This window comes from Rhipicephalus microplus, chromosome 5, assembly GCF_043290135.1.
Source record: "Rhipicephalus microplus isolate Deutch F79 chromosome 5, USDA_Rmic, whole genome shotgun sequence".
NCBI classification, from domain to species: domain Eukaryota; kingdom Metazoa; phylum Arthropoda; class Arachnida; order Ixodida; family Ixodidae; genus Rhipicephalus; species Rhipicephalus microplus.
The window spans coordinates 197,467,673-198,005,702 of NC_134704.1; the positions used below are offsets into that span (position 1 = coordinate 197,467,673).

At 45.8% G+C, this 538,030-nt stretch overlaps 4 protein-coding genes across 12 annotated transcripts; 2 read left to right on the forward strand and 2 right to left on the reverse strand.

The window, feature by feature from the left end:
- The first annotated feature begins 32,121 nt into the window (after positions 1 to 32,121).
- On the forward strand, positions 32,122 to 88,227 carry LOC119173582 (uncharacterized). Of its 7 annotated transcripts, none has more exons than XM_075896338.1 (5): positions 32,122 to 32,299; positions 54,374 to 54,472; positions 60,549 to 60,709; positions 69,174 to 69,325; positions 85,303 to 87,752. In XM_075896338.1, the coding sequence occupies exons 3-5, from the start codon at positions 60,640 to 60,642 to the stop codon at positions 85,420 to 85,422; spliced, it is 342 nt and encodes a 113-aa protein (XP_075752453.1). In that variant the 5' UTR covers positions 32,122 to 32,299; positions 54,374 to 54,472; positions 60,549 to 60,639; the 3' UTR covers positions 85,423 to 87,752. The 7 variants fall into 6 exon arrangements, 5 of the variants coding, with proteins under 5 accessions (XP_075752453.1, XP_075752457.1, XP_075752456.1 ...); XR_012895550.1 differs by having other exon boundaries at positions 69,214 to 69,325; XM_075896342.1 differs by lacking the exon at positions 69,174 to 69,325 and adding an exon at positions 80,833 to 80,946.
- On the reverse strand, positions 48,085 to 388,203 carry PolE2 (DNA polymerase epsilon subunit 2). Of its 3 annotated transcripts, XR_012895549.1 has the most exons (12): positions 387,986 to 388,203; positions 380,822 to 381,052; positions 306,485 to 306,746; positions 299,196 to 299,252; positions 254,689 to 254,810; positions 248,525 to 248,654; positions 235,317 to 235,440; positions 199,735 to 199,849; positions 139,495 to 139,714; positions 88,650 to 88,826; positions 86,861 to 86,947; positions 48,085 to 48,374 (listed from the first exon to the last, which is right to left on the reverse strand). XR_012895549.1 is itself a non-coding variant. In XM_037424387.2 (11 exons), exons 1-11 carry the CDS (start codon positions 388,048 to 388,050, stop codon positions 48,288 to 48,290), a joined length of 1,590 nt encoding a protein of 529 aa, XP_037280284.1. In that variant the 5' UTR covers positions 388,051 to 388,201; the 3' UTR covers positions 48,085 to 48,287. The 3 variants fall into 3 exon arrangements, 2 of the variants coding, with proteins under 2 accessions (XP_037280284.1, XP_037280285.1); XM_037424387.2 differs by lacking the exon at positions 86,861 to 86,947 and having other exon boundaries at positions 387,986 to 388,201; XM_037424388.2 differs by lacking the exons at positions 86,861 to 86,947; positions 88,650 to 88,826.
- Positions 199,871 to 209,031, reverse strand: LOC142818083 (uncharacterized). Its single transcript, XM_075896337.1, has one exon. The coding sequence runs from the start codon at positions 207,187 to 207,189 to the stop codon at positions 206,251 to 206,253; it is 939 nt and encodes a 312-aa protein (XP_075752452.1). The 5' UTR covers positions 207,190 to 209,031; the 3' UTR covers positions 199,871 to 206,250.
- Positions 388,204 to 415,587: 27,384 nt separating the features above from the next.
- Positions 415,588 to 417,423, forward strand: LOC142817622 (zinc finger MYM-type protein 1-like). The gene has a single exon (XM_075894677.1). The coding sequence runs from the start codon at positions 415,588 to 415,590 to the stop codon at positions 417,421 to 417,423; it is 1,836 nt and encodes a 611-aa protein (XP_075750792.1).
- Positions 417,424 to 538,030: the final 120,607 nt, after the last annotated feature.

A 538,030-nucleotide genomic window follows, 5' to 3' on the forward strand; every position in this document is an offset into this window, starting at 1 on the left:
TTTACAGAGAACTCTAAAAAAGGAACTTCCCTTACATTCAGTGGGTATCAGGTTTTTAAAAGTAGAAAAAGAGGAGGGGCTGCCTTTTGATCTTATAATGCTGCTTGGCCTCCATTGTCTATGGCGGGCAAGAATGGCCGGTTACTACTGTGACCCTGACAGGCGTCCGGCCCGTATGCTTTTCCGTGAAAGCATTGCTCAGTACATTGATACACTCAAACAACAAGATTTTGTTCCGGAACGGCTCTCCAGGGTCGAACCCCTGGTGAACATGAAGGAATTTTAGCACTGTAATCACTAATAGTTCCGCGACTGTTTTGTCATCACTTCTGTTTGGATGTTACTGTTTACAGTGACTTATATTGATGTTTGTACCCTGTGCGAAACCGGTAATGAAGAAAAAAAAGCTGCGGTAGCTCAGTGGTTAGAGCATCGAACGCGTTATTCGAAGGTTGTAGGTTCGATTCCTGCTTACGGCTGGTTATTTTTTCATCCACTTTTATTTCTTCTTATTTACATTCCATTGGTTCTAATAACTTCCCCTGTACATTCCTTGGCATTACTGTCTGTTAGATTTCATTAATATTGTGTTAAAACATGGAAAAACGAGCCCTTAGGTATACACTTCTTTCCCTTATTTCATTAAACGAGGGTCTCGTACTGGCAGACTTGGTGTCATTAGGTTGTATACGAGGGACTATTAATCAGCTGCTCGCTCATAATAAGTTCACGTGCTACGTGGCGCCAAACATGCGCATAAAAGAGTGTTTTCACACTCGTCGCTTGGCTTATAGATGGCACTGACTGTCACTTATACTTCTAAATTCACATATAAACCCAAAAAAGTGGATGGAGGGAAGGCCGCTGTGGTAGCTCAGCGGTTAGAGCATCGAACGCGTTATTCGAAGGTCGTAGGTTCGATTCCTGCTCACGGCTGGTTATTTCTTCATACACTTTTCTTTCTTCTTATCTACTACATTCCATTGGTTCTAATAACTTCCCCTGTACATTCGCTGGCATTACTGTCTGTTAGATCTCATTAATATTGTTTTAAAACACGGAAAAACGAGCTCTTAGGTATACACTTCTTTCCCTTATTTCATATATATATATATAAATATATATATATATATATATATATATATATATATTGAATTGAATTGAATTTTATTGGTCACACTTTTTAGGAAAAATTTTCATACACTGCGTGGACCCATAGCCATAGACTAGTTTGGGTCCAAAAAAGAAAGATTTTATAAAGGCACTCCAGAAAAGTGTAACTAAGAAAGTTATCCAATATCAATAAAGAATTAACTAAAGTTTTTACAATCTAATGTAATAAAGAATCAGCAAAGAAATATTACAGTGCATGAAATAACCGCACTAAACCGTTACAATGCACGAGAGAACGAAAACGGAATAAACACCTACTTACATATTGAAATCAAGACAGTCATCAGACTATTTATGACAGGACATTAATAAATTAGTACATTCTTCTAAATAGTGTTTTTCTAGTGCCTTAGTGAAATTGGTACACATTTTTATTTCAAAAGAAATAACATTCCAGATTTTAATACCAACAAACTGTAAAAGCCATTCACCACATACGTTGTTAGTTCGTGGAATATTCCATTTACCAAAGGTTAGTTGTCTAGTAGAACGAGAAGGGGCGGAAAACATTGACACATGAAAAAGGTGGTTGTAAATAATAACTGTGTGTACGCATCTGGCTAGTTTTAACTTCCATAGCTTGTCGAAGGGCAACATAAGTAATCTAGAAAATAAAGGTTTGCTGCGGTCGTTATACTTAGAATGAGTAATGATTCTTACAGCCCGTTTTTGAAGTCGTCTAACCGGGTCCAGGTAAGTTGTGTATGTGCTGCCCCAACACTCAATGCAATATGAGATATGACAATGGATGAAAGCATAATAAAGCATTCGTAGAGTAGCGGTATTAAAATATTGACGAGCCTGCTGAGTAAGTGCATGACACCTTGACGCTAATTTGGAACACATATTTTGAATCTGCATCTGCCAATGTAAGTTGTTATTTATAGTGACACCCAGATATTTAATTGTGGTTACTTGCTCGTCAAGAATCGTCAATTTTTATGTGTATGTCATAAGCATTAATGAATCTTAACGGAGAGCAAAACATGATGCATTTAGTCTTATCAGTATTTATAGATAGCTTATTATTCGATAACCAATGAGCGACCTTTTCCTGTTCCATATTGGGCTTCAATTCAAGATCAGTTAGATTTTTACCTGTTACTATGACACAAGTATCGTCAGCATACATCAGTATTTTAGAAGGCTGTAATATCTGCGGAAGGTCATTAATATACTAGGAGAAGAGCAATGGTCCCAGCACCGAGCCCTGGAGAACACCAGTACTCAAGTGGCTCATAGAAGACATGAAACCATTAACTACTACAGCCTGTTGACGATCTTTCAGGTAATCTGAAAGAAGTTGAAATATGGTCCCACGGAAACCATAATGTGGTAATTTACTTAGCAGTATTCTGTGATCTACGGTGGCAAAGGCTTTTTTTAGGTCCAGAAAGATAACTGTTACTAATTTATTTTCATTCAATGTAGTGTTTATTGCTTGAGTAACTGTCATAACAGCGGTGGAGGTAGAATAATTTGGTCTAAATCCGTGTTGCTGATGGGAGAGCAAGTTATATTTCGCAATGAATTTATAGAAACGATTGGCAAGAAATTTTTCGAAGATATTGTTAATTATGCTCAAAACTGAGAATGGTCAGTAGTTTGACGGTTGAGAGTGATCGCCACTTTGATGTATCGGAATAACTTTTGCAATTTTTAAACAAGAAGGGTACATGGCTGCTCTCACAAAATGGTTAAATAGTCGACATAAAACCGATCCGAGGACGTCTAAATTTTCTTTGAGAAGCCTTACAGTTATCCCATCTAGGCCTGCCAATTTATTCATTGGCATTCCCGACACAATTGATATGATTTCCTCAATGTCGATGTCATACATGACAAATGAATTGGGATTGGAATCTGCGAGACTATGTTCTTGGTTGGGTTCCTTAAATTTTTTAGCTAGTGTTGGACCAGTGGAGGCAAAATAAGTGTTAAACGATTCAATCGTATTGGAGTCTATGACATCAGGAAGCACCTTAGTAGCGGGAGGGTTTCCGACAACGTCATTTTTAATTTGCCAAAGTTTTACCGAATTACCATTAGCCTGCTCTATTTGTCGTGCATAATAATCCTTTTTACTCATTCTCATCAATCCAACTGATTTATTACGCATTGTTTTAAACTGGCACAAATAAAGCTCGTTATGCTTGCGCCGTTTACGTTTGTCATGCCAGTAATCTTTGCTTCTTATGACTCCCAAGATTTCTTTATTCATCCAGGGACATATTGGCGCTTCCCGTGAATGAACCGAAACTTTTCTGCTGCTTCCTTTGATCGCATTATTAAGAAGAGTAATCAAGTTCAAAAATTCGATATTAACTTCATCATGGTATATTTGATTAACGCTAGATCCAAGAAGAATATTTCTTAAATCCAAGTAGTCTATTTTTGTTACAAACCTCGGCCCGTCACGTTTTTTTATTCTTTAGGCAATCAACAGAGACAAACATTGGGAAATGATCTGTGATAGGCTTGTCATACACTCCGGCACAAATATATTTCTCGGAATTTGTCAGTGCATGATCGATCAATGTAGCAGACGTTGCTGTTATTCGAGTTGGTGAAGTGATGAGGTTGCGAAAGTGATACGATTTTAGCAAGTAGTTGTAATCATCGTTCACTGGACTACAGGTATCAATGTTCATATCACCAACAATAACAGCAGATTGTTTGACATTATTTGTTAGTTGACTCAGGATCATTTCAAGCGTTTCAAGAAAGGAGAGAAAACACGCACTGGGGGGACTATAAACTGCGCCCACTGTAACTGAAGATTCCAACCTGATGAATAGTGATTCAATGGCACGTGTGCTGCACGATAGTGAGGGAAGAATTGTATATGAATGCTCATTTTTTACAAAGAGAGCAACACCGCCTCCTCGAGAACGAGAGTCACGTGGCTGTGATAGCATTGTGTAATCAGGAATAACAATGTTTTCATTCATTTTTAGCCAAGTTTCAGTGACAGCGATTACGTCAGGGCGTTGTGGCTGCTGGGCAATAAATGCGAGAAGCTGATTAAGATTTTTTCTTATGCTGTGAATGTTGCTGTGAAATATCGACATGCATCTGTGAGTGCAATTGTCTTGTTGATTTAGGCGAGACATTTTGTTTGAACTGGGTACGTGTACTGGGTATAGGCACAAGAGAACCACTTATGCCACACTGCCAATCGTCTTCGCATGTCACTTGAAACACGCGCGAATTTTCAGTTTTACGCATCAGGATCCTGCCGTCAACCACCCACACATGCTTCCAGCTTTTTCTCGCTTTAGCTGTGTTGCCTTCCCAAGCAGAACCTTGTACTCGGGGCACAGATGTTCGTTTTCGAACACCGGCTCATTTCCCTCAAAACCAAGGGTCGATCTGTTCAGTCTGTGTTTTTTGGCTGCCTTCAAGATCCTGTCTCGTGTCGACATAGACAAAAACTTCATCACCACGTTTGGAAGGCCACTACCACGCGTTGAAACACGATGAACAGCATCAAGTGCATTCTCATCAAGCCTTACACCTAGCGACAACGCAATTTTGTTGTTAGTCAGAGATAGGTCCTCATTAGATACCTGTGGAATTCCCTTCAGTTCAATATTTTGCTTTAGACTGTACTGTTTAAGCTCAATTAGTTGCTTCTTAGTTTCCTACAATTCCTTATTTAGCATTGAAATTTCCTTTTGACACTCTATGCTGCGCGTCCTTGCCTCCGAAAGTTCCGAGCGCATGCTTTTCATTTCGTTTCTAAAGTCTTCAAAGCACTCATTTATGTGCCCCATTGACTTAGTGACAGCTATCAATTCGGCCTTCATAGCATTGATGGATGGGTCCTGATTCTTAATTTGTAGCAGTAAGGTCAGACATAGCCTTAACAAACTGCGCAGTCATTTCCATCAAAACCTTTGTGGCTTCTTTGATGCTGCCAGGGGGTTTGTCGGCTAGGGACTTTGCAAAGTCAGACAAATCAGCTGTTGCACACGACATGATTGCACAACAAAGACAGTGAACAAATGTGTTTTTAGAGCGGTCCTGCAGCTACGAAATTTCAGAAATTAATAATTAGGGTAAATGCGTACTTGCCTACCTGAAATGACGCAAATCAACGGTTTAGCAGACGTGAAGCACGGCTGGCAGGACCGCTCTGAAGTGCACAGTCCAGCTGCGTGGTTTCTTATATTGGCGACAGAGATGCTGCCCCTCGATGAATGCCGGAACGGTGGTGTATTCTTGCTTGTTCGTTAAGTACGGTGTCTGCCAGGATGCGCATGCGTCCGATGAAGGCCTGCTGGCTCGTGCCAACCCACGAAGTAATATTCGCTTCACCGAGTAGCATCCAGGCAGAGACGGACACTCGTTCAACTAGGGCTCATCCAAAGTTGCCTGAAATGGCGCAAATCAACGGTTTAGCAGACGTGAAGTACGGCTACCAGGACCGCTCTGTGTGTGTGTGTATGTGTGTGTATGTGTGTGTGTTTGTTTACTGTGTATGTATACAAGTTAAATTAAATTTCTCAGAACAAAATGCACCACTGACTGCCTACACTTTTGACACCTAATAAAAGAACTATACTTATTTGCTAGCTTGCAATGGTGTTACGCCCATAAAAATATTTGGAAAGCAGTTGAATTTAAGCTGGCGATACAAAATGAGGACTGGTTACAGTGAATTTACACAGATTAACAGACGAGTATATATACAACTGGCTTTTTAACATATGTTTGAGATAACCCCTTTCGAGTCCATGAGTTCATGACTCCGAAATACACGCATTCCTTCAGTTCGGCTCCCTGGCCCGGCCTCCTGCTATTATAAGCACTTGGAGCTTGGATAAAAGTGCAAAAGCACACGATTAAAACAAGATAAGCCTTTCAGAAAGGAACAGTTATTATCTTCCGCAAAACTGGCATGATAAAACTGAGTCGTCACCGATATAAGTGTTGTAACAACGTTACTTATACTTGGGCTCTTGAAACAATTGAGCGCATGTGGACTCACATAAGGAACACTGTGCTCTGGATATCGTAGAGACTGCCGACAGAATGGGCGTACAAATTAATCGCAGTTTTCATACTTCCCTCTTTGTAGTTCACCAGTAGCCACTTATGATGTAACACAGGTCAAAGCGCTGCTTGAGTGAGAAGCTATAGGCAGATCCGTGGAAATCGCGATTGACATCTTTGTGTGTGTGTGGGGGGAGAGGGGTTGGCAGGCTCTTGAAAGTGTGAATGTATCGATGCAATTTCAGCATGCCTGTATATTCACTCGTGCACCATGGCATGTAGCAGGTGCGTCCACTGATAAAGGCTCACAAACACATTAAACGCGCTAAAATGAGCAAATACACGCTTTCGCAGGCTACGGCACACGCTCTTCCAATGCAGACGCTCCTGAGCGTAGCCTCCTAGATTTCCCTTGCTTACCGGATTATCCGCGGTCACTTGGAAAGTGGCCGTCGTCGGAACTATGGTGGTGGCGCCACCTAAGTACTTAGGAGTGTCTTCAATTAGGTTTTTACGTTTTTGGAGCTTATATGCAACAAAAATAATGTAAAAACGTTTTAAAAAGGCATAAACGTAATTATAATTAATCCTACGTAAGTGACGCCATCATTCAGCAAGCAACTCTTTCAATACAACGCATAACCTCTGAAATTAGTAGCAAACGCCAAAATTGCCAATCTCAAAGGCCAAGTACAAAGACCCTTACCCTTACGTACGTAGCGCCGCCATAGATGACGGGCGGTTCGCGCTCATTCAGCTTGATCTATACCTTACGCTCTAAAGGACAGGGTGACGCAAGAGCTGGACACGCTGGTAGCCATCGGTGTACTTTCGACAGTCCAACATTCTGATTGGGCCACACCCATCGTGCCAGTACTTAAGAAATACGGCACTGTTATAATTTGTGATGACTTCAAAGCCACCCTAAATTCAGCTTGTACAGTTGAGCAGTACCCTTTCCCAGTGATTGAAGACATGTTTGCATCTCTAAACGGCGGGGAGAATTTTAGCATTCTTTATTTGTGAGATGCCTATAATCAAGTTTCTTTGGATGAAGCTGCAAGGAAGCTCTGCGTCATTAACACGCCCAGAGGCTAGTTTTCGTATAATAGGCTTTCCTTCGGTATATCCTCTGCTTCGGCTATTTTTCAAAGAAAAATTGGTTCAATACTGTCAGGTTTACCAGGGGTTGAGGGTTACCTTGATGATGTACTGGTTTCGAAGGTTCGTCGCTATGAGAGTGAACGCCTGAAGAGTGTGTTGCAACGGTTCCGTGAACACGGAGTTAAGCTAAGGTCTGATAAGTGCAGCTTTAGACAGCCTTCTGTCCTATATCTCGGCCATCAGATAAACAGAGAGGGTCTTCATCCCACAGAGAAAAATTTGGGAGCGATCGCTCAGGCACCTGGCCCACAGAACGTGGCGGAGCTGCGTTCCTTTTTAGGAATGCTGACGTTTTATGCCAAATTTCTTCCAAATATGTCCACTCTACTTTCTCCGCTCAACAAACTTTTGGAGAAGGGCACAGTATGGCAGTGGGGGCGGCAACAAGAAGCTGCCTTTGAGAAAGCAAAAGACAGCCTAATGCAAGCTCAGGTTCTTGTTCATTTTGACCCGTTGAAAGAGTTCAAGCTCGAATGTGATGCTTCCCCTTACGGTGTGGACGCGGCGCTTTTCGACAGGAGTAGCGGCATGCCAAAACCCATTGGGTTCCGGTCCTATACTCTGACAGCCGCCGAGAAAAATTACTCTCAGCTAGAAAGAGAGGCCCTCACTTTAATGTTTGGTGTCACTAAGTTTCGTGATTACCTTCTAGGTCGCCAATTCACTCTCGCGACGGACCACCAGCCCCTCTTGAGCTTGTTGCAATCCGACCGCCTGACGCCACCCCTGGCTGCAACACGTATCCAGCTCTGGGCACTGTACTTGGGTGGCTACCGCTATAAGCTGCAATACACGCCGGGAAAACAGTTGCTCAACGCGGATGCCCTGAGCAGGCGGCCACTGCGGTCTACGGAGGCTGATGACGTGGGTGAGCCACCGGAATATGTCCTCGCTCTGGATAATTTTGATGATGGCGTTATTACAACACGGGAGCTACAGCAGCTATCCACCGCAGACTCTGCAGTAACAGCGGTGAAGTATTGTATATTACATGGCTGGCCCAAAAGTGCAAAACAGCTGGAGGAAACGATGTGGCCGTTTTTCGACCGTAAACTAAAACTGTCCGTAGCTTATAGTCTAGTGTATTGGGGGCATCGCGTAATGATACCGGAAAAAGCGCGGGACCGACTTTTGAAACTGTTGCACGAGACCCACCAAGGCTTGTCAGGAATGAAAGCAGTGGCAAGGTCAAAATTTTGGTGGCCCCGACCAGACCGCGAGATTGAAGCGCTTTCAGCTGGCTGCACGAACTGTGCCCAAAACATGCCAATGCCGGCAGCGGCACCACCAGTAAACTGGCCGAAAACAAATGAAAAATGGTCGCGGCTACATGTTGATTTTGCCGGACCCATAGCAGGCAAGATAATTCTAGTTGCAGTAAATGCCCATTTACTAACAGAGTAAAGAAAACATTAGAATTCAATCAACCAAAGGAACAAGCAGGATTTCGAACAGGCTACTCAACAATTGACCACATTCATACTATCAATCAGGTAATAGAGAAATGGTCAGAGTATAACCAACCACTATACATAGCCTTCATAGATTACGAGAAGGCGTTTGATTCAGTAGAAATATCAGCCGTCATGCAAACACTGCGGAATCAGGGCGTAGATGAAGTATATATAAACATTCTGGAAGAAATCTACAGGGGATCAACTGCTACCATAGTGCTTCATAAAGAAAGCAACAGAATACCAATCAAGAAGGGTGTAAGGCAGGGGGACACAATTTCCCCAATGCTATTTACCGCGTGCTTACACGAGGTTTTCAGAAGCCTAGAATGGGAGCAGTTAGGGATAAGAGTCAATGGAGAATACCTTAGTAACCTGCGCTTCGCCGATGACATTGCATTGCTGAGTAACTCGGGGGACGAATTGCAACTCATGATTACGGAGTTAGACAAGGAGAGCAGAAAGGTGGGTCTTAAAATTAATCTGCAGAAAACGAAAGTAATGTACAACAACCTCGGCAAGGAGCAGCGCTTCGAGATAGGTAATAGTGAACTTGAAGTTGTAAAAGACTATGTCTACTTAGGGCAGGTAATAACCGCAGAGCCGAACCACAAGATTGAAGTAACTAGAAGAATAAGAATGGGGTGGAGCACATTCGGCAAGCACTCTCAAATTATGACAGGTAGATTGCCACTATCCCTCAAGAGGAAGGTATATAACAGCTGTATCTTGCCGGTACTTAGCTATGGAGCAGAAACCTGGAGACTTACAAAGAGGGTTCAGCTTAAATTGAGGACGACGCAGCGAGCAATGGAAAGAAAAATGGTAGGTGTAACCTTAAGAGACAAGAAGAGAGCAGAGTGGATTAGGGAACAAACGGGGGTTAAGGATATCATAGCTGAAATCAAGATGAAGAAATGGACATGGGCAGGGCATGTAGCGCGTAGACAGGATAACCGCTGGTCATTAAGGGTAACTGACTGGATTCCCAGAGAAGGGAAGCGGGTTAGGGGGAGACAGAAGGTTAGGTGGGCAGATGAGATTAAGAAGTTTGCGGGTATAAATTGGCAGCAGCAAGCACAGGACCGGGTTAACTGGCGGAACATGGGAGAGGCCTTTGTCCTGCAGTGGACGTAGTCAGGCTGATGATGATGAAATGCCCATATCAAGTGGCTAGAAGCCATGCCAGTAAAGCATGCCACAACAACAAGCACAATCACCTGTCCGCGCGCCATGTTCAATCGATTCGACGTCCCGGGAACCATTGTTTGGGATAATGGGACACAGTTTTCTAGCCAGGATTTTGCTTCGTTCGTGGCAAAGAACAACATAATTCATCTAAAAAGAGCGCCCTTTCATCCACAGTCTAATGGAGCGGCAGAACGAGCAGTGCGTACAATAAAGGACGGACTTCGGAAGATGAGGGAGGGTAACTTGGAGGACAACCTTGTGCGACTCTTGTTCAACTACAAGAGAACACCACAGAAGACTGGAAAATCTCCAGAAGAATTGCTGCTAGGGTTCCAGTTACGTTCACGATTGGATGCGTGTTTTCCCTCAATTGTTGCAGACTCGCCACCGGCATAAGATGACTGGGTGGTCCCCATCGAAAGCAACGTGTACGTGCGGAACTACGGTGTCGGAGAAAAGTGGACACCAGGGCGTGTGCAGTCCACTTCAGGATCCCGAATGGTGACCCTACAAACTCCTCATTCTGTAGTCAGACGCCACGTTGAGCAAGTGCACCCTCGACAAGCATTGCTGTCCCCAAAATCGCCGGGCTCTGCATCCTTATCAGAGTCTAATATGTCCATGCTGCCGAAATGGTTGCCGGGACCCTCAACTACAAGCACGGCATCCCCAAACGCAGAACCAGCGCTTCGGCGTTCTACCAGCCAACGCAAGCCAGTACAACGGTTCCATTTTTAAGAAGAGAGAAGTGTTGCGAACTGAACTCTCCCACTTCTACCTCTCTCCCTTTCCTCCTTCGTGTTTCTGTCGATGGCTGAAGCGATAGCTGTTCCCGCCCCCCCTTTTCTCCTCTCCCTGCTTCGAAAAGAAGCTAGCGCGAGACAATAAACGTTCATTCTCGTTGCCTTAGTCTGCGATTTTCAGCGTATGCTTGCCGTGGCTGAGCGGCTAGCTATGTAACAAGCAGGCAAGAAAAATCTAGGAGGCTATGTCTTGAGGTATCAGTACCATGTGACTACAGCGCTGTAGCTACTGTCACCCGCCGTAGATTCAGCCGAGATGCGGCGCGGCCGCCTCGCTCGTTCATTCCACTGCCCCTTCTAGTATACACTGTAGTTGAGTTCTGCCTGGCGGAAGTGACGAACTGTTGTGCCACCGCAGCGTCTGCTTGTCTGCTATGGATGGTGTGGGTTTGTATGGCGCTTTGTTGGTTGAGCGTGCAATTTCCTTTTTTGTGTTTGTGGGCGTGCCATAGGTGCCGAGTGGTGTTGCTTTGTGAGCCACACACGATTTGCCATATATTCACCATAACGGCATACGCACATTACCCGATCGCCACGGACGGCGTGGACAGGTAGGCATCTGGCAGGCATTATGCACGATCAGGCAGGTTCCAGACAGCGGCAGGCAAATCTTTACGTCACACATAGAGGCGCACTTGGTTAGGTTTGGGTATTATGGTTTATTGGTAATTAAAAGTATTTTCAAATTTGTTGAGAATGTCAGCTATCGGGAGCGTGAGAAGAGTGTCTAAGGAACGTAAAAGCACAATTATCCTGACATGGTAAGAAAATCGCCGGAGTTGGCGTTCAACCATTGTTCACGGACTGTGCCACCATGTATGAAAATACGCGAACATTGTTCAGTCAGCTTATGAAGGCCCTAACTGCATCTGTGTCCCGTCAATTATGCAGAGCGAAAGGCAAGGTGTTTATCCGGAAAATGCTAGTCTGCGGGTGAACTTATTGTGTAATCATGTTGACTTTAATGTATATTTCAGTGTATTCATGGTGTCAGTACCTAGCTCACTGAAATAAAATTTAGTTGATAGTCCACGTCGTCTTTTACGTCCTGTTGTTCTAGCTCTATGGCGTCATTTATAACAAATAACTTGATAGACCGGGGAATAAGACCGGGACTACATGCTCTAGCTGCAAAAAGGTAGAAGACGTCTGGCCTTGGAAACGATCTGGGAACTGCAACTGGTCTTGCAAATGCAATCATTTCAGTTCGCGAACACCATGTTTTGACCAAACGCTTCCATGGTGTTTCCACTCAAGGTTTGTATCTCTTGCTTTCTTATAATACAGAATGCGATATAAAAATAACTGAAGGTGTTGCCGTTGATTTCTGAGGTAATGAATTCGGATTCGCCCTATGCTCATCTGGAGCGATTGCATCTTTTGACCAGGTTTACATCCCACGTGGTTCATGTTTTCGTAATGCCTTCCATGTTGATTTGCACTGCAGCGAGAAAATAATGGAGCGCTAGGGGTTCGAGCCCACGGAGTGTTCCAGACAGACAGTTAGCATACCTAAATCAACTAGGGCCAGACTAAAAATTACACCACTGCCAAAAAAAAGCATGCATCCGGTGTTGCATGAAGGCAGACGCAAAGCAAGAACTGTAGCCCTGCAGGCGAGACTCAAAGGTCGATCCGGTGTTCATTACACGGACACTGCAGAATATAAAGGAAGGAGAGTATACACAGCGGTAGTGGTTCGCGAGAGTGGGGACCTGGTCTCGTGCTGCACCCCAAAGAACACAATCGCCATGGAGGCAGAAGGACTTGCGATTGCTTTGGCAATAACACAAAAAAAGGCACATGAGTGATTATTAGCTAAGTCATCCATTAAAAACTATGATATGGGCATGATCTCTGTCTGCTACAGCAGCTGAAGTTCTAAAACAAGCACCAGTGCCCACAGAGCAAATCTCAATGATATGGTCCCCGGCCCATCAAGGTTCGAAGGGGAATCGGAAGGCGCACGTGATCGCCCGAGGGCTCTCTTTCCGGTCGATCGCCGCTGACTCACCGCCTCCGCTTGAGCAACCCCTCTCCACGAAAGACGAACTACGAACGTTTGAGGAAATCACCTCACATTTTTTATTTCCGCCATAAGATTTATCCAGAGGCACCTAAACAGCTGAACAAAAAGGAGGAAATCATATGGCGAAAATTGCAAACCGGGGTGGTCCAAACCCTCACCTGTACAATAAATAGCACCCAGAAGTGTTTAACCCCAGATGTGCACACTTGCAAGTTTAGCGAACATGCTCTGGACCTGCCCTTTCTACAATGATCCAAGTAGAAACGTAGAATCCTGGGAGGCCTTATTACAAAGCCATGACGCTGAAGAACAGCGTCAAGCCACCGGTCTCGCTCTGACCGCTGCCGAGTCCCAAGGGATTCCGGCCGCTATGGGGATGATCGGGAGCAGAGGCCGAAGCCACCTCCCCACACATTCCCAACGGGTGCAAATAAACATTCTCTCTCTTTCTGCAGTAAGTATAGTATCTACTGTGCCACACTTACGGTATAAAAACACGTGCATGATAGTTTTCTTCTGTCATCTTTATACAGTCCACTCGTACGCATTCGAGTTGTGCAACTCTCTCTCTGTGTTACCTCCTAATCACACGTAATGATTAGTGATGACTCACCAAAATGAATTATTATGCAATCGGTATTTTAAGTAATCAATGAACATCAATTTCGCAGCACTTTAGCGTGGTAGAACCACATAAAAAGTCACAACTTTGCTGTAAAGGCAAAGCAATAAACGCAAAAGCATCAAATTGGAAGGTCACGGGCAGAATGGAAAGCGAATTGAAACATCATTTAACCATATGGCGTAGTAGCGCAAATTCACGGGGACGAAGAGGACAAGAAAACACGACACTCGCTACACTGCAACTAATTTTTATTTCAGAAGTAGCACTTCATATATAACCCATAACCCTAGCGACACAGAAAAGAACTACACAGAAATAAAAATTAGTTGCGAGTGTAGCGAGTGTCGTGTTTTCTTGTCCTCTTCGTCCCCGTGAATTTGCGCTACTACACCATATGGTTAAATGATGTCTCACCAACTAGCCCAGCTCTCAACCCTACTGAATTGAAACATGCTCCAGGTTTCTTATGCACAAATGACACACGAAATGTACTCACAAATACAGGGGGTAAGCGCCTCAGTTGTTATTTCACTGCGTCTGAAAATCTGTTCGCTAATGGAGAATGTGCAACGATTGCAGTGACCTTCGAACGCCCGCTGACGAAAGCAGAATCGTTCCCCTAAAAGCTGAAGGCCAGCCAAGACGTATATTGTTCTCCCCATCTCGAGATAAGGTCGTGTGAGTGAGCGTCCACCCCCTCCTCTCTGGGGGGCAAAGTACGCGTGGGAGATTAGAGTGCACGACACCACGTCGTGACGATGTAGTGACATGCGCTCATTGCGCCATTTTGCTGGTAATGCTGAAAACATGATAGGTATCCCCGAGAGGCCTGTTACCAGCGATAAGAGGTAGGTATAAAGAGCTTTCCATCTAAACATTTGAGAAGGTGCTCCTTCGAGGCTCAGTGGTTAACATCGCGCACTTACGTCTCAGAGGTCCCACGTTCGATTTCGCGCGCAGGAATCTTTTCCTGGGTTATCTTTTTTTCTTGCGTGTTCATATAGATATATACGTATACCGTGAATGATGGCGACGCCCAAGCCGATGCCGGCTTCAAAATCCAGCCTATCTACGTATTTGCTATTGCTATATTAGTAATAATAATTTGGGGGTTTTAACTCCCCAAAGCCGCCATATGATTATGAGAGACGGCTCCAGAATTTTCGACCACCTCTGGGATTACCACCAGGATCTGACCCTGCGACCTGAAGGTCAGCGGCCTAGTGCCTTAGCCACTATAGATCACCGTGACGGGTTGATAGAAGCACACATGTCTACATTGGCGTGCGTTGATTCTACTGCCATGTCTTTTCATATATGTAGCACTGTAATTTACTGATATTTCATTTCGCAGGTGTAATATATGTTGAACTGTGGATACTCGACGTTCAAGCAGTTTTCAAACATTTCCCTTCAACTACTACATGCATGTAAATTATTGGCCACTCCTTTTTAGAATGATTCGTTTGTCATAGGAAAAGTGGAACTTGTCTGCGTCGAAGTAGTTACAGCTATGTTAGACATTGAGAAATCTCATTCGCTGTGTGTCTTATTTATGGGCCAGCATGATGACAGCCTTCACATGGATTCAACCAGGTTGACACGCACAGCCATGCCTCGTCAAAGATACCCAGCTGTTCGGCTGAGCTCAGCGGAACGTTTGGGTATCTTTGACGAGCCAGAATGTTTCGACGCCCTGAGACTCCAGATTATGGGAGGGACAATTTGTACGCATGAGAAATTAGTAACTTGAATGTTATACAAAGAGATGCCGGCATGTACCTTTTTCGAACCCGATCTGTGCAAAATGCTGGTTTAGGAAAATAGGGCCGCTCCAGCGACTACAGTTGGGAGCGCAGCACGTATACCCTGTTTTACAAGCTGTTGACAGTGCTCTCAAAGCTAGAGCTCTCTCATTTAATCAGGGCTGTGCGAGCACAGCAAATGGTCCATCAACAATTTTAGCTGTCCAGAACTATTTTGCATACTTTGCATATTTTGCAAAGCGGGCTACATCTATACATATAGTATCCAAGGGACAATATTGTGCTGTGACGGCAGCTCCCTCGTACTCATTGTCTGGTTGCGTGCTGAGTTTTAGGCTAATGCCTGTACTGGCTGACCTGCTCTCATTGATAAGTACGTGCTGCGACGATACCACACTGCCAAAATCTGCAGTAAAACAAAAGCATAGTAAGTGGTGGCTGTGTCATTTTTAAAGACGATAGTCTTTCTTGGGGGCCTTCGATGCAATAGTTTTGGTCTATCTCTCTGTACAGTTATCTGTTTGTCCACCCCTTAACGGTACTGGGTACCCTAAACGGCACCAGACAATATCCCAAACGGCCGACTCCATCTGCAGCACCCACCAATACTGCTCAAAATTTTGCGTTCATACTTGTGCGATTGTCAATTAAAAATCAATTCTTGTGCATATCCGATGCACCAAAACAACGCGCATATATTCTGTATGTGAGTCTTTTACTAGGAAAGGCATACACACGTAATTCTAAGGACCGTAGCGTTTATCACGCTGTGCTGACCATGCAACGCTTGGACGAAATAAAAAAGTGGCAGCATATCTACGGAGTGAATGATAGAGAGTGGGGCGAAGCATTCGTCCGTCCATTCGTTCTTGCTTCCGTCCGTCCATGCGTGCGTCTGTGTGCCTGCCCGTGCGTCTCTTCATGCATCCGCACGCCCATCTGTGCGTTCGTCCCTGCGTTTGTCCATGCATCCACTCCTGCGTCCGTCCATGCGTCCTTCCGTCCGTGCAGCCATCCGTGCGTCCGTCCATGCATCTGTCCGTTTGTCCGTTCCTCCACCTTTTCAACACTACAAGTACCACCATCTCGCATCTTTTCATCATATATTCCTCATATAGAAGCACCGCCACCCAGTGGACATTTCAAGGACTGAACAAAAGGAGGCACACGTACACTTTCTTACCGCTTGCGCTTCGTGTCTACTTCCTACCTTTAACCACCTCGAGTTTATGGTATATACTAGTTCACTGTATTCATGGCACTGCGGCCCAACGCTCGCTAAACCTTTCTAAAACCAAGGAAGTTACGCCCAGCGAGTATAACATAGCAACCCTTTCTTGTCAGATAGTGCTCAATGTACATGCCAATGGCTGCTAAGGGGGAATGAGAGACAGGGGAATTCGGCTTTTAGTTAACGCGCACGCTGCGAAATTTTTATTGTTCAAGAACGCACAGAAGAAATCTCCCACGGGCACCACCTTGGAGGTCAAAATGCAAGACTGGTTACACACTACTACTACGACTACAAGGGACAAAGCGTGCCGCTATAAGGAGCTTCGCCCCTAAAAGCAAGCATTTCCAACGCTTTGCTAAGGTGACACGGTGGTGGTATCTATCCGTCGCCCTGCGTTCCACACCTTATCACCTCTGAGACGGCACGCGCGCTCTTCTCAGAGCCATACGATTCGTTTTCCAAGATAATCGCCAGATGGTGCTCATGTCTCACGTGTGACGTCACTTGATCCGCTCGTTTGCCTCCGCTGCACGCTCGAGGCACTCTAACGCAGCGCCTCTAGAATACCATTCATCAATTTTCTTGCTCAGAACATCAAATAAACGTTTTGTTCACTCTCTCCAGACGCAAGACTATCGTCTTTCGACGACATTTGTTGTGTAACATGCAGATACAGGGCCTTTTTTTTTTCTAGCATCGTTTGTACGCCCTGCCCGCGGTACGTATGCACGGGGCGTTGATCAAGGAAACCACCGTGGCAACATAGCACGTGTGGTGTCGCGCTGCTATTCCTGAGGGCACGGGATTAGCGGCCACACTTCGATGGGGTGAAGTATAAAAAGAACACCCGTGAACCAAGATATATGTGAGCATTAGAGAACCGCAAGTGGTAACAATCTTGATACGGACACTACGGCATACCTTGTCTTGTTTGGCACATGAATGTCTCGCAATTATCTAGGTTGAACAGACACCTTCATTTTAGGCCAACACAGGCAAGCGCAAAAACTTGAAATTGTGTAAATATCGAAAACATTTGATACTTCTCTAGCAAGGCATAAATTCTGATGTTACTTAGCCACGGCAGCCAGTGAGAAAAACGCTGACCGCATCGGCTGACTTCAGAAAACTAGGCTTCAATTGTTTGTAACAAGAACCCTGTCTTTTGCACAAATTAAGTCAAACAGAGGCATCTCGGAATCGAGTGTTCACCGCGAGAGTATCCTTTATGACAGCTCAGAGGCGCAGGTGAACGTGGCCCCGCACAAGTCTTGTGGACAAGGTAGCTTTCCTTCACATGCAACTGTTTACAAAAAAAAAGGACTACCTGTCCATTGTATAATTCTCTTCACGCGGTGGTATCAGATGGAGTTTGGCGGTAATGGTCAGATGGATAGACGCATGGAAATTTTGTTAGTCCTGAAATGCACGACTCAGCGGGCCAGATAAAAAAAAAAGTTTACATATGCCGTATGTTGCATAATACGCTCGTTTTATTTCCAGCAAAATGTCGTTTAAACTTGACTGTTTGGTCCTGGTTTCCACTGGTGGCCATCTTCACTATCGAATAAATATAGCAGACACGCGCCATTCGGTTTAGAAACGAGCCCGACAGCACTAGACAGGAGAGCGAGAGCAGAACTTTGATCGCCTGACCGCTTGGATGCAACGTCGCCTCCTCTTTATACTTTCTTCCTTTCCTCTATACGTCCTCCCGCTTTTTATATATTGTTGCACTAGAATATGCAGCTATATAACGCAGCAGCACCACCAGCACCCTTTGGTTTTGTTACAGTGATACGCGCATGCAGCGCCTCTACCAGCCGCCACTCTCGTCTGCGGGAATAAAGTTAATATCATGGAGCAAGGAAAGATAGGAGAGGGCATGCCCAGCCGGTGCGCTACGTGAAAAGTGTGGAGGAAACGACATCATGGCAGCCATATTCACTGGGCACAATGATGGCGTCGCTATGGTTACAGTGGCTAAAACTATAGTTACGTGTTGCGTAGCATGAAGGAAAGAAAATTATGTTGCGCAGCGTAGCTGTTTTAGCGAGCAGCTGGCGGCGGCATGTGTGCCTTCGCAGGTCTTGTGTTGAGCCGTGGCGTGGCCGTGGTGGACAATATCTGTGCTCTGCGCCGCGTTATTAGTTACGCAGTGTTCTCCTGGTAGTTACTGCAACCCCAGTATTCACAAACGCTCCTCGACTCGACTTTCACCCTTCACTTGACAGAGTTGCGCACTGCGCCGCTGCTCAGCTGAAAATGACGCTGCGCTACTCAAGAATAGCAGCACATTATCACTGATATGCAGTGACTTTCTCTGCCTAGAGATGGCGCTCCCATCGGCTTTCTCAAGTGGAAGTGGAGCGTTGAATGAAGGGGCGTTCTAGAATACGGGGGGAACACTCGCTTGCTGGATTCCGTGCCGACCGGTTGTGCCCTCGCGATCTCCGACAACAGTGCAGCTCTGGCCGACTGGGCTGCTCCTACGCCACCTCCTGATGCCAACAAGAGCTCTCGTTGAAGGGTGCCCCGTCCTCGGACTTCTGCGACCGTGTTCATTTTTCCTATCATCTCTTTACTTCCGTCGCTCTCTGTCCCTGAGCCTCGCTCTCTCCTTCCTCTCTTTTTATATATACACCTTCTAATCTCTCCTTATCCCCATTCCTTCTGAGCTACTGTTGAGGCGTCGCACCTGATGCATACAGTTACGGGGCTCACTTATCTTTTCTTTTCCCACAGAACCACATAAAAAGCTACTGTACTCTCAGAAACGTTTACAAAACCGGCAAGATTCTGTTTGGTGTTGCATAAGTTGTTGCCAGACTGCCGCCAAATTTGGCAGAATTTTTTTTCCTGTAGTAGTGGCTTCTCGGTGGGGATTTGGTGACGTCCCCGGTGCATTTCACGAGTGCATGAGCAACGCTGGCCCTTTTAACTAACGGAATGAACCGCGCCTTACAGACGTTGGGGTGCGTTCTCTTGCTGTGTGCTGCTGTGCAACTAAGAGGCCATTTTAATTAACAGAATGAACCGTGCCTTACAGACGTTGGGGCACATTTTCCTGCTGTGTGCGCTTCTGTGCAATTAAGAGATCGTGTCTTAGAGTTTGGGAATCAACAACGTGTTGTCCGCCGTGCATTTCACGAGTGTTATGAACTTGTTCGAGATTGTGTGTGCGACGTAATTACCGCAATCAACCGCGCGTTACAGAAGTTGGGGCGCGTTATTTTGCTGTGTGCGCAGCTGTGCAATTAAGAGATCGCGTCTCAGTATTAGGGACGACGGGAAAACTGAATATAAATGCAGCAGGCAATGCGCTGCCCCCCCTTCTTCTTTTCTATGCTGTATTCGTGTTTTTTGTTGGTTTCTTTTTATGTAGATCGGTAAAGGTCATCCCTATTATCGTCATGTGGGCATAGCAACCACCCTTCCTCATTTTCCCTTATTTCACCATCGTGAACACACACAAAATGTCTTCATCAACGCGTGACGTCAACGAGAAATGTGTTCCGATTATAAGTCGGCAAACTCACTGATGAGTCCATCAGAGGAATTGAAAGGCTCAGATTGAGGCGTGTGTCGGAGTCTGAGTGAGTCAGAATGAAATGGTGACATAAAATGCACCACTAGATGAGATATCAACATTAATATGCTAACATGACTAATAAGTTAAGGTGTACATCCTACTTCCAAGGTGCACAACTATTTGTAAATTCATTTGCGGTGTATTTGGTCATGGAGCTAATGCCGTTCGCGCCGGCGTGATTTTACAAATTGAAGTTAGAATTTCCAACAAGACGTTAGGAGCTGCTCCTAAAAACCCCGATTTTTTTGGTGATGTAATATTGATTTTGTGCATCGCACTGGCTTAAACTTTAACGCTAATAGGTTATGCGTTTATACATTGTAGAATACACCGTTCACAGGCTATGACAAAGTATAATGAGCAATTTACGCTCATGCTTGCCACAAAACTCGTATGATCTTTTCTCAGAGCAGAACGCATATCGGATTGCGATGATGACGAGAGGAAAAACTGAATAATTATATGTAACTTCATTATTGTGCATCTAGTGTAATTCACAACTGTTTGAAATAAATGAACACGGCTTTAAGAGGACATGGAAGTGAGTTGTACAGCATGTTGTGGCACATGTGCAACTCCCGGGAATTTCATTACGTAACATCGTTATTTACATTGAATTTAATCTGCATTTATGTCATAAATCAGCGGAGAATGAGCACTGTATTCCACCTTCATATCATATATTATGCGGCTTCCAAGGCGACATATGTCACAAACGAGCGCTCAAAAAAAGGGCGCGCCGCCGAATTCTCGCGACCAAGCGCTAGAGAGACGCCTCAAGGTCAACGATACAGAAGAAAACAAGCATCCAAAGACTGCCTGGGCGCACCCTCTCTCCTCATCTTGGAAGCGTAGTTCACCGACCAACCTCCTCACATTGGCGGCCGAGCAAGCCCAGGAAGGTTCTCGAAGGAAAGGGGCGTGGTTATGGAGAGATGCGTCATGTGTCGCGGACGGCCCTCGAAACGTCTCGCGTTTTCCACAGCCTTCGCTGCGCATCACGCCGACGGAAACGATGAGAATTTTCTGGAATCTACCGCGAAGAGTATTTAACCGAGCAGCAGAGATAGAGATCAGGAGAAGAAGAAAGTTTGCGCCCGTGTGCATTGGCAGAAGATGAAAAGTTTTGCGCAAGGGTGCGTAGGGTCATTCCGCCAAACCGTATCGGCGAAGGTTTTGCCCTTAGCGACAAAGCTGGTAATGAAGATGATTTCTACATGAGGGGTGAAGACTCGTGCTACAAGCAGAAGAGTGTGTCTACTGCCAGAGAGCGAATACGCGTCCTGCAATCGCAACGCGTAGGGAGCCGATGTGTTACCGGCGAAGTTTGGTGCTTAGAGAGCGGCCAATTGAAGACGCGAGGTTTTCTTGAAGAGAATCTTTGGGGGCAGCGGAACAACAACAGCGCTGGACTTTCAGTGAGTGATTCTTAGAAGAGTATCATTCAGACTTTGTTCCAAGGACTTTGGACTGAATAAGGTTTCGAACTCTTTAGCCTTTAAGTGTCTTGGTTGTTCGATGCGTGTGATTGCATTGTAGCCCGTATTGTTGTTTGTGTCCGTTGTTTCGTGTAGCTGATTGTACTGTGTAGTGTGTTGTTTCATTGGTGACATATCGTATTCAACTATTGTCAGAGTGCATATTTTAGTATGGATTTGATCCGCCATAATTGAGATTAAAATTTTGTTTTGTTTATCAACTCTCGGCTCTGACTTGTTCTTTAGGCCACAGCCGGCGTACGCTGGCACGCCAAATAGGACCACTTCTACATTGTCCATGTTTTCGTGGTGCAGTTCGGGGGGCCGATATTTCGGTCCTTGGAATTAGCCCGGCGATCCCCTCCCTAATTAACGGGACCCGTGACAACAGAGCAGCGCGATTCGCGAGCGTGGAGTGCCCCTATGCTCTCTCTTGCAATGAACTGTTTGTCCTCAGACGCCGCTTCCTTTTTTGCATGAATCAATGCGGCGACTGGAAAATTACAGAGCGCAAAACAAAATATTCACGAGAACGAGAGAGACGGGACGGGCGCTTGTGAATACCGTTTCAATGTATTTTTGCGCTAAAAAGTTCCCACTAGCAAAACACCATCTCGGCGAATTTCAAGTTTTGTAAATGTACTGACAACCAGGACCTCCTCTAGAGGAGGTCGTGGTGACAGCACATGCTATCAGCTTTTATATGGTTTCCAGCAAAGTGATACGTTGAAAGCTTTCCGAGTGGATTCCAAGGAGGAAGGGGGCAGGAATTAACACACCGCTCCTGCCGTGCGCGACGCTTAGTCACCAGCAAAAACAAATTCCTTCAAACTGTATGAGGTCCAACTTTTTTGTGACCCCCTGAGAGCTTAAGGAACTTCTAAACATTTCGCCAGCACACCTGCAGTTCAGAACTCCATACCAAGACAGCACATAAGCGTCCTTTTTTTTTGTAGTTCTCTTATTTTTTAATTCAAACTCCTTCCTATTCATAGGTTTGCTCATCTGTCATTGTGTTCGCCCAGTCCATTCTGCGAAAAGCTTGACGACACAGGCTTTTCCCAGGCTCAAGTTACTCATACCTGAGCTTTTGCGTTTTTTGTACACCCCAAGGAATGCAGACAGGCTACAAAACGCAGCAACGAGCTCTACTCTCCGGGTTTATGGCGTGAAGCACAGATATCTGTATTATTTCAGAGGTGAGCATTCGGCAGAAGTCTGCTTGATTGGGAGAACAGAAAAATGAAAAAAAAAAACTGTTGGAAGCCCTGGAAGTAGATGGAGGGCAGTGTCCCGAGTGGTACGGTTGTTGTCTCCCACTGTCTGCTGTCTGTGCCAGGATTTAAAGAGGAGCCGCTGTTGGGCTCGAACTTCGTGCGTTCCCCGAATACCTTATGTTACCCACCCAGCGGCCGGCGACCCCTCGCCAACAAGGAAGCAGGGCCACCGGAATGCGGGACGATGACTGTCTGCTGGCCACAAAGGACGCGACAACTCCCGTGCCGCTGTCCGGCTCAATTATGGCGCCTTACAGGAGACCAAGCCAGGCTGCAGGTGGCCGGTACACGTGGCCAGTACACGTGGAAGGTACACGTGGAAGGTACACGTACGCGTCCGCCGGACAATCAGCGGAGGCGACGGCATTGGCGGAGGGGCCAATTGTATTGATGGCCTGTCAACCCGGCATCGCGGGAATTTACTCGGAGGCGCTTTTCCACGACCTGGCAACACCCGTCATCGACCATTCCGGGAACCGGTGTGAAAGAAACCCGAGCGACGGCGGAGAACCGATGAGTGGGCAAGAGGCGGTGGGTCTTCGAGGTTGTGGCGAGGAGAGACAGATCTGTGCGTTTTGATTGGACTATAAGAGTGGTGCGTTTTGATTGGACTGTAAGAGTGGTTGAATGGGAGGACAGGGGATAAAACCAGGGGTGCAGGGACAGTGAGGGGGGGAAGAGAAACGAATAAACGTCTCTATATCCAGATGATGTCGGAGCGGTCATTTCCTCAAGGTGCCAGCAGATGAAAAGTTCTCGTCTTCGGCTTCCTTGGCGGCAGCAGCAAATATCGCGGAACAAGCGAGAGGCGAGTGGAAAGAACCAAACGGAACGTAACTAGCCGCCATCGAAGGTTTCTTTCTGTATAGAAGATCACCGCCCCGTAGGGACTGGTATGGTGGTCAACCCGCTAACAATGTTCTGCCTCTGCGCTTCATTCACTGTTAATTTGACGAAAGTCATTCCTGTGCTGCCACATTTTTTTCATGGAAGTTCTTGATTTAGCCGGCGCACGCAATCCTGCACACGGCGCCCTGCACTCTTCTTGTAGGTGCAAGGTCTTTGGACCAGCGGATGAAACTGCCCATGGTGGTGGAAGGCAACGTCGACTTTTGCCTTTTTAACTCCTCGGGCGCCCAGGATGTAGAGAATGGACACATGCCGCTGTTGCGGCGCGGTTGGTGTCGCATTTCCCCTTCTTTTCTCTTACGGAGGGCTCTGCGAATAAACGCCTTTGTAAACCTGCCGTTCGGTATGCTGTCGCAAGAAGTTTGTCCAAGACATGAAAATTGGCGTCGAAAAGATTGAACGAAGAACAGCGTGCATGATACGAAGTTTGCGTTCAAGGCCGGGAGATCAACGACAAAAACCCGCCAAGCTTATGCAAGACAATGCACTGGCAGCAAAATGAAAGCTCACGTGATAAGTAATAAAAGCTTTCAAATTTGCGTTTCCCGACAGGAAACTTTTCAGCGCAGTTGATAAAGAAGGTATCGCAAGTGCCACGCTTAGCCGCTATAGCAGCCAGCAGCAAGCGACCGGAGCCACAGAACACCTATACCTATAACACCTAATGCCTATATAGCCATGCTAGCGACGCCAGTACACTAGCCACGTCGGTGACGGTGCCCAGGGTTTTCTGTCCCCCGGTGGCATGGGCATAGCATGGGCGTTTTGAGTAGAGGAGTGCGCCGAGGTGGTTTCAATCGGCGGCAGCGTGGAGGTCGTTCCGAGTCGGCGGCGGCGGGGGCGGCGGCGCACGCCGGGCAAAATGATCGGCGGCGGTGCACGGCCACTTTTCGGCGCCGGCGGCGTGAAAACCGAAAGTACAACTAAAAAAAAAACTACTGTGTTTTCTGTGCTTATTTAGCTGAAATTCGGTACTTTTCACATTAATGCCTGAGACAACAGCACGGAGATGTAAGAGGACTGGCAAACGTTCCGTAAATAATTTGTTTTCTAGTATACATATGAATGTAAGTTCTTTCAGCGTGCCCCGTTTGTTCGCATAGCTACACTGTATCACATGAAATTTGACTTCTTTTTACTCTCACAACGGTGCTGTTATATCTGCAGTGCTAGGTTTCTTCTAAGTAACTGTTAATCCTTTATTTATTATCAAATGTATCGCTTGCTCCGGTAATGCCTTCTGGCCTTGAGGCTACTATTAAATGAATGAATAATGTAGGAGCCTCTTTTCAACAGGTAAGTAGGGCCAAGAGGAGCTTGCAGTCTCTGTACGTAATGTACAGCTTTTTTTTTCTGAGTAACAGACAGGTGGGGAATTTATGTAGGTCACAATGGCACATAGTTATTCATGAAACACACGAGAAAGGCGCTAATTCGTCTCCCATGAGGGGACACTGCTCAGCGACTTATGATGCAAGTGCTACAATGCAACGAATACAAAAACAACGAAATGAATATAGGACCACATGCACTTTTTTCTTTGTTTCCATTTTCAAAAATTCTATTCTTGTAAGACGCAAGGAGGTGCGGGTGGAAGGTGGGATGGAGCGCAGTGCTTGAGTCCCATTTGTTTGTGAGAGCCGTTTTTATCTACATACCAACCCATACTCCCTCCCCCTTTCGTTCCCTTAAATGGAGTATTAAAACATTTTGAAAGCGAGATAACCTGTCAAACAGATTAGTGTAGATATGCACATCATCTACAAAATGTAAACAAATATTGTGGCCCAGAACGTAGTCAAAATTAATTTTGAATCAAGTGTCGCCCCACGGCATACTAATTATATGTCTTCGTCATTTAAGTAAACCAACAACCACCCCCCGCGTCACGAGATTTCTGTAGGCTGCTCCTGGCGATTCATTTCAACAGAAAGAGGGGCAGACTTGTACGAGAATACAAAGGCTGGTGTTCGAGCTTCAGCGGCGTTTTTGAAGAAGTCACGCATATTTACAACACCGAAGAGGAGATCACTGGAGCGCCCACAAAGCCTTCGTTGAAAAGACTTGTCGACATGATGATTCACGTGCACGCAGTTTTGTGCTTCCACCTAGCCAGCTTTGCACGAAAACCCAGAATTCCTTTCCTCCATGTGCAAACCCCTCTGGGTCCCACCTCACACGGCAGTCTGTGGAACCAAGACTTGAACAATTGACATCGCGTGCTTGAGTAAATGAGCTTTCCGGCTGTGAGTTGCAAAAAAAAAAAAGCGCCATTTTTTGCATAAGTGCTCCTTTGCTCAGTCCAAAAAATAGGGACTAATCGTGAGGCGTGCCAGTCTTATCCCCTATCACAGTGTGTCGGGGATGGGTTAGCTAGGACGTAATGTGTTACTGGAAGTGGGGATGGTTGTAAATCACATGGCTGCCGCAAAGGCTTTAGCATTGCTTCATTGCACAAAGGACCCCTTTTTTTCATCTTGCTGTGCTATCTCCATGCCTTCCCATGACCCCCCGCACAGCTTTATTTTGTGCTTGCCAGCTATAGTTGAGGGGAGTCTTAGCTAATCCCACCAGCCTGACAGATCAGTTACTGCAGGCTTCCCCTGAAAAGCAATCATACACGTACATTCCTATGAGCAAAAATGTCTCAAATCACTTTTCTCGGGCAAGAATAAAGACATCTGAGCAAACGTGAAAACTACAATAAAATAACCAATAATCCAATCACCATTCGTCACCGTAGTGGTAGAAGAGAGAAAGTAATCTGTGACCTCGGCACCAATAGACATCCGGCAATGCAGTTTGCTTGTACACGTCGCGCCCCCTTGCAGCGGTTACGGGGCGGCCCTTTGCACCATTTCACCTCTGTGCGCATTGAGAACAGGCAAAACAACATAGCAATGAGCGCGTCATTTTCAAATGACTGTACTACAGCCTGTTGACAACTCCGCAAGGTTCTGTTTGGTTAGGGTGGCTAGAATGGGGATGTGTGAAAAGCAACCGCCGAAACTGGCCCCAAAGCGCGCCGATGCGACTTGGGGCGCTGCATGCACCGGCGCGGGTAACCTGGTGGAGGAGACAAACGAGACAGCACGCGCCGCTCTCCACAAAAATTGCTCCCACGCTGTGTGGTGGTGACCCGTTTTCGGTAAAATTATTTTGATCGAGCAAGTCTAGGGCAGTACATAGCACCTAAGCTCTTTAAAATCTCATCTCTGAAAACCATTCTTGAAAAAGCTTTGATATGTTTAGTTTAACGTAAATCCGAATGTTTGTATCACTAGGCACGAAAAATTAAATGTGGATTTTACCTATTCCTAGAAGCGTTTAGGATGAACATTGTCCTACAGGCTACCTTACCTTTTAACCACCTTAAACCACGAAGACATTGACACTTTGTCCTTCCTATTGCCATTGAGAACTTCCTATGAATCCATTTAAATATTGCAAGAACGATTGGCTGTCTTGCGCATTTTTTTAATAATTTTTATTACTGTATTTTTTCTTTTACTGTGATGTTTCTGGGTATCAGTGATTAGTTTTGATCCTGATGATTTCTTACACTTCATTATAATATTATATGTAATAAATTTTTTACAATTAATTCCCAACTATAACGCTGTAGATATATGTAATTTTAAATAATCAAGATTACCACATTAGATGCTTCGCGCAGCTAATTCACCTTCTCGAATAGTAGATCTCCCATAATTTTGGTCACACTACTTATTGATTTTTGCTTTTCATGTTCATGCCAAGTCATGATACATATGTACTCCCTCGTTCTCTATTTGCGGAGCTTTGTTTCATAACTTTTGCATTCTTACTTGGTGTCATTTTATACTTGTAAAGCTTATTTTTTATTTTACATGTATGAATGTCTGTCGTGGGTTGCTGCTTTGCCAACTTGTGAGTGGGTCGGTACTTTGTTAATCCCTCGAGCATTTAGTCCCGTGCTCCTCAAAATACTGAAAGAAAAGAAATGAAGTCTCTGACCAAAACAACTATAGCTAATTTAGGTGAATTGAACTAGCGAATTTTGCACAATATGCCGGACGTAGCACACAGTGGCCTAATGTGCACTGGAGAGTTTTCATGTGATGGCTTATAACAACGCGGGCGCATGTTAAATCCATTTCTCATTGTCACAGAAAGCCAAAACATTATTTCACCGTGAACCCTCTCCGGAAAGATATGATCACAGACCTGAAAAAAATTACAATAATTCTGGCAGCTTGCATCTGCTAGCAAACCATAATCGCAATTCGCAGTATAAAATATTTGCAGCGTAAATAATTTCTCCTCCTTTAACCTACACAGGGCCCGCTAGAATTGCAACTGTTTATGGAAACGTGAGCCTTGCTTTTCCAGCTACTCCAAACTTAATGCTTCGCAACCTGTACTATCAGCAGAAGCAAATTTTATTTTGGAAACATAACTTAAATAGCGCTACCGCGTTGCAGGAACGACTTGCTGACAACTTCAACTCGCACAATTTAAGCAGCAGCTCCATGTCTACATGTATAACAAGTGCATCAAATACTAATCGCCGAAGTAACGTGCTATACTAGCAACGGTGTTACTTATAACGCGTAACCACCTACATTGCGAAAACAAGGCGGGCGTTCTTGCACTGATCACAATTATTATGAAATACCAGATTTCTCACAGTGTAGCTTGCCACATAATATACAGGGCGACCATCCGCCGCTCAGCGGTGTACGATTCATCAGCGACAGACACTGCTAGTGCATCAGATGGAAGTCTTTTGTAGTCTTTCTCGTTTTATTCCATCTCCTGCACCATCTTTTTTTTTTACAGACAGAGCGATTCCTCCACTAAGTGATCTACATTGCCAACCTTGAGACTCTTCAAGAGGCTGAACTGAAGCATTAAGTTTTACGGACAAGCATAATGCAGCGACGCTGGATCTACTTTTCTTTTTTTGTCATTGACACCTTCAGGCATTTCAGGGTAACCCAGCGCAATCACTAATTGACGAAGTACATGTAAAGCAGCTACCGCCTCTGAAAAAAAAAAGCAGCGCACCCGAGAAAAACTGCTAAGTGCGCCGCTCACTACCCGCACTGCTGCCATCATCGCCCCTAGCAGCATCGGCGCGCCGAAGGGCCTTCTCCAGCAACCAAAAAGCCCCGTGCTCAACACACCTCCCCATTCTAGCCACCCTAGCACAGTACTGCATAAGTTGTTGCCGTACTTTGGGGTCAGTGTGGCCACACTGCCGCCAGATTTGGCAGAGAAATTTGCCCCTGTAGTTGTGGCTTCTAGGTGAGGGTTTGGTCCCAACGTGAAAGAATCTTTCCCTCGGTTAATGGAGGTCATCGCTCACCGATACCCTGTTAAAAGATTCCTGTCATATCGTGATGAGTGTGTAGTGAGAAACGTTTTGCGATTTTACTCTTATTTACCCGATTTTTTCGTACTGTGCTCTTGAACTGAGAGACAATAAACATTCATTATTTGAAATTTGGTCGCTTGTGCTTATTGAGGGTGGGGGCCTGCAAGCGACGGCGGCTCGTCGGCGGGGTCCTATTTACAGTCAAACTCAGGTATATCGAACTTGCCAAAAAACATTTATTAGTTCGATATATGGCATAATTGGATATAGGCCCGGTATAAGTTCTGACACAAAGGCACATAACAAACTACAAGAAAAGTACTTTATTAATATGGTGGCTTACTTGCGTGCCCTACTGTGGAACAAAATAGTCCCGGATTTTTTTTCTGTGTCAACGACTTCGCTGCCTGCGATAGCACGCACGCCTCCACGTTGTCCAACGAGTCGGAGCAGCTGAAGCCACAACCTTCCACATTCAAGCAATAGCGCCGGACCAACGCAAGTGCACTAATCATTTCGGAGCATGTAGGCAATGGGCCGTTGTCGATTTCCATATTGCTGTCGCTTTGGCTCGTGGTCGGCACAACGTCTGCAATGTAATCCTCATCCTGTAATTGGCCCATGATAGGGACATCATCGTCCGCACTGATGAACTCCTCGAATATCGATCCGTGGATAGCACCCGGCAACTCTGCCAGCTCGTTCCAAACTTCGGCGGAAACACCTGCAGTGTCTTCAGTGCTGTCAGAATTTGGGGTGTCATCACCAGGCATGCGGAAGCCGGCATGCCTAAAGCAGTTCTGGATCGTCTCCTTCTTGACATCTGCCCACGATCTACTCAACATAGAAATAGCTCCGAGCAAGTCGATCTTAAGCTCCCTGTCCGCACGAAGATTCTGCAGCAGCCTCTCCACCAGGCGCTTCCGATAGCCGGCTTTCATTGCGCGTATAACGTCTTGATCCAGTGGTTGCAGTACAGACGTAGTGTTCGGGGGCAAAAAACGCAGCTCGATGTTGTTGAAGGTCGTACTGCAGTGGTGCGATGAACAATTGTCCACGAGCAGGCACACCTTGCGATTTTCGCCTACCAAATCATCATTCTACGATGATAGCCATCTGCTGAAAAGCTCCCCGATCATCCACGCTTTTGAGTTTACTCGGTAGGTAACTGGAAGCGACAGCATTTCGAAAACACCGTGGTGCTGTGCTTTTCTCGATAACCAGAGGCCGAAGCTTTTTCGATCCGTCTAAATTAGCTGACAACAGCACGGACACACGAGCTTTGTTCACCTTGCCGCCGCTTGTCTTGTCGCCACGACACGCAAGTGTCTTGTTTGGCAACATTTGCCAAAATAGAGCGGTTTCATCCGCATTGAAGATATCTTGGGCTCTATATTTTGCTGTGATATCTCGCCAGTTTTCCTTGAGCCATTTTTCTACGCTGTGCAGGTCCGCCACTCTGCTTTCACCTGTAATAGCTTTGCCAATAACGTCGTGCCATTCTTTGAACCGCTGAAGCCAGCCTGAACCACTTTGGAAATCATTCCTGCCAAGCAGAAAAGCAAGGTCCTTGGCTTTCCGCTCGATCATAGGGCCGGACACCGGGATGTTTCGCGACCGAACGTCCACAATTAAACCACTTGTAAACGGCCGCTTCAACATCTTCGTACACAGCAGCGCGCGCATGTCGGGCGCCACGGGCACCAGGCCTTTTGTCCGACTTGGCCCTGATGTCTGCCTTGCTCTTCAGGATAGTACTCAAGGTGCTCTTTGGAATTTTGTACGCGGAGGCGACGTCGCACTTCTTTTCACCGCGCTCAACGCGATTTGTGATTTCGAGTTTCGCGGCGAACGGCAAATTTCGCCTCTTTGCGCAAGCCATGATGACAGCGCGCCAATACAGTTCACAGAGCACCAACAGGCAACACCACAGACCACGCTGAATCGGCAGCAGCAGGCACACAAGCATAAGGAAAGAAAAAATGGCGCTCACTTCTACCGCCTTCGCGCCTCGGAGAAAGCACGACGGCCTCTCATTGGCTGTAAGCGCTGCGAGCGGGCCAGGATCATTTCTTAGAGGGGGGTGTTCGCCCGCGCACAACCGGGTCTAACGAACTTTTTCTAGGGTGGTGCCATCAGTTTTCCCTGCCACCGCGAGGGAAAGCCAACTTGCTGGGGCACTTTTGAGGCACATGGAGTTTGATATATCAGTTGTCGTTGCTAATTTTGTTCGATAAAACAGTAACTTTTGCTATATATTCTCAAGTTAAGCTTAACGTGTTTAGGAATTTTTTAATATACGGGATAATTTGATATAAACGGGTTCGATATAGTCGGGCTTGACTGTACAGGTACGTGCGAGTCGCGCTTAACCTGCTCCAACTGCGCCGATAAAGCAGCCTTCCAGCTAGGCTTATAAAGCTGTAGCATATCTGACGTACCACGATTAGCCAGCCTTGGGATGTTTATTCGTCATATGTATACGAGTCCGAACGATATGTGTTGTCCTCACACAGCTAGGGGAAGCGTAGCGTCTTTGTTGTGGCGCGCGGTCGACGCGGCACGATCAGCTGTGAAAAAAAAAATAATAATAAAAGGGGGGGCAGCACACCACCTTCTGCGACTCTATTTAGTTTTTTCCGTCGTCCCTGATACTGAGACGCGATCTCTTAATTGCACAGATGCACCCACAGCAAGAGAACGCACCCCGACTTCTGCAAAGTGCAGTTCATTTGTCAATTAAAACGGCAAGCGCCGCTCATGCACTCGCGAACAAGTTCATTGCACACGCACTCGCGAAATGCACGGCGGACGACGCGTCATTGCTTCCCTAACTCAGAGACATGATCTCTTAATTGCACAGCGGCACACACAGCAAGAAAACGCGTCCTAACGTCTGCAAGGCACAGTTAATTTAGTTAATTAAAATGGCCAGTGTCGCTCATGCACTCGTGAAATACACTGCGGAAGACACCAAACTTTTACGAAGAAGCCACAACCACAGGGGCAAATTTCTCTGCCAAGTTTGGCGGCAGTCTGGCAACTGATTCATAGAACGCCAAACAAAACTTTGCCGACAACTTCAAACAAAAAAACTCCGACAAAAAAACCAAAAAAACTCAGATACTGCTGCTTTAAGGATTGCCACAACAAAGAAGGGGATGTCGGCGATAATGTATCGCCTCCCATCGAGACCGAGGGAAGCAACTCGGCAGCAGAAGTGTATCGCCGCTGTTTGGCGCTTCAAGTAAGTGTCGCACTTGCAAATTGTTAAATGACATCAGAGCTTAAACAATAACGGGAAGCATTGGTGCAACGCACGACAACGTTACAACTGCTCACAAGCGTGTGTTAAAACACACACAGTGGTTGTCGATCGTGAAACATAACATCGTAAGAGCTGAACGCATGGCGCATTTTTCCACGCATTAATTTGTCAATGTGCCTTGCCGTTCCTTTGTGCACCAGGACAATGGCTAGACTGCTGGAACGGGCTCATTATAGCTGAAGCTTTCACGTGCTTAGTACGACAAAAATAAGACTGGAGTGCACCGCGTAACACGTGGAGTATTGGCAAATTACCGCTTCTCTCGCACACATGTCTTATTTTCCTGTTATTGTCAGTTGATTGCTTCATCACTCGTCGTGTATTCGGATATTTGCATATCGCTCGCGCACACTTTCACACGCTTTGTTTTCGCGTTATTGAGTGTCAGCTGATTGCTCGCAATTCAATGTTTTAGCACCGATGACCTCTCATCTTGGAAACCTAGTGAGAATACCAGGATATTCTCGAGGCATTTCATCAACAGCGAAAAAGCACCATTGAGCATCATCCTGGTTACCTTCCGACAATATTTCCTCCTGTATATAAGAGGTGGTCGCAGCTCCTGCTCAACAGCTTTCGAGGTTTTTGAGTAATAAACCTACAAGTGATAGCTGATCAAGAAACGTATACGGTCGTATTTGTGTGCCTAAGTGGAATTCAACGTCGTAAGCATGGTTGCTTTCCTGTGAAAAGCACTTCGCTGCGATGTCTGTGTTCACTTTTTTAACACCATGTACATGGTTGTTGTCGTACAGTGCGCATCCCTTTTTAAGGGTCTGTGGTCGAAAATGGGCATCGATGTTTTCAATCGCCTTAAAACCGCAATACAAAATTGCCGACATGCCTTAAACAGCACGACAAACTCACGCCATGCATGGCAGGAATGGCTCGTTGGCTCCCTCAACGCTTCGTGGAATCGACGCCGTGGCGCTGACGGCTGGGCCGATCGCTGCCCTGCCTAACCATTGTCAGTCGCGTGCTACTTAGGTTCCGCGATTCGATACGAAATCAACAAAACTGTTTACGGTGTAACACTCAAATGGTGGTACAAGATTTGATTGAGAAGTCTTGAAATCGGATGCGCACCCATGAAATCGAAAGATTGGCGTCTTTCAGCTTGAGAAACTTTGGACGTGATTCGACATAGTTTCTATGTAATGCGCATAATCGAGACAGTCTGAGATATAATCTACACATTTTCGCGATTTTTTTAAACCCCTTTCTCCTTTCACATTCATTTCCTTGGCAAGACGGTTCTTCGGTCGCTGATATATATATTTTTTAACATTCGGAAACTTGAATGGTTGTAAGCACTATGCATCGCTTGCTTCAATTTTTAGACACACAATGCTGCATGCTCAGCACATTTTGCACAAGTGCGGCCATTAAATAAGGTTGCTTTGGTTATAGTGCAGTACAACCTATAGTGATATTTGCGATGGGTGGGCTTGGTGGCTGCTCCGGTTTGTTACGAACTAACCCGCCACTGCTTGCAATGCAAGTGCTATCAGCCATCGTCGCACATCTGTTTCTTGTTGCCGGTGTGTCCACTTCTGCAAACACATCGCCGGAATGCGGATTGTGGCGCTTCGACATTGCTCTGGCCGGCGACCAAACGAACAGAAAATGGGACTTGATCTCGTCTCTACCTGCCAGCGTGTTGCCACAATCACGAAGCCCCATCTTTACCCAAGCAACAATTTGCCCTCGGCAAGAAGTCTGTGACTGACCGCGAAGTGGACTTTTTGCAGTCCTTGTTGCAGTGCTCCCTAATGGGAACAAAAGCAATAATTGTCGCTGTTGCAATAAAAGCAAACGAAAAAAAAACATGAAAGGCGTATATTAACCCGTAAACGATCAACAACGACTGATACAGCAGCCGTTCACCTGAACCACTCTCATCAGTCAGCTAGAAGAGACTACCCGATTGACACATCAGTTGCGCAGATTAAAGTGAATTTTTCTAAGGGACAAAACTAGAAATGCGTCAGGAAGCATTGTCACTAACGAGTACGCATGAAATCTTCGGCGGTGGGACGCGGCTGCTTCTAGGAACATGGCAAAGGAAATGCTGCTCAATGCATGTACGACTTTGCATGGTAGCACTTCAGCAACTCGTCGGCCCTCCGAGTGTTGTCTCCTTCCTAAAACAAAACCTAAAGAAAAAGTAGTGAAAGAAACCAAAAGGCCCAACGCAGGCTTCGCCCCCATTGGTGCACAACCGCATTCCTTTCCTCCCTTCAGGTTTTCTTTCTCTGATGTGATGTGTGGTGTATGTGTTCTCTCCCCAAACAGAACCACAGGACCCCAACTCTTTATTTTGTTATTTCTTTCGAAGGAACACACGTGTTGCTCTGTGAGGTGAGAAAAAACAAATACCTTCAAAAATAGGGGTGGTTTCGTCCTCCCACCGGGAGCTTATGGGGCTACAAAAGTACAAGCGGTCGGGCCAGTAGAACTATGCAGTAGTAAATGTTTTTTTTACATGTGTTTTTTCCTTTCTGTGTTTCTTTACTAGCACGCGATTTCCGAGTTGAGCTTGGCTCGCAGGTGTTGCGTTGTGCTCCCAACCTAGCTGGAGAAATTTGTTTGTTTGTTTGCTTCCTTGAATGAATGGCACGTACCCTCTTCACGGATTGGTTAGGCGCCTTCTTCTTCCAACCAATACCGCGACCACCTTGCCTTGTCTGCACTTTTCCTGCGCTTTTAGCTTATAAATGGCATAAATGCATTGTTTGAGTCAAATTTGCTTACGTTAGCGATCTAATATTTACGTAATCAAATATTTGAGGCAGAAATGCACCGTTTCTTCAGTCACTTTTCTTATAAATAAGAAAGACAAAAGCGTAGCTGAAAATCCACACATAGATGCACACACACACACACAAACATATATATATATATATATATATATATATATATATATATATATATATATATATATATGTATATATATATATATCTTGCTACGATATCAGCTGCGCTGTGGTATATGTGCGGTGATGTGAAAGAGGAAGACGACGGTGTCTGCTGCAGTCAGAGGACTCTATCTTTACTTCTGATTGCCCCATCTCATCCTCAATCCGTACCCTGCAAATAAACCCAGTCATTTTTTCTTCAACCGTAACAATATATTTCTTGCCCTTTTGGCGAATGATGGTGCCGCGAAATTTCTCAACGTGGATATGCTCACCTGGCAAAACGATGTACGAATTAAATTACTAATATTTTTGTTATTTGGTCAATAATGTAATCAGATTGTCGCACAAGTACTCTCTGCCAATTAAAGTGATTGAGCTTAAGGCCACAGGTATGTTGTACCCCACTGTCTCCCAGGTAATGTTTTTTAAATGTTAAAGAAAACACACTGGTGTTTATATTGTTACGTGAAAATAACACTAATTCAGTCGAAAACCAAAGTGCAGCTCATGCCCAAACGTCAACTTCAACTACCTTCTCGAGGACTTTTTAGATCTGTCCCAGTATACACTGAGAATGTTATTTAAAATCACTCAACAATATATTTTACACCAGCCTAAATAAATGCACAATGTTTTACTATGTGCTCACTCGGCAACCAAGGCCGGCCCGATGTGTTGCCGACTGGTCACCCAGACAAGTGTTTGGCAGGATCGGCGTTAACTCGGCCGCCGACGTAGGCCTGAACCATGCCGTCGATCAAGTGCCGACGTAACTGGCAGCGCACCTCGCGCCAACCTTTTTTTAATGTCTGGGGGCCAGTGAAGTCGGCTGCCGACTACGTACCAGCCATCCGCCAATGGTTGGCAGTCGGCCAAGGTTGCTTGGGTAACGGTGGATGGACACTCCCATCACCAGCAACGTCATCTACCCCATCGGCTATAGACCTTTTTACTGAAAGCTACCTGGGCGCCACCATAAGCCTCTCTGCACTGTTGTTAACATGCATGAGCCCCCAAAAATTCAGGGCCAAAGCTGTGACGTCAGCTTTTATACTCCCGTGCAACAGCCCAGAAAGAAAGGGATCATCCTCTCCAGTAAAAACGTCTATAAGTGTGCCCCATCGGCAGCGCTTCATGGGATTGCTGGCTGCTCCGTTTCGTCACCAACTAACTCGCTGCTGTTCGCTATGCAGGTTAGTGTTCCGTAATCACTCTTCACAAAGAAGAGCAGTAATTACTTCTTGCTGCAGCTTCCAAGCCCACATTGCTGCTGTACGACTGTTGTTGAATGTGTCAGTGCCGTGAAATTGTTATTGCTACTTGAATCAGGAGACATAGAGCCTAATCCGGACCCTAATGCTATACTCCTTGAACTGCAAAAGCTTTCGGCAGGCCTTTCAGCAATCTTGAAGAAAGTGCAGGGACTGAAAAGTCAGTTACTAACTTCAAAACACGCTCTGTCCGACCTAACAATGCAAATCACTGATATGAAAGAACATTACCAAGCTCTGCCACCACTGAAAACAGAACTTGAACAAATAAAAGCAACACTGTTCATGCAGCGCGCAATACAAATGAACTTGAGGCACATTTGGATGATGCAGAGAACAGGTCATGGCATAACAATTTAATTTTTATGGCTTACCAGATGCTAATGCTAAATCCAAGTTACTAATCATACTTCATTGTTATCACTACTTAGGCAAAGATGTTAACCCTAAAGAAATTGATCAAGTGCGTCGCTAGGGCTGTCACTCAGTCGACAGATGTAGACCAATAATTGTGAAGTTCGCTTTTCACAAGACAAAACACAAAATTGTTTCAAACGAACATAAGCTCTTAGGAACCACATACAGCATTGAAGAGGATTTCTCGTGTCATGTTCAAAATGTCAGAAGCCAGTTGGTCAAGTTTGCAGAGCAGATGTCCTGTCCATTCTCTCTGTGCTATAAAACGCTACACATAGGCTTGAAATGCTACTCGTTCAATGAAACCCCAAAACAGTGCAAGAAATTAAATAGCAATCATGTCGACGTCAAACTAAAACCAACAATTTTTACCCTAAATTAAAAGCTAACCTTTCTTTTCCAGCAATTTTTACGAACGCCCACAATTTCATGCCTAAACGCGATCGCCTATCACATCTTGTCAAGTCATCAGATAGCAGCTTACGGAAACGTGGCCAACAAGTTGCAATCGTTAATCACTTACCATGTTCTTTTATTATGATCGACCCAGATTAAGAAATTTTGTGAGATTCGATTCAAGCATTGCCGCAATCTGTATTTTTAGGTGTTGGCTATAGGCCTCCACATAACAATGCTAACTTTTCTCGTGCACTTGGTTAAATTTTAAACCAGCTTACATCGAAGTATTCTAAAGCTGATATCATTCTTTTCAGCGACTTATATTTTTCTGGTAAGATGACACTTTTATCCCTAACTCAGCAGAAGCTATATATTTTTCAGCAATGTTCTTGATTACAACCTAATTCAGTTAGTAACTCAGCCAACCGTGTGTCACGTGCGATTCCTCTAACATTTTAAATCTAATACTAGCAACTCATCCTGATAGCCTGTCTTCGATTCACTATCCGTGAGATCAGTGACCACAAAGTAATGCATGCAAATTATAGTTCCAGCCCTGTTACTCCACACATACAAAAAAAGTTATAACCTTATATGATAAGGTTAACGATGATGTCATAAATAATGAACTTGCAGTACTTTTTTCAACGTTTCAGTCTAAATTTTACCACTGCTCTATTCAGGACAACTGGCAAATTTTCAAGCATAAGCTGACCGAGCTAATAACCAACTTCATCCCTAAAACCACTATCTGTGTTAACAGTCAGAATCCATGGTTTAATAAATGTTTGCAATGACTAGACAACAAGAAAAAAATGTAGATTTCGGACTGCCGAACTAAAAGAGGGCTCCCACAACTGGAATAAGGACATAGTGGTATTTAGAGCACGTATACAAGAGACGAAAGATAGAGGTAGACAGACAAGGTACGTGGATCCTCATCTTTGTTGATGCTCTCAATTTCTGTCACAACGTAGTGGACGTGTTGAAGGTCTTTAGGGAAGAGGGTTTAGAACCTCGTGCTAGGTGGCTCACACGTGTGCTGGAAATACTTGCCCCGCTCTTCAAAAGCCCTGCTAGATAACCCCTCCGTGCATTCCAAGCTGGTAAAAAATGGAATTTCCTTTAACTGCATTCGTTTATCGGTCCTAAAATCATGCCACCATTTGATGCACGAATGTGCAACAGGCCAAGTAAAGAAACCGCGCGAGGCTGGCTACCCTGAAAGCAGCATCGCCACAGCGAGCCAAAAGTGCCTGAAGCTCATCACGGCAAAACCGAATGATGAAGAAACTGTTGTTCCAGTGGAGAAGGGAAGAAAACACGCCGTCATTCCATATGTTCACAATCTTTCTCATCGACTGAGAAAGGTGGCCTCGTAATACAATGTAGACGTCATTTTTAATGCAAAGCATAAAAAATAGGTTCTATTTGTCCGGCTCTTCACAAGCGCCTACAAAACAAAGGATTGCCGAAACAGTCCACATGCAACGTTAACCATAGAATGAATCTTGTTTCCCGTGTTGCTAACGTTGATTACACTACTCCTTTCACATGCAGCCTATGCTACTTAAGTCAGGCTGGCTGCTGCCTGACTATCAAGCTAAGGGAGTACCATAGTTCCCTAAAAGGCACGCCTTATTCATGCCTCACGTAGTAACGTTGCTTCGCACGGCACTGTCAAGAATGTGGGTGCACTCCAGAGTTCAGCAAAACCTCTGTTCTTTTTTGGCACAAGATCAGGACAAGAGAAATAATGGAGGCCTTCTATATTCACAAAAATGCATCCACGTGCACCAGCCAGCCATTTATTAATCTACTAACCAGTGGCTTACTTAGATAAGTTTTCAACACTGAGAGCAGGTCAGCAATAGCCACTTTCTTGCTTGCCATGACATTTGTGGTCTTTCACTTCAGTTGTTTGTTCATGTATGATGTCTTCATGTGTAGAAGACACTTGGTTTTTTGTGTTTTTTTATCTCTGAGGCGATAGCTGTCTTCCGGTTTTTTTAAATTGTTGTTTCACGCATGCGTTTCCATGTTGGGTGTAGGATAAAACCTGGCCTTTTCTGTGAATAAACTTTAGTTTGAAGGGAGCACTCGTCTGTCTACCTCTGCCTTTCATTTCTTGTCTATTTACGCGCTCTAAATACCACTATGTTCAAGTACGAACTCCCCCAAATTTCAGTGCTTTTAAACTGGGATAAGTACATACTACGAGGCTGAAAAAACATAACTGATGGCTATTCGTGACACAAAGTTCAAATTTTTAAACAATTTGCCCAATATGCTAACAATCTGTACAAGTTTCAGGAGGTAATTAACCCTAAAGATATTGTTGGAACATGTTTTACCAACGAACCTGTGGAGGTTCTTTAGAAACTGAATTCGCTAATGCCTTCAATAACGCCTCCTCATCTCTATTTACTAAAAAATCACACGCACCCTTACCTGTGTTTTCATCTCATATCACACCTGCCATGCCTGAAATCAGTTTTGCTGCTGACACTATCTCATCCCCCATGGAATAGTTGAAGCTAACATCAGCATCTGGACTAGATGGTATTATTGCCAAATAGTTAAAAATATTCATCACATAGCGTCGGAGTATTTTGTATTGTTATTTTTGCAATCTCTTTCAGCAGGCATCATTCCAAATGACTGGAACAGTAGTTTCTATCTTCAAATCTGGTAACGGGAACACTCCACTGAACTACCAACTAATCTCTTTGACAAGTGTACCTTGCAAACTCATGAAACACAACAATTACTCTTACGTGATGAGCTTTCTTTACTCCCATAACTTCTTTCAACATTCTCAACATGGGTTTCGTGGGGAACACTCTTGCGAGACCCAACTTGTCATCTTTGTTCATGACGTTCATGCCAGCCTCAACATTAACAAACAAACGGATTCCATATTCCTTGATTTTGTGAAAGCCTTCGATAAAGTAACCCATAAACACCTAATTAAAAAACTGTCTTCCTTAAACTTACACCCGTATGTACCCGGATAAAAGATTTCCTGACTAACTGCACACAATCAGTGTTTACAAATGATAGTTTGTTTGGACCTCTCCCGGTGACATCGGGTGTACCACAGGCCTCTGTCCTTGGTCCTCTTTTATTTCTAATTTACACTAACGACCTACCTTTGGACATATCATTGAATTGCCGCATGTTTGCTGACGACTGTGTCATTTATCGAACCGTTACTAACCCTTTTGAACAAATGGTATTACAACAAGACCTTAACCATACAATGGCGTAATGACTGGTTTATAATCGTAAACCCTATTAACTGCAAACTAATCCCATTCACTCGTAGTCAAAACCCTCTTCGCTTCTCTTATAACATAGCTAATGTCTCTGTCGAATCAGTAACCGCTTACTCACCGTATCCTACAATTTTTCGTGGAACACTCACATTACTAAAATTGCATCAACATAATCATCAACTACTTAGTCATCTTATCCTACAATTTGTCGTGGAACACTCACATTACTATAATCGCATTGACATCAAACAGAACCCTGAGCTTCTTAAAACGGGATTTACACAGTGCTACGACACATGTAAAATTATTCGCAACTCGCTTAAAACTATATCATTAGCCAGGTCAAAGTTAGAATACGCATCTCCCATCTGGAACTCACCTGAAATTGGTCTTACTAATTCTCTTGAAACCATTCAAAATCATGCAGCTAGATTCATTCATGCTTCATACTGATACGACATCAGTGCTTCATCCTTCAAAGCTGAGTGCACCTTATCAACTTTATCTTGTCATCGACACATTGCAACCCTCTCATTATATCACAAGTTTCCTCACTAACCACTTAATCTCTGTCCTTACATTATCCCTGCAGCTCACATATTTCACCATACCGGCAATGCGCTTCCAAGTATTCTGGCCACATGCCCGCACTGAAACATTTCCTGCTTATTTTTTTCCCCCTAGGGCAGCTAACGACTGGAACAGCCTTTCTCACGATATTGCCACAATCTCCTGCCCATAAGCTTCATGCATAGTATATTAAATGTAACTTACATCGATCAATGTGATAACACTATCGATTGTACATTTACCCACCCTTTATGTCATACCTCCTTGGGGGTCTATAAGAAATAAAAATGATTGAATGAATAAATAAATGAAAGAATTAATGAAGGACTCCGGTGACTTGCGTTACAAGCAGTCTATACATACACACATTCTCACCTAAATGCTTTTTGCATTTAGTTGTAAATAAAAATGTCAAAGTGATTTTCACTTATGCATGGTAACTATGAGTTACTTTTTACTGCCTTTGGCCTAAGTTGGCTACATTTTGGCTACCTTTCCCAATTTTTGGGCTTTATTTTGCCTTTTAAACCAGCCACATTCGTCATGTAGAGGCGGCTCGAAGCATCAGTGGAAGTTCTATACGTGGTGCAAAACATAAGACCAAGTACACCGCATGCCGATTTATTCAGTTTCCAAAAGTTTGAACACTTGGAATAGAACTATTCTAGTGTGCATTGAAAAGACTAGCAAACACTATCAGAAAAATATTCAAAAGGTGAAATATTTGCACATCCCTATTTTCTCACCTTTCTAGGCAAAATGGCTTATTTTGCTTTTTAAGACATAGAAAAAGAAACAGTTAACAATTAGTTCTCATTTCTCTGACACACACAAACATATGTCCATGACTTCTTTTGCAGTAAAGCATCATCATTGTATTGCGAAACCCTGGTCTTATCATTCAATGTACAGTGCAAATGTGCTATAGTCATTCAGGGTCCTTAATAGCAGGCACAGCAGATTTCATTTTCTCACCTTTCCTGGCTGTTACCACTTATAAAACGATGGTTTTCATCAGGCAGTCTCTTGATAAAGGCACTGTGTGATACAACGCAATACGGACATGCAGAGCTAAGGAGCATGTACAGTGCGATGAAGAAAAATGTATTGCGCACAAGTGGCCTTACGTGTGGGACCAATGAATGTTTCACTGCTTTGACATGAGCACACCATGACTGCTTACCACTCTCCATGTTTGCTAGCAGAAGCTTCTGTGCTCACATCCTTGACTAAAATAGATGAGCAGCAAAACAGAATACGTCTCTGTCAAGAGAAGGAGCCATGTCAAGAGAAGGAGCCAGAGAAGGAACCCAGGCATCGTGCAGGATGTGGAAGTGGTTGGCAAGGTACGATGCAGTGACCATAGAACGGTACAGTCTCGAATTTGCGTAGACTTGAGGAAGGAACGACAGAAACTGATACGCAAGAAGCCAATAAATGAACAAGCACTGAGAGGGAAAGTACAGGAATTCAGAGTCTCGCTTCAGAACAGGTACTCGGCTCTTAGTGAGGAAACCAACCTTAGCATAGATACAATGAATGATAATCTGACGAGTATCATTACGGAGTGTGCAGTGAAAGTCGGAGGCAGGGTAGTTATATAGGACACTGGCAAGCTTTCCCAGGAAACGAAGAATCTCATTAAGAAGCGTGAAATCATGAAAGCCTCAAGTACAACAGACAAAATAGAACTGGCAGAGCTTTCGAAGTTGATTAATAGGCGTAAGGTGTTCGATGTAAGAAGATATAACATGGAGAGAATTGAACAAGCTCTGAAAAACGGAAGAAGCGTCAAAGCAGTGAAGAGGAAACTTGGGATAGGCAAAAATCGGATGTATGCACGAAGGGACAAAGAAGGCAAAATAACTATCAATATGGATAGGATAGTTAAAATAGCGGAGGAGTGTCACAGAGATCTGTACAGTAGCCGGGACAACCACGACTTTAATACTATAGGAACTAGCAGTAACCCAGATGACATCCCACCAGTAATGATAGAAGTCAGAAAAGCTTTGGAGAGCATGCAAAGAAGCAAAGCTGCTGGTGAAAATCAGGTAACATCACATCTGCTGAAAGATGGAGGACAGATTGTGTTGGAAAAACTAGCCACCCTGTTTACGAGGTGCCTCCTGACAGAAAGAGCACCAGAGTCTTGGAAGAATGCTAACATCACCTTAATACAAAAGAAAGGAAATGACAAGGACTTGAAGAATTACAGGCCGATTAGCTTGCTCTCTGTAGTGTACAAGCTATTTACAAAGGTAATTGCTAACAGAGTAACGAAAACATTAGAATTCAATCAACCAAAGGAACAAGCAGGATTTCGAACAGGCTACTCAACAATCGACCACATTTATACTATCGATCAGGTAATAGAGAAATGCTCAGAATATATTCACGAGAAGGCGTTTGATTCAGTAGAAATATCAGCCGTCATGCAGATACTGCGGAATCAGGGCGTCGATGAAGTATATATAAACATCCTCGAAGAAATCTACAGGGGATTAACTGCTACCATAGTGCTTCATAAAGAAAGCAGCAGAATACCAATCAAGATGGTTGTAAGGCAGGGGGGACACAATCTCCCCAATGCTATTTAACGCGTGCTTACAGGAGGTTTTCAGAAGCCTAGAATGGGAACAGTTAGGGATAAAAGTCAATGGAGAGTACCTTAGTAACCTGCGCTTCGCCGATGACATTGCATTGCTGAGTAACTCAGGAGACGAATTGCAACTCATGATTACAGAGTTAGACAAGGAGAGCAAAAAGGTGGGTCTTAAAATGAATCTGCAGAAAACGAAAGTAATGTACAACAACCTCGGAAAAGAGCAGCTGAAGTAACTAGAAGAATAAGAATGGGGTGGAGCACATTCGGCAAGCACTCTCAAATTATGACGGGTAGATTGCCACCATCCCTCAAGAGGAAGGTATATAACAGCTGTATCTTGCCGGTACTTAGCTACGGAGCAGAAACCTGGAGATTTACAAAGAGGGTTCAGCTTAAATTGAGGATGACGCAGCGAGCAATGAAAAGAAAAATGGTAGGTGTAACCTTAAGAGACAAGAAGAGAGCAGAGTGGATTAGGGAACAAACGGGGGTTAAAGATATCATAGCTGATATCAAGAAGAAGAAATGGACATGGGCCGGGCATGTAGCGCGTAGACAGGATAACCGCTGGTCATTAAGGGTAACTAACTAGATTCCCAGAGAAGGCAAGCGGGCTAGGGGGAGACAGAAGGTTAGGTGGGCAGATGAGATTAAGAAGTTTGCGGGTATAAATTGGCAGCAGCAAGCACAGGACCGGGTTAACTGGCGGAACATTGGAGAGGCCTTTGTCCTGCAGTGGACGTAGTCAGGCTGATGATGATGATGACCAAGGGACAGGAGAGGTCACAGATGTGTGCATACAAGTGAGCAACGAGCATGGCCAGGGATGTGCGAGACAGCAATGGTCACACCAAGATTGATTTACTTGTGTGCAGCAGACTTTTGCCTGGACTTGCTTCGCTTTTATACCCTTTACAGTGATGTGATTGACCAAAGCGACTTTTGCACAGCATCTGCAGCAACTAAGATCTAACTTTGTAGCAGCCTCACAATCATTTGGAACAGTTACTAGCCAGACATTTTCGGCTGTAAACATTTGTCTCTAAGCCGGAGCTGTTGCACAGCATGTCAATGGAAATCCATTTTGGCATGCATGCATTTTCATTCGTAGTATTTCTAAACGTGAACTTAGGTCACTGCTCATCGCTTTTTTGCACATATCCCCAAGACAGTTTAACCTGACACTTCCCAAGAATATGTTATGTTAAATAAATCCAGCTTTCCCTGATGCTTGCGTTAACTACTGGAAACACAATCTGTATAAACTGTTCATGCTTACTATATACTCTAAAAAATACAAGTCTGATTACATTTGTATATTTTGTAGAACTTTGCCCTTCATTGCGTGAACAAGTGTGTGCTATTGTGCTTTACATACAGAATTCCAAGGTTTCTGGCTAATGAGCGGTTAATAAGAAAGATGGGTTAGTAACTGGTCCTTTGTTCCAGCTATTTCATGTGTGCTCGACAAAATTTACAATGATGGGAGAGGGGGAGCATGTATTTTTTTTGACAAGGTGCATAGTTGCCGAGGTTGAGAAGTCCAGACGAGATACGACACCATGCCTTCTCAGCGAAGTATAACAGTCACTCCAACATATGTAACAGCGCATAAAACTAGAAAAGATGACATGAACTGTATAGCCTGTGCTACTGTTGGTAAATTCTGCCAACTGTACAACCTTAAAACATAGGCACTTTGTGTGAAACATTTTAGAAATAAACTAGAACAAATAGCCCTATCAATAATAATAGAAAAACAAGTTAAATGAACAGTCGATTCTACACACACCAACTAAATTAGTGTAATCTACACAGTCAGTCAAGCGAGGCTGTGCTACAAGAACAACTAGGTCATTATTACTTTTTTAACTGTATCCAGAACAGTTAAAAGCTATTTTATTGAACTAAATAATGTTATATGACAGTATGGGCCAGTAGGAATATAAAACAAATGCAGTAGGTTTTGCCGTATGGGTGAGTTGAAATCTAACAGTAAGTTTTGCAATATGGGCGAGTTAAAACTGTTTGGAAAGCTAGCACCTAGCAACTACCAGGGGTGCAACAGCCGAAATACAATTCGGAGCAATTTTTGGAGCAGCGAAATGTTAATTTCGGAGCACTAAATTCCAAATATGTAGCAGGTTACGGGGAAAAAGATGCATTTTTCATCATAAAATACCAAATCTGGAGGAGTATAAAAAAAGAAGCTTGCATTAAAAAAAAAAAAATGTGTTTTAACCATTCAACATCACCTAAATCGTGCGGCGTGAACATGAGTACTGCTAACTTCAATGAAAGTAGTACTTCGAACCACCCTGCTGAGCAAACGATGATAAAGTACATAGTAGAATTTGCTGCACCTGTCAAATCATTTGACCGACTCTGCGAATTTCAATATCAGTCTGCGAAGCTCACGGCCTTGAAATTTGAGATTCGTAAACCTGAGGAGTAGGGGTGGCAAAAACAAAATAAAAAAAGAACTGGCACACAATACAGTTTTTTTAGGGGAGCAGAAATGTCATACACTGCTTCAAATGATTGCAAGTAGCTTATTTAAAAGTCAGTAGTTATACTGGTACTCAAAAAATGTGTGGTGTACAAACGCATGAATAACTGAGCAAAATGTGCAGTGCCCCATAACGCTAACAGCCCCTTCTAAATCTCAATACGCTTTTCTGCACGACATCAATGTACTGCAGCGAAGCCAAGCGTAGCAAAGTGAGTGAGTGAAACAATTTTATTGTCAATCCGGCATGAAGAGGGAAGCGGTAGGGGAATTAAAGCAAGACTAGCGTGGTCGGACGTCCCTGAGCAGCAATCTGCGTCAAACACGTGGGGGTGCCGCTTTCGGCCGCTGGCGTTCCAGGATGCCAAGCGCGTGCTAAGAAATTTTCAAACCACTACCAGGGTCGTTGGATAAAAGAGCGCACCGTGCGCTTTGTCATCCAGCGGCCGTGCCACTACACCACTACCTCACTCCCCCCCCCCCCCCCCTCACCTTTTTTTTCACCGTCAGGTTAGGTGCTGCTTCGGCTCCCTTTCAACCCTCGTTCGACCAGGTAAAGTAACAACGCGCGCCTGTCAGCCCAGCGACGGTATATCCATTGCGAAGCGTTGTGGCAGGGACGATGCAACTTCAAGACAAAAATTAACGGTTTACATTCCATTGTTAAGGCAATCGACGTGGTCGCTAACAACGGCAGTGTTCGCAGCACATCGAGCTTGTTCGTGTGAGAAAAACGTGGCTTACGCTTCCAGCTTTAATGCTTAACAAGCCATAGCCACGTTTTCAAGCTAGAAAATTGACATTTCCCGCAGAGCCTTGGTGGCTACAGCAACGCATTTTTGTCTTAAGTTCCGTCGTCCCACTGACAGGTATTATCTGCAGTCAGCGGGCCGATGGGCGCGCAGCGTTGTTCTTTATTTGGTCGATCGCATCTCGTGAGTGTAGGGCGGGTGCCTTGAATATTTCAAGTACATTCTAGTAGTTTGGGTCGGCGCTCTTCGACTGATGGCGCAAGCTGCAGGTGGCCGACGTGGCCTGCATTTCTCGTCGAAATTAGCGCACCTGAAAAAAATTGAGGCTGGCTGGGCATATTGGCACATTTTCAGCGAACTTCAGGGTTTTGGTGCAGCTCGAAACAATAATCGGAAATGGTACCAAATTGGCACAGTTGGCACAGCTGATGCACCACTGAGCTACTTAAACACTCTCCTGTTTACTGTGATGACCACTTGAAGTTACAGTGGTAAACTATGGATTTCAAGTGCCTGCCGCTGTGTTTCCCGACCGAAAGGTAGCAAAAACGACATCTTGGCTCGTGTATGCTCCAAATACGGAAAATTTTGCCAATATGGAGCAGGATGTAGCAGGTTTCACCTCTTGGCCCAGTTTCACGCACAGCTATCACATCACTGCCTGCAGAGCCTGATAATGGTGTCATGTATTATATTAGCTTTACTGTGCAACTGTGTAGCAGGTGTTTACTTCTTGCTCTACACCCTAGATGGCACACGCTGTGCCATGTCATCGTCGTTTGTCACTGCTCACAGTAGTTTTCTGTGAACATGTCCAAGTGATGCTAGCTACACAGCAGCTTCACGGCCCCACCTCTTCCCAATACTCCCACCATATTATTTCCCAACATAAGGTTGAGAAACATCACGAGTCCATATAACTTTCACCAAATGTCCCAGGACTAAACGGGTGCTGTTACGAAATCAACGATCACCAAACTGTCTGTATACTTTTTTTATTACATTTTAACTTTTAATATTTTTCAGTAATAACTCTCTTTCTTTGTCTTTCAGTCCCCTACCCTTTTCCCCATTCAGAGTCAGCTATCTACACACGCCGGCTAAATTCTTTGCCTCTCAATAAAAAGGTCTCTCTCTCAACCAGAACCAGTCTCTGCAGGTGGGTCTTGTCCGTAAGGTTGGTCAGTCATTCCCAATCTGGCTGTCTTCAACCTTCTTGAAGGCAGGGTAGTACACCTTGAACACATAGTCCGCTTTTGGAAATGAACCCTGCATTAAAAGAAACAGGCGAGACTTTTTCCATCAGTACCACCATTATATATCCAAAAGTGCTTCTGCAAATTCAGGGCTTTGTATGCATTCATAAACGACTAACGAACATGCAGAACTCTTTACTTCTTTTAACGTTCTGCCAGGAGGACCTCCCTTCATTGGGCAATACCAGTTATTCCAGGGAATAGGTCAGGCATTCTCTGACGAAGGCAGGCCCTCCTACCGAAATGTTGAAACAAGTAAACATATTAACACGTTTGTTTGTCATTTCTCAACATGTATATAATATATAGATATGTATATGTACAGTACACTCTCGTTCATTGGAATCTGAAGACACGAAAAATATATGTTCCACTTATTATGCATTTCATTTACTGAGAGGTAACTGCCATGTGGTGCTGTATATCATCATCAGCCTCTACTGCAGGGCGAAAGCTTCTCCCATGTTCCACTAATGTTGACCCAATCCTGCACTGTCTGCTGCAATGTTTTAATCTTATTAGCTCACCTAACTTTCTGTTTCCTTCTCACACGTTTGCCTTCTCTGGGAATCCAGTCATTTACCCTAAATGACCAGCGGTTATCCTGCCTACGCACTACATGCCCGACCCACATACACTTCTTGATTTCAATGTGATATCCTTAACCCCAATTTGTTCTCTGACCCACTCTGCTCTCTTCTTGTCTCCTAAGGATAAACTAAAAAATGATTACTCTTCTGCTTTTCATGACCAGTTCTGTGATCATGAGCTGTAATTCATCCCCTGAGTTACTCATCAAGGCAACGTCACCAGCGAACCGCAGGTTACTAAGATACTCTCCATAAACTCTTATTCCTAACTATTCCAAATCTAGGGACCTGAAAACTTTTTGTAAACAAGCAGTGAATAGCGTTGGAAAGATTGTGTCTCCCTGCCTTACAACCTTTTTTATTGGAATTCTGTCCATTTCTTTATAGAGAACTATGGTGGCTGTGGATCCTATGTAGATTTCTTCCAGTATGTTTATGTAGGGTTCCTCGATGCCCTGATTCTGTAGTGCCTGCATTACTGCTGGTGTCTCGACTGAGTCAAACGCCTTCTCCTAATCCATGAAGGCTATGTGTTGGGGGTAGTCGTATTTCACGCATTTCTCTATTACCTGATTGATAGTACGAATATAGTGTATTGCTGAACAGCCTGTACGAAATCCTGCTTGGTTTCTTGGCTTAGTGAAGTCTATTGTCATCCTAACCCTAATATTGGCTATTATTTTTATAAATAGCTTATAGACACCAGACAGTAGGCTGTAGTTTTTAAGCCCCTTTTTATCAATTAATGATGATGTTGGCAATCTTCCAAGATTCTGGTAACCTTGCCATGTAGATACAAGGAGGCCAGTTTTTTCAACACAATCACTCTACCATCTTAGCCAGTGCTAACGTCGGTTACCTTGCTTAGTGCCTCGAATCTACTCTGAAGTGAAACTGAATTCCTGTACTCTCGCTCTCATCGCTAGTCAATTAATTGGATTCTTGTGTATCAGTTTCTGCCGTTGTTTTTATTAGTCTAGGGGAATTTGAGATCTTACCATTCTATGGGCACTGCACCAGATCCTGCCAACTACTTCTACATCTTTTCATCAATGGTATAGTATTCCTCTGTTGCCAGCTATATTTTTGTGGATAAGGAACTCCACCCCTAGTTCTCTTCAGTCAACTAATCCACGATAGAATAGGACATGCCCATTTTTCAGCAGTGTATAAACGTCACTTGTCTCCCTAACTTCACTGAGTCCTATTACATCACATTTAACATACTCTCATTCCTTGAATAGCACAGCTCACTAGATAGCATTATGGTGTTAAATGTAGCCAAGTTCAGATTCTGATGGAGGCTTGTCTGGATCCAGAGATTCTTAGCTGTGTCACAGGTCTGACCGTTGCCATGGCCAGTTGTTTCGCAGCCGCTGGGGAGCGAGGGCCAAGGGTTGATTGGTGCATTTTTGTGGGAGGTAGTTGCCAAGTGCTGTGGCATGGTGGCCAATCCTGCTCTGGTGAGGGAGCGCATTACTACCTGTGGTCGTCAGTGAGATTACACCCTGGACCCCCCTGCCCTTTACAAATATATCTGGTTGAGAATTGTCCGGCATCCGCATTTGAACCATGGACTTCTTGCATGCTAGGATGATGCACTCACTATATCTAAGTAAGGGTTCTGGCGCATTTTCTTAGCACCGCTGAATACTAGTACTGGGTACCTGCCTATCAGTTCAAGTTCCAGGTGATTTTGTCTTTTGCCGCTCTCGACAACTACAAATAATTTTTGTCCTTACTTTTCTATGTCATTAGGCTAGCCATAGCAGTACTTATTAGTACGCAGATCTGACTGACACCATATTAATGACCGCTGTTGACTAGTATATTTCAGGAGTAAAAGTGCTGCGCCATTTATGCCCTTTTGCGCCAATTGGACCTGCTGTGCCTCAATGGCCATTTGCGAGTGCAACACCAAATTTAGTTGAGTCTTATCATCAACTGAGCAACACGCGTGTGCTACACTAAGAACGCAACCGCGTCCATATCAATTTAGTTTAGTCACATCTATTGGTTCTGTTTCACTAGTCTCACCGTACTTCGGTTCATGCATGAATCTTGTTAAGGTGGAGTTTGCGTGCACACCTCATTATGCGACTCTATATATGTTTGAACAGCAAAGCTGTTAGCCGAATCATATAAACTGAAGAAAAAAAAACCAACTAAAAATCAGTTTCAACGGCGAAGCAATGACTGCAATAGCAAGAATTTGTAATGTTGTAATGCTAATGCCGCATGCGCTCCGTTCTATTTTGCTATCACACCATTACGCATGTACCGCTCTCTTACGCAAACCACGCCTGAATTACAGTCAAACCTCAACATATCGAACATGGATATATCCAATTATTGCCTATATCGAACGGTTCCTATATCACGCGGGAAATCGCATGCATTATTGATTTTTTTATTTCGAACAAAGTTTGACATATAATGGATATATCAAACTCAGCCACCCCAAACCGCCCGTGCTCTATTGTCAGGCGGCGAGCTTTCCCGCAACTCTCGAAAGTAGCGGTAGAGCGGCGGGCGTTTGCGAATGCTGCACACATCGATGGCGCCGACAGCGCCACTTTAACGTAGCGGCCTACGCGCGCCGCAGCCTTGCGGTAGAGCTTCTTGAATGAGGAAAGTGAAAAGCGCGGAGCTGTTATTTTCTTTCAATATGAAGGCACTGACACGGCTTCGCGTGGGGGAAGGGGGAGTGGAAGGTAAAGATTGTGGAGGAAAGTATAGGAGGGAAAGGACGCAGACCACTGTCTCAGACGCGGCCCGCGCTGCCGCCGGAAAAGGGAAAGCCATGTAGGGGAAAGCAGTCAGGCGAGCCGGCATGGGCGCGCCATGTGCGCGCTTTACACCCGGACTCACGCCGCAGCCTTGCAGCTTGCAGTCCTTGCAGTCTTTATGGTGTCAACGGCACACTGCGCACTTGTTGCAAGCTCCTCCCCCGTAGCATCGGCAGGCATCGGTCGTTGTGCTCGCAGTGTACGTGCGTTCAGAGTTAGGCCTGTCGTGCGCGACAGGCCTAACTACGAACGGCGAAGCTCACAACGGCGGAGCTCACGGATGTGGAGATTGTTGCCGAAGCTACTGCTGAGCAGCCAAATGAAGACTCTGCCGAGGTGGATCCCGCAAGCGCTGATGGTGCCCCGCTCCCGACATCAGCTGAGGTCGTAGCTGCCTTGGCCCTTGTGCGCCGCCACTGCGGCGCGATTGAAGGCACCCGCCTATCACTTATGGATCGCCTGGACTATATTGAGGACACAGTCGTCAAACACGCCATGGCCAACAAAAAGCAGGCTACTCTTTTTCAATATTTTAAACCAACACAATAAATACTATGTTTGAATCTTCAAGTGAGTACTTACTGCACCACGCTTTAACGGTTCGTTGGTTGTTTTCAGCAAGCTGTTGACGCATCTTTTTGTAATTTTTTTATATCGAATTCGGGATATATCGAACTATTTCGCGATCTCCGCGCCGTTCATCGAGGTTCGACTGTACTGAGAACAATCTAGATAATCTTAGAACCTTCCGATGAAATTACGCGCACAACGCGCACATTAGAGTTCTGAAACGACGGCCGACGCTCTGGTTCGCTGTTATCAGTCTACAGCGCGTATTGCTTGTAAAGTGACATTTCTTTTTCCGGGCACAGGTTTGCCCGAATGAAAAGTTCACTCGTGAAAAGAGCGACTGCTGCCTTCGTCAACATCATGCCCGCATGACAATAGGCGTGCTAAAAGCTAATTATTTTGGATCCGACATCACGACACTCTACAAAACACTGGAGTAAGAGAATAAGGACGACTGCTCCAGGGTGAAATGCTCTTATCGCACAATTTCTTCCCGTTGTGAGAGCTCACCACGTAGAAGGTTTTACAAGCCACATGCTGATGCTCTCTGATAACGCCCGCCCCAGCATATCGCAACCACGACTTAGAATCAAAGCTGAGTTCTTGGTTTTATAAGATTTCTTGGTTTCACAAAAAGCGAAAATTCTAATTAGAAGTGATGTGTGACCCGAGAAATCTGCTGCAAAAATAAATTTTGATGCTCAAAAATACATCTTTTTGTGCTCCATAGCTACTTCAAAACTCCCCTTTTACTGCTGTAAATCTACTCCAAAACCATAATATTCCCGTTCTCAAAGTTGCCCCTAAAGACTGAAGCCTGCTTCCACCCCTGATATTTGTTTGCCAGAGTTTTATTTACTACTCTAAAACCACAACCAAATATGACGCAGCCTTAAGTCTGCACCAGTCTATTCTTCAGCAGTTATGAATTTTTCGCGCTTACTTCACGTATAAAATGAACCCGCTCATGACGAACACTCAACATTCGAATCACGTGAACGTAGCCGATAGTTCGCGATACAGGGGTGCTCAACTCGCAAGTAGGCAGGAAACGTCAGGTTAGGAGTGCTACCAATAAAAAATCATTCAAACATCATTAAACAGGCTTAATTTCTTACTTTCTTCCGTTATTGCTACACTAACATGCACAAACACTGTTACTCGCCACAATCTACATCGCATATCACGGCTGCGTTCACTAAACAAAAAAGCTTCCAGGAACCATGAACAACTATCTATAAAACAAATTATTCCTTGCTTACACTTTTAACTACACCATTTTGATAACATCTTAATTTTTTTCTTTTGTATATACCAAACAGGCTATAGATTAAAAAACATGTCTCTTTATGAACACATACTCACTACTGGGAATTCCAGCAACCTTACAATGCAGTTTGCCATGTTTTGTCAGCTGCGACATCCACTACTCACCATTATTGATTCCCCTCCGAACACATTCAGCAAATGCTCAGATGCTCTCGGCACGATCCCCCACATTCCTTACACTGCCCATCCTGCGGCCGTGGTCTAGTGGCTAAGGTACTTGGCTGCTGACCCGCCGGTCGTGGGAGCGAATCCCGGCTGCGGCAGCTGCATTTTCGATAGAGGCGAAAATGCTGTGGGCCCACGTGCTCAGATTTGGGTGCACGTGAAAGAACCCCAGGTGGTCGGAATTTCTGGAGCCCTCCACTACGGCATCTCTCATAATCATATGGTGCTTTTGGGACGTCAAACCCCACATATCAATCAATCCTCGAAGGACCAAGTTTTGTTAAACCAGTCATTTAACAAGGTTGTTTTCTGGTGCAAGGCTTGGCAAATGTCAATATATTAAAAAAAAACTGTGTAAATGCCCATTACTCATAAAAAAATTAATTAAATTTTTGGTACCTTACATACAATGCTATTCTTTCCGAGGTTAGTCGAAATTTCCAAAGCCCTCCACTACGGCATCTCTCATAACCATATGGTGGTTTTGGGACGTTGAACCTCACGTATCAAATCAAATCAAATCCTTACACCAACCCTCTACACCCCCAACCTTTCCTTTTCATTAACAGGTCTGAGCAACCCTCTTTCTTCCCCTTGTTAAGGAAGGGTCATGCACCAGGGGTGGAAGCAGGCTTCAGTCTTTTGGAGCAGCTCTGGAGCAACAAAAGGTGTGTTTTGGAGCATCGAAATTTAGTTTAAGAGTAGATCTCAGGCTACACATCACTGTTTTTTTTTTTTTCATTTTTGCTTTCTGTTGAACACAAACATTTCAGTGGTTCTCGCTAAGCATGAAATGCTAATCAAGCCACCATACTTATACAAAATTCATATACATAAAACCTGACAACTTCAAAGGTAAAAGTGCAGCAATTCAAAGAAAAAACATAGGCGGCGTACTGGACAGCCACAAGACCTTAAACAAATGAAAAAAATTAATGTTAAATTGTCAAGATTTTCAAAATGTGATTAAAACACTGCATCCAACATAAACAGCAACTCAAGACTGGAGATCTCCAGTTATTATCCATATTGAACCCATAAGTCTCCATAAAAATAAATGCAAAAAACTTATATTCCGGTCATTGAAGTGCCACAGTCGACATGAAAACCAGGAGGAAATTTAGATGCGCTCACCAGCCAATGCTAGGCAAATAAGTGAAAATGATTTTTTTATTACAATGAGAATTATATAGACGCTCTACGAGTTTTCTCTGTCACCGCCATGTTCCGTGTACACTACAATTTGGTATACCATTCTCTGCGCATTGTACGTTCGACTCACGCAAAAAATTGCACAAGCTGGGGTGATAAGCGCTGCTCAAGCAGATATTAAACAAGACGGCCGATCTCAGTCGCTCGAAGGGCGCACGCGTTAGCAACCCACTGCGCGTTAGAACTGGCGTAAAATGCTCAAGCAGAGAAGAGACATGCCGCCCGTCTTGAACTAGCATGAAAAGACGCAGGAGAAGGCGGAGTAGTTCGAGCTGCGGCCATGAACTTTGATTCTCATCAAGGGGGTGCTTGCGATGATTGGCGCGCGCAATATCGGCAAGCATCGGGGCACGGCTCATAAACTGTTCTACGCAATGCACTCTCCACGGGAAGAGATTGTGCGATAAGAGCATTTCTCCCTGGAGAGGACACTTATTTTCTTACACCAGCGTTTTGTAGTTGTGAGTGTCGCGATGTCGGATCTAAAAAGGTTGGCTGTCAGCCTTCATAGTGTCGCGGGGTCGTGAAGTCGATGAAGGTAGCAGTCGCTGTTTTCATGAGTGAACTTGTTGCGGCTGACCGCCCGGAAAATGAATGTTACTCGACGAGCAATACACGCCGTAGACTGATAGCAGCGAACATAGAGCATCAGACGTCGATAATGCCATGCAGCTAAGTGCGGCGGCATTTACACATGTGCCATCGAAGATTCCAGCGTTATCGCTAGCGGCAGCGTAAGTTTCAAAACAAACTGTAACGTACACGTTGTGCGCGTTTTCTTATCGGAGGGTTCTAAGATTACCTAGATAGCCTCCAGTAATTTGGGAGCGGTTTGCACAAGGCAGTGTTACACGCGTAATGGCGCGGTAACAAAAATAGAAAAAAAAAGGAGCGCGTGCGGCATGTAATCACTCCAACATTACAAATTGTTCCTATTGCAGTCATCGCTATGCTAGTAACACTGATTTTTACTTTTTTTCTTTTTTTTCTGTTTTTATGGCAAAAAGTTCACCGCTGCGTTACCGAAAAACCGCCGAGCACAGCACGTGCTTGGCGGTTGCTCGTTGTGATGAGCTCGAGTTTTTCGAAATAGCACTGCGGTCTTTATAGTTGGCTTAACATAAAACATACATAGTCTCATAATGAGGTTATCACGTGGTGCAAGATTCATGCATGATCTGAAATGCGACGTTTTATACGGATGCGGTTGCGTCCTTTGTGTAGCCCATGCATGTTGCTTGGTCGATGATAAAACTCTCAACTAAATTTGGGGTTGCACGTTAAAATTACTGTTTAGGTGCGGCTTGGCACAGCATGGCGCAATGGACGCAGCATTGCCACTCCTGTGCACCCACCATCCCTATACCAGCTTCCACAAATTCATTATTAGTGCTCGGGGCTGGCGTGTGTTTAGACATTTAAACCACCGTGTTATGGAGAGTCGTTTGTGAGACAGCATGCAAAGCCACCGAGTGCTCATCAGTCAAAGTTGCCACCATGCAGTGGGTGCTCCAAACCGGTTATCTCCTTCAACAAAGTTCCAAGTGATTTTTTTTTTTTTCTGCTCTCCAGAACTATAAAATATTTTGTCTTTACTTCATTACTATTTTACATCGTTAGGCTAGCCATAGCAACAATTATTAGTGCATATATCTGACACCCAATTGATGACCACTATTTACTACTAGATTTCGTTGCCAAGGTTTCATTTACTACAGTTGAACTCTGCTACAACGAATGCTACTTCAACAAAGTTTCTACTACAATTAGAAATTCTCGTTTCTTCATCAGCAGTAGTCAATGCATAAATACTCTCACAACAATGAACACTTTTTCTTCTGCAGTTTGGCTTCAACGAAATTCGATGATGAAATTACAGGATCATATATTTAATGCCATGCAGTAAAAAAAATCTTGAACATTTTGATGCATTTTTCAGAACATGGAAACATGTCGACGAAGTCTAAAACACTCGTTGGCACCCCCCAAACCCAAGCTTTGCTTGATAGCACTGGCAAAGGGACTGTGCCCTGCTTTTGACACTGGCTGGCTTCTGAGCCGCAGCAGATCCGAAGCTGAAGCACAGTCACTCAGTTCATGGTTGCCTTCATGCAGCTGCTGGGTGCAATCGCAGAACGATGACTTTTCCTATGCGAATGCTTCTGGTTCTGTTTGCACTTGACCAGTGTGGTAAACAATTAGAGTGGCTATTCATCTGCGTTATCAACAAAATCAGCCAGCCGCAAGTGTTAGATAATAAGAATAGCATAGAATAAGGCATACCAATAAAATAATGAGGAATTTAGATGAGAGGTCATTAGACAAGCGATAAACAGTCTGCTATCACTGTTACGTCATCTGAATTGCAAGCGGCAGTCGCCCATGCGTCATGTACTCTTTCTACTGTTTCTCCTCCCCCATTCCCATATGTATATGACAGATATAGTCGATTCCTATTTATGATTTCATTTTCCCAACGAACAATTTCTTTACTGTGAACACGACGCAGCTCTCTATTAAAAAAGGCCAGCTTGTTTCGAGGTTTTTGTATATATTTTTTGATTGGAAGAACAATTACATGAACACTCGCTACAGGCATTAATCATCGCCGTCATGTTCTGCGTAGAGTCCAAATCAATAACTTCTGTACGCATACTGAATGCTGTTCACGCGGATGAAAGCTCGAGAGTGTTAACCAGGAACACTGCTAAAGCATAGATGAACAAGCTGCCTATTTCAATTGCACGGAGAGGGCATGCAATAACATCAGTCCATGTGCGATGCCTGCTGTCGATTGCTTCTCAACCAGAAAGATAGCCATGTCTGTCTGTTGCTGGACGAAGGAGTATGAAAAGATACTCATGTAGGAGACTGCGTGACTCGATCTGCAACTGTGAACTTCGATTATAAGGGAGCAGTCGCGAGTTCTAGCGCATGCGCTATTTCAGCAAGCATCATCGAACGGCTCAAGTACCTGTCTATGCGCTATGAAATCACTGCACAAACACTGCTTTTTTCCAGAGGCTGCCGTATTCCTATGCACTAGCGTTTTGCAGTTTTGCGAGACCAGATGAAAAAAACTTGCTGTAGTCCGAGTTCTTTATGGGGCTGCGAGCTCCTATAGAGCGGTGTAAACTGTGGTCATTGAAGGGTTTCCTGACCATAAGACTGTTCAAGTCACCTCAAACTTATTTTCTCCTAAAAAACCTGAGATCACAACTGTTTTGAACTTTCTTAAATTTGATGATACGAGACACTTAAGCCTAATATTTTGAGTAATTTGAATGTGGTAGTGCATTTTTCTAACTAAATATGTTCTTTCTGAAGTCTTGTGACATTGTGTGTGAATGTCTATCAAAACGCGTACCTCAAAATACAAAGATGCAACCCAACACACTGATGGTACCAAAAAGATATAATTCATCTCACTCGTCGCATAAAACGCTTACGTAAGAATCATTACAAGTGTATTAAATATTCTTCATTTAATTGATTGATATGTGGGGTTTGTATATTTGTACTACTTTCTTATTTTCATAGTTCTTTTTTTTTCTGTATTTAGTAAAATGTTCTTCACCCCTAATGTAATGTCCCTATGGGGCCCTTAAGGGCCACATAAATGATGATGTTTAACATCCCAAAACCACATAATTATGAGAAACACTGCAGTGGAGGGCTCCAGAAATTTCGACCAGCTGAGGTTCTTTAACGTGCAGGTAAATCTAAACACATAGGCCTACAGCATTTTCGCCTCCATCGAAAATGCAGCCGCCGCATTTTCACAGGTCGCGGGATTTGATCCCGCGACCTGTGAGATTAAATAGTTTATTCTTGACGACCACTCCTTAAATCCTGAAGCTATAGCAAATGCCTTTAATAATGACTTCAAATCTGTTTTTCTACCTATTACGGCATCACTTCTGCACTTTCCACATGCAGCCAACTGCCTGCTCTTTCTAATTTTGAATCAAGCTCCTCTGCAATACATAATTTTATGCTCAATCTTCATGTTACGAAGCGCTCTGGACGAGATGGTGTTTCATGTTGTTTCGGGAGAGGTGTTTAGAATAGTGTACTAACTGTCTAATTGTAATACTTAAAAAACCAATAATCTCTGCAACAGTGCTCCAGCTGTGGAATTAGCAATGGTCGTGGCAGTATTGAAGTCCCGAAACAAGCAAATGATACCAAAGTATAGGTCAATATTTTTTTATTTCATCCAGCTTTAAAATTTTGGAGAATATCATTAACAAATACATTGTAGAATACCTACATGTACACAACGTACTTTCACGATCACGGCACGGCTTTCATGCCGGCATTGAAACAGCTGTTACACAGTTGCTTCAATTTACGCAAGACATTGCTTTTCTCTTAACGACCAAAACAAGTTGATAATATATTTATTGACTATTGAAATGTTTTTGACATGGTTTGAGGTCCTAAACTTTTCAGCTCTTTCAGAATTTCTTTGGCGACAACAGGCTAGTTGATTGGATAGCATATAACTTGCTGTCATGCTCAAAATTTGTTACGTTTAACCACACGGAGTCTTTTGACGTACATATCACCTCAGGAAGGAGCCTCAAAGCTCAGTGCTTTGCTTGCTTTTGTTTATTATTTATATAAATGATGGAGAAAAAATTATCGATGACACTCAAATTAAAATTAGAATGTATGCAGACGACAGCGTTGTCTGTAGAAGCATCTATGTTACTCAAGATCAGGATGCGCTGAATAGTTTGTTTTTTTTTTTGCCGTTTTGTGACGGGAGTGAAACATGGCAAACATCAACAAGACTGTAGTCACGATTTTTTCAAATGAGAAACAGCCTCTTTATTTTACTTATACTAGTTATGGTGTAAGTCTAGTAAGAGTTATGTAGTTTAAATACATTGGTGTAACTCTCAGCACAAATTTAAAATGACGCACGCATGCCAAAACAATCTGCAACAAGCTCTTCAAAAACTTTGGTGTCTCTGATGCACGTTAAACAACTCGACAAAAGAATTCTGACTTACAGCGCATAAAGCTGGTCAGAGTGAAATCCGTGTTGGTTGTTTGGCCGCTTCATGACAACACGACACAACTATTTTATAATTCGTTAAAGAAAGGGGGGGGGGGGCAGATCCCACGTACTTTGGGTAACAAAATTATGCGAAGCACGCAGATAGTAGGACGTTACACGCACTGCACGCACTTCCAGCATGAACTAGGCTAAAATGTTTCATTAGCACGTGATAGTGGTTACGTGCACACACTGCGGATCGTACATCTGTGATGTATCTGTGCATCTATATGTTGATGGGTCATGAACACACACCTCCCGAACTTGGGCGAAATCTCTGTGAAATGTCAGTACCATCAGCAGAAGTATAGTTCCTATTGAAGTAACAGACGGCGAAACAAAAATGAACACACGTTTATTGACTTAGCAATTAACTAGGCAACTTCAATGTGACGTCATGTCACTGACATTCACGCATGCGCTCTCGGTGTCAGCTGACATCACAACAATTCCTCTCCCTTCAGGAGACATCCAGAAACGACCTGGTGCCTTGCGACGCCAGGTTGATCTGCAAAGTGGATTGTCCAGGAGTTCATTATTTTCAGTACACGTGTCATGCTCTTCCGGGACTGCAGTGGTAGCAGGTCCTGTCTCATGCTCTTCGACCTGCAAAGGAGCAGGGCTGGTAAGTGGAAAGCTTGCTCGCGGACCCGCATTTACGCTGGTCAATGCCGAAACTTCCCCTTCCCCGTCCGACGTCTTTGGTGGCTGCCCCTCAAAGTGGTATCTTAGCTGATCTTCATGACGCTCACGTAGCTCCCTATCCTCCGTTTTGACCACGCTTAGGCGGGCATATCACGGTGAGTCTCCAGCTGGCGCCTGCCCTAGAGTTCTTCGGCCGAATGTCTTCGGGGAAGTGAGCCTGCGATAGAAAAAGGTCGTGACACAATATTGTGCAACAATGAACGTGAATCAAATCCAAGAAGCATGAAGCCTGGTGTCTTTCCATTTTGGAGTGGGCTGCATCGATAACGCAGTAACCAGCGGGCCAGGCGCCTTTCTAGAGTACCGTGCACGTTTTTTCATAACCCTTCTTTTACCATTCGCACCGCCCTCTTTGCCAGCTCGTTGGATTGCGGGTGATATGGAGGGGACCGTAGGTGTGCGTCGCCATTGTCTTTCATGAATTCGTGGAACTGTCTGCTTGCAAACAGGGGCCCGTTGTTGTAAACGACTGTTCGTGGCAGCCCAAACCCGCTGAAAATATTCCACAAGGCTTCGACAGTGTTATTTGCGTGCACTGTTTATTTTCATTGAAACAACCTTCATCCATTTTGTATGAGAATCCACTACAATCAACAACATTCGCCCTTCTACTGGCCCAGCAAGGTCAACGTAGTCCAGCAAAGTCAACGTGAATTCTCGACCATCACTCGAAAAAGCCCGGCCATGGAACCGACTCTTCTGCGCGTGGCATGCTACTGTTTTTCTGGCACAATGCACATGCGCGCACAATGCTAGCGATATCTTTGTCAAGTCCCAGGAACCAGAAAAGTGCCCGAGCCAGATTTTTCATCAATGTCATGCTTTAATGCGTATCGTGCAGCAGCTGTAACATCGATTTCTGAGCTGCGGCGGGTATCACGGCCTGATGGCCCCAATAAACAAGACCATGGCTGCACATCAGCTTATCTTTTTTCTGGAACAATGTCTGCAATGCTTCTTGTGTTGACGGCAATTTCCTAGGCCAGCCTTCGCGAATGTAGTGCATAACCGGCTTGAGCATAACATAATGTAGTGTTAATTCGTCCAGTTTACGGGACGATACCAGTCCAGTGTCTAGATGGTTTACAAAGAGCACATAATCTGGTTCGTCTTTGAACATTGACTTCACTGTCTTGACATCGTGTGGCATTTGCGTGGACTAAAGCCTCAACACGTCGGCCACAATCACATCCTTTCCAGGTTTGTACTGAACAGAGTACTTGTAACCACAGAGTAAAAGAGCCCAACGCTGTATTCGTGCTGCTGCCAAAGGCAGTATTTCCTTTTTAGGATTAAAAAGGCGCATCAGCGGCTTAAGATCCATTAGCAATGTAAATTTGTTTCCTAGCAAATAGTGGCAGAACTTCGTCATGCCGAACATCACCGCTAAAGCTTTGCGCTCAATCTGGGCATAATTTCGCTCCACTGAAGAGAGGGTGCGAAATTGAAATCTGATTGGTTGGTTTACACCATTTACTCTATGATACAAGACCGCCCTGATGCCCGATGAGGACACATCCGTGTCCAAGATAAGTGCTTTGCTTGGGTCATAGTGCGTCAAAAGCTGCATCTCTTTTATCAACCGCTTCACTGCCTCAAAGGCATCCTCTTGCTTGGCTTCCCATTGCTACGGCGTGTTCTTTCTTAGCAACTCGTACAGCGGTAGAACTACGGTAGCCACGTAGCCTGAAAATGGTCAACCAACAACTTTTTTGTTGCGTCATCTATTGGTAGCTGGTTCCATGCATCCTTCAAATCTATTTTACTGAATACTTCTCCTCTGAGCTTCGCAAATATATCCCTTATCTTTGGCAAGAGATATTGCTCAGTGTGGCATGCTGTGTTCACGGTCGATCTAAAATCTCCACACAGGCGGATGGATCCGCCTTTCTTGAACAAGAACAAGAGGCACCGCCCACTTGGCGCTGGCGACCTGCCTCAAAATTTTCGTGTCAACTAACCTTGCGATTATTCATTTACAAACTCTCGTAGCGCGTATGGTACAGAACAAGCCTTACAGAATCGCGATACGACTCCCTAGCGCAACTGTAAATGGACCGAACAACCCTTGATTAATTTTAGCCCTGGCGCAAACAGATCGGCATATTATTCTTTCAGCACAACAGCAATGAAAATTTCGTCAACTTTGGTAGCTTACAGTCATTGACCTCCACGCTGAGCACTAGGCCTCCGGTCAGCTGGAATGCTTGAACTATGTCCTGCCAACACAGGTTTGGACCAGATCAGCCGAAGACCACTAGGGTCGTGTTGACGGTTTTCCCAGCGTAGGTGACCGAAGCTTGCAGCTGTCTTTTCACAGGCAGTTTTCATAGGAAGCAAGTCAATTGGAACGACAACTTGCCAAGTTTGGGACAACGGTGACTGTGCTGGATATACGTTGGCCATGTTACTATTGACGCTGGTGATCTCGTGTCTACTTGCATCATCACCGGTATGCCTTTCCACAGTAACGTTGGCCATATCGACCCGACCAGTGCTGTCGATGACTCACAGAGGTGTAGTGGAAACTGCCCGTAGTCCTCGTTGTCCGAGCATGGTTCCTAACAGTGAGCTAGGTTTTCTTGGTGTGGGTAGGATTTGCACATAAAAGCACGGTGCCCCCGCCTCCGACAATGGAAACACTCAGCACAGCGGAACCTGCACTTGGTGGTCTTGTGGTGGTTGCTGTCGCAGCAAAGGCAGTTGTTCTGGTTTTTGTCGTTGGACTGTGCCATCCGCCTCGGCTGCGGTCTCTTAAAAAACTGCCCCTCTTGCTTTTTCCGCAGTGTGTTCACATCGCCGCTCATTTGTCCACCTCCCATCTCTTGTACGTTGCGAGATCGAAATCCGTACCAGCAGATTACGACGAACTCTAGCATCCCGCAGGCCGCAAACAAGTCTGATACACAGCATTCTATCAAGTGCCTGGCCAAAATTGAACCACTGAGCCATCTTTCGTAACTCGACAATGAAATAACTTGTTGATTCGTCAGCTTGCTAATTTCTTGTAAAAAACCAATGCGACTCCGCTATGTCGTTGCCTTTCGGCGCAGTGTACTCGGCCAATTTTTTAAACTGCTGCTTCGTACGCCAGATCCTGAATCTTTTCAGGTGCACAACGGCCTGCCAGAAGGACTACAGTCTTACTACTCAGGGCACTAACCAGCAGGACTCGACGCTTCTTCGGATCGTCAATTTTATGGGCTTTGAAGAAAGCTTTGATACGCACCTGATATGCTTCCCACTTGTCGTCCCCTTCGTCAAAAATGGGTGGCACAGCATGCGTTGCCATGCCGTTCCCTGGCCATGGGGGTTAATCGCCTTGTCACCACTGAAGTAACAGACAGCGAAACAAGAATGCACACAGGTTTATCGAGTTAGTCATTCAAGTAGGCAACTCCGGTGTGACGTCATGTCGCTCATATTCACGCATGCGCTCTTGGCGTCAGCTGACATCACAACACCTATAATCCTCTGTGAATGCGGCAATGAAGGGCCTATGTACACTGAAGTACAGTCAAACCCGGGTATATCGAACTCGCCAAAAAACGTTTATTAGTTCGATATATGGCATGATTCGATATAGGCCCGGTATAGGTTTTGACACAAAGGCACATAACAAACTAGAAGAAAAGTACTTTATTAATATGGTGGCTTACTTGCGTGCCCTACTGTGGAACAAAATAGTCCCGGAATTTTTTTCTGTGTCAACGACTTTGCTGCCTGCGACAGCGCGCACGCCTCCACGTTGTCCAACGAGTCGGAGCAGCTGAGGTCACAACCTTCCACATTCAAGCAATAGCGCCGGACCAACGCAAGCGCACTGATCACTTCAGAGGATGTAGGCAATGGGCCGTCGTAGATTTCCATATTGCTATCGCTTTGGCTCGTGGTCGGCACGATGTCTGCAATGTAATCCTCATCCTGTAAGTGGCCCATGATGGGGATATCATCGTCTGCACTGACGAACTCGACGAATATTGATCCGTGGATAGCACCCGGCAACTCTGCCAGCTCGTTCCGAACTTCGGCGGAAACACCTGCGGTGTCTTCAGTGCTGTCAGAATTTGGGGTGTCATCACCAGGCATGCGGAAGCCGGCATGCCTAAAGCAGTTCTGGATCGTCTCCTTCTTGACATTTGCCCACCATCTACTCAACATAGAAATAGCTCCGAGCAAGTCGATCTTAAGCTCCCTGTCCGCACGAAGATTCTGCAGCAGCCTCTCCACCAGGCGCTTCCGATAGCCGGCTTTCATTGCGCGTATAACGTCTTGATCCAGTGGTTGCAGTACAGACGTAGTGTTCGGGGACAAAAAACGCAGCTTGATGTTGCTGAAGGTCGTACTGCAGTGGTGCGATGAACAATTATCCACGAGCAGGCACACCTTGCGATTTTCGCCAACAAAATCATCATTCCACGACGATAGCCAACTGCTGAAAAGCTCCCCAATCATCCACGCTTTTGAGTTTACTCGGTAAGTAATTGGAAGCGACAGCATTTCGAAAACACTGCGGTGCCGTGCTTTTCCCGATAACCAGAGGTCGAAGCTTTTTCGATCCGTCTAAATTAGCTGCCAACAGCACGGACACACGAGCTTTGTTCGCCTTGCCGCCGCTTGTCTTGTTGCCACGACACGCAAGTGTCTTGTTTGGCAACATTTACCAAAATAGAGCGGTTTCATCCGCATTGAAGATATCTGGGGCTCTATATTTTGCTGCGATATCTCGCCAGTTTTCCTTGAGCCATTTTTCTACGCTGTCTAGGTCCGCCACTCTGCTTTCACCTGTAATAGCTTTGCCAACGATGTCGTGCCCTTCTTTGAACCGCTGAAGCCAGCCTGAACCGCCTTGGAAATCATTCCTGCCAAGCAGAAAAGCGGGGTCCTTGGCTTTCTGCTCCATCATAGGGCCAGACACCGGGATGTTTCGCTAATGAACGTCCACAAACCACTTGTAAACGGCCACTTCAACATCTTCGTATACAGAAGCGCGCACACGTCGTGCGCCACGGGCACCTGGTCTTTTGTCCGACTTGGCCCTGATGTCTGCCTTGTTCTTCAGTATAGTACTCAAGGTGTTCCTTTTAATTCTGTACGCGGCGGCGACGTCGGACTTCTTTTCACCGCGCTCAACCCGATTGATGATTTTGAATTTCGCGGCGAACGGCAAATTTCGCATCATTGCGCAAGCCATGATGACAGCGCACCAATACAGATTACAGAGCACCAACAGGCAACACCACAGACCACGCTGAATCCGCAGCAGCAGGCACACAAGCATAAAGAAAGAAAAATGGCGTTCACTTCTACTGCCTCCGCGCCTCGGAGAAAGCACGACGGCCTCTGATTGGCTGGAAGCGCTGGGAGCGGGCCAGGATCTTGGAGGGGGGGGGGGGGGGGTGTTCGCTTGCGCACAACCGGGTCTAACCAACTTTTTCTAGGGTGGCACCAGCAGTTTTCCCTGCCACCGCAAGGGAAAGCCAACTTGCTGGGGCACTTTTGAGACACATGTTTGATATATCAGTTGTCGTTGCTGTTTTCGTTCGATAAGACAGTAACTTTTGCTATGTATTCTCAATGTAAACTTACCGTGTTTAAGAATTGTTCGATATATGGCATAATTTGATATAAACGGCTTCAATATAGTCGGGCTCGACTGTATGACGTATACAGTTGAACCCCTTTACAAGAAACACTGATGTAATGGACAAATGGGTATAAGATACACCAGTGTGCCTTCATTGAAACAAGGTTTGATAAGAAAATGCATATGTGGTGCCACGCTTATAAAAGACACCTCTTATAAGAAGCAAGAAGTACTGCCCAGTGCATGTCTCTTATACAAGGGTTCAACTGTAGTTTAGTTGCTTGAAATTGTTGATATCTGTTATGAAGAAGTGGTCATTGTCACCTCAGTTCCTCGTCTTAGGCCCGAGATCTTGGGGGGCTCTGTATACATAGAAAATGTCTTTCATGCACTGTGTGAAGCAACCAGGTCTGGTTTTGTTATGAAACACCCACATTAAAGCCGCCAGCAAGTGAGGATGGTGGCCCTGGACACTGCTAGACAAATCAGCTTCAGTGGATGGCGTTTCACTACAATTGGCATTATCTCAAGGTGATGGTTGTATGATAGAAAAAAGTATGTACTGTGTATAAGAATAGATAGCCAGTCCTGCAACTACAATTGACATTTCACGAACATTACAGTCTACTTGAAAATCAGTTATGAGACCTAACGTGGCTCAGTGGTAGAATACTTCATTGCTACATAGAATGTAGGATTTGATTCCTGCTCCGACCAAGATAGTTTATGCGTTCGCTGGGTCAACGCTGCCGATGCCAGCTTTTAGGGGCGAAGCTCTTTAGGGCCGACCAATGTAGTTGACACCCATCACGCCCCACGAAACACAAATTGAAACTGAACACATGCACAACAAAAAATGAAAACATATTTGTAAACGACCAACCTTCTATTGTAATCAACTACGCGACAGCACAATACATGACCACCCACATCGTGCGTCCGTCCACGCATCTGTCTGTCTCCCTATCTCTCCGTCCACCCATCTGAGCATCTGTCAACTTGTATATTCGTCTGTCCACGCATCTATCTATCTTTCTGTTTGTCCTTTATACTAGTTGGAGACTTCGACATAGATGTTATGGGCCTTAGGTCCTGTACGTACAACGTGGAGATGCACCGATTTTTGTTAATGCTCTCGAAATAAAATTACTAATGTCTGGTCCCACCCTTTCTTGGTTTATTTGAACTCTCAATCACTTTCAGTGCATTGAGCTTAATTATTCTTGATCTTAATCTGACGTTTCGCAAACTAATCGGCTACTTCTATATCATTGTTACGTTGAACTTATACGTCGCGGGCGATTGGAGTGCATGAAAATTAAACGTGAAAAGTTTCATTTGATATGTGAGGTATGTCCCAAAACCACCATATGATTATGAGAGACGCCGCAGTAGAGGGCTCCAGAAATTTCAACCACCTGGGGTCCTTTAACGTGCACCCAAATCTAAGCACACCGGCCTACAGTATTTTCGTCTCCACCGAAAATGCAGCCGCTGCAGCCAACGCGAAAAGCTTCTAACTGCTAAAAAAATCGACAGGTGCTGCCTTTAAGGCTGTATTCTATTTTGTTGGTGTTTTGGAGTAGTAATTAAAACTCTGGTAAATAGATATAGAAGTAGCCAGTGGCCCTCAGTCCAGAGTCCGATATATGTACATACTAGTAATTACATCTACGGTTAGCCTAATAATGTTAAACAGTGGATGAAAAGGTATTGAGCTAATTATTTCTAGTTCTAGAAAGCGGCAAAAGGCAAAAAACTTCGTACGCAAGTAATGACTTGTTTGCATCACTCACCGAAAAGCATTGACTCAGACCTGGATGACTCTCAGCACTACACTCACACACAACGATAAGTCCACGCGACACGTTCAGGTCGAAAGTGCTTCTAGGTATTGTCCTACGTTTGGGGAATGCAACTGATGCTGGTGGGTGCCTACGCTTTAGGATAAATATTTTACATTTGCCTGTTCACTTAGACGGTGTACATTTATAATAGGTGCTGGATGTAACGTAGCGTAGGACTTTTAGGCAAATGTTAATAAAAAAAAAAATGTTATGTCTACTAAGAGTAATACCACCTTGTTAAAGAGGTGCATGGCAAAAAGTTAACATTGCACAAAAGAATCGTTGCATCTTCAAGTGTCTGTAAACTTACATAGTAAATACCCAAGAAAGTAATAGCTCCTGTTACTAAATCTATGCCTGTGGTTACAAGCTTTCTACTATTTTTTTTTTAGATTGCTTACTTGAGGTACAGTGATTTGGCCGTAAATAGGCACGGGTTTGTTTGAATGCAGTTTGAGTTTAACGAACACCTTAAAATGCAAGAGTGTGGGCCGCATCAGTCAACCTATGTTGTTGGTGAATTAAAACGCCAGCTCAAATATTACGCAGTGGGCTGCATGAAAACCATTTCGTAAATTCAAACTTTGTGGGCGTTACATAAGACAAAGCAACATATTGCAGCACGCAACAGCTCGAGTATCACGACAGGTGCGCGAAACTCGTCAGTTGACCAGAAACGCCAAAGTAGCAGTGCAACCCCTCGATATCAGCAAAGTAGTAGCCTCCGACATTGCGGACACTTTGAAACCAACAATGTCAAATTTGAGCGAGACAAGAAGATGTAAAGAGAGAATAAACGCGTGAAACGATGTTCGTTCAGGGCACTAAGCCGGCCTAAGATAGCAAGGTCAGAAGTTCGATACCGCGTGACGTTTTTTTAGATCCGAACCAGCTCTTTGACTAGCCTGTGTAACGCTGTCCCTTCATCCACACCACTTCCCCCACCGCAGCTGTTGCAGCGGTGCCAAGTAGCTCCCGCCCTTCTCGCAGTGCATCTGACGTCTCTCTCTCTCGCCTGGTGCCCCCTCCCCTGCCGTGCGGCCTCACTGGTGACCACCTGCCAGTAATGCACTTCTTCACCAGAGCAGGATTCGCCACCCTGGTATAGTACTTGGCCGCTACCTCCCATGACTGCAGCAATACACCCTTGGCCCTCATTAATGCCCCAGCGGCTGCGAAACAACTGTCCAAGGCGGTGGTCAGACCTGCGATGCGGAGGGTGCCAAGAATCTCTGGATCGAGAGAGGCCGCCATTGAAATCTGAACTTGCTGACCTTCAACGCTAGAACGCTATATAGTGAGGCTAGTCTAGGTGTCCTATTCGAGGAATTAGAGGGCATTCAATGAGATATAACAGGGCTCAGCAAAGTTAGAAAAACACGTGAGGCTTATACAGTGCTGAAGAACGGACACGTCCCATGCTTCTGTGAATTAATTGACAGGCAAGAACTAGGGGTTGGGCTTCTTATACACAAGAATATCGCAGGCAACATAGAGGAATACTATAGCATCAGTGAGAGGGTGGCAACTATCGTAATAAGATTAGCAAAAGGACAAGATGAAGGTGGTACAGGCCTACATGCCTACATGCTTCTATGAAGACGTAGAATTCGCCATTAATAAAGTAAAGTCACAGTATACTATTCTGATGGGTGACTTTAATGTCAAAGTAGGCAAGAAACAAGCCTGAGACCATGCAGTGGGTGAATATCAGCTCTAGAAATGCCAGAGGGGAGTTAATGGTAAAGTTCGCAGAACAAAATAATTTAGTGATTTAGAACACCTTCAGAAAATGAGCTAACTGTAAGTGGATGTAGCAAAGTCCTAATGGCGAAACTAAAAATGAAATAGACTTCATTTTGTGTGTACACCCAGGCATTGTAAAGAATAAAGAAGTAGTTGGCAAGATTCGATGCAGCGACCATAAAATGGTAAGAGCTCGTATTCACCTACATTAAAAAAAGCAAAGACAAAAAGTGATACGCAAGAAGCCAATTAATTAACTAGCGGTGAGAGTAAAAGTACAGGAATTCAGAGTTTGGTTTCAGAATAGATTTGAGGCACTAAACGAGTTAACCACCGACGTTGGTGTTGACACAATGAACGATAATCTTACTTGTATGATCAAAGAGTGTGCAATGGAAGTCGGAGGTACAGTCACTAGTGGCAAACTATCTCAGGAGACGAAAGATCTTATTAAGAGACAACAAACGATGAAAGCCTCAAATGCAACTGACAAAAGAGAGCTAGCGGAGCGTCCGAAGTTAATCAATAAGCGTAGAGTAGCCGACATCAGAAGGTATAACATGGAGTGAATTGAGCAGGCTGTAAATAGCGGCAGAAGCCTAAAAGCTGTGAAGGCAAACTTGTGCATAGGCAAAAATCGGATGTATGCATTAAAGAACAAGGAGGGCAATGTCATAACCAATATGGATAGGATAGTCAAGGCGGCGAAGGAGCTCTACAGAAATCTGTACAGAAGCCAAAACAGCCAGGATAATATCGTGAGAAACAATAATAGTCCAGAGGAATTCGTCATCCTACCAGTAACGACAGGGGAAGTAAGAAAAGCCCTGAAAGGAATGCAAAGAGGCAAAGCCGCTGGTGAGAATAAGGTAACAACGAACCTCCTGAAGGATGGCGGAGAAATTGTGTTAGAAAAACTGGCCACCTTTATATAGGAAGTGTCTCTTGACGGGAAGGATACCAGAATCTTGTAAGAATGCCGACATCATCTTAATCTATCAGAAAGAAGACGTGAAGCACTTCAAAACTACAGGTCCATCAGCTTGCAGTGATGTGATTGACTTGAGCTGTTTTGGAGCAGATTTTTGGAGCAGAAAAAAGTGCATTTTGAAGCAGAAAAAGATGATTTTAGAGCAGCCAAAAATGCATTTTGGAGTGGGAAAAATGACTTTTGAAGAAACCAAAAATGCATTTTTGAGCAGGTTAACTCTTTTGTTATCACGCCTATTCAAATCGATCACCAGTGATTGATGTTTTTGGATCATCAATTTTGGCATGTTAACTTTATTTCTCGTGCATCCAGCACTTTCTAGCGGTTAGTCCAGCCACTCAACTTTAAGAATCATTTGAATTTGGCGGTTTTGGCAACATAGCGCCTTTTGACAGACCTTTGCGTGAACCAATGTGCGTGGATTGTTAGAAAAGTACACCAGGCTGGCAAACTTGACAGAACTGACAAACTTGACAACACCGCATGCCACACGAAGCTTAACTCTTTGTTAACCTTTCAGGTTAGTTACCTCGACTGTTCGAAACAGTATCGTTCTAGCGATCGTTTTCTCGTGTTGGTGTTGTGCCCCGGCAACACTCAACACGTCGTCAACTTTCATTTGTGCTGCGACATGCTCACCTGTCTTTTGCTTTCTGATTTGATATTACTGCTTTCCGGCGACATAGAACTTAACCCCGGACCCCCAAATGCTGTTGACCTCCTATATGTCTTGAGCACTTTTAGGCAACTAGAGAACGAACAGGCAGCATTGCGCACTGAACTAAACCAGCTTAAAGAAGCATGCAATCAACAATCCATTCTTCTGACATCTTTTGACCAACGCGTTACAGCACTAGAAACAAAACAACCCTTTTCACCCACGCCTTTAATTAATGCTGAAACAGGCCAGCTAAAGCAAGAAATTGCCACGCTTAGAGCTGCTAACATCGACGTAAGCAATCGCATGCGTCGGAATAATCTTCTTTTTTTTTTTTTTTGTCTTGATGACGACCCCAAGGAAACATGGCAGCAATCGGAAGATAAAGTTAAAGCGTTTTGTTCGATGCAGCTTTCCTTGCCGCTGCTTTCAAGCAACATTGAGAGAGCTCACCGTATCGGCACCTTTACAGCCAGCAAAAAACGTCCTGTTATTGTTAAATTTTCCAGCTTCAAGGCTAAAGACGGGATTCTATTTTGTGAACCCAAGCTGAAAAACACCAATTATGCGATTAGAGAAGATTTCGCTGCCGCCACTCGCTTGGCCCGCTCCAAGCTTCTTAAGTATATACGTCCTGCCAAATGCGCTTTTAAACTGAAACTTGATAAACTTCTTGTAGGTAAACGTGTTTACTATTACGACTGTGTCAGTGACACCATTGTAGAATGCACCCAAAATGTCTCTGCTGAGCCTTCACATACTGAATCATCTACAAATGCAAGAATTATCACTGATTGATATCATGTGAAGGCGTCCATGACCTTGCCACGCTATCGGCCCTTAACATCCATCTTTTTATCATCGCTTTCACGAATTGTCGCAGCGTAATCCCAAACGTGACCACCTACATAGCCTAATCGAAGACGTTGATGCAGACATCATACTCTTAACAGAAACGTGGCTACATCCTGACATTAGTGATAATGAAATACTCCCATCTAATCTGAACTTCAGCATATATCGTCGTGACCGGCTGGACCGAAGAGGGGGTGGTGTTCTCATTGCTGTCCGCAATACCTTGTGTTCCACTTTTTTATTCCACGACGACACCCTCGAACTAACATGGATCTGTGTGCGAAACCGCACAGTTACAGCTGTATTTGGTATCTGCTACAGGCCTTTGGACAGTCCGAATTCTTTCTGTTCATTACTCGAGCGTGCCTTAACTAAAGTCAAAGAAAAACTTCCCGATGCCTCTATCTTTTTTTTCGGCGACTTTAACTACCCTTCAATCAGCTGGCCCCTCCTCTCCACTCCAAACGCCTCCCCAACAAACGAAGCTAATCAGTTCATCCACCTTACTCTAGACTTTAACTTGCACCAAGTCATATCATACCCCACTAGAGGGAACAGCACACTAGATATTTTACTAACCACGAACCCTGATGATGTAATAGTGTAACGGTGTTACCTGGTATCAGTGATCATAGCGTTTTGCACATTTGCTTATCCTTGCCTCTCATAAAGAAGTCACCCGAAACTAAAACGATCACAGATTACAAAAGAGGAAACTATGACGCCATAAATATGGGACTAGCACAATTCCACGAAACCTTCCGGCATTCCTACCAAAATCGTACCGTCAATGCTAACTGGGAACTGTTCAAAAACAAGCTCATAAGTCTCAAAAATAAATTCCTCCCTACTATTCTTATCAAAATCGACTCACTCAACCAGTGGTTCACTAAACGCCTAAAATCCTTACTCAACAGAAAAAAACGCCTATACCGATCAGTGAAACTACGCAACAATACCGACGCCTGGGAAAAATATCACCTGTGCGCCGATCAGTACATGAAAGAGGTAGCTGAAGCAAAAGCTAAATACTTCTCAGTGGATCTGCTATCTATCCTAAAATCGTATTCTAATAAGTTTTGGCGTTTGCTTTCACCAAAGTCAAGTAGCAACCAAATCGAACTTGTTGATTCAGGCGGTCAACCGATAAACAGTGAGGATTGCGCATCCGTCCTTAATGACTACTTTGCATCAACATTTAACCCCGCCAATAGCACTGCCGTCTCGCCCTCTCCCTTCAGTTTCCCTCGAGAACTCTCCCCATTCGACATAAATCCTGATGGAATTTCTAACTTAATTCGTAATCTTAAACCTTCATCGGCTGGCTGCGACTGTATCACCACCAAGCTTTTGAAAAACACTGTCCATTCCAGACGAGTGGAAAAAAGCCCAGATTATACCAATATTTAAGTCAGGCAACCGGTCAATCCCAGCTAATTACCGTCCAATTTCTTTAACGTGCATTTGTTCTAAACTATTTGAGCACATTATAGCATCTAGTCTCATGAGCCACCTTGAATCAATTTCTTCCATCCACTTCAACACGGCTTTCGCAAACATTTTTCCTGTGATACCCAGCTCGCCGAATTTACGCACGACTTACTTAATTCCATGGATAATAACCTTCAGACAGACGCCATTTTTCTGGATCTTGCAAAAGCCTTCGACCGCGTACCTCACAATCACCTGATTCGCAAGCTAACTTCTCTTGGTATTCCTCCGAATTTATTAAGCTGGATTAAGCACTTTTTGACGGGACGCATGCAGTTCACGTCAGCTAATAACTGTCAATCAGCATTTGCTAAGGTAACATCCGGCGTGCCGCAAGGTGCCGGTTTATCGCCCCTTCTGTTCCTCATCTACATTAATGACTTGCCGGCTAACATTAAATCTAATATCCGACTTTTCGCTGACGATTGCGTCATCTACACCGTCATCAATAGCCCTGCCGATGCTAATAAGCTACAACGCGACCTCGACTCAATTGCTTCATGGTGCAATAAATGGCTCATGCCCCTAAACATAGATAAGTGCAAATCATTATCATTTACCCGTAAGCACGCCGTACTTGCCAACCTATATTCTATTTACGCCGTGCCCATAGCTTCCGTATCATGCTACAAATATCTTGGCGTCCACTTGACTTAATCGCTATTCTAGATCACCCACATCGATTCCATCTGCTCTACAGCATCCCGTACACTCGGCTACCTTCGACGCAACCTGAAGTGCGCATCCTCCGATGTAAAAAAACTAGCTTTCATCACCTTTGTACGACCTAAACTTGAATATGCTTCAGCAATCTGGCATCCTTCACAAGCCTACCTAACAACTAAATTGGAGTCCATCCAAAATCGCGCAGCTCGCTTCATATCTTCGCAATACTCACACAAAACCAGCGTTACCGAGCTAAAACACCCTCTTTCCCTTCCAACTCTTGAATCCCGCCGCTTGATCACCCGTCTATGCCTTCTGCACCGCTCCTACTATCATCCACGCTCAAGACATCAGTTGCTCTAATCTGCTCACAGAACTTCATCGCGCATAAATCACAGCAGGCCCATTGCACGCATAAATGGTCGGACAACAGCATTTATCACCTCATTTTCTCTTAATGCAATAGCCCTCTGGAATGCCTTACCGGATGACTCCGCTTCATGCGCCGACAGAGAAACGTTCCGCACAAAACTGAACGAACATTTTTTCAAGCCTCTCTCCTGATAATCTCAACTACTTCGTGTTTATTGCCAATCGTTTTAGAACTGTACTTAGTTTTGCTCTGCAATTGTTTAACATATGTAAAGCATTCTGTATTCTTTTTTATCTTGTTCTAGTTCGTTCATGTGATTTCTGATTCCTGTCTCCTGTGTAAACTTATTTGCTTTTATTCATTTATTTATTTATTTACTTATCCTGTTGAACATTGTACCCTATCTTGTTACTTGTCCCCCCTTATGTAATGCCTTCGGGCCTTTAAGGGCGAAATAAATGAAATAAAATGAAAAGTGCGTTCGCCTCGTGGTTACGCTAAAGTAACATCGAAGTTCTGTAATCAAAAAAACCTTCGCAAGCCTAATATCGAATTAAAGTGTCAGCTTCGCAATTTGACTATGTTGAGCAGTAACCATCTCCATAAATTTATGCCAGATATTCAAAAGAGAGCTATTCTTAGGAGTAGGGAAAAATTGTTCTACAGAGAATATTCACGAAGGTCCGCCACGTGTTTAAGCTGTTGAGCTGGCCTTCTCTGACAGTTTGCAGCAGCTTTGGTTTTCCTTGAATTGTTATATTAGACACAGGATCGCATTTACATACCTGCCAAGTTGAAGGATTCTGAATCCGGGAGATTTCCGAAGGAGGGGGGCATTAAAAACAAGAAGAACCGAACAAACAAAAAACATCACGAAAAACAAAAGGGGGTGGGAGGGGGTTCTCAATTGCAAGTGCCAACATCAGCGTTGCGGTCTCATAGCGGCTAGGAGTGACCGAACACACGAGGGTAGAGTTTTAGGGGCGAAGCTCCTTAAAGTGGCACCTGTTCATCCCTCGTCGTGGTACGTAACATGTCTTACGCATTGACGTGCAAGGTGGTGCAGGTAGTAGATTTCTCCTGTGCGTTGTTAAACAATAAAAAATTCGCAGCGTGCACGTTGACTAAAAGCCGAATTCTCCTGTCTCTCATTCCCCATTAGTAGCCATTGGCATGTACATTGAGCACTATCTGACAAAAAAGGGTTGCTACGTCATACTCGCTGGGCGTAACCTTCTCGGTTTTAGAAAGGTTTAGCGAGTGTTGGGCTACAGTGCCATGAATACAGTGAACTAGTATATACAGTCCAATCTCATTAATTCGAACTTCCGGTTAATTCGAACTCACAATGAGGTCTTGTCAAAGCTATTTGCCTTTGTTTGGGAGAAAAACACACGGTAATTCAAACGCCAAAGCACTTCTAACGGTTAATTCGAACATACCGCGCTCCATAAATGCTCGCAGCACCCTGCCCTATCCCGAGGTGGCACCTGCGACACCTCAACGCTGCGCACGAAGGAAATGAAAACGAAGAAAAAGGCTGCGGTGGAATGTTCTCTGTTTCAAATGCCGATCTGCGACGCGCCTGTGTTACGCTTCTCCCGTTTCTGTCCCTGCCACGTAAAGACCCTTCTCCTTCAAATGCCGTGCCCGAAGAGAGAGAGGAAAGAAAGGCACTATTTTCTGCAGCCCTTTCGCCTTGTGGGAGCACGGCTCGGCGCCTTGAAAGGGGGGGGGGGTCCTCTCAAGGCGTCGATGCAACACTTCCTCCTTTCGCGTCCCTGCCACGTAACCTTGCTCCTTTCAACGACAGGCATGAAGAGAGAGAGAAAAAAAAAGCTGCCGTGAAGTGTTGGTTTTCTCTCAAATGCCGATCTGCTTCTCTCCGCGTGAAGAAGCTCCTTCTTTCTCGTCACGTGCTGGCCATGCTGCGGCTGCGTAGCGGAGAGTGGGAGGCTCCGGTACACAGTCATTGTTGTCATCGTCTTTAGAAAATGACGGCGGTGGACATTTCCGCGCGCAACTTCTTTTGCCAGGAGAATGCTGAACCGAAGTAGAAATGCTATGCAAGCTGCGTGCGAAATTGATTGATTCGCTGCAAGGCAAACGTGTGCAGCCGCGCATCACCGATCAAGGCAAACGTGTGCAGCCGCGCATCACCGATTACTTCAATTATTAACAGATGTCCTGTGATTTGTGAATAAGTGTAAGTGTTCTGAACCTTCCCCCTCGTGTGTTAGCGCAAATGCACATCCGCCACTGCATGAAAAGCCCTCCGTTTATTTAGCTTTCATTAACTCATTCGAACTTCTTTTAATTCGAAGAAATTTTCGGGCCCCTTCCAGTTCGAATTATCGATATTCGACTGTGCCATGAACTCAAGGTGGTTGAAGGTGGGAAGTAGACACGAAGCGCAAGCCATGAAAAAGTGTGCGCGTGCCACCTCTCCTTTAGTCCTTGGAATGTCCACTGGATGACGATGCTTCTATATGCGGAATATATGATGAAAAGATGCGAGACAATGATACTTGGCGTGTTGACTAGATGGACGAACGGACACACAGACTGATGCATGGATGGACGCACGGATGGCTGCACGGACGGATGGACGCATGGACGGACACAGGGGTGGATGCATGGACGAACGCAGGGACGGACGCACGAATGGACGTGCAGATGCACGAACAGACGCACGCTCAGATGGGCAAACGGACACACGGACAGTCACACAGACAGATGCATGGACGGACGGAAGCAAGAACGAATGGACGGACGGATGCTTCGCCCCACTCTCCATCAATCACCCCGTGAATATGCTGCCATTTTTTTCACTAAGGTGAGAGTCTTAAAAGATCAACACAACTAGCAAAATCTATTTCAGTCAAAACAACTCGCGTGTGTCTTCCTGGGACACACGTGAAAGAACGAGACGGCGCAGTGCCGCAAAAGCACGGGTCAACGCTTTGTTCACTGCTAGATTCTTTTGACAGGAATGCCAAAATGCGTCTGGCCCCTTTTTAGTGCGATTGCAATTATATGGACAGCCCAGGCTGTTTTTTGCCGTGACCACCGCCGCTGTCCTTCACCATAAATGTATACGTATCTGTATATATGAACACTCAAAAAATAAAAAAGCCACCCGCGCTCAGCGTCAAGCTCGTCACGATGCGCCGACGCGTGCTTATCTCTCACGTGTACTTTGCCCCATGGATGGATGTCTGTGCGCCCAAGCTTATCCTTTGGTGGGGGAATCGTGTGCCTTCGGCTTTCACTGAAACCAAACCGTTAGTTGCAGGACCCACAAAGGTCACTTCGGTCTTTGCACAGGCCCCTTTTGCGAAAACAGCGCGCTTTTCATACACAGCGAGGTAAAACAACTGGGACACTTGTTAGTTTGTACTCATCTGAACCTTTGATTACGTATCGTGCATCGTTCTTGTTTAAACAACGCGTTACGTGTAGAGCGGTAAACGCTGTTCACTCCCGTCCTGCGAGTATCGTTCTCGTGCGTCAATCTGCTTGCCGTTCTTAGCGTTACATTCCAAGTTGTTGCTGTCGCATTAATTGCTTCGCCCTTGCAGCGTAACTGTAAATTTTAAAAATTTTTTACGTATTTACTGCCTTTAACCTACTGCTGCGTGCCTTCCTAGCTCGTAGATCGCTATCGCGTCGCCGCGACCGCGGTTTTGAGCGTGGCGGTTGTGGCAAACGGTAGTTAATTTTACAATCCCCATGCGCTTAGCTGTGCACGCGCCTTCAAAACTAAGTCCTTTATGCCATCTACGATAGCATCTGCCGCAGGTTTGTCTGCATAGTTTGCAAAAAGCAGCGTTGCTTTGACTGGTTGAGCGCACACTTTCGGGGTTCTCTCATTTACGTCGTCGCCATACATGATCGTGTCAAGAGCGATCGCGGCTTCATCCTCAGCGGTTGTGGCAACAAAAATAACACGCACTGTAGTGCGCCGGTCGCAAGCATACTTTCGATGTTTCAAGTACGCTACTCTCGGCCTTCGTTCGATGGTTTCCGTACTAAAGTTTGTATCACCCACCGCGATCAGGAAACGTGCTTGGAACATTCAAACTGAGGCCCAATGAACATAGTAAAATTTGGCTGGGGAATTTAGGAATTTGTATCTGCTGCAGTTTCGCATCACTGAGATTATAATGTCCATTTACATGAATGCCTCTTTTATTTATACTAATTTATAATAAAATAGGGTAAGTTGGAAAAGACTGGAGCGGATTTAGCTGCTTTTTTGTCAATGCGGTGAGATCAGGCAAAAAAAGTTTGATTTCCGGGAGATTTTCATCACAACAGTACAACCGGAAAAGGCGGTCAAAATCGGGGAGTCTCCCAAGCAATCCGGGAGACTTGGCAGGTATGCATCTAGTGCCACTAGTCGCTCCTATGACACTGTCATCACGCGCATGGGTGCGCACCAGCGCGGCAAAGCAAATGCGCTGCTCGAAACTGTCTTCTAACCCCACCTGAATTGAGTGAGGACAAACTTAATTCGAGGATGACAGCACCTCAGGTTCAAGTTTTATGGTGATGATGTTTTGCGTCAACATGAGGGAGGTATCCGCAGTTGTCCATGGGATTGTTTTGTTTACATCCTCAAGTTGTCTCTTCTGCCAAGAGTGCATATAGCTTCTGACCTTAGTGCACAATCCTAAGGCTACTCTGGTTACGTGCATGTCGTCCACACTTTGCTGGAGCGCGGTGTGCTGGCACTGGCTGCGGAGCCTCTCCTAATGGCAAGACGGCCCCTGGAACACATGTTGGCCCTGACTACGGAGCAGTGCGATACGTTTCAGAACTGCATGCGATATTGTCCTTTTTTTATTACGATATGTGCAAAAATGCAAAGAAATATGCTTGGATGCATATATTGAAACGCCAACCTATACAGAGTGAGCTGGCTCATGGAAAGAGTTTACTCTAGATGAAATAGCGATGTCATCTCATTTATAGAGGAATTATTCACACCATGGGTATCCATCTGTATTAGAACATCTGGAGACTCTTATCGCAAGACAACAAAAATTCACTGAAAAAAGTGTACTGAAAGAAGTGTACGAGTACATTTGTGTCTCATAAAAAAGCATGCAATGCTTCACCGCATGACATGAGAAACGAAGCAGCACCTCAGTTCCAATTTTCTTTTGCTATGAACAAAGAAATCCTTAGTACAACATGCATTATTTTTGGTACTGTTCCTGGGCCATATATACACAAAATGTATATTCCGAATTTTCTTTGAGTATTTTTGTATATAGTACGTGTTTTATTTTATTGTTTACCAGCTGGCAACCAAAAATTACACACTTTTCACAATCTTCTTCATTCTAAAAATTTTTGTTGCTTTACAACATATATTTTTTGGGGAAGAGCATTTCATTGTGCAAAGTTTGGTATGCTGCAATGTGTGCTGGAGTACTTTTCAAACTGGCAAAAATGACATTCTTGAGACAAAAGAAGAACAACCATTTTCGCGTGGTAACGAAAGAGTTAAGGCTCACTGCCAAGTGGGACACTGGCCATGTGAAGTAAAGCAGTGAACTAAAGAGGAATGCTTTTGAATTAGGAAGCTCTGTGCAATAATGGATGTTTGGAGGTGTTTGTATAACATCACTGAATATTAACCCAACCTAATTCTGAACTTCCAGTGAATTTTTTAATACATGATGCAACCAACTACGAAATGGTGCTGCATTCTGGCCACCAAAATAATGTAGAAGAGCAGTTCCTATTGAAGAACAAATAAATCGCTACGGAATTTTTTTCAAGACTAGCAACACTGTTTGACTTCTTTTTTAATTGCAGGAGAGCTGTTGTCTGGTTGGTTGTCTTTTTGCCTGACATCTGGTCAAGGGCTGCAGAGAGTCGTGTTTTTCCTTCAACAAGACTGGCAGTACAGATGCGCTCGAGTCTCATCCAGTACGTGGTGTGAGCGAAACGGTCCACCGAAAAGCTTCAGTTCTTATGGGTCGCGAAAACGCTTATCTACGGGGCTTTCGTTGTCTCAGAACATTCATAGACGCTCGTGGCGAAAACAGGCACGGCACCAAGCACGTCTAAATCGCATCACAAAAGCTTATTGACAGCACTCCATATGACCATGAAGTTCGCGGCTGCGTGGACTGTGCAGACGAAGCGTGATGCACTTGGCGGCGGGGTTCCGTGACAATGCGCGAAATGTGTAGCTACGACGACAAAACAAAACAGAGCGCACTGTGCTTGGTATCGCATTTTCGAGTGCCGACGCGTGAAACTGCTGACCGCTGTTCCGAGCAATCTTGACAGTAGAGGGGTGGGGAGAGGGTGACGAGCTTGACTATGGTTTACTGCCGAATCGTAAAATTCCCGTCCACGGTTCCGACGAGCTAGTGCGTGATGTGCTTTGTTACCTGAAAAGAAGCATGTTTCCACGAGTATGCTAGCATGTCATTCTCGCCCTCAAGGTTCATGCAACGCCTCTTCTAGAAAGATGCCTGAGGAATGGCTCGCGCTCCCAGCGGAGTTGGCCTGCCTTCAGTTTTAAACAAGCTCCGCGCGGTGGCACTCGCGACCGACACTATCATCACGGCGACGGGCGGTACCAGCTAAGCGTTTTTCATCTGCGGCCCATAGGGGCGCGTCAGTCGAGAGTTGTTCGAGACCTGCAACTGTGCACCACTGTTTCGGAGGCTATGCAAAGTGTTGCGTTGTTGCACCGTCCGCCACAGGTGACGCTAGCGACCGAGAACATTTTCAAAATGAAGGAGGGAAAGGGTGTGGCACCTGTTTTTTTTTCTCATGCGGCAGGCACCTTCTTAGAGGAGGCCTTGGTTCATGTCACCGTCAGCAGAGTTAAGCCTAAAAACGACTCCTGTGACGCACCGCTCTTGTAGACTGCGCGCCCGCTCATGGTAATCTCAGCAAGCATCAGCTTACAATTCCTAACTAAAGCGAAATTATATTCTAAGTGATCGTCGAGCCTTGAACACGTCACAAAGTAGCCATTTTCGACAGCCATGCCCTCGTGATGCAAAAATAGTAGACTACGATTTCCCAGAGCGAGAATCAGGCCAATGGCGAGGTGAGCTGGGGCAACATGGCGGCCACAACCAATCAGGGACCTCGAACTGACCTTCAAACATTTGCTTTTTGTGAGCTCGTTTCTAAAGGGAGGAGCCAGCTAAGGTGGGAAATTCGAACACGGAGAAATACTCTTTCCTATGAGCCCAAGAAGCCTGCTCCCGTCCGCGCCATTGCGAAGCTATAAGTTACTGAAAATCGCTTTTTTTTCGCGATTTACAGAAATATTTTTGCTACCTAGGAGGCTGAAATCAATATTCGAAGCACTTCTGCACAATTTTCAGGATAGATAATTTGGAATCTGATAGAAAAAGAGCTCCAGAAACAGAAAACTTCATTTTCAAAAAATTGAATTTTTTGCCATTTCTCGATACGAAAGCCGCGTCCGCCCTTAATATTTGTACTAGGTAAGTCTGAGTTGACCTTTGACAATGAGTTACAAAGAAGTTTTAAACTGGTTCGCTAGCTCACGGCCCTTTTAGCTTTCAGCCGTTTCTCCCTGCTGTCTTTTATCTATCGGCCAAACAGGATTAGCTCGGAGTCTCCGACACCGGCTTGCAGTAAGCCGTTCCGTCCAAGGTGCATTTTGGATTATTGATATGTGAGGTTTAACGTCCCAAAACCATCATATGATTAAGAGAGGCACTATAGTGGAGGGCTTCGGAAATTTCGACCACCTGGGGTTCTTTAACGTGCACCCAAATCTGAGCACACGGGCCTACAGCATTTCCGCCTCCATCGGAAATGCAGCCGCCGCAGCGGGGATTCAATCCCGCGACTTGCATCGCAGCACCCGAGTACTTGAGACACTAGACCACCGCAGCGGGGCCAAGATGCATTTTCGACGGGTCACGCTAATTCACAACAGTCTGGGGACTATTGTCTGCGCCTACCCATAAATCAGAGTCTAACTGTATCCCCCCCTCCCCCCCTTCCCTGCCGGACATTGATTTTCCTCCCACGTGTCAACATTGGAAGGTCACAGGCCACCCCTAACCATGCACAGAAAGAAGGAAATGTAGCAGGATGTAGCAGCTTTCCCGACTTGGCGCAGTTTGGCGCAACTATCGCATTATTGATGCCACCGAGGTCTTCCGATTTGGAGTAATTTTTGGAGCACCAAAATTTTTATTTTGGGGCATGTTAGAGCAGCAAAATTTTTCATTTGGAGCCCTTTGAAGTAGTGAAACTTTCTATTTTGGAGCAATCTGTAGATGCTAAATTCAATCTTGGAAGAGAAGCAAGTTGCATGTACATTCAAGCATGTGAAAAACCATTACGAGGCTCTTGTGGAGGGCTAGAAATATTTAGATTCATTGCAAATTTCATTGAGACAATCATCTTAGAAGCACTCCCTATTTCAGTTGGTGATACAAAAATAATGACGTCATGGTGTTGAGCATTTTGGAAAAACTTGTTCAGTGACTATTTCTGCAGCAAATAAACAAATACTGGTTGAATAAAATTGTACTTCATGAAATAACAATATAAATACACCTAGGTGGCTATCAGCAAATATGGTAGATAAACGCTGTGACGTACAACACTAGAGACTCACACAGTCCCAAATACATTTTCCTAATATGACTTCAAAAATAAAAAAAAAAAAGGTTCTTTTCATTCACAACTGATTAGACTGCTAGACGTAAAATGACGGCATTCAGCTAGTCTCAGAAAGCAACCTCCTCAAGGCACTCATCTCTGTGCTGAAACTACACAACTTAACAAGCTTCATTTTCTTTTTGCAGCAATACTTTATGTGGCTAGGGCATTCTGTCTAGACTAAAAAAAACCCCATACCGTGTCCTCGGAAAAGCAGCGCATAAAAAAATCTCATAGGGTGCCTTATCCATTCGACTAAGACAACTCAAAGGCAAGATTCCTTTTCTTTTTAATGGGATAGCAATTATATAGACATTTTAGACTGGTTTTTTCTCATTTCCAGAGGTGTAACCAAAAATTTAAAAATTTCTGGCGGGGGAAAGGGAGTGCACCTACCTTGATCTGAAGGGGGGGGGGGGGGGGGGTTATTTTATTATATTTTACACGTGGGTAAAAGCGCGCAAGCGGAGGCGACGAACGTGGCTAAAGCAGAGATATGAGCTGACCTATCTCCTTTCTACTGAGGGCAGATGCGATACACCCTGCGTGCAGAGCCTCCCATCGATTGTTACTCAAGCAGAGAGGAACGCATCGCTCATGTCAGAGGAACAGGAGAGAGCTAGAAATGTGAGGGGGATCGGGGAAAAGAGGGGGGGGGGGGGGGGCGATGTTATTAACTTTGACTTTAAGGATGTGATCGCTGGCACACACGCTATTTACGGCTTGTATACCCTTGTACCTTGTACTCTCAACGCAAACAGACGGTGTGAAAAGTGCTTCGCTTTCTAGAGCAGCACTGAGCCTTGATCTCAAGGTGGCCACACCATTGTCTTGCCATTTCGGAGGTCCATTCGTACGTGCTGATCGTGCAGAACAGATAGAATCACACTGGTCTAGACCAGCGGAGCGGGTGCCTGTCAACATTGTTTTTGGTCGCAGCTTTCTATCTCACGTTAGCTACAAGCTAGGTTTACTTTCTGTCTCACGTTAGCTACAAGCTGGTTGGTGGCATTACGGCATCTCTCTTTACATAATATTGAAGAAAATGCTAGCTGGAGCGGCCAGCTGGGCGCTCTAGACAAGTCTGATCTATTTCTACGTGCATCGACGTGCAAGAGCTATTTCGGGGGTCTCTAGTCAACCAAGTCGCGGATATCGAACACCGCGCGTGCAGCAAGTTTTTGCGAGTGTGCGGACCTTGGAAATTGCAACCCTGCCTCTGGTGCTTTTCACGGGTGACGTCAAGCTTTATTATTTGGTATAACAATGCAATTTATTATTTATTAGTATCACTTTCATTGCTAAGAGCGTCAGTAAAACTAACAAATTATAGCCTTTAGATCTGATATTGCCGATTTCGCGTAACTAAAAAAAAACGCTGGCTAAAGGAAAAATGATCACTCTAGTTGATGAAACTTTCATGCTGTCAGTTATCTAAATGCGAAGCAGAGGTTAGTAGCACAGAAAGTTCACGAGCAGTTTCAATATGCCTCAAGATAGTACGCCCCAGCTACTTCAAGCAACGCAGTGATGTCCCCTCCACCCCTCTCTCCAAAACGAAGCAATAAATGCAATGCCCTAATGCTCCTTTTTTTTTTCTTTTTTTACCGCCAGCTCTGGAACACAAGACTCTGGAACACGAGACTCTGGAACACAAGAAGCGGATGTTTAACAAGGCATAGCCGCTTCACAGGCCTTCCGACACCAGAGCCACCAGTGATGGCCTCACTATAGCTGCGCGTATAAAAACCGTATTGCGGCTGCTCCAACAAGGAAGCATGCTTTTATAAATGAAATGATATTTAAAAAGAAAGCGCGCAAGAGTTTTCGATTCGAACCTTAGCAACCTCGAGTTCGAAAGGGCAGGGTTTTCTAGGTGCTTTTACAGCCACAGCGATAATAAATGCGGATGTATGTGCTGGTGGAAGGAATTACAAAACAGCTCTTCTGTATAATGATCCATGGATAAAGTATATTAGAGGAAAAGTGTCAATGCATTCCTACTATTTACGTGTTCTACTGCGAACGCAAAGCACGGAAAATCAGATCCTGATGTCCAGACATAGACATGACAGAAATTCTGGCGGCACGCGTGTAGTTATTATAGAAAATTACTTTGTGACATGCCGTGCAACTCTTCAAACGAGCTATCAGCAGCATTACTAGAACAGACAACGTCCGACGATGAATCGCCGCCAGTTTCACGCTACTGATTGAATTGGACGTCAGGAGCCCTTGCGGAGAGCGTGTTTTGCCGTTAACCGGACTTGCATAACACTGAGTGGCGTCGGCACCTAACATAGCATTGTGAATTTTAGGACGCACGCGCGACCGCTGCTTATTCAGCGTAATAAAATAAGTACATGATTGCTATTTTGGTGGCCCCGAGAACAAGGTGCACATGTACTGAAGCACCGGCGTGGCTATTGCCAGTGATAGACTACCCCAAATCCGACTTGAGCGCAGTTTAGCGCAATTTCCGTAAACAAATTCTAAACAAGTTTAGAGATGAATGCATAGAACTAGAACTCACATGCGAGATACTTTGCTCTAATAATTTGCAGTCTCTTATACAATGATTAAGTGTCTCTGCGGAGCATGTTTGCTGGCAGTATATTCTGCATTGAGTGAGACCACTATTGAATTTCACACTGGTGCATTCAAATATTGTTCAATGAGGACCAATGATCATGTACTTAGGCTTGGAAAAGAAGAAAAAGGGGAGGGGGGGGGGGCACATTATACCTGAGCAATAGTTTCCAGCTGCAAAAAGGCCCGGTGCCCTGCTTATATCATATTGCATCGGTTCATCCGCACCACAAACAAAGATTAATTACGACGACCTTCATCCGCGAAAGAACTAGGAATATTGCGGTTATTACATGCATACATTCTGCACAGTCTAAAAGGAAATAGGCAAGCGATATGAGGTGAGAGTTGTGTTTTCCGCACCACAAGCTTAGTAACATTTCTTCCCTAGAGGGCAAAAGGTCGCAAGGGTCTGCAGTGGCTATAAAAAGTACTATGAGACGCATGCCAACTGTTCTTTCAATTGTTGTGCAAGAGTTGCTTACTATATTCCTCATGTATTCACATATATACATTTAGTTTATGTATCAACACACGCCTCAGAGAGTATCAAAATTAATTGAATGAAGCCATCCCATCGCACGTCGCATCTTCAGTCATGCAAATGCAATTTCATCTTTGAAGGCCTGGCAATCTTGCACAGTCACTCGAACCAGACCATGCGAGAAATCCGGGAGACATATCACAAAGAACACCACACTTTGTTTAAGTCAATTAACCTTCTCTATCATTACAACACAAGAAGCTTAACCTTATTAATCAACTGCAAACACGTGCCTGGGTTGTTTGCCTTTTTATGCCTTTTTGTGATAAACGTGATGCACGCCCATTTTTTTTACATGTTTTTTAACACGTGCGATAACCTTTCAGTGGTGAGTGAGTGTTTCCTGTGAGCATATTTTTTTCCTGGTCCTATACTTTTTTCTTTTCACATTGAAGTTTTATTCAAACCCATAGTTACAATGCCAAGAAAATTTGGTATGTGCATATCATGCAAGCAACGTGCACATGATCTAGTGAATGTATTTTATTTTACAGAAAACCGGTTATTTGTAAAGCACTCTTTAAATATACCAGAACCCTATAATTTACTTGTAAACAGCATGAAAGGACATAGATTTCAGCATCAGGCCATCTCCCTTTCCGTAGGAAGCGCCCACATGAATATCACGCCGCTAACATAATAAATATAGCATTAAAAGCATAAGTAAATGAACTCATGCTTCCAATTCATCTGCACTTCTTTGAGCCATCGCTCATTCCTGATAAAATTGCATCTATTATTGACCATCAAGCATTTCTTAAATGGTTGCATAAATATTATTCGAAATAGCATCATATCGTCACCATTTATTGTTTTTTTCTGCAAAGTGGTACTACATCTTTAATATAAATTTATTACTTTTTTGCTAGCGTGTGCCAGGTGTGTCATTTTGTTTTTGTTTTTTAATAAAAATTCTATTGCTCTCTTACTATATATACCTACATGTTTTCGTTTCTTCTTTAGTTTTTCTACATTTCTTGCTGGTTATAACTTTTTCTCTAACTTATTTTACACATTCTTCATTTATTTGTTTCCGTGTATTTATTGATGTATTTTTCTATATTTTGTATTTGCCCCTTACTGAATGCCTTTTGGTCTCTGGAAGGTATAAATTAATAAATAGATAAATGAAAAACAAGAGCGACTTCATCATACTGACTAGTGAGTATAATTCTGATATCATGAACGACAACCGGCTTGTGTAGCATATGATGTAATGATTTCAGAGTTGCACTTCATATGACTATAAACGTATAGACTTCACCTTTGCGAACTTCAGTCTACATCCTATCCAAGAACCCTTAGCTCTTCATTTCACTGATTAAAAGGCAGTCTTAATGCTTGGAAAACGAAGTCCACACCTTAATACTATCTATGACCAATAAAACAATGCTGTATACACTGTACGCACGCGTTGTCACTAATTTGCACGTTCGAGTGGGCAACATACAGGAGATTCAAAGTTACCCGAATGATCCTTCAGAGGTTTGCTTACTGATCATCATTCACATCATGAATATGCTGCAATTTTTTGCCACGACTGAGCATTAGCGGTTTACAATGCTACGTCAACACACCCAAGTTTTCAATATGTTTATCTGCATAGACCTGTCTCTTGTTTAATTTTATGCATTGTTCAAGAGAATCATGCATGCGATTGCAATAATGTTGGCAGCTCCAGGCCAAGAATACGAAGAACATTTTAATGTTAATTATAAATTTTTGCAACTGTTTTCCAAGCTCTCCTAAATATGATGCTATTATGTGCCTGAGCTTATAAAGACCCAAAAATATGTACCGGCACTATTTCCTTGAACCAGCTACTCACGGGGTTAAAGAAGACACATCCTGCATGTTCGACGGTAAAGGCATCGCAGGCGTCGAAGCAGACCACTGCGTCTGGCAATGGATGCAGCCAAAGAGCGAAGTCCCACTCCCAGTAGACAGGTGTCACTCCAGGCGACACTGGGCTCAGGTGCGCATTGGCTGCCAGGCTCCGCGTGTACTGCACATGTGAGGCACCTTTCATGCGTGATCCAACTGGATGCTATTCCATGTTCAGAATCGTCTTGTGATGATTAGATATGTTTGATGAAGTTTGCCACTTACAGTGATATCATAAAAGAAGATAAAAATAGTTTGTAGCGAGAAAATGCCATTTTGAAGCAGGCATGCATGTGTCAAAAAGCGTAACAATTTGGGCTGTGTAAGCAGCAAAATTTAGAATGCAAAGCGAATTTGGATATTGAAGTGTGAGTGCAAATCAAATCGAATATTTTTTTTACTATTCCTCAAACATTTACAGAATATTCTAATAGCATCAAGTAAAATTGCTGGAAAAAATTATGGACCATCTCCCCGAAGGGAACTATGATGAAATGCGAAGCAAGAGCAGTGCGCATGCTGTTGACCTGGCTGAAACAGGCGTCGACACGGGCACTGGAAAAACGGTATGAAGGACACAGGAGGCGGGTTGGGTTTCGTGTAAGTTTCATCGCAGGTAAATGAGCCATAAGAGTGTTTCCACTCGACATGTGGTCAAGCGTTGCGGGCAGTGGAGAGGGTGAAGCGAGAGAGAAATGAGTTGCGAGCGGGCGGAGGAACAGCACTACTTAGGTGTGTTGGGAGGAGAACAACTGGGGGGGAGGGGGCAGTGCAGTGCCTGGGCACGGAGATGCAGACGGACAGAGTTAAACAGGCAAGTCACAGAGCTGCTTTGCATCCAAAAAAAGCTGGAGAGGATTTGTAACCATATTCCTATGATATATCAACATGAAAGTGTTCTTTTTGCTAGGTTGATAAAGCGCTAGCAGGGTGGTATTTCATAGTTTTATCAAGAATGAGGAAATGTCGAGACTTTTGTATTTATGTGCATGTCGATAACACTTTATGCACGAAAAGCAGAGATGCTGTTCCCTCAGCCTCTTCTCCTGTTTCAACTTTCAAGTCCAGCAGACCATCTGGCATTACAACAGGATCTCGACCAAATAACATTCTGGTGCTCAACATTGTAGGTGGCGGTAAACACTGCAAAATGTAAACTAATGACATTCAGCCGAAAGCAGTCAAACTCGACTTACACATATTCCCTCAACAATAAACCTATATTGGCAACAGACCACTATAGGTACCTTGGCATTAATTTCACTTCGAATCTATCCTGGTCAATGCACATTGAAAAATTTCTGCCGCGCACACACGGATACCTGAAACGTAATTTTCATATGGCGCCATCCATAACACCTAAACTAGCATATCAAACATTTGTTCGTCCGCAACTCGAATACACATCAACCATCTGGTCACCTCACCAAGTCTATCTCATCGACTGACTAGAATCTGTGCAAAACCGCACTGCATGTTTCATTGCGTGTAACTACAATCGCTATTCCAGTGTGACTAACCCGAAGGCTTCGTTATCACTACCATCCCTGGAATTGCGCAGGAAGATAGCTACTCTATGTTTATTCCATAAAGTCATCTACAGCACGCACGTAAATACATTGCCACTAACAAAGCCCCATCACACATCTCGCAGGCTTCATAATTAGCATAGTTTTGCTCGTCATTTTGGCCGCGCCCAAGCATCTAACGCATCCGCGCTAGCACGTGCCATAGTTCAGTGAAATAACGTTCCTGATGATGTGGTATGCATCCGTGATGACGTGGCGTTTAGGAATAAAATACTAACTATATATGACTGTGTTTCCTAAGCAAGTATATTATATTTGTGTTCAATCATTGTACATTAACATATAGAACCGTTCAAAATGTATAACGAATGATAGTGTCATATTACTACAGTGCATGTTACCGAACATTTTAGCAATTGTATAATACGTGGCTTTTGAACTCTTTTAGTTTGTTTTGTGTTCTTTTGAAATAACTATTGTATAGTCCCCCTCACATAATGCTCCTACCTGGAGCCTGTGAGGTATTCGCAAATAAAACTTCTCTGGAAGTGCAACTGATAAGGCAGACAAGGTTTTTCTCTCTTCGAGATAGGAGTTCCAAATATGCCCTGTAGATGTACACAACATTTACAATTTCGGATGCTAAAAATCTTTTGGACTTCCTGCCACTATTGCAGGTCCAAAACAGCAATAATTGAGCTCCTACTTCTTCCAAATCTATCATCTCCATCTTGCAACCAGCGTTTGCTTGAATCAATACATTTGCGACCAGAACGAAGCATGAGAGGCAGCTTTGTTGCAATACAGGAGTATGACGAGGCGAGCCATTTGAAAATCTGAAGGGGCTACTTTCAATAAGACGACTGTATTAGCAAAAAGTTCGGCTGTGGCAAAGCCTGAAAGGCAGCTTTGCCAGTATACAAGAATGTAATGAGGCGAACCACATTAAAAATTTGAAAGAGTCATTGTTAGTCTGATGTTGACTGCATTTATCTTTATATTTGGGAAGTCTGAATAGTTCAAATAGTAAAAATTTCAGTGTTAATCGAAAAGCAAACTCTATTAGAAAAATATTTGAAATTTTGAATATTCACACACCCCTAGTATCAAATAATTCCTACAATTTTCCCAGCCACTAAAAATATTCATTCGAGAACTTCAAAACTAAAACTCTAAGGAGGAGGAGGAGCATTGAAAGAGGAAGGAAAAGGGAATAGCCAGTTTTCAGACCGGCTGGCTACCCTGTACTGGGGAAGGGGGTAAGGGGGGGTAAAGGATTAGAGAAAAGAGACGTTGAAAAAAAAAAGGTCATCAGACGATCCACGACGCTGCTTACAGTCTGTCTCTAAGACCACTTGCCCACAAAATGCGCAACAACGCTCTCAATGCCTTGCGTGCAGAGGACGGTCGCGGCCAGCGTCCTAATACCCTTTCCTTCAACGATTGGCAATTGTCTAGTCTATCTAAAACCTTCGATAGTTCTTTTTAGGCGCATTGAAGCGAGGACACTCGCAGAGAAGATGGGAGAAAGTCTCTGCGCAGTCACAGTTGTCACATGTCGGGCTGCTGGCAATTCCGATTTGAAACGAATAAGCATTCGTAAAGGCCACCCCAATGCACAGACGGCACAAAAGTGTGTCCTAAGTTCTGGTTATTCCTGATGGAAGACGGAGCTGTAGGTGTGGGTCCAAATTATGAAGGCGGACGTTGGTGAATGCCGGTGAATTCCACTGAGCGAGTGTCAGTTCTCGTGCAAGTGATCGAAGCCTTGCAGCGGCGTCCATTCTTGATAATCATGAGCAGATCGGGCTGCTTTATCTGCGCGGTCATTTACATCAATGCTGCAGTGGCCTGGTATCCATTGATACCCTATGTCGTGTTGTTTCTCTATAGCCCGGTGATGAAGCAGTCGTATTTCAGCAATTAGCTGTTCGTTTGGTCCATGACGATATGGCGAGGCAATGCCCTCGTGGGCTGCTTTAGAGTCGGAAAAGATTGACCATGTCTGCTGCCGTTCTTGAACTAGGAACTCCAGAGCGACACGAATGGCGAGGAGTTCTGTCGCCGTGGATGATGTCAGATGCGAAGTCCTGAACTTTATCGTGATGAATTTCTCCGGAATTACCACTGCGTCTGTTGAACTTGTTGAAGTGACCGACCCATCCGTGTAAATGTGAATGTGTCCACTGTGTTTCTCATGCAGAAACAGTAATGTTTGTTTTAGGGCCAAATTTGACAATTTTTTCTTCTTTTGCATTCCGGGGATGGTTATCAGGGCTTCCAGTGAATGTAGACACCACAATGGTAACGACGGTCTTGCTGCATGCGTGAAGTTCGTGGGAATCACTGTGCGATGTGGGGCAATATTAGAGCAGAACGCAGATCATGGCCTGGAAGTTGGAAGGGAGGCGAGGTGATGCGATTGAATCCGGGTGGCATGTCTTATGAACGTTCTTAAAGCATCGACACGAATGTAGATTGTGATAGGGTGTACATGAGCGATTGTGACAGTCGCTGCTGAGGATGCGCATCTCGGAAGCCCGAGGCATATTCTCAGAGCTTGAGCTTGTAATGACTGGAGGATGCGTACGTTTGTTATGCAGGCCTTGCCAAGCACAGTAGGCTGTAGCGTATGAAGCCAAGAAAAAGTGCAGCGTAAAGTTGAAGCATGGCTTGTACCGATGCACCCCATGATTTTCCCGCAAGAAACCTTAGGACGTGGGTGATCATGGTCAGTTTCTTGTTCATGTGAGCGATATGAGGGCTCCAAGACAAGTCACGATCTATTATTACTCCCAGGAAACGGTGGATCTTTTGATAGCTGATCGTGTGTCCATTAATTCTGATGCGGTACGGCGTCATTGTCTTGCGCGCAAACGCAACCAGTGAGCATTTATCAGGAGACAGCTCCAGTCCTCGTCCTTGAAGGTAGTTTGGCATCAGTGTAGCCGCTGTCAGAAGCCTGGCTCGTACGTGTAGATGCGTGACTTCTGATGCCCAGATGCAGATGTTGTCCGCGTATATCGACAGATGTACGGAGTATAATCACAATTATTTCCACAGTGCAGGTGAAACTCAATGAACTACAAAAAACAACTAGATACACTGAAAACAAGACTGCCTTAGTCAATAACAAAATGAGAGCGGTACAACAGCATAAATATAATTTCAAGCAATTTTCGGAGTAGCAGAATTTTTAATTTGAAGCACTAAAATGCAAATTTGTAGCAGCTTACAGGAAAGAAGATATCTATTTTATATCATGACAGACCAAATTTGAAGCAAAGAAGACTTACATTTAGAAAAACAAATTATGTGCAAGCCATTCAGCACAACCTTAATTTAAATTATTCAGAGTAAACATGAGCACTGCTGTTTCAATTAAACTAGTATAATTGGATTTACCACACTGATCAAATAACGATGAAGTCAACATTATCACTTGTCGTGTTTGCTATATTTTTTGACAGAATCCATGAATTAAAATGTAGATCTGCCAACCTGGCGACTTTAAAATTCAAGGAATTCATAAAACTGAGAAGTAGGGGTGGCAAAAAAAACTTGCACAGTTCTTTTTTTTTTAGGGCGGCACAAGTGTCATACACTGCTCCGAATTATTGCCAGTAACTATTTCAGACGTCAGCGATCATACTAGTGCTCACAATTATGCGGTAGTATACACGAATGGGTGATTCAACAAAATTCGTTATGCCGTGAGTAATGCTAACAGCCCCTTTCAAATCATAATACGCTTTTTCGCAGGGTAATGATGTATTGCGGCAAAGGTTAGGTTTAGAGCACAACATCTCAGCTTGCTTGCAAGGCACGTTCTACCAAATAAAGTAACAGCGGTGCACGCTCGTTGGTTCGGCGGCAGCACTGGAGATCTATCGCTGGGACAACGCAACTAAAGCAACTTCAAGGCAGAAAAAATGTCTTATGTGGCAGGTAAGAATTTGTGGTTAAAAATGTCGCTTTTCGCCCACTTTGTCAACACCGGAAAACAACCAACTTCAGCTCCTGCTGGCCTATTACAACTTATCTCATGTCCCGAAACATTTTTTGCCATTGTCGGAATAGGCTTTGTCCGACCACTTTCCGTAACGCCAGCAGGCCACCACTGGATCTTCACAGTCGTCAACCATCTTACATGATACGTGGAGACTGCTTCTCTATACACTAGTTCTGATTCAGACGTGGCCGCCTTCTATTTAAATCCACTGTCTTGCATCATGGTGCACCTCGCGTGCACTTGTAGTGACCGAGGCACGGCCTTTTTGTTCACAATTTTTCAAGAAATTCTAAAAACTTGTGGCACACTTCATGAGACGACATCAGCCTACCAGCCACAAACAAATGGCCTGACAGAGCGATTCAACCTGACTCTAACCAACATGATATCCATGTACATTGGACCAAACCATGATAACTGGGACAAAATCTTGCCATTCGTGACGCTTGCACACAACACTGCTGTTCAACAATCAGCCAGATATTCACTTTTCTTCCTCGTCTACGGTCGTGCGCAGACATTCATTATCGACACTTCTTTCTCCAATGTAACCATGAAAACCTCTACAAATATGCCAGAACATTTCGTCTCCAGGCTCGATGACACTTGACACTGTGCTCGACTCAACACGGAGGCCAGTCAACAAGACTGTAAGCAACGCTATAACAGCTTTCGTCAAGGCGTCACTTTCTGTCCTGGAGATGAAGTACTACTTTAGACGCCTGTTCGTACTCCCAGATTGTGCAAGAAGTTTCAATCACGCGTTCTCAGACCTTACGCTGTTTGTGATTGAAAATCTTTTGTCAATTACCTTGTCACTCATGTGGAGGGTACCTCGGACCGTGGTTACCGTCCCTCTGAGATAGTTCACGTTTCTTGTCTGAAACCCATAGATAACTGTACCTTTCCCACCTAAGTCTCCGCCAGGCTCAAATGCGCAGGGAAAGTAGGTGTAAGCATTACGCTCCATCTTCTCATCTGTACATACTCATCATCACCACTCCAGTTTGGGTTGTGGGAATATAATTAAGACATTAAAGAAGAGTCTTGAGGATATTCGACATTGTCTTACAATATACAGCTTCGGCAATGCTTAACATTCTTGTAACTCATGCGTAGTCATATCTTTAAGCCCGGAGATCGTGCACTTTTTTTTCTGCACATAGCGCAAATGCTGAGATAAAAAGAGAAAGAAGTAACAGCGCTGGAACATAACGAAGATGAGAAGACACAGTGCCGACTAACAACCATGTTTTATTGTGTTTACACATCAATATATGCAGGCAAATAGAATCAGTGAAAGTATCAAGGAACAAGTTATCGCTGAAGCATGCTGAATCACATTTTCAAGAAATTCTTCATTTCATTTCTTCGAAGCGATAGTGAAGCCACGCTGACACAACACTTTCCGCTTTCCTGGATGCAAAAAACCTCAAAAATTTCCCTTTGGTATTGTTCTGCATAAGTGTATAGAATCTCACAATCTTCTAAGATTCCTTAACAATCACATTTTTTGCAACGGTCTGCAAGGTGGCTACTCACTGACCCTTTTAGCGAGTAGGAATGTTGTCGTAACCATGCATCGGCCTGTATAGCCAATATAACATCTTCCGCAAGTAAAGGAAATCAAACAATGTTCCCTTGGCATTTAAGGAAAAGTAGCACGTGCTTCTTTCTACATCGAGTTTCTGCCTGATCATCATTAGTTTTCTTGCAGAGACTTATGACGTGCGCTGAAAACGACTTTGAAACCAGGTTTCTGGGACACTTTCTTTAGACTGTGCGACACTTTATGAACATATAGGACGACCACGATGCTTTTCTGAGGGCTTTCTTCTTTCTTTTCGTTTTTGGTGATTTTATAGCTGCCATAATTTGCTCAGCAACACAACAAAGCAAGGTAAAAAAAAACCTGCTTTCCATAGCCTCTGCAATTGATCTTTAAAACTTTCATGTACTTTGTGGTGGCAAGATAGGTCCTAATTCACGCTTACACAAGCATAATCACAACTGCAAGCACATTAGTCACTCTGGTAACTTAGCTACCCATTGCATAAAGTGCCATTGTAAGCCAGATTTCGAAAACGCCGTTGTTTTATTGAGATCCGAAGATGCAAAGGAAAGAGAAATCATTGAAGCTTTCATGAGGCGAAAGCTTGGCGAAGACGTGTGTTAATGCGCCATATATTCATTTGTCCAACGATGAATATGCTGTTTTACGTGGAGATATTAGATGGTTGTCAAGGCCAGATTTGATGTCGTGCAGATGGTTGCCTTTTTGTGGTGGGCAGTGTGCAGGTTTACATTCTCTTTCTTTTCTTTACCCTTTCACCCTATATATTTCTGTCGTGTTCCAATCGAATAAACAGTTGTTAGTTTACGCCCGAATGTGTCCCACCTGTGCCTCAGTGTGTTTTTTAGAATTCAATTCTAGCGTGTCACCAGTGTCATCCTTCCTTTGTTAGTTTGTACCAACCAAGCCATTTCGAGATGCGAATGCCGAGATTTACACACTTGCAAGTGATTGCGTCCAATGCATGCTTACCTTGATTAAAATGCCAAGTTGTGAAGTTCCGTTGACAACCTGTTACTGCCACCAGCCTACAACAAGTGCCAATGTTTTCGCAAATAAGACGCATTGTTACTCACACAGCCCACACCACACACAATATTCTGTTTTACCATCCGTAATTCGCACTGTTCATGGCATATAGGTGGCGCGCAAGGTAAACCAACATAGCGTTCCGGAGGAGGTAGCGAGCGAGTAGGAGGGAAAAGAAGCATGTTGTTTAACTTGTTTTGACAGATGTAATCACGCAAGGCCGCTTTCATGAGGCGGAATCGAGTTCCACATGGGAATAGATTTCAATTACATGTAAAATGAAGAGTAAATGAGTAGAAATTCGCAAACCAACCATTCATATGGTGGCAAAGATGAAAACTCGGCACAATTTGCGAGCATCGATTACCGCTTCATTCTTTGCTGCACTGACCCGCTTGTGTCCACAGATGTTGTGTTGGCTTCCCATAAATAAGTTACGGCCATGCACACCCTTTGTGGCTACCATATGCCACTCTCTACCAATTGAACAGCGGCTGCATTTTTTACGCGGTGTGGCCCAGCTGGCGCACTTGGTGTCTTGAAAGGCCTCATGGGCAGTTTACAAAAATTAAAGGGATAGAAATGCACCATCTATGTCATATTCGACGCTTTGTCGTTCGCGAAAACAAACTGCTTCAAGGTGTATTGTTGTGAACGAGTACGGTTATCTCTCAATAATTGAAAGCGCTTTGAAACTTGAATCATTTTCACCTCGAGAATACAAAGTTAAGATTTATTTTATTTATTTATTTATTTATTTATTTACATATACTGCCAATCCTAATTAAGGATTATTGCAGGATTATTATTTGATTTTATTATCAGCATTAGGCTCGTGAAACACTGGTGTCATCAATTTTGTAAGGAAGTTTCTGCAGTCTTATTAACAAAGACATGTTTATTGGGTGAATGGTTGGGCGGTTGGCTTAGATTAGAAAGCGCTCAGGAGACACTAACATTTATAAGCTTATCTTAACATTATTACTTTGATCCACATTACAGCTTCGAGCAGGATGACTTCGTAACATCCTGCAGCTGATGTCTAAATGGTGCTCAGAACAGAAAAATTGCGCTGAAATATATATAAACATAGTGTGGGCATGCGTGAGTTTTTAATTAGCACAAGCCCAGTTCATGCTTTTCTTTTTTTTTTCACCTCTCCTTCGAACAGCATACAATCAAGGGTATTGAGAGAGAGAGATAGAGAAACAACTTCAATGATGGCACTATGAGGTCATTAACATCATCTTAACAGTGTTTTGAAGTGTGGGGGCCAGAAGCTTGCCACGGCTGTTTCGGCCCAGATAATCACTTCTGCCTGAACGTGGTAGTCAGTTATGATAGGAGTGACTCCTGCGTCTCGAGAGAGGAAGCTGGCAGTATTGTTTTGGAAGCATGCTTGAAGGCTACCCAATATCACATTTTGGGAATGCGAGGGGAACCCACCACCAAAGTGTATTGAAGCGGTGCACACTTGCGTACAGATCACCACACATTCAATCACCACGCATTGTACATTGGTATATTTCACTAGAAAGGATGTGACAATATTCCCGCTGCGAATCTGGCTTGCACTCCGCAAAACAGCGCTCGTATGTTGGATATTGCCATTCATTGGTGAAAAACGCTAACGAAAGCTCTCTGCCTGCATGGAAGGTGTTGGCATGGCCTGCAGTAGACACGTGAAAGCGCTGTATCCTCGGTTGATCCTCCTCGGGGCGTTTTTCTCTCTATCCGCTGTGCGGCGCGCAAGTCTATGGACAGTGTGAATATGATCTAATATTTTTGATTCCTTTCAACACACACTACATGCCACGACAAACACTGCACATGTTCAAAGACGATGCTGCTGTTCCTTGCGCAGGCCACCATGTGTGTTTGCTTGTCCAAGATAAACAGCCAGCCAACGTGCAAATATTTCGTCACGAAGTATACTACACACCTAGATGTACTTTCACACATACCACAGCTAATCTTGCTTCTGAAAATGAAATTTAAACTTTAAAGACAAAGAAAAAACTTGCCCCAAGCACCGAATGACTGTACCACGCAGAGACAACACCGACGGTGTTTTGCCAAGCACCACCTAGCATGTCTGCCAGCAACATTCTGCTTTGACATACCCCAGTAGAGGTCTATTGAACACTGTGAGAATATGGTACAGATGACTGAGGCGCAAAAAACATTTCATGAAACGGGAGCACAGAAGAGAAGCAAGAGGGGCGCCGTCTCTTTCTTCTTCTTCCCGTTTCCCGAAATGTTTTACAGGGAAAGCTGTTATGAGATAAAAACTTGGGTCACGCGCGGCCGAATAGTTGTCCGCTGCCGTCACCGGTGTCCGTAACCATGTAACCACTGTCGCACAAAATAAGAAAAAAAAAACCTAGTACCAGGGACACAGTAGGGCTCAAACCCGGGTCTGCATGCCAGCCCAGTATTCTACCACTGAGCCAAGCCGGTGCTTGTGACTTGTTCGCAAACTTGCGGTAGGCAGGCTTGATGTCGGGAAAGGAATCGCGTTAATATGAGTAATAAAGAATTTTGGAATAGCAAAAAAACAACCAGGAATCACACAACGCGAATAGCATAACAAGTGGGTCGTCCAATGCTCCAATTACAAAAGCTTGTTTTTGTGCAGCTATTAACTGTGGCACATACCCACTTGAGGCACAATTCTTCATTGTCGTCAGCCACTGCATGAACAATTGGCACAAATTTTCTCGCAATAGTTTAGCGCAGTGGTTCTCAAAGGGGGGTCCGCGAAGTCATCCGTATGATCCGCGAAACCGTTACCAACATTTTTCTTTAACCGTGACTGTTCCATGTATTGATGAGTTGTCCAAAATGAAGTGATGTGGCACGTTTGTTTGATGTTTTCGGTAGCAATAAAAGGCACCTGTTTCACGCTCCGGTTGTGTTTTAATTTACCTGTGTACCCCCGCTCTCTTCCCTCCGCTGCAAGGGGTCCCCCATCACTTCCACCAGTCCACAAGGGGTCCCTGACACATCCATGGCTGAGAACGAATGGTTTAGCGGATACCACACTTTTTAGAAGAATGACAAAGGATAGCACAGTGAATGCCAGCCTACTGCCCAGAAATTATTATTATTAATGCTGTAGTGGGTACCCAGCAAGTGTGCTGGTAGCAGTTACCCAATAAGTGTTTAGAAAAGGCTCTGAAAGGCCGCTCTTCTAGCTTTCAGTGTGACTGTGTTACGCTTTCCGTGCAGGCCTGGCATTTTTTGCAACTCAGTCATGTGCACCAAGTAAGCACCAACTTGCCCAAAAAGAAGTCCTTTTGGGCCATAAGAATAGCTCCCCTTCTTCAGCGTTGCTTTCAGACTTTGCGTAGAGGATCGCTTGCTGCTTGAAAGAAGCACTGTACTTTTGCTGGCGTAGCAACGGCATCTTGGCGTCTGTTGAGCAGTTTCGCAAATCGCGCACACTGTTCACAAGCGAGGTGAAATGCAGAAATGGTGAACAAGTGTGAGCGCAAAATGACGTGGAGACGCTCGTGAGCACATGCAACTGGTGATGTGGTTTAGTTCCCTGCGAAGAGCTGCCAGCCCACACGGCATTACCATCTTTTCCATGGAACTTCCATGATGCTTCGCGAGAAATCTGAATTTTGGAATTGCCTAGCCAGCCACCGCTGTTAGAACACGCTGTCCAGTAAAGCAAGAAGCGCATCTCCCATCTTTCACGAATGATAAACGTCACGTTTTTTGCGAGTGAGAGATGCATGTCGAGTTTCTCGCGACAGGTAAAGGTATGCCGCACTGGTAGATTGCCAGTATCCCTCAAGAAAAAGGTATATATCAGCTGCATCTTGCCGGTACTTACCTATGAAGCAGAAACCTGGTGGCTCACAAAGAGGGTACAGCTTAAATTGAGGATGATGCAGCGAGCAATGTGAAAGAAAATGATAGGTGTAACCTTAACAGACAAGAAGAGAGCAGAGTGCATCAGGGAGCAAACCAGGGTTGAGGATATCATAGCTGAAATCAAGAAGAAAAAACGGACATGGGCCGTGCATGTAGCGCATAGGCAGAATAACCCCTGGTCGATAGATAACTGACTGGACTCCCAGAGAAGGCAAGCGGGGTAGGGGGAGACACAAAGTTAGGTGGGCAGATGACATTAGGAAGTTTGCGGGTATAAAGTGGCAGCAGCAAGCACAGGACTGAGTTGACTGGCGGAACATGGGAGAGGCCTTTCTCCTGCAGTGGACGTAGTCAGGCTGATGGTGATGAAGATGATAAAGAAATTTATGCTGCATTGTTAGCAAGCGATGAATGCATGTTGCGCTTATTCGCGACTCAAATTTACTGTCACGCCCATATGGTGCGAGTTATGGTGTTGTTGCCGAACTCGTCCGACAGATGCGTCGATGTGTTGGCACTACTATTAAAACTATGAGGCCATCGTGGCGACGAGTCATGAAAAAGTGCTGTATATCACATGCGCCCTTGCTGACAACTCTTTTAGACACTTTAGCTCTACTGTAGTTTCACGTCACGGCAGATCGTTAGAAATTTCCAGCTCCAGCAGCAGCCCATGCGTTGGAAGATAACAGTTCTGGCAACTCTGTTGCCTCTGCAGCTGATGTTATCGATGCGTTTAATTGCAGTGAATACGAGGACGACAACTGTTCATTGGATCTCTCAGAAAAGTCAACTTTATGATACCAAGTGGACTTTACCACTCTGCGTATAGGTCGACTCTGATTATAGGTCAACCCCTGAAATTTGAAAGGCCATTTTATGAAGACTTATAACTGGCAATATACATTAATAAAAGAATTCACTAGCATATTTTGCACTTCTCAACCAGCCCGAGTCAGCTCGCTGGCATGTGCACAAAGCCACTTTGGATCTTTTGATGCATTGTATGGACGCGTTCCTTACCAAGCTTTATACCTGAACTTTCATCGAGCAGGTGAGTGCAGTCATAGATAAAACAAACTTTGAGTGCAAAATCCCTTCTTTTGAACACTTCTCCTGAACTACAGTCCTTAGAATACCGTATGTGAACTACGGTGGCTAAGAGCGTTTGCCCCCTTTATATCTGCCCATCTCGACCATGGTGAGAATGCATGCTCGTGACATGGCAGATACTCTTTTCGCATCGAAAGTATGGGAGAGGCTGTCATGCCAGCTGTTCCCCCAGTTTCGTCATCTGCTCGTCCCGTTTTAAGCATTTTTTTCTATGGGCTACAAAATAGCGAACTTTATATTAGAGAGCTTTAAAATAGCTTTAGCATTCAGCACCACTACGCATGCATTGTACGCTAACTGCTTGTGGGCTTCTGTAAAGTGATGGAAATTTATATATATAGCGGAACTTAAGCTCGAGTTAAAGTTTGCCACAGAAAATGTGAACCATGGCCACAGAAAATGTGAACCATGCTACTGTGAAGTACTTCAGTGTGACATTCTTCAACGCGTGATGTTCAGTATGAAAGAAGGCAGACGAGGGCACTGTTGCGAATTCAAGTTTTCTGCCATTGAAGAATACCTTCTCAATAATGTGCGAAAGCTTAGGCCCTCCGGTATCACTAAAGGACCTTTATTCTCGTTTTTTTTAATGTATATAATGTGTCGCACTGCACATTTCGTATGCGTTCCTGAGATCTCCGCATCCTAAAAAGCAAGAAAAAAAGTGCGCAAATTATGCGAGTAAATATGGCAATCTAAAACGTTCTGACACCCAATATGAGTTTTTCTGGTGCCTCCTAGGTGATAATGGCATCTTCAATATGCTCTCCAACTTTCACTTTTGCTTTCCACATTGCAAATAAACGAGGCTGCACAGAGAGCTTATCCTTTCCAGTTTTATGTGCCTCCATTTTCAGCAAACGTCCACAAAGCTTGTACACAAGTGTGACCTATTCATCAAAAAGACAGTGTACTAACGACACTGTCTTTTTGAAACAACAGCAAAATGTCAGTGAAAAGACTGAAAGCATTTCTCAGGAAAAGCAGTTTAACATAAAATATTTTGTTTGAAAATGCTTCTGCCAATATGCATGCATTTTCCCTCCCATGCGACATGCAGAGTCTGACAAAATAATATTTTTCACAGCGAGAAACTTTTCTATAAGGTGGCTCACAGTTGGACCAAGAGTGAGTAATCTTGAGTTTAAATGGCAAAAGAAGATATTCTTTGCCAAACCGATCATTTTCTGGTTGGCCTTCAGTGAAGCACCTCTGAGGGCAGAAGGCTAAAAGTAGTATACATGAACAAAGGCAGCTTCCATGTCTGATCGAAAGGCATCTGGACCCAGTTCAATGGAATTGTGGACCTCGTGGAGCGAGAAGTGTCTGGCATCCATAGTATATGGGCTTACTTCTTCCATCTTAGTTTTCTATGTCTTCATGACATTAGGCCCGTCACTGAAAAAACAGACAACATTGTTGTGTGGTTGATTCTGGATTGTCTTTTTCACTTTTTCAAAAAGCACATCTGCTGTGGCAGGTCCAAACCGACATGATCTCGATGGACTGAGGTTTGCAGCCACTGTCCGGAGAGATCAGCGCTGGCAGTCGGTTTGGTGACGACCGTCTTTGATGAAGTAGAGGGCAACACCTGCTTCATTGACGGCTCAACAGACATCACATACGCACATGAAAACACAACTACTCAGCCGGTGAGCGCCGGACAATTCCGCCAAACTCCACCAGGCAATTTCCCCCTTTAACTGATATTAAAGGAAATACACAATTTATTCAAAATGTTACTCACACTTTAAGGTGACACAAAACAACAACACTGGAAGCACACCGAACCCGAAACCCTGGATAGCCGTGTCTTCAACGTTTCCAAACAAGTACACCTAAAAGAGTAAAAAAACAATCACTAGCTCTTGTCTAGGTCAGGAAAAAAAATGCCAGAGTTCTCGAGACATCCTCTCGCGTCAGGGGCATCGACTTAAGCCATCAGCGTTGCCATGGAGTACACCCTTTTTGTAGCGTATTTCAAACGTATATTGTTGCAAAACGAGGCTCCAACGCAGCAGGCGGCCGTTATTAGAGGACATGGTCTGTAGCCAGGTGAGAGGACAGTGGTCCACTTCTACAATGAACTTGCTTCCGGCAATATAACAAGCCAGTTTCTGGACTGCCCAAACCAAGCACGCACATTCCTTTTCGCTAGCGCTGTAAACCTGCTCGCGAAGGGTGAGTTTCCGGCTAATATAGAGGACGGGATGCTCTTCATCCCCCTCATCCCTTTGACTAAGAACTGCCCCCATGCCTCTATCACTAGCGTCGCATTGGACTATGAAAGGCCTCGAGTAGTCCGGTGAACTAAGCAAAGGTTGGCTCGACAAGGCCGCTTTCAAAACGCGGAAAGCCTTTTCTTTCTCCTCATCCCAGTCGACCATTTGGGGCTCGGTCTTGCGCAACGCGTCAGTAAGAGTGCTGGCAATGTCGGAATATCTAGGGATGTACTTACGATAGTAACCAGCTATTCCAAGAAAAGCCCGAATATCGGTTTTCGTTCGGGGCTGGGGAAAGTCTCGGATAGCTGCCACTTTCATTTCAGAGGGACGGCGATGCCCTCGACCGATAACATGCCCGAGATAGAGTACCTCTGCTTGTGCTAGCTGACACTTGGGCGCCTTTACCGTTAAACCTGCTTCGCGTAGGCGTGTCAGTACTGCTCTCAAATGCGTCAAGTGTTCTGGCCAGGACGAGGAAAACACGGCGACGTCGTCCAAGTAAGGCAATGCGAAGTCCTCTTGACCCCGCAAAACCTTATCCATTAAGTTTGAAAAACAGTAAGGCGCGTTCTTTAGGCCGAAACTCAACACTTTAGGGCGGAATGTCCCCAACGGTGAAATTAACGCAGCATACCGGCTCGCCCTCTCGGTGAGCGGCACCTGCCAGTAACCTCTCACTAGGTCTAGCGTTGAGATAAATTGCGCGCTGCTTACCCTCTCGACGCGTTCCTCAATGTGGGGAATTGGGTATGTCTGATCCTTGGTGATGAGGTTTAACTTACGATAGTCTACTCAAGGACGCGGATCTTTGCCGGGTACCTCCACAAGAATTAACGGGGAAGTGTAATCACTTTCACACGGTTCAATCACGCCCAATTCCAGCATCCTGTTAACCTCTGCTTTTATTAGCTCAAGCCGGCGAGGTGACACCCGATACGTCTTAGATCTTACCGGTTCCGACGAGGTAAGCTCTATGTCATGAGTGAGGACGGATGTCCGGCCTGGCTCGCTTACAAATCTGTCCTGAAACACGGTCAAAAGACCACGCAATTCCTGCTTCTGCTTCGTTGTTAGTTGTGACTTTGATACTAAATCCTCAACTCTTTTCTCGATCGGGACTTCGTCCGATTCGGGAGCTAATTCAGGGATTTCTGCCGGAACCTCTTCCGGAACATTTAAAGTCATGTTCACAATGGCTTCCCTCTCTTTATAGGGTTTATTTATTTATTTATTTATTAGAATACCCTCAGGGCCCGTAGGGCATTACAGAGGGGGTGGGTACAACATATATAACACACAAGAAAAAAAGACAAAATAAAGTAACAAGTATCAGATGCGCAAATCAGTTTGAGTAAGTTGCTATGATACACCTGGTGTACCTTACGACTTCCTGGTAATTTTACCACATAGTTGGTGTCAGACAATTTTCGAGTAATCTCGGCCGGGCCGACCCATTGCACTTCAAGCTTATTCTTTTGGGAGGGCCTCAACAACATGACCCTCTCTCCTACAGCAAAGTGTCGCGCTTTAGCTGTCCGATCGTAGTAAAGCTTAGCCTTCTGCTGTGCTTTGGTCATCGCCCTCTCGGTCAGTTCTTGGGCTTTTATTAGACGATCCAATAAGGTGAGGACATATTCCACTACTACAGGATCATCACCCTGACCTTCCCACGACTCTCTCAGCATACGAAGAGGAGATCGCAGTCTGCGGCCGTAAACAAGTTCCGCTGGCGTAAACCCTGTTGTCTCATGTGGTGCAGTTCTTAGTGCAAACATCGTTGCAGGTAAGCACATTTCCCAGTCAGTTTTTCGTTCAAAACATAAGGCTCTTAACACTCGCTTCATCACGGAGTGAAGCTTTTCTATCGAGTTCGACTGCGGATGGTAGACTGAACTATGCAATAATTTCACGCCACACCGCTCTAGAAAGGTTGTCGTTAAGGCACTCGTGAAAATGGTGCCCTGGTCTGATTGTATCTCGGCAGGAAAGCCTACCCGGGCAAACACGGACAGAAGTGCGTTCACTACTTCCACGGAACTTAGCTCTTTTAGCGGGACCGCCTCTGGAAATTTAGTAGCTGGGCAGATTAAGGTCAGGATGTGACGGTAGCCTGAAGTTGTCTTGGGCAAAGGACCTACTGTGTCAATTACCAACCGACGAAAGGGCTCAGTGATTACGGGTACCAGCTTCATTGGAAATTTCGCCTTATCTCCCGGCTTACCCGCTCGCTGACACACATCGCAAGATTTTACAAACCTCTCTACATCTTTAAAGCATCCAGGCCAGTAGTATTCTTGTAAAAGACGATTTTTCGTCTTCTTTACGCCTAAGTGGCCTGACCATGATTCTCCATGCACCAAACTAAGCAAATCCTGACGATACGCCTGAGGTACGACTACCTGGTCAAATTCTACTCCTCGCCTATCTAGATATTTTCGATAGAGTATGCCGCTCCTCTCTTGGAATCTTACATTTCGTTTGGCGATTCCCTCTTTCGAACTGTCCTGGAATTGCTTAAGCGTCGGGTCCCCCTTTTGTTCGGTTATTAATGAAGCGGGACTCACCTGCAGCAGCCGACTGAAATTATCCGAAGTTGGCATGACACACAACTCTTTTGTATTTCCTAGTACCTGGAATGTGTCACCCTCTGTGCTATCCCCTGTACTACCAGGAATCGGCTTGGGAGCAACGGCATTTTCTATTTGCTCGGTCGACGAGGCGTAATTGACCCCTTCCAATTCGGGAGGAGGTTCAACGTCGCCTTTAGGAATGGTTGCTTCCGCGACTACGGCTTCTGCAGCCTGTTCTCGCACAAGTCGATTTGTTACCGTGGTGTCCAACTCGCAACCAGGCCCGTTGTCGATTTGAAGCTTGTTTGCCTCAGTGAATGTTGCTCTCGCAGCCAGCGCACGTGTCTTTGATCTAGTCAGTGCCTGCACTATGCCTTCTCCCAACGTTAGACCTTTCTCCTTCAGCATTTGATCTGACTTATTTGAAAATAAGTAAGGATACTGAGGGGGTAGATATGGCGATACCGCGGCTTCTGTTTCCAATGTTCCAAATGCGCCTTTAAGGACAACTTTAGCTACGGGAAGGCACTGACTGTTTGCTTCTACGGCTTGTCTAATCCAGGCACAGTCTCCTGAATACTGTCCGGACTGAACAAAAGACGGATGAACTACGTCCATAGTGGCTGCGGAGTCTCTAAGAACCCGACACTGCTTGCCGTTCACGGTAAGGTCGTACATATAGGGCTCTAACAACTTCATGTTCTCGTCGGCTTCATTTATAGATAAAAAAGCCACCTTTTCTTTCGGGCAGTCTTTCGCGAAGTGCCCTGTTTCGTGGCAATTGAAACAAGACGCCGGTTTTCTCGCCTCAAATTTCCTTTTGCTTGCCTCTGCCGACGCCCCATGGTTAGATGAATTGTTTTCCTCACCCTTTTGTGCGAGACTTGTCGGTTTTCTAAACGACGCCTTATTCGGTAGTAGGAATTTTTCCCTTTTAGGCTCGCTGTTTGCCCCGAGGGCGCGGCGCGTAACGAATTCGTCAGCGAGCTCTGCGGCTTTCGTTACGGTGTTCACGTCCGGTCTATCCTGCACCCAGAACCTCACCTTTTCTGGTAACCTTTGATAGAATTGTTCCAGACCGATACACTCGAGCACCTTGTCATGATTCCCATACGCCTTTGCCTCTTTGAGCCACTCCCCCATGTTGGCCATTAACTTGTAAGCAAACTCCGGGTATGAATCATTGTTCTCTTTTACGGCATTGCGAAATTTTTGTCTGAAACCTTCCGCTGACAACCTGTATTTCTTGAGAAGGCTCGACTTTACCTCACTGTACTCGTCAGCCTCCTGTTTCGTGAGACGCGCGATTACTTCTGAGGCCTCCCCCGGAAGTAGGGACAACAAGCGTTGAGGCCACGTATCCTGGCTGAAACCTTGCCTTTCACAAGTTCTCTCAAAGTTGACGAGAAACAGCCCAATGTCCTCCCCTAGCTTGTACGATCTCATTAGGTCCGTCATTTTGAACCTGACCCGCTCTGCAGTACCGGATGCCTCGCTGCCTCCTATTCTACTATTATGGCTAATCACTAGATCGAGGCGCTTCATTTCAAGCTCGTGCTTTCGCATCTTATCTGCCTCGGCTTCTGCCGCTTTCCTTTCGGCCTCGGCCGCCTTTCTTTCGGCCTCTGCCGCTTGCCTCTCCTGAATCTCCTCGACACATTCTGACAGCTCGTCATCCTCCGCCCCCAATGCGAAATCGCCTCTATCAGCTCTGGCTTTCTTTGAGAGTCCGACACCTCCAGATTCAACTCCCTTGCAAGTAGCAACAACATGGACTTTCGCAGGGATTTCAGATTCATGGCTGCTTCCAGTACCGCTGTCTCTGTTCCACAAAGATTCCTGTTCTGCAACTAATTAACCTTGACGGCAACGACAGCTCTAGATACCTGCCTTGCCTCAAGTTTTCCGTTAACTTAGTCTACAAATAAAGCTTCAAAAGCTCTTACACGGAATCCTGCCCTGTCACTGTTAACCTTGACGCCACTGACAGAAAGAGCTTAACCAAGCTATCACACAATTTCTGCCTGACGCAAGTTACCTGTTAACCTAATGACCAAGACAGCCCCTCTCTACCAGCTTTTACTTAACACATAGAGTAAATGCCTGGTAAAATTTAACAGAGAAAGCCGGCACTCACCCAGTTCGCGGTCATGTCTCAGGCGTCGTGCCTCTCAGAAGTGCCGTTCGATTCCCTCTGGAAGTCGATGAGCTCGTGTCATCCTTCTCCTGTCGTCCCGTTGTTGGACTTCGGGCTCACTCCGTCCAGTGGTCGCTTTCGGGGTTATCGGCATCCCGCCGCTGCCATCCAGTTATTGGGACTCCGGGTCCTGCCGGTCTCGTTTTCGGTAGCTGGCCCCGTCGCAGGATCTATCGTCCAACAATTCAGCGAGAAAGAAGCGCCCGAACAAACGACAGAGATTTATTGACATGTGGAGAAGTGATCAACTGATCCAAAGAGAGAGAGATACAAAACCTCTTCGGCATTTTATAGCGCCGCGTTGCCGACACTGGGCGCACTGTCCGCATCGTCAGCCAATACGGGGTCTCCGGAACCTCGGCCACGAGAGAGGGGGAAACACACCTCACAACACATGGAGTGGCCCAACCTAACACGAGGTCCATATATGGTCACGGCGCCCTAAAATGTTACCAAACATGGTCACGAACGCACAGCAGACCCCGGAGCTCTCCCGGCGAGGAGGAACCCGAATGGGGAGGTGGGGGTGGCCGCCACCGTCGGTCAAGAACCGGTTCTCCCCCAAACTCTTCCTGCTTGGCTCCCCAGGGCCGGTCGTAACAATGCTAAATGCTCCACAGCAACTTTTGTTACAGGTGAAAATTAATGTCCCACAACATCAAGCTGTTAAAACCGCTGGTCAGCTATGGGTGTTTCATGAACAGCAATACTGGAGAAGTTATTTGGCTTGTTCAACTCGTCAACAAAAAGCTACTAGAGGTGAGGGCTGAGGCCATCTGAAACAATACTCGAAGCCTTTGGTCTCTTGCAAGAAAGATTCTTAGGAAGTTCAGAGTCTAGAAACATTTTAGGATAGAGTGACTTGCCAAGAGTACGGAAGCCCGTCAGAGTGATTTCGAGACCGGAGCCCTCCACTACAGCGTCTCTCATAATCATATGGTGGTTTTGGGACGTTACACCCCACATATCAATCAGAGCGATTTCGAGAGCAAAGAGTCTCTGCTTGAGTTGCACGGTGACTTGGCAATGTCACCTTTTAGCTGAGAAGTGCGAACTTAACAGCATAGCTGTTGGTTTTTTTAGAAGCCTAGAACTGCCTCAACGTTGTTCAGTACATTCAATAAAGCACTTGACTGTTGCATGTTTTTTAAGAGCTGTGACCCTGTGCTGCTTGCAGTTGATGCTTTGGTTGCACAATATCACGGTGTAAGAAAAATAATTTAGGTGTGGCAGTTCTCGTGGAGGGCACTGCAACATGGAGGCTTAAGAAACTTAGCACGGTGAGACGAACGGGCGTTTTTCTTTTTTATGTTATAGATGGTTTGTTTTTTAACAGTGCACGCTAGAAATTAGAGCTAGAAACGCATACCACATTTCTAGCAACCAAAAAACACCACGTAAGACAAATGGCGCTATTGGCTGCACGGTGTAAGAATGAAAATTATACTTTGAGGGAGAGCTTTATTCGAGACGAGCTGGCACACACTGATGATGGTATCTACAGATGAAGAATTATACAAATGATGATGACATGTCCGATGGATAAAGAAGAGTCGGTGACTACGCTCACACCAGTTCCCCGTCACGCTGGAAGCGGCCTCCTGGCCACGCGAAAGACAATATTAAGAATTGCGTCGGGTATACAGCTTCAGTTGAGAAAGGTGCACAATTGCTGTCCCACGACAACGATGGTCGGAGGGAGGGTTAAGTGGTGAGATACGATAATTAACGGGAGACGTTTGTTCAATCACCATTAAGGTCCTATAAAACGACTGAGGAATTTTTCACATAAGCCGGGCACACGCATGGGAGTCCAGAGAAGAACTTTTTCTCCTAGAAAAAAGGTGACAGGACGGTGAGTTGAGTCGTAGCAAGACTTGCGAGCTTCCTGAAAGATGCCGGTGTCGATTTGGGCCAGACGACGGCAGTGCTCGAGGCGAGACAAAAATTGTGTGGATAAAGGGACTGCTGAGGTAGCAGGAGCCGAAAGGAAGGAGACGTCCAGAGTTACACTTGGAGAGCGGCCATGGACCAGAAAATAGGGAGAAAAGCCAGTGGTGCGTTGCCTAGCTGTATTGTAGGCGAATGTTAGGAATGGCAAAATGGCGTCCCAGTTCGTGTGGTCAGGGTTGACGTACATGGCAATCATGTTCGAGAGGGCACGATGAAAGCGTTCCATCAAGCCATTTGTTTGTGGATTATAAGTAGAAGTTGTCTTGTGGATGGTGTTGGCGGCGTGTAAAACCTTAGCAACAATAGAGGAAAAAAAGACCTTGGTGCGATCGCTGAGCAGAACACGTGGAGCTCCCAGGCGCAAAAATATGTTACGCAGAAAAAAATCGGCTACTTCAGTGGCTGTACCAGTGTGCAGCGAGGCTGTTTCCGCATAACGAGTGAGGTGCTCAACAGCCGTCACAATCGAATGATTTCCATCGAAGGTCACGGGAAGGGGTTCGTACAAGTCTATCCCAACGACTTCGAATGGCAAAGCGGGACAAGGAAGAAATTGGAAAAAGCCAGAAGAAGCAGTAGTGGGTCGTTTCCGCCGTTGACATAAGGCACACGAAGAAACATATTTGGCAATGGTGGATGAGAGGCCAGGCCAAGTGAACTGACTGCGTATTTTGTCGTACGTTTTGTGATAGCCGAGATGCCCAGCAGCAGGATCATCATGGAATGTCTCCAGAACCTGACGTTGTAGACGACGCGGTATAACTGGAACCCATTTGTTTCCTTCAACATGGTAAATATAGTGATGTAAAACACCATCCTGAAGCTTGAATTGTTTCAGTTGTCAACAAAGTCGGGCGTTCGGAGGAGCGGATGTGCCTTCTAAGCGTGCTATTATGGAGCGGCAGTAAGGGTCAACGCGTTGATGCGACACAAGGGTCTATGGGCGGCCGCATCTTAGCCAACTGAGACCCGCGATGAGTAATGCAGCGGTGGAAATTGGTGACGGTGAGCTATCACGCTTGTGTATAGGGCAGCGAGAGAGAGCATCAGCATCTTGGTGCTTCTTACCGGACCTGTAGACGACATCAAAGTTGTGCTCTTGTAAAGGAAGCACCCAGCGGCAAAGACAGCCAAATAAGTTCTTTAGCGACGAAATCCAGCACAATGCGTTGTGGTCGATGACGACTGTGAAGCGGCGGCCGTGGAGGTATGGACGGAATTTTTGTACCGCCCATACAACAGCGAGGCACTCTTGTTCGGTTATTGTGTAATTTTTCTCGGCAGCAGTCAAAGCACGACTGGCGTAAGCGATGACACGTTTGCGTGCGGTGTTGTCACGCTGCAGTAGAACGGCACCGAGACCATGACCACTGGCGTCAGTGTGAAGAATGGTGGGTGCACCTGGATCGAAGTGACAGTACCGGGTTGGATGTCAGGGCTTGCTTCAACACGAGGAAAGCCTTTTCACAGTCTTCGGACCAGACGAATGCCGTTTTACTTGCGAGCAGTTGATGGAGCAGAGATGCAAGTCTTGCGAAATTGTGTATGAAGCGCAGAAAGTAGGATGCCAAGCCGAGAAAACTGCGCAGGTCTTTTTGACGCAACGGACGGGGAAACTCGAGGACGACGGCAAGCTTTTCAGGGTCCGGTCGAATGCCGTCTGTGCTGATAAAGTGCCCTAGAACCTTGATCGTCTTGCTTGCGAATGTGCATTTTTTCGTAATCAGCTGTAAACCAGCTTTTGCAAGGCAACGTAGGACTTCTTCGAGACATTGCAGATATTGCGAAAAGGTAGACAAAAACACTATGATGTCGTCGAGGTAGCATAAACAGGTTTTCCACTTCAGGCCACGCAGTACGCTATCGATCATACGTTCGAAGGTAGCGAGCGCGTTACAAAGTCTGAAAGGCATTACGTTAAATCCATATAGCCCATCTGTGGTGGTAAAAGCCGTCTTCTCTTTGTCAGATTCTGACACTGGTATTTGCCAGTAGCCCGATCGCAGATCAAGGCTGGAAAAATACTCTGCGCCATGCAACGAATCTAGTGCGTCGTCGATTCGTGGGACAGGGTAAACATCTTTGCGCGTTATTTTGTTCAGTGCCCGGTAATCAATGCAAAAACGTACTGTTCGTCTTTCTTTTGCACTCAAACAACTGGCGAAGACCATGGACTCGAGAAAGGACGTATGATATTCCGTCGAAGCATGTCTGAGACGTTTTCCTCGATTATCTTCCTTTCTGTAAGAGACACCCGGTATGGGCGCCGGTAAATAATTCGGGAGCCATCAGTCTGAATTCGGTGAGTCGCCGAAGTTGTCATACCGAGGACAGCAGAATGAACGTCAAACAAAGAGCGGTGTCTGTTCAATAAATTCAGCAATTCTTGACCCTGGGCTGCTGTCAAGTCAGGGCTTATCGTCACCGATAGAGGAGTGGGAGAGTTGAGTGGCGGCGCGATTTGCTCTGGTAGGTCTTCTTGACTTGGAAGGACAACAATTGCAATGGGATGCGGGTCAATAGCGCATGTCACTGTTGATCCACAGGGCAACAATAAGGGTTCGTGGTTCTGATTTAACGTAGTAATAAAAGCAGACCTTTCGGAAAAACGAACAAGGCCTGGAATGATCAGAATGCCACGATGTACCGTGTGGCCATAAGGTAGTAGAAGCACATCGCCATCCACAATGTTGATGCAATTAACGCTAATTACTTCTTCTCGGGATGGCTAAGGAACATAATCCGAAGTGGTAACGAGACGAATGCGCTTTTCGTGTTCCGATACAGAAGAGTCGGTGGGATTGAGGTGGAAGAGGCGCTGACGACAAGATATAGAAGTGCATGCAGATGACAGGAAATCCCACCCCAAAATGAGTTCGTGGGTGCACTCACGGAGAACTGCAATGGCAATATGATGACGAATACCGTCTATGAAAACACGAACTGTACACTGGCCGAGTGGGCGAGTAATGGTTTTCGTCACAGCACGGAGAGACGGGCCCAAGTAAGGTGTTGTGACTTTGCGGAGATGAGAGCAAAGGTCAGAGCGAATAATCGAAATAGCAGCGCCAGTATCCACTAGAGCTTCGACGCGCATACCTTCTACTAACACTGTTAACAAGTTCGGTGGTCTGTCTGGAGGAATTGCTGACTGTCCAGTCGATGCAGTTTCCCCTCCTAAAACTGTATTGGGAAGTTTTCCGAGTGGGCATTCAGGACATAGGAGGCAGGTCGCAGAGGCGACACGGAACGGCGATTGGGAGATGGTGAGCGGCGGCGAGACTCACGGGAGTTCACAGGCAGACCAATACTGTAAGGTGGAGAGGGAGAACGCCAAAAGGAAAACCGGTAAGTCGTGCGCAGGTAGTTCACGAGTGGACTAAAGCGTCCGCGTTCCTCTGTAGCGTAGCGACATTGTTCGTCCCGTTGGTGCCTTCGGCAAAGGCGAGATATGTGACCCCTAAAGCCACAATAATAACAGATTGGGCGAGGAGGAGGCGGCATGGTGTAATACGGCTGTGGGCGCATCGGTGGTGACACTGACGCCACAGGTACATGGCCACCTGGTGTAGCCGCTGGGATAGTGGTGGGTGCTGAGAGCGCCGCAACTTCTTTGTACTTTAGTAATGGTAGATGTGACGCAGATGCAATCTCTTGCCTAATGATGCCCGGCAAGTTGGTTGGAGCTGAGGCTAAAGTAGATGGTAGAGTGCATGAAGAGCAGCACCCATGAAGCCCCTCACGAACGATTTCGCGGACCAGGGCACGGATGTCGAGGGCCGCAGGAAGACAAGTGTCCGAGGCATCATGGCAGAAACGAAGAGACCGAAGTTCTTCTAGTCTCTGGCAAATGGTGATGAGATCTTGTTTCGTGGTAGGATTTCGCGACTCAAGGGCGTTGTATGCGACGGTATTTACGCCTTTGATAATATGGCGTATTTGGTCGCTTTGAGGCATAGATGAATTTACACGCTTGCACAAGGCAAGAACATCTTCAATGTACGAGGTGTATGATTCACCCGCCAGTTGAATGCGTTCAGCAAGCTTCTTCGTTGCTGCTTCAGCGCGAACACTGGGGGAACCAAAAATGTGACGAATCTGCCGTGCAAACGTGTCCCAGTCGGGAAGATCGTGGAGGTGGTTCCAAAACCAGGTTTTGGCAACATCAGTCAGGTAGAAAGGGACCGTATGTAATTTGTGTAGAGTATCCCACCTGTTTAACTCGCTTACGAGGTCGTAGGTGTGTAGCCATTCTTCAACGTCATCCCCTTTGAGACCCGAGAACACTGGCGGACCACGCTGGTGGCTGTGGATGGCCAGGGTCGACGGCGGAGGCTGCACTGGGCCGGTGTGTTGGATGAACCAGGATTGTCTTGCACTGCCATAGCAGGTAGTAGTAGGCGACGACCCGAGCGGAGCTCCAGTGGTAGCGTGCGAGAAGACTTAGAGATCGAGAAGCACCGTCCACCACTTAGGAGGAAGAGCTTTATTCGAGACGAGCTCGAGCTGGCACACACTGATGATGGTATCTACAGATGGGGAATTATACAAATGATGATGACACGTCCAATTGATAAAGAAGAGTCGGTGACAACGCTCACAATACTTATAACTTGAGTTTGCACGTGCGCAACGTCGTTACAGACGCTACTCAAGCAGCTCGTCTTCTAGTACATGCGCCGGCCGCAGTTGAGTGGGGGTGCTGCGACATGGGGGCCGAGAGAAGGAAAGAGCTGAACATTATTTGGATGCGCCGTTGAACAGAGTGTCCACACCTGAATTACTTTTTTACACCTGAATTACTTTGTCCACACCTGAATTACTGTGCACAAGATGCAAAAGCCAGCGTCTGCTGGCATTTGATGACAACACACAGAGATGCTGTTGCCATTTCCATCCGTGTTATTCAGAACGTTATTGTTGAATTTAATTAATGCACCAGCCTGCAGAGTACATGTTTAATAACATAAGGGCGACACATGACCATGTCTTTTACATTTTAATAAACTACAAATTAAAAGCACTCAGTGATGTAGCTAGGGGTTGGCACACGGGGCATGTGCTTTCCATCCGGCCCGAATTTTACACGAGCAGCTTTTCTTAGTCTAACCTTGTCCTGTATCAGGCGTAACCGGCAGTATCAGACAAACAGATGAACAAACAAGGCAGACAGAAAGACGGACGGAAGAATGGATGCACGGACAGACAGACAGACACACAGATATACTGACTGACAGACAGACAATGAATGTATGCTTCGCCCCACTCATCACCATTCACTTATTGGATATACAGCTTTTTTTTTTTTTCACCATGGCATACCAAACACAAGATGACACTCTACCACGTTCCTTTCTCAGCCCTTTCTTCAGGCACCCCCCCTCCATCCAATGAAAAACGTTTCTGCCTATGCCCTGCATGTACATTTCTGCGTCCTGCATGTAGCCTAAGTCGCTGAAATCACTGTCCAGAGTCACTGGAGACAATGCACTTATCATTGCTTATGTGTATCATAAGCAGATGGCAGACCTGCCACTAATTGCTATTTCCCCATTACATCACACTGCCATGACACACCACGAAGAAGCTGCCCCCTCGTTATCAAAACCGAAAATGTTTCTTAAAAGTTACAATAACTAAAATGCATGTGACGTATTTCCAGGCACCACAGCACTCTTTCTGGGGTTCCTAAAACCGGTGTTCTTATTCAGAGCAACAGTTACCAAATATTTAAAATTCGTGTCAGTACTTCTTTAAAAGGCTAATGGACTTGGCAGCACCCCAACAAAGCGATACATTGATGCACGATGCCTTTTCACCTTACAGGTGATAGTGCTCTGCAGCTTCCTGGTTTCGTCCTGCAGTTCTCCGAGTACCACAGGAAATGCTAAAGGCGTACACGCTGCGGGACATGTTGGCCTTCCGAAAGCTTTTGCCTATTCTAGATTGCCGCATTGCTTACCTGGAAATGAAGCTCCTAGTCATGGATTCCTACCAACTAAATGCGGTGGCTGACCGCTCGTTCACACACGCTGTGAAGGCGTGCCGCCTTTTGGGTATGCTAGCCCTAGAACCTCTTGAACTCCAGCATCACAACGCCCCAGGACGAGAACAATAACGAGCCTATCCCGGCCGTCGCTACCCAAATATCCTGTACCGGGCACATCAACACTGACATCATCTATAACGCATAAAGCTTATCCCTCCCTCGCTCTCTACATTGGGCTTTACGGCATCCCGACAATGTGGTTAATTGACACACGACGCTTTTCAGCCTTACAGGTAACGAATCATTATGCTATTCATGCATGCCATACTAGTTATGCCACATTGTTGGTGCTGCCAAGCCCAGGTTGCTGTCATGACATACCTTGTGACTGTACTTGCATAGTTCTGCAATTTCTCGCGCTTTCTGGAAACATAGAAACTTATTTTGGCCCCAACACCTGCTCCCATTCATTCAAAGCTCTTCCAGTGATATTATGGCAGCACTGGAAGAGATAAAGTCAGCTCAGGGGCTCCTCTAAACGAAATGAAGTTTATTTAAAACCAAATGGTAAGGCATTTGATGACATGAAGCGCATGGCCAAATTGAAGACGATCTTCCTCTGTGACTGCCTTAAAAAACAAAATCAATGACATGGCTTCTGCCGTAGACAAAACTATGAAAGCAATACCTGACTTGTCATCAACATTACAAATACATGTGAAGCACATCCCAAGCACAGGAAAAGTTCCATCATCGGCAGCTTGCATGAGCAGCACTGTGGGCAGTGTTACAACCTTCCTAAGGTGGCAGTGAAGCTAAGAGTTAATCACCAGTATGTCGGGCCCTGTGTCTACAAGGGCAACAACAAATGCATAGTCAACTTTAACATCAATGAGTTTGCGTTGTGTCGGCTGTGGTCAGGGGATTTCGCTGGTAAGTCGTCAATGCAGCATCACCTCTGGAAGCTGCATCGTCTAGTTTTCCCAAGCCAAGTGACCAGTCGGCGAAGGAGGATGGCGAAATTAGTGTGAGCACGACGATGGGCGACAAGACAGCACTGAGCGGGACTGGTGGCCGGGAGGGTATAGTGACCGACAATACGGCATGCACGAATTGTCTCCATCGGTCCGCTGAGGCGATTCGAGGTGAGTTTCAAAGTGGCCATCATCTGCCTCTGTGCGACGGTTGCAGCCATAAGAATTCTAACGCCAATAGCATCTGCTATTACAATAGCGGGCCACGTGACCAATACGGCGGCAGTTGAAGCAAATGGGCCAGTCATCAGCAGTGCTTCACTTGGCAGGATTGTGAGAGCGCAATGAGAGTCTCTGGCCTTGGGCGCAGGAAAATGGCAAATGACGGTCAGTCGGTCGGGAGGGAGCAGTGGCGCACACAGATTCCAAGCCAACAATGCTCTTGGTGAACAATGGCATGCACACTGAAGGCACCGTTTGGGAGCTGGACTCGCAGCAACGAGAGTAAGTTCAAGCAGGAGACATAACTTCGAATTCTCGTAGGATGATCTTCATGACGTGCTCTGCAGTCAGCAGTGTCTGTGGTGTAGACATGTCTTCGCACGACCTGCTGCGGTGTAGGGAAGTCGAGCAAACTGATGTGCTCGTCAGCTTTTGGCGACCTCAAAACGCTGGCACTCCCGGATGATGGCATCTACTGTGTCACAGTCTTTGCAAATTAGCCGACTGAATGCATCATCAGCAATGCCCTTTAATACATGCGCTACCTTCTCAGACTCCTCGATGCCGTCATCTGCTTTGCGGTAAAGGGCAAGTATGTTCTGTATGCAAGACAGGTACCACTCTGATGACGTGTGACATGAGATGCCAGCTCCTTCTTGGCCGCTGTCTTCCTGCTATTCGATTTGCAGAACACTGCATGCATCTCTACACAGTTCTTAGCTGCCGATTTCTGCATCGTGATTCTCAAACCACACTAGAACACGATGTTTGCCAACATGATTGTTTCGTCCCAGCGACAGTTCCTGCTTGTTCGCTCGTAGCTTGGCTACGATTATTTCATGTCGACATTGTCGGTCTCGCAGAATGTGCCAGGGTCTTTGATCTGGGACAGGTCAACTGTCGTAGTTGCAGCTGCCGCTGCGGGATCCGGACGCTCTTGTGCCATTGAAGAAAAAACCAAATATTGGCCGCTGCATAGCCCCGTTATACCGCCTTGGTATCCAGCACCTCCACGAAAATGTCATAGGGTGAGAGTAGACAAAGTTAGAAAGAAGTATATTTACTGATTGTACAAGGAGTACACAGAGTCCATCAGCCATGATGGCAGAGCGGCAATAACACAAGCTCTTTTTCAATCGTCGTCTTCGCAGCCTTGATGGACCATTCCATGATGTTTATCATGGCTTGTACCGCCTTGGTATCCAGCACCTCCACGAAAATGTGATGGGGTGAGAGTAGACAAAAGTTAGAAAGAAATATATTTACTGATTGTACAAGCAGTACACAGAGTCCATCAGCCATGATGGCAGAGCGGCAATAACACGAGCTCTTTTTCAATCGTCGTCTTCGCAGCCTTGATGGACCATTCCATGATGTTTATCATGGCTTGTATCAAGATAGGGCTTGCCGCTTGAATCTTGTAATTTTTTGGTATTTATGACTGCGAGCGCGAAACATGGCAACAATCAGAAGATAAAATCATTGAGCTTTGCACTATTAGGCTGACCATTAGAATAAGTTTCAGAGATATTGAACAGGCTCACAGAATTGGCAGGTACCATGTTTCTAGAAACAGACCCGTTATTGTTAAACTGTCTTATTTCAAGATGAACCAGCAGATTTTTTCAAGTACAGAGCAACTCAAAGGCTCGAATCTAAGCATTTCAGAGAATGACTCACCTAACACCCGGCTACCATGCAAACCGTTAATCGCGTTTGGAAAGTCCCAGCAAAAGCCGTTTCAACTACACAATGACAAGCTCATCTTGACAACAAGAATTACAAGTAGGATAATGAAACACACAGCGTAGTATTGTCTTCATAACTACCTGCTATGGCATCTGCCAAAGCCACCCTATGCTCTTTATCCTTTCTCTACACTAACGTAAGAAGCATGACGAGCTTCATAATCTGCTCGCAAGCACTGACTGCAAACTTGTTGTATAGACTAAAACATGGCTCAATTCAAATGTCGAAGACACAAAGCTCAGTTCGATCTTTTGAGATTTCAACATTTACCCTCACGTGACCATGGAAGGTAAACAAGCTGGTGGCATTCTGATGGCGTTCAATCAAAGCCTGTCCTCCAAGATCATTAACATTCCTTCACCCTTCAAAATTCTGTTTGTGATATGTAAAGATCTATATCCTCAAACCGTTATCGGTGTATGCTATAGGTCACCTGATGCAGATGCCTTTTTCTCTGTTCTTTTCGCGAAGCTTCGTAAAAAACCACATCATTCTGTCATGCACTGTTGCTTCTCTTTGGCATACCTGCCAAGTTCAGGCATTCTAAATTCGGGAGATCCTGGCAAGTGAGAAGGGGGGTCCCCCTGATTTATTGCCCACCTTTTTTTTTTGCATCAAAGAAAAACAAAGTGAAGCATGCCAAGCAAAGAAAGTCATATAAAAGGTATTACAATGGCTTGGAGTCACCAAACACCCAAAGGTAGCGTTTCCTAACTAAGGTGTCATCATCAATCATCATCATCATCATCATTTATTTTCCCTTAAAGGCCCCTGACTGGGTATTACATAAGGAGAGGGGGGGGGGGTCGAACAAGGATACACAAAGGCAATTCCAGACTGAGAACATAAAGTAGCTTAAAATTAAAGAATTGGAATTACAGGGCAATAATAAAAATAGAACTCCTCATACAACTAATACAATGATTTAAAGAATGAGAGAAAGGCAACTGTCTACACAGAAATTACGATGGTGCGGTTGTAAAATGAGTTTCTAGTAAGGTTTTAAACTTCACAGTTTTTCGTTCGTTGGCTATTGCATTTGAACGCCGATTCCAATCCTCAATTGTTAACGGGAGGAAAGATTTGTTAAAAGCACCTTTTAAATTATGGACACTCAAAGAATTGAAGAGACGGCGTGAAGTTCGAATTGGTGGGAGAAGCTTGGAGCCATGTAAATAATAATAATTGAAATACAGTTTGTGAAATAAACAAAGGCGTGCTATTTTTCGTGTAAGATCCAGAGGTGAGAGACAGTGATGGTTTTATAGTAGTAACACTTGTGCGGAAATTGTATACGGAGGTTATAAAACGAGCCGCGTGATTTTGAATGGCTTCAAAGGCGTCTATTAAATCAGATTGGCGAGGATTTCAAATTAGAGAGGCATACTCGAGTTTACTACGGACATACGTTTCGTAGGCGAGTTTACGAACTGAGGCTGGTGAACAGGACAGGGATCTTCTGATGAAACCTAATGTTTTGGATGCATCGGCAGTAAGCTGTGCGATATGGTCAGTCCATGTTAGTTTGCTGTTGATGAGAACACCTAGGTATCGATATGATTCTGCTAGAGCGCGATGGTTAGACTGCAGGGAATAAGTAAAATTTAGGTTTGAACGCTTACGGGAAACTTGCATAGATTTACATTTAGAAATATTAAGTTGCATCATCCATAAAGAACACCAATTTTCAATTACATTTAAATCATTTTGGAGGGCAAGTTGATCAGAGCCATCACATACACGGCGGTAAACGACACAATCGTCGGCAAAGAGACGTATCAAAGATGTAACACTTGAGGGAAGGACATTAATAAAAATTAGAAAGAGGAGAGAGCCAAGGACGGAACCTTGAGGTACGCCAGATATTACATTTGTAGTCGAGAAATGGTGACCTTTGATGACTGTGTATAGGGATCGATTAGTGAGGAAGCCTTGTATCCATGACAGTATGAGCGGGTCTAGATTAAGGGAGGAAAGTTTAAGCATAAGTCTTTGATGAGGAACGCGATCGAACGCCTTAGAAAAGTCGAGGAAGATGACATCTGTTTGAAATGAAGAGTCGAGGTATAAGTGAAGGTCCGTTGTAAACTCAAAAAGTTGTGTTTCACAGGAAAGACCTGAGCGAAGCCATGCTGATTTTTAAAAAAGAAGGAGTTGTTTTCAAGATGGGTTACCACGCTAGAGTATATTATGTGCTCTAGCAACTTACAAGGTATAGAAGTTAAAGAAATCGGACGATAATTTGAAGGAACGGACCGATCACCCATTTTAAATATTGGAGATATGCTGCTTAGCTTCCAGTCATGCGGAAGCATACTGTCTTTTATCGTTTGCGTGAATATTATTTCTAATATTTTTCTGAAACACATTAGCGTACCTTTGTTTATTTTAGCTGTGATTTTATCTGGTCCCGGGGCACAAGATATTTTTTGTTTTTCTATTAGTTTAGGGATGCCCGAGGCATAATGCTAATCGGAACGCCCCGCCGCGGTGGTCTAGTGGCTAAGGTACTCGGCTGCTGACTCGCAGGTCGCGGGTTCGAATCCCGGCTGCGGCGGCTGCATTTCCGATGGAGGCGGAAATGTTGTAGGCCCGTGTGCTCATATTTGGGTGCACGTTAAAGAACCCCAGGTGGTCGAAATTTCCGGAGCCCTCCACTACGGCGTCTCTCATAATCATATGGTGGTTTTGGGACGTTAAACCCCACATATCAATCAATCAAGCTAATCGGAAGCGTTTGGGAGAAATGTTGGAAGGGTAAATCGGGGCTATCAAAGTTATTTTCTTGGGTGAAAACGGAGAGAAAAAAATGTATTCATGACGTCAGACCGTTGGTCCTGCGGTACTTCCGAACCGTTGGCATTTCTCAAAGAAATTGTATGTGTGTGGTTGTGTCATTCCCAAAGTGTGCCATAATACTAGTATCTCCCGAAATTTCGTGTCATCAAAACAACTAGCAAAATCTATTTCTGTCAAAAGAACTCACCTATTTTTTCCCGGGACACACGATAAATGACAGGACGGCGCAGCCGGTTGCCGGGAAAACGTGTCTTGAAGCTTCACTTGAGGCCAATCGAAAACTAAAGGCCAAAGTATAGCCAAAGTATGCAGATCGACAAGAACAATGTTACTAGAGCATTTAGAGAGCAACACCAAAATGGTTCTAGCCTTTATTACGTCTTTATTGCCTTTGATCTACCGCTGCTTTGCCGTGTGCCGTCGGCTAGTAATTGTATTCCCACAACCGAAGTTTCGCACGCAGCAGTTGTGGATAATGGCAGTTTTGTTTTCAACTCACTTGCACTGGCTGCACTGGCTGTGCACGTGCCTTCAAAACCAAATTGTTTTTTGCTATCTATGATCTCATCTGTTGCAGTTGTGTCCGCAGCATTTAAGGAAAGCAGCGTCTTTGTGACTGGTCAAGCGTTGGACATATGTGCACTTTCGAAGCTCTGCCAGTTACACCGTAGCCATACATGATCATGTTAAAAGCGACCGCAGTTTCATCCACAGCGGTTGTGGCAAATGATTAACACAGTTCTGTGCTGGTTGCATGAGTTTTTCCAAAGCATTGAGCACGCTGCTCTAGGCCTTCGTTCGATGGTTTCGGTACTGAAGTTGATGCAACCCGCCACGATGAGGAAAAGTGTTCGGAAAATCCAAACTTCGTTCGAATAGACATAGTGAAATTCGGCTGGGGAATTTTACGAATTCATATCTGCTGGTTTCGCATCATTGACATTCTACTGTACTTTTAGATGAACGCCTCCTAAGTTCGTTTGAAATAAAATGCGATATGTTCATATCGGGCTGCATTTGTGCCAATGTGGCCAGATCATGCACAAAAATTTCGAGGAGATTTTCCTAACAACTGTACAAACATAAGAACTGGTAACAACCACAGAAACTTGGCAGGTACGCTTTGGGGGCTTCAACTAACCTGACATAACTTAGTCCGAACTCGCCCTGACAGTAGCAAAGAGCAAACCTAAAGTACATTTTTTTAATAGGTGTCTTACTTCCTAACTAACTCAACTTGTATCGAATCCAACACACCAAAATAGAGAATGTTCGAACATGACCACATTTTATCATCTCATCTTGACAGAGTATCTCCTGTAACACATCTGAACGTACAGTAAAATCTCAATGATGCGAAACCAGCAGATATGAACTCACTTCTCACGTACCAATGAGTAAAAAAGTTAAAAAGAAAATAACACTATATGGTAAAGGTGGTTATGACAGCATCAATTCCGCACTGATATTTCTACAGCCAGTATATGACTAAATTTTCGAGGCACCATAGAATTAAATTGGACGCTTTTTAAAAACAAAATAAAAGAACTCGCAGTAGCATTTATATCAACCATTATTATGACTACCATGCTATGAAATACCCCAAAACAATTTTGGAAATATACTAACCCAAAGCCACAGAAAGCATTTTAATCAATGACCATAAAAAGGTAGCAACGTAGCCCATGTACTCAACACTGTTTTCTATAGCGTATTCACTTCTGAGCCCTGCACTCCCCTTCCTGAATGTCCTTACCTAGACCCTCCACCAATGTCCGATATAGTAAAATTCAAGTTCTTTTCGCTGTTGAGGAAACTAACTCTCACTACTCGGCGCCAGAGTCGCACCAACCGAGTTGGTATAGCAAGGTGGGAGAAGAAACGTACAGCTGCTATGCAAATAGCGACGATTGACTTGCTGGTCGCTTGAAGATGAAGCAGAAATGCTGGAGAAGTTTTAGTAGGCTGAGAAAAACTTATATTTACACACTGTACAGATTTAACAAGAGTACGGACATCAAAGTTACAAGAAAGAAAGAAAACACTTTGGAAGTCACTTGGAAACACTTTGGAAAACACTTTGTAGGGCGACCCTTTGGGATTTGGCAGAGCCGATAGCGCTTAACACCTTAAGCTCGGTTTAGAACGCTTGGAGAAACTTCGGGGCATCTTCTTATTTTCCCAATGCTCCCCCCTTACCCAACTCTCGGCGAATCATCGCCTGTTTGTCCTCTGATAAGACAGTACACTTGGTCGATCAGAAACTTTGTCACACCTTCGTGCACGTGGGGGCTCATGCCCTCTCCCCAGATAACACAACCGAAATGTGAATAACACAAAACTAGAAAAAGTCATTGAGGTATGGGCAAGCTCGGTGGTGCACAATTATCTAGACTTGAAGCTACACGTACTGGGCTTCTGCGGCCATAGAACGGCTTATCCATAACACGTCAACTTCTTGTCGACAGGGCAATAGTTCGCCTGTGCCCTGTGCGCTGTAAGAGAAACCGCTCGCTGACCACACAGGGTTCTACTTACGAACTCATTTGCAGCAAGGATAAACGCGGAAGCAGTCGAAGACATGCTTATGCAACAATACGCATCAAAGGTGGCACCTGCACTTGTGACAAGCCCGCCTCCTTCTGAGAGCTACCCCACCGGACCCGCACGAAAGGTTCACGGCGATCCTCGGGGTTTCGTCACGTACTTCGCCAGACGCGGCGACACCTTGTAAGCGCGCGAACAGCATGCAGCTGGGCCGCAGCTAAACCGATCTGAGGAATCACCACGCTGCGCTACTCCGCCTACTTCGGCAACATTACACGAAATCAGCGATACGTCGCGTCATGTATATATTCTGATAATAATCCTATGTACATTGGTCACATTTCGGCTTTTCCACCTCTCCGAGAGTTCAGTTTCGGTCAGGTCCAGTAAGTCTGTGTCATATACCTCGAGTTGTGTTCATTGATGTGCGTAGTGTTACAGTGATCGGTAAGTCACCAAAAGTTGAGAGACTGTCTAGCCTTTCAAACTGCTTTTTGTATCGAACTTCGAGGAGGAAGTTTGCACAAGCCATTTTGGTTACCTTATATCCAGCTCTCTGAGAGTTTCGGTAAGACACCTGGCAACTACGAAGGGGGATACGGTCCTGGCTAGCTTTCCAGTTTTCCCACAGTGAATGACATGAATGTGAGGAAATGTTTCTATTGGCATGTTGAAAACGTTTATGCCGTCGGTGCGTACTCGGTTTAAGCCGGTATGATCACAAAGTAAGGGAAATGCTCTATGCACGCCATATTTTTGTTTTGCGGTGTAGGCAATTACCCACCATATAGCCCAACGAGGGGTCGCTACAAGTTTGCAGATACTAAAGCTTGCAGACGCCAGTCGTACAACGCTACCATAACTCAATTCACCTAGACCAAGGTAGGCTATTTGCATAGGGTTAACCCTCGCCGCCTTAGAAGTAAAAAGAAACAAGAAAACAGGAAAGGTAAAAAATAATAGAAAAAAACAAGATGTAGAGAGAGAGAGAGACAGAGAGAGACAGAGATAGGAAAAGGCGACTGCCGATTTCTCCTGGGTAGGTCAGCCCAGAAGTGCCGTCTACGCGAAGCCGAGGCCAAAGGGGTGTGTGGGCTCCCAAGGTCCAATCACCCCGCATCGGCTCAACCCCCCAGATCCCCTTTTCTCCGGACACGGCTCAGCCATGCACCACTAGGCGTGAGAGGGAGTCGAAACCATCCCGTTAGCTCGGGCCCATGGTGTCGCTACAAACCAAACGCCTACTTGCGCAGACACCCCTGCAGGAAAATATGTGAACATTTAGTGAATGGCGGGAGCAACCAGGATGATTTTATAAGAAGCCCAGAGGAATTCGACATCCTACCAAAAACGACAGGGGAAGTAAGTAAAGCCCTAGAAGGAATGCAAAGAGGCAAAGCCACTGGTGAAGATAAGGTAACAATGGACCTGCTTAACTAGGACAGAAAAATTGTGTCAGAAAAACTGGCCACCTTATATATGAAGTGCCTCTTCACGGGAAGGGTACCAGAATCTTGGAAGAATGCCAACATCATCTTAATCCATACGAAAGGAGACCTCAAGGGCTTAAAAAATTACAGGCCGATCAGCTTACTGTTCGTTCTCTAGAAACTATTTACAAAAGCAGTACAGTCGAACACGGATATAACGAACTCAAAGGGGATCATGAATTAGCTCGATACATCGAAAATTAAATATATACAAAAATACAGGCCCTGAGAGCTTACCTGTAGCAGACCATCACCTACAATAGACGCATTCAGGAATGGCAACTAATTCCGCATACACACCGCAATGAAATGTTTTATTTTGGTGAAAAAAAAAATCGCTTTTTTTGGCCTGCTGCTTTGTTTTCTAAATGAAGTTGAAGACACTTGTCTCGATCTTATCAAGGCTGTCCAGTTGCGACAGCCCGGTTCACTCCACGTCACTGATACAACGACGAAAGGACGCCGAACGCTGCCACCACTTCTGCGGTGGAGTACGCGCGTGTAGCCAGCGCCTCATCCAAACAATCCTGCTCGTCACTTGAGCTCTCGGCTGGGCAACCTGGGTTCCTGCGACCGCAGCTACTATGTCTTCGTCAGCAAGGCTCGCAACGGACTGAACATTGCAGTCCGCTTCGACGAAATCGTCTGCCGACAGTTCGTGTGGCACAGCTGTCAGAAAAAAGGACAACAAATCGAGAAACACATTTCCAAAGTGCTTGTCGTTATCTTCACCAGTTTCCGCAATTTTCGCCATCACACAACACACACAACAGGCTCCCAACATATGCTGCTCTGGCACCTTTGCCTTGCTATCTGCCTTGTTCTTCAACAACGTACCAGGAGCGCTACGTGGTATCTCGAAGTCGTCTGCGGCAGTCAAACATTTCTCGCCCGTCTCAACACGCCGAGTAGCCTTCAACGTCGTCGCAAAGTCAAGGGTCTTGCGCTTCTTGACGCTGAACATAGCTAGACAAGAAATCAACAATTCTAGGAGCGAGCAGCAGCTTTGCACACCACGCACGCAAAAGAAGAATGCTGCACATGCGGTGGTACGTAGACGACGTGACAACGAAAGGGGACTCCGCCAACAAACATTCGTGAGGCGATGGTTACGGGTGAGGGCCACAGAAAAAAGTGCGAGCTGTGGTTGGCTGATCAAAACTCGCAAAACAGCAACAAAAAATAAAAGAAAATGCAAAAAGAGGAGGCTGTTGGCTTCTTCGTTTCTGCCCTCCGAACCGATGGGTACGCGGAGAAACCATGAGAAAAAGAGAAACGGAAAAAAAAAAAGCCATTCCGCAAGTTGGAGATCGTGCAGTCCGAGCCCTCTTGCCCTTATCTTTTTTCGAGCGTTTGGGGCTAAGACGGAGGCGTAGGGTCGTGCGGAGGTCGCAGGGAAATGCGAGTGCCAAAGTGCACTTCCAACTCGAGTGCAGAACCGTGCTGCAGCGGAAATCACGGGGCACGGCGTGTGCCGAAACGCACCTTGCAGCTGTGCAATGTTCGATATATCCAAAGCCGGGTAAAGACATGGTTCGGTATAAACGTGCAACTTTCTATACTTTAACAAAGGAATTTCAAGGGGATAACCTGTGAGTTCAATATACCCAAAAATTTTATATATGTGGGTTCCATATATCCGTGCTCAACTGTAGTAGCTAATGGAATTAAGGTGACATTAGAGTTCAATCAACTAAAGAACCAAGAAGGATTTCGTACGGGCTACTCCACAATAGACCATATACTATCAACCAGGTGACATAGAAATGTACAGAATATAACCAACCCCTATACAAAGCCTTCGTAGATAACGAGAAGCTGTTTGACTCAGTCGAGACATCATCAGTGATGCAGATTTTACGGAATGAGGACATCGACGAAGCCTACATAAACATACTCAAAAAGGTCTACAGCGGATCCACAGCCACCATAGTCCTCCATAAAGAAGGCGACAAAATCCCAATAATGAGTGTAAGGCAGGGAGACCCCATCTTTCCAATGCTATTCATGTGTTTACAGGAAGTTTCTCAGGGCCTTTGATTGGGGAGAGTTAGAGATAAGAGTTAATGGAGAGTATCTCAATAACCTGTGGTTGGTTCACTGATAACATTGTCTTGATGAGCAACTCAGGGGATGAATTACAGCTCATGATTACTGAATTGGACACGAACGCAGTAGAATAAGTCTGAAAATTAATATGCACGTAACTAAAGTGCAACAGACTTGGCAACAGACTTGGCAGAAAATAGAGCTTTGCGATATGTTGAGAGACGCTGGAAGTTGTAAAAGAATATGTCTACTTAGAAATAACTTGAAGAATGAGGATGAGTGGATTACATTTGGCAAGCATTCTCAAATAATGTATGGTAATCTACCACTAACTCTAAAGAGGAAGGTATATAACAGCTGCATTTCGCCGGTACTTTTTTACAAAGTAGAAACCGGGAGGCTTACAAAGAGTGTTCATCTTAAATTGAGGACAATGCAGAGTGAGATCGAAAGGAAAATGATATTTGTAACCTTAAGAGACAGGAAGATAGAGTGGGTCAGGGAACAAACAGGGGTCAAGGATATCATAGTTGAAATCAAGAAGAAATAGACATAGGCCGGCAACGTAGCACGTAGGCAGGATAATCAAACTGATTGGATTCCCAAAGAAAGCAAATGCACAAAGGGGAGACAGAAAGTTAGGTGGGCTGACGAGATTAAAAAGTTGTCAAGTATAAGGTGGCAGCAGAAAGCACAAGACTGGGTTGATTGGCGGATTATGGGAGAGCCTTTGCCCTGCAGGGAGCGCAGTCAGGCTGATGGTACTAAATGGCTATTTCATGATATGAAGGATGTGAAGCTGCATTTGCAAACTTCATATCCTTTCCTTTATTTCGTGCATGATTCGTTTTACATGGGTACCTACCGAGCTTTGCTGTTTCAAGCCTTTTCATGCGAAGCGATAAGCGTCGATGTCACAGCATTACTAAAGGTTAAAACTAACTCTCGTAACGATGTGGATCGCTCAAAACCATTTTCTTCTTGCCGTGCAGGTGAGAAATTATTATGGCAAATGTTTTCGTTCAAGCGATTCCTTCTTGTTGATGCTACCGTGCCCACGGCCAAGTTACCGTAATTACTCGAATCTAACGCGCCTTTTTTCCGGTTAAGCGAGTTCATAAATCGCATGCGCGTTAGAATCGAGTACGAAAAAAATTAATACGGTCATTCTATTGCCATCGGCATTTCCAAAATGGCCGCCTCCTACGTGCGTAGGCATGGCGCGTCGGCCATTTCTGCTTGTGTGTTTCCCATGTGCGGCACTTCGTACGTGTGCCGAGGAGTTCGTCATCTTGTAGTGCATTAGCGTCGACGGTATGGAAGGACCGACTCCAAAAACTCGAGTGCACTATGATGCCGCTTTTAAAAGGAAAGTCATCGCGTGTGCAGAAACGGACGGAAATCGGGCCGCGTCGCGGTCGTTCGGAGTCCCCGAAACGTGCGCGCGGCACTGGCGGAAGCAAAAGCAGAAGATTGTCGACAACAAAGCTTCACGCAAATGCTTCAGTTGACCACAGCCGGGTCGGTTTCCGCAAATTGAAAAGCTGCTCGGCGAGTATGTGCTTGAGCAGCGAGCGGCACTGCGGCCCATGACGACAAAACTGCTCCAAGTGCGGGGTATACAATTAGCCTTAGAAAAAGGTCTAATGCGGAGCCAGTTTAAACCGAGCAGCAGGTGCTGGCTAACTAACTTTATGAAGAGGAAAGGCTTTTCCCTCCGAAAGCGAACGGGCATATGCGAAAAGTTTTGCGGAGGAGTACGATGAAAAGCTTCACAGTTTTCAGAGGTTCGTCCAAAAAAACTTGCGGCACAACAACGGCTACTTGCTTAGGCAAATCGGGAATGCCGATCAGACGCCTCTTTACTTCGACATGCCTGGCGCCACAACCATCGAGAAGAAGGGGGCGAAGCAAGTTCGTGTGCTGACATCGATCCACGATAAAACTACAGTGACGGCAATGCTCTGTTACACGTCAGATGGGCACAAGCTTCCCCCGTACCTCATATTTAAATGGAAGACGCTCTCGAAAGGAGTAGTTTTTTCGAGTGGTGTGATCGTGCGGGCCAGCGAGAAAAATGGGTGCGCGTTGCAATCAATGTCTTACTTTTTTTTTTTCGTCGTGAAAATCGGGTGCGCGTTACAATCGAGGGCGCGGTAGAATCGAGTAAATACGGCATTTACTGTACTTCTGGGAGGAGACATTCAATCAAACCCTGGTCCTGACCTTACTCAGATTTCAAAGCAGCTGAAGAAAATAGCGAGTGACATTAAGGATATTAAAGAGAAGCATCTAGTTGAAATCTAAAAGATAGTAGACGCTCTTTCGAACCTGGACGACAAGGTAAACTCTTCTCAGAAAGAAATGCACGGCATAAGCAGTGTGGTACAGTTAATTGAAAAAAAAGTAGATGAATTAGAAAATCACAGCCGGTGATCCAACCTAATAATTTACGGACTAGCTGAGACAAAAGGTGAAAATTCTGCAATTTCGGAAATGACTGGGAACAAAGACATTTTTCAGAGTATTCTTGAATTGTAGAACATACCTATAGAACAAATTCATAGATTAGGCAAACCAAACACGAACAAAAACCGCCCAGTTACCATAAAGCTTTTGAACTCGAGAGACAAGTGCATTATTGTAAAAAAGGGGTATAAACTGAAGAACACTAATAGTTCAATCGATGAACACTTTTCTCGAAACATTAGGGACATTAGACAAAAACAGTGGGCAAGTGCGAAGACAAACTGGGAGAAACATGAGAAAATTACCTTATCAATTGACTAGTTGTACATTGACGGAGTGGCCTATGTCTGGGATAAAAAAAGAAATGATACATGATAGAGTATTGTTCAGTAGGTAAGGTCAAATACGCACACCTGACGCACGAATTTAGCCGTCGGTACTGAGGACGGGCAGTAAGACATTCACAGACATGAAAAATGCGGATGGATGATGCCCGATGGCAATTAGGCTTGTACCATGCAATATTGCTGCAATATTACATGCTATACTGAGAAGCCCATCTACAGGATGCATGTGTTATTTTCACCGTAATTTCAAGTATACATATGGCTTTGGCGTAGAACACATGCTTACCACTTAAACGATGCCGCTGGTTCTATCTTCACTTAGAACCTTAAATTCTTATTATTTATTTACATCTTTTTCTGTTTTTTCGAGACGAAGACAATTTCTGACTCACAACTAATGATATCAATGCCGGAAGTTGCCGGATATCAATGCCGGATATCAATGCTGCAAAAGTAGTGCTATCGCGTTATCAATTACCACATACTTTGCTAAAGAAGTAGGAGGTGTGCGAATATTCAAACTTTCGAATAGTTTTCGAATATTGTTTGCTATTCAATTAGCACCAGAATTTGACTCCTAAAATTTTCTGAAGACAATTACATTTAACGTCTGATTGACAATGGCCCCATCAAGTTTTTTTATGTTGTTCATCCCAAGACATTGGCACTGCAGCGAAGCTGCATATCATACTCCGCTATGGTTGCAAATGTATTGACTCAAGAAAACCCTGGTTCTAACGTGGAGATACACTGCACATACAATGATGCCTTCACATCTTTATTATGCTTAACCTCATCACACTCTGGTACTGTGGCAAAGCTGTCTTTATAGCTCCACCACAGCCTTAAAGGGGCCCTGGAAAATTTTTTGAGCATGGTCGAATTGTCGAAGCTACGCAAATAGGAAAGCTGTTCTAACCCAATATATCCATGATAAGAACAAGCCAGATATTATTATTCTACAGGAGTCGCATGGTTTGGTCAAATTAGTAGGGTACCACACAATTGGCTGTGCCACTGGAGATACTACCACCCTTACAACCCTAGTGCACAGAGACCATACTGTTATACAACGCGATACTAAAGTTAGGCACATCGATAACATTCTAATTGAACTCATACAACACCGCAAAACACACGCTAGCCTCTACGTACTTAACATACACAGTAACCCTAAACACAAAAAAAACACAGGTTTGGCACCCTCTTTAAGAGCGCTCTCAACATCGCTGGTTCCAATTCCATTATAATAGGAGGCGATTTTAATGCTCCATATACAGCTTGGGGATATTCTTATGCTCACCCAAAAGGTCGCGACCTCTGGCTCAACACCTAAACGAAGGCTTAACTCTCATCACGGATCGAAGCGGGCCTACCCGTGCCGGCACCAGTTTTAGCAAGGACACTACACCAGATCTCACATTTGTCAAACATGCACCCACAACAACATGGCATAACACACTAGAGGCTTTAGGTAGTGACCACTACATCATCGATATCCACATCACAGGAGGCCCTCTCAAATTGGCAGGAAAACAACATAAGCTAGTCGACTGGGCCAAGTTCCGCAAGTCACAAGAAAACAATGTCTCACCCATCGATGATATTGAACATTAGACCAAAACTTTAAGACAGGACATTGATCACGCTACATAAACAGTGCCCCCAGAGGCGCACCTTGAAAAGATTGACAGCCGACTTCTACATATATTGGAAGCGAGACAATCACTCCAAAAAAGGTAAAAACGCAGAAATTAAACAGGAACCTTTAGAAACGTATAGCGCTCCTCAACAGAGAGATCGAAACATATGCTAAAGAATTAAGCCAGCAACAGTGGCATGACATCGCAACTCAATGGACAAGCAAATAGGTTTTGGAAAAACATGGCACCTTCTCCGTCATCTATTAGACCCTGAGAACAACAAAGCAGTCCACCGTCAACATATCAATAAGCTCATCCATGATTACACAGGTACAGAGGTGGTACTCTTGCAAGAGATAGCGAACACACATATCTCCCAAGCACCTCCTCAACTACACCCAGATTATACCGGTCAGACAAATGCAACTCTTGACGAGAAATTTTCGGAAGCAGAGATTCGCGATGTACTACACCACCTTAATAACAAATCCACTCTTGGTTTTGACTCCCTTACGAACAAGACACTACGTAACCTAGACAATGAATTTATTAGTCACCATACGGACTACATTATTGCATGCTGGACCACAGGACGTTTACCCCACAATGGAAGGCTGCCAAGGTTATTCTTATCCCCAAACCGAGGAAACCACTGAACATTCACAACCTTAGGCCAATCTCTCTAACTTCCTGCGCAGGGAAACTCATGGAGCACGCCTTCTTAGCTCGACTAACAGATTACCTTGAAGCCAATGACATTCTCCCGTGCACTATGTTAGGTTTCCGAAGGCACCTTTCATGTCAGGACACTATGCTTCAATTGAAGCACCAAATCATAGACACCACGACCCGCTCAACCAAAGCTATACTAGGTTTAGATCTTAAGAAAGCATTTGATAACGTAACACACAGTACAATACTCCAACAGGTTAACGCCTTGAGTCTCGGAACTCAAACGTATAACTATATTCGCGACTTCCTTACAAACCAACAAGCTGTAGTCAAAGTGGGCGCACTCACATCATCTGATATACCCATAGAAAATGCAGGAACTCCACAGGGCTCCGTGATATCTCCTATGTTATTCAACTTGGCTCTCCTCGGTTTGCCCTCAAAACTGTTCATGATTCCCGGGCTTCATCACAGCATGTATGCTTACGATATTACCCTCTGGATGTGTGATGGTAGCGATGCTCTATAGAAGAACGGCTACAAGAAGCGGTAAACGCAGTGGAACAATACCTATGCGGAACAGGGCTTTCGTGTTCGGCGGAGAAGTCCGGACTCCTTTTATACCGCCCCAAACTAAGAGGCAGACCATCCAAACATTATAGTCCAACAAGCTCATACACAGACATTACCCTGAAGACAGCTGATGGACGCGTCATACCGGCAGTCGATAAAATACGGGTTTTATGACTTTTGGTTGAAAGCAAAGGCATAAATGATGAGACAATCCATAAATTAGAAGCCACAGTTGTGCAAAGGATGCGGCTCATTAAAAGAATAAGTAATAAACATCAGGGCATGAAGGAATGTAGTATTCTCTGGCTTATCCACTTCTTCGTGCTCAGCCACATTACTAATGTCGCTGCTTACCATCGATGGTTCGCGGCGAAAAGAGCTAAACTCAACGCACTCATCAGACGAGTTCACAAACAGGCGCTAGGGCTTCGGCACAGTACCAGCACCGAACTTCTTCTTAAACTAGGCCTTCATAACACGGTTAAAGAAATAATTGAAGCTCAACAGATCTTGCAGTACGAGCGCTTGAGCAATACAAAAGCAGGTCGCCAAATTCTCGACAGTCTCGGCATTTCTTACCACGCACAGCATGGTATGAAATGCGACATACCACGCGAAATCTGCGCTAAACTCATGATACCACCATTGCCAAAGAACATGCACCCTGATCATAACAAAGGTAGAAAAATCAGTAGAGCCAAAATTATGCTCTGAACTTATGGAAGCAATAAGGAGGCGGTCTTCGTTGATGCAGCGCGCTATCGAAACTATTACCGTTTTGTTTCTGCGGTTGTAGACCATACGCACAAATGCATAACCAGCGCTTCAATCAATACAAATCACAAGGATACAGCAGAGGAGGTCACTATCGCAGTCGCCATAGCTCACACCGATGCCCAGTATACAGTTGAGCCCACATATAACGGCCCCACTTAAATTGAACTTGCGCTTAGAACGAACAATATCCGCGTGACCGTGAAAATATACATTGGTTCAATGACACAAGATCGCATTTACAATGAACGTCTCCGAGCGCCGCTGATTGGTTACAGCGAACGGCCTACTTCCTGGGAAACCACTTTCGACTACCGATCAGGCATCGGCGAGGTGCTCATACATTCTTGTTGTTAAACGCCAGACCCTGCCTCCGCGACCCTCTAGTTGCCGCTCTCCCCGACCCATGGAGGAAGGAAAGCTGTTTCCTTCCTCCATGTCCCGTCCGCTTTTTGTTACGCCTCCCTCCGTGCTTTGTCCCCTTCCCCCCCCGCTACTACTCTGAGCACACCGCATCGCCAGACGGGACCCGTGTTTTCACACTGCCACCGATCTTTCCAAGATGGGTCGGCCATCTCCCCTGTTTTCGATCGATGGTACTGTCGTTGGCGTCGCCGGCCTGGAGTGACCAGACCATTTGCCTACATCGTCGGCCACCGACTGTATTGGATAGTCTGCGTCTAGTGCACGTGCGTACGCTACCCCACCAACTATGATAATTCGCAATTCGTTTCGTGTTTAGGACTTGTTCTCGCTCACTTCATACTCAGCTCAGCAGCCTTCCGCGTGAGTGCAGAAGCGCGAAAACGGCTTTTAATTCGCGCGGAATGAAGTGCGGAATGAAGCGCGAAATATCGAAGTTCGTGAGGCCACGCAAACCCGCCGGCGCAACAAGACGATTTTTTGACTGCAATCGCCGATTCTTCAAACACCGGCGCGCGCACCGAACCAGGCGGCCGTGCTTTAACTTCTGCGCGCGTAGGCACTCTTTCCAAGTCTTTTTACGGGGATGAGTTTCGCGGACCTCTCAAGCAAGCTACCCAACCTGCCTCCTTCCCGTGTGTTTTGGTTTTCAAGGTCGCCCTCCCGCCGCATCCTCCCCTCTCTTTATCGCAACTCCTTGCCCTTTTTTCGCAAATCTGCTCTCCTCTCTTGACAACCCCTTCGCCCAAGGAGGAAGGAAATGCCTTCGCCCGTCTCCACCGCACCGCGACGCCCGCCACGCTGGCTCGAATTAGTTTCGTTTTCTGGTTAAAAATGGGCCCAGAGCTGTTCGACGCATTCTGGCATGTGTGTCGCGTGCGTGCATCTTGCTCGCTCTTGGTGTGCGTGTGTGGTCATGATGGCCGACGGGAGGACTAGCACGCTTTTTCCTGCAACTCAACAAAATGTCGAAAGTGTGACTGCTTGGCTTGAGCGTAATCCGCGCGTTAGGTGCCGCGTTGCGGAGCGCTTGCTCATAGCTGTTGACCACCTGGCAGCCAATTTGCCGCTTCGGGCGTCCCGGTATTCGGCTGTAAAGATAGTGAATATTTCGTGGGGGACGGGGACGGCTACATGCGTGCGAAACTGTTTTCGCGAGGCCGACTTTGTCGACGTCGAACCCGATGCCGAGCCTGAGGCTTCCGAACAGGACCACTGCGGCGGCGATGTGTGGCAGCGCGTCATCAACTCCGACCTGGGAGAGCGGGTGGGACATCTGTTGCGATGGTTTAATTACAGCCGATGATGATGCCGACACTGCGGAACCGTGCACGGATTGGGGCATTGTGAATGAAATACGTGGCGAGAGTGATTTGAAGGAATGGGATTGCGAGAACGACGAAACTTCGGAGCCAGTGCCTCATGCAGCTTATGCCATGGGCCTCGGTGAACGAGCACCTTGCCGTTTTAAATGAACTCTAGACCGCCCTTATCGCTTCTGCTCTTCAAAACACGTGCATCACGGACTTTTTGGGGCAAGAAAAGTTTGTGTTATCACTCGCAATTTTTTTTAAAAGCTGTGTTTCATTTACTACGAACTTCGGGATACAGCGAACGGATGCCGCGTCACGCTCAGGTTCGATATAAGCGGGCTTGACTGTATTATCAGTGATTCACAAACAGCAGTCCGAAATTTCGCAAATGGTAGGATTTCTCCAGTGGCGCTGAAAGTCCTTACAAAAGGCGAAACCCGCTCTGACGACTAAATTGCATGCATTCTCTGGTTTCCCGCCCACACACCCGTCGACCACACGGAGGTCAATCTTAACGAGGTGGCGCACGACGTGACTCGAGGTCTCACGTTCCGGGCAACATCAGTGGTTGGCACCACCCGTACAGACTCTCTTGTGGAGGAGTGGGAGTGGGGGGATAGACTTACCAAATTCAATGACATTATCTAACAATGTAGACTTCAACGATGGGAATACTCCCCGCCTCATCCCAAGCTCAACCGGGCCCAGTCCGTTCAATGGCGGCAATTACAAACAGGCACCTACACTAATCCCGTAATTATGAAACACATTTACCTCGACTTGTACGTGACCAATTCGTGCAAGTATTGTAGTAATAGGGCCACATTAGTCCATATTCTCTGGGAGTGTACAGCACTAATTGGCAAAACGAGAGACTCGGCCTCCAATGAGAACCTACGGGAGCGTTGGCGGACCGCGCTGCTCAGCTCAGGACTAGATAATCAACTGTGGGCGATCCAGTAGGCCAAAGAAGCTGCTGAGAGACATGGTCTCTCAACCAGCTGCTAGGTGGGAACCTAGCCCGGTAACCTGCAGGAAGTGAATAAAGTTCACTCATGGTCAGAGAACGCTGCCGATCGGTAGTAGAGGCTCCCGACAACAAGTGAGCCAAATATTATAGCATGGCATGCGGCCTGGAATTACCAATAAATTATCAAGGTCAGCTGAAAATTGCTTTCTCTTCTTTCGACGAATCACAGAATATGCCGAAAAATCACACGTGAACTACCTATCTATCAGCCATTCGCTGATTTGAACATGGGGCGCTTGCTCGTTACAGAGATTGCCGCGAGAGGCTGCTACTTGTGCACAGGTGCGCGCCTGATCACACTGAAAAAGCGGTGCATTCGAAAAAAAAAAAAGAAGAAAAAAAAAAAGTGCTCATGGTCCCGAGGCTCGTGTGACGTTTTTCTGTGGCCCTGCCATCCGTCGCTGCTTAGCTTCCAGCGCTTTCGTCGGGGCAAGAGAAGAGAGAATGCAATTGCAACGATCGACAAACCTTTGTAACTCCACTCGCACTGGACGGATTTTTAAAATTTTTGCGCCGTTGAATTCATGAGCCAATATTCTCTTACAATGAATTAGTTCCATGGTTACTTGAAAAAGCGTTTCAGGGCCCCTTTAAATGAATGGACTTGCGAAAACGCTGCCTCAAGCCTACACGTCAGAGGTGGCAGCTTTTTTTAGTGCCATTTAGGACCAGAAAGGCTGAAAAAAATCGAAAAAATATTTTCCACATTCGACATTTCAGATCTTTTTATACATTGTTTAGCAACTTAGCAAATTAGCAACTCCAAATTCGAAGGAAGCACAATGTTGTCTGCCAAATCAGATGGGCCTAGAAAGAAGTCGAAGAGGTGGAGGAAGTAGTGTCATTTCCTTTCAAGTGTAAAGTGCTGTCGACACCACACTGAGTGCACCAAATCATGTAAATAAATACAGTTCGGTCTCGGCATCGCCTCATCCTTGTTAAACAATTAGGGAACACCATCCCTCTGGCACTCCACCAACCAAGCCAAAAGAAACACTTTCAGATTCCTACCTTATAAGAATGTTCTTAGAGATCCTCTGCTACCTTTGTTCTGTAATTTCACTTGGAACTATTGGGAAAATGTTGAATAAAAAATATTGGACAACTATTAAAAAATATTCAATTTTCACTCAAACTTTATTATTCGAATTCGCTTTGCACCAAGAATATTGCCATTTCCACAACTCTACAAAACAGCTAATGCTTCATTGAAATATTTTTTTGAATAATCAGCACACATGGCAAAACCTATTAGCAGCATGTATAACTCCTCAATATCTTCATATTATAGTTTAAGTTTACTTTATTCAAAACAGTGCAAGATACCACAGGACCTTTCGTATCTGTGCAAGCATGAGCGAGCCTCTTTGAGTGGATCAAGCTGAGTAAAAAGCAACAATGTATTGATTAAGTGAACGTGAATGAGTTGACCTATGACGCATGTTTTTTTATAAATTATTTTGAAACCTGAAGCCAATGAGTGACTGTTGCAATTGTGTTGCTTCGACTATACGAGTTGCCTTAATTTTCAGTCCTTACATTTTTATTTTTATTTTCGTTCGAACAGTATTTTTTTCTGTGAATACAATTAAGCTGGTTCTTAAGAGACAGTACGTGTGGCTCGAGTGCAGCCACCTCACCGCTTGAGCAAGGTCGAGGCCTGTCTTGTCCCAAGGTCGATGCACGGCATTGCGGCAGGCCTTGGCGAGGCCGTCCTGTCGCCACAGCACCACCTGGCGGCCACAGTAGAGCAGCCTGCAGGGGTTGCTTACCCAGTGGCACCGCTCGGCAAGTGTGCTTTCAGCTTCGTTGCCCCCACAAGAGCGCAGAGGCTCAGTCACCTGGTAGGGCAGGCCCGGCCTGCAATGCACAGCCCAATTTATGGTCAATGCTTCCGTTTCAAGAGAAGCTGCTTGAATGCTAAGGATTCTGCTGGCATTTTGCAGTAAATATACACTGCTATAGGCTGGATCATGCCTAAATAACGACGATAATATATTACCAATAATAATTGCTAGGATATACCATCTCAAAACCACAGTATGATTATAAGAGAAGCGGTAAAGGAGGACTGGAAATGCGAAGAGGTTTATTAGTAGTGAACGACAACGGCAAGACAGCGTGATGGACTGTCCAGCCATCACGCTGTCTGTGACATGCACGCACTAAGTTTGCAAGAAGCACGTTCAAAGCAGTGATCATTGTCATAGTGTATGACTGAACAAAATACCTGACGTTTCAAAAAACTGCCTACCCTCGAGCGCAAGATCAGCTCCAGGTGAATAGCATATTCCACCGCACAAGTGAAGAGTGTGATGTAGGATTTCTGGGTTGGCTCACTCTTCAAGTACACTGATGGTTCCATGAAATCTGATCCAATAATGTCAAATGGTTTTGACACATTCACACGATCAGCAGGTAGCGCCGCCATAGGAGCCCTTGCAAGCTTCATCCTTGATTGCGCGCACCAAGCACACTGCCCGATAACTTTTTTTTACACACTTTTCCCCTTCGTCACTCAAAAGCACCCTCGAGTTCTGTGATGGTTGTTGCGACTCCCGAGTGAAGTGGCCTCCGATGCAAGCCCGTTACGATGAGTTCAGTTGCGATGTGGCCACCGAAAAGCAGGATCGGGTGTGTAATGCCTTCGTAGTGCATGACATTCTGAAGTCCTGTTTGAATTCACAGCAAGCCATCATCCTCGGCAAGAAGGGGGTCCAAAAGACTGGCTACTTGGGCTGGCTAGTATTACATTTTCAAAGAAATATACTTTCTCAGTGCACAGGAAACATTTCAGAAAGAAGACAGACAAAATAGGTGCTCTATTCTATCTGTCTTCTTTCTGAAACGTTCCTTGAGCAATAAGATAGTATATTTCTTTCAAAAAAGAAAGGGGCGAAAATCCCGAATCGTCAAAGTGTTGGGCTGATTTCGTCCTGCCTGGAGGACTGTCAATTCAAGGCCGAATCGTTGCTTTTAGGTAATGGTGTCTACTTCTGAATTCTCTTTCGCATTGTCTTCCACATCACTTCGGTTGATAGTCAAGTGCTTGAGCCATTCTTCATCTCTTGCCAACCAAGGTGGTCTTCGGCACCAATTTTCCCTGTCAGAAAGAGACTTTGTTGACGTGCCTTGGAAAACTATGTCCGTAGGGTTCTCCTTCCAAGTGTAGCAAAGTCACTTGACCACTTTTCCCTTTGTATCTTTGATCACAGAACTCATTAGTTTCATTGAAAGCACTGGAAACCTTTTCGCCGTGAGAGGATGGTTCATCTGCATTCGTGGTCCCCAAGCTTTCTAGCTGCCAAAACTTCCTCAGTTCGGGGCCTGCACGTTCCTGCATCTGATCCTCGTTCATGCAGCAATTTGTTTGACGTACACAAACACTTGCGTTTGTGTGTGGATAAATTGCTTCACCGTTTAGGGGCCCTTGGAATGTCGAACCAAGTGCAGTTTCAATGAAAAGAAGACGTTTGTAACCATCAGGCGAAGTGACATCTCTCTCAAGGATCTTACACAATTGGTCTGATCCAATTAATACGCTGATGTCTTCTTTTTGTGCTATGTGAGAAAAGCAAAGTGCATTAACCACTCGTTGACCGCTATTCTAAAATCCTTTGTTGAATTTACGACCTTTGGGTACCTGAACAATGGCTTCACAGATGTGCTCTATTTCAATGGCTTCAATGACATGCTGAACATCATCGTACTGGCTTCACAAGGTTACTTGAACTATTCTTCAACGCGTACGTTGACCACCATGTTTGGTCTCAAACACGTTGACGGTTATGACGATTTCTCCCAGCACCTGTAGGTTAATTTTTTTGGAAACGTCTTTTTTTTTTTATAAAAGAGATTTGGCTACCGTTTATCCAGAATGCTTCTTATATAGCAGGAACTCTTTGCGCTATTTATCCATCCTCTTAATGTTTGCAATAATATTGTATTGAAGTTCCTATTGCTATCTGACACAGCGTACGCTGCGTGTTGTTCGAGCAGCTTTAGCAGCCTTTCTAAAACACATCGAAAAAGCATGTCTTCCTTGACAATGCTTCTTCTGAAATGCAATGGCTGCCGTTTCTTCATTGTCCTTTTAATATTTCTCTTGCTCTTGTGAAACGACCTTGATGTTCTTCAATCAGGTGCTTGTTTGTACAGACATGAGGACAGCATGACTACTGAATCTGGTGTCTTTGGCGTGAAATATTTCTCAAAATCTGGCGAGTTTTCTTTTAGAATTCCAAAGGCTTACCATCTTTTTATCCTGGAAGTACCTTCCAGAAGGTACACTTGAGTTGATAGAGCTGTATTTTCAATAGCTTCACAAGCTCTGAATGTTGAATCAGCTTCCGAATGCCTGATGGATTCTTACCAAGTTGACATAGTTCTTCGGTGTTGTTCTTTCGAATGGTCGCATTTGTGTTGGCAATGTTAGTTTGTTGAGTATGCTCCTCCATTTGTGTTGAGATAGACTCCTCTGGTTTCCATTCAACAAGATCACCGTTGAATATGTAATGCTTATACTGTGGTGACATAGGCAAAGAGAGCATTTCCTTCTGTACTTCCGTTCTCATCCGTTATCTTATGGAATCCAAGTGAGCCTGCCAAACCTTTAATTCGTCTTCAATGCTATACACTGCTTTCACTCTTGCTAGAATAACCCGGCATTCATAAACGTCAGCTTCTTCCACCTCCGCTTCCAAATTATCGATGTCAACAGTGTTTTCAATCTTCTTATCGATTTCTTTGAGAAGCTCATACTGTTCGGTGAAAATGCGGTGAATATCACACAACTCACATATTCGTGGGCGATCCAATTGCTGAAAACATTCGATGTCTGTGATGACCTGCGTGACGGCCTTGCACACTTGACTCCGCCTTTCGAACAGGGCCTCCATGATCCGGTCCAACGTACAAACATTAGAAATCACTGGCCGGCCGCGTCACGAGGCGAAGTCGAAGACAACATGCACAACGTCAATGAAGATCTGGGCATCGTGAAGATGTCATGCCCCACGATCTGGGTCATTGGTATGGTTAGGCCTTGCACATCAGCCTTACCCACCGTGGCTTCCCAAAAGTCCTTGAGGCTAGGGATCCGGTCGAAAATAGTGAAGTTCACTCAGTCTCACCTCTGAAGGTCTTTTCTCTCGGGTTTCGTGGCACCAAAACATTGAGGAAAGGACGAGTCGCCATTCCCATGGCGAAGCGCACTGTCGACCTCTTCATCTTCCAGCACGCGCTATGTTCACTGTTTTTAACACAGCGCTCATCGAATTCGCGGCGGTGGCATAACAAAAGGGGTGGTTGACTTAAAATTCAATTGTCCCGTAAAATTCAACAATAAAGATTGTTCACGCAAAAGGGCGAAATAGTGAATGCAAAAGCAATGTGTCATAATGTTATAACGAACTAAGGCCAGCAGGTAACTCTTTTTCATGCAATCTCGTGGAGCTGTAAAACGACGGTGTAAGGGACGGCCACCTGCGGCTTGTCGTATCATGGGTGACAGAGCACAGAGTGGTGAGATTACTATGTAGCACGTAGAAGGGTATACAAGCCGCTTTCTGATGCCTGCTGAGATACAATCGAACCCATTACTAACAAACTCAAACAAACTCAAAAATGCCACGATGAATAGTCATTACATCAGTAGTTCTTTGTACATGGACATCCCCATAAGACCTTCCACTTATGGTGAAACCGCTTTTTTTTTTTCCTTCCTTGGTACCTTTATTCAAAAGTGTGAACAACCCCTCCGCAGACAAGTTAGGCCCTTTTGCATGTCAGACGACGTCCGCTTGCTCTTGAGTGAATTCAACCACGTTTGCAATGAACTCACGCCGTTCCACTGAAGTACGGTACCGTCACAGCGAACCAATTATCCCTGGCTAGTTGCGTGCAGCACTCGGCTTACTCGGCTTACGTCGCTTACTCGGCTTTCGCCTTCGCATGCCAGTTCGCTTGCAGTCCAATGTATGCGCGCGTTTGTGCTTTCTTCGCACTTGCTTCACTTGGGATTCTGCTCGGATGTGGCGAGTAGCCTGTTTGTTTGAGGTAGGTCACCACCTTCAAAAGCGCATTCTCTGTTTTAGGAGAATATTTTTAACACACATGATTTTTTCCAATACACATGTCCTAGACGTGAAGCTTATCTTTGAAAAATATGTGTGTTTGAAATATTCTCCTAGAACAGAGAAGCCTTTGTTGCAGTACGCTTCCGCCCATTCAGGGATAGTAAAACATGGGATAGCAATGGGGTGCTTCAACTCAGCTCCATCAAAAACATGCAAGCACAAGTTAAAGGATTCTTACCTAGAGCAGAAGAAAAAACTGGAAAAAGCTGGATACCCTAACTCGTCTCTTTTAACTGCATGTGAAAGGTTATTAAAGAAAATGAAATCCAGGGAGCCAGAGGAAAGAAGCCAAGATGCAAAGAAGCCAAGATGCAAAGAAAGTTTCGGTAATTCCCTACATGCATGGTGTCAACTAATATTCTCGGCAAAGGACAGAATAACGGGAGTGTGTCCGGCTGTATATAATCTGTACGAAAAAAGGACATAGGATACCGGTAGCACATGTCTCAAGCGTGCAGATCATCAGGTTGTCCAGTTCAAAAGAAATGTAGTGTATAAGACTCCTTACAGTTTAATCATATGGTGGTTTTGGGACGTTAAACCCCACATATCAATCAATCAAGACTCCTTACAGTTGTGGGCACTGTTACGTCGGTCAAACTGGCAGATGCTTGAACGTGAGGTTGAAAGAGCACTTGAATAACTTGAAGGGAAGGCCGGAGACGCATCTAGCATTGCATTGTGAGTGTTGCTCTTTTAGTACATGTAAACCCTTGTTTAATCAAACTGAAGTTCTGTATGTTAACCACAATCAGACAACAAGAAAAATTGTAGAGGCGTAACACATCTCTCGCCCTAAAGAAACATGTGTTAGCCATATTTCCGTATCACTGAATGAAAAAGAAATTGAACTGATGAATAACGTGTGATATTGCAATGCATCTGTTAAAGTATTTATTAGTTTTTTTTTTGCACGACGCCATTTTTGCTCGTGCGCAGTGATCATGAGGAACTGAAAAAGAGTACATAATCTTTTTTTTTTGTTATTGCGACAAAGACTTGCCTTTAAGGCATAATATTTTTGTTAAATGTATGCTGTTAGGCTGGTGTTGTGTATGTAGTGAAGCAGTGTCTTTTGGAATCTATTTTCATGTATCCAGCGGTTGTAACTGGCTGCGTTGTAGCGAAGGCCGGCTTGAGCGAGGTGACGGGAGTGTTCTGGCTGCAACCCTTTACATGTCTATATAAGGTGGTATGTACCTGTTTGCATCGCAGGAATGGGACAACACTGTTACACACAATCCAGATGGTGTAAGAATAACTGTTTATAGAGGTTAACTTGTGCCCAAAAAGTAAAGGAAAATGTAGCAGCGTTTCTAACAGGCGATCAGCAAAAGGAGTCCTCCAAGAAGGCCTCGAGCGGTGCACCACTTCTTTTTCGTCAGAATATCGTGCTGAGGAGGCGGGCGCCATCCCGTCCCTTTCTTGTCTGATCATCGGGCCGCTGGTCTCTTGGGGGGCGCACGAAGTAGCGCGCGTAGTTTGAATACTGCGTCTGTCTTGCGTCATTATCTCTCCTCCAAGAACGCATCGTCCCAATGCGTAAAAGCAGTGTTGCTGAGATGGTCTGAATGCGTGGTTTCCATTGGAGAAATTGGTATTCCTTATGATCGGGTGTGTATAGTTCGATGTTCATTGCCTGTCATATTATGGCTTCATTCTGATTACATGCACAATTTCTGTGCTCCTTCGGCATCTTGATGAGCTGACTTGTCCTTTCGGTGACACCTCGTAGTTCAAGAAGTTGACCCGAAGAAGGACTCGGTAAGGGCCGAAATAGTGGTGCAGAAGCTTTTCGGAGGGGCCAGGGGTCCGCACGGGAGTCCAAATCCAAACTAGGTCGCCTGGTGCGTAGTAGACTCCTCTCCGCCGAAGGTTGTACCAGTTTGCATCAATGCGTTGTTGTTTTATGTGATGTCGCACCAACTGCCGTGCTTCTTTGGCTCGCTGAATGAACTAGCTTATGTCAGGCTTGTGCTCTGTATTGTCGCTTACAGGCAGCATTGCATCTAATGGTGTGGTAACTATTCGACCGTAGACTAGCTGAAATGGCGTCACTTTACTAGTCTCCTGCACAGCAGTATTATAAGCGAAAGTGGCGTACCGCAGTATCTTGTCCCACGTACGGTGCTCCAAGTCAATGTAAATGAACAACATATCGGTCAGAGATCTGTTGAGTCGCTCGATTAGTGCATTCGTTTGGGGGTGGTAAGCCGTTGTCTTTCTATGACATGTGTGGATAAATTTCATAATGGACTGCGTCAGATCGGCGGTGACTGCAGTTCCTCGATTCGTGATAACCACCTTTGGGGCACCATGCCGTCCGTAATACAATGTTGGTGACGAAAAATTCAGCGCCTTCTATAGCCGTGCCCCTGGTGAGAGAGGCTGTCTCAGCATAACAGGTTAAGTAGGCTGTCACCACTACTATACATTGGTTGCCCATTGATGACGTAGGAAATGGACCAAGTAGATCCATTCCTACTTGTTCAAACGGAGATTTAGGGGGATCTATTGATTGGAGAAATCCTGCAGGTTTCAATGTAGGCGTTTTGAGTCTCTGGCAATCTCTACATGTCCTCCCATAATGCTGTACAACATCCAGTAACTTTGGCCAGTAGTACTTGGTGCGGATGCGAGCCAATGTTCTACTCACTCCGAGGTGTCCTGCTGCTGGGTCATCGTGGCAAGCTTACAGGATTTCAGGTCGCAAGGCCGAAGGAATGACGAGTAGGAATTTCTCCCTGCTGTGCTTGAAGTTTTTCTTGTATTAAACATTGTTTCACATCAGGTACAATGACAATCCCCGGACGAAAACTCGAGGAACATGCACCGGTTGCCCTTCCAGATGCTTGATCAGTTGAAGCAACTCCGCGTCAGATCGTTGATATTCAGTCATGTCTGCGGTGCTGACGGCTCCAAGAAACGGAAAGTTGTCTCCATCTTCCACAGGTGCAGATTCCAATGGTGCGCGTGACAGGCAATCAGTATCACTGTGCTTGCGACCCGACTTGTATACGACTGTTATGTCATATTCTTGCAACCTGAGGCTCCATCTAGCAAGTCCCCCAGAAGGGTCCTTTAGGCCTGTGAGCCAGCACAGCGAGTGATGTTTGCTCACTGCTCGAAATGGTCTAATATATAACTACGGTCGGAATTTCTGTATGGCCCATATTACCGCCAGAAATTCTTGTTCCGTTGCCGAATAATTCATTTCAGCTCTCGAAAGAGTGCGACTAGCATAAGTGACCACTCGTTCCTCTCCGTTTTGCAGCTGCTCGAGGATGGCGCCTAGTCCCAAATTGCTTACGTCCGTGTGAATCTCTGTTTCGGCTTCTTCGTGGAAATGTGCAAGGACGGCATGGTTTAGGAGTCGCTGTCGTGGCTCACTGAACGCGTCTTCATGCTCGCTTGTCCAGGTAAAAGACGTGTCTTCTTTCGTCAGTCGCGTTCGTGGTTCCGCAATCTTCGAAATATCTTTGATGAATCTTCTGTAATAGGCACAAAGTACTAAGAATCGTCTCACAGCCCTTTTATCCGTCGGTCTAGGAAACTTTTCTACAGCTGCTGTCTTTTCGGATTCAGGTCAAATGCCTTAAGAGCTAGCCACATGACCGAGAAAAAGTAGTTCATGAAAACCAAAATGGCACTTTTGGGGTTTTATAGTCCGTCCCGCTGAACTAATCGCTTCAAGTACAGTTCGTAGTCATTCCACATGCTGATCGAAGGTGGCCGAAAAGATCACGATGTCATCGAGATAAAAAAGGCAGAGCTGCCATTTTAACCTGGACAGCACAGTGTCCATCATGCGCTGAAATGTGGCGGGTGCAGAACACAGGCCAAATGGAAGTACCTTGAACTCGTATAAGCCATCTGGGGTGATGAAAGCATTTTTATCGCGATCTCGTTTGTCCACCTCTATCTGCCAGTATCTGCTCTTGAGGTCTAGAGAGGAAAAGAACTTCACGTCTCGCAGTCTGGTCTGTCAAGGGTGTCATCGATTCTTGGAAGGGGGATAGATCTCCCGCCTCGTGACAACATTCAATTTTTGGTATTCAACGCAGACCGCAAGGTCTGGTGCTTTTTCTTTACCAGCACTACAGGTGAGGCTCATAGGCTGGCCAATGGCTGAATTACGTCATCTCTAAGCATTTCTTCAACTTGGCCTCTGATGACTTCTCTCTCTTTTGGTGACACTCAGTACGGGTGCTGGCAAATAGGTGTAACAGATTGATCGATTATGATGCGGTGTTTGGTGATGGATGTTCTTTGCACTTTCGATGACGTGGGAAAGCACGAGGCGTACTCCAGTACAAGGCTCTCAATTTTTTTGTTTTTGGTTCGGTGATAGGGCTGCTTCGATGTGGATAGATGCGAGTATGGAATCTATATCGTCAGGGTGTAGTGATGCAGTCTCAGAAAAATTCAAATCTATAATCGGAACGTAACCGTGCAAGTGACCAACAACAGTTTCCTTCACAAGATGTTGCACCTTATTTCGCGAATTTGTCGAGAAAACACTCGTACACCCATCACGCAGTCGTAGAATACCTCTTGCTGCACAGATCCCTTTCTCGGGTAATAGCCCAGTATTGCTTTCTGCCATTCCTTAATAGTCGTTGTATACATTGCTTTTTACGGTGACAACGACGATGGATCTTGGAGGTACTGTTACATCATCACCTGCAATCTGGAGCGCATCGAATCAATTTTCACTCTCGAATGTCGCGATGGCGTGTTTCGTCGAGAACGAGACACACGTTTCCTGCAAGTTTATCACTGCGCCATTGGCCTGGAAAAAGTCCATTTCGATAATTGCATCTCTTGAACACTCCTACAGGACAATGAAGCTGGCGACGTAGGTGAAGCCGCGTATTCCGACTCTAGAGGTACACATGGCTGCCGAATCGATAAGGTGTCTCCCGGCGGTTCGCCCTTGCGGTCCTGTCCAAAGAGTCAGTACTTTTTTCAGCGTTCTGGCAAGTCCCCTGCTCAAGATGGAATAGTCTGCGCCTGTGTCTACCAAAGCATTCGTTTCGTAGCCATCTATAATTACTGACAAATAAGAAGCAGCGTTACCGTTTCCGCACGTGGTTTCGTGTCCATTGTCACATTTTGAAATCGGCACTGGAGGTTGTTTTTTTGCGTCAGCAGCGGCCTTACCTCTCAAGGTCGCCGATTCTAGTTTTCCCGAAGCGGGCTTTGGGGAAGTCGCCTCGGAGAGTTTGAAGATGGGCGCGGACTTGGTGACCGATACCTCAGTGGCGCTGTTGACCGAGACTGATGCTGCTGGGAAGAGCGAGTACCTTGAAGTGTTGACAAGTACTCCTCGATTTCAAAAGGTCATTCCCCATTTCTTGAACCAGCAGCGTTTACGGGAAAACCCCAAAGTCTAGCTCGGCGACATTCACACATTCGGTAAAGATGGCCAGCTTCGCCGCAATGATAACAAAGCGGAATTCGATCAGTAGTGCACCATATATCAGCTTTTTCGAGCCTTGTCTCGGCTGGGGACGACGTGAATCGAGGTTTCGGCAGATGCGTGGTTGCTGCGGCGAAATAAGTTCCAGGGGCGACAAAAGGAAGTACAGGGGCGTCTCTCAGCACCTTGGCGTACGAGAGTGCGGGCTGCACCAGAACCGACGTTTGAAACAGCTGTGCTTGTGGCTGCTGGTCACGGACTGCCTGTCTCACTTCACTCCTGAACAACTTTCGCTAATGACGAGACCGTTGAGGGGTTGAGGTTTAGCCTCTGGAGCTCTTCTTGAACCACCGATCGAATGAGCTCTCGTAATATGTTGAAGCCATTCCCGAAGACTGTTGACACCGCGTCTACAGATGCGACGTTCACATCTCGATTGTAGTGCCTCGCTCGGTGTTGCAGAGTATTTTCAACCGCTGTCGCCTCGGTGCGAAATTCCGCCACGTTCCGCGGGGGGCATCGGAGCAAAACAGAAAAAATCGCCTGCTTCACCCCACGCATCAAGTGCCAAAGTTTGTTGTCCTCGCTCATATTTCGATCAGACCGGCGAAATAACCGGCACATATCTTCCACATGCATTGCGATGCTTTCATTGTTCCACTGGTTTCTTGCTTGCAAGGCAGCTTCAGCTCTTTCCTTGCAGTCTGTGCTCGGGTATATGGCCAGTAGCTCCCGTCAAAAGTCGTCCCACGACTGAATGGCACCATCATGGTTTTTCGAACCACGTTCGTGCGCTGTCCTGCAATGTGAAATAAACGCAGCGGAGCTTCCGTTCTTTGGTCCATCTGTTGCAGCTGGCGACGCGCTCAAAACCCTCCAGCCAATCCTCAGCGTCTTCATGAGGATCGCCACGAAAATGGTCCGGCATCCGTGGCTCATCGACAACGACGTGCGTGGCAGCGACTGGAGACGAAACGACGTGTGCGGTGGTAGTTGGAGACAACATTTCGGTACTCTCACCGGAGACAGCTGGAGACACTCTAGGCTCTGGTGGCAGGGGAAATTCTGGCGGCTTACCACGCAGATGACGACTGGAGCGCTGATTGACCGGCGTGAGCTCGGTTAGTTCGACTGGTCGTGGTTCCGGGCTGCTTCCTCGAAGTCCAGCTGGGTTTGGGATCATTACCCAGCTCCTCCACCAGAATTGGTACGCACAATCCAGATGGTGCAAGAATAACTGTCTATTGGGGCTAACTTGTGCCCGAAAAGTAAAGGAAAATTTATCAGCGTTTCTAACAGGCAATCAGCAAATGGAATCAATCTCTGAGAAGCCTTCGAGCGATGCACCACTTTTTTTTTTCATCAAAATCCGTGATGAGGAGGCGCGCTCTGTCACGGCCTTTTCTTGTCTCATCATCGGGCCGCTGGTCTCTTGGGGGGCGCACGAACTAGCGTGCGTAGTTTGAATACTGCGTCTGCCTTGCGTCAATACAAATACGTATCACCAACTCGTAAATGTGACCAGTTCCGGTGACGATATAATGGACGATATAAGGGTCACCCCTGCACGAAGTCTCCTAGGCACAACTTCCTCCGCCCTAGTAAGGTGACGCGGGAGAGAGCAGAGACACGGCGGAATGAGAGCACGTGTATTTTACCGGAGAACATTTTTACGGGTATGGAGTAAGTTTAGGGGCTGAGGTGGAAGGGGAATGGCTGGAAGGTCAATGTCTGGAGGGCAGTGCGCCTGCTGGTCAGCAGCATTGTTGTGTGGGTTCGCAGCATGGCCTTGAATCCAATGTACTTTTACACAAGTAGCTGTATTAATGTTCAGCTTATGAATCGCCTCGTAGATCTCCATCACCCTGTGTACTTTCTTCAGCTCCTTTATAGCTCCTAAGGAATCAGTGTATACGTCAATCTGCTTAATGGTGAACAGCTTAGAGGTAGCATCCTGGATTGTGTCGTGGATGGCTTCAAGTTCCATCACAAGAGGAGTAGCTTCCGTAGATAGATAATGCTGGTGGCCACTGACAAAAGTATGCGTAGTACTCAGGAATGATGTCCTTCTGCCGTCTTGTAGGATAGCAGCATCAGTATATAGTTTGCAGGTATTAGCGCATGGAGCCTCGATGATGGAGCGTTCGTCAATTGTAGATGATGTATGAGAGCGCCGTAACTTTGTTGTTTTATTAGATGTGATGGTGGTGAATTCCCAGGGAGGCATAGACTCTGACTGGTTGTAAATGCGAGAGCTACGTTGAAAGTGAGCATGCAATGGAGCAACAACCGATACAAGTTGCCTTTTGATTTCACTAGCTTTTTCTCTTTGCGTAACCAGCTATGCAATGGTGTTAAGCTGGGCGTGCTCCTGTAAAGTTGGTATGGGAGTGATGCGAGGTAAACGCTGTTATTGTGCGCATAGCATCACGGGTAATAGTCTTCAACTGTGCCAACTGGGCCAAAGTAAACCATTGAAATCGCGCCTGGTATAAAATTCTTGGCTGCAGAGCTGTGCGGACAAGCTGTCGTACTACATGTGTACGAGCTCCAGCTGCTTTCGATTCAATGCGGCGAATCAGATGAAGTGTTTTTGTGGAACGCTGTCTGACTTTTCGAAGCCAGTGCGCTCCACTGCCGGACTGGTAAATATCAAGACCTAGTATGTGGACCTCCGAAGCCCTCAGGAGTGGTCACTGCACCTAGTGTAATTGTAAAGGGTAACTGCTTGATTTTTCTGCATCCTGCCTTGTTAGCTACCTGAACATAGCTTGATTTTTGGGCGGAAATGTCTAACCCTGCATTCTGAGTGTAGCTCTGAAGAACATCAAGGGCTTTCTGAAGCTGTTGTGCTTGTCTTGAGACGTCTTTATGCACAGAACATAAAGTCACATCATCAGCGTATGTCGAAAATCTCACGTCTGGAATTCGGTGTAGTTGCCATGCTAGAGGTATTAGAGCAATGTTGAACAGGAGAGGAGCCATAGCGGATCCTTGCGGGAGACCTTTGTTAGACATGCAGCAACCTTCAGGCTTTCCATCTACTCTTATCACAAATGTGCGGTTGTGAAGAAAAGAAGAAATAAATCTTACTACCCGCAATGGAAATCCCAGCTCGATGAGGTTAGATAAAGTGACGTCATGGTTTATGTTGTCGTAAGCTTTCCTTGTGTCCGTTGTTATTACAGTGTGTAATGCGTGGCTGTGTGGAGATTCTTGGAAAATGTCATCCGACAAGATATAAAGACAGTCTTCAGTCCCCAAATGAGAACGGAACTCGATTTGAGCCGGACGGTACTTCTTCTGTCGTTCAAGCCACCAGGAAACACGTGTCGCCAGCATCTTTTCAGCAAGCTTGCAGACAGTAGCAGTCAATGAAATTGGGCGTAAGGATTGCAGGCTATTTGTAGACTTTCCGGGTTTTGGAATTGGGACGACAACTGAGTGTTTCCAATCAGATGGGAGGTCCCCAGTTTCCCATACTTTATTAATAGCCTGCAGAAGTGCATCGAGGGCTTCACCTTCCATGTTCTTGAAAACTTCGCATGGAATATCGTCATGACCAGGTGTAGTTCCTTAGTGAGAAGTTTCAATCGCCACTATTAGTTCGGCCGTGCCGAAAGGACTGGATATATCGGATTTGGCACTTGGCTCAATCTCGTCGATTTCAGGGCAGGTTATAGAAGATGCGCTATCATACTTCGGGAAAAATGCTCTTGCAGCCTGCTCTGCGAATTCTTGTGGAGTACTTTGCATCGATAACCTAACGCTCGCTGCAGGGTCAGGTTGCTTGTAACCGCGTTCCATCAACCGGAACCTACATTAAAGGGCTCTGTTTCCCATGCCACATTCAAGTTTTTCACAGCACTCATGCCACCGCTGTCGAGAAAGCTGCTTTTCGTGCCGATGCGCCTTTGCTGCTCTGTGATTGGCATGTGCACGACTACCTGGTGCATCTGGATTCCTGGACGCATACAGCTCCGCCTGACGTCGCTTCGCCCAGAATCTCAAAAGAGCGAGGTCCAGTTGAGGTTGTTCTTCGTCAATGGTGGACACGACTGTGTTACTGCGGAGCAGCTCTTGCAAAGCGGGAAGAATTTCTGTGGGCTTTGTGGGAACTTCATCAATTGATTTTGTGGTGTTTAACGTCCCAAAACCACCATATTGCCACGTTCCATTTCCCAAGTTTTTGTTATCGTCCCAAAACACCACACGATTCTCAGCGCAAACCGCGCCTGCAGTTTTCGAGAAGGTTCCGGACTGTAGTAGATCATTTCGATGAGATCACGCTCACTGTGCGAACGGTACAGATTGTTCTGGAACCTACGCCACCGCCAGCGATAACACTAGAACATTCGACGGCAATAGTATAAATGCCGACGCGCTTCGCCGCTTGTCAGTTTTTGATCGAAGGTCGACGCTCCGTTCGCCGCTATCAGTCCGAGACTGCTATCTGTGCGAGACTGCTGCTGTAATTGGACTTTCCGTTTACCGTGCGCAGGTTCGCCTAAATAAACAGTTGAATCCCAACACGAAGTCTCCTGTCTTCGGCCACGTCACGACACCGTGACATCTGGTGGAGGTGCGGGGAAAACACTCCGACGCCGACTGTCTCTCTCGTGCGCCTGCCGACCAACCGCTACCCGACGACCCGGATGACGACTTTTTCTTAGGAACGATAACTACCGACGACTTCGCTGAACGACAGAGGGCCCACCCGGAACTTAAGGCCCTAATAGAATACCTCGAAGGCAGGACCGCCGAAGTCCCGAAGGTATTCAAGCGCGCACTTGCGTCGTTCTTTCTAGGAAACGGTCTTCTACAAAAGAAAAACTTTTCACCGCTTCTAGCTAAGTACCTCCTTGTGGTGCCTTCAGCTCTGCGACCAGAACTCCTGCAGGCCCTGCACGACAATTCGACGGCAGGGCACCTCGGTGTGTCTCGCACGCTCGCGAGGATACAAGAAAAGTACTACTGGCCACATCTTACCACCGACGTCACTCGTTATGTGAGAACATGCCGAGACTGTCAGCGACGCAAGACACCGCCGACAAGGCCAGCGGAACTTTTGCAGCCAATTGATCCACCTTACCGACCTTTCCAGCAGATTGGTATTGATCTACTGGGGCCGTTCCCGACGTCGGCTTTCGGGAACAAGTGGATCGTGGTAGCTACCGATTACCTCACCCGCTACGCCGAGACAAAAGCCCTGCCAAAAGGCAGTGCATCCGAGGTAGCTAAGTTCTTCGTCGAAAATATCGTCCTACGTCACGGCGCCCCGGAGGTCCTTATCACCGACAGAGGAACGGCATTCACTGCCGACTTAACTCAAGCGATCTTGGCATACAGCCAAACAAACCACCGCCGGACGACAGCGTACCACCCACAGACCAACGGCCTCACCGAGCGGCTTAACAAGACGATCGCCGACATGCTGTCAATGTACGTCGATGTCGAACACAAGACGTGGGACGCCATTCTTCCGTATGTGACCTTCGCATACAACACCGCGGTGCAGGAGACGACACAGATATCTCAATACAAATTGGTCTAAGGAAGGAGCCCGGCAACGACGCTCGATGCCATGTTAGCCAACGTCACCGACGAAGAAAACCTCAATGTGAGCGAGTACCTTCAACGCGCCGAAGAAGCCCAACAACTTGCGCGTCTCCGTATCAAGAATCAACAGACGACCGACAGCCACCGTTACAGCCTTCGACGACGCTTCGTGGAATACCAGCCCGGTGAACGTGTTTGGGAGTGGACGCCGATACGCCGACGTGGACTAAGTGAAAAGCTTCTGCGACGGTACTTCAGACCGTACAGGGCGGTTCGACGTCTCGGCCCACTTGATTACGAGGTTGTCCCCGACGGCATCACGAACTCTCAACGACGCCGATCGCGACCTGAAGTCGTCCATGCCGCGCGCCTCAAGCCATTTCATGCGCGTTAACAAACTGAACCAGTGTTTTTTGTTATATTGTTATATCGTAATTTATTCATTGTACTTTTTTGCATTATTATTGTACTTTCATCTTTAGTTAAAGCATCGGGACGGTGCCTTTTTTCAGAGGGGGGCAATGCCACGTTCCATTTCCCAAGTTTTTGTTACCGTCCCAAAACACCACACGATTCTCAGCGCAAACCGCGCCTGCAGTTTTCGAGAAGGTTCCGGACTGTAGTAGATCATTTCGATGAGATCACGCCCACTGTGGCAACGGTACAGATTGTTCTGGAACCTACGCCACCGCCAGCGATAACGCTAGAACATTCGACGGCAAAAGTATAAATGCCGACGCGCTTCGCCGCTTGTCAGTTTTTGATCGAAGGCCGACGCTCCGTTCGCCGCTATCAGTCCGAGACTGCTATCTGTGCGAGACTGCTGCTGTAATTGGACTTTCCGTTTACCGGGCACAGGTTCGCCTAAATAAACAGTTAAATCCCAACGCGAAGTCTCCTGTCTTCGGCCACGGCACGACACCGTGACAATATGATTATGAGAGACGCGAACTTCATCAATTAACCCCAAAATTATCCCACTGCGAAATTATCCCAATGCCTGATCGTTACACGTCGTCGAATTTTCCTTATGCACCTTCTTTCTAAACCAATAATGATTGGCATTGATCACTACCCCAGGTATCCAGCTCCACTCCGCATTGCGGCGTCCCAGGACACAACCACCATGTGAGATCTGGAGCGTGCGTTTCCGATGTACGTACAGAGCAGGTGGACATGGCCTGATGGTTCAACAGAGTAAATGTGGCATCAGTCATGATGTTTTTAACCTGGCATCCTCGTTGGGAGTTGTGCTTGTATCTCCAATCTGTATGTGGTGCACTGAAATCTCCTCTTATGAGGATGGGAATCTCCGGATACGTAGAACGCAGATGTGCTTTCCAACCTAAGTTAAGACGTGTACACTGTGGTCTGGTATAAAAAGACAATAGTAAGACAGGAGTCCTCAATGATCGTGTCAGAACAGCAACAACTTCTTGATTGCCACTGCACCATGGTGGCATAGTAATCATTGTATGAGGAATACGCGATGACACATACGCTGAGGCTTTTCTTGGAGTTGAACCCATGGTCGTAGCACGCCTATCTGTAATGGACGGCTTATGATACCATTAAAATATATTCTGCTTCCTTCTCGAATAAAAATCAGTTGTTATTCTGCGTTGGTCCCTGTGTCTCTACCGTATTGGTCCTTGTGTGTGTGTGCACTAAAGATTCAGTACCCAACAAAATCAACTAGCCCGTCTTTCCTAACTACAACAATGATAGCTCTGCTTTTAACCAATAGTTTCACATAAAATTTTGCTTGCTGTTTCTTTATAGGTGGTGCTGTGTATTCAAGCAGAGATATTGATCACAAGTGGTAATTTTTTTGTAATATGGCCAACTGCGTGCAAAACGAACTTGCTAAGTATAAACGTTTACACTCTTCTTATGATAATGCACCTAGGCTTCAAAATATGATGATCATGGAGGTTATATGCACAGGGTGTTGTCCACCCTACATAGCTGCTAAGTCACATTTAGGTCCCACCAAAAGTCTTTTAGTTATCACTCTTGGCCCAACATGGATATTTTGGCACTTATTGATTTTTATAAACTTATTTTTAACATTTTTAGCTATTTCATCATCTTAATTTTAACGACTTCCAAAGCCCTACAAGCCAATACCATAACTGTTACTTTTGGACTAAACCTGTGAAATTTTTTTCTCAAAGGTGTTGATGTACCTTAGCACAGCGAAAAATTTTGCGAGTAATGCGCGCAAAAGACCTAGCACGACGCAACAGCGGTGAACTTGAGAACGGCAGCATGACGCGCTTGTACCGCCATCAATCCACCGAACAGCTATCTGCCGATGACTGTGATAAAGTTGCCAACGATGAGCCAAAATGGCACGTTCATTACCACAGGGCACATCGCCACTGCTTTTTTTCTTATGCTTCCCATTCCGGTAGCACCCGCTCCGCATTTTAGTCATTGTTTGCTCATTGGTCGCTTACTGTGCTCAACGTATTGATGTGAATTGTATTGCATTAGAAAGCTTACGTTCTCAACTTTCTAGTGACAGCTAGTATTGTCGCCTGGGCTAAAGTGGTATCGCATAGCAATGAAAACTGTGATCCAAAATCAGCGCTTTTGCTGTACAAGCCTTTGTTGTACTGGCAGTGCGGCAAAACTGCTCAACATAACCAAATAAAATTTGCTTAGCCTCTTAATGAAGCGCTATGCAAGGTTTCTATGAGGAGGTATTGCCAGTAAATCAATTAAAAAGTGGTGCAGGCTCTAATTGAAATGGGCAATACAATGTACCTTAATGAGTAAATAAATTTTTGTCCTTTTTGTGTAGAACAACAATACTGAATGGGTTTCCAGACTTCAATGTACTTAATGTCTAGGCAAAGTTGTTTTGCATTTTGACAAAATATTCCAGAAGCGGAAGAGCTGCAGTCTACCCAGGAACTGCAGTGACAGGTTGTGGGAAGTCTGGCCAGCCTTACTCAAGTCTTCCGAGATAGACGGCCACTTCCCGGGCCCCTCATGCCGACATAATTTAGAACCGGGCAGTTACCGCTTTTGTTTCTGTAGCGACGCTGATATTCCTGATCTTCGTAATTCGAAGCCCCAATGCACAGTGACAGCTTATTCTTCGAGATATTCTATTATGGCTGGGGTCGCATACAACGAGCCTTCTAGTCCAATCTCGTATGTGAATGCGGTGCGTATGTTCACCAATAGGGTCTCGCGCATGGGCACTGCATTGCAGCACCTGGCATGTGCCTCGTGCCCTCTTACTCATGACATCCTCATGCATTGTATGTTCTATACCCACGGGTAAAAGCATGCGAGCGGGGGCAATGAGTTGAGATTGAGCTAGCCGGTTCATCTCCATCACTCGAAGGATGCATGCGATAACCTGCCATGAGCTGGACCTGCCATCGAATGTCCAAGCAGAGAAAAAACAGGATGCAAGCCTTAATGAGCATAAAAGCATGTGGCAGAGAAGGGGCTAAATTTGGCACTGTGCACGAAAATTGCCGTTTCGGCGCAAATGGTTATAATGGCGCAGCACTTCCACCTCCGAACATACCATCCACACTTGCGTCCTTTGTTCACGATACACTTCATTTCTTCCGAATAATCGATAACATTTAAGAAACACAAACACTTTCAGATGAGACCATTCCGGTAACATTAGATGCATGCCCTTTGTATGCAAACATACCTATTACTGAAGGAATTGAAGCGGTGTCAAAGTCATTCATAGAAAGCGAGCGACCACATAATGCTGAAGTTAATCTCGCATTACTTGAATTAGTCCTGACACTTAATTATCTTGAATTTGATTCGTCTGTTTGATTCGTCTTCATTTTCTACACTTTGTTCTGGTGCCGAAACCTACCCAGTCGTCTGGCCCTCAACTTTCTCCAATGGACCAACTCAGAATACAGCACTATTTCTACCGTATCGCCATGACCAAGGCAATCTCGATGCTGGACGGCCTACTGGCCGACCCGACGACCCCGGCTCACAGGCTCCAATAGGTCCTCGGCATCACTGTGGCCAAAAACGCCAACCTCATCACCTTCGACAGGTAGGGTCAAGCTGCGCTATTGAATGAGAAACTGGAGGCAGACATGACCACCGCCAATGAATACAAATATCAGGTCATCTGCGCTCAAGCAAGGGTTCGCCGCGTAACTGTGTTGCGGCCGCCTACACCACCCGCATCCATCGCCGTCACAGCCACTCCACGCAGTCACCCTCTCATATGCACATCGCCGCTGGCCGCGACCATGCTTTCGCCCGGCCTTCGGACTCTAACGACGCAGTCTCGAATCGAACTGGCCAAGCCACACATTCCGAGTTTCTCCGGAGAACGACACAACTAGCAAGAATTTTCGGACCAGTTCTAGGCCAGCATCCGCAACGACGACTGGATCACGAAAATTGGTAAGTTCAAATACTCGTTAACAAATCTGACTGGGGCACAAAGGCAGCCATTCAAGGTATTCGCCTGGCCGAAGTAATCTACGACACCGCCATTTAGATCCTGTCGGACTGCTTCTGCCGTCACGACATGCTAGACGACGATCATCTAGGTGTTTGCTGTCAGTCACACCAGTTCAAAGTTCTGCCCATGTGACCCAGTAAAGAAATCTCTATGATGAAGCCACATTCCGCATCAATGCCCTAGAAGGTTTCGAAGTGTCTCCAGGAGAGTACTGTGTGGTGCTGTGGTGTGTCCTCTTGAAAACATTACCTTCAGACTTCAGCATCCTGTATCGGCAAAGGCAGAAGGAAGCCATGCTAGCCGAGAACGCCATGGCATCATAGAAACAAGTGTAAAAAACGAAGAACGAGACGCGGACTCGAACTTCTGGCTACATTGAAGAAAACAGAACTGAGCGAGCCGGTGCCCGTGGCTCTTGGTCGTGCCTGTGCCCCTTGTTTCTCCTTTATTTTCTACAGCAACTGCATAACGCACTGGGGTCAATAGCACACTCGAACCTGCCAGACAAAACACCGCTCACTAGTGTGCCAAGCGAGGGTGTCGCATTGGCACTGGGAGTGATGCCTGCTGTAGTCAGCCGCTTGTTGCGCTGCGCTACAAGACCACTTTTTTCCTTTAGAGCCTGGTAGCATACATGTCAACGCCCCGTTATAGAGGGGACGCTCATAGCATGGATCCATCTATCCATGCCCGACAATGAGGAGACTTCAACAAGGCATGAAGCGCGTCTTTTCTTCTGCCCGGTTGCGGCTGGTATCACGCCCGGCACGAACCAGTCACTACCCATAATAATAAAACATCCAACGAATCTTCCACGCAGGAGCCCAGTACTAAAAATAAACCCATGATGCGCCATCAATTCAGCATGCGCCGGTTTCGTGGCACCCACTCTGAGTGATCGCAGCACCGCCTACGCATGCATAACGTTGCGGACATAGCCTATAGCTTGAGTTGGTGAGAAAATGGCAGACTAGCGATATTTAGGGAATTAGCCCAACTAAGCGATGTGCCTTCGATTGGATCAATTTACAATCGGTATTAATTGTCAGACGCCGTCACAGCGGGGCAATTCAAAACCGGATGTCCCCGACACCTTTTAATGAACATAGGTTGTTTTCGTGGCCATTCGTAAGTGATAAGGCCGTTGAAATGAGCGTGACTCACAGAGATAATTAATTTCATCTTGCACAACAAATCCTACGACCTTTTCAAGGATCAGAAGGAGTACACGAAAAATCAAGTAGTGTCAAGCGTCCTTGAACTTATGTTGTCAATATCAAGAGCATTCCAGGATTTTCTAGGGGCTGTGTGAACCCTGACGACATATTTGTAATATGGGAACATAGCTTAAGCGCACTAAATGCATGTATTGATCACTGTAACAAGTTTCACTCTAGTATTAAATTTACCATGTGTCATTCTCCCGATGAATTCAACTTCCTGGACAAAACAATATCTATCGAAGCAAGAAAATTCTAGATGACACTTCACAAAAGACCAACAGGCAGCCAACAATACATAGATTACATAAATGTGCCCCCCCCCGCCCCCCGCAACACTGAAAACAAGATATTGTATTGTACAATTGTCACGGGATCGTGACGTGGACGAAGGGAGCAGACTGTAGATCGAAGATGAAAACTATTTATTTGGGCCAAACTTGTGGCTGACAAACAAACGAAAACTAAGATTACAGCGATACACACTAGCCCCGATAACGAGGAACAAAGCATCAGCCGTCAATCAACTGACAAAGTGATGAAGCGCGTTGCCGTTTATATACATGTGCTGTCAAGTATTCTAGTGTTATCGCTAATGGCCGCATAGGTTCCAAAATAATCTCTAATGTTTGCGAAGCGGACATAATCTTAACAAAATGATCTACTACTGTCCCAAAGCATCTCGAACACTGCAGGCACGGCTTGCGCTGAGAATTACGTTCAGTGTAATGGGGCGATAACAAAACTTGAGGAAAGAACGTGACATTGCCCCCTCTGAAAAAGGCATCGTCCCGATGCGTTAACAAAAGTTGAAAACACAAAAATAATGCAAAAAAGTACAAGCAATTACGATACAGCAATAATAACTACAAAATGAACTTTTTCAGTTCCTTAACGCGCATCAAACGGCTTGAGGCGCATGAGATGAACGACTTCAGATCGTGATCGGCGTTGTCGAGAGTTTGTGATGCCGTCAGGTCATCATCATCATTATCATCATCATCACCAGCCCGACTACCTCCACTGCAGGAAAAAGGCCTCTTTCATGTTCCGCCAGTCAACTCGGTCCTGTGCTTGGTGCTGCCAATTTATACCTGCAAACTTCTTAATCTCATCTGCCCACCTAACCTTCTGTCTCCCCCTAACCCGCTTGCCTTCTCTAGGAATCCAGTTAGTTACTTTTAATGACCAGCGGTTATCCTGTCTACGTGCTACATGCCCGGCCCATGTCCATTTCCTCTTCTTGATTTCAACTATGATATCCTTAACTCCCGTTTGTTCCTTAATCCACTCTGCTCTCTTCTTGTCCCTTAAGGTTACACCTACCATTTTTCTTTCCATTGCTCGCTGCGTCGTCCTCAATTTAGGCTGAACCCTCTTTGTAAGTCTCTAGGTTTCTGCTCCGTAACCGGCAAGATGCAGCTGTTAAATACCTTCCTCTTGAGGGATAGTGACAATCTACCTGTCATGATTTGAGAGTGCTTGCCAAATGTGCTCCACCACATTCTTATTCTTCTAGTTACTTCAGTCTCGTGGTTCGGCTCCGTGGTTATTAGCTGTCCTAAGTAGACATAGTCTTTTGCAACTTCAGGTGGACTATTACCCATCTTGAAGCACTAATCTCTTCTGAGGTTGTTGTACATTACTTTCGTTTTCTGCAGATAAATTTTAGGACCTACTTTTCTGCTCTCCCTGTCTAACTCCGTAATCATGAGTCGCAATTCGTCCCGTGAGTGATTCAGCAATGCAATGTCATCAGCGAAGCGCGGGTTACTAAGGTACTCTCCATTAACTCTTATGCCTAACTGTTCCCATTCTAGGCCTCTAAAAACCTCTTGTAAGCACGCGGTAAATAGCATTGGGGAGATTGTATCCCCCTGCCTTGCACCCTTCTTGATATTCTGTTTCTTTCTTTATGTAGTACTATGATAGCAGTTGATCCCCTGTAGATATCTTCCAGGATGTTTACATATGCTTCGTCGACGCCCTGATTTCGCAGTGTCTGCATGACTGCTGATATTTCTACTGAATCAAACACCTTCTTGTAATCTATGAAGGCTATGTATATTGGTTGGCTATATTCGTCGCGTACAACCTCATAATTGAGTTGGCCAAGACGTAGAACTGCCCTGTTTGGTTCGAAGTACCATTGCAGAAGTTTTTCATTGAATCCGTATCGGCAACTATACTCAAACATGTTCACCAGGAGGCTGGTAGTCCACGAAGGGTCATCGAAGACTGTAACGGCGGCTGTCAGTCTGTTGGTTATTGATGCGGAAATGGGCGAGTTGTTGAGCTTCTTTGGCACGCTGAAGGTACTCACTCACAACGAGGTTTCATTCGTCAGAGACGCAGGGTAACATGGCGTCGAGCGTCATTGCTGGAGTACCTCAAGCATCTGAGATGCTCTTTGTATGGCGGCGTTATATGTGAAGGTCACGTACGAAAGAACGACATCCCACACCTTGTGTTTGACATTAACGTACATGGCCATCATGTCGGTGGTTGTCTTGTTAGGCGCTCGGTGAGGCCGTTGGTCTGTGGGTGGTACACTGTCGTATGGCGGTGGCTTGTCTGACTGTATGCCAAGATCACTTGGGTTAGCTTAGCAGTAAATGCCATACCTTTGTCGGTGATGAGAATCTCCAGGGCACGGTGACACAGGACGAGGTTTCCGATAAAGACTTTGGCTACCTCAGATGCGCTACCTTTGGACAGGGCTTTTGTCTCGGCGTAGCAGGCAAGGCACCATATATACCGTATTTACTCGCATAATCGGCGCACTCGCATAATAGGCGCACCCCTAGTTTGGTCGCGGAAAATTCGATTTTTTTTAATTCCGCGCATAATAGGCGCACCCCAAACTTGGCCGTGATCAGAAACGATTCTACCCCCCCAGCGGTACAGTTGGAACGCGGTCCCCGTACCCTGAAGAAAAAAAGAAGGCAAATCGACGAGCAAATAAAAAAATTCGAAGTGCAACGACCTAACCAATGTGTTTGTCGAAATAAAACTTGAAAAAAAGGCGGACCACCTTGTGCCAGCGCTTGCCCGCAGCATATGAGGATAAAGTGGTGGACTTCCACAGTTTTGTTATAAAGCTCTGACAGCAGAAAGACTTCATTTTGTCCCAGATCGGCAACGCTGATCAGACCCCCCTTTGCTTTGATATGCCGTGGAACACGACAGTGGAGGAGAAAGGTGCACGGAGCGTCATCGTCAGAACGCCTGGCGCTGATAAACAGCGATGCACCGTAATGCTGGCGGTGACAGCGGATGGGCGTAAGCTACCGCCTTACGTTATTTTTAAATGTAAGATGCTCCCAAAGGCAAAATTCCCTCAAGGCATCTACGTCAGAGTCCAGAAAAAGGCTGGATGAGCGCGGAACTCATGGTAGATTGGGTGAAAACAGTCTGGGATCGGCGGCCGGGTGGTCTGTTGTTGCCGTCCATGCTTGTCCTGGACAGTTTTCGTGGGCACCTAGTAGACCGCGTACGAGATGAGCTAAAGAAGCTGCGCACAGATCTGGCAGTGATTCCGGGCGGCCTCACATCGATACTGCAGCCTTTGGACGTGTCCTTGAGTAAACCTTTCAAGGACAATGTTCGAAGGCTGTACACCACCTGGATGGCTGGAGGACAACATCAGCTGACTACAGGTGGTAAGATTAAGAGGCCGCCTGTGGAAATGCTGTGCGCTTGGATCGTGGAAGCACTCTCGTAATGCACAACACTGAATAATGCACTTAGGATGAAGTCCACAGCGCCAGTCAGTTCGCATTAGCTTGGCACAGGGCACACGCACCGTGGATAGTCTGGCGGCATATTGTCTTTTAAACTAACAACACCACACGGTCATTGTCCCAACACGGGAGACCCACTCCATGCGCCCTCCAGGCCCCGCATGACACACTCAAAGAGAGCGTCGGACCTAACGGTATAGGTATACCTAAGTCTTAACGGATCGCACCAAGAAAAAAAATTGATAATGAACTTACTTCCCAAGCGCTACCCTATTTTATCTATAAAATTATTCGTACAGAACACATAAACTACACCTAAAAGCAGTTCTACCACTTAGATGCAAGCTTGCATCTCAAAAACAACACAACAAAAAAATGTCTGGTACAACAAACAAAACATTTTCACATCACACCGGAAGCACTAGTGTGTTCGACCCACTAACATCACGCATACCATCTAAACGTGTGACGCAAACTACTGTACAGTAATTCTATTCACAGGAACTACTTCAGTAGCTACATATTGTCACGCGCTAAGAGCTCGAAGGAACGTATAAAGGGACGCGACTGTCAAAAATCTCTGAGACAAAGAAGGACGTCTCCGCTGGCACGGGTTGCTCGTCTTCGTCTTCTTCGTTCACCGGCACAGAACTGACCCACTGCTCACTGACACAGAACACCAGGTGGCATTACTCCTCCTCCTCCCAAGAGAGCATCGACCCGATGCTCAAACAAAAGTGTGCACAGCAGTGGGTCGAAGTAGATAACACAAAAAAATATTAAACAAATTAGTGCACAAGAGAAAATGCGTCCTGGGCCCGGCAATTGGAAATAAACGGCATTCACTGTTCACATGAAGCGTTCACTGGGACAAGAAGACAATTCGTATCACCGCGTAATGTATGGTTTAAGGCGGACTACGTGTACAGTCTCTGGGCGTGGTAACCTGTGCTGGGATGATGGTGAGCCTCCGTCTGGAACCACTTCGCAGTTCACGTCGCTCACACGTCTGAGTACTTTGTAAGGTCCAAAGTACTTTCTCAAGAGTTTCTCACTGAGACCTCGCTGCCTAATGGGTGTCCAAACCCAAACTTGGTCACCAGGTTCATAATTAACTTCTCGATGGTGGATGTTGTACCGCCGTGCATCTGCGCACTGTTGAGTTCGGATGTGCACACGGGCCAGTTGACGTGCTTCCTCAGCGCGCTGAATGTACTCATTGATGTCGGGGGGTAATTGGTCGAGCTTGTCGATGTCCTCATATACAGTGCAGTCCACTTATAACGATATCGAGAAAACCTAAAGATATGATCGTTATAACCGGTGATCGTTATATCTGGACTGCCGCCTAAAAATCGTCGCCGGACGTACCTTTTGTAGCTCCAGGCTTCATTTCGCTATTTTCACCAATTAATAAATATTGTAGATAGTAGGATGTCAAAATTAAGACTTTATTTCTTACTCCGAAGAACGCATCACGGGTTCGCTGAGGAAGAGAGACTGACCGACGGCGGGGTGGGAGCAGTGGGAGGAAGAAATCACAGCCAGAGGTACACAGCCGGAATGCCAACGAGGCCCCGCCCCGATGCCGCCGCGCCGCTTTGCTTTTCGCTTTTTTTATTTTCTTTCTCTTTCCCGCTTTCGTTCGGCAAGCTACGAGTAGCTTGCCGGCTTGCCGTTGTAGAAGGCGGGGAGCCGCGGAGCGCGGCGCTTTGCTTTTCGCATTTTTTTTTAAATTCTCTCAGCCTCTCCGCGGTCGACGCGCGGCGAGGCGCAAAACGTGGCACAGCTGGCGCCATCTGTAGACGTCGCGCCAACTCGCGATGCTCTCCTCGGCTTTTTGAACGGCCGGGACGCGCTGCCGGCGCTGTGCTGCAGTGGCGGCAGATACGTACTCGCCTACGCTAACTTTTCGTCTTGTCTCGGCATAGTTCGTTTCAGAGGAACTTATCAATCTAAATGTTACGATTAATCTGAATGAAACATGCCGTCCACGGCAAACTTTTCATCGTTGTATCCGATATGCGGTGGATAACATATCGTTATATATGGTTTTTTCCCCCATAGCCCCAATGCATAAAATGAGACTGTTAAGTCGACCCATCGTTATAACCGATATATCGTTATATGTGGTATCGTTATAAGTGGACTGCACTGTAAAATCATGGCGTCCAGCATAGTTCTAACATCTCGACCATAAACGAGTCGAAATGGCATGAAGCGTGTAGTTTCCTGCGTTGCAGTGTTATACACAAATGTTATGTACGGCAGGATGTCGTCCCACCTTTGGTGCTGCACATACACGTACATAGAGATCATGTCCGCTAGCGTTTTGTTAAGCCTTTCTGTTAAACCATTACTCTGAGGGTGATACGCAGTGGTCTTTCGATGGGTTGTGTAACTCAACCTGAAGATATCATCCAAGAGTTTCGCTGTGAATGATGTCCCTCGATCAGTGATGACATATGACGGGGCGCCATGCCGTAGCACAATTTGATGCATAAAAAAACTGGCAACTTGAGATGCGGTCCCTCGTGGCAACGCGAGGGACCGCATCTCAGCGTAACGTCTCAGCGTTCGTCTCAGCGTAACGCGTCAAATAATCGGTTGCGACAATAATCCATTTGTTGCCAGAAGAACACAAAGGAAACGGGCCTAGGATGTCCATCCCCACTTGTTTAAACGGTGCACGTGGTGGATCGATCGGTTGTAGATGACCTGCAGGCTTTAAATGTGGTGTCTTGCGACGCTGGCATTCACGGCATCCCTTCACGTAGCGTTTGACACAGGCAGACATTTTAGGCCAGTAGTAGAGTTGCCACACCCGATCCATAGTTCTCGAGTAGCCCAGATGGCCAGATGTGGGCTCGTCGTGGCAAGCTAATAAGACGTCATCGCGAAGGGCTTTAGGCACGACGAGAAGATGAGATCTGTCACCAGCACCGGCGTTCCTTTTGTATAACACGCCATTTCGTAGGCAAAATGATGGCAACGTTCGCGACATTGGACGAGGAATGGGCGCGATGCCACCTTCTAAATGATCTATGACCATTCTTAGATCAGCGTCATTTTGTTGATGAGACATCAGATCCGGTCTGCTGACAGTTGCCACCAAGGCGCCGCCCTCTTCTACGCTATTACTGGCGGATTGAAGAGGTGCTCGTGATAGCGTGTCGGCGTCTTCGTGCTTTTTGCCTGACTTGCACACGATGGTGACATCAAATTCCTGTAGGCACAGACTCCATCGTGCTAATCGTCCTGAAGGGTCTTGTAGATTGGTCAACCAGCACAAAGCATGATGGTCAGTCACCACTTTAAATGGTCTTCCATAGAGATATGGCCTAAACTTTGTAATTGCCCAAATGACCGCGAGACATTCTTTTTCTGATGTGGAATAGTTAGATTCTGCGCGAGACAGTGTGCGACTTGCGTAGACTATTACCCTTTCAATGCCATCTTGTCTTTGTACCAAAATAGCTCCAAGACCAATATTGCTGGCATCAGTGCGTACTTCAGTGTTAGCATCTTCATCGAAGTGGCCGAGCACGGGAGGGGAAGAGAGCCGGTGCTGTAGTTCCGCAAAGGCAGTCTGCTGGTCATCAGCCCAGACAAATGGTGTGTGATCACGCGTGAGGCGTAATAGAGGCTCCGCAATGTTAGAGTAATTTTCAATAAAGCGCCGGTAATACGCGCACAGACCCAGAAACCGTCGAAGACTTTTCTTGTCAGTTGCAGGTGGAAAAGCGGTGACGGCAGCAGTTTTGTCAGGATCAGGCCGAACACCAACGGTGCTCACGATGTGACCAAGAAACTTTAATTCTTCGTAGCCGAAATGACATTTCTCAGGCTTGAGTGTGAGATCGGCCGATCTAATGGCTTCGAGCACATTCCGAAGGCGACGAAGATGCTCGTCAAACGTTTCTGAAAACACAACGACATCATCGAGGTAGACGAGACAGCTTTTCCACTTGAGGTCTGCCAGGACAGTGTCCATCATTCGCTGGAATGTGGCTGGAGCGGAACAGAGGCCGAAAGGGAGCACTTTGAATTCATAAAGTCCATCCGGCATTACAAAAGCGGTCTTTTCCCGGTCACGTTCATCGACCTCTCTTGCCAATATCCGCTCTTCAAGTCGACGGACGAAAAATACTTCGCGCGTCGCAGCTTGTCCAGAGAATCATCGACTCTGGGCAACGGGTACACGTCTTTCTTTGTGACATTGTTCAACTTCCTGTAGTCCACACAAAAGCGAAGCGTGCCATCTTTCTTTTTCACAAGAACGACTGGTGATGACCAAGGGCTGCTTGAAGGCTGTATCACACCAGCCTGAAGCATTTCCTTGACCTGCGTTTGAATCGCGTGCCGTTCGGTTGGCGAAACACGATAAGGCTGCTACCGTATGGGATGCGCGTCGTCGTAGGTGATAATACGGTGTTTCGTTATCGGTGTTTGACGTATCTTCGAAGAACGTGGAAAGCATGTGTGGAACTCCAGCAACAGCTCGCTAAAATGCTGCTTGTTCACTTCAGAAAGCGTTGGATTTATGTCGACGCTGCGAAAAGGCGTTTCAGCAGTGCCGATGGCCTCGGAAGCAAAACACTCGGTGACATTGGCGACTGGTTCGGCGTAGGCGATGACAGTTCCAGGAAAAAGGTGCCGGTGCTCGCAGCTGAAGTTTGTGACAAAAACGTTGCAGTGATTATCACGAATGTCAACAAGGCTTCTCGCTACGCAGACACCCTGAGACAGCAAAAGCAAGTGATTGCTTTCTACGACTGCTTCACTGTGCATCGCTTCGTCCCATGCCACCTGAACGACAACAGTTGCACGGGGTGGTAACATGACAGCGTCGTCAACGACGCGAAGAGACACTCGAGAGTGGCTGGGATCGGCATAAGCTGTCGTGGCGTTTGTGGTCGCGAAAGTGACTAGACGTCGTCGAATGTCAATTATAGCACCATGCTCCCTGAGAAAATCCATGCCAATGATCAGGTCTCGAGAACACTGCCGGAGAACGCTCAAACTAGCAACAAATGTACAACCGCGGACTTCCAGTCTTGCCGTGTACATACCGAGTGGCGTGACGATATGCCCGCCAGCTGTACGAATTGGCGTTCGGTTCCAAGGCGGCGTGTTACTGAGAAGGGCGGCCAGCTTTTCGCTAATTATGGAATAGTCCGCACCAGTGTCCACTAATGCGCTGACTTCGCGACCATCTAGCAGAACAGGAATATCTAAGGAAAATCTTCCGCAATCAGCCGGTGGTGTCGTTGTTGATGTATCGTCGGTATCTTCAGTCCGCGTCGATAGGGGGCCTTGAGCATGACCAGTCTGAGCGGCCTTGCCCCTGAAGGTCGCTGAGGCTAGTTTTCCCGACGCGGGCTAGGTGACCGGCCCTGCGCCACGCCCGCATAGGTGCGATAATTCGGCGAGAACCGCCGCAGTGATGGAGAGCGTGAATGGTGCCGAGATGTCGATCCGCGCCGCTGAGTAACGTAGACAGCGATTTCCGGAGGCCGCTGGCCGAACCTAGGAGGTGGGGAGTTGGCCGAAAAACCACGAAGTCACAGCTGTCGATAAGTGCACTGTCAGTAGATACGCCCAGGTTCACCACAGTGATAGCAAAGGGAACGTCGATCGGGGGCCCGCCACACGTCTGATTTTCGCGGAATCGGTCAGCGGTCACTGAGGTACGGGCCCGCTTGGACTGCCTGAAGCATGGCTGGGGCTGTGGTATGAGGCGGAGTGAAATGTGGTGCAGGTTGGCGCAGAGTTTGGTCTGCCGGAAGCATGGCAGGGGCCGCGGTGGGAAGCGGAGCCAAAGGTGGTGCTGGCTGGAGCAGAGTTTGCGCATACGACATGCGAGGGAAGTCATTTAGGGGCCGCGGCTCTGTCTGACAGGATGGTTCTCGTAGTGCCTGCTGAACTTCATCTCGGACGATGCCGGACAAAGAACTGACAGTGGGCGCTGAGGGTACAGATAACTTCTGCAGTTCTTCGCGAATTACAGAGCGTATGAGCTCTCGGAAGAAGTCGACGTGGGCCCCAAGACCATCCATGTAGTCCGTAGCAGAAGCAAAGTTCACTTGCCGCTCGTACGTCTGGGTCCGTTGCCGAAGCGTGCTTTCAATCAGGACGGCTTCAGCAAGAAACTCTGACGTAGTCTTGGGGGAGCTGCGTACAAGACCACCGAACAACTGCTCCTTCACTCCACGCATCAGGTATCGCACCTTCTTCTCTTCCGGCATGTGAGGGTCGGCTCGTCGAAAAAGACGCGTCATGTCCTCAACATACATTGCTACGCCTTCATTTGGCATTTGCATACTGCACTGGAGTTCACGTTCAGCTCGCTCTCGGCGATCAGGACTTGCATACGTTTCAAGAAGCCGGCGTTTGAAGTCCACCCATGACGTGAACACACCTGCCCGGTTTTCGTACCAAACACGTGCCCCGTCATTCAAACTGAAGTAGACATGTCGGAGCTTGTCTGTGTCATCCCACATGTTATGAGCGGCAATGAAGTCATAGTGGACTAGCCAATCTTCAACATCCTCATGGACAGCACCATTAAAGGGATTTGGCGTTTTTGGTTTGAACAGTGTATATTGCAATGGCGTTGCGCCTTCCATACCGGCTGAGTTGGAGCCGCTTGGGACGGCGCTGCCTGGAATAGTTGGGGCGGCCATCTCCTGTGAGAGAAGTCCGAACTCAGGGTCCAGTCCACGTATCCTGCGGCTAGCACGGTGAACAGGCGTAACCACCGGTATGGGGCTAGAGCTTCTTGTACTAGGAGAGGTTCGGTGCATAAGGTACCCCGCACCTCCACCAATTGCCACGCGCTAAGAGCTCGAAGGAACATATAATAGGACGCAACTGTCAAAAATTTAAGAGACAAAGAAGGACGTCTCCGCTGGCACGGGTTGCTCGTCTTCGTCTTCCTTGTTCACCGGCACAGAACTGACCCACTGCTCACTGGCACAGAACACCAGGTGGCAACATCGTCAATAACAACAAAAACTCAACCATATGAAATAGACAAAACATCCTATTGCCACTAAACAGTCACAATTACTGATTTCAATGATCATCCGAGACGCGAAAGATCATCAGCAGCCTCGCTCAGAGCGCCCTAATTACGAACAATTTTTGTTTCACATTCGCCTCTCATTCAATTGTGGAGACCTCCCATTGCAAACAGCACAGCCTTTTACTGTATGATGTGACTGATCGTTCGCATTCACCTATCGTTTGGGAGAGGCAACCTCTAATTGCCGTTTCCAATGCGTTCGTAGCCAAACAAAAAGCTTCTCTGGGGTTGGTTGCCGTCAACTCAGAAACCAACGCGAAGGCCTCTAACTCAATCAACCGCTACCTGTGTCTCTACGTTGCAAGGCAGCGGGTTCAACACTCTTGAACCGCCATAACTGACAAATAGCCGACTTTTTACTAAACGCCTTTCACCATGTCACCACTCTTCGGTAACACGCCATACCTAAACACTAAAAAAAAGAAAGCGCAAAACTAGTTACTGAAATAACTTCTCTCCGCGGCAATTGCATAAAAAAATTGTTTCAAAACTAAAGAAAGACAACGCAGAACAAAAATACCTTTAAAAAATCCGGTAGTTATATCCTTCCAAGAACTTACGGCTCCACTTCACTCTTGTGTCGCACACGTGACGGTCCCATCCTGACAATCTTTCCTTTTGAACAGGGAATACGCCAGACATAGAACCCCCTCGTTCTACCGCCGAAACCCAATGCTAGCCCCTTTTTAACGCGCTTTCTCGTTTTCTTTTCTGGGCAGTTACCACCGCAAGAGTTGTCAATTGCTGACACTTCGTCTCGGCTCGACTCTGACACCACAGACTGGCTGGGCTGTTTTCCGGGTAATTTCTCCCTGTGATGCAGTAACCGTCCATCGTTTCCTTTGACATGCGATACCTTTTTCCCCTGACGCCGAGCATCGGCAAGTGACTCATCGCGTTCCTCTTCCCCATCGCGATAATTTCCACAAAATGAACCCAGCCGCTTGCTGTCCACATTACATTCTGCAGTGGCATTGCAACTTTTCAACTGCACCTGCTCTACAAGTGATGCGAACTTAGTCGTTTGCGGCTCCCTTGCTCGGCTGTCCAGTCTCTCCACTGCACACTGCACCGCGTTAGCGCTAGGGCTAAAACCTCGAGACAAACGCTTTGGCTTCCTCATTAATGAATACTGCTGTGGTCTAACTTCCCCTCTTACACGGCTGATCTCCCTCTCATTACCCACCTTTAGATCATTCATTGGCTCTTGCCAGTGACGACGAAGGCATTTGTAGTCTGCGGGAGTAAACAGGACGGAAACACTGGTATTCAACTGATCAGTCACTGCGCATCGCAATTTCACCGGCTGAACAGTGCTCCCTGACGAGGTTGGGAGACTGAGAGGCACATGCAGCAGGCGTGCGGTAACACCATGCCCAAAAGCGTCTGTTAGCCTTATTGTGCCACTACTCTGATCCATAATTTCTGTGGACACTTCCTTAGCCCGTACCACAGTGATATCCGCACCTGAGTCAACGCGTGCGAAACAGGGCTTGTGTTCCACGAGAATTTCAATCTGCGGATCCCACATCAGAGAGTTTTTCACGACCGCAGACTGCCACGACGGTTTGGCTCGGCTCTCAAATGATCGCTTCCTCTGGGAAGCCACGCATAAAACTTCGGCTAAATTAGCAGCAGTACCACAGGAAAACTCGCAATCCTTTTGAAAGTGGCCCCGCTTTCCACAGCGAAAGCACGCTCCTGAATTAGGGCTGAAATTAGCACTAGCAAATAGTTTGGCTTGCGGCCCATAATTCGAATTCCCAGGCTCTGCATTGCAATAGCTGCCCTGCCTGCATCTGCCGAGGCTTTCTTCGAAATTGGCGGCTACTTCGGCAATATCCCTGGGCCTCAACCAGCCCTTCACTTCCTGCTGAAGCACGAGTGAGCGGAGCTCACTTGGCATTAACTGCTTGAGTCTATCAGCGATAAGTAACTCCCTAAGATCTTCAAACGACTCCACCTCTCTACTTTTCAAGTAGTATGTGAACATAATCTGCAGGCGCGCCATCACTTGGCTCCAAGACTCGCCTGCTTCTCTTTTGATATCCACAAACGTACGGCGGTACTCACTCGGAGTCATACGCAGCTCCGTCAGCACTCTTAATTTTACATCTGCGTACGGCAATACCCCAGCTTCAGCCTGATTGGCGACGAACGTGCGCATCTTGTCACTTAAAAATGGCAACAGAAGCGTGCACTGAATTTCCTCAGGTATGCCCAATGCCGCAAAGAGAGTGTCCACATGTTTGAACCAAGCGGGAATCATAGGCTCATTAGTGGGCATAGGTGCCAAGACTGCCCTCAGCTCTTTCGCGTACCGTGCGATACTAGAATGCTGGTTCCGGTTTTCCGACTCCTCTGACAAGGCACGCGATGACTTCACTTTCTCAATCTCAAGCTTGAGCTTTAACACTTCTATCTCGAGCTGCAACTCGCGGGTGCGATCCGATTCATTCACACTGTCACCTTCCATGACATCTCGCTCCGAATCCGCCATCTCCCAGAGTGTGTCTAAACGCAAGTGCATTGAGTTAAAAAAAAAATTGGGGCCCCGAGAGTGCACAAAGCCGGCCTCATCTTGCAGTGATGCGTCGTCCGATTCACTTGACAGTTGGAACTGCGTCCGCCTCGTGGCAAACACTAGCTGCGACGACCAATTACAATGCAGCAGGTCTCCGCCCGATCACCTCTGTCGCTGACTCAGTCTGTCACATCGACTGCCCTGCTGCTCTGCTCCTAAAGCAGCACCCTGCAGCGCCTCCCCGGTAGGTCTGTCGCTCAACGACGACCTTTGGCTCTGCTCTCGTTCAGTGATGCGCAGTGCTCTTGCGCTGCCGAACTCCAGGCTCCAATCTTGACCGGCAGGCTCATACCGAATATCAATGCTGCTTCTCGCAGCGTAACAGTAGGTCCCGAAGCGGTGAGCGTCTTCTCAGCTTCCCGGACTTCAGCGCCTTCCTCGCTGCGGGCTCTCCACTCCACGTCGACTGCGCCAGTAAATTTCCTCCTCCTCGACTAGCTTCAACACTAGCTAAGGAGAAAAGATGTTTGAGGTTCGGAATCGGTCCCCTCGATGACTCGAGTGCACGGTGGCAGCGCGAAGGAAGAGCCGTAGTCCGGTGAAGAGACGCTTTATTACAGCCTCAGGCGACTGCCCGAGTCCAAGTCCGAACCTCCGCTTGTGAACCGTGAGAACGAAGAAGTCTCCTTTCTTTCCCGCGCTCGGGTCTTCCGTGTTCGCCTTCGCGGAACCGATCAGCTTCCTTAGTTGATGGGTCGGGAACTGGCTACGCGCTCTACATCAGCCGCATTAATTGCGCTGCACCCCACATGCTGGTAATTGGTGCGTCATACTAACTATCGCTTCAGCCGTCCCGTCGACATCTTCTCATGATGGCCCCCAGCCCTCCATTCCGAATAGCAGCGGCGAAACTACGCTTAGGACAAACTGTTAATGCACACGTCAAGCGGCTGCAACACACTCGTCAGTCCTCCAGAAATAGGGAGCTTTAGAATAGCGCACCGCAAGCCGTTGCGGTGCGGTCGCTGCCACTGCATATGTGTCGTAACGCAAGTCTGCATTCTCGTTCGTGGACCACACGCAGTAAATCTCAAATTGCGTGCGGCGATCGTGGCCCGCATTATCGTCCCGTGTTGCTCACATCTATCTGCTGCAAAATATTAGAACATGTGATTGTCAAGCATATCATCACATTCCTGGAAAATGTAAATTACTTTTATCCTTATCAGCATGGCTTAAGAGTAAAGTCTCGACTAAAACACAGCCTATTGAAACTATTCATGACTTTGCGACAGCTTTAGATATGAATGAACAAACTGAAGTGATTTGCACAGACTTTGCTAAGGCCTTGGTAAGGTACCTCACGACAGATTACTGTATAAGCTTCACTGTGCTGGACTCAGTCAACTTTTACTCAATTGGATTAAAGCTTACCTAAATGTCAGGAAGCAATTTATGAAAATTCAGAACTCTATATCTAGCTAACTAGAAGTGTTTTCTAGGGTTCCACAAGGCTCGGTTCATGGGCCCGAATGACTGAATGCCGAATGTCTAAAGGAATTACACTCATGGTGTAAAGCTTCGGGAATGGAAAGCAATTATTTGAAATCTACCGTCACCCACATTTCAAAGAAAAAAACGATCAATTCCATTTGAATACCGTATTGGGAATCGCACCTTGTTGACAGTTAATGCGTTTAAGTACCTAGGTCTCACAATAACACATAACCTAAAGTGGCACACACATATTGATAATGTTTGCTCAAGGGCTTCACAAAAGTTACACAGTCGAATCTCAATAATTAGAACTCGAAGTGGCCCGAAAATTTTTTTGAATTAAAAGAAGTTAAAATTAATGAAAGCTAAATAAACGGAACGGAGGGCTCTCCATGCAGTGACGCATGTGCATTGAGCTCGCGTGCTACGAGAGAGAAAATTAAGAAGACGTATATTTATTCACAAATCACAGGACATCACAGGTTTTTTGTTTGAACTGCAGAGTTTTTATGGATTTGTAAGTATGTATACCTATATATTTATCTTTGAGAGATGTATAGTTAAATCCCCAATTGGTTTGTACAGTACGTCGTACCTTTCCTGTAATGACCCTCATTAGAGGGTTGACAGTATTTCTAAATAAATAAATAAAAATAACTAGAGGGGAATCTGGCGCTAGTGTCTACACCGGCTCCTTTAACGGCACTTGCACTCACATCGGAATTACAGGAAGTACAGGCTTCATATCCACTTCGAAGCGATTACGTTCTTGAGATTTGTGACGCTTCTTTTCTGAGTGTAAAACAAAGTGATATGAACTTATCTTAATTTAAAACTTGCTTCATTTATTTGTAAGCAAATTTTATCGCAAAAAGTTTTCGTGACAACGCGACAAAAGTGAAACCTGGACATATTTACCTGCCAGGGTATGAATTGCTCTGCCATTTCGTTCCAGATTCGTCATAAAGATTTAATGAATTATTTTTCTACGATATTGGAAAACAAGCATGCTTGTTTTTTCTTGAAAGTACACATTATCTATTTATGAAAATAACAGTAGAGTATTACGTAAAAAACACTTAACGTTTCATCTTCCACGATGCTAGGTGCATCTGTCCAAGTGGTCTGGCCCCAACGCACCTCTGGTTTGTTGTGAAGGCGAGCCAGCGGAGCGTGACAGTGCATCTACTTAGCTTTTGCATCGTTTTGCAGAGAATTTAAAATGATTTTAGGCAAGACGCGCTCGTGAAAAAGCATGATCTCGATGAAATATCCTGCACTGGCATGAGACGTTACATCTATGTGCAGTGATGAGTGTACAACGCTTCATTTAAACTGTCAAATACAACTCATAAACTTTCAACCTCGCAGCAAATTTCAGACCTAGTGGTCTTAAGCCTATTTGAACAACACTGGCACTGCTTCAGTGCTTTTCACCGCACTCCACTACCCGGCCTACTCTACTGTGACCTGCCCAGAGAGCCCCTCTCCAGCGCCCACGTTTTAGATGATACCTTCTGCCGCTAGGGCCATAACCTACGAGCGGCGTGGGGCTAGTCAGCACCTGTTCACTGATGTCACCTTCAGCATTTGTGGTCATATTTTGGCCAACAGATTTTTAATTTGTGCGTCATTATTATGCACAAATTAAAAAACAATTCAAAAATGAATATACTAAAAGTCATTCAGAATTTTTTTTTGTATTCAAATGAATGCAACCACATAGGCTGTCTACATTGCCTACGGGTTCCCACCAGTGTGAAATAAATTACTTGCTTGACCAGCCATCTAAGTGAAGAAATAGGCATATATAAACTGGCAGTTCACCACAGAATGCAAACATTCTTACTCCAGCGCCGTCAAAACAACCGTGAAGTAGCAGACGAACAGATTATAGGTAGCGCCACCAATGGTGAGCCGTTGAACGGGAGAGGAACACGGGCTCTCTTAGGAACCTCACTATCTGGGCAGGTCAAGAGTACAGTAGGTCGCGCCCCACTACTCGCACTGCACGAAGAACGAAACTGAAACTGTAGAAAAAAGGTCTGTAGATAGTTGCCCAGCTAACCCTATCTATTCCGAAGCCTGTACTTTCCATTATTCCCATGGAGGTACAAGATCGCAGCGCCAGATTCCTCTCTAGGTATTATTGTATGAAACTCTATGGCATGACAGTACACCCCTGACGTTCAGCACCGGTTGTGCGCACAGTCACACTTTTCGCGCCTTTCAAGTACACTGAGGTGCACTCTGGTGCGTCGAACCAGGAGTCTGATCCGCATTCCCAATTTGGAAGAAGTCTTATTCGTGCTCCTTCCGAAGACCATTCACAAAGTGATGGCATTTTCTGACCTGACTGTGTACTCACTTGGAAGCCTTTAACAAATTGTCGTTCGGTGGTGGATAGAAAGCTGGTTGTGGTTCATAAACCACGTAGCCCTTCTCCGACTTGCTTTGAATTGTGCCTGAAAAATTTCCGTGTGGCGAGCGATGTTTAGAGCTTTCACGCAAATATCAGTCGATATGACGTAGCCGTCCCTTCGAGTATCGATGACATATTTGAGAAGTTCGCCTTCGAGTACTGTAAACTTGCACTTCTTCCCGTGAAAAAGCTTTTCGGCTCTGGTTGTTAGCAGCGAGGGCATCTTTCTGCTTCATCTAATAACGCACGCACTTCTCATCTACAGCGTACTTGCATCCAGCTTTGTGCTTGCCAGGCTCCTTGGCATATTCAATCACTTGCACTTTAAATCCTGCAGTGAATGCCCTCTAATGCCAGCCCATTGACCCTCACCTGCACTGGCTCAAAGACACCGGTTTGACGAAAAGGTATTGACTACATGGGAATGATCCACCACACAAAGTAAAACTGGCACCGCCCCGTCCGTCACCCAAAGGTCCATCACCGACACAACAGTGGAAGCTGAAAAACTGACAGCTCCATCTGTCCACAATCAAAATAACTGCACTTTTATGGCGGGACTTTTTAAAAATTTTTTTTTTCAATTTTTTTTTGAAATTTCCTTTTCAAAGTAAGGGTGTACATACGGTATATACGAGGATATACACTAGTATATACAGTAGTCAATAGCTATGATAATCCATTTGTTTCCGACGGCCGACGTTGGGGACGGCCCGAACCGATTTACAGGGCGTGGTGGTCGCTCACAACTTGGAAGGCCTGCCATAGAAATAAGGGTGAAATTTCAAACGCTGTCCAGATGACGGCAAGGCACTCCTTTTTTATTGTGGAATAGTTGGCCTCAGCCATGGATAGGGACCGGCTTTAATAACTGATTACCCTTCCTAGGCCATTCGTACTTTCCAGCAACTGTAGGTGGCGCGGAGAGCGTTTCAATATGGCGGCTTGAGAGGTGATGGACGCTTCCCGAAAGCATGCGGGTCTCGAGAATAAGCAGCTTTCGGGCCCCTGGTATCTCTAAGCGCTAAACACAGAGATGTGTTGCCAAAGGAAAGCCAGCGTTTATCGCTGGCCACGTTTTGCAAACTCTGAACGTTAAGCGAGAATTTAGAGCGAACAGCAGTAGCACTGGTGTAAACAAAGCGCCACATGTGTGTTTATGGCGAGATATATGGTTTCCCGCCCCGGCTTTGCTGCAAAACAATTGTTCAAAATAGTTGTGTGATACGGATGCAGTGAAACAGGGGTGGTTTAAGAGATAGGAACGCTACACATGCAATTGCTCTTAGCTCGTAGCCCGTTTTTCGCCATATCGCAGCACGACTACGATGCGACCGCACCAACCTACCATCACCGTCTTCCGAAAAATTCCGCGCGGTGAGCTAGCTGATCTGGAAAGTGCAAACCGGTTTTTCACACAAGCACGGCGCCGGCTCCTATACTGCTTGGGCGGTGTGTACTTCTGCTTCAGCATACAATGAAACCCACTTATAATGATCTCAGAGGTGCTACTGACTAATTGCAATTTGAAGCAATTTTCGGAGCACAAATATTTAGGTTTTGGATCACTTTAGCAGCAGTCAAATACCAGTTTCGGAGCACTTTGAAGCAATAAATAATGAATTGTATAGAGACATATGGAGGGTTTTTGGGGAAGGAAATCGCAAGTAACGATGCGTTGCATTGAGAATGAAATGCTGCCTTAAGAAAGCTATTAAATGTCTAAAATTGCGACACTGAACACAGTCAGAAGATGATCACAACTTGTTTATTTCACATGAAACTGATGACCCCACTTCACCACATTCTAGAGCTGCTGCAATTCTTCATTTACAGCTGCCAGCTTGGCCATATTCTCGGCAAGGCTGGAATGAGCCCCAGAAAGTAGCACTTGGCCACATTAAACATCATCCATGTTCTTTCTAGTCGCACCAGACTTGATGAGCCCCTGGGCCCTGTCAAGCATTGCCTTTTCAGGGTCCAGTCCTTTTTCAAGCCTTTCTTTCTTGTCACTTTGTCTCAACAGTGGAGTGATTAGGAGGAGACGGTTTTCTTTTTTGTGCCTCCCGGTCATCTGCTTCTCGTTTTAGGCGCTCCACGTAGGCTTTGTGTGAATTTCTGATTCACTTGACCGGCTCTCTTGCCAGTGGCACATGGGAAGGGCTCGCTCTCGTAGTGCTTCAAATAGCTCTTCACTTGGCGGATCCCATTGATGGTTTTGATAGCCAGGCTTGACCAGTTATCCAAAATGTGCTTATTCTCACTGAATCGCCTTTCACAATCGGCATTGCCGTGTGAAGCGATAGCATAGCACGCACAAGCACCGACAGGAGAGGGTATATTGCGGAGTTGATGGCCAGCAGTGAAGCCCAGTAGCTGCCAACACTGGCACTGTGGATTGATGCCCCATTCACTACAGGCAGGCAATGAAGCGAATGCCATTCGTCAATCAAGCAAGTCTCCTGCTCGGTTTTGACAATGTGCGGAACACAAGCTGCAACATACTTCAATGACTGTACTCTTTCTTCCATGGTCAGGCGGCTAGATGGATCCAGAAAGTGCAAGTGAACAAGCAACTTGCCAGTTCAAGCCAGCCAGGACTTTATCTATGACTGGTTGGAAAATCGCAGGTGCCAAGCAAAGACCAAAGGGCATGACATTGAACTCGAAAGGCTGTCTGGTGTAATGAAGACAGTCTTTTCTCAGTCTTGCTCGTCTACTTCAATTTGCCAGTAGCATGTCTTGAGGTCCACGGATGAAAAGTATGTCGCGTGGTGGAGTCGATCAAGGGCATCATCGTTTCGGCGGAGAGGATATATTGCAGCGGCTATGAGCCGAGAAAAGAGAAGAGGAGGAAGACGTGAACTGGTGCAGCCTACCGACGCCATTATTACCCGACCATCAGCCTCACCCTGTTAATAAACATCCTTGGACCTTAACCATAACAATTTTGTGGTGTAGGTGCTGGGTAATCGTCCAAGTTGATGCAGCCACTGCCGGTAGGTCTTCGCCGAAGCCGGCACCTCGCACGACTGCCTCTAACACTACCGGAGCTCACGGTGTCGAACAACGCTTACCAACAGTCATCTTCAGATCCTCCGGCAAAGACACACGTCACCTGGATGCGTCAGCTGGAGCCGGACCCTTTCTCGGGGAAACCCGGCGAGGATGTGGAGGAATGGATCACACACTACAAGCAAGTGCAACGACTGGAATGCCACAGCTCAGCTAGAGTATGTCACGCTCTTCCCGACAGACACTACTCTGGTGTGATTTGAGAACTACGAAGAGTTGCTAACAACCTAGGATCACTTCGCTACCCAAATCACAGAGTGCTTCGGGGATCCCACTGCGAAAAGAAAGCGAGTCAAGCAGATATTACTTCAGCGCGCTCAAGTGCCAGGTGAGACTTGTACTTTGTACATAGAGGCGATCATGAAGTTGTGTAAGACGGCGAATCCTCGTATGTTTGAAAAAGACAAGGTAGGGCATTTCCTAAAAGTTATTGCCGAGGAAGTTCACAACTACTTGATTGGCAAGGAAAATCTCAATTTGGTAGTTGATGTGATCAAACATTGCCGCACGTTTGAGACTTTGAAGCTATACCGTATCAAGCCAAAGTTCGGCAGGTTAGCAAATGTTGCAACAGTTTCAAGGATTGAGGACAGCTACTTTGTCTATTTGAACCTTGTGACCACTGTGAGGCAAATTGTTCATGAAGAAATTGAGCGACACAACAAACAGTGAACGCCGTGAATGGCGAACAGTTCAGTTGCGTTTTTAATTAACCTCACGAACATGCACCAGTTCCCGTCTTCCTCCACTTCCCCTTTCATGGCTCATACCCGTTGCATGCCAATCACTCTTTCAACAAAGCTGAAAGCAAATATACCGTGACAAAACATCAATGCTTGGCAGCTGTTTTTGAGGTACACAAATTTCGGCCTTATATATATGGGCGCCCGTTCACTACTGTTAGCAACCACCACGCTTTATGCCGGCTGGTGAATCTTCATGACACGAGTAGTCAACTGGTGCGTTGAGCACTTCGACTCCAGGTGTACAACTTCGTCATCTCTTTTGAGTCTGGACGACGCCGCGCACATGCCAACTGTCTCTCCCGCATTCCTCTGAAGAGAACTGAGTGTGACGAAGACGGTTTTGATGACTGTCTTGCCTCCATTTCTTCAACATTCTCAGACTTAATTACTTTCAAGAGAAAACAAGAGGCTGATATTAGCTTGGAGCCATTACTCGTGGCGGCATTGCGTTCTCAAGCCACTGGCCGCTTTTGTGTCCATCACGGCCTTCTTTACAGTATGAATTATTCGTGTAAAGGTGCACGCTTCCTTCTGGTCGTACCACAGAGTCTACAATTTGACATACTGAAAGCCATGCACGACGATGCGACAGCTTGTCATCTAGGGTTCATCAGATTTTTTAATAGAACACAATAGCACTTTTACTGGCCCAGAATGTAGGACACAGTCAAGCGCTATGTCGCAGTTGCGAACAATGTCAACACTACAACTGCCCTTAGACTAATCTGCCAAGTCTTCTCCATCCATTGCCACCTCCTCATCTACCATTTCATCAAGTTGTTTTCGACCTTTTGGGCCCATTTCCACGCTCGTCTAACAACAATCGAGTGATGGTATGCATCGACGATCTGAATCGTTATGCAGAAACTGCGATCATACCATCATCGACCGCGGTGTGCGTGGCCATGTTTTTGCTTAGATTCATCATTCTTTGTCATGGCCCTTCCTGAGTGATCATTAGTGATCATGATCGTCAGTTTATTGCAGATGCCGTCAAAGACCTAATTCGTCAGTGCTATTCGCAGTTCCGCCATTCATTCCCTTATAACCCTCAGACAAATAGGCTGGTAGAACATATGAACAGAACTTTGACTAACATGTTGGCCATGTACGTATCATCTGACCACGAGGACTAGGATGACATTCTCCCCTTCATTACCTATGCAAAACATGCGACAACCGAGTACAGTCTTTTACTTTACGCACATTCACCATTAAGCTGCATCGATACTATTTTACCATTTCGCTTCCATGGCCACTACTCTGTCCCCAAGACACTCTGCCTAGCTGAAGAAGCCCGGCGTATTGCTCGTCTTTGTACTGTGGCTTCACAACACGGATCGAAAGAACGCTATGACAGCCGCCATAATTATGTCTGTCGCATACTGCAAAGGAGACTTTTCGTGGTTGTGGGCGCAACAACATAAACGGGGCCTATGCGAGAAGTTTTTATCCCAGTACAGAGGGCCCACTTGTCATTGTTGATCACTTGACATACGTGGTAGCAGGGCTGACATCAGCTGACCGTCGGTCAAACCAGACCCAGCTGGTACATGTCGCTCGTCTTAAACGGTTTCATCCTAAACATTCGAAACAATTAATACTCGCCTAGCGGCTTCTTCTGGGAGCCAGGAAATGCAACAGGTATGAGCCGAGAAAGGGGAAGAGGAAAAGACGTGAAATGGTGCAGTCTACCGATGCCATTATTAGATTTGTGGGGTTTAACGTCCCAAAACTCCGGAAATTTCTGGAGGGCTCCGGAAATTTCGACCACCTGGGGTTCTTTAACGTGCACCCAAATCTGAGAACACGGGCCTACAACATTTCCGCCTCCATCGAAAATGCAGCCGCCGCAGCCGGGATTTGAACCCGCGACCTGCGGGTCAGCAGCCGAGTACCTTGGCCACTAGACCACGGCGGCGGGGCACCGATGCCATTATTACTCAACCATCAACCTCGCTTTGCTAATAAACATCGTTCGACCTTAACCGTAATAATATGTCCATCTTAGTGATCTTCCTGAGGTCCAGATAGTCAACGCAGAAGCGTTGTGTTCCATCCTCTTTCTTCACTAACACCACCGGTGACGCCCATGAACTCTTTGAAGGCTGCAAAATGTCGTTATAGCAACAGCTTTGTGGGGTTTAACGTCCCAAAACCACCATATGATTATGAGAGACGCCGTAGTGGAGGGCTCCGGAAATTTCGACCACCTGGGGTTCTTTAACGTGCACCCAAATCTGAGCACACGGGCCTACAACATTTCCGCCTCCATCAGGAATGCAGCCGCCGCAGCCGGGATTCGAACCCGCGACCTGCGGGTCAGCAGCCGAGTACCTTAGCCACTTGACCACCCCGGCGGAGCGTCGTTATAGCAACAGGGACGTCTGCTTTGCATTATTTGACTACATAATTTCAACAAAGCGATTGCCATGTTAGTGCACAATTTTTTTTACTTATATCATTCGTATTGGACCCATCACTACCTCTGTTTCAAACCACATCTGATAGCCTGCATCCTTGCTCAAATATACTTCTTTTTCAGTTATTGGCTTTCCTTCTATATATATATATATATATATATATATATATATATATATATATATATATATATATATATATGTTGTTACGGTCGAATTAAAGGATAGGTGGATTTATTTACAGGGTGAGGATGAAGTTCGGGAGTCGTGGTAAAGATGGAGTCCTCAGGCCGCACTAGACAACGTCGTCTTCCTCTTCTACTTACCCGGCACATACTACAACCCGGCTCATACTGTAGCAATCCCGGTTCACAGACGAAGCCCGCTGGGCGAGTTTATGTCACTGGAGGGATGAAACTTCTTGAGGCCAGCTACATGAACCAACTGCGTTCGATTTGACCGACGAGAAGGTGTCGTCAAGCGTGCCACAATGTACGTCAAGTCAGTCAAGCGATCCACAATGACGTAGGGGCCTGTGTACTGCGGTAAAAACTTCTCACATAAACCAGGTTTTCGTTGGGGGGTCCACAACCACACGAATTCACCTTTGCGGAATGAAATGGCAGCACGGCGTTGATCGTATCGTTGCTTGGAGCGATCTTGTGATGCCAGTGTGCGCAAGCGAGCAATTCAGCGGGCTTCTTCGGCCCGGCACAATGTTTCGGCCACGGACTCATTGGAATGGAGCTTAAATGGGAGGATTGTATCAAGGGAGCTGCGTGGTGATCGAGCGTAGAGCAGGTAGAAAGGCGTGAAGTCCGTGGTCTCGTGCTTCGCTGTATTGTATGCATAAGTAATAAATGGTAAGATCTCATCCAAGTTTTTGTGATTGGACGCGACGTACATTCTGAGCATGTTAGTAAGAGTTCGATTGGTACGTTCTACAAGACCATTCGTCTGGGGATGGTATGGTGTTGAATGTCTGAACTGTGAAGTGCAGAGGCAAAGCAATTCTTCCACAGAGTCCGCAATGAATTGGCGACCACGGTCACTGATGATTACTTGAGGTGGACCATGGCGAAGAACAACGGAGCGTAACAAAAAGGCAGCGACGCCATCAGCTGTAGAAGATGGTACCGCAGCGGTTTCGGCGTATCTGGTAAGGTGGTCGACGCACACTATTATCCAGCGTTTGTTGTTCGAAGATCGCGGAAACGGGCCTAATAGGTCGATGCCCACTAGCTCGAAAGGCGTAGTAGGCGATTCTAGGGGATGAAGAAGGCCGTGCGGTACACTGGTAGGTCGTTTGTGGCGCTGGCGATTCTCGCAGCTCGAAACGTATTGTTTCGTAAAATCTCGCATTCGGGGCCAGTAAAAACGCTGCTGCACTCGATGCAGGGTGCGAATGAACCCAAAGTGTCCTGAAGTTGGATCATCGTGCATAGTACGGAGAACGTCGCATCGAAGACTTTGAGGTACAACCATTAAATAATGTGCGCCGGTTGCCGAGTAATTTGTTTTACACAACAGTCCATCACAAATGCGAAAACGACCACTGCCTTTGAGATTCTGAGCGTCAACAAACAAAGGGTTTAAAGATAAATCATTGAGTTGTTCTCGTTTGAAGATATTGGCGTCAGGAAACGTGTGAGAGACCACAGCAAAACAGATGTCAAGGGTATCTGCACTGTCCTCCGTCGTGGTCATAAATAGGCGAGAAAGGCAATCAGCGTCCGAATGACGTCGTCCACTTCTGTATGAAATGCTGAAGTCAAATTTTTGAAGGCGTAAAGCCCATCGAGCAAGGCGGCCAGAAGTGTCTCGAAGGGTAACAAGCCAACATAATGAATGATGGTCTGTCACAATCGTGAATGGACGACCGTAGAGGTAAGATCGAAACTTCTGAATGGCGAATACAGCCGCTAAAAATTCTTGCTCTGTCACCGTATAATTCATTTCAGCCTTGCTCAGAGATCGACTCGTATAAGCAACAACATGCTCTGCATTATCATGGCGCTGAACAAGCACACCTCCGATGCCAATTCCACTTGCGTCACTGTGCACTTCTGTAGGAACAGAAGGATCGAAATGACGAAGAATAGGCTCAGATGTTAGTAGAAATTTCAGTTCAGAAAATGCGGCATCACAATCAGGTGTTCATTCAAATGGGCTGTCTTTTCGCAACAAGCTCGTCAGTGGGTGTACTACGTCCGCGAATCGGGGCACAAAGCGGCGAAAGTAGGAACATAGGCCCAAAGGCCCAAGAAGCTGCGAAGTTCCTTCAGTGTCTGGGGTGGTTTGAATGTGCCGACTGCTTCGATTTTGCAGGGATCCGGCCTGACACCATCTTTGTCAACTAGGTGACCGAGGACTAAAGCTTTTCGTTCACCAAACTGGCACTTCTTAGAGTTCAAAATCAAGCCAGCCTTTCCGACACAGTTTAAAACAAGGCTTAAACGGACGTTGTGCTCTTCGAAGGTACGTCCAAAAATGACGTCATCCAGGTAGCATAAGCACATCTCCCATTTAAGACCACGAAGGACAGAGTCCATAAGCTTTTCAAAAGTGGCAGGGGCGTTGCAAAGCCCAAACGGCATCACATTGAATTGGTACAGTCCATCAGGCGTCACGAATGCGGTCTTCTCCTTGTCTGAAGGGTGCATAGGTATCTGCCAATATCCTGATTGTAGGTCTATTGAAGAAAAGTACGAAGTCGAGTGTAAGCAGTCAATAACATCGTCAATCCTAGGCAGCGGATATACATCTTTTTTGGTCACGGCGTTGAGTCTTCTGTAATTAATGCAGAACCGCCAGGCACCATCTTTCTTCTTAACCAAGATGACCGGTGCTGTCGACGGGCTACAGGACTCTTCAATAACACCCTTCTTGAGCATTTCCTGAACCTGGTCGGCAATAAATTTTCGTTCTGATGACGACACTCGGTAAGGCTTTTGTCGGATCGGATGGGCACTGCTGGTGTCAATCCTATAGTGAGCGCGAGAACATGGTAAAGGTAGTGCCTTCTCCTATAGGCAAAAGTAAAACGCAGAAGCATGTCGCCTCAACAGATGGCGTAACATCTGCTGCTCGTGTGACCGCAAAGTGGCGCTAATCATGCCTAGGATCTGCGACTCGTAAGAGCAACTGCACTTGCCAGAGACTGTACCTTTCTCACTTTCATCGTTAATGACCGCTACAGAACCTTCAGTGGAATCATCGAAGACGCCAAGCTTCATTCCTCGAGGGAGCACAACCGGCATTGGCGAACAGTTCAGTGTCCACAGAAAGGTTGCTCCTTCATCAACAGATACCAAACAACGAGGAACGAGTATGCCTTTCTAAGCACATTGAACGATGGCAGGTTCAACGATAGCGTCAAAAGATGTGGCAGATTCTGGGGCGAACACCGCAACTGACCTAATTGACCATGGCAGCCTGTCAGCTCATCGAAAACAATCAGAGCGTCCTTCGCGGCCTGCGGCGCCTCATCGACGAGGGCAGGAACAATGTCACCGCTGACCGAAAGTTCACCGCTCTTACGGTCTACGAAAGCGCCACATCCTTGGAGAAAGTCAAGACCGAGAATCACATCGTGGGTACAACGTTGCAGCACGAGAAACTCTGTTGGGAACACCTTTCCTGCCAATAAGACATTGACGGCACAAACTCTGACAGGATGAAGTACCTCCCCACCAACACCACGAAACCTTGTCGATTCGCCCCAAGAAAACATAACTTTGCGGCCAATGCGACTTTTGAAAGAAAGACTCATAACTGATATCGTAGCACCAGTGTCCACCAAAGCACTTGTACAAAAGTCATCTATTCCACGCGTATCTTGTTTTTGGACATTATAACTGGCGGAGGCATCTGAGGCAAATCCTGTTGTGCGACCTCACCTGCATCGGTCGCGCTGGCTAGTTTCCCGGCGGCGGTAATGATAGGCGTCGTCCCAGCGAAGGGGAACGATGCAGTCGGCCAGATGGAGGCGTCAAACTACGGTCAGAAGCGGGAGAACTGCCACGGTGATGTCCCCGCCGTGAGGTACTCCTGGAATAGGCAGGCCAATGACCGTTGTTGTGACCAGTGCCTGCTGGCGGAAAAACTGATGGGAAACGATATAGGGATGTCGGCTCTTTCTGTCGACGACAGAACCGAGCTATATGCCCGGGGATACTGCAAAGATAGCACACAGGGGCCTGGCAGTTTGCATTGTACTCCTGGAAGACATTGCGCCGATGTGGTGGTGGTACAGGTACATCTTCGTTCGGGTCGTAATAGGTGTTGGCTGGCTGATGGAGGTAACTGAAGCGGTCTTCGTACCTCGGCAGCGGGTAGTTATTGCGCTGTGACCTTGGTGGTGAGGGTCTTAGCTACGGAGTCTCCGAAGCACGCTCTTATTTCGGAAATGAAGCGATCCCATGACGTGAGGGCATCTTCGTGGTTCTGGTACCACACGAGTGCTGTGTCCGTTACGAAAAATACAGTAAAAGCTCGTTAATTTGACACCCGTTAATTCGGAAAATTCGGACGGCTCTATTGGTCCCAGCCAAAGTGCATGTTAATCTATGGCCAAAGTGCATGTTAAACCTTCGTTATTTCGTCAGAATTCGGCTCCGCACCGCTTAATTCGGACAAATGCTGACGGCTGCTGCTACACAAAAGTGTGATAAAGCAGCGCTGGCACCACTGGAGTGAAACCGAAACCTGAGTGGCATCGCCATCATCATCAACTAGTGGGGGCGATCGCAGCGCCACCGAACGTCGGCGTCTTCTTTCTTCTCCACTCAGCGCCTCCGACGCCATTTTCCCTTGTGTTGTCGTGTCGGAACCATCTCTTCTTGCGGAGTTTTCTGTTTCTTCCATTGTGACCGTATTTGCATGCCACCACCATCGTGCACTACAGTGATGGCAACGCCGAAAAAGCGGCAGAACTACGACGCGAAGAACTTGGCGACTAAGGTGGAAATTTTGGAAGCACTGAAGAACGGGGAATCGCGACAGCAGGTTATGACCAAGTACAACGTGAAGCGGAGCACGTTGAGAACGTACGTGAAAAATGAACAACAGATTCGACAAGCCTTCGAAAGCGAGAAATTCCATGTATCTAGAAAGCGGTTGCGAACCGCAGCTCATCCCCAGCTCGAAGAAGCTTTGCTCTGGTGGATTACTGACTGTCACAACGCGCATCTGCCTTTGAGCGGACCTCTCATCATGGCGCAAGGTGAGAAGTACACTGCAATGACGAACATTGAATCGTTCAAAGCGTCAGAAGGGTGGTTTGCGAGGTTTCGAGCGAGACACGAACTTGTCTTCAGGAGTGTGTGCGGCGAAAAGGCCAGTGTTGAGGAAAGCGTGACCACCGAGCGGAGAAATGTGAAGCTGCTGGAGCACATCGCCGCATATGAACCACGTGACGTGTTCAATGCAGATGAAACTACTCTATTTTTCAGAGCTCTGCCCGACAAGACGGTGACTTTCAAAGGGGACGCGTGCATTGGTGGCAAGAAGTGCAAGCAAAGGATAAGTGCGCTCTTTGCCGCCAATATGACTGGCACGGAGCGCTTGCCACTACTTGTCGTCGGGAAGGCGCTTAAGCCATGTTGTTTAAAAAACGTCAAAAGCCTTCTTGTCGAGTACACAGCGAACAGGAAGGCATGAATGACATCGGACATTTTTCGCGGCTGGCTGCAGCAGTTGGACCGGCACTTCACGTCGAAGGACCGCAAGATAATTATGGTTGTTGACAACTGCAGTGCCCATAACTGTACAGTCGAACTGAAGAGCATCAAAGTAGTTTTTTTGCCGCCCAACATTACGTCTGCTCTTCAGCCGATGGACCAGAGTATCATTCACTACGTGAAGTCGAAGTACCGCAAGCACCTGCTAGAGCGAATGATCCTATGCTAAGAAGCTGGAAAGTTGTATCAAGTGGACTTACTCGGCGCAATGCACATCATCGCCCACGTGTGGAAAAACACTCTGCCGCAAGTCATCGCCAACTGTTTTTGGCACAGCGGTTTTGTGAGGCCCGAGCATGCAGCAGTAGCTGACGATGGCATCGAGGAGGTGTTAGCCGAGTCCACCGACAATGACTGCCCGACTTTCGATGCTGTCCTTCCCGCAGATGTGACCTTTCAGGACTACATTGCAATTGATCATGGTGTCGCCACGAGTGGTCTCCTGACCGATCAAGAGATTATTAATGATGTCACAGGCGCCCATGAAGACCATGATTCTGACGAAGAATAATGCGAGGAGATACAGCCGCGACCTCATCGCACCTCACGGGAAGTCTCGGAGGCGCTGTTAATATTAGAGGACGCTTGCTTGAACACTCCTGACAGCTTGCGTGCTGTTGGCCATTTGGAACAGTTAAGAAAAATTGTGATGTCAGTTGGAATCTGCGCGAAAACGCAGACGACAATTACAAAATACTTCAACAAATAAAGGTATGCTTTTGCAGCTCTATTTTAAATGTTGTTTTCCCTGTTTATTTGTTAATTCGGCATTCGATTAATTCGGACAGCTTTTCCGGTCCCATGAAATCCGAATTAATGAGCTTTTACTGTACTACATTGGTCAGCTGGGTTGCCGCGTCCTACTGGCAGTATTTGCTCAACCGTTTGTAGTGTGTGAGCCTGGCATCCACGTCCTTGCCAGATTCGCCACCGAATGTGCGAGGCACTATCAGATCCTGACGCAACCAGGGACTAGCCACACGCGAACCTGGTACTAGCGGTGCTGCTGGGACTGGTGAAAGGTCTGCAGCTGCGGGGATCCGGTTTCCTTCTTCGCCGTGAGACATCTCAGCTGCCAGTGGTAACGGGGGCAGTCCAGCAAAGTGGCGGCTTCGTCGTAGATCAGGCGCTTGAAGCGTCATGTTGCTTGGTTGATTACCCAGCACCTCCACCACAAAACTGTTACGGTTGAATTAAACGATAGGTGGATTTATTTACAGGGTGAGGATGAAGTTCGGCAGTCGCGGTAAAGATGAAGTCCTCAGGCCGCACCAGACAAGGTCGTCTTCCTCTTCTACCTACCCGGCACATACTACAACCCGGCTCATACCATAGCAATATATATATATATATATATATATATATATAGTCAAATCTCATTAGTTCAAACACGCTTAATTCGAACTTTCGGTTAATTCGAACTCACAATGAGGTCCCGTCAAAGCTATGTGTATTTCAATGGGCGAAAACGCCCGGTAATTCGAATGGCCAAGCACTTGCGAGGGTTAATTCGAACATACCGCGCTCCGAAAATGCTCTCAGCACTCTACCCAATCCCGCGGCGGCACCTGCGACACCTCAACGCTGCACGTAAAAGAAATGAAAAGGAAAGAAAAGGCTGCGGTGGAACGTTTGCACTCTCTCAAATGCCGATCTGCGACGCTCCTGTGTCACGCTTCTCCCTTTTCCGTCCCTGCCACGTAAAGACCCTCCTCCTGCCACCACCGCGCGCGAAGAGAGAGAGGAAAAAAAAAAAGAAAGCTGTTGCTGGGTTGAATGAATGTGTGGTTGAAGGAAAAGAAAAAAGACACTATCTTCAGCAGCCCTTGCGGGAGCACCGCTCTGCGCCTGGAGGGGGGGGGGGGTGTCTCTCAAGTGTCGGTGCCACGCTTCTCCCTTTTCCGTTTCCGTCCTTGCCACGTAACCCTTCTCCTTTCAAGCGCGCAAAGAGAGAGAGAAAGAAAAAAAAGCTGCCATAGAGTGCTGGTTTTCTCTAAAATGCCGATCTGCTTCTCTCTGCGTAGAGACGCTTCTCCTTTCTCGTCACGTGCTGGCCATACTGCGGCTGCGTAGCGGAGAGCGGGGGGCCTTGCTACGCAGTCGTTGTTGTCGTCGTCTTTCGAAAGTGTCGGCGCTGGACATTTCTGCGCGCAAGTTCTCTTGCCAGGAGAATGCTGAAACCAAAGCAGAAATGCTTTGCAAGCTGCGTGCGGAATCGATTGACTCGCTGCAAGGCAAACGTGTGCAGACGCGCATCATTGATTACTTCAATTAATCACCGATGTCCTGTGATTTGTGAATAAATGTAAGACTTCTGAAACTTCCGCCTCGTGTGTTAGCTCAATGCACATGCACCACTGCATGGAGAGCCCTCCGTTTATTTAGCTTTCATTGATTCAAAATTCTTATAATTCGAACAAATTTTCGGGCCTTTTCGAGTTCAAATTATCGAGATTCGACTGTGTATGTGTGTATGTATGTATGTATATATATATATATATATATATATATATATATATATATATATATATATATATATATATATATATATATATATATATATATATATATATATATATATACTGGTGTATATATATACTGGTGATGATCCTTGTAATACTGGTGTGCACCAGTATTACAAGGATCATCATCGTCATCATCATCAATGTTGTCACGTAGCATTTCGTTTACTTATTTATTTATGGCCTCACATTCTCGCGTGGGAACTCTGTACGGGCTTTGACAGAGTGGCCTGGCACTTTCTTCTGTTACTATTCCATGTTTCACGACGGGGGTCTGTCAAATTCTTGAGGATACTGAAAAGCAGTTCCTGTATTTCAGAAGCAGGTTTCTGAGCTGTTCTTGTTAATGCGTAGGAAGGCTTGGATTAATGTCGAAAGTTAGTTGAAGCGTTTTAGTCGTCGGAGTGCATTTCGCAGAATCAATCACAGCAAAACGGTTGCTGGCTTCCAGTATTTCTTCGATATAGGCAACCGACGTACCTTTTGCTCACATGTTTGTACTCATTGCTGAAGTTCGTGAGCAGCACTCTTCCGTTCAGTCCTTGCGACTCGGCTATTCCTTTTGCGACGCAAATTTCTCAGTTGATCAACAGGTGCTAGTCGGCTTCAACGACGCCTTGCATGTCTATTGATTCTTGAGTGCCGACGAAAATGCTGACGCTGTAGCGAGGAGGAACGGTGACTTGGCCTTCGAGCACATTCAAAGCGTGCCTTCCAGACGGCCTGTGCGACGGCAGTGCTTTTTGTGTGTACAGGGTTATTGCATCAGACCTTAGGTCGATGACACCGCTGTGCTGATTTAATTTAAAGAAGTGTCTCCCAAGTACTACATCCCTGGAGCAGTGCTGTAGAATTAGAAAGCTGGTGGGATAAGTCTGGTTATTAAGGGTGACTCTTGGTGAGCAAACACCAGCCGGCATTACTACAGCGCCCCCAGTGGTGCGAATTTCAGGGTCATGCCAAGCAGTCTTCATTTTCTTCATTTTCGTCGCGAAAGTCCCACTGACAATGAAATGGTCGGCCCAAGTGTCGACGAGAGGGGTGATGTTGTGGCCGTTGAATATTACGTCAAGGTCACTAGTTCTTCATCGTGCATTGCGGTTTGGTTGTGGCATCAGATCATAGCTATGTCCGTTTTGCTCCACTGCTTCCAAGCGCTGTCTTTAGGTCTCCTTCTGGTCCCGAAGTTTCTACTTCAAGGCTCTGTCAGACTTGAAGCATGGTAATGTTTCGCTACATCAGCGGTGGCGGCGTTGGAGAGTCTTCGGTAGTTCGTCGTACAGTAACCACACCTCCATCGGTTTCAGCCCTTAGTTTTCCGAACATGGATCCCGGAACGGCCCTTGTTCTTGTTGAGGCTGCTGTACTGGTCTCGTTGCTGAGAGGACCTGTAAGGTTTAGGTGATGGTGAACGCAAAAGTGTCAAGGTGCCCATTCTGTGGTTGTCAGGAAGTCAGCGATGTCGCATTGTCGCTCGCCATGCTGTGGGGGCGGTGAGCTGGCAGCGAAGCGCGTAGGCCCATTTGGCGGTACTGGCAGCAGCAGTTTGTGTGGCCAGCTTGTTCACAGTAGCAGCAAAGTGGGCGGTTGTCAGGAGCGTGCCAAACGCTGGTCTTCTTCGGTACATAGCGCTAAGAGAAGGGTGGGTGGTATGTCGTCGGCGATGTCTGGCAATGAAAATACCATGGCGCGGCCTCTTGACCTGGACATGAGGGATGAAACGTAACGTCGGGCAGCAGCAGCGTAGTGCATGACTTGGGGTTGTGGCTGTGCCGACTCAGAAATGCCCAGCAATTGCTGAATTTCTTCTACGATGATGTCTGCCATTGACGAAACTTGAGGCTGGCACAACGGGAACATTTGGTGAACTTCTTCGCGCACTACGGCTTTTATGGTTTCACCCAGATTGTCGGAGTATAGTGGCTGGATTTCTGCACAGCCTGGCATCGAGAGGCAGTTGCATTGTCTTGTGTGCATTCCAAGGGTCTTTTGGATAGTCGTTGCTTCTAAGACAAATTCTTGGACGCTTTTCAGAGGGTTCCGCATCAGTCCCACAAAAAGCTCCTGTTTAACTCCTCACATGAGGAGGCAGACTTTTTTGTCCTCAGGCATTTCAGGGTCAGCATGATGGAAAAGTTTGGTCATCTCTTCTGTGAGGACGCCACGTTTTTCGTTTGGCAGCTGCATGCGAGTTTCTAAGAGGGCTTCAGATTTCCCCTTCCAGACCACACTTGCAAAAGTGGCAAGAAACGTGGCCCAATAAATGTCCCACGTTGTGAGGCTTCGCTCTTGATTCTTGAATCAAGTATGAGCAGCATTTTCTAAAGCGAAAGAGACATGTCGAAGCTTGTCATCGTCGGTCCAGTCGTTGAAGACGGCGATGCGGTCGAACCTTTCAAGCCAGCTTTCCGGGTCTTCGAAAGGCGAAACACAAAAAGTTGGCGGCTCTATGGGTTGTCAGGGCAGGAGTGGTGCAGGTGGCACAGGTGTTGTCATTGTTACCGTGGTCAACGTCAATTTCTTGGTCTTTGGAGTCGTGCAGGTACAAGCCTGCACTCCGGTGGCAGGCCTTGTTGCCTGCGGCTAACTCACTGCTCATGGCTGGCGTTGGGGTCTTCAGTGTACTAGCAATGCCATTTTTTGCTTTGGGCCTTGCTTTGTCAGTATGCTGTGTTCTTTTTTGTATTTCCTTCAGAAATGAGTGGTGGTTGATGACAGTTTACGGTAGGCTTTAAGAAAAAGTTGTCGAATATGCCAAAGTGCACGGCAACGTGGTGGCACAACGGGAATTCAGTGCATAGAAAAAAGCATCCGATACTGGAGGAGCCAAAAGCAGCACATCACATCTTGCAGCAACCAATAAAAAAAAGCTTGGTTTCGTGGACGGACTGCAGTGCACCTCGAACTGGAAACGCTACTCGCCAAATTAGTCGTAGAGCTGTGTGCAAGGTCGCTACCCGTGACAGCGGAGTGCACCAACACGAAATCTATCAAGATAGCGCGCAACTCAGGGCTCATGAGGACGCCATTCAAGGGCTTGCCATCATGGTTGTGCTGATTTATGAAGCGGAAGGGCTCTGCGCTAAGGCGGTGTACTTCCGTGTGCCAATAACTGCAGGAAAATTTTTATAGCAAGCTAGTAGAGTATTAGGGCTTCGTCAACAGCATTGCTACATGATGATGCACATGGGCAACACTGCCGAAACTTTGATCTGGTATGATATACCTTTGAACCGGACTGCGACTGCAAAAGGATCCAAATGATATATTTCAGGAGCAACGTATCCTATCAGTCTCGGCACTTCATCATTATAAAGTTGCCCTTTCTGTTTACCAAATCATAGGCACCAGCTTTCCCCTCTCCTCCAATCTATTCATCATACCATCGCCAAACCCTAAACATGCATCCAACGACAATTTCAGTTTACCTCCTAAGTATAAGTTATATGAGAAATATTTATTGGAATATTACAGAACGAAGCTTCGGAACAAAATACTAAAGAAGTTAAGGTAGCGCGCAACTTTAAGCTCAATGTAAAAATATTTTGTTTGCTAGATCAATGCTTGTGAACAGTTTCTTTCTCTGTCTTCTTATCATGTTCAGTGGTGTATTGAACATTTCATAGTTATATAAGATGTAAGGATGTGATTATGTACCAAACTTATTACATGTTGTTTGGTTTATGATTTGCTTTCTTTTTTAGTTGTGTAAATACGTATATGACATCGTGTGTATATATTTTTATATGCATATGTGTATATGCATGTACATATATTCATATATAAGAATAGATGTGTGTGCATGTAAACATACATGCTCTATTAATCTGTTACGTACTCTGATACAAACCAACCACTAGGCAATGTAGGCTAATGGTCCAGCTAGTTTGTAATAATTACTCATGTTTTGCCATTAAAATAGAGACTGATTGATTAATTGATTGAAGCAAGTGAAGCTTTTGACAACGGTCAACGAACATGCAATTTACAGTGATGTTCATATGCACAGCCTATGGAAAGACGTCGCCCCTTTGCGTCATTTTCAAGAAAAAAGGGCTACTAAAAGAAGACATTCCCCGGAATGTTATAGTGAGAGCGGCCAAAACAGGGTTCATGAGTAAGTCTCTCGTGCTTGAGTGAATCTTGCTCGTGTAGAATTGGCAAACTTGTGCGCTTTTTCAGCGACCGAACATGTTGGTGCTTGACTCATTTTGAGGCCACCTCACAGCCGATGTAAAGGGAGCTCTGTTCGATGGCAAGACAGACGTCGTGATCTCTGGGGGACTAAACATCAATCCTTCGGCCACTGGATGTAGTGCTCAATAAACCTTTCGAAGATCACGTCCGCGGCAACATGCCGGGCGACAATACCAAGGCCCCCGCAGCCACCTACAACGTCCACCGCTTGTGACCATTTGTGGCCGGCTGTCGTCAGCTTGGAAGTCTCTTTCAGAAGAGATGGTGCGCAACTCTTTCCACAAGTGCTGCATCAGCAATGCATACCTGCCAAGTTCAAGGATTCTGAATCCGGGAAATTTCTGCAGCAGGAGGGGGGGGGGGGGTTGAATTATTTGCTCCTATTTTTTTTTTTTTGCACCAAAAAAAAACCCAAGGACAAACAAACAAAAAAACATCGCAAAAAACAAGAAGGGGTGGAGAGTCTCAGTCGCAAGTGCAAACATCAGCGTTGCGGTCGGCATGGAGTGGCCGAACACACGAAGGTAGGGTTTCCCACTAAGGTGAGAGTCTCAAAGGATCAACACAACTAGCAGAATTTATTTTCTTCAAAATAGCTCGTGTATCTGTAACCAAGTGAACGAACAGAACAGGACATCGCAGCTGGCTGCCGCAAAAGCGCGCATCAAAGCTTTGCTCCCTACTAGATTCTTTTGACAGGAAAGCCAAAACGCGTCTGGCCCCTTTGGTATTGACAGTCTAGGCTGGTGTTTTGCCGTCTCCGCCACCGCCGTCATTCACCGTATATGTATACTTATCTATATATGTTAACACTCTAGAAAAGAAAAAAAAGCCGCCCGCGCTCGGTGCCCAGCTCGTCGCAATGCGCAGACGCCCGCTTATCTCTGGCACGTACTTTGCCCCGCGGATGGGGTTGATGCTTGTGCGTGCGCGCTTATCTTTCGGTGGGGAGAATCGTGTGCCTTTGGCTTTCACTGGAACAATTGTGTTAGTTGCCAGGCCCACAAAGATATCTTCAGTCTATGCACAGGCCCCGTTTGCGAGAAGAGCGCGCTTTTCATACACAGCAAGGTATAACAGGGACACTTGTTAGTTTGTACTCATCCGTACCTTTGGTTATGTACCGAGCATTGCTTTTTTTTTTTTGTTCAAGCAGCACGTTACGTGTCGAGTTGTAAACGTTGTTAGTTCGCCCTCGTCTTGTGTGAATTGTTTTCGTGCGTCATTTGTGCGTGAGCAATGCACTGCGTGTTTCGATCTGTTTGCCGTTCTCAGTGTGACATTCCAAGTTGTTGCTGTCGCATTCATTGCTTCGCCCTTGCGGGGAAACTGACTTTTTTTTTAAACGCATTTATCGTCTTTAGTCTACTCATGCGTGCCCTCGGAGCTTGTAGATCGCTATTGCACCGCCGCGACCACGATGTTGCGCACGGTGGTTGCAGCAAATGGTAGCTCCATTTTCAATCCCCGTGCGCTTGACTGCGCACGCGCCTTCAAAACAAAGTCGTTTTATGCCGTATACGATCTGCCGCGGTTTTGTCCGCAGGGGTTGCAGAAAGCAGCATAGCTTTGACTGGTTGAGTGTTGGATGGACGCACACTTTCGAGACTCTGTCAGTTATACATGATCGCATGAAAAGTGACCACGGTTTCATCGACAGCGGTTGTGGCAACGACAATCACGCACACTGTAGAAAGCAGTGTGTCGCACACGTTCTTCTGAAGCTTCGAGTACGCTGCTCTCGACCTTCGTTCGACAATTTCCGTACTAAAGTTCGTATCGCTTGCCGCAATTAGGAATGTGTTTGGAACATTCAAATTAATGCCCAATAGACATAGTGGAATTGCACTGAGGAATTTTACAAATTCGCATCTGCCGCGGTTTTGCATCACTGAGATTCTACTGTACGTTTAGACAAACGCCTCTTAATCTCATTCATAATAAAATGGGGTAGGTTCGAAAAGCCTGGAGCTGATCGAGCTGCTTTTTTGTCAAGGCGGCTGGATCACGCACCAAAATATCGATTTCCGGGAGATTTTCATAACAACCGTACAAACGGAAGAAACGGTCAAAATCCGAGAGTCTCCCGGCGTATCTGGGAGACTTGGCAGGTATGGCAATGCATTGGATATACGGAGGACGATGGACTCGAGGATGTAACTAGTGGGAAACAGACATTGTCCGACTCAAGTTCGGACGAGTCTGAGTAACAGCACTTTGTGGCCTTCTGGCATTTCACTACATAAGATTAGTGGCAAAATAAAATAAAATGTCAACCATAAAACAGCTGGTTGTGTCGCATATTTATCAAGGTACGGGTGTGCTATGATAATTAATGATTTTTAAAAATTTCTTTTTGAGAAATTCAAGGTCGGGGGGTTGACCTATATTCCAGTCCGACCTATATTTCGGCTTTTACAGTAGTTTTACCTGCACTAATGAAAACGTTACTTTGGCAAAACAAGACAGCCAGCCTGTTAATGTTAGATTAAACGGTCATTGCGCGGACACGACAAAGAAATTACCAAAAGCAGTGGCACAGCTTTTTGATGTAACAGGACACAACTTTGACAATTTCAAGCTTTACATACTTCAGTCAAACTTATCGTCTGCAAGAGACAGAGAGCATACAGATTCGTACCTTATTTACAAGTCCAATTCACTCCAGCCAGTAGGTATAAATGTTTCTAAAGAGGCTCTTGAATCCATTCGGTATGAAACATACACAAAGAAAACCGATGCAAGTTAAGCCCTCCCTCTAGGAGTATCAAAACTGTTATTGTTAACATCTGCCAACTGTGATTCAGCGACACGTATAAATCCTCATCTCCCTTTTCACCTCACCACACTTGTCGAAACGTCAGCTCGACACAATTCCTATTTACGGATTTTCGCATCCTATCACAACATGAACAATTCACAGCACACCTTTGTGCAGCTGCTTCTCAGACAAACACTTCTCCACTTAGAATGTTGGCATCAGTCTTTGCTCTTCTTCCAAACACTAGCTACAACAAGTGGTCAGCATAAGTGTGGGATGATGTAAGAAATCCACCAACACTACTGCCACTGAGCTTTGCCGGCTGTGACTGACCTGGGCAGCACATTGGAGAGGCCTGGGTCCCTAGGTCCTGGGACAAAGATGAACCGGGAGTGCTTGATCAGTAGTGGAAACTCGTGGAGCATTTCAGCCAGGGCCTTGAATCCTTCTGTGACAACAGAGCATGTGGCAACCACAGGCTGATATTAAAGGGCATAGGGAACCTTGTCAATATGAATGAAAAAGAGTAGTTTGATTGAACGAGAGCCACTTACAAAGCAGTGTAAAAAATTTTGGCGTTTTATGTCCCACAACCATGATAGGATTATGAGAGATGCCATAACGTGCCTCAAGAACTTCTGCCGTCATCAAAAATGCGGTTGCTACTGCCGATGGGATAGCATAGGAGTGTAGTGGCTAGCTATAGCTCATTTTTCATTTTATGCAGTGCACAGCAAAGCAAAGAAGCACAAGAGATACCTTGTCCGACTCACCTGGCAAAGGTGGTCGCCTTTGTGTAAAGTTTTGGAACTGCCATTGAACAAGAGGGAATGTGATGAGTATTTTGTTTGAAAGGCAATTAATCGTGCAGCTTGAGTTATAACATGAAACACTGCATTTGATTGGGAATGTAGATTCTCCACATACATTACATGCAAGGTTGTTATTACAACCTTGCATGTAATCGCCTTTGTATTACAACCTTGCATGGTCGCCTTTGTGTAAAGTTTTGGAACTGCCATTGAACAAGAGGGAATGTGATGAGTATTTTGTTTGAAAGGCAATTAATCGTGCAGCTCGAGTTATAACATGAAACACTGCATTTGATTGGGAATGTAGATTCTCCACATACATTACATGCAAGGTTGTTATTACAACCTGGCATGTCTAACTTATGAGCATCTGGATTACCACCAGTTATTAACTGTAGGGCAGCACATTTCAACGACTGCACATATGCTCATTTTTTAATGTATCAAGTACATGGTATCTGGGAATTCATGGGATTAAGCTTGACATGTGTTGGTATTACAGCGAAACCTCAGTGATAACATCACAGCTCGCACAAATTTCAAAGTGTTAACAACCTTTCCAATGTCCTGACCAAGACCCACAGGGTATTGGAGCGTGCAGTCTATTGGAGTACAGTTGCTGGGAAATGATTTTCACCATGCAAAATTTCATACGAACATATGCCAGCTCACAGGTACAAACAGGTGCTGCTCGTGCTTTCACAGGAGACACGGTAATCACGCACGGACATGCATGAGGTGCTACCATCAGCACTACGTCCACACCTCATAGATCGTGTGTGAAATCTTGGAGGCCTTTTGTGTTATGTGTAGAAGCCATTAATTTAGGCACTAAAAAAAGCTTTTTAGATGCCAAAAACATGCAGATAAAACACCACTTAAGGCCTCCAAAATCATAATTAGAAGCGCAATAAATTTCAGTGTAAGTTCAAATAATTTCAAAAAGATGAGCGCAGCTTGTATCTATGACAGGAAGCAAAAAATTGATTGTAATAGTACGAAGGCGGCAATGGTTGAGCATAGGCAAGCATTTCCCAAATGGTTTGCAGAATACGGTCTTTTGTTTTATTGTTCAGCATGATGAGTCATCAAGTGTCCACAGTCAACAGAACAATCTTGGGTGCCTTTCATTTCATCATGGCCGGGAAGGGCAGTGCAGGTAGCCAGACCCTTTAAAAACAAGGAGGGAAGAACGCTGGATCTAATCTCTAATGTCGGTGAACACCTTAAAGGGCTGCTGCCCAGGTTTGAGCATTTTCAGCTGACAAGTGTAATGCACGCACTGGGTGCTCACGATCACGTCTGCTAAGATTCACACAGCTTCAGGTTGCAGAATGACGTTGAAATTTCCATCTGAATGCGACTTCCCTTTTTCCTCAGATATGTGCATCCCAAGATGGAGGGGGTGACGCACAACTAGAAATGGTCCTGTTCTTATGTCACTCTTTTATGTAAGCATTGGCCCACTGATGTCGCTCACCATACATTCTTACTCAGCTTTAAACCAGATGAAATACGTCCCATTTCCTGGCCATAGCACGTGACCACGGTGTAAATACACGTGAGACTGCGAGAATTATTCGAGGCGACATGAGTAATCTGTGTAATCTAATATTGAGAATGATGAATGAAAACTGAAAGAAATAATAAAAAACAACCAATGTGAGTGTGTTCTTATTTTATTTCAAATCGGGCTCTATTTTGCATACAATCATTTTCTCACCGTTGCCGCACTGTGCTATCGCCAGCCCTGACAACGCTTGGCGTGTTTTTGGTGCATCGTCTCTGACGGCAGTTCCAGCAGTGCAACGCGGTGCATTGAGGTAAGGACACATGATTCGTGCCAGCCTCCCCAAAAGTACTGAGCGGTCCATCCCACAAAAATGGGTAATACACTACCGAGAACGTTGAAACAACACAATTGATGGCATACATGCACGAGAGTGGCCTTGATGTGTGCATGACGCGTTGATGCATATGCATCATGCAATCTTCTGGCTCCGCAGAGGGCAAGGAAGGGCTCTCGATGGATACACAAGGTGAGTGGAAACCATTTCATGCTTGCCTCCTCACATGACAGTTTCTTGGCAAAATTATCATGGTACAACACTCTTCATTGGACATGCAACTTCCAGTGTAGGAGTACAATTTTTTGACAAGGGTTCTTTGAGAAGTAAATTCTGAACAAAAGAGAAGCCGCATGCATGAATCATTATTTTTTTTTTCCAAATTACATTTTCTTTTCTTTATTTCCTTTATTCAATGGTTACCCCACCTAGCGTGAAGACGCTTCAGGAGAGGGTTGAAATGCCAAAAAAAAAAGGAAACACATCTTCATTGACAGAGAGAGCACTTACTCTCTTGATAAGTCATTCTATTCGCTCATGGTAGGAAAAAAAAACAACTTAGCACACATTAGATCTGCTATGGTATTCTAAAATCTTAGCCTTTTTAGAACATTGATAATTGTGCAAAGAGACATAATGAGGACTGCTTAGGTACATTTCTTTTTAAATTTGAGTTTTACCATGATGTAATTGACATCGGAGCTTGAAGTGCACTTTGCTTAAAAAGATGAGTATTTTCCATCCTAGTCAATTTTTCATATAGGGACAACTGTCATTTCTAGAGCATTGGCATGCGACAAACCTTGCAGCTCTGTTCTGTATTTTGTTCAAGTTGCCACTTAAAATAATTTTTCAAGGGTTCTACATAGGGCAAGTGTATGTTAAATAAGCCATTGATTTTAAACCTGCCCGTGCATTCCTCAGGTTTCACTGTATACCATTTAATGACTTGGCGGCCTCCGAAACCTTTGAGCAAGTATGAGCATTCAATGAGTGGCTCTCCGCGGTTTCGCATTCATTCTCCACCTACCCACGGCTACCCAGAGGGAACTGTTGCTCCATTCTCAGCTCTACACCTACATTTTCGGGACGGTTCTTCAATTCCTACAGGACACAGAACTGTCTGTAGAAGACACTCGCCGCGTACTCGACCACAAACGCCACTCTAATTTTCTTCTCCCTTCTTTACTTCTCTCTTCCAGTTCTCCTGCAGACATGCTTCCATTTAGAGCTGCCGAAATAGAATCTTTTTTCCTCAGCCTCTCTTCCTCCTCCAACAACTCTGACCATGTCAGTGCTGTGGCGTATGATGACCGCCACATCCCATTTCAATGCTGTTAGCAGTTGTTTTAGGGGCGAAGTGCCTTAAGGTGTTACCCGATCGTCCTCTGTAGTAACCACCTCTCTCGGGTATGCGCCAAGAGGAGTCCGCTAGATGGCCGTACTTGCATATAATCAATATATGATGAAAAGATGCTTCTTGGAATGTCTGATAGATGGCGGCATTTGTATATATTCAATATTTGATAAAAAGAAGCTCCTTAAGGCGTCACCCAATACGATCGCAGGGGAGTTTAGTTGTTGGAATGTCCACTAGATGGTGGTAATTGTATATAGTCAATATGTGATGAAAAGATGTGAAGTGGTGGTACTTGGAGTTTTGACTAGACCGACAGACATACAGACGGACAGATGCACGGAAGTACAGACCAACCCACGGTTGGACGGACGGACGGATGCACGAACGGACGGACGGACACTTCGCCACTGTCATCATATTTCAGTCTGTGGATATTCTGCGATTTTTTTTGGAAGTAAATTGAACAAAAAAACTTGTTTGAACCTCATAGAGTTTGTAAAGGACAATGTTGTCCTTTGACATAAATGATCGTCTCAAACCGCTATAGAAAACTAAATTTCTACCAAATGGTGCTCATAAAATACCGATTTATAAAATGGGCATTTATAGGCACTTCCAGGCACTTAGACACGGACACCGAAAATAGGCATATATAGGCACTGTAAAAAACACCATAAAAGTCTTTGTTAATCTCTACTTCGTGCTCATATGTCATGTGGCACGATTGGAACACAAGGAACAAAATAGGCATTTGCCTACTCATTTAGATTACAGATGTGGTCGCACTTTTTTTTTTTGAACGCATTGACCTGTGCTGCTCATGGCAACAACGTCACTAAAGGAAACCGAAGCTCAAGTTTGCGGAGCGACGACAACGCCGCACCTGGCCCTGGCAGCGAGCTCCAGAAAACTTGAAGGTAGGCACAGGGGAGGGCACAGGCGAGTCAATGTGTTTTGCCGAAACCAGAACACGTGCAACACGCGCGGAACACGTTCTGCAGTCGGTGCGGGCCACTTAGACGCCGTGCCGTCAGCTGGGCGAGTCTAAACAGGACGCTCACTCTACGAACTTGCCTTTCCACAATGGTAGAAGCGGCCCCACGGAAGCGTCAGCGAGGTCCGAAGTAATGTGTTGTGGGCTGCCACAAAAATGCAGGCAACACCAAGGAACGACGCTCTTCACGCATAAAAAGCTGTATGAGTTTTCAGCAAGTCACAGCAGGCGAACACAGTCGCATTCACGAAAGATAGAGCAAGCATGACACGAGAGCCGAAAAAAAAAAAAAAAAAAAAGAACGAGGCGAGCACTTGAACTTGACCAGGGTGTCTAGCAAATTGCAGAATTCAATTTGCCTGACTTTTCCAGGTTTTCACTGACCATTTTAGCTAAAATTCCCTGACCTATACAACAGACACCATTTTGTGGAAATGGTCCGTGAAGCATATTAAAAGGGTACAGAAAACGCATTTCATTGTAGAGTAAAACATTTATTGCGACTGCCCTCATTCTCGAAATGCACTTCAATTAGGGTTTGAGAGAGTTTATTTCATTTTGAAGAATAGAAGCTTCAAGTTGCGCTTCACTAAGCAGCCTTTGCTTTTATTTTTCTTGTAGCTCTTTAATCAGAGCTGCTGCTTTTTTTCTTCTTCTCTAATTCAGTTGTTTCATTTCGCTCTCTCTTCTTTGTTAGCAGCTGCTCCCTGTAGACGCTGTAGGCACTGCGAACTGTCTTCACCGTGCTGTCGGTAATGTATACTGGAGCGCTGCCACCTGCTGCCAAGACCGCATCATGCAGTACTCTCTGTGCCACTAGAGAATCTTCTTTCAAATTTTTAACAAGGCATTCCTTGTTGACAGAAAAGCCTCTCTCTGCCGCAGCATTGCCGTGAGACAAGCACGAGAAAAGTTTCACAAAAAACTGCAGCTCCTTGTGATCCTGGGAACCTATGATTGTCCACAGAGTGTCCAGCCTCTGTTTCTTCCTGTCAAAATTTGCCAGCTGTGCCCGTGTACTGCTTTCTGAGCACACCTTCAGGTAGGAGCGATGGGCTCGCTCTGCTTGCAAGCCGGTCATCCAGTGGTGCTCGGAAAGTACTTCAAGTGCCAGCGTAAGCCGCCTGGGACCAGCCTCCAAAGACAATGCACAGACAGGGTCCAAACAGCCTGCACCCACGGTCAACTTGTACTTAAGCGGCGATCTCTCCACCACTTTCTGTGCACAAGCCTTGACAAACAATATGCAGCCTTTTTAAATATTCATTATTGCAAGCTGAGACAACTTCTTGTTCTTGCGGAGCTAGTTTTTTGCCGAAAACCCAACGTGTCGAATGCGGCTACATTTACTGCATTTTCTGGTATGCTTAGGTCTATCTTCATCAACTTGGCGATCGTGTCGGCAGCATTGAGAACTTCCCGTTTTACAATTCTCGACAGCAGTGAACGCAGAATGCTCTCTAGTGCTGCTGACAGGAATGGAACCATCGGTTTATCCGTTTGAAATTCACGTAGAAAGGATTCCAATTCCTCAGCAACCGAAAGAGCAAAAGCTAGCTTTGCTGACAAGACCTGATTAGACACAGCTTCTTCAACCACTTTGTAGCTTGAGCATGTTGGCCTCTTGTGTGCTTTTTCTTAACACTGCTGCACAAATAGAATGAGGTGTGGTAGAATCTCCAGTGCCCTACAGATTACAGTACTGTTTTCCAGCCACCTCACTGCACAGAACTTCTTGGGGAATTTTGAGCACCCCGTGAGGCTGACGAAGTCAGCAAGACGTGCAGGAACGCAATTGAACAGGTTGTAGGCGCTTCGAAGAAATGATACCAAATCCTAGCCAGATGCAACGTGGCCAGCTTTATATGCACCATTGATTGCATGAAGGCCACAGCTTCCTATGTCGAGGATATGGCTCTCATCTGACTCGCGAAGCTCTTCCTTCAGAGACCGCAAAAACTTAAAATGAACATTTGGCCCGTCCATGGACACTTGCAGGATTTTGGATCCTTTGATTTCCTCCACCGCTTGATGAAACGCCGACGCCAAATCTTCAGCGCACGTATGACCCATGAAACAAGACGTCAGGTAGCGAGTCTTCATGCTGTCGTCAGCAGCATCCCAGTATCTAAAGAGAACATCCATTTGCTGTTTCTGGGTGACCTTGTTGAGCGCCTCGTCGAAACAGACTACCAGGTAAGGCACATTGACGAGACTCGACAGCAACATATTGCGAAAGTACGGCGCAATGCCATGGCAAATGGTGTAGCCTACCTTGTCTTTACCTAGCTGAACTTTTGCAGCCACCTCAGAAGTGGGAAACATCAGTGGAAAAAGTGCCAGAGACGCTGCCACAGAACGAAAGGATCCATGTGTCATTATCGTATTGAATATTTCTGCTTTAGTCACGTTGTTCTTAAACAAAAAACCACCCACTGACACTTGCACAGGAGCTGTAGTCACTGCAACTTCGGTAGCAGCAGGCGTAGATCCAGCGCTACTGCTAGGTGAGGCGTCCGTCGGGCTTTTAAAAAATGACAATATCTTTGGCTGGGAAGCACTTTTGAAAAAATTCAATGCAGCAATGTGCTTCTTGCTAGAGGCATGACTTGAAACAGCTCTGTGACCCATGTTGCTCAGCAAAAACGTTCTTTGGCAAAGTGTACACATGGCTTTGTGCGGATCATTTTCCAAAGGCCTAATCCAACTTGCATAGTCGGAGACACTTGGGTTCGCCCAGTCCGCATTAAAGGAACACTTCTTGCCTCCTGACATCTTCAATGAAAAAATATTTTGAAGCACGCGACACCGAAACGCAGCACTGATAAGCAGTGCGCGACGCTGATGATCGCGTCTGAAATGCTCCAGATCCGATGGATTTCTTCTCTCCGGAATATGCCTTCACAGAAATATACAAATATGTTCACTTCAAATCACAGAGACACTTAGTCGAGGACAACGTCGCACACCACAATTCGCGCTACGCAGGAACTCCGGGAAAATGTCCGCGAGAACGCAAAGCTCACAATTCACACATTTTCAGTCGCAGTAGAGCCTAGCCACACTCTACAACAAAGGGACCTCGCCATGCTGGATTTATTGCGTGCAGATTGTCGTGGCTTGGCCAGGCCCCGGAAACTTTCAAGTTCAAGTGCTCACCTGTAGGGGGCGAAAGAATCAATTATGACTAGAGGTGTGCGCCGAGATGACTTCGACCGGCGGCGGCGTGGGGGTCGTTCAGAGTCGGCGGCGGCGGCGTTGTCGGCGCACGCCGGTTAATTTATCGGCGGCGGCGCGCGGCCAATTTTCATCGGCGGCGGCGCGGAAACCGAAAGTAAAAATTCAAAAGGTTCTTCTGCCAGAGGTTACTGAATTAGTTGAAATTCAGGAATTTTCACCCAATAGCACTAATGACACTACACAATGTGTCGACATCACGATGAATGCAAAGCGTTTTGTAAAATAGTTTTTATTTCGCTTTCATAATAAAAAACGCGTATTTCAACCTAAGTCCATGTTCTAGCACGAATGTGCAGCACTTTGCTTGTTTTTTTTTTTTAATTTAAGATGCAGCAGTTTGTTTCTTCATGAAACCTACTACCTGTTTCTTCCTGAAACCTACCTACGTCATACTTCATGAAACCTACTTTCATTGAACATTGAGCAAGCACCGACGCACGTCACTCAGTTCGCTTTTTCCGAATTGGATGTCACTTTAACATTGTACGCTGCACGAAAAAAGAAGCACCTCTGCTACGAGTTTTCTTATTGTGATTGCAAGAAGCCGCTTTTTTGAGTATCTGTCATGCCTTGAATGTTACTTTCCTTCAAACGAATCGAACTACCTACTTTTCACAATATGAGAATGTTTTATGTAGCGGTATAAGATGCGGAAGAAAACCAATCTGCGCATTTAGTCAACTAGACCTCACCGTTGCAAAAGGGGCACTTGACCCCTTCAAGCCGCACCAGCACTTGCTACCCACTCTAGCGACAGCAACACGACCCCCTCCCTCAGCCATGATGCAAGTTGAAAGAAGGGTTTCCTTACCCCTAAGACAATAACCTGTCGATGGCCATATGTGCAGATGAGAGCAAATGCAATATTTGCTCAGATACACAGTCCAAACTGGTTATGACCTGGACGCCCGTTGACCACGCCTGCAGAGAACGTTGACTCCCCGACCCCTTTGTGCTCGGTCAGGGGAGGGGAACATCCCTTGCAAGTGGGCCCCATCAAAATTTCTCTTAAAAATGTCACAAATAAGAATGCTTGATAAGTATGTATAAAACATTCAACTTTTTAATGCTTTTTTTTTTTGTAGCATGTACACGTGCTCAATACCCATCAGGTGTGTGAGACAATTCAAATCGCAACTGCCACTCTCGAATGGTTCCGGAAAAGACTCAATAGAAGAATACAATTACGAGTGCTGGGAACCTACGTTCGTTTGTCAATTTGATTTCTAGGCATGATTTTAATTCTTATATGAACAAAAATAAAACCTGCAAAATATTAAAACAAAATGGCTGCTATTGCAAGATGTGTGTGCCCCTTCGTGATTTTTCTAGACTTACACGTATGCAAGCCACATCTGGTGTCACAAACTTGCAAGTGTCCCCCCTCCTACCCACGATATCTCCCAATACCCCCCTCTCCCATAAAAAGGCACCGATGTAGGCCTTCGTAGGCCTCCATGATTGCCTACTGGCGCGCGGCGGACCATTTCGGTTGCTAGGACCAACAGTACCGATTTCGACATGCTTTATTGAAGGTGCTGAAGGATCAAGAAAAGGCCGATTGTTGTAAATTTCTTGAGAGTTCAATGATAGCTTCTTTGTGAATACCGTAGATTATCGAACCTCACTTTGTGTATAATGATCTAATGAAAAAAAAAAAATGGTTTCACCCTGGGTCACTGCAGTCAGAAGCCATCACATGGGCAGGCGTCATTAAGCCTTTATAAAACACTGCTAAGATTCAGCACATTTGTACAAATAATTCTCGGTAAATGAACATTAAGTATAATCCTTGCTTGGGTTAGTATGTGTGAAACATAAATTTGAAATTTAAAAATTCTCATTGTGGGTTTCTGTAGCAAAGACACATTGATTAAAACTGGTGATTCCGGAGCTACGGCAGAGGTAACATTCGTTATGTTTTTTTTCGGTTACGGTAATGGTAATGCATTACCTTTTTTCATGTATATATAGAACGTGGAGCCGTGAAACGTTCCCTTTTTTATTATAGTAACGAGTAACGTATTTAGTTACTTTTTACTGTAACAGATACAACCCTAAATATATAGGGTTACAGGAGTGATGTCGGCCCACACCGTCAGTTGCGGTCTATAGGCTGGCTGTAAACATTACATAGATATATTCCTTTCATCCAGCACGTGATAGTGACGGTTCGCTCGACCATTGATGTTCTCGACCTTTGAGGAATACACAACAGCTTCTTAATAATATGCATATCATCCAACCGAAGCGTTCACTTCGTTTCGCTAAAATTTACAGTCAACCTGAGTGCTGTCGTCACGCCGTATGTTATAGGTAGAAACTTAGCCTACTCGAAATACCCAAAGACGTCGATCCACCTAGCAACGCGTGGCTACCCGCTGACGGTTCTGTATGAAAATAGCATCCACAGTGGAGCCTGTCGCATCTGCTGAAATTTGATCGCAACATTATTATACTGCCACTCCGCTTGTATTTTTATGTCACTGTCTTGCGCAAAGACACCGCCATTGTGCTTCAGTAGCTAAGGTAGTCGGCTGCTGACCCGCAAGTCGCGCGATCGAATCACACCTGTGGCGGCTGCATTTTCGATAGAGACGAAAATGCTGTAGGCCCATGTGTTCAGATTTGGGTGCATGTTAAAGAACCCCAAGTTGTAATAATTTCTGGAGTCCTCCACTTCGGCATCTCTCATAATCATATGGTGGTTTTGAAACATTGAACACCTCATATTAATCAACTGCCTTGCGCAAAGCACGCTTGGCAGTCTGCGAAAATTCTAGATTATTTTAGAATCTCCTGATAAGCTTGAGACACCTACAATATGGATGATGTTCGATGCCACGGGTGTATATGGCGACGTACCTTGGCGCAAACCATATTACCGACGACCAATGCTGTGATCACCGCTATCTGCGTAAAGCGTGAATTTCTAGCACTTTGTACTTTTCTAGGCACATGTTCACGAAATAAAAAGTGTCGTCTTGACCAACCCAAGTACCATATTCTTTGCCGTCGCAACCACGTGGCAATAAGCTAAGTAAGATGAGAACGGTGAAATGATTGATACAAAACAGTGAGATGGGGCGTAAGTGCACGGCCAAGTTTCATTTAAGATGCTTATACCACAAGCTATTTTCTTCTATGGAACCAATATAATGTGGATTTTTTAAATTACTGTGAAATTGAATGTCAAGAAAGGAAGAACGCGAACGTAGAAAGAGACAGTGGAGACGAAAAGTGATAGGTATGGACGTAAAGTTTGATCGGTCATTCCACGCCAAACGTCCAAGGTGTTTTGGCGGCTACCTCAGGTGTATTAAAAAATGTCGGGATGATTGACTCCATTGAAAGCAGTCTATTGCGAAAATGTTTTGCAGAGAAAAATATTTTTGGTCACCTATATGTAACCAAAATACCAGCCATAGTCTGGGCCCTATATTCAGTCCTAAGATAAAAGCACATTTACTGAGCGAGTCTATGTAGGCTCCATTTATTTTGCCGACCCATAGTTCCTAATATTTAAAGCCTCCTACTATGGCGTCCCTCATTGTCGTATTGACGTTCCGGTTTGTAAACCCGAAAACTTTATTTTTCAAATGATAAAACTGTTCATATCTCTCCCTCCCCGGAACTCATTCTAGGTCCTTTGATAAACACCAGTCATATATATTTAAAAAATACTTGGATATCAACTACTCATAACTCTTATTTAAGGATGTGGAAATTAAATGACCGTCACTAAATGACCGATGAGGTGAAATATTAACATTAAAAAGCATAGTAAACATGACTAAACAGCTAATTCTACGCTAAAACAATGTAACCTAAATCAATGATGTTCCCACACATCTAAAACCTCATGCAATGTCTATTGCATACCTGGAAGGTGCAGTTATTTAAGCGCTTTTTGCAGTGAAATTCGTCCATAGAGTCAATCCCGTTCATGGTGGTGCTATTTTTGAATTTGACGTTTGAATATATAACGAAGCATTAGGAAATTCTTTCCGTGAAACCCGTATTTTTTTTTTTTTGGCGATGTAATTGAGGATTGTATGCATTGTGCTGGCACGAATTTTAATGTAGGTGATGTGTTTGTAGAGTGCACCGATCGCTGACTGTGGTGAAATACTTTATGTTCATTCATCACGTGATCTGCTCCCAGAGAACAGAATACATAACGAAGTGCATTGCTAATGAACAGAGGAATTAAATATTTCTCGGTCTTTTGAGGTTGTTTCTGTAATCCAATCTAAACACGTTTGTATTAAACGAGCATGACGGTGCAAAGGGATGGAATTGAGTTCTGCAGCTCGTTGTGGCACATGTACCACTCCAGGACACGTTTATTACGTGACATCGGAATCTACACTGAGCTTGATCTATGATTATGTACCTAATTAACGAAGAAGAAGTGCTAAGCTCCAGATTCATTATTAATGTGGCTTCAAAGACGAGAAAGCAGCATGATTCGTGAGCAATCGAGCACCCGTTCTCTCTCTCAATTGCGTTGAACTGCTTGTGCCCTCAGATGCCACTTCAGTTTTTTTTTTTGAATAAATGTGGCAATTGGGATAGTTGTGAGCGCTAAACAGGACGTTGCATGAGTGGGTATATTTGAGGAAAGTATTAGTGGATCCGGCTGACAAAAACATCGGTGAGTCTGAGTGTGAGTGAGTTTAAATAGAGAGAAACTTCGTTAGTCTCAGTCCGAGTGGGTCCAAAGCAAAATATTTTTATATATGGTTTCGTAACACCGACCGTACAGACAACAGCATAGAGGCTTTCACTTGCCGTCTTCGCGCTCGCGATGATCAAGAGTTGCAATTTGGAACATCTGTGCACCGGGCCCCAGTGCATAAACCGGGTCTTCTGCAGAACACCAAAGCCTAGATGGTGATGGTCTACAAGTCCTTCAATTAGCAGAAGTGGTCTCTTACAATGTGCTTTACTTTTCCAAGTGCGTCAGGCGTATAGTCTTCTATGCAGCCCCCTAGCATAGGTTTAATTGAAGGACTCATTGAAGAAGCGATCCAAACTAGTTTTCTTTTTGTACCAGCACCAAATAGCACATCGGCACTACTGCCACATGCTCCACATAGCACAAGTCAGTTAATAGACAAACGCCATGATGAAAAATAGCAATGGGCAAAGTGCATGGTTTAACCCAACACCCTCAAGACTGGAGGGTTTCATTCCACCGGCCGTAGAGACAACAGCATAGAGGCTGGCTTTCACTTGCCGTCTTCGCGCTCGCAATGATCAAGAGTTGCAATTTGGAACATCTGTGCACGAGGCCCCAGTGCATAAACCGGGTTTTCAGCAAAAATATGTCACTTCTTTCATTCAAAATATGCCGGAGGGAAAATTCCTGGTGATCGAATGCTTGGTAGTCTGTAGGAAATCCTGTCACCGCGTTGATATGGCTTATCGTACACCATTCTATAGAAGCAGCAGCGGGGCTTAACAGTCATGAACCATGGAAAAGCGCAGACAGAGAACAAGTACTCCCACGTGCGAACTTAGTTTTAAAAATATTGGAGCGATTTCCTTTTTTTTTTTTTGAGAAAATCATTTCCAGAAGTCATGCGTGGCGAATAAATATTTGTAGTACTTTAACTCAAATATATGCGAGTAACAACCGCCTCATACCTCGGCTATATAATGAAAATATACTAGAATTACAAGACTTTCAAAAAAAGCTATCACATACACTGCACGCCTTTTTATAGTAGATGCACGTTAGGTACGTCATTGCGACCACTACCAATTCCCTCTCAGAGTGAAACTGTGCGTGGTTATGTGCATGTGTCTGTAGAAGATGTTAAGATCGGCCTCCCTAGCTGGGCACCGCTTGGACGCGGGGGACGATTGCAGCTAAGCCTAACCTGATTTGTTCCGGATCAACGCTCTCGAGGTGCGCCAAAAGAGGCGACAACACGAAAGTCATACTTCGAATTCTTTAGAGCTGTTGGCTCCCCTCGTCAAAAACACTTTGGACACGCCTGACTGACTGACGGCCTAGGAAGAGCTGTTTGAAATCGAGGGTGCTTGATTTGTTCGACGTGCCAAGAGACACGCTGAACAATAAGCCGAAAGCTTGGGATCCCTCGTCAGGTATGTTTCCCACACACTGTGGTGCTTGCAAGTCTTCCATTCTCACAAGCCCTAGCCTGCCTAGCGCTGCAGACCCTATTCTGCACATGCGATGCAATGTTATTGCACTGTGATGTGTTGTGCGTATTATTGCACTGTGACCTACGTTATGTTTCTCTCTTGCCGTGTGACAAACTCAACGTGCACCTTCTCTCTTTCCTTGGTTGAAAAGAAGGCAGTGTTTGACTTTCTCTGTCTTTCTCCCTCTCTCGTTTTTTTAATCCTTATTCGCTGCTCCCTGCTGGGCTGCAGAAATTTATTTGGCACCTTTTTATAACCACTACCCCCCCCCCCCCCATTTGGCGGATGGAGATGAAGGCGCCAATTTGTTCGGAGTGCCCTGAACTGAATTGACATGCAGTCTGTCAGTTTACAGTGATCTGCAAGGCGGCTTTCCTGTAAGGTTTGTTTTTCAACCAAACTCTCTCGTTCACAGAATGCTTTTATTTCTCATTTTGAGCACGCGAGTACAACAAAATGTCACCTCTCCAAATTCCAGCGAAGGCACGCGAGCACAAGATCTCAAAAAAAAAAAAAAAAAGGAATGGCAAAAACGAAATGAGCGAGAAAATCTGCCTGTGAACGAGAGTTCTTGGTTGAAAAACTAACCTTACAGAAAAGCTGCCTAGCAGATTATTGCAAACTGTCCACTGTTTTCTCCTGCAGATAATTTTAGGAAGGCCAGGGCGTAAAGCGTGAGCACCGAGACGCTCTGAACCATCCCTGAAAAGATCCCATCACGCTTCCATGATGCTACCATCAACATATAGCTACCTTTAGTGTGTAAATAGTGTATATAAACGTTCCTCTTATCAGCCCCGGCTACTCTGCTCGACTTCTACCCGAGACTTGGCTAGCTCCTTCGAATACATCACGAGCAAGCAAAAGGGCACGGAGTTGTACAGGCGAATATGTGCGACATGACATCGCTTTTATTACGTGACATATTCCTTCTCCGCTGCATTCGTCCGCTCGTGTCCGCAGATAACGTTCCAGTTTTATAGCGGCGACACACCGTTGATTGCAGTAACGTCATTGAATATCAATTAAACAGAGGTTGCATTATTTATTTGCAAATTACTTCAACTTAAAGTATGGTGAAGTAATTTATTACTTAGCCACCTGAGGAGCTTTCTAACTTGACTAACTTTCTTATCAAGACCTGAATATAAAGTTAAGATTTATTTGGTTAATTCTGAGCATTACCTTCGCAACAGAAGTACATCACCACTGTCCACAATAATTATTATTCATCTTTCACAGTGCCAGTAGGTCCGTTCAAGTTACGTGATGAAGACATCTTTGCTGGACTACGTCATATATGGCATGTCGCTCAAGTGTCTGCCTCCGCATTATTGACGAATCCAGCCATCTTTTGTAAACTTTTTGCTGGCAAGTTTTTTTAAATTTTATTTTGTTCTTTTTAAAACTGGTGGCCTCAGACAAGCTTATTAGGCCTCTGCTCACCACTTATATAGCGCCGTTACACGCGGCGCCTGGGCCAACGGGGAAGAGCGGCGTTCTTTGTTCGTCAAACAAGTCACCGAAGGGCTGCCAGCCGTGTTTTGTCCATCTTAGCCGGGAAGTGAGGTGGCATTCCGACACCATAAGGCGTTTGACGTGACGACCACAGTGGTTTCTTGGTGTCACAGGTGCAGCGTGGTGGCCTTGCCCGAATCAAAGACATTGACGTGAGCGAGTGTGAGCGGCACCGTCAGAAATGGTGTGTGTGTCCCGTGATTCAACAGCGCATTCCGGACCCATTCCCTGATTTAGTCAAAACGCACACTTTATGATGAGCCACCCAGCTCATTCGCAAGAGATCTCTTGCCCTGTCTGTACAGAATGTAATAAATCCTCTGTTAAGTTTGCCATCCTACTCCTGAGTGCACATGCGTTCTCTTTTCTGTCTCTCTACACCCCCTTTCTTGCCCCTATTTCTCCACCCCCAGTGCTGGGCAGCAAACCGGATGCCAAGATCTGGTTAATCCCCCAGCGCTCTTTTCTCTCTCTTGCAATCTTACTGCCTTGGCATCTTCATCCCGGATATTTGATGCCTGAATTAAAAGGCATCAAATATTTTCTGCAGCATGTTGAGACGCTGCATATGAGTGGTCATCCTCGAAAATCATCAACATTAACACCATGGACAGGTGATGATATACCCTGAGTAGATTCGAGCATGTATTATGCCTCGACGCTTCTAATCTCCATTAAACTTCTCCCTTTCGATTTCATCCTTCGGGACTTTGTGTAGTTCTTCACCTAACGCGCTGCATTCGTGCTGCACTGCAACCATTTCATTTCTTCTGTGTATACGCCCCTGTTTCGGGCACGATCATAGGCTGCCATCTTGGAGTGATTATGATGCCGTTTAGCATCCATATGAATATTCGAGTAGTGCTATGGTGAACTCGCACGCATCAACACGCTGAACCAGTACATTCAACGTTGTATGACCAAAATCATTGCTAATTACGACATAGAAAACGAGCAAAAATTAATTTTAAGCCTCAGATGGCAGCGTCTATGCATTACGGTAACTGTTACATTTATTTTTTGTCAATTTGTCCAATATGTCATTTCATGCAGCGGCCGCTGAACTTGTGCCGCTGTTCATAGTGGTACTCTCGTTCTCTAAAGCTGGATGAAGATAACTAAGAAGCCCGTTTTTTACTGGCTACATAAATGTGAAACGAAGCTATAAACCACTATGAAAAAGAAAAAGACAAATCTGTGAAAATTCGGACTGGTGCATAAATGGCGCGCCGATTGCGCCGATGAAAAACGTCGGCGGCGGCGCGGCGACCAGTCGGCGCACACCTCTAACCGCGGCGCGTTTCTGCTTCAAACACCCAGAGTGGATCTACTAACCTCTCTCGCCACTCGCGCTATTGCACTTTCTTGTATAGGCGCCTTCGTTCGGGCTAAGTTTTATTTTAAAATTATCAAATACTACATGTTTGCGAACTGCTACACATAAAAAACATTTTGTTCTTTTAAGGGGAGATGCTACTCGAAAAACGATTTTCTTTAATAAGAGTCTGAATTTAACACAAATTAGCATGCTAACAGAATTTTTTCTCCTCTTTTCAAATATGTCATTTATTTTCATGTATATTGCTTGGTTTTCTTTCTGCAGGTCAGATACTGCAAAATTATGGCCATTGTTATGCAACAATTCTGACCTATAAAAATTTGAGATAAAGCATGCAGATATAGCTGACTATGATCCTTTGGAACTGTAGAGTGCAAAAAACTATATAAATTTTGTGTGTAAAAAGGTGAAATACAATAATAAAATAGAAAAATTTACTATGGCTCTAGTTGCCAAGGGCTTTCAATGTTATGTAATTTTTGAAAAACATAATCAAGCAGCACTGTCAATCTGAATAGATACTTGCACTCTATGGGCCTTCATCATGCTATGTGCGAAATTTCATAGAGGTATGACAATTCTAAGTATACGAACTAGCGTGTATAAGAAGCACAGATCACACAAAACTGCAAAAGGAGAATAACGCATTTGAAAGTTTGAAACCTTTTTTTTTTATCACAGAGTTGTTAGAAATGCATAATCTTTGGCCATAATGTTCAACAGAACTTTGAAAAGCACTGCAAGTTACTAGAACTGTCCTGCAGCATAGGTTGTGCCCTCACGGTCCTTGCGAGCACTCTCTTCTAGCCGTGCCCTTTTCACTCCACGACGACGGTGGGCCCTTGCTTCTGCTGTCAGACGCTCGGACATTCTCTTAATGCGCCTCGCATCGCGGCAATCACTGAAAGTAACTAGATCTCTAGATGGCAGTATGTTGAGCTCTTCCAGGATGTGCTCGAAAGTAGCATCACCCTTGTTGAACCACAGGATTGCCATAGCTACGGCAGTCTCGACAACCGTTCGGGAGACAAAGTTAGTCTTGGGGCAAAGTAGCCAAATTTTGCTGTTCAGGGATTCCGATGCGTTCTGGGTTTTCCCTTTGATGCATCGAGCAAGGAGCTTCTCATCCGTTAGCCGCTTATAAATGGGCAAAACAGCCAATCCCTGTGCTTTTGTCAGGAGAAATGTGTGGCGTGGTGCAGGTTCACCAAGTGGTTCCGCGCGTTGATGTTTGCACCACGACTCTGTTCCTGCAGGGCAAAACTTGTGGCTGCCAGCATTGTCAGTAGAGCATGAGTGGAAGTACGAAGCCCATACTGCAGTGTACATATCCCGTACACTCCCCCTGTTGCTTGTTATGGCAATCCGATAGTATGTTTTGTTTGGAGCTTCTGAATGGCTGGCTCTTTCATTTTCTGCCCTCGTGGTAATGGCACATGCAGCTTCCGTAGCGCGGTGCCAAGTCTCTTGGCCACATTATTAGTGCAGTCTTCTTTTTCTATATTAACAGCACCATAGACTTTTGACTCTGCAACTGCACTATATGCTTTGCTGTCACCGTCACTCAAGAATGTCATGAAATGCAGTGGGGTGTCGTAAGTCAATGTTCTCTGTCAAATGCGCATTGCAGCCTCCGTTTTCATGGCATGGAAGGAACAGTCTGCATTTTTTTCACAGACTGGGCCATGGAATGCCTGCCACAGTTTCTCGTCTGGGCCCATATCCTTGTGCCTACTGCATGTCAGGCAGTAATTTGATATGACCTCGATGTCTAAGCAGAGGCCAGTATCTAAGGAGATAACTGCGCCAATCCCGTTGTGGCTTTTGTGGCCCCTCTTCTGCCAAGTGCCGTCAAACATAACAGCCACATCAGTTTCGCCTGCTACTTCTTTCGTCAACTCTCTGGATCGGCGCAAGTTTTCACTCACAGCTGCCATGGCAGCGGTGTGCACCTTCTTTGCTATCGAAAAAAATCCTCGGTGGTGCATTGGCTTTGGGAGTCCAATAATGGAGCAAAATCTCGACAATTGCTCATGCCCAATGGAGACAGCGGGTGCAGCCACCACCGCCTTCACATTTACAGCAAAACTATCTCGGGAGCTCCCACTGTCGTACCGTTGGCTCACTCGGCTGCTGCCGTCCGCCGTAACACGCAGTGACGTATAGGAGCACGAAAGAACAGTCGCTGAGCATTCGCTGTTTTCGCAATGAAGTTCGAGGAGCGACGAAAGTCCCTTGCGCTTTTCTGCCGGCTCCCGAACGGCAAGTTTTTGAATACCGCAAGCAGGGCATGCCGCACCTGCCACAAGTGCCGTCAGCAAGAGGGTGTCGCACAAAACTGTCGTTGCACAAACCTCATCGCGCTGTCTTTTGTCTTTTTTGAAGAAGCCGAGTTTCTTTTCCGAAGCACTGACGAAAGAAAGCGCAGCGTCAATCCCTTCATCGCAGCCACTGTCGCTCGCGCACTCGTCGATGCCGCCGTCAGGCCTAGCACACGTAAGCGCGTTCTCGTTCGTCACCGTCGTTTGGGGCGCTTTACGCCGCCTTCCCTTGAACTTGTGCTTCTTTCGAAACTTCTGCGGTCTCACGTTGCACTTTTTCGGGCTTGTCATCGCGGAAATATGCGTAGACGCGCAGAAAAGCAGACGGACCAAATGCCGATGGCCGCCACCAACACAGCTGACAATGACTCGGTAGCCAATGGCGATGCAGCTTAGGGTGCCGCGCGTTTCAAACCGCTCAAACCACGTGATAAAAAGGCCTCGTTTTTTATTTTTTTTTGCCCACGTACGAAACTGGCGGTCGTCAGAGCTGCAAGAAGAAGGCCGGACGCAACTTTCCCAACTGATCGGGATGGCGGGCGGCACTGCGACGGGGAGCAGCGCGCAGTCAAAGATGGCCAATATCGGCGCAAATTCACGAAATTTTGAGCCACCGCGATGCCTTCATACACATTTTTTTGCATTTTCCTGTTCGAATTTAGTTTTGAAATTTTCACAGATGAAAGAAGAAGGTTTGAAGATTACAATGCAATAAAAATCAGAAATACGAGAAATTTCGCTAAAAACGCGATTTTTCGACTCGCATCTCCCCTTAACAAGTAGTTTTTCCTAAACATGTGCTGCGTCATGAACTCTTTGTAATAATTTTTGATCCAGCTGACTCGATGTCAGTAGCAGCCTATCGACATCATTATCCTCATTTCAAAGTTTGCGACGGCCAACGGTTGCGACGGCAGGTAACGGCTCGCGGTATGTTCGGAGGTGTGTCGGACTGTTTTGTGTCCCTGTAAATATTTCGAGCCTCTGCCGACCGACACATTCTTTCTCATTCTGTTTATTTCGACTCGTTCAAATGCTTCCACGAAGGGAATTCGAGTGACTTTCGGGGAATGAAGCAACCGTTGAAGCTTTCATCGGATGAACACCCGTTGCAAGCCCGGGCTGGTGAGTGGAAACCACTTCAGTTTTTTAAGGATGGTTGCTTGCTGTGCAACAGCTGTGCAATTTGCGCAGCTGTTGCACCCCTGCCTGACCATATTTAATAGACAAAGCCAATTAGAACATTTAAAACCATAGCCTTTCATTATAACATGACTGAAGATCAGTTGACTGCCCATTTTCCAGAAACCAGATTTTTCAAACACGCTTGAAAATTCAGATGATTTCCCGATAGAATCACAAGCCCTGTCGACGTCTATGGATAAAAAACTGTGAAATTTTCGGCGCTGAAACTCTTCTATGTCTGATTTTTCGGGCTTCCAGCCGACATTGCAAGTAAGAAACAGTGTTACTTAAAATTTCTACCTTTGATAGGTCTATGGCCTCGTAGGCTTAAACAAAAGCATTCAAAAATCTGAAAGTTGTCTGAAAATGTCTGAAATCTGAAAGTTATTTCAAAAATGTCTGAAAGTTGGCTTTGCCACAATGCAAAGTGCTACGAGGTGAAGGAGATAAATTCAAAGGGACTGGTATCACTGGGGAGTGAGGTGATGTCTAACGGATAAGCACCGGAAATACTCCGAGGTGTGATGGTGGTCATGCGGCAAACACGCCACTAAGACTTAATCGCTTTATAATAAGCATCTTCAGCTAACTGCTTCAGCTGACCAACATACATCTCATCACGACGGGACCATCCTTTGAAAGTGTGTGAATATATGTGCCGAACATCAACGTATGCAAATACTTTTTTTCCTAAAACTATTCAGGAACGGAACGGTCTTCCAAAAAACATTGTGACCGCCCCTTCCACAGCGTTTTCTTCCCTTTTAAAGGAGTATGTGGTCGCATAACGATATTGTATGCTGTGATTTAGGTGTTTTTGATTTGTCTTTATTTTTTGAGTGCCGTGCAGTTCAACTTGTCCTCACTGATTTAAATGTACTTTGAATTTGTAAACCCCCTTCAACAATGCCCCCAGAGGGCGCTGTAGGTATATGTATAAATAAATAAATAAATAAATAAATAAATAAATAAATAAATTACTGCATGTGGCTCAGTTCTCGACGTACTGCACAGTTTTAATCACTCACGTACGCTGCCTTTCTATGCTTCATCAAGGCACGCAGTGCCTTGATGAAGGAAAACAGCTCGCCATCGTCGCGCCCATGTGTGATAAAGTACAGAGTGGGCATCAAAAACACTCTTTTATGACAAACATGTGTGTACGAAAGCGCCCCAGTAGAAACGGGGTCAGCTTTGTAGGTTATCTGCTGCACACAACTAGGAACGATCGGCCTCGAGTGGAAGCAAGTGCTACGTGTCGCTCACAGGAGATTTTCATACAGTGGCACATCTTCTAAGTGCACACATGCATCGCGGAAGTCCAAGCAAGTATTCCTCTATTCCGTCGCATTCTTTATGTTTTTATGTTTTATGTCATCATTTCCACACGCTCCATGCGATCTGACACTTACTCCGCGCTTTGCTGGTATCAGCGGCGCTCATCACGCGATATGTATTTGCAAATGAACATTGGTAGGCCCTGATTGTATTTATAAAGCCTGAGCCTGCACCGAAATGCCTGATCAGCGTACTCTAGGAGGAATTGAGGCTATTTCAGATGGGGCTGTGGCTATTTGATTACTTGAGCGGGATAAAAAGCCATGAACCTTTTTTGAGACGATTTCCCAGTCTCTGGAATGTTCGAAAAATCGGGCATTCATTGCGTCCCAACGATCCATGGTCCCAACAGTGACATTTGGCCCAGTTCGGCTCGGCTTGGCTCAGGCACAGCCGGACTACAGTGGCGGCACGCGCCCACTTCCTTACGGCCTGCCCACCCAAGGAGGGAATAATAGGGCAAATTCTTCATAGCTCGTAGCAGCGGTTGCCGAGTGGGGGCACTACCGAACCAACACTCTACTCTCCCAACCCCTTCTCTTTCTCAGTCGACGCCTCACCTCTGGCGGAGTGAACCGACCACGCTTGCCGCACATTTTTCGGACCTGCCGTGGAATATCACCGATATGAATGAATACATTCGCTGCTATATTTCACCAAGTAAGTATACTTGTTGTGTGCTTCAGTTGCATAATTTTCTCAATCGGTTTCTGATTGCGTCGTTATAATATTTTCAGGGTGCATCGGGTTAAACTGGTACACGTGGACTGGCCGGCATCGAAATGGTGTACTGCTGCGTGCCCTTTTGCCGCTCACACCCTGGAAAAAGCCCAGGTGTTTCATTTCAACAATTTCCGAGTGACGGAAATTTGTGCGCCAAATGGCAAAGGAACATTGCTAGGAAGGATTTAACTATCAACGATAAGTCGCCGTCAACGGTCGTGTGTAGCCAGCACTTCCTTTCGACTGACTACGCTTCCGGGTGCCGCATAAAGAAACTTTTGCGTGGCGCTGTGCCCACAGTTTTCAAAGGCTATCCAGCGTACATGATGCCTCCTGCAAAAAGGCCTCGCAAGGAACCTGCTCCTCGGGCTGTTGAACCTCCTTTCAAAGCAAATCAAGCGAAAAGCCCGGCCGCTTGAATCGCTGCCTGTGGAAGACAATGTGTCTATCGAATGCCACGAACACACCAAAAGCATGAGCACGCAAACCACAAACAACGATCACCAACGTGCAAGCCGGTACCTCTCCACTATCTCTTTTACTAGAAAAACTCGTCAAGGTAGAGCAGCGCAGTGCATTCCATCGCAAAAGCAAACATCTTGCTTCGGTCAAAAAAATCAAGGCGGACTCGCAGAATGGATACAAAAAGGCAGTGTTCCTGATTCACCAAATTGAACCATATGGGAAGCAGCATCTGACGTACCCTGAAGAAGTAATTCGAGAATGTGTGATATGGAGATTTCTCTCGCCGAAAGGATACGACCATGCTCGAACATCAGGGCTCCTAAACTTACCAGCAAAATGCACCCTCTAAAAATACATGGGCTCCAGCCCAACCTCATCTGGAATGAGTGCTGCAATGCGAATAAGACTGGTTCAAGAAGTGTCACTTCTGAGCAGCAGGCAGCATATGGCATCATTAATTGTTGATGAAGCAAGCACTAAGCCAAAATGCACCTATGACAGAAAAGAAGATGCCGTATTTGGTTTTAAGGACAGACCCGATAGCAGCGCGTTGAACATGCAGGGTATTTTGGCAAACAGGGTTTTTTTTTGTGCTTTGTTCTGTGTGGCACAAACAGTGAATATAAGATACCTTGCTGATATTATTTCACCAAGCAGCCGAGTGGAAAAGACCTTTTCAAATGGACAAAATAAGTGATCCCCACAGTCGAGTGGTGTGGTTTCAACATCGTTCGTATTGTAACTGACAAATACTCGGCTAACACCAGGATGTTCAAACACATAGGCAATGGCTCCTTGCGCATGGTTATAACGCACCCACATGACCCTGACCGGGTAATCTTCCTTAGCTTTGACCTGTGCCATGTGATAAAAAATATCCGAAGCCAGTTCCTCAAAAGGCAGCTCACAGATGGCTGCTACGTTATAAGCGGTACATACGTACAGAAATTGCACGGGTATCACAAGTCAATGACTGTGAAACTTGCTCGCAACGTAACACGGAACTGCGTGCTGTCCAAGTGTTTTCGCCACAAGTGTGTGCGGCGGTACAACATCTGCAGGAGAATTACTGCGGAGACAGGGACCTGCATGATTTCAAAGACGCGGATGCTACCATTCTTCTCATGAAACCGTAAAGTAATGGTTTGATATTCATGATACTTCCTGTGCTGGAAGTGGTTACAAGGCGTCGATTTGCAGTCCGCACGATCATCGTTTGCTGTGGCTTGAAAACAAGTTCACTGTGTACATAAAGAATGTACAGTTGTGTTCACTCGCCTCAGGCAATGGCGCTCTCAGAGAAGAGACCTTTCAAGCGTTGCTATTCACCACGCAATCCGCTGTGGAAACTACACGCTTCTTGCTTCAAGAAGGCGTCAGTTACGTGCTGACAAAGAAACTAAATAGCGATCCAATTGAGGCACTGTTTGGGCGAATTCGACAAATGTGTGGTGGCAATTACCAATTGGACGCCAGAGCCGTTACGGCTGCCCTTGATAGGATTGTGAAGGCTAAGTCATTATGCCCAAAAGAAGCTGAAACGTCCAATGTTGATGCTGAGCAAGTGGCACCCACACTGTCTGAAAAGTTTCACGACAGGCTGGAAGACCTAACGGAATGTCATGCCCCTATACCAAGGTCGGTGACTTACTCGGGTTTGTCATATTGTTACACAAATTAAGGTAACTTAACGGGGGGGTTTTAATGGGCCCTGAGTCCACGATCACAGTCTATTGATGATGATCACCGCCGTTGCTCGTACCCACTCAGGGGGATCGCAGCGGAGGCAACGTCGTCTTCCTTCTCTGCCCACGCCTGCCTTGTTTTTCCTGTAGTGATACTTTGTATCATTCCTCCTCTCTCAGACGAAGCCCTCTGGGCGAGTCATTCTTGCATCCTTTGTGTAAACGGCTTCAGGCGGGCAACATGCGTCACCTCCGTCTTGCATGAACGTCGGCCACTAGTGGTGACACGTGCAATTTCATAGTTGACCTCGCTGACACGACGGAGTATCACAAAAGGACCGGCATAGTGTGCCAGTAGCTTTTGGCTCAAGCCACGTCTGCGTATTGGGGTCCACACCCACACTAGATCACCGGGGGCATAGGTTACATGCCTGTGTTGACTGTCGTAGCGAGTTTTGGATGACTCTTGCGCTGCCAGTGTACGTAAGCAGGCAAGTCGACGGGTCTCTTCCGCACGACACAAGGTTTCCACAATTGTTAAATCGTCATGGATGACAAAAGGAAAGATAGTGTCCAGCGTATGTCGAGGTGAGCGAGCGTAGAGCAGATAGAAAGGGCTATAGCCTGTCGTTTCGTGTTTCGACGTGTTGAAGGCGTACGTGACAAATGGTAATACTTCATCCCAGTTTTTGTGGTCAGAGGCGACGTACACTGACAACATGTTGATCAACGTTCGGTTTGTGCGCTCGGTGAGACCGTTAGTTTGCGGATGATACGCAGTTGAGTGTCGGAACTTGGAGGCACAGAAACGAAGTAATGATTCGACAATATCAGCGGTGAATTGTCGTCCACGGTCACTTATTATCACGCGAGGAGGTCCTTGTCGGAGGATGACTGAATGCAACAGGAACTCCGAAACCTGGACTGCCGTGGCGGAGCATAAGGCAGCCGTCTCGCAGTACCGCGTCAGGTAGTCGGCGCATACAATTATCCACCGGTTACCTTTTGAAGAGCGTGGAAATGGTCCCATCAGATCAATGCCAACCTTTTCAAAAGGGGAACCGGGAGGCTTTACCGGTTGCAGGTGACCAACTAGACCCGAGGAGGGCCGCTTGCGGCTCTGGCACTGCGTACAGCTGGCCACGTAGTTCTGAATTGTTTTGCTCATTTTCGGCCAATAGAACCGCTCTTTCGTGCGACTAAGTGTTCGTGCGGTGCCTAGATGGCCAGAGGTGGGGCCATCATGCGTGAGACGCAGAACAGACGTTTGGAGGGACGCAAGAACAACCAGCAGAAAGCGGGCGCCCGTCGTGGACAAGTTTCTCTGGTAAAGAAGACCATTTCGGACGCTGAATCGGCCTTCGCTTAATGAATTTCTCGCTCCAGGGAAGAGAGCTTTTAAGCTTGGGTCATTACGTTGCTCAGCGGCGAAAGTCACGGCATCAGGAAAGCCAGAGGACAGAGAAGCGATAAGGTGGTCAAAGTTATCGGCTTCACAATCTGTCGATGGTAGCGGCATTCTGGAGAGGCAATCCGCATCAGCGTGTAGACGGCCAGTCTTGTATGAGATGGGGAAGACATGTTCTTGCAAACGAATGGCCCATCGTGCGAGGCGGCCGGATGGGTCACGAAGGTTGATCAGCCAACACAGGGAATGGTGATCTGTGACGATAGTGAACGGGCGACCATAGATGTATGAGCGAAACCGTTGCACGGCAAAGACTACCGCTAGGCATTCTTGTTCGGTCACTGTGTAGTTGCGTTCAGGCTTGCTTAAAGAACGACTTGCGTACGCCACAACGTGTTCATTCTTGCCAGAACGCTGAACGAGAACGGCACCGATACCGATGCCACTTGCATCTGTGTGAATTTCCGTTGGCGACGAAGGATTGAAGTGCCGAAGTATTGGCTGCGAAGTTTACAAACACTTCAGCTTGTGAAAAGCGGCATCACACTCGGAGGTCCACTGAAACAGGCTGTTCTTGCGTAGAAGGCTCGTCAGGGGGTGAACCACATCCCCAAACTTGGGTACGAACCGGCGGAAATACGAGCAGAGCCCGATGAAGCTACGCAGTTGTTTCACAGATTTAGGACGCTCGAACGATTCAACGGCCGCGGTCTTTTGTGGGTCAGGTCTAATGCCATCTTTGTCGACGAGATGTCCTAACACCAATGTCTGTCGCTCGCCAAAGTGGCACTTTTTCGAATTCAATACAAGGCCAGCTTTTTCAATGCAGCTTAGCACGAGGTCTAGGCGAGTGTTGTGCTCCTCAAACGTACGTCCAAAAATTACGACATCATCAAGGTAACACATGCATATATGCCATTTTAAACCACGCAATATAGAGTCCATAAATCTTTCGAATGTCGCAGGAGCATTGCATAATCCCAATGGCATAACGTTGAACTCGTAAAGTCCGTCGGTCGTAACGAATGCCGTCTTTTCTTTGTCAGCTGCGTGCATCGGAATTTGCCAGTAACCTGATCTCAGGTCGACAGATGAAAAGTAGGACGCGGAATGCAGGCATTCTAGAGCGTCATCGATGCGCGGCAGTGGATAAACGTCTTTCTTGGTAACAGAATTGAGTCGGCGGTAGTCAACGCAAAATCTCCACGTACCATCCTTTTTCCTCACTAGAATGACAGGAGCAGCCCACGGACTTGCCGATTCCTGTATTATTCCCTTTTCCAGCATTTCTTGGACTTGCTCGTTGATGATCTTGCGCTCCGATGGTGCCACTCGATAAGGTTTCTGCCTAATGGGATGCGCCGACTCGGTGTGGATCTGATGACGTGTTCGGGACGCTGGGATTAAGGGCCTTTGGCTATTTTTAGAAAAATCGAACACTTTCGAGTGCTTGGATAGAACGTCGAGCAGTGTACGACGTTCGCTTTAGTCAAGTGACTTGCTGACCATTTGTAGCAATTGGGCATCTTCTGAACCTTCTAAGCCTAGATGTTCTTTTTGGCTCGTAGCATCAAGAAGCGCAACCAGCGTCGTACATGATTCGGGTCTAAATACTGCAAGTTTCATGCCGCCTGGCAGAATTGCAGGCTCCATGGAACTGTTCATTGTCCACACACCTGTCCGTCCATCAACGACTGGCACTATGCAATGGGGAATGAGAATGCTCTTTTTCAGGCATGCCAAGAGAATCGGTTCGAGCGTGGCGTCAAACGTGCCACAGTTGTTGCTAGAACATGTCACGGGAACACACACAGCAGAAAATGCAGGAACGACTGTGTCCACGGAGACGAAAAAGATGCATTCCTCCGGACGGGAATTTTCCAAGAGCGCCGTTGGGAAAGTACCGTGTATAAAAAGATTACCACTTCTGCAGTCTACAGTTGCCCCACACTCACACAAGAAGTCAATACCCAAGATAACGTCATGTGTACACCGCGGAATAACCGCAAACTCTGTGCAAAACACCTTGCCACACAGCGAGACGTCCACAGTACAATATCCCACCGGACACAACACGTCACCACTTACACCACGAAATGTCACCCCACGGTTCAGGCAAAACATCACTTTTGGTCCCAGCAGGTTTTTAAAATTTACACTCATCACCGAGACTGTCGCACCTGTATCCACAAGTGCCATAGTAGCCACTCCATCGACAACTACATGAACTTTGTTCTTCAACATAAACGCTGACGGGGGTATACCTGTAGATAGCACCTGTGATCTCGCGGCCTCACCCCCACTGGCCGCACCGACTAGTTTTCCGGCGGCAGTGTACGTGCGCGTCGCCGTGGCGATGGCGATCGTGGAGCACGGAGAGCTGGTGGTGGTGTCAAACTTCGATCAGAGGCCGGCGAGGGGTAGTGTGATCCGGTAGGTGCGCGTGGTTTCCGTGACGTGGAGAGCGGATGGTCAAAAGGTTGGTGAGACATGTGCCAAGACTGTCGCTGATATGGGCGGTGGTCACAAAAACGTGCGATGTGACCCGGGACACCACAGTTGTAGCATACCCGACTTGGTCGAGGGGCACGTTGTTGCTCAGAGTAACGACTCCTCTCGGAAGGCATGGGATAGTGGTACCGTCCTTCGGGGGCCCTGTAGGGAGGCGATGTTGGGTAAACAGGTGGGCGAAAACTTCGTTCGTAGTTGGGAGGTGGTTGACGGGGGAATCCAGCCTGCCGTGTGCCTTGATATTCATAAGCGTCTGTTGCGTTGATCGATGGTTGCCATGGTGGATGAGAAACAAGAGTCCGCACATGTTCTGGTTCGCTTACGTACCCATCCTGAAAATCGCTGGGGCGATGATAGCTCTGCTGACATCGAAGCAGCTCTTCTCTAACAATCTGCCGTATGGTCAAAGCAAGGTCGTTAGGCGGCACTGTTTCAACACTAGCCACAGTGGGGACGTTGGACAGGCGGCCGAATTTCGGAGAAATTCGTCGCATCTTGAGGGATTCAAAGGTACGACAGTGCTTCATCACGTCGGACACGGAGTTCAAGCAGTCTTTCCCAATTAAGAAATTGTACACGTCTTCGGCTATACCCTTGAGAACGTGTCCAACCTTGTCTTCTTCAGACATCCTCCCATTCACGATCTTGCACAGCTTCAATATTTCTTCGATGTATGTCGTACATGTTTCTGCTGGAAGCTGTGCCCTCTGAGACAATGTCTGCTCCGCGCGTTTCTTCTTTGCGTCCGAATCACCGAAGCACTTCTGCACCTCTTCAACAAAACGTTCCCAAGTCGTGAACATGTCCTCGTGGTTCTCGTACCACATAAGGGCGGTGTCAGTTAACGAGAATACGACATGATTGAGCTGTTCGTTCGAGTCCCAGCCATTGCTTCTGCTCACCCGCTTGTAGTTCTTGAGCCACACGTCGACGTCTTCTCCTGAGGTCCCGCCGAAGTTTGGTGGCACTCTGTAGTACGGCACGGAACCGATCGGAGTTGGCCTCGAAGCGTTGGATGGCTGCTCTTGGGCCATTACGATCGGCGAAGGTGGAAGTCCGGCGAGGCGGCGGCTGCGACGAAGTCCTGGTAGTGAAGCTCTCTTCTTTGGGTTCGTCCTACCCAGCACCTCCACCAAATTGTTACACAAATTAAGGTAACTTAACGGGGGGGTTTTAATGGGCCCTGAGTCCGCGATCACAGTCTATTGATGATGATCACCGCCGTGGCTCGTACCCACTCAGGGGGATCGCAGTCGAGGCAACGTCGTCTTCCTTCTCTGCCCACGCCTGCCTTGTTTTTCCTGTAGTGATACTTTGTATCAATATGTTGGCGGCTACGTTTCCAAGTTAATAACAGATTTTGGTTGCGGATCCTGTGAAATCCTAGTCACAACATGCAACAACGACAATCCTTTGTACGTACTGTTGCAAGGCCAAGACCAGAGCAGGCTATGCTATCCAAGGCCAGAGTTTCTTGCTCTTTTGAACAATTTAATTATATGTTTGACCGCGTGGCAACATCTGCCAAGAACAAATACGCTGGAAGTTCTTTAGCTACTCGTCGAGTGTGGGCTTGAACGCGCGCCAGTACTAAACTGTCCAGAGTGTGTTGACGACAGCCACGCAAAACGGTCCGCAGCTCTAATTGCCGAAAAATTCACGAGAATACTTTTCATCAACCACACGAAGAAAATCACCGACTCACAAGAGAAGCCCTCCAATTATGCACACAGACCACCCAGAAAATTAATCAGATTGTGACCAAATGAACTTTCCTTTCTAGACGAGAAAGCAAAAATGAAAAAAAGTCTTGAGAGTTGCTTGTTTACCTAGTAATGCCTATTGTGTTTTTATTTTTTTACCCTCGTACTGAAATTTGCTAAAGTGAATGTTTGAAGAGCAGCATGTATTATTCAATAAAAGCTATTTGAAACAATAAATTCGCATATCTTTTCTTCGTGTGCCTCGCGTTAAAATGTTTTTTTTTTTTCAAATGTTTATGATTCGGCGCTTCACGAATATAACGTTAAGCTGCTGGACCCTATTAGGCAGGAAATTCAGCAGTGGGAAGGAACCTCCTATGTTTGAAGACGCCCATGTAAATTAGCACAGAGAAGTATCACGTGTAGCCAGGGCAGGGTTATAAGAGCGGCAAGTGAGCGCGCGCCTTTCCTTTACCCTGGCCAAGCTGTGGCTCAACCGTAGAGGGTTGGGCCGCAGCGCCACAACTAGCGGCGGTGAAAGGTGGGAACTAGACCCGAAGAGCAGGCCGTAAGGCAGTGTGCGCCCCTCGCCCCTTTAGTCCGGTCGTGGCTCAAGTTGCGTCTTAACGCAGGTGCACCGCGACGTCATTTTTAACGGGAAAACCTCAAGTAGTTTCGTTTCCAAAAGTCAGAGCACGCCTTTTGGAGCAGGTTGGGCACAGACTCGCCAAAATTTTGAAGATATGTAGCAGCGTGTAGCAGCCAGGGCAATTCGGCACAGTTCGATGCCATTGGCCCAGCGGTAGCATCACTGCAGTAGTTTGTCCAAAGCAGTTCACTCACAACGACTTGATTCTCCCCTATGAGTACATCATTATACATTCTCATGAATATTCTGGCTTCTCTAAGCTCAGAGTGTAGTTTCGTTCACATAAGTAAGTGCTTTAGGAAACTTGTTGCGTTATGTGTATGACCGCATTTTTCACATATGCTTGTTTTCTGTGCAAGTCGTAGCGTTTCCCATTCTTAAATTAAGCTCCTGTAATTCTTCACTCCTAACAAAGTTTATTTCGAGTGTGTGTATACACACGCACACAAACATGCGCGCCACGGTCACAGGTGCGTGTATCTATGTTTGTTCGTATGTATACAGTAGAGCCTCGTTGAAACGTTTTCTAATAAGCGCTGCAAATAAACATACGATCCACGAAAATGATGATCTGAATTCAGCAAAAAATGAACCCGACAAGTCCACATAGAGGTGTAAGAGCAAAAAACATTTATTTCTCAAAACACATTATGATTATTTGCTGTTGTCTTTGAACGAGAAAAGCTCCTTCTGCACACACTGCAGATCAATGTCCACATTTTCATTGTCTTTTCTGCAAAAGAAGCTTTGTAAAGCTTCCAGCTCAGCCAGAGCTTCAGCATAGTTAGCCGGTCAGCACATGCTTTCATTCTCGATCCTGTCTTTTAATGCCTCGTCCCCAACATCCTTCGTTGTGTTGCCCCACACCACCTCCGCGACAATCTTGGCGACACTTCACGGCTCGCAAGTTGGGAGGTTGTTGTGTATTGAGACGAACTTGGCAGAGTGCGTCGACGCCAGTGGAAGAGAACTACTAATCGATGTCGTCATCGATCAGACGTGCAGGCCACACAATCATCTTTGATGGGCTCCGTCGCTGAAAACCACACTTTCTGAGCTGCCGCTGAAAACCGCACTTCCTAAAACGGCTGCTCCTTAAGAACACAGTCGTATTTATTCGAATCTATCTAGGCCAACAAATTTTTTCGAATTTCTTTGCATCAAACTCTAAGCTCGGCTGAGATTCAAGGATTTTGAAAAACGCACCATTTTTCATCAAGAAAAGTGGTGCACAACTAGCACCACCTAGACAACATTATAGCCGTTAGTAGCCAAGTCAACACCAGGCCACCATTTTGAGCTTTGTGGCGAATGTTGAGGCACGCCGTTTGTTCTTACGAGTCTCGCTTCGAGTGGTCTGTGTGGCGTAGCTCTATCGCGCCATACAGGCGGGGCCGCTTATAAAAGGAAAGTTATCCTAGCCATGGAGTCATTGTCCAATATTCAAGCCGGGTGGGAGTTTGGAATGGATAAAAAAATGTGTGCCACTGGAGAGGCTACAGCGTGGGACAACCCTGAAATATTGATTGCATGCTCTTTTAAGAAGTGCGGCATATTCAATGTGCTTGATGGCACCGAGGATTGCACACTATTTGAAGACAGCGACAAAGAAGTCAGCAACGAGAGAAGCAGCGACGACGACTAGGATAGAGTGCGGCATCGGACTAGACGCAGCGCAAAAACAACAACAAAAAAATGATGTCAAGGAAACACACAACAAGACTAGAAACTGCATGTTTTTCGAGTTATTTGCATAAGGAAGCAACTGCTTTCTTTCATCTTCATGTTTAATAAATGTTTTCTTTTTGACAGTGATGGAATCGATATTTTGCTTTTTGGAGCAGATTCTGGAGCAGATTCTGGAGCAGAAAAAAATGGTGTTTTGGAGCAGGCTCAAGTGTCTTCGGAGCAGAAAAAATGCTATAGTTTAGGGTTGCTGTTGGTGTTTCCGGAGCAGATGCATGTTTCTAACGACTCCTGAAGTCTAAAACATCACTTAAGCATCTAATAAATATTTATATTTATTATTAAACACGCCGTATGCTAGTATGCAGCTAGTATACAAGCAGTATAGTTGGCGTTAATCATGGGCAGGGGGTAGGTCAAGAGAGTCTGGAGTTTTCTGGTGTTCAAGCTGTGGAGGACACCCCTTGCAAGTGTCCCATTGGAGATTTAGCTTTAAGACGTGATTTAATTGAGTTAACAGTTAAGTATAGCTCAATCAACTTCTTAAAAGGCTTTTAATCTTTTACTGCGTACCTGCGGTAAATGTCCCTCGGCTGTGTAGACTATGGAAATCGAATAAAGGTGAAAAAAAAAAAGAGACTGAATAGAACAATGCAATTGGTCGAGCTCGGACCCCATGCTCTTTTTTTTTTTTTGAAAGCATGATTTAATTTCTATATAATGAAATTCAACCCTTATTAAAAATATGAATTGGAAACCGTGGCCTGATATGTGTCCCTCCTTGAGATTTTTCTGTATTTACACCACTGAGTAGCAGACTAGGATGATAGTGCATACAGCTTGCTTTTGGTTTCGCTTAAACTTACTGGTTGGTCCCATGGTTCAACTTCATTCTTTTTAGTTTGCCAACATACTTTCGGAACATGTTTGGAGCAAATATTGCACTTTGGAGCAGCATGGAGCAGAATTTCTCTTTTCGAGCAGTTTGGGTCAATTGGAGCAGCATCTCCATCACTGCTTTATAAATGCTGTCTTTGCTGTTTTGTTTGGCTTAAATTTGAGGTAAGCTTTTTCTTTGGGGGGGGGGGGGGGGTTCGGTCTCTAGAGGGTCGGCTTAGAATCAAGGTCGGCCTAGAATCAAGTGAATACAGTAACTCCAGAGGCCCGTGCTGGTTTAAACCACATCAATAACGCCTCCACCAGCTCCCCATGGTGGGCTCCATGGGCTTGCTGCAAGGATATTCAGCTTCTCCTTAATAGACAAGGGGGTGCGCTTCCTCGACGCCAAGCTAGACGCAACTGTCTCGAATCACAAACTATGCACACTGAGCAGCATGCAGCCTCGTGCAGGGTCTGGCACGGCCTGCATATCCCGAAACCGTTCGGCATCAATGTCAGAGTGGAGAGTGGTCCATTGGCTGTGATATCATTTACGTCATTCTCAGCATCGTAAACCACGCATGCCATTGGCTGCATTGAAAATGACATCGTCCATCTCGTTGCTGCCGTGGCGCAAAGCGCGAGCACTGTGGTCAGCCTCGCGTGCTGTGGAGAGCCTCCACATGGGTAGGCCACGGACAACTATCGCAGAGTGCCGACAGTGGAAACGTGAGAAAGCCCGCATTTGCCGAGCCGATAGTGCAGTACGGGCATGAAAACAGACCCAGAAGGCCGGGTGCCGGCAGCAACTGCGTACCGATGATACAGCAGCCTTACAGGCCGCACTACATTGCAAAAACCACTGTGCTACAGAAAATAAAAGGCATTTCTTAAAAACCAGTTGAAGAATTGGACGGCTCAGATGGGTCTGTGTTCGAACGGGGTGACGATTGAATGCAACAAAGAAATCCCCATCACCAGACGGCGGCAGCGTGCCACTTGGCACTTCACAAGCATGCGAGAGAGGCTTTTAGCACACCTGAATCAGAATTTTTGCCCGCAGAACATATCATACGACTGCAGTTTGCTGCAATGCCAAACATAGCTGCCAGATAATCGTATTTACTGGGAACGTATTAAGTGGAATGTACTAACACATAGCTTTATGGGAAAATATTTAGCTTTCACAATTTCAAGCACAGGAGCCAGGATATCGCATTAAGCGGGAACGTATCAAATAGGTTCTACTTTATCATGTCCGCGCATTTGCAGCGTGCACAGTGTGCGTGCATATATCTGCTCTGAATATCAACAACTGCCAACATGAACAAATGAGTGTTCGGAAGCACACGACTTATTCATTTGAAACTTAATAACATGGATAGTGAACGAAAAGAAAAGAGCCCTCCCATTACAATCAAAACTAAGATTGGCCTTATTTCAAGATACAATGGCCCAGGCATAGCCTTGTTCTGTAATCAAAAGAACGGCATGTGTATTCAGCTGTTCATGCGACAACGAAACTCAATGAGATACACACAATCGTCAGCACGAATCGCAACATACCTACCTCGAAAACTGTTAAGCCTTTGCCTGTAGCAGTGTTGTAACGCAGTACTGAAGCGCTAGCACTTTTATAGAGGCTTGCTACACATGAGCAGTTGCCTTCTTCAGTCTCGGACTCTCCAGAGGGGTTCTTCAACTCAAAGTAGATCTGATGCTGTTCGTCAGGGAGATTTCCGCTGTTTGGCGAGTGAAATCTTTTATGCCGATGAGAATGAGACCGACAGCTACCTTTCGCCTTGGACGAAGCAACGCGATCCCGCCCCACAATCAAAAAACTTCAGCACAGCGCCAAGCGAAAGTGCCGCTGCATTGACCCTGTTAAGCACTGCGATTTCTGTTTTTTCTACCAGTGTTGCCAGCACACGGAGTGTTTTCTGGAGTTGCAAATAGTATTTTTCATATACTTGGACACAAGTGTGCTTTACATGGGCTTTTATCTAGTGCTCTTTTCGGTGTTTTGTTAAGTATCAATAACTGTAATGCAACACACTCATATGTCACGCACTAACCTCTGAGCAGCACCCGATCTTTCTGGAGGCCCGTAGAACGTGACAGGAAGTTTCCAGCCAGCACAAAACAGGCGGGAGCACCTTGCGCAAAGCCGCTGAACAGCACACGCAGGTGCGACAGGACCTGCACAACCACAGTATTAGCTACTCCAAACAGCAGACTGGAAATTGTGTTAGCTTTACTGAGACAACAATCTGTGCCAACATAGAACATGCACAGGCTGCTGAATTACATCAAATGCTCAGGCATTACCAAAGATTTTTGGATCACATACAACCTTGTTAGGTTCTCCCAATCAATTATAGTATGAAGAAAGAAAGAATATTCAAAGAAACTGACTCTTTGCATCAAAGGCTTAAATGTTTGTGAATTTCGAATTCTAGTTGCTTAACCTGCAGATGGAATCGAGATAGGTAATGCGTTAGTTTTTTAATGACCATTTACTAACTAATAAAAGAACTTCTGTCGACAAACATGGTTTCTTTCAGTAAGTAACTGTCATGAGTAACAGGGCACGGGAAGGCCGCGGCGGTGCACGAGACCTCAATGATGCGAATATGCGCCACGTCGACGAACGACATTAGACACAGAGGCTCACGGAACGCGACTCGAGCTGTGATGAAAAATCCCAGAGGATGAGCTGGCACTGTGAAGTGAAACGCTGAGCTGCGAAGACGTGAGAAATTAGCGTCGCTACGACGACGAGAGCAGCATAGCCGCCTGGTGAAGGATGTCGGTGTGAAAGGCCCGGGAAGTGGCCGTCGACCTTGGAGGTCCCGAGTGAGGCTGGCCGGACTTGCCGCATCCTTGCCCAGCAGTCTGGTGAACTTGCAGCTATCACACTTTGCGCCAGGGCGGTGGCAGTCCGCACCAGTCGTAGCAGTCCGCACCAGTCGGCTGAGTGGACCTGTCAGCGAGGAAGTTCAAGACGAGCTAAGCCTATTCTAGCGAAGCTGAAGACAACAACAAAAACCGGTGCACCAGCCATGAGTACGAGTGGCTCGTTCAGCAGGACAAACCGACGGTGATCGTAGGAGGTTGAGAAAGACCTCAACGACACACTTGAGAAACCGTCGACATGGCAAAAGATAGGAATCGACGTGAGCTGTCAGAACGCTCAATCGTTGAGACGCCATTATTGGCTGAGTAGTAATGGCTAGGGCTAGTTAACAGATTTTGACTGGTTTACAATCGGTCTTGCTTGTGATGTTATTGGGGTAATTTTGTGAGCGTTTGCGATTGTTTGGTTTTTATTTGTTTTTTTGCACATTGCTCGTTTTCTTGGGTGATAAAGTGTGTTTGCTTGCCACGCCCATTTCCCGTCTCTCTCAATTCCATCCTTGACAAGAGCTCCTGAGATAAATTTGTGACAATGACCTTTTTTATCATTTTGCTCACAGAGCTGCAACCATATGATTTGTAAATTAATTGTAGAGCTTCTTGCAGTATTATTTCTAGTTTTTTAATGTTGGATTTTGCGAAGAGATCCCAAATCATCTCGGCATACTCTAACAGAGCACAAATAATTGATTTGTAGGCAAGGAAACATACTTGAGACTTAGCTATCTTGAGTGTATGCCTTTTAACAACTTCCTTCAAGCATTAGCTGCAATCTATGTATGTGTTCTAGGAGAGTTTGTTAGTAACTAGCAATATGAAGTATTTACAGAGCTCAACCTCTGAAAGAACCTAGTCACCAGAAGGGGAAGTGAAGGGCAGAGGTTTCTTTTTGTTAGTAATTCTCATAAAAACAGTTTAAAATTGATAGGCATTCACCACTGCTCACACCATTATTAACTTTTTCGTTACCGTGAGAAAATGATTATTTTTCGTATGTATCGGCAATAAAGTGATTGCCTGTTTGAAAAGCACTCCAATATGCATTGCAGCATCAAATTATGCACAACGAAATGCTCTTTGCAAAAAATATAAGTTGTACAGCAACAAAACTATTTTGAAATGAATAAAAACATAAAAGTGTGTAATTTTTGGTTGCCAGCTGGTAAACAGTGCAGTAAAGACACAATATACACAAGAACATTCAAAACGAGAAATTTCAGATTATACATTTTGAAGATAACTGACCTAGGAATAGCATAACAAATACAAATAAACATTTTACACAGTGTTTCTATTAGCATAGACAAAGAAAATGTGAACTGAGGTGCTGCTTCATTGCTCGTCCTATGCGTGAAGAATAGGTGCACTCGTGCATGTTTATCAATAAAGAGCATGCAGGCGCTCCAATATAGACAGGTGCCCGTGATGTGTACCATCCCTCAATAAGTCAAATGTCCAATAAACTTCACTGGTTCATTTATCGTCACCTCGTTCCATAAGCCACCTCTTTCCACATAGATTGGTGTTTCAATATATACATCCAAGCATATTTATTTATATTGTAATGGACATGCGAAAGAAAGGCAGATATGAAGAAGAGAAAAACGAAGATCTTGCAAGGGTGCTACTCAAGTGTGCTGCATCATCCATCACCTGTAAACAAAACCATCACATCATAACTTGCTGCAACAGTTGTGGTGGAGGTGAGCAGCCATAGCGACCCTGCAAGAATATTTTTAAGTTGTGAATGTTTGCACTCATGATAGGTACTCGCCATAGGGACTCACCAGATTCTGCACCAGTGGACAGCATCCTTGAATCAATAGACATCAACAATAAGCTCTCATCACCACAAAGAGAGCAGATTAATAATTTGATCAAAGATTCTGCGGAGTGCTTTTCCACTACGTTGAAAGTTGGATGCACTTCAGTCAAAAATGACCGCATCGCGGTCGAAGAAAATGTCAGACCGGTACATCATCGTCCATACAGAGTATCTCCAAAAGAACGGGAAGCCAGAAAAAACAAGCACAGGAAATGCTGAAAGACAATGTAATACAGCCACCACATAGCCCCTGGGCAGCACCGATGGTATTGGTCAAAAAGACGGACAACACCCCGAGGTTTTGTGTTGACAACCGAAAGCTGAACTTCATCACGAAGCGGGACATTTATCCACTACCACGAGTTGATGATACCCTGGACAAGCTACGAAACATTCATTCCTTTTTGTCATTAGATTTAAAAAGCGGATACTGGCAAATCGAAGTGGATGAACGAAATTCCGAGAAGATGGCGTTTGTGACACCCGATGGTCTATACGAGTTCAAAGTTGTGTTTGGCTTGTGCTCTGCTCTGTTGTGTTTGGCTTGTGCTCCCTTTTGGCTTGTGCTCTGCTCCTGCAACCTTCCAAAAGATAGCGAATACAGCCCCCTCCGGACTTAAATGGCAATCGTGCCTCAACTATCTCGATGCTGTAGTAGTTTTTTCTTCTACCGTCAAGCAGCATATCTGCGGTCCGAGGACAGTACTGAATGTCATTCGCGCGGCAGCACTGACTATCAAAACGGAAAAATGCCACTTCGGATTTCGTGAGCTTCGATTCCTCGGGCACATTGTTAGTGCTGAAGGTCCGCCCAGATCCCGAAAAGATTATAGCTGTCGAAAACTTTTGAAGCCACGGGACAAAAAGGCCATGAGACAATTCCTAGAACTATGTGCCTAGTATAGATGCTTCGATGAAAACTTCGCCAAGCTCGCTGAACCATTGACACGGCTTGGTGTGCGATTCGTCTGGCAGGAAAAACAAGAAGATGCTTTCTCTGAGCAGGAACACCATTTGCAATCTCTTACTATTCTTGCTCACTTTGATGAAGATGCGAAAACGGACATCCACACCGATGCCGGTAGCGTTGGTCTTGACGCCATCTTCATTCAATGGCAGAAATGACAAAAAAAAGTTATTGCATACGCAAGTCACAGTCTATCAAATGCCAAGTTCTATTACTCAACTACAAAGAAGGAATGCCTGGGCCATCAGCTTCAGTCCATATCTATACGGCAGGCCTTTTAGGGCGATCAGGGACCATCACTCATTGTGTTGGCTGGCAAATCTAAAGGACCCTTCAGGAAGACTTGCTAAGCCCACGCCTGCAGAAATATGACATCACCGTTGTGGACAAATCCGGCCTCAAGCAATAACGCAGATTGCTTGTCACGTGGACCAGTTGAGCATTCATCCTCTGAACATGAAGGTTTCCCATTTCTTGGAGGTCCCAGTGTGTTCAAGATGGCCTGTCATCAGCGAATGGATCCGAAGCTGCTCCTGCTTATCCAGTACTTGGAGGCTCAGCTAGGATAGGCACTGTGAGTTTTCCTTCAGGGAATATGTTTCCATGTTCTCCGGAATGACGTCTTCTACAAGGTAAACTTCAAACACTGTGGTGAGACGCTTCTGTTTCTCGTACCATCATCACTGCGAGCCATAGAGTTTCTCACAAATACCTAGAGGGAAGTGTGGCGCCACCGTCTATGCGAATTTATTAAGGGGCGATGATGGAGCGCTGGGAATGATGGTATATGTGTCTGCAAGGCTTGTGTTGGCTGGTGTTGAGCGAGGCTTCAGCTCAAAAGCGAATACGGCTACGTAAATAAAGCTTCTCTAAAACAAAACGTTTATACGCGGATCTTATTCACGAGTGTTATATTCAAAAATAAAAGTCCATTCACCTTGACGGCACAATCAAACGAAGAAGAAAAGAAACAGACGACATAAATGTGGCAGAAAGAATGCTCGCTTTGTCATCTGCCCGCCAAGTTTAGCGGCCGTTGGTTACTTCTTACGCTTTGTAAAATTGTACATGAACGCAGAAGGTTCCATTGTTGATCAAAGCACGTTCCTGTGCAATTGCAAAAATAAATAGCTTATTACGTGCTCTTTAAGTAAGAAATCGATCATATTAACGTGAAGCCAGACGTGTCTTTGAAGTATACAAATCCGAGTCAAGTTTGAAGCTGACGTATCCCGTCATTCCCTTGCATCCAGCAGCTCACTATCGCCAGATTTCCCTCTAGGTAAGATTGTGAGAAACTCTGTGCTGCGAGCTGAAATATTAAAAGCATATCACGATGACCCCTCGGCTGGACATTTGGGTGTAAGCCAGACTTCAGCCAGAATACGCTGCAGGTATTACTGGCCGAAGTTAATGAATTCTGTACAGTAATATGTGAAGTCGTGCCGAGAGAGCCAAAGGTGCAAAGTACCCCCATTAAAACCACCAGGTCTATTGAAACCAATAGAACCGCCAAAGGTACCACTTGAGCAAGTTGGAATGGATTTACATTGACCATTTCCAGTCTTATCATCCAGAAAGTGGTGGATTATTGTAGCAACAGACTATAAGACCCGCTATGCTGAGACATCGTCTCAAAAAGAACTACGAATGAAGTGGCTCAGCTCTTCTTCAGCCAGATAGTGCTACAGCATGGTGCTCCAAAGGTTGTCATAACCGACAAAGGGAGAGCGTTTACCGCCTGTTTGATGCAGTCTATCATGAAACTGACACATACCGACCACAGAAGAAGCACAGCTTCGCAAGTTACTTTTAGTGCACAATGACACAAGGACAAAGAAAAGAAAGGTACAACACCAGCATTTCTTTTCTTCGTCCGTGTGTCAGTGTGCGCTAAAATAAGTTACCATGCACTCATACCAACTAGCTCGTCGTTCAATATTACTTGAGTACAGCTTATTATCCGCAGACAAATGGCTTAACTGAAAAGCTCAATAGAATGCTGGCTAACATGCTCGCCATGTGTGTGGATGTCGAACATCATTCATGGGACAGCATTTTATTGAATGCTACCTTTGCATATAACACCACAGTACAGGAGGTGACACACTTCAAGTCATTAAAGCTTGTTTACGGTAGGACGGTAACAACAACCTTAGACGCAATGTTACCTGTCAGCAATACGAACGAGAATAACACTGATATCAGCGAAAACATAGAGAGAGCAGAAGAGGCTTGACAGTTGGCAAAGCACTGCATAATTCAACAGCAGCGCGTTGACTCAGATCGCTATAATCTGAAGCGAAAAGGTGTCCAGTACGAACCAGGAGACAAGGTGTGGGTATGGACACCTGTACGTGCACGTGGGGATTCCGAAAAGCTGATGCGGAGCTACTTCGGCCCTTACAAGGTACCTCGCCGGTTGAGCACTGTAAGAGGTCATCCTTGAAGGCCAAGTGTGCTCAACACGATGAAGAAATCACCCAGAAGTCATACATGTAGTTCACATGAAACCCTACTGTGAAAGGCGATTAACATCACTGATACACGTGCTCAACCATCAAGTCAAGCCCTGCATTTCAAAACTTTGGCCCCCTCAGTGCATCGGGACAATGGGTTTTAGGAGGGGTATCAATACCACAAGTTGCTCATCATCTTCCGATGACAGACCCAGCTTCTTGTGTTTATAAATGCCGCCAAACATATGACAAGCACAGCACGCAATGCACCAGCGCACTGCGCGTGCCACCACACCACGCACTAAAAAAGCAAGACTAACGGTTCATGGCATGACTAGTGGGCGGCTGCGTGAGAGAAGAAACGGTTCATGGCATGACTAGTGGGCGGCTGCGTGAGAGAAGAAGAGGTCAAAGAGGTTCATATGGCTAGCGAGAAACATTTTGTGTGTAAGGTTGTTTTCTCAAGTTCACGGGCACAAGTTCACATTGAATAAGTAGTCTTTACCAATGACATTCCAATTGTTGGTAACAATATCGTATTTTTAGTTGCGAAAGCGAATCGGTGTGTCTCGAGTTTGACGGTGGCTTCCTCCGATCTAACCGAAAAACTATCATTGGATCAATTTATCGGGCCCCATCATCTTTTTACAGTGATTTCTCCATTGAACTTGATGATATTCTAAGTTCGTTTAAATCTGATAATTACAATGTGATCATTTTAGGCGACATAAACATTGACATCACAAATACAGTCATACACGAATATATCGAACTCGAAGGAAATCGCAAATTAGTTTGATATATGCAAAATTCAATATAAAAAAATACAGGCCCCGAGTGCTTACATGTAGCGGACTACCACCTATAATAGGCACATTCAAGAATGACAGCTAATTCTGCACACACGCCACAACAAAACGATTTATTTGCATGAAAAAAAAATAGCTTATCTTGGCCTGCTTCTTAGTTTTTGACATGAAGTTGAAGAGGCTAGCCTCAATCTTACTATCAAGGCTGTCCAGGTACGACAGCCCGGTTCCCTACATGTGGCCTATACAACAGCAAATGACTCCAGACGCTCCTGCCACTTCAGCGACGAAGTACGCGCATGTAGCCAGCACCTCGTCCAGACAATCTTCCTCATCACATGAGCTGTCGGCCTGGGCATCCGGGGTCCCTGCAACCGCAGCTACTATGTCCTCGTCAGCTAGGCTCGCAATGGCCTGGCCATTGCAGTCCGCTTCCACGAAATCGTCCGCAGACACTTCGTGTGAAACTGCTAGTCTATGCGCTCGTCATCGTTGTCTTCCCCAGTTTCCGCAAGTTCCGCCGTCTCGAAGCCTGCCTTGCGGAAGCAGTTGAACACTGTGTCCATCTTAACATCTCGCCAGGCCTTGAAGATCTCCGCAGGCGATAATTTTGCAGAGATTTCCCGCCAATCCTTCGTCATCCACTGCTGGATGTCTTGGCTGTTGACAGCTTCGCTTTTGCCAGAAATGGTTTTGCCAATGATGTTGTAGCGCTCGGCTGGACATTTGACCTGCTTAAATCGGTGAAGCCACCTGGTGTTGTCAAAGAAGTTGATTCATCGAGTGCGGCGACAAACCATTTGGCCTTACCCATCAGCATCGGGCCATCCACCGGAATGTTCTTGGCGCACACTTATAAAACCAAGCACAGAATGCCTTTTCTACATTCCCGTGGGCAGGAGCGCTGACATGACAGGCTGCCGATGTTTGCTGCACTGCCGCCTTTGCCTTGATATCTGCTTTGTTCTTCAACAAGGTACTTCGTGGTATCCCGAAGTCGTCCGCGACGGTCGAAAATTTCTCGCCCATATCAACATGCTGAATAGCCTTCAACTTCATCGCAAAGTCAAGGATCTGGTGCTTCTTGACGCTGCCCATAACTACACAAGAAGTCGACAATTCAAGGAGTCCGCAGCAGCTTTGCCCACCACACACGCAAAAGAGAAATGCTAAACATTACGGTGCTACGTAAGTGATGTGACAACGGAAACAACAAAGAGTTCGCAAGCCGATGGCCACCTGCGATGGCAACAGCAAAAGGTGCGAGCTGTGGTTGGCTGATCAAAACTTGCAAAACAGCAACTAAAAATAAAAAGAAAGGCAAAAGGAGGAGGATGTCCGCTCCTTCGTTCTTGTTCTCTGTGCCGACAGGTACGCGGAGAAATCATGCGAGAAAGAAACGGGAAAAAAAAACAAAGCCGTGCCACAAGTTAGAGATTGTGCAGTCCGAGCCATTTTGCCCTTACCGTTTTTCTAGCGTTTCGGGTTTTGGCGGAGGCGTGCTGCTGCGAAGGTCGCCGGGCCCTGCGAGTGCCCAAGTGCACCTTCCAGCGCGCGCACCGTTTCATATATCCAAAATCGGGTAAAAATACACCTCGATATGAACGTGCGAATTTCTATCTTTTTACAAAGAAACTTCAAGGGGATAACTTACGAGTTCAATATACCGGAAAATTCTATATATGTAGGTTTGATATATCCGTGTTCGACTGTATTAAGGATACCTCTTCTGTTCAATACTCCAACTGTTTCATGGGGCATGGTTTAAAATTTCTCCTGGATTCTCCGACACGATGTGTTTGTTCCATCCGAAACACACTTATCGAACATATATTCAGTAATGTAACGCCTGTTCAAAAGGCCGGTGTGGTCAATTTCAATTAGACAGACCATTATACAATTCTTCTGCTATTAAATATGCAAACTAATAACAAAACTAAAATGGTCGATAAGTGTGCTACTGAAAGCTTGTTGATACGGTATTGTGCTCTAACTGGGAGGAGTCATCACAAGATCTTTTCATCAACAAAGCGTTCAATGCCTTGACCGAGAAACTTGCAGGTTTCATAAACTCATGTACGTCTGTATCCATCATACCACATTGGTACTCAGCCCCTAGAAACCCGTGGATTAAGAGAGAACTGCTGCCCAGCATAAACAAAAAAGACAAACTTTACAAAAAATTTAGGCTGCATTCAACTTGTCTTTTCCAGCCCGCTTTAAAGTGTATTCACAAACCCTTACTGTCCTACTTGCAAAAGCTAAACGAACCTACTAACAGACTACAGTGCTTGAAAATGGGTATGACAGTACAAAAACTGGAGCATAATTAAAGAATTTTAACATCTTGATCAGCCAAACACACTTACAACAAAATTTTTGGACAGCTCCAGCACTATAACCAACCTCATCGCTGTCTGCAAAGTTATCACAACACTGTTCATTTAATGAATAATTTTTCAACAGCTATATAACGACTGTCACTATTTTGCCTTCATTGCCTCACTTGTCTCACTCTTCTTTCTCGAAACCCACATCACCTGATGAAGTTCTATGCACTATAAAAAGTTTGATGACAACAGGATTTGGCCTAGTTTCAATTTAACTTTCCAACATCAAACTTGTTGCCCCCGATTTATCATTCGTGCTTTCAGATCTTACCAACAACGCATTTTGTTGCGGTGTTTTTCCTACTATCCTCAAACAAGGAAAGGTAACACCTGTATTTAAAAAGAGAGCAAAACGTTGTTTCTAATTATCGCCAAATAACAATCCTCCCATTATTTAGTAAAGTTATTAAGAGGCTCATTATTATACCCCTTACGGACTACCTAATAAAACTTAATTTTTTGTCACCTAAGCAGCTTGGTTTTCGTGCTAAGCTGTCTACTGAATTAGCACAAATAAAACTGATAGCTTAAAACAGTTTACCAATAAATGTCTATGGGCAGAGGCAGTATTTATTGACTTAATTAAAGCACTTGTTATCATTAACCACTCTATCTTGTTTGCTAAACTTGAATCCCTGCAAAGCTACCTCGCTAACAGGACCCAAGTTGTGAACTGCTGCGGTGTTTTATCTTCTTCAATAACAACAAACTAGGGAGTTATACAATGCTCAATTTCGAGACATCTCTTATTTCTCATCTACATTAATGAATTACCATCATCAGTTACTTTTTCTGACTGCACCCTTTATGCTGATGATACTACAATATTTTCCAGTGACAAAGATCTCACCAATCTGCTATCAAAATTAAGCACAGATGTCAGGAATCTTGTTTCACGGTGCAATAACAACTTATTGAAACTCAACCCTATTAAAACAACTTTTATACTATTTCACTCACATAAAAATAAACGACAATAAATCCGGAAATACACATAGATAACTGCATCATTACAACATCAAAGTTTGTTACTTTTCTAGGTGTAATATTAGATTGTCACCTTAAATTTAACTTTCATACAAACTCTGTCATCAAGAATATTGCTTTTGGCATCCACATACTCACTTCCATCAACAATTAAATCAAGCCCTTCATTACATTTCCGGCGTGCACTCAAACAATTTTTACTGACCACATGCATCACCTGATCGTATTTGTGCATTTGTATATGTATTGGTTGAAATATATTTATATTTATGTGTGTATGCTCAATATGTATGTATATCCCTAATAAATATATAAATAAGTGCTAGTTTGTTATGCTGAAATAGTTTCTTATGGTTTCTTAGTTGTCAATCTTTGTTTACGATTTTGCACTTGTTCTAACAGGAGGTCCCCCTGAGAGTTTTCACTTTGGGACCTGCTTCTGTATCATACACATTTTTTTTTTTTTCATTAAAAAAAAAAGTTTCAAAGCCTTGGCAAACACTGCAACACATTTTTTCGCATGCAGACATTATTCACTGTAAAAGTGCCCAGGAATTACTTGTGATAGTTGCACTGCTTAGTTTCTAAATCATGTCAGCGCGAAGCAACAAAAAAAAAGGTTGGTAAGTGGCGTGGAGAGGGAGGGGGTTGCGCGAAAAATTTCGATGAGGGGGTGAGGGTTGAACCCCCCCCCCATCCCCCCCCCCCTGGCTACGCCACGTTTTTGTAGTGGTTACAGCGCTGACCCTCTAATACAGTGGTCGCGAGTTGGAATGAAATCCCGGCCACCAAGGCCACAATTTCGAAGGTGCATATGCTTGAGGCCCAGTTAATGTAAATTTCTGGAACCACCCTTTACGACGTTCCTCATAATATCAGCATGGTTAATATTACTTATAAATTTATTATACAATAATATTACCAAGCACTGACACTCCCTAAGTTATCTCTGAAGACATTCAAGTGCAAAAAAAAATCACAGCATATCCACGAAGTGAATGATGATTGGTGGGGCGTTCGTCAGTCAGCCCGCCCATTCTTTCTTGCTTCCGTCCATCCACGCATCCGTTCGTCCATCTGTCCGTCCAAGATTTGTTCGTGCAGCCGTCCCTTTGTCTGTCCATCCGTGCGTTCGCCCCGCTGTCTGTGCATCGGTCAGTCCGTCCGTGTATCTGTATGTCCATCTATCCGTCTGTCCATATATCTAGTGAACACTCCAAGTAAAGCCATCTCACATCTTTTCATGTATTCATCATATACAACTGCCGCCATCCAGCGGACATTCTAAGGACCGCACTTTCGGATATGTGCCACCGGTAGCTACATACACCATCAGAGGATGGACAAACCCACACCCTAAGGAGCTTTGCCCCTAAAAGTAATATTGCTAAAAACAACCATTCGTGTAAAAGCGTACTATGCCGCCCGTCCACTTGCCCACTTGCCCGCTTGCTCGCCCGCTTGCCTGCCCACCTGCCCCCCCCCTCTCTCTTGTCTCTTGTTGATTGAGCTTACGTATTTGTTTCCAGCTCAATCAATAAGAGACCAGAGTTCTGCTGACATTGTATCGTAGTGGTCCTAAAATGCACCCTTCTACGCATGCCTATTCTCTTCTTTTTTCGCATATATATATATATATATATATATATATATATATATATATATATATATATATATAAAGAACCTTCCTCACCTTCCAATATCAAAGCATGCTAACGCAATGGGCCACTCATTTGAACACATTAGAGCCACGATTCTGGAGTCTGGCTTCCGAACGCATCATGACAGGGAAGTGCGCGAATCATTTCTCATCTTTAAGTTCAATACAATCGCAGGTGGTTTAAATGAGAGTACGGGGAAACTCAGCGTCTTGCACCAGTGACCGCTGTAGATGTTATTGCTTGTACCAGCTGTAATCCTTGTGCTGCACGTGTCGTGACTTGTTATTTGATTGCTTATAAGTAGGATGTGATACGGGGGCCCCCCATATAGATTTCATGTCTGATTGTTGTACTTGTTTTTATGATGTTTGCACTCACGTGATTATTGCAAGCGAAACGTATGCGCTTATATGCTGTTGTACCACTGTTACATCTGTTATTCTGACGAAGGCCGGTCCCACGGCCGAAACGTAAAGAAACCTTTCCATTTTTCGACGTGTGTCTTCTTTATATATATATATATATATATATATATATATATATATATACACAACTCCGCTATTACCATTGTTGAAAGTCAGCACTCTTTTCTATCCTTGTTTCTTTGCCTCCGTAGTTACGCTGCAACTATTTTTAGGCTGGGCTGTTCGTACTTTCAAATTTTTCAATATGCGTCACCCCCCAATCCCTCACATTCTCGTATTGTGGCAAAGCTGCCTTTCACGCTCTGTTAAAATCACAAAAAGCTCCAGAAAACGCTGGTTCCAACATGGAGATGACAGATGTGGCAGAAGTGAGGGCTCAATCAATGCTGTTTTGGACCTGAAATTTGGGCAAGACTTTGGTTGCACCAAATTGTGTGCCTAAATACAATTCAGCATTTGCATCGCCCCATTCTTGATTGAACAACTATGAAACATGACCCCCATCAGCCCTTCATGAACTAGGCCGAAAGAAATACTTTCATATTGCTATCTCACGAGAAAATGCCTAACAATCCTCTTCAACTTTTTATTTTTTGGAATTTTACTTCGATGTGCTACTTGAAAAACATTCCGAGATATTTCAGAAATATTCTAAAATTAGTCATCTTGGTTGACACTCACACTTCCAACATTCGAATTTGCCTTGCAACTAATTTTTTCTATTCACAAAGCTCCACCAGAAACATTAAATGTTACAAGAAAATGTATAAGTGAAAAATGGCACATATATGTTTGCTTTTACTGTATATTTGAAATGCCAAAAAAGGAAAGCCACTTAACCCACCTGAGGCTGGTCTAGCCATACGTCAGAGAGGAGCACAAACAGGGCATTGTCTGGCACATCGCTCAGCTCCAGTTGAGTCCGCAACTTCTCGGGAAACTTGTCAAAGATGCTGGCCCCACCCATGTACTTCCTGCAGTTACACAAATGACAAAATGAACACTCACAGTCTTATCTCAGCTGATAGCTGTTATAGGTGTGCACTTCATGCACATCAGCTTTTTTTTTTTTTTTCATCTCCTGACAGTGAGCACCTGCTGAAGGCTACCAGGAAAGAAAAGACTAAACTCAGTGAAAACTTTTAATGACAGCACTGTGGAGGCTACAAACTGAAGCACATGTCTGCTACCGTGCTGAAGATGCTACCGTGCTGAAAAAAATGGTACTCAAGTTCACTGAAAATTTTATCACTGGACTCGATATTGAATGTTGCTTTATTTATCATGATACTCACACTGTTGTGAGAAGCCAGAGGTAAAATACTGTTGTCATTCACTTTCCAAAAAGTCTTTCTTTTCTTTCCCTACGCAGCACACCGTTTTTAGCATGCCCGTTTTACAAAATAAACATGGCATTCATGACATAGTGGGTCAGTATGCAACCGCGAATGCCTTGTTTAGTTCTCAAAAAAAAAATATAATCTTAATATGAAAATAAAATATACAACAAACTACTGAAATGCTTCTCCCATTCACGCTCCTTGTGTATCAATTTTCTAAAAGCATTAACAATTCCAGCACACAAAACCGAAATCAGTCGCAAGCTGCAGTACTACTTGTGGAGCAACAAGACTGTGCGAAAGCATTCGCTCCAATGTCAAGATAAGTTCTCTGCGAAAGCCCCACCTTCGTAGCCTTCACTCTAATGTCAAGATAAGTTGTTGCTCGGTGTAGACAAAATAGCTGTGAATTCCCGTTTTTCAACAGACTGCCAATACTTCATGCACGCGATGGGAGCATCTGGACTGGTCACTACAGTCAGTGAAGTATACTAGGCCAAAATTCATGCTCCCTAATGTCGCACTGAGCAAATGAGCAGGCACAATCCACGGTCCTCAGTAGGGGCACCAGCTGCAGTGCTAGTATTACTTCTTGCCAAGTCTTTGTTTTCCCGTATAATAATGAACTTATCATGATGCGTATACATATCGTTATTAGAGGTTTCAACTGCAGTGCAAAAAGGACAGCAATGCCACTTGTTGTGTCAGAGTGAACGTATCTTATTCTATCATACATAATTATGTTGGTGCCCTAAGTGGAGTTGTAAACCAAACACCTGAACTTGCTTTGACTACTCCATCGGTTGCGTTCGCATGATTTTGTCTGAAACACTGCTCAAAGAAAGAGACGCAACTTTATTTTAAAAAAAAAAACGTACGGCGAGTTGTTCAGGGATCTGGGCAGATATCCCCGCCTAGGTAACGACCACGAGCCCTTGAGCTCTGGCGATGGGCTCGGCCCGCTGGACGACCCAAAGTTGGTCTTCGATGGCATGGCTGAGCAGAGCACTCTCCTAGCGCGTTCGGTTCGAGGCTGCGTCCCCGTCTGAAGCCCCACATCTGCCACACTCCCATAGCATGTGTTCCAATGTTGGCCTGGGCTCGCAAAACTTTCAGTGCGATGCATAAAGCTCTGGGAAACACAGATTTAAAATCACCCGGTTTGGAAACATCTTGGTCTACAGCTGTCCCCACATGACCGCCTGCCTTTTGTTCAGTTTTTGGTGTGGTGGCAGAAATTTTCACCTGGCCAATTTGTAATGCTGGATAATATCTTTGAAACTGGTGAGGCGATCCTCCCACTCCCATTCCTCACCCGACGTCTCGGCCAAGGTGGCGGTGGTGATGGTGGCGGCTCGGTCCGTAAGACCTCGAGCAGCCCCGTACGCCATATCGTTGCCGGGGAGCGAGGAAGTGTGGGCGGGTGCCCACAATACGTAAACATCCCCATTTTCAATTTTCCCCACAAGTAAACTTTGTAACGCCTTGGGTAGATGCGGCCGTTGCCGAAGTTGCGTACTGCCGTCTTAGAGTCGCTGATAACCATTTCGGCCATGGTGGTGGCCACTGCGAGCGCAATAGGCACATCCTCTACTGTCTCCACGTGCTCGGTGCGTACCGTGACGCTAGTCTTGCAAACATTCTGGTAGTCTTACATCGGCCGCGAAGCTGGGCCTGTGCGCATACCTGGCCTCGTCCACGAACACTGCCTGTTTACATTTTCCATACTTTTTTCAGTATGTCCCGTGCTCAATTTTCCCGTCTACCCCTGTGGTATTCCAGGTGCATGTTCTTCGGCAAAGGAAAAATGACCAGCCTATCCCTTACGTTGCTTGGTACGTCGAGTTTGGCCCCGTGCTGAGCGTGATATCTAGTAATTGCTAAACTTTCCACTATGTGTCTGCCCGTTGTGTTTTTGGCAAGGCGCTCGTACTCTGCTATGGTCTGTGCTTCTATAAATTTCTCCAGGCTGTTGTGGAGACCCAGATCGAGTAATTTACTCGCGCTCCCGTTCAACGGTAGCCCTATCGCCTGTTTGTACGCCTTCGTGATTAATCCCTCCAACTTTGTCTTTTCCGCTACATGCCACTTGAGGTAGGATGCTACATACGTTATTCAGCTCATTACGAAGGCTTGAACTAGCCTTATCATACTGCCCTCTTTCATCTCGCTGTGTCGGTTTCCTATGTGTTTCAGTAGTCGGATGGTCTGAGCAACTGCGCCTTCTAGTCTCCTGATTGTCTCCCATTATGGCCATTCGCCGCGATGTGTTAGCCGAGAACATGTATATTATCTACCCTAGGCCGGGATCGCCCGTCGAATGTCGTTAGACGTATGTCTCTAGAGGGATCATCATTTACCTCACCGTTCCGCTTGCAGCCCCTTTGAGTGGGTTTGTATACTAAATGTTCTGATTTCTCCGCAGAGCAGCTCAAGCCGGTGTTCTGTAAGTATCGCTCAACAGTCTCGATCGCACGTTGCAACGTCTGTTTTATGTGCCCATCGCAGCCCTCCGCAACCCACAATGTAATGTCAACGGCGTAAGGCCTGTGATAAAGGGAGCCCTTCGATTACTTGTAGCTTGGCTTCCAACCCCACAAGAGCTATGTTGAAAAGCATGGGTGATATCACTGATCCCTGCGGTGTACCGGCGCTACCCAATTCTATTTCCTCAGAACTAAGCTGCCCGAAAGCAAACTTGGCTTTTCTATTCGTGATAAAATCTCCAACAAAGTTGTGCGTTTGTTCCCCGTGATCTAGTTCTTGCATTTTGGCCAGTACGGTTGTGTGCGTTACGTTATCAAAGGGCTTTTTCAGGTCCAGGCCAAATATGGCCTTGGTGGACCTTTTAGGGCTATCTTTTCATTGGTGTTTTATCTGTAGCATCGCGTCCTACGAGGAGAGATTTCGCCTGAACCTCAACATCGTGTGGGGAAGCAGGTCGCGGTCCTCGAGGTAGTTGGTCAGCCTGGTAACAACCACGTACTCCATTACCTTTCCCAAACATGAAGTCAGCGAGATCGGTCTGAGGTTATCTAAATGCAGTCGCCTACCAGGCTTCGGTATCAGCACAATGTGAGCAGTCTTCCATTGCTGGGGCATCTTTCCTTTTTCCCAGCACGCATTAATAAAAACTGCGAGTTTTTTTTTTTTTTTTATCGATTTATCGTCTAGATTCCTGAGCGTTGTCTTTGCAATTCCATCGGGCCCAGACGCCGATGGGCTGTTAAGTTTTTGTAATACTGCCCTGATCTCTGACTCGCTGATCGGTCTGTCTAGGACTTCGCTGACTGCATCTCCGTAGCCAGCATGCACTTGCGACCGGATAGAACTGATGTACCGTTCCGTAATCTCCCGTAATATGTCCCGCTCGGAGCCTTTATACACATGTATGATTCTGTTGTTCTGTCTGTGAGTGGTTTTCGCCTCATTCAGATCTAGCAGGTACCTAAGTAAGTTCCACGTCTTTGCGAATACTAGTTGGTTCTCCATGCTACTGCAAGTATTCTCCCACTGTTGCTTGCACGGCTGCTCCGCGTGACTCTCAATGTCCCTATTGAGCTTTGCGATCGCTTTCCTAAGTGGTCTGTCGTGCCTCAGCCTTTTATATCTTGCCTGCAGGCTGCGTTTGGCCTCGCACATGTGTAAGAGTCTGCTGTCTAAAATTTCAAGTTTCGCCTCTGGCAAGACTAATTGCATCGCCCCGGCAATGTCCCGCTCCAGCGAGTCGGTCCATGCATCAATATCGGTAATTGATTCCTCCGATTTTCTCGACTCTGTGATTCGTCTGAATTTGTCCCACTCAACCAATTTAAGCTGTTTGCCTCTAGTCTTGCCCGGTCCTGCTCCGACTTTAATCTCTATTATGAAATAATCACTGCCCAGATCTTGCTGCGTGTTGATCCACTGTGAATTGACAATGTTTTTCGTAAAGGTTAAGTCCGGTGTGGTGTCTACGCTATTGCTGTTACCTCTTCGCGTTGGCAAGGAGAGGTCGGTAAGCAGGGTCAGCCCCTCTTGCTGCGCGTCAAGCCACAGGTTCCTACCCTTGACATTTTTGAATTTGTAGCTCCATGTGGTGTGTTGGGCACTAAAGTCCCCGGCAATTAGGACCACCTGTTTGTTCACGATTGCGATCGATTTTCAAATCAGCGTGCCAAATCTTTACAGACTGCTGTAAACATTCAGGACAAACAGGCTGCTACCTACCTTCCGATTCGGTATGATTTCTTTTAAAGTGTGTTCGATTTTGTTAATTTCTGTATCGTGCTGGACGACTAAGATTTCCTCTGACCAGTGCGGTAATGGCCAATCTTTCTGCCGTGGCGCCACTGTAACGCTTGTACCCCGACAATTTCGCCTTCCTGTTAGTTTCTTGTAATAATATAACATTCGGATTTTCTTCGATCAGGTATTGCTGTAAATGACATCGTTTCCTAGTGTAACCACTGCAATTCCATTGCCAGATTGAATACGTGTTGTGAGCAGCCATGTTGGTATTATGGCTTTCCAGTCATCTCGCTCGCCTCTGTTACAGCAGGCCTGCTGTAAGCTATTGTAGTCGTTTTAATAGGCTCGCAACTGCTTGCTTACGAACCTCTCCTAGGTAGGCTGCCTGCCACCGATAATTTAGCTTCAAGCTCACCTACACGCGTTTGCATGGTGCTTAACTGTCGCTTTATCTGCTGTTGCATTGTGGAACTCTGCTGCATCAATTTAGTAATCTGAATGAACATGTCCTCCATTTTCTTTTCAAGTGCTTTCTTATCTTGCTCCATTCAGTGTTCTACCTCTTCCTGCACCAGTTTTGTCGGACTCTGTCGCCAGTACGTTCTTCTTTCACTGCAACCTGAATCTACATCTATAGCCATTCGTTTTGTGGGCACAGTCACTTCTTCTCCACTATCAATTGTTTCCTCCGGAATCTCGGCTGTTTGTGCTACGTCTTTACTGTCCTTGCCTGCGTTTCTCAATCTAGCATTTTCTTCCTCAAAAATGCTAATCTCATCTCGAAGTGTAGCATTTTCCTTAGTAAGCTGCATAAGCATCTGCTTAATCTGTGCCAGCTCTTTTTTAGTCTCTGCAGTAGCATTGGAGGAAGCAGCCTCGACCTTAGCGCGTTTGCCGCATACCGCATCTGTTCAGCTCATCTCGAACGGTCCAGGGTGTCCTTGCCAGTTTTTCCTCCCTCTTTGTACGTCAATGTTGTTCCAGACCTGGGGGTTGATGTGCTCCGGAACTGGCCCTCGGCTGAGCTCTGTTCGTCTTCTTGTGGCTTCTCGATAAGGAGAGTGTGCAGGAGCGGGAATGGGAGCTCGACCAATTCTAACGTCTGTCGTCCAACGCAGCGGTGTTGTGGACGGGCTCTTCATTCTCTGTGCGTCCGTGTTCACTCGAGGGGAATAGAATAAGCTAGAATAGGCCTAGTGTGTAGAGAGGTGATGCACAAGTCAAATCGGAATTAAGGCTTGTGGTGGTGCCGCTTGCGACTGCAATCATGGTTTCGATGTCTGGTGGAGATTAAGTCTATGTGAAGACCATCGAGACACCTCATTCTGTAGTGAAAACACTCGCTAATGACAATGACAGCTTTGGCTCTCTGCACTGCCACAGGCACACGCACACTTATAATACTTGCTGCAATGATTCACTCAAAGCACAAACTCACATTGCCTCCAAAGCTGGCTCGATGGGAGGAAGGCCCATGGCATCGACACGGAAGGCCATGTCTTCGTAGCAGCCCTCAGCCAGAACAAAGCTGTTATCCACAAACAGGTCAGCTGTGAACTTCTGCAGGGCACGTATGTCAAGGAAATCGACAGCAGGCAAAATGCATACAATCTCTGCACCATCACAGCAATTTCGTGCTGTTCGGCAAAAGAAGATGCACAAAATTCAAGAGGGCCAATGATAAATATCGTAACTTTGCATTCCCTTGCCTCTTCCTCTCTCCTTTCACCCCTCAGGGGTCACCACTGTTATCTCAAGGTCAGAAGAGGCGACGACTGTGGCAACACGGGAACAGTGCTCTGTAGCCGACAATTGTGTTACGCTGCCAGATTTGAGGCACCAAGGGTGGTGACTAGGGGGAGAGGGAGAGAGAGCGGGCTCCCCTTTAGGGCACAAACAGGAGCGCGAGAGCCCGGGCAGTTGCAATCAGAGGACCATAACAACGGCTGGGTTTTTCTCTTGAACGCTGCCAAGCCTCTTTGTGTTACGTAACGAAGCAGTTTTGGAAGATCTTGTGTTTCATATCGTTTCTGTTTACCTTAATGAACAGTTTTCACTACCGAAGACGTTCAACGATTAGTTTTATGCAACAATAAGAGTATTTAAAAATAAGTTTTCATAGTTTTAATGTTGATGAAACTGTAAATGCATTGTGGTACAAATTCAAACAAATGTGTTTGCATGCCGTTGTCATGTTTGTTCCTGAAAAGAGAACCTGTGGGCTACGAGACCAACAATTCGCATAAAACAAAAGCTTATAAAAATAGATGCTCAGGCCAGCTACGAGGCTTTTTGATTAGCACATTAAGCACAGCACTGAAAACTGAGGTTAAAAGTTAGGACACCTTTCTTGCTACCACTTTTGTCAACTTCCCCGAGAAAGCGCCAATAAAATTTTGAAGGTAATAAGGCAACAGCAAATCCAGTAGTATTTCTATAATGATTGATGGCACACCAATCTCTTAGGCCTGCACAGTAGCCAATCTCAGAGGCCATAGCAGTAGCTGAACTGATACTTCCAATCGATATATACTTTGAAAGATACTAATGTTGTTACTGAGCTTCAAGTGTTTATTTCTTCTGTGCAGGCTCTTATTGTGCTCCAAGAAGTTATTCTTATTTTGCTCCTTAACCCTCATGCTAAAAAAGCTAGTGGCCCCGATAACATCCTTACAGTTTTCTTGCGACGATACACAGAGTGGATTTCACGTTACTTGTTCATTACTTATGACGACTTTTTTGCATCATACTGTAGCGGTGCTCGTATCTTTCCCATACATGAATCAGGTCATCGCTTGCGTGTATATAATTACCACCCAATATCTTTGACCTCAACAAGCTGCGAAATACTGAAAAATGTAATACGCTGACACATGAGCACATTTTTCTCAAGAAAATGATATGGTATCAGACGCCCAGCACGAGTTTTCGCAGGGTGTGTCAACAGTGACACAGTTGCTTTGAGTGTGTCATGACTTTTCACTTGCAATTAATAATGAAAATCAGATACATGCCACATTAATGGGCTACACAAAGACTTTTGACAAAGTGCCTCTTAATAAGCTTTTACATAAACTCTATGCTATTCAAATGAATAGCTAACTGACTTCATTCAGGCATATCTAAAAAATAGGTAAGTCCAGGTAGAAAAGTCCAGGTTGATAAGTACTGCTCAGGGCCCTTGAGGTAACTTCAAGGGCACCGTAAGCCTCAGTTCTGGACCCCATTTTATTCCCCACATATATAAATAATATTGTAAATATAATACCCACTGAAGTCAAGGTGAAGATTTTTGCAGACACCAGCATCCTTTACACGCAGTTGAAATCCCAAGCTGGTCAGACCTCACACTAGAAAGCCCTCACGGAAGTTCTTAAACGATGATAAATGCTTAGTCCTCAATATACGCAGAAACAAAACTGTTTTGCACCATTCTCATTCTGTAGATGGCATTATACTATAGAAAACACCAGCTGTTAAATATTTGGAGTTACAACGACACAGAATTTCCACATCAATACAATGTGCACCAAAGCTTTTAAATTTCTCGAGTTTATTCAACAAAAGCTTGTAAAAGCCCCAACAAACGTCAAATTAGCCGTGTATAAAGCCCTCGTCTGGTCACGCCTGCAGTATGCCTCACGTTTATGGGACTGTTACAGATAAAAGAATGTTGTTAAACTTGAGAGAACTCAAAGATCTGCGGTGTGATTCATCTGCAACAAATGCAAACGCACCGATAGTGTTACTGATATGATGAATTATAGATAGTAGGGCTGTGCGAATGTTCGAAATTTTGAAAATTTTTCTAATAGTGCTTGCTATTCAATTGGATTTGCACTGGAATTCTTACTATTCGGATTTCCCAAAGACAAATGCAGTCAAAGTCTGACTAAAGCAGCCCCTTCAAATTTTTCAAATGCTTCAGCTCATCGCTAAGCCATATTGCGGCAAAACTACATTTCACGCTGCACTACAGTCGCATGCACTGACTCAAGAAAACGCTGACTCTAACATGATGATAGATGACAGACTCCTACGACAAATCGAAGGAGTTTCCTCCTAGCCTAGAAAACCCAGAAAGTGGCGAGTAGTCTAAATCTCAAGTCCTCCAATGTGAGCACCCAGAAGATTGCAGTAACTTGTGGTTGGCGCGGTGTCAAGGCGAATATGTCACCCGATTTGATAGGATTGTAAAAAAACCGGACCGTAACGACATTTTTCAATGTAGTGGAGTATGTTTCTTTTGACTGAGTTGGCTGTTTAAACTCGATTCGGTATTTGTGAATGTAATGCGAGATGGTTCCTGTTACCATATTTATCTTTATTTGTTATTGTTGAAAGTTGACCTGTCTTAAAAGGAGAGATGTGGCATAATCGTGCTTGTGCTATCTTGTTACCTTCTTGTCATGCCACCCCTGCCGGGGCAGTACCCTACGCATGCGCGAGATACAGACACGTGTATATATATGACTGAGCGAATAAAGAAAGGGCCGTTTCCCCTTTTGTGTTCGATGCGGTGTCATTCAACACGGAAACACAACTTTGACGGTTGGGGCTCGGTTGATGGATGAAGGGGGGTATTCAGAATATGAACTGTGAAGCACCTCCAACAGACGAATAGATTCATGACGTCAACGAATACAGAGACAACTTGAACAAAATATAACTGTTTATTTAGCCGAACTTGAGGCCAGTGAGCGGGAAGTCAGATTACAGCGATACGCACTGGCACTGATAGCGCCGAACAAAGCGTCGACCGTTGATCAACTGACAAACGATGAAACGCGTCGGCATTTATACAGGTGCCATCGAATAGTCCAGCCTTATCACTGGTCGTCAAGCAAGCTCAGGAATAACCTTGAGTGTTCACGTTTTGCGCGCAGTCTTGACAGAACGATCTACAGTTAAACCTGGATAAAACGAAATTGACAAATCCCTAAAAAATTTGTGATAAAAAGGATTTCTTTAAATTGTCACGGGGTTGTAACGTGGTCAAATGGAGCAGACTGTAGGTAGAAGATGAAACTGTTTGTGTGGCCGAACTTGTGACAGGCGAACTTGTGGCCTGTCAACTGAAGGTCAAATTTCAGCAATATTCACTGGGACTGGTAGCGGTGAACAAAGCGCCGGCCGTCAAACAACTGACAAGCAGTGAAGGGCACCGGTATGTACACACATACGGTCAAATATACTAGGTTATCACTAGTGGCCACGTAGGTACTAGAATAATCTGTAATGTTTGCAAAGTAAGCGTAATCTTAACAAAACGATCTACTACAGTCCTGAAGCTTTTTGAACACTGTAGGTGCGGCTTGCGCTGAGAATTACTGACAGTGTAATGGGGCGGTAACAAAACTCGAGGAAGGAATGTGGCAACATACAGGTTTGGCATATAAATTTGGAAAATAAATGTACAAATTAAAAAAAGGGGGGGGAAACTAAAGGCAGAACTAAACCAGAATACTTATTTAGTGGTAAAAACTGCATGAAATTGTGCACCACTGGCATAACTTCATAGTTTTTACAACCTTTCACATTTTTTTTATAGAGCATGATTTTAGGTCTCTATAAAGCCGTAACACACCCTATCATCGCAATTATTGGTCATGGCTAACATCACATAAAAGACATGGCGCTCTTTGGCCACCCCTGGCCCTTGCGCCACAAAACTCCACTGTTCATCGAAAAACTGCGTTATTGTGATAGCAATTATATGGTCACTCTGGCAAGTTTTTGGCGTCGCCGCTATGTTCCTAAATAGACCTAATTGATAACATTCCCACCCCACAACTTTTACCGGCAGGTAAAAGTGCGCAAGAGCTGCTTAAGCAGAAATCAAATGAGCTGGCCTATCTCTATCACCTGGAGGGCATATACGATAACATCCTCCCACATGTTAGAACTGCCATTGAATGCTTAAACAGAAAGGAAACCACCAGTCTCGAAAGAACATGAAAAAATGCAAGGATGGGGAGGTTTACTCGAGTAGCAACAGTGAACTTTGAGTTTAAGGATGCTGGCGCACGCGAAATCTCGGCAAGCATTAGTGCCCTTTCAACGCGAAGAGACTGTGTGAAAATAGCACTTCTCTCTGGAGCGGCCGTATTTGGTTACACCAGTGTTTTGTAAAAGTTCCACAACAATGAATCCAAAAGTGATGGCTGCGAGCCCTACCTTGTATAACATTATAATTTTTTGCTATCACTTTCATTGCATTGCATTTTGTGCACTTTCGTGTTGTTGCCAGAGCTAACCATAAAGGCTACGATACCGCGAGCTCGCAGCGGAAGACGGAAGCACGTGAGGAGTCAACCTCCGAAGATCTGTCATCACCATGGTTTCAAAGAGTTTCTATCAGCGCCTAATGTGCCATCCCCTCGGTGGTAATGACACCTTTGTCCACATTTAAAAAAATAAAAGAAGAAAAAAAGTGAAGCTGAACGTTGTTGGGGACCCCACCATGCGAGCACAGTGAAAGCAACCCCATGCACATGGCGTCGAAAATGAAGAGCGAACGACATGAATACCATGATATGTGATGTTTATTGGTGCAAGGGCCATTTGATCACCGGAGAGCGCCAGTGCATGATTAGGAGTGTGAAGAATGTTAAGCGGCTGTATAGAGGCCTAAAATGCCTCGCCGGTTAAAAGATATAAGTATTAAAATTGTGATAATGACATGCAATATGTGCATTGAAAATGAGTGGCAACAGTTGTGATAATAAAATTATGAAGAAATGGACAATAGCACGAGTACCTCTTCAAAGCCTCTGTGGCCAAAAACAGGGAGGCTAGTGCTTTCCGTTTTTTCAGCCACCGCAGCAGTGACCTCCCTTCAAAGGTCAAGCTGCAAATGACCAGGGTAGATCACATGAAACCAATGAACATCATTTAAAAACGAGAACAGCGAATTGAGTTCAAAAAGCTGGTCTTTACCAATGAACATCACTGGATAATGAGGCATTTGCTCTTGGTGCACTAATGGGAAATGCTTTTTTCTGGTAGGGTCTAGTTCACTGCATTGTACTAAAATATGAAGCACGGTCAGTGGTTCGCCACATTTATCACACATGAGTGGATCACCACCGGACAGCAAGTGTGAATGTGTACCGTAAGTGTGTTGGATTCTAGGCCTTGTAAGTGTAACTTCTGTGTGGTGTGACTTGGATACTGGCAGCAAGTTACCAAGTTGCGACTTGGTAATGTGCAGTTTATTTTGTGTGCGCATGTCCCATGTTTTCTGCCAATAAGCTCTCAGCTTTTGTCTAATGAAAGGTTTAAAGTCAAGCGTTAGGATAGATACGAACGTATTGGTGGTTTTGTTGGCGGATGCAGCTAGCGGGTCTGCCAACACATTTCCTTGTATCTCGCGGTGCCCTGCCCACCCAGCACCCACCCAGCACTGAAGAAGTTTGATATTTGCCAATTTATTGCGAATTCAGTATCCACAACCTCTTACAACATGTCTACGAAGGTTTTTAGGGAGGTTCGATTAAACAACGGCGCTATAGACCTTTGCATCGGGTGAGGAGGTCTGGCCTGGCAACCAACGCATTCCTCCTCTCTTGCATGCGGGTGCCGGCTTGGAGTGTGTGCTCATGCTGGTATATGTGCCGTCATCGAGCAATTTGCCATGTATTAAGCCAACCTGCGGATTTTGTTTTTCTTAATTGCTATGATGGCCAAAAAGTGGTCATCAGGAAACCGCCGAGCTGTTCTTGGGTGCAGTAAAAACTACAAAAAAAGGAAACTGCTGTCGGAAGAAATATGCCATGTACATCACCTGACGCAGAGTTTTTGTGTCTGTGGACTCTTCGAGTTGCATTGTTTTCCTGTTGTCGAGAAGAAGGGGCTTTTCTAGCTGGCAAACTTAAACAGAAAAAACTTTGTGCCTTCTGCTGGTACTCGGGTATGTTAAGAGCACTTCCCAGGCGAACTAACTGCAACGACTTCAGCACCGATGTTCAACCTCGGCTTTGAACAGAAAATACGCGGCCTACAGATATTCCGGCGATGACAATATTTCCCCGTTAAACAGCCCCACATAACATTTCTCTCTATCGCAGGTCAAAGTACCGCGGCACTGAGAGTCACTCGAATATCACAAATAAAAAAAAGATAAAAAGGGGACATGCAGGCACGTCAGCGTCGTTTGATGTAAGAGCTGTATTCAAGTGCACACCTGCAAAAATAAACGAGCGAGGAAGACACGGTCACTGCTTCAGAGTTTAGAAACAATTTATACACCAGTTAGTGCGCAGTTAAAAAAAACACGAAATAAAGGTGAACGAGTACACTCCTACGCACGGCTTCATGCAAGAGCGGTAGCCCATTCGACAGAGTGGCGTAAAAAAATCTTGTTAAAAAAGCGGATGACTACAGCTCAAAAAGGGTATTCACTATGCTCTCGAAGTGTTGTTGCTCCATCTGAAAAAGAAAAACCTGAAAATACTGCGCATTCTTCGAGAAGAAAGTCGGTGCTGTGATCAACAGAGGTGGGCTCGGTAACGGCACTGTATAATAAAACGATTGACCCCCGACGACTTCATTTTTGTCAGAACGTCTCGTACACTCATTTTCTAAAAAAACCTGCATCTCTTTAGTCCAAATTCACAGCGTAAAAACTAAAAAAATAACTATAAAACCACAGCCGCACGCTTATGTTCTATGCAAACAGCAAGCTTCCGGCAAACAGCTAACTTCCGGCATGCCAGAAGGGTTGCCAGACCAGAAAAGGGCCGTCCGCTAGGAAGATGGCGGCGCCCATGAAAAAAAAACGTCTATAACTGAGCAAACATTGACCAATCGAACGCCACCCCCCTCCCAGCACGCGCGCCTGCTGGGGCAGGGCATGGGAGAGATAGACACATGGGGAGGTGACGTCACCGTCAGGGTCGAGCCACCGCCAGGCAGGCAACTTTGCGCTGGGCCGCCTGCGTCGCTCAGTCAGCTCAGCTTGTTTACTTTATGATTGTGCCTTGTTTCTCCTGCGATCTGCTGCCTGGCGAAGCATCAGTTCTGCCAGTTCGTAGGGATTTCTTGCCACTGCACCGTTCTCTTCTTCTGATTAGAGATCTTTGCCATCCGACATTAACTAGTGTTTGTGCAAGCTTAAAGTGGACTTGCAATGCCGAGTTACTGCACGGTACATGGCTGCCGCAGCACTTACGGCCGTGATGAGGTCGCTTTTCACCAGTTTCCTCGGGGTCAGAAGATGGCTGCAATATGGGCCGCTGCAGTTAAAAGAATATACTTCAAGCCTACGAGATGAAGCGTGCTGTGGCGGTCACGAATCTGCCGAATTTTGAGGCAGTAGCAGCACTCCTCTTTCCCCATTTGCATGCAGAGCGTGCATGAGCACATGTGGCGAAAACACGCGTACGAAGATATCAGTACACACAATCGAAATCAGCTATTCTACATGACAATCGCATGCTTCTAGAACAGCTACTATACCATTTGCATTTTAACACATCAGTGATGCAGTACTGGGCAGAATTTAGAAAAAAACTACCGTATTATATTATAAACATCAGAACTGCCTTATATGAGCAAAACTATTCTTCCGCAATTTTCAGCGCAGTTCAGAGCACCTATCACCACTGCGACAAGAGCGACACTCATCTGGCTCTTTTCTTTTTTTCTCGGGGTAGCATATCATCTTATCGCGTGCGTCTTGCCCGCTGCGAAGTACAATACTGACTGCATTAACAACGCTGCAGTCTGACCTGTGAAATCTACAAATAGCTGATGTTCTTGCTCACTGCCCGCACCTAGTGCGGACCGTGCCAATATGCGGCTAAAGGCGAGTGGCAATGCTGCTGTTTCTTATCGAATTTGATATTCACTGATAAGCGTATCATTTGCAACCCTTTACTTACTACAGTGATATTAAGGCAAACCAACACTTTGACGGTCTCAGAAGGCTCCTCTAACGAGGAAGTGGAAACGGCCCATATCTGGACACTAGCGTCTAAAAGGAAGAACGTTCTGGAACCCCCAATTCGGCGAGTATTCACGTGGGGGGGCATCGAATTGCCAATGGAGGTAGACAACGGGTCACCGATTTGCGTCATTTCTCGCGAACTTTACGAGAAGCACCGCAGGCAGTGGCCAAGTCTGAGCGCCTCCGATATGAAGCTTTCCTGCTACGTAGGCCACCTACATGTCCTCGGAGAACTTTAGTTACGCGTCCGCTACAAAGGGGTGTCCGTGGACTGTTTGCTGACTGTGTTGGACTGTAGGGGGCCAAGCCTGTGCGGCCGTGATTTGCTTCGTTTACTCGACAACGCAGGAGCTCCAATATTGCAGGTAGCCAGGAGGTAGACACCGGGTCACCGATTTGCGTCATTTCTTGTGAACTTTACGAGAAGCACCGCAGGCAGTGGCCAAGTCTGAGAGCCTCCGGTATGAAGCTTTCCTGCTACGTAGGCCACCTACATGTCCTCGGAGAACTTCAGTTACGCGTCCGCTACAAAGGGGTGTCCGTGGACTGTTTGCTGACTGCGTTGGACTGTAGGGGGCCAAGCCTGTGCGGCCGTGATTTGCTTCGTTTACTCAACAACGCAGGAGCTCCAATATTGCAGGTAGCAGCACGGGACGTCCCTCCGGAAGACAAAGACAGCAGCTACCGCATCAACAGCATTTTCGAGGACTACCAGGACATCTTTTCTGCCGACCTGGGCCTGATCGAGGAAACCCCCGCCAGTCTGCACTTAAAAAAAGGCGCCATTCCAAAATTCTGTAAGGCACGGCCCCTTCTCTACGCTTTGCGCGATAAAGTAACGCAAGAGCTGGACCGGCTGGTTTCAATAGGAGTTCATCATTTTCACTGGTATAGCGCACCACGACAAGGACACACACAAAGGAGAGATTCACACACACACTCTCTCCTTTGTGTGTGTCCTTGTCGTGGTGCGCTATACCAGTGAAAATGATGAATACCAACCAACTAGCCCGGCAACGTGCCTTCAATAGGAGTGTTGTCGCCAGTGAAGCATGCCGATTGGGCAACGCCAATTGAAGTGGTCTTAAAGAAAGACGGCACCGTCAGAATTTGCGAGGATTTTACAGCCACCCTGAACCCAGCTTGTGCCACCGAGCAATACCCGTTTCCCGTGATTGAGGACATGTTTGCTCGCATCCAACATTACCTGCTTACCAGATATAAGTGACCATTCATTACTCACATTCTGTATCAATGCGCTATCACACACATGTAGCAAGAAAAGAAAAATAACAAGGAACTACAGGAAAGCAAATTTTGAGGCCATAAATGATGAACTTGCGGTATTCCTTGATGTTTTTTTGAAGGATTATGATGAGCGAACTGTGCAAACTAACTGGGATATGTTTTCTTCCGAAGTTCGCCGACTAACCGATAAGTACATCCCCACGAAATTCATTACGACTCATGCACAATGCCCATGGTACAACCCAAGCATCAAACGCCTATCAAACAAAAAGAAACGTTTATACCGTGCTGCTAAACTTTCTCAGACTAATTCAAAATGGGCTGCCTACAAAGAAGCTTCTGATAGCTATGTGACAGCTCTAAGAAATGCTAAAGAAAATTTCATGTCGAATGTATTACCTTCCATGCTAAAATCAAATGTGAAACAATTTTGGCGCACTATTAACCCGACGTCTAATGATTCCATCTCTCTCCTAGATATGTATGGTGATTATATTTCTGAAAGTGAATGTGCTGGTGTCCTTAATGAAACATTTGTAAACAATTTTTCGCATAAATCCAACAGCTCTTTGCCACACCTACCTTACTGCAATTACGTCCAAATGCCACCAGTGAACATGGACGCTCCTGGTATTGCCGCCCTTATAAGCAATTTGAAGTTTCATTCTTCACCTGGTTGTGACAGCGTTGACGCTAAATTTTTGAAAAATACATCTGCAACTAGCTCAATCATCTTGGCAAAAATTTTTCAGCAATCACTCGATAAATCTACACTACCTCTTCAATGGAAAATCGGGAAGGTGGTTCCTATCTATAAATCCAGAAATAAATGTTCTCCTACTAACTATCGCCCCATTTCCCTTACTAGCACCTGCTGCAAGCTTCTAGAACATGTATTATTCACAAATCTTGTAAATTTCCTCCAATCAAACTCCTTTTTCACTCCTGCGCAACGCGGGTTTCGTAAAACATACTCTTGTGAAACACAGCTCATAACCTTCACTGAAAAACTGCACACTATCCTGGACAGTTCGTCTCAAGCAGACTGCATTTATTTAGATTTTTCTAAAGCATTCGATAAGGTCTGTCATCAACTTCTACTTCACAAACTAAGTAACCTCAACCTTGATAGAAACGTGCTACAATGGATTGAATCATTCCTTACCCGCCGCACCCAATTCGTTCACGCTAATGGCTTTAACTCTTCTTTCAGCGAAGTGCGCTCTGGGGTCCCACAAGGATCCGTCCTAGGGCCCCTTCTATTTCTTATTTATATTAATGACCTCCCTTCAAAATTGTGCTCTAATATTCATTTGTTTGCAGACGACTGTGTGATATTTCGTGAGATTAATAATAGTGACGACATTAGAATCCTTCAGTCTGATCTAACCGCTGTTTCTAACTGGTGCCAAACTTGGCTGATGGAATTAAACATTAACAAATGTAAGGTTATGCATGTATCCCGCAACCCCAAGCATCAGTCAACTTATTACCTAAACAACATAGCTTTAGAACTAGTTACATCATATAAGTACCTTGGAGTGCACATTACAACTAATCTCAGCTGGTCAACACATATTGAACATATCATCAACAACGCTAATAGCATGTGAGGGTATTTACGCCGCAATTTTTCTAGAGCCCCATCGTCACAAAAATTATCGCTTTACAAATCCTTAATATGCCCCAAGTTAGAGTACGCAGCATCAGTATGGGATCCAAGCCAAAAAAATCTAATCGCTTCTCTCGAGCTTGTTCAAAATAATTCCGCTCGCTTTATCCTGTCAAACTATAACCGTACTGCCAGCATATCTTCAATGAAAAGCAGCCTTTCCCTTCCCTCTTTATCATCACGCAGGAAACTTTTTCGGTTAACCATGCTACATAAAATATATTATCATTCCTTCCTGCGCAATGAACTCTTACCCCAACCACTATACATTTCCCATCGCATTGACCACCGTCACAAGGTTGGCATTAACTATTATCATACAAAATCTGCCACTCAGTCATTCTTGCCCCGTTCGTCCCGGGAATGAAACCACCTTCCCGCTGAAATTGCGGGTATCACCGATAACCAACTGTTCCGTGCTGCCTTAGCCAATATTGTATATGCAGAAATATCTGATGTTTAATCTGTGTTTGTGTGACCACATTGTTGCGATAATACTAATTTGTTTTGTCTTTCCTTTTCCTTTTTATGTACACAACGTTTTTTGTAACCATGCTACCTCATGTTATGCCTTTGTTCTGTACCACTCCCCTCTGTAATGCCTCTGGCCCTGAGGGTATAATAAATAAATAAAATAAATAAATAAATTAAGCGATGGAGAATGCTTTAGCACTCTTGACCTGCGCGATGCGTACAACCAAGTACCACTCGACGAAGCTGCAAAAAAAGTCTGCATCATTAACACGCACAGAGCCCTGTTTTGCTTTAAGGGAGGAGGTTACCCTGGAGACCGAACTTTTTTATTTTTTAAGATATCTGGATGAAACTTTCAGGGGTTGTTCACTACAATAAAACTAGCACAACTGCTAAGTTTCACGAAGCTGTGTTTCTTAGTTCCAGAGTTATTGAGGTTTAACTGGGTGCTTCACATGGGTGCCTGAGGAAGAGTCGTGAGAAATCCCAGGACATAGTAGAAAGCTGAAATTCATTGTGGTCATTCCTTGATAGCTATCCCAGGGCGCTACAAAGCCGTTTTTTTTTAATTTCCCCCCCCCTCCCCCAAATTTTCACGCAACTTTGAATTTGATGTAACCAGTAATGACCAGATTCATCAAAAATTAATTGTTTATTATAAATTAACAGCACCAATTTTCAAAAAAAGGAGCTTGTTACGCCCTTGCAAGGTCATTCAGGAACAGAATAAAAAAAACGGCACACAAATCTGATAAATGGTTTTCGAGTTCTTGCTTTCCTCAGCACCACAACTAGCAAAAAAATCCGTTCTGAGAAAACAGGCCGAGAAAGTTCAAAACACGTGTTTTCTTCAAAAAGCTCCAGCACAGTAGCTATAAAAGTCCTGGCACACTCTTTTCTTCTTTTGCCTGGCCTCCATCTTCTCTTGGTGTCTTTTAGAATTCTTTTTTAGGCGTAAAGCGTCTTTTTCACGAGCTCGCTGGATGGCCAGATGAGCTGGTTGAAGTCCAATGGAGTCCGATATCACATGGGTTGCTTTGCAGCAGCCGGCATTGTAGCGCAGCCCTGCTTCATGCAGTGCTGTTTCTACCGCGATCAAGGATGAGTGTTGTTCCTTTGGCATCAGAGACCAAAGAATGGAGTGGAATGATTCTGATGCATTTTGCGTCTTCGTTCCCAGGCAGCGCTGAAGAAGCGACTTTTGTGACAGTCTTTCGTAGATGGGCAGCATAGGTGCAGCGACATAGTCCGGTAGGCTGAGTTTATGTTTTGGCTGTGGCTAACGCTTTGCCTCTGCAGCTCTATGGCGGCACCACGATTGAGCCCCCTCTGGGCAAAGTTCATGGTGAGGGTCCTGGTCAGTCGATGTGACGTGGTGATATGTTGCCATCACTGCACGCTGCATGGCTGTTAGGTCAGTTGAATTGTTTCTCAGGGCCCAACCATAATATCCTGTCAGCTTTTCAATGGGGGCTTTAGTCAGCTTCCCCTTCCCACTCAGTGGCTTATCACTTTTCTGCACAATGTTTCGAAGAGCACTTCCAATCCTTTTCTGAACATGGTTCAGACATTCTTCTTTTATAATTGGCACTAGCCCGTACACATTCTCTTCTGTGAGGGCAGCGAAGGTACGGCTGTCTCCGTCGGACACAAGAGTGGTGTACCGCAGGCCACGCTTGGATACAGACCGCCCAAAGAGAGTCAAGCCTGCCTCCACTTCCATGCTTCCCGATTTTGCATCTGTGTTTTTCTGGCAAATGTGGTGCTTCTGCCAGCTTTCGTATGCTGCATCTCCAGGTTTGGGCCCTGTTTGGCATCGAAGGCAGTGGTTTGAAAGAACTACAGCATCCAAGATGAGACCTGTGAAGCAGTCAATTACCGATCCCACTCCGATGTGTGATGTGTGACCCCGCTTATGCCATGTGCCATCGTACACTACGGTGATGTCCTTGCAGAAGCTGGGGTCCATTTCTTTATATGTTTTGATCACTGCCGTGGCAGAATCAGCATAAAACTTCTCTGAAGCGGTGGCCTCTGGCTTCCTGAACGTCTCTTTCAAGTGCTTTTGAAACGTCTTGTGGTGAAGACCTCTGTAAGAGACGTTCATGGCAGCCCAAAAGTCATTAAGAGCTGTTTGCCCCTTGCCTATTTGCTTTATAGCCATTATGGCGCGGACATTTGCATCGAAGGCCTGCGTGTCCTTTTTGCGGGGTGATGTCCATAATTTATCGACGGTGCCACAAGAGGCGCACACGACTTCAAGTTTTGTTGCAAGTCCAAGCTTGGTGCTCTCTCGGACAGTCATAGCACCTTTCAAACATTCTTTGCACACTGTGCTGCTGAGCACGACGTTAAAGATGCTCATTTAAACAAGCGAAAAATGTTCGCCCTCACTTGTCACTGCAGGTGCAAGAGCCGGCTGCATCAGTTGAAATTTCTTCTGCGTCGCCGGCGTAGACTCGAGTTCAGCGCGAACGGCGTCACGACGTTTCGCATTCGCATCGATTTCTTCTTTCATTAGGAAACGCGTCCGCAGATGAAGCGACGGTCCACTAACGCTCGAGAATCCGACACATCGAGTGTGGCTGGAGCCGCAAATGCACCGAGTGTTTCCGAGATCGCCGGGCTCGACACGTGCTCCGAATCGATGCCATCCAGTGTGACACAGAGTGCTTCTGATATCGCCGGACCCAGCACTTCGTGTGAATCGGTGACAAGTAGATACCGGGACGGGTCAAGACTACATCCGGATCAAGGATGGCTACCGTGGAAACTTCGGGAGGACTGGCCCAGCGACACGCCGATCAGGTGCGCTTGGAACGCAACAGTTCAGTGGAGCACCAGCAGCCTGATGGTGTGATCGAGCAACGCCTGGCATTTAGCCCGCCAACAACAGCAAGGGAAGGTGATCTGACGACCAACACGCCTCGGTGCGCAAACTCTCCGGCACGAGTCCCCGGCGTCGCCTGCCCACCTCAACCTACGACCAGATCAGCCCCTACGGATAACACTGCAAGAAGCCCCCAACAAATCCCGAGGCGTTTACGAGAACACGCCGACCGGTGGAGCGGTTCCACTTTTAAGGAGAAACAAGTGCTGCATATTCTGCGCCGACGCCACCATTGCGCAGCGCGCACGATTACGTGCGCATCTTTCGTTCTGTCGCGGCGGCAGCTATCGCCGCTCCTCTCCCTCGTTTCCCTTCCTCTCTTACGTTCATACTAAATATAAGCGAGCCTGGCTTGACAATAAAGGGATGTTCTGCTCTCTTGCTGACCGGCGTAAGCTCTGTTCTTCGGCGCGCCTTTGCGTGGCCCACGGGATGCAACAGTATGGGTTCAGTAGATTGTTTGTTTCCAGGAAATGTAAAAGCCAGCAGTTAATCAACTTTTTGAAAAGTTGACACTGGCAACTTTTAGCCTGATCGGTCTGTAGCTGGTAACGGAGGATGAATCCTTGCCTTGCCTTAGAATCGTAATAACAATGGCTTTCAAGACTGATATTTCGCCGGAAAACCAAAGAGCGTTATACAAGGAAAGAAGCACTTTTTGAGTTTCAGAGGGCAGGTGTTTGAACATTGTATATACCACACAGTACGAGCCTGGGGATCAGTTATTGCAGCAGTTTAGCAGTGACTCTAGTTCCGCTAAGACAAAAGGTTCGTTGCTGTGATGAGTGCAGTGCGTGTTTGAAGTGCCTGCCTTGGAAAAGTGCACAGCAAGAAAAGAATAAAGAATGTGCGCGAACGGTGATCGAGGCAGAAGACAGCGATAGTGAAGATGTAATGTGCAAAGTGTAAGATATAAAATGTGAAAGCACGAGAATGTGCGTCAGGACGTCAGTAAAATAAAACAGAACATATCCAATCATAAAGGAACACAGAGATTTCAAGAGCCAATCAGTGATTAACGCGGCGACCCCGAAATCTCCTATGGGAAGCCGACGAGTCAACTTCGAAAAAGGAGGAAGCTTAGGGAGCAGAGGAGCAAGAGAGTTCAAAAAGAACGTGGCGAGCGAAAGGCTGTCACCAGACCGGGCGCTGAAGATGGGCCGTCGGGTGTCTGATTCGAGCCTTGAAGACTTCAGCTGGCCGAAGCCTCCTGCCATCGCGTTCCCACTCCAGAGGACCATGGCCATGCTGTCCTGAACTCCAGCCCAATCCTGCAGACTTTAGTGCCAAGAGGCGAGCAATAGCCATCGGGCTATGGGCCCGAGCTGTACACTGGGCTGCCTGGCCACGTTGCCACTAGTTTCAGAACATGTCACTTAGCAGCTAGCATTCGCTTGTCATCACCAGCCAACCCGCCTTCACACCACAAATCAAGCTTTCACATACTGGTGAGACTGAAATCGCAGCTTTCTCGGCTCCAGGCTCACCCGCATTCAGACTTTAAATTTAGTTCAAGGCTCTTGAACTCTCTTGCTCCTTTTTATAAAAGTGTCTTACCGCGTCCAATGAACCTTTTCTTAGGTGTTTCATTGTGTAGGAATTTTTGTATTTTTTACCTTTCTATTAAACATTTTGTATGGGTTTTGTAAAAAACCAAACAGCCTTGCTCTTTTTTTAAGACTTTCGGAGACTCCGCCTTAGAGAGAGAGCTCTTACTAAAGAGAGTTCTAACATAAATCACAGTTTTATGCTTCATGTTTTGTGGATTTGCGCTCGAGTTTCTGTTTTTCGCTTATTGTTTTCAATCGTTGGAATCATGTGATATACTGTGACGAGCTGGAGACCTGTTCGATGTGTGCGCCAAGGGTGTTCCCCTGGTCTATCAGGCTGTCTCCTTGTCTGTTCACTAGAGGAAGTAATTGAGCTTGTCATCCTGCTACCTTACTTACCATGTTCATGATTTCTGCTTCTTGTGTATATGAATTGACTTCGAATAAAAACTTATGCCAGCACTCCCTTCTCGCCTGTCTGCACGTTCCTTTGCCTTGGGACTTTATATTCATAAAATTGTCAAGGTTCTCGGCTGTCAGCGAGTTCCGAAGCAAGCTTTATGCTTTGTTTTGCTTTTTTCGAGCATTTGGACAATCACTGTTCCACCAAGGGACAGGTCATTTGGCAAACAGTCTAGTTTGTGGGAGACACTTTGTGGCATCATCATTCAAAAATGTTGAAGTAGTTGACAGCTGCATCTAAGCTTAAAGGGGCCCTCTAACACTTTTCACGACCTCTTCGTTTTACATGTTTTTCCAGCTGGCTGTGTACACTGAAGGCTTAACAGATAAGTGCCGCATGAACGGCAGCTACAGGGGTACGCAGTGCAATGTTATTCAGCAAAGAGATATCAAATAAATGAAATGAGTGCTTACGCTTAACTCTATTTCCGTGGGCTTACTTGACTTTCTTTTTTTCCTTACTCTGTGACGTCGGAAAGCTGTCCAATAAAATGAACTGAAAGCCCTACCTTACAGGAAGCTTGCATGCCATATTGCGTGTCCAACGTATTGAGGATGCCGTTGCAGTGGTAACAAATAATGTGGTACTTAATGATGGAATGACACATGCGAAACGAGGCAGCTCGCAAATGCTTGTATAATGTTTTATAGCTTTACTGATATTTCTTCTTGTGATGGCATCTATATAAGAACAATCTTACTTTTTTTTTAGTTTCTTTAGACAATGGTGCCTGGAGAGTCCCCGGCGCGTTTCCTCCAGCACCATGGCGTTCGGCACATTCTTTGACCGGCTTTGCAGTTTTCAAACTGAAGAAGTCAGAGAGCTATGTTCTCTTCTGCATTCAGTGAAAAACCATGCTAAAGAAAAAGAAAAGCAATAGTAATGCCTATTCTGATGCAATGCCACGACAACATTTAACGTTACATTTATCCGATCACAGGTCTGCGCCTTCCGTCGTCATTTCCGCTCGCAGTAGTTCTGGCGAGCGCCACAACGAGTTATGCAGTCAGCACCGATGTTTTCAAGCATCACTCCAGTTCAAAAGTGCATCCTTTCTGAACTGTTCCCAATCCGCTTTCTCAATCTGTTGCTTAGGCGCCTGTAGAGGACATTCACTTCCTTTTATTATTCATAGAACTACTGCAATGTGGTCTTTTTCATAGGGATATGCAATAAATTTTTAATTAAGGGGGGACGAGAGGAGGGTCCTAAAAATACTTCTTTATTTATTATCCTACTGTCATGAAAATTAGCATGCATGTGTACCACTGAAAGGAGATTTCAAATCTGCAAACAGATGTCAAATATCTCATTTGGAAAAGAAGTAATAACAAACTTTCACATTATATTTGGTAACTTATTACGGGTCGTTATGATAACTCACAATAAAAAATGTTAGCTTTAAAAACTACATGTTTCCTCTAAAAGGTTCATCACATAGGCTAAAGCAAACTAGATGTCAAAAAGGTTATTTGTTTGATCAGAAACAACTTTTAAACTTGGAAGGAAAAAATAAGCTTCCAGTAATTGGTTGAAATTTGTCATAACTACAATTCTATCGATGTTGTGAGAAAAATAAAATCTTTAGCTGGTAGTTCAAGTGCTGCGAAAAAGAATGGTACCAAGTTTTTTTTAGATATCTTCGCAGAAACTTGCTCAAAACTTTCGTAAGGCACATTCACTTCACGAAAATAACAATGACAAGACAATTAAGTTTTCCGTTTTAAAAACAGTTACGATTTCATATATTAAGCTTTCAACAGAAAGAAATGGTATTTTGGCATAATATGTAATTTTTCCAAAGCATACTTTAACTATAAGTACATCAAATTACAATTTTTGAAAGTCATCACTTTTTACAATTTTGTGCTATTTTAAGACCCTCGTCCCCTTAAGTAGGGGAAAAAAAGAGTTGGAGATGTAATGCTGAAGTCTATACCCGAGTAAAATCGGTTGGCGAGGCAATAGTACATTAGTTCTTTCCTATTCAACAGACACGCACGAGAAGAGAACAAGAACTGTTCGATTAGGCGACCTCATGCATCGCAGCGAAAATCACCCCATAAACTGCTATGTGCATTCAAGTCCCCAAGGACCAGGTAAGGTTCTGGCAGCTCATCTTTTAAGGATTGGCATTCATATTTTTAAGACGGCACTCTTGAGCTATGTAAAGAGAGCACATTGGTGACAAGATGGCTCGAACAGCCACTGCCTTAAGAGATGTTTGTAATGGTAGGTGTGTACAGTCAAATGCATAATTTTAAAGACCACGGGAGCGCGTGCCGAGGCGCGCCGCTGCGCCTTCTGGCGGCTGCACGGCTCTGTCCGGGAGCGCATACTGCGCATGCTCATCCCATATCACCCGGTAGCCTGCCCTTTCGCTCGTTTCAACAGCGCGCATCTTGAAACGATGCGGACGGTGCAAGGTGTCACTTCTGTAGTCACTGTGAAGACAATGAATAAAGCCGAGCACTAATATGACGACAGCACATCATTCGCGGGTTTCAGCGTGCTGCACATAGTGCACGTTACTCCTAGGCGATCCGCGGCGTGATCACATTTTGAATGTCGAGTTAGGCAATCAATAAGCTCAGCCAGTAGTGTTGCCTTTTGCGCTCTCATTCGCCGAACTAACGCACGTAGTAATACTCGGTCGAAATATGATGTGCCTATGAGCATGCATGAAACCACCAAACGTCCAACAGCTGCAGAAAAGAGCTGGGAAAGAAAGGTGAAAACAAACTCGGTTTATTAAGGATAAATCCTTTATTAAGGCCGCTGCGGTGGTGTAGTGGTCTCGATGCTCAGCTGCTGACCCGAAAGACGCATCTTCAAGCCTAGTCGCGCATGCCGTATTTCGATAGAGGAGAGGTACTTGAAAATAGCATACTGAGTGGACGTTAAAGAACCCCGAATGAGCAAACATTCCCAACACGTTACTTTGGTGTAGCTCTATGTCATATCTATATAATAAAATTTATTTCTCTCTCTATATCGTGGTTCTGTCACGTTGAGAGCCCGCACTTATTATTGGTAGGAGTCGAGCCTCGACCCAAGAGTTTTTAGGATTCGAATTTCAGATATTCATGTGTCGTCTTCTACTACTCGAACCATAAACCTCAATTGAAGTCAACCCATTAATTGGATGCACTATAGTAGATTAAGACAAGTAAACGTGAATTAATGAGGATTGAGACGTGCAAGAGATGTCATAGGCTTTCACTTTCGAGTCTTTTCATATTTGGGGGTATCTGGGAATGTTTTTTCCGGAAACCAGAGAAAATCACGAAGGTTGAAAGGGGCGTCACCGCTTTCGGTATGTCAATATAACTCTACCCATGACATATGCACGGCACATTCTCAAACGCGAAGTAGTCGGGAATTGAGACTGCCTCCATTAACATCCATCGCCCGAGCATGAGCGTGTATTCTGGTATTTTGGTCACGTTGTTTTGTAAAATACTGCAGTGAATTACAGTCGAGCACATTTCAGTTCGAAGTGCTCAAATGTTGGAGGCCCCACAAGGAAACAAAAGTTAATTCCTTAAGCTGTTCGACCAAATACCTCGCACGGCGACACACCGCTCCTTTTGTACACATTACTCACTCCGTGGAAATGCGATTCTTTCTTATAATTCTCTCAGAAAAATTGGGCACTCAGAAGGTTCATGCATGCTTGCGACGCAGGCGCAGTACCATTTTGTCATTTTTGTCAATTCTTTGCCTTGTTTCCAGGTCTTTCGGGCTTGGTGACGATAAGAAGTTATCTCGTACAGCAAATGTTGAATGGCAGCATATCGCGGCACAGCCCAGCTATTAGACAGCTATTAGACAGTGCCATTCTCGAAAGAGTATAAGATCGGGTGTTTCAAGGCCCCCACATTCGTCTTCAAAAATGTCGCCACGAGTACCAGCTGATGGAAGGAGACGCATCGTAGAGTTAAGCATCCAAGGCTTTTCTCAGCGGGTGATCTGCCGGCTCCTTCAAAGGTCAAGAAATGCGGTGAGCCGTGCCATCCAAGCGTACCGACAAACAGGGGGGATCAGTGACATAGACCGTGCTGGAAGGTCAAGATGCGCAGATGAGAAAGTGGACAGGCCGCCGTAGTAGCTGATCCCCATATACCAGCGAAAGGCATGAAAGATGCATTGCATCTCAACGCGTCCGTCTGGACTATCCGTAGGAAGTTGGCAGAAGCAGGGCTTGCCAACTGCGTCGCGGCCCAGAAGCCCCACATCACGGACAGGCAAAGATCCATGCGATTGCAGTTTGCGCGTTCTGTGCAGACATGGGGACCAGAAGAGTGGGGGAAGTCGTGTTCAGCGATGGATCAACGTTTTCAAGTCGTTGGGATCAGGAACGACGAGTATGGCGTTCTTCGGGGTAACATTTGCGATTTGTCTTCTACATTAATGTCATCCTCGTACTATTTACCATTGAATGTGTAGAAAGAGTAGTGCACAGGGTAAGTAACCGCAGCTGGTAAAAATTAATGGCAGGTCACCCACTACAGTGCGCCTTAATTACGTTGTGGTTAAGGCAAGTAAAGCCCAGCACTTTATTGTCTTCGAACTTGCTGTAGAACATTGCTTAGCTTTGAGTCTCTTTAAGCTGTGTTACTTCTTATCGTGAGCAGCTTCCCAAACTTAAGCACCTTAGCCAATGTTTTTATATTGTACCTCATTACCTTATAAAAATACAGCTGAGTTTGCGAGGCCTTTTGGAATGCACTGAGGGTGCCTTACCAACATGTCAATTATTTCACACCATCTTGGCGATCTCACATAATTAAAATTTCATTATATGGATCTTTAAGTAAGACAAAATGTTTCGGGAATAAAGTGACTATGTGCCATTGTCGTTCTTATAAATCCGTGTAACCAATCCAGCATTGCCTTCCTCGCCAGGTATTCACCACAATACACGCAGTCGGTTTTTGCCAGTGGCCGATGCTCTGTGAGTGTCTGGGCCGCCATGACCAGGGAAGGACTTGGACCACTGGTTCTTATCAATGGGAACCTTTCAACCTCCACGTACTCCCTTATAATAGAGAGAGAATTGCTCCCTTATGTCTTGAATGGGCCGTTCAAGGATGGTTGTTTCGTGTACCAGCATGACAGGAGCCCGATTCACACTGCTCGCAGTGTGAAATCTTTGCTTGAGGTCCTTGCTGTTCGCACAATGGAATGGCCACCTGTAGGAGCGAACCTGAACCCCATTGAAAACGTCTGGGGTCTTGTGAAACGCCCACTTGCGGCGCGGAATCTTGGAAGTTCAACGAAGGAGACCCTATTCGCGGCTATACAGGAGGAGTGGGAAGCACTTCGTTCACGTCCCGAGATCGTGGCCGCGCTTTACAATTCGATGCCATCTCATGTGGCGCAAGTAATTGCCGCCGATGGGCGTTTGATTAAATACTGAAAGTAGTGATCTTTCCTGGATAGCAGTTATAGCTATCATTTTTTTTTTTTGGCTTATAAGAATAAACTGTGTGTTTATCGCGTTTTCTGGCTATTCATTGTGGACGCGCGATATTCAGTGGTTTACTGCATACTAGGTGCCTCCATTGCGGCAGCGACTCGGCCTGCACCCGTCAGCTGCCTGCTCACACAGGCTTCCTTTGAAGCCAAGCCTACAGAGACAGAAGAAGGAGCCGCCAGGCGCCTTCCTGCAGCTGCCCACATTCTTGCAAGGTGAACTGGCACAGCTCTCCTGACGCTGGCTTTCACAGCGTGAGCCCTGTCGATTTGGTGGACACGTGCACCGGAAGCCTGATTCATTATCCAGATAGCAGGGTGCACCATTCGCACAAGGGTTTGGCGAGCACGGATCTAATTGGTCCTGGCACTGGTCTCCAGAGAAGCCACAGGGGCAGGAGCAGACGAATGAGCGACTTGCACGCGGGGACACAAACACAAGCTGAGCCGCAATAGGAGAAGACGCTGTGACTGAAAGCACCGCGGATCCGGGCCGGCGCACTTCGGTACTCGTGTTGGCATCATTCTTTCATCAAAAAGAAAGGCACAACGAAAGATTGCGCTGTTGACGTCACCGGCTGCCACAGCGATGCTACTCGGACACGGCCAACGAATTTTCCACGAGGGGCGTGAACCATCATTTGGCAGCAGCGGCACGACCAGCGAACATACGCCTAAGATTTCGCTTCATATTTTTCAGGTTGGTGAATATCTTTTTATGCCATTGTTCTGCTCTCCGCCGCTGCTGCCAAGTGTTGGTGTGTAGTTGTAGTGTGAAACTGCAGTGACATGTCACAATTGCGTTGTTGTTCAGGTCGTCTTGAACCAGAAGACGGACGCCCGCTTCTGGCTTGTTCAGAATGTAAATTCTCATTCCACCTAGGTGCATGCTCAGGTGTTTCAGAAGAAGCGTGCAAAAAACGGGGGAAAAAAACATGGAAGTGTGATAAGTGCAAGACTGGCGGCCATAAGTCTGAGACTGATGCGGAAGGGGTGTCAACTGATAGCATAGTAGCGCAGCAACTCCACTCACTTGAACTTAAGATTGATGCACTCCTGGCTTTGCCAAGCAAGCTCCAATCAATGGAAACAGCTGTGCAGCTTCTGTCAAACAAATTTGATGAATTCAGTGAACGACTGCACGCCCAAGAAACAGGTACGAAAGATTTGTCGAAGAGAGTCGATAAGCTAGAGAAAAGCAAGGTAGATAAAGATGTGGCTTAGATGGCACAAGATTTAGACAAGCTAGAATATCGTAGCCGACGCATGAACCTAGAAATACATGGCATTAGGGAAACTGAGGGTGAGGATCTTGTGGCAAAAGTGAATGAAATTGCGAAACAAATATCACTTCCCTCCCTGACCCGCAGTGATCTTGAAACTATCCATCGGCTACCCGCTAAGCCAGGAAAGACTCATGGCATTATTGTGCGCTTCATGAATCAGGAAACAAAGGACAAATGGCTCTCAAAGCGACGACAGCTAAAAAGCGAAAACAGTAACACATACATTTATGAGAACATGACTCGACAGGCGCGAAAACTGCTCACTATGACCAAAGAATGGGCTAGGAAAACGGGTTTTGCATTAGTGTGGCATGCCAACGGTAAGGTGCTAGTGAGGCGAGCGAATGGCGAAAGGGCAGTGGTCATTCGGGGAAGCGAGGACATGATACGTTTATCATGAAGAGTGGTAACAGCTGTGTATTTCTCGGTGATCCAGTCCCAAGATGTCGTACTCACCATCCGAATTCCTACGCGATCTTCCAACCTTAAGAAGCGGCTCTGCGCTCTCAGTTTTTCATTTAAATGCCGGAAGTTTAAGAAAGAATTTTGATGAGATAAGCATGTTGTTGTTGGAAACTAATTATCCATCTGATATAATTTGCTTTACTGAGACATGGTTGTCATCAGATGATGATTGTATTTTGATTGATGGTTATGAGTGCATTTCTGCATATCGATTACGAAAGCGTGGTGGTGGTGTCTCTGTGTATGTCCGTGCAAACCTCCCATATAGAATTGTTGCCGAGTTTAAGGTCGTAGGTGAGAGCTATGAGTGTATAATGTTAGAATGTTCTAATGTGTTATTTTCTGTGATTTATCGCCCTCCTACTGGTTCAATAGAAATCTTTTTGAAATTCATTGAGAAATCACTGGAGAGATCTCTAGATTCTTGCTTACAGACTGTCTTGGTAGGTGACTTCAACATCAATGTGTCACTAGATAACCCCAGCTACGTACGCCTAAATGAACTAATCGAAGCATATGATTGTATGAATGTAATTAGCACCCCAACAAGAATAACCGCCATATCGGAAACAACATTAGACCTATGTATTACAAGTTTCGATACTACTGATGTCAAAGCAGGCGCAATTACTACCGACATTAGCGACCATTTTCCAACATACTGCTTCCTACCAGGCAATCGTGTAATCAAAAGTAAAGATGAAATGCTCTTTAGGAGTTATTCTAGCCGCAATATTAAACTTTTTGAGAACTTTATCTCTGGAATTGACTGGAGCACGGTTACAGAAGAAAGAGATCCTAATAAATCATACAACATATCTTTAAAACACTTGACATCTTTATATGACGCGTGCTTCCCTCTTAAGCCCTACAAAAAACACAGAAAATGCAGAAAAGCACGGGTGACAGTGGAACTATACAACAGAATTAAAGTCAAAAACAACCTTTTTCAAGTTTTCCTATCTTCCAGAGACGAAAACGATTTACGTAATTTCAAAAAATTTTGTAATACACTGAACAAAGATTTAAAGAAAGCCAAGACGGAATACTACATTATTAAATTTACCACTCATTCAGGAGACGCGCGCCTGCTGTGGGACACAATAAATCAGCTCATTAACAAAAAGAAGATATCCAGACGAATAAAATTTGAAAAACTGGGCATGAGTGAATTAGAAATCGCTGACACTTTAACAAATACTTTTTAACAGTTGGCGAGTCTACCACAGACAGCACGGAAACGTGTTGCGAGAATTATATAGCATCAAATTACCCGTCTAGTGTATTCCTGTTTCCTACTGATCAACAAGAAGTGGTAAAGCTAATCACGTCATTAAAGAATAACTGTGCTTGCGGCACAGATGACATTAAGCCAAAGCCTTTAAAGGCTATAAGTCACATTATCGCTACATCACTAACGCACATTTATAACTTGATGTTATCTTCAGGTGTTTTTCCCGATCAAATGAAACTTGCGAAAGTAACTGCCATTCATAAAGGTGGGTCATTTAATGAGCTTAACAATTACAGACCTATATCTGTACTCTCTGTGTTTGCGAAAATGGCTGAACGAGTTATATATAAGAGGATTACGGGCTTTCTAAACGCAAACAATATAATAGCAAAAGACCAGTATGGATTTTGCAAAAACAAGTCTGCTGAGTCAGCTCTACTCAGCATCAAAGAATACATTCTAGACAACATTGAAAACAAAATCTTTACACTAGGAATATTTCTGGATTTTAGAAAGGCATTCGACAGTATACAACACGATCTACTTTTACGAAAACTACCGTATTATGGCATTAGGGGTACCACAGCCCAATTAATACAAGGTTATCTCTCGTCTAGAAAACAATATACCGTTGTAAATAATACACACTCTCAAGTTGAACACATTAAGTATGGTGTCCCCCAGGGATCGATTCTTGGACCAATCCTATTCCTGCTGTCCATTAATGATATCGTAAATATCGATGGACACAAGAAAATAATACTGTATGCTGATGACACAAATTTATTTTTCGCACGTCCAAACGTATGTGAACTATATAAAGAAGCTAACGTTTGGATGGAGAAACTAAATTCATGGTTAAATGCAAATAAACTTGAATTGAATATCGCTAAAACAAAGTACATGTTTTTCAAGCCTAAAGGAGTAGCTCACATACCATGCACTCCAATTTACTTCCAGAGCACCGAGATTCAGCGCACAACAACAATAAAATTTCTAGGAGTTCTATTCCAAGAACAACTTTCTTGGTCTCCTCACATTGACGCGATAAAAAAAGATCTTTCCAGGAGAATCGGCATTTTAAGTAGACTGAGATACTACATCCCATCAAATGTCAAGCTGCAAATTTACTACGCACTAGTACATTCACGACTAGCATACTGCTCCTTGGTGTGGCTAACAACGACCACTACAAACCTTAATTCTCTGTTGATATTACAAAAGCGTGCTATACGTGCTATATCTAACACTCCCTTTTACGAAAGTGCTCGACCATATTTTAAAATGTACAAAGTATAACCTATAAAACTGTTATACAGACATAAGCTATGTCTAGAGATATTACACCAGTATAAACTAAATACATCACTATTCTTGGACACATATTATGTGAAACAAACACCATACGAGCTGAGAAAGAGCCTAATATACAAATATAGATCACGCACGAACTACGGCGACCAACGATTAGCGTCACAAATTCCAAACATTCTAAACAAACATCCAACTATATTACATTTACTGGAAGACGGAATTTCAGCTAGATCATTTAAAAAAATAATGAAAGAGTTCCTAGTGGATGAAAGCGATGCTTTTCTTGATTGTTGAAATTTTGTAGTTAATGATGTTTTTGTATTCGTTGCACCTTGTTCATTATTGTTCCTTGCCTGTTGTTTATTATAGTCTAATTTGTCTTGCAGAGCAACTCGATTTCCTAGTCAAGATGTTTCTTGTTAATTTATTTGATAGAGGGCATGCATTTGTTTGTGTTTGCCACCACACGAATGAGGACTGTTTGTATTTCTGTTCTTTTGTTCACACTTCTGGCGGTTCCTGTTTGATTATGGTGCCCGTGTAAGATAACACGTGATGTTATAATTTTCTGAGTGCTGTGCTTGTGGTGTGATTCTGCTTTGCTGCCAGGGTGGCACGACCTAGTCAGGCTTTTACTTAGCCTTTAGTCGTGTCCCCCAAGGCAATCTTGTTCAATTTTGCCTTGAATAAAAGCAAACCAAACCAAACTGCACGCGGAACATTCGCACCAAGAAATGGAGCTGGCATAACGTCTCAGAGACAGAGCACAAAATTCATCACTGCAAGATGAGCATATCATGCATCTCCGTTTGAAAAAGCTGAGAAACTGCATGTTTTCCGCGCTGCATCAAGAAAGAAAGCATATTGCACGGCGCGCTCGAGCCATGCTATTACATTAGAGGCATTTTCGCCGCTATATTATCGCTCGGGAGTACCGGTGCTTGCACAGCGACTGCAGAAGTGGCACCTTGCGCTGTCCGCATTGTTTCGAGATGCGTACCTTTGAAACGAGCGAAAGGGCAGGCTGCCGGGTGATACGGGACGAGCGTGCGCAGTACGCGCTCCCGGACAGAGCCGTGCAGCCGCCAGAAGGCGCAGCGACGCGCCTCGGCACGCGCTCCCGTGGTCTCTAAAATTATGCACTCGACTGTACATGCTACGCCTTGATTAACTATAATGGCCACACCACCAGATCACGCAACAGTATCCTCCTGGTCCTTTCTGAATGTAACATAATAATGCAGAAACTTGGTGTTCTTTGATTTTAGGTGCATTTCTTGTACACACAGACTTTGGTGAATGTTGTAGAAGTTTTTGGACATCATCGAGGTTCCTAAGAAGGTCCCTAATGTTCCATTGTATAATTTTTATGTTCATGATGAAAGTAATGCAGTGATGTGTGTACGAAGAGCAAGTGGCTGTTAAAGCAGAAAGTTGGAATTCAAGTAACAGGGTTGTTGTGGGGCCCTGTTATGTGCTTTTGGCTTTCTTGGCGTGCTCCAAGGGGCCACGGCAATATTTCGGCACCAGGGGCACCGCCGTGTCCATTGCCTCCTCGAAGACACTGGATGCCTGCATGTGTGAGCTGGTCGTTGGAATTTCAGGCCTTACCCTGTGAGGTGAAGCCTTGAGACCTGAGGACCTTGGAGTCTCCGGTCTCGGTTCACTAGTAGGCAGAGTAGACTGAACTACTGCCGCCTTGAGGGCAGGTGCCACAGCTAACAGCTCGCTCCGAGCAGGCCAGACTAGTGACGAGGGCTAATGCGATTTCGAGTAGCACCTCTCCTTAAGGACAGCTCCCCACCCTCCCTGTACATAACTTATAGAATTAAATGTTTTTCTCCTCCTCCTCCTCACAAGCAGTGCTTCAACCACGCTGTCAAAAGCCATTCTTATCAAGTGAATCAGTAAGTCATAAGAGGCGGGTAAGAAAAGCTACGTATAACTGACAGTAATAAATCGCTGATAAGGCGCAGAGCTTGCTCCATCTTTTATATTATTACAAAAAAGAAGAGACGCCGTATCGACGAGGCTGTGGATTAGATGTATGTATTTGAAACCAGTGGTAATGGCGTGACCAGTTCACCAGCGATCGAGCGGAGACAAACCTTCGTCTTCCTCATCAGGCACACACGCGCATCGCCCCCTAGAATCTCAGTATGCATGCATGTAGCGTAATCCTCGGCGGCAGAAGCGCCGTCTCGGCACATATAAATGTCAACGTCATTAGGAGAGTGGTAGGGCTTCAAGCACGCAACATGTACAATATCGGTAGCCTGTTGGGCACATGAAGGCAACGGGGCGACAGGACCAATTTCATATGTCACAGGAGAAACCACACCAAGGACTCGGCATGGCCCTTTGTAGCGAGTGAGCAGTTTTTCTGACAAGCCAACTTGATGGGTCGGAGACCAGAGCAGACCAAAGAACTGGGCGGAGAGTGTATGTCGCGGTGTCATTGGTCATACAAACGCCGTTGCTTCTCTTGAGAGGTCAGAAGTCGAGTACAGGCGATTTCGCGTGCGTGGGCGGCCCGAGTGATAGTGTCCATGGCATATTCATTGGTTGGTACTAAAGGGGACGGTATGACGGTGTCGAGAGGCAATGTTGGTTTTTGGCCAAACAGCAGAAAAAAATGAAGAGTAACCAGCAGTGTCATGGCCTGAAGATCCCTGTCGGTGTGGTTGGTGGAAACATACTTAGCGAGCATGTCTGTAAAAGTTCGATTTAGACGCTCCGTGAGTCCATTGGTTTGCGGATGGTATGACGTAGTCAGCTTGTGTCTGGTTTGACAGGACTGCAAGATGTGGGCTATGACCTTCGACAAAAAGGTGCAGCCACGGTCTGTAAGCAGCTCTAGTGGGGCTCCGTGTTTCAAAATAACCTCCTTGAGGAGGAAGTCGGCGACGTTTGTGGTGCAGCTTGTTGGACGAGCTCGTGTGATGGCATAACGCGTGGCATAGTCGGTGGCCACAGCTATCCCCTTGTTACCCGAGGAAGACAAGGGGAACGGGCCAAGTAGGTCCAAGCCAATGTGGAAGAACTGTTCTGACGGAATGTCAAGTGGTTGAAGGCGTTCGACGGGAAGTGTCGATAGCGTTTTGCGGCGCCAACTTTTTTCACAAGCCGCAACGTATCTTCTGACTGAGCGTGCAAGCCCTTACCAGAATAAGTGTCGGCGTATTCGGTCGTAACTGCGTGACACACCAAGGTGACCGGCAGTCGGAAGGTCATGAAGTTCATTTAGAACTTCCGAGCGAAGGTGTTTCGGAATGACAAGCAGCAGGGCCGGTCCATCCGGCTCAAAACTTTGGCGGTATAATACACCATTGTGGAGCACGAATGAGCAATGGGACTGATTGGAAGATGGTGATTCGAGGTGCTCAATGGTAGCACGCAAGGATGCATCATGGCACTGCTCGTTACCGATGGATGTAATTTGCAAAGGGAAAAGACGCAAGGCTCTGTGTCGGTGTCAGGCATAGTGCTGGACTCAGCAACCGGGATGTGGGAATGGCAGTCTGCTTCCTGATGTCGGCATCCGGACTTGTACGTCACCGTGCAGGTATACTCTTGCAGTCGCAGAGCCCAGCGCCCAAGCCAGCCAGTAGGATCCTTCAGTGACGTAAGCTAACATAGCGCATGATGGTCAGTTATTACAGTGAAATTTGTGCCATATTAATATGGGCGGAACTTTGAGACTGCCCAAGCAAGAGCAAGACACTCACGCTTTGTAATGAAATAGTTGCGCTCAGAAGCTGTGAGGAGGCGGCTAGCGTAAACGACAACTCGGTCGTGGCCCCATTGGCCTTGGGCTAGGACGGCTCCGATCCCGTGACCACTAGCATCGATTCGGACTTCTGTCGTAGCGGATGGGTCAAAGTGAGCCATTATAGGTGGAGTTGTCAGAAGCGTGATTAGATGAAAAAAAGCAGCAGCTTGGTCGGTACCCTACGTAAATGTGACGTCTTTCTTCAGAAGCTCAGTGAGGGGTCGAGCGATGGTTGCGAAATCTTTCACGAACCTTTCAAAATAAGAACAAAGTCCTACAACACTCTGGACATCTTTGACTGACTTGGGTACAGGAAAACTAGTGACTGCCCAAATTTTCTCCGGGTCCGGCTGCACGCGTGACTCGTCGACAAGGTGACCCAACACTGTAATTTCGTCCGAAGTGACACTTCGACGAGTTTAATTGAAGGCCTGAGTGCGGAAGATGTCGAGAATAGCTGACAAACGCTGAAGATGGGTCTCAAATGTTGGGGAATATACAAAGACATCGTCAAGGTAACAAAGACATGTTGACCATTTGAATCCTTGTAACAGAAGTTCATCATGCGCTCGAACGTGGCTGGGGCGTTTCATAGCCCAAACGGCATAACCTTGAACTGATATAGGCCGTCCGGAGCTACAAACGCAGTCTTCTCTTGGTTTTTTTCATCTACAGCAGTTTGCCGGTAGCCGGAACGTAGGTCTATTGAAGAAAAGTATCGGGTGCCGTGGAGACAATCGAGAGCGTCATCGATGCGGGGTAAAGTGTCGTCCTTTTTCGTGATTCTATTCAGACGGCGGTAATCCACGCAGAAGCGCCATATGCCATTTTTTTTTTTAACGAGCACATTGGGGGACGCCCAAGGGCTCGAAGAGGGTTCAATAATTCCTTTGGCTAGCATCTTGATGACTTCTTGTTGAATTACTTTAAGCTCGGTGGCAGACACCCAGTATGGTCACCGATAAATGGGATGAGAATCACCTGTGTTAATGCGGTGCTTGACGAGTGAAGTCTGACCGAGTGGACGGCTGTCGATGTCGAATATGTTGCGGTATGAAGCCAGAAGGCGGCAGAGCGCGACTGACTTCTCAGGTTCGAGGTCCGGGGCGATCATGGAGCATAAGGTTGCATCGAGGCACGTGACATCCTGCGAGTGACGTGGGTGATCGGGACATACGTCTGTCGCAAAACAGGTGACGTGGTCGTCAATTAAGGGTCTCAGCGTGGCGACCGATATTCCTTGTTTTATGAAACCAAAGTTGATAACAGGTAAATAGGTTCGGTTAGTGGCCATGGTTATGACGGAGTGTGGGACAGTAATGTCGTGCGCCAGGAGAACATCAGGAATCGGCGTCACGATATAATCACCGTCGAGCACAAGAGAGGGTGTTGCCAATTCAACAAATGTGAGAGCTTTGGGTGGTATCCGGAAGAAGTCAGTGGTGCACAAGCTGTTCGGGAGTTCAGGGTGAGAATCCGGGAGAAGAGGAAGTTCTAGACAGATAGTACCTGCGGCACAATCGATCCGGGCAGAATGTGTCGATAGGAAGTCCATGCCAAGGATTAGGTCGGGAGGGCAATTTTCCAGCACCATAAATAAAACGGAGACATGGCAGCCGGAAAAACTTAACGCCAGCGGTACACATTACAGTGATGGCCAAAGTTCCACCATCATCGACACAAAGGGCTTCAGTTGCTGCAGGCGTGAGGACTTTTTTGAGCAGGCGACACAGATGAGCACTCATTATGGACACTTGAGCTCCGGTATCAACTAACACCGTCAAATAAATACCATCCACATACACCTCAATCAAGTTCGTATTAGTGGGGAGCGTCAATGGAGGATTTGGATCAGTCGCAATTGATGCAACACTACCTCCCGGAGCTGCATGATCTAGTTTTCCATCCGAGAGGATCCATGGTTGACTGGCGACAGATAGCGGCGTGGTTGTGGCGATAGAGAACGGCGGCGTTGACGTGACGGCGAACGAGCGGTGGAGCGGCTGTTAGGGACGTCAGAAAAAGGGGACTCACAACTGGGCAAATACCGACGGGAGTCCTCGTATGGTCGAGTAGAAGAAAATGGGCTCCAGTTTGAGGGCGTCCAAATGCTGCGGCAGTAACGGGAGATAAGGCCAACTCGGTAGCAGTGGAAGCAGATCTGTCTGTCGTCTACAGTTCTCCATTCCGTAGGATTGCGGGATCGCGAAATAAAATGTGAGTCACGGCGTGGTGCATTGATTGTCATTGGTCTGGAGGTAGGTCGGGAGGCAGAGCAGGCCACATAAATGCCGAGCTTTGCGATTTCCTGCCTCACGACGGCTTGAATAACGGAGACCGCCAGAGGCGTTAGTGCGGCGCCATGGTCGAGCGGATGTGGGTGGAGAAAATGGTGCCGGCATGTCACACTGTCCTGCATGGGTGGTGCAGAACCGAGATCGGTGCAGGTTGATGTAACAGCCGTGTTTGGTAGCCGCGTAAGCTGATAGTAATATCTACATAATCATATCCTTAGTAATCATATCTACGATCGTCAAGTTGGTATACACGAGCAAGTTGAAGGCGTCGTCCGCGATGCCCTTGAGTATGTGGCCCACCTTGTCACTCTCTGTCATTTGCTCGTCACTTTCCGGCACAACGCGAGCACGTCCTGTATGTACGAGACATACGACTCAGTTGAGGACTGCGCGCGAGCGGCAAGTTCTTTTCGTGCTTCCATTTGGGGACCGGATGGGTCCCCAAAGAGGTCGCGTAGTCGCTCCTTGAAGATATCTCAGCTGGTGATCTCGGTCTTATGGGCGACGAACCAAACACGTGGGGTGCCGTCCAAGTAAAATAGTACGTTGGCGAGCATCATTGTGCGGTCCCATTAGTGTGTCTGGCTAACACGCTCGTACATACGAAGCCAGTAGTCAACGTCAAGCCACGGTTGTGTGGAGAATGTACCGGGATCACGGGGGTGGGGCATCATTAGGTATGTGGTGGCTGGAGCTACAGATGGAGACGCTGATGGGTTGTTGTTATTGGTAGCCATGGCCGAAAACTGAACGGTGCGGCAACTGAGAAGCTTTGTGGTTAGGACGGGGAACGTTCCACCTCCACCAAATATGTTACGGAAAAGAAGAGACGCCGTATCGAAGAGGCTGTAGAGTAGATGTATTTGAAACCAGCGGTAATGGCGTGACCAGTTCACCAGCGATCGAGCGAAGACAACCCTTCGTCTTCCTCGTCAGGTACACACGTGCGTCGCCCTCTAGAATCTCAGTATGCATGCATGTAGCAATATCACAATCAGGTGGATGCGCTGTCTTTTTTGATGTGCGTTCGGCAAAGGAATTGCTTTAAATCAGCTTCTTCGGGGTTGCTGTTTTACGATGCAACTAGCAGTGCTGACATGTGGTACTTTTCATATTTCGCAGGGATTGTTCATCAATCAGAAAAACTGAGTACGCAGTCCATATGTCGCTGAAAATAGCATAGTTTGATGCCCCACATAGTTGACTACAACTGCCTCATTGACGCTTCAATAATCAGTACAGTAGTTCCAGAATTAGATGTTAATTATAATTCACACAATTAAATGTAATCAACAATAAATTACTATCAGCTAGTCCACTGTACTAGGAACAACATAAAGTAGGTTTTTTTTTTAATAACGTTGGCAGCTTTTTTTTTTAATTGTGCTGCAAGTTAACTGGGGCACCCTGTATACACAGCCTAGAAAGATATATTTACAGTACATGTGCAAGGGCTGACGTGGTGGCAACTCCAGAGTCGAGTCGTCGAGGCTCGCCATGTCAACGAAGTCCGTCGCACCACAGATGCACAGCTCTCGGCTACACCGTCAGGTCGCCACAGTATCATGTGACTGTCTCGTCGGGTCCACGCAGCGGCTGTACCGTTCGTTCTTAGATGTGCACTCTACGGAGCGAAGCCGCAGGACATCTTTCACATTCACACAAGGGTGACGTCGCTCGGCCGAGCTTCTCTCCTGGTCGCACCCCACAGCTCGCAGGGCGTTGCTGAGAAGGCAGGGGCATCTGGCCATAAGCTCTGCCTGCGGACTTCTGTCGAACGACGTGCCGCTGTCCCTGCATATCTACGCCTTTTAAAGCGGTAGCGTTAAAGAGCTCGTGTCGCAGAAAACCCGCCACGGGCGTCGGCCCCGTTAGTTTTGAGCGAAAAATCGTCTGTGCGTGTGTGACCGAAAAATCAAGTTACCGAGATGGCCGCGGGAGGCCGCTACTTGTCCAAGCATGCGCGCGATCACATTGAAAAAGCCGCGCGTTAGAAGAAAAAAAGTGCTCGATGTCACGAGGCGTAGTAGTTTCTTTGCCCTGCCACCCCTCCCTGCTTAGTTTCCAGTGCTTTCGTCGGGATGAGAGAAGAGACAATACAATTGCAGCATGCGACAGACCTTAGTAACTCCACTCGCACTGGGCGGATTCTTAAAAATTTTGTCGCGTTGAATTCGTGAGGCAATGAGCTCTTCTAGCGAATTCATTCCACAGTTTCTTGAAAAAGTTTTTCAGGGCCCCTTTAACGCATTTTATTTGACAGGTGTCATGACAAAAATGAGCCCATTCGGCGATAATAGCACGCACTGGTCTAATCTACTGTTTGCGTGTTTGTGTGAGTGCATGTGTATGTAACAAAACATATGAATAAGTATGCACTTAGCGGTTGAAGGGTGCACTAGGGGCCGGATTTCGCCATGTGTTCAACTCTCAAAAGCGAAGCTTAAGGATCCCTCAATTTTTGCCATTCCAAACCGCCTTTTTTCCTTGTCTTCCCTGCGCCAGCCACTTCGCCTCTCATGCAGCTTCCTTAACCTCTTCTTCCTTGTGCTCTTTTTTCCAACCGGCCTGCTTCAATGTATGAGCTTCTTCTCTTAATTTCTTCAATTGATATTGTTCTTTTCTCTTATTTCTTCTTCCTCTTTTTCTCCCTCTTCTACCACCAGGTGACATGGTCATGACAACAGTGAACACGGTTCTGCACAAAGATTGAGGTGGCGATAATCGGCGCCTCAGCACTCTTACAGCAGCGCTACGCCACACACGTCGCTTTTTTTTTTTTTTTTTTTTGTGATAATTCAAACAGGCATGCTCCTTGGTAGTCGCCACATTGCCTTCCTTCTTTGCCATTGGTTACCACGAAACGCACCACCGCAATTGCGCAGATGTCGGGATAATTTATCGGCCGATTCCTTTCTTTTACAGCAGCGCAAGTGTACAATGTGGCGACCATCACGTAATATGCATTCGCGACACGAGCTGTCAACAGTATACGCTCAATTCCAAAACCACCTTGTGGTGCAGCAATGGTGCAAATTAGACAAAAAAGATCCTTTTCGAGTAGTATGATGCAGCGATTTCCAGCTGGCACAGGTTTCCCACCACTGAGCTTGTTATACTGGCTTATACGCTCTACAGTAAGTGCTATAGTAAATTTTAAAACATGTAGTTTACAAGTTAGCAATGGTGCAAATTAGACAAAAAAGATCTTTTTTGAGCAATTTGATGCAGCGATTTCCAGCTGGCACAGGTTTCCCACCACTGAGCTTGTTATACTGGCTTATACGCTTACAGTAAGTGCTACAGTAAATTTTAAAACATGTATTTTACAAGTTATCACTACCGCATTGCCATAAGACAAATCCTGCCACTATTTGAAGTTGCTTTCGCTTTCCTAGAACCAAGAAAAACAGCACTTGCACACGCCTTTTTTCTATTCAAAAAATATTGTGCAGGTTAGCTGAGTCATGACAAATGTGGTCAATTTTCTTTATAATATGTGATATATAGTATTTGTATTCGATTTGAAATTATTCGGTTAAATCACTATTTTAGGGGTGAGACAGCCGAAAGTAAATTGGGAGCAATTTTTGGAGCAGCAAAATTTCAATTTTGGGGCAGGAGAACCTTGATTCGGAGCAGTTAGCGGCATTTGATATGTCGTCCTGGGAACTTGAAAATACAAATATTTAGCAACATGGGGGCATCAGTGCATATTTTAATTGGCTTATGATGTACACGTAACAATGAAATAAATTTCGAAGGAAGTTTTTAAATAGATTATTGTCAGGTATGAACTGCACTATTTATTTACATACCACGTGACCTATTTAGCTCTCGTAACAAGCATGTTAAACGACATTTAAAAAAAAAACGGTTTGGTTGAAAACTAAGTTCCCCAGAAACGTTTAAAAAAAAAAACACATCACATTCAAACAGGAATTCAAAAATTGTGATTGCACAAGAATCTTAGTTATGTAACAACAATAATTCGAGACTAATCCCGGCCCTTCCACAGAAGAACTGCTACAGCAAATTCTTGAACCACAAACACAAATGAATTCTAAGTGTTTGTTACTTGAACAAAAACTTGACAAGGTTGCCATGACGTGTGCGAGATTGGAGGGCCTCGAAACCACAGTACCCAACATGGAAGTACCCAACATGGAACAGCTAAATAAGAAAATTGTTGATTTAGAGGAAAGGGCTAAAATAAACGTTATCGTTTACAGAGTGCCAGAAAGTCCCAATGAAACGAAAGAAACAATTGAAGATTCAGTAGTGAAGTGTGTTTTTTAAACCACCTTGGTGTCTGCGTAACCTCAGTTGAAAGAATTCACACACCGGGACAAAAGAGGAAGGATCAAGATAGACCTGTTATTTTGAAGCTTTATAACCACAAGGAAAAAGAAGTAATTGATCAGAACTGCAGAAAACTGAAAGAAACCGGCATAAGTATTCCACATGACTATTCATCTAAAACGCAAGGTAAAAGAAACGAACTGTGGCGCTCTGCTCAATCAGATAAATCGGCTGGCGCAAAAGCCAAGCTTGTTAACGAAAGGCTATATATCAAAGGAATGGCCTACGCATTGGATCTGCACACCCAGACACGTGTACGATTACCTAGAAATTCTGCTTCATTGTTTCATGACAGCGCGTGACATAAAAAGCCACAGGAAATAAGACTCATAAATGTTAATGCCAGAAGCATTGTTCATAAGCTGCAACAACTAGAATACTTATCCTTACTACATGACCCTCATTTAATAGGAATAACACAAACTTGGTAAGGCGCTGACATTAGCAGTAAAGAAGTATTCCTCATAAGCTACAATGTTATTCGCAAGGACAGGACGAGCAGAGGCGGCGGTGTTGCCCTGCTGAAAAACACATTGAAGTATGAATTGCTACCAGACATTGATGAACATGAAAGTATTTGGTGTAGGTTATTCCTTAGCGAGGCTACAATACTTATAGTTGTTGTATACAGAGCACCAACAACTTCATTAGACTTTCTTGATAAAACTGATTCCTATTTAAATGCAAACTCGAATTTAAGAAGCAGAATAATACTTATGGGCAATTTTAATTTACCAGATGTTGATAGGCGTTATAAAATCCCAGGTTCTTCAAATAGCTCGCACGCTGAACTAATGCTAGAATTAACGGTTAATTATAGCCTTGTCTAAGAAGTCGATAGTCCAACACGAATATAGGACCATTGTCAGTCAACTCTAGACTTAATATTCTTGTCGCATAGAACTTTCAGTCATGATATCACGGTTAAACTCGGGATATCAGACCACAAATCTGTAGCAGCTATCCTCAGTGTGGTGAATAAAACGCTAAACAAAGCTCGAAATGCTTCTGCGTATGATTTTCAATGCGCTGATGACACGTCGATTTTAGATGCCCTGGAACTAGGTTTCGACATGCTTCCACGTAATAAAGACGTCAACATTTTGTGGCAATACTTTGAATCTCTTGTATCAGACTGCTTATCGCGCTTCCTTCCGAGTAAAGTAAAACCAGTTGAGCGGCACAATCCGTGGGTAAACCGCAATATTATTCATTTTAAGCGCCGACTGCGACGTGCACACAAAGAAAATTTTCGGATAGTGGCAACAATTTCAGGGCTTAGCGCACAAATAAGGAAAGAGCTGAAAGATGCATGAACTCAATTTTTTTCAACTACACTGGCTGATTAATGGTCCATAATCCTAAAAAGTTTTGGAGGTATTTGTCTTCTTCGCAATCAAAGATAGATGGTATAATAGTTAATGGAAAGTTTGTAGTGAACCAGTAAGAATGGCTGAGGCATTTAACTATTTTGTCACTGTGTTTTCCCCCAAACGTGAATGTCCTGTTGAAGACCCTTAAGTAAACGAAGAACGTACAAGTGATGTGATAATTTCTAAAGAAGGAATTGTTGCACTCCAGCTTAATCTAGATGTGAGAAAAAGTTCTGGTCTCGATGAAATACCGAATGCCTTTCTAAAACGCTACTGTGAACAAATGAGTCTCTAATTGTTTTAGTTGAAGTATTCACAGCATCTCTTGAAAGGGGCACCTTAGCGGATGATTGCTTGATAAGCCGCATTGTTCTAATCTTTAAAGCCAGAGACTAATAAAAGGAAATAATTACCCTCTTATCTCTATAACATGCACTACATGTAAGCTACTAGAACATGTCATTAGCAAATATTTGGTCCAGTACACAGAAGAAAATCTTTTTTATTCCAAACAACATGGTTTTCGCAAACGCTTATTAATAGCTACACAACTCTTAGGACAATACAGTAATTTGCAAATGCTATAAACCAGAAAGAACAAGTAAATGTTATTGCCTTAGACTTCTTTAAGGCATGTGATAAAGTCTGCCATGTGAAACTAATATGAAGGTTGAAATCGTATGGGATATGCCCCATGATCATAAAATGGATAGAAACGTATTTGTGTAATTGTCACCAATTTGTGAAAATCGCTAACAAATACCTCTGGGGTGCCCCAAGGTTTTCTGACAGGACCCCTGTTATTTTTGCTTTACGTGCTGCTAATGTGGATCCACAGATTGAAGTTTGCCTCTTTGCAGACAACTGCTTGTTATTTTGCCATATTAAAAGTGCCTATGAACAATCATTGCCAAATGAATCATTAAACATAATTTGCGATTGGTGTGAAGCATATGACATGCAAATTAACTTTGAAAATTCAGTCTGCATGGGCGTCACAACAAAGCAATCACAGTCACATTTTACTTACAAAATTGGGAGTACGGAAATTTGGCGAGCAATGAAGATGAAATACTTAGGTATCACCATCACACATAATTTAAGTTGGAGAGAGCACATTGCCAACTTTTGTGAATCAGCTCAGCAAAAGCTGGGAATTCTACGATGCAAACTAAAACAGGCTTCTCCAGATGTAAAGCTTAAAGCTTACACTACGGTTGTTCGACCTACCCTGGAATACACGGGTATAGTGTAAGACCTGTACCGACCAACTCTAATAAATCAGATTGAGTGAGTGCAGCGTTTTGCGGCATGCTTTCTTTTTTCCAAGTACAGAAGAACTGAATCCATCACTGCACTGATTAATAAGGCAAACCTTCTACGTTTATCTTCATGCAGGAAAATAACAAGACTGAAATTTCTTTATAAACTGTATCATGGTATGCTAGACATCGATCGCACACTCTTCTTGCGGCCTCCAGGCAAGATATCTCCTCGATCCTCACAACTTCATGTTGTGCGACCCTACGTATCCAGAGTTGATGTCTGCAAGCATTCTTTCTTGGTGAAGACAATTGAAGACTGGAATAAGCTAAGCCCACAAATATTTGATGGTGTGATTTTGCTCGAGAGTTTTGATGAAAAACTGAATTCACTGGGTGTAAAACATCGAAATTCTTATGTATAACTGCGGTGCTGTTGTTTTGTATAAATTTTTGTTTGCGCTGTGTATAGCTGTATGTATGTGTTTTTTTTTTGTTTGCATTGTGCTGTTTGTGCTATGCTGTTAGTATGTTTTTATAATATTTGCATTTAAATTTTCTGTATTGTAAACTGCCCACCCTGTAACAGCCCGATGGGGCTAACAGTATTGAAAATAAATAAAGAAAGAAAAGCCTGATATGATAGCGTCAAGAGCTTTTAACAGACAACAGAAGCACACTGCACGGCCGTTCACGGCCACCTCACGAGGAACCCCCTTCAAGAGTGAGGTGCGGGAGCCAAGAAACGTCACCACACCGACTATCTCCTAAAGCGCGTGCGTATAGCACTAAGCGAATGGTACTGATAACACCTCTCCACGCTATAAACTACATGTTACTAACACGGTCATGTTGATCAGTTCCATTTTTTTATATAATATCGTACGTCATCTCCGTTGATGAAGAACTCCCGATAATACTTCGACTTGCGAGTGCCACCCGCGCATTGACTCGCAAAAGAGCTCGTATCGCACAGCACAGGTAAGAAACTCAAGAAAGAAAATGAAGTCACACTGTGGAACAGCAGCCTACCGAAACACCGATCAAACATAAAGCTAAGCCTTAAAGCTTGTGTAGCCTAGAGCCGGCATGCAGCAACGCCTCTTAAAGCGCTCGTTGCGGGTTTCGATTACAAAATGTAGTAGTGGCAAAGAACACTGTGCCACATGATCGCCGACGCATCATGAGTCGCAAATAAAGCACCAAGGTGCCCGTTAATATAGTTTAAAATGGTTTGATGCGCGTTTTGTCACCACAGCGGTTCTGTCACTATGTGCACACGCCGGAGCATCCAGGAAACGCATCGCATGCAGAGAAATGAGTCCAAGTTTACAGTTACTCGCTCACGGCAAACACGCACGCATAGGTGACCGCACGCAGCAGCGTCGACATAAAAACTGCAGCGACCAGAGAAACACATTATGCACAACAAAGAACTGGAAAGTCTACTACTCTACGCTCGCCACTCGACATTGTTTTTCGCTATGCCACAATGACACCAGAATACACAGCCTAGCTAGTAGAAGCAGCACGCTCGATGCACAGGAGCACATTTTTTTAGGGTCACACATATTTACAACAGTTTTATATATAGAAGGAAGTCGACGATTGAACGAAATCTCGTCTGGTCGGGATGTAATGGCATTGAGAGGCCGAAGCTTCCAGCTTAAATCCGCTAAAATAATCACTTGAGGCATCTTGCATACGTCAGAGGTAGATTGCCGGCGTTGCAGTTAAGCCTGTTCCTCGTTGTCTGGATAGTTAAAGATTCCAGATAGTGCTGTTTTGTGTAGTTCTTTTCTTGGGCGATGACAGAAGCACAGTCCCAGTCGAAGCAGTGGTGCATTTTTTCTGCATGCTCTGAGACACCACTGGAAAAAACTTTTTTATTTTTCACATCGTTCATGTGCTCTCTCAGAGGTCGTTCAAAATCTCCGCTTTCACACACATAGACATATTCGCAGTCAATGCAAGGAATTTTATAAACAACCCTAGGAAACTTTTTATTTTTTAGTTTGTCCTTGACGCTGATGAGCTCATGACGTAGCTTGCGGCTAGGAATATGGGCGACTTGCAGTTTGTATCCACGCAGGACACGTGCTAATGCCTCCCTGATGCTGCGAACCTACAGAATGGAGGAGCGACAATGGCTGAGGGAATCACGTGGCTCAGTCGGGCGTAGGGCCTGTTTCTCGGACGAAGCAAGAAAACTTCTGGTGTACTTGCAGGCGCCGAGTTAACGACGGATGCATGCTAAGTTGGAGTCAAAGCCCTCTGACTTACTGCAAATTCTTTGAGCCATTTTTATTGAAGAAAAGGCCACGAACCGTTTGTGGTGGCTGACAAGGTTGACCAACCCAAAATGAAGATACCGCCCACTATGTGTGTCCTTCCTATGAACACTGAAAGACAGACGCTGTTGGTCCCGCTGTACCATTACGTCAAGAAAAGGTAGACGTCCAGATCTTTCCTACTCCACGGTGATAGCTTCCTCAATGCTGTTCAACTGGTTGTTGAATGCGGCTAGGGTGTTTTTTTCTTATGATACAAAAGCAATCACTAACGTATCGGAAAAATACTTTCAGAGCAGGGTCGAAGGAAGTCAAAACCCGGCTTTCACTGACTCCATATCCAAGTTTGCCGCAGTTATGGAGATTGACGCCCCCATAGGGGTTCCATGCAGCTGCTCGTAAATGACCCCACAAAAAATAAGGTAGGTAATATTCAAACAGAAATCTAGTAGCCCTGCGAGAACTTGCACTTCAAACACAGTGCATTCACCCAGTTTTTCATCAGCCTGCAGGGTGGCTTCACAGGCGCTCACAGCAAGTGCCACAAGAACACAGGTGAAAAGGGAGACGACATCAAATGACACCATGATTTCATCGTCGTCCACAGTGAGATGGTGCACCTTGTCAATGACGCCTTGTGACTTATGGACAAATGTGCGTACACTTTGCAGCAGTGAGACACACACATGGTGAAGGTAACTCGAAAGTTTGCGAAGCGGCGACGCAGGAAACCCACGATGGGCCGCATTGGAGTACCAGACTTATAAATTATAGGTAGGCGTTACAGTGCCGGGGCGAAGCCTTTGTGGCAAAGAAGCGAAAAATAAAGGTCCTTGTGTAGCGGATAAGCGCCATAACCTTTAGGCCACCGTGGCAACACTTGTACAACAACATGCTAACCATGTAGTAAACAATTGGTAGAAACCAACTTGCCTACATGCCTACGCAACCCCACATTAAGAAAACACACTGGGAAGCCGCCTTGAACTAGTTCAGACAGGCAAAGCGATATCTTAAGAATCTATATTGATGTCTTCCCTAGAAATTAATCTATCAATCATCATATACAGCAGGCTCCAGTTAAACAAAATAACCTGAAGGAACAAAAAAATGAGTTTCGTTCACCGAGGGTCTACTGCATTCAATTTTTTTTAGAGTTAAATTTAACTTTTTCTTAATGCCTATTTTTTTAAGGTGTGTACTACCCTCCCTGTTCACAGATGACTGCATTGTTTTAAAAAAAATTCGTTAACCGAATGATCATGCACTGTTGCAATAAAACCCACATGCTCTTGGGGACTGGTGCATTTGATGGGGCATGAAGTCAAACAGTAAGAAAAGTGTACTTCTGCATATTACAAGAAACAAAATGCCTAGTACGTTCACTTGCACTATTAACAGCGTGATATAAAGAAGGTAGACAAATGTAGATATCTGGGTGTCATTATCAACAACAAACTAACCTGGTCATCACACATATCGGCTACTTGTATCACTGCGCTGCACAAGTTGTGGTTTCTGAAAAAAAAAAAAAAACTAAAAACTGCACCTCCTAACTTTAAGCTTTTAGCTTATAAAACTTGCGTTAGGACTACATTGGAATATGCTTCAATTGTATGGTGCCCCACAACAAAGGTGATGTTGCAGAACTAGAGCAGGTTCAAAGAAAAGCAGTGCGCTTCATATTTATTATGTACAGAATGACCGACTCACCTTCTCCATCAATGAAGCAATACATCATCTCATCGTTATAATCTCGCGGGAACGTCAATACGTTGATATTTCTTCATAATTGTCTCACCCAAAATGCAAAAGTAAACATCCCTGATTGTGTACATTCCCACGCAGCTAAGAAGACTAGACACAGTAGGGCACTTGCCCCAATTTTCGCTAAAACAAAATCGCACAAACAGAGCTTTTTCCCAGAACTGTGTCCGAATCGAATACACTGCCCTCCACTGTTCTTGATGCCAATGATTTTGTATGCAAACTGCAAAATTTGTATTATTTATCATAACTGTACTTGACATTTTTTCTTGCATCCCCATTTTCTGATTTTTATTTTTTTTATTATTTTTTATGCTGTGATTGTGATGTTTTCTTTTTCCTTTATTCTGCCATTATTGTACAACCCCTCCTGCATGGACCACGTGGTGGTCTGCAGTATTGCTAAATAAATTATAAAAAAAACCTGGACTCTATGGAAAAATGCAATTACGCAAACTGGGAATTCAGGGTTGTTTTTCTGTTCGGTTTCAAAGCACTATATTTATTATTATATATAAATAACAATAAAACCTAGTATGTATTTTTCTAAAACCAAAAAGGCTGCCATGGCAAAACAGGTGTCCCCTTCGAGTTTTTTCTAGGTTTACACAACAGATCACCACAAATGCCATGCTGAGTGGTGTAGGCTGAGCATGGCATTGGCTTTCCTTGTTGACTTCACGTTGCATGGGAATAACAATCACACTCACTGTCATGGTTAGAGACCGCTTCGGTGCTGCAGTAACCCAGTCTGTGATTTTCCTATCTCACTGCATCAACCTTTGAGCAAAAGGATACAGTGCCCGAAATGTCGATTTTTACAGAGCCGGTTGTGTCCTCAAGGAAGTAGTTGCCCTGTTGGAGAAGATATAGAGGGTAAGATTAGCTGAGGGCAACTGCACTGTCAGTAGAATTCCCGAGACCATTCAGAAAATCACGATGCAAAGCGACCATAAATACGGCCTTAGCTTACCACTCTCACTTTCAACACAATATTAAAAAGGCGTTCAACTGATATTCCGACAAAAAGGCATAAAAACTTAGTTGCAAAGAGTATAAGACTGAATATATAGCACACACAAACACTGCATGCTGCCAGCACAAAATATGGTAAGTCTTAAAGTTGAATTGATAGAAAAAGAAATGAATTAGAAGATCATGTGAAGTCGCAGTTCCCAGGCCCTGGCCTGAAGCTGTTGGAAGGTGCGGACAACAGAAGAGGCAGATGCAGGGAGGGAGCACCTTGTTGCATGGCATGCTACATTGGCAGTGAAGGAAAGCAAGCAGTTGCTTATCTGAGACAGATTGAGCGGTGTGAAAGCACAGGACATAACAGACGGGCTTCCCCACTTCTTTAGTGTACGCATTCTTGAGCAGGGTGGGCAAGGCTCTCCTCAAGAGACAACATAGCTGAAACACAAAACAAGTCGGTGGCTACCCCCTGAAATAACATCACCATCATCATCATCAGCCCGACTACGCATACTGCAGGGCACGTTCCGTCAATCAACTCGGTCCAGCGCTTTCTGCTGTCACTCATAAACTTCTCATTGCCATCGACCTACCGAATTATGTGTCTCCCCCTCACGCATTCGCCTTCTTTTGGAATACAGTGACTGAATGACTGAATCAACTGAGTTGATTCCCAGAGAAAGCAAGTAGACGACGAAGAGGCATAAAGTTAGGTGGGTGTTGTATCGCTGCTGGATGCACCATATGACTTAGACAATGGGCGCGTTATCGCCAGAGAGATGTAAGGAGCGTCAGGCTAGGCTGAGAACGGGAAGGGGACTCCCTATTCAGAGAGTGCGCATCAGGACGTAGCAATGGTTACACAATACAGCCATTGTGTGGCACTATGCGACTATCCCGCAAAACCAAAACTGATCGGAGGTCCATGACTATGAGATTAGTATTTTTGAATTGGGGACATGAAATGCCCGACACCACATCTTTTCCTAGAAAGGAAAGTAGACGTAAACTCTTGCGTACTTGTACAAGAGAACGCGGATGAATTATACAGAACCAGCGCTACAGTATGCAATCACAGTTGTTTTGAGCATTATACAGCAGCAAGGCACTGAAACTGACATATACATGCGTAAGATAGACTAGTAAAACTACGTTTCCCTGTGCATGGCCACAGTGATGTAGAGTATACCACTGGTACAGGAAATAGATGTGAAACATCTTGCGTGGTGTCAATACAAAAAAACGGCAGAAAATCTGCCTCTAACGCAGATCACGTAGCTGTGGAAGACAGGCAAAAGATCCTTGATGTGAACACTGCAGTCAGCCAAAATGTCTTACCCAGGGAAATTGAAAATATGCCCATCGTGAACGGCTTTCTCAATAAACGCACAGTGAGTGCACTCCGTGATGCTGACCGAGACACGGTAGCGCTGCGACAGACAGTAGTGTTGAAGAAAAACCTTACCGGAACATACTGGCCAGTATTAAGCGCGAGACAGACGTGCGATTTACCGTGCGATTTTCCGTGCCATGCGGCGTGCGGTGCGACGATGTGACAGCTGGAGTGGTGACGTTTCGTGACGTATCATCGCATCGCCCCACCTCGAAGCCGGTGCGGCGACATCAAACCGGCCAGATATTTTCGTCGTTGCATCGCACCGCCGCATGGCAGTAGCCAATCACAGCACGAGCATACGAGTGGCGTCACAATGCTAGTGGCGCCATCTCCCTGTCGCCGCTCCCATCACCCGTGGTCCAAGGCTCCAGGCGAGTCGATGGAGCGGTGCCAGCTTGGATTTACTGACATCGCCGACTGCGGCGGCGTGACAAACATCGAGTACATTTCCCTGGTGACGTGATATTATTCCGGGTTGAATAAAGTGATGCTTGAGGTGTGCCTTTCCTGCACGACAACGCTCGTTTTGAAACCGATAGCGAGATCGGAGATCGTGAGCAGCGATGCAAGGTCATTTCGCAGGTAAACACGGCTACCGGCGTCTCTGCGCTGGCTCGCTTCGCTTCCACCTTTGCTCTTCACATCAATGGCATCGATAAGGTAATAATGTATGCTAACGCATTACATACGAGCGCAATGCTTGATAGTGTTGTCGAAAACAAGCGCTCGATGACGGGCTCGCGTGTGAACAGCGTAGGCGACGGCCGGCGCCCTCGATGCTAGGCCTACCTGTCGGAGTCGTGAATAATCAACTGTTGCCGCGGTTACGACGTGCTTGTCGTTCACGAATGCGATTTATTTATTTTTATACAATGAAGCGTGGCTGTGCGATGTTTGTTTTAAGCCTCATTGCAAGGATACCAAGTCATTCGACCCTGAATGGCGAGGCGCCGCATGGGGGCGGAGCCTGCCGCTGATAGCTCCTTTGCCCTCGTGTGTCCCAAAACGTCGCATGCGGCACGCCACACCATGCGCCGCCGCACGCCGCATCGCACGGTAAATCGCACGTCTGTCTCGCGCTATATTCCTGGACCGCACAGTACACTACCTACCAGAAGCAGTGGTCTTTCTCAATACGCCTATTTTCAAAAAACAAGTTCGTGTGTACTGCCTCCGTGCCTCACTTTATGATGTCTTTGGAAACATCAGAGGACCCCTATTTACTGGACACTTTGAGCAAGATGGCCAACAAGACGGGCAATTCCAGTCGACGCGCGAACATCGAGGAAATGACGCCGAAAAAGTCAAAAGGTCATCGGGGAAGGCAACGACATCAGATCACCGTGAGTGAAGCCGCCAAACCATCACGTGTATTAAGGCCTGGGCCCAGTGACAGCAGTGCTATGGTAGCAGACAGCGACACCCAGGCGGCATGCGCGATGCGATGACAAACAAGGGCACATTCAGATGGATCTTCACTACTTTCAGCCTTGCCATGGCAGAAATAATGACCAGATAGGACGCGTTTCCACAGTATAGTAGCCCCACAAGATGACATGTGGTCGTCTCTGCATACATGGTATGCAGATGTGCGGTAGTACATATAACTGCCAACCATTTTCAAACGTGCGAGAAGTACGTCGACCTCCCATAATAGAGAGTGTGAAAAGTATACCGCAGCGTTTTGGGACAGATGCTTACAATGTGGACATTTCTGCAAGTGTCAGTGGTTCTGTTATTGTTGTGTTCCGTTGTGTCGTGTCCACAGTAAAGTCTTCCACAGCACAACGTACTCAAAGTTGGGGGAAATGTAGTAAGAAACTGGTACCTAGTGTAGTAAGATCAACGTTCAACGTGTAGATCAACGTGTAGATCAACGTGTAGCAAGATCAACGTTCACCATATAAACGCGCCTTGCGGCGCGTTTATATGGTGAACGTGTGAGCTGGCCAGGACGATCTGCTGATTGGGGCCAGATGAAGTCAGAGACCGACCAGCTACAAAGTCTGTCCACGGTGCTGAGTCTGCTGGGGCCTGGCACTACCGCAGGCTGAGGGCACGCCCTTGGTGCCACGTGTAGGCTCGCGATCTGGCACAACCGACTGCAGCGTGGTAGACCAAGCGTTACGCAGATTCATCGGAGCGTTCCAGTGTCGGATGAGTCAGCACGGCTCTGTCTCCTGCTTCAAGCGTGCGTCGACTACATGGCCATCGGTTCCATGAGTGTCTTCTACGAATGATAGTTACCGAACAAGTCAGGGCGTGTAGAGATACTTGTAGGCTACGGGACCGTAAAGACTGGAAACGTAACTGTGTTGTACTGTTCGGCTATCTATTGAAAGTGTGTGTATTTGTGATCATATTCGTGTTGTGCATAAATGTTTTCTTTTCCGTGAACTTGTCTGTGTCTGAGAGCCCATGAACCACTTCACTTACTAGCCATGTTCCAGACCTTAGCCTGCTGTGTATAGGAATGGACGACCGGTAAAAAGTCCCTACTGGCCGTCCCTACTAGTAAAAAGTCCCTACTTTCCCTACTGACCGGTCGGTATGCTCTGCTTTTCTGGGACTTCATTTTGCTAAAGATGTCAAGATTCTCAGCTGTCGGTAAACACCAAAGCAACCTTTATGCTTTGTTTTGCTGTTTGCAAGGATTTTGACACTCTGTGTTCTACCATGGGACACACACTTTTTTCGTAGTCCAGATGTTTGCATGATACACTTATTTGCAGCATCAGTAAAATAAACAATCAGGTATTGCACAGCTGCGACTATGCTTCAACATTATATGTCAGTCCTAATTATCTTACAAAACTGGTCCCAAGTGGCTTTTTCAATGAGCCGTTTGGAAACATGTGGAGGACATTCATTTGATAAAAATGTGCTCAAGACTAAAAAAAGTGGTCACTTCCGTAGAGACTACTGATGACCCTCTATGTGAGTAAGGATAGAAGTGATGGAGACAATGCTTTGGTTTATCGACAAGTAGGTATTGTTAGCGAGACTGTCATATGTAGGCTCTTTTCGATTCAGGAGACAAGCGACACAAGAAAAATGAAACAGTTCAATCGGGCAACCTAGCACATCCCAGCGGGAGTCACCCCATAGACTGCTATGTGCGTTGAAGTCTTTAAGAAGACGATATGATTCTGGAAGTTCGTCGATTAATGACTGGAATTCCTGTTAATTGATTTCGTCATGTGGAGGTATGTAAATAGAGCAAATTATGACCAGTTTGTTGAAGAGGATGACTCAGACGGCTACTGCTTCAAGGGATGTCTGAGGCGGTAAATGTACACAGGCAGTTCCTTGATTAACTACAATAGCAACACCACAGGATGATGTGACAGCATAATCCCAGTCCTTTCGAAAAATAACACAATGGCATAAAGGGTTCATGTGTCTGAGCTTCAGCTGTGTTTATTGCACAAAAAGCCATTTTGGTGCATCGTCATCTAAATGTGCTTGGATATCATCAAGGTTTCTGAGAGATCCTCTGACGTTCCACTGTAGTACCTGTGTCTCTATTTTAATGTAGTGTGGTGCTGTGTGTACAAAAAGTGTTGGTTGAGGTTACCAACCTTTAGGGTGGCCTTGTAATGCTGAGTTTTTCTTTTCTGGTGGGCTACAAAGATCTGCGTGTCCTTTGGCATCTCAGGTGCCAGAGGATTACGACTTGTACTTGTATCCGCCACCTTTTCTGAGGTGACGGATGGCGCGTGCTCGGGTTGTGCGGTCACAGCGATTTCCGACCTAGCTGCGATACCAGGGACCAGGGGTCCGGCAGACTCGGGAGCCTGCTGGCCCTGTTTAATAGGGGCGGAACAGTACAGGCTACTTCAGTTGGGGGCGCTGTTACTGCAATCGCAGTCACACTCCATGTGGCACTCGCCAGCTCAGAAAGACGCGGCGCGGAACTCGGCACATCACATCAACGAAGGACAGATTGGACTGTTTATGGGCTGAGAAGTGTTTGCGGGTTTCTTAAAAGGAGAGATTGAATTTGATTTCAAGCTCTAGGATTTTTCTCTTTTTTTCCCCGATGGACACAATCGTGAGTAGGCGGGGTGGTCTCTTTCACACTTTGTACAATGAGCTGCTAAAGAGCAAGTGTCTGATGTGCGTTCATTGGATGCACATTTCACACAAGTAGCGCACCCTCTGCAGGTTTGCAATCCATGTCTAAAGTGCTGGAATTTGAAACACTGATGAAGGGTTCGGTACATAACAGGAAACTTACAATAACCGACCTTAATTAGGGGTGTGTGAATTTTCGGAAGTTTTGAATATTTTTCGAATATTGCATTTGTAATATTCCTATTCGATTCAATAACCACATATTTGAAAATTTCGAATATTCAAACTAACTTCAATATTCCTCGAACATTCCATGTTCACGATTATTTGTTTGCATACGTCCCTGTGAAGAACTTGCGATTTTGTGCATTTGCTATAAGAGCCTCAGTAGATCATGGAGTGATTAGTACTACTTCGGCGTGAAGGCGGTGATGCCTGCATGGAAATTCACGAGAACCTGATGACGACTACCGACGTATGCGGCAGCACCTCATGGCGAAAAACCCACCAACAATAAAAATCTCAATCAATCTGATTGGTATGTGTGAGTATGTGTATGTGTATGAGGTATGTGTGAGTGGTATGCGTTACTTTGTTTTCATTAATTGTTCCTTTTTCAATTGCTTGATATGTGGAGTTTAACATCCCAAAACCACCATATGATTATGAGAGACGCCGTAGTGGAGAGCTCCTGAAATTTCGACCACCTGGGGTTCTTTAACGCGCCCAAATCTGAGCACACCGGCCTACAACATTTTCGCCTCCATCGGAAATGCAGCCGCCGCAATCGGGATTCGATCCCGCGACCTGCAGGTCAGCAGCCGATTACCATAGCCACTATAACACCACGTCTCAATCAATCTAAGTCACGTACTGACTGCACGACAGTACGTGTGGCTTAGTAGTTTAGTACTGTTACGGTTCATGTAAGCGTATCGACTACAGTGACTACTGCCGCGTTCCTGTGTCCAGGCCCACAAATGTGTTTCACTCATGAAAACGAAGGCAACTCAATGCTGCTGCATTAATGCTGCTGTATAGCCACAGCAGTTTTCCCTAATGGAACCCCGTACAAATGGACGCGCACATGTCAGAGCCTGACGAGTTGTCTGTGAACTGTGCAGCTACACCGAAGGAGCGCAGCTTTGTTACTTCATCTGGTCGATCGCGTCTCTCGAATGCCCTGACCTAATGGGAATATATGTTACACCGCGGTTTACGGTTAAGTTCGGCGCACTTGGATTTATTGATGACCCAAACTGCAGATAGCCAACGTGGCTATCGTTTCTCGCTGAAATTTGCGCAACTTAGAAAATTTTGAGGCTAGCTTCGTTTGGGCAAACTTCTACAATCTCGGAAACGGTGCAAAATAATATTATATGGGGTTAAACAATCTTATCTCTTTGTTTCTGCACTTTCACATTTTGAAGGTTGCCGCAGTCGCCACTTCAGGGCAGGGAAATGAACATGCTCTACCGCTCACTTTAATGTGAGTAACTGAAATTGCCAAAGACTAATGAAGAGCGGCTGGTAGAAAGTTTGGAGTTGTCTAATAGAAGTGTCCAATAATCGCCTGATTTGAAAAATTCTTTCAAACATGTGGTCAAGACTTACAGCTTCTGGTGAACGAAAAGAAGCGTACCTCTTCAAGCTGGCACAGCATGCCGAGCACGACTACGCACTCGCCCGTGGTGCCCAGGAGGTGCTCAATGGGACGCAGGTCGAAGCCAGAAGCAGTGGGCAGGCGTGACCTTGACGAAAAGCAGTGGTGGCGTGCCGTCTTCTGCAGAACCAGCTGATAACGCTCACGAAAAAAAAACGCCTTTGCCCCTGCATCACCGAAGAGACGTGGAGGCCCACCATGGCCCACCAATTCCCGAGGCACAAACTTGCGCCGCTCCTGACTGGACAAAGAGCACCACAAAAATGTTTACACAGCTGCTGCAACTTTTTCAGATGTTCCAAATAATTGTGAAACCACAAAAAGCTGCTGAACTCTCATGGTATCAAATCACAACTATGCTCAAACTTTGATATAACAAATTAGCATTGGCTGGAGCCATAAGTGTGAAGCATAGTTTTGTCATAAAAACAGCACTCTGAATATATGAAAGAATTTGCAGATTATACAACCAAGCATTTTTGCGGTAGGTGTGACTGTTATTGCGAGGCTTGAGTGCAACGGTTGGGTAGTAACACTCACTTCTCTAATGAAAATGCAAGAAATTGGCTTGCTTATTGTACTATTTGTGTTAACATGGTGTTTTGTCTTCTTTATGTTTTTAGTAGCACCTGAAATGCGTCAATCACAAAAATCTTTTCAGAGAATGTATTTCAAATTTTTATCACTAACAGTGGTGGAAGTGGCTTTTGGCATTTCGGAGCAGGAAAAATGGAAGTTTGAAGCAAGAATTAGTGTGCTTGGAGCCCAAAAATGTCCTGTTTGTAGCAAGCTAACTACTGTTTGGAGCAGTCTCACCGCAGCAGGTAGGTACCGATATGTGCATAGAACACGAAAAATTAATTTTATTTTAAAACTAATTGCATTTATTATTGATCATATATTGCACTTAACAAATTGACCAACTAAAATATGAACACATTTACTGAACACACAACATTTGCAGAATGCCTGCCATTTTTGCACTATTAGGTATCATTTTACAGTTATTACAATGCAATACTATCACAGAAAAGCTCTCACATGAGTCTTTAAACAGAGTACTTCAGCTCTAAAAAAGAAGTAAACGCCACAGTGAAATTCACATGCAAACCTCATAACTGAGACGAGTCCTATAGGCGCGCACAGCTTTTCTTTTTCTTTGAATCTTCAAGCTTGCTAAGATTGCTAGCAAGTTTTGCCTGACCCTCCTTGAGCAATGCTTGTCCACTTTCAATATCATCAAACTTCTTAGCCTTCATCCCTTTTGCGATAAGCAGTTCTGCATTGGCTAGCATCTTCTTAACAGAATCGATATCCATCTGTATACTTCGCTGCTCATTCACTTTGCTTCCTACGGAGTCTTGGTGAAGCTTGGCTTTCTTGGCCGAGGGTTCACATTCTGCAGACACACGTTCCCGATACTTTTTAAATGAGCCCTTTACCGCTTTCATCATATCAGGCTTTAGAGGAACGGCTGAGGCATCTTGGCCATACCAGCTACAAAACGATTTAGTAGCACGCAATCCATTTACACTTGCAATTGAAAAGGTTACTTTGCTCATGGAGAAGGTGGCGATTTTCACTAAATCCCCTTTCAACGTCCCCATCGCCATGCGCAAGCGACAGCATAGATTTAACAAATTTCACTGTTGGGGGGTTCTTGGGACCACCATCTTTTGACAAGAGGCTGAATATGTGTTGCCAGCATCGTCGAGACGCTCGTGTGGATGAGAGAAAAAGTCTTCTGTGGAGAGGAGCGTTAGTTCGTCCATCAGAACAGACACTTCTGGCACTTGTGCCAAATTCCCGAGTGCCACAATGGCCCTCTCTTCCTTGACAGCACTTGGATGAATGCTCTTGAGTTCTTTAAGCACCTGATTGCCAAAGGGCTGTCTTGAAAGCAGATACTTCGCAGCCTGAAGGTAAAAGCTAAGTGCACATATTCTAAACATTTTCTTCTCTTCAAGCGTGAAAGAATTAATGGAATTTTGAGTGTCTGCACCAATTTCAACTACCTGTTTCCAATGCGCAGAGCACTTTACATTAAGGGACTAAAATTCCTCTCCTGTGAAGTCCCTAGAGATAATGTACGTAGCATGTCGAACGCTATCAGGACTTACCATAATTGGAGCGTGCTATCGCCCCCCACAACCAGACGCCGATTTTTGCAGGCTCCTTAACGACTCTCTCGACTTCATAAGCAAAAAGTATCCCCTAGCTAACCTAATAATATGCGGTGATTTTAACTACCCTACCATTGATTGGAGTGACCAATATCGCGTAACTATCGGTGAACCCGGCCAGTTCTTAAGCATCCTACAGGATTTTCAATCAACACAAATCATAACCCGAGCTACCAGACAGACCACAAATACCGCAAACATTCTTGACCTAATTCTAACATCCGACCCGAGCGGTATCCAGTCAGTACATTACCTTAAGAAAATAAGTGATCATAAAGTTATCCTAGCGTTTTTTCACACAGTATTTCAGACAGAAAAACCAGTAGCAAAACGAATAAGACTTTATGACAAGGGAAATTACGAAAAAATCACGGCTGAGCTACAAAGCTTCATCTTTTCTTTTGAAGAAGGTTTCCATGACCGCTCTGTAGATCACAACTGGAATTTGTTTTCGGAGAAAATTCAAGAATTAACTGACATATATGTTCCAACGGTAAAAATTAAAAGTAAACAATCGGCACCGTGGTTTTCTGGCTCAATTAGCAAAGAAATACGCAGAAAGAAGCGACTGTTTAGAAAAGCCAAAGCCAGGCATAGTCCGTCCGCATGGCAGGCATATCAAGGCTCAGCAAAGAAGCTAACGAAAACAATTCGTATTGCCAAGCGAAATTTTTTTGAGACAACATTGCCTAATATGCTACAAACTAATCTAAAACAATTTTGGAAAGCTATAAACCCTCTCCTGCCACCCCAATAAGATTGTATAACGATCAAAACGTAGAACTTAGCGATAGTGAGACAGCCGCAGTACTCAACGTGGCGTTCTCCTCAGTTTTCACGAAAGAAGCCAGCATGAGCACCCCCATTTCCTCGGATCTGGTCATTAATGAACAAATGCCCCCGATAATATTTACAGCTCAAGGAATAATGAACATAATTAATAAAATGAAACTATCATCTGCTACGGGACCGGACGGAATCAACTCTAAAATACTGAAAAATTCCAAAGAACCAATTAGTGCCATGCTCGCTTTGCTATTTTCCCAATCATTAACGTCAAGCTGTATCCCCATTAAATGGAAGCTAGGTAAGATTGTTCCGACCTTTAAAAGCGGCAATAGGTCCTCACGGTTGAACTATCGCCCCATTTCAATTACGTCCGTACCATCAAAAATATTGGAACATATAATTTTTTCGCACATCAATAATCACCTCGAACGCCATAACATTCTCTCCACATCGCAACATGGTTTTCGCAAGGGGCTGTCCTGCGAACCGCAGCTTGCTTCATTTACACATCATTTGCACTTAAACCTTGACAGAAACATCCAAACAGACGTAACTTTCCTAGATTTTGAAAAGGCATTCGACAAGGTACCCCACTGTCGCTTAATGTATAAACTATCACTGCTGAATCTTGACCCATTTGCACTTAATTGGATCGAAAACTTCCTCCTAGAACGAAAGCAATTTGTCGAAATAAATAGCGCACAGTCTACCACAGCACTCGTTCTGTCCGGTGTACCACAGGGTACAGTACTCAGGCCGTTGCTATTCTTAATTTAAGTTAATGATCTACCGTCTGACATTTCTAATAACATTTGCCTATTTGCGGATGATTGTGTGTTATATTCCAAAATTACAGGTAAGCAAGACCAAATTAATGTACAATCTGATCTTTTTCGTATTGAAAATTGGTGTAAAACTTGGCAAATGTCCTTAAACGTACCAAAATGCAAACTAATGTCATTTTCCCGGCGTGCATGCCCATTATTTCACAATTACACCCTTAAAGGCTCTTCATTACAATCCACAAAAGAGTACAAGTACTTAGGCGTCCATATCACCAACAATCTATCTTGGACAGTACACGTGTACAAAGTAATCGCCAGCGCCAGTAGATCCCTCGGGTATCTGCAGCGCACGATGAAATTTGCTCCTTCAGACTTAAAATTGTTGGCCTATAAAACCCTTATCCGTCCAAAACTAGAATATGCAGCCGCTATATGGGACCCGCACCAACGTTACCTCATCGACAACATAAAAGCCATCCAAAACCGGGCTATTAGATTTGCTTTCTCTGATTTTTCTTCATACACTAGCGTCACAAATCTCAAGTCGCGCGCGTCCCTTCCTCCCCTCAACAACCGTCGGAAACTAGCAAGGCTGGCATTATTCCAAAGGTTTCATTACTCATTATCACCAAACTCCTACGTCATGCCAAAATCGCATGTATACACTCGCACCAAAAACGAACATCAAGTTTCATACCCCCGCCCACGAACTAACACTTTCGCGCAATCCTTTTTTGTTCGGTCAGCCAAAGACTGGAACAATCTTCCCGCTCACGTGGTACAGACCAAAGACCTTGACCAGTTTAAATCGCTGCTTACCGCGCCCGGAATTGCGTAATATCCTCATGTCGTTTTTATGGTTCCCATTTTTCTGACTATAATTGTTGTCAGTGCAGGCGAAGTAATGGAGCGTTGCCTTCTGAAATCATATTGTTTTCTGTTTTTACCAAATTTATAGCTACCTAGCTCATTGCCGTTGTTTGCATTCTGACTTGTATGATTGCACCATTGTACTGCTGTAAAGCGCGGTTATCCAAGCTGTTTAAACTCTGATTGGTCCCAATGTAAAACATGTAGCGTGTCCGGCCATGTAGTTTCTTTTATGCTTCTTCACTCATTTATTGTTGTAACGGTCTTGTATATAGTTATGTTGGTAGCACACCTCCCCCCCCTCCTACCCTCGTTTTTTGTTCTAGTCTGTCACTTGTACCACCCTTTATGTAATGCCTTCTTCTAGGAGGCCCTTGAGGTATGAAAATAAATAAATAAATAAATATGTACTGATCAGTAGGAAACATCCCAGAATTCTTTTCACAAGCTTCACCATTTATTCATACAATATATGTAGGAGTGGCTCCCATCGTTGAAATAACACCATGAACTCAACAAACACATCTGCAACATTTCAAAGAAAGATTGACTTGGGAAGTAGATCCTTTTTCATTAGATTTTCTTTCAGGCACCTATAAATATTGCCACCCGCTTGACTTTTTTGTTGGGCACCCAGAACTGTTTCCTTGACAGCTTCATGTTCCTGGATACATCGATCCAAAGCTGAACTCAGCGTCAGCCCTCACGAGCTCACATGCTGCAGAAGGACATTTTCAGGCAAGCCTAGGAATCTCTGTGTTGTCTTTAGCGTAGCACTTTGTACGGCTGAATTTTTGAAAAAGTGATATATGTCAAGCAACATTGTTTCTACAGTATCAACAAATGCTTCGAGATCTTTTGCAAATGAATTATGCACCTTGTGCAAAGTACATTCACCAATGTCCAGCAAAGCTGAATTCACATCTTTCAAACGTTTTTTGAAACTTCGCATGACGTTGGGCCCGTCACTGTAAAAGCAGAGCATGTTCCTTGCAGGCAAATCTTGCAGGGCTTCTTTGACATGTGCCAGCAAGATTTCTGTAGTTGCAGAGCCCAAGTGATAAGAGCGCAAATGCTGAACAACACGCTTCTGTGTATCAGAAAAATATCTGGCCATCACGTCCAGCTGTTGGCAGCGTTGCTCTGGGAGCGGTGTTTCGTCGATCTGAATTGTGTAATATGTGTGTGGCCTGTTCAGTTCATCTGTGACTGCCTTCGTAAAATATAGACCTAGGCCATCTGAAATTACGTATGATAGCTTCTTCCTACCACACTGGAACTCCTTAGCTATTTTAGAGTCTGCAAACATCAACGGCATCATCTTCGTTGCTGCATCCCCGTATGTATAAATGATCCCAGACAACGCCACTCCAAGCGCAAAATAAGTATCTGCTCGAGCAGAACGGTCTGCCTCCAAAAGTCCTGGCCCAGTTGCAAAGCATGATTCCAGCTGAACTTGCTTCGTAGCAGGCTTCTTTAGAACACCAGAAGCATCTCTATGTTGAGTGCACAACTCAACGTGACTCTTATTGGCAGCATGGCGCTAGACAGCCGCTACACCATGCTGTGCACAGTTTATGATAATGTTGCAGATGGTGCAGAACGCTTCCTCTTGTTTTATCCCTAGTCTGCACCAAACAGAAATGACGTCACCGTTGGAATCAATCTCATTGACCACTTGGTTAATAAACTTGCTTTGACGACCTGAAAGAAAATGTTGCCCCGATTACACAAACTTCTGATAATACAACTTAAACACAAACTTGGATATCTATTTTTGCAAATGAATGGTAAATTGAGCCACACTATAGCACAAAAAATAATTGAAATAGGTATCGCAAGGTGCGGTAATATCATTACACAATGCTATGAATATATAAAAATCCACGGCGACAGGCACACTGTCAATTTTCACAACCGCGTTTTATATACTACAGACCAATTTTAAAAAATCCAAAATTCGATATGTTATGAGTTTAGTCAGTACAGATAAGTGCGATATGGCCCAGATCAAGATTACACGATAATAACTTCATGCGCACATCAATACATAACACGTAGCTACTGATGCCGCACAGTCACTTCGTACGAACTACTGCCGCTACTGCGCTGAACCGTGCTGCGTGGAGACAAGTTACAAATCGCAAAAATGTAAAATAATGAGCTGTGATCCCGCAATACAAGTCTCCACGAATAACTCGCTAATAAATGCACCTATTGGCACTCGTGCCTTTTATATTTTTGTTCACGACAGTTCAGAGCTAATATTGTGCGATATAAAAACAGGACTTAAATACTTGTGTCGAACAAAGAAAAGACGAGACCCTCGATAATTCCGGTGCTTTTAGGGGCTACTGATGTCACAGAAAGGGACATCCAAAGCAAATGCGCCCATAAACAGAACGAAATGTGCGTCAAAAATGCGACAATAAACAGTAGGTTTAACAGCACAATAACATCAAGGTTTTTACAAAGAATTACAATCAGAGGCTCAAGCACTTCAACTTTAACTTTTCAAGCATTATATCCACATCAGCCAACACAAAACAGGCGTCAACGACATATATCACAGGCTTACCTTTCCACGTAAAAGCTATTTCGTTGCCTGCCGGAACGGCCAATGCGCCCAGCACGTGTGACTGGTGCGACGTTCTCTGGCCACTAGCCAACGCTTCGCACATGGCTAGCAGTAGCTGAAAATAGGCTTGGCTTGGCTGCTATTTCGGCACTGTTTCGGTTTCGGAACCATTGGCCGTAGAGGCGAATGTCACAAAATGTTGACCCCGGCGCAGGCATGGCGCAATATACGCAAAAAACAGCCATTTGGCGCAGCATGTAGCAGCATTTCTGTCTCAGCGCAGTTTGGCGCAATTGGCGCAGCACTTCCATCACTGCACTAGATTACAAACTTGTTTGATGCCACACCTTTAATGAAGCCTTCAAGAAGTAAAGGTGTATATCTCAAGAGTGGACAAGCATGAAAAATGTGCAGAATTTGAGGCTAATGCACAACAAATAGGATAGGTCAGTGTACCCCTCTCCATTGCAATTTATATGCAATACTATAAAAAAAAAACAAATTAAAAAAATAAACTTCACCGAGAACAATAAAATCAGGGTATGGTGCATAGCTATACAAACCTTAAACAGAGTTGCGTGCCATTGGTTACCTCAATGTCATGGTTGCATATTTACAGCGCAACACCAGAAAAAATACAGGACAGGGAAGGAGTAAAACAGAAAGAAAAGACGGCGCTGCTCACAACTGTTGCTTATTGGAAAAAACGAGGTGAAAAGTATGTATATAGGTACTGGCAGCCTACATCACAACATGTGCAGAATACGAGGTGCACCGAGGTAGCGTTATCACACTCATGGCAATAAACAAGCTTGGCCTAAATAACTTAATTCTTTTTCATGCAGTGTGACGGATGCTTCACTAACGCACTTACGCGCAACTTCATCTGCCGGAACATTGCAGGTCATGCGGTTGTCGTCCCATTTTTCAGAGAACCACCACCATCTTCAAGCATCCTAACCAGCTAACTAGAGAAATCGCTGAGGCATATCATATAAAGATTAGGGGTAGCAAATGCGTTAGTGAACCATCCGTCACACTGCATGAAAAAGAATTAAGTTATTTAGGCCAAGCTTGTTTATTGCCATGAGTGTGATAATGCTACCTCGGTGCACCTCGTATTCTGCGCATGTTGTGATGTAGGCTGCCAGTACCTATATATATACTTTTCACCACGTTTTTTTCCAATAAACAACAGTTGTGAGTCAGCGCCGTCTTTTCTTTCTGTTTTACTCCTTCCCTGTCCTGTATTTTTTCTGGTGTTGCGCTGTAAGTAAGTTCACGATGCATCCTAACCAACTGGCCCAACTTACTGTCTTACTCATGGTTGCATAGAATGACAGCCATAAAACCATTACCACAAATGGCAAGCAAGCTATCAGCATAAGACTACAACATTCCTGGCAGGAAGTGCTCGGTCTGAAGAAAGAAAGCACAAGCAAGCTAGATGAATAAAGGACAGTTTGACAGAATTCACGATGTATGCGAAACTCCGACTGATGGTTGCTACAGCAATTTCCGCACTTGCACTGCTGGAAGAGTTTTTCCTGAAACGCCTCCTTCGAAAACTCAGTTTTAAGACTTGAGTGTTCATGTTTTCCAGCGAAAAGACATTGCTGATTCCATCAAAATGGTGACTGTTAAGTTTTCTTACCAAAAGAATGAACCAATAGTCGCATCATGACGCGCTGACGCTGCAAGGAGCACGTGAAATGCTTCCTAAGTGCTACCACTATGTTGCAGTGAAGCACACCTTTTTCCGCAGGTGCATAATTCAGCACACCTCAAAACCGGTTGTTTTTTTTCTTCCTCCCCTCTCCGCAGCAGCAATAAGGCCCTTTGTGTTTGTGCCGAAATTCGAAATAGTTATTGCTGAAAAACACCCCTAGAAGCCTCAAGCTAGCCAGCACAGAAAACGAGGCCACGAGCTCCGATTACCGTACTTTCAATAATTCCAAGTTCCTTGTATCCCACCTTTCGTATGTTTCAATAATTCGAAAATCCATTTAATTCGAAGATTTCTCACAGTCCACGTGACTTTAAATCAACGAGGTTTTACTGTATTTTGGAAGGAATACACATATATCATATATTACTTATGTTCGCCTACAGCTAGAGTATGCATCATCCACATGGTCACCATATCAAGATTACCTGGTACGTATGTTGGAAGCCATCCAGAATAGGGCAGCGAGGTTCATCTCTGGAAACGACTATCATTCAAGCATTACCATAATAAAATAACACCTTGCATTTCAGTCACTGGAAATACACTGCAACATTGCTCTTTTATGTCTGTTTTATAGGTACATTTATAGTAAGAAATTCACTGTTTGCCACTTTATTCTCCTGTGTGCACTTCCCGACGCATTCACAATGCACGTAGTTTCATGCACATTCATGGTCACACGCAGGCATTTAACTTTTTCTGGTTTTTTTTTTTTTTTCAACAATTACGCAGCCATGCAAAAGCGGTGTGCAGCCACATATGCTGCAGTGCAATGCCAAGGAACCATCACGACCATTCCCGACTTCACAAGCGTGTTCACAAAGATGGTCATTAATACAGTGGCCAGTTTGTCTTATTACTGCTTGTTCTAAGTCACTCTGCTTGCTCTTTAGAACTAGCTGCCATTACATGAAGGCAAGACTTTTGTAAGGTGTTGCACAAGTTTACAATGCCTTCTTTTTACGAGTGTTGTGTGGACGGAGTGGTATGGAAGCAAGGATATGTTGCTCCTTGGCTGGTACGTGCAACAAGTATGGTCTTGGCGAAAAGTGAAGGCTGCGTCCCAAAATCTGAGTGTATTGTTACATAGCAACTGGCAAGTTAAAACAAGAGGTTTAAAATGCTCCTTGATGAAACTGAAGATGTCTAGGACACAGGACATAGCGTCATTGTCATGAACAATGAGGAAGTTGTCAACAAATCAAAAACTGTGCATGATTCTGTTGTCACATAAGTGACCGGAAATTCTTCTGTCAAGCTTGGCTAAAAACAAGTGGCTTAAAATTGGAGCAATACATGACGTGATGCACATACCCTCTTGAAGGTGGGCCTTCTTGTCCCATCAGATGAAGGTAGCTGTTGAATAAGCTAATAAAAAAATTCTAAAAACTGCTAGACAGCAAATTTCTGAAATGTCATACTAACATGCTTATCAATACAATCTTCTACTCCACAAAGAAGTGATTCCTAAGGCAGCGAATAATACAAGTCTTTTACATCAATGGCACACAAGCTGTGATTGGAATGGGGTTAGATGAAATCGATAAAATTTTTCTTAAAAAGAGGTCATCTACTGCTTTGTTTTGACAAAGAAAGATCGGTTTTTTGAAGGTAGATGTACATGAAAAGAAGAATTGTAAACTTGTGCTTTTGCAACGCTTTACGAAAGTCTTGTTTACATCTAATAACAGCTAGTTCTAAAAAGCAAGCAGAGCTGGCTACCCCTCTCACATACAGGTTTCTTGTCGAAACTTTGATTGAAAAGCTGCCATTCTCGGAACAAGCCATCCAACATGTTAAACCAGCAAGGCCCTAGGAGCAATTTCTGTTGTTCCATATCTACATAAAGTCTCCCGCAACTTGAAATAGGTTTGAGAGTGGGCCAATGTGAAGGTAGATTTTCCTGCCCCCAAAAAGCTATCATACTTGTGTAGTATTGCGGATGTTTCAAATACAAAACTAGGTTGTTCGAAAAGGCACAAAATCCGTTTGTCACGTGTGCAGCAAAAGTGATCTATCAGATATCTCTTTCATGCAGCAAGCAGTAATAGGAAAAACTAACCACTGCATTAATAGCCGTCTCAGAGAACACGCTTGTAAAGTGGTCGTGATGGTTTCTTGGCATCGCACTGCCACAGCCGCTCAATGACAAACAAACGGTGCTACCTGCCACGTCGCAGCACCGACAATAGGCGAGAGCATGGAAGTGAAGTTCACAGTCGTCGCCGTATTTCACTAGTAGGGTGCTAGTAGTAAAGGAGAGCTCCCTGTGACGTGCGGCTGGGAAGCAGCGCAGTATTAGTGAGTAGGTCGAGATAGTGGTTGTTTTCTCCACATGAAACACTCGCAATAACTGCCACGCGAGACAGTTTGCGCATGTGTGATATCTTATGCGTTAGGCAAAATGCCGCCCCACGAAACACAACACCTCTACAGAACGTCTTGAAACTGCTGCGAACGACTATAGACCTCTTGGTCTCTGAGAAGATCAAAAAAAGGTTTTGAAAATATACTGGCTTGGCGTCTGGAATATTGTGTCCTCAGACTTTCGACTCGCATTGAAGCGACTATTTGTCGTAGAGCCCATTATCCCTTTATGGCCTGCCCGCACAAATGTCCGAATGAACTATAATAAACTAGAATGTACTGTTGTGGCGCGACCGACCAGGCTAAAACGTCACCTTTTACATGAATGCCACCACGTGGTGCAACTGATGCTTATCATGTTCGGTTCGGACTGGCACGGTGGATGGACGTGTTTTTTGAGCGCTCCCGATCGACTGCGCAGATAAGTGGTTTTACATGTTTTGAGCTTGTTTTTATAATTATTAAGGCAGCAGTTAAAATCTTTGTAGCACTTATTACATTGTACGGCTTTTCCGGGGTCAGTCACCCGGTATATACTAGTTTGTGCATGTGTTTGTGATTGTTTCTTTGTGTTTTTTTTTTTTTTCCTCTTGCCACCCCGTGGGGGAGGTGCAAGTACACTGAACACGCAAATTTTTGTAGTACAGCTTACACTTTCTCTTTTTCGTCGGGCAGGGATCATGTCGTGTTTTGTAATTATCGAGTGAGACAAGTCATAAGGACAATTAGTGTCATAAAGGCATGGTTGAAAAGGCTGTAAAGTGTTCAGGATGCGGGGTGAGTTTGAAAATGGACCCAAGTGACGAAGCAAATGGAGAAGAGGCTGACGCGAAGTGTAGGCAATGCGAGGACGAAAAAAAAATGGAGAAAAACGATGGCTGCCCAGAGTGAACTGCTATTGAGAATCACCGAGCTGGAGACTGCGTTGGCAACAGAGCAAGAAAAAACGAGGGCAATAGGCGAAAGGCTGAAGGCCGCCGGAAAAGCACTAGCTAAGATGAACAAAGGAGCAGCCCATGGAGAGAACAGTAAAGCACTGGCGACCAGAACGGCGGAGAAGAAAGAGCTAGCAAGTTAGGAAAAAACAGGTTCAGCCGGTTCAATTGTCGCAAGGCCCAGTTTCAGCGAAGTAGTGGTGGGGCTCGGAGGAGACAAAGCAGCTGGCGTCAAAGGTGCAAGTAACCCCCAGGTGCAGGACGCTCCAGATGAAAAGTCACAGCATGTGATAATCGCCGGGGACTCGAAATTAAATCGATGCGCAGAAGCAATCAAAGAGAGGGTAAGAGGTTAAGAGAGGGTTGCAGTAGGGACGTTCCCAGGACGCAAGCTGGAAGCAGTCATGAGGCAAGCGAGCGCAAAACTCGAAACTACAGCTGATAGATGAAACCTCGTGATAATTTCAGGTGGTTTAAACGATGTCTTAAATGAAGATACGGCAGGCCTAGCGACCACAGTGGCAAAACGAGTCGATGACATGCGCGTCAGTTCTCCTCAGCTACAGGTAGTGATATGCACGATACCGGAAGTACCGGTGCGTAACGGCAACCTGCAAAGAGTGGTTGTCAACAAAAACAAAAGATATGGCGGATGAGTCGAGAGAAAGGCTTTAAGGTGGTGAAAATAAACAGCGAGGTGCATAGATGAGGTGGTTTTCAGCGAGACAGAATTCACTTCGACGAGCAGCTAGGTCATGAGGTGGGTTGGCGACTTGCAGGACACGCAGTAGCTTTTTTGGGAGGCACGTGGGCCCTTTGGGGTGCAGGATAGCTAGTAACGAGGAAAACAACCAGGGAGACTCTTTGACAGGTGGTATAGCCAGATACGATTCCAAAGTGTCACCATTATCTAAGATAGGTAGAGTCCGGGGCAGAAATAGACGTAGCCACGAGCGCCGAGCCAATTCAGACATACGGTATATTAACATGCAGGATGGCAGGAACAGGCTGAAGTTGGAAAAGATAGAAGAACAGCTAAGGGAGGAGAGGCCGATGGTATACGGTTTTGTAGAAACACATCTTAGAGACATGGAAACACCTACTACCAATCCGGACTACGCGTGGGACTATAGTAATAGAACAGAAGACAGCAGAAAGGGGGGTAGTATTGGGGCATTCATTCATAAAAGTACAGACTGGCAAAGGGTCATGCAGGAGTGCAATGAGCATTTATGGCTAAAAGGAAAAGTGGCAGGGCAAACAGCTTCTCCTTGGTTTGGTGTACTTGTGGATGGGAGCAAAGGCCAGAGAGGAAAACCAGGCAATGGTAGATTGCATATCAAAAGACATCGAGGAGTTAGGAGGAGAGTGCGAGATAATTATACTAGGAGATATGAATGCACACATAGAAGATATAGATGGGTATACAGACCCAACAGGCAAAATGATCAAGGATATATGTGAAAGGCATGATTTGATCATTTGCAAGAGTACCAAGAAGCGTGAAGGGCAAACAACATGGGAGGTAGAAAGGCTGCAGTCGATGATAGATTGCGCACCGATGTCACATAGGATGTATGATAAGCTCAGGAGAATGCACATAGATGAAGGTGGCTGCAGGAGTCTGGGTAGTGATCACAAACGTATCAAGCTAAGTTTTAGAAGAGCAGTGAAAGTGGGAAGGGGAAAAGATGAGCAACTACAGGAAAACTTTTATTCAGAAAGGCAAATAAAAATAGCTACTAAACAAATTGAGAAAGTAATCACTGAGGATAATAAAACAGTGTGGACATACACGAATCTAATTAGACTGAGCTAGAGCTTGCTAAGGCACGCGACAAGTCACCCCAGAAAAGACGACACAAACCCAAGAGTTGGTGGGATGAGGAAGTTAAGAGAGCCATAGCAAAACGTCAGGAAGCCTCTAGGGAACACAGACATGCTAAGCAGCAGGGTGAACCGACAGATGATGTTGAAAGAAAATTGGACACCTTTCTAAGCTCTCGAAGGGAAGCATCCCTCCTGATCAATGAAAAGATTAGAAGAAAGGGTGCTCAGCGGCTGGCAGAAGTACATAAAAGAGAAAGGCAGCTACGAAATTTTGGAACCATCTAAACTCTCTAAGAAATGAGACGAGCCTAGAGCAGAGGTTTATAACTACGCCTCAAGGTGCTACGCTTGAAGGGGACGAAGCTATTGAATATATAAGAACAAGGGTGACAGAAAAATTTTAACAAAGAAATGCTATATGCACCACAATAGACAAGGACGAATCAAGTGGCGCAATGGCTCCATTTCCACAACGAGAGTGGGAAAGGGCTGGGAAGAGAGTTTCTAGTAGTACATCAACAGGCCCAGATGGCATTCCAATTATGCTGATAAAGACATTAGGTCCGAAGTCAAAGCAGGCTTTGAGAGAGGCAGTAAGGAAAATAATAATCGATGAAGTCCCCGATGAATGGAAACTCAGCAGGATGAGCATAATCTATAAAGGAAAGGGGGACAAAGCTGATATAAACAACTACCGTCCTAAAACAGTGACATCAGTGGTCTACAGGCTGGCAATGCACATCATAAAGGAAAGACTGCAGGCATGGATAGAGGATGAAGGGGTGCTGGGGGAACTGCAGAATGGGTTTCGGAAACACAGGAGGTTGGAAGACAACTGTTCTCACTGACACAGTGCATCGAAATAGCAGAAAAGGAACACAGGCCCCAGTGGCTAGCATTATTGGATATCAAGGGAGCGTAAGATAGCGTTGTTCAAGAGGAATTGTGGGGAATACTGGACACACTAGGCGTGGATGATGGAGTCACTAATCTTTTAAAGGATATCTATAAAGGTAACAAGGTAGTTATAAAGTGGGAAAAACAGGTATCCAAGCCTGCAGAGGTAAAACGGGGGCTTAGGCAGGGGTGTCTTCTGTCACCCTTGTTATTCATGATCTACCTACAAGGATTAGAGGCCAAATTAAAGGGAAGTGGACTTGGCTTCAACCTCTCTTTGGTCAAGCGAGGAAAACTCATTGATCAGGCACTACCAGCATTAATGTACGCAGATGATATAGTGCTAATAGCCGACAACAAAGAAGATTTGCAAAGAATGATGGACATCTACAGTAATGAGAAAGATAGCTTAGATTTCAGATTCAGTAAGAAAAAATCAGCAGTCATGATTTTCAATGATGATGAAGGTAGTGAGCTCAGGATACAGGAGGTCACGCTAGAGATAACAGTTATATATAAATATCTGGGCGTATGAATAAGCAACGGGATCGAGTACCTAAGGGAACAAGAAGTAAACATAACGACTAAAGGTAACAAGAATGCAGCAGTGATGAAAAATAGGGCACTGTGGAATTACAATAGTGACACGTGTTTATAAGAAAAAGAACGATGATAGGAATGTTTTGTAGATTCCAGCTAGTGGGTCAGGTGGTTTTTCGGGACGACAACGAAGCAGGCATCTTGCTGTACAGCTGATCCTGAATACGCTCTTTTCGCTGCCGTAAGCTGCTGTCATCTTTTGTTCGCGTTGCACTGCGACACTGGTGGAGGAGCTGAGCCGCGACGCTGCCCGATGCTTCACACTCCTAGTGGGAGCCGTTCATCCAGCCCGGACGTGCCTACTGCAACCCCTGTCCATCGATTCAGTCGTCGGCTACGAGGTATTCCTCCAGACTGCAATCCCTTGCAGAAAACCTCTACCAGACATCTAGAAATGGCTAACACCAGCCCCCAGCCTGTACTTCTCGGCACCAGTCCTCCATAACACCAGCCCCTAGCCTGTACTTCTCGGCACCAGTCCTCCCGCTCCATCCCAGGTAACGTTTTTGCAATCGCTGGAGCCTAAACCCTTTGGTGGTGGCGCACACGAAGATGTAGAAGACTGGTTAGACCACTATGACCGTGTTGTGAAGATCAACCACTGGTCTGCTCAGGAAAAGCTCGGCCGGGCCTACTTCTATCTCGATGACAGCTCTTGTACTTGGTACGAGAACAGAGAAGGCAACCTGTCCACATGGACCGACTTTCACCAGAAGATGGTTGAAACTTTTGCCAATGTCGACAGACGTGACCGCGCCCACCAACTACTAGAGCTAAGGGTCCAAAAACCTAATGAAACGGTCGCCATGTTCGCCGAAGACATGACCCGTTCATTTCGGAAGGCTGACGCGCAGATGACTGAAGATAGGAAGTTGCGCTACCTCATGCGTGGCGTGAAAGAGCAGCTGTTCGCCGGACTTCTGCGCAACCCGCCAAGCACTGTAGAGAACTTCAAAGAAGCGTCGGCTATCGAGCGGGCCATTCACCAACGCTGCCGACAATATGACCACTTGTGCAGCAGCCCCCAAATTCAGGCCGCCGCTGTGACGTTTGACAGTCATAGCTCCTTACGTGACATGATTAGAGAGATTGTTCGTGAGGAATTGCAAAGGCTGCGGACTCCGGTAGTGGATACACCCATGGCATCTGTCGCTCAAGTCGTCCATGACGAAATACGCCAAGCATTCTCGACAGCTGATCCTGCCCCCGAACAACGTCCCATGACGTACGCCGCCGCCCTTCACAGCTCCCCACCGGCTCCGCCTTCATACTACCCGCCACCTGCAACTGTTCCTTGGTCACCACCACAGGGGGAGACATTGTGGCGCCCACCCATCCAGCCCCCATACGACCAGTCGTCTTCTGGCCTGCCATGGCCTTTGTCGCGTGAGGAGTCATCACGGCAACCACAGCTTCGCCGAACAGACACCTGGCGCACTGCCGACAGGCGTCCACTCTGTTTCAACTGCGGAGGTGTAGGCCACATAGCCCGCTATTGCTGGCACCGTGCCGATCCGTCTCGCCCTCTCAGGCCACGGTTTGACATTCGACATGCCAACGAGTACGTATCCCGCCGTGGCGATGTCGGTTCTCAAGGACCTTCGGTATCTCGACACCCATTCGACGGCCGCTGTAACAATGATGACGAGACTACAACTGATTACGAGCCGGTCTTCCGACATCGACCACGCTCTCCTTCTCCTGCCCAGTCACCTTCGTTGCAGCGCCGCACTTTTGCCGACACCAGAGGAGTGAGGTCACCCAGCCCGCACCGGGGAAACTGAAGGCGGCGACCTCAGGGGGTAAGGTTGCAGCCTGTCAAGACGAAGAAAAAAAGCCCCCATTACTCCCACCTCAGGACGCTGTAAAGCCGACAAGACGTAATACCGACGAAACTGTGACCCCAGGCCTTACCGTTCTTGTGGATGGACAGCAAGTCAAAGCTTTAGTCGACACCGGGGCTGACTTCTCTATTATCAGTGATGACCTTGCCGTGCGCCTCAAGAAAGTAAAGACAGCATGGACAGGACCTCACTTAAAGACGGCAGGCGGCCAATTACTGATACCTGTCGGAATGTGCACAGCAAGGCTCGACATCGGTGGCTCTACTTTCGTGGCGACGTTCGTCGTTTTCGCTTCATGCTGTAAAGACCTGATTATCGGAATGGATTTCCTGAGAGAACATGGCGCAGTCATCAACATCCCTGACAGTGTCATTACATTTCGCAACAACAGCCCTACTTTAGTCGATTGTTCAGAGCCGAGACATACGTCTTGTTCAGGGCCTTTGCGTCTGACGGATGACGATGTGGTCGTCCCGCCACGATCGTGTATGCTTGTTTCGGTGGCAGGGGATGAGCCGTTTGACGGCGATGGCATTGCTGACCAAATAAGCTCACTGATATTCAGCCACGGTATTTCAGTTGCTCGAGGTCTTGTCACTGTCACTGCTGGACGCACAAACTTGCTGCTCACTAACTTCAGCACTGAGCGCCGACATATCCCGAAGGGTACAGCCGTCGCTTACTTTGACACTACTGCAGAAATCCAAGGCAGTTTATCGGCCCTAGACGAAGCACCTCAAGAAGAATCCGTACTTAATCTTGACGTTGGTACTACGTTGTCAAGGAACGAACGAACGAGACTTCTTGAGCTGCTAGCTGAATTCCAGGACTGCTTTTCATCGACATCACGGGTCGGTCGAACGCCGCTAACAAAGCATCGAATAATTACCCACAACGCAGCAAGGCCTATACACCAGAATCCTTATCGTGTGGCTCCAAAGGAACGGGAAGTGATACAGCAACAAGTCGCTAAAATGCTTGAAGATGATGTGATTCAGCCATCACAGAGCCCGTGGGCATCGCCTGTAGTATTAGTTAAGAAAAAGAACGGTACCCTGCGTTTTTGCGTGGATTACAGGAAGCTGAATCAAGTGACTAAGAAAGATGTGTATCCGCTTCCACGTATTGATGACTCCCTCGATAGGCTTCGAAACGCTCGCTACTTTTCTTCAATGGACCTCAGAAGTGGATATTGGCAGATCGAGGTAGACCCAAGAGATCGGGAAAAAACCGCTTTTGTGACGCCGGATGGTTTATATGAATTTAAAGTTCTACCCTTCGGTCTGTGCTGAGCGCCCGCTACTTTTCAAAGGCTCATGGACACTATACTTTCAGGGTTAAAATGGAAGACCTGTTTAGTTTATCTAGACGACGTCATAGTGTTTTCCCCAACGTTTGACGAGCATCTCAAGAGGCTAGAAGTTGTTTTACAAGCTATACGCTCCGCAGGCCTCACATTGAAACCAGAGAAATGCCACTTTTGTTTTGAAGAACTGCTGTTTCTTGGTCATGCCGTCAGCTGTATCGGCGTTCGGCCTGATCCCGAAAAACTTGCAGCCGTGGCACAGTTCCCAGTACCGTCCGATAAGAAAGCTGTCAGGCGCTTTCTGGGCCTATGCGCCTACTATCGCCGGTTCATCGCCGACTTCGCACGGATTGCGTCGCCGTTAACTCGCCTCACTAGAGACGACGCCACCTTTGAGTGGAATCACGAACAGCAAGCAGCGTTTAATGACCTTCGCCAACGTGTTCAAACACCTCCAGTGCTTGCTCACTTCGACGAACAAGCGCCAACAATGCTTCACACTGACGCAAGCAATGTAGGCCTCGGAGCTGTGCTTGTGCAGTGGCAAGAAGACACGGAACAAGTAATCGCCTACGCAAGCAGGACGCTAACACGCGCTGAGGCCAATTATTCAACAACTGAGAAAGAATGCCTCGCCGTGGTCTGGGCGGTTATGAAATTTCGCCCGTATTTGTATGGCCGCCCTTTCAAAGTTATAAGTGACCATCATTCCCTCTGTTGGTTGACTAATTTAAGAGATCCAACCGGCCGATTAGCACAGTGGAGTCTGAAGTTACAAGAGTTTGATATGACGGTCATACACAAGTCTGGGAAGCGCCATACCGACCCCGACTGCCTGTCTCGATCACCAGTACAGTCAGCTTCTCTTTCTGACGACGACGATATGGCCTTCCTTGGTGTTCTCGATGCGTCCACGATTGCCCAACAACAACGAAGTGACCCTGAATTGCTTGATTTGATTAATTACGTGGACGGACGTTCTTCGAGGGCACCTAGAGTCTTTGCAAGGACATTATCATCGTTTTGCTTACGCAATGGCGTCCTCTACAAAAGAAACTTTTCATCCATCGGAGCTCCCTATTTGCTCGTTATTCCTGCACCCCTTCGAACTGAAGTGCTCCAAGCATGTCACAATGAGCCGACGTCTGGCCATTTAGGCTACACTCGCACATTGGCAAGAGTACAGCAGAGATACTACTGGCCACGACTCACAACAGCCGTCAAGCACCACAGTCAGACTTGCATCGATTGCCAGCGACGCAAGTCACCTCCAAAGAGACCCGCCGGTCAGCTGCAACCAGTTCAAGTTCCACGTAGACCATTTGAACAGATAGGAATGAATATTTTGGGACCCCTTCCTACTTCTACTGCAGGGAATCGCTGGGTTATAGTCGCAACAGACTACCTAACCAGGTATGCCGAAACAAAAGCTATCCAAAAGAGCACCGCAGTGGAAGTGGCGAGATTTTTCATAGAAAATATTGTGCTACGCCACGGTGCCCCGACTATCGTGATCACAGACCGCGAAACAGCATTTACGGCAGCTCTTTTAGACCACGTCCTGATGCTTAGTGGAACGACTCACCGTAAAACCACTCCGTACCACCCGCAAACAAATGGACTAACGGAGCGCCTCAACAAGACGATTGAAGACATGCTGTCGATGTACGTGGATGTCCAACATAAGAATTGGGACGAAATTTTACCTTATATCACGTTCGCATACAATACGGCTAAACAAGAGACGACTCGCATGACTCCATTCAGCTTGATTCACGGACGGGAGGTACGGACTATGCTGGATGCGATGTTGCCACATGAATGGGACGCTACCGACACAGGCGCTGACGTGTTCACTGAACGCGCGGAAGAAGCTAGGCAGCTCGCCCGCTTACGGATCCACCAGCGACAAGACTACGACGCAGGCCGCTACAATGCTCGCCATAGAATTGTAACGTACAAAATCGGTGACAGAGTGTGGGTTTGGACACCCGTACGAAAACGTGGACTGTCCGAGAAGCTGCTAAGGCGATATTTCGGGCCATACCGAGTATCGCGCCAGCTAAGTGACGTCACCTACGAGGTTGTCTCCGACAGTCCCCAATGCCCGAGGCGTCGCCAGCACCAGCCTGAACTTGTTCATGTAGTGCGTATGAAGCCGTATGTGAGTGACTGACTGCACGTTAAAAAGAAAAAATACTGTGCGTCTGAATCAGCATCGGGGCGATGCTCTTATAAGGAGGGGCAAGTGACACGTGTTTATAAGAAAAAGAACGATGATAGGAATGTTTTGTAGATTCCAGCTAGTGGGTCAGGTGGTTTTTCGGGACGACAACGAAGCAGGCATCTTGCTGTACAGCTGATCCTGAATACGCTCTTTTCGCTGCCGTAAGCTGCTGTCATCTTTTGTCCGCGTTGCACTGCGACAATAGGTATGATGTTGTGAAAGGAATATCGAAAGGAGTCATTGTTCCTGGTCTTACGTTCGTCAATGCAGTCTTGTGCATAGAATCAGACATTCAAGCAAGATTAGAAATTAAGCAACGTGGAATAGATAGGCTTGCTTTAGGAGCTCACAAGAATAAACAAATCAGGGAGTACAAGGTGATATTGGATGGACATCATTTGAGGGCAGGGAAGCTGCAGCGAGATGAAATTTGAGAAGCGGTTGAGAGAAATGGGGGAGAAGTGTTGGGCTAGAAAGGTTTTCAGCTACTTGTACATGAAGAATGTCGATACAAAATGAAGGAAGTGAACCAGAAAATTGACGGGTAAATACAGCAGGGGGTCAAACCAAAAAGAACTATTGGTTAGGAAGAAGGTGAAGGAAACGGAGACTGACATGTGGAGAATCGGCATGATTAAGAAGTCCGCACTAGAGATCTATCGAACTTTTAAGCAGGAAATTGGCAAGAGAAAGATCTATGATAATACTCGGGGTAGTTCTCTATTGTTTGAAGCTAGGTAGGTAGTATTGCGAACCAGGACATATCGGGCGAAATACGAAGGGGTAGACACGGTATGCAGTGCGTGTGGAGAGGAAGAGGAAACTGCTAAACACTTGATAATGTTCTGTAGAGGGCTTCACCCTATAGTTCAGGATGATGGCGCAGAGTTTTTCAAAGCACTGGGGTTTAGGGAATCAATCCATCCAATCCATCCATCCATCCATCCATGCCAGCTTTGGCTGCGTTGTCGGACAGTCACAGATTCCTGCAGAGCTGCAAATGTCTTTACTTCTAACATCTGTTTGCTTTCTGGTTCATACAAACGTAAAATGACCACATTATTTACTGCGTGGACAGCTTGGCAAAAGCGTTGGCACGGCATTAGAAACCAGTGATGGCTTTTCTCAAGGAAAGCACAATTCACTGCCATTTGTCGCGTGCACATATACCGTAAAAACCGGAATATAGGTCGAATTTTTTTTCAAAGAGACGCGATGAAAAGTCGACCCCCGTCTTATATACCGGTCATTGGCAGAAAACTTATGGAAGTCTTGCAACAATGGGTTGACAAAAGTCGGTAGGCTCCATTGCCATCGTGAGCATCAGCAACAGCATCGTTGGGCGGCCGCGACGCCCATTTTGCGTTTTGTTTGTCCCGATTGCGAAGCAAGGGTGGCTGCGGTGGTTTTGCGCTGTTTCATTATCCCCATCTGAGGCTATCTCCTTCAATATGAGTGGCAGCCGACGTCAGTTCACGATGTGCTTCAAGAAAAAAGTCATCGAATATGCGGAAGCCCACGGCAACCTGGCGGCACAACGAGAATTCGGCCCGACGGAGAAGAGCATCCGATACTGGAGGAGCCAGAAACAGCGCATCATAAGTTGCAGCAACCAGAAGAAAACGTCGTTTCGTGGACGGACTGCAGTTCACCCCGAACTGGAAACGGCACTCGTCGAGTTCGTACGGGAGCTGCGCGCAAGGTCGCTACCCGTGACAACGGAGTGCATCCGCGTGAAAGCGCTCGAGATTGCGCGCGACTCGGGGCTCACGAGGGCGCAATTCAAGGGCTCGCCATCGTGGGTGCGCCGATTCATGAAGCGGAAGGGCCTTGTTCTGCGGCGGCGTACTTCAGTGTGCCAAAAACTACCCGCAGAGTTCGAGCACAAGCTTGTGGAGTATCAGCGCTTCGTCATCGAGCTTCGTCGACAGCGTTGCTACATGATGGGCCACATGGGCAACGCTGACGAAACTCCGGTCTGGTTCGATATGCCATCGAACACGACTGTGACCGAGAAAGCAGCGAAGCAAGTGAAGCTATTGACAACGGGCAACGAGCATTCGCGGTTTACCGTGATGCTCGCGTGTACAGCAGACGGAAAGAAGCTGCCTCCTTATATTATTTTTAAAAGGAAAACGCTACCGAAGGAGGACTTCCCTCGGGATGTGATCGTGAGGGCAAGCGAGAAGGGGTTCATGAACGAATCCCTCATGCTTGAATGGATCCGGCTCGTGTGGAACCGGCGACCCGGTGCCCTTTTTCAACGACCGAGCATGCTGGTGCTCGACTCTTATCGCGGTCACCTCACGGCCGATGTGAAGCGATCGCTGTCCGATGGCAAGACGGATCTTGTTGTCATCCCCGGGGGACTGACATCTATACTCCAGCCACTGGACGTTGTGCTGAACAAGCCGTTTAAAGGTCGCGTGCGCGAGCTCTACAGTGAGTGGATGCTGGGAGACAATCCCAAGACCCCCGCTGGCCGCCTACGGCGTCCACCGCTCGCAACCGTTTGTGGCTGGGTGTCGTCAGCCTGGAAATCCCTCCCGGAAGAGATGGTTCGCAAATCCTTCCGCAAATGCTGCATCAGCAACGCGTTAGACGGCACAGAGGACGATGCACTCTGGGACATCGCTAGTGAAAAACAAACATCATCCGACTCGAGTTCGGATGAGTCCGAGTAACTTCGTGACCTCCTAGCATTGAACAGTGTCTAAATAAAAATGAATGTTACCACAGTGCAGCTAGTTGCGTTGCGTTTTTATCAAGGTAAGGGTGTGCCGCGATACTTTGCGATTTTTTTAAATTTCTTTTTTTACGATTCGAAGTTTTGGGGGGTCGTCCTATATTGCGGTCCGACCTATAGTCCGGTTTTTACGGTAATCCCGTAGTATATAACTTGGCTCGAAATGATGTTCGCACACCACTGAAGTTTCGGTCAGAGGCTTGTCCACTCTCTGGAGGTTGCACTCCCACTTTCGCCAGAGGTCCTTAGAATATGCAAACAACAGCACCTTCGGAGCACCTGAATAGACCCTTCGGCAACCCGGAGCAAAGCAATGAGAATCCGCTCTTCCCTTCGGCATGTCACAAGCTGCATGTTTGTTGGAGCGTGATATCTCACAAAGTACAGACTCCACCACGGTCCTTGTGAGAGAATTCAGCAGAGTGCACCCGCACACGTGCAGTAGAGTAGTTTGTTAGAACTGGCCTGAAAGAGATGCTCATCGTCCGACAAGAATGCGGCATGCGTCGTGCAAGCACAGTGGTTGAGAAGCGCACACACAGACAGGGGGAATAAAAAAGCGTGCTCCTGTACTCTAGGATGTCTCTCTGGCCATCGCTGGCTCCCTGTTCTATATCACCCGGACTAAAAATTTTTTCAAACACCTGCGACTGACAAGAAAGGGACAGCCTTATGCTTCTCAACACTTCGAAATGGGCACAAGGATAAAAGTTACACGGAATAACACGGTACTAGATGTAACAAAATACACAAAAAAGCAGTGTATTTACTTTTTCATGTTTCATTAGGCTGACACTATCCCTTAGGATAGCCCATACCCACACCTTCCGCACGCCTTAGTCATTCATAAATCCAAATACGTACACTTGTGGCCCAGATTCATGGTTTCCATAAAAATGTAGGTACAACACTTTTTTGGCATTGCAACTGCTCGCGGTGTGGTCACTGACCGACAAACCGGAGCACAAACACAAGCAGCACACACCACAACTCCGGATAGCCCGACAACACACAGAGACTGCTGCAACATTATTTTTTCTCGAGCTGCTAACAACAGCTCACTCAGCATGGGATTTCAGCTAGCTCGTGAAGAGTCGGATACAAGTCCAGCGTCGAAGCGCAGTAATCCTGTAGGGACTGAAAAGCCGATGCGAACACGCTGCCGAATGAATGCGGGCTTCGGTCGCATTGTGTGCCACCACAGCGCACAACGCAACTAGCGTCGTCGCCCCGTTGACATATGCAGTAGAGCTTCCTGGCCTCGAGGAAGCTTCTTTAAGTGCCAAAAGGACTTGTTTTTGGGCTAGTTGGTGCATACTTGGTGCAGAAGACTGAGGGGCAAAAAACATAACGTGAAGCAGGAAGAGCAGGAAAGAAGACAAAACCGTGCATGCGTGCACAACTGTTTAATGACCTTCCAGGAAACGCACTGGAAAGAAGACAAAACCGTGCATGCGTGCACAGCCAACAAACATCGCACAGCGTCATGAGCAAGGCACTAAGTTATCCAAAAAATTCATTTCTGTTGCGTACAACACAATAGATGTATCACTGATACAATCGGGCACTTTCTTTTTGATAAAATAGGCTTCCAAGAGCTCTCTAGCTGTTTGTTTTTTGCTCTTACCAAGAATCACCGTTTTTTCAAACAATGACACACATTCGCAGGCTTTACAGTGCACTGGAAGATGCACATGCTCACTTTTGCCTAAACTATTGGCATGCTCCCTCAGTCTGTTATTAATGCAACGCCTCGTTTGACCGATATAGAACTTACCACAGCCTAGGGGAGTCCCATATACCACGCCTTGTGCGCAGCGCCTGAAAAAGTCTTGTGTGCTACTTCTGGCAGCCCCTTTGCTCATCGCATGTGATACGTGGGCACAATTGAGCAAGTTTGTTGGGACCTGAAAAAACAAACGGAATACCATAACGGGAAGCCACCTTCTTGAGGTTATGGCTCACACGGTGTATATACGGGACCACCTCAGGCTTCACCCGCTCTCTTTCCTTCCGTAGTTAGTTCCGTTGTGGAATCTTTGCTGCAGAGGGTGAAAGGCAGAGTGTCTAATGCAAATGCGCGCCCAAAGGAGAGGACCTCCATAATAGCAAAGGAGGATCTCCTTAATAGCATTGAAAACATTTTCACTTTGTACGTACTACGAGATGGAGTTAGGTATGCGGCGATTCATGAGGTCAAAGGGTGCACTATCTCTGAGTACGCGGAGATGTATTACCGAAAATAATTAAAAAGCTCTAGTGCACTTCGCAGACCTCGCTTTGTGCATGGCGTTTTTAGTAGTGCTATCGCACTAACCCTATCGGGGTCAGAGAAGTGAGACCCTGAACCAACCACATGTCCCTGGTGTCCCTAGAAAGTGTCCTAGGGAATGTGTCCTAGGGAATGTGTCCTTGGGAATGTGTCCACGTGTCCCTAGAACCAAGTACTGACATAAAATTTATTCATGCAGAGATTTTTGCATCAACGAGTAGCTATAGACCCCGTAGCAGCAATTCGCGACCTAATACGCAACTGAGTGATGAATAACTGCCACTTTTATTGATTTATATCACTGGTATCTAGCACGATTCAAAACGCCTGGCAATCCCGCAATTTTTAGCGCTGGGAGCTCAACCAGTGGCGTGACCTTGCAGTCACCTCCAGATCGCATCAGAGCTGACCACTTCTCCACAGAAAAGAGTGACGTGAGGCTCAGCAAACATTTTGTCAGCTTGGCAGACACATTCAGTCATGCATTGTCACCTGCGTTGCCGTCGTCGCCGTACAAAGTGTCAACTCTGGTTGAATACCATAGACTGGAGCTTGGAATCCCAGCAATTCGAGATGTCGCGAATTATTTTTGCTTCGATCAACCCTTTACAAAACAGCGATTCCAAAATGGATGCCGTTCCAAGCAGCCCTGAGGAGGTGCCCGAGGATGCCATGTACGCTCGTGTGTCTCACTTAGCTATACTGGTGTGTATTGGCGGGCACTGCATTCAGGTATACACAACGGGGTCAATGGAATATCACTATCGGGAATAAGCATCAACAGAGAAATAGAATACGTTCCCTGCTTGCCAGGTCCTTCTTTGAACCTCCAGATGGCCCCACCTATCCAGCCTCTCGCGGTTGCGGTGGCAGTAACCTGGTATTACGCGGACGAAGAAGTCTACAGACGCATTAAAATTCACCAATACCTGCTTGTTACTTGCTAGCGATGGTATCTGTCTATACGCTGTTCCATTTTGATAGCTTGTGGTCGTGTGAGTGTGTAATATATACGTGACATGAAAAAACACCCTCATTTTGCTTTTTCCGTGCTTCGAACGAGACGACTGCAACTCACCTGCAACTCACAACGGTTCCTTCGACATGCTGACGAACAAGCACACGTTGAATCATGCTATTTTCTTTCCCCATTCTTTTAAAAGTGGTTTGCATCTTGGCAATTTCACAAAATTATTCAAAGCAGTGCGACGATGATCAGACGTGACAAGCGAGTGCGTTTCCAGGCTTCGGCGCCAGTCAGCGCCATGTTAAGAACACTCGGATCATAGACATTATCGCTACTAGCACATCGTCACTCAGGATGGTATGTGTGGAATGTATCTCACCAAACACGTAGCATTGTCGATGTCGCAGGGCACTCCATTTTCATTAAACTCTCGTACACTGTTTGCCGTTGAAATAAAATAACTTCCACACGATGGATTCGACTTAAATTTGGCCAAGACGACCTACGCACACCGAGCAATGGCAGGAAGGGCACATCTCGATTCTGAAATTTGGTGTCAGTGCTTCTTTAACCTTCGCTTGTGCGAGCCGGCAGTTTTACAGGTTTATTGTTAGACGTACATCCGCTATAGCAGCCAACATTGCATCCAGGTGACGTACATGCGCCTCCCAGCGTTGCGAGTGCACTGCTATGTCATCTATGTAGGCTTATGAATAGCTTCTATGCCTTTGAAATACTTTATTATTTACCTCTGGAAAGTCGCAGCAGAGTTCCACAGCGCATACGGCTTTACACGCCATGCGTACAGGCCACTCATAGTCGCAAATGCGGTAAGCTTCTGCAAGCTGTCTTCAACTGGTATCTGCCAGTATCCTCGAGTCATGTCAAGTAGCGTTATGTAATTAGCCTTCGTCTTCATAAAGCAATTCCGCCGTTTTCCCCATTGGAAAGTTGTCGGGTTGTGTGACGGCATTCAATTAGCAGTAATCAATCTACATTATCACCGTACCGTCTTTCTTCGTGACCCACACCACCAGGTGCACAAAGCTGCTTTCAATCGGGTATTGTCAAGCCCCATTCCTTCAACTCTGATACCTGTCTTTCCACTTCTCCTCTCAGTGCTAGCAGCACACGGTACCGGTAGGACTTCGCCGGCGTCGCGTCTGGGAGAAGAGTTATTCTATGTTTCCCCACTTAATAAATTCCAGGCTTTTCTGAAAACGTGTTTTCATACTTTTTGATTACGTCCTTCAATTCACGTGCTTGTGAATTTGACATGTGTGTGCTTCCCTGTAGCACTATAACTACACCATTGTCTGTTTCTCTATGCTGTGGAGTTGTGTCTAACTGACCAAACTATTCGTCTGTTTCAAATACTACTTCTGTGTAATACACCAGGACATAGTACTTCCTGAGGTGGTTGGTGTGAACCCATTTATTAGCTGTCTTGTCGCATCTGCTGCACTACCTCTGCCAGTCAATTCCATTTAGGTTGCATCTTCCCTATGTGTCCTATCTCAAGAACCAGTACTTGCTCACCCACGTCAAACTCTTTAGGACTGGCCCGAAAATTGTACTTCTGAGTATACATCTGCTGTATTCGTTCTGCGTGGCTGTCAACTGTACTAGCTGCTTCTGCCATTCGAGCATGTAGCTCTGTCAAATAGGCAGTCGCAGATTTATTTAGATTTATTGGGGGATGCCAATCTCCTGTCCAGCTTTTTTTCCTTGGGCCATACGATCGTACATTAGCTCGAATGGCGACATCCCTGTTATTTCATGAAGGATCTAACGATACCCCCAGAATACATGTTATGTAACGTTCCCAATCTCGCGCATAATCGTGTATAACATGTTTCAGTATCGCCTTAAATATTCCATTCCACCTCTCTACTAGGCCGTTACTCTGCGGGTGTTCCAGCGTTAAAAAGCGTACCTCCACTCCTAGCCTTTCTGTCAGCTCTCTAGTCAATGCTGCTGTAAAGTTGCTTCACCGGTCTTTGCATTTAAGTTCTGGGACCCTGTACCATGAGAAGATATCCAGCAACGCCTGACAAGTTGGGTTCGCGGTCAAAGCTAGAAGCCGGATGACCTCAGGCCACCTCATGGATAAGTCAATCATGCACAAAGCGTACCGATGGCCACCAGATGATGCAGGTTCTATGAGACCGACGCAGTCAAGGTACACTACTTGAAAGTGTGTTTGTAGCTGTGTGAGTGGAGTGACTGGCACTCGATTGGCCACCTTTCTACTCGCGAAATTCTGGCATGTATGGCAAGACTGACAATGCTTTTTAATGTCCGATACTATTGTCAGCCAAAATAATGCACTACGAATGTGCTCTTTCGTTTTCTTTCCTGAAAAATGCTTGCTAAAAGGTGCATCATGAGCGAGTGCCAGCACTTCTTTGCGCCGTGCTTCAGGTAATACAAGTTGGTTACACTGCCTCCCACTCAAGAGATCCCAGTGGAATAATAAGCCTCTCTCTATGAACATTCCATGCGTTCTTTCACGCGCCTGCTCCCACAGCAAATTCAATGAGCTGTCCTCTCGTTGACCTTTTGCGAACATATCATCATACGCCTGATTAGCCGTTACTTGTCCTGTCAAAGAAACTGCTTGCGATCTCGTTGGATCTGGCTGGTGCTCCAGCTTCGCCTTAACACTGATCTCATCTGCAGGATTAATTTCCTCAGCAGCGTCCTTCTCTGCACTCACTATCTGAACTGCCAATTCCCGCGATTTGTTTCACGTCTCTTCAAGCTTGTCCAGCGCGTCCGGTGTAAGTAGGATATTTACTCCTTCCACTAGTTTATCGGTGACCGCGCACAGTTCCATTAGCTACGGAGCTGAGCCTCCACCCAGAATGTACAGCCCTAACGAACGTAGGTTAGGTCAGCTGCAACTGCCTGCCCAAATGCTCCTCTCAAGCGTACTTGGCCTACTCACTGAAGTTTCGCTGATTGCGGCATGAACTCTTCCCTAATCACTGTAATATCCGCCCTTGAATCTAAACGTACATTGAACTTAAGACCTGCACTTATCAATTCTATCTATGTTAATCTTGACATTCCAGCACAACCATGCCCAGGCATTAAGCTCTCCTTCACCGGTTTACATGCTGCTCTCGCGGTGAGTCTCTCCAGAGACAAACGGCCTTGTCCCTCTTGCGCTGCCGGCCATGTTGCTTGAGAGCACTGCCACAGATAACGTCCACTCTCCCCGTAAGCATAACAACAGAAGCCTGTTCTCTCGTTTCCCTGAGCTAGCCTATCTGTCGAGCGGCGATTGAATGCGTCACCATTTTTCGAACGTCCAGTAGGTGAATTTCGTGGCTTTCTATAACTCGTGCTCTCATCATATGTCTGCGCCAGCTTCGCTAAATCATGAGGTCTTAGCCATTCTGCTGTCTCATGCTGAAGCACGCATGTGCACATGTCTTCGAGCATCGGCTGCTTGACTCGGTCTGAAGTTAGCAACGCCCGCAGCTCCTGAACACTGCTCACTTCTCTACTGCGGAGATGATAATCAAGCAAAATCTTGAGTTTCGTGGGGAACTGTCCCCATATCTCCTTGCCTTCCCGACAAGCGTAAAGGCAGCCTTTGTACTCCTCAGGTCTGAGCTTCAGTTCATGCAAAATCAGCTCCCGAACCTCTTCGTATGAAAGTACTCGGTCCTCAGCTCGATTTGCCACCAATGTGCGGCTATTTTCGCTCAGAAATGGCACGATGATAGTGCCTTTTACATTTTCAGGGATTGCACAGTTTCTAAACGTATTTTCAGCGCTGCAGAACCACACGGGCGCCAGCTCATCAGAAACAGGCATTGGCAAAAGAACTCCTCGCAACTGATCTGCACACCGTGCGAAACCAGACTTGTCACTCCGCCTCACCTCAACTCCTGTCTGAGACTAAAGCTTCAATTTTTGTGCCTCGATTCGGAGCTTCAACCCCTCTATTTCTAGTTTATTCAAACTTCTGCACTTTCACTAGCAGCCACATTTGTGCCAATCATACCTGCCAATGCCTCATTACGATCCGACTCCTGGTTCTCAGTAGTCCCATCTGCCCTCTGACTTCTCGTCACCTTAGTCGCCATGGTGTTCTCAGAGAAAACAGAACAGGGACCCACCTGTGGTTCACTGTGCGTAGATGAGTCGCCACACCACCTCTGGCTAAAAGTTCTAGTCGGCAGGTAGTGGAACCAATTTTCTGCTGTAGTTGGATGTACGTGCACCACTCGGACTCTGCCTTGATAGGTGCGCTGGTCGCCGGTCACGCGCTGGCTCTTACGATCTCCATAATTCCAGTAGTCACCAGCCGCTCTTGGTGAGAAGCCGATGTTCGAGCGCAAAAAGCCCTAACTCTCAATTCCGGCTCAGCTGATTGTCATGGTTGGTGTTGCGTAGAGCTCAGCTTTCTTAAGCTGCATATCTTCATCTCTGCACTGACACTGCCTGATGATCTTTTTATTTCACCCCCCACCCCTTTGGCTTTCGGTGTGTGTGTGTGCGTGCGCCATGAAGGCAGGATGTCTCATTGTCCTCCAGGAATTCACCGCGACCTCCTGCTCAACTGCGCCAGTAAAGATTGGGAAGATGGATGTAATACCGAGGGTTCAGATAGCCACGACGGCACGTTGAAAAACTAGACAGGCTCGGTTGCTCACTTCCTGGCAAACTTCAGCTTATTTACACACTGACAATTATTTACAAACAAAAGGCATGGCAGCCACTAAACCAACTGAGCACCAGGCTGTATTATCGTCTGCGTTACTAGCCGAGCCTTTCATATTGTTATGGTGCAACATAGACATGAACCAGGGTGGTGGTCACCGAAGATGAAAACGATGAGAAAACGTAGAGCTGGCACATAGTGCACATCCACCATATCGTCTGGCTGACAATCAGCTGTTTGAATAAACGTCAATTTCGCCTCCGTCACACTTGGTGGACGTGCTGCTTAACCGCCTCGCAATGGAACTTCACAGCGGCCGTCCTTTGAGGGGTAACTCTGCAACTATGACGGAAAATATGGTGTCTGCATCTGCCTCGGGTGTTCCTGTGGCTGGAGATGATGCGGCGATTATAACTGCTCTGGCGACTACAACCTTCGTTCTTGAACCCTAACGGGATCCTGGCACGTTTAGCGGTTCCTGCGATCCAGATGAAGTCAACGTTCAAAATTGGCTGGCAGAGTACGAATGTGTGAGTACTCGATACCGATGGGGTCCGACTCCTATGTTGGCGAACCTTTTGTTCTACCTTAAGGGAACCGCCAAAGTGTGGTATGAAAACCATGAAGAAGAACTTGGGAAACGTGCAAGCAGATGCTGGACTTGTTTGAGAAGCCCGTCGGACGAAAGATGGCTGCAAACAAAATGCTCGCGTCTCGGGCGCAAACGTCCACAGAATCGTACATCTCGTACATCGAAGATGTGATTTCTTTGTGTCTGAAAGTCAATGTCGAGATGCCAGAGGCCGACAAAGTTGGGCATATGCCCAAAGGGATTGTGGACGACGCCATCAATCTCCAAATATATAAGAATCACTCAACCTTGAACGCCATTATAAAGGACTACAGGCGCTTTAAGCAAGCTACGAGCTGGCGCATCGACAGCGCGTTTGCCTGGCTTCCCAACACAGCTGCAATGTGGTCGTGCAAAGATCGCGCGAGAACGCAATCACCGGCACCCGTTTCGCCAGACCAGGTGACTAGAATCGTAAGGCCAGTCCACAGCCAACCTCATGGCATCCAGCCTCGTCCTATCCCGAGCAGCGCTTTCCTGCCGCCCGCTCTCGCAACCATGCAGCTTAGAGGACTGCCGACAACTGGCCAGTTTGTTTCCACTGCCATCGTATTTGGCCATGTAGTCCGTTACTGCAATGCTTGCTGTTTTTCACCACCTCAGACCTCAACTGCCCCATACTGCCGACAGAACGACATCCACTTTGCGCCACCGACCCAGTTCTCTTCTCCCAACATATACACAAGGTTCAACAGCCGCTCCCCGTCGCCCCGTGGTCATCAGTCACACTTGCCTCAAGGTCGTTGCCAGTCGTCTCGCTCACCGCAGACTCAACGGCCGTCCTCCACCCTGCTCTTTCATACCCGGAAAACTAGACAGTGTAGCGCTCGGAAATGATGCTGCATTGTCGACTTCCTCCCAAAATCTTCTTTTCATGCTTTTGACGAGACGAAGTTTGCTGGATGTTGACGTTGATTGTGTACCTATTAGGTGCTTATTGACACAGGAGCACACATTTCAGTAATGAGCGCAAACCTTCGCCGCCACCTGCATAAAGTCCTCACACCTGCTGCTTCCCGCACACTCCAAGTCGCCGATAGAGGAACTACTGTCGTTCACGGAATGTGCACTGCCCGTAATTGTATAGCCGGTCATTCTACCCCCATTCACTTCGTCGTCATTGACCAGTGTCCCCACGACTTAATCCTTGGCTTGGATTTTCTGTCCAGTCACTCCGCACTGATTGATTGTGCGACAGGCTGGCGCTCTTCAGCTTGAGTTGCCGCAGCTTGCCGGTTTTCCGGCCGACCTGCTTCCCCGCTTGCGCTCTCACCATCACGCGCGCTTACCACCGCAAGCTGCTACCTAAGTCGTTTTGTCTTGCTTACGTGATGTGCCCTACGGTGACTACCTCGTGTCTCCTATTGTCAATGTACTGATGGCGGGAGACGTCGCCCTTGCTCACACCATTGTTTCTGTGGTCAATAATACAGTGGTCATTCCACTTCTCAACACCAGTCTATTGCCTCAAGTGATTCCTCAAGACATGTCATTGGCCACCATCTCTTCACTAGACAATTACATGATTGCCGCTTTGGACGCCAATGTTTCGTCACGATATATTGTAACAATACTAATTGTTGGCCCAGTTGGTACTTGCTTACCGACATGATTTGGCCGCAAATAATACACACAGAGAGTAAAGAAACATTCAACGTCAAGCACATTCAACAACAAGCACATTCAACGACAAGTTGGAAGTGCCGCTTGTGCTTGTCGTTGAATGTTTCTTTACTCAGTGTGTGTATTATTTGCGGCCAAATCATGTCAGTTTCGTCACCATGTCATGATGTTTTTTTACTCTGCTTCTTGACGCCATCGCAAAAATGATCACTCCCGATTTAACCCCAGCACAAGCTACGGATCTCCATCATCTACTTGCGTCCTATCGAGACATTTCTTACTTCGACGACCGCCCTCTGGGTCAAACATCACCAGTGATCAACACTGGTGATGCCACTCCTACACGCTGGCGTCCATACCGCGTATCTCATGAGGAACGCCATGTAATTCAGCGCGAAATTGCCAAATGATCACTAAGGCCGTTATAGAGCTGTTGTCCAGCCCGTGGGCCTCCCCCGTCGTGCTCGCAAAAAAAAAAAGGATGGAAGCTGGCGCTTTTGTGTTGATTTTCACCCCTTAAACAAAGTAACTCATAATGACGTCTACCCTTTGCCATGGATTGATGACGCTTTTGACTGCCGTCATGGTGCACAATACTTTTCATCGATCGACCTTCGGTCTGGTTATTGGCAAATTTTAGTCGACCCCATGGACCGCGAAAAAACTGCCTTTGTGACGCCCGATGGTCTCTACCAATTCAAGGTCATGCCGTTTAAACTTTGCAATGCCCCGGCAACTTTTGAATGCATGATGGACTCACTGCTCCGTGGATATAAGTGGTCCATCTGTTTATGTTACCTAGATGATGTCATCATCAATTCCCCTACGTTTGACAGCCATCTCTCACGTCTGTCTGCCGTTCTGGATGTTTTTCGCAGAGCCACTCTTAACTGAATTCAGCAAAGTGCTGTTTTGGACGACGCGAAATCACTCGGTCACCTTGCAAGTGCTGCCGGCGTTCAACCGGACCCCGATAAGGTGCGGGCAGTGCGAGAATTCCCTGTACCGTGCTCAACCAAGGAGGTCCCCAGTTTAGTAGCATTATGTTTCTATTTTCGTTGCTTCGTCCGCAACTTCGCTCACATTGCCAACCTCTTACTTATCTCCTAAAAAAGCACACTCCTTTCACTTAGGTTGCCGAGCGAGCTGACTTTTTCTACCCTTATCTATCTGCAGACTACGCCGCCAATACTGGCCCATCTCGACCCTGCTTCGCATACAGAGCTTCGGGCCGATGCCAGTGGTTAAGGAATGGAGGCGGTTTTCGATGAACGACAGCACGGCAAGGATTGAGTAATTGCTTACGCCAGTCGTTCTCCTTTCGCCCGCCGAGCAGAAATTCTCCATCACTGAGTGTGAATGCCTAGCGCTAGTGTGGGCTTTGATCGAATTCAGGCCCTACCTATATGGCCAAACGTTTTCCGTAGTCACGGACCATCATGCTTTCTGCTGGCTCTTATCACTAAAGGACCCGTCTGGACGTCTCGGTCACTAGGCACTACGTCTTCATAAATATTTGTTTGAGGTACATTACAAGTCGGAGCGACTTAACACAGATGCAGACTGTTTGTCACGTCATCCACTTGAAGAGCACAAACTACAAGACCTTGAATCGGACCCCTGTGTGCTGTCCATCCGCGCTTAGCTTGACATCGCCAGTGAACAGCGACGAGACCCATCGTCAGTGACTATTATCGACCATCTAACATCCTCGTCACCCAACCCGCCTGTTCGAGCTGCATGACAACATCCTGTACCGTCGCAGCTTCAATGCTGATGGCCCGGAACTATCTTTTGCGCTACCCCGCCATCTATGCAACAATGTCCTGGAACAACTTCATGATGTACCAACTGCCGGTCACCTTGGTGTCTCTCGTACATACGATCGAGTGCGACGTCGCTTTTTGTGGCCTGGCATGTACCATACTGTGGTTCGTTATGTCGCTTCATGTGACCACTGCCAATGACGAAAGTGCCCCTATGTACTGCCTTCTGGCCACTTACACCCCATCGACATACCCATGGAGCCATTCTTCTGTGTTGGACTTGACCTGCCAGGCCCTTTTTCCTACGTCCACCTCGGGTAATAAATGGGTTGCTGTCGCCACGGATTATAGCACATGCTTTGCCATCACTCGAGCACTGCCAACGAGTTGCACAACCAGCGTCGCTGACTTTCTCTTGTACGAGGTCATTCTACATCATGGCGCCCCTCGACAACTGCTTACCGATCGAGGAAGGTACTTCCTTTCACGTATCGTCGACGACATTCTCCGTACCTGCTCCACCCAGCACAAGCTTACAACAGTCTATCATCCCCAGACAAATGGATTGACTGAGCGTCTCAATCGAACGCTTACTCAGATGCTGTCAATGTAAGTTTCGTCCGATCACCGCAACTGGGACAGTGCACTGCCATTCGTCACCTTTGTTTATAATTCTTCACGACATTATACAGCCGGTTATTCACCATTCTATTTGCTATTTGGTCGGCATACAGTGTTACCATTAGAGACCCTCCTTCCTTCTACCAGACCCTTGTCTACTACATACGCCAGCGACGACACTGTTCAAGCACATACAGCTCGACAAGTCGCCCATGACCGGCTATCTTTGTCGCAGGCACAGCAAAAAGATTGTTACCATAGTGAATATCAAAGTGTCCACTTTACACCTGGATCTCTGGTACTTCTTTGGTCACCCTGCCAAGTCAACTTATCCGAGAAGCTTCTCTCCTGTTACAAAGGCCCCTACAGAGTACTCTGCCAACTTAGCGACGTCAATTATGAGATCGCACCTGTGAACTAGGCTTCTTCGACCACGTCACCCCAGACAGACATAGTACACGTTTCTAGACTGAAATTGTATTGCCCTGCTAGCTCTTCATCACCTTAGAAAGCGCCACGACGGCGCTTCCGCCCCAAGAGGGTGATGTTGCTGTGCAACATAGACATGAACCAGGGTGGGGGTCGCCGAAGATGAAGACGACGAGAAAACGTAAAGCTGGCGCGTGCTACTCTTCCGCCATATCGTCTGGCTGATGATCAGCTGTTTGAATAAACCTCGATCTTGCCTCCGTCAAATATACTCCAGACATCGACACCTCCTTCTCGATGTAGTATCAACCTTGAATCAGAGTCAGCACCAAGCACGACCTCTGCCCCTGTTTCCCGATTTTGTTCTCCAGCACCAAGATCTCATTCTCTCCATTTCTCTCCATTAAATACCTCCCGTCTCATCTGAGACCTCCTGGTGGGACAAACCCCTTCTTGATCTCCACTAATGTTCCAAATAACTCTCCTTTCCTCAGAGACGTGTCTCCGCCTCTGCGTTGCCACATTTTGCTACCCTGATCCTCCAAGAAATCGGCTAAAGAAGAACTCCGTAATTTCTTCAACGTACAGGTTAAAATACTTTCGCGCGACAACAAGCCTGGCTAGTTAGGCGGTCGGCTGTCTGGAGTTAGTACACACGATGCTGCCGTCTATCCACACGTACTATAACAGCTCGCCGCCACGTTATCCTGTCAGGAGCGGTGTCGCGACAGGGACCACTTGTTTCTCAGCCTGGCTCACCGTGAGAACGCTTCCCCCATGCGTGCGACTCACCAGCACAGGTGCTCTGAACATAGGCTCATGGGGTTTGGCAACAAAGGCGCGTGCAGAGGCAGATGGCTCAGTACTGTGTCTGCGCAGCCACTTCTCATTATCTCCCCCTTTTCGTCAGGCGCCATGTACCGACTGGCCATCCTTCGCTTGCCCCAAACATGCCTCACGGCCTGCCGGCCACTGGAGTACTGTTACTCCATACGTGATTTGGGTATGAGCCTCTGGGTAGCGGGGAACAGGGAGATTAAAGAGAAGAATGTTCGGCTAGCGAGAAAGGCCTCCAGTACGCGACATCTTCAAGTCTACCGTTACGTCACAACAGAATAAACCCTTTCGTAACTTTAACAAAGTCGTGGAGGTGCAGGATACAGCACCTTGATGTACCACGTAGCCACATCTGTTTCAACTTCGCCAAAGTTGTCGTTTTGCCGGTCTGCCATCGACAACTATCGTCATGGCCGAGAGCCAAGGTCAAGGCTTCTCAACCACGCAAAGGTCAGCGCCGGCTGCACCTCGGCATCACTATATGGAACCCCGCCCGTTTACGGGAAGGGCTAGAGAAGAGGTGGATATGTGGCTCACGCATTACAAAAGGGTGAACCGGTACAACAGCTGGAATCCGAACAACTGGGAAATGTCGGTGCTGTTTCTCACAGAAGCATGCCCTGATGTAGTACGAAAACCACGAAGATACCTTAATGTGGAATCATTTAGTTGAAGAACTTAAGAAGTGCTTTGGCGACTCTGATTATAAAAAAAAAGTGAGGAGCACACATTGGCTCACAGAGGTCAGACTCTTGGGGAGACGTGTACCACCTGTACAGAAGAGGTTCTGATGCTTTGCAAGATCATAAACCCGCAGATGTATGAAGAGGACATGGTCGGACACCTTCTGATGGGTATAGCAAGAGACATTCACCATTTTTTTATAGGTAGGCAGGACCTCACCTCCATCCACTGCCCAGAGTCATTGCCGTACTTTTGAGAAGCTGAAGGCCTGTCGTATTACCCCCAAACTTGGTAGGCTGGCAAATGTACCAACAGTCGCCGGTGTCGACGTGAGCCCGCCCGCTGACCTAGCCGCTGCTATCCGGGCAATAAAGCGCGAAGAGCTATAGCGACAAGACATGCTTGTTGACGACACCATCCATCATCCGCCTACCTGTTCATCCTACTACATGGCGCCATTCGTTCCTCTGCCACCATGAGTATGTGTGACGGACGTCAGGGAAGCTAGAACTTTGTTTCCACACCAAGACACATTCGCGTCTGACAAGCAGTATGACCAACGCATTCGTCCTGGCCCCACCCCACAGAGACGAGCCTTCCCGTTCAGCAAGCTGCTCCACTCCATTCGGTTAGACGACCCTTCACATCAAAGCGCACTCACAAGTGGGTTGGCGAGCTACCCATCTGCTAAAACTGTAGCGCCGAAGGCCATATTGCCAGGTACTGCAACTACCGGCAGCTACCAAGGTACGACCACCCACCAAGATCCCACCTGTCTGGCTTTGCACACAAGCACCAACGTTAACTGGAAGCGCACCTAACGAGATACCAAGGCCGCTGCCACACCATTCTCCAGCCTCTGACCGCAGTGTGACACCCCCGTCAGCCCCTCGCTCTAATCGGTCGCCGTCTCCTCGGCGCCGCGTCCCTGCGCCTCCTCCGGAAAACAAAACGGCGCGACCGTTGGAGGTGAGGTCGCGGGACAGTTTCCGATTTCCACATAAATACCTCCTTTATTTGCATGTTTAAAAATAATGTTCGTGTGCTAATCGCCAGCGTTTTAACAATTGCCTTTAGTGGACACAGGTGTAACTATATCATTGACGAGTCTAGCATTCAAACGCCTCCTTGGACGAAAAGTTATGTTCCATTGCAACTGTGCTGATATTTCGTGGAGTGAGCAGAGATGTCTTACAACCTGTTGGTATCTGCACAGTGGCTTTTAGTTTAGAGTGCCAAAAATTTATTCCGGATTTTGATGTTCTCTTTCATTCTATGCATGATGTAAATCTAGGACTCGATTTCCTGAAGCTCTGTGGTGCCACTGTCGATTTCTGCACAGGATAATTTAGAGTAGATTCAGATGTTCCAGTAGCATTTATGAAAAACCTTCCTGTCAGGAAAACACCCTTTGCGTGTCCATGGACACAACTGTACCACTCTTGTCTGCCAAGTGTATTCTATTGCCAGTTCCCCTGGAACCGAGACGACATTTTACGCCACCGTAAAGCCCATTCACCTCAGCAGCATAAAGAAAAATGTTCTAATACCCTACTTTACGTTGTCGGTTGTACAAGGGCATACTGGTTTGTGAATGATCAACTCCTCCAGTGAACCTTCAGTACTGCCAGAGGGTCTACACCTACTCAGATTCGTCAACATCAAGTGTTCTCCCTTACAATCTCTACAGAGAGCAGCGATTCTCCGGATAAGCCCAATTCCGATAATCTGCACACCAGTGACAGCTTCATAATGGCAATTATCGACAAGTGTCTCAGCACCAACGAGCGTAATGACCTGGCGAGTTTTCTGCACAAACATGCTGGTCTTTTCGATTTCGCACTGATACAGGCTCCGCTGTCATTCCCTGCTTCTCGTACAAAGCACAGCATAGATACGGCATCCCATAGACCTCTCCAACAAAAACCATACTGGGTATTGCCTTCAGAACGCACAGTGATAAATAAAGAAGTTTGTGAGATGCTAAAGAAGAATGTAATTCAAGAATTATGTAGTCCATGGGCCGCTCCCGTGATTCTGGTCAAGACGAAGATGGGACATGGCTATTTTGCCTCAGCTACCGCTGCCTCAATGCCATCACCAAAAAAGATGTTTACCCACTACCACGAATTGATGATGCTATAGACTGTCTTCCATTAGCCTCCTACTTTTTGTCTGTCGATTTGAGGTCAGGGTATTGGCAGATTCCAATGAACGAGGAAGACCAAGAGAAAACGACATCTGTTACACCAAATGGACTTCTTGAATCCAATGTGATGCAGTTCGGACTATGCAATGCGCCTGCAACTTTTGAGTGCTTCATGGAAAACATGCTGCGATGTTTCAGGTGGGAAGTCTGCATGTGTTATCTGGACGATGTGATTTTGTGGCGCGCTTTCTGTGAGCACAGCACACCCCTCGATCTCACGCTGGACTGCCTAAGCAAAGCAGGCTTGGTGCACAACTAAAGAAATGTCATTCGGAGAGTGCTAAACACTCGTTCTTGGACACTTTATGGACAAAGAAGGCATACGGCCGGAGCTCGTGAAGACGGCCGCAGTGTCAACGTTCAAGCAACCTCACTCAGTGAAAGAACTGGGCACCTTTTTGGGCCTCTGCTTATACTTCTGTCGATTCATTCCTAGATATGCCAATATCATGCACCCAATCATATGCCTGCTTCAGAAAGGCATGCCATTTGACTGGACCCCGGAATGTGCACCCGCTTTTTGCGAGTTCCCTTTGACATACCATCCAATTCTTCGACACTTCGATCCTCTGGCACCCATGGAACTCCACACAGATGCTAGTGGTTTTGGTGTAGGCCATGTTGGTTCATCGCTTGGGTACCAAAGAACATGTCATAGTGTATGCAAGTCGCTCGCTGAGCAAGTCCGAGCGTAACTACACTGTCACGGAGCAAGAGTGCCTCGCCGTAGTTATTGCAGTGCAGTGCTTCCAGTCTTACCTGTACGGACGCCCCTTTACCATCGACACAGATAATCATTCTCTCTGCTGGTTGGTCAATATGCGGGACCCATCTGGTTGGGTAGCACGTTGGGCACTTCTGCAGGAATATGACTTTACGGTTTTCTATAAAAGTGGTCGTCGTCACGCTGATGCAGATTGTTTTCGCGACTACTGCTTCCATCGATGGACTGTGATGCAAACAACTTTGAAACCAACATTACACCATTAGTCCTGCCATTTCCTGATACCAATGCCTTCAAGACTGAGCAGCAAAAAGACCGCACCATACAGCAGCTCCCTCCTACCTAGTCAAGATGATCGACGACTTGCTTCTGCATCCGCGACGGGCTAGTGTACAAAAAAAAAGTAACTATACTATGACCGCCTCACGATAACTTCTCGTAGTACCGAAGTGTTCATGTTTCCGTATTGCAGGCTATACTTGATGATCCATCGTCCGATTATCTATGCAGAGCGATAACCCTATGCCGGCTTCAAGAAAGGTTTTACTAGCCAAAAATGTGCCAGATGACGAAACAGTGCTCCTCAGGGTGACTACATCCTGTTCCACCCCCTAGAACTCCACTCGAGCAAGTTGGGATTGACCTTCTAGGCCCCTTTCCGCGGTCTTCTAATGGCAATCGCTGGATAGTCATATGCACCGATCATTTAACATGGTACTGCTAGACAGCTGCTATACCATCAGCAACTGCAGCTGATGCGTGTTTATTCATGCTGCGTTTTACGGTTCTACGAGACGGACCTCCTAAAATTGTTATCAGTGACTGTGGGCGACAATTCACTGCAAACGTGGTGAAAGAGATGCTTCGTCTATGCCCTTCAAGCTTTCGGCCTTCTACTCCATATCATCCTCAAACAAACGGCCTATCGGAGGGAACTAACAGGAATCTCACGAACATGCTATCTATGTATGTCGCACTGGGATAGCATCCTGCCTTTCATCACTTATGCATTTAACACCGCACAACGTGAAACTACCGGCTACAGTCCGTTCTTTCTTTTGTATGCTCAATCACTTTGTATACCCTCGATAACCTCTTCCCATTTTTAGACCTCCATGATTCTGGTATACCCGAGATCGTCTGTCATGCAGAAGAATCCCGACGTCTTGCTTACCTGCACACTCTCGCTTCACAAGATCGCTCGAAAGCACGTTCTGACCGTTGCCGCCGACACATGACGTATAATGGCGGAGACCTTGTGTTGCTGTGGGCGCCAAACAGAAAACGCGAGTTGTGTGAAAAACTGCTGGCGCACTACGCAGGACCTTATGTTGTTCTAGACCGATAAACCATTTAACTTACCGCGTAGCACATCTCCATTTAAAGGGCCGACAGTCCGCAAAGACTGAACTTGCCCATGTTACTGCATATGTGATTTGGGTACGAGTCTCTGGGTAGCAGGGAACAGGGAGATTAAACAAGAGGACACGACACCTTCAAGTCTACCGGTACGTCACAGCGGAATAAACCCTTTCATAACAGTTTATTCTATTTCACTACAGAATGAACAAAATGGTGTTGCAGCAAGTGCATCAACAACGGCTCCCTCCCACTACTAAGTCAACTGTCCTGCATGTTATACATAAATTTTTTCGGCAGCATACGCAGATGAAACTAACTTTAAAACTTCGAAAAAAATGTACCACTTAAAAATTGGTCATTCTTGCCGCACACACTACATACTCACCCGTGAAAAAAGTTACACGCACGTTTGTGCGGGCTGAGCTTTTGTCCTCTTGAAATGCACATGAAGCGGCACAGGTTGACGCGTTCGCGCGCTTTTGTGCCTGTGCAGACTCTTATTTTACTGCCAATCGCCTTCTTGACATCTTATTGGCATTTCATTGGTAGGTGTTTGCTGGCGTTTTCTGATGCATAAAGTATGCCACGTAAAGTGGTGCTGCGTGGATTGTGCTCACCGTTCAGGGCAAAAATATTATTTCATGAATTTGTGTGCCAACCTGCATTATATTTGAAAGCATCAGATTTTTTATTGTTCATTGCATAGACTTAAAGTTGTGCCGCTAATTTTCTAGGGATTATGAATCACAGTGGAGGATAAAATTGCTAAAGTTATCGAACTTTGCAAAAAAACAATTGTGGGTGCACAATATGCTTTGAGGGGCGAAGCTCCTCAAGGCATCACGTGACTGTCCTCTGTTGTAACCACCTCTCTAGAGTATGTGCCACAGGTGAGTTAAGTTCTTGGAGTGTCTGCTAGATGGCCGTACTTGTATATAATCAATATATGATGAAAACATGCAAATATGCTTATTGGAATGTCCACTATATGGCAGTACTTGTATGTAATCAATATATGATGAAAAGAAGCTCCTTGAGCTGTCACCTGATCATCTTCTGAAAGTAATCACCTCCCTCGGGTATGTGCCACAGGGGAGTTTAGTTCTTGGAATGTTCGCCAGATGGTGGTACTTGTAAATAATCAATATATGATGACACAGCCGGGCTACACTGCACCAGTGCGCTCTGTTATTACGGCCTTCCTATTGGGTGCAGTAAATGCTTCTCGCCACTGCTTTGAGGGGGGCGCTGCGACCCTGACCTCCCTCCGCCGCTCTGTACAGCGTGCGCAACGCTGGCACATGAGTTCGGGCGTGCTTCCCCTATCACCGCGCGCTGAAAAATGGTTGCTTAATCATTGAAGACGCACAAATGGTTTGCCGCATTGCTCATACTTGATGATGCCGGGCTTAGACCTATATACCTCAAAAGAGTGCACAAGCACTGAAGTGCGCGCATGATCACAGCCTCTTTGTGACAGATAGCGCCATATCACGCACCACTTACAAGTTAGTCTGGGTACACTGAATGCTTTCTTCTATCACATTCTATTTGATGCAAAAGAAACATGGCCTTCTCTCCCTTCTGTGCAACTGTGGTGATTTTCTCAACACGTGCATGGTGCTTGCTTTCGCGATAATGAGGCATCGGCGGCGCCGTTGACGCCGCCACTGCGCATGCTGGCCTCTCGTGCCCAAGTTTTTTTTCATATCGATTGTGGAGAAGGGCACACATCAGTAGGACATATTCCTGAAATTAAATGGAAAAAACAAGACCTGATGTCAGTTTCACTAACAGGAAAAAATTACAGCATTGACATGGCATCAATTGTATAAACCATAACAAGTTGGCAACCTAATTAATAAATCGTTATAACTGAATCAAACATTCATTCTGACTTCCACTCCAAAATTTTCTCTCCTCTATGCAGAATGCCAGGGATGCATACACACAAGATAACCACGCGAATGTCGCAGCATGAGCGCATTAGGAAGAAATAACACCCGCTGGAGAGGAACGGTCGTTGAGCAGACAAAACTTGGCACTCAGCATCAGTAACTCTTGCTCTCTCCTCACAATGTGCCAATGCCGTCACGTCTGGCGCGAAAGCCGCGCTCTCAAAGCGTACAACGCTGCGCACTCGCCCGCGACGCTTCCTCAGTTTCTCTGTCCAACTACCTCTGGTGGAGCCGCAGAAGCAGGAGACGGGGAGGATGTCTCGACGACACCAGCTCTGCGACAACCACGGGCTGGTTACAGGTGTGCTTTGGTCACTTATGGTCGCCCATTCGCACTGTGAGTTCTACGGTGTTCAATGAATATGTTGGGGGAATGAAAGAACGAACATCGAGATGTTTTGCTTGTGGAGAAGAACGCCGCACACGTTCTTCTCCACACGTGTATAAAACACTGCGCGTAACATAGCAGAGGCTATTCACACTTTTTATTTTTCAGTAGTCTACCTCGACGAATACTTGATTTACTGAAAGACACCATTCGGCCACATCCAAACTATAACGGATGATTTGAAAAAAGCTGAAGCATTCAACGCCTACTTTTCAGTCAGTGTTTTCAACAAGGACTGACCACTCTTCAATGTTATCTTCTAAAAATACTGGTATGAAAATGGGGGAAACTGAAATCGACTACACTGGTTTGGATAGTCTCTGTACTCTGGACACCTCCAAGGCTATGGGCCTGATGGTATATCATCTTGATGTACTTAAAAAATGTCACATTATTATTGCACAATATTTATGCGTAATGTACAAGTTGTAAGGTTCCAGGGGATTGGAAAACAGCAAATGTGGTTTCTGTGCACAAGGCAAGAAGCAAAAAACAAGTACAAAATTATCGTCCCAAATCCTTGATTTCAATCTGTCGCAAATTTCTAGCATACGTTATTTATAGGGCATTGTTCTAATATCTCGAATCTACTCGTTTCTTCATTCACTCCAAGCATGGATTTCGCCAGGGTCGTTCATGCTGACCCAACTAACTGAATTTCAGCGTGAAATATTGTTTGCGCTTGATCGGAACAACGTTGTCAATGCATTGTTTCTCGATTTTCGTAACAACCTTGTCGATGCATTGTTTCTAGATTTTCGCAAAGCATTTGATAGGGTCTCGCATATTCTGCTAGAAATTAAGCTTGCTTCGTTGAATATTATAACCAAACTGCAAACCTGGCTCCGGAATTATTTAAGTGGTTGTAAACAGCGCGTTGTCTTAAATTCTAAAATGTCTTCATATGTAAACGTGACTTCAGGCGTGCCACAAGGTAGCGTACTCGGTCCGCTGTTATTCTTGATTTACATAAGTGATATAGCAGGTAACATAAAATCTAGCACAAAATTATTTGCAGATGATTGAGCCATCTACCGACACATCCCTTCGATCGCAAACACTGAATTATTACAAGATGACTTAGATACAGTAACACGTTGGTGCTCCACGTGGAATATGTGCTTAAATGTCTCAAAATGCAACCACGTCAGGTTTGCAAAAAACATTTCAGAAATCCAGCACACATACAGTATTGATGAAAAGCAAGTTAAAAAAAGTACCTGAATGTAAATATTTAGGAGTTTATTTAACAGAATCATTTCATTGGAACAGGCACATAGACCAAATGATCTTAAAGGCTAGTAAAATGTTTTTTATTGACAGAAATTTTCATTGTGCAACAAAAGAGGTAAAGGAAACTCTCTACTTCCTGCATGTAAGGTCTATACTTGAATATGCTTAAGTTATCTGGGATCCGGCTCAAAAGTATCTTGCGAAAACAATATAAAAAATTAAAAACCAGGCAGCCCGTTTCGTCCGCAAATATTACGACCCATTTCCTAGTATATCAGATATAAAGGCCACATTCGGCTGGGAAACTCTACAATCTAAAAGACGGAAACTTCGACTAAAACTTCTGCATAGTATATACTATAACCTAACTAAGTATATACTATAACCTAACTGGAATTGAGAAGTCAGAATACCTACTAGCACCAACATATCGTTCCACAAGATGCCAACACACACGTAAAATATGAGAATACGCATTCAAAACCACAACTTTTGCTAACTCCTTTTTAAAAACAATTAGAGACTGGAACGAACTTCCCGAAGATATCGTAAACTTGAGTGACAACTGCACAATTTTTTCATCGTTGTGACATCGTGACATGCCTATTCACTTTTAGTACCTGTTTGCCACGTGTCATACTGTACTAAAATATTTTCTGATAGCATGCTGTAATTATTATATATTGTTTTACTTTCCAGAATGTTCAAAGCGTCACTATTCACAGAAAAGTTAGTGACCACATAGAATTTTGTGTGTAAACCCCCTGCATTAATGCCATTATGGCGTTGCAGGAGCTCTGTAAATAAAATAAAAATAAATGTACGACCCTTTGATTTAGATGCAGTCGAGATTACTGTAAATGAACGTGATGCTGATATCGCGATTGTGCTACCAAAACATAATCAAAAGACAGACGACGAAAAAAGGGGACAATGATGACTCAAGCACTTTCACTGTGAAGGACGTGGGAAGTAAAAGTAGGTCGGCTAATCGTAGCTCCTCACAATAATTCCGGCAAAATTACTTATCACAATACTAAGTGGCACGATCACGGCACCTAATTATATACAGCGTATGTGGAATTCGGTTGACCACCTGATAAATATCGGTATGCGATAAAATAGCAATACGATCTCAATAATAGGAAGGCAATGTAATTCAACAACCATAAGTAGCCCTGCTTTCACCCATATATGCGTCTCCAGAAAGCGGGAATGTTAAAATGCTTCTGTCACAGACGAAATAATACCTCCTTTCTATATAAGAAAAATTCAGCAGTTGCCAAGCTTTTGTTCGCTAATTGGACCAAAATAAAAGCAGTGATGGAAAAAAAAAATACTTGCCTTCAGTGCAGCCAGAAGATTTGTCGGCGATTTTTGCTCACACGCAAGAGTAAAAAACCTACGCATGCTGAAATCCCGCGCGCTCTGCTTTCTGTCGTGGTCTCCGCCGCTCGAGAAACCCACATTAAATGCGCCCTCTAGCAGTAGCTAGGCAGGTGAGGCAAGATTTGCTGGTTTTGCTGGCGAGGGCGGCAATTGGAACCGCCGGAAAGAACTACGCCACACGCCCGCGATCTCGGAGGCCATGCACAGGGGAGTTTATTTCTTGGAATGTCTGCTAGATGGCGGTACTTGTTATAATCAATATATGATGAAAAGATGCAAGATGGTGATAATCGGAGTGTTCACTAGACGAGTAGACATACACAGACACACACACGGACAAATTGACTCACGGTTGGACGGATGGACAGATGGATGAACGAACGGATGGACACTTCGCCCCATTCATCATCATTCAGTCTGTGGATATCCTGTGATTTTTTTTAACATACAAGAATTTTCAGGCCAGAGAATGAAGATTACACGAAAGAATGCACAGACTATTTATTTTGTCAAAATTAAGTAACTACAACAAAAACAAATTGACAGAGATTCACTTTCACAGTTGGAGCCAAGCGACTGATGGAAACTGCAGTGAGAAGGAGGGATTGTTGAGCAATCTGCCTACGAGCAAACTTGGTCAGGTGGCCGTCTCCTTCCATCTCCCACGAGCTTCTGCTAGCTAAAGTAAAGGTACTGCTGTTTGGAAGAATGAACATTTAGCTACAGAGCTTTACCTGCCTGGAGTCTCTAATAAGCCAATGTTCTTTTTATAGCAAGAACCATTTCCCACATTTCTCAGGCTAATTATTGCAACGAGTTTGTAAAGCGCTGCTGACGAAGCTCAAGCCCAGATGTTGAAAAAAATTTTGCAAGGGAGTCTGCAAAATATCAAGCAGCTTTAGGTATGACCCTAATTAGCGGCTGCATCAGATCACTAAAGCGGGAAGCAACGGAAAGCTGTGAAAAAGATGTTCCACAAGATCAATCTATAGAAAGGTCTCCTGGAGCGAAAAAAAAAAAAAAAAACATTTGCTGGTTCATACAAGCGAGTCCAGTCACGTCACCACTGGTCATTATCGCATAGCTCGAAATCAGCATAACACCGCAGGTTTCCAGGTTACATTCGTGTGCTAGTGCCACAATGTCTCTCTGAATGGTAAACAATGCTCAAGAGTATAGCACTCGCAGCGCTGAAGATGTACTTTTTTTTTATATTAACAGTTCAGAGTGTGCTCCTCACTACAGCCGATCACAGGAACAAAGGCCCAGCTTACACATATGTGCGGGTCTATTTTGTCACCCAAATACTGCCATTTTTCAGTTTAACTTTTGAAAAGTTCATTGAGATAGAAAAAATTGTGATAATTTTCGAGCAAGTTAGCATTTGTTTTGTATTTTTCTCAGGTGGGAAAGGGTTATGTTGAACAAGTTCATAATTTCTACTCCAAGATGTTATTTACATGTTTTGTGCAAATGCACATGTGTTACGACTGTTTCGAGACTTTCTTGAGAAGCCATCATTCTTCTCGAAACATCCATTGATGTATGTTTTGCTGATAACGCAAAAATGCCAAACAACATATCAAAAGAGCAATGACTGGCGTGTTCAAACAAAAAATACCATAAAAACAAAACTTCCATAAAAGATCATTTCTCATGGCAACGTGACAGTTTGCATGCATTTTTTACAACAGATGACTCAGTTCAGAAACTTTCTTGGAGTTTTACATATGATATGGCATTGCTTATATCGTTTCTACAAATTGATTCTTACACACCACATCGGCAGCACAAGTTGACCGACGTTATTGAGAACATCGACATTACATTTTTATTGTGTGTTACATTTCCGTGGCATCTAAAATGTGGCCACAATTACGCAATTTTCAACCACATAAACGAGAGCCAAGTCTCAAAGCTGCTCTTTATATTTCCTTAATAAACACCGCAATCAAACGTCGACGAACACTTCCGGCACCTTGATGCTGTACTTAAAGCAATCAAAACCTCCGGACTCACCCTCAAGCCAGCGAATGCCGCTTCGCGAACGAGGAACTAATTTTTTGGGGCGCGTGATAAACAAGTCCGGTGTACGCCCCAACCCCGACCCGCAGAAGATAACTGCAATCGCTGCATTACATTCCCTCCCCCTTCCCCCCTCCCTCACTGACAAGGGGGCTATCCGTATTGCAGGTGGTTCGTAGAAAACTTCGCCCGCACTGCCGAGCCACTCACTAACCTTACCAGGTCCAACGTGGAATTCAAGTGAGAAACGCAGCAGGAGGAAGCATTTCAAGAGCAAAAACGACGCCTGCAGACGCCTTCGTTGCTGGCGCATTTTGACGAATTAGCGAAACAGAAATACATACCAACACAAGCAGTGTAGGACTCAGCGCCGTTCTTGTGCAGAGGACCGACGGACAGGATAGGGTCATCAGTTTTGCTAGCTAATCGCTATCATAGGCGGAGGCCAACTATTCTACAACAGACAAGGAGTGTCTTGCCATCATTTGGGCTACCTCAAAGTTTCACCCCTACCTCTACGGCAGGCCCTTCAAAGTTGTAAGCGACCACCACACCTTGTGTTGGAAGGCGAACTTGAAACACCCTTTCGGACAAATCTGGAAGAAAGCACTCCGACGCCGACTGCTTGTCTCGTGCCCCCCGTCGACGAATCACTGCAGGACCAGGAAGATCCCTGCTTTTTGGGAGCTGTAAGAGCCGACGACTTCACCGAACAAGAACGAGCCAATCCGGAACTCAGGGGCCTTCTGAAATACCTCGAGGGCAGTGCTGCCGTTGTCCCGAAGGTATTCAAGCAGAACTTCTCGGCATGTCGACCAAGCACCTTCTCATCATGCCTTCCACATTGCGATCAAAGGTACTCCAGGCCCGGCACAACGACCCCACGGCCAGTCATCTGGGTGTTTCCCACACGCTCCCCAGAATACAGCAAGACTATTAATGGCCTCACCTTGCTGCGGACGTTGCTCGTTACGTGATGACTAGCCGAGATTGTCAATTACGAAAGACACCGCTGACTAGGCCAGCTGGACTTCTACAGCCAGTCGAGCCACCACGCCGACCATTCCAGCAAGCCAGCATGGACCTACTAGGGCTGTTTCCTGTCTCCACTTCAGGAAATAAACGAATCATCGTCGCTACTGACTACCTCACACTCTATGCCGAGACAAGTGGCCTGCCTAAAGGCACCGCATTCGAGGTAGCGAAATTCTTTGTTGAAAACATTGTCCTACGTCACAAAGCACCGGAGGCCCTCATCACTGACAGAGGTACAATTTTACGGTGAACTTGACTCGGGCGACCCTGAGGTACAGCCAGATAAATCATCACCAGACCATCGCATACTATCCACAGACCGACCAATGGCTTCACTGAGCGGCTAAACAAGACCATCTCTGCCATGCTTGCCATTACATTGACGTCGAACACAAAACGTGGGACGCCATCCTTTCATACGTGACTTTCACATACAACACACCAGTGCAAGAGACGACGGAGATGCTACCATAATACAAGTTGGTCTACGGAAGGAACCCGACAATGATACTAGACGCCATGCTGCCGAACGTCACCCGATGAAAATCTCACTGTCATCTTCAACCTTCAGCGCACGGAAGAAGCTCGTCGATTCGCCCGCCTGCGCATCAGGAATCAGCAGGCGGCCGTCAGCTGCCGTCACTGTCATCGACGACGCTTCGTAGAATACCAGCCCGGTGAACACGTTTGGGTATGGACACTGGTACCCCGACGTGGACTTAGTTTTCTGCGACAGTACTTTGAACCATACAGGGTAGTTAGACGTCTCGGCCCGCTCGACTATGAGATTGTCCCAGATGGCATCGTGAACTCTCAACGGTGGCGTGCGTGACCTGAAGTAGTTCGTGTCGCGTGCCTCAAGTCCTATCACGTGCGTTAATGAACTCAAAAACTGTGTTCTTTTTGTTGTTTCTCTATTCCTGTACTTTATTTATTGTTGTTTTTCTTTCTTGCTTTATTATTATTAGTTTTATTGTTCCTGTATTTCCCCCAGTGTTTAGTTTCAAGCATTGGGATAATGATTTTTGAGAGGGGGGTAATGTCATGCGCATTTCTTATTTACACTTAGGTTTCATTTGATTTTTCGGCAACAAAGCTTGTCTGGAATGCTCAGCGCAAAGTGCACCTCGTTATTCTTGAAGGGTCACGATTATAGTAGATTGTTTTGTGAAGAGTACGCCCACTTCGCGGACATTCTGGAACCTACGTGGCCACTAGCGATAACATTAGAATGTTTAACGCCACATGTGTAAATGTCGACGTGCTTCCCCACTTGTCAGTTGATCGACGGCCGATGCTGTCCTCGCAGCTATCACTGCCAATGTCTTGCTGTAATCTGACTTTCTGTTTACGTGGCCACACGTTCAGCCCAAATGAACAGTTTAATATTTGACCTGCAGTCTGCTCCCTTCGTCCACGTCACGACCTTGTGACAGTATCAAGAACCTCCCCTTGCACACTTCTGTGAAAATACGCCTTTTAGCAGATGATTGCGTCCTCTATCATACTTTTAAATCTCCACTGGATGATGCCATTTTTAACAATTCATTTTCCGATTTTTTTAGCTGGTCTAAATCTTGGCATATGAATATTTACTTCTCCAAGACAGTCATTATGTCATTTGCTCTGTTTGTTTTTTTTCCCACTCCTGCAATAGCCTCATTGAGGCTGCAGTATGTAAAAATAAATGAATGAATAAATAAATAAATAAAGTGGCATACTACTGGTGTTTCCTGTCGACTCCTGCTCGCTCAGAAGTACACTGCTACGTGTCCTGGTTCAATACACAGAAAACACCGCTGATGTGCCCGCGGTTCGCTCCTTTGCGTCTGGTTCCTAGCCTCTTCCTCGTGGTTGTCACAGTCCCCTTTCTCTAGATTTCTCAGCCTTCGAGCCTCCATGAACTCATCAGCTTGCCTTGCCATTTCCTCCACTGTGCCCACCTTTCTTTCCTTCAGAAATACTGCCAGCTTGCTGCTGCAACAGCTCAGGAATTGCTCGCCAACTATTCTATTGCGGACGCCTTCATATGTTTTCTTTGTGTCTGAGAGCTCCATCCAGCGATCAAAATAACTGTTCAGGCAGCCCACAAACTGCTTGCCGGTCTCTGAGTTCTCAGGCTTACATGATCGAAACTTTTCATTAAACCCTTGGACAGTTAGCCTGAAATGCTCCAATAAAAAGTCTTTAACCATATCGTAGCGAAGCGACTCTTTTGCTGACATGTAGCCGTACACACTCAAAGCCTCTTCGCAGCACACAAGCTCAAGGCATCGGCCCACTTGCTCTTCTTTAAGCCTTGCCCAATCGCGATCCGCTCGAACTGATGCAAATAAGCATCGAGGTCATCCCTTCGCTTTTCAAAGAGTGCCATCAGCTTGCGAGGGCAAATCTGTTTAGGCCTAGAAGTAGGCTAGCTGGCCTACGCTGACGAGGTAGCACTAACGTCACTCCCGTAACTGCGTGCTGACATATTCACTTTGCTAACCGCAGCTTTAACTCCAAATTTTTTTTTTGCGCTCTTGCTTTTCTAGCATCTGTTCATGCACTCTTTTCAGTTTTAGTTGTGCATTGTTGAAAATCTCAATCGCCTCCTTTTTACTCATGCCTAAATCTTCTGCAACGGCCGTGAACTTCTTATAATCCATCCTGCAACTCCCCGACAACAATATTACTGGGCCACACAAGAGAAAAATTCTGGCACAGACTCGTCAATTAATGTCACGATTATCTCAGGAGCGCTTGCAAGGAATAGGATTGCGAGAAACGGGAGATGGGCGTTGCAAAACAAACACCCTTTATCACACATGAAAAATGAGAACGAAGTAAAAAATCGAAAGCGAAAACGAAACATTCGCGAGTGCACAAAATTACCCCAATAACAAATTGTACAGTATGATCCACTGTTAGGGGGAACACGCAAGCGTGCGGCCGGCGGTTCGCCGGGTGCCAATTGCTGGCGAAATATGAAAACGCGGAGCATGTACACAGAATCACAAGAGCGGTCCATGCCTTGCATAATCTGCTACTTCCCCGCTTTAGTGCTCGGCACGCGCTAAAGCAGTGCTGCTTGAAGGAGAAGGCGGCTATGCTCGTTGCATCAAGTGCCAATTTCCTTACCTGTTATCAAAGGCAGCCAGCTGGTTCGACCATCGTGCAAAGCTTACGACTAACATTTTTGTGAGCATTGACACTATAGTTTACGCAAGCGAGGAGCTCCGTTATCACTTTCGCAGAATTCGCACAACTCTTAAGTGAACAAATTTTCCGTGGTAACAGCTCCTATATGTGGCATGTCCGGGGCACCTGAGGATGAAAGGCTTCTCATAGTCGAGCACTACACTAAAAAATACAGTCGGCGTGCTGTCACTGCCATGGTAAGCAGGCCATTGAAGACCATGACGGTGCCCCCCAAGTCACCTGACTTAAACGTAATTGAAAATGTGTGGGGCAGAATGAAATCATCTCCAACTCTCCGCGTCAAATCTGTGGATGACCTCTCGGCTTATGTAAACAAGTGTGGGAGTGGTTTAGGCGCAATTCATCCTTCCGAGAGAAGCTCTGTACAGGTCTCCGCCTGCAAGAATGCAGGCCGTACTCGACGCTGGAGGTGACATCACCCGATAGTGAACGAAGCTGTTCATTCTTCTTGAGATAAGAGGACTTGGATCCGGACTGGTTCATTTTTCGTCACACAAAAATATTATGAATGAATTTTTTTTAGTGTTTACTATAAAGTATCGATTTGTGCACTTCATTTTTCATGTGGTACATAATGGGGAAGCACAGTACTTTTCATACAAGTGCATGTTATCAATAATCAAAAACTCACACTATTTAGAATGTTAACACCAATATTTGCCAGGATGTAGGAAGAAAAAGCCAAAACATCCTTAGGGATGTTTCATCCTCAAGTGTTTTCTTGGTGATGATGATGTTTGGTGTTTGTGGTGCAAGGGCCATTCAATGGCCAAAAAGCACCAGGTCATGGGACTAGAGATGTGAACAATCATTATGACAAGTGGCTGTATAAGGACCTAAAATTCCACTCGCTAAGACAGGTAAAAAAATACAGAAGTATTAAAATCATGACAATGATGTGAAATGTGTGTAGCATAAATGGATGGCGAAAGTTTTGACTTGATAATAAAAGCATGGTGGACAAGTATGGCATTAGCACAAGTGCCACGGTCATCTACGCCCTTGTGTCCAAGGGCCGGGAGGCAAGTGCATTGTTGAATGTAGTCAGCGAAGCAGCGACTTCTTCTCAGAGAGGTCGTGCTGCGGGGATGCCTGAAAATATGACGTGAAAACTATTTACATCCTTTAAAGCGAGCAACGATTGATAACTAAAAACCTGTTCCCAGCTATAACCATAGATAGGTGCAAGGGAATTTGATGGCGGAAGGGAAATGGAAAGTTTTTTCTTCTAATTACATCCAGTTCTTTGCACTCTATTAAAACATGAAGCACGGTGAGAGGTTCACCGCACTTTCCACAAAGAGGTGGATCACCACTAGACAAAAGGTGTGAGTGTGTACTGTGTGTATGTCCTATTCTTAATCTGTTAAGTGGGTGGTTCCACGAGAGATCGACACGGGTCCAAAAGTTGATATTTTAGATTTCATTGAGTATTTTATATTTCGTGCACATCTCACCAGGTAGCCCGAAAGTCAACTTCGTTTTATGATTAACGGCATAACTTACGAGAAAAAAAATATCAAACTTCACCAACACGGAGGCACCAATTTCGTCACCTGTCATTTTAGAAAATTGCAGATGCTATAAAAAGACAAATATTTTTGTTTCAAGGAAAGTATTTTTCACCTGAAATGCATGTCTAATGAAGAATGAATTCATACGGTTTCAAGTCTATAGACCTTAAAAAAATAGCTTTTAAAGATGTTTAATTTTGCGTCAGTTTAAAATAAGTTACGCATTCCCCATTTTTTTTTCTCCGAAAGTAATGCAAGCAGCGTTTTCAAACTTGACACGTTTTAAGGATATAGTGTGGTTCATTAGGTACATAAATTGTTGCTGCCGTAGGGCAAATGTAAATTTTTATATATTGCCTCAAAGTTCTCATATTGGCAAAAGTGCACTCCACTGAAATTTGAAGAATAAAAAAACCCCATCTTCGATTTTTCTTAAAATCTCATAAATAGACAACCGAAGGCCATCATACAGTAATATAGAAAAATATCTTGCATTATTGTATTTTCAGCGACAATATTCGTGGTACAAATCAGAGCTTTTCGAGAATGCGCTGATAAGTTGAGAAATCTAGAAATCGGAACGGAAAAGCGGCAATGAGCTTCAAACGAGAGTAAACGTGACCGCATTTGGTAAAGAAAGGCTGTTTTAGCACTGTGACAAATATGTACCCCTGAAGGCGCATTTATGCTCCTGATTACACAGCTCTAATGGAGGAAATCTTCAACACTGTAACTCAGTTGCAAAACATCTGTCTATATTTGCAGATAAACCCAAACATGAAAATGTTCCAACGCAAGTGTTGGGTCTCGCTAGAAAAAGCATATGCGCTTGAAGTACCCTCACTGGTATTTTGGTGGTGACTGCATGAAACAAGAGATGCGCTCAAAACGGCTGCATCTTTTGCAGATCACATTTAGCAGTACGTGACGCTAACAAAACACGACCACGATCAGTGCCCTCAGATGTGCTTAGCCAAACATGCCAAGAACGTATGCCTGGAACACGTGGCAACAATTTCCACTGGCTCTTCATAAACTGACGGAATGTTTCTAGCTCATCTGCATTTGCACACAGCAGCTTGACATTCTTGATCTTCGCGCTCATTTGCGCCACCATTTGGAATGCTGACATAATCACAGCTGAGCTTGCCGCTCTGAGGTTGTAGAGCGTAGCCTGAGGCTTTAGTAGGCCACCAATGCCGTCACAAGAGTTCTTGCCATGTCCTGTGGCCAAAAAAGTTCACTTTGTTGATATATAATCTTTCTGACATAACTCGAACAACTGGTACTTGTTTTTGAAATGACTGCATGCACCATCAGAAACATAAGTAACATGTGTCAGGCTTAAGTTGTTCCTTGATATAGCTGTGGATTATTTGTAGAGCAAAACAGGCATGTGCAGCATCATGGCACGTGTCATCGCTGATGACGGCAAAGCTTTGAATTGATTGCTTCCTTGTGACGACACACCTGAATATAGACACCTGTCTTTTGTGCCAGTGATACGACTGTACCTCATTCGGTAAAATGGCTGTCCAATTTTCGGCGAAATCAAAGTGAAAAATGCAAGATTTTTTTTCTAGGTTCTCTATCGCCTGGCGTATTGCTGATTCTTGAATGTATCTTATGTAATCATGGGTAATCCACTTCACGAACCATAAAGTTAGCTCTCGCAGAAAAGCACTTGCCTGGGCTGTTTTTTTTTTACTATATCGCCATTTTCTCATACTGCATAGGCTACCTCAATATCTTCAGTGATTCCTAAAGATGTGGCTGTCAGAGCGTCCTCCTTAGCACAATAGTCACAATGGCCTAAAAAACAATCACTTGTAGGGGAGCTGCAAAGACATAGTTCTTTCAAGAAGTCTGCTGTGTTGGCACCATCGGTGACGTCCTGTAGGGCAGAAACACACTCCGTGGCATTAGCACAGTATATAAAAAAACACACTTCTTGGTGTGGTGCAAGAAGAACCCACTTCGGCCTCAGTGAATAAAACTTTGAGAGCCCAATAGACGTGTTCGGATTAGCTTCTCTAAAGAGACGGTAAGCCTCTCGCACCAAACGGGTCAAAGCTTTTCGAAACAAGCTCCTTTTTTCCGTCAATGATAACAGATACTACATCTTTTTTGTTGGGACTCTGCCGAGAGCAGCTATACTCATCTTTGGAGTAGTAAGCCATAGCTGCCTGGACGTCCATTGGGTTCAGCCGTGTCCTTTTTACCACATTTGGTGCTAACGATATCCCATGTTTTGCGCGCCAGCGTCAGGATCTGTATATCATGTAAGCTGACAAGTTTGGTATAAGCGCTTGGAGTTTTCGGCGCTCTATATAGCTCGGCAACAGTGTCAACAAACGCATGCGCTCTTGATACGAAGAACACGCTTCATAGGCTTGCTCGAAGTTCTTTAACCATTCGGCACACACACTGCATTTTAGATCTGATGGTTGAAAGTGGCGGTTACACATGTTACGGTGGCATTTCAGGGTTACTATAGTCTAAGTTGTCTTGGCTCTGCATGAACTTTGCTATTTTGCGCATGCAGCTTCTCCAGTCGCATATGTGACAATGATTCAGGCGTGTTTACGCACCGCTCTTGACTTCTGCCTTTTTCTTCTTCCGGCAAAAACTCATCAGCTGTTTCAGCTGAGAAGCCATTAGACGAAGACAGCATATCTCTGAGGCGTCTGAAGCAGTTCTGGCAGAAGTGGTCGTTGTTATGTGCATGGCGGGCAGCTTTCGGCAAAAGCTTCTGGAGGGCGAACAGGCCGATGTGTTCGACCTTGCGGAAGTTTCTTTGATAAGGTATTTTCTTTTTATGCAACATGAGGTAATCAGAACAAAAAACTCTATCCCGGCTGAAGTGGTCAGCCATCGCCTCGCTCCTTGAGGCTCAAATTACTGGCAATGCAACTATGCGTGAAACCAACAGCACGAAAGTGATCTATCTGTAGTCTGTTCCTATGTCTCTCACCTTTAATGAGAGCAGACGTAAAACAGCGTGCGCAAGTATCCACAGTGCGAATGCAAAACTGAAGTATAGTACGTTAAACTGAATTTCACAATGTTTTTGTCGATAAAATTACGGGAGGCGTAACTTTGTCCCTACTTTAAACCATATGATCCAAAGCATTGCCTCCGAGATGCGGCGCACAGCAATTCATCTGTAGAGCAGACGACGGATGACAACTTGCCCCAAAGCGTGTTCTTCAGCCTAATAGGGCAGTCTTTGTTCCCCAAATGATAAAAATTTGTTATGAATTATTTATAAACTCACTCAAGATTCAATTCTCTTACCCAACGTGTTGCAAACACATGGCCGTCACAGCAGCTCCATCTGTGTGTCAGTAATAGAGAGGCACCACATATTAGAAGTCTCAGTGCTCTACGTATAAGAGTGAATTCAGATACTGTAGAATATTGTGTCCAAAATAGTTACTCCTATCTGCTAAAACAGCCTTTCTTCACCAAATGCGGTCACGTTTACTCTCGTTTGAAGCTCATTGCCGCTTTTCCGTTCCGATTTCTAGATTTCTCAACTTATCAGCGCATTCTCGAAAAGTTCTGATTTGTACCACGAATATTGTCGCTAAAAATACGATAATGCAACATGTTTTTCTATGTTACTGTATGATGGCCTTCGGTTGTCTATTTATGAGATCTTAAGAAAAATCGAAGATGGCGTTTTTTTATTCTTCAAACTTCAGTGGAGTCACTTTTGCCAATATGAGAACTTTGAGGCAATATATAAAAATTTACATTTGCCCTACGGCAGCAATAATTTATGTACCTAATTAACACACAATATCCTTAAAACGTGTCAAGTTTGAAAACGCTGCTTGCATTACTTTCGGAGAAAAAAAATGGGGAATGCGTAACTTATTTTAAACTGACGCAAAATTAGACATCTTTAAAAGCTATTTTCTTAAGGTCTACAAACTTGAAACCGTATGAATTCATTCTTCATTAGACATGCATTTCAGGTGAAAAATACTTTCCTTGAAACAAAAATATTTGTCTTTTTATAGCATCTGCAATTTTCTAAAATGACAGGTGACGAAATTGGTGCCTCCGTGTTGGTGAAGTTTGATATTTTTTTTCTCGTAAGTTATGCCGTTAATCATAAAACGAAATTGACTTTCGGGCTACCTAGTGAGAGGTGCACGAAATATATGATACTCAATGAAATCTAAAATATCATATTTTGGACCCGTGTCGATCTCTCGTGGTAATCACACCCAAGTGTTACTTTTGTGTAGCGTTACTTCTATGTTGGCGGCCAATTCGCGATATGTAGCTTGATGAGGTGAAGTTTATTTTTTGTTTTTCTATCCCATAAATGCTGCCAATAATCCCCGAGCTTTCGTTTATTGAAGGGTTTGAGGTGAAGTGCAGGGACAGATTAGATGCATTGCTTATGGCATTCTCGTGGGCAGAAACAGCAAGCTGATCTGCTAACATGTTTGCTTGAATCTCGCGATGTCCTGGCACCCAGCAGACTGTGGCAGACTTCTGCTGTGCATAGATTGTGCATAAAAGTTAGTACACAGAGACAAAGATAGGATACATGTGTTTTTTAAGGGATTTCAGAGCTGTTACCACGCTTAGAGAGTCAGTATATATCACAGCTTTTGGCAGTTTTATTTCTTTGATATGTTTGATGGCCGATAATTTCGCGCATGCCTCTACAGTGAAGATGCTCGTATTGAGATGCAACACACCTACATCTGAAAAAGATGTACCAACTGCTGTGTAGAACACAGAAGCACGAGTCTTTGAGGCATCGGTAAAAAATTCTGGACATAAATATATATGATGCACTTCAAGAAAGTGTATATAAATATGTGCAATAGGCACGATTTTAGTAACGTCAATGAAGGACATATCACAATCTATGAGCTGCCACAGCCATGGTAGAGCATATACACCGGGAGCAGCCAAACGGTGTTCAAAACATGACACACCCATTTCTTCAACTAGACTCCTCACATGAAGTGCGTAGGGCTGTCTCATGGCAGGGCAGTTTTCAAATAGAACAGAACTGGACAAGTCATTGAATGTGGGGTGCACAGGGTGTTGGTTGTTTGCGTTTATTTTAAGAAAGTATAGAAAGGATAGGTAGCGTCATTGGAGATGTAGTGACCACTTGTTCGATTAAACGTACAGGCTTTCTACAAGGCTAGTACGAAAACGTAGAAAGACGAATGCCAAGATGATGAACAGGGTCGAGCATTTCTGGGGCAGTTAGTGTTGCAGACTGGTATATTATTGCACCGTAATCTAGGTGCATACGTATCATGCTTCTGTATAGATTCATGAGACATTTCTTTTCACTAGCTTATGAAGTGTGTGACAATACTTATAGAACATTCATTGTTTTCAAGCACTTGTTTTTTAGGTACTTAATATGTTGTATGAATGTTAATTTGGTGTCTGATATTAGGCCTAGAAACTTTTGTTCACTTTTAACAGACATTGACCATGCAGGTGAATGACCGGCTCAGGATGAAAGTCTCTTATTCTCGAGTATATGACACAAGTACTTTTTCCTGGGTTTACACACAATTTCAGCCCCTCCGCGGTGTTCTAGTGGCTAAGGTACTTGGCTCCTGACACCCAGGTCGCGGGGTCAAATCCCGGCTGCGGCGACTGCATTTGCGATGGAGGCGAAAATGTTGTAGGCCCGTGTGCTCAGATTTGGATGCACGTTAAAGAACCCCACGTGGTCGAAATTTCCGGAGCCCTCCACTACGGCATCTCTCATAATCATATCATGGTTTTGGGACGTTCAACCCCACAAATCAATCAATCACACATTTTCATCGGCCCACTTTGAAAGCTTGTTCAAGCCCAACTGAACTTGCCATTCAGACATTGAAAGGCTGCATGCCTTAAAGCCGATTTGTTGATTGATTGATATGTGGGGTTTAACGTCCCAAAACCACTATATGATTATGAGAGACGCCGTAGTGGAGGGCTCCGGAAATTTAGACCACCTGGGGTTCTTTAACGTGCACCCAAATCTGAGCACACGGGCCTACAACATTTCCGCCTCCATCGAAAATGCAGCCGCCGCAGCCGGGATTCGAACCCGCGCCCTGCGGGTCAGCAGCCGAGTACCTTAGCCACTAGACCACCGCGGCGGGGCTTAAAGCCGATTTGTACGTCATCTACATACGTAGAATAAAACACATTTCGTGGGATGAATATGCTCAAAGAATTCATTTTGATTATAAAAATTGCACAACACAATACACCTCCTTGCGACACTCCTGTCTCTTGCACAAATGTTTGTGACAGAGCAGTGCCCACTCTAACACGGAATGCCCGATTAGACAAATAATTTTCAATTATACAGAACATTCTGCCGTACTAAAATTATTATTCCAACAGACCATCTGGCATTACAACAGGATCTTGACCAAATCACATTCTGGTGCTGTAAGTGGCAGATGGCGGTAAACACTCCGAAATGTAAACTAATTACATTCAGCCGACAGTAGTCAAATTCGACTTACACATATTCCCTCAACAATAAACCTATATTAGCAACAGACCACTACAAGTAACTTGGCATTAACTTCACTTCGAATCTATCCTGGTCAATGCACATTGAAAAATTACTGCCACAGCATCGCGCACACTCGGATACCTGAAACGTAATCTTCATATGTAAACACATGAACACGTAATCCATAACACGTCAGCTAGCATATCAAACATTTGTCCGTCCACAACTCGAATAGGCATCATCCATCTGGTCACCTCACTAAGCCTATCTCATCGACTCACTAGAATCTGTGCTAAACCGCGCTGCACGTTTCATTGCTCTAGACTACAATCACTATTCCAGTGTGACTAACATGAAGGCTACGTTATCACTACCATCCCTGGAATTGCACAGGAAGACAGCTACTCTATGTTTATTCCATAAAGTCATCTACAGCACGCACGTAAATACATTGCCACTAACAAAGCCCCATCGCACATCTCGCAGGCTTCATAATGAGCATAGTTTTGCTCGTCATTTCGGCCGCACCCAAGCATCTAACGCATCCGCGCTAGCACGCGCCATAGTTCAATGAAATAACCTTCCTGATGATGTGGTACGCATTCGTGATCACGTGGCGTTTAGGAATAAAATACTAACTATATATGACTGTGTTTCGTAAGCAAGTATTTTATATTCGTGTTCATTCATTGTACATTGACATCTCGAACCGTTCAAAAATGTATAACGCATATTAGTGTCATATTACTACAGTGTATGTTATCGAACATTTTAGGAATTGTATAATATGTCGCTTTTGAATTCTTTTCGTTTGTTTTGCGTTCTTTTCAAATAACTATTGTATAGTCCCCCTCACATAATGCTCCTACTTGGAGCCTGTGAGGTATTCGTAAATAAAATAAAAAAAATACACACCTAAGTGTGAGAGGTGTCTGAGTATGCCGAAGTGCCATGTAGTATCGCAGGTTTTCTCCATGTCGAGGAACACAGAAAGAAAAATTGGTTATGGACGTAAGCCTCCCAGATTCATGCCTCGATACAGATAAGGTGGTCCGTGGTGGATTTTCCTTCTCTAAACCTGCACTGGCGTGGATCAAGTAGACTGTGTTTCAAGAAAGTGCATCAGTCTTCTATTTATCATCTTTTTCAAGACCTTGCACAGACAACTGGTAAGGGTAATAGACCTGTAATTGGAGGCTAAGGATGGGTCCTTGCCCTGTTTTACAATCGGGACACTTATGGCTTTTTTTCAGGCAGTGGGGATCTCACCGAAAAACCAAACAGTGTTATACAGAGAAAGGAAGGCACATTGAGTTTCAGAAGGAAGGTGTTTTAGTATTTGGTAAACAACTCTGTTAAAACCTGAGCAAGGTTTCCCTTGAGTCTGGCGCAACTCTGTTAAAACCTGGAGCGGATTTATTGCAGCAACTTAGCGATGCCACTAGCTCTGCTAAATGAAAGGGTTCATTCTATGCCTCATTTTTCGTAGACTTCCACTCTAGTTTCCGTTTCTCTATTTTTGTTTTGTATCGTTGGAAGATTTTAGAATAGTGCGATGAGCTCGACACTTGTTCTAAATAGGCACCTAGGAAGTTCGCCCGCTCTTCCAAGCAGTCACTTTGTGTGTTTACTAGAGGGAGTGAATGTGGTTCTTTTCCTGTTACCCTACTAACCATGTTCCAGACTTTGCCCCATGTGTATGCGAATTGATTCCTGATAAAAACTTTCGCAAAAATTTTTTCCTGGCCTGCCGGCGCATTCTTCTGTCTTCAGACTTTATTTTCTTAAAGCTCTTGAGATTCTCCACCGTCGGAGACTTCCAAAGCAGCCTCTATGCTTTGTTTTGCTGTTGCGCTAGTTTCGACACTCGTAGTTCCACCATGGCAAACGTCGTTTTTCAGAGTGTCCATTGGTTTGTGAGATGCATTTTGTTGCAGCACTATGCAGCATTTTGTTGCAGTAGTTGACTGAACTACTGCCGCGTTGGGGGCAGACGCTACAGCCGATGGCTCACTATGCGTAGGCTGAAGCAGTGACAAGGGCTGGTGCGACGCTGCCCCCTGACACGCCGCGTCAGCATATGATGTTGGACCATAGAATGGCGAGACCGTTCTTCTTGCTTCTTTAAATGATATGTTTTCCTTCCCCTTCAACGTGATGATGTCTTTTTTTTTTTTTCTTCCAGAATAAACAGGACCCTGAGTATGAGGCATGATTTCCATCACAGTTAAGGCAGTGTGCCGGTTCTTTGCAGGTAATGAAGGTGTGGCCCAAAACTCCACATTGTGCACAAGTTTGCCGGCCACGACAGCTTTGCGAGCCGTGGCCATATCTCTGACATTGGAAGCATCGTCGGGGGTTAGGTATGAATGGTCGAACACTGAGCTTTGTGTACCCAGTTGTAAGCATTTCGGGAAGGATGATGGAGCCAAAGGTAATGATTATATGTTTTGTTCGAGTTTCTTTGCCATCTCGCTTCATCTTAATTTTCTGGACATTGATTACATTCTCTTCTTTCCAGCCGTCAAGAAGTTCGGCATCTGTCAAGTCAACTAGGTCACCCTTCGACACAACTCCTCGGACAGTGTTCATCGAACGATGTGCTGAAACAGTGATAACGACATCGCCAAAAGTCTTCAGACTGGACAGTTTTTCATATTGTTCCTTGTCTCGAACTTCAATGAAGAGGTCTCCTGGCCATTTTGGTGACTTTGTAGTCTGTTTCAACTGTGTCTATTAGGCCCCTTGAAACCAGAAACAGGGAAAATTTTCTGACAGGATTTGCTGGTGTGTCACTGTGGATAACGTGAAAAGTTGTTTTTATTTGTTAGAATAGTTGAAGGCTTGCTTCGGTGCACACCCTCTTCAGGGAGCGATCAATAGAGAGTTGGAAGTTTTTGGCCACAAAATATGGAGTGTGTTCAGTGGTGGTGGCAGCCACCCACCCAATGAGGGCACGCTGCAAGACACGAAGAAATCGCTTGCATACATAGTTGTACACCACTATAACCTGATGTGACGCATCCCGAGGTGGGTTGAACACTTAAGGTTAACTCTTGCCGCCAGGAAGAACCGGAAGTAAACAGTAGAAAGAAGTAGACAGGACAGACAAAAAGTGAGAGATAAAGATGAAGATGTAGGGAGAGAGATAGGAAAAGGCGACTGCCGATTTCCCCTTTGTGGGTCAGCCCAGGGGTGCCGTCTACGTGAAGATGGGGCCACAGGTGGTTGCCTCTGCCGAGGGACCTTAAAGGCCCAATCATCCGGCGTCGGCTCAACCACCAGGATTCCCTTTTCCCCGGACACGGCAAAGCTACACACAGCTGAGCTTGGGAGGGAGTCAAAAACCCTCCTGTTAACTCGGATCTGTAGTATCGCTACACCAAACACCTGCTTACGTAGACGCCCCTGCAGGGCAAGTGTTTTCTTAATCACCACGGTGGTATAGGGGGTTATGGAGCTCGAATGCTGACCTGCAGGCCACGGGATCAGATCCCGGCTGCGACAGCCGCATCACCCATGGGGAGAGAATATTTCAGGCTCGTGTACTTTGATTTAAACCTCAGGTATAGTTGAAATTTCTGAAGCCGTCCACTGCATCACTCATAATCATACCACTGTTCCGCAATATTAAACCCTAACATTTATTATTATTAAGCATTTATTAGCATGCTGCTAAATATAACCACCTGGCTTTTCATTGTATATCGTCTTTAATCAAAATTCCACCGCCTAGGGTGTGAATCGCATCATTTCAGAACAAGTAAGATACCACAGCAAGAGACAAGCTTGACCTTTTGCGTGCCGGCTAACTACCTGACGGGGCACTGGAAGACCAGCGGCGAGATGAATTGCTTCGCAGAAAAACGAAAGCGCACAGCAAGCGCAGGGGCAAAAGGTAGCAGACGAAACCCGACGAGTGCCGCGTTTGCACTTTTATGCGCGTGTGCCATGTTTACAAATCTTGCCACCAGTTCGCGCCACGCGGGCCGTGGCACCACATTTGCATGTGTTCCCCGTAACAGTGGACCCTACTGTACATAGTCAAACCAAAACTGACTGTTGCCCAGTCTAAATCCGTTTCGAGCCCTAGCTGCTAGTACTGAACTAATATGGTGTCTCAAAAATGGAGCGTGCGCTTACAGTTCATCGCATCGCCCCGTCAACTCAGTGCCCTTTGCCATGTTGACGCTTAGTCAAGTCCTCCGTCGATGTTGACCGTGAGTTCCTACAGTCGTCTTTTTCCGCCGAAGGAGCCACTCGACCTCATTTCCAGTTGGTTCCGCTCTTGGTCGTCTTCTCTGGCTCCGTTAAGCTGAGCCTAACCTGTCAATGGCATCGTGACTGTGGTGCGAGCCACACCCATTCTGGTTCGAAGAGGAAGAGCTGTAGGCCCACCAGGAGCTGCTGTGAAAGGGTGTAGCAAGTCCAGGCAGCCTTACTCGAGTCTTCCGAGATCGACGACCGCTCCTCGGGCCCCTTCACCAATCAGAACCGGACGGTACTAGTGGTTCTGCCGCGGTAGTGAGGCTGACCTTCCTCATCTTAGCAGTTCAAAGCCCCGATGCACAATGACACCTCATCCTTCACGATGTTTTATTACGGGTTGTGTGCCGCGAGCATCTCTGTCCAATCTCCTACGTGAATGTGGTGCGTATGCGCACCATCGGGGTCTCGCTCACCGACGCCGCATTTCAGCACCCGGCGCATGCCTCGCGCCGTTTTACTCATGACACATTGCCTGTTTTATGGAGGTGCTCAGTGATGCTGCGTAAGGTGACAACACTGCCGAGTTCGTTATAAACCAAGTCCAAAGTTTCTCGATGATGATATGTGGTGTTTATTGACACAAGGGCCATGTGATGGCCAAAGAGCGCCAGTACATGATACAAAAGATGTGAGCAATGGGTGTGATGACTGGCTGAATAAAGGCCTATAATTCGTCGCGCAAACGTTGGGTAGAACATAAAAGTATTAAAATCATGAGAGTGACATGAAATATGTGCAGTGAAGATGAGCGGCTGACGGTTCCTATAATAATTAAATAGAGCGATGATACAGCACGAATGTCCCTCAATGGCCTTGTCTCCAAGGGCCGCGAGACAGGTGCTTTGTAATATATCTCCTGCAGCAGTGACTTCTCTTCGGACATCATGCTACAGATTACCAGGGTAGTCGACGTTAAAAGTATCAGCATCTTTTAAAAATGCAAATGACAACTGATGATTAAAAAGTAGATTTATTGATGAACATCAATGGATGAAGTGGTATATGCTCTCGGTAAGGTGATGGAAAGTGCTTTTTTCTAAATGTGTGCAATTCGTTGCATTGGATTAAAATGTGGAGAACGTAGAGTGGTTCACCAGACCTGAACGTGTTGGTATATATGTGGACGGATCCAGCTAGCTGATCCGCCGTCACGTTACCTTGGATCCCGCGATGTCCTGGCACCCAGCAAACTACGATGTGTTGTTTGAGGGTGTACACTGTGCATAACAGAGAGTAGAGACGACAGGATTTTCGTACTTTTTCTGAGTTTTCAGAGCTTTTACCACACTTAAGGAATCAGTCTAAATTACTGCTTTTTGTATTTTTGATTGTTTAATGTGTTTAATTGCTGCAATTATCGCATACGCTTCTGCTGTGAACAGGCTTGTATTAGGGTGCACAACACCGGCATTCGCAAAAGATGGACCGATCGCTGCGTATGACACACAGGAGTGAGACTTTGAGGCATCTGTAAAGAATTCCGGACAATTAAATTTGTTTTGAAGTTCTAGAAAATATGTGTGGATATGTGCAATAGGCACAAGTTTCGCGACTTGCACAAAGGACACATCACATTTTATGAGCCGCCGCTGCCACAGCGGAAGGTGTGCAGCAGGACACATTAAAGGCCCGTTCGATTCGCCTGCACGACATGAATCAGTTCACAAGGTGCTGCACCTTGCCAATTGTTTCAGCGGTTCAGCATTGACGACCTCTGAACCCTGCCATTCGTTTTAAAGGTGCAGAAGAGGTGCAGCACTGGTTTACGATTTTCCTGCACTCCGACGCAGACGGTGCCAGCTTGGTGCAGCCGCGTGTGCAGCTGAACAGACGATGCATTGCTTAGGGGTAGGCGCGGTATCTATTTCTACTAACCCAGTGTGTTTTGCCAAGGTGTTCGCGCCTCATAAACTGTCCGCATGTGCGGTTAGTTGAGCAGTGTAAATTAAGTGAACAGAAATAAGGCCTGCATCTTGTCGGCACATAGGCATTCATTTCGGGTGTTGCACTGTGCCTGCACCACTGAATTCGCGCTGCACAGTTTTTGAACTTCATCTCCACAGCCGTGAACTGGTTCCGATTGGTGCAAGTGAATCGAACGGGCCTGATATGTTGTTCAAGCAGTGGAACACCCATTTCCCCCTCATAAAGCGAGTAGCGAGTCCCTCACATAAAGCGAGTAGGGCTTTCACAACGAACGACGGTTTTCAAATAGGGCAGAGCTGGACAAATCAGTGATTGTGGATTACGAGGGGTGTTCCTTGTCTGCGATCGTTTTGAGATAATATATAAAAGACATGTAACATCTCTGCAAATGGAGCCACCACTCATTTGATTCAACATAGAGGCTTTCTACGGGGCTAGTGCGAAAAGCACCCGTAGAGAGTCGAATGCCCAAATGGTGAATAAGATCAAGCATTTGCAAAGTGTTTCGTGTAGGAGACTGATAGACGATCACACCATAATCTAGACGTGCTCGTATGAGGCTTTTGTAAAGATTCATCAGACATTTTCTGTCACTTCCCCACGTTGTGTGTGACAACACCTTTAGAATATTAATGGTTTTTAAACACTTGTTTTTGAGACTTTTGATGTGGAGTGCAAATGGTAATTTATCTCTAAAATTATACCTAAAGTATCTGTTCAGATTTCACTGGTAGCTGCTGACCGTGCATGTCCATCACCGGACCTGGATGGAGACATGTCTTTATTGAGAATAGAACGCATGTGCTCTTCTGTGAATTAAAGGTGAACCCATTCTCATCAGCCCACTTTGTTACCTCATTCAAGCCAAGTTGGACTTCTCGCTCGCATATTGCAAGGTTGCATGATTTAAAACCTATTTGCACATCGTCAACATATGTGCAATATAAAACATATTGCATGGAATGTAGGAGTGTAGGCCTATCATTTTTATAATAAAAAAATGCCGCCATATCCACGAAGTGAATGATGATTAGTGGGCGAAGCTCCGGAGGTAAACCTGGTAAACCATGAATCCTCCGTACATTTTGCCCACTCGATTTTATTGCAACGCTCCCCCTAGCGTACGTCGCCGCACTATATCGAACGATGACACGCGCCATATGTGGCATCATTCCTATTTTATAACACCTCGCATCTTTCATAATCAACTACACGTACCGCCGTCTAGTTTATAACATCTTGCATCTTTTGGACGGACGGACGGACGGACGGACGGATGGATGGATGGATGGATGGATGGACGGATATGGCTGTACCCTTTAGATCGGGAGGTGGCTAGCGTAATACTTAGAACTGAACGAGAGGTGGCTACATACAGGGGACGCACAGCCCACGCCTTAAGGAGCTTCGCTCCTAAAAGTGTGCAACTTAGCACACCACCTTGCGGTACTCCAGTCTTCTGGACAAATGTTTTAGACAACACATTCCCCACTCAGACACGAAAACTGTGGTTGGACAAATGACTTTGGATTTTGGTCAGCATACTCATACGCCTTTTCTATATCGAGAAATACCGAAAGGAAGAATTGTTTATGTACGAGAGCGACGCGGATTTGCGCCTTAATGCGTAATAGGTGGTCAGTGGCTGATCTACCTTCGTGAAATCCACACTGGTATTAATCCAGTAGGTTGTCTGTTTCCAGGAAATATATTAGTCTATGGTTAATTATCTTTTTGGACAAGCTTACAGAGGCAACTTGTTAATATGATCGCCCTGTAACTCCCTACAGAGGACGGATCCTTCCCATGTTTCAATATTAAAATGACAATAGCCTCTTTCCAAGAAGTAGGGACCTCACCGGAGAACCAAATGATGTTGTACAGAGAAAGTAAGGTTTTTAGTGTTTCGAGACGAACATTTTTTAACATTTCATAGACCGGGTGGTCGGAGCCTGGGGTGGAATTACTACAGTTATTTAGCGATGTCTGTAACTCAGCCAAGCTAAATGGTTGGTTGTATGGCTCATTCGTTGTACATTTGCATTCTAGTTCCTGCTTGTCTATTCTCGTTTTGTACAGCTGGAAAGCTTGAGAGTAGAGCAATGAGCTGGAGATGAGCTCAAAATAAGCGCCTAGAGAGTTTGCCTGGTCTTCCAAACTGAAAGTTTCCTTCAGTGCTTACAAGAGGCACCGAATGCACTTGTCTTCCAATCACCTTACTAGCCCTGTTCCAGACTTTACCCTCTTGAGTATATGAGGTAATGCCAGATAGAAATTTTTGCTAAGATTCTCTTCTTGCCTATCTGCGTGTCCTTCTTCCTTGGGACTTTATGTTTTTAAATTTTGTAAGAGTCTCTGCTGTCGGAGAGTTACGAAGCAACTTGCATGCTTTATTTTGCTTATTGCGAGCTTTATTTTGCTTATTGCACTCGTTCCACCATGGGACACATGGTTTGCTGGGCAGTCCAGATGTCTGAAGGATGCATTGAATTGCAGCTTCAGTCAAAAAGGCTGTAAAGTACTCCACAGCTTCTTTTACGCCTAAACATATGTCAGTCCTACTTAAACTAGTAATCTTATGAAACTGATCCCTATCAGCTTTTTCTATCAGCCATTTAGGAACCAGTGGAGGACATTTGTTTAATACTGATGCACTCAATACAACAAGAAAGTGGTCATTTGCCAATAGATTTTTTATGACTTTCCATTGGAGTAGAGATAAAAATTATGGAGATGCAACGCTAAGGTCTATCAGCGAGTATGTATTGTTAGCGAGGTTGTAATGTATTGGCTCTTTGCTATTCAACAGACAGGCACCTGATGTAAAGAAGAACTGCTCAATGAGACGACCTCGTGCATCACAGTGACAGTGGCCCAATAAAATGCTGTGCGCATTTAGGTCCTTTAGGACCAAATCAGGTTATGGTAGCTCATCTATTAAAGACTGGAATTCATGTTTTTCAATACGGTGTTGAGGGGGTATGTATAGAGAGCAGATGGTGACGAGTTTATTCAATAGAACTGCTCGCACAGCTACTGGCTCTAGGAATGTTAGTAGCGGTACATGAGTACATGCTACTCCTCAATTAACTATTATGGCTACACCACCAGATGACGCTACAGCATCATCTTTGTCCTATCAGAAGATGACATAGTGATGCAAAAAATTTATATTCTTGGATTTTAGGCATATTTCTTGTATACACAGCACTTTTTGAGAATGTTTCTGTAAGAATTCTTGGACATCGTCGAGGTTTCGAAACAGTCCTCTGATGCTTCATTGTATAATTTGTCTCCATACTGGAAGTAAAGAAGTGCTGTGTGTACGAAATGGGGGTGGCCGGTGTCTCAAAACGAAAAGTGACTCATTTTACACAGCCTTTGGGAGGCCCTGTAATTACTGTTTTGTCTTTTTTTAAAGCGGTCGAGGGGACCTCGCCGCTTCTTTGGCGCAGTCTGCTCCGGTGCCCTGAAGGTGTCCATCGCCTCAGTAAAGGCGCCAGACAGGACTGTTCTTATGGCGAATTCCACTGGTAGATCCGGCGCGGCCGCCGAAATCTTGGAGCGAGCACTCGGATTGTGCCAAGCCAGATCTGCGAGTGGAACACGTGAATGCCCCGCCTGAGGTCGTGTTGGAAGTTGTTCACACATACGTCACTAAACCAGTCTTGAAAACTTCCTCGACATAGCCAATTATCTTCGATCGAGACTTCGGCTATGCACACGATGGGAAAGCACGTGCGGCTCGTCCTTGCTGCTGCTACTAGTGTTCTCGCTGTCGCTCAAAGTGAGAAGCAAACCAGCAGCAGCACGTCCAACAGCATCAAAAAATGTCATTTTAGAAATGTAAACCCGTGCAGAAGGCACCGCCTTGAAAAAGAAAAAAAACGCTCAAGGCAGCTGCAGGCAACGGCGCCGCTGGACTGTGCTGGAAATGACAACAACACATTCTCGGAATCCGTCTTTGTAAGACGGAGCACACGGAACACGTCGTCCTGGAGTGAGTTGCTCCTAATCTGCCAGTGGAACAAGCGAACTTGCTTCGAATCTACTAGTGGAACGTAGATTCTCGGCCGCGAAGCAAGAAAACTTGCTCCCGCTCGACGAGTGGAATTCACCATTAGTGTAGACTTCGTCGCTATGGACGGAGCCTTCAACCCCACCGGGACGGAGGTCGGCGGGACCTCTTTAGTTAGTGTGGTGCCCTGGCTGTTGCCAGGGTTCCCAGGGGCCTTTGGTGGGGCCGTGTTCAGGGAGGGCGGGGCAGCTGAGGCTGCTCCCACCGTGGGGGCTTGTGGTGTTTTCCTCGGCACGCTAGGCGTGGTCAAAGACATTGCCGAAAACCATAGTGGTGCTTACTCGCCTCGCACCACTTCAGCGTACGATGTGTTCCCTGCATAATGCGGAGAAAAGCGCTGCCATGCTTCACGGAAACTTATGTTCAGTTTGAATTTTGTGGTTATTATTTCTTCTTCCCTTTTCCAGGCCACGCATGACTTGAAATATGCGGAATGATCACCCTCACAGTTTGTGCAGTGGACTTCTGAATTACAATCATAGTCAGCAGAATGGCTTTTTTTGCCGCATTTCAGGAAGGTAAGCTGCCCTCGACCGTTCTGCGAGCCATGGCCAAACCGCTGGCACTTGAAGCAGCGCTACGGGTTTCGGATGTATGGTCTCACTGGCAGTTTGAGATAACCTGTTACTATTTCTGTGGGGAGTATGGCGGATCCAAAGTAAAGTATGAGGTGTTTCGTGGGAGTTTCTTTGTTGTCTCTTCGTATCTTTATGCGTTGCACATCCATGACATTCTCGTCCTTCCAGCCTATCAAAAGTTCTTCGCCAGATCTCCTTTCATCGTGTTCAAAGTACGATGTGGTGTGATGATTATGGGCTAATCACCGAATGCTTTTAGGTTATGCAGTCTCTGGTATTGTAAGTGGTCTTTTAGTTCTATCAGGGAATCTCCACTGGCAGTCCTGGTCCCTTTGTACCAGGCACGTAGTGTTTCAATAAGGCACTTTGGCACTAGGAAGGGCAAAATATTTCTGGCCTTCTTTACTTTGCTTTCCCCGTGAATTATGTGATATTTTGAAAAGTTTTTTTTTGTCAGGAGCAATTCAAAAATGACATCAGTGCGCCAACTCTTCGAAAGGCGATCAGTTTGGCGAGGGCTAGAAGATCCCATAAAAATGTGTAATTTGTTCGGCAGACATGCCAGCCAACCAACCACCTTCCAGCCCAACAAGGGGACGCTGTGAGACTCGAAGGAAACACGAACGCCAGCTGTACATGCCCACTATAACCAAATATAAGATAACCTTGTATGTCGTAACCAAACTAGGTTGGTTACGCCACACAAAGTTATCCCTTGCCGCCAGGAAGAAAGTAAAGTAAGTAGAAGAGGGGAGAGGACAGGAAAGAAGAAAAGTGAGAGAAAGGCAAAGATCTCAAAGGAGAAGGAGACAGGAAAAGGCGACTGCCGATTTCCCCTCAATGGGTCGGGCTGGGGGTGCTGTCTACGTGAAGCCGGGGCCGAAGGGGTGTGTTGCCTCTGCCAGGGGGCCTTAAGGGTCCAATGACCCGGCATCAGCTCAACCGCCAGGATCCCCTTTTGAACATGACACAAAAGAACGCGCAACTTGTCCAAGCAACCACTTCAAATAAAACTAATATTTTCTATATTTAGGTCGAAGCATCGCCGACGTACATTCGGTGGATGACTACCAATATAGTCAACACTAATGCAAATTTATTGTAAACATTTAAACACTAACAAACGCATAGCAGCAGCGCTGTCGAGCCGCAATCAGTCACAATAATTCCAGCACTCTCGCTTTCAGTCTCCCCAGACGGTCCCCTACTGGTGGCACTGCGGTGGCAGCACAGAGAACTATGCACACGGTGTAGTATCCGCTCCACACAGCAGGCCGCAAGCGTGTGTTTTTCATTGACCAGTCATGGCACATGCTGCATGTGTGGCCGCAAACCGCTTTCGCATGACACCGTAATCATGACACCGCTTTTGCATGACACCGTAAACAAAAAAAAAAAAAAACAAGAGAAATTGTTGAAGCAGAGAGGATTTATAGATTAAGGCTGAACCGTGTCAGCACTCCCTCTCTCAGGCTTTGTCAAAAAGAATTGGCTTGCATGAGAATGTAAAAGTTTCGCGCATGGCAGTTGTGGGCTTCTTGATTGTTTTGCTTGTTTTTCACATTTCAAGAGTATGTGTGTTCGCACTTAGAAATAAGTCTTGTTGGAAGCAAGCGTCCCTGCTCTTGTCCTGTGTCAAACATTTTTCATCTCTCATCATCTGTGTAATACTCCCCTTTAAGGGCAAGAGCAAATAAAATTACTGAAAAGTCATGCATATACCAGTAAGTGAGCGGTGCAAGGGCGAAGGCGTCTGCCACCAGAAGACGGACATCGGTGCCATCGCTGTCGGACCGTTCAAATTCGCGGATGCAGCCGAGAATATCATCTTTGGTGAGGAAAGGCCCGTCGATCCGTTGCACCTGAAGCAAGTCTAGCAGGCGTTTCAACCACAGATCCTGGCGATCTTCATCCAGCGGTGTCAAGGCTTCCAGAAGGAACTTGCTAGCCTCACTGAAACCACGTTGAGACACAAGGTGCAAGTGTTAGTTCACCTTGCAAAATTTATTTTGTAGTGTCCGGACCACAAGTTGGCAAAAAAATGTACTCAGACACATTAAAACTTTTTTCAACTTAGGTCACCTGGACTCACACTCGCGGTTCAATCTGAATATGAGCGAGTCCAAGCGCGTCGACTAGTGAGCGAGATTGCTAACATATGGTCTGGGCACATGATACATTGGGTCTAACAAACAACCCCATTAGGTGATGAATGAACACCAAGCAAGAGATCACGAGTGCAGTCGCATACTAAGAGCTTGGGTTCTTTTTTGCAGTCTAGATGTCATTTAATATTGCATATAAAAGCTAAAATACCACTGTATGAATCAACTTTTGAATCAACAATACTAAATGTTCTTAAGATGCCGAAATCATGAGCTGATTTGAGTACATTCTAATGGGGTATTACCCCATTAGGTCCTGTATTGTGGGCTTTCTGTATCCCATGACATTTTTTTTTTTAGTAGTTTTATTCCACCCAGATAAAAGGATCAAACCTTGAGGCTCAGCAGTGCTATACCACAACTCTGCTACCATAATCTTAAAATTCATTATATTGCAGTAATTGTGATCCTGGAGTTCTCAACAGATGTCTTCAGAATGCTGCGTGATTCACAGGTGAAATCACTGAGCTGCATTCTTTGTTGCACCTGATTAGATTTGTGGGGTTTGACGTCCCAAAACCACCATATGATTATGAGAGACGCCGTAGTGGAGGGCTCTGGAAATTTTGACCACCTGGGGTTCTTTAACGTGCACCCAAATCTGAGTACACGGGCCTACAACATTTCCACCTCCATTGGAATCTTTGTTGCACCTGCTACATGTTGGTCTCAGGCACTGCAAATGCTGAGAACCTGGATCAGAACTGCTGGATCAACCTGGATCAAAATGCTGAGCACCTGGATCAGAACTTTTGTAGCCATAGAAGAAGCTGAGAGCTAGTACAAAGGAGGCATGTGCTCACTACTTTCATCTGGCAGGGACAAGTCAGCGTGACTTAGCTAATGACCCTAACAGTTCATAAATATAACCAAATTATTATATATTTTGCCGACATGCTCCTTAGCGCTTTTCTAGTTTCACAAGTCAACCTTTAAATTATGTTGACACGCCTGGGTGCACTTAAAGAGAGCAGAAATATTAATTTTTGTTGGGGCTTCACATGCTGAAATTACGGTATGATTATGTGTGATACCACGGGGGTGAACTCTGAAGTAACTTCAATCAGTTGTGGTTATTCTAACATGCACCTAGGTGAACGGGTGTTCTTTTGATTTCCCTGCATCAAAATACAGCCACCATTGCTGTAATGGAAATCATACACAGGGATGAGACGGCTGAACCTAAATTGGGAGCAGTTTTTCGAGCATCCCAATTCCAATTTTGGAGCAGACCCTTGCTTCAGAGCAGTTAGCGGCATTTAATATGTGGACCTGGGGGCTTGAAAATAAAAATTTTTAGCAACGTGGGGGCACCAAAGCATATTTTAATTGGCTAAAAATACACATAACACTGAAACAAATTTTGAAAGAAGTTTTTGAACAGATACAGAGTGCTTAACGCTGTTAAGCACTCTTTATTATGTTATACCAACACGCCCAATCCTACCGTCTGTTTTTGAACAGATTATCGCCAGCTATGAACTGCACTACCTTTACACATACCAGGTGACCTATCTAGCCCTCAGAACAAAGATGTGAAATAAAATTAAAAAAGGGTTTTGTTGAAAACTAGGTTCCCCGGAAACATTTAAAAAGAAGAACGCATCACACTCAAAAAGAAATTCGAAAATTGGGATTGCACAAGAACTGTAGTTACATAACAGTGGACCTTCGCTTAAAGAAAAGCCTGACATGATAGCGTTAATTGTACTACAAACTTTTTACAGAAAACAAAAGCGCACTGCACAGCCGTTCACGACCACCTCATGCGGGACCACCTTCAAGAGTATAGCGCAGGAGCCAAGAAATGTCACCACACAGACTATATCGTGAAGTGCGGCATTAAGTGATAAGCAAATGATAATAATAACGCCTCTCCACACGAGCAACAATGCATTATTAATAAGGCTTACTCTGGCGTGTTCTGTTTTCTTTTATATCATAGGTCATCTTGGCCGTCAAGGTAGAACTTCCGATAATTCGTCAACTTGGGATGGCCGCCCGTGCCGCGACTCGTATAAAGGCCTGACCCCACGAACCTGTTGCAGCAAGTCAGCACATGGCTTTTTGATGGGGCGCCGCGCCCTCTCTCTGTCAAGAGAGGGGGCGCGTGGCTACACAAAGCTGCGGTCGGCTCTCTCTCCACAAGAAAAGGGTGTGACGTCGCGTCAGAGCCATGCACTGACGGGCTGCAATGTGAACCTGTGGTCAGGCCTTAAAGCATTCGCACCGTGCAGCACAGGTGAAAAATCCGCGTTCACGGAAAAAAACCACCGAACGTACAGAGGCTAGCTTTATTTCAGAAAAAGAAAACGAAGTACGCCAGTCACACTGCGGAGTGGCTAAAAACCGAAACACCAATCAAACATACAGCTAAGCTAATAAACGTAAACCGGGAATGAGCTGCATGCATTCTGTCGCTCACGGAACCCATTTTGAGAACCCATGTGCACGTGCCAGAGCATCCAGGAGACGTGTTGCATGCAGGGAACTGAGTCCCTCACTCACAGCAAACGCGCAAGCGTAGGCGACTGCACACAGCAGCATCCACATGAAAATCGCAGCTAGTGGAGGAGCGCGCTTTTGCAAACAAGAGATTATTAACACTTGGCCTCTTAATATAATGACTTTAGTTTGAAACGGGTGGAAATAAGTAGAATGTCAGTAGCATGTATTGAGTCAGCTACCCAGTTATTAAATGATGCAGTAGAGCTGTTTGTTGCATATGGTACTGAGCTTCACAAAGTGTATACAATTTTTTCCGAGCAAACCCGAGAGTAAACCCCGCTATGCTTGCTAGTGGTTTTCGCTAGGCGGTGGTGGTACCAGAACACACGGCGTAGCAAGCAGAAACAGCACGCTCGATGCACGGCAGCGAATTCGTGCGGATTCATGCATATTTACAACAGGTCAAAGGAGATTACGGTGGCATCATGAGAGCCTTCACCACCAGAAATGTGCAAAGTAAAACATGCTTGGGCGCGTCTTATTAGTCAACTTGGCCTTTTATCCTTGCTGAAGCTGAGGTTAGCATCAAAATTCTAGCTTTCGACGCTGTTTTGGAGCAGTTCTGCGCAATTTTCGCTATTTCTTGCTTTTGGAGTAGCTTGGTAAAATAAAACAGAAATGTATAAATGCACAATATGCGCGGCTGTCTCCCCCCTGCATACCCCCTTTCTTGAACTCAGTAGGGTGATAATTTGCCTGCCATGCTACCACCACCTGTTTTGAGAGTTTGGCATGCCCACAGTTATTTGGGGAAGACTAAAGCGTTTCAAACTCCGCTTCAAGTTCAAAGCTCACAAGAGCTGCTATGATTGCACAAATGTTGCGGATAACTGAAAAAGTTCATTAACAATGTCCTAGCGAGTCATTAGCACAATTTTTTTTCACCCAGTGCATATCTATGATTCTTGACATTTCTCGGTGTTTCATGAGGCAACATCATTTTACAGAAAATGTCTGCAACCCGTCCCTTCAGTACAGCTCTATTTTATTATTTAACCCATCGAAAACCTTAAGAGTAAAAGTGACTTAAGAAGTTTATTTTTATGTCCACTGCTCGCTGAAGGTGGCCCTCGAATGATTTCGAATTGACGCATCACTCGGCTGAATCCCCCGCTACTCAGCTGTCTTTCCCATCTCTTGGTATCCACTGTCAGTGTCACTGACCATCAGTCTAATGCATTTCAGTTCTTTCTGTTTAAACGATGATCAGCTGGGCCCCTGTATTCTGTGATCTCCTCTGCTTTCTTTAATCTCCTAAAAGGCCCCTTACCAGCTCTGACCATTTTGAGCTAACGAACGCAATGCATACACTGGGCGTTCACAATCACGTTTGCCAAAATATAGAATACTACACACTGTAGAAATAGGTCAAACTTCAAGCTGAACGCCACTTGCCCTTCATTTTACGAGCATGCACACAGAGAATGACGTGACCGGGAACGGCCCTACTTGCAATGTTTCGACGTCGCTCCTCTACGTAGACATCTCTGCTCCCATGTCCCCCGCACATGACACTGCGGTTATTATTTAACACAACATGTGTATTTGTTGCTTGAATAAACTAATGAAATTTGAGAGAAATATAGAGATACACAAACGAAACATCTGCACTTTTTTCTTTTTTTTTTACTGTGAGTCACTGCATGATGCGAGACTAATCTTCCTTTTTTTTGCATGCACTTGCTTCTCATGGTTTGCCCAACAAGGAGACACCAGTCCAGAAAACTAAAGTAATAAGTTCTGGCATGTTAGAGCACGCGTGAAACTTATTTATTAGAAAGGCTACAAAGCGCATATAGATGGGGACGAAGGAAGAACACGCAAGGCATTGTGCCTTGGATACTTGGTTCTGTGGCAGGGCAAACTTACATGAACCTAACAAGCCAAGCACCAAGAGTACGAAAACAGCATTCACTTTTTTTTTTTTTTTGTGCACTGTCTCAGGCTTGTCAACATTAAAGAATTATGTCTCCTTTTTCATAGGGTCACAAAAGGAGCACTCAAACAATTTCCTTTGAGATGAACAATTTCACAAGCGTTCATCACTTCATATGTGAGCTTATCCTATTTTCTTTTTTGGTTACCAAGCACTGCCCCACAAGCAGAACTTCTGCTGTGCATTGACAAGTGGCCTGACACCACTGTCTTCCCAACTAGATTCTTGTGTTCTCAGAGCCACATGTTTACTTGTGAAGCAGCGCACGGAGACAAGGCACAAAAGGAACGAAAATAGAGTCCCTCGCAACAACTTTAGTCCCATATATTATTTCCCGCAAGTCAAGGGCAGCGACACTTACTTCACAAACCGCTCTCTGTGTTATTTCGTACTTTCTTTGTGAAATCAATGTTAACAAGTGAACAAAGTTTTCACAGTTAGTTAAGAGGCAAAAAAATATAACTTCAACTCCAGCGCATGTATGGTCCTACAACAAACTTTTTTTCCTTCTTATCGGCTGGCCACCACACTTTTTAGCAGGACACAAGCACATGGTGGCAAGTCTGAGCAAGGAAACTTAAACGCAGGACTTCAGTAGAGTCAAACAATACGCCACTCTTCACAAGCTTGGTGTGACTGGAGGGGCCCAGGAGCAACGGTTTCCTGGCCCTTCGTTCGTAAAATTGGCAAATATGTCCTACAGTGATATTAAACCTGAGGTCAAGGAAATTTAGAGATGTGGAGACCAGTAGTTTGTGCATCAACTGTAGTGGCTGAATGCCGTCATTAAATAGAACCAAGACACATGAATCAGACATATGAAAGTTCTCGGCACCAATTTTCAAAACAATGAGGAAGCCATTTACCTACCTAAACGCATGTCTCATATTCAACCCTCCAAAATTTTCTCTCAAAATACGATGGTAGAAGGCTAGATAAAAATCACATCAAAGATGCATGACCCGATGCAAATCCCGTTACTCTTAATGAAGGTACTACCCTGCCATGTTATGAAAATAGTTGCCAAATAAAAATTTGAAAGCTCTAAAAAAGCTCCTTCATACTGGCTACATTGTGGAAGCCCACTACACTATGGTCACTGATTTACTCCATCCCACAAAATCAGCTAATGAATTGAATTCATTATGCAATTAACAACCACGCTGTAGTGAGCTGCCGGCATGACTGATGCGGCTTTTTTATAGCCTTCAAATGACATGACATTGTAAACATACTCAACAATACTACTTTTATTAAATGTTGAGCCTTTAAAACTCCAGTCAAACTAGTCTCTTGGTCAATGCTTGAACATTTCAGTAGCTAAGAGAGAGACTGATCATTGAAATTGATGTTATATCACCACGGCACAGGAGATTTTCGCTGCACAGCATTTTAAGTAATCGTAGCATGTCTATAGGCACCCACCAGTGGAAGCTGCGTTTCTCACACTACCCCGTCTCAAAGTCGCTGATATTAGCCGCTAGGGGCACGTAGGAAATGGACGCGTGCACGCACCCCCGTGTTGCCCGGCCACAATCCGCCCACTCATGCAGGACGTGAGACGCACACATTGCGTTCCATTTTGACCAACCGCGTCTCAATGTTGCATCTTTCATCTGCTTGGCTTTGAGTTCTGGCGCAGCAGTCAGATTGGATAACTCGAGTGCATGGTGCCTAAAGTTTGTAACGAGAAAGGAAGGGGGGAGCTCGATCTTGCCACAGTTGTGTATCGAACAACAGATCTAGAGTAAAACGTGTGTACTCCACTTGGGGAGATTCTCAGGACAGTCGGTTTGTTTTATTACATTCTTTTTGAGGCATCCAGCCCTTTCGCGTGTAAGAGACGTCAAATGTTGCCATGCAGGGGGAAAGAGAAACATAAACGCCGCAACAAATTTTTACGATTGACACACGCTGAGCAAAAAAAAAATTGTATTTTAGTCAAAAGAGAACCCTGTATTCCCCCATACACTCACCTAACAAAGGAGAAAGTGTTATTGCTAGTTCGAAAAAAACATTTCTGGTGCAACTCTACCACTCTCGCGTCGTTTTGCGCACAACCTGGCAAACCCTTGGCACTATGCTGTCTATGGAGGTCAAAATTTCTCAGCGGGGTTAGCTTTGAAATTATGAATGCATACCTCGCAGCAACTCCAGCGAAAAGTCTGAAAGCGTAAACAACCGCTGGGTGCAACAACCCGATTGTCACGCAGCAACATGCACCACAGGCCTCGTGTGAATGGGTTGCACATATGAAAAACTGCATGCGATACTGACCTGCGAAGCGTGAATCCTCTTATTTGGAAGCTTTTGATGATCTTGCTGCGCACTTTCCCCGACATGTTAAGTTCTCAAAGATAATATCATGCGCATAAACGCACGCTTCGCAAGCTGACAGCGCACGTAAATGCTGCGTTGCACGCTTTTTTCTGATTCACCTTCCCGCGTTTTTCTGCACTTCATGTCGCCACAGAACACCTAATGTCGCCGCCAGGAGGCGGCAGAGCGGAACAACTAAGGACACGGACTTCCTTCCTCCGTGCCTAAGGAGGTTTACAAAAAGTCCGTTCGATTCGCCTGCACCACGTGAACCAGTTCACGAGGTGCTGCACCTTGCCATTCGTTTCAGCGGTGCAGCATTGACGACCGCTGAACCCTGCCATTCGTTTCGAAAGGTGCAGGGTGGGTGCAGCACCGGTTCATGATTTTCCTGCACCTCCTTCGCTGACGGTGCCGGCTTGGTGCAGGCGCGCGTGCAGCTGAGCAGACGACGCATCACTTAGACGTAGGTGGCTTAGGCGCCGTACCCGCCTCTACAAATGCGGTGTGTTTTGCCAAGATGTTTCCGCCTCATAAACTGTCCGCATGTTCGATTTGCCATCGGTCAGTGTTTGCTGAACGGTGTAAATTAAGCAAAAAGAAATAAGGCCTGCACCTTGTCGGCACATCGTCATTCGTTTCGGGTGTCGTGCTGTGCCTGCACCGCTGAACTCACGCTGCACAATTTCTGAACTTCGCGTGCACAGCCGTGAATTGGTTCCGACCGGTGCAGGTGAATCGAACGGACCTAAAAAAAAATGCTGGAGTGGAAGCACCCGCAATGCTTTGCCAGCAGTGAAGCCAGCTTTTGCTATAGTGGCTAGAATAGATAAGTGTGATTATAGTGTACTAAAATATTATAGTGTGATGAACACGCCGGCTAGAGTAAGCTGCGTAACCATAGAGTTTCTCACAATACTTACTAGAGGGAACTCTAGCGCTAGTGTCTAAGGGAGCTGCAACGCACGGCGCTTCAGCGAGCATGAGAATAATGGGTAGTACACACATTTGTCTAATATTAGTACTTCTGACGAATCTGGCCTGCTTTTGGCTCCGTGTGTGTCGTGTGGCTTGGAGTTGTTTTTTCACAAAAACATAAATTAGCAAATGTTCACCGTTTGCGTTTCACAACCTTATTCTTTTATACTTACCATATTGAATCTCACTAAGTTTAAAAGGGTTTGTTCTTTTTAAAAAAACAAAACCGTAATCAGCAATAAACGAAGCCGCAAGTACGATTTGCCGCCCGCAAGTATGAAGACTAGGCAATTGTGTGTACTACCCATCATTCCCATGGTCGCTGAACGATCGCAGTGCTAGAGTGCCCTCTACTTAATTTTGAGAAACTCTATGAGCGTAATGTCTTAACAACGCCTCCTCTATGAAGATGCCTGCCACATGAGAAAAAAAAAACAGCTGCCGCACCCTTTCTCTCCTTTATTTAGAAAATGGTCTCGGTCGCTAGCGTCACTTGTGGCGGACGGTGCAACAACGCAACACTTTGCATAGCCTCCGAAACAGTGATGCACAGTTGCAGGTCTCGAACAACTCTCGACTGACGCGCCCTTATAGGCCGCAGATGAAGGACGCCTAGCTGCACGGAGGAAGGAAACCTTCCTTCCTCCGTGCCTAGCTGGTACTGCCCGTCGCCGTGATGATGGATGGATGGATGAATAGATATGGCTGTACCCTTTAGATCGGGCGGTGGCTAGCGCCACCAAGCCGTAATATATAATGAACCAAAAACTATATTTATTTTTTTTTCCTTAAAAAAGAGTTTGAGGATTCGTACTTCTCAGTGAAGAGTTTAATTTTCACTCGCGCCTTGACTTTAGCCACCAATCAGACAACCTCCTTCTAGTGAAGTCTACCCGCTTAAAGTTTATTTTGCCCTCCCGGTCCCTAAACCCCAATGCTTTGAAAAACCCTGCGCCATCATCCTGAACTATAGGGTGAAGCCCTTTACAGAACATTATCAAGTGTTCGGCAGTTTCTTCTTCCTCTCCACACGCACTGCATACTGTGTCTACCCCTTCGTATTTGGCCCGATATGTCTTGGTTCGCAGTACTCCCGTTCTGGCCTCAAACAGTAGAGAACTACCCCGAGTATTATCATAGATCCTTTTCTTGGCAATTTCCTGCTTAAACGTTCGATAGACCTCTAGTGCGGACTTCTTAATCATGCCCATTCTCCACATGTCAGTCTCCGTTTCCTTCACTTTCTTCATAACCGATAGTTCTTTTTGGTTTGGCCACCTGCTGTTTTCTAAGTATTTACCAGTCAACTTCCTGGTTCACTTCCTCCATTTTGTATCGACATTATTCATGTACAAGTAGCTGAAAACCTTCCTAGCCCAACGCTTTTCCCCCATTTCTCTCAATCGCTTCTCAAATTTTATCTTGCTGCTAGCTTCCCTGCCCTCAAATGATGTCCATCCCATATCACCTTGTACTCCCTGATTTGTTGTATTCCCGTGAGCTCCTAAAGCAAGCCTACCTATTCCACGTTGCTTAATTTCTAATCTTGCTTGAACTTCTGATCTCATGCACAAGACCGCATTGCCCAACGTCAGCCCAGGAACCATTACCCCTTTCCATATTCCTCTCACAACATCATACCTATTGTAATTCCACAGTGCCCTATTTTTCATGACTGCTGCATTCCTGTTACCTTCCCTATCGGAAAAAAAACGAATGGTGGGCATGGTGTAAACCACCACCCACCATTATAGTGGATTAGTGTAGTGGGTGAATGGTGGGAAACGCCCACCATGGCGCATGGTGGGTATGGTGGGTGCTGCAATGCCGGCAACACTTGAGCGCGAAATGACGTCATAATCACCGTGACGAGCTGCCACAGAAAATAAAAAAGAATTCTATAAAAACAGTATAAAAAACAACCGTCCCGTAAAAAAAAAAAAAACAAGGCACCACGGGGGATCGAACGTGCTACCTGCAGATTACCATTCGAAGACGCTAACCACTGCGCCACACCAACATGACGCTAACTAGGCGTTAAAGACTTAGTTGGCATACAAACTTACGGTTCAACTTAAGTTATGTTTGTCCTGTACACAACATAGACAAGATCTACACCTGCTACTAAAAATTGCACATTTATTATACACAAGCAACTGCGGCCTGTAACGATTGCCACTATGTTAACGGCACTAGTGCTATTTTTTTTTTTACAATTCACAACTTCAAGAAAAAAAACCAAGTGGACTGGGGAGCAGCAACAGTTTACCGGTGGGGTCTGCCAAGTTTTATATACGTTTCGCGCTCGTTCTAAAGGGCGACATCTGCTCACGCTTTATGACGCCTCTAGGCTCATTCCATAGATACGCCCGCCTATAATTTATTTGATTGAGTATTGGGATGCTTTTCGCGCAATGTAGTGGGCGGTCGCGCCAGCGCAATGCTGTAGCTTTTTCGCTAAAGCAACTTCATAACGGCTTGGCCGAAACGAATGCAGTGTGCCGGAAACATTACGCTATCATATTGGTTCACCAAGCATAATAATTAACACGTCTGAGTTCTCGTACAAAAGCTAGAGAAGTGCCGGCGAGTGCGACCGGCGGCTGTCGGTGAGAAGACACTTAATTACGTTCTCTGGGAGCGCTTTAATCGCGTCGCATCGATGTTAGTTGCTTCTTGAGCGGACACCATACACAATGAAAAATGCTTCATTTAGGTTAATTGATGCCATGGCTGCGCTGTATTACTTAATCGTCGAAATCGTGTATTCTGAAACCCGGAAGCACGGATAACACAATTGTACGGGCTCGGTCGGTAGGCCTAACTTTGATGGAAATCATGGTGGTAGAACATGTAGTGTACAGATCCCAGCTTGGTACACTATATTAATTGCCTGCCATTATAAGCCCACCCATCATCTGCTTACTGCTTCCCAGCATTATCGCGATAGTGGGCAGAGCTTCTCAGCTTGGTACACCATGTGGCCCACCATAACAAGCAGCACCCATCATCTGCTTAGTGCTTCCCAGCATTATCACAATGGTGGGAAGAGTTTCTCAACTTGGTACGTCATGTAGCCCACCATAATAAGCACCACCCACCATTTGCTTAGGGCTACCCAGCATTATCGCAATGGTGGGCAGAGTGTCCCATTATTGCCCACTATCTGGCCTCTGCTTTCCACCATCATTTCCACTTTACCCATCATCTGTACACCATACCACTTAGTATGTCCCGGCATAACCACCATATTTTCCACTACGTCCCACCATAGCCATCATAATTTCCACCATGCCCACTATTATTTCCACCATGCCCACTATTATTTCCACTACGCCCACCATGTGTTCCAGTATCCACCATGGCAATTTTTCCGATAGGGTTTAGTCGTCACGTATATTTCGTGTTCCCTCAGATACTCGGTCCCATTGCTTATCCATACGCCCAGATATTTGTATTTATCTGTTATCTCTAGCGTGACCTCCTGTATTCTAAGCTCACTACCTTCGTTGTCATTGAAAATCATGACTGCTGATTTTTTCTTACTGAAGCTGAAATCTAACCTATCTCCCTCATTACCGCAGATGTCCATCAATCTCTGCAAATCTTCCTTGTTGTTGGCCATTAGCACTATATCATCTGCGTACATTAATGCTGGTAGCGCCTGATCAATAAGTTTTCCTTGTTTTACTACAGAGAGGTTGAAGCCCAGTCCACTTCCCTCTAATTTTGCCTCTTATCCTTGTAGGTACATCATGAATAATAAGGGTGACAGGGGGCACCCCTGCCTAAGCCCCCGTTTTACCTCTGCAGGCTTCGATACCTGTTTTTCCCACTTTATAACTACCTTGTTACCTTTATAGATACCCTTTAAAAGATTAGTGACTACATGTTCCACGCCTAGTGTGTCCAGTATTCCCCACAATTCCTCTTGAACCACGCTATCGTACGCTTCCTTGATATCCAAAAATGCTAGCCACAGGGGCCTGTGTTCCTTTTCTGCTATTTCGATGCACTGCGTCAGTGAGAACAGATTGTCTTCCAACCTCCTGTGTTTCCGAAATCCATTCTGCAGTTCCCCCAGCACCCCCTCATCCTCTATCCATGCCTGCAGTCTTTCCTTTGTAATCTGCATCGCCAGCCTGTAGACCACTGATGCCACCGTTATAGGACGGTAGTTGTTTATGTCAGCTTTGTCTCCCTTTCCTTTATAGATCATGCTCATCCTGCTAAGTTTCCATTCATCGGGAACTTCACCATCTATTATTATTGTGCTCACTGCCTCTCTCAAAGCCTGCTTAGACTTCGGACCTAATGTCTTTATCAGCCTAATTGGAATGCCATCTGGGCCTGTTGATGTACTAGTATTGTAGTATGATGGATGGATGGATGGATGGATGGATGGATGGATATGGCTGTACCCTTTAGATCGGGTGGTGGCTAGCGCCACCAAGCCGTAATATATAATGAACCAAAAACTATATTTATTTTTTTTTCTTAAAAAAGAGTTTGAGGATTCGTATTTTGCAGTGAAGAGTTTAATTTTCACTCGCGCCTTTACTTTAGCCACCAATCAGACAACCTCCTTCTAGTGAAGTCTACCCGCTTAAAGTTTATTTTGCCCTCCCGGTCCCTAAACCCCAGTGCTTTGAAAGTATTGGTCGCGATAGTATGATAGTATGATGGTATTGGTCGCGAGCGCCACCGCGCGGAGCTTCTTTAAAACTGAAGGCAGGCCAACTTTGCTGGGAGCGTGAGTCATTCCTCAGGCATGTTTCTAGAGGAGGCGTTGCCGCGTTGGTCTTGAGTACAGTGGCTATACTAAAAGTGTTATGACCGCCAAGCGGCTGCAATAGGAGGTAGTGACGCCGCTTTGCGATGATCCCGCTAAGTGACGCGCACTGTCGTATACACGTCAGGCTCTCAGGCTGTGCACGAAGTTCAACGCTGCAACTCGCCGGTCAAACGTGATTCTTTTGCCTGTTTAAGCTGTTCTTTCGTGCTGAATTTGCTGTTCGGACAGCCTTCTCGTGTCCACGTTATGTCTTTTGTGGAGTGTGTGCCATGAGCAGGCGTCAGACCCACTGTTTTGTGCCCAGATGCTCAACTGGGTACAAATCGTGCAAGCAGAAGCTTTCATTGTTTGGAGTCCCGAAAAACGACCATTTGTTCCAGCAGTGGCAGCGTAATATACCAAGAGCAGACAAGCTTTTGAAAAAGAACGCTGCCGTTTGCGAGCTCCCCTTCGATCAGCAGTTCATCTAACGCCACTTCGAGCACGTTATTAACGGTGAGGTAGTGCGTTTGGACAGAGCTAGGCCTGTACTATTGCCGCATGCCGTCCCAACGATCTTTCAAAATGCTCCTTTCTACCTCTCGAAACGTGTGGTGCGAAAAAGAAACCCCAAGGAGAGATCACACCCACCGCTTGTGATTCATCAGAAAAGACGTCGAAAGGACGACAACCGGGAGCCGCAAGAGGAGCCGCAGGATGAACCGGAGCCTTCCAGCTGCGCCCGTTTACGACTACAAGCACGTTCCACTTCCTTCAAATCAGTGGGGAAGGCACGTATTCAGTGAGGAACCGCTAAATGTCACCTACAGCTTGTGCACGCCTGGCTCGGACATGAGCTTTCTACACGCAGAGAAAGTTGTTAAATTTTGTGCTAGTGGAAGTGCCATAACACATAAAGTATTTGTGCGTGGTGTGCAGATTTCGATGAATGGGCATTATGAACCAGCTTCTCTTCTGGAGGCTGTTGATGCCATGCCAGTGTGTTAGGGGCAAGCTTGTTGTGCGAGTTTCCTTTTGCATCATCTGGTAAGAACTTGAACGTCAGGAATGGGAAGCTCTACCATCACAAGTGTAAAGGTACCTCAAGTCAAGATGAAAGACTCTGCATGAGTTGCAGGTACTTGGGAAAGCTGCTTGTCAATCAGAGATACTGGAAAAAGAAAACAGCAGGCAAACTGACCCATGCAACAAAGCTTAAAGCTAAAGCTCAAACAGTACGCCGCCTTAGAAACAAGGTGAAGACTCTCGACCAGACCATTGCACAGCTAAAACTAGAGAATGAAGAAATTGAAGAAAGCGCACTCTTGAGCAAAATAGACAAGCTCCCATCCAAGCAAAAAAAAAAAAAAAACGCTATAATGCAGTGTTTTGAAGCTGCAAGGCACAAGTACCGAAATGGCATGCGCTACAACCCGGAGTGGACGATGGAGTGTGTCATCATGCACATGAAGAGCCCACGACTTTATGAGCATGCGCGTAGGAAGAAAATTTCTGTGCTACCCATTCGTACGCGCCTCAGAGCATTCATGAAGAAGTACGACACGTGCTTTGGTTTTAATAAATGTGTCCTCTCGGGCATTTCTAAGAAGACTGCTAATATGGGAGACTTTCAACGTCATGCATGGTGGACTGATCGTTGACGAAACGAAGCTTGCAGAAAACTTTGGTGTTCAGCGGGGAAGTGGAAAAGTTGATGGATTTGCCGACCTTGGTTCTTTCACTCCCGAGGCTGACAAAAGTGTTCCATGTGATCATGGTCTTGTGATAATGTTTTAACCTTTGTCAGGTTCATGGAACCAAATCTTGGGTGTATTTGCATCTAGAGGCTATGTGAAAGCCCCACTGCTTTCCAAAATCATTTTAGAAGCAGTTATCCTGGCAGAGAATGCTGGCCTCAGGGTAGACTATGTGACATCAGATGGAGAATCTTGGAACCGTGCAATGTGGCATCGATTTGGCATATCTGGTTCGGCATCAGCTATCAAGCCTTCAGCACCTCATCCAACTGGCGTCAAGAGGCGGCTTTTATTTCTGTCTGACTTTCCGCATTTAGTAAAGTGGATCAGGAACGGCTTCATCAAAAATGTCTATAAAACACCAGATGGGCACGTATGTTGATGTTAGGCCAATCGGGATAGCTCACGACTTAGACAAGTGTGCTACAACGTTGAAAACTATGCCGAAGATTATAGAAGTGCACTTGAACCCCAACAACTTCAAAAAATGAAAGTTAATTACGCATTTCATCTCTTCAGCCTTGAGGTTACACGCGGGCTTTTCTTATACAAAGAAGCAATCTCAAAGTCATGTTCACATAGAGAAGCGACAAAACAATTTGTTCGCTTCATTGAAAAGCTAATTGTTGGGATGACATCCAGAGTGCCTTCAACGGCACTGAGAAAAACTTCTGAACAGGAAAGAGTACTGCAGGGTGTTCTAGCATACTTAGACCGTTGGGAAGCCTGCACTGGACCTACGAAGGCAGGCTTTTTGTCTGCTAGCACTGCAGAAGGTCTAAGAGTAACTCTGCAAGGCACTTTGGAACTTTTAACATAGCTGTCAGAGGAAGTGCAGTACAAATATTTGTTGACTTCACGCCTCAGCCAAGATCCAATGGAATAGCTATTTGGGATAATTCGTCAGTTATCCGGATGCAACGATCATCTCACATCGACCCAGTTCCTTACTGCCGTGAATTCCCTTAGCTTTTACAATTTGGTAAAAGCACCAGACACGGGCAACTGTGCAGGTGGTATACTTACGTCATTAGTTGAAACTGATGAAGTGGTCAACCATATCGACAATTTACTGGACACTGGAAACCTGGACGAAGCTTCAAGTGTACTACAGACATCGACTGTCCTTTCTGACTATGTGTATCCTGTGCAAGTCAGTGACGCAAGACTGGTGTACTAATTGGCTGGCTATGTGGCGCGGAGGAAAGTTATGGCAACGAAATGCCGGGACTGTTTTGAGCAGCTGCTCGCATCCCTCGAGAACGAAGATAAGGACCTTGCGTCATTCACAGCATCTGTGATGTTGGAGGGCTCTTGTACCCGTCACCCGAGCTATTTTCATCTGTGGAGGCACTGGAAGACACATTTACATTGTGGTTCAGTTATAATAAGCTCCAAAGGGACACTATAGTTGAACTTCTTAATTCAAAGCAGACCGTACCATCCGTAGGGTGTTACTCACACAAGCAAGATCTGACGAGCAACATAATCAAGTTTTATGTTCTCACATGGCTTCACTTTTTCCCGAAATCTCTAAACAAACAGAAAAGTTCTGCAAGAGAAAGATCAAAGCACTTCAAGCTTCGAAGAACGATGTGATGTGCATCACAATATATATAGTGTGCTAGCTTTGTTCCCTGCTATGATGCCCCCAACTTCAAATAAAATTTGTAAGAAAAGTAAAACGCTGTCTGATTTTCTGTGCAGTTGTTAATCGAAAAACATTTCCACTGTAAATACGCAAGAATAATTAAGTCCTTAAAAACTATCTCATGCAAAATGTTAAGTATAACAACAATAAAGAAATTGATATCAATGTCACAGTAGCATTTTGTGCTTCGTGAGCTTGCTTATAACCTTGCGAAATGGCAATCCCCCCATAATGTTAATCGGTTACATTTCTAAGCGCCAAGGAACGATCGCTAGCAGTGGCAAGCTTAGCTGGCCGTGATGTTTGCGATTGATGTAAAGCTTCACTTATGGTGCTATGGGTATGGTCACACCATACGGTGATAATGTTTGATAATATCTGCCGCGAAGTTAATTTATATATGATGCACTCACGCCCTGCAATATAGTAGAGGCCCATAAAATTTACGGTACAAACAAAACCATATCAGCCACAAATCAGTCTTGACATGGCAGCTTCGCTGCAGTGAGCCGCTGAGCGAGCGACGTGTAATCTACAACCAGCGTCATTTAGACAGCGCTGGTCGAGGCATCGGTGGAGAGCGTCAGGGCAGGCAGCGGTCTTCACACTTCCCCTATTCTGTCTGTAGCCACTGTAGTCTTTAGAGAAAACCGCCAGGTAGCGATAGAGGTGTGCGCCGACTGGTCGGCGCGCTGCAACCGAGAGTTTGCGCCACGCCGCCGCCGCCGACGTTTTTCATCGGCGCAATCGGCGCGCCATTCATGCACCAGTACCGAATTTTCACAGATTTCTCTTTTTCTTTTTCATCTTGATTTATAGCTTCGTTTCACATTTATGCAGCCAGTAAATAACAGGCTTCTTAGTTATCTTCATCCAGCTTCAGAGACCGAGAGTACCACTATGAACAGCGGAACGAGTTCGGCGGCCGCTGCATGAAATGACATATTGGACAAATTGACAAAAAATAAATGTAACAGTTACAGTACAGCACAGACACTGCCATCTTAGGCTTAAAAGCAATTTTTGCTGTTTTTTTGTGCCGTAATTGGCTATGATTATGATGATACGACGTTGAATGTAATGGCCAAGCGTGTTGATGCATGCGAGTTCACCGTAGAACTATTCGAATATTCATATGGATGGAAAACGGCATCATAATCAGTCCAAGATGGCAGCCTATGATCGTGCCCGAAACAGGGCGTATACACAGAATAAATGAAATGGTAGCAGTGCAGCGCGTTAGTTGAAGAACTACACAAAGCCCCGAAGAATGAAATCGAAAGGGAGAAGTTTAATGGAGATTAGAAGCGTCGAGGCATTATACATGGTCGAACCTACTAAGGGTATATCATCACCTGTCCGTGGTGTTAAAGTTGATAATTTTCGAGGATGACCACTTATATGCAGCGTCTCAACATGCTGCAGAAAATATTTGATGCCTTTTAATTCAGGCATCAGATATCCGGGATGAAGATGCCAAGGCAGTAAGATGGCAAGAGAGAAAGGAGGGCTGGGGAATTAACCAGATCTTGGCATCCGGTTTGCTGCCTAGCACTGGGGGTGGAGAAATAGGGGAAAGAAAGGGCGTGTAGAGAGACAGAAAAGAGAACGCATGTGCACTCAGGAGTAGGATGGCAAACTTAACAGAGGATTTATTACATTCTGTACAGACAGGGCGAGAGATCTCTTGCGAATGAGCTGGGTGGCTCATTATAAAGTGTGCGTTTTGACTAAATCAAGGAATGGGTCCAGAATGAGCTGTTGAATCACGGGGGGACACACACTATTTCTGACGGTGCCGCTCACACTCGCTCAAGTCAACGTCTTTGATTGGGGCGTGGCCACCACGCTGCAGCTGTGACACCAAGAAACCACTGTGGTCGTCACGTCGAACGTCTTATGGTGTCGGAATGCCACCTCACTTCCCGGCTAAGATGGACAAAACACGGCTGGCAGCCCTTCTGTGACTTGTTTGACGAAAAAAGAACGCCACTCTTCCCCGTCGGCCCAAGCGCCGCGTGTAACGACGCTATATATGTGGTGAGCAGAGGCGTAATAAGCTTGTCTGAGGCCACCAGTTTAAAAAAAAATTAAAAAACTTGCCAGCTAAAAGTTTACAAAAACGGCTGGATTCGTCAATAATGCGGAGGCAGACACTTGAGCGGCATATGACGTACTCCAGCAAACATGTTTTCATCACGTACCTTGAACGGACCTACTGGCACTGTGAAAGATGAATAATAATTGTTGCGGACAGTGGCGATGTACTTCTGTTGCGAAGGTAATGCTCAAAATTAACCAAATAAATCTTGACTTTATATTCAGGTATTGCTAAAAAAGTTAGTCAAGTTAGAAAGCTCCTCAAGTGGCTAAGTAACGAATTATTTCACCATACTTTATCTTGAAGTAATTTGCAAATAAATAATGCAACCTCTGTTTAATTGATATTCAATGACGTGACTGCAATCAACGGTGTGTCGCCGCTATAAAACTGGTATGTTTTCTGCGGACACGTGCGGGCGAATGCAGCGGAGAACGAATATGTCACGTAATAAAAGCGATGTCATGTCGCACATATTCGCCTGTACAACTCCGTGCCCTTTTGCTTGCTCGTGATGTATTCGAAGGAGCTAGCCAAGTCTCGAGTAGAAGTCGAGCAGAGTAGCCGGGGCTGGTAAGAGGAACACTTATATACACCATTTACACACTAAAGGTAGCTATATGTTGATGGTAGCATGATGGAAGCGTGATGGGAGCTTCTCAGGGATGGTTCAGAGCATCTTGGTGCTCACGCTTTACGCCCTGGTCTTCCTAAAATAATCTGCAGGAGAAAACAGTGGACAGTTTGCAATAATCTGCTAGGCAGCTTTTCTGTAAGGTCAGTTTTTCAACCAAGAACTCACGTTCACAGGCTGCTTTTCTCGCTCATTTCGTTTTTGCCATTCCCTTTTTTTTTTTTTGAGATCTTGTTGTGCTCGCGTGCCTTCGCTGGAATTTGGAGAGGTGACATTTTGTTGTACTCGCGTGCTCAAAAGGAGAAATAAAAGCATTCTGTGAACGAGAGTTTTTGGTTGAAAAACAAACCTTACAAGAAAGCCGCCTTGCAGATCACTGTAAACTGACAGACTGCATGTCAATTCATTTCAGGGCAGTCCGAGCAAAGTGTCGTCTTCATCTCCGTCCGCCAAATAGGGGGGGGGGGGTTGTGGTTATAAGATGGTGTCTGATTTCTGCAGCCCAGCAGGGAGCACAGGGAGCAGCGAATAAGGATTTAAAAAAAACGAGAGAAGGAGAAAGAGAGAGAAAGTCAAACGCTGCCTTCTTTTCAACCCAGGAAAGAGAGAAGGTGCACGTTCAGTTTGTCACACGGCGAGAGAGAAACATAACGTAGGTCACAGTGCAATAATACGCACAACACATCACAGTGCAATAACATTGCATCGCATGTGCAGAATAGGGTCTGCGGTGCTAGGCAGGCTAGGGCTTGTGAGAATGGAAGACTTGCAAGCATCACAGAGTGTGGGAAACATACCTGACGAAGGATCCCAAGCTCTCGGCTAATTGTTCAGCGCATCTCTTGGCACGTCGAATAAGACAAGCAGCCTCGATTTCAAACAGCTCTTCCTAGGCTGTCAGTCAGTCAGGCGTGTCCAAAGAGTTTTTGACGAGGGGAGCCAACAACGCTGAAGAATTCGAAGTATGACTTTCGTGTTGTCGCTACTTTTGGCGCACCTCGAGAGCGTTGACCCGGAACAAATCAGGGTAGGCTTAGCTTCAATCGTCCCCCGCGTCCAAGCGGCGCCCAGCCAGGGAGGCCGATCTTAAAATCTTCTACAGACACACGCACATAAGCACGCACAGTTTCATTCCGAGAGGGAATTGGTCGCAATGACGTACGTAACGTGCATCTTTTATAAAAAGGCGTGCAGTGTATGCCATAGCTTCTTTTCTTTGAAAGTCTTGGAATTCTAGTATATTTTCATAATATAGCTGGAGTATGAGGCGGTTGTTAGTCGCATATATTTGGGTTAAAGTACTACAAATATTTATTCGCCACGCATGACTTCTGGAAATGATACTAAAAAAAAAAAAAGGAAATCACTCCAATATTTTTTAAACTAAGTTCGCACGTGAGAGTACTTGTTCTCTGTCTGCGCTTTTCCATGGTTCATGAGTGTTAAGTCCCGCTGCTTCTTCTATAGAATGGTGTACGATAAGCAATATCAACGGAGTGACAGGATTTCCTACAAACTACCAAGCATTCGATCACCAGGAATTTTCCCTCCGGCATACTTTGATTGAAAGAAGCGACATATTTTTGCTGAAAACCCGGTTTATGCACTAAGGCCTAGTGCACAGATGTTCCAAATTGCAACTCTTGATCATCGCGAGCGCGAAGACGGCAAGTGAAAGCCACTAAGCTGTTGTCTGTACGGCCGGTGTAACGAAGCCCTCCAGTCTTGAAGGTGTTGGGTTAAACCATGCACTTTGCCCATTGCTATTTTTCATCATGGCGTTTGTCTATTAACTGACTTGTGCTATGTGGAGCACGTGGCAGTAGTGCCGATGTGCTATTTGGTGCTGGTACAAAAAGAAAACTAGTTTTGATTGCTTCTTCAATGAGTCCTTCAATTAAACCTATGCTAGGGGGCTGCATAGAAGACTATACGCCTGACGCACTTGGAAAAGTAAAGCACATTGTAAGAGACCACTTCTGATAATTGAAGGACTTGTAGACCATCACCATATAGACTTTGGTGTTCTGCAGAAAGCCCGGTTTATGCACTGGGACCCGGTGCACAGATGTTGCAAATTGCAACTCTTGATCATCGCGAGCGCGAAGACGGCAAGTGAAAGCCTCTATGCTGTTGTCTGTACGGCTGGTGTAACGAAACCATATATAAAAATATTTTGCTTTGGACTCACTCGGACTGAGACTAACGAAATTTCTCTCTATTTAAACTCACTCAGACTCAGACTCACCGATGTTTTTGTCAGCCGGATCCACTAATACTTTCCTCAAATATACCCACTTATACTCAGACTGATCAAAACGTTCCTCCAGCGGACTTACTTGGACTCATAGACTCGTCAAATGTTTCTAAAACAGACGCACTTGGAATGAAAATGAGCGATATTCGATTTGGTCCGGCTCATACAATAAACGTCGAAGGAGCACCATTGAAAAACACATGTGAAAGAATTGCAATTGCCAAGCAACCTACACCCACACACACACACACACACACACGCACGCACACACACACACACACACACACACACACACACACACACACACACACACACACACACATATATATATATATATATATATATATATATATATATATATATATATATATATATATGAAATAGAGGATCAGAGTTTCTTCCGGCTACCGTAATAAAAGTTATAAACTTCGAGAATAGCGCAGTATAGGAAACAAAACAATAAAATATTTATTTAATCCTAACAGTTTCGGCTGGTGGACCAGCCTTCTTCGGAGGATGTAAGTGAATGGGTACAAGTTCCCGTAGCAGAGGGTCACCCTCACAGTTTGAAGACCCTCAAAAAAAAGAAAAAAAAACGATACAAACGGGCGCACGAGGTAGCCTTGTTGTCTGTTGCTACCTCGTTCGCCCGTTTGTCTCGTTTTTTTTTTGAGGGTCTTCAAACTGTGAGGGTGACCCTCTGCTACGGGAACTTGTACCCTTTCACTTACATCCTCCGAAGAAGGCTGGTCCACCAGCCTAAACTGTTAGGATTAAATAAATAAATAAATATATATATATATATATATATATATATATATATATATATATATATATATATATATATATATATATATATATATATATATATATATATATATATATATATATATATATATATATATTAGCTTTTTTAACATACAAAAACAAGTTATTTCTCCTGCCTCTAAATAATAATATTAAAGAGAAACTTGAAATTACATGCAATTTCCGCGATAGGCACATGCGCGCTGATAGCACTATATACAATGAGTACCACATGAATTGGCTGCTGTAAAAACCTGTGCTATTTTGAAATTTGGTGATACTATGCTGGTCAATACATTTGTCTACGCTTGTAATTTGGTCATTGTGTGGAATGCTGTAATATAAAATGTTTGTCACCATGACTGGGCAGAGTCGCGTTCTTTAAAAAGTCTGTTACCTGTCCCGAGTTTCGTATCAGGTAGGGTGCATTCATGGTTCATTATTCATCAAGTCTTCCTGCAAAACTCTGCAAAAAAAAAAAAACTTGTCTTCATTGGAAGGACCTATGGGTAGTGCACATGCATGTGTTATCCTACATAAGCTGAGTCTTTCGACAGTAACTCATCAGTTGCAATACAGCGCCTGTGTTTGCGTCTTTTTAGGTGGGCATGATTGTGTTGTATTGTATGCTGCTTCCTCAAAAAGAAAATAATGACTAGGTCATTAGTTACCTGCTGCAACAAATTAAAAAAAACAAGATGCAACATTTTTTTTTTCTTTTAGTACTTCTCTTTCTGCCCCCCACCCCCCGTACACACACGCACACCAGAGCTATAAGCGTCCAAGAAGGAAGAGGGGCTGTTAACGGTTGCCCACCTGTCATTGCTTCTCTAAATGTTTCGGTGTGAGGGAGTTTATCGAAGCAGCGAGGATATAATGTACGACAGGAATGAAAGCTGAACCATCGACATAAGCCTGTCTGTTTTGGATAGAAACTGATGGAATGAGAACTCCAACCAAAATATATTTAAGGAAAAAAAACCAGATGTTTTGAAGCTGGTCCGGTTCTTCCTCAGGGGTGAGAGATTGGCTTCAAAACGTCGTTTTTTTAATATGTTTTGGTTGTACTTTTCCCATTAATTCAAGTGGGGATGGTGGTAAAGGAAATGATTGCCCCAGTGGCTTTCGCAATACTTCATTAGGCAAAATATCTTCTCTTTTCATCTTGCCGTGTAATCTCCTATAGCCTTCTCATGACTCTCGGCTAAGCTTTGTTCTATGCTCGGTAGCTCAGGGTGAGGTGAGTTTCCGCGAACCTTACCTGCCTTCCAAACCAGTTATTGCATGCAAGCTTACCCTGAATGGATGAATCTGTGGTTGAAGAACAGGAAAAAGACGCTATCTTTCCTTGCGAGAGCAGGGCTCAGTGGCTCGAAGGGAGGGGGGGGGGGGAGAGTGGAGAAAAGAGTTTAGAAGTAGGAAGCAGGAGAAGGTTTGGAAGAACGTGACGGCCATGGCTGCCAGAGCAGAAAGAGAATAGGGGCCGTTGGCAGGGCAGTCCGAGTCGTACGACTTGGAAATGTGGAGCTGCAACCACGTACGCACATACCTATCACCATTCCCACAAGAAAAAAATGTCCTAGATGACCTTTCTTGGGCAAGAATACAGAAAACTAGCTAAACAAGAAAACTAAAATAAATAAACAACCGATAATCCAACCACCGATTGTCACCACAGCTGCAGAAGGAAGGAAAAACGTAATCCGTGACCTCGGCACCAGCGGCTACACAGAGGCATTCATTCGCAGAACACTGTGTGTAAGAAAAGACACGGGAAACACGACACCAATGGCACTGCGATGACGCCGAATGTCGACCCAACTTGAGCGCAGGGAACAGCGAACGGAGCACAGTGGCAGAACACTGCGACACCACTCGCAACATGTTTGCCCCATACCAGTCCCGAAGGCACGGTGTAGAGCTCGTTGCGATTTGTAGTCTTTCTGCATTCCTTGAAGAGCACAAAGAGCGCGAAAGGTTGGGTACGAGAAACTTGAGCGTGGGAAACGACCTTGCCATCAAGCCTCTTGCAGTGTGGACAGGAAAAACGCAATGGTGGGTGAGGGACGACAAGAAGTTCTTACGCGCTTCAAAGATGACTATGAGTGGAAAAGTGTTTAAATGGGAATGAAAAAAAAAACCTACAAAAACACGGGCGTTGCTATGTTGTGTCCGTACAACAGAACTGCAGGCCTGTTGGAAAAAGATGGCAGCAATATCTCATCAATAGACTAGATAATTAAAAGCCTCTCTGATTGCCGAGAAGTAACAGAATTCTTCAATCACGTTACAGCTTGAATAAATTTCTTTCCACGAGTGATGAAGGATCACGTATGGCGTGAACGGTGCGTTTCTGCCTCCTCCCTTCCTGAAATATGGCCGGGACAATTTTCATGTAACCTAAATTACGCAGCCGCTGTTTAATTGGTAGCAAATGACATGACAAAAACCCATGATCTGTGTCATCGCTACATTTTAACAAAACTTGAAATCTTGCCAGATGGCGCATTGCTATCGGGAAATTTCGAGCGCTAACTAATGCCTCCACACGACGTTCACAAGCACCCGTCCTGTCTCTCTCATTCTTGTTAGCGCCTTGTTTGGCGCTCACAATTTTCCAGATCGCCACATTTATTCAAAAAGAAATTGAAGTGGCATCGTAGGGCACAAGCAGTTCAACGAAATTGAGAGAGAGAACGGGCGCTCGATTGCTCGCGAATCGCGCTGTTTTCTCGTCTTTGAAGCCACATTAATAATGAATCCGGAGCTTAGCTCTTATTCTCCGTTGATTAGGTACATAATCATAGATCAAGCTCAGTGGGGATTCTAATGTCATGTAATAAAGGTGACCTGGAGTGGCATATGTGTCACAACATGCTGCAGAACCCAATTCCATGCCTTCGTACCGTCATGCTCGTTTAATACGAACGTTTGTAGATTGGACTACAGAAACAACATTAAAAGACCGAGAAATATTTAATTCCTCCGTTAGTAACGCACTTCGTTATGTATTCTGTTCTTTAGGAGCAGATCACGTGATGAATTAACACAAAGTGCTGTTTCTATTTCACCACAGTCAGCAAACGGTGTACTCTACAAACACATCACCTACATTAAACTTCGTGCCAGCACAATGCATACAATCCTCAACATCGCAAAAAAAAAAGGGGGGGTTTCACGGAAAGAATTTCCTAATGCTTCGTTATATATTCAAACGTCAAACTTAAAAATAGCACCACCATGAACGGGATTGACTCTATGGCCGAATTTCACTGCAAAAAGCTCTTGAATAATTGCACCTTCCAGGTATGCAGTATACATTGCATGAGGTTTTAGATGTGTGGTGACATCATTAGTTCAGGTTACATTGTTTTAGTGTAGAATTAGCTTTTCGGTCACGTTTACTGTGCTTTTTAATGTTAATATTTCACCTCATCGGTCATTTAGTGACGGTCATTTCATTTCGACATCCTTAAATTAGAGTTATGAATAGTTGATATCCAAGCATTTTTTTAAATATATATGACTAGTGTTCATCAAAGAACCTAGAATGAGTTCCGGGGAGGGAGAGATATGAACAGTTTTATCATTTGAAAAATAAAGTTTTCGGCTTTACAAGCCGGAACGTCAATACGAAAACAAGGCACGCCGTAGTAGGAGGTTTTAAATATTCGGAACCATGGCTCGGCAAAATAAATGAAGCCTACATAGACTCGCTCAGTAAATGTGCTTTTATCTTAGGACTCGATATAGGGCCCAGTCTAAAGCCGGTAATTTGGTCACATATAGGTGACCAAAAATATTTTTCTCTGCAAAACATTTCCGCAATAGACTGCTTTCAATGGAGTAAATCATCCCGACATTTTTCGAATACACCAAAGATAGTCGCCAAAACGCCTTGGATGTTTGGCGTGGAATGACCGATCAAACTTTACGTCGATACCTATCACTTTTCGTCTCCACTGTCTCTTTCCAAGTTCGTGTTCTTCTTTTCTTGACATTCAACTTCACAGTAATTAAACAAATCCACATTATTTTATTTTAATATATTTAAAAATACCTTACAGGCTCTATTACGGAGCATAGAGTAAGGGGGGTACATAGGAAAGAATGCTAGTGGGTGATACCTCTGTCACAATACAAAGCAACTACAAAACAAAGCAACTACAGAGCAACTAATAACTAATAACTAATAAGAATACAAAGCAAGTAATAACATTGGAACTAATAACAGTGGTTGCACAAATGACAAAGAGGGGCTTCAAGCAACAACAAGAATTTCCCAGCCGCAAAAAAGCACAAAGAACAAAAACAGAATTCAAGGAGGTTATACAATGCTATTGAGATAAATGTATCATTAATTGCTCGCGAAAATTTTTATGATTAATTAAATTGACAATGACGTCGGGTAGGTCATTCCAGAGTGTTATGGCACGAGGCAAAGCCGATGAATTGAATGATTTTGTTTTTCCAAAGATGCGTGTGATGCTTCCCTGATTGTGAAGTCGTTTAGACATGCGCAATGGTGCCGTTAGTGGGAAGGGTGGTGGCCTGGACGCGTGAATATATTTATGAAGCAAAGACAGGAGGGCAACTGTGCGCCGTATGTCTAGATGCTGTAATGAAAGGTCATGTTTTATTTGTGTGACGCTCGAGGGGCGACTGTAAATACGTGAAATGAACCGTGCCGCCCTGTTTTGCACAGCTTCTAGCTGGTTAATGAGATAGGCTTGGAGGGGGGACCATATGGGTGATGCAAATTCCAGCTGTACGTGGGCGAACAAAGGTTAAGTAAGCTTGTTTGCGGACGTTATTTGGCGCGTTTCGTAGGTTTCGACGTAAGTATCCCAGTGTTCTTGATGCGTTTGCAGATATGTAGGTTACATGTGCCGCCCAAGTAAGATTAGAAGGGAAATGAACGCCGAGGTACTTATACGAAGACGACCATGACACGTTGGAATTGTTTATGGAGTAATCAAGTTCAACAGTTAATTTTTTTCGACTAAAGGATATTACATTACATTTTGATAAATTTAAAGTCATTTGCCATGCACCACACCAGTTGTTAATGAGATTAAGGTGTTTTTGGAGAGCAAGGTGGTCATCGGTACTAGTTATAGAACGGTATAGAATGCAATCGTCAGCAAAAAGCCGTATTGACGAAGAAATATTAATTGGAAGATCATTAATGTAGATTAGAAAATGTAGTGGCCCCGAGACGCTACTCTGAGGCACTCCAGAGGTGACATCGGAAATTGGAGAGGAAGAGGTATTAACCAGAGTGAACTGCTTTCGAAAAGGCAAAAAGTTACGAATCCACGATAAGGTTAGCGAATCTAAACGAGGTTCTGTTAATTTTGAAATCACACGGGAATGAGGTACGCGGTCGAATGCTTTAGAAAAATCTAGGAAAATGCAGTCAGTTTGTAAATTATTATCCATATTGAAGTGAAGATCAGTGGTAAATACCAGTAATTGGGTGTCGCAAGAAAAACCTCGCCTAAATCCACGCTGATTCTCAAAAAAGAAGTTATTGGTTTCCAAATGACAATAAATGTGCGAAGAAATGATATGCTCAAGCATCTTGCAGCAAATGCATGTTAGTGATATGGGGCGATAATTTTCTGGTGAGTATCTATTGCCACTTTTAAATAAGGGAACTACTTTAACTATTTTCCAATCAGCCGGCAGTTGTCCTGTTGATAAAGATTGCGTGAAGATGTGGTACGGGATTTTACTTGAGCATAATGACGTGTTTTTGAGCACCTTATAATTAATGTTGTCAATGCCTGAAGAAGTTGATAATTTAAGTTTTCCAATAAGATTCGCAATCCCTTCAGTGCTGACGGCAATAAGTTCCATGAATGTATAATCAAACTCGGGAACTTGTGGCACTCTGGAATGATCTTCACACGTGAACACAGATGAAAAAAATGAGTTCAACACTGAAGCGCTGTCTGCATCTGATAGAGGCATATGGTTAGCATCTTGTATACTGACGGATGTGGTAACATTGTGAGGGGAAATTACTTGCCAGAATTTTTTCGGATTAGTATTTAACATGGAAGGCAAATCGTGTGTAAAATATTTAGATTTCGCTTTGCTTACAAGAGAGCAGTACTCTTTCAAAGAACCCTTGTACTTTTCCCAATCTGAAGGGCTCGAAGTGCGTTTTGCAATTTTGTAGAGCCGCTTCTTCCTTGATCTATGAGACTTAAGCTTTTTGTTAAACCAGGGATTTTTATTGTTTTTACAGATAGAAATTAGGGGAATATATTTATCAACCAAAGTAATGATTTTGTTTTTGAAGAGAATCCAGTTTTCGTTGACTGATCGGTACGAGAAAGATGGAAGAAAAACCTGATCGTAAAAAGCTTCCAATTCATCATTTATACCTTTGTAATTACCTCTGTTATAGTCCCGAATTTTTTTAACAGTGCTATGTGATACGTGGGTTGGGAGGCTAAGTGTTATTTGAAGTAGCTTATGGTCACTGAAACCATCTACGTGCAGAATAGAACTAACAGTCTCATGAGCGTTAGTTCAAATTAAGTCTAAAATGTTTGTACCACGAGTCGGTTCCTTGACAACTTGAAACAGGTTATAATCTAGGGTTAGACTTACGAATTCCATTGCTTCGTGGCAGGTAGAAGTTAGGAGAGACCAATCAATCTGGGGAAAATTAAAGTCGCCGAGTAAGTATATGTTATCAGGAGAGCATTGCCGAGTTGCACAATCAACGCTTTTGCGCAGCTCTTCTACAAACGAGTTATCTGAGTCGGGAGGGCGATAGCAGACACCTATCAATATTTTTGTTGCTGATGTGATGCATGCAGTCCATACAATTTCAATAGTGGAGTCTATATTGACGCAAAAGGATGACAGTGTTTTTTTAATAGCTAGTAGAACGCCACCGCAGGGGCGGCGCCAGGGGGGGGGGGCAAGGGTGGGCTGGAGCCCCCCCCCCAAAAATTCTCGCCTGCCCCCCCCCCCCCCCCTATGCCCACCCAAGTGCCCGGAAGCATATATTGAAAACCTAGTAGGAGCAGAGCTAGCAACCGACGGCGAGAGCTGATTGGCTACTTGCGCCGAGGGACGCTCTGACGTCACACCATAGCAACGGTGACGGTGCCGCTCCGGACCTTGGCCGCGCGGGCTTTTCCGTCGAGAAGCTGGGCTGCACGACCATATCGAATCAAGCCATACGCAATTCGATGTGGCAATTCGATATGGAGGCTGCTTGCTCGCTCGTTTCAGCGATCGCTTTCCAGACTACAGTAGGCAGTGGAACCCAGAGCGCACCAGCCGCACGGCCTTGTTTAAGCTTAAACCGCGTAGGCCGCTGCACAAAAGCACGCAGAAATGTGGTTTGGTGTGAAGGGGAGAAAGATTCGTTCTGCCAGCCTCAAGGACCCCACAACCCGCGAAAGACTTAAAAAATGCTGGCCGTGGACAGCGGGAAGGAAAAGCGCACGTGGCCGTTCGGAGCAAAAAAAAGTTAACCTCTGAAACAAAATTGTCATGCAAAACAGGAAAACGAACAAACCTATCAACTACATTTTAGAGAAACAATACTTCCAACTGTTCATCTCCTCTTGCTCAAGTTCGCGGATATTTATTTGTAAGATAGAAATGTGGTGTTTGAAGGGTCACAGCTTATGTACAACGCTGTATACCAGTTTCCTTTATTTCACGAGTTACACGTGGCATGATTGGGTCGCAAATCGGCCAAAGTGCGTGTATGTAGGCTCTGCGCAGTTCCGATTAAAGTTGATATAGGTGACATAAAGGCACGTGCTGGCTCCGGAGACGCATTATTGCAAAACTGTGCGCGATGGGAAACGCCTGCAATGCATTGTAAGCTTTAATTAATACGTATTATTTTATTATTATTTGCTGTTCGATAAAATAACTTAACGGGCGCTTTAGAGCATGTGGACCAAACTAGGTGATATAATAAAGGCACATGCTGGCTCCAGATACTGCGCGTACTTAACAAAGCAGCTCTCCGCGCGATGGGAGGCACCTTCAATGCACTATGAGCTACATCGGCCAGACAGGGCGCTGCCTCAATGACCGACTCACGGAACACGAAAGAAATCTTAACAATAACGAGAGAAGTCATCTTGTTGACCACTGCGCGGCGTGCTCGAATTGTGAACCACGGTTCCGCTGCGCAAAAATCCTTGGCAGAAGTAGGCAAAAAACGGCTCGTGAAACCTTAGAAGCGTTTTTCATTATAAAAGCAGGTGAGGATTGTGTCAGCGACACTTCCATTGCGCTGTACAAAGCCGAAATTCAATTTCTGACGCGCCTTGTTTGAACGTTTTTTCTGTTTCCTGTTCTAAGGATCGCTGTGACGATGCGCCTGCGCAGCTTGCTGGTATATATACTTGTTGATCTGCGTTCAATAAATCAGTTGTTAGTTTGCGCCTGTGCTCGTCTCTTCTTCCCTTGTGTTGGGTGGTAGCGCTTTTACGATGTATTCCATGGCTTTAATTACAGCCCGTTATTTCGGTACCGAATGTTGCTGATATGGTTTTTTTAATACAATTCAAAAAAGTTTGTGAACGGCGCAGCAATTTTTCGGCGCAAAATTGCGTAATGCTCTGGGAAAAGCTAGGAATACATTCCTAATTAAGGCAACTTTATTCACTAAACAATGCGCGTCGGATGCGATAGGAGATAGCTATGAGCTTTAAGTACAGCCTATGAGCTTTAAGTACTATGAGCTTTAAGCGCTATGAGCTTTAAGTACAGCCATTGTATTGCGATGCGTAATTTTGGCGATTACATGAAGTTTCTTAATAGAGTTCAAATAACTCCATGAACGGCGCAGCATTTTATTGTTTTTTGCAATGCCCTGGAGAAGTGTAGGAATGCATTCCTAATTAAGGCAACTTTATTCACTAAATAACGGCGCGCGTAGCGCTCATGGTTTCGCAAGGTTCTCCAGTAGTCATCGGCGGCCCAGCGCAAAACGAGAAGCGCCGCGAGAAAGAGAGTGGTTCGGGCGGCCAAACGCGCGCAGCGCGAAAGCCAAAACCGCGTACGAAGCAGCGGTAACGGTGGCGTGGCCAAAGCGGCCAAGATCCGAAGCGGCGCCGGCGCCGTTGCTATGGCGTGACATCACAGCGTCCCTCGGCTCAAGTAGCCAATCAGCTCTCGCCGCCAGTTGCTACCTCTGCTCCTACTAGGTTTTCAATATATGCTGCCCGGAAAGCTTACCCAAGGGATGCGGTATCAAAATAAAGTATCAAATTATTGAAAATTTCTGATCACAGGCCTCTCGCCTGTGATAAACAGGCACTTGAAATACAGTGCGAACAGGCACGATAAGAAAAGAAATGGCTCTGACTGATAGTAGATTGAAACAAGAAAGTCCACAGTTTGTAGTTTGCTCTGCTTGTGTGAAGCAACAAGCTCGTGCGAGATCCTCTTTTCGAGGCGCGCCTTCCCCTCACACACCACCACCGCAGAGAATAAGCTTCGCCCTGCTGGGGCAACGAGCGCTGGGGAACCTTAGACAGGGTGCACGTGCAGTGGCGTAGCCAGGAGGTGGCACATTAGGCCTGTGACCCCCCTCCCTCCAAAAATGCCATCGCATACAGGGCACAAAACAAAACGACGCTCGACCACGTCTGCCTGGCCGGCCCCAACTTCGGATCCAGGTAGTATCCCCCCCCCCTCTCACCTTAAACAAATTTCTGCCTGCGTGCCTGTGCACGTGTCGCCATAAGCAGGCTAGAACACAGGAGCAGCAAGCAGCTTGGGCTCAAAACCGTAGACGTTCATATACGGAGCCGGTTTCGATACCTTTTCATGTGAAGTTTAACCTTGGACATAGGGAGATCCCAGCCGCCCACGTACGTTTCTTTGCATATTCTGCAGGTGCAGTTGGGAGTACAATGGAACGCCAGAGCGTGCGTACGCCGGCGGCTGGGGGTCCCTGGCACTAAATCTAGAACACACAACACGCGGATATGCGTGTCGTCTTTAGGCGATGCCAAAGCGGCACGTAAAAAAAAAACAAAACTGGACAAACTGCCGTGGTATTCCATTCGTTTGCTAGCTCTCGCGGTGTAAGACACACACTTTTTTCTTATTTTCTTACTCTGTGCTCGCTCCCAAGCAGTGTTCGTGTCACGCATAGGCATACGCAGGGTTCCCCTTCAGGAGGGGCGAAGGTTCGTCGCAGTGCCACCCCTCCCTCTTATGTCAATGCATAGGGCTGACTTGGCGCTCCCCCCCCCCCCCCAGTCGCAGCCTCTATTATATCAATGTGCAGACCTGACTGCGCCGCCCCTGCCCCCCGTCGTGAGAGAGAAGACCCGAGAAGTTTGTCCGGCGACGTCAACGCTTCTCTGCCGGAAAAAGCGTACAGCCTCCGCTCCCTTTGGTTCCCGCGTATACTTGTGAAGCGCGCGCTGCACGTGAAACAGCCCTCGTTCCACCATGTCAACGCAACAAAGAGGAGGGAATCATAGCTGTGTCGTCAACTGTGACAATGGCCATGTAAACACGAAGGGGTCGACTTCAACATTCCCAAACAGAAAAAGCAGGCGACAAGCATGGATCGCAACAGTGCGCCGAGACAAGTAAATTTTTTTATAAAAATGAGCACGTGCACGATGCATTTAACCTGACAGGAGTTTATTCCTGCGTCACCACTCCTCTAAGCTTTTGAGTTACATGGAGATACATATCTGCATCTTAAAAGCGCAAATTGCCATATTACTTTCAACTTGCATCTTTTCAGCACTGTCAAAAAATTGCGAAGACATGTTTATGCTGCTACTGTTATTCGATATTGTAGTAGTTGAAGTTGTGTACACATGTGGTATTTGTGATGTGTGATTATATATTTTTTGTATCTAAGCAGCGCCGATGGAAGAATGTGGTTGCCAAAAGCTTCGACAATGATTTGTAGCAGCCATTTTGTGGAAAACTGCAAAGTGACTCAAGCGAGCACACTTCTTATGTACTGGCGATAGTTCCAGCGGCTTACAGGAAACGGGCATCTCACGCAGAAACGGCGCAGAGGTATGATAAGCAGCGAAGCGCATAACTGACTATGCATTTTAAAGCATTCTCTTTAGAGTGTTGATTCCAAAATTTACGCTCAGCGAAAATTTGTTCCGCGCACGTGCAATTATCAAGTAAAGCTCGAATAAAAGGGTATTTATCATAAACGTGACCCCTTCATACCACCACGTTTTAAGGGTAAGATTGGAACGCGGTTAGTAACAAGGACATTTGTCTATGCAACAAGCGCGCCCGCCCTGTCTATGTGTTTTCTTCATTTGCAGTATGGTCGTGATTTTGGCACGAAATTGACTATTTAATTGAGACATGTACTAACTAGCCTAACAACGAGTACAACAAGCGCATTGCTCTTTGGATACCTTTCATTAAATGTAATAATGATTCAAGCAACGGACTACGCACAATGTTTGATAAATAAATTTCCATACATAGCTATCTCCGTGCAGTTCTCGTATGACATATTTCTGTGCACACCAGATGGTCGCAATCGCTAGTTTTTTTTAATGAGGCATTTTGCCATCGCACATTTTTTATAGAGTTTGATTATGGCATTGTCTGCTACCACTTGCTCCGCATCTGCTACATGGCTGAGCAGATCGCTGACCTTTCACCAAATTGCTGCCACGAAAAAAATCTTAAATTGCGGTGATCTTAAACGCGACAAAAGCGTGTACATCCTAACCGCGCGCGAGGCGAAACTCTCAAAAACACGTGCAGAACGCGTGTAGCGTGGGAGCAAAGGAACAGGTTTTTTAAAGACAGGTTGAAGGGAACATCGGAGAGGTCAACATTCTTGTAACGAGTTTTGCCCCCCCCATTCAACGGCAGCGGCCGACCCCTCAGCGCCCTCTACGGCGTGGGTCTCCCCTGCCATTCCTCCAACGTTCAGTCTACATTGGCTTGTCTCAGTATGTCACAGAAAAGGTCTATTGCCGACTTTTTTTCGCCTTCGAGCAAGCGGGCCAAGCAAAAAGCTGTCTCCCCCGAGCTTTTTGCTTCCACAGCAGAAGATTCGGAGACGCTTCAGGAACAAGAAAATGCTCAGTGCTTTGTTTCAATTCCGCTTGAAGAGACTGTGCGTAGCATCGCGTCTGACGATGCTTGCCCGTCCTTGTCAGGGCACATGGACCGCGAATGTGATGACCTTTCCGCATCGTGTGCAGCAAGACATCAATCTGATTCTGCAACAGAATTCACCGCCTCTGATGTGGATGTCGACCACGCAGGCCAGTTGGACATTTCGAAATTCAAGACAGAGCAACCCACACAGCCAATACTGAACCCATTTCCATCTAAGAAGTACGGCAAATTGAGCAGGAGCTTCAACTCAAACTGGTACCGCCTATTTCCTTGGTTGGAGTACAGCGCGCAGGCTGACGCAGCTTTCTGTTTCCCTTGCAGATTGTTTTCAACTGGTGACAATGAGAAATCTGCATTTGTCAATGGTGGATACAGTAATTAGAAAAATGCCCTAGAAAGAGACGGTGGCTTCAGGAAGCACGAAAACTCACTCGTGCATAAGACTTGCCAGGCATCGTGGGTTTCCTTCACGCAGATGAAGGCGGGAGGACAAAGCAGGTCGGTTGCAACACATCTCAGCGACGCGTACTCCAGGGAGGTGCAGGAAAATCGCCTCTATATAGCAAGAGTTGCCGATATATTGCGATTTACTGCCGTTCAGGGAATCTCTCAGAGGGGCCACGATGAAAGTGCCAGAAGTGAAAACAAAGGAAACTTCGTTGAGCTCTTGAACTTGTTTGCTAAATATGACGACATTATAGGAAAGAAACTGAATGGTGGAGCAGCGAATGCGAAGTACGTTCATCACTCGATACAAGACCAGATCCTCGAAATTCTCAGCCACATCACATTCACAAGTATAAAGGAAGAGATGAAAAGCTCCCAGTGCTTTGCACTTATCGTCGATAAAACCAAGGATCTAAGTAAGACGGAACAGTTGTCAGTGGTAGTAAGGTACTACCTCAATGGGGCTGTCTTTGAGAGGTTCCTTGGATTCCGCAACGCTGAGCAATTGGATGCTAAGTCGCTCCTGAGCTACGTCAAGGAAACGCTGAATCGCTGCGGCATTGATTCTCAACTGTGCATTGCTCAAACATACGATGGTGCAAGTGTCATGAGCGGTACGTCACGAGGCGTCCAGGCACTATTCAGGCTGGAAGTGCCGCAGGCAGTGTACGTACACTGCATGAGCCACCGTCTCAATCTTGTCATCATGGATGTCTGCAAGGCGATAAAACCGGTGAGGGATTTTTTCTCTCTTTTGGAAAGCCTTTATGTATTCCTAAGTGGATCTGCAGTTCACTCCCTCTATGTAGATGTTCAAAAAAGGTTGTCTTTGCCTGTGACAGAGCTGCAGCGTCTCAGCGATACACGATGGGCCTGCCAGATAACGGCTTGCACAGCTGCCATGAAAAGCTTTCCTGCCATTCTTGTATGCCTCAGCGAAGTCATCGCTACAAACAGCAGGCGGGCAATGGAAGCCGGGGGTCTGCTGGAGCAAATGAACTTCTCTTTTCTTTTCCATTTAAGGCTACTCACCAAGCAACTCAGCCGCCTTAAGGTTTTTTCGGACATATTACAAAGTAAAGACTGCAACCTTAGTCAGGCATGCCTCATGGCGCACACTGTCATTGACGAGTTATCCGAAATCAGAAATTCGCAGAGCGCGTTTGGCACTGTGTGGGAGCAAACCTGCACTATTCCTGAGGAGAACGGGGTCCCCCAAAGGAAAAAGCAGAGAACGAAGCGCCTTCCGCTCCATTTAGAGCAGTTTGTATTAAGTGAAGGACGGCCCGTTGAAGAAGAGTCTCCAGATTCAAAAGAAACTTTCAGAGTCAAAGTTTTTCTGCCCGTTTTGGACCACCTCATTGTGGAACTAACTAGGCGATTTGCGGAAAATAATGACGTACTCTGCGGAGTCAGCGCCCTCCACCCTCAAAGTGAGAATTTTATGGACGTCTCCTTGCTCAAGCCTTTCGCTGAGCACTATGCATGCGACATCAACAGCGTTGAAGTTGAATGCAAGTTGGTAATTAAACTTCTTCAGCGCATCGAAGCCGAAAGGAAGTGCAAGATAGAAACATTGCTGCAATTGGTCACCGTCTTGGAAGAGTATAAGTTAGCCTTTCACGAACTGCACAAGCTAAGTGTTATCGCTGTGACGATACCAGCATCATCATCTTCTTGCGAGCGCACATTTTCGTGCCTTCGAAGACTGAAGACTTATCTTCGCAGCAAAATGACTAACAACCGTCTGAGCGACCTAGCTGTGCTTGTGGTAGAACGGTCTCTAGCCAATAAGATAGACCTTCAGCGTGTTGTTGACATGTTCGATGCTGCACACAATAATCGGCGTATACGTCTGCACTAGTATGCCGGTAAATGAAACGCTATAGTACCTTTGCGGCACTTTCATGGGAAAAATGTTCGGGCACGGAAACCCGCTTCGCCATCGAATAATTCCGGCCGTTTTTCCTCGCTTTCAAACAAGCTGCAAAAGGTGCCCCGCTTGTCTGAGGCCACGTCGGTGCCCCGCTTGTGTGGTGAACAGTGCCTAGTAGGAGAGCTGACACGTTTGTGAAAACTGGTGTACTGTTTAGTCAGATGTGAAATGACTTACCTGCCTATGCGTGATCCAGTTTTACAAATCTATGCCCTTCATTTGTTTATTCTTTTGCTACATTGCTTCTTTTTTCTTTTCCCATTTCCAACGTTTAGCAACACCAGCAGGTGCAAGAACAGCCTTTTAACATTTTGTAATCTGGCGCATCATTACGAAACTTGGAATTGATATGAACATTACTTAGTGGTGTTAGTTATCTCTGATGCTCTGAAATGACTATTTCGAAGCTATATTGTGATCTAGTTAACACGTGTTATTTTGTTCCTGCTGGTTACCAAGCTTAATTTCTTTTATTTGGTACTGCATTTTGTATATCGGTTGTTTGACAAACTGTATCAATTTTCATTTTACTAGCAATACAACTGCTGTGTAAACATGCTAAATATTAAGTTGTATCCTACTGCGTTGCTCGAATATCTTACTTACACTGGTGTGTTTAGAACCTGGGCCTTTAGCCCAGCCAAACGGTTTCAGCAACCGACTAATTGGTGTCCTCTTGTGTTTTCGGAAGATTGTGGTGAAAGATTGTGGTATTTCGTGACTAAGCAGCACTTGCGTGCAGCAAATGAAGCAGTTGCAGGTGAGCTAATAGATAGCTATCCTTGGCGAGATTGCAGTGAACTGCGCATAGCAGTAGATACAGCTACAGTGTACTAGACAGCAAAGACAGCGAAGCAGCATAGCGGCGTCAAACCGGTCGACGCTGATGACGTAGCTGACGTCGTGACACGCAGGCTTGACAAGTTCTAGGAGGCGTTGCTTCGGCTCGACTTCTCCCAGAGGCTTGGCTGGCTACCTCCGACTACATTACAGCTGCGCCCATTTTCTCAAGTTGCTATCGTTCTGGTAATATTATCAAGGAAGCTATAGATCAGCTGTTTTTCGCCCAGCTAATCCCATTCTAACCCGTATAAAGCTAGCGCCTAGGCGATTTCTTTTGTAAGAGTGTAAGAGTTGATTTAGATCAAGAGAAAATCTTTCAGATAATATATTACGTTGAACTCACCTAAGCAGAACAATACGCATGTTTGTTGACGTGTTGAGCTACTGAACGAAGCGTAGGTGACATGTAACAGGACATATCGTAGACTTCCATCGAAGAAGTTGGGCGTTTATAAAAGAAGAAAAGGGGAAGAGAGTAAGACAGTGAAAATACAACGCATAAGCTCCCCACTTGCTTGCCCCCCTGGAGGAACTCACTTTTCGTGGTTGCCCCCCCAGTAAAAACATCCTGGCGCCGCCCCTGCGCCACCGCCTCTTTTTTTTTATCGCGGTCATGCCTAAATATGTTGTAGGCGCTGTTATCGCCCTAAGGCAAGCCTACCTATTCCACGTTGCCTAATATCTAATCTTGCTTGAGCTTCTTTAGGGTCGTGCAAGGTTGTGCAAGGTCAGTTGGTGCAGGAGCAGCACGCAACGAGAGATAAGTTTCTCTTCATTTCTTTGTGTTTGTGAACACCATTATTATATTTTCTCTCCGAATCAATAATCAGCGTTGTGAGTATTGTAGGTGTGGGACACGGGCAACGTTGTAGTGACGTTGGTAGGCGGCTGTTTTGAAGATGTTCGGGGCGCCCGGTTGTTAAACAGCTAGAGCCGAACACGAAGGGGACTTAGAAGTGTGGCAGCTTGGGCTAGTTGGTATGGCATGACGATAGTTATAGCGCGAGAACAAAACGACGACACAGAGACAAGAAGGACACGAAAGACACGAGCACTAACTTCCAACTTAGTTTATTGCACAGAGCACCAAAATATATAGAGGAGACAGTAACCATGTGACAAAAAACCATATGGCACATAGAGCAGAACATGAGTAGGAGAAAAAAACAAAAAAAACAACAACAAGACAAAAGCACAGAAAAACGGCAAAGGAAAATCTTTAAGAAAACGAAACAGAGAAGTAAAGATAATTTAACTACTTGCGCGCACCGAAACCTTCGAGGAACCTGAGTTCCTTCGAGGACAGAGCCATGGAGGGCTTGCTAATACAAGGCACCTGTTCGGTACCATCTGCGCGGCCTCGACAAGGACTCGGGTGTGCTCGTCTCTGTGCTTGTACAGCGTCGCTGTGTCCTTGAAAAGGGGCACACAATTGCACTCATTGTAGTGCTGAGCAAAAAAACCTTCTTTCCCGTTTCTAACATTGTTAGCATGTTCTCTCAGCCGATCGTTCAGACACCTTCCGGTCGTTCCGACATAACAAGCACCGCATGAAAGGGGGGTCCTAGAGACAACTTTTCGGGAGCATGCCGCATACCTGTTTCTATGTTGAACTCTGCATTCCGTTGATGAGTGCGTTTTCAGGGAGTTTATAGATTTGGTGAGGCTGATTAATTTGAACGGAGCTGAGAACAGGACACGAACTTCAACGCGTTTTCCGATTTTCTTGAGCCTATGTGATATCTGGTGTTTGTATGGAATCGCGGCTATCCTTTCACGTTCTGTATCCGTGTTGCTCGGATTCTGTCGCTGCCTCTGCTCTGCCTTATTAGTCCGCAGGATAGTCTCAGCAACGGAAGCGATAAACGCCTCGGGGAAACCCGAAGCCTTAAGACGGGAAACTTGAGCTTTGAAGCTCGCAGAGATATTGTGGATGCACGACCTATTTAAGGCATTCTCAAGACAGGTTCGTGCTAAGCCTTGCTTAATTAACTTGCTGTGAGCGGAAGAAAAAGGAAGTAGAGGTTTCTGCGCACGTGGTTCATAACACCAACAGATGTGCTGTGAGCTAAAAAAACAGTCTTAAATCCAAAAAACGCAAATTGTCTTTCTCGGGCATTTCATGTGTCAACACAAGAGGCTTTAAACAATCTTCGAACACGCCTATCGTTTGAGTCGCAAACGAGTGAAACATAGAAGAATTACAATTTAAAAGAACCAAAAAATCATCCACGTATCTGAATACTTTTACGACATGCGAGCCTTCTGACTTTTCTTGCAGTTTTTTGCCCATTTTTGCCAATGGAAAATCACTGCGTAGAGGTGCTATGCATGAGCCGATTGAAACACCCTTTTCCTGCACATAAATGCAATCATTCCATTGAACGAAAGTAGAGGTAAGGTACAGCAAAACCAGTTCAAGAAAATCGCGCACACTGATGCCAGTTTTTAATTGGAAGTTCATTTCCCCCAAAAATTCTATGTTATCCCTTATACATTTTAATACTTCATCATGAGGCAGAGAGTCACAAGCGAGAGAGTCAAAAAGAAGAATCACAAGCGGTATCTGGATGAAAACCTTTGATTTTCTGCACACAGGTCATACAACGTATTTCCAAGTAGTGGCACTATCTGTTTACAACAATAGATTTTTAATAATTGGCACGCGTCTTTTTTTATCCTCAAGAAAAAAGTTTTACAGTTCACAAGTGCCCCACAGAACACTAGGATGCAAGCCGTGGTGACGCGCCTAAGCTTCAGTTACTTCCTCTTTTCACGGGAAGATTCTCGCTCCGAAGTGACTATGTAAAAACGCAAATGGGTAAGCAGAAAAAAACTTGATCACTTGATTGGTTAGGCTCGGACCATGTTGTGTGCAGCTCAGTGTGTGACATCTTTTGTTTTTTTTTCAAACAAGAAACAAGTTGTTTTAAGCTGTCACTGTGAATCTCGTTGTAGCTAAATCATTTTGAAAAAGTTATTTCGAGGGTGTCTACAAATGCGAAGAGCTCCGAAAAGCCTTCTCATAGGCGTCCGCACGAGGGGGGCAAAGAGGGCACCCCCTCTCATAGTAGGAGGGGGACGTTAAATCTGCTCTGTACATTGACTAGGCAGCGGGGAACTCTTTTATAGTCATCTAAAAAGAACATAAAAGGGGGGCGCGAATTCTGCCTCATACACTGATTTAATAGGAAGGTGGTACCCTGCTATGAACCTTCGCCCCCCTCCCCCCTTCTCTCATGAAGGGCAAGCACGCCTACGGGCCTACCCCATTCAATGCGGACAATTTCGACATTCACAGTGTGCTCGAAGGGCCGGAATATGTACTTCGCGTCGAAGTGCAGCTTGCACACAGCCGAGTTTTCTTGAAGCAGCTTGTCAGCGCGCGGGATATCCGCCACTGCACTAACAGCGCTTTGTCTTTTGGGACGCCGAAACAACGCATGCTTCTTTGTATCTGACTGTTTGCCTGTAGTACACCCTGGGACGAAGTAATGACTTTGTTTTTGCGCCATGAGAGTGCATACAGAAGCATTGGTGTCAGAATACCACCGCAATAATAATAAAAAAAAACAGCCGCCGCTGCTGCGACCTGGTGAGAATAGCCGATATGCTATATTCACCCGGTCAAAATAACGAAAACACTATTTTTCACTCAACTTGGCTTGGATCTAGGTGGATTTGTGGAACACTGCGGCTTTTCGTCAAAGTTTACAGCGCCGGTTACTGCTGCACCGCGCGGCTCACGAGCCACCCCCACACAGAAACGGCTGCTGCGCCGCACGGAAGTGACGTCACAATTTTTTTGGTTAGGCGTTTTGTTTGAGTAGTCAGAGTGTTTAGTGGTACGTCTAGACATAATGATAGAAGCAGTAAAAGTTACGTTCAAACGTGAAAGTAAAAAAAAAAATGTTAGGTCCAGCGTGGCAACAATACAAAGCCGGCTTGTTAATCGTTCAAAATCAATTGGAATGGTTCATCTGCCTTGAAGCCATGGAATTGAGCTAGAAGCTCAGTCCGAGTGTGTTTGTTGTTGTTTGAATGTTACATGCTGCAATAAAAAAAAAAAGAAGAAGCTGCGGCCTAGTTGGTTAGAGCGGCCCAATGTGAACTAGTGAGGTCGGTGGTTCAAGCCTTATTGCAGTCTTTGTTACTTTTCTTTTTTGTTCGCGCATGTATTGTTTAATTTGCGCTAGCTCATTGACCTCCCGTCAGCCTGGCTTGCTGCTGGTGGTGCTGTCCACAGGCCCTTCAATATCGTATGTTTGATGACTCTCGCAGAATTGGATATATTTACTTTGATAAAGTGTTGCGAATTATTGCTCTTAATCGGCGAGACGCAAAAGGACACTAAAAACTCAAATGCAGCTGGCTGCATTAGTTTCTCCGGCACACGTGTCAGGAATGCTGATTTCCACGGTTTATCAAAGCTTTGATGACAGAAAGGCGCACTGCAACGTAGTCTAAGGAAACTTTATGTTGCTCAGTATACCATCACCTGACGACGTAACCGGCAGGCCGCTTCAAAATACTGACGTGCTACCGCAACGGTCTAGGCGATCAGCACTTGATAAACGATGCCCAAGAGGAAGTGCTGACGGCGTTAGCCCATCTAACTACATAACATTTTGTCTGCCTTGCTGAATAACACGCAAGGCATGTGACAGCACGGAAGCATTTACGTAGCAATTAACGAATGAGAACGGCCGTATACTTGTTCGCACTTAACAAAACAGCCGGAAATGCACTAGATTTGGCCTTCGTAGATCACAGGCTTCGTAAGAACGTCGCAATAAAGTTGTTTCCATCCATCGTAAGAACACTTCGCAGACGCACTGGGGTTTCATGCATGTGCGTCCGGTCAGTCACACGTGAACCCTGCGAAAGCATTTATTTCATCGTCGACCTTGTCCATCGCGGCAACCAAAACTAGGCAGCAAGGCCACTTTCACCTTTGAGAACACCGCGATTGGTATTGCAATCTCGAAACAACAATAATCAGCACTTCATTTTGAAAAACTTCATGGCGCACACACTCGGATGAAGCTGCGGCGCGGTGGGCGGTCGCTCTAGCTCCAACCAACAGGTTCAACTGGGCAACCAGCAATCACATGAAGCAGCGACGACACAGGGTCTCCATTCCTCCTTGGGGGCGGCCTAGGTTATGGCCGTGATTTTGTCGGAGTTTTCACCACCAACACACATTGCAGGCGCCTACTATCTCGCACTGTATACCTTTCGCAGCCGCAGCGCCCATGGCGCCGCCTGTATTTATTATACTCGTAATATCTGTTTAATTTACAAATATAAGCTGATTGACTCGTCATTCACTTGCTTATTGAATTTTTTGTAGGTTTAACGCATTGTACATTATTAATTCATACATTTAACTATCATTAGTTGATAACTTCTAAAGTGACGTCACTTCCGTGCGGTGCAGAAGCCGTTTTTCTGTGGCGTTGGTTGCTGCGCTGCGCGGCGCAAAAGACGCTGCCGAATCTAAAAGAATGGAATGCTAAAAATTGATAGCTTCCGTTGTTTTATATATATTCTTTTTTTCTTTTTGTGTGTTTATTAGGTTTTTCTTTTCAAGGTTCTTTTTGTTTGTTTAGAAGTATAACAACTTTAAATTACCTATATTACCAACTAATACAACCCTGCCTTTCAAGGAGTGAATTAATTTAAAAAGCAAGGCACCGTCCAATTCATGGCCTATCCCCCTAGGTGGGTTGCGCCAAGGTGTTGAGGAACCAACCAACCAACCAACTATGGAAGCTTTTCTTTTGATGAAGGCACATCGGGCGTACCAAGTGATTCTAAGAGAGGGAAAAGAAGAGAAAAGTGAGCCCCGTAGCTGTCTGCATCACGGTGCGACACCTCAACAGTAGCTTACAGGGGATGGGGGTGAAGAGGGATTCAAAGGATAGAAGTAAAAGTATAGAGAAAGAGAGATGCGCTAGGCCAGTGAGCGAGGACATATCGAGGGGATAGGAGAGATAGAAAAGATGGAAACATATGGTCACAGGAGTCCGAGGACGGGGCACCACTTGCGAGAGCTCTTGTCGGCGACAGGAGGTGGCGTAGGGCAAGTCCGGTGGGTCAGAGCATTGAGTTTTCCACAATACTTACTAGAGGGAACTCTGGCGCTAGTGTCTATGGGAGTTGCCACACACGGCGCTTCAACGAGAATGGGAATGATGGGTAGTACACACATTTGACTAATTTTCGTACTTCTGGCCTGCTTCTGGCTCCGTGTGTGTTCGTGTGGCTTGAAGCTGTTTTTTCACGAAAACATAAATTAGCAAATGTTCACTGTTTGCGCTTCAAAACCTTCTTTTTTTTAAGCTTACTATTTTGAATCAAGTCCCTAAGTTCAAAAGGGTTCGTTCTTTCTTTCAAAACAAAACCGTAACCAGTAATAAACGAAGCCGCAAGTACGATTCGCCGCCCGCAAGTACGAAGACTAGGCAAATGTGTGTACTACGCTAAAGTGTTCTAGAAAGGGGTTATTCTAGAACACTATAACTTAAGTTATTCTAGAACACTTTAACTACGCATCATTCCCACGGTGGCTGAACGATCACAGTGCCAGAGTGCCCTCTAGTTAATTTTGGGAAACTCTATGGGTCAGAGCTACGCTGTCGTCAGAGATCGGCGTCATGAGATGACGTAGGACCAGCCCAGTTGGCCAGAGCTGCGCTGACGTCGCAGATCGCGAGGGCACAACCGGTCGATACGGAAGCCAGCGAGCGACTCTTTTTTTTTTTTTTCGTGTTTATGGTCGGCTTGGTGTTCACATCGTTGGCGCACACTGTGATTGTGTTTGTCGTTGCAATGTGTTTTGTGAGCGTGAACAGTTAGATTGTGTTCGCGTTTGGAACCGCTGAATTTTGTGGTTCGCCTGAGCTTGCGTGAAGGCCACGGTGTCTAGGACTCGCCAACCTGTTTCAGGGCTCTTTGACATCCGTGATATTTACGTCTGTTGTGTGAGGTGATGACGGTGTGGTAGTCCGTACGTGTTGCCAGTTCTGCTGGGTGCGCTTGTAGTTTTGTGGTTCGCGCGGCCGTTCGGCAACCTGCTCTGGTCCTTGCGCTTGTTCGTCGAACACTTCATTTTACATGCGTAGTAGCATCAAACTTGTATTAGCTGAGCTCTTTAATGCGCGGTACTTTAACCACTACATTATTCAGAAAAGCTGCCGACCATTTCTGACCTCAAAGTACAGGCATTACACGATATAATTTCGATGGCTATCCAATCCAAGTTTCTTGATTGCGTTAGATGCGGAGATGAGTCAACCACGGTTCATAAGTTCACTTTCGATAGAAAGTGCTCATGTGACACCCGCAAATCAAGCCTCGCTATTCGCTTCCTTGGCTGCATGAGCGATGAAAAAACATTCGACTTAGAGCGTGCGGCTAGCACTCCAGGGTGTCTGCGCATGGAGCAACATATGTGGCTGCAGACTAGTTGGTATTCCATACTTCAAACTGCTCAGCGGTAAACACAGCAGCACATGTGAGACGAGAATCAGCACGGACATCCAATTGAAATTTATCTCAACACCCAAATGTGTTGCCTACACCCGAGATAAAAGCAACATGCTCATACTGAAAAAAAAATCGAAGTGAAGCATAAAATCACAGAGACCACACGCACACACACAAAAAAAGAAGGATGTTATATGCGCTACGGAGTGTACTACAGGTTTTCCCGCTCAATACTGCGCCATCGTCATGACTCATCGTCACAGAAGAAAGCCGTGCAAGCGCTACTGGGCTTCTTGCGAACTACTGGCCTGTCGGAACGCCTCTGAGTGGACTGATTTTGTGTGTGCGTGGGTGTCAGTGTTTTTTTCTTATTTATTTTTTAACTCTCTCTTTGTCTTTCAGCACCCTATTCCCCAACCCCAGTGTAGGGTAGCATACCGGAGACTAGCATCTGGTTAACCTCCCTGCCTTCCTTTTTTCTCGTTTCTCTCTCCCCGCTCAATTTAATCCAAGCGCCAGCCAAACTAATCCAGGCGCCAGTCAATTTAATCCAGCCGCCACTCAAAGTAATCCAGGTGCCATCCATTATAATCCAAGTGCCACTGAAATTAATCCAACCGCCAGCTGATTTAATCCAGACGCCAGCAAATTTAATCCTGAGGACATTGGGACTTCAAAACGACCCAGAATTTTCGAGAATGCGTGGAGTGAATAGCTTTGGAGTGAATTTAAGAGGGAAAACCATGAATGAGTCACTAGTGACACAATGTGATTCACGCGACTTCATCACGCCTACCACCCGCGTATAAGCACTATTCACACCTTCGACATGCATATCAAAGGAAACGCCGTCCACACAGTAATAACTTGATACCAGGCCAATGATCTCATCACGAGTGACTCAGGTGACGTCCCCACGCATACAACCCACGCACGCATTGTCTTAACCTTCCGTCATGCATTTCAAATGAAACGTCTTTGAAAGGGCAGGGGCTTGATACCTAAAACTAGGCCAAGCCACTGGATCACCAGTGACTCAGGGGACGTCATCACCCATATCACCCGCGCACGTAATTTACTCGCCTGCCGACATGCTTGCCAAACGAAACGTCTTTGACAGAGCAATAACGTGTTACCTATGACTCGGCCAACTGACTTATTCACTAGTGACTCAGGTGACGTCATCACGCCTATCACCCACGCACGCAATGTCTGACCTGCCATAATGTATACCAAGCAAAACGTCTTTGAGAGGGTAATAACTCGAACGCTGTCAATCGGCCTAGTGACGTGATCAATAATGACTCGTGTGACGTCATCAGGCCTATCACACAAGCACGCGGTGTCCGAACCTGTCTTCATGCATATCAAACGAAACGTCTTTGAGAGAGTAATAACTTGAACACTGTCACTAGGCCCAGTGACGTCATCACTAGTGACTCGCATGACGTCATCTCGCCTAAGACTCAAGCCAGCACACTCTAATGCGCCTTCATGCATATCACTCTAATGCACTCTAATGTGCCTTCATGCATATCAAACAAAACGTTTTTGAGAGGTCAATAACTTGAACGCTACCACTAGGCCTAGTGACGTCATCACTAGTGACTCAAGTGATATTATGCCTATCACACACGCACGCAGAGTCCTAACCTGTCTTCATGCATATCAAACGAAACGTCTTTGAGAGAGTAATAACTTGAACGCTGTCACTACGCCCAGTGACGTAATCACTAGCGACTAGCATGACGGCATCTCGCCTAAGACTCACGCAAGCACTCTCTAATGTGCCTTCATGCATATAAAACAAAAGGTGTTTGAGAGGGTAATGACTTGAACGCTGTAACTAGGCCTAGTGACGTCATTACTAGTAACTCACGTGACGTCATCACGCCTATCACACACGCACACAGTGTCCTAACATGTCTTCATGAATATCAAACGAAACGTCTTTGAGAGAGTAATAACTGGAATGCTCTCACTAGGCCTAGCGACGTGATTACTAGTGACTCATTTGACGTCATCACGCCTATCACACATGCACGCGCTGTCCTAACCTATCTTCATGCATATCGAAACGTCTGTGAGAGAGCAATAACGTCATACTTATGACTCGGCCAACGGACTTGATCACTAGTGACTTACATGACATCATCACGAGTAACACTCACGCAAGCACTCTCTAACGTGCCTTCATGAATATCAAACGAAACGTAATTGAGAGAACATTAACTTGAAAGCCGTTGCAGGTAGCGTCTGCTAGGGAAAAGAGACTGCTCACGCTGAACAGCCGTTAACCGGCTAACAGGTATATGTAGGCACCAGATCGCGCGTTTCGATACATGGCTTTCGTTTGACTTGACGCTTTTCTTGACTCGAGTAGATGCGATGGAAGCAGCAGTACCTTCAAGCAGCAGTGGGGTATAAACCCACATCAGCGTCCCACCACTCGTTGAGGGCAACGCTTCTCCTTCATTTGATAAGTGGAATAAAGGCGAAATGACAGTTAAGAATTTTCCAAGCCATTTGCAATGGTTTAGGACGTTCGTCGCTATGCTTGTCGATAGCGGACGAGAAAGGATTAACATCAACAATTGATGCGAACAAAAGAAGCTTTATATTGCACACTAGAGAGGAAATGGCAGGTGAAAATAAAACTATATATCCAACCCTACACGCCAAGCATCACGCCACCTGCACGAGAGTCAGACCTCTATTATGCGGAGAGCTCGCGGCTACGCTTACTCAGTGTCCAGCGCGTATAGTTCTCGGTTTGCAAGCAGAAACCGCTGCCTCACAGTTTGGGTCCCCGTCGTCCCGACATGATGCGGTCGTCGACGTGCGCGAGGGCAAAGGTGGCACGGCTGGAACGGCTGACGGCACACGGATGCGCTACCGTGTGCGCCGTATAGTCAGACGTCGCGGCCAACCCAGCAGTCAGGGTCGCAACTCCTGAGGTCCAGGGTCAGGCCACGGCTCACGAGGACCACGCCCGGTAGGCCTCGCCCACGAACCTGCTCCCGGCCACTGCACCCAGGCAGGAGCCCTTCAGCAGGCCCCGTCCTTTTACCTTGTACAGGCCGACGGACTCGACCTCGAACGGAAACACTGGAGCTCGACCTGGCCGACACGTACGGGTCCCACGTGCGGCTCTGGAACGCTGCCAGGAACTCGTCCTCTCGAGCGGCGCACTGCTTCGTCTGCCTTCGTGGCCTCAACCCTCGAGCTCTTTTTCCCACGTTCCTTCTTCTTGGCCAGGGCACCGCCAGGTACCCTCGGGTGCACACTGCAGCTCATGAGCTCGCGGCCCACGTCCGAGTCTGGCGCGTCGCTCGGTACGGCTCGGCACCGCTCGGTGATCCTCGATTCAGCCAGAACTCCTCTGGCACCTGGATCCTCGGCCACCCTGAACCTCGCCCGGCTCCGTGGTTCTCCGAACACACGCCCGCGTCTCGCCCAGCAGAACGTCTCGCTCGTCCCTTGCCGATGTGCGACGCTCTGGTGACACCGGCGCTTGATGGCATGGGTGCGGCTACGGAACAGTCAACCAGCATCGGAGACGCGATGCTCCATGCGGGGAATGGCCAGCCCGTCCAGCGAACAGCTTGCGTCGAGACGCGATGCTCGGCGCAACCGTGACCATTAGCCAGGCCACGTTCATCGCTGTGCCGAACGGCTGACCGTGGAGACGCCTCACCGAGATCCGCGATGCCCTCGGCAAGGAAGAGAACAGCAGGCCAGGCCGCGCCCCGAGATGCAGTACTCGTGCCGGCAATGCCGCCCCGGCTGGTGGTTGGACGGCAGCAGCGTGGACGGCCGCGTTCCCTGGCCGGAACCTGGATCGCCTGCGTCCGACGCTTCAGCCCGCGGTCTTCCGTCTGCCGCTGCTCCGGCTCGTCCCCAGCCACAAAGCTTACCGCCACGTAATGATCACACGTGGCCCAATCGTGGCACGCCACTTCTATGGGCCACCGCTAGTCATCAGCTGATTGGCGCACAGTTGCCTCGTAATCGCACGTGCCTTGTCCCGCACCTTCGTCGTTGTCGTTTTTCTTGAATCCTCACAATCACCCCCCACACAAGAAAGTTGTTTCCACAAAACAACTTTTCTCACACAGCAATGAACAGACGTCGCTTCTCGAGCAGGAGGGGAGACGCGGCGTTTCAGCGCGCGCGTGAGACGCATGTCACGTCGGCTCCGCCGGAAATCGACGAATGTTGTGGACTTTTGTCAAATATCCACCAGAAACCGGGTTCAGCGTTTCGGCGAAGCCATCAGGAACCTTTGGATACCTATTTTATCCAGGCAGGCCCATTTTCCGCCAATCTACGACTGGTTCAACACCACGCGACGCCCGAGCTTGGCTAAGCCTAACGCCGACGAGGCTTACGCCCGGGCTCCCCAGCCATGGCAGCGTCCACGAAGACAGGCTACGACCCCAGCACGATGCAGTGGGTTGACATCGAGGTGGCAGAAACACGGGAAGACCCCATACCAGGTGAAGACGAATATCTTCGGATCACGGTTCGCCAAATGCAAGAGAAGCTCGCTAAAATGAAGCCCCGAGGCTCGACGGCCGCCGCCCAGCCACAGGCTCGCAAAACAGGATCAACACCCGCAGCTTGCGTTGAGTCCCCGCGGCAGCTGGCGACGTGGAAGCCAACACACACGCCTCGACGCCGGTCGGACGAGTTGGTTATTGTGCTTAAACCAAAAATAACCATGGATCTGCACGCTGCGTTTAGCCCAGGCGGGATTGGCACAGCAGTGCAACGCTTCACCGGCAGCACCACGAACGCTGGTATCTCCGTGTAGCCGGTGTGGGACCAAAACATCGTTGTTGTAGGTGTGAAAACGGAAAGCCTGGCCTCGAAGCTCATCGGGGACATCACGCTGACGATCGGGGACCGCCAGGTACCATTTCAAGGACATTGGAAATCAGCCGGAGAAACCTGCAAGGGTGTCGTCACCGTCGCAGACAATGAAACTTCGGAATCCCTTCGACGCAAGCTCGAGTGGATCGACGGCGAAATTTTGTATGTGCGAAAACTCGGAACATCCAACATTGCAGTGGTGACCTTCAAAGGACGCCGCGTTCCAAGATTCATTCACTACTGCTCTGAAAACGTGCCAGTGCGCTACTACAAGAAAACGGTTCCGGCATGTTACCGGTATGGAACGGTGGGCCACAGACCGGATGCGCGCCCCAATCTGGACAATCAGCGGTGCATTCACTGTGGTGCGAAGGTGGAACTCACTCCGGAGGGCCCAGCGAAGCACTACTGTCAACCCGAGTGCCTTATATGCGGTGAAAACCATTTCGCCGGCTCAGCGCAGTGCGTCGGAAAATTCCGGAAGGCATGGAAGCCCGCTCTAACACAGCGGCAACATGGACTAAAAAACAAGCAAGAAGAGCCCTCAGCCCCTCTCAGGACTGACGAAAAAGCGAAGCCCATGCATGACAAGCCCAAGCCGACGAAAGCCCCAGCCGGACAGAAGTCGAGGCCGCCTACCTTCGGCGCCGAGGATTTCCCGTCACTGGCAAACCCGCCCAAACAGGTGAGCAATTGGGTAGGAATCTCCTCTCAGTCTCTCACCACCACCACTGCCTCCCCCTCCAATTCTGAAATTTTAAAACAATTGGAAGCCATGAAAAAACGCATTGAACTCTGGAACGTGAAAATCGGGCACTGAAGGCGTCGCAGGCTGCTACTCCTCTACCACCGTCGGAACCGGTGGCTATGCACACCTGCGACTGCTCGGACGATGAGCAGGACACTCAGTCAGACGTATCCGGTAACACTAGTGTGTCTAAAACTGTAGTAGGTGCTTCGAACGACATAGAAGGTCGACTAAGCAGACTAGAGGCTAAGCTTGAGGAGCAGAGCAAAATGATCCTAGAACAAACCAAGCTTACAGTACAAGACATTATTCCGCAGCAGCTGGACCTATCAGTTCAAGCCGCTATGCAAGACCTCAAGCAAAGCATTTTGCCAATTCTCACAGCCAGTGTACTACAAACCGTTCAAAATTGGCTCACACCCCAATTGGACCAACTCAAAACTAGCATTAAGACAACAGAACAACCCCGACGCAAAATTGTACATCGTAACATGGCAAATTCTGAATCCGAGAACAACATAGCCCAGTCGTTAACCAACCAAACTGAGTCCCCCACGCCTCTCCAGGCTCCCACGCTGGAAGCAGTGGCGAAAATGACACCTCCTCAATAATAAATTCATGATGACAGGTAATTCCAAACAAAATAATAAAAGCTCCAAACAACAGCAACTCGATATTTTCCAGTGGAACTGCAGGGGGTTTAAAGATAGGAAAAAGAGGGCCACTCTTAACCCTTTCCTGCAGAATCAACATTTTACCCCTGCAGTTTTGGCGCTACAAGAAACCGGCTTACAGGCGAAATTGCCTGGTTAACACTCATTTCAGGTAAGTGCGTCCACCTGTGTTCTCGTACACAAGGAGTATACCGCTTGTCAGGTAGACCTTGATCTGTCAGAGGCGCATGAATACACAATGGTCAAAGTCCTTCCCAATAAAAGATGAGATCCTAGCTTGTACAATCTAAATGTATACAGTTCTCCAAATTCTAGGCAATGTGTCTTCAACGAAATGTTTTATAAAGCGATTAAAGAAGCAGATAAGAACCCACCGGTGATTTTGGGCGACTTTAACGCCCCCAGCTATCATTGGGGTTACACCCGCGAAGTCCCCAAGGGACGGATATGGGCAGAACTCATATCCACTCTTCGTCTATCGCTTCTCACAGATCCAATGAAACCCACTAGAATCGGGAATTCTGTAAACCTAGATACTTGCCAGGATCTATCACTGACTAAGAACATTTCCTACGCAACATGGGAAAACTTAGAAGAAACGCTCGGCAGTGATCACTGTCTCCTCAGAATCACACTCTCCGGCAACATAGGCCGTAGAAAATGGAGCCAAGCTAAGCTGACAGATTGGACAGCCTTGCGCTCACAGGTGATCCCCTCTGTGCCAGGGGCGGGAGGATATATGGGATGGGCAAAACAGCTCCTTGTAGCCAATTCCAAGTGTCTTAAAACTATAAAGACAACGGAAGACACCCCCGCCATCGATAAGTACCTGCTCCACCTTTGGGACGCCCGCAGAAGCTTAACTAAACGTTGGCGGAAAAACAAATTCAACCGCAAGCTTAAACTTAGAATAGCCAAGTTGAGTAAGCAAGCGGATGAATATGCTGCACAATTGAACGAATCCAACTGGATAGAACGGTGCAATGTTGTAGCTAAAGACATGAATACAAAGAAAGCATGGCGCCTTTTTCGAACTCTCGTTGACCCCGCCCAAACCCAAGGAGAAGCGCAAAAGCAGCTCCGTCGAGCCCTGCACAGTTTTCAGGAAACCAACTCTCAGCTGGCTGATGATTTGTGTGCTAGATGATGTGTGCTATGTCGCACCACGGATCCCAACAGGAATGCATATGAATACGCAGGTAGAGAAAACAGTCAGCTCGATGCCCCTTTTGAAATGTGCCATCTGAAAGCAGCACTGACTAAAATGCGCAGGGGCACTGCCCCGGGCCAAGACCTGATCACGGTAAAACTGTTAGAAAATCTGTCAGACGATTCTTATCGGCATCTATTGCAATACATCAACGCGATCTGGGATGGCCAACCACTGCCAACTGAATGGAAAACAGCAGTTGTCACATTCATCCCCAAACCAGGCAAGCAAATCAGCACGGACAACCTCATACCTATATTATTAACTTCATGTGCCGGCAAATTGATGGAAACAATGGTTAGAGACCGTCTCGCCACGTACCTCGAGAGCAAGGGGCATTTCGCAGATTCCATGTTTGGCTTTAGGCCCCACCTGTCTGCGCAAGATATCCTCTTGCAACTAAAACGAGACATTATCCAACCCATTCCCTCGACGCACAACGACAGAGCAATCCTTGCACTCGACCTTAAAGGCGCATTCGACAACGTTAAACATGAAAGCATCCTGAAGAACTTGAGTAGTGTCCATTGCGGTAAGAAAGTGTTTGCCTACATCAGAGACTTCCTCTCTGAAAGACTGGCGTTCATTCGCATAGATAACGAGGAACATGGACCATTCGAAATGGGGACGCGGGGAACCCCGCAAGGAGCTGTCCTGTCTCCGCTGCTATTCAACATTGCCATGATGAAGCTCCCGCAAGCATTGGCAGTTGTGGAAGGAATATATCATGCAATATACGCCGACGATATAACAATCTGGACGAATCGGGGCAGTTTAGGAGAAATTTAAGAACGCCTGCAGCAGGCCGCCTTCATTATGGAGGACTATGCGGCCCAGTGTGGGTTGCAGTGCGCTCCAACCAAATCTGAATTCCTGCATATCAGAGAAAACATTAAAGATAGGACGACCCTGAACTTGATGGTATCAGGATCAACAATACGAGAGGCTTCAGAACTACGAATCCTTGGCCTTCTGATTCACAACAGCACAAAAAACAGCACCACGCTAGACAAGCTACGGAAAATTGGAGAACAGGTAGGGCACATGATCCGCCGAGTGTCAAACAAGCGCGGGGGGCTACGAGGAAAGGACGCGATTCGGCTCGCCAATGCTTTTGTAACTAGCAGGATTCTATATTCAATACCGTACTTACGAATGACTAAACACGAAGAGAACAGAGTCGATGCTATTCTTAGGAAAGTAATTAAGCGCGCACTTGATTTACCCATCAGCACTTCAAATCAGAAACTCTCTGCATTGGGAGTCTTTAACTCTATACAAGAGCTCCAAGAAGCCCACCTCAGAAATCAATATACGCGTCTTACACAGACGCCCCCCGGGCGGCGCCTACTGGACCGCCTCTTGATCCGGCACGAATGCGAAATCGAAAATGCGGAGCGTATTACTGAACTTTGGAGAACAAAACTCTGGGTGTCCCCGCTTCCCCGCAATATGACCAGGGAGGCGCACCAGGGTAGAAGGCAAGCGCGCGCTGAGGCACTTGAACAGCGGCTTGGCTCCCGTAATGGGGTCTATTACGTCGATGTGGCCGGGCCGTCACCTAAGGGATACTACACGGCGGCGGTAATACATCAAGGAACGCAGGTGGACGGTCTCACTTTCAAAGCCACAAGCTCAAGTAAGGCTGAGGAGGTGGCCATTGCACTGGCAGTATCCCATCCAAACTCAAAACAAATAGTTACAGACTCTCGAAGAGCCTGCGAGAGCTATCTTGCAGAAGAAATCTCTCCATTGGCTAATAGACTTTTAAAATTCAGTATCAGGAACCGCGATCCTACCCCAAAACGTCTTATATGGACTCCGGGACATCAGGGTCTACAGAGTAACGAGGCTGCACATGCAGCGGCCCGCGTGCTTACTTACCGGGAAACTCTCCGTTCCCCTGATAGACCTGAACGTCCCACACCTTTAACACGGTTTCGAGAAATCAAAGAATACTACATTGAGCAACGCCGCTTGTATCCCGCACCAGCGAAGGGACTCTCGAAAACGGAGGAGCGCATCCTGCGGTGCCTACAGACAAATACGCTGCTCTGTCCAGCCATACTAAAATATTGTGACCCTAAAATAAGTGGGCAGTGCCAGTACTGTGGGGAAATGGCCAACACTTACCATATGATCTGGGCCTGCCAAATGAACCCAAAATTAACCCCCTTTCCCAACCCCACCAAAGAGGACTGGGAGACGACCCTAGTCAATAGCTCCACACTAGAGGAACAGCGAACTCTAGTGCAGCGGGCTTGGGTGGCGGCCTCGACTAATGACGTCCCGGACTAGGGATGTCAACCAGCCCGGTGGGGATAAGGGCTATCTGGCACAGCCAGCCTCAATAAAGGTCTTTTCCTCCTCCTCGAGCAGGAGCCTTTCAGCCTCCATGCGAGCTATTTCACGCTCATGCTCCGCCTGTGCTGCTAGACGTGCCTCCTCTCGATCTTTCGCTCTCTGGCCCCTCATTTCTTTTTCCTCAGCGCTCACCTATGCCAGCAAAGCCTCTCCACTCAGCCCCATCTCCTTCCCTAGCTCAACTATCTTTCTCTTGTCGTCCATTCTCGTCTGCCACACCATTCTCAATTACGAAACATTCAACCGATTCCCTGACCACTCTGCGACGCGTTTACTCCAGCTCGTCGTGTGGGAAGATGTAGGCGGTTTTTTTGCTTCTCGTGTTTCGAAGTATGCCCTGAAAATGCGGGCAGCCAGGCCACACTACTGTGAACGAACAGGCGTTCTACACCAAACAGGCACGCTTATTCCAAGCACACTAACCTATAAGAAACGGCGTGGCATAGAATGTAGAAAGAAAGGCACGAGTAAGGCACAGCATTCAATGGCGCATCAGCAAATGGTCACTTGCAAATAGCAGTAGTATGTATTTCCAGTATGGGGACTACCCTCTATTACTACGGATTTGTTTCACAGGATAACCAGATGAAATATTAGTTGAGCCGAAGGAGGTGTAGAGAAATCTTCTTGTAGCAAGTTTTGGAGTAGGCAGACCGTGCGTCTTATGCTTGATTACGGATATACAGTGTTATGACTAGAGGCCTTATTATATGCAAAGGCCAGTTTCGTTTCTAGCGTTACTATCGTGTCATTTTGATACATCAGCGCAAATTAGAGGGCAAGGAGAGGTTTTTAGTCTTTTATATTGCCTATATATGCCTATTTCGGACGTTTCTGCCTCAATTCGTATAAGTGCCTGTAAATGCCTGTTTTCAAAATCGATGCCTATATAAAGGCTATTTAACCTCAAATTTTGCTTTCAAGTACCGCATGAGCCCGCTATTCATGTTACCCGGCAAAATATAGATTTCGGGACACTGTGGGGTGCAAACTACACTTTATTTCACAAGTTACGATTTTAGAACTGTCAAGCCTAGAAGGCATTTTAGCCAAATGGAAGGTCGATTAGCCTCTGCACATGTACACCATCCATGTCGCGTTGTCTGCTCAGCCTCTCTCCAGCGTCCGCTCAAAGGCGTAGGGAGCAGGAGGTGCTTTTGTGCAGCGGAAGGAATGAAGAATGAATGCGAAACTGTGGAGAGTCATCAGGGGAAGTAAAGTACAGATAAAAAAAGCAAGATCTATGTAGTTTTTGTTTTATTTGTCATTTAGATGTGGTGCTTCACTAGGTCACCTGAGAATTTTTACTTAGACAGTGGAAAATGTTGCGTGCCCAATGAAAAGCTTTGTATCACTAGAGTGTTTTTAATTTGATCATTAGAAGCTGCGAAAGCATGATCTGAGGAGGTGAGCTTGAAACCTTCGCCACTCATTCTATGTAGACTTCGCAAGTCCAATTCCTTCCCCGCTGTTGGTATCAGATTCACTCGGAGCTGGAGCGTCACACGACGTGCATGAGCACGTCAAGCGCGCGTAAACTACACCCGCATGGGATGCCCATGTCAGCCCGTGCGCGCAAGCAGTGTTCTGCCTTCACGGTGTTTTTTTTATTGTACTGCGAGTTTTGGTGGGATGGATCCCCATCTGCGCGCACGTTTGGAGAGGCTGGCTTGGATAACGTATTCTAACCCCGATACACAGCGTCACACCGCTGCAACTTCTGTAAGGGACGATGCACCAAAACCACGCCCAGCGTTGTGAATGCTGGCAATGACACGATGCAAGAACTGCGAGAACACTAACGCAAACAAAATGGAGGCACCTTACTCACATCTCTCTTGATATGAAATTAAACAAATAAGGCCAATAGATTTCGTCTGTGTGTTCTAACATTTTTGTCAACCTTCATGCTTGTATTTAGGCAACCGTTTGCACAAATTACACACGTTGTCTCAAATAGTTCTCGCAGTGTCACGTACTACTTTGTCTTATGCTGGACCATTCTATCACCTTCAGCATGTTGGGGCACACGGCCATGAGATGAAGGTCAAGCCGTGTTCAGTTTGGCATATCACCTCTTCATGACGCGCGTAGTATTGCAAATCTTGGTAAATGAGATCTTGAGCGCCTAGTGCATGCATTTCTTTCCGCTTCTCAAAACTCTTAAATTTGTGTAACAGCCCTTTAAGGTGTTCACAGACAGAAGAAAAATTGAGCCTGTGTGGTTAGACCAAGTTAATACGCCGCAAAAAAAAAAAAATCCTTCTGGCACTTTGCGCTCTGGCTGTTTGCGCATGTGTAGCCCTTCTCAGCCACGCCCCAAAAAAAGAGACCCAGAAGCATGTTTATTCGACGGTGCACACTTAACTGACCATGCTGAACTAGAAATGGAGAGGCCGCATTCTGTGAACTCCACGGAAAAACGCATGTCTATTCTAAACCATTACGCGTTTGTAGCATTATAAACTAAAGCATTTTCGCTTGTTTTTATGTCGTAGAGTCGACAGATCCCGCACCTGTTTATTGAAAAATTTGAGTTTTGTCAAAGTTTATTGTGCCTATATTCACAATTTTGGGAGCCTAAAACAGTGTTTTTTTTTTTTTGACGTAATCATGTGGGAGGTAGAAGGCCTCTCCCATGTTCCGCCAGTTAACCCGGTCCTTCTTGACAGAAGGACCGGGTTAACTGGCGGAACATGGGAGAGGCCTTTGTCCTGCAGTGGACGTAGTCAGGCTGATGATGATGATGATGATGATGAAAACAGTGTTTTGGCCGCCCATTCTTGGCGCCTAAATCCCAATTCTTTAGTGCTATAGAGCCGGTCTCTATAGTTACGACCTATCTGACATATGTTTACGCAATGCCGAAGCAACGATGATGCCCGGTTAAAACATCCACCGTACCTAAAGAAAAAATTGTTCTAATAACGTCGAGCTCGTTAAATCAATTATGAAATGGGTGATGAAAGAGAACCGGGGCAAGTCCGTGAAAAACAAAATTTATTATTATACAGACAAAGCAGTTTTCATGAACACGCACCCGTAGTTGTGCTGCTGAGCAGTGTTCTACATATCAAAACAGTCGAGGGCAGCTTGTACAAAAGTGTAATTGTGCCTATCATAAGCGACATAGTCCACACGCTGGATGTGCTGCATATAGAGCGCCCCGCGGCCTCAACCAGCAGAGCACGGCGATGTTCTTTCTTGGAGATCCCTTCCGGTGTCGTGAGGAGATCATCCCTCCGCTCGCTTAGGAATCGCTTTACACCTACCTTGAACTTTGAGAAGAGCTCCTCAATCGGATTGAAGGAAGGGCTGTATGGCGGTAGCCACTTGACTGCACATGTGGTCGCTTGCCGCGAGGACCGCCTGTTCGGCGCAGCGGTGCACTTTCAAACAGGAACACTGCCTGTATTCCTGGTTCCTGCTGTGAAACTTTACTCGACACTTCAGCGAAAAAGTCGTTGAAGACAGCCCAGTGGACCTTATCCGCAATTGTCTAATGGAGAAGGCCATTCGCTGACATGCAGGCTATAACATTTACATTCGCCCCCTTCGCACTAGTTGACAAACGGCATGCTGGAGCACCTCGTTTCACCCTACCGAAACTGCGCGAGCACCATACGTTGAAGTTGGTCTCGTCGATTTAGTATCGTGTTAGCGCAGTTTCCTCGCTCTGAAGCCACTGGGCATATCGGCCCCGCAGCTGTTTCACGTCGGCGCGATTTCCATCTACTGGGCTCGGGGTCAGCAGCTTCACCGAATAACCATGGCCATCGAGAAGCCGATCAATCGTCGACGAGCTCACTTCAATGTTAGGCATCTCACCCTTGAGAGCCTTCTTTATTTGTTCCAGCGTGAAATATAGATTTTCCGGTACGATTCGTTGCAGGGCTTGCACCACGTCCGGTCCAAATTTTCTCGACGAACCACCACGTGTTTTAGCTGTGTCACGGTCACTAGCGGCAATAGAACGCACGGTCTTTATATTCATTTTTAGTGTTTCGAAGAGCATTTTTAGATCACCTCCGCGCCTGTGAACATCTATTATCCGGCAACTATCTACAGGGGAAACGCGAGCGTACTTTTTTTTTTTTTTGGTTCATCAGGCACCTTCCGGGGCGCCGAGAGTCTCGTTCTTTCATAGCACCAGTGGTCGAAGCGCAAACTTACACTTATTCCCAGGCCTGCAAAAGCGCTCACCTAACGATCACACGGGCAGAAACTTGTAACTACGCCGGCTTGTCGCTCGCGTCACACCACATCGTCCCGTCGTCTGGGCGAAACAGACTCGCCGAAAACAGCTCCGACACACTGTCGTCTGCTTCAGTTTTACTTCAAGCAATTGCTTCGAATCACAAATAACCAGCATTAGGGTATTCTAGCACTAATTGAAACGTACCTTCAATTATTCAATTTATTATTTCGTGGGATTGTCGTCAGCATTGTAGAACGTCTGCTCGTCGCCTGCATAACAGTGAATCACTGGAAACTGACGCAAATGTTCAATATATATATATATATATATATATATATATATATATATATATATATATATATATATATATATATATATATATATATATATATATATATATATATATATATATATATATATATATATATATATATATATATATATATATTAAACATTTGCGTCGGTTTCCAGTGATTCACTGTCATGCAAGCAACGGCTTGACAGTACTAAAGGCAACTTGTAAAATTAAGTGTAGTTTGCACCCCACAGTGTCCCGAAATCTAAATTTTGCCGGCTAACATGAAGAGCGGGCTCCAGCGGTACTTGAAAGCAAAATTTGAGGTTAAATGGCGTTTATATAGGCATCGATTTTGAAAACAGGCATTTACAGGCACTTATACAAATTGAGGCAGAAACGTCCGAAATAGGCATATATAGGCAATATAAAAGACTAAAAACCTCTCCTTGCCCTCTAATTTGCGCTGATGTATCAAAATGACACGATAGTAACGCCAGAAACGAAACTGGCCTTTGCATATAATCAGGCTTCTAGTCATAACACTGTATATCCGTAATCAAGCATAAGACGCACGGTCTGCCTGCTCCAAAACTTGCTACAAGAAGGTTTGTCTACCCCTTCTTCGGCTCAACTAATATTTCATCTGGTTATCCTGTGAAACAAATCCTTAGTAATAGAGGGCAGTCCCCATACTGGAGATACATACTATTGCTATTTGCAAGTGACCATTTGCTGATGCGCCATTGAATGCCCCGCCGCGGTGGTCTTGTGGCTAAGGTACTCGGCTGCTGACCCGCAGGGCGCGGGTTCGAATCCCGGCCGCGGCGGCTGCATTTCTGATGGAGGCGGAAATGTTGTAGGCCCGTGTGCTCAGATTTGGGTGCACGTTAAAGAACCCCAGGTGGTCTAAATTTCCGGAGCCCTCCACTACGGCGTCTCTCATAATCATATAGTGGTTTTGGGACGTTAAACCCCACATATCAATCAATGCGCCATTGAATGCTGTGTCTGACTCGTGCATTTCTTTCCACATTCTACGCCACGCCGCTTCTTATAGGTGAATGTGCTTGGAATAAGCGTGCCTGTTTGGTGTAGAACGCCTGTTCGTTCACAGTAGTGCGGCCTGGCTGCCCGCATTTTCAGGGCATACTTCGAAACACGGGAAGCAAAAAAACCGCCTACATCTTCCCACACGACGAGCTGGAGTAAACGCGTCGCAGAGTGGTCAGGGAATCGGTTGAATGTTTCGTAATTGAGAATGGTTTCGAAAATGCTTAACTCTCATTTCACCTTTATTCTATTTATTGAATGAGGTAGAAGCGTTGCCCTCAACGAGTGGTGGGACGCTGATGATGGGTTGTACCCCACTGCTGCTTGAAGGTACTGCTGCTTCCATCGCATCTACTCGAGTCAAGAAAAGCGTCAAGTCAAACGAAAGCCATGTAGAGACGCCTTCGACTGAATTCGAAACGCGCGATCTGGTGCCTACATATACCGGTTAGCCGGTGGACGGCTATTCAGCGTGAGCAGTCCCTTTTTCGTAGCAGACGCTACCTGCAACGGCTTTCAAGTTAATGTTCTCTCAATTTCGTTTCGTTTGAGATTCATGAAGGCACGTTAGAGAGTGCTTGCGTGAGTGTTACTCGTGATGACGTCACGTAAGTCACTAGTGATCAATCGGTTGGCCGAGTCATAAATATGACGTTATTGCTCTCTCACAGACGTTTCGTTTGATATGCATGAAGATAGGTTAGGACAGCGTGTGCGTGTGTGATAGGCGTGATGATGTCACGTGAGTTACTAGTGATGACGTCACTACGCCTAGTGACAGCGTTAAGTTATTACCCTCTCAAAGACGTTTTGTTTTATATACATGAAGGCACATTAGAGAGTGCTTGCGTGAGTCTCAGGGGAGATGACGTCAAGCTAGTCACTAGTGATGACGTCACTGGCCTAGTGACAGCATTCGAGTTATTACTCAAAGACGTTTCGTTTGATATGCATGAAGACAGGTTAGGACACCGCGTGCGTGTGTGATAGGCGTGATGACGTCACATGAGTTACTAGTGATGCCGTCACTAGGCCTAGTGACAGCGTTCAAGTTATTACTCTCTCAAAGACGTTTCGTTTGATAATGTTACGAGTAACTTGTTTAGTGATCTATTTACAGCGCACAGAACTCGACGAGCAAGATGGCGCCAGACCAGCATCAAACGGAAACTCACTTCGTCCTCCTCTTTCATGCAGCCGTGTTTTGCGGCTGTTATGTATCATAACCCCCGGCGGTAGAAGCACCGTCCCGGTGCTAAATTTACGCAGATGATGTCGAAGGGGGGTAATAGGGCTTTAGCCGAGCCACGTGAACGGTGTCGCTCGGAACTGACGATGACTTTGTTGGATCAGTTGGAACAATCTCGTACGTGACGTCTGTCACTTAGCGAACGATACGGAATGGTCCAGTGTAGGGCGACAACAGTTTTTCAGACAGTCCCACACGCCGAGTAGGTGACCAGAGGAGCACGAGAGAACCCGGAGAAAAGTGCACGTCCCTATGGTGAGAATTGTAGAGCTGTTGTTGGCGCGCCTGTGAAGCCTGTAGACGGTTACGGGCGACTTGGCGCGCGTGGTCGGCGCGGGCAGTGGCTTCCCCAGCATATTCAGTGGCCGCAGGTAGTAAAGTGTCTAAGGGTAGAGTTGGGTCCCGGCCATTTAGTAGATAGAAGGGCGAATAGCCAGCAGTGTTGTGACGAGATGAATTGTAGGCGAACGTCACATACGGCAAATGAATGTCCCATTCATGGTGGTCTGGCGCAACGTATTTGGCAAGCATATCGGTTAGGGTCCTGTTAAGGCGCTCCGTGAGGCCATTTGACTGGGGATGGTATGAAGTAGTAAATTTGTGCTTGGTATTGCAAGACCTCAGGATTTCATGAACGACAGCTTATAAGAACGTGCGGCCATGGTCGGTGAGAAGTTGACGGGGAGCACCGTGCACTAATATATTATGTCGTACAGCAGAAAGTCCGCAACGTCGGTAGCGCAGCTGGTCGGGAGTGCTCGTGTGATTGCGTACCGCGTCGCGTAGTCCGTGGCGACAGCAATCCATTTATTTCCGGCTGTGGAGAGTGGAAAAGGACCCAACAGGTCGAGACCAACTTGAAAGAAAGGCTCGTTGGGAACGTCGATCGGCTGAAGGTAGCCGGCTGGGAGGGCAGACGGCGTTTTGCGACGCTGACAGGGCTCACAAGCGGCGACATAGCGTCAAACAGAGCGGGCAAGTCCAGGCCAAAAAAAAAAAAACCGACGTCGTACCCGATCATATGTGCGATAAACGCCCAAATAGCCCGTCATCGGAGCGTCATGAAGTTGATGCAGGACAGTGGAACGCAGGTGCGCTGGGATGAGAGGAAGTAAGTCTGGTCCGAAGGAATCAAGGTTACGGCATTATAGGATCCCGTCTTTCACCAAAAACATTCGTAGGGACAGGTAGTGAGACGTTGACTCCAGTTTGTCAATGATGGCTGGTAAAGAAGCATCCCGACGTTGCTTTTTGCCAATGTTCAACAGCTGCGACGCGGAAAAAACGTCCATGATAGCGTCAGTATCGGTTGCTTCGTCAACAGGGTAGCGGGATAAACAATCCTCATCCTGATGTAATCGCCCTGTTTTGTACATTACAGAGAAATTGTACTCTTGAAGGCGTAGAGCCCAACGAGCAAGACGTCCCATGGGGTCCTTCAGGAAGGCTAGCCAGCAGAGCGCGTGGTGATCCGTGACGACACGGAATGAGCGCCCGTACAGGTATGGACGAAACTTGGCGACTGCCCATACAAGGGCGAGGCACTCGCGCTCCGTGATGGAATAGTTGCGCTCGGCTGGAGATAGCAGTCGACTTACGTAGGCTATAACACGGTCGTGTCCACGTTGTTGCTGCAATAGCACAGCTCCTATGCCATATCCACTGGCGTCCGTGTGAGCCTAGTTTGGGGCTAATGTATCAAAGTGAGCCAAAATTGGTGGCGTTGTAAGCAGTGTCGTAAGTTGCGAAAACGATGACGCTTGGTCGTGGCTCCAAATAAACGAGGCGTCTTTTTTGAAGAGGTCTGTGAGGGGGCGTGAAATGGTCGCAAAGTCGTTAACAAAGCGTCTGAAATATGAGCACAACCCCACAAAACTGCGGACATCCTTTGTGGTCCTCGGAACGGGAAGGTTCGTGACTGTGCGAATTTTTTCTGGGTCTGGACGCACGCCTTGGGCATCGACAAGGTGACCGAGCACGGAAATTTGACGACGAGCGAAGTGGCACTTGGAGGCGTTAAGCTGGAGTCCGGCTCGACCAAAAACGTCAAGAATAGCTCACAAACGATCAAGATGCGAGTCGAATGTGGGCGAAAAGACAATAACATCGTCAAGGTAACACAAGCAGGTAGACCATTTCAACCCTTGGAGCAATGAGTCCATCATTCTTTCAAATGTGGCTGGTGCATTGCAGAGACCAAAGGGCATCAGCTTAAACTGATAAAGACCATCAGGAGTGATGAATGCGGTCTTCTCACGGTCCATATCGTCGACGGCTATCTGCCAGTACACTGACCGAAGGTCAATAGTTGAAAAATAAGTGGCACCGTACAGGCAGTCGAGGGCGTCGTCGATGCGAGGTAAAGGATAAACGTCTTTTTTGATAATTTTGTTAATGTGACGGTAATCGACACAAAAGCGCCATGTTCCATATTTCTTTTTAACAAGGACGACTGGAGAAGCCCAGGGGCTGCATGAAGGCTCAATAATGTTTTTCGGGAGCATTTTGCCGACTTCATGTTGTAATATTGCACGCTCCGACGTAGACACACGGTAGGGGCGTCGGTGAATGGGAGTTGCTAGGCCAGTATTTATGCGATGGGTGACAATGGTCGTTTGGCCTAAAGAGTTGCTGGCAAAGTCGAAAATGCTACGATAGCCGTCAAGAACGTGGCAAAGCGCTGCATCTTGCTCAGACGTGAGGTCCGATGACACCATTCGCTCGATGTCGGCGCCCCAAGAACGTGATGGAGTGGAACCACTGACTGAGCTGCAGCAATCGTCAACTCTGAAGGGCTCGACATGGTCATCTTGGAGAGCTGTAATTTTGGCCAGGGAGATACCCTGTGGCAGAACTTGGGTGGTGTTGGGACTCCGGGTCCTGCCGGTCTCGTTTTCGGTAGCTGACCCCGTAGCAGGATCCATCGTCCGACAATTCAGTGAGAAGAAGCGCCGGAACGAACGACAGAGATTTATTTACATGTTGAGAAGTAATCAACTGATCCAAAGAGAGAAGAGAGATACAAAACGTCTTCGGCATTTTATAGCGCCGCGTTGCCAACACTGGGCGCATTGTCCGCATCGTCAGCCAATACGGTGGGCCCGGCACCTCGGCCACGAGGGAGGGGAAATACACCTCACAACACATGGAGGGGCCCAACCTAACAAGATGCCCAAATATGGTCACGACGCCCTAAAAAATGCCCAAACATGGTCATGAACGCACAGCAGATTCCGGAATTCTCCCGGCGAGAGGGAGGAGCCTGAATGGGGAGGTGGGGGTCGACGACACAGTCGGTCAAGAACCGGTTCTCCCCGCAACTCCTCTTGCTTGGTTCCCTAGCGCAAAACCAGTGCGTTGACCTTTGTTTTCGCTTGGCTGCAAGGCCGTCTCAGGTGCAGGCTATCCCGGGAATGCGTCGACAATCTCCCAGAGGGGTTCGCAAACCTTCGGAGAATCCCAACGCTGGGGCCGGTCGTAACAGTGGTGATTGAAAAGTTGACCAGTGGAAGGAAGGTGCAGTTTCTCGTAATCGTCAGAATCATATGCGGCACAGCAACCCCATGCGTAAGCATCACATCAGGAATCGGGGCCAACCTGTAATCACCATCAGGTACAGGCGGCGTGGAGGATAAGTCGACATGTGTGACAGAGTTAGGAGGGAGGCGCGTGAAATCAATGCAACAGAGGCTGCTTTGCGGTGGGCTGGTCGGGTCGGAAAAGAGGGTTAAATCGAGATGGAGAGAGCCAGCTGAACAGTCTATGAGGGCAGAGTGCGTGGCTAGAAAATCCATACCGAGAATGAGTTCATGAGGGCAATGTTCGATAACGGCGAAAAGAACGACAGCGCTTCCCTGCCCAATAGACACTCGCGCAGAGCACATGCCAAGAATTGCGGCAGTTCCTCCATCGGCGACTCGTACAGCTCGGTTGAGGGCGGGCGTGACAACTTTTCTAAGTCAGCGGCGAAGGTTAGCACTCATAATGGACACATGCGCGCCAGTATCTATCAATGCACTGACACGAACATTGTCGACAGTAACGTCCAAAAGGTTCCGGTTCGTTGTTAACGTTAATCGAGGGTTTATTACAAAGGTCGTCAACGCAGCCCCACCTCCAGGAGCTGCACGGCCTAGTTTTCTGGTCGGAGGTGCTGCGAATAGGTCGGGGAGGCAGCACGGCGTTGTGGGGGCGACCGGGACTGACGACGAGCAGGAGACGGGGACTGGTCGTAGTGAGGTCTGCTCAGAGGTGCTGCAGGAGCGGAAAATTTGGTCGGCGTTGATGGAGAAAGTGATGGGGACGACTGGCGAACAGAAGTGGCGTGATACTAAGGTGCATAATGGGACGGTGGAGCCCAGCGGCTGCGGCAGTGACGAGCGATATGACCAACGCATCGACAGTTAAAACATATAAGCCTGTCATCAAGAGTACGCCATTCAGACGGATTGCGTTGTATGCGAAGAGCAGAAGGGGTACGATAAGAAGGCTCAGCAGAGTATACGGTAGGAACAGGATGTAGGCCGACATTCGATAGCTCTTGACGAACGACCGCTTGTATTAAAGAGATCGGGGTCGGGGAAGGCACAGGCGTCGGTAATGGCGTGGCTACTGGTTGTGCTGCTTCGACCTCTCGATGAATGATGCGTGTAAGGTTGTCACATCGAGGGGCCTGGTGGAAGGCGTCGTCACACGAAGAAGTGGCCACTGTGTTCGGAAGGCACACGATGCTTTGGGCTACGCGGCGGGCTTTAGCTTGTTCGAGACGTCGGCATTCTTTAAGGATTGTGTCGATGCTCGAGACGTTGTTAAAAACCAGCAGGTTGAAAGCGTCGTCAGCAATGCCTTTCAAGACGTGGTTAACCTTTTCGTCGTCCAACATGCACTGGTCGGCCTTGGAACAAAGGGCCAAGACGTCAATAATGTAGGAGACGTACGATTCGGTAGAAGACTGGGCCCGTGTGGCAAGATTCTTCTTCGCAGCGAGCTGATGACCAGGTAAATCGCCAAACAGGTCCCGTATTTTTTCTTTGAAGAGATCTCAGCTCGTTATGTCGTCTTCGTGGCTTTCAAACCATGTTCGGGGAGTGCCGTCCAGGTATAAAAGCAAGTTGGCGAGCATGAGCGTGGGATCCCAGCGGTGAGTAGCACTGACACGCTCGTACCGGTTCAGCCAAGTGTCGAGATCGATCGTACCATCACCGGAGAAAGTGCCGGGATCCCGGAGGTGCGGGAGTGTGACGTAGGTGGTGGCTTGGACTGATGAGGGCGGCGTAGAGGAAGTACCAGCAGTCGAAGCAGTCGAAAGGTCGCCGATGGTGCAACCGCTGCGCGTCTCCATCGAGGTACGAGGGTCGTCCACCTCCACCAATAATGTTACGAGTAACTTGTTTAATGATCTATTTACAGCGCACAGAACTCGACGAGCAAGATGGCGCCAGACCAGCATCAAATTTGTTTGTTTGTTTGTATCCTCTAATCCATGACTCGTACCCACTCTGGGGGATTGGCCAAGAGAACATATAAGTCTCATATGGACGATAACTGCATTATTGCTTACAACGAAAAAAAAGGGGGGGGGGAGTTGTATAGTGCAGACAGTATGTTAAAAAAAAGAAACCAAGATGTAGATATTGAGAAAAAAGAATCAACAACAAAGTAGACACTAATACCTACAACTTGATTTTGGGAGCCGACCAGACAGCTGGTTTTGCCAAACCCGATTAATTTGGTATGTCACGGATTTATCCAGAAAGGCAAATTACTTTTCGACCCGTTTTTTTTTGAATATCTGTTAACGTGGGCTTTATGTTGAAAAACGTTTAGAGTCTTGAATAAAATTACACACCGCATCGAATGCATCTCTGTGGCAATTTCCCAAAACAGAGGCACCAAAACTTCGAACATTTTCTGTGGTTAAATTTAAACCTAGCTTCGCAAATGGAATATATAAAAGTAGTTTCCTAATTAATGCATAGTTACGACATGAGCCAAAATAATGTTCAATAGTTTCTGATTCTTCGCAGAACGGACAAAGGGGGGAAAGCGTCAGACCAGCTCTGTATAAATAAAAAATTATTGGGGAGACACGGCACCGGAATCTGGAGATTATAATTTCAAGTTTTTTTGACGGACTCCACTGGGCTTTCCATAGAAATTCGAGGTGCTGATAATCTGTCCATTGTGTGATATTTTCTAAACTATCTGTAAAAATAGCGAATTTCCTATATCTAACCCCTGATAAGTATTCTAACTCGGGAAGTACTGAAATTACTGGTCCATCGGGTGATGCTCGTGCCAAAGCATCTGCCAATTAATTTAATTGTAATCCGCAGTGACCTGGGACCCACACTAATTTGAAGAGTTTTAAATGCGGCGATGCTAATGTGTGGAACGCTGCTAGGGCACGAGATTGTTCAGAGGTTGTCAGAACTGCACACACCGAAAGTGAGTCTGTTAGGATGATTGCACTGGTCTCGGTCATAGGAATTTTACGAAGAGATAAAATAATAGCTACTAGCTCAGCTTCAAATATAGGAGTGAAATCTGGAAGCCTTACTGAAAAAGACCAGCCGAGGAAATCAGACGCAATTACTACGCCTGCCTTTTCAATGTTGACAGAAGCATCTGTAGCTATTACATTTTTTTGTTTCTGCATGTACCAAGTACCATCAAACGGAAACTCACATCGTCCTCCTCTTTCATGCAGCCGTGTTTAGCGGCTGTTATGTATCAATATGCATGAAGACAGGTTAGGACAGCACGTGCGTGTGTGATATGCGTGATGACGTCACAAGAGTCACTAGTAATCACGTCGCTAGGCCTTGTGACAGGGTTCAAGTTATTACCCTCTCAAAGACGCAACAGATTGGCCTGTCATACTTCAAGGACTATGGCATATGTGCTAGACATGAATTATAGGCAGGTACGAAGAAATCTGAATTAAGAAAGCGTGGCCGAGGAGCCGGAACGCATAGCAGTTCCTGCACACGGCATGCGGCTCTTTCAATACTATCCAACTGCAGCGCCGCCGCTACGGGCAAGACCGCCCGTGTTGAGTGGCAAGACCGCGCCTCGCCGCCGCTACGGGCGGCGAGGCGCGGTCTTGCCACTCAACACTTCCAGTACACTCTAACAGAGTGCGGCGGCACCGGCGATGGTTATATGCATGAATTGGATGGATCTATATGGCTGTACCCTTTAAATCGGGCGGTGCATGCATGCATGGATGGATGTGGCTGTACCCTTTAGATCGGGTGGTGGCTAACGCTATCTAGCCATAATACTTAGTGAATTAACCACTAGATTTATCTTTTTTCCCCTTTAAATAGTGAAGTTGAGGAGTGGTACTTTGCAGTGATGGGTTTATTTTCACTCGTGCCTTGACTTTAGCCACCAATCAGATAACCTTCTTCTAGTGAACTCTACCCGCTTGAAGTCTATTTTGCCCTCTCTGTCCATAAACCCCAGTGCTTTGAAAAACTCTGTGCCATCATCCTGATCAATAGGTGAAGCCTTTTACAGAACATTATCAAGTGTTCGGCAGTTTCCTCCTCTCCCCATGAACTGCATACCGTGTCTACCCCTTCGTATTTGGCCCGATATGTCTTGGTTCGCAATACTCCCGTCCTGGCCTCAAACAGAAGAGAACTACCCCGAGCATTATCATGGATCCTTTCCTTGGCGATTTCCTGCTGAAAAGTTCGATAGATCTCTAGTGCGGACTTCTTAATCATGCCATTTTTCACATGTCAGTCTCCGTTTCCTTCACTTTCTTCTTAACCGATAGTTCTTTTTAGTTTGGGCACATGCTGTTTTCTAAGTATTTACCAGTCAACTTCCTGGTTCGCTTCCTCCATTTTGTATCAACATTCTTCATGTACAAGTAACTGAAAACCGACAATTAAATTCAAGACAGCTCACGCAACAACATCAACGGCAACAGAATTGGCAGCACTCCATGCCGCGTTGCAATTGGTAGTTGATCAACCTACACGCAAGTGGACTATTTTCTGCGACTCGAAGGCGGCACTGCAGTCTCTTCTATCAGCCTTACGCCGTGGACCACACGAGCAGCTCGTACTAGAGATAGCAGAGGTTATACACCACCTGACTGAGAAAGGGCACCAAATTACATTTCAGTGGTTGCCCAGTCACTGCGGAATCATTGGCAATGAACGGGCCGATCAAGCTGCCCGCTCAGCCCACACAGAAGATCATAAACTGCGACTACCACTTTCTAGGACAGATGCTGCACGAAAGCTCCGCATGCTTGCTCGCCAGCAAACCACATCACAATGGAATCAGCCACACTTCAAGCATGCCCGACTGTACTCGCTTGACCCTACACTAAGTCTTCAAGTCCCGTCGAGGCTTTGCCGAGCAGACCAGACCCTGTTATGTAGGCTGTGGTTGGGCGTTGCGTTTACCAACACCTACGCTTTCCGCATTGGGATGGCCGACACCGCAGCCTGTGGCCACTGTGATAAAGAGGAAACAATCCAACATATTCTTTGTGAGTGCCTAGCGTATACTAAACAACGACTATGCATTCGCAAGGAATTCAACAAATTAGATGATCAACCTCTGTCGGAGCAGGGAATTCCGCAGTATCGTCAGTATGCGACTTCACAGAAGAGGGCCCTGAAAGCGCTACTACACTTTTTGCGATCGATGGCCTTACTGAACGGTTGTAGCTAGGACGCCCTTTCTGTGTGTGTTTTCATTTTTTTATGAGTGCGCTGCGTTTTTTTTCTCTATCTACCCCCTCTTTCTTGCCCCTACTTCCCCTCCCCCAGTGCTGGGTAGCAAACCAGATGCCAATATCTGGTTAACCTCCCGGCCTTTCCTTTCTCACTCACTATCTCTCTCTCTTCCTAGCCCAACGCTCCTCCCCCATTTCTCTCAACCACTTTACAAATTTTATCTTGCTGTTAGCTTCCCTGCCCTCAAAATGTCCATCCCATATCACCTTGTACTCCCTGATTTGGTGTATTCCCGTGAGCTCCAAAAGGAGCCTACCTATTCCACATTGCTTAATTTCTAATCTTACTTGAGCTTCTGATCTCATGCACAAGACCGCATTGCCGAACGTCAGCCCAGGAACCATGACCCCTTTCCATATTCCTCTCACAACATCATACCTACTGTAATTCCACAGTGCCCTATTTTTCATCACTGCAGAATTCCTGTTACCTTTAGTCGTCATGTATATTTCGTGTTCCCTCAGGTACTCGGTCCCATTGCTTAACCATACGCCCAGATATTTGTATTTATCTGTTATCTCTAGCGTGACCTTCTGTATTCTAAGCTCACTACCTTCGTTGTCATTGAAAATCATGACTGCTGATTTTTCCTTACTGAATCTAAAATCTAACCTATCTCCCTCATTACCGCAGATGTTCACCAATCTCTGCAAATCTTCCTTGATGTCGGCCATTAGCACTATATCATCTGTGTACATATATGCTGGTAGTGCCTGTTCAACGAGTTTTCCTTGTTGGACGAAAGAGAGGTTGAAGCCAAGTCCACTTCCAACTAATTTGGCCTCTAATCCTTGTAGGAACGTCATGAATAACAAGGGTGACAGAGGACACCCCTGCCTAAGCCCCCGTTTCACCTCTGTGGGCTTGGATACCTGTTTTTCCCACTTTATAAGTACCTTGTTAATTTATAGATTTTCTTTAAAAGATTAGTGACTCCATCTTCCACACCTAGTGTGTCCAGTATTCCCCACAAGTCCTCTTGAACCAAGTTATCGTTTGCTCCCTTGATATACAAAAATGCTAGCCACAGGGGCCTGAGTTCCTTTTCTGCTATTTCGATGCACTGCGTCAGTGAGAACAGGTTTTCTTCCAACCTCCTGTGTTTCCGAAACCCATTCTGCAGTTCCCCCAGCACCTGCTCATCCTCTATCCTTGCCTGCAGTTTTTCCTTTATAACCTGCATTACCAGCCTGTAGACCACTGACGTCACTGTTATAGGACGGTAGTTGTTTATGTCAGCTTTGTCCACCTTTCCTTCATAGATCACGCTCATCCTGCTAAGTTTCCATCCATCGGGGAAAGCTATGATAAATTTTGTTAGCATGCCTGGATAGCTGAGTGTTTGTTTTCAGATTGTCAGTACATAGATTTGAATGCCGTCTCGAGATTTTTTGTTTGCCAACATTTCGTTCTCTTTGCACTCATTCTCTAGTCCATCAGTGTTAATGCATCACATGCCGGACGTATCGGCGCATGTGTTCTGGGAGTGAAGCACAGCAGGACAAAGCAGAACAAGAGGCCAAAGAGAGCATGTGCCCTTTCATGGTGATAGTTATTTCTGTTCTCCCATCGCCAGCCAATGATTGATTGATTGATTTGTGGGGTTTAACGTCCCAAAACCACCATTTCATTATGAGAGACGCCGTAGTGGAGGGCTCCGGAAATTTCGACCACCTGGGGTTCTTTAACGTGCACCCAAATCTGAGTACACCGGCCTACAACATTTCCGCCTCCATCGGAAATGCAGCCGCCGCAGCCGATAATCAAACCCGCGACCTGCGGGTCAGCAGCCGAGTACCTTAGCCACTAGACCACCGCGGCGGGGCCATCGCCAGCCAATGCTCTGCTTAAAAAGCTCCACTCTTAATATATGAAAAAAGTTGTCACATGCCCAATCTTTTACTATGTTCCAAATGATCTTCCAATTTGTTCTAAGTGTGTGTGCACCATCTGAGTATCAAAACATTCTTTAGCAAAATAAAGGGATTTCGACCGTTTTGATCTATCCATCTATCTAGCTGCCTGCGACTGGGTGCTCGCAGGCAGCCAGGAGAACGGCCATGTGACATCAACGACTACCTGACAGAAACTCAGTGGACACCACGAAGCCCATCCCGTTCACCGTCGCCCAGCCGCCGCACGTCACCGCACCACCGGCAGTACTCTGGCTCAACGCGGGGCTGGTCTCTTAGCCCGTATCCGGGAAACTAAAGGCAGAAACCGATGGAGGTGCGGTTGCTGTGCGACGAACTACCGAAGATCCTCCGACGACGCCGACGCCACGACGGAGCTTTCCGAACACAACGCCAACCAGGCAAAGCCCTGACGGCGAAACCTCACTTACCGAAGGTGACCTGACGACGCAACATGGAAGCAGCGGAACAAGCCGACGCAGCCGTGACCCGACGCCACGCCCTAACTGTAATGCGAGATGGGGAACGAGCGACCTCGACGTTCTTATCGACGGCCACAGTGTGATCACTCTCGTCGATACTGGAGCCGACTACTCCGTCATCTGTGGGTCGTTCGCCGCGAAGTTAAAGAAAGTTAGGACAGCTTGGGAAGGCCCTGAAATCCGCACAGCCGGAGGTCATCTCGTAACGCCTGCAGGAATCTGCACAGCGAGAGTCACCATTAACAGCCGTATTTATCTACAGACTTTGTAGTCCTACAGCGTTGCTCGAGAGATGTCATCCTTGGCATGGACTTCTTATGCCTCCATGGTGCTGTCATCAACCTAAAAACAAACTCGATAACGTTATCCACAGAAGAAGCACTACCGCTGCGCACGCAATCAGGAAACCATGCCTTGAATGTGCTGGAAGAACAAGTCACCATTCCGCCTCGCTCAAGCGTCATTATTTCAGCCGGCGCTCCTAAATCACCTGACTTGGAAGGCGTCGTTGAAGGCAGTTAGCATCTGTTGGTCACCCAAAATATTTGCGTCGCAAGAGGAATCGCAGAGCTGTGGGGAAGCAAAGCAACGGTTATGCTGACGAATTTCAGCAATGAGTACAAATATGTGAACAAAGGAACAACGCTCACATACATCGAAGCAATTGTCGAAGCCACCAGTGCTTTCGCCCTCACCGATTCTGCGGAACCTGCTCAGAGGAACCAAGCCCCTCCCATAGCTTTCGATGTCAATCCCAGACTTCCGAACTATAAGAAAGAACAGCTCAAGGCCCTGCTCCTGAAATACGAAGATTGCTTTTCGTCGTCATCGAAAATTCGGCAGACCCATATCACGAAACATCGCATCATAACCGAAGAAAATGCCAGACCACTCCGTCAGAGTCCCTACAGGGTTTCGACGTGAGAACGTGAGGCCATGAAGAGACAAGTTGATGAAATGCTGCGGGATGACATTATCCAGCCGTCCAAGAGTCCATGGGCATCCCCCGTGGTGTTAGTGATGAAAAAGGATGGGACCCTACGTTTCTGCGTCGATTATCGCCGCCTGAACATAATCCCAAGAAAGGACGTGTATCCTCTCCCACGAATAGACGACACACTTGATCGGCTCCATAACGCCAAGTACTTTTCGTCAATGGACCTCAAGACTGGCTATTGGCAAATCGAAGTCGACGAAAGAGACCGAGAGAAGACGGTGTTTATAACACCAGACGGCCTCTTCGAGTTTAAGGTGATGCCCTTCGGTCTTTTCTCAGCGCCTGCAACTTTTCAACGCGCTATGGATACAGTACTGGCAGGATTGAAGTGGCAGACTTGCCTTGTGTACTTGGATGACGTCGTCGTGTTTTCCTCGAGTTTCGACGAGCATCTTCGGCGCCTTGAGGCTGTACTTCAAGCCATCAAGACGTCCGGGCTCACACTGAAGCCAGAAAAGTGCAGACTTGCGTACGAGGAGCTCTTCTTTCTTGGGCACGTTATTAGCAAGTCTGGAGTTCGTCCCGATCCACGGAAAACAGCCGCCATCGCCGACTTTCCGCCGCCCACTGACAAAAAGGCGGTGCGCCCATTTCTGGGCCTGTGCGCCTATTATAGGCGGTTCGTGAAAAACTTCGCCCGCATCGCCGATCCTCTCACTAACCTTACCAAGGCCGACGTGGAGTTCAAGTGGGAAACGCCGCAGGAACACGCTTTCCAGGAGCTTAAACATCGCCTCCAGACGCCCCCGCTACTTGCCCATTTCGACGAATTCGCCGAGACAGAAATACACGCTGACGCAAGCAGCGTAGGTCTTGGCACCGTTCTTGTGCAGAGGACTGACGGACTTGAAAGGGTCATTAGTTACGCCAGCCGATCGCTATCGAAAGCAGAGGCCAATTATTCCGCAACAGAAAAAGAGTGCCTCGCAATTATCTGGGCTACGTCGAAATTTCGCCCCTACCTCTACGGCAGGCCCTTCAAAGTTGTGAACGACCACCACGCCTTGTGTTGGCTAGCCACCTTGAGGGACCCCTCAGGTCGCCTCGCACGATGGAGCCCGAGACTTCAAGAATATGACATTACTGTCATTTACAAGTCCGGCAAGAAACACTCCGACGCCGACTGTCTCTCTCGTGCGCCTGTCTACCAACCACCACCCGACGACCCGGATGACGACTACTTCTTGGGAACGATAACTACCGACGACTTCGCTGAACGACAGCGGGCCGACCCGGAACATAAGGCCCTAATAAAATATCTCGAAGGCAGGACCGCCGAACTACCGAAGTATTCAAGCCCGCACTTGCGTCGTTCTTTCTGCGAAACGGTCTTCTCCAAAAGAAAACTTTTCACAGCTCCTAGCCAAGTACCTCCTTGCTCCTCGGTGTTTCTCGCACGCTCGCGAGGATACAAGAAAGGTACTACTGGCCACGTCTTACCACCGACGTCACTCGTTATGTGAGGACATGCCGGGACTGTCAGCGAAGCAAGGCACCGCTGACAAGGCCAGCGGGACTTCTGCAGCCAATTGAACCACCTTGCCGACCTTTCCAGCAGATTGGTATGGACCTACTGGGGCCGTTCCCGACGCCGGCTTTCGGAAACAAATGGATCGTGGTAGCTACCGGCTACCTCACCCACTACGCCGAGTCAAAAGCCCTTCCCAAAGGCAGTGCATCCGAGGTAGCTAAGTTCTTTGTCGAAAATATCGTCCTACATCACGGCGCCCCGGAGCTCCTTATCACCGACAGAGGAACGGCATTTACTGCCGACTTAACTCAAGCGATCTTGGCATACAGCCAGACAAACCACCGCCGGACGACAGCGTACCACCCACAAACCAACGGCCTCACCGAGCGGCTTACCAAGACGATCGCCGAGAGAGAGAGAGAGAGAAACAACTTTTATTGAAACGGCAAGTGTTAGAGGAGTTGACTCCCCTCCCTTAGATGGCAGCTAGGAGTCCTTGGGCCCTAGCGGCATCTTCGGCTTGCCTGATGACCTGTAGTTGGTCCTCGATGCTTGAGCTTAGCAGCGCGGTCTCCCACTGCTCCGTATTCATGTATGTGTTTGGCCCCTTCACGATGTTGGGGCAAGCCCAGATAATGTGTTTGAGGTCCGCCCGCTGATTGCAGTGTTTACATCTGTCTGAGTAGAGGTCCGGGTAACAATGATTATAAGCGATTGGGTTTGGGAACGTGTTTGTTTGTAATAGGCGCCACGCTGTCGCCTGCTGCTTATTTAATGAGGAGTGTGGTGGCGGGTAGTGCTGCCTCCCTAATCTGTAGTGCTTGGTAATTTCGTTGTAACTGAACATGCGGTCTCTCTCCGCACGCGGGCTCCGCGTCATTCCTGCCCCTGCTCGGCTCGCTAACTCTCGAGCTAGGGTGTGTGCGGTTTCATTGCCCGGGAGGGAGGAGTGGGCGGGCGTCCATATAATATAAACGTCGCGCTCTCCGCGAAAGTTATTTAAGATTCTTAACGCCTCTTTCGAGACCCTTCCGTTAGCGAAGTTATGAATCGCGGTTTTAGAATCACTGATTACGACGCTGGCCCTTGTGGACGCAAGCGTCAGCGCTATGGCCGTTTCTTCAGCGATTTCCGAATTTCCTGTTTTAATGGTGCCGCTAGCAAGCAGGTGGCCCGCTTGATTTGAAGCGACTATTGCCATGTGTCGACCGTCTGTATATTCGGCTGCATCTACATATACCACGTCCGCGTCATGTTGAAACTTCTTGTGCAGTGCTCTCGCTCTTGCATTCCTCCGCTCCCGGTGATGTTCGGGGTGCATGTTTCTGGGTAACGGAGGTATTATGATGCGCTCTCTGGTTTCTTTTGGGATATCGTATTTATTGCCGCTTTGGCCAGCGTACGTTATTGCAAGTTTGTGCAGGATGTGTCTTCCCGTGTTGCTTTGCGCGAGTCGTTCATATTGCGCTATCATATGAGCCTCAATAAGTTCGTCTAGCGTGTTATGCATTCCTAACGCTTCGAACTTTTCGTTAGACGTGGTGATCGGTAATCCGAGGGCTTGCTTATATGCTTTTTTAATTATGCATTCTATCTTTTGTTTTTCCGCCACTTGCAACTTGAGGTATGGGGTCACATACACTATGCGGCTGACGACGAAGGCTTGGATGAGCTGCACTAAGTTGTGTTCTTTCACGCCGTAGTTTTTGTTGGCGATTCTTCGAATCATTCGAATGGTTTGTTGGGTGTTGTTATCCAGTAACTTTATTGCTTCCCCGTTATGTCCGTTCTCGGATATTCGGAGTCCCAGAACTCTTATGTGTTGTACCTGAGGTATTGGGTAACCTCCTGCTAAGATTGTGATGTTGTGTCGTTCGTGAATGCGCTTGCGACCTCTGCTTCTAGGGCTGTAGAGTAATAACTCCGATTTTTGAGGAGAGCATTTTAGGCCATTGTTCTCCACGTATCGCTCTACCGTATTTACTGCTTGTTGTAAAATCTCTTCTATGTGACCGTCGCTCCCGCCCGTCACCCATAGGGTGATGTCATCCGCATAGATACTGTGCTGAAGCCCTTCGACGCGTTCCAGCTCTGAGGGTAAACCAAGCATCGCCACGTTGAATAGGAAAGGGGAAAGCACCGAACCTTGTGGTGTTCCCTTGTTGCCTAGAACGAATTCTTCGGATTCCGCTTCCCCGGCCGTGATTGTAGCTTTACGGTTGGTGAGAAAATCTTTTATGTAATCGTACACTCTCCGACCTACGTGTAGGTTTTGCAAGTTGCGCAATATGGCCTCGTGGGTGACGTTATCAAATGCCTTCTGCAGGTCAAGGCCCAGAATGGCTTTTGTATCCAGGGTGTGCGTTTCGGCGTCTATGATTTGATTCTTTAGCTGCAACATGACGTCTTGCGTCGAGAGTCTTGGTCGAAAGCCGATCATGGTGTGTGGGTATAGCTCGTTGTCGTCCATGTATCTGACGAGACGCGTTAAAATTACTTTTTCCATGAGCTTTCCAATGCAGGACGTCAATGAAATAGGCCTGAGATTTCCGATGAGCGGCTTTTTGCCCGGCTTGGGTATTAATATGATTTTGGCGGTTTTCCATTGCTGGGGTATGGCGCCCTTCTCCCAGCATTCGTTTATGTACTTTGTGAGAGCAGTGACGGATTCGTCATCTAAGTTGCGAAGTGTTTTATTTGTTATACCGTCGGGACCCGGGGCGGACTTGGGATTGAGTCGTCCGAGTTCGTATCGAATCTCTGCCTCTGTTATGGAGGCCTCGAGGTCGACGTTATCCTTCCCTTCGTACTCTGGGAGTCGCGCCTTTGTGGCATCTCCTACGTATGTCTGGCGTAGCTCGCGTAAGAGCTCTGCTTCTGTACCTGCGTAGCTGTGTAGTATCCGTTGCAGGTTTTGTCTTTGTGTTGTTTTCGTGCCTTCTGGATCAAGGAGGCCTCGGAGAATGTTCCAAGTTTTGGACATTCCGAACTGCCTGTTCATTAAAGTGCACATGCCTGCCCACTGCTGCTGGGACAGCCTATTTGCGTAGTCTTCTATGTCTCTGTCGAGCGCGACGATTCTCTTTCTTAGACGCCGGTTGTGCTTTTGACCTTTCCAGCGCTCTTGCAGGCTGCGTTTTGCCCCCCACATGTGTAAGAGCTTGCTGTCCATTTCTTCCATTCCTGCCTCTTCGGGAACATGTTTGGTGGCTTTCTGCACGCTACGCTGGAGTGTGTCTGTCCACTTCTGTATATCTTCGATGGTCTCTGTAGCATCGTCCTCTCTTATCTTACGAAAGGTGTCCCACTCGGTTAACATTATTTTTCTACCTTTCTTTTTACGCGGACCTGCTTGTAAAATTGTGCATACAATGTAGTGATCGCTGCCTAGATTTACGTTAGTGTTGGTCCAATGAGGGTTGGATATATTCCTCATGAATGTAAGGTCCGGCGTGGTGTCTCTACTGACGCTGTTCCCCATTCTGGTAGGGTCTTGTGGGTTAGTTATTAGCGTGAGCTCCTCGTGCTGCGCGTCGTTCCACAGGTTGCGGCCTTTAACGTTTTCGATGGTGTAACCCCAGGCGGCGTGTGGTGCGTTAAAGTCGCCCACGACGATCAGTGCTTGTCTGCCCGCTACGTTTAGCACTTTGCGGAAAAGCGAGCCAAACTTTACCTTTTGTCGTGGTGGACTGTACACGTTCAACACAAACAAGCTTCCCTCCTTTTTTCGAGACGGGAGAATTTCTAGTAGGACGTGGTCTATGTTGCATACGCCAGTATCGTGTTCTACAGCCGTTATATTACGATGTATCAGTGTGGTTACTGTTGCTTTTTCAGCTAAAGTGCTATATGATTTGTATCCTGATAATTTTGCGGTCCCCCCAGTTTCCTGGAGGGCGATTACATCTGGTGCTTGCTTGGTTTTTACGAATTGCTGCAGGTTACCCCGCTTACGACGAAACCCACGACAATTCCACTGCCAAATCGTGTATTCATTAGGCGGCGCCATGTTGGCTACTCGAGTTTTCTATGCAGCTGTTCTCAGCCGCAGGTGGTCTGCTGTACGGCTTGCTCTTGACCGGCCTCGCTCCTGCGGGTCGGGCGTCTTTCGAGACGTTTTCTAGCTGCCCTACCCTACCCTCGAGGGTGTCGAACCTCTGAGACATTTCATCTCGCATCTGCGTTATCTGCTGTTGTAGGTCCGCGCGCATCTGCATGAATTGCTGCTGTAAACCTACGAACATTTCCTGAAACATGCCTTTTACTTCTCCGAGTGTAGAGTCGCTTTGCTCATCGGCGTTTTCCTTTGCCCTTCGTTTATGCGGTGGCGTTTCTCCACTCATCGACGCGGGAACGGGCGTCGCCGGAGCTCGAAGAGGTGTCGACGCCCTAATGGGTGTTGGCGTGGTATGGGTCATCTCTGAGTGTTTTGGGTTCTTAAGCTTAGCGTTTTCTACTTTAAGCAATTTTACCTCTTCCCTTAGCGTCGCGTTTTCTCGCTTTATTTGCTCTAACAACTGTCTGATCTGTGTTATTTCCTGTTCTAAGGCGGACCCCGCACGTGTAGGTGTAACAGCAGTGCCAGAGACCGCGTCTGCAAAGCTCACCTGTGCCTGAGTTTCTACCGCTCCTCGGCTGGATTGCAATCTTGACGTTGCCCTGGATCTCGATCGGGTTCTCGATCGGGTTCTCTAACGGGTTCTGGACCGGGTCCTCGACCTTGGTCTGCGACCGGGCTGCTTCCGACTGTCCCCCTCGTATGGTCCCGGGGGTGAGCCTTCTGTGCGATGGCCTTCTGATCCCTGGGTGTTCTCGCTCGTTGCTTTGCCAGCTCGTTTGTTGTAGTCGTTGATGCCGCATGGTGTTTCGGCCTCCGCTTCTTCTCTTCTTCGTCGCTCCCAGCGTCTTCGCCGGACCAAATACGGTATCTTGTACTTTGCCTTGCAGCGTCTGTCTCCCGTAAAGTGAGCTTGCCCGCATAGCTGACATCTTGCTTCACACTGGTGTTCTTGCGGCGGGTTGGCCACGCCGCATCCTCTGCCTATTTTTTCGTCTGGGTTGGGGCAAACGTCCGCCCTGTGTCCCAGCCTCCCACATTCGTAGCAAATGTCAATGTGTTTTCTGTATAGCGAGCACCGGACGATGAGCGCTCCGTATTTCACGTATCTCGGCACGTGTAGTCCGTCGAAGAGCACGATTACATTGTCTGTGTTGCCCATCCTCTTCGCGTGTAATATGCTTGGGTTTCTTGCTGTCACTAGGTTGTCTATAATATCTTCGGAACTTTCCTCTTGGGATATCCCTCTTATGAGTCCCTTAGATGTGTTTTCCGGCGCTGCTCTGTAGGCGCTGGCTTCGTGTTCTTGCTCTCCCACTCGGATCTTCGTGATGGCTCCGTACCGCCTGGCTCGCTCTTCGGACGGCGTGCTGACGACCACGATATTCTGCTTGTAGTTTATGCATATACTGTCTTCTTCTGCTGCTTCGCGACCGACGCCAGCGGCGTTTCTCAGGCAGCAGTATATGCGTGCCTGCCTATGCTCCGAAACGCTGAGTCCTCCTCGTGGTCGCACGATCACTTTGTAGTCTTCTGCCGGTAGACGAGGAAGTCTGCTTGCATTAGCAATTTGTCGTATGGTTCGTTCACCTTTCCACTTGCTGTCCCCAGGCGCGCCCGTCGGCGCAGCAGCGTCTCTTAGCATGGTTCTCTTCGGGCCTGAAATCCCTCCAGATGTTTTCGTGATGTTTCTTCTGTGAACTTCGCACCATCCGGCGTCGTTGGTAAAGTCCTCCGGTTGCATATCTTCTCCTTCCACGCTTACAACCTCCATCGTGGTGCTAGACGCGCCGTCGAGGCGTTCCGGGGTCGCCCCAGGCGTCCTCGTCGACGCGTTGGACCTAGCTCTCCCCGCCGCTGCGGCGGCAGACGCAATGTTTGATCTTCGTGGCGACACAGAATTATCGGTGTCAGTGCCGAAAAAGCGGGCCCACCTTGCAATAGTTGGTATCCAGGTGTTCGGCTGAACTTCCTCCGTCGATTGGCGTAGAGACTTTAGCCAAGTTTTGCAATTTTTTAACAAAAATCATTTGAAAACTGCGGAGCCTACACAACGTGCGTCCGCACTCTGCGACTCCTAGCGTCCAACCTCACGATCGCCGACATGCTGGCAATGTACGTCGATGTCGAACACCAGACGTGGGACGCCATTCTTCCGTACGTCACCTTCGCATACAACACGGCGGTGCAGGAGACGACGCAGATATCTCCATACAAGTTGGTCTACGGAAGGAGCCCGGCAACGACGCTCGATGCCATGTTACCCAACGTCACCGACGAAGAAAACCTCGATGTGAGTGAGTACCTTCAACGTGCCGAAGAAGCCCGACAACTCGCGCGTCTCCGTATCAAGAATCAACAGACGACCGACAGCCGCCGTTACAATCTTCGACGACGCTTCGTGGAATACCAGCCCGGTGAACGTGTTTGGGTGTGGACGCCGATATGCTGACGTGGACTAAGTGAAAAGCTTCTGCGACGGTACTTCGGACCGTACATGGTGGTTTGACGTCTCAGCCCACTTGATTACGAGGTTGTCCCCGACGGCATCACGAACTGAAGTCGTCGAACTTCGCGACGAACTTCGCGACGGCATCACGAAGGCATCACGAACGACGCCGATCGCGACCTGAAGTCGTCCATGTCCCGCGCCTCAAGCCGTTTCATACGCGTTAACAAACAGAAACAGTTTTTTTTGTAATATTATTGTATTGTAATTTATTTATTGTACTTTCTTGCGTTATTGTTGTACCTTCATCGTTAGTTAAAGCATCGGCACGATGTCTTTTTCAGAGGGGGGCAATGCCACGTTCCATTTCTAAAGTTTTGTTATAGCCCCAAAACACTACACAATTCTCAGCGCAAAACGCGCGTGCAGTTTTCGAGGAGCTTCCGGACTTTAGTAGATAATTTCGATAAGATAACGCCCACTCTGCGAACTGTACAGATTATTCTGGGACACTCGTCGCTGCCAGTCATAACGCTGTAACATTCAACGGCAAGAGTATTAATGCCAACGCACTTCGCCGCTTGTCAGTAGTTGATCAACGGCCGACGCTCCGTTCACTGCTATCTGAAAAGAATTTGCCGCACCAAATTCTTTTCAGCAGCCTTCTTACCGAAAACAGCCGCCGATTGGAACCACCTTCCCTCTTCCGTTGTATCAATAACAGACCCTTTGTTATTCAAGACTGCAATTTCTCAGCAATGCTTGTAACTATACGCAGTTTCCATTATCTATCTTTGTCTTGTATGTGCTTGAATTCTTATACATTTTTAGTTGACTTATGTTGCCTTCCTGATTTGCGCATCTGATACTTGTTTCTTTATTTTGTCTTTTTTTCTTGTGTGTTATATATGTTGTACCCACCCCCTCTGTAATGCCCTACGGGCCCTGAGGGTATTCTAATAAATAAATAAATAAATAAATCTGTGCAAGACTGCTACTGTAATCAGATTTACCGTTTATGGGGCACAGGTTCGCCCAAATAAACTGTTAAATCCCAACACAAAGTATCCTCCTGTTTTCGGCCACGTCACGACCACGTGACAATATATATATATATATATATATATATATATATATATATATATATATATATATATATATATATATATATATATATATATATATATATATATAACTCATCCCCTGATGAAGGGAGGTCCCCTCCCGAAACTGTTGGGAAATAAATATATTTATCCTTGTTGACAACGCTCCCGTTGTGCCATATCCCATACCTTCACGAAGACTAACTGGCCCATTGAATTATTACGCCCACTATATATATATATATATATATATATATATATATATATTGTGGTGAAGCCTTCGAACAGTGGGTCGTCCTCTCCAGCGCCTTCTAGTGGGTTGCCCTTTTTAGCAAGAAGAAGAGCAGCTCGTGCAGAGAGTCGGTACCCGCATTGACTGTCACTGTCAAGCATCGTCGACAACCGTCCGCCAATAAACGTCTCAACAATTTGGTGGAGGTGCTGTGCCCTTCTAACACCTTCGGTTAGCATCTGATGCCCCTGGAGCTACGATCCCGCACCGTGCCTTCTACCATGCACCAAGACGCCGCACAGCAAACGCTTCCTCCTGCGCCGACGCCATGTTCCGGTGTTCCCCGCATCCGGGACCCTCCTGTCTTCACCGGCGCGGATGGCACCGACGTCGAGGACTGGCTTGCTATGTACGAACGCGTCAGCATCCCCAATCATTGGGACGAGGCAGGTAAACTCGGCAACCTGGTTTTCTACCTCGCGGGTGTGGCCGGCATGTGGTACAACAACCACGCATCCGATTTCCCCACTTGGTCCGCTTTTAAAACCGCCGTCGTCGACGTGTTCGGCCGTCCTGCCGCTCGTAAGCTCCAAGCCGAACAGCGGTTACGTGAACGAGCACAGCAGACCGGCGAGTCCTTCACAAGCTACATAGAGGACATCCTAGACTTGTGCAAGAAAGTGGACGCGAGCATGTCAGAGGCCGACAGAATTACCCATGTTCTAAAAGGCATCGCCGACGATGCCTTCACCATGCTCCTGGCCAAGAACCCTCGCACTGTGGCAGAGATCATTACACTTTGCCAAAGTTACGAGGAGCTGCGACGGCAGCGCTCGATGACCCGTCGACCACCCTCACGTGACGCTGATCTCTCGGCCTTGTCAACACTTCCGGACCACACCACCTTGTTTGCTGAAATCAAGTCATTCGTGCGTGAAGAAGTTGCCCGCCAGGTCTCTTTACTGGCCTTTGCTTCCCCGCAACGTGCTGAACAGTCGTCAAGCACACTTCTGCCTCCCCTCCGCCGAGCCATTCAGCAGGAAATCGCGGAGGTCGTTCCAGAATATCACCAGCCGACTCCAGTATCTACACCACTCAGTTACGCCCAAGTTGTCGCCAGGCCACCCCCACCGATTCCTGTGACTGGCCCTCTTGGTTACACCGAAACCATCGCCAGACCCCAGGCCTTCGGAGAAACTGTGCCGCCTACATATACCGACGTCATCCACGTGCCCCGTGTGCCGCCCACTATGCAGTTATATCAGCAGCCGGCTCGCCCATCGCGTTCTTCGACATGGATGGGACCCGCGAACCGATGGCGCACTGCGGACAATCGCCCCATCTGCTTTGCTTGTGGTTGCGTCGGGCACGTAGCACGCTACTGCAATCGTGTGCAGCGACCGCAAGTCGCCTCCAATTTTCCCAGCCAATCGAGCCGCTTCTATATATATATATATATATATATATATATATATATATATATATACATATATATATATATATATATATATATATATATATATATATATATATATATATATATATATATATATATATATATATATATATATATATATATATATATATATATATATATATATATATATAATTCAATGGGCCAGTTAGTCTTCGTGAAGGTATGGGATATGGCACAACGGGAGCGTAGTCAACAAGGATAAATATATTTCCCAACAGTTTCTGGGGGGGTCATTTTTTCATCAGGGTATGAGTTATACTCTAGGGGATGCGTTACACGTCAGGGGATGAGTCATTTCATCCCCCCAAGTAACTGTTGGGAAATGAATATATTTATCCTTGTTGACAACGCTCCCGTTATGCCATATATATATATATATATATATATATATATATATATATATATATATATATATATATATATATATATATATCATCAGCCTGACTACGTCCACTGCAGGACAAAGGCCTCTCCCATGTTCCGCCAGTTAACCCGGTCTTGTGCTTGCTGCTGCCAATTTATACCCACAAACTTCTTAATCTCATCTGCCCACCTAACCTTCTGTCTCCCCCTAACCCGCTTCCCTTCTCTGGGAATCCAGTTAGTTACCCTTAATGACCAGCGGTTATCCTGTCTACGCGCTACATGCCCTGCCCATGCCCATTTCTTCTTCTTGATTTCAGCTATGATATCCTTAACCCCCGTTTGTCCTCTAATCCACTCTGCTCTCTTCTTGTCTCTTAAGGTTACACCTACCATTCTTCTTTCCATTGCTCGCTGCATCGTCCTCAATTTAAGCTGAACCCTCTTTGTAAGTCTCCAGGTTTCTGCTCCGTAGCTAAGTACCGGCAAGATAGAGATGTTATATACCTTCCTCTTGAGGGATAGTGGCAATCTACCTGTCATAATTTGAGAGTGCTTGCCGAATGTGCTCCACCCCATTCTTATTCTTCTAGTTACTTCAATCTCGTAGTTCGGCTCTGCGGTTATTACCTGCCCTAAGTAGACATAGTCTTTTACAACTTCAAGTGCACTATTACCTATCTCGAAGCGCTGCTCCTTTCCGAGGTTGTTGTACAATACTTTCGTTTTCTGCAGATTAATTTTAAGACCCAGCTTTCTGCTCTCCTTGTCCAACTCCGTAATAATGAGTTGCAATTCGTCCCCTGAGTTACTCAGCAATGCAGTGTCATCGGCGAAGCGCAGGTTACTAAGGTATTCTTCTCCATTAATTCTTATCCCTAACTGCTCCCATTCTAGGCTTCTGAAAACCTCCTGTAAGCACGCGGTAAATAGCATTGGTGAGATTGTGTCCCCCTGCTTTACAACCTTCTTGATTGGTATTCTGTTGCTTTCTTCACGAAGCACTATATATATATATATATATATATATATATATATATATATATATATATATATATATATATATATATATATATATATATATATATATATATATAGTGGGAGTAATAATTCAATGGGCCAGTGAGTCTTTGTGAAGGTATGGGATATGGCACAACGGGAGCGTTGTCAACAAGGATAAATATATTTATTTCCCAACAGTTTCGGGAGAGGTCCTCCCTTCATCAGGGGATGAGTTATACTGACATGAATTTCCAAACTTCGTTGCTGCCGCGTCCCTCTCGCCTTGAAACATGTTTGCGAGAGTGAGAGGGAACTAGAAAAAAAGGGGGGGAGAGAAAAAAAGAAAAAGAAACAAAAGATAGAAAGTAAAAAAGAGGAAGAACCACTGTCAACACTGAGAACGAAACCGACTGTCCGTGTACGTCACATACGTTTCTGATCACGTGCTGTTCAGTTCTCGACGTGTGTCGGGCCACCAAAGATTGTCGCCGCGGTGCCGGGAGGGTTCGTGACGGCGTGCGTAAAGAAAGGGTTTCCCCGTAATGGGTCGGTCGGCATGCGGCGTGCGTAAAGGAAGGGTCTCCCGTTAATGGGTCGGTCGGCTTTTTTTACCTTTAATCTTCGTCCGTTTTTGGACAGTGACATCCAAAAAGTTGATGCTAGTTTTGGAAATTTTGTGCACCCCGAAACCTTTTTGTGCACCTTGAAACCTTTCTACTACAGAAGATACTTAGACGATATTTTTATGATATGGAACCATGATGAGGGAAGTCTTTTCCGCTTCATAGAGGATTTTAACAAGTGCCACCCGTATATAAAATTCACGCACAAAATTTCCAAAACTAGCATTAACTTTTTGGACGTCACTGTCACGGTCGAAAATGACCGCTTGTCAACAAACCTTTACAAAAAGCCTACACACCGTCAAATGTACCTACATTTCAACAGCAGCCACCCAAAGCATTGCAAAACGGGTATTCCATATTCTCAGGCCTACCGGTACCGAAGAATATGCACCGATATGCGGGAATTTGACAGACACGCGGAACACCTAACGCTTTCTTTATTGAAACAAAATTATCCGGAAGACATTATTGACGATGCCATACTACGTGCTCGCAACGTGAACAGGAATGATATTATTAAGGGATCAAAAAGAGTATCTTAAACGACTTCCCAAACGAACCTTGTACTAACTTACTCCTCATCAGCGCCACGAATCAACAACATACTGTCCCGTAATTTCAACATAATCAGGCAAAGCAAACGCTTAACTTCTATCTTCGCGAAGCCACTTCACGTGGTGTACCGCCGGGATAAAAATCTGAAGGACATTCTTGTCAGAGCAAAAACAACCACCCCAAAACTTCAATCAGGGTACCATCCCTGAGGAAAAGCTCGATGCAAGGTATGCCCACAGATGGTCACAACACGTGAATCCAAAGCGAACTTTTCGGATTTCAAGGTCTGCATAACTGAAAGCCTTAATTGTGACTCCAGTAACGTAATATACATGCTACATTGCAACATCTGCGGACAAGAATATATCGGCCAAACAGACACGCCATTTCGGCTGCGGTTCAACAATCACCGGTACCTCGCCACTTCACTGCCGGAACTACCTTTATCTAGACATCTGCGCCTGCCAAACCACAGTTTTGAAAATATCAGCGTAACTCTGTTGCAGTCTGGTTTCTCAAACAGACGCGAGCGCGAACAGCGTGACGCATATTTGGTTTTCAAATTTAGAACATTAGTAGCCGGCATCAACGTGGACCCCGGTGAACTCAACTGCCTCCGAGAAGTAAGCCAGGAGGAAATTGGTGACAAAGATTGATAACTGGAGACTATGCTTTTTTCAGACTGACTCGTACGTGTACACTGTCCATTCTTGTTTTCGTTTTTTCTTCATTCATTTTTTCTTTTCTTCCTTTTTCCACATGCACATACAAAGTGTTTTCGTTCGCCTACCACTTGATGACCATTGAAGGGAAACGGACGAAGATTAAAGGTAAAAAGAGCCGACCGACCCATTAACGGGAGACCCTTCCTTTACGCACGCCGCATGCCGACCGACCCATTACGGGGAAACTCTTTTTTTACGCACGCCGTCACGGACCCTCCCGGCACTGCGGCGACAATCTTGGGTGGCCCGACGCACGTCGAGAACTGAACAGCACGTGATAAGAAACGTATGTGGACGTACAGGGACAGTTGGTTTTGTTCTCAGTGTTGACAGTGGTTCTCCCTCTTTTTTACTTTCTTTCTTTTCTTTCTTTTTCTTTTTTTTCTCCCCCCCCCCTTTTTTTTCTAGTTCCCTCTCACTCTCGCAAACATGTTTCAAGGCGAGAGGGACGCGGCAGCAACGAAGTTTGGAAATTCATGTCAGTATAACTCATCCCCTGATGAAGGGAGGACCCCTCCCGAAACTGTTGGGAAATAAATATATTTATCCTTGTTGACAACGGTCCCGTTGTGCCATATCCCATACCTATATATATATATATATATATATATATATATATATATATATATATATATATATATATATATATATATATATATATATATATATATATATATATATATATATATATATATATATATATATATATATATATATAAGGGAAAGAAGTGTATACCTAAGGGCTCGTTTTTCCGTGTTTTAACACAATATTAATGAGATCTAACAGACAGTAATGCCAAGGAATGTACAGGGGAAGTTATTAGAACCAATGGAATGTAAATCAGAAGAAAGAAAAGTGGATGAAAAAATAACCAGCCGTGAGCAGGAATCGAACCTACGACCCCTTTGAATAACACGTTCGATGCTCTCTCTCTCTTTATATATATATATATATATATATATATATATATATATATATATATATATATATATATGCACCACTGCACCACAAACGCTATTGCAGTTGATGAATCTAGGGAACCAAGTTTTTGGTATTAATTACAGCTACATAAACTGCATGCTTATAGTGCATATTGGGTACTCTTGAGAAAATCCAAGATGAACTTTGCACTCATAAATATTGTTGCAAAACGAATTTGTACTGCAAATGAAACAAGTTGTGCAAGGAATACGTACCGGTGACAATTAAGAGCATAATGTAAAATCAATGAGACAATCACAACTGTATTATTTATAACAGCCGAGTTTATTGTACGACTTAATTTTTATGGTTGATTTTCTCGGTGGGTACATATGTAGAAAAGTTGTGAGTGAGTCGTTGAAAGAGATTTGGTTGCATACAGTGGTGGTGATATTCCGCGCTCACTCATTTCTTTTTTATATGATCGATATACCCATAAAAAATTGATCGGTGCAGCTGGCGCCAGAATTTTTGAGAAACACGTACTAGGAGTCAGGTTACTAATGCAGTTTTCGTAAGTGTGCTCCCAACGTGAGCCTCCGCGATAACGTTCGTTTCTGCTTTAAGCAGCTGATATGGCCACCTTTCTCATAAAACGTCATACCGTCATAAACACACACTACAATCGATACTGCACAAATTAGATCGTCAGATGAGAAGCAGTTCTGAATGTCTGACGAATGATGTACAATGTACATAGAACTATATATAAAGCATGTGAGCTAGCTGAAGTGCGTTGGCGGGCTAGTTTGTTTATCATACTTGTATGCGCGATAGCTTGAGATATAATCACGTCATGTCATCACGAATCTGGTCTCTAGAGATAATATTTACTTTGATCTAGTCGTTCGAGTCGAAATTGCGTCGTTGTGACCAGAGTTGAAAACGGTGGAAACGAAAACATGTGCGTTACTTAGCCCTGAATTGTCAGGTTACAATACATGCATTTGTGTGTGAATTCGCACATGTAAAAGTGCATGGCGATATGAATTTGATGCGCATAAGATGTTAACTCTTATTAGTCTGCTTGTCATGAGCAACCCAAGAGATCCAATACCTTTCGCTACATATATAGCTAGATTTTTTACAGGCACACCTTCGATCAATGATCGTGCAGCAAGGATGTTTATTCTCTGTGGGTGTATGTGCTTGTTCTCTTCTGTCTGCATTCATTCGCGCTGTTCAAACTTGGTAGGAGCTTGTGCAAGAAGGTCCTACAAGTTGTATACATCAGGGAGCGCCGCCTTCAGTGTGTTCACAACAAATATGCTTTACCGCAAAGCAAGTACGCTTCACCGTGTGACATTTTTGTACTGCAGTGAAGCAAAACAAATGCTAATTTATCTTTGAACGCATATACGATCGGCCCTTCCCCATGTTTGGATATGTACGTTTGTAATGACCATGGTGGTATTCTATGAACAATTGTATCGGGCCAGTTGGTAAGGATCCATCTTGCTAGGAAGCGCAGCCACTATAAGCGCTTGTGTTGTGTGTTCTTTGTAATAGTGGCTGCGCTTCCTAGCAAGAAGGTATTCTATGATTGTGACAATATCTGTCGCTCCAGCTCCGTTTTATATTTTGATAAGCGAAGTTTATTTCGAATTTGGTTTTAAAAGATATTTTGCGTCGCATATGCACCTTTCAGCACCTAAATAATGACTGCCGTTTTATTAACTTATATGTACACCTATAACTGAGCAGTGATGGACAGTTACTAGAAAGCATTATAAAAAATTCAATTGACTAAGCGTTCAATTGACTAAGAAGGAAAAATTCACTTCAATGGTCTGCCTATCTATCTACCTAGTCGCCTACAACTGGTTGCTCTCGTGATCACTCCTTTAGCTTTAGGTAAACCAAATTTGTACGGGAGGGTAAAATGGTTTGACGAATATGATTGCCCGCCAAGTCATGAATAATTCCACGATCCCATCGCGTATGTCGTCAAAGCCTTTCTTCCAGATGTGTGGCACACATATTGCTGGTATGTGGTTATGTGCCACTAGGTGATTGGCAGTTCGTCCTCCCAAGAATGGCAAGAAATAATATTGGTAATTTTAACATAACAACGTCAAAACAAATGTCAGTGTTAATCCTTAAAGCATCAATTAGAACATCAAACGTAATATGTGCAGGAGGATAAAAAGGCACGGGCATATACGCAAAAAACTTGATAATTTCTATGTAGAAATATAAGACTACTCTGATAAATCGAACTCATACACACATATATATGTTAACATGATATATAGATCATATATACCCAATAATTAAAATAATAAGTGCACAACACAACTGTACTAGTGAACAAAATTTATATATATATACATATGCACAATTAGGAATAATCATGTATCTGTGCCAGCACATGTACATTCGAAAATCATTGTGAAACATTGTGACAAGTGAATTTTTTAATTAATTCGAGAAAAAATGATTGATTTTTGGCGTGAATGCCGCATGCAAAGAACATGTTGCTTCAGGTGACATATACCGGAGGAAAGTGAGTTCAAATAAATGAATGAATACATGGTAATACTCGATCAGTTTAAAACAACTAAGGCGAATATCTTTAATTTCAATCTTGCAAGTTAAGCATGTTGTGGAAGAGAACCTAAATATTCGCGGCTGCGGCTGAAGCGAAATTCTAAACAAACTGCATGCATGAGCATTGATCGAAGGTGTGCTTATCAAAAGTTAACTATATATATCACAAAATCGGTGTCGGACCTCTTGGATGTGGCTTTTGACAAGCATGCCAATAAGAATTAACACCACGTGCGCATCAAAGTTATATGTTCATGCGCTTTGATACGGGTATTGTTGTACTGCAGCACTCTGTCTGAATTGAAACAGGACAGTTTAGGGCTAAGTAACACACATACTTTCGTTTCCACCGCTTTGATCTCGGGTCAAACCAGTGTAACTTTGACTCCAGCCCGTAGATCAGAGTAAGCGTTATCTTTAGAAACCAAATTTGTGGTGATGTGACGTGGTTACCTCGAGCTATTGCGCACATAAGTATGATACACAAACTAGCCCAACAACCCGTCCACTCACCGTACGATGTTTAATACAATCCCTAGCCCAAAAAGTTGACTAATCGTGAACCCATGGAATCGTTATCACGGAGGCTCACATTTAAACTACTTGTGACGTGGGCACAAATAGTCTAAAACAATTTAGTAAAAGTTTTTCAAAGATTCTGGTATGGCCGTGGCGGTCGAAGGCCTGAAAATGAGCGTGCCCGGCTCTTGCAGCAAAACCGATAATAAAAATTATACAATGAACTTGTTTGTTACAAACTACAGTCGTGGCTCTCACGTGGGTCAGCTCTGGGATTCATAATATATACTGCAGTGAAGTATCTCCTGTATGCCTTTGAAGCTATGGTTGTTTAGACTTCGTTGACGCGTTCACGTGAACGCCATGACTTTGCACAACTTGTTTCACTTGCAGTGGGAATCTACATCTTAAGTAACATATTTCTAGGCTCAAAGAAGAAACCCACGGCAAGCGGTGTTTCTGTAGCTGCAACAAATATTTCAAAAACTTTATTGTCTCAATTCATTGCAATAACTTTTGCTGTAAAGTGCAGATGTGCATGCGCAATATGTATACCGGCCAAGATATATGACAGACCATACTTTCAGATCATCCGTAGTACAAACTCAAAAGTGCCTATAATCCTGCAATTCCCCAGAATCTGTTTCTCTCAGAAAGGTTTGTTTAATGTTTTTCACCAATACATATGTAGCTTAGAAGTATGGCAGCTTGGGCTAGTTGGTATGGCATGACGATAGTTATAGCGCGAGAACAAAACGACGACACAGAGACAAGATCCTTTGTGTCCTTCTTGTCTTTGTGTCGTCGTTTTGTTCTCGTGTTATAACTATCGACATATATAGCACTGGCAACCTTTCTCCTTTCTCTCCAACAATAGAATTTCTGACATTATTTTAACTTTCTCGTAAGTGTAGTATACCCATTTCCTTTTTAAATGATGTAACCCGTACATGCCAGATGTGGTGCAACTCCCGTAATTCCCCGCCGCGGTGCTCTAGTGGCTAAGGTACTCGACTGCTGACCCGCAGGTCACGGGATCGAATCCCAGCTGCAGCGGCTGCATTTCGCATGGAGGCAGAAATGTAAGCCCGTGTGCTCAGATTTGAGTGCACGTTAAAGAACCCCAGGAGGTTGAAATTTCCGGAGCCCTCCACTGCGGCATCTCTCATAATCATATGTTGGTTCTGGGACGTTAAACCCCACATATCAATCAATCTACTCTCGTACTCTGAAATGAATGACTCTCCCAAATTTTGTGGAGCACTTGTTTAGACTGTGCATGGCAGCCCACACTGCAGGTATACTACTGAATATGGATTGTTTAGGAAGGTATCAAGCAGCACAGTAGATGAAATAGAGGGCAAAAGACACATATGTTGTGTCTGTCGTTTTCACCCACCTTTCCTATATGGCGCTATTAAATTTCTTCCCCATCAAGTAATGCACAACTTAATCTAGTCCAATGCTAATACAGCCTACACACTAGCTAAATGTGCTCCAGAAAACACAGCCCTAACTTTACACAGAATATTTTGGCACTGTTTTGCATCATAAGATTGCTTTGCATAGCCACATGCTGAAGAGTGACTCGAGAAACCAGTCACAAAAAGAAATAATTATTTTGAGAATTGTAAAGATGCAATGTTGCTTCTCACCTTGGTCTCTGCTACTTTTATATGCTTCCATGCTAACACAAACGCATAACTCTGCTCATTCTCGAGTTAGTAAAAACTTAATTGTAGTTCAAAAGTGGCAGAGGCTGGATGGGAACAGAGGTCCCGCTAGCTCAGCGAGGTAGCCTCGCCATAAGAACCCCTTAGCAATTTGTCACTTAATCTCTACTCCCTCCTACACGTACCTCTACCTCGAAGAAGAGAGTTTTGTGTGTGTTTCGTACTACATGGCTAGAACTGCACAAGGACTATGCATGCATCCCTGGCATCAACGGAGCCAAGAGGAAACCAGGGTATGAATATCACACTATTTTAGAGCACACAATACTGTCACATCCTATTATGAAGCCGACAGGTATGAAATAGAGCTCATTTAGCAAGAGTGAAGGTGCAGTTGTAATTTGGAAGCATAGTAGACAAATAGTGGTTTATGACACACCAAAGGTAGGCCATGCCTATTAGAACCTACTATGTAGGTGGCTTCCAGGCACACATGTGCAATTTCAGATTAATGCACCCAGGGTATGAGGCATAAAATTGTGAATGCAGAAAAAGATAAATAGGCTAACGAGTCCACTAATTAAAAAAAAGCAGATCCCACGTACAGTGGGAATCGATGATATGTGAAGCACGAATGAGAAAGGTTAATATGTTGCTAAAATGAGAATGTTATGAAACGGACGTAAATTATACTGAGCATGACTTCCATGTTATTATTATTATTATGTTTGGACGTGTCATTTAGCTTTATCGTCTATTCACGCCACGTGATACCAAATTTGGTATATGTGGAGCTAGCGAAACAGCCGTGAGCCAGCTATGAGCGTAGCATGTAGTGATGTTTTACATGACAAGCATATCATGATTATCATGTTTGGATGTTTCATTTACCTTCATCGTCCATTTATGTCACATAAGTACAAAGTTTGTTATATGTGAAGCTAGCGAAACGGCTGCGATTGCATCATGAGCGCGGTATGACGTCATGTTCTCACATGACACGCATGTGTCATGTGAGACATGACGTCATACCATGCACCAGTCACCAGTCATATACCATGCACCTGACATGCACCAGTCATATACCTTCGTCATCTATTGATGTCACGTAACACCAAAGTTGGTGTATGTGAAGCCAGATGCGGATCCAGCCACTCATTTTAGGGAAGGCATGGTCGTGACTTTTTTTGTTTTTTTCTAGCAGGAAAACCACTTCATGGCACAAATACTGTTAATGTATGCTCACAGTGGTTTAATTCGCTCATGAAATGAAAATCAAACATCCTGTGTGGCAATCAAGTATTCTACCACAGAGCCACACCAGGTCTCGACACTGCTGTGGAAATAGACACCACTCAGGCACAATGTTGCTTGAAAGGTCAATTGCAGTTGCAATGTTAACTAAAGAATTTTCTAAATATTACACATGAACTCCTATGATGCAGCCGTCATGACCAGTTGATGTCGATTGTAGTTAAGTGCCATACACATTGGTAGATTTATGTAGCAGTGTTTGGGGCTATCACCGTTGAGAGCGCAAGCGCTACATATCAGCTTACCGCAACTGATGTTGATAACACTCGTGCTGCTTCTGGCATCATTATGCAAAAGTAAACAGCTGGTTATATAAAACATATGCAACTGTTGAACATACATTTGTATGTACAATATTTGTTCATATGCTTAATGTCATTTAGTACGTTTTTCTAAGTACACCACAGTCACCTTTCTTCAATGATATATATAAGTCTCAAATTGTAAATTACGTCATTGTGCAACATTTTTGTACATCAAAAGAAGTCACCATTTTTTCAGTGCTTTTTTTGCTGTCACCCTACATGAAGTTTTTTTTTCTCCTTAGGAATTCGCTTACTTTCCAATTACAGAAAAAACAAAAACAGGTGCCTATCTGTTTTTTTATCTCTGAAAGGAATTGATACTAGTCTGTTTATTGCTTACAAGAGCGCCATTTCGCGCCGGAAAATGAGGCACGCGTATGCAGGAAAACCTGCGGGGCGCAAACTGCACATACTACATACCTAGGCGTCAAACACTTGTTTATGTACAACTATCGATAGTATGATCGTATGCAGCTGTATGAGGAATGAGTAGAGTCATGCAAGCTCTTCCAATTTGATTCGTGTTTCTCAAGCAGGAACGACTCACTTCTCGATTTTGCAATCACGATCAGGATCTCAGTCGAAATTACATTGTGTAACACTTGCATGGCTTACCCAAGACAGAAAATCGGCCTCGTTGACCTATAAAACGGCTGCAACGCACTCATTGCTGAATTGATACATTCGATGAGCATGCGGCAAAACAGTCAAAAGCAAGTTGCCGAAGCATATGATCAAGCACAGTAAGAAACACACTTTCATGCTCAGTAAAATTTGTACAACAAATGCTGCCACCTCACACAAAAAAGATCAAATATTAGCAATCACAAAAATAACGCTGAAGCACGTAGTGACAGTGCAAATATGGTCTCTAGTGTAAGGAACCCTAGTGCAAGTTCAAGTGCTGCAAACACCGTCCGCGTTCGTCAAGCACATGAGCAACGATAAGTTCAATCGCAGTGCCCACACCCACTACAAAGACACCGCAATCAGCGCACGTCCAGCACAACACAGATGTGTAAAGCTCACGATCGCGTACAGCTCGTTCCACGCACGCACGAATGCACACACGCCACACGCCCAGAGAACTTGACGTCGCCTAGCCTACGGTAACCAAAAGCCACAGCATGCCACACGCAAAAAAATGTGCCCAGAGAACCAGATTTAACTCTGCAGAGAACCTCAGGTTGACTGACGGACTATTCTTTAAAAGCCATAGCTTTGTACGAATCCAAGCCAAGTTGGCTGAAAATAGCGCTATTTTCACAAGGTCTAGCAGTCACTGCCCCGGCGAAACAGTCCAAAAGGTGTAGACAACGTTTTGGATTAGCTTGGATTGAATTGATGAGGCTGTACCCTTTGGATCAGGCGGTGGCTAACGTCACCTAGCTGTAATGCTTAGTGAACCAAAGGCTGAATTTATCTTTTTTCCCCTTTCAATAGTGAAGTTGAGGACTGGTACTTTGCAGCGAAGGGTTTTTCACTCGTGCCTTGACTTTAGCCACCAATGTGATAACCTCCTTCAAGTTAAGGCAACCCGCTTAAAGTCTATCTTGCCCTCCCTGTCCCTAAACACCAGTGCTTTGAAAAACTATGCGCCATCATCCTGAACTATAGGGTGAAACCCTTTACGGACCGTTATCAAGTGTTAGGCAGTTTCCTCCTTTTCTCCACATGCACTGCATATCGTGTCTACTCCTTCGTATTTGGCCCGACATGTCTTGGTTCGCAATACTTCCGTCCTAGCCTCAAACAGTAGAGAACTACCCCGAGTAATATCATAGATCCTCTCCTTGGCAATTTCCTCCATAAAAGTTCGATAGATCTCTAGTGCGGACTTCTTAATCATGCCAATTCTACACATGTCCGTCTCCGTATCCTTCACCTTCTTCTTAACCGATAGTTCGTTTTGGTTTGGCCCCCTGCTGTTTTCTAAGTATTTACCCATCAATTTTCTGGTTCGCTTCCTCCATTTTGTATCAACATTCTTCATGTACCAGTACCTGAAAACCTTCCTAGCCCAACACTCCTCCCCCATTTCTCGCAATCGCTTCTCAAATTTTATCTTGCTGCTAGCCTCCCTGCCCTCAAATGATGTCCATCCCATATCACCTAGTACTCCCTGATTTGGTGTATTCCCGTGAGCTCTTAAGGCAAGCCCGCCCCGCCGCGGTGGTCTAGTGGCTAAGGTACTCGGCTGCTGACCCGCAGGTCGCGGGTTCAAATCCCGGCTGCGGCGGCTGCATTTCCGATGGAGGCGGAAATGTCGAGGCCCGTGTGCTCAGATTTGGGTGCACGTTAAAGAACCCCAGGTGGTCAAAATTTCCGGAGCCCTCCACTACGGCGTCTCTCATAATCATATGGTGGTTTTGGGACGTTAAACCCCACAAATCAAATCAATCTTAAGGCAAGTCCACCTATTCCACGTTGCTTAATTTCTAATCTTGCTTGAACATTTGATCTCATGCAGAAGACCACATTGCCGAACGTCAGACCAGGAACCAAAACCCCTTTCTATATCCCTCTCACAACATATTATACCTATTGTAATTCCACAGTGTGCCGTTTTTCATCACTGCTGCATTCCTGTTACCTTTAGTAGATAGATAGATATGTGGGGTTTAACTTCCCAAAACCACCATATGATTATAAGAGACGCCGTAGTGGAGGGCCCTGAAAATTTCGACAACCTGGGGTTCTTTACGTGCACCCAAATCTGAGCACACGGGTGTTACCTTTAGTCGTTACGTATCTTTCGTGTTCCCTTAGATACTTGGTCCCGTTGCTTATACATGCACCCAGACATTTGTATTTATCTGTTATCTCTAGCGTGACCTCCTGTATCCTAATCTCACTACTTTCATTATCAATAAGAATCTTGACTGCTGATTTTTCCTTACTAAATTTGAAATCTAACCTATCTCCCTCATTACCACATATGTCCATCAATCTCTGCAAATCTTCTTTGTTGTCGGCCATTAGCACTATATTATCTGCGCACATCAATGCTGATAATGCCTGTTCACTGAGTTTTCCTTGTTTGGCGAACGAGAGGTTGAAGCCAAGTCCACTTTCCCTCTAATTTGGCCCCTAATCCTTGTAGGTACATCATGAATAACAATGGTGACAGAATACACTACACCCCTGTCTAAGCCCCCCTTTTATTTCTGTGGGTTTGGATACCTGTTTTTCCCACTTTATAATTACCTTATAATTACCACTTTATAATTACCACAGATATCGCTTAAAAAATTAGTGACTCCATCTTCCATACCTAGTGTGTCCAGAATTCCCCACAAGTCCTCTTGAACTACGCTATCGTACGCTCCCTTGATATCCAAAAATGCTAGCCACAGGGGCTGTATCCGGCAAGGCTATTGCATCACGACTGCGCATCGGACATGCGCAGATACTCACGGCGCGCTATCGTGCGCCTATATAATCAGTGACTGAATAAACCGATACCACTTCTTGTTCTGGCCGTCATGCTGTATCGTCGTCCTTGCTAGTTACATGGTATCAGAAGTGGCCACCGCGGACCGAAGCACGGCAGTAACGGCGCGGAATAGCCATGGACCTACTGAAGCCGCCGGAGCCATTGCGCCTATCGGGCAACTTGTCTGAAAATTGGAAGCGCTTCAAGCAAAGGTTCAAGCTTTTTCTGCAAGCAACGGCAGCCGAGAAGCCCCCGAGAAGTGACTCCTCGAAAGGGGCGCTCTTGCTGAGCTTCGCGGGAGACGAAGTGCTCGACATCTTCAACAACTTTCAGTACGGCCCCGGAGAAAGCAAGGAATGTTACGACACGGTCGTGCGGAAGTTCGACGCCTACTTCTCCGAGGTGAGCAATGAAATTCACGAAAGATATGTTTTTTGTACACAAAGCCAGGCGGAGAAAGAACCTTATGAGAAGTTTATGCGGTACTTAAAGAAGCAGGCGACACAGTGCAACTTTGGGGATCAGCACGATTCACTGATTAGGGACCAAATTGTGTTTTGTACGAACGATCCAAAGCTGCGTGAAAGAATGCTTGTCGAGAGAGGCCTGACGCTACTAAAAGCCGAGGAAATGTGTAAAGCGGCAGAAGCAGCGGCACTAAGGAGCCTAGTTTGGAATAGGACAGAAGACGGCGTTGACGCCGTTTCAAGTGGCGAAACGGTGATGAAAAAACGGCAGCAGCGGAAAAAAAAGCAGAGTCGCGATAATCAAGATATTTGCTGCAGGAAGTGCAACCGCAAACATAAACCTAAGCAATGCCCCGCGTATGGTAAATTATGTCATTCTTGCCGCAAATACTACCACTTTGCAAGTTGTTGCCAGAAGTCTACCGCCGTTAGCGAAGTAGCTAATCTCGTTGAGAATGACTGAGATTCTCGAAATCGGCTCCGAAAATTGTAGCAAGAAAGACTGGACAATCAAGAATCGAGTAAATGGCAGAGAAGTGACGTTCAAAGTGGACACCGGTTCGCAGGCAAGCTTACTTCCATTTACAACGTACCGTAAGCTTGGATCCAGAGAAGCGTTGCAACCTACCGGGTCAGTGTTGCACGCCTACAACGGGGGCGTTATTTCAAGCTATGGAACAACGTCAAAGAAAGCATTTGTCGGAACCACCGAGATAAGCGTAATGTTCTTCATCGTAAAGAATGGGCGTCAAGCCATCCTTGGGCTCGATGCCATTGAAGCGCTTGGATTAGTCCGACGTACGGTGGACGCTGTCAATGCCTCGTCTGAGTATAAACTTTTGAAATATTTCAGGCACCTGTTCCAAGGGCTCGGCTGCTTGAAAACGCAGTACAGAATGGTCCTGGATCCAGACGCGGTTCCGGTCGTTCAGCCTGCTCGCCGGGTTCCACTTGCACTTCAGGAACCTCTGAAGAAGGAACTACAGCGAATGATCCGGGGGGGGGGGGGGGCATCATCGTCAAAAAAAAATGAGCCAACCGACTGGGTGAGCCCTCTGGTACCAGTAAAAAAAGACGGTGCTCTAAGGGTTTGCATGGACCCCAGAAGAGTGAACAAGTATATCAAGAGGCAGCATTTCCCTTTACCCAGACGCGAGGACTTGGAAGCACGGCTAACCGGTGCTACTTATTTTAGCTGTTTGGATGCAAACGCCGGCTTTCATCAGGTGCCCTTGGACAAGACAACATCAAAGATCTGTACGTTCTCGTCGCCTTTTGGCAGATACCGTTTTCTAAGGCTACCTTTTGGCATCTCATCTGCACCCGAGGAGTTTCAGCAGGCACTTTGTCAAGTATTTGACGGTCTGCCAGGCGTGCTCATATATATAGATGATATCCTGGTCTGGGGCTCAACGAAGGAAGAGCATGATGAGCGCCTGGTAGCAGTCCTCAAAACTGCTGAAACAGCTGGATTAACGTTTAATCTGCGCAAGTGCAAGTTTGGCGTAAAAGAGCTACGGTTTCTGGGTGATATCATAAGTGCGAACAGCATATCCCCAAATCCAGGGCTCGTAAAAAGTTTGGTTCAAATGCCAGTGCCAACATGCAAGGCCGATGTTCAACGTATGCTTGGTGTGTTGAACTACTTTGGAAAGTTCGTGCCGCAGCTATCTGAAAGAATGGCCCTGTTAAGAACTATTATCAAGGCCAGTTCCGAGTTTGAGTGGACAGAAAACCACGCCAAATAGTGGAAAAGCGTCACGCAAATTCTGACCACCGCTCCCGTGCTCGCAATATTTGACCCACGACGGGAAACAAGGTTGTCTTGCGATGCATCGAAGGACGGCATCGGTGCCGCTCTTCTGCAACGTCACAATAACGAGTGGTGGCCCGTAGCTTACGCATCTCGAGTACTGACTAAGGCTGAAAAACTGTACGCACAGATAGAAAAGGAGGCCCTAGGAATTTGCTTTGGATGCGAAAAATTTCACCAGTTCGTCTACGGTCAGAAAGTCACAATTGAAACGCACCACAAGCCACTCTTGTCAATTGCTCAAAAGGAAATTAGTGACATGCCACCTCGCCTTCAACGGTTCTTTTTGAGGTTGTTCAAGTACGATTTTGTTTTGCAGTATATTCCTGGGAAGCACCTTGTTCTTGCCGACATGTTGTCCCGGTCAACTGCTGACAACCAAGACGACGCTGGTGCTACCACCGACGTGGAAGTTCACGCCATCCAGCTTCTAGGTTCCTGTGTCACAGAAGCAACGCAGAAAGAACTGCAAGCGGCAACGGCTCGTGACCGCTACCTACACCTACAGTCGGTGATCGCAATTTTGTCGGCGGGGCTTCCAGTACAAAGTGAACTAAAGCCTTCTGAGCAAGAACTCTCATTTGTCAACGGAATACTTTTAAAGGCGTCGAAGGTTGTTTTTCCGAAAAGCATGCGAAAAACTATGCTTAAAAAAATCCTTGCAGGTCACCTTGACATGCAAAAATGCAAAGAAAGGGCCTGACGCCTCGTGTTTTGGCCGGGGCTTAATGCTGAGATTGCTTCCATGGTGCAACTTTGTCCTACATGCCGCAAGTATGCTTACAAACAGCCCAAGGAACCGCTTCAAATGCAACCCGTGCCTGGTTGTGCATGGCATAAAGTTGGAGCTGATATTTTTTTCGTTTGCGGGGGACTCGTACATTGTTGTCTTTGACGCCTTATCAAACTTTCCGGAAGTTCAGAAACTACCTGACATGTCGGCGCAATCACCCATCGCAGCACTGAGCGCTATCTTTGCCAGATTTGGCGTGCCCGTCGAAGTATGCACTGATAATGGCCCACAATTTTTCAGCCATGATTTTTTTTTTGTTTTCAAGGAGATACGACTTCACGCACGTCACTTCAAGCCCTCATTATCCGCAGTCAAACGGGCTTGCGGAAAAAGGTGTGCAGGTTGTGAAGCGCATCTTAAAACAAAACTGCAGATTCGGACGACGACTTCTGGCTGGGCCTGCTGGCCTACCGCTCTACCCCACTGGAGGACGGGCGATCCCCTGGTGAACTACTGCAAGGAAGGCGCCTTCACGCCAACCTCCCGGACTTCAGTACGGTGACCGCAACCGACGTCAAAAAGCACAGCCAGGCCCAAGGGGGAAGACGTTTGCCTCTTCTGCAGAAGGGTGACGTCGTGAGGCTCAGAGACGCTGCATGGTCCCGGAAAGCTGACGTGGTGGGTTCGCCGTATCCAAGGTCCTACCTTGTCAAAACAGAGGACCAGAAGCTGTTAAGGCGCAACCGTCGTCACCTACTTCAAACTGGTGAACGGTTCATCGAGGAAAGCGACGACGACATTGATACCAGCTCAGCGGACAACAACGTTGGTGACCATCTGACAGTGGCAACTTCAACCTCGCCAGCCAATGGCCGACGTCGGGCGACCCTTCGCCACCTGTGGTGCGTCAGTCAACTTCACCACCAACGCCAGCTTTGAGAAGGTCGACTCGAACCGTGAAGCCACCACAGCGTCTTCATTATGACAAGGACTTTAACCAAGTGTATGATATCATTTTTGAAATGCCATGTACTTACCACTGTTTCGGTGAGTATGTAATTTTGTTGTTAACAGAAAGGATGTATCCGGCAAGGCTATTGCATCACGACTGCGCATCGGACATGCGCAGATACTCGCGGCGCGCTATCGTGCGCCTATATAATCAGTGCCTGAATAAACCGATACCACTTCTAGTTCTGGCCATCATGCTGTATCGTCGTCCTTGCTGTGTTCCTTTTCTGCTATTTCGATGCACTGCATCAGTGAGAACAGATTGTCTTCCAACCTACGGTGTTTCCGAAACCCATTCTGCAGTTTCCCCAGCACCCCCTCATCCTTTATCTATGCCTTCAGTCTTTCCTTTATAATCTGCATCGCCAGCTTGTAGACTACTGATGTCACTGTTATAGGACGGTAGTTGTTTATGTCAGGTTTGTACCCATTTCCTTTATATATCATGCTCATCCTGCTAAGTTTCCATCCATCGACCACTTCACCGTCGTTTTGCTCACTGCATTTCTCAAAGTCTGCTTACACTTTGGACCCAATGTCTTTATCAACAAACCTAATTGGAACGCCATTTGGGCCTGTTGATGTACTTCTAGGAACCCTCTTCTCAGTCCTTTGATTGATTGATTGATATGTGGGGTTTAACGTCCCAAAACCACCTTATGATTATGAGAGACACCGTAGTGGAGGGCTCCGGAAATTTCGACCACCTGGGGTTCTTTAACCTGCACTCAAATCTCAGCACACGGGCCTACAACACTTCCGTCTCCATCTGAAATGCAGCCGCCGCAGCCGAGATTTGATCCCGCGACCTGCGGGTCAGCAGCCGAGTACCTTAGCCACTAGACCACCACGGCGGGGCTCTTCTCAGCCCACTCGCATTGTGAAAAAATGGAGCCTGCGCCACTTGATTCATCCTTGTCTATATTGGTGCATGAGGCACTTCTTTGTTGAAATTTTTCTGTCACCCTTGTTCTTATATATTTATTTTTATTTTATTTATTTACAGTACCTTACAGAGCCCTCGAGGGGCATTGTGTAAGAGGGTTGGTACAGATAATATGTTAGAAAAATATATGTACATATATATCTACACATAGGCAAATATTGAATATAATAGAAAATGTAGTTCAACTTATGAACATGTAAGCAAAATACATATAAGAAAAGTGAGTTACAGTATGTGAAGGTGAAATACAAAAAAAATATTATGACAGTAACTACAACCTAGCAATAGTGCTAAAACATCGGCAACAATCCTATAAACACTGATGATTACGAAGATGTGATAGAGCAGTTTTTGGTGCATAAGCATTTTTTTAAGAGTATGATAGAACTTTGTGTGGTCTTGTTCTGACGCAAGATCATCTGGCAAATCATTCCACAAAAGAATAGCTCGTGGAAGAGCCGACTGGTTGAAAGCGTTAGTATTGCCGTACATGCCTGATAAGCTAAAGGTGTTATCTAGTCTTCTCGAAGTTCGATGTGCTAGATTAAGGTGAACAGATGGCATCATGCTGGTGTGGATGAGTTTGTGAAATAGTGATAAAAGTGATATCGCGGCGAATTTTCAGTGGCTAGAGTGCAAGGCTGTTTAATCTGTGTTACGCTGGACGGGTAGCTGTGATTGCACGCTATGAATCGTCTAGGTCTGTTCTGTATACATTCTAACTTATCTATGAGGTATTGTTGATATGGTGACCAAATGGAGGATGCGAACTCCAGTTGAGGACGGATTAGCGCAAGATAAGCCAGTTTGCGCACATCGGAGGGAGCACTGTATATATTTCGGCGCAGAAAACCTAAGGATCTTGATGTGTTGGCACAGATAGAAGTAATATGTGTGGACCACGAAAGTGTAGAAGTTAACTTTATGCCTAGGTATTGATCAGTGCGTTCTACAATGCTATTATCAATTATGTATTGGCTATTAAAGTTATCACGTTTGCAACTAAAGGTGATTAGTTTGGTTTTGGAAACATTAAGTGTCATCTGCCATGTTTTGCACCACACAATTATATGCTCGAGGTCTTTTTGAAGAGTTAGATGATCGCTATTATTGCGGATGGGACGATAGATAATGCTGTCATCGGCAAACATACGCATACATGAGGATAAGTTGTCAGGCAGGTCGTTAATGTAGATGAGGAAAAGTAAGGCACCAAGAACACTGCCCTGAGCTACACCAGAAGAAGTTCAATAGGTTCGTCCCCTTCTAGCCTAGCACCTTGAGCTGTAGTTATAAACCTCTGCTTTAGGCTTGTCTCATTTCTTATGGAGTTTAGATGGTTCCAAAATTTCGCAGCTGCCTTTCCATCTTCTTTTTTGTACTTTTGCCAGCTACTGAGCCTCCTATCTTCTAATATTTTCATTGATCAGAAGGGATGCTTCCCTTCTATAGCTTAGAAAGATGTCCCATTTTCTTTCAACATCATCTGTCGGTTCACCCTGCTGCTTAGCATGTCTGTGTTCCCTAAAGGCTTCCTGACGTTTTTCTAAGGCTCTATTAACTTCCTCAGCCCATCAACTCTTGGGTTTGTGTCTTCCTTTTCGGGGTGACTTGTCACGTGCCTTAGCAAGCTCTAGCTCAGTCTTATTACATTCGAGTATGTCCACACCGTTTTATTATCCTCAGTGATTACTTTCTCAATTTGTTTAGTAGCTATTTCTATTTGCCTTTCTGAATAAAAATTTTCCTGTAGTGTCTCATCTTGTCTCCTTCCCACATTCACTGCTCTTACAAAACTTAGCTTGATACGTTTGTGATCACTACTCAGACTTCTGGGGCCACATTCATCTGTGTGCATTCCTCTGAGCCTATCATACATCCTATGAGACATCGGTGCATAATCATCGACTGCAGCCTTCCTACCTCCCATGTTATTTGCCCTTCACACTTCTCCGTACTGTTGCAAATGATCAAATCATGCCTTTCACACATATTCATGATCATTTTGCCTGTTGAGTCAGTATACCCATCTATGTCTTCTACGTGCGCATTCATATCTCCTAGTAAAATTATCTCGCACTCTCCTCCTAATTCTTCCTCCTTCAACAAACGACTGCGCGCGCCCCCATGCGCCTCCTCCTCAGAGGCTTCAGTGCGCTCCGTAGGCGCCGCTTGCTGCTCACCGCACTTTTCTATTCTTGCGACTGCACTTTTTCCCTCCAAAGATCTCGGAAACATGCTATTTTCTGGTGGTGCCCACTTAGAAATGGAGTGGCTTAGATTTGTTATTTTAAAGGCTTCGTTAATTAAAAATTAAAAGATAGTTGTTTCTGAAGAAATAATCTACAGAGACTAGCATCGGTGGCTTAATCTCCAATAAAATTTTCCTTGTAATCGAGGCTTACTGAAGCAAACTAGTAACACAAGGACACACTTAGGGCTCTACCTGACCCGGAAAGGTTGCCACGTTAAACTCGTTGGGAGTGCGAGGAAAACAGTTCTTCTCAATCGCCAAACGCCAATAGCTCATCATGCCCCTAGTAATATGGCTGCCACAGTCGTCATCTTACAGTTGGCACGGCTTCACTCGTGGGCAAGAACTTCAACTCCAGCAATTTTTTTCAAACCTTCTTGGTTTTCCTAGTGTCTTGAAGTTGGCGCACACCTCTACACACAACGTTTCACTCTTCAATGCACACAGGTCTCGGGCGCTGCTCCGCAGTGAGGCGTTAGTTTCTTACGGTATTTATGCGGGTGTTTCGAACTGACGCAAAGTCGTTCTAACTTAACGCTAGTAGTATTAATTATACAGTGCGTTAGAGCATTTACGATATAATTTCAGTATTACAAGACGCAATGCTAGAAATTACTGTAAAAAACGCACAATTAAAACTTTCCTATCTGGGCTCTTTTAAGTGACGACCGAAAAGATTCCATCATGGTTGCATCGTGTGCCGTATCACGAGCTCAAATCGGGGAAGTCAGCATGCTAACTCACGGTGCTGCGGTTAATTTTGCAAATAGTTGTAGCAGCGTCTCCAGCACCACGCAGTGCAGCAGTGGTGCTATCCTGGACACTGCATGTCTAACTCCACCATATTGTCAAATTTCGTAATGGCGCAATTTGGGACCAATCGGAGAGGTCGTAGGAGCTCACTGCGCCAATCAGCATCCATCAATGGCGGAATCAGACCACATGGCTATATTCTAGTACACTATAACACGAGACTTTCGCTGTGGAACCATACTTTCGCTATGGTTTCGCTAGACGCTTTGCAGAAGTTTCTCAATTGTGCCATCGGATCACCTTGCTGCGTAGAAGGCGAAAGAGTGCTGACCGCGAACCACGTCATTCTCATCGGCATAAATGATTTCACTGGCGATACAGCGGAAATAGTTGCGCTGTGCACGGAAACATCGAGCCTCTATGGCGTATGGCATCATATTTACTCCAAGTTTAAGAACCTGTCTAGCGAGACCGAAGTTGACGATGGCAACTGCCCAAGTTTAAGGGTCTCTCCGAAAGGTGCTAGCACGTGTGCGCTGGGTTGGCGTACACTAGCTGCTACAGGCAAAGTCATCAGTTTTTGAGGTAACTATGTGCTGTGACTCGTGCTGACAGTTGCATATATCCCGTTGAGTTCTGTTGTGTCGTCAAAAGCTGAATACACATGCCGTCCTCTTGCAAGGGAGTTTAATAGCGACGCCAGGTAGTAGGCAGGCAGCCGGTACGGACAGAAATGCTCGAGCAGTCCAGCGTCTACAGCTCGTGCTCACACTCGCGCTTCGCACTCCGAGAGAGATGGTCCCACTAGTCAGTGCTTTGCGAATTCCCCACTACAATACCCCGGCGACGAAGACGAGCCATTCAGGCGACTCAAGGTGACGAGAGAACAGGAGGGTCGTAGCAGGGCTTGAGGCGACTGACGTGGACCGTCTCACGACCAAGGCGGCGCTTGTCCGTGGATGGCTTGAGTGGTTCAATCACATAGAACAGAAGAAGGGTGCTGTATGACGCGGTAAGGGCCCGTATACTTCGCTGCAAACTTGGGAATTAGTCCAGGAGAGTGGAAAGGCAGTCGGAGCCACATGAGAGAACCGACGGGTAATGTGTCCTGAACAAGATCACGGTCGTGGCGATCTTTTTGGAGGGCTTGATTATCGGCTGTGAAGGACCGTGCAAGCTGACGACACTCTTCGGCATGTTCTGCCATTTCAAAAACTGGGCTGAACTCGGAGGCATCAGGATGGTATGGCAGAATTGTGTCGAGTGTTCTGCATGGGTCACGACCATATAAAAAAATGGAGAAAAGCCCGTTGTTGATTGAATCGCCGTATTGTAGGCATACGTCACGAAAGGTAGGACAACGTCCCAATTGGAGTGGTCCGAATCAATATACATAGCGAGCATGTCTCCGAGGGTTCTATTGAAACGTTCTGTTAGGCCGTTCGTCTGAGGGTGGTAGGCTGTTGATGTGCGGTGTACCGTGCGGCATGAATGTAAGAGCTGCTGAAGAACTTCGGACAAGAATACACGGCCCCTGTCACTCAGGAGCTCCCGTGGTGCACCATGACGAAGAACAAACCGATGCAAGATGAAGGTTGCAACGTCACGAGCACCAGCCGAAGGTAGCACTGCCGTTTCGGCGTACTTTGTCAGATGGTCGGCCGCCACAATCACCCATCGATTACCACCAACAGAGCACGGTAGCGGGCCGTATAGGTCAATCCCAACACGGTTAATTGGGCGTGCAGGACATGGTAAAGGCTGCAGTTGGCCGGGTGAATGAGGAAATGTCTTGCGCTGCTGACACAGGGAACATGAGCGAATGTGTTTGCGTACAAACGTGTACATACCCCGCCAGTAGTAACGTTGGCGGATCCATTCATACGTCTTTAGCGCACCGGCGTGTGCGTGTTGCGGCTCAGCATGAAAATATTCGCAGATATCAGAGCGCATATGGCTGGGTATGACTAGCAGCCATTTACGACCCACCACTTGATAGTTGCGACGGTATAACAGGCCATCTCGTATGGCGAAATGCGTTGCTTGGCGGCGAAGAGCACGCGGGTAACCGGAAGTTGATGTGTCAGAAAGCATATTTAAGAGCGAGACAATCCAAGGGTCTTTCCGCTGTTCGGATGACATGTCTGTGACGCTGACGGAGGAGAGGGGAAGGTCAAGGGCTGATATTTCCGTATCATCAGACTTTACGTGTGATCGCGAAAGCGCATCTGCGTCAGAGTGCTTTCGCCCCGATCGGTAGACGACGCGTATGTCGAATTCCTGGAGGCGTAGTGCCCAACGTCCGAGGCGACCAGAAGGATCTTTCAGTGAAGCCAACCAACAGAGTGCGTGATGGTCTGTTACCACGTCAAAAGTTTGGCCGTACAAATAGGGGCGAAACTTGTTTAACGCCCACACAATCGCCAGGCACTCTTTTTCAGTAACAGAATAGTTGGCTTCTGCCTTAGTGAGGGCGCGGCTGGCATAGTCGACCACGTACTCCGTAAAACCTGGTTTGCGTTGCGCGAGTACTGCACCAAGGCCGACGCCACTTGCATCCGTGTGTACTTCGGTCGGCGCAGTAGGGTCGTAATGACGCAGTACGGGTGGTGAGGTAAGGAGTTGGCGCAGTATTGTGAAGGATTCGTCACAGGCTTCTGTCCAATTCGAAAGATCTGCAGGGCCAGCAAGGAGTTTGGTGAGCGGAGCGATGATGGAAGCAAAGTTCCGGACAAACGGACGAAAAATGGGAGCACAGGCCCACAAAGCTCCGTAGTTCTTTAACTGTAGTAGGCTTAGGAAATTCGGCAACAGCACGAAGCTTGTCAAGGTCGGGAAGGATGCCGGCTTTCGAGACGACATGACCAAGTATGGTGAGTTGTTTAGCCCCGAAGTGGACATTTCTTCAGGTTAAGCTGAAGCCTGGTGTTTGTAAGGCACTGTGAATTTTACGCAGACGAGTGAGATGCGAAGTGAAATCGGGTGAAAAGACCACAACGTCATCAAGACAGCACAAGCAGATGTTCCATTTGAGACCACGTAAAATGTTGTCCATCATTCGCTCGAATGTGGCGGGCGCATTGCAGAGTCCGAATGGCATTACGGTGAATTCATAGAGAACATCTGGTGTGACGAACGCCGTTTTTGGACGATCAGACTCAGCCATTGGGACCTGCCAATAACCTGAGCGAAGGTCAAGCGAGGAAAAGAATTCTGCACCTTGGAGACAATCGAGAGCGTCGTCTATGCGGGGAAGAGGGTAAACGTCTTTCCTCGTAATGTTGTTTAGGCGCCTGTAGTCTACGCAGAACCGGATCGAACCATCCTTTTTTTTTGACGAGTACAACTGGTGAAGACCAAGGACTACAAGAAGGCTTGATGACTCCACGCTGTAGCATGTCGTCTACTTGTTCTGCAATTACGCGACGCTCCGCCGGAGACACACGATAGGGGCGCTGGCGCAAAGGGGTACTCTTTCCTGTGTCAACTGTGTGCACAACGGCGTTCGTTCTTCCTAGAACCGCTTGGGGAAAGTCTAACGAATGCCTGAATTCGTGCAACAGGGTAAGAACCTGCTTGGAAATAAATATTCAATAAATATTCAACAGGGTAAGAACCTGCTTGGATTGGAAATAAATATTCCGATAGTGTCTTCACAAAGCGCAAGAACGGCGAATGGCAGCGATGTGTGATGGCGGCTACCGAAGATGTGAGATGGCGTGAATAGGACGGTAGCGTCAGAAAGTGAAGTGCAGCAGGCAGGGACAAACTGGGCGCTGAAAGGAGGAAGGTCTATGTCCGTCGCGACGACAAGGTTAGCCACACTAGATACGGCCGCATCAACAGAGGGCGCATCACGAAACGGTAACAGCTCCGCTTCGGCCCGAGCGCAGTCCACGACGGCGTGATGACGTGATAGTAAATCCCATCCTAGGATGGCATCGTGGGAACATGAAGCCAACACGTGAAATTCAATGATGTACAACACGTCTCGAATAACCACTTTTGCCGTACATGCCGCGACGGGCTCAATTTGTTGGGCGCTCGCAGTGCTCAAAGAAACTACGGGAGAAAGCATCGTCACTTTACGAAGAGAGCAACAGAGTCTTTGACTAATCACAGATATCGTGGCACCGGTATCGATGAGTGCAAGTGTTCGTACACCTTCGACGATTACATCGATAAGATTGACGGGAGACAGGCGAGGACTTAAACGATTAGACGATGACGCAGCTCGTGCCTCCGGAGCTGCGGCAGTTAGCTTTCCGTCTCTTTGGAGGTGGATCGTCGACGCATGGGCGACACGGAACGACGACTTGGTGAAGGGGAAGGCGAGCGGAAAGTAGAACGTCGAGAAGCGGAGGTTCGGGTGCCGGAAGCAACTTGCGCATCGCTTTCGTGAACTTCAGGTGGCACGTGAGGCGCGTGGCATGGAGGCCGAAACGAGTAGTCAGGGTATCTTGGTGTATTAGCTGCGAAGCGTTGACGACATAGACGCGCAACGTGACCTGGAATCCCGCTAAAGTAGCATATCGGCCGGTTGTCAGCAGTGCGCCAAGGATTTCCAGCGTGCCGCTGTGTAGCTAGAAAAGGCACGGTGGAAGGTCGCACAGGTTGTGGCGTATACAATGGCAGAAGAGGCGGAGGCATTGCCGCGACGGCCGCATAAGTCAGTGGCGCGGCAACAGGTGTTGATGGAGAGGCAGGCGTAGGTAATGGCAACGCCTCGGAGACCTGCTCCTGAATAGCCTGTCTGATTGTCGGCGTTAGACGGTTCGTTGGTGCTTCGGTGGTCGGCAGATACGAGAGACACGAAAGCTGTCGTGCGACCTTTTCACGTACATATACTTTTATCTTCTCCAGCAGGGTGCTGTCACCACTGACGGCCAGGGAAGCGAGAGAGTCGTCTGCTGTCGTTGACCTCCGAACTAATGCACGTTGCTTGCGAATCTCTTCCAAGTTCTGGCACAAGGTCACAAGTTCGGACACGGTACTTGGGCCCTTTGCCAGCAACATTTGAAAGGCATCATCGTCTATTCCTTTCAAGATATGCCTGACCTTGTCTTGCTCGGTCATCTCAGGGTTAAAGCGCTGGCAAAAATCGATAACATCTTCAATGTAGCTAGTGAAGTTTTCGCCCTGCCTTTGCGCTCGTCCGCGTAGGCGCTGTTCAGCACGCAGCTTGCGCACTGCGGGGTTATCGAACACAGCTGCAAGGGTGGTCTTGAAAGCGGCCCAAGTGGTGAATTCCGTACGGTGGTTTGTGAACCACAGGCTGGCGACGTCTTTGAGATAAAATGGGACGTACTCCAATTTCGAGGGGTCGTCCCACTTGTTGGCGGCGCTCACCTTTTCAAACAGCTGCAACCAGTCTTCCACATCTTGGTCCTCGGTGCCGCTGAAGAAGGGGGGATCCCGTTGGCGCAGGGTGGTAGGTACGATGACCAGTTGAGATTGGGCCGTGCTCTGCCGGGGGGTGCCTTGCTCGGTCGTCTGATCAGGCATTGCTGATGCAATGGGCAGCTTCCGGCTTCGAAGTTCCAGGTTTGCGTACCCAGCACACTTTCACCACTTTGCAAGGGAGTTTAATAGCGACGCCAGGTAGTAGGCAGGCAGCCGGTACGGACAGAAATGCTCGAGCAGTCCAGCGTCTACAGCTCGTGCTCACACTCGCGCTTCGCACTCCGAAAGAGATGGTCCCACTAGTCAGTGCTTTGCGAATTCCCCACTACACTCTTCATATCATAATGAAGCAATGTCGGGGCCAGCGTAATTTGAGATGAGGAAAACCGTAGTTTCTATTGTAATAGGAGAGCTCCTAATGAATAAGATCGTGTGCTTCCGAACACTCACTTGTTCATGTTCGAAGCAGATTACATTTAAATCAGATATATGCACGCACACTACGTACGCTATGAATGCGCGAACAGTATATACGCCGAAGTGCTCCTTTCTTTACATTCGCTGATCCAATGTGTTATTAGGTTTCTAATGAATAAGGTCGTGTGCTTCCGAACACTCACCTGTTCGTGTTTGAAGTAGATCATATTTAAAGTAGATATATGCATGCACACTACGCACGCTACGAATGCGTGGACAGTATGTACGCAGGAGCGCTCTTTTTTTGCGTTCGATGATACAATGTGTTATTAGGTTTCTAATGAATAAGGTCTTCTGCTTCCGAACACTCGCCTGCTCGTGTTCGAAGTAGATTATATTTAAAGCGGATATATGCGCGCGTGCTACGCACGCTACGAATGAACGGGCAGTATATACACACGAATATACATGCACGCTACGCCCACCCAAACTCTGCTTGCGCGTTTGTGTACATGTTATTATACACACATGTGAAATCAAAAATGTTCAGGGAGAAGGATTGCAGCAGTTTAATTTGAAAATGCTATGGGTAGCACTACGAGTTGCACAGAAAACTAGCATATGCGAAAAAAAGTCACAGACATAAAGACAGAACTCTTCTGATACGCTTGCTTATATAACCGATACTATATTCCGCGCTTATAGAATGCCAAATATGGATAATAATAATATGTGGGGTTTAACGATCCGAACGCACCATACGATTGAGAAACACCGTAGTGGAGGGCTCCAGAAATTTCGACCACCTGCACCTGGGGTTCTTCAATACGCACCCAAATCTGAGCACACGGGCCTAAAGCATCTTCGCCTTCATCAAAAACTCAGCTGCTGCAGCCGGGATTCAACCCCACGACCTCCAAGTCAGCAGCCGAGTGCCTTAGCCACTAGACCACGGTGACGGGGTCTGAATATGGATAAGAATGAACACAAGCTAAATAATGGTGTATTCACCGAGAAGAATGAGGTCATCGTGAGTGGATTGAACAGCAGCAATGGCGTAGTGGTTATAACATCAGCCTCGCATGCAAGAGGTTCGTGGTTCGAATACAAGTGCCCCGCAGTTCCCAACCGAATTAAAAAATTCCGCATGGTGATGGAACTGCATTAAGAAGCCTGGAATGTGGCCTCACTGGTGACCATTGCCGGTAACGCACTCCCTCACCTGAGAAGGATTGGCCAACCTTGTGCAGTATCTGGCCACTACCTCCCACAAACATATGTCAATTAACTCTCGGCTCTTAGTTCCCAGCGGCTGCGAAGCAACTGACCATGGCGGCGGTCAGATCTGCAACGCAGCAGAGGGTGCTAAGAATCTCTAGATCTGGACAGCCCGCCATTGGAACCTGACCTTGGTAACGTTTAACGCTAGAACCTTATCTATCGAGGCATTTCTAGCTGTACTATTCGAGGAGCCAGAGGGCATTAAATGGGATGTAGTAGGGCTCAGTGAGGTCAGGAAGACAAATGAGGCCTATACAGTGCTACAGAACGGGTACATTCTTAGCTATCGGGGCTTGGCTGACAGAAGAGAACTAGAAGTGGGGTTCCTTATCCACAAAAACGTAGCTGGCAACATAGGGGAATACTATATCATTATAGAAAGGGTGATAGGTATCGTGATTAAACTCAATAAGTGGTACAAGATGAAGGTGGTACAGGCTTATGCACCTACGTCCAGCCATGATGACGCGTCCGTCGAAAGCTTCTATGAAGACGTAGAATCGGCCATGAATAAGGTAAAAACACAGCATACTATACTGATGGAAGACTTCAATGCAAAAGTAGGGAAGAAACAAGCTGGAGACCACGCAGTAGGAAATTATGGCATCGGTACTAGAAATGCCAGAGGAGAGCTACTAGTAGAATTCACAGAACGCAATAATTTACGGACTTTGAATACCTTCTACCGAAAGCAAGAGAACCGTAAGTGGACATGGAGGAGCCCTAATGGCGAAAATAAGAACGTAATAGACTTTATACAGACATCGTGTAGGATGTGGAAGTGCTTGGCAAGGCACGATGCAGTGACTATAGAATCGCATGGCCCCGAATTCGCCTAGACTTGAAGAAGGAACGACAGAAACTGAGCTAGCACTGAGAGGGAAAGTACAGGAATACAGAGTCTCGCTTCAGAACAAGTACTCGGCTCCTATCGAGAAAAACAGCCTTAGTGTTGACGCAATGAATAATAATGACGAGTGTCATTACGAAGTGGGCAGTAGAAGTTGGAGGTACTCTAGTTAGATAATACACTGGCAAGCTGTCCCAGAAAACAAAGAATCTCGTTAAGAAGCGTCAAACATGAAAGCCTCAAGTACAACAAAATAGAGTTGGTAGAGCTTTCGAAATCGATTAATAGGCGTTAGGTATCCGATGTAAGGAGGTATAACATGGAGAGAATCGAACACGCTCTGAAAAACGGAGGAAGCGTCAAAGCAGTGAAGAGAAAACTTGGGATAGGCAAAAATCATATGTATGCACTAAGGGATAAGGAAGGCAAAGTAACTACCATTATGGATAGGATACTAAAATTAGCAGAGGAGTTTTACAGAGATCTGTACAGTAGCCAGCACAACCACGACCTTAATATAAGAACTACCAGTAATCCAGATGACACCCCACCTATAATGATACAAGAAGTCAAAAAAGCCTTGGAGAGCATGCAAGGAGGCAAAGCTGTTGGTGAGGATCAGGTAAGATCAGATCTGTTGAAAGATAGAGGACAGATTGTGTTAGAAAAACTAGCGACCCTGCTTACGAGGTGTCTCGTACCACAATCTTGGAAGAATGCTAGCATCATCCTAATACATAAGAAAGGAGATGAGAAGGACTTGAAGAATTACAGGCCAATGAGCTTGCTTTCCGTGGTATACAAGCTATCTACAAAGATAATTGCAAACAAAATTATGACAACATGAGAATTCAATCAACCAAAGGAACAAGCAAGATTTCGAACAGGCTACTCAACAATCGACCACATTCACACGATCAATCAGGTAATAGAGAAATGCTCAGAAAATAGCCAACCTCTATACATAGCCTTCATAGATTAGGAGAAGGCGTTTGATCAAATAGAAATATCAGCAGTCATGCAGACACTGCAAAATCAGGGCGTCGACAAAGCATATATAAAGACCCCGGAATAAATCTACAGGGGATTAACTGCTACCATAGTGCTTCATAAAGAAAGCAATAGAATACCAAAAGTGTGTAAGGCAGGGGGATATGATCTCCCCTATGCTATTTACCGCGTGCTTACAGGAGGTTTTCAGAGGCCTAGAATGGAAACAGTTAGGCAAAAGAGTTAATGGAGAGTACCTTAGTAACCTGCGCTTCGCTGATGACGTTGCATTGCTCAATAACTCAGGGGACAAACTGCAACTCATGATTACGGAGTTAGACAAGGAGAGCAGAAAGGTGGGTCTTAAAACTAATCTGCAGAAAACTAAAGTAATGTACAACAACCTCGGAGGAAAACAGCGCGTCAAGATAGGTAACAGTACACTTGAAGTTGTAAAAGACTATGTCTACTTCGGACAGGTAATAACCATGGAGCCGAAACACGAGACTGAAGTAACTAGAAGAATAAGAAGACTATGTCTACTTCAGACAGCTAATAACCATGGAGCCGAACCACGAGACTGAAGTAACTAGAAGAATAAGAATGGGGTGAAGCATATTTGGCAAGCACTCTCAAATAATGACAGATAGATCACCACTATCCCTCAAGAGGAAGGTATATAACAGCTGTATCTTGCCGGTACTTAGCTACGGAGCAGAAACCTGGAGACTTACAAAGAGGGTTCAGCTTGAATTGGGGACGAGGCAGCGAGCAATGGAAAGAAAAATGGTAGGCGCAACCTTAAGAGACAAGAAGAGAGCAGAGTGCATGAGGGAACAAACCGGGGTTAAGGATATAATAGTTGAAATCAAGAAGAGGAAATGGACATGGGCTGGGAATGTAGCAAGTATACAGGATAACCGCTGGTCATTAAGAGTAACTAACTGGATTTCTAGAGAAGGCAAGTGGGTTAGGGGGAGACAGAATGTTAGGTGGGCAGATGAGGTGAAGAAGTTTGCAGCTATAACTTGGCACCAGCAAGCACGGGGCTGAGTTAAATGGCGGAACATGGGAAAAGCCTTTGTCCTGCAGTGGACGTAGTCAGGCCGATGATGATGATGATGAGTGAATTGATTAGCGTAAACAGTGTCCGTAACCTCCTGTTGAATGCGTAAGTTTCTGATTCGTGCTATTCTCCGTTGCGTGTCATCTCCATCCTTCAGGAAGAGATAGAACAATATGTTGCCATTTTTTCACCATGATGCCACGCACTGCAACACACTGCAATGGTCTCTGGATATTGCTTTCTTCTTTTTCGGGCTCGGGCGTGCTGCATGACGAAAAGAACAGAACTATACGACCGCATTCTAACATATGCTTGTGCAACGTGATCACATGTCTCTTTTCAATGTTGAACCTGTTAGCACCGTTTTCAAGTGCGGCCACTGGGTAACGAGCATTCAGTTGTAGTCGCGAATGAGTCCACGTAAAAGTGAACAAGCACGGAAAGCATGCCGCGGAGCGTCTGCTGTTTTGTTTGCCCTATAAGCTTGACGTCACTTCCGCCACACTTCTCCAAGGGCATTGGGATACAATAGGGACTAGAGTGACCTGGAATATGGGGAGTGTCCAAAGCGCCGGCTCCTGCTTGGACCTTTTGGGGTGATTTTCCGCGCCGCTGCTACGTCGGACCCGTTAAAGTCCCTGAAAAAAACTAAAGTAGCGCCAACCACACCCCTTCGCCTCTACCACCTCTTCCAGCAACCACAGCTGCGCCTCTAGAGTGTCCACCAGGAAACTACGAATGTGAAAGCATGTGGGCGCACTGGTGTTGCCAGACGCTTGGGCAGCTCGGGCACTGCTGCGCCGTGTGTTCATCGAGCGGCCGTAGCTCGGTTTGCTGACATGGTATGCCGGTGGCGTCGGTTCGTGGCGCGCGGGCTCGCGAAAGTAGACACACAATATGGCGTTTGCGATACCTTCACAAAAGCTATGCACGCGAGGAGAGAGGAGCCTGCACATTGACACAAATGGCGCTACTTTAGTTTTTTTTTCAGGGACTTTAGGACCCTTGGGCTTTTCGCGCTCGTAAACGCGCGGAAAGCGAGGGTCGTCTGCTACGCGTGGTAGTTTTTGCGATGTATTCGCGCGCAGGGCACTTGTATGCTCAACTTTAATAATGAGCTGTCCACCTGGTGTGGCACGTGTGGTCTGCTTTGCCATAGGTTCACCAGGTACGTCGTCCTCAGCTGCGTCAGTCATAGCCGCAGCATCTTGGAAGTTTGGCTGTGGTTCACGGCTTGTGACTTTAACTTCGGCTGCGGGAGACTGCGTGGGCGAGGATGGTCGCTTCTGGCAGGACGCACAGTGTCGAGGTGGGTGGGGAGGCGCCTTCGAACATTGTCGACGTTGACGCCTCCGCGACCGAGGGGCGAATAGCGGCGATAGTGTCACTGCAACCTTTAACCAGAAAAGGCTCGTCGATAGTCAGCAAACTTAGCTTATCTTGTTCCTTCTGGCACGTCCTTCCTTCTGGCACGTCCTATTTTCCGAAACAATGAATCCAAGCGGCCAGTCGACTTTGTGAGTCTTGACTGTGAGGAAAAAATCCAACCTAAGCTTCTTGCTTTTGTCAATGAATCTTGCTAGCCTACTTGATTTCAGCGCGTTGCACAAGTTTTTGGCTTCAGTCTTTACTTTTGTTAGCTTTACTGACCAGCAATCATATACATAACTTGCACGTGATGTAAGTTCTTGTCTTCCGATTTTGCGTCCACCATGACCGAGCACATACGTCTTTGTTGCTGCGCCGTGTTTACATCCGCGTGGCAGGTCGTTTGGCATAATGCATGTGTTTTCATCGTTTGCCTTGCTCGTCTAGCTGTGGAGAATCGTGCAGGACATTGTCCTGCTTACTTTGACGAACTTGCGCCAACGCGGGCCAGATACAGGGAAAAAATAGCCCTGTGCCACGGCGTGGGCCCATACAAGTTGCGGCTTGGCATTCAAGCCGCTGTCGATACAAGCCTGCTGCCGAAGGTCACTCACGTCGATATTATAAATTACTTAGTACTGTCGATGAATTACGTTTTCCTTGGCCCGTAAAAACATACAAGTTGCTGAACTCTCACAATCTTTTCACTAGCAGATATCCAATACATCACAGCCAAAAAGTTGCTTTCTCAGCATGTCGTCGTACTTAGGTGAGATTTCCTGCGCTCTGCATTTAACAACCGTGACAAAAATACTGCAATAACCACATAATGATGCACAAACTTAAGTGAAATGAAAGCTTCAACCCACGTGTACTTCACGGCAATTCTCACGGCTTCACAGCGGTTATTCGTAACCGTCTATGTTACCACCTTCCTTTTATTCATGTCACAACAAGCGTTGCTAAGGAATTGCCGTTGCGGGGATTCCTAAAAGAAATTGTTGATACTGTCAGTTTTTTGAAAGCCAGGTTTACCTTAGAGTATTTGTATACTATTGACAGAACAAATTTAACCGCTGCACTTGTGAATAACATTTTCCTTGAACCTGTTTATCGAAAGCCATACTCGCTTCTGCCTGGTCACGATGTATTATTTCGTGTACGTAGAATGTGTATATCTCCTTCAGCGAAAACATTTTTCTTTAAACTGCACACTTCCACGCTGCCAGTGAAAACGTGGCTGAATAAAAAATCAATATACGTACCCTGGACAGTGAATTGTAGACTCTGCAACCAACCTGAGACTATAGAGCATTGTTTAATTCATTGTCGTGATGCTTTTTATTGTTGGAACATTCTAAAAAGAACGTTAAGAAAAGAACTCCCAATCACAGCCCATGGTATTAGGTTCCTTCCGTTCAAAAAGAGTATGACTGATAGTACTCCTTACGACTTGTTTATGTTGTTAGAACTTTATTCATTATGGAAAAGTCGCATGATCGATAGACACGCCGAGCCACCACGGTCGACGACATCTGTCTTCCGAGAAGCAGCTGCTCAAGTGCGCAGTGTTGTCGAGACTTTTGACCCTGTTCCGGAGTGGCTTCCCGTTCTTGACGCTTGTGTGTGTTTGCCTGACTTCTGATGAAGTATGTTCTGTGTACTTTACTGGTGATAATTTCATTCATTAAAGAAAATAATTCCGCCATATCCACGAAGTGAATGATGATGAGTGGGCGAAGCTCCGGAGGTAAACCTGGTAAACCATGAATCCTCTGTACATTTTGCCCACTCGATTTTATTACATCGCTCCCCCTAGCGTACGTCGCCGCACTAAATCGAACGATTGCCTTCAACCAATGACACGCGCCATATGTGACATCATACCTATTTTATAAGATCTCGCGTCTTTCATCAACTACAAGTACCGCTTTCTAGTTTATAACATCTTGCATCTTTTCATCATCAGCTACAAGTATCACCATCTAGTAAACACTACAAGAACTAAACGAGAGGTGGCTACATGGATGGATGGATGGATGGATGGATATGGCTGTACCCTTTAGATCGGGCGGTGGCTAGCGCCACCAAGCCGTAATACCTAGTGAACCAAAAACTATATTTATTTTTTTTCCTTAAAAAAGAGTTTGAGGATTAGTACTTTGCAGTGAAGAGTTTAATTTTCACTCGTGCCTTGACTTTAGCCACCAATCAGTTAACCTCCTTCTATTTAAGTCTACCCGCTTAAAGTCTATTTTGCCCTCCCGGTCCCTAAACCCCAGTGCTTTGAAAAACTCTGCGCCATCATCCTGAACTATAGGGTGAAGCCCTTTACGGAACATTATCAAGTGTTCGGCAGTTTCTTCTTCCTCTCCACACGCACTGCATACTGTGTCTACCCCTTCGTATTTGGCCCGATATGTCTTGGTTCGCAGTACTCCCGTTCTGGCCTCAAACAGTAGAGAACTACCCCGAGTATTATCATAGATCCTTTCCTTGGCAATTTCCCGCTTAAACGTTCGATAGATCTCTAGTGCGGACTTCTTAATCATGCCCATTCTCCACATGTCAGTCTCCGTTTCCTTCACTTTCTTCTTAACCGATAGTTCTTTTTGGTTTGGCCACCTGCTGTTTTCTAAGTATTTACCAGTCAACTTCCTGGTTCGCTTCCTCCACTTTGTATCGACATTCTTCATGTACAAGTAGCTGAAAACCTTCCTAGCCCAACGCTCTTCCCCCATTTCTCTCAATCGCTTCTCAAACTTTATCTTGCTGCTAGCTTCCCTGCCCTCAAATGATGTCCATCCCATATCACCTTGTACTCCCTGATTTTTTGTATTCCCGTGAGCTCCTAGAGCAAGCCTCCCTATTCCACGTTGCTTAATTTCTAATCTTGCTTGAACTTCGGATCTCATGCACAAGACCGCATTGCCGAACGTCAGCCCAGGAACCATGAACCCTTTCCATATTCCTCTCACAACATCATACCTATTGTAATTCCACAGTGCCCTATTTTTCATGACTGCTGCATTCCTGTTACCTTTAGTCGTCACGTATATTTCGTGTTCCCTCAGATACTCGGTCCCATTGCTTATCCATACGCCCAGATATTTGTATTTATCTGTTATCTCTAGCGTGACTTCCTGTATTCTAAGCTCACTATCTTCGTTGTCATTGAAAATCATGACTGCTGATTTTTCCTTACTGAATCTAAAATCTAACCTATCTCCCTCATTACCGCAGATGTCCATCAATCTCTGCAAATCTTCCTTGTTGTTGGCCATTAGCACTATATCATCTGCGTACATTAATGCTGGTAGTGCCTGATCAATAAGTTTTCCTTGTTTGACTAAAGAGAGGTTGAAGCCCAGTCCACTTCCCTCTAATTTTGCCTCTAATCCTTGTAGGTACATCATAAATAATAAGGGTGACAGGGGGCACCCCTGCCTAAGCCCCCGTTTTACCTCTGCAGGTTTGGATACCTGTTTTTCCCACTTTATAACTACCTTGTTACCTTTATAGATACCCTTTAAAAGATTAGTGACTACATGTTCCACGCCTAGTGTGTCCAGTATTCCCCACAATTCCTCTTGAACCACGCTATCGTACGCTCCCTTGATATCCAAAAATGCTAGCCACAGGGGCCTGTGTTCCTTTTCTGCTATTTTGATGCACTGCGTCAGTGAGAACAGATTGTCTTCCAACCTCCTGTGTTTCCGAAACCCATTCTGCAGTTCCCCCAGCACCCCCTCATCCTCTATCCACGCCTGCAGTCTTTCCTTTATAATCTGAATCGCCAGCCTGTAGACCACTGATGTCACTGTTATAGGACGGTAGTTGTTTATGTCAGCTTTGTCCCCCTTTCCTTTATAGATCATGCTCATCCTGCTAAGTTTTCATCCATCGGGAACTTCACCATCGATTATTATTGTGCTCACTGCCTCTCTCAAAGCCTGCTTAGACTTCGGACCTAATGTTTTTATCAGCCTAATTGGAATGCCATCTGGGCCTGTTGATGTACTACTAAGAACCCTTTTCTCAGCCCTTTCCCACTCTTGTTGTGAAAATGGAGCCATTGCACCACTTGATTCATCCTTGTCTATTGTGGTGCATAAAGTACTTCTTTGTTGAAATTTTTCTGTCACATTTGTTCTTATATATTCAATAGCTTCGTCCCCTTCTAGCCTAGCACCTTGGGCTGTATTTATAAATCTCTGCTCTAGGCTCGTCTCATTTCTTAGGGAGTTTAGATGGTTCCAAAATTTCGCAGCTGCCTTTCTATCTTTTTTATGTACTTCTGCCAGCCACTGAGCTCCCTTCCTTCTAATCTTTTCATTGATCAGAAGGGATGCATCCCTTCTACAGCTTAGAAAGGTTGCCCATTTTCTTTCAACATCATCTGTCGGTTCACCCCGCTGCTTAGCATGTCTGTGTTCCCTAGAGGCTTCCTGACGTTTTGCTATGGCTTTCTTAACTTCCTTATCCCACCAACTTTTGGGTTTGTGTCTTTTTTTCCGGGGTGACTTGTCACGCGTCTTAGCAAGCTCTAGCTCAAAGAGCCTAATTAGATTCGTGTATGTCCACACTGTCTTATTATCCTCCGTGATTACTTTCTCAATTTGTTTAGTGGCTATTTCAATTTGCCTTTCTGGATAAAAATTTTCCTGTAGTTGCTCATCTTGTCTCCTTCCCACTTTCACTGCTCTTCCAAAACTTAGCTTGATACGTTTGTGATCGCTACCCAGACTTCTGGAGCCACCTTCATCTATGTGCATTCCCCTAAGCTTATCATACATCCTATGTGACATCAGTGCATAATCTATCGTCGACTGAAGCCTTCCTACCTCCCATGTTATTTGCCCTTCATACTTCTCGGTACTGTTGCAAATGATCAAATCAAGCCTTTCACACATATCCATGATCATTTTGCCTGTCGGGTCGGTATATCCATCTATATCTTCTATGTGCGCATTCATGTCTCCTAGTGTAATTATCTCGCACTCTCTTCCTAACTCCTGAATGTCATTTGATACACACTCTAACAGTGTCTGGTTTTCCTCTCTGGCCTTTGCTCCCGTCCACAAGTACACAAAACCAAGGAGAGTCATTTCACCTGCCACTTTCCCTTTTAGCCATAAATGTTCCTTGCACTCCTGCTTGACCCTTTGCCAGTCTGTACTTTTATGAATGAATGCCCCAATACCACCCCCCTTTCTGCTGCCTTCTGTTCTATTACAATATTCCCACGCGTAGTCCGGATTGTTCGGAGGTTGTTCCATGTCCCTGAGATGTGTTTCTACAAAATCGTATACCATCGGCCTCTCTTCCCTTAGCTGTTCTTCTATCTCTTCCCACTTCAGCCTGTTCCTACCACCCTGCATGTTAATATACCCTATGACTGAATTGGCTAGGCGCTCGTGACTACGTCTATTTATGCCCCGGACTCTACCTATCTTAGATATTGGTGCCACTTTGGAATCGTATCTGTCCATACCACCTGTCGAAGAGTCTCCCTGGTTGTTTTCTTCGTTACTAGCTATTCTGCACCCCGAAGGGCTCGCTTGCCCCCCAAAAAATACACACAGGAGACGGTACCGCCATCTAGTGAACACTGCAAGAACTAAACTAGAGGTGGCTACATACAGGGGACGGTACCGCCATCTAGTGAACACTGCAAGAATTAAACTAGAGGTGGCTACATACAGGCTACAGGGGACGCACAGCCCACGCCCTAAGGAGCTTCGCTCCTAAAAAAAGCACCGGTGTAGGTCAGTGGTAGAATACGGGGCTGGCACCCAGCGGAGCTGGGTTCGAGCCACAATGTGTCATTGGTGCTAGGTCATGCCTGCCTAAGGCAAGTTTGACAACAAGTTACAAGCACTGGCGTAACTCAGTGGTAGAATATTATGCTAGCACCCAGCGGACCCGGGTTCAAGCCCCACTGTATTATTGGTGCAAGGTTTCTTTCTAATTTCACGCGATGCGATTATGGACTCCAGCGGCAGCGGCGGACAACATGCAACTGCACATGACCCGAAAAGTGATCTCATAGCAGCTTTTGCTGTAACATAACTTGCCTGTTAAGAAGTGACGATTTCACACACAAACGTTGTTCAGTATCTGGAGGTCCTTCCTATTGATGCGTGCAAGCCATGTCCTCCTTCGCCTCTCGGACAGCTTTTTTTGTGCGGTTTCACAGGTGTTTGACTACCTTAGGCATACAAATCATTCCCACGTTGGGTCCGTCTCAGTGTGATTTGCACTTGCTTCGCAGCCAAATATCGCACAAATTGCCATTGCGAAGTATCGTGTTTACGAGAGATGCGTGCAAGCCATGTCCTCCTTCGCCTCTCAGACAGCTTTTTTGTGCAGTTGCACTGGTGTTTGACTACCTTAGGCATACAAAACAGTCCCACGTCGGGACCGCCTCAGTGTGATTTGCACTTGCTTCGCAGCCAAATACCGCACAAATCGCCATTGCGAAGTATCGTGTTTACGAGAGATGCGTGTGCAGTACAGATTGACTTGGTGTCGTCTACTGCCATGTGCTTGGCCACGGCGACACATGCGCAGATTGTGTCCCAAAGTTCCGTGATGTGATGTAGGTGCAAGTCAAGTATAAGTTCCGTGTTCAAGAGCCGAAGTGACGTAACGCCGACATAGGAGGTCCCTTAGCGGAGGCACAGGTACGTGTAGAAGGTGTGGGCGATGGCTGGGCCTTTGGCAGCTAGCCATGACAGCTGGAAGTGTGTTGCAGACCACCTGCCTGAAGACAGATGGCCTTCGGTGGGCTGTCCAATGGGAGAAGCTCGCCTACGGCCCCCAGAATAAGCTGCAGCGATGCGATGATAAGGTCTCGCGGATCATCACGCAGGGTCACCAGAGACTATGCAGCAGGAGCGTCTCATGTTTCCTCAGCAGGGGAACGAAGACGCCTTGGGATCGAGACTGGGTAGCATCTCATGGCCACTAACCTGCTGGTGAACCGGGGTTCATACAGGACGTGGCGCGCTGCGGGTAGCCTGGGAGTACATGTGGGTGCTTGTGCTGGTGGCCGGAGGGCACGAAAGGTGGAAGTCTCTACTCATGTACCATTGCGCACAAAACTCGCCTTAATAGTGGGTCACCACCATTCGATGGTCATGGCTCGAACAATATGGTTCCTGCTACGACCGAGTCCACAGGAATAACAGGAGGCGAGGCAAGGGCCCCTGCACGTCGGCGGGCGCCCCTTGAGCACGCCTACATAAAACTCTTGCGATCTGGGTTGGTGGCCTGGGGTTGAAAATTTTCCGCGCTGTTGGCACTGCGAAGGAACACCTTTTTGTACTGAGAAGGTGAGCTGGTTTAGGACCATATAGTGATGACCACAGGCTGCTTTGGCAGTTGCGGAGCAGCAGGTAGCTTGCAGCATTTGGACTTGCTCTTCTTGGACTTTGCAAAGCCCATAGAAAGCGGTGGTAGATTTTCTTTCAGAAAAGCCGCAGCTCGATGTTGAGGTAGTTGTGACATTGAAGATGTCATACTCGGTTGTGACATTCGGTCACCACTTGCCGAAATCTGCATGGAACGCCGCAGTGCAACACAGCCACTGAGCCTCTTTGACTGCAACGATTTCTGTCCTGGTTGTGTATGCTTGCTTGGAGCGTCCTAATCACTCTCGTGATCATTGCTACATCGCTTACGGGAGCTCACAAAGTCCATCAACTTGTCCGGTGAGACCATAGAAAATGGGTAAATGCTAGGGTCAAAAGAGCATTTCTCTCATGAGGGTCGCCCGTTGTAAAGGTGCTGGCAATAGTGCAGTCGGGCTCGTACATGGGCTCGGCAACACGGTGATATTAGGAATGGCCAAGACGCTGGCAGTTGCCACTGAGGAGGTGGCACGCCTTTTCTGACACAGGTACACGACAGAGGCAGCGGTTGCGTAGTTGCATAGTCCCGTAGTGTTGAAACTCCTCGGAGCTGGTGGGCAGCGAGTTCACAGCTGACATACTAGCTGAGCGGTGATTACCCTTGTGAGGAACGTAAGGGGCAGGGGCTACGAATTCAGCCATTGGGGCATTATCTGTTGTAGTAAATACGCCACACGACAAAGAATCAATGGTCATCCCGGTAAAAAAGTGAATGGCTCCAATCAGTCATACCAGTTCCGAGCAACTCGTCCTAAATAGAATGAATTGCAAACCAACTGGGATGTGGTGCTTCAATGTGGAGGACGAACTAGACCACATAGTTCTGATTGGTAATTCTAATAGTTCCACCAGTTTCCAATTGGTCTCTCAATTGGAATCCTCGTCAGTCCAATTGGTTTCACACATCCTAATTGGTAAACCATTAGAACAGTGAATTCTCATTGGCCTTTCGATTGGAATGCTTGTTGGTCCAATTGGATGTGCACATCCGAATAGCAAAAGACTTTCCTATAGGAGTTGACCCTTTGTTGGAAACATTCTAGTTGTGAAGAGTTTATGTTGTATTACTGTTCAACTAGTTGACCTAGTTATAGTACTTAGAATATAACGTCGCCCCGCCACGGTGGTCTAGTGGCTAAGGTACTCGGCTGCTGACCCGCAGAGCGCGGGTTCGAATCCCGGCTGCGGCGGCTGCATTTTCGATGGAGGCGGAAATGTTGTAGGCCCGTGTGCTCAGATTTGGGTGCACGTTAAAGAATCCCAGGTGGTCTAAATTTCCGGAGCCCTCCACTACGGCGTCTCTCATAATCATATAGTGGTTTTGGGACGTTAAACCCCACATATCAATCAATCATCAATATAACCTCGTGGAAACCAGTTAATTTCAACTGGCTTACAAGCTGAACACAAGTTCTCAACTAGTTAACCCTATGGAGTGCCATGTGCCAGTTCTGTAAAGCCGGCAATGAGTGAGATTGTAAAAAGTCTGTAATATTTTTTTTTCAAAAATCATAAAACAACTTACTATAGTACTATATCTGCTACAAACTTTTCTTGCAACTTCACATCTTTCTGACGCGAGCAGCCCCCGTATTTCACTCATATGAGAACATAGTGAGAAAGTGGCTGAACAAGCCTTGGTTTAGTAATAACAACCCTTCCAAAAATGTTGAATTCGAAGCGATAAAGTAAGGCCAAAACAAACTTTAAAAAATAATTTCTCATTACAAAATTTCGTATTGTTTTTTGATGAAAGCAATAGTCTTGTAATTTATATTTCCATAAAAGTGCATGCGCTCACAGTGCTTGTGCTGCGGAAAGTGCCATCAGCACCTCAATCGCGACTGGACAGCGCTTCTTTGCCACAGCTAGCCACAGCAGAGACAGGTCACAAATTTTACTGGCGTGTTTCATATCCAGCATTTTTGCAGTAACCATATTAGCATGATCTGTTGGTTCAACACTATTTCATTATGATGAAGGCAAGCATTTTACTTTTGAACCACCTTAACTGTTGTTTTATTAGCACTTTTTGCACATTTCATTCGTTACCCTCACTAGTGTTGTCTCGTGACTGCAGCGGACACGGTGCACGGGTGCAGCAAGCACGATGTGTGGGAGCTACTGTACATGGTAAGTCTTGTTAAATCGATAACATTTTCATCCTTCGTGCAGAGGTCACCTCGAATGTCTGGAATACTCGAATAATGTGCTCCGAATTGCACCACCGATGTTGGCATGCATGACCTCTAAGGGCGAATGCTAACGTGGGGACTATCTCAAACTCTTCATGCTGGGAAAGTACCAGAGCGTGCAGTTACAGCGTTTTATACTAGTGTGTTAACCACTTTACTACATTCATGTAGCTAATTTTTCTGTCTCGTATTTTTCTTTCGCGCAGCCTACCTGCGTGATTGCTGATGCAACGGGGAACAGAAAAAAAAAAACTGTGAGCAACAAGAATATATCAGTGACTTGCTTCTCAGAAGTTGTAGCAGAAAGGGCGATAGTTTGACTGCTAATATACTTACTAGCAGAAATTGTGAGTTGTACTACGAATATCTCTCTGTACGAGACATTTTCGCCGAATTATAGTTGTCTATAGAGGCTCTTCGTGTTGAGCACCAGTTCGCTTCATTTGGATGAGCATTTGCGCTCAGCCAGTTGACCAGTTGGGAAGCAGTCTATTTCAAAACGCTGACCAATTAAGCATCTGTTACCTTTAATTAAATGATCACATATATTCAATTGCTTAATCAACTGAACACCACATACCTTTGACTGGCCGTCTAGTTCTCTTCAACTGGCAAACTATTTGGACACCAGCTTGCTTAATTTAGATGACTACATCTATTCAAATTGGTTAACCAACTGACCACCACCTAGTTTCAACTGGGTGACCACTTACAAGTAACTGGATTACCAGTTGCACACTAGTTCCCATTAAATGGTTTGCTATTTGGGCACCAGTTAGCTTCAATTGGATAACCAATTGGACTCTGGCCTACATCAACTAGTCAACTGATCAGCCAGAAGTTCTGTCTAAATGGTTACAACCAATCGGATATGAACTGGTTTACCAATTGGATGTAAGTGGTACGTTTCCAACTGGTGGCGAAATTCCAATATATTGAAAACCAATTATAGCCAGTTTGTATTTTTCCGATTAGATGACTTGAATTTTTTTGACTGAGATTGGAAGCAGTCCCAGTCACCACAGTGAGACTAACTGGGTGACGTATGATACTGATGATGTTTGATGTTTTGTGGCGCAAGGGCCATTTCACGGCCAAAGGGCGCCAGTTGATCTTACTAAAGATATGGACAATGATTGTGATAAGCGGCTGAATAAGGGCCATAAAATTCCTCGCGGTAAAAGCGGGCAAAACATACAAGTAATAAAATCATAACCTTGCCGTAAAAGGTGTGTGTGGTGTGAATATATGACAAAAGTTGGGGATAATAGAAAACGATGGTGGACATGTATGGCATTAGCACAAGTGCCTCACTCGTTCATACCCTTGCGTCCAAGGGCCGTGAGGCAAGTGCTTTGTTGTGTAACCACCGCAGCGAAAACCTCTCTGGAGAGGTCGTGCTACGGAATGCCCGGGTATATGATATGAAAACTATGAATTTCTTTAAAACGCTAACAATGATTTATGACTAAAAAGCGTTTCCCTACCAACGAACATTGCAGGGTGTAAAGATATATGTTGTCGGTAGGGTAACGGAAAATTGTTTTCTTAGAGATTCCAAGTGTTTGCACTGGATTAACATGTGAAGAACTGTTAATGCTTCACCACATCTGTCACACAATGGTGGATCGCCACCGGACAAAAGATATGTATGTGTCGTGTATGTGTGTCCTATCCTGAACCTCGTTCTCGTTAGTATTACCTCTGTATGACGCGATTTTGATACTGGCAGCCAATGACCAAAGTGTGGCTTAATAATGTGGTTTATTTTGTGTGTGTCTATCCCACTTGCTCTGCCAGTAGTCCCTGAGGTTTCGTTTGAGAGACAACTTAAGATCAAGGGCCGGGATTGATATGGGTGTAGTGGCAGTGCTTTCGTGGACGGATGCAGCAAGCTGATCCGCCATCACGTTGCCTTGGATCTCACGGTGCCCTAACACCCAGCACATTACATGTTGTTTGAGTGTGTAGAGTATGCATAAATTGGAGTAAAGTGAGACGAGGACAGGGTTTTTTGTTTTTTAAGGGTTTGCAGAGCCATTACCACACTTAGGGAGTCCGTATAAATTACTGCTTTTTGTATTTGTAATTGTTTGATGTCTTTAGCCGCCACAAGTGTGGCGTAAGCTTCCGCTGTGAATATATTTATGCCTGGATGTAGAGGGCCAGCATCCGAAAAGGATGGGCCGACAGTAGCGTAGGAGACAGAGGAATTAGACTTGGAGGCATCTGTAAAGAACCCAGGACGTGTGTATTTGTGTTGAAGTTCCAGGAAGTATGTTCGGATATGGGCAACAGGCGCATGTCTTGTAACTTCTAGGAAAGACACATCGCAGTCTATAGTCTGCCACTGTCACGGTGGCGGCTATGCTACACGAGCCATTAAACTGTGTTCAAGTGACGCTCCGGTTTCCTCAACTAGACCCTTCAGGCGAACTGAGAAGGGCTGCCTCATCGAAGTCCTGTTTTGATACAGAATGGAGCTCGACAAATCATTAATAGTAGAGTATGAGGGGTGCTTCTTGTCTGCTTTCACCTTAAGGAAATATACAAAGGACATGTAAGTTCTCTGCAGATGAAGCGACCACTCATTTGACTCAACGTAAAGGCTTTCTACGGGGCTGGTGCGAAAAGCACCCGTAGAAAGGTGGATGCCCAAATGGTGCACGGGGTCTAGCATCTTCAAAGCACTTTGAGTTGCAGACTGATAAACAACGGCCCCATAAGCTAAGTGGGTGCGAATGAGGCTTGTATACAGATTCATGAGACATTGCCTGTCACTACCCCACATGGTACGTGACAACACTTTTAAAACATTCATGGCATTTAAACATTTTGTTTTTAAATACTTTATGTGCGGTACGAATACTTGATTTGCGGTACGAAGGTCAACAAATTGTTGTCCAAGATTAAGCCAAAGAATTTATGTTCCGCATTAACAGACAGACGTTGACCGTTCAGTTCAATGTCGGGTTCTGAGTGCATGCCTGTCTTTTGGAAGAACAAGTCACAGTTCATGTGATCAGTTTATCAAAAAGAACCGCTCGAACAGCCACTGCCTCAAGGGATGTTTGGAGGTGTAAGTGTGTGCATGGAATCCCTTGATTCACTATAATGGCAACACCTCCGGATGATGTCATGGCATCAACACGGTCCTTTCGGAAAATAACGTATTTACGAAGAAAATTTGTGTGTTTTGAATAAAGATGTGTTTCTTGTACACACAGCACTTTTGGTGAGTGTTCGCGTAAAAGTTCTTGGATGTCGTCAAGTTTTCTGAGAAGGCCCCTAACGTTCCATTGTATGATTTGAGTGTTCATAGTGAATGTAAAATAGTGTTGTGTGTAGGAAAAGCGAGTGGCTGTTTAGACGGGGAGTTTGAGTTCACGTAACAGGGCCATCACCAGGTCCTGTTATCTGCTTTTTTGTTTTCTTGGCGCGCTCCAAGGAGCCACACCGCTCTTTCGGCACTAAGGGTACCGACGTATCCATTGCCTCCTCAGAGGCACTGGATGCCCGCACGTGCGGGCTGTTACCTAAGGACTCTGGAGTCTCCGGTCTCTGTTTACGAGCAGTTGGTGTAGCCTGGACTACAGCTGCCTTGGGGGCAGGTGCCACAACCGCCAGCTCGCTATGCGCGGGCCGAAGGAGTGGCGACGGCAGGTGCGGCGGTGCCCCCTGACGCGCCACATCAGCATATGTAGGTTCATAGAAGGGTGAGACTCTTCGCCGTGCTTCCTTAAATGAAATGTTCTCCTTCACCTTCAATGTAATTATTTCTTTTTTTCCAGTGTGTGCAGGAGCGTGAATATGCGGCATAATTTCCTTCGCAGTTTACACAGTGTGGCGGTTATTTGCAGGTCTCATACACGTGGCCTAGGACTCCACATTGTGCGCAAGTCTGGTGACCACGACAGGTTTTAGAGCCATGGCCGTACCTCTGGCATTGGAAGCAACGACGAGGGTTTGGTATGTACGGCCTGATAGATGTCTTCGTCTACCCTGCTTGGATAGATTCTGGTAGTTTACTGGATGCAAACGTGAGAATTAAGTGTTTCGTCGGTGTTTCCTTATTATCTCTTCTGATGCTAATTCTCTGTGCATTAGTGACATTTTGGCTCTTCCACCCCTCCAGAAGTTCAGTTTCGGTCAGGTAAAGTAAGTATGCATCAGATACCACTCCGCGAGTGATGTTCATAGATCTCTGTGGTGTTACGGTGATCGGCACGTCACCAAACGTTGAGAGGCTGTCTAGCTTTACAAATTGTGCTTTGTCCCGAATTCCGAGGAGGTCTCCGCTAACCATTTTGGTTACTCTGTATACAGCCCCGAGAGTTTCAGTAAGACACCTGGCAACTACGAAAGGAGATACGGTCCTGGCTTGCTTTCCGGTTTTTTCACAGTGAATGACGTGGAAGTGGGGAAATGTTTCGATTGGCTGGTTGAAGAAATTTATGTCATCAGTGCGTACCCGCTTTAGGCCGGTACGATCGGACAGTAGGGGGAATGCTCCATGCATGCCGGTCTTATTTTTGTTCAGCAGCGTTGGCTGCCACCCACCACGGAGCCCAACAAGGGGACGCTGCAAGTTTGCAGGTGCTGAAATCTTGCAGACGTCAGCCGTACAACACTGCCATAACCCAATGCGCCTAGGCCAAGGTAGGCTATTTGCACAGGGTTAACCCTTGCCGCCAGGAAAATTGGAAGTAAACAGAAGAGATAAGTAGACTGGACAGACTAAAAGTGGGAGGTAAAGACGAAGTTGTAGGGGAGAGAGATAGGAAAAGGCGACTGCCGATTTTCCCTGGGCGGGTCGGCCCAGGGGTGCCGTCTACGTGAAGCCGGGGCCAAAGGGGTGTGTTGCCTCTGCCGGAGGCCTTAAAGGTCCAATCACCCGACGTCGGCTCAACCGCCAGGATTCCCTTTTCCCTGGACACGGCAAAGCCACGCACGGCTAGGCGAGGAAGGGAGCCGAAACTTCCCCATTAGCTCGGGTCCGTGGTGTCGCTACGCACCAAACGCCTACTTGCGCAGACGCCCCTTCGGGGCTGGGTGACGTATACTGGCACCAGAAAAACACATATAAAGTGTGGAACGAAACGGGGAGTGTTGCAAGAGACGCGACAGCGTCTTTTACTAACGCTAGAGTTTCGGAGAACACGTCCGTTCATTATGGAACGCTCGTGACAGACTACAGCTCGCTCTATGCCGGTTGTGGTCTCGTGGCAGTGCCTTTATTACATGCGAAGCACCTCTTTGACTAGCCTGTGTAATGCTGTCCCTCCGTACACCCCCACTGCAGATGCTCGCATCTCGTGCCGGCCCAGAAAGACATTCGCAAACCTGTCGCTCCCTTCCCCTTCTCTTGTCTCGCAAGGCCGACAAAGGCAGCGTCTGCTAGCAAAAAAAAAAACTGACTGCTGGCGCTGCACAACCAATCACTGGTCACCCTGTATATGCAGGCACTAGATTGTGCGTTCTGAATAAAGTCAAGAGCGTCTTTACCTGGCTTTCACTTGAATTGATGCTTTGCTTGACTTGGGTACATGTGATGGAAGCAACAATACCTTAACCAGTAGAGGGGCACAAACCAACATCAGCGTCCAACTAGCTGAAGGCAACGCTTCTCCTTCATTCAATAAATAGTAATAAAAAGGAAACAACAATTAGACCTTTCCAATCCATACCCAATTACGCAACATTCGCATCATACCTCTACCATTCTGGGATGCATTTGCTCGAGTTCTCCCTAGGGAAGATGCGGGCAGCTTTCTGCGATGAAGAGGACGTCGAAAAACGACGCTCCATTGCTCGTCGAAACATCCGCTGAAGCAATTAAGCCTAACCCAACCATTGCCAGCATTGCGAGGGTTAGCAAAGCCGAGTGCGTTGGGGATGGTGACGTCATTTATTTGAGTAAACGTTACACTAAGTTTCGCTTCAAACCGTTCTTTCAGTACCCATGTCGATGCCCGTTTCAACCAGTTTATTGGCGTGCGCACCGCTGCTGCTTCACATCCCATCAGGGTTCCCTTTGGAGAGATGGTCCAAGTTATTTGTTATTTTTTGTCTCTGTGTTATCGATTCTTTTGAAATCATCTTGTGTCTGCAAGTTTTTCTTTTGCGTGCTTTACCAGGGCCGCTTCAAGGAATTCGTTAAGAGGATTTCGTGCTGAACGGTTGTGTCATCCGTGATCTCCTCTGATGCCCGTGTAGCTCACCGATCGGTGCCCCGTCCTCAACCTCATCTGATCCCCATCTTTCCTGTCTATTCTACCTACTTTTTCCTGTGCGACGAGTGCTCCTTTTTTATCTTTTTACTTTTCTGGACATGTGCATACAAATGAACATGCATACATAAAATGCTAGCCGTAGGTCATCAGATAGATATTCTCACCTGCATGTAATAGGCTAAGAGCAAGAGCAGCTCTCACGCTGAAAAAGAAAAGAAGTTCTCGTGCATCTTCTTCGCTTAAGATCCAGTCGCAGCGGACATGCTTTTCGAGAGCTGGCTACATTTTCGATAATTAAAAGACCCCTGCATTTCTGAAGTCTCGTGACAAACAGGTGGGGGTACTGGGTAGCCCTCACGCATGTTGCAGACCCTTCTAGGGAGCTGCCCTACGAGTCCAGTCGCCAGCCGCCGAATCAGGGGATTGCCTCCGGAAGTCAATGACACAAATCCGACCACTTCGACAGGAGTGACGAGTACTTCGGTTCAAACAGCTTCTACCGACACGGGAATCGCAATGCCGAACCGGTATACGTTGGAGAACCCCAGGGTCCAGACATTGTTCCATGGCACGAAGCGCGAAGACTGGATGGCCGATTTCGAGCGCGTAGTCGCCTTTGGGACGTGTATACTTCTACCTGGAGGACGGGGTGCGTATGTGGTACCAGAATTGCGAGGAGCACCTGACATCATGACGCAAGTTCCGTCATACACTTCTGGAGACTTACACGAGTGCCGATCGTTAAAAACGAGCAGAAAGAGCGATTAAGGCCCGTGTCCGATTGCCAAATGAAACGATTACCACTTACGTGAAAGAAATGACACACCTCTTCCGACGAGCTGACCCACGTATGGCGGAGGATAAGAATTTGCATCATATGATGCGTGGTGTTAAAGAGGAGCTCTTTGCCGGCCTCGTACGGAGCCTTTCTAAGACTGTCGCAAAGTTCTTGACCAAGGCTGTGACCATATAAAAGATGCTGCAGCAACGTTCAAACATGTATGACAGACAACGAAATAGAATGTACTCTGCGGAAATTTTACCACAACTGGAACCAACAACAGCCTACGAGAGCTTATTCGTTTTGTGGTGCATGAAGAGTTGCAGAAGGCCAGCATTACGCCCCATACTACGTCCGGTCAGGCACTACGGGGCCCCTCGCCTCCTCACAGCTCTGCAGCAGCCCCCACTGAATGTCGCTGTGAGACTACCACCTAAGCCGAAGCCTTAAAGTGGCTTGCGGACTCTCCGCAATTGTTTGTTCGCGCTCCTCCCACCGTGTCACTCCAGTCGGCGCAGCCAATAGAGTACTACAATCACAGGTATACGTCGCCACCATTTGTCCGTGCAGCTCCAGTCAGCCATTATTCGGAGCAGCCAGTTAATTACCTCTATGAGTGGCGCACCCCCCTCGGAAGTCATATATTGGGCGTAAACCCAACCGCCGGCCTCTGTGCTTTCACTGCAGTGAAGCGCTTGAAGCATTTGTACCGCAAGTGCCCATACTGAGGCCTTGGGCTTCGTGCCTTCTTTGCATACTCGCCGCCACTCCAATACAGCCAGCGACCCCGCGAGGTGAACGACTACCTCACCTAGCACCCTGGGCCACCGTTCGCCGAGTGCCAGGCAGGTTCGCCGTCGCTGAGACGATTTTCATCACTGCCCCTGCGGTATTCTACCGCACGGTCTCCCAGTCCCCGCCAGGAAAACTGGAGCGACTTCCCGAGGTGGGGTCTCTGAACATCGAAGTGCTAAAGACCTCTGACTGACGCAGAGACGCAATGATATTGATCCAACATTTTCTGCTGTTGCAGAATGTGACTGGCTTTCACTTCACATACCAGTGAGGATTGATGGTTATGCGGTTGACGTGTTAGTGAAAACCAGCGCCGACTACTCAATATTGAGTGGAAAACTAGCCATGCTGCTAAAGAAAGTAAGCACGTCGTGGCACAACTCGCAGATTCAGATGGCTGGCGGCCATGTTGTTACTTGGCTGGGCACCTGCGCTGGAAAAGTTACTCTTCTGGGCGCCTGCGCTGAATCTGAACACAACAAGTTTGAGTGAGTTCAGATCCAAGGATATATGTTGGTCACAAGCTGCCTTGTCAAACGCGAGTGCCCCTGTGACGCTATTCTTGGAGTTGACTTTCTGCAAGAGTATGATGCTACTATTCACCTGCAAGATCCTCATGTCATGTTTTCTGCCGACCGATCAAGTGATGTACAGGACGACGAACGGCGTCTCGACGTACTTCGTGTTCCAGCAGACAGCGTCAAGCTTCCTGTTCGAGCAAACGTCATGGTCGACGTCACATGCTGCAATGCGATAGGCAATTGCAATGGGAAATTGGGCAATGGCATAGCAATGAACAAAACGAACTTAGAGCACCTACTGAAACAAGACATTTGTGTAGCCAGAAGTGTCATACAGCTTCGTGGTGGCTGATCGCAGTTGCTTGTTACCAATTTTAGCAACAAGCATCAACACCGCTTCAGCAGCACTTCGATCGCCTTTGCCAACGAAACAGAAGAGGTTGGCAACTGTTTCGCATCGCAGGCCACTGAAACCACAGACACATTCGGTCATATCGACATAATTCTTCCACTGTCAACCAGTTACCAGATTGCTCTGCGCATGTTCTTGTTCGAATTCCAGTTTTGCTTCGTAAGTTCTTCGAAAGTGTGCCAGACATCCATCACTCAGCACGGGATAACCACGTACGACGACCCATGCCCAATCAGCCAGGACCCTTACTGTGTGTCGATAAATGAATGCGAAGCGATATGTACACAAGTTTAAAAGATGCTTGACGATCGTGTCGTCGCACCGTCGAACAGTCCATCGTCGTCTCCTGGTCAAAAAGAAAGACGGGACACTATGCTTTTGCATGGAGTACCGGTAGCTTAACAACATCACCAAAAAGATGCGTACCCGCTGCCGCGTATCAAGGACTCGTTGGATAGACGTCGTCATGTCCAATATTTCTCTTCTCTGGATCTGAAAAGTGGGTACTGGCAAATTGGGGTAGATCAGCGAGACCACGAGAAAACAGCCTTTGTGACTCCAGACGGCCTCTACCAATTTCTAGTGCTTCTTTTGGCTTGTGTTCAGCACCGGCAACCTTCTAGCAAATGGTGAACACTGTCCTCACAGGGCTGAACTGGCAGCTTTCATGGCTTTTCGCAGATAGCAGAACCACTGACTTGCCACACAAGCGACAACACACTATTTGTGTAGGAAAACGAGCAACAAGCAGTGTTTGTTGAACTGCAACAGCGCATGCAATCAGGGTCCGTTTTCGCTCATTCTGATGATAGTGCTGACACGAAGGTACAAACTGACACCAGTAACATTGGACTCAGTGCAGTGCTCAATCAGCATCAAAATGACATCTAAATAGTTACAGCCTACGCCAGCTGTTTCCTATCCCGTGCCGAGGTGAATTATTCCACTATGAAAAAAGAGTGCCTTGCTGTAGTGTGGGCAATCACCAAGTTTCGCCCGTACCTTAATGGTCGTCCCTTCAAGATAGTGGCGGACCACCATGCTCTCTGTTGGTTGGAAAACATGCGCGACCCTTCAGGACGACCAGCACGGTGTAGCTTGCAGCTGCAAAAATCTGACATCACCATCGTTTATAAGTCCCGCCGTAAGCATGAAGACGCTGACACACTATCACGTGCAGCCCTTAATCTCTTCAATTAGAAATCAGAGGACAACGAAGGCTTCCTGGGAGCCATTAGCTCATAGGACAGCAGACAACAACGTGACGAAGAAGAAATTCGACCAATCATTGATCACTTAGAGGGCCACGACCACGAAAGAATAGACAGCAGGAGAAACTCGGCTTCTTTCCGCACCGCGATTCTGTCACCCCCGGGAGCGGCGGCGAACGTCGTCACAGCAGCAACTACACGACCAAGACCGATCTGCCACGCCGGAGCAGCAGACACGAGAAGTGTCGTCTGCATGCACGTTTGTGCTTGCTGCTCAGTGTATCAGTGCATAGCTCAAGTACACTCGCAAAGTGAGACGACAAAATGTTACGATGCGTTTTCGCCGAGCCGGTCAGAGCTCCTTGGGAGAAAGACCATACCGCAATATCTCACGAAGCTGTCCACAAGCGCTAAACAGGTTCGCTTTCATTCTTTCATCTTCACATGCGAGGGTAACTACATTTGTGGGAACATGGCATACAATATGCCCTAATCAAGAAAAAAAATGGCGCAAAATAATTTATAAAAAAACGCTTTCTCACGTGCCTGTTCTCTTCCCAAGTTTGTTTTGCATTATAACTTAGTGAAAAACCATTCGTTTCTGCCAAGCTACAACACCTGAACATGTAGAGCTGAGAACCATGTTTTTTTCACTATGAAGCTTACCTGAAAGTTTGGAGGTTGGTAAAATGTTCGCTGAGGACTTCTGAATCATGACGAGTGTCTTCAAACTTTCAATTGCTTGGCATTGCTTTTATCGGAAATTTCAGTGATATTCTGGCCAGTTCTTGGCTTTATATCTGAATACGAGTAAGTAAAACCTCCGTTCGAAACGTAATGTATCGCATCAAGGAGCTACAAGTACTTTGGCTGGTCGCGGATGTCTGTACATTTAAACTTAGCGTAGTGCTGCCCCTGCCGACTGTTCCGCTGCAAAAGTAATTTTCCTAGACGTGCTCGCTTCCTTTCCATTGTCGTTTTTCTCTTCATATAGCCCTCGTATATTCTTCATGCCGTTCGTGGTCACACAAAGCTTTGAAAGTTCGAATGCGTTATTTTATGCAGTATTGATTCACAGCTCGAAGCAAGCGGCAGTTTTCACTCTTCTGTTGAATCAGCTGTTGCCATCTGCTCAAGCGTGCTTCTGAAATGTCTGTCTTTCTTTCCCGCGCGGTAGATCTGTATGGTGCTGTTATATCAATGAACGTGCAAAATCCATCCTCAAGCTACACAATAAGTGATTTTAGACATGTGCCTAGTTACAAATAAAGATCGTCTGCCTTGTTGATTTGACCACTTGTTTGCTTTTGTTGTTCAAAGAGTATCTCATCCAACATAAATAAATGGAGATGCTGGCCCTAAGATACTTTACTTCGTTTTGTTTTGGCAAACGGCACTGGCAAGAAACTTTCCTAGCTGCATCTAATAGCACGGCGGAATCAGCGAGTGGCAGATGTAGCAGACGGCGGCACCTGGATTTCACTCAGGTGCCGTTGGAGACCACGGGCGCACTCGCTCTCCTGTAGCAGAAAACAAACAGTTCTGTGCGTCGCCGCAAGGATCGCTGTGCGCACGTTTGTCAGTTCAGGTTCAGTTCAGGTTCAGGGTTCAGTTCAGGCTGTCAAGGTGGATGGACGTGTTTTTTGAGCGCTCCGGATCGACTGCGCAGATAAGTGTTTTTGCATGCTTTGAGCTTGTCTTTATAATTATAAGGCAGCGGTTGAAATCTTCGTAGTACTTATTTTATGGTACGGCTTTTTCGGGAGCCAGACACCAGGTATTTATTAGTTAGTGCGGGTGTGTGTGTTTGAATTTTTTTTGTTTTTTTTGCCACCCCGTGGGGGAGGTGCGCGTACATTGAACACGCAAATTTTTGTAGTAGAGCTTAGACTTTCCTTTTTTTTTTCTTCGAAGTGCAGGGCTCGAGTTTAGTAATTATTGAGTATAGGGACAATTGGTGTCAGAAAGGTATGGTTAAAAAGACCGTAAAGTGTTCAGGATGTGGAGTGGGTTTGAAAGTGGACCCAAGCGTAGAAGCGGATGGAGAAGAGGCTGGCGCGAAGTGTAGGCAATGTGAGGTCGAGGAAAAAATGGAGAAAATGATGGTTGCCCAGAGTGAACTGCTGAGGAGAATCGCCGAGCTCGAGACTGCGGTGGCGACAGAGCAAGAAAAAACGAGGGCAATGGGAGAAAGACTGAAGTCCGCCGAGGAAGCGCTAGCGAAGCTGAACAAAGAAGCGACCTACCGAGAGAACAGTAAGGAACCGGCAACGAGAACGGTGGAGAAGGAAAAGCAAGCAAGCTTGGAAAAACAGGTTTAGCCGGTTCAACTGTCGCAAGGCCCAGCTTCAGCGAGGTAGTGGTGGGGCAGGAAGGGAACAAAGTAGCCGGCGTCACAGGTGCAAGTAGCCCCCAGGTGCAGAATGCTCCAGCTGAAAAGTCACAGCATGTGATAATAGCCGGGGACTCGAATTTAAATCGATGCACAGAAGCCATCAAAGAGAGGGTAAGAGGTGACAAGAGGGTTGCGGTAGGGGCGTTCCCAGGACGCAAGCTGGAAGCAGTCATGAGGCAAGCGAGCGCAAAGCTCAAAACGACAGCTGATAGACGAAACCTCGTGATAATTTCAGGCGGTTTAAACGATGTCCTCAATGAAGATGCAGAAGGACTAGCAGCCACACTGGCGAAAGGCGTCGATGACATGCGCGCCACTTCTCCTAAGGTACAGGTAGTTATATGCACGATACCGGAGGTACCGGTGCGTGATAGCAACCTGCAAAGAGCGGTGGTCAACGCAAACCAAGAGATATGGCGGATGAGTCGAGAGAAAGGCTTTGAGGTGGTGGAAATAAACAGAGAGGTGCATAGGTGGGGGGGTTTTCAACGAGACAGAATTCACTTCGATGGGCGGCTAGGTCATGAGGTGGGTTGGCGACTTGCAGGACGCGCAGTAGCTTTTTTGTGGGGCAAGCGAGCCCTTCGGGGTGCAGGATAGCTAGTAACGAGGAAAACAACCAGGGAGACTCTTCGACAGCTGGTATGGACAGATACGATTCCAAAGTGGCACCAATATCTAAGATAGGTAGAGCCCGGGGCATAAATAGACGTAGCCACGAGCGCCGAGCCAATTCAGACATAGGGTATATTAACATGCAGGGTGGTAGGAACAGGCTGAAGTGGGAAGAGATAGAAGAACAGCTAAGGGAAGAGAGGCCGATGGTATACGGTTTTGTAGAAACACATCTCAGGGACATGGAACAACCTCCGAACAATCAGGACTACGCGTGGGAATATTGTAACAGAACAGAAGGCAGCAGAAAGGGGGGTGGTATTGGGGCATTCATTCATAAAAGTACAGACTGGCAAAGGGTCAAGCAGGAGTGCAAGGAACATTTATGGCTAAAAGGGAAAGTGGCAGGTCAAATGACACTCCTTGGTTTCGTGTACTTGTGGACGGGAGCAAAGGCCAGAGAGGAAAACCAGGCAATGGTAGAGTGTATATCAAAGGACATTCAGGAGTTAGGAAGAGAGTGCGAGATAATTATACTAGGAGACATGAATGCGCACATAGAAGATATAGATGGGTATACCGACCCGACAGGCAAAATTATCATGGATATGTGTGAAAGGCTTGATTTGATCATTTGCAACACTACCGAGAAGTGTGAAGGGCAAATAACATGGGAGGTAGGAAGGCTTCAGTCGAGGATAGATTATGCACTAATGTCACATAGGATGTATGATAAGCTCAGGGGAATGCACATAGATGAAGGTGGCTCCAGAAGTCTGGGTAGCGATCACAAACGTATCAAGCTAAGTTTTGGAAGAGCAGTGAAAGTGGGAAGGAGACAAGATGAGCAACTACAGGAAAATTTTTATCCAGAAAGGCAAATTGAAATAGCCACTAAACAAATTGAGAAAGTAATCACGGAGGATAACAAGACAGTGTGGACATACACGAATCTAATTAGACTCTTTGAGCTAGAGCTTGTTAAGACGCGTGACAAATCACCCCGGAAAAGAAGACACAAACCCAAAAGTTGGTGGGATGAGGAAGTTAGGAGAGCCATAGCAAAACGTCAGGAAGCCTCTAGGGAACACAGACATGCTAAGCAGCGGGGTGAACCGACAGATGATGTTGAAAGAAAATGGGCAACCTTTCTAAGCTGTAGAAGGGATGCATCTCTTCTGATCAAAGAAAAGATTAGAAGGAAGGGAGCTCAGTGGCTGGCAGAAGTACATAAAAAAGATAGAAAGGCAGCTGCGAAATTTTGGAACCATCTAAACTCCCTAAGAAATGAGACGAGCCTAGAGCAGTTTTATAACTACAGCCCAAGGTGCTAGGCTAGAAGGGGACGAAGCTATTGAATATATAAGAACAAGGGTGACAGAAAAATTTCAACAAAGAAGTACTTTATGCACCACAATAGACAAGGACGAATCAAGTGGTGCAATGGCTCCATTTTCACAACAAGAGTGGGAAAGGGCTGAGAAAAGGGTTCCTGGTAGTACATCAACAGGCCCAGATGGCATTACAATTAGGCTGATAAAGACATTTGGTCCGAAGTCTAAGCAGGCTTTGAGAGAGGCAGTGAGCAAAATAATAATCGATGGTGAAGTTCCCGATGGATGGAAACTTAGCAGGATGAGCATGATCTATAAAGGAAAGGGGGAAAAAGTTGACATAAACAACTACCGTCCTATAAAAGTGACATTGGTGGTCTACAGGCTGGCGATGCAGATTATAAAGGAAAGACTGCAGGCATGGTTAGAGGATGAGGGGGTGCTGGGGGAACTGCAGAGTGGGTTTCGGAAACACAGGAGGTTGGAACACAATCTGTTCTCACTGACACAGTGTATCGAAATAGCAGAAAAGGAACACTGGCCCCTGTGGCTAGCATTTTTGGATATCAAGGGAGCGTACGATAGCGTGGTTCAAGAGGAATTGTGGGGAATGCTGGACACTCTAGGCGTGGAACATGTAGTCACTAATCTTTTAAAGGGTATCTATAAAGGTAACAAGGTAGTTATAAAGTGGGAAAAACAGGTATCCAAGCCTGCAGAGGTAAAACGGGGGCTTAGGCAGGGGTGCCTCCTGTCACCCTTATTATTCATGATGTACCTACAAGGATTAGAGGCAAAATTAGAGGGAAGTGGACTGGGCTTCAACCTCTCCTTAGTCAAACAAGGAAAACTTATTGATCCGGCACTACCAGCATTAATGTACGCAGATGATATAGTGCTAATGGCCAACAACAAGGAAGATTTGCAGAAATTGATGGACATCTGCGGTAATGAGGGAGATAGGTTAGATTTTAGATTCAGTAAGAAAAAATCAGCAGTCATGATTTTCAATGACAACGAAGGTAGTGAGCTTAGAATACAGGAAGTCACGCTAGAGATAACAGATAAATACAAATATCTGGGCGTATGGATAAGCAATGGGACCGAGTGTCTGAGGGAACACGAAATATACGTGACGACTAAAGGTAACAGGAATGCAGCAGTCATGAAAAATAGGGCACTGTGGAATTACAATAGGTATGATGTTGTGAGAGGAATATGGAAAAGGGTCATGGTTCCTGGGCTGACGTTCGGCAATGCGGTCTTGTGCATGAGATCCGAAGTTCAAGCAAGATTAGAAATTAAGCAACGTGGAATAGGTAGGCTTGCTTTAGGAGCTCACGGGAATACACCAAATCAGGGAGTACAAGGTGATATGGGATGGACATCATTTGAGGGCAGGGAAGCTAGCAGCAAGATAAAATTTGAGAAACGATTGAGAGAAATGGGGGAAGAGCGTTGGGCTAGGAAGGTTTTCAGCTACTTGTACATGAAGAATGTCGATACAAAATGGAAGAAGCGAACCAGGAAGTTGACTGGTAAATACTTAGAAAACAGCAGGTGGCCAAACCAAAAAGAACTATCGGTTAAGAAGAAAGTGAAGGAAACGGAGACTGACATGTGGAGAATGGGCATGATTAAGAAGTCCGCACTAGAGATCTATCGAACTTTTAAGCAGGAAATTGCCAAGGAAAGGATCTATGATAATACTCGGGGTAGTTCTCTACTGTTCGAGGCCAGGACGGGAGTACTGCGAACCAAGACATATCGGGCCAAATACGAAGGGGTAGACACAGTATGCAGTGCGTGTGGAGAGGAAGAAGAAACTGCCGAACACTTGATAATGTTCTGTAAAGGGCTTCACCCTATAGTTCAGGATGATGGCGCAGAGTTTTTCAAAGCACTGGGGTTTAGGGACCGGGAGGGCAAAATAAACTTTAAGCGGGTAGACTTAACCAGAAGGAGGTTATCTGATTGGTGGCTAAAGTCAAGGCACGAGTGAAAATTAAACTCTTCACTGCAAAGTACGAATCCTCAAACTCACTTTTTAAGGAAAAAAAATAAATCTAGTTTTCGGTTCATTAAGTATTACGGCTTGGTGGTGCTAGCCACCGCCCGATCTAAAGGGTACAGCCATATCCCTCCATCCATCCATCCATCCATCCATCCAACCTCCTCTCTCAGAATGACAATATTGTGGCTCCCGCTGGCGCCGGCCCAGAGATTCCCCTCCTGTCTTTCTTGCTCCGTGGCCACGACACAACCACACCACGTCATTAGTCCCGCTCGTTGACGTCGTTTTGCCTGCGTTTTGCATTGTGAGCGGACGGGATGGGCCGAAAGAAATGAAAAGCTTTAAATTGTTGAAAGGGAGGCTCAATACAAGCTTTCTGGAGAGCGAAAATGAAACAATTTCTTTTGCGCTTCTACAAGGACTGCATCCTTCCAGAGATTGTAGACTCCAGACTTGCTCGGTCCATGGACGTGCGCCGTCCGGAGTGGAACAGATTTGCAATTGAGGCTAAGGAGAAAACGAAGAATGGAGAAGCACCGAAGGCTAAAAGAGCCAAGTACAAGAAGAACTAAATATGCCTGTAAGTAACTGAGCTTGCAACGGTATAAAGCGGAATATAAGCGGTGATCTTCCCTTGATTGATTGATTGATTTGTGGGGTTTAACGTCCCAAAACCACCATTTGATTATGAGAGACGCCGTAGTGGAGGGCTCCGGAAATTTTTGACCACCTGGGGTTCTTTAACGTGCACCCAAATCTGAGTACACGGGCCTACAACATTTCCACCTCCATCGGAAATGCAGCCGCCGCAGCCGGGAATCGAACCCGCGACCTGCGGGTCAGCAGCCGAGTACCTTAGCCACTAGACCACCGCGGCGGGGCGGTGATCTTCCCTTCGCGCCTTATCAAAATATGAGTGGTAACTATCTTTCCGTGTCGCTGCGTTTCCTTGTGTCAGCTATTCCGAGTGTGATTTGTTTGGGATCAACTTGCTGTGATAGCATTGAAACAAATTCACTTTCTAGACCAGCCTAACTCGTCGCTGTTCATAGCACGGAGCAATTTGTATTGATGCCCGAGAAACACCGTTCCTAAAGACATTTTTTTAACGTTTTATCTTAGCTCCTGAAAAAGTAGCTCTCTCAGCGCCTGTCATGTTGTAATTTATTTGAAGCATATTGTGAGAAATGTCGCGGAACTGATGGTACAACCACTGCACTATATTTATGCAGTGATTCTAACAACATCGAAATATAAGCCCATTCTAGAAAAAAGCATTATTTCAGCAGTTCGTATCATGTCTGTGTGTTTACAGGGAATAGGAGCAGCGGACGCCAACGCAAGACACTCGTGCCCGGTGTTACAACCGTGCATGGCAGTGTGCCATTTCTAAGACGGCGAAAAAGGATGCGGCGATATCCACCACTTCTAGCAGAAGCAAGAAAGCCAGAAAAAAAACGGTCCTTGTCAGGACCATCCTTCTCGATGCTTCGGTGGAGATTTCGCACTGAATGCGTTCTTCGTTCAACTGCCGTCTCTCTCTGTGTTCTGTTTTATTTATCTCTTACTTTACGTTGCTGCTATCTAGACAGCTGAAAATAATGCACATTGCCCAATGTTGCCCGACTTTGCCATTAGCAGCCAACCTTCGGGATGAAATTATAATTTTAGTAAAAGAACAATCGCTTCCGTGTGCCTTATTGGACAGCCTCTTGGAAAAGCTGAGCTAGTTTTCGGGTGTCGACTCTAGGTCTATACAGATAGGTTGGGTTTCGCTGAGAAAGAGCCCTTACGCATTTTATTATTCAATACTCCCAAAAGGACGCAATTCGCATCTGTGTTACGACTTGCGCTCTTCGGTGCGGTGCTAGGAGGACTCGTTTTATAGATGAAAAAATTGTCTCTCATATGTTTCGCTAAAGCTGAGCAGCGCATTCGTGTATACGCCTTGTGCACCGCCTATACAGGCGCCACTGATAGCCACCTGCGCCCCATATATCTGTTTACAGCTGCGCCACATACATCTGTTTTGGGATGCATGAGGCTCATAGTGTTCTCACTAGCGAAAAGGCAAAGCCCTTCTGTCGTTCATGCATACAAAATCACCATTTTTGACTCACTGCAAGGCACGGAAAAGGGGCTTTGTGTAATGATAGCCAGGAAGTAGTGGAAAGGAGTTTCCTGGGTAGCTTCTGAATGTAGCGACATAAGTATCAAGCGGACCATGCGCGACACCCACACTACATTCACAGTCGAACCAAAGCTGCTGACAGTGGAGAAATCTATAATTACTATGCACGTGCACAAGGTCGGCGTTGTTCCACGCGACCCAACACTGCGGGTATTCAGGGCCACTGAAGAACTTCCTCGAGAACTACTCTTTTTCTTTCTACTCTTTTTTAGCGAGGAAAAGAAAGAGTCGGTTCAGAAACCAAACCATTATTTCCAGCAACCCTTGCGGCAGCGCGGTTCAGCGCCGTTCTATTGTAAATAGTTATAGGTTACCAGGAGAGAGGCACCTCTTTTCCGGACAGTTGCACGGGAGTACAAAGGCTCTCGGGTCCGTGCCTTTTTTTGTTGCTGTTGTTGTTATTGGGGAGCGGGGGGGGGGGGCGTCACGCACATTTGAAACGTTTCAAAGGAGATATGGAAGCAGCGGCACCCCCGAAAAGAATGGATTAGTTCCAGCAGGAACAGGCTCTTCGCCACTGCATGCTACGACAGCGGAGAGTGCATTTTCCTCCCTTTTTTCCAAACGTGACTTAATGCGTCTTCTGGTGCCTCAAGCAGAAACTACTCGCAAGATGGCGATGGTGGTACCGTCACCTTAAATGCTCCCGGCTCTTCGCTGGGAACTGCGGGGCAACACCCAGAGTTGCTTGACCTTCTTTTCGAACCCACTATCTCTGGAGCTAGAGCTCACATCCCACCCTACCTAGAAGTCAAAGTCCACTTGGAAAAGGAAAAAAAACTACTCTTGTGTCGATAGGTCAAAGTCCTGCAGATGTCGAGGTTGCGTACGATGACGTTGGGGTCGTTGACTTGGAGGTTGGGCTGCGGCTTCATGTGCGCATGAAGGTAAGGTGTGCAAGTCTACAAGATCAGCGGGGTCATGTGCGGGGATATGTTCTTCTGAAGGGGACTCATCCGAGTTTGGAGTAGGTGTCATGACAGGACAGGGTAGAGGTTTCGTTTTGTGTGGGAACTGGTCTTCCTTGCTGCTCTGTTCTGATGACTTGGCTGTCATATTGCTCGAAATCGTCAATTTCTTGTCCGGGACTTCGGTGTGTGAGCTTGCTTTCTTGGAACTATACTTGGGACTGTGTATCTGCCAGTCTTTTTTGTGCATGTGCTGCTTGCGCCGTTTCTTGCGGTTGGAAGAGCCCAATGTTGTGCCACTCTTTTCGGACTTCAAGGTTGTCTCACTACCGCTCGAAAAGTAGGAGTTGGAAGTGGACTTCAAAGCATTGGGTGATGGTGTTGACCACTTTTTCTTCTTGCAGTCTTTATGCACTTTAGGGGGCAAGTTGGCAAGGGCTGACTTTGACATTTGTGGGCAAAATGCAAAGAAGCAAGTTGAGAGAGGAACTTGTTGTGGCACGTATGCAAGCAATTGTTCCATGGAGGACACCACTGAGACGGAGACTGAAAGTGACGTGTGCACAGGGGCAGGCGTTGGCTGAGCCACTTTTGGTATCGCGCAACAGTTTGACAGCACTGCAGCATCTTTGCTTGGCTGCGCAACATTGATGCCATTGAGTTGATCTTGGCAGACGTTTAAGAGCTGCAATGTCTTCGGGATGGTGACGGACACGTGGCAGGTCACCTCTGCAGTCTGGGGCACTGGCGGAAGATCAGCTGATGTCACTGCCTGTGCGAATGCTTTGTTTTCTTGTGCATTTTTCATGTCTCACTTAGAGTGGTGAGCAGCTACAGTGTACGTTTTGTCATCATTTTCAGACGGTGAATAGTCAGTAGCAAAAGTCCGTGCCGTACGCTTCGCTAGGATGCAGTCCAAGCAATTTTCTATAGCAGTGCTGTGAAGGCTCGCTCGTGCACAAAGGTTTACAAAGGGGTAGAATTTGCCGAACAGAAGCGTTCTGGAGTGGCGATGAACGTGGCATTTCTGAAGGCAATGGGCTGGAAGAGCTTGTCTGGAGTAGACTCGTGGGACATGATGTTTGGAGATGAACTAGGGCAGTTTTGTTGAGCTGGCTCTACAGAGGTTTTGTTCTCGTGAGGCTCGTGTACTCGACTTCGAGAGGCTCGGCTGTTGACCGCAAGGGGTCAAAACGTCACAATGCAGACATCGTCACAATTACTGCATTTGACATCCTTGACAATGGTTGTTTTTTGCACTGCATGACAACGTTGGTAGATCGCTGGCAGATGACAGGTAACTTGGGAGGTTTGAAGTGGAGTTCGGCTTGAGCTGTGTAAAAGCAATCTTCACATAGAATAAAGGAAAGGGCGTTCCGTTCAAGGATGGCTGCTTTGCAATTGCAGATAGTGGTCCAATGATAATTTTTAAAAAGGCAGATCCTTCAGGCACAACAAAGTTTCTGCCGACGACAAGCAAAGGTGGTTTGGTCCACAATTCAATTTTAAGGTTTGATGCTAGACTTTCTGCAACAATTGCGATATTTGAGCCACTGTCAAGAACGGCACTTATTTCCCCCTTTTTGTTGACTTCAGCAGTAACCATGGCCCGTGGGGATTTCGATCCGTACAGGGTGTCGTCGACATGGCCCACAAATGCTGTTGGTGCTTTGGAGACTGTTAGAAGGGTGCTTTGATGCAGTACATTTACTTTAAAGGTGACCCTTCTGTTGGCAGTTGTAACAAACAGCGTCTCTCAAGTCTTCTCCTCTTCTGTATGCAGGGGAACTATACTTGGCTGAAATTGCTTCATACCTTGACACTTGGTCATCAGATGGTAGGCTGGCAATGCGAGGAGGTTGCATCATACTTATGGTATACTGGAACGTAGATAGTGAAGCATGCTGTGGGGTATTCACAGTACTGTCGATTCCAGCAGTAGCACCCCGAAACTATGGCTGTCTCGACTGTCCTAGGAATTGCTCTGTCGACTGCAGAGATCGGATCAGGTGTGCATGGTCGAGTGTTCTATCCACTTCTGTAACGATGTTGAGAAATTCGTCCACAGCAAGGGGTCGTAGAACAGCGATGGATGTGTCTACCTGGTCGTCGCAAATATCTTGAACTAGGTATTCGATGCGTTCCTTGTCAGTTATGGTAACTGGGCAGCCAGACACTATCTTGAGTTTTGCAAAAGCATACTGCTGCAGGCTCTCTCCGGCTTTCTGTGTGAGGGCTGTGACCTTTTGTTGCCACTGTATGATTAAAAGTTGCTTGTCAAATTGTTCTTAGAGTCCTGCTTCCCAGATGGTCCAGGTGGTAAGCTGACACACTGTTGAGGCATTCCAGTCTGCTGCGACTCCATGAAGCTTCCCTTGTGCGATGGCGAGGAGAGTCGCGTCTTTCCGTCGTGCAAGCCGTTGAACGCGCTCGGGCTCTTCTATCCAGTACTTCAAAGTCGGGGTGCCACTTCCGTTGAAGGTTGGCAGCGAAGCTGATAGATCCGGCAGCGTTTTCACATGCGCTTGGTTCATATGACTTGCCATCACTGTCATCATCACGGTCATATTCTGATGAAAAAAGGCTGCCATATGTTGCATGTTCTCTGCTGCGTCTACCGTGAAGGAGGGCATGGCGGGCATGACATTGTAGGCGCTGGCATGGCCGCTAGCGGCGTTGACATGTTGGATGCGCTTGGCTCGGGTTCGTGAGCTGGTGGTGGACCTCTCGTGATATCAACAAAATGTCGGTCGATAAGTTCCTCCTTGTTGCCAGTGGTGGAGAGGCTGTGGTGCTGTAATTCATTTCGAGTTAACCGCGCACTTACGGCGGCGAGGTCTTCGGCAGTGGCAACACGCCAGTTGATGAACGACATTGTCGTTGACACACCGGGCTGGTTTAGCTTAGGGTTCGTTGGACGTTCAATAGTGTTTGGTCGAAGGCACGCGGAATTACTTGGCGGCAAAGTTACTATAGCAGGTTTCAGACGACGACTGCGCCATATGTGAGTGGACGAGATGGGCCGAAAGAAAGGAAAAGCTTTTAATCGTTGCAAGAAAGGCTCAATACAAAAAGCGCGTTCGATGCTCTCCGCTCTTCGCCGATAACTGTGGGGCAACACCTGGGGTTGCTTGACCTTCTTCTTGAACCCACTATCTCTGGAGCTGGAGCTCACAGCATACAAGAAGAACACCTGTTCGAACGACCATACTTACCTCCTAGTGGTTTTTCAGGACATGCGAGACGACGTCTTTTTTGCTTGCCAGAATGAACCCACGCCTGGCCACCTAGGCAACCCTTGACACTCGCCAGGGTGAGCGAGAAGTACTATTGGCCCGGACTTTCAACATGTACCAAACAGTACATCAAAAGTTGTCAGGAATAACAGTTCGTAAAGCAACCATCTATTAAGCCGGCTGGTTTACTTCAGCCAATTAAAACACCCTGCAACCGTTCGAACAAGTCGCATGGTCGTTCCCGGCCTATTTCCTCTGTCAACTGACAGCAACAAATGGGTGACCGTAGCGACCGAATATTTAACACGCCACGCTGAGACACAGGCGATCCCAAGAGCCACGGCCTCTGAGGTAGCGTAATTTTTCATGCGCCACATCGTCTTGTGTCCCGGTGCACTTTCTAGTCATAACAAACAGAGGCACAGCATTCACGGCACAGCTTATAGATGAAGTTTTTGAACTAAACAACATCAGGCACCGAAAGACAACCGCGTACCATCTGCAAACCAAGGGGCTTACCGAGCGGCTAAATAAAACCCTCGCAGACATGATCGCAATGTACGTCAACGTACAGCACAAGACATGGAACTGGATCTTGCCTTACGTGACCTTTGCGTAAAACACTTCCGTGCACGAGACCACCCGATTCACACCATTTTGGCTTCTTTATGGCCACAAAGTGAAGACCATGCTCGGCTCCATGCTACCGAGTCAAGACAATGATGAGTTGATGACTGACGTCGAGAAATTCGCAGAGCATGCTGAGAAAGCTCGACAGCTTGCCATTGACCATGATCAGCAGGCAGATGCTCGATATAATAATACCTGCCACAGGAACGTGGTCTACAACCCCGGAGACCAAGTTTGGGTGTGGACACCTGTTCGCCACCAAGGCTTTAGTGAAAAGCTACTTAGCCAGTATTTTGGCCCATACAAAGTTCTATGCCCTATTAGTGATGTAAACTACGAAGTGGTCCCGGACTCAACAACCCAGGCACGGACCAGGACACGACCAAGCCAAGATGTCGTTCATGTTGCGCTCATGAAACCGTTCATTGTACTTTTGTAACATTTATTTTATCATTCACCGGTCTTTGTGTTCTTTATTTTTGTGAGCTTGCTTGCTCATTCATTGGCTTTTTTTTATTGTCACGCTCTTTATTTTTTACTTTCCTTTTATCTGGGTTTCCTGTTTTTTTTTTCTTCACGCGCATATGTTATAGCATTGGGGTGGTGCAATGACTTTCTATTTTTCTCTCTTTATTTTTGTCTATTTTCTTGCTTTCTTTTGGAAGGGGGGATAATGCCACCTGCATGTAATGGGTTGGGATCAAGAGCGTCTCTCACCCTGAAAAAGAAAATATCACCTGCGTCTTCTCCGCACGAGATCCAGCCGCAATGGACGTGCTTTTCGAGAGCTGGCTACATCTTGGCTTATTAAAAGGCCGCTGCTTCTCTTGACAATATGCAAATTCTACTGATTCTCTTGAAAGCATCACTGCCAGATATTGGAACAATAAAAAGTCAATAACTACCAGTTGTAAGGCCCACAGCTATTTATTATTTCACCAAAAGACATACACTCTCCATCAGTCTAATACTAAACTAAAACAGATAACAGCTATTCCACCAACACACAATCTATTTGACTAAAAAGATAAGAATTGGTGGCCGATTTTACATATACAACTCGTATTCATCTTATACGTCCCAATAATAAACTGATCGGCAACAACTATTTGCCCAATACAACTCCTATTCGCCCAATAAAAAATAAATATGTACGTATATTGGTCCCTATTTGTACCAATTAATGGAATCCTTATACGTCCAATACAGTTCTAATTGACTTCCTATAGAACCAACAGCGGTTTCCAATTGAACCAACACAAACTTTTATTGAGATTTTTGCTAGTGATCGGGTGTGCACTCATAAAATTGGACGACTCGAGTCTTTCAGCGCGGAAAATTTTGAATGTGATTCGACATAGTTTCTGCTCAATGTGGATAATCGAGGTGGTCTAAAAAATAGTCAGCAAATTTTCACGATATTACTTTCTTTTGTCAGACCCCCTTCTTCAACTTACGCGTTAATTTCGCAGGCAATGCAGTACTTTGGTCCCTTTCTTTTTCACTTTCAGAAATTTGAACGGTTGTAAGCACCACGTAACCCATGCTTCTATTTTCGGACACGAAAGGCTGCGTGCTGAACACGTTTTTGGGCAACCATGGTTCTTGAGATAGATTGCTTTGGTTATAGTGCAGTACCGCTTATAATATGAATCGTGACCTATGTTATAAGTGGTCTACACTGTGTGTTAATTAAATATGTTGACACACACTATACAGAAAAGGGGTACATCAATGTTGCATTCATGTAAGCAATTCATTTTGTATCTGAAAGCAGCAATGTAACACTTTTTGAGCATGGTCAGAAAACGCTGCCGATCGGTAGTAGAAGCTCCGGACAAAATGAGAACCAAATATTATAGCGCAGCTGCGGCCTTGACATCACTATAAATTATCAAAGTCAGCTGCAAATTGCTTTCTCTTCTCTCGACAAATCACGGAAGACACCCAGAAATCACTCGTAAAAAGCCCATCTATCAGCTATTGGCTGATTTGAACATGACGTGCTCGATCGTTACAGAGATCGCCGCGAGAGGCTGCAACTTGTCCACGTGTGCGCAGGAGATCACACTGAAAAAGCCGTGCATTCGAAGAAAAAAAGAAAAAAGGTGCTGAAGTCACGAGGCACGTGCGACTTTTTTTTTTTTGCCCTTACCATTCCTCCCTTCTTAGCTTCCAGCGCTTTCGTCAAGATGACAGAAAAAACAGTGCAATTGCAGCATGTGACAAATCTTTGTAACTACTCCAGTAAATTCATTCCACGGTTACTTGAAGAAGTGTTTCAGGGATGCTTAAAGTTGAGCCACAGACAAATAGCACACAAAGTAAAAGCTCATTACTTTGTACTCAAAGGGGTGTGTGAAATTGTTCTAATTAATGGGTAGACACTAGAGTTAACAGACATTGTACCACGATGGGTGGGCAGAATTCAAAGAACTGGACTGAAAGTCTGTACCCATCCTTGCAAACTAAGCGTTACTAAAAATTTGTAGCAGGTGAACTTGTAAATGAAGTTTATGGAGCTCTAACTGCGAACAGAATTGGCCGGTCATAGATACACCAAAAACAAGACCAACATGCGTGCGAGCCTTAATTGAAATATATGTTAATATTATGCTTCAAAAACATCTTTATTTACATGACAGAGTTAACACAATCCAATTGAAAAGTAATTAGCAATTTAAGTTTCTTCGAATGCCACTCCATGATCACTGTTCCTAGCTTGCCCAAGCACTTCAGTCCAGCATTCGTAATCTCACCTTCCAAGAAATGCTGCTGTCACGTAGTGCTGCACCTGTAGTAAACTTAGTTTTGTTTGATTTTTCAAAACGTGATCACTCTGGACACACCTGTGTGAGCAGCGACGAAAACAAGGGGCTCCCACTTCGAATTAACCGTTATGGATACAAATCCGTTCAAATTATCGAGAGATTTCTGATAGAAATATACAGGGCTGCGTCGGGACCAGGACGTCATTTCAACTTAACTGTAGCTTTTAATTATTTGAGTTAAAGTAACAAAATTTTACGGTATTAATATTAGTTTTATATACCAGACCTGACACATGACCTGGACTTACTAGAAGTATATTCATTTTTAACAGACCGATAATTGAAGGCACTCAATAGATATAAGCAGAGTTGGCCAGTGTTTGTACATGATGATTTAAATGCATACTAACAGCTATTACCTTGATATTGCTGGGAGCTATGTAGTCAAAAGGGATAGTTTTGTACACCCAAAGTCAGCCATATTAAGACTGAGGCAGACATTTAGGAAATAGGGAATAATGAAAGTGAATTCAGCTTTTGCCATCTTCTATCGTTTGAGCAGTGTTTTTGATGACTATGTATCACTGGCACACACACAAAAAAAACAGATTTATCTGTTAATGCAAAACATACAAAGCATAACAACTTTACAAAGGTTATTCATAAAGTAAGGGCCATTTGTTTTGAAACAATATTCATCAGCAAAAGTTGTTATTGGCAGGCTTAATTTAGACAAAAACCTACTTCACTTTTTACAGAATCACTGTGAATTTCTAAGGACTTTTTGTACCACCGCAGTAGTTTCTTTAGTGCCTCTGCATAAAATATTGAAATTGAGCCTGTTGCCAATGGTAATCTTAAAATTCTCGCTGTCCTAAAATTGTTGTACTTCGAGCCACTGTTTCAAGTGAAAGAAGAGGAAATTGTCGATGGTGCTTGGTCAGGACAGTAATCAGTGTTCCCAACCAAAATCTCGGGTCTTCCCATTGGCTCTGACTGTGGTGCAAGGATGTGCATTGTTATGGAGGAGGCCAGTTTCAGTTGAGAATTAGCAGGGTCATCAATGTTTATCATACTTTTTAAAAACCCTGATCAGTGCTTCACGGTATATGTCAGATGTAACTGTGGCCCACATTTTATGAAATCAACCCCAGAAAATGCCCTTTTAGACTTGAAAAATGGTAGCCATCACTTTCTGATCAGAGTGAGCTCATTGCTTGAATTATTTTCGGTTTACATGAACAGTGGTGGCACCACTGCACTAATTGTTTTCTTTTTGTAATTAAGTATGCTATCACGCATCGTCACCTGTACAACAATGTGTGAAAACAAATCATCTCTGCCTTATCAAAGCACTCCAAAAATCCTTGTGCACCTGACATCCTTTGGTGTTTGAGTTGGTCGGTAAGCATTCATGATTAGTATTTGAAGACATCTGCACGTAGCGCCATCTCTCGTCGGCCACAGCAATGGCGTGCTGTAGGTGAATGGGAAATACGCAAAAAAAAATGATCTACGACAGAAAAAAGGTAGTTATCAGAAACAACTCACGGTTATATACAGCAGAGACCTATTTGAACAGTCTGTAAAAGTTAATAGTGTTGCACTGCCAATTGCGTGGCTTCCGTGAATTAATATTTACCAATGGGGTCCCATGTGTTCATATTTGTAGTGTTAAATTGTATTGGGAAGCCAAACGCTTTGCGGTGCGATAGTGCAATTTCACCAAGATGTGCCAGTAAGTCTCTGCAACCTATAACCCGGAGGCATTTTTAATAACTGGCTTTTTTCAAGAGATATCATTTTTCTAATTCATTTACTGTTCAGTTATGGCAGGCTATACTGTTCTTGTCGCCGAGAGATGGCGCCACGGCGAGATGTCCTCAATTTCTCGGAATATTTGGAACCCAGCTTGAACAAACTTTAACATATTTGGGCACGTAAATTACAATTGTGCGAATTTTAGTGAAGAAAACAAAGGAAACTTTTCCTTACAGACCACTAACTGTTAGTCGTCGATCTAACTGCACTGCCCAGTTCACTTAAAAGTTTTATTGGTCTTTGGATGCTTGGTCCGTCGCTCCCCTCTTTGTAGTATACTGGTGCAGCCATTTTTGAAGTCTCAACATTGTTTTTTGACATTTTATTCCCTTTGCGCAGTTGGCCCATAAACTAGGCACAACTCCCCATGAATTGGTGAAGCCAATGATGCCTCTAAGAGACGATGCACCAAAACTGAGAGCGGGGAACGACCTAATCCGAGAACGGTGAGAACACAAACGCAAACGAAATAGAGGCAACTTAGGCCCGTATTCACAAACGCTCCTTCACTCAAGGGCTCCCCTCGACTTGACGAAGTCAAGGTGGAGCGTGCTCCTCCACTCAAGGGGCCGCTGCGTTTCATGAACGCTCCTCCACACTTCCTTCGCCAAGGGAGGCCTTGGAAATGCTCCCTTCACTTGAGTGAACTGCATGCGCCGAGAAAAGCGCCTGATAACGAGAGTATTCGCAATTGTGGTTAAGAATTGCCTATCTATGTACATTAAGAGAATGCCTTTTCTTGTTATTCTTTTTTCTAGATTGACATTACAGCAAAATACGTGCATTTAGAGTGGTAGTGTTGTTTCCCTAAGCCTTGTGCTGATAGAGTTAGCGAAACCCTCCTTCAAGTCTGGCAACAGTCGAACCCAGGCAGCTGAACGAACAGCTGATGGCATTTCGTCTGCTGCTGAACTTGTCTACCTGATTACTTTATTTTGTCTTGTATGCGTCTATTAATTGCAGTTTATATTTACGGTAGTGTTTGCGTGTGTGTCGTTTGAGAGCCTACTTTCGCCGGGGTGACTAACGAACTACGTGAGTGATGACAGGAAGCGCAATAGATGGTTTGTTGCTTTGTTTACTTTCGCTTTACTGAGAGCCTTCTGATCACTAATGTAGCCACCGAATGTATAACGCGGCGGAATGAGTATTTTTTACTATTTATCACAGTATTTTGGCGTGCTTTTAGCATTCACCACCGCACTATGTATAAGGATTACTCGTACGTAAATTCGTTCTCGCTACGGGAGTACGTGCACAGTTCCTAATTTCAGGGGCCTGTGCAATGTTTATTTTTCTCATTTACTGCGAATTTCACCGTGGCGCTTTCGTAGTTGTTCCTCTGCGTGTAATAGGAAATTTGAAAGACATTCCTCGCAACTGATATTCAAGGTTATACCAGGATAGCGTTAAAAACTAGGCATGTTATACTCATAGCTGAGCGTTCCAATTAGACTGCTATGCAAGTTAAAAAAAGCGATCGTGTGCCTTTCTTTCACTATTGGCGAAAAATACATTTTAAAGTTTTTTTATTCACCTAGTAACATATATAGTCGGTTAACAGGGACTGGTGTGTGTGTGTGTGTGTGTCAACTTTCACATTTTAAACTTCCAAGGAATAAGTTATTGTTTTTGCATTGTTTTTCTATTTGCCCTGCATTTGTGGATGCGTTTAATTTGAGAGATTCGCATAGAAGTAATCTTTAAAT

What these genes read in the sequence shown, in the direction of transcription:
- LOC142817622 (XM_075894677.1), top strand. Translation starts at nt 415,588, where the DNA reads ATGAAGGCGGGAGGACAAAGCAGGTCGGTTGCAACACATCTCAGCGAC.
- LOC119173582 (XM_075896338.1), top strand. Translation starts at nt 60,640, where the DNA reads ATGCTCTTCCGGGACTGCAGTGGTAGCAGGTCCTGTCTCATGCTCTTC. An exon ending in CCTGCAAAGGAGCAGGGCTG is followed by an intron (nt 60,710 to 69,173) that starts GTAAGTGGAAAG and finishes CCCCCACCGCAG; the next exon opens with CTGTTGCAGCGGTGCCAAGT. An exon ending in GAGCAGGATTCGCCACCCTG is followed by an intron (nt 69,326 to 85,302) that starts GTATAGTACTTG and finishes TTTTACCGCCAG; the next exon opens with CTCTGGAACACAAGACTCTG.
- LOC142818083 (XM_075896337.1), bottom strand. Translation starts at nt 207,189, where the DNA reads ATGTCAGGAGGCAAGAAGTGTTCCTTTAATGCGGACTGGGCGAACCCA.
- PolE2 (XM_037424387.2), bottom strand. Translation starts at nt 388,050, where the DNA reads ATGTCGGGGAAAGTGCGCAGCAAGATCATCAAAAGCTTCCAAATAAGA. An exon ending in AAATCGACATTTCGGGCACT is followed by an intron (nt 254,811 to 299,195) that starts GTATCCTTTTGC and finishes CGTGCCCTGCAG; the next exon opens with AAGTTCACAGCTGACCTGTT. An exon ending in GAGCCAGCTTTGGAGGCAAT is followed by an intron (nt 248,655 to 254,688) that starts GTGAGTTTGTGC and finishes GTGTAACTGCAG; the next exon opens with GAAGTACATGGGTGGGGCCA.